The sequence below is a fragment of the Bos javanicus genome, chromosome 20, assembly GCF_032452875.1.
Source record: "Bos javanicus breed banteng chromosome 20, ARS-OSU_banteng_1.0, whole genome shotgun sequence".
NCBI classification, from domain to species: domain Eukaryota; kingdom Metazoa; phylum Chordata; class Mammalia; order Artiodactyla; family Bovidae; genus Bos; species Bos javanicus.
In genome coordinates, this window is record NC_083887.1 from 56,409,129 (window position 1) to 56,948,638 (window position 539,510).

General features: G+C 41.4%; 2 protein-coding genes, 1 long non-coding RNA gene and 1 other non-coding gene across 6 annotated transcripts; 2 read left to right on the top strand and 2 right to left on the bottom strand.

The window, feature by feature from the left end:
• Window positions 1-5,778: 5,778 nt before the first annotated feature.
• On the top strand, window positions 5,779-20,577 carry ZNF622 (zinc finger protein 622). Its single transcript, XM_061393845.1, has 6 exons — window positions 5,779-7,582; window positions 8,460-8,720; window positions 8,938-9,100; window positions 11,668-11,780; window positions 19,017-19,160; window positions 20,360-20,577. Exons 1-6 carry the CDS (start codon window positions 6,871-6,873, stop codon window positions 20,485-20,487), a joined length of 1,521 nt encoding a protein of 506 aa, XP_061249829.1. The 5' UTR covers window positions 5,779-6,870; the 3' UTR covers window positions 20,488-20,577.
• A 59,907-nt stretch (window positions 20,578-80,484) lies between these two features.
• Window positions 80,485-80,556, bottom strand: TRNAG-ACC (transfer RNA glycine (anticodon ACC)). Its single transcript has one exon. It is a non-coding gene; the product is annotated as a tRNA-Gly (tRNA).
• A 25,580-nt stretch (window positions 80,557-106,136) lies between these two features.
• Window positions 106,137-270,180, bottom strand: LOC133233738 (uncharacterized). Of its 3 annotated transcripts, none has more exons than XR_009731819.1 (5): window positions 269,817-270,180; window positions 261,057-261,144; window positions 257,645-257,669; window positions 216,727-216,756; window positions 106,137-106,711 (listed from the first exon to the last, which is right to left on the bottom strand). It is a non-coding gene; the product is annotated as an uncharacterized LOC133233738 (long non-coding RNA). The 3 variants fall into 3 exon arrangements; XR_009731820.1 differs by lacking the exon at window positions 106,137-106,711 and adding an exon at window positions 197,790-199,551; XR_009731821.1 differs by lacking the exon at window positions 106,137-106,711 and adding an exon at window positions 207,195-207,523.
• Window positions 270,181-270,510: 330 nt separating this feature from the next.
• Window positions 270,511-387,061, top strand: MARCHF11 (membrane associated ring-CH-type finger 11). The gene is made up of 4 exons (XM_061393848.1): window positions 270,511-271,335; window positions 272,523-272,678; window positions 361,435-361,627; window positions 386,408-387,061. Exons 1-4 carry the CDS (start codon window positions 270,805-270,807, stop codon window positions 386,728-386,730), a joined length of 1,203 nt encoding a protein of 400 aa, XP_061249832.1. The 5' UTR covers window positions 270,511-270,804; the 3' UTR covers window positions 386,731-387,061.
• The last annotated feature ends 152,449 nt before the right edge of the window (window positions 387,062-539,510 follow it).

Here is a 539,510-nt window from a genome sequence, read left to right on the forward strand (position 1 = left end):
AATCAAATGTTATAAACTATCAATTAAAAGGGGTTGGGGATAGGGAGGGAGGTAGGTAGGGTAGAAAAATGTGTTACCACCCTATGGTGGAGACATACCAACTCTCTGTGGACACTTGCATTCTAACTACATATGCACTTTAATAGCATTTATTGAAGAATGGTGGTAGTTTAGTTGCTAAGCCATATCAGACTCTTGCGACCCCATGGAGTGTAGCCCGCCAGGCTCCTCTGTCCTTGGGATTTCCTAGGCAAGAATACTGGAGTGGGTTGCCATTTCCTTCTCCAGGAGATCTTCCTGATGAAGGGCTTGAATCCAGGTCTCCTGCAATACAGGCAGATTCTTTACGAATTTACGGATTCTTTACTGAGTCACCAGGGAAGCCCTATGTGACTATAAATATACACAATGTAATAATGGTACTCTTAAGTCTATCAAACATCGGGATGTTGAGGGTTTTCATCTTGTGTGTGTGTGTGTTTCTGGCAGGTTGGGGTGGAGGGGACATTACATATAGTCCTGTTTCTGGTTTTAAGATGTGCTAATGATAAACCTAGTGATTGATTCAGTTCAGTGGGAAACTACAGATCCTTTATTATGATAATTTATACAATCATTAAAATGGGAAGCATGGATTTTTCTTTTAATTGTAGAGGAGCTATAGAAAGATGTCTTGTTCACTTCTCATAGGAAGTGCTGAGCAAAACCATACAATGGGAAAAGCATACCCTGATCATGCATTTTGATCTGAAACAATAAAGCAGGGCTCAAGTTCCTTTTGGAAGGTCAATCTAGGTTTAAAGCAGTATTTATATTCTCATTCTGCAACATTTTTACTGTTTTCACCCTAAAAGTCTTCAGAAGTGATTTTTGAAAACACTTTAACATAGTACCTCGATATGCCGAGGAGAGATTTAACTCAAAGTTCTCTTGGCCAGTGGGCTCGCATTTATCAGAGACCTGTTGGCCATAGACCTCCTCTTTTCTACTGTTTCTCCAGTCAATTGCAGATACTGCTGCTGGATCTCCTCAAGGTCCAGTTATATTCCTCATGCCCATAAAAACAGAAACACTCTGAGTCTCTACTGTTTACCAACTGCAAAGTGAACGGAAAATTCTAGAATTCAACTCTTTACCCAAAGGTGATACCTTAATACTTCCTTGTCTCATTTCCCTTTCTTTACCATATCTTTTGTATCACACAAGCTAGGTATGTAATCTTCCTAAATATGCCGCTTATTTTCCTCTGTCCACAGGATCTCTTCTCTAGCCCCTTTTTTCCACCTACAGATGAAGTCTTCATTATCCCCACCTCCTTCAGTGCCCATCTGAAATGTCAACTCCTTAATGAAAACTTATCTCCCTAGTTGATGCCATTTTTCTATTCTAAATACCCATTGCCACTTCCTTTGTATCTCATTGTATTTGACTCATCTTTATGCTATTAGTTACTTGTGAATTTCTTATCCTTAACAAGACAGAAAAATCTCAAACAAAGGTGTATTAATTTATAACCAGTAGGATATTATGTATGTGATTTTGTGATAATAAAATACAGATATTTAGTCTTTGTCCCATTCCTTGCATGGAGCTCCTAAAACCCTTGGAAGGTCTTAAATGATGAGAATGATAAATGTGTCTTTGTTATCTTGATGAGGTGACTTTTGGACAGCCCTGGGTAGGCTAGCTGAGAGGATGTCATAACCAAAACTCCAGGGAGAGAGAATCTCTTGTTTGGGACCTTTCCAACCTCACTCTAAGTATTTCTTCATTGGGCCATTCATTTACATCCTTTAGTTTCCTTGGTAGGGCTTCTCCGGTGGCTCAGTGATAAAGAATCTGCCTGCAGTGCAGGAGACACAGGAGATGTGAGTTCGATCTCTGGGTCAGGAAGATCCCCTGAAGTAGGAAACGGCAACCCACCCCAGTATTCTTGCTTGGAGAATCCCATGGACAGAGGAGCCTGGCAGGCTACAGTCCAGGGGGTCGCAAAGAGTCAGACACGACTGAAGCTACCTAGAAGTCACCCCTGTTTCCTTTGTAGTAAACTGGTAATCTAGTGAGTAAACTAGTCTCCAGATTTCTGTGAGCTGCTCTAGTAAATTACTCAAGACTGAAGAGGACGTCTTGGAAACCTCTGATTTACAGCCAGTTGGTCAGAAGCACCACAGCCTGGACCTGGAATTGGCTTCTGAAGTGGGGTCAGTCGTGCAGGACTGAGCACTTTGACCTGTGGGATCTGACTTCATCTCCAGATAGATAGTGTTAGAATCAAGTTGAACTGGAGGACACTAGCTGGTGCTGGAGAACTGTTTTGTAGTCTGGGAAAAAACACACATGTTCCTGGAGATAGATAGGGAGGAGAGGTGATAGGAGATACTGAAAACCAGGCAAAGGAATGTAACCTTCATCTATGGGCAACAGATAACCATTCTTGAGCAGAAGGAGCCACACAAGAGAAAAGATGGCTGAGGAGAATTATTGTAACGATCTCTGTGTGCTGGAGGGTAGATTAAGGGGAACGAGAAGGCTCTCCAGGAGACCAAGTATTAATAGAATTGCAGCCCTTGGAGAAATTCACATGATGGAGAAAGTAGAGTCCCTTTGAAGGAAAAGTAAAAACACTCAGTGAGTTTAAAGATGCTGAAATGAGTCATGAAATAGATGGAAGGAGGTAGGGAGGAAATAATGACCTGAAGAAGGAACAGATGCTTGAAGAACCACAGATAATGGGAAAGAGAAAACAGAAATTCTTTACTTAACATAACCATTCTCTGCTTTAATTTTAGAGAAAGCTTGGAAATATATATTGTATTGTGTATCCCTGCTGGATTCATACTAATTACATTTCTTAAGATGGGTATCCAGAGGACTCAGCTATTTTAAAAGATTTTGATAATCTCAGAATTTTCTGGAATAAAAATCATCACAAAAGAATCGTTCAACACATACTAAATAATCCATGTGCCAGCACTGTTCTAGTTTTGGGGTACATAGCAAGGAAAGGAGTCCCTGTTCCCAGGGAGCTTGTAATCTGGAAATGGAGGACTAACCCATAATGGGACTGACTATTCTGGTCTGCCAAGGATGGAGGCAGTTCATGGGATACTGGACTTACTGTGCTAAAATTGGGAAATTAGAAACAAACAACAAATCCTAATGGTGGCCAATTTCCCTAAATGGTCCCCAAAGACACCCCATTCATGTACTCATATACCCCCTCCCACACTGATTAGGGCTGACCTTTGTAAGTAACAGCATATTGCAGAAATGACCGTGTGTGACCTAAAGACATTATGACTTCCACTTTGCTTACTTTGAGGGAAGCCAGTTGCCATGTTACAAGGACACTCAAGCAGCTCCATGGAGGAACCCAACCCTCTTGCTATCAGTGTGCAAACAAGCCTCTTCTGAGGGGATCCACCAGCCACAGTCAGATCTTCAGCTGCCTTAGATTCTTGATGTGACTTAAGCTCTGTCCCCTGCAACTTTATGAGACAGAGAGCCACTCCAACTCCTGACTTACAGAAATGGAAATAAGCAAGGTCTGTTGTTTTCTTGCTAGATGTTGGGCGTAATGTGATATGGAGTAATACATGTCTAGTACGGTGATGTGAAAAGAATGGTAAAAAAATTCTCCTGCAATTCAGGAGACCCAGGTTCAATCCTTGGGTCAGGAAGATCCTCTGGAGAAGGAAATACCTACTCATTCCAGTAGTATTGCCTAGAGAATTCTATGGCCAGAGGAGCCTGTTGAGTCCATGGGGTCACAAAGAGCTGGACACCACTGAGCAACTAACACACACATTGCTGTGGAGAAAAGGTATGCTCGGGAAAGATTTATGAGCTGGGAGTAGGCACTACTATGACAAGAGGGTGTGGATAGGCCTCTCCTATAAAAACATTTGGGTAAAAACCTTAAAAGTAAGGGAGCAAGACAGCAATAGTTGATTCAAGCAGAATAGTAAATGATTTCTGAGACATAACACCAACAAAAAGATGCTTGCTTAGCTTTGTTAGAGGAACAACAAAAGTGTCAGTGTGTCTAACGTGGGTAAGCAGGGTAGGGCAGGAGGTCAGGGGTAGGTGTAGTGGGCACGCTAGAATAGAAAGGGGATCCTCTTCGTCACTTTGGACTTCCCTAGTGGCTCTGACAGTAAAGAATCTGCCTGTAATGCAGGATTCAACCCCTGGGTTGGGAGGATCCCTTGGAGGAGGGGGTGGCAACCCACTCTAGTATTCTTTCCTGGAGAATCTCATGGACAGAGGAGCATGGTGAGCTATGGGCCATAGGGTTGCAAAGAATTGGGACAGGACTGAAGCAACTTATCACACATGGACAATAAAATATCACAGACTGGGTGGCTTATAAACAACTTTTTTTCCCCCCCACAGTTCTGGAAGCTGGAAGTCAGGGTGCCAGCACAGTCTGGTGAGGGCCCTCTTTGTAGTCTCAGACTTATTGTATCCTTTCCTGGGTTTCTTTTAGAAGACCACTAACCCCATTGGGAGAAATCTGACCTCACACCCTAACACCTCCCAAAAGGTCCACCTTAAATAATACCATCATCTTGGGCACTGTTTTCAATCTATGAATTGTGGGGGAACACAAACATTCAGACCAGAGCAGGAAGGTGTTTGAATCTTATTGTGAGTCAGGGGAATCCACTGGATGGCTTTCAGCAAGAAGAATACAAGACTAGACTTGATTTTTTTTTTTAAGTCTTTTCTTTGGTGCTCTAGCTCCCTTGTATTTAAAACATGTAGCCATTCAATTTTGAAACAGGCTGATTGCTTGTTAGGCTGTGCACAGAAGTATAAGAACTCCCCTTTCCGTCAACATAAGTGCCTCCTATAGAACTGGGCTGGGACAAATGAAAGGACAGAGCTAACTGAGCACACGAAATGAAGCTAGTCTGAAGTGCTGCTGCTGCTGCTAATTCGCTTCAGTTGTGTCCCACTCTGTGGGACCCCAGAGACGGTAGCCCTCCAGGCTCCTCCATCCCTGGGATTCTCCAGGCAAGAACACTGGAGTGGGCTACCATTTCCTTCTCCAGTGCATGAAAGTGAAAAGTGAAAGTGAAGTCGCCCAGTCATGTCTGACTCTGTTAGCGAACCCATGGACTGTAGCCTGCCAGGCTCCTCCACCCATGGGATTTTCTAGGCAAGAGTACTGGAGTGGGTTGCCAGTGCCTTCTCCGAGTCCGAAGTGAGGTGGGCGTTAGTTGTAAATTCACTCTGGAATCCCAAGATTTAGTACTAACAAACCACGTAAATGTCTCATTAAATCCTTTGTCTTGACTACCTGTTGAAATAATATTCAGGTCACTTAAGTGGTGTCCAGCTCTTTGCGACCTATGGCTTGTGGCCCACCAGGCCCCTCTGTCCATGGGATTCTCCAGGCAAGAATACTGGAAAGGGTTGCCACGTCCTTCTCCAGGGGATCTTCCTGACCCAGGGATCGAACTCATGTCTCCTGCATTGGCAGGAGGTTTCTGTACCACTATCACCACCTGGGAAGCCTGCTATACTGGGCTTATTACAGGATCCAGTTCAGTCACTCAGTCGTGTCCGACTCTTTGCGACCCCATGAACCACAGCACGCCAGGCCTCCCTATCCATCACCAACTCCTGGAGTCAACCCAAACTCATGTCCATTGAGTCTGTGATGCCATCCAACCATCTCATCCTCTGTTGTCCCCTTCTCCTCCTGCCCTCAATCTTTCCTAGCATCAGAGTGTTTTCCAATGAGTCAGCTCTTCGCATCAGGTGGCCAAAGTATTGGAGTTTCAGCTTCAACATCAGTCCTTCAATGAACACCCAGGACTGATCTCCTTTAGAATGGACTGGTTGGATCTCCTTGCAGTCCAAGGGACTCTCAAGAGTCTTCTCCAACACCACAGTTCAAAAGCATCAATTCTTCGGCGTTCAGCCTTCTTCACAGTCCAACTCTCACATCCATACATGACCACTGGAAAAACCATAGCCTTGACTAGACGGACCTTTGCTGGCAAAGTAATGTCTCTGCTTTTTAATATGCTGTCTATGTTGGTCATAACTTTCCTTCCAAGGAGTAAGCGTCTTTTAATTTCATGGCTGCAATCACAATCTGAGGGGATTTTGGAGCCCCTCAAAATAAAGTCAGCCACTGTTTCCAGTGTTTCCCCCATCTATTTGCCATGATACGGAGTTTAAAAAAATGGCCATCTTATCTTTCTTTCTGCTTTCTTAAAACATGGCTACTATTAGGTTTAAGATGACCTGCATGTCCGGGATTCTATTCCTAATGGGCAGCAGCTGGACGGAGGCTCTGTGCTCCCAGGTGCGAACTATTGATTCAGGAGGTTCCCCTGCGCCCTTCATTGGAAGGGCCGCCCTAGTAAGGCCGAGGCTCTGGCCTGGACTCTCTGGTTTTCCTGTGAATTCCCTCAGCCTCCAACCTGAATTCCCTCAGCCCTCGGGAAGAGGTCTCTGATGGTCCGACCAACGGTCTAACCAGCAGTCCTGGCTTTCGTGACACCCACTCCCGGGGCTGCAGGGGCACGAACTTCAGAGAGTCCTCGACCGTCGAGTGGTCAACCACATCAGTCCTCGGGATTCCCCAAGCCGCGTTTCCGCGAGGCGGCCCCCCTTCCTGGCCTCAAGTTTCAACGTACAGGAAAAAAAACAAACCCAGACATTAATTCGGCCGGGGCTAGGCCTGTCAATCAATAACCACCTCAGGCCACGCCCACTTTTGTTGACTCAACACTCAGCTCAGGTCGACTGGGCGGGGCCGGATGCGTCACTGGCTTCCCCCACTTTCCCGGGACTCTCCGCGGCGGAGGCGTGGCTACAGTCTGAGAGGCGGGACTTCCTGTCCGGCTGGGGATGACACGATTCAGTCCGGAAGTCAGCTCGCAGTTCGGTTCTTTTGGTGTGGTCAGGCCTCTGGTTGCTAGATTTCTGCCTCGGTCGCGCTTTATTTCCCGCCTGGGGATGGCGACCTACACCTGCAACACCTGCCGGGCGGTGTTGGAAGATGCGGAGGCGCAGCGGGTCCACTACAAGACGGACTGGCACCGCTACAACCTGAGGCGCAAAGTGGCTGGCATGGCCCCCGTCAGCCTCGAGGGCTTCCAGGAGCGGGTGCGGGCACAGCGGGCCCTGGCGGAGCCAGAGAGCAAAGGCGCGGCCACCTACTGCACCGTCTGCAGTAAGAAGTTTGCTTCCTTCAAGGCCTACGAAAACCACCTCAGGTCCCGGCGGCACGTGGAGCTCGAGAAGCAGGCGGTGAGTCGGAAAGTGGCACTCATGAACGAGAAGAACTTGGAGAAAGGGCTGGGCGTAGACAGTGTGGACAAGGATGCGGTGAACGCGGCCATCCAGCAGGTCATCAAGGCTCAGCCGTCCACGTCTCCCAAGAAGGCGGCGCCAGCGCCCGAGGCGGAGCCCGGGTGTCCCGTGGCCGCCGGCGGACGTGGGACTCAGCCGCGAGACCCGGGCGAGAAACCTCCCCGGCTGCGGTGGTTTGAACGGCAGGCGAAGAAGTTGGCGAAACAGCAGGGGGAGGAAGAGAGTGAAGAAGACCTGGATGCGGACGGTGAGGACCGGCCTGGGGGGCGGGGCTAGGGAGGGGTTGGTCCTCAGGTTTTCAGTTTATCCATGAGGTTGGAGCGGGGAGGTGTCAGTTTTTAAGTGAAGATGATGAGTGAAGGTGGTTTCCATGCTTTCTGAACTGACCGGTGTGGCCAGCATCCTTACAGGGCATTTTATCAGTTAAGTCAGTTGTCAGTTCAGTCGCTCAGTCGTGTCCGACGCTTTGCGACCCCATGGACTGCAGCACGCCAGGCCTCCCTGTCCATCACCAACTCCTGAGTCTGCTCAAACTCATGTCCATCGCATCCGTGATACCATCCAGCCATCTCATCCTATGTCTTCCCCTCACTGTTGATTTAAATTGAGATACTGAAACCTTAAGATAGGCGAAGGGTGAGAATTAGCTTAGTAAATATTTGTAGAATGAATAGATCCTTTCTCTGTTTATTGAATGGAGAGATTTTTAACATATGCAGAAGGGTACACATTACCCCCTACACCTTTTGCTGTAGAATGTGTTATTTCTATTGGGTATCTAGTTATGATGGCTTTACACTTAACCTAGTTTGGTAAAACCGTGCACTGAGAAGTTCAGAATCAGCTAACCTGAAACGGGAGGTTTGAGCCTTCGACCTAGCTTCCTTGACTTGGTGAGTTTTTTTTTTTCCCCTTTCTTCCCCTATGGCATCTCACATCCCACTAACACTGATTGAAAGTGTTCATATATACCTAGAAAAGGAGCCAAAGCCCCCTTCAACGGGTTTACTGTGCCCTGAACAAGGAAGACTAAGGCATTCCTTAGCCATGCAGACTGGTGAGTGGTAAATGAATAGCTAACACTGACATCTACTAATTTTGTTTTCGAAATCTCTGGCTTGAAGACTGGGAGGATATTGATTCTGATGAGGACTTGGAATGTGAGGATGCTGAAGCCATGGAGGAGGAGGAGGAGCAGGATGCAGAAGAGGAAGAGGCAGGAGGAAGCACCCCCCTTGGTGCCATCCCCATAACGGACTGCTTGTTTTGTCCACATCACTCAAGCTCCCTCACAAAAAATGTGGCTCATATGACTAAAGTCCACAGCTTCTTTATTCCTGATGTAGAATATCTTTCGGATCTTAAGGGACTGATTAAATATTTGGGTGAGTATAATGTTCTTTTCTTTTTTAATGATGAAACCCTGCATTATTGAGGGGCATTAACTTTGTGTTTCTCACCAGTCTTGGATTTAATGACCTACTGATTTTGTGAAAATCAAAAACTTGACCACCAAGTTTTTGATTGTGATGAGATAGATGATGAGATATAATCTGGCTGCAAAAAGCTGCTTTCATGTCTTTTTCTCAACTTTTTTTCCAGGAGAGAAAGTTGGTGTTGGGAAGATTTGCTTGTGGTGCAACGAGAGAGGGAAGTCCTTCTACTCCACGGAGGCGGTACAGGCACACATGAATGACCGGAGTCACTGTAAGCTCTTCACAGATGGGGACGCTCTTTTGGAATTTGCGGACTTCTATGATTTTAGGTCAGTCTGGTTTGTAACATGGAGCGAGGCAAACTCATCACATTTGCATTGGATTCACCTGTGCCCCTCCCTGGTAACTGTGTCTGGCTCTGTCGGATACCCTATTCTTAATACCTCTTAGAACACTTTTGTAAGAGGTGCTTATTTCCTGTCATTTTGTAAATGAGAAACTGAGTATCACAGAGGAAACACACATATCTGACAAAGAGACGATCTCAGGCCCAAACTGTAAGTTCGTCTGGTTTGAAAGCTTGTTTTTGTTTGCTGTGGTGTCAGTGGTCCGAAGTTCAGTTTTGCCTGAGTGGTTGGTGCTTAGTGTCGGTGTGTCTATGACCCATCACAGCTCTGCTTTGCAAGCAGGTGTGTGTCATGACCATGCCAGAGTGCAGAGTCCCCCTGATACAGGTGTTCAAAAAAGTCCTGGTCTTTTAAGTTGTCCTTTTGCATTTTCCTCCTGATTTCTCATTTCTCACTTGTCCTGACAGTTTTTCATTATAGCCACTTTGGTGGCTGTGTAGGGGTATCCATTGTGGTTTTGATGTGCGTTTCCCTGATGAGAACTAATGCAGTTGAGAACCTTTTACTGTGTGTTAACTGGGTATCTTAACCACTTGAATATCTCTTGTGAAGTGTCCGATCTAGTCTTTTGTCCATTCCTGTTGACTTATCTGCCTTACTGTTAACATTTTAGTGTGATTTTCTCTTAATTATTTTCTGTGTGTATTTGTGAAAGACAGAGATTCTTCTAGAACTACAGTGTCTTAATTTGCTGATTTCTAGATGTACTTATGTCACTCTTTGGGATAATTAATTAAATTAAAAATTAAAAAATTCGGTTCTTCAGTTGCACCACCCACATTTCAAGACCTATGCTTAAAAGCAGATGTGCTTTCAAAGTAGCCACCATACTGGACACACAGACTGAAGATCTGTATCATCACAGAGTTCTCCTGGACTGCACTCTTCTAGAACTTGTTTCTGTAAGGATTTAAGTTGAGGAGAGCTGCATCTCCCACTGTACAGCCTCTTCCTCATCCCCTGTTTGCCAGCCCTCCTCGAGAGAAACAGATAACACAGATGAAGAATTGGTGTAGGTTATTTGCTCACTGTTTTTAGGAACAGTTTTAGGTTCTCAGCAAAATTGGGCCGAAGGTATAGCAGTTTCTTATGTACTCCTCACCCTACAAGTGCATAGCCTCCCTCATTATCAGCCTCCCCCAGTGGCACATACATTGCATTTGATGAACCAAGTTGACCCACCAGTTACCGCTCAAAGTCCATAGTTCAGTGTTCACTCTTGGTGTTGTCTGTTCTGTGAGTGTGGACAGATGTACATATAGTGACCTGTATCCACCCTCAGAGTAGTTTCATTGGCTTACAGATCCTCTGTGTTCTGCCTGTTCATCATTCTCCTTCACCCGATCCCTAGAAAACAGTGATACTTAATGTCTCCATATTTTTGCCTTTTCCAGAATATTGTCTGGTTAGAATCATACAGAATGAAGCCTTTTCAGGCTTCTTTCACAGTAACATGCTTTTACGGTTCTTCCGTGTCTTTTCATGGCCTGCTAGCTCATTTTTTTTTGGTGTAATCCAAAACTGTTCCCTTGCATGGATGTACCAGTTTGTTTATCTAGTCACCTATTGAAGTCTGTGTTGGTTTCTTCCAAGTTGTAGGAATTTGGATAAATCTTCTGTAATCCACTTGCAGGTTTTTGTATAGACAGAAGTTTTCGACTCCTTAGGGTAAATCCAAGCAGCAGGCTGGGTCTTATGGTAAGAGTATGTTTGATTTTGCAACAAGCGGCCAGCTCTTCCAAGGTGGCTCTGCCCTCCTGTATCCCTGCTGGCAACGAAGGATTCCTACTGCCCAGACCCTCCCCAGCATTAGATGTTCCGGGTCTGGGCCATTCTGATAGGTGTGTAGTGATATCTCTGTTTTAATTTCCATTTTTCTGATGACATATGCTGTAGGCATCTTTTTTATATGCTTATTTGCCATGTGTTTCTTCTTAGTGAGGAGTCTGTTGAGGTCTTTGGCCCATTTTTGGCCGAATCGGTTATTTTCTTACTGTTGAATTTTGAGAGTTCTTTTTACATTTGGATAACAGTCCTTTATCAGATGTGTCTTCTGTCAATACTTTTTCCAAGTCTTCATCTTGTATTTTAATTCTCTTGATACTGTTTTTCACAGAGCAGAAGTTTTTAATTTGAATGAAGTTTAGTTGATCAGTTCTTTCTTTCATGAACTGTGCCTTTTGTGTCATGCCTAAAAAGTCATCACCAAACCCTAAGTCATCCAGGTTTTCTTCTATATTATCTTCTAGGATTTTTAATAGTTTTGTGTTTTACATTTAGGCCTGGGATCCAATTTGAATTCACAGGCTATTTGCTTACTTTACTAAAGAGAAAATGCTAGCAAATTGTTTTCTCTCCAGAAGCTTTCAGTGTAGTCCCTGTAGACGTTAACCCCCACCCGCTACCCCTTCAGTGATCTAGTAGGTTGGCAGTATTTTAATGAGATTTGGGGTCTTGGTCTGTGTGTTAATGGCATGCCATGGTTCCAGGAGTAGCTACCCAGATCACAAAGAAGGCGAGGACCATGATGAGACTGAGGAGCTGCCCTCAGAAAAGACCCTGGATTATGACGATGAAACCATGGAGCTGATTCTCCCTTCTGGTAAGTGCATTTGTCCAGAATACGTAGCTTCACGCCATTGAGATTATCGGAGAAGTGTGTTCCCATCACTTGCCTTCCACGCTGTGGGGAGAGAACCTACAACTTCAAGTGTGTGTCTATGTTCCTTGGACTAGGTCACCTCTGAAGGGAGCCCCATAGCTCTGATTTAGCTGTTTTAAGTTGCATCAGTGTTTTCCTCACTTTGTTGTGATTTATAATGCTTTAATCGGCCGTTTCCTTTCTTTTCAATACATAAACCTTTTGTATACTGTTTATTATCTAGCTTTTTGGCTCCTGGATTTTTCTTGTTAAACTTGACTTTGCCCTTACTCCTTGAACTAATTCCTGTTTCCATAGTTGTTCAGACTGCGTGTGTTAGTCTGGCATGGTTGGATATAATTGACAGCACCTAGGCTTCCTGTTCATATTCTGGGTGCAGGGAGAGACTTGGAGTTTAAATTCTGCCTTCGTCTTTGGGGAACAGCATTCATAATGGTAGAATTTTGTCCCAGATATGAAAAGAAGAAGGAAAGCTATGAATATGAGAAGTGTGAAATATTGTTTATAGTGTTATGCTTAGCTGATAGGAATGGGAGCAGCTAGAGAATATACGTTTTAAAATGACAGGGAATGGAATGATAAGATAATAAGGTTCTAATAGTATATTTACTGAGAAGTTAGTATATTCAGGCAGATACATTATTTTATCTTTAGATCAAGTCTGTGAGTTAGATTCTGTGGTCTTTTTTTGACATATGAGCCACCTGAAGCTTAGACGGATGAGTAATTTGCCTAAGATCAGGGACCTCATCAGTGAAGAGCCCATTCCACCTTTCCTCCACTGCCTGGGAGATTTGCTGTGATGGGGGGTGCAGGAGCAGCCATGCTGCCAGTGGGTACATGTCTGCCATGATGGAACCACCTTGTGCTGTTTGCAATCCACATGCAATATTGCTGTTTAGGAACAGACAGCCCTGCTTAACCTGGAATAATAACCTTCTAAGGTGAAGGGCAGCTTTATGCAGTGACAGTTGGAGGAAAGTGCCGGTGGAACCTGTCTTGAGGATATAGCTCCTCTACAGTGATAAGAAAGCTATAATGCAGCAGAATATTGTGGCCCGTACAATACACAACAGCAAAACAGGCTTACGTGTATCACAAGGGACCTGATCTCTTCCCCTGGTGAAAATACTAATGCAGAACCTCAGACATAAGTTTGAAAACTTCTTTTTCAAAAACTAGTTGCTTGGGCCCTTATTTTATTAGGTTCCCCTTCCTTGCATGCTAAGTCGCTTTAGTCATATCCGACTCTGCGACCCTATGGAGCCCACCAGGGTTTTTACCACTAGTTCCACCTGGGAGACTAAGATCACAGTAGACTTTGAGAAAGTGAATGTGCTAGTCCCTGCCAGCAGTGTCTGGCTGTAGCAGGATCACTAGGAACGTGGGCTTCGTTTTGCAGCCACTTTAGCACTTTTCATGACAAAAGTCTGCTCAACAGTGAGGATATCCTATTTAAGAAATATAGCCTATTTTGAGAGAAATTTTCATCTGGACTTAAAATTTCAGAAACTTAAAGACTCCTTAGCTGTCTAGACAACAACACATTGCCCAGAGTGATCCAGTCTCCTCAGGTTCGCCAAAGCCAAAACTGAGTGTCTTCTCAGGATCCTTTATTCCTCTCCTAAATCCAAATGGTAACTAATTGCAGTTCCTAATTAGTTAGGAATTTGCATTTTGAATAATTTTTCTTTTTTTTGCCTCCTTGTCCATTTGTCTGTGTTACCATGAAAGCTTCCTCTCTGGCCTTCTCCAGTCTGATTTCCACTTGGCCACTGGAACATTCTTTCTAAAACAAACACCATTCTGCTATATTTTCTTTTCCCTCTGGAATTCCCAGGGGCAGCCCTGGCCTTCAGGGTCACTTTGTCACCAGTGTCTTTGTGTGCTTCCTTTTCCTGCCCACGTGAAGTTTCCCTCCTCTAGGCCTTTGTACACGCACTGCCTGTCTTCCTCTGAGACTCAAGTTGGGTTCCATGCTCCAAGCGGCTGAGGTGAGCTCCCGCCCTGGGTGAGGAGAGTCTCCTCTGCTCCTGTGACACTCGCACGGCCCTCATGATGGGTCTCTTCTTCTTGGTACTCGTTGACTCGCTTGCCTTCTGTCCCTGTTTCTGTGAGGACCAAACTGGCTTCTTTCATCTCAGCACAGTGCCTCAGATACATGGGAGCCACGTCTGTTGACTGAGTGACTGGAAAGTTGGAGGTGACTTCCCTGGGCCTGCCACAGGGCAGGTAAAGAGAGCCGAAGGAGCCACCCTGGGCTCCAACGTGGCCTCAGGGACCACGTGTCATATTTGCCTACAGCCCCAGGTGGCAGATTGCTTGTTCATCACACAATCAAAGAAGAAAGGGCCATGAGATTAACTTGTAGGTCCAGTTTCTTGGGTATTATTTAGTCTTTATTTTTAAGATATTTTTTATGTGGACTTTTTTTAAGAAATCTTTATTGAATTTGTTACAACATTGTTTCTGTTTTATGTTTTGGCTCTGGGGCAAGTGGTATCTTAGCTCCCTAACTGGGGATCGAACCCACACCCTCTGCATTGGAAGGCAAAGTCTTAACCACTGGACTTCCAGAGGAGTCCTATTCTCGCGTTTTTAAACATGAACTTCCTTACTGACAGCTGCCTGTCCACGTACAGAGTCATGCTGTTTTCAAGTGTCGGATGGTGACCTCAGGCAGCTCTTGAGGGAGACTTGGCAGTAGTGAGTGACCCTTGTGGTCCTAGAGTACCAGGCAGTACTGTACCATTATACAGCCTCTGGAGAGACCTAACCGACTGCCAAGTACTGCCCCAACCCGGGGTAACTAGGCTCTGCACATCTCTTCCTGTACGTACATTTTCCTGGGGAAAGGCCATAACGGCATCAAGTAACCTGTGTGGCTACACAGATTTTTTTGACCATGTGAATAAGTGTATCTCCCCACCCTGGGGAGAGTCTGCATGTAGTGTCTAAAAAGCATGTGTGACCTGGAGCCAGAAAAGGAACTATCTACATATACATCAGTCATTGCCTTCCTGGGTCTTCTTCACAGATGACTGACTTCTGAAACCTTATAATAGAATTCATTTAAATAGCAATAGTACATGGCTTTCTTAGTGAACCAGAAACTAGCAATATTCTGAAATTTTTTCCAGCTCTACAGTTACATACACTTTTACTATCTCATTTTAAAAACCAGTCATCCTCTGGTCAGTCTTGGTTGTAATGAGATATGACAGTTTATTGTCCATTGGTTTTCTCCCTCAATACTGGTGTGGGTTTTTTCTAATGAACCAAGGAAATAGGAACTCTCAAATAAACACCGTTTAGACGTGTAGTGGCATTATGGCAGTATATTCAATCACCTGGTTATTTCTTTGAACAAATTCACCATTCAGAAACTTCTGATTATGTTCAGTTATATGACTGGGTGGTGTGGACATTAGCATGAAGCTGATTTGAGAAGGATTCTAATGTGGAGAGCATAGTGGTATTTAATCAACTACCCTTAGTAGAGTCTGCATAAAACTGGTTTCAAAAGCAGCAAGTAGTTGGGATTCCTTGACTGTAGTTGCTTCAGGTCAGTTTCAGTTCAGTCGCTCAGTCATGTCTGACTCTACGACCCCATGGACTGCAGCACACCAGGCCTCCCTGTCCATCACCAAATCTTGGAGCTTGTGCAAACTCATATCCATTGATGTGGTGATGCCATACAACCATCTCATCCTCTGTCATCCCCTTCTCCTCCTGCCTTCAGTATTTCCCAGCATCAGGGTCTTTTCCAAGGAGTCAGTTCTTCACACCAGGTGTGTGAAGTTTCAGCTTCAGCATCAGTCTTTCCAATAAATATTCAGGACTGATCTCCTTTAGGATGGACTGGTTGGATCTCCTTGCAGTCCAAGGGACTCTCAAGTGTCTTCTCCAACACCGCAGTTCAAAAGCATTAATTCTTCGGTGCTCAGCTTTCTTCACGGTCCAACTCTCACATCCCCATATATGACTGGTGGAAAAACCATAGCTTTGACTAGATGGACTTTTGTTGGCAAAGTAATATCTCTGCTTTTTAGTATGCTGTATAGGTTTGTCATAGCTTTTTTCCAAAGGAGCAAGCATCTTTTAATTTTATGGCTGCAGTCACCAGCTGCAGTGATTTTGGAGCCCAAGAAAATAAAAGTCTGTCACTGTTTTCACTGTTTCCCCATCTATTTGCAATGAAGTGATGGGACCGGATGCCGTGATCTTGATGGTCCCAGAGGCAGTGACATAAAGCATCCAGTAGAGGGCGCCGTGAGTATTTGTATCCAAGACTGGTCCGCTCAGTTCCCCCTTCGCTCTTCAGTTCCTCTGGAGCAGGTTGGTGTGAGGACAGCTCCAGTTAGTTGCTGACTAGCCAGAAGAATCTCCCACTGGATCCACAAGAGATACATAATCAATCTTAGGGAAATTACTGTTAGAGATACTTCTTTTTCACTGTCTAATGTCAAATGTTAGGCTCTTTGTTAAGTAGGACCCCACTCCAGTACTCTTGCCTGGAAAATCCCATGGACGGAGGAGGCTGGTAGGCTGCAGTCCATGGGGTCGCTAAGAGTTGGACACGACTGAGCGACTTCCCTTTCACTTTTCACTTTCATGCATTGGAGAAGGAAATGGCAACCCACTCCAGTGTTCTTGCCTGGAGAATCCCAGGGACGGGGGAGCCTGGTGGGCTTCTGTCTATGGGGTCGCACAGAGTCGGACACGACTGAAGTGACTTAGCAGCAGCAGCAGCAGACAGTCTTTTTCATTTTAATTGAAGTATAGTTGATGTACGCTGTTGTGTGAGTTTCTGTTGTACAGCAAAATGATTCTACATGTTGGCGTAAATATGTATATGTGTGTGTGTGTTCTTTTTCATTAGAGTTTATTACAGGATATTGAATATCGTTTTCTGTGCTGTGTAGTAGGACATTGTTGTTTATCTATTTTATACATAGCAGTTTGTATCTGCTACTGCAGTTACAAAGCCCTAATTTCTCCTTCCCTGACCCTCTTTCCTCTTCAGGAACCAAAAGCTTGTTTTCTATGTCCGTGAGTCTGCTTTGTTTTATTAAGTTCACTTGTATCATATTTTAGATCAGGAGTGGACAGTCTTGTAAGCAGTTATTACTGTGGCAGAAGATAGATGGACAGGTGGAAGCTTCAGCCTGACTCAGACACTTCCCATCTGTTACTTATGGACAGGCACGCTGTGTTCTGGTACGAAGCGGAGCTGTTCTCAGCGCCTGTGCTAGGTGCTTACTGCCAGGCACGCCTGTCATTGCCACAGGAAGGGGTGGCTCTAAACAGCGCTTACAGTTCTCCTGCCAGGTGTCAGAAACCCTGGCACTGATTCATGAACCCTCTTCAAACATGTCTTAAAAGATAGCCTTCAAGAATAGGTATTTCTAAATGCTGCTTACAAATGTAAATAAATCAATTTAGTAAGTCCTAATGAGCAGCATTATCATTTAATGATTCTGAGGAAGTCTTTGTTGCAAACTCAGAGCATCCTGACCTACATTATAAATAGAAAGTTGTCATCAGCACTGCTGGGCTTTGCTGCTAGAGCCTCCATGTACATGCGAGCCTTCTCCATTGCTGTGTCTTACTTGTTTCTGGTGGTCTGGGAGCTTTGTTAATTCTTCCCCCACCAGAACAATCGGGTCCAGGGAGACATCGTTCATCCATGTTAGTATCCAGAGACCACAGCATCCTGGAATTGAAAATTTCTTTTTTTGTTGTTTCCTGAGTCTGGTCACAAATCAATCACCTGGAAGTAATCACTTATTCATATCTGTGTAGGGAGCAAAATGTTACACAGGTAGCTCGTCAAGTACTGGGACTTCACACAAAATAACCTGATAGAGATTTTTCTAGTAGGTTAAAAATCTAGATTCTAAAAGCAAATATAGCCATCTATAATAGTTATAGTATTCTGTTCATGGTCTTTCTACCCAAAAAACTTCCAACATTTAGAAAGCAGTAGGTCGGGTTTCTCCAATTCAGCACTGTGGACATTTTGGGCCAGATAATTCTTCGCTGAGGGGCTGTCCTGTGCATTGTATGGTGTTTAGCCAAATCCCTGGTCTCGACCCACTAGGTGTCAGGAGCTTCCCTCTACCTGTGACAACCAGCAGTGACTCCAGTCATTGCCACGTGTCCTCTGGGGATAAAGTCACCCCTGTTTGAGAAGCACCCCATTAGAGAATGTTAGCAAAGGGAAAGTGGATTGGCTTCTCTTCTAAACCCAGACTGTGGCTTGTAGAACTAAAATCGGGCCATTATTGGTTCAATCTTTTTTCTTTTAAAGAGAGTTAAAATTCCTTGTCTCCTAGGACCCTGTTACGTGTATTAGTAGGGATGGCCATGTGAATTTCTGTGGAGGCATATCGTAAGTGCGGGGGCTGCATTTTTCACCTGACAGTGACTTGTCACTGTCTCTACTGTTATCACTTGTCAGCGTCTCTACTGTTCTTTTCTCCTTTAGCCGTAGACTTAATTGGTTGAATATTTGCAACTATTATTCTATACACAAGTTTTAATTTCTTATAGAACTCTCTGTTCCATGTTGCTAGGTCATTTCACTCTGTTTTATGCCACATTTCCATCAAGAAGTATTTCCCCAGTTCACAGTCTGCCTGGTTGTGTGTTGTTGTTGTTTAGTTGCTAAGTTGTGTGCGACTCTTTGCAATGCCATGGACTGCTCTGTCCATGAGACTTCCCAGGCAAGAATACTGGAGTGAGTTGCCATTTCCTCCTCCAGGGTTTTTTTTTTTTTTTTTAATATTTATTTACTCACTGATTTGGCTACACCAGGTCTTAGTTGCAAACTCGGGATCTTTAGTTGTGGCGTGTGAACTCTTAGTTGCAGCACGTGGGATCTAGATCCCTGCCCAGGGATCAAACCTGGGCCCTCTGCTTTGGGAGCACGGAGTCTTAGCCACTGGACCACCAGGGATGTCCCTCAGTGTCTCTGCTCGGGTTTGCCTTCTTTCCCTCGTTGGTTAACATACAGCTTCATCTTTCTTCAGCTGATAGGAGTGTTTTTTTTCCTGGCACATGCGTTTGCCAGCTAGATGAACATGAAAAGTGATTTGGAAAGCTCTTGCTTTATAACTCTGCTTTGAAAAATGATCCACCTCCGTACTTCAGTACTGTTCTTTTGAAAACCAGGTGCCAGGGTGGGTCATCGCTCCTTGATGAGATACTACAAGCAGCGGTTTGGCTTGTCGAGAGCTGTGGCGGTTGCTAAGAATCGGAAGGCTGTGGGCCAGGTCCTGCAGCAGTACAGAGCCCTGGGATGGACTGGCAGCACAGGTACGTCCGTGGGGACCTCCCGGGCCAGCCCAGGAACTTGCGTTACACAAAGGGGCTTGGGTGACGTGGTTCTCTTCACTCTGTTCTTATGGGTCCTCTCTGGGGGAAACTTACCTTCTTGCCTATGACCACTTGAGACACATATGGTGATAAACCCAAAGCTTTATGACTTAAAAATTTCATATTCCCCAGCACAGTAGCTTTTTAAAACTGCCTGTAAACCATTAACTTTTTTAGGAGGTATAATTGCAAAAATAATTGTTTAGTAATCATCAAAGGTTGAAATTCTGGAGGTTATACAGTGGAATTAAATAATGTCCTTGAAGCAATATAGTTTGAGCTGTAGAGTCAAACATGACTTACCTGATATTCTTATAGGTTCTTATACAAAGAGTCTGAGTAATTTAGTTAATCGAAGCCTCTGCTTTCTCACTGATAAAATGGAGGTGGTATTAATAATATTTACGTATAGAGTCGTGCAGGTTGAACGTCATAAAGCATGTATGACATAGTACATGCACATAATAAACGCCGGCTATCATCCTTCGTTGTGAAATTTTTCTTTAGAAAGCTTAGTAAGACTCAGAAGGCTAGAGCATGCTACTGAAATTGTTCAGCTTTGAAACATCATCAGTATGAAACTATTTAAATCTATTCTGAGGTCTGCTGAGTGCAGCTCGTTATGCTTGGATCTTTGAGGAGAACGTCAGTCCCTGAAAACAGGAATGGGGAGAGGTGCTTTCCGATGGCCTGGAAAGCACCGAAACTGAAATCCATTGTCAAGGCCTCTGTGTTCATGTATGCACATGGGTTCCCTCGCTCGGGCTCCCTGGGAGCTGTGAGGCCACTTAAATGTAGTGGACAGACTTCCTGTTAGTCTTGTCAGGAATTCCTGTCTGACTTGGTTTCTAGTCTGCCTTTCTCTGTGCCTTTGGTCAGTGGGCTTCACCTTTTGGGCTTCTAGACCTTTTCAGGTGATGAAAACTGAAGAGGCATGTATATAGAGAGCAGTCCTGGTGCACAGTGGCGGGCGCACGGAACCCCCCAGGGCTCGTTGGATAGAGGCATCAGATAATAACTCCTGGTTAAATATTAGAGCCCGCTTACCTGAAACCAGCTTTGATTCTCTGCCAAGTTGGGTTTTCTCTGATCACGGCTCACAGCCCTTTGCCTCATTCTCACCCCCTTCCCAACCCCAGGAGCAGCTCTGGTGCGCCAGCGGGACATGCAGTATGTCCAGAGGATGAAGTCGAAGTGGATGCTGAAGATGGGGATGAAGAACAACGCTACCCGGCAGATGCACTTCCGGCCCCAGGTGCTGTTCTGATCGGCCAGGGGCTGGGACGATGGCCCTCCTGCTGCCACTCCCCTGTACTTCCTCTGTCCTGACCTGATAATAAAAGCCAGGATCAAATTGGCTCTCCCGTGTCATTTTTGGACAGGGTTGAGGGGTCATCTTCTCACCCAGTGAGTACTGTCTGCTGGACGCAGGCCCTGCCCTGCTCCTGAGAGGTGCTGTGTAGTGTCAGCTTGGAGCTGATTTAGGGCTGTCAGAGTAGCGTGGGGGACTAAGGACTGGCTTGTCTGCCCTGAGCCTGGCTTAATGTTCAGAGGAACACCTTGCTGTGTCCTGGATCCGCGACCCACATTAGGTGCTTTGAAGCTTCTGGGGGAGCAGAGTGGAGTGTCCCTCATTGGAATGTACTGTGGCTCCCGACATGGCGACGATCTCTGGGCACTTTCATTAAATCCAAGCAGAATAAAAAAGCATGTCAATGGCTGGCTGTAAAAGTTCTTTTGAATTTGTTTATCATTTATTTTTGGCGGTGTCGGGTCGTAGTTGGCAGCGTGCAGAATCCTCATTGTGTCGTGAGGGTTCTTGTGTTGCCGCGCACAGGCTCTGGAGCTCTCGAACTTACGTAGTTGTGGTGCACGGGCTGAGCTGCCCTACAACATGTGGGATCTTAGTTCCCCAAGCAGGGATCGAACCCGGGTCCCCTGCACTGCAAGGGGGGGTTCCCAACCACTGGACCACGAGGGAAGAAGTCCCTTTTTATTTCTAACTGTAAGCCAGTGCTCCCTTTAGAGTAGGAAGAAAATAAATGTAAAATGTTGAGTTTTCATTTTAGAAACAAAAGCGATCTCAGGGTTCAATCTGTGAAGAGATGCTCAGTATAGGTGGTTTGGGGAAAAGGCCATGGTCTGTTGGAAATGAAAGTAAACATGAAGTTCAAATCCACTGAGTGACCTTTCTGACTTTGGAAAGTGACTTGATCTTTAAAATCTGTGCAGTGAGGTGTTTATTACCTCACAGGTGGTGTGTGATGAATTAAATCAGTGGACCCATCAGTCACTCAGTCCCCAGCACAGACTAAGTGCTTCACGTTCTCCTGGGTGGAGCAGGGGCCCCGCTGAGTAATGATGGTCTGAGTAATGATGGTCTCCCTGAGGGGTGGGTTCCGAGATGCCCAGAGAGCGTACTTTACCATACATTCACCAGCCCTTGATTGCTATGGAGACACTTATTTTTCTTTAAATCTTGGATGCAGAATTGAATTAATTTTATTTCTTTAGTACAGGGCTCACTGTCCGACGGTGGAGGGCTCCCTGGTTTTTTATTTCATTCTGTTTCCTAACATTCTCGTCACACAACAGTCCTCCACTCTGTGTTTGACATCTTTAAATCTATGTCCTGGGAAATGATACACTGCTTGGCATGGGGTATGTTTTTAATTTATACTTAATTGAATGTGGCCTTCCCAGGTGGCACAGTGGTAAAGAATCCACCTTCAATGCAGGAGACACAAGGGTTGCAGGTTTGACCCTGGGTTGGGAATTTCCCCTGGAGTAGGAAATGCAACCCACACCAGTATTCTCACCTAGAGAATCCCATGGACAGAGGAGCCTCTCGGGGTTCAGTCCCAGGGGTTACAGAGAGTCGGTACGTGATACTGTGCTATATAGTTCTTGTCAGTTTTGTTTTTCTCTCAGTATTTTTTCACTCAGCCTCATAAACTTAAGTCATCATGTAATTGCTGGGAGACATCCATGCTGTGTCCCCCACGCAGAACTTCCCTTCCCTTGCAGCTGACGTGCCCTTTCCAGCCTCTGGTCTCACAGCAGCCCTGCACTGTTGGTGTGCCTCATTTGTATAGGTGCCCTTTAATTTTAAGACCTTTTTACCTCTTGAGTGTCGATGAGGACAGTTTGAAATATTTCATTGATTTATTATCTCCTTCCAGGCTTCAAAAGACCGGTTCTGATTTAAATTTGTGAAGGAGTCCACTACACTGCTACCTACATCATTTTAATAACTTTTAAAACTTCAGTTTATGTGCTTTTCTGGAGTAAAATTCTACTTGGGAATGAAGGCAAAGAAAAAAGATTTAAACAACTCGTAGTTAAATAACATGAGAAAGGAGCTTGTTTGGGAGGGGGACTTCTTTGTGGTTCGGGAAACTGAGGACGTGTCTGATAATGAAATCCCCCCGTAGTTCTCTCCTCTGATGTGTCTCTGTCTGTCTCCGGGTGCACTGTGCCCCAGTCTGTCTCATGTAGTTGGGCTTCCTGGGGCTTGCTGGCCCATTGCCACACAGCAGTTTGCCATCGGGCCTCCCCACTTCAGTCCTTTCAAGGCCACATGTTCTTTACCTGGTGTCTTAAGCACATTGGAGAAGAGGCAGAACCTGTCAGAATACCAGCTTAGAGTCTAAGGCAAAGCTGCCATCCTTCACCTCACACTCTGTCATTCTGAATTTCACTGCTTACAATGTATTGTTGACATACTGCTTTCCTTTCTCCAATTATTTATTCACATTTTTAAAATTAAATATTTATCCAAAGTAACTCCAAAGTATATTTTTACTAAATCCAAATTTTTTACTTCATTCTCATCAAGGCTTCCTAATAGCGACTGTAAGATAGTTGTCTAAACTGACAGCGGATACAAAAGTAATCTTATTAGCGGTTCTGCATCAGGACTGAGTGAGCACTGGCTGCTGCAGCTGACTGACCGTGACTCAGGTGGACTCTTTCATCCTGGGAGTAACCCCAGGATCGGCTGGTCCTTGAAAGTGGATCTGTCTGTCTTTGGTTGAGATAACAAGACTGGGATCAAAAGTGACAGAGTGTAATCTCATCCCCTCTCCATGCATTTTACCCAAGTCCCATGCAGCTCTGCTGACGGGTTGCACTGCTCGTCTGGTGATGGCACCGTGTGCTCTTCCTGCCTTGTGGACACTGCGTTTGTGTTTTATGGAGTGTAAAGTGCTTCACAGTGCCATTTTCTGTTTCTCCACAGTGAGGTGTAGGTAACATTTCTATTTCACATGTGAGAAAATAGATTTAGGGAAGTTTAATAGCTTTGGTAAGGAGACAACCAAAGGAAGCCAGAGATTTCTGGTCCAGTGTTCTTATTTAGATATTTACTTGACTGCTGCGGTCATGTGACTAAATTAGGGCCAATGGCTGTGAGTGGAGGTTGGATTCAATCCAAGTACAGATCATCTCTGACTTGGAGACAAACAGCATTTTCACACTGTGACTCTTTTTCTCCTCTGCCCACCTGGGGGTGAGCTGTTGCCACTCTCAGCTGTGCAGGTGAGGATGACACCTTAAGCAGAGTGATCGTGCGGAAGACACCAGGGTCTCTAAATGACATCATGGAGTGGAGCTGCCTTGCTGACCCGAGCTGGCTGGACTGTTATGCGAGATAAACTGAAGCCACTGTGTGGTAGAGTTTCTGTTACAGTTGCCTCGCTTAAAATCCAACAGAGTAAAACCCCAGGGTAATGCTCATGGGACCTGGCCCAAGGCAACAGTATGTGAGATGCAATTGCTGGGTTCCTCTCTTTCCTCTTACCTTTGTTCTCAAAAAGAGGTAGGCTAGATTGTTCCGTTATGCAGGATTGGGGAACAGTGAGGAGAAAAATGATATGATCTTATGGGACTTGCTCAGGTCAATGTGTCCAACATGTCTCTTTTTAAAATTATTTTAAGAGAGTGTGTGTGTGTTAGTCACTCATTCGTGTCCAACTCTTTGCAACCCCATGGGCTGTAGCCCACCAGGCTCCTCTGTCCATGGGATTCTCCAGGTAAGAATATTGGAGTGGGTTGCCATTCCCTTCTCCAGGAGATCTTCCCAACCCAGGGATTGAACCCAGATCTCTCATGGAGCCCACTAGAGACTGAAAATGAATATTTTTTTATTAACCTTGTTTGGCAACCTTACAACATGCTTGTGGATTCTTTGATCCTGCTCCTATGGAGAGGTAGGGTCTGCCTCCCCTTCCTTTGATACTGGGCTGGCCTTCGATGACTTGCTCATAACCAATAAAATGTGGCAGGCGTGATGCTGCCAATTCCACGGATAATCACATAATGCAGTTCGGCTCCCACGTTGCTTTCTTGGCCCCTGACCATGGAAGAAGTCTGACCCCCACCTTTCCTGGAGGTCAGGCTGTGCAAAAGCCCAGGTGATGTGGAGAGGTCACTGTAGAGTGCTCTGGTTGATGGTCCCAGCTGAGGTTCCACTCAGTAGCCAACACCAACTGCCAGCATCCAAGGTCAGCATCTTGCATATCACACCCAGTCAAACCTTCAAGGGACTGCAACGTTCCTTGACATCTGACCATAACCTTATGACAGATCCCACCCCAAAACTGCCCAAATGAGATTTCCCCAAATTCCTGACTCATAGAGGCTGTGAGAATTTAAAAGACAGAAAATTGTTTTACACCGTTGGGTTTATACAACAGCAGTGATCAGCACACTTGACTGTTGTACCATCACATGTTTCGTGCAGTTGGCATTTTGGTTTCCACTTGTCAACTTTCAGTTCAGTCAGTTTTCATTCCAGTCCCAAAGAAAGGCAATGCCAAACAATGCTCAAACTACCACACAATTGCACTCATCTCACATGCTAGTAAAGTAATGCTCAAAATTCTCCAAGCCAGGCTTCAGCAATACGTGAACTGTGAACTTCCTGATGTTCAAGCTGGTTTTAGAAAAGGCAGAGGAACCAGAGATCAAATTGCCAACATCCGCTGGATCATGGAAAAAGCAAGAGAGTTCCAGAAAAACATCTATTTCTGCTTTATTGACTATGCCAAAGCCTTTGTCAACTTTAGGTGCAGTTTTTCTGTCAATATGGCTTTAAGGGCAAGGCCTTTACATACATTATTTTTATTACTTAATTTTTGTAATGTTCTTATCAAGTAGATGCAATTATTATTCCCATTGTATAGCTCAGAAATCTCAGGCATGGCTGCCAGGGTCTTGTGTTCTTCATCACTGTGCTTTTTATCAGCTGTGCTGCTTGAGTCATGGAATTTCAGGCTTTGGTGACACTCTAAACAGATCAATTCCCACCACCCACCTCTTCCCTCCCATCTGGGTTACATACAAGAACCCGGGTGCTCCGGGTGGTGACACGTGACTCCTCTGTGGTATACATCAGTAACTGACAGCATGGGAAAACCAGTATCTCCATGCAGGGCTCGATACTCACTACACGGCTCAGCAAAATCGAACTTTTTTTCATCTCTTTCAAACAACCTTTTATTATAAACTATTTCCTGAGAAAACATTATGCATTTCTTTGGAGGAAAAGAATGCTCACTTAGCATAGACCTACAAATATATTAAAAGCACTAAACTACACTAAAACATCAAGCCTGTTTGTTAAGGAAATCTACAATTTTGATTTTATTGAATAAGACCTCCAAATCCAAGGAGTTCATTATTATGTTAACTCCATGATATTTCATTATTAATGACCATATTTGATATTCCATCAGCAAATACCATCTTCATCTGGAGTAATGTGTCTCATACATGTTGCCCTGACCAAGAGCATCCATTTTCTAAACCCAGCATCTGCAAATGTGGAGAATAAGACTCTACAGAAGCAAGGGATTTTAGTGTTTGTGAAGAGATTTGCTTTCTTCTTAGTACTGGTGATGGGAATATGAAACTGACAGCAAATGGGAACTACTCTGACATTCATGCTTGAAGCATGAGCCCCCTTCTAAGATGTCTTTCCTATTTCTGATTCAATGAAGGAAGTCTATGTGGATAATTTGGTAGTGTCTTCTTTTTATTCATCTTGAAGCATGGGGGAGTTTTTCACAATATAAACATAAGAATATATAATATGTAAACATTTATAACAATGAAATGGAGCTTATTATGTGCCAGATAGTGCTGTGTGTACTCTAGATGTGTTAGACCATCATCTTCTCAAGTACGGGAGGTAGGTAATATCCCTAACTATCCAAGTGGGGAAACTGAGGCACTGACATCCCTTTGTTGTTATTTAGTTGCTAAGTCGTGTCCAACTCTTTGCAACCTCATGAACTGTGGCACGCCAAGTTTCCTTGTCATGTAAAAATTTAGCATCATAGTATTAAAATGTCCCCTCCTGGACCATGTCAAAATGCAGTAAATGTTTGTTAAAAGGAAGGGAGCAGAAATACTAACTTTTTAAACTACCGATGTTGATTTCAGTAGATATCGCCTCTGCAGTGAGGTGGGAGGATTTGATATTTCCTTTTATTTTCCTTCCTCCCTCCCTCCCTCTTTATTTCCTCTAATTTTACCCCTCAAAAATGGACTTTAATGTTTCTGTTGGACAGTAAACCACTGATACTTCATTGCCTTCATTATCTAGAATTCTTTCAGGAACAGCAGTTATAGTCACAGCGTTTAGTTGAACCCAGGGCTTCTCCCAAGATCCGTAGTAACTAGTGTATGACAGTAAACCTAGGCTCATGGATGCCTATCTGGTTTCGTTACCATGGATAGACATATTCAACAATTCAATTATGTGTTGTAGTGGATACTGTGGTGTGCTGCCTAATCTCCCCTCCAGGACGGAGGCAGTCCCCCAGATGCCAGGAGAGCTGGCCTCTGATATCTCACTGATGAGCCTGTCTCTGGGAATAGCCCTTAGCAGAAGTAGGCTGCCCTTCCGAAGGCCACACCTGCTCTGCATCCAGCGGCTGGTCCCCTTGCCTAGATTAGGTCAACTCTGACAGCTTCCCCAGCTTCAGAGCTCTCCATGGGACGGTCTGAGGCCTTCGCTGCAACTGCATCATAGTTCAACTTCTCCCACTATGGATTCCTTTTTCTTCTACTTCTTTATAGGTAAAGACCCCCCAAGGCACTCCCCAGTTAAAAAAAAAAAGTCCTGAATGTAAATCTCCATCTCAGAGTTTGTTCAAGAAAGCATAATGAAAGCCAATGGTGGTAGGAAATGTCCCAGGAAGCTCTTACGTGAGATCTGGAGCTGGGTTACCAGCTTATTGTTGTTCAGTCACTAAGTCATGTCCAACTCTGTAACCCTATGGGCTGTAGCACCCCAGGCTTCTCTGTCCTTCACTATCTCCTGGAGTTTGCTCAAATTCATGTCCATGAAATCAGTGATCCTATCTAACCATCTCATCCTCTGCCACTCCCTTCTCCTTTGCCTTCAATCTTTCCCAGCGTCAGGGTCTTTTTAGCATCAGGTGATCAAAGTATTGGAGCTTCAGCTTCAGCAATAGTCCTTCCAATGAATATTCCTTTAGAATTGACTGGTTTGATCTCCTTGAAGTCCAAGGGACTCTCAAAAGTCTTCTCCAGCACCACATTTGAAAGTGTCAATTCTTTGGTGCTCACTCTTCTTTATGGTCCAACTCTCAACATGACTAGTGGAAAAACCATGGGGCTTCCCAGATGGCGCTAGTGGTAAAGAACCTGCCTGCCAATGCAGGAGATGTAAGAAATGCAGGTATGATCCCTGGATCAGGAAGATCCTGTGGAGGAGGGCATGGTAACCTACTCCAGCATTCTTGCCTGGAGAATCCCATGGACAGAGGAAACTGGCAGGCTACGTTCAGAGGATTTCAAAGAACTGGATTCAACCGAAGTGACTTAGTAGGCATGTGTGCACCTTTGTTGGCAAGCTGACCTCATTGAATGAGAACACCGTCTCTGGGGGTGGGTGGAGAACAGCGAGCCCCCAGTACTCTGTAGTCCTGCAATTGTTAAAACCTTCACTGTGGTGTGACAGCCAGGAGGGAATGCATAGAAGGGCGCAGGATCTGTACATCTGAGAGGTTCAAGGGAAGTGGTAATCGTAGGTACAGTGGAATTACATGGCTGTTGCTGAGTGTTGTGGAATGACTTAGAGGAAGCGGTGAAAGGCTGGAGTGATTAATCACCAATCTAAGGCTAAGTGCGAGAGCCAAAAGTCTTTGAAGGTTTATAGAGAGACTCCCATCTCCTGCAGCCAGAGGCAGAAAAAAATGCCAGCATTCAACCTTGGACTTAATTAGAAGGCCAACAGAGCTCCAGAGAAGTTTGAATTTTTCAACCCCAGCAAGTCTGCTATGCCAAGGTCAAGGCCCTAATTGGGAATAAATGAGATGCTGAGACTTGAGATGCAGACAGCTGTGTTCATGCACTATTAAAAGTCTGGAATCTCCAAATGCCCTTGAACCCCCTGGGCCTGCTCCTCCCCATGAAAAAAGTTAGCTCTGCCCCCTTTCTTGAAGATGAGGCAGCAGCCTGTCCACCATCAGCATGAAACCAGCTCCCAAGCCAAGATCCACCCCTACCTCCATCCCTGGACACTAGACCAGTAACCAGAATGGGGACCAGCAACTACACCCTATGGGTCAAGTCTAGCCTGTAGTCTGTTTTTTTGTACATAAAGTGTTATTGAAACACAGCTCTGCTCATTCCGTTACATCTTGTCTGTGGCTGCTCTTATGCCAGAGTGAGAGACTCAAATCATTGCAACAGAGTCTAAAACAAGACTGGCTCTTTACAAAGAAAGTTTGCTAACCCCTGAGCCTTTGACTGTGTGGATCACAATAAACTGTGGAAAATTCTGAAAGAGATGGGAATACCAGCACACCTGATCTGCCTCTTGAGAAATTTGTATGCAGGTCAGGAAGCAACAGTTAGAACTGGACATGGAACAACAGACTGGTTCCAAATAGGAAAAGGAGTTCATCAAGGCTGTATATTGTCACCCTGTTTATTTAACTTATATGCAGAGTACATCATGAGAAACGCTGGACTGGAAGAAACACAAGCTGGAATCAAGATTGCCGGGAGAAATATCAATAACCTCAGATATGCAGATGACACCACCCTTATGGCAGAAAGTGAAGAGGAACTCAAAAGCCTCTTAATGAAAGTGAAAGTGGAGAGTGAAAAAGTTGGCTTAAAGCTCAACATTCAGAAAACGAAGATCATGGCATCCGGTCCCACCACTTCATAGGAAATAGATGGGGAAACAGTGGAAACAGTGTCAGACTTTATTTTTCTGGGCTCCAAAATTACTACAGATGGTGACTGTAGCCATGAAATTAAAAGACGCTTACTCCTTGGAAGGAAAGTTATGACCAACCTAGATAGCATATCAAAAGCAGAGACATTACTTTGCCAACAAAGGTCCGTCTAGTCAAGGCTATGGTTTTTCCTGTGGTCGTGTATGGATGTGAGAGTTGGACTGTGAAGAAGGCTGAGTGTGGAAGAATTGATGCTTTTGAACTGTGGTGTTGGAGAAGACTCTTGAGAGTCCCTTGGACTGCAAGGAGATCCAAGCAGTCCATTCTGAAGGAGATCAGCCCTGGGATTTCTTTGGAAGGAATGATGCTAAAGCTGAAACTCCAGTACTTTGGCCACCTCATGCAAGGAGTTGACTCATTGGAAAAGACTCTGATGCTGGGAGGGATTGGGGGCAGGAGGAGAAGGGGACAACAGAGGATGAGATGGCTGGATGGCATCACTGACTCGATGGAGTTCTGAGTGAACTCCGGGAGTTGGTGCTGGACAGGGAGGCCTGGCGTGCTGCGATTCATGAGGTCGCAAAGAGTCGGACACGACTGAGCGACTGATCTGATCTGATCTGAGGAGAAGGAAATGGCAACCCACTCCAGTATTCTTGCCTAGAGAATCGCGTGGACAGAGGAACCTGGTGGGCTGCTGTCCATGGGGTCGCACTGAGTCGGACTCGACTGAAGCGACTTAGCAGCAGCAGCAGCAGCAGCAGAGCTCAAGTCAAGTCATAATAAAACCCAGCAGGAGAAGCGCTAGTTCTGATAAGGGAGTAAAGGGAAAATACACTGAAGAAGATGAAGGTCTTAGCCAATAAATACTAGCAGAAGTGGAAGAGTACACATGGGATTGAGTTCAGAAGGGCCTGGATTATTAGGATGGATAAAGGAGCGTTTCTCCACATGAAAGAACTCTCCTGACATATAGGGTTTATTAAACACTCTCTTGGTTGGCTCTTGGAAGCTTAGGAAAGCAATGACCATGCTAAGTGGAGGATATATGTGAGCAGTGCCTTGGCTGACACTGGAGAAAGGGATCAAAATTCTCCAAGAAGCAGGCACGCCAGAGTGGATATGCTCTGTATGACTGGAAAATCTACCGATCCACCGTGTTTTATAGGGGCACCCAGAGGATGCTCTGGTTACCAAGGCTGTAAGCAATGAACCGGTGAGAGCAACATCCTCTTCCCTGAGAGTCTCAGTGGGCTGACCTCTGCAGGCAGGGCTGATGCTATAAAAGATGCTGATACAGAATTGGGCTCCCTGGAAACAATGAAGATGAGATCTCAGTTTGTCAGAGGTCAGGTCATTATTGTTCAGTTGCTTAGTTGTGTTTGACTCTTTGCAACCCCAAGGACTGCAGCACGCCAGGTTTCCCTGTCCTTCACCCTCTCAGAGTTTGCTCAAACTCATGTCCGTTGAGTTGATGATGCCATCTAACCATCTTATCCTCTGTTGTCCCCTTCTTCTCCTGCCCTCAGTCTTTTTTCAGCATCAGGGTCTTTTCCAATGAGTCAGCTCTTCACATCAAGTAGCCAAAGTATTGGAGTTTCAGCTTTGGCATCAGTCCTTCCAATAAATATTCAGGGTTGATTTCCTTTAGGATTGATTGGTTTGATATCCTTGCAGTCCAAGGGACTCTCAAGAGTCCTCCAGAACCGCAGTTCAGAAACATCAGTTCTTTGGCTCTTGGCTTTTTTTTATGGTCAAACTCTCACATCCATACATGACTACTGGAAAAATCATAGCTTTTAGGGCTTTGAGGTTAGGTAGCAGGAGCCTGGTAGGCTGCAGTCCATGGGGTCACTACTAGTCGGACACGACTGAGTGACTTCACTTTCATGCATTGGAGAAGCAAATGGCAACCCACTCCAGTGTTCTTGCCTGGAGAATCCCAGGGATGGTGGAGCCTGGTGGGCTGCCGTCTCTGGGGCTACACAGAGTCAGACACGACTGAAGTGACTTAGCAGCAGCAGCAGCAAAACTTAAATATTGGAAACAAAGAGGATGCAATTTAAACAAGTTAAGGGGCCCCTCACTCACAGAGAGCCATGAAGATGACCAATAGAACTTGATTTGTTAAGGGCAGGAAGAAGAGTGGCTAATTAAGATAATGCTGACAATCCCCCCCAGTGAGAAGTCATGGCCAACTTCCAGACCTGAGCTGGTCCTTCAACTTCAAAGCTGGTGCCTGAATGAAAGGCTGGTTTGAAAAAGGATCCTGCTATACCAAGGCAAGGGCATACAGTAATAATTTTCCTAGTCTTTATCCAAAGGTTTGTGGGTAAACTTTTCCTTGGGTAACTATAGAGTGGCTTCCCAAAGATTTCAGAGACTCTCGGGCATGGCAGTTTTCATTGATATGCAGAGATTTTTGTGTTTCATCATGGCTCTTTACTCAAGTTGGGCCTAGTTGGCAGGGGTTAGGTAGTAAGATACCCAGTCTTGTCCACAGTGGGTTCTTTGGCTCCATGGGTCTACTTGGAGATCATTGGTTCAGTCTCTGAATGTGTCAGTAAATGGACATCCTTCAGTTGCCAGAATCTCTTCATTGTCTCTCTGGTTTGTCAAGTGAGCTGCTGTAGAGGAGAAGGCCACGTGGAGGAGGACCCTGAGATGTTCCCACTATGGTTGAGAGAGTAGTTTAACAAAACTGTATCACAGATGGGGAGAGTGGCAGCTATATCTGCTCCCTTAACAGACTCCACACTGCCAGGGTAGTGGGCCCCATCAGGCCCCCATTTAATTTGCCACTCTGCCCCATGTGAAGCCAGTATCCTGGACTGTCCTGGTGGTGCAGTGGATAACCTGCTAGTGTAAGGGACATGGGTTTGATCCCTGGTCCAGGAAGATTCCACATGGCATGCCACAACTTCTGAGCCCAAGTGATGCAACTGCTGAAGCCCATGCACCTGGATCCTGTTCTCTGAAACAAGAGACGGCACCGACGAGAAGCTTGCTCCCCGCAACTGGAGAAAGCCAGTGCAAAAGAAAAAATAAATAAATAGAAAAGCAACGAAGACCCAGTGCAGCCAGAAAAAATAATAAATATAATAAACAAATAAAACCAGGATCCTAATCATTAAGAAAAGACTTAGTGCATTACCATTGCTACATATCCAACCTGGCAGCACAGACTCCAACTCTGAGATCCCAGAGCTACGTCCTCCCCTGACCAACCAGTTACTTGTTAGCAACTTGCTGGCATGGGATCCCTTCAATCTGCCAGTGGCAATGACCAGAATTAATGCGTATTCCAGAAAACACCTTTGCCTTTCCTGCCTAAATGGACTCAGTCGGAACTGCCATCCATGAGTTTGTAGGTTATTTGATAAACTGGCATGGGATTATATACAATGTGACCTTGGACCAAGAATCCCATTTAGTAGCAACTGGAGCCTACCTACACAGAAACACACCACCCAGAAGCTGCCTGCCTAATAGAGCCTTTGGAAGACACAGCTAAGGTGACAGCCTGGAGATGATACCCCGGGAGGACTGGGTAGCATTATATCAATGTCTGTTATATAGTGCTGTGCTCCCAATAGGTGGAATTGATTGGTCCGTAAAACAAAGATTGGAAGGAGGCCAGGCCCATTGACCATTACTCTCAATGACCTGCTTGGGGAATTTGTGTTCCTTGTCATTGCACATTTAGTCTCTCGGGCCGTGGTGTTCAGGGAGAGGTTGCTCCTATCAGGGGACACGGTGAGAATTGCATTTGGCTTGAAGCTACAGCTGCTGCCTCGTTACAGCCACATCCACTCACGTGACTCACTAGGCTGTTCCTTGGGACTCCCTGGCCACATTTTTAAGCTAAAAGAACAAGTAAAGCAGCTATGGCTTGACTTTGGTCATTTACCACCACGGCCATGTCCTCAAGGTCACCCCTTGAGGGCTCGGAGCCCTTAGAGATGAGAACTGGTTCACCCCCACAGGTAAGCTACCCTGACTAGCGGGGATGCTCTAGAAAGGATAGCTGGGAGGGAGACAGTGGTACCAGCTGTAGTGGCAGGAGCTGGAGTTCATCCCAACAATCTCCCTTCTTCTTAACATTTTCCTCAGAAAAAGGGATCATCCAGAATCACATGGAGGTAAGAGCCCCTGGAGGAGGCCATGGAAACCCACTCCAGTATTCTTGCCTGGAGAATCCCGTGGACAGAGGAGCTTGGCGGGCTACAGTCCATGGGATCACAAAGAGTTGGACACCAATGAAGCAACTTAGCATGCATGCATTCCCACATGAGACAAAATCAGTGTATATAGGAATTGGATTTGGAGGGCTTGAGGAGTGAACTGTAATAGATCTAGGGGGTCTCCCCTTCAGGAATGAAGCATTCATTGCTTAGGTAGTTGGAAGGGTTGACTGACTTCTGCAAAGGTACTCACCATGAATCCCGCTGAGAATGGCCCTCGGCCAAAGGGCAATGCTTCAGTCAAGGTTACAGCCAATTTCCAATGGCATCTGGAGGTGGGCTTCTGTAAGGACACAAAAGGCCTGGCCCCCTCACCTCTATGAGGGCCTCCGAAGGGCCATGTCCACTTGCCATCTCCTTCTGGTATCACTAAGGCTCCTTCTGCAACTGCATCCCAGCTCAGCTTCTCCCTACACCCCATCCTGCCTCCCTCAGCCCTCAAATTAGGTATGTGAGAGCACTTCCCACCAAAAGCCCCTGTGTGTGACCTTCCATCTCAGAAGCTGGTCCCCAGGAACCTAAGACCACACTCTGGTTTAGGCATCTTACAAATGCATTTTCCCAGTCGTTGTAACTGGGGTTAAAATAGACCTGTGACTGCTGCTAAGTCACTTGAGTCGTGTCTGACTCTGTGCGACCCCATAGACGGCAGCCCACCAGGGTCCCCCGTCCCTGGGATTCTCCAGGCAAGAACACTGGAGTGGGTTGCCGTTTCCTTCTCCAATGCATGAAAGTGAAAAGTGAAAGTGAAGTCACTCAGTCGTGTCCGACTCTTTGTGACCCCATGGACTGCGGCCCACCAGGCTCCTCTGTCCATGGGATTTTCCAGGCAAGAGTACTGGAGTGGGTGGCCATTGCCTTCTCCAAGACCTGGGACTAAGAGGGAATAATTTTCCCTTACAAATTGAGAATTAAAATATTCAGTAGTTTCATGCAGCAGAAAACCTTGTGCTGAACACAAAGGGCTCTGTTTCAATGGGAAGGCGTCTCCACACAGCATCTCATCTCTCAGTGAGCTTTTGGTGTTTCAATTATTTATTTTTTAATCAAGTTCTAATCTGTTGTTTGGATAGATGTTTCTGAAGTATTTTTTTAATGTAGGAAGTTTTTAAAAAATTAGATCTCAGTCTGTCATTATATAGACTGTGTGGCAGATGGTAAATGGAATTAGTTTTAACCCCTGGATGCTGTTAGCTTGCTTCACTGTCTCCCTGGAAGAGAAGGGTTGTTAGAACTGTTCTTTTCTTCCCTCCACTCACAATTAATTTTGCTTCACTTTGGGATTTCCAGCATCAGATTTTGGGGAAAAAATCCAAACATCACCTTAACCTCTTTAAAGAGGATCACAGACAACGGATCTGCAAATTGATCTTCTCTTTCCACCTCTGAATTATTTCTTTGCAAAGAGAAAGACATGTTCACTAAGCATATTGTAGATTTTCAATTCACTGAATTTTTTTCTTCAACTGTTAGTTTTTTAAATATAAATTTATTTATTTATTTATTTTTGGCTGTGCTGGGCTTTCTCTCGTTGCAGCAAGCAGTGTCTACTCTGCAGCTGTGGTGTACAGGTTTCTCATTGCGGTGGCTCCTCCTGTTGCAGGGCAGGGCTAGGGTGCTTGGGTTTCGGTAGTTGTGGCTCCTAGGTTCTGGAGTGTGGGCTCAGTAGTTGTGTACATGGGCTTAGTTGCCCTGTGACAGGGATTTTCCTGGACCAGGGATCAAATTCATGTCCCCTGCATTGCCAGGTGGGTTCTTAACCCCTGGACAATCAGACGAGCCCTAAACTGTTAGTCTTGATGGTTTTTCTATTAAATTTGTGGTGGTATTAAGTCCCAAACAAACATACTGTAGGTGATCCATTTTTTTTTTCAAATTTTCAATCATTAAATTAGATAATATTTGGAATGTTTCCAAATTTCAAATATATGTAAGAAATCAACATATTGATTATGGAGAGATTTTATGAGAGTTTTGTTTTCCTCAGATTGTTTATTTCATTACTTTCTAGTCCTTGGCAAGTTTGGAATTTCATTTCTATAGGTCTTGATGTCCTCTTAAACATCATTTATTAGTGTTAAAGTTTTTTATTAGGGAATTTCCCAAACATGCACAAAGGTAGAATAAATAGTGTAGTAGACCCCTGGGCACCCATTGTTCAGTTTCAACAAGGATCAACATTTTTCAAATTTTATTTATTTACCCATCTTTACCACCTCCTTTCTGCTCCCACCACACACACACACACACACACACACAATTTTTTCCTGGAATATTTGAAGAAATATCAGACACTGCATCCTTTTCCACATAAAATATTTTATCTGCATTTAATTAATATGACTTCAAAAATATAACACTGATATAAAAACATATGAGTGTTGAGTTGAGTGTTAGTTGCTCAGTTGTGTCCGACTCTTTGGGACCTCATGGACTGTAGCCCACTAGGCTTCTCTGTCCATGGAATTCTCCAGACAAGAATACTAGAGTGAGTAGCCATTCCCTCCTCCTGGGGATCTTCCCAACCCAGGGATCAAACCCTGGTCTCCTGCATTGCAGGCAGATTCTTTACAGTCTAAGCCACCAGGGAAGCTCTAAAATATCAGATCAGATCAGTTGCTCAGTCGTGTCCGACTCTTTGCGACCCCATGAATCGCAGCACGCCAGGCCTCCCTGTCCATCACCAACTCCCGGAGTTCACTCAGACTCACGTCCATTGAGTCAGTGATGCCATCCAGCCATCTCATTCTCTGTCATCCCCTTCTCCTCTTGCCCCCAATCCCTCCCAGCATCAGAGTCTTTTCTAATGAGTCAACTCTTCGCATGAGGTGGCCAAAGTACTGGAGTTTCAGCTTTAGCATCATTCCTTCCAAAGAAATCCCAAGGCTGATCTCCTTCAGAATGGACTGGTTGGATCTCCTTGCAGTCCAAGGGACTCTCAATAGTCTTCTCCAACACCAGAGTTCAAAAGCATCAATTCTTCGGCATTCAGCCTTCTTCACAGTCCAACTCTCACATCCATACATGACCACTGGAAAAACCATAGCCTTGACTAGACGGACCTTTGTTGGCAAAGTAATGTCTCTGCTTTTGATATGCTATCTAGGTTGGTCATAACTTTCCTTCCAAGGAGTAAGCATCTTTTAATTTCATGGCTGCAGTCACCATCTGCAGTGATTTTGGAGCCCAGAAAAATAAAGTCTGACACTGTTTCCACTGTTTCCCCATCTATTTCCCATGAAGTGATGGGACCAGATGCCGTGATCTTCGTTTTCTGAAGCTTTAAGCCAACTTTTTTACTCTCCACTTTCACTTTCATCAAGAGGCTTTTTAGTTCCTCTTCACTTTCTGCCATAATGGTGGTGTCATCTGCATGTCTGAGGTTATTGATATTTTCTCCCGGCAATCTTGATTCCAGCTTGTGCTTCCTCCAGCCCAGCGTTTCTCATGATGTACTCTGCATAGAAGTTAAATAAGCAGGGTGACAATATACAGCCTTGACGTACTCCTTTTCCTATTTGGAACCAGTCTGTTGTTCCATGTCCAGTTCTAACTGTTGCTTCCTGACCTGCATACAAATTTCCCAAGAGGCAGCCACCTGAATATTATTATACCCCAAATAATAATAAGATATTACATATTCTAATACCCAAGCTATATTCAGATGTCTCCAGTCATCTCAAATTTTTCTTTACGGTTGGTCTACTTAAGTAATAAGAATTAATGATGTTCATAAACGGCATGGTTGCCGTATCTCTTAACTATTTTAATCTACGTGGTTCCCCCTCCCCTCTCATACCATTGAATTTGTTGGAGAAATCAGATTACTCATCCTTTATAGAATTGTACCCAGTTCTAGAAATGTATAGTTACTTTTATATGATGTTTCTAACTTGCTCTTCTGTTCTTTGTGTTTGCTGTAAACTGGTAGTTAGACCTGAGACATGATTTGATTAAAGTTCAGATGTTTTTTGGGGTCATATTATTTCTTAGGCTGTATACTTTCCATGGAATCATATCAAGAGCTTAGGAAATCTGAATATCCCACTTTCAGAAATGTCACCAATTCGTCCAGGTGGTGTCAGAATGTCCTGTGAGTTTAAGAACATTTCACCTATAATTTTAGGATTCACTGATGACCATTGCTTAGATGCAGAGTTTCATTAAGGATTGAATTCAATTCTCTTGCCAGTTAGTTAGCCATAATTAGTCAGCAAATTAGCCATGATTCTCTGCATTAGTTAGCCATAATTCTTCTATAAAGAATAATTCATCCTCATCAGTTTCTTGGCTTCCTCGAAACAGAGTTTGTATAGGAAACGCAGGCCAATTCTTTATTCTTTCCATATATTTATCAATTTCCAGAGCAATGAGTTAGTGCCCTTATGACATCCAGTGGAAACTAGTAAGTTTAAGAAAAGTATCATGAATTACATATATAAATAATATTTTAACTGAGTGTGGTTACTATTCTTTTAGTAGTCATGATGTTCCATTTTGCCCAATGGGCTCTCTTTCAAGTTGGCTTCCTTTTGACACTGTCTATTTAGTCTTTAATAGCTTCTTGCTTTTTTGCACTTTGAGATGCCCCAAGTTCATCTTGTACATTTCACATTCCATATAGATTTTCAAAAGGTGATTTATGGGGTCAAAAGGAATAGCTATCTTTAAGGCTGTTTGAAATTGTAGAAGGTGGCTTTATAGGTGGTTAGAACATGATAAGAATCCTAGCTCTGGGGACCTAGAAGAGGTTTCATCTCACAACATAAGGATAATACGAACTCATAAGGAAGAGGAAGCTAAAATAACATACAGAATTATTTTATTATAGCATTAAGTGGAAAAAGCAGGCTTCACAATTTTATTAAAAAAACACATGAAGACAATATTGTGATCAAATATACTAACATGTCAATAGTGATGTCTCTTGATGGTGAGACTACAGGTCATGCATTCTCTTGCTTATGCTTCTAACTCTACTGTTTCACATAACCTAGAATGGAAAGAAAGAAGGTAACTTCATTCAAAGAAAAATAAACCTAGACAATAAATCCTATAGTGCTGATGCAGATTCATTTGGGATATGATTCGTTGCATACACTTTTTGTATCTCTCATGGTCAATTTAATCCCCTTGTCCTTTAATAGGATTTAATGCAAATTCTTTAATAAAGAAAAATACTGATGTACCTACCCTCTGCCATCTGCCTCATTTCTCTGCACCCTGTTCTATTGATTTCAATAGACCAGGTCAAAGCTGATCATGCCCTGCTTTCAAGGATAACCTCTGAGGGCCTCATGCTCTCTGCCTCCTTCTCCCAGGGGATAGCCTGTAGGTTCTGGGGTGACAGCTGATGGCAGAGCAGTAAAAACAGGAAGTAAAATAAAATCTCCATTTGACACACTTATAAATCAGCTTTCCTATGGGACACAGTTGTTGGTGTTGGTGCACAGTGAAAATGGTCTTATTGATCAGAAAGCTAAACCAACTGTTCTTTATACACCTGAGAATTCAGATTGACTCAGAGTGACTTGTCAAGGATGAATTCATCTGTAATCCTTTAAAACTATGGCAAATGATGAAAACTTGTGGGGAAGATATCTGCAGAGTATTCTGATCTAGGATTCAATCTGCTTTTCAGGAATGATGTTTTGCTCTTGGAGTCAAGGATCCTAATTTTTTCTTTTCAAATGGTTGATAAAGTTCTACAGATTTGAGGTTTAAGGGAGGATGATAATATTAACATCTTTCTTTGTTATTTTTTCTATTTATATATCTTATTTCCAAGGAGAATTCTTGATTTTTTGAGTCAGTGTAGGCTAAGTCTGACATTGGGGAAACCTGACTACCATGATCAACTCATTAAATTCTGAACAGTGACTTGCCTTGGACAGGTCCTCAGATGGCTGTAAAAGAAGAAACACATAAAATGAAGTGTCCTGGAAATTGACAATAAATGGGGAAGTTTGTTTTTTCTCTATTCTTTTTCTTTGTGTTCCCCTCATCAATGAGCTGATTTAGATGCTGATCTGTAGATGAGCCAAACCCAAGTATTTGGTATCTGAACTCGTCACTAAAAGCGTTGCTTCCTTGGGACGTTCCTGGCATCCCAGTGGTTAAGCTCCTGTGCTTCCACTGCACCAGGCGCAGTTCCATCCCAGGTGGGGGAGCTAATATAAGATCTTGCGTGTCGATCCCACACACCACACAGTAAGGCCGAACGAAGAAGTTAAAAGTGTTGCTTCCTTCAACAACACATCTTTAGTGAGCCCTCATTCCTGATGCAGGGTCTCTGCTGAGTGTTAGAAAAACGCTGCTGATGGAGATAGAGTGCCTGTTTACAGAGCCCTCCCAGCCTGGCTGGGTGGGCCTGGAAATAAGAGATTAGTGTTGGCTGCACCAGGTGTGATGTGTGATAGTACTCGGGAGAGTGTATTAGCCAAAGAAACAGAACCCACATACCTCTTCCCCACCCCTCATTATTTTAAGGAATTAAGGCATGCAACTGTGGCAGGCTGGTGAGTCTGGCATCTTCAGGGCAGGCAAGCAGGCTTGAGACCCAGAGGAGTTGGGGGTGCGGTCTCAAGTTTGAAGGCAGTCCTGAGACAGAACTCCCTCTTCCTTTTTAGGAGGAAGATCAATCTTTTTTTTTTTTTCTAAACTTGAGGCCTTCAGCTGATTGAATGAGGCCCGCCTTCTCATTCTTTTTTTTTTTTTTAACTATTTATTTGGCTGTGTCAGATCTTAGTTGTGACACTCAGGTTTCTCTCTAGTTATGGCAGAAATAGTCCCACAGCACATGGGATCTTCGTTCATTGACCAAGGCTAGAACCTGCGTCCCCTGAATTGGAAGGCAGATTCGTAACCACTGGACCACTGGGGAAGTCCCCACCTGCTCATCTTATGTCACAAATTCAAGATGCAAAATGATACACAACAAAAATGAGCATCCCTCTCACTCCTGACCTTGTGCCACCCCAGGCCCTTCCGCAGACAAAGCAATGATTATCAATTGTTGATTTCCTTGTAGAGATATTCTTTTCACTGATGAGCAAATGAGTACAGATTATTTTAAAACGATATGCCAATGATAACATCTTGCTTTTTTTCTAGCTTGAAAAATATCTTGGAGATTGTTCCACTTGAATTTAGTTAAAGCTGCCTTTGTTTTTTATAGCTACATACTATTCCATTGAACAAATATACCATAATTTTTTAGTAGGTCCCTCAACTAGGTTGTTTCCAGTCCCACACTAGGACACACAATATGGTCATAAATATCCTGGTACATACACCCTCTACCCCCATTCTTTAGGATAGATTCCTAGAAGTATAATTACTAGGTCCAAGGGGACATGTATTTGAAATTCTGACATACTAGCAAATTGTCCTCCAGAGAGGCCCTGCCAGTTAACACATCCACAGCTGGTTCTTTTCAGACCCAACTTGCAGATGCCCAGACATAAATCACAGGCATTATTTTCAAGGGTGGTGATGGATTTTGATCCATTCTCTCCTTTCCCTCATGTCCCTGGTCCATTCACTACCATTTGGGAATCCGCTGCCTAGGGTGTAGCCTGAGGAAAGGAAACACAGCAAAGGGAATTGGTCTGTGGAGACAGCAACACTGGAGCTGTACACGGTGACTATTTGGCTTTGATCAGTTACAGCAATGTAGGTCTCCACCTGGTGACTTGCCAAGACCACTCAGCTCACAGGTGTCAGTAGTAGAATTTGAACTCTTAATCAAGTTCCTCTTCAATTAAACTTATGATTACCAAGGGGAAAAGGGGGAAGGAATGAATTGGGAGATTGGGATTGATCTATACACTACTATGTATAAAATAGGTTAACTAATGAGAGCCTAGTGTGTAGCACAGGAAACTTGACTCAATGCTCTGTGATGACCTAAATGGAAGGAAATTAAAAGACACTTACTCCTTGGACTTCCCTGGTGGCTCAGACGGTAAAGCGTCTGCCTACAATGTGGGAGACCCAGGTTTGATCCCTGGGTTGGGAAGATCCCTTGGAGAAGGAAATGGCAACCCACTCCAGTAGTCTTGCCTGGAAAATCCCATGGATGGAGAAGCGTGGTAGGCTACAGTCCATGGGATTGCAAAGAGTCGGACACGACTGAGCCACTTCACTTCACTACTCCTTGGAAGGAAAGTTATGACCAACCTAGATAGCATATTCTGGAGAAGGCAATGGCACCCCACTCCAGTACTCTTGCCTGGAAAATCCCATGGATGGAGGAGCCTGGTGGGCTGCCGTCCGTGGGGTCGCTAAGAGTTGGACATGACTGAGCGACTTCACTTTCACTTTTCACTCTCATGCATTGGAGAAGGAAATGGCAACCCACTCCAGTGTTCTTGCCTGGAGAATCCCAGGGACGGGGGAGCTTGGTGGACTTCCATCTATGGGGTGGCATAGAGTTGGACATGACTGAAGCGACTTAGCAGCAGCAGCAGATGGCATATTCAAAAGCAGAGACATTACTTTGCCAAAAAAAGGTCTGTCTAGTCAAGGCTATGGTTTTTCCAGGGGTCATGTATGGATGTGAGAGTTGGACTGTGAAGAAAGCTGAGCGCCAAAGAATTGATGCTTTTGAACTGTGGTGTTGGAGAAGACTCTTGAGAGTCCCTTGGACTGCAACCAGTCCATCCTAAAGGAGATCAGTCCTGGGTGTTCATTGGAAGGACTGATGCTGAAGCTGAAACTCCAATACTTTGGCCACCTCATGCAAAGAATTGACTCATTGGGAAAGACCCTGATGCTGGAAGGGATTGGGGGCAGGAGGAGAAGGGGATGACAGAGGATGAGATGGTTGGATAGTATCACCGACCGACTCGATGGACATGAGTTTGGGTAAACTCCGGGAGTTGGTGATGGACAGGGAGGCCTGGTGTGCCGTGATTCATGGATCACTTCTCTCTTCGAAAAGAGTCAGATACGACTGAGTGACTGAACTGAACTGAACTGAAATGGAAGGAAATGTAAAAAAGACTGGATATATATATTTGGGGGCTTCCCTGGTGGCTCTGCAGTAAAGAACCCACTTCTAATGCAACAGACACGGGCAGGAGACTTGGGTTCAATCCCTGCATCGGGAATATGCCCTGGAGAAGGAAATGGCAACTGACTCCCTGGGAAATCCCATGGACAGAGGAGCCTGGCGGGCTACCATCCATGGGGTTGCAAAAGAGTTGGACACAACTGGGTGACCAAAGAGCAGCAACATAACTGATCCACTTTGCTGCACAGCAGAAACTAACATGACAATGAAAAGCAACTATACTCCAGTAAAGATTAATTTGAAAATACACAGATTTTGACAAAAATAAAAGAAATGAGGAAGAAAGAAAAATTCAAAGAAGTCCTGCCTATTTAAACTAAAATCAAATTTCTTTAAAGACTGTTTAGTCTTTGTTTATATCAGCTCAAGTTGTAGAGAGAGTGAAAACATATTATTATGTTACAAGGAGAGATTCTCACACTGGAGACCACCAACATATGCTAGAGGATTTGTAAGTTTTCTCTGAGAATGTAAATATTTTATGTGTTTATTTCAAACACAATCTTTAAGGAAGAATATAAACATATAGTCTTAAATCCCCAAAATAGTTCTTGTTCAACTCATGACCTCTGGGCATCATAAATACATGACCGTGTCTCAATGAACTGATTCATCTGCATCATTTATGATGAGCTAATTCATATTCATCCTGTAAAAGCTGATTCATGTGTATTTGTGATGGTCCATATGTCTCATTTATGAACTGGTTCATGCGTGTTGTTTAGGATGGTACCTGGGACTTAGTAAGCACTCAGTGAACACTAGCTATTACTGTCCTTCTGGTTCCTTAGGAAGTGGGTGTGGAATGTGTATGGTGGGGGGACACTGGAGGAGACTAGAGGAGGCTGGATGCTGCTGGGGATGGGTCTGGAGCCCCAGAGAGGGCTAGGATGCCCTCCTGGTCCTCCCAGCTGTGTAATTCAAGCAACTCCAGCTTTGTAGCAGCGTTTGAATCGTGGGGGCCGAGGACCATTTTTCTTAATTGAGCGAGAGCTAATGAGAGCTGTATTTCTTTGAATCTGCCCATTGGATGAGAACAAACATTAATTACTGCAGGGCTGGAAAGGCCAGATACAATTTACGGAAGAGAGGACATCTTCTCCCATCAGTTATAAAGTGATGTGCAGGGGACCCGAGCACTTTCCAACAGCGAAAGTCCATCACTGGCTGTGGTGTTAAATACAGAGCAAAGGCCCCATAAATGGTACCCACGTGTGAAGCAATTTAACGTGGGCGGCCCTAGCAGCCATGCTCCAGCAGCCGCCTCCGTGGGAGCTTTCAAGCCTCAGCAACTTGCAGGATGACTGAGGAATGATAATGCTCTGGCTTCCTTTGTGGACACAAGGAAGCCTGCAGAGGAGGAGCTGGCGTCTCCTAGCTGAAGCAAGATCCTGAAGGCATGGTCACCTGGGTCCCCAGGGAGGGCAGGGCTGGCTCTCCACCCCCAGCTCCCTCTGCCCCAGGACCCTGTGGTCTGCTGGTGGCCGCAATTAGATACCTTCCATGCACCTGACAGGCAACCCTGGGCTCCCAGGCAAATAGTGATCCGGCTGCTGCTTCTCTTTCTTTTTAATCGTAAACGCAACCTACCATTTCATGTGTCCCAGCTCCCATCTCACCAAAAGCCAGTCTCCCTGCTCCAGTTTGGGAGCCCAGAGGGTGTTGCTAAGTCTTGGGGACTCAGGGAGGTTGGTGGTTATCCTGAGCACATCTCTGAACTGATGCAGTTGGCTCGGTTTATGGTAATGGCTGGGTTCCTCCATGCTATGCTAGTGGGAAGCAGAGGACAGGGTACAGGGAAGGCGTGGAGGAGGGGTAAAGGAAGTGCTGCTGGGTTTCTCATTCTCCTCTGTGACCATTCCCTTTAAGAGCTGGAAACCTGGGTCCCCTGGACCCCAGCACCCATCTCTCCAGACCAGATCCAGAGCCTGCTGGACCCTGGGTGTGTCTGGTGTGTCCAAGTGAGCAGCACCTTCTGGCTCACTCCATCAGCTCCACTGTCCTGGCCAAGGGGCCACTGAAGTGCCTGTTCCCAGGCCTCCCCCGGGTCCTGCTCCACTTCACGTCTCTGGGTTCCTGGGAGGACCAGGGCATGTTGTCTCATGTCGCAGCACCGCTGCCTGTGGAGTTGAGGCCATGTGGTTAAGAGGCCATGTGGCTCAGTGCTTAGGAGTTTGACGCTGTCTGTTGGAATCTGGGCTCTCCCTCTTACTGTGTGTCTTTGAGGCAACTGCTTACCCTCTCTGTGACTTAGTTTCCATATCTGTAAAGTCTGGATCATAGCAGTACCTCCCTCAAGGATGGTCAGAATTAAATGACATCTTGTATGTAGAGTAAATGGAACAGTACCTTCTATATAAGCAGCCCCCTGGTCCCTGATCCCAGCTACTTCATGCTTTGACCTAAGATCTCTTTCTTGGGGCTCAGATCTAGTCTGGCTGGACTGGGGGGTGGGGTGGGCAGGGAAGGAGGGCTCTGCCTTGTGGTCCACATCTCATCCTGACCTCTTGGCTTTGCAGTAGCAACTTTCCCCTCTTCGTTCTGGTACAAAAGAAGTTCAGAAGCTCCCAGGTGTGTCAGCCTTGGGGGCTGCCTGTGTGAACCAGGCTGGCTTTGCTAGGCCCTGTGGAAAACCTTAGATCATTTGGGGTGTCCTCTGTAGGCCAGTGCACACCCTATGGGACCTTCTTGCCCATCTTACCAGCCAAAGCCCATGGGTCGCATTTGAGTTGCATTTCTAAGTGTGTTGCCATGATCACCAAGATGACTCCTGAGCTGGGGGAGAAGAAGAGCCTTTACAAATGCCCTCACCCCCTAGTTAGTTTCTGCTGGAGGCTGGCAGGCTGAGCCGATAGTTATTGGCTCCAGAGGCAGATCCCTTCCTGCAGGTCTCCACACACACCCCGATGGTAAGAATTTCTTCTCAGTATTAGGTGGTGTTAGGAACTCCTGATCAGGAGGAGCATTCTCCTCTGTTAGGAGAGAATTGGGGGAAGTTTTGGTCTTTCTGGGATCCTGGCTGGGCCCAAGATCCTGGATTTTGACTCCAGGAATTTTCCAGTCCTGCTGAAGTTAGCAAGGATGGTGAACATGAATTATTTGCCACTTTTTGTGCATGTATGAGGATGTCAATTATGATTTACATTTTTATTAAACAATCCTTCTTTAAAAAAATTAGTTTACTCCTTTTAAAATTTTATTTTGATGATTTCATTAATTTATTTGTTTATTTCTTGGCCACACCGACTGGCATGCAGAATCTTAGTTCCTCGATCAGGGATCGAACCTGCACCCCTTGCATTGCCACCGCAGAGTCTTAACCCCTGGACTGCTAGGGAAGTCCAACTATTAAGCAATCTTGACTATTATTCCCTTTGTTTATATCTTCCAATGATTATTTTAACCTCTCTTTCATCTTTGCCTTTTGACTTATTATTACTTTCCCCTATCCTTTTAAAAAATAGTCTTATTGAGGTCAATTGATAAAGAATGCATGTATTTAATGTGGACAATCTGATGAGTTTGAACATCTCGGAACACCTGTGATTCCATCACCATGATCGAGACAATAGACTCAGCCAATACCTCCCAGAGTTTCCCTGTGTCTCTCCAACCCCACCAGCCAGTTGGTTTTATATGGTAAGAAAAAGGTCTTTATGATGTGGTTCCCTCTCTTTTCGCATTAAAATATCGTATTTACCGGCAGTCATTTGATTTGGACTTTTCCTCTGTCCATGGAATTTTTTAGGCAAGCATACTGGAGTAGGTTGAAATTTCCTCCTCCATAGGATCTTCCCAACCCAGGGATTGAACCCATGTCCCCTGCATCTCCTGCATTGGCAGATGGATTCTTTATCATTAGCACCAGCTGGGAAGTCCTTGGACTTTTACTATTGTTAAAAAAAGACTGAGGCATATTACAGATTTTAGGAGATTTTTGGAACAAAAATCTATTTGAATTGGGCAACCTCAAACTGGAACTGGTTAGAAATGCTGTGCTGACAGGATCAGGGGAGAGAATTATACAGAAACAACAGGAACAAAGTGAGAAAATGATTGGTTGGCTGTAGCCTAAAGCCTAGTTGGCTATTTGTGTTTGGTTGTCCTTAGATTTTGATTTCAAAACTTGAGGCCTTTACAGGTTTGGAATGCTGTTGGCTCACACAGGCTGCCATGGTCTTGGTGCCACCTCCGTCTAATGGCCTACTTGTCTAACTGACTTAAAGATATCAATGGAATCCAATAAAAATGGACAATGATTAACCATCTATATTTATTTTAAAAATGAAAATACCTTTTATTTAAAAAATAGATTTCCATTGAAGACTAAACAGAGCATAATCTCTGCTTTAAGGAGGTGAGTCCAACAGTTTAGAAACCAATAATCTGGGGATAAACTCCTCTCCCACCCCACACACACTCTCTGCCTCTCTTTCGGGTTTTTTTTTTTTTTTTCTCTTTTTCTTTGTTTTAAACTTCTCTCTCACGAACACACACAATAACTGATAGACTGATGTTAATGGATGACTGTTTTTTCCAGCTCAACTGGGGTTCTAGGGTAGAGATAGAAATTTGGTCTATGGGGATCTCAATATATGGACTGGCTGCTCTCACTAGCAACATGCCCCTGGGAGCTCCACTTAGTTGCTCTGGGCCTGAGTTTCCACGTCTTTAAAAAATACAAATGTGACTTCTTATTCTATAAGATCACTTCTATTCTTTCACCATAAGACCTCCAACTTGCAGTGGCCATTTATCCACAAGCCACAAAGGCAAGGCTTATTTGCATACAAATAGAAGGCTAACCAGGAGATGCAGATAAAGGCCCTCACAGTCTGGATGGTCTGTGGGGACACCATCCTTCGGGAGGTGCCCAGATAGGACCAGCTCAGGCTGGAGACATGAACCGAGCTGGAGCAGCAGGGCGATACCAGTTATCGCGGGCTCCAGGTACACTAAGCAGTCTCAGAATCTTCAGTGCTTAGCTTGGGGGAGGCCTTATCACTCCAGCCCTGGAATTTGGAGCCATTATCTACCAGAGCAGAGGGAGTAAAAATAATGTCTGGGCCTGATGGACAGCGGCTAGCAGCCCTTCACACAATGACCTTGATTGCTCACAGAAGGGTGTCTTGGAAGAAATAAGCCAGGAGGCCAAGAGAGAATGTTCAGGACCTTTGGGAGATCCCTGGGGGCACCTCGGGAAAGTTCCTTCGACTCCCTGCAACTGAGTTTTAGTCTTCATTTTGTAACCAGTTATTATTTGACTTCTTTTCTCACTGTGCTGTTACAAGAATAAAATAGAATCATGTGGCAATGGTGCTTTGGAAAATTAGAAATCGGGTCCATATAAACCATCAGTTTTCAGGCAACCCGTATCAGTGTGTATTGTACGCACTATCCTGTGAATGGTAGTAACCGCCAACATTTGTAAAGAGCTCACTATGCGGCAGCATTGTTGTGGGTGTTTTAAATAAATCAATGTTCTTAATTCTTAAAACCTGTGAGATAGGTGCCACCACTGTACCCATTTAAGAGATTAGAACATGGAGGTAAAGGGATTTATCTAAGGTTACAGCTAGTATGTGTTTCAGCTGAGGTTCCAACTCCCTCTAGAACCTGCCCTTTTAACCACCAGGTCATACTCCCCTCAATAAAAATGGTGATAAGGCAATTTAGAAACATCCTTTTATGCAATGTACCTTGTATTTATTTGAGATAATATTATAATCTTGAAATATATTTTAGTTAATATTATGTAAGTATATTCCCATGTCTTTAAAAACTATTCTTAAACATAATTGAAGGGCACATATTGTTATATTGAAAGGAATTACTATAATCTACTTAACCCATGATTCAATATTTGTTTTTTTTCCATTACAAGTAATCTTAATAAACATCTTTTCTATAATTTGTATCACTCCTCAAAAGTGAAATTTTTGTGTTTAGAAAGTGTTTATGTAATTTTATTTAAAAATTATTTTATGCAAATTTTCAAGTGAAAAAAGTGAAAGTTGCTCAGCCACGTCCAACTCCTTGTGACCCTATGGACTACACAGTCCATGGAATTCTCCAGGCCTTGCAACCCCGGGGAATTCTCCAGGCCAGAATACTGCAGTGGGTAGCCATTCCCTTCTCCAGGGGATCTTCCCAACCCAGGGATCGAACCTAGGTCTCCCGAATTGCAGGAGGATTCTTTATCAGCTGAGCCACCAGGAAAGCCCAGGGAAGCAAAATTTCAAGTATATCAAAAAGTAGGAAGAATTATCTAATGAACCCTGGCTTCCCATCACCAGCTCCAACAGTCATCCACACCCAGAAAATCTTGTTTCATCTATTCCCTCCCCATTCCAAGCTATTGTGAAGCAAGTCCCAGATGTTATTTCACATGAAGATATTTCAGGATGCATTTCTAGAGGACAAGGCTTCCTTAAAAAATACCTGCAATATTGTTGTCACACCTAAAATTTTTCATAATAATTCTTTAGTATTGTCAGATATCCTGTCAATTCACATTTTCCTTGTTATTTTATATATTTCAATCAGTACCCAAATTAGTTCCACTTATCAATTCAGTTCAGTTCAGTAGCTCAGTCGTGTCTGACTCTTTGCGACCCCACGGATTACAGCACACCAGGCTTCCCTGTCTATAACTAACTTCCAGAGCCTGCTCAAACTCATGTCCATCGAGTCGGTGATGCCATCCAACCATCTCATCCTCGTCCCCTTCTCCTCCTGCCTTTAGTCTTTCCCAGCATCAGGGTCTTTTCCAGTGAGCCAGTTCTTTGCATCAGGTGGCCAAAGTATTGGAACTTCACCTTCAGCATCAGTCCTTCAGGACTGATTTCCTTTAGGATGGACTGGTTTGATCACCTTGCAGTCCAAGGGACTCTCAAGAGTCTTCGACAACACCACAGTTTAAAAGCATCAATTCTTTGGTATTCAGCTTTCTTTGTGGTCCAACTCTTACATCCATACATGACTACTGGAAAAACCATAGCTTTGACTAGATGGACCTTTGTCAGCAAAGTAATGTCTCTGCTTTTTAATATGCTGTTTAGGTTGGTCATAGCTTCTCTTTGATTAGGTAATACTTTTTAAAATTTATTATTGAAATACAGTTGATTTATAATGTTGTATTAGTTTTAGGTAGACAGCAAAGTGAATCTGTTTTACATATTTACCTAGAGGGACCATCCAAGATTCAGGCAGGAAATTCTTCCATCCTTCTCTTCATCTAGTCCTGAGCCCCTGGAACAACTGGTGTTGGCTGTTTACCCAACAGCAAACCTATCCCTGTCTCTGTCCCTTGGCTTCTTATTTCTTGCCAGATCCATCTTCCCACCATGATATACACAAGCCAGATATGTTCCTAAATCACCTTGATGATTCTCTTGAAGCCAGTCCTGGCTGCAGGGAACTAAAAGGAAAAAATGCTGTATGTATATGTGAGGGATGTTAAGAAAAGTTGATTTCCTAATAAAAAGAGAGAATCCTTTGGATGGCAAGGAGATCAAACCAGTCAATCCTAAAGAAGATCAACCCTGAATATTCATTGGAAGGCTGAAGGTGAAACTCCTATACTTTGGCTACCTGATGCGAAGAGCTGACTCATAGAAAAGACCCAGATGCTAGGAAAGATTGAAGGGACAAGAAGAAGGAGGCGGCAGAGGATGAAATGGTTAGATGGCGTCATTGGCTCAATGGGCATGAATTTGGGCAAACTCTGGGAGATAGTGAATGACAGGGGAGCCTGGTGTGCTGCAATCCATGGGGTGGCAAGGAGTCAGACAGGGCTTAGTGATTGGACAACAATAAAAGAGATTCGTAAGAGGAAGTACCAATATTTTTCACTGGATGTGGTTATAACTGTGGGTGATGCCTGGCTCTGCAGCAGTCCTCTTGCAGTCCCAAGAAGGGACATTCCAATACTGGGAAGTACAGATCAGAAGGATAGAAAGAGCCTGAGAGGCTATCCCTGAACTGTCACAGCAGTCTGGGGGATTACCCTTCCTCTGAGCTTCTTGGTTTATGAGATAGATGTCATTATTGTTCAAACTACTTTCGAGTTATTAGGTAGGAACCTGCATCTGAAAATATCCTGGTATATTCTCTTTGTTCCAACTTCCACTGCACACTCGGGCTCCTTGCTTCAATGCCCAAGGCAGCTCCCTCATCAGAAACACAGACATAGTTCATAGTCCAGGAACAGTCTTTGGCCACCGGGCTTAGGGTTGCACAGACATGCACAAGTGCGCATGTGCGTGCACGCGCACGCACACACACACACACACACACACACAAACACACACACGGTGTCTTCATTCTCTTCCTTTCAGTTCAGTGTGTGTGTGTGTGTGATGTATTTAAGTGCCCAGGGAGTATCGATGAAGCCCAGAATCCACAGATATGAAGTGACAGAGGCGATGAGTGGCTCTGAGGCAGGCGGGTCTGGGTAATGAGTGAGATGTCTCACAGACGTGTGGGAGGCGTGTCCTCTTTAATCATGCCTTTTCTGAAGCTCTTGCCAAGGAGACATTTGTATTCTGTTGACTCAGCACTAGCCAGAAAATCCAAGACAGGCTGGATTTGCTTTGAAAGGGCTAAAGATGCCTGAGGAGTGGGCTCCTAATAAGGGATGCAAGGCATTTCTATTGAGGTCAGGAAAGGGAAACTGCCCCTCTGGGTTCACATGACTAACTGGAATGATTCTTGATGCCCCACAGAGGCCAAGAGCCTTGGAAGGAAATAGCCGTGCAGTCTTAAAGTAAGAGCTAAAGTATGTGACCACTACACATAGTCAGATTTGTACTCTAAATGTTGGGCAATCAGATGTCTACATTCCAGGGGAAAGAATAAATAAGAGGTTATGGTCAACTTGGCTTATGGAAAAGCTGGGCTTGGATGCAGAGGACTGGATAGTCTGGGAAAAGCAGGACAGGGCACAAACGTGAGGTAGTGAAATGGGAGGAAAAGAACTCAGTCAACTCCAAGGGGAAGAAAACCACTATGGAAGCTTCTAGAGCATTCAGTTCAGTTCAATTCAGTTGCTCAGTCAACTGACTCTTTGCGACCCCATGAATCGCAGCACGCAGGCCTCCCTGTCCATCATCAACTCCCGGAGTTCACTCAAACTCACGTCCATCGAGTCGGTGATACCATCCAGCCATCTCATCCTCTGTCGTCCCCTTCTCCTCCTCCCCCAATCCCTCCCAGCATCAGAGTCTTTTCCAATGAATCAACTCTTCACATGAGGTGGCCAAAGTACTGGAGTTTCAGCTTTAGCATCAGTCCTTCCAAAGAACACCCAGGACTGATCTCCTTTAGGATGGACTGGTTGGATCTCCTTGCAGTCCAAGGGACTCTCAATAGTCTTCTCCAACACCACAGTTCAAAAGCATCAATTCTTCAGCGCTCAGCTTTCTTCACAGTCCAACTCTCACATCCATACATGACTACTGGAAAAACCATAGCCTTGACTAGACGAACCTTTGTTGGCAAAGTAATGTCTCTGCTTTTGATATGCTATCTAGGTTGGTCATAACTTTCCTTCCAAGGAGCAAGCATCTTTTAATTTCATGGCTGCAATCACCATCTGCAGTGATTTTGGAGTCCCCCAAAATAAAGTCTGACACTGTTTCCACTGTTTCCGCATCTATTTGCAATGAAGTGATGGGACCAGATGCCATGATCTTTGTTTTCTGAATGTTGAGCTTTAAGCCAACTTTTTCACTCTCCTCTTTCACCTTCATCAAGAGGCTTTTTAGTTCCTCTTCACTTTCTGCCATAAAGGTGGTGTCATCGTCATATCTGAGGTTATTGATATTTCTCCTGGCAATCTTGATTCCAGCTTGTGTTTCTTCCAGCCCAGTGTTTCTCATGGTGTACTCTGCATAGAAGTTAAATAAGCAGGGTGACAATATACAGCCTTGACGTACTCCTTTTCCTATTTGGAACCAGTTTGTTGTTCCATGTCCAGTTCTAACTGTTGCTTCCTGACCTGCATATAGGTTTCTCAAGAGACCAGTCAGGTGGTCTGGTATTTCCATCTCTTTCAGAATTTTCCACAGTTTATTGTGATCCACATAGTCTAAGGCTTTGGCATAGTCAATAAAGCAGAAATAGATGTTTTTCTGGAACTCTCTTGCTTTTTCCATGATCCAGCGGATGTTGGCAATTTGATCTCTGGCTCCTCTGCCTTTTCTAAAACCAGCTTGAACATCTGGAAGTTCACAGTTCATGTATTGCCGAAGCCTGCCTTAGAGAATTTTGAGCATTACTTTACTAGCGTGTGAGATGAATGCAATTGTGCAGTAGTTTGAGCATTCTTTGGCATTGCCTTTCTTTGGGATTGGAATGAAAACTGACCTTTTCCAGTCCTGTGGCTACTGCTGAGTTTTCCAAATTTGCTGGCATATTCAGTGCAGCACTTTCACAGCATCATCTTTCAGGATTTGAAATAGCTCAACTGGAATTCCATCACCTCCACTAGCTTTGTTTGTAGTGATGCTTTCTAAGGCCCACTTGACTTCACATTCCAAGATGTCTGGCTCTAGGTGAGTGATCACACCATCGTGATTATCTGGGTCGTGAAGATCTTTTCTGTACAGTTCTTCTGTGTATTCTTGCCATCTCTTCTTAATATCTTCTGCTTCTGTTAGGTCCATACCATTTCTGTCCTTTATCGAGCCCATCTTTGCATGAAATGTTCTCTTGGTGTCTCTACTTTTCTTGAAGAGATCTCTAGTCTTTCCCATTCTGTTGTTTTCCTCTATTTCTTTGTATTGATTGCTGAGGAAGGCTTTCTTATCTCTTCTTGCTATTCTTTGGAACTCTGCATTCAGATGCTTATATCTTTCCTTTTCTCCTTTGCTTTTCATTTCTCTTCTTTTCACAGCTAGTTGTAAGGCCTACTCAGACAGCCATTTTGCTTTTTTGCATTTCTTTTCCATGGGGATGGTCTTGATCCCTGTCTCCTGTACAATGTCACGAACCTCAGTCCATAGTTCATCAGGCACTCTATCTATCAGATCTAGTCCCTTAAATCTATTTCTCACTTCCACTGTAATAATCATAAGATTATAGATCTAGAACATTACAGGTCACCAAAAGCTATGGGCACAGAAAGCAGGTATTTAACACAATGCTCCTCACTAGGAAATAGACCTTGAATGCAGCCCAAGCCTGATGATGCATCGGAGTTATTAGATGGGGAGCTTCTGTAAGAAATGCATGTCCTACCTATTGCAGGAGGTCACCGAAGGATGAGACCACTGGTCGACCCTCCAGCTGGACTTGGGTCATCGGAGGCTCCTTATCACCCCTTCCTGTCCTTGGAACATACATTCTGCCTATCGTTCCCACGGTGGGAGCTGTCTTCCAGAACACAGCCATGAGACGGCAGTGAGTGGCTGAATCCAGTTAAGGCCTCCTATAAAGTTTGATGTGAGCATGTATGGAGGTTTACGGGGGTCTTGCAGGAATCACAGCAAGCCTCGTATGTCGTATGTGAGTTCCCTTTCTTCTGAGACCCTCCACCTGCCAGTCTGGACCGGCTCCCTCTGTTCTGTGTCTCCTTGTCTTCTGTGTGGGGATCAGTCAGATCACAAACCAACACCATTCTCCTTCTGCCTCTGGGATTCTGATTCAGTAATTTCGCTGGTTCTAATATCATTGGTTCCTGGAATTTCTCTTTTGAGGAAGATTCACAGGTGATTCTGATGACCTGTCTGATTTACAGGTGACCTGAGTTAGGCAGGTTGGGAACTCAAGGAATTTGCCATCACAGTGTGGACTCGAGGGTTTGGAGCAGGTAGGGGATACACTGAGGGGAAGCGGGCAGTCAGCACTGGGGATCGGGGGTCAAAGATATGAATTCCTCCTCCCAAGAAATTGGGCAATCACCCAGCTCTGGGCTGGACCTCAACAATCTCAGAGAAAGCATTATATATTCTTGTCCTGTGAGCTGTGTCCTGGTGTTCTGAGTTTACACCAGATGAAACTGAGGTCAAAGAGGGGAAGAGATTTGCCTAAGATCACACATCCAGCAGATGGAGGAAACAGGAAGTGGACCCAAGGTTTTCCTTTGACCACTGTCCGTGGGGGGGAACTGGTCACCTGGACCCTAAAGAAACAGAAACTTGAGTGGAGAAAAGAAAGGAAAGAGGAAAACACTGGACTTGATTCTCCCTGGGAGTGGGAAGAGAGGAAGGTATTCCAAAACAAGAGAAAAATCTCTTATTTTCTGAAGTTGGCTCTGTTTATTCATCATTTCTTCATCATAATCTTCAGAATAACTGTTCACCTCCCTTACTCACGACCTTCTCCTGAGTCCTCACTTCCCGACAGCGGGAAACTCTCCTTCTCCTTCTCCTAAACTTGATTGGTTCCTTTTTCTCATTCACTTTCCCGCTGGCCTCTTGCCACTTGGCAGGATGTTGTGTAATATGGTGTCTCTTCCGCTTTCTTTTTACAGAAGTGCCTTTCCTACTCAGTCCCTTGGGACACAGAGGAAGTAGCGTGGACTGTTGCCTTCTAGAAGTTCTGAGTCATTTGTTGGGTACCAGCTTCTTCTAGTGTTTAAATCAGGGGTCTCCAACCTCCAGGATCTATTGCCTGATGATCTGAGGTGGAGCTGATCTAACAATAATAGAAATAAAGTGCACAATAAATGTAACGCACTTGAATCATCCTGAAACCATACCCCTGCCCATCGTTCACAGAAAAATTGTCTTCCATGAAACCTGTCTCTGGTGCCAAAGAGGCTGGGTACTGCTGGTGTAAATAATACTTCTTCAGCAACCAAAGATAGAAATCATCCACTTGTCTGAAACAAGCAAATCCATCGCTAATTAGTTTTTATGATACTTTTTGCATCTCCTGAAATGCTGTACAAAGAACCATGGAAACACTTACAGCTCTAAAAGAGTCAAATACAGCATATTAATACACACTTACAAGAGCCATTGTGCCTTTTGAAGCATCTGCCTTTCTAACCATGGGTAACTGGGGATCTAGGACAACTGGGCTCAGGGACCTTTCAAAGCAAGAAGGGAAATGCCATTTGTTATGGATAGTTCACAGGGCACCTAAGAATCCTCTGTCATCCAGTTAGAGCAAAGGAAAAATAAATGCTGGTCTTTTTTCTAGAGTTTACCAACAACAATAAGGTCTACGTTCTTCAGGTTTCTGCAGTAGACATTTTGAGCAGCAATGCATTAGGCCTTATATTAAAACAGGAATTAAAATATTATGCAAAACATCCCCTTATTTATAACATACTAAATTCATTGTAAAGCAGTTTTTTTTCCTCCATGGCTGAGTGTAATGAGTTTCTTTCAAAAGAACCATAAAAAGCCTGCTCAGAGAAAGGGGACAGTGTTGTTTTTAAATAAGCAATGTAGCTGTCAGCAGATGGTATGAAGATTGATGACTAATGCATTTTTAATGCAGATAATTTATTAGATAATAGAGGTTTTCCCCTTCTAAATTTCCAGTAGGAGGAAATCATTGAGTTTTTCCATTTTAAATTAAAGGCTTTCTGCAGCTGGTTTTTCACGAAGCCTTACAATGGATGATCCAGTTCAATTATGCAACAGGCACACTCAGGATGAAGCCCACTGCTGTAGCTTCCCCATCATCCGTTTACCTTTGATCTCAGCTTGACTCCCCACACCTGCCCCGACAGCACAAACCAAATACAAGCCATACCCTAACCAACACCCCTAGTAGAGGGCTGTTAGTATATAGTATGGAGAAGGCAATGGCACCCCACTCCAGTACTCTTGCCTGGAAAATCCCATGGACGGAGGAGCCTGGTGGGCTGCCGTCCATGGGGTCGCTAAGAGTTGGACACGACTGAGCGGCTTCACTTTCACTTTTCACTTTCATGCGTTGGAGAAGGAAATGGCAACCCACTCCAGTGTTCTTGCCTGGAGAATCCCAGGGACGGGGGAGCCTGATGGGCTGCTGTCTAAGGAGTCGCACAGAGTCGGACATGACTGAAGCGACTTAGCAGCAGCAGCAGCAGCAACAGTATATAGTAAGTGCTCCAGGCATGTTTGTTGGATGAAGGAAGGCATATGCTCTTGTTTTTATTGGAAACACTAATTCATAGATTCTTTCTGCTGAAGACACATGTCCTGGCTCATTTCTCAGTGATGACTGGCCATAATTCCCACTGCTTCCTATCCCTCCGTATTGCCTCCAGAGGTCAGGAAGCAGACAGAGGCTGAGCCAACTGTGGACTCAGGTCTCTGTGTTCACAGACATGGTTAACTCCTTTGCCTACTTGGGTTAAGAATAGTGAACCCAGTCATGTCCCTATTTCCTTTGCTGAATGAAGTTGAAACTGTTCTATACCACCAATGCCAAGTGGTCAGGCTTCACTGAGACAGCTGATGGAAAATTTCCTAATCAAGGTGGCCAAAAACTTGAGATGAATAAGGTGACGCTCCACAGCAATTTTTCGTAACAATGTTGAAGAAACCGCCTACCAGAACCCTCTTACACTGTTGGTGGGAAAGCAAACTAGTACAGCCGCTATGGAGAACAGTGTGGAGATTCCTTAAAAAACTGGAAATAGAACTGCCATATGACCCAGCAATCCCACTGCTGGGCATACACACCAAGGAAAACAGACTTGAAAGAGACATGTGTACCCCAATGTTTATCACAGCACTGTTTACAATAGCTAGGGCGTGGAAACAACCTAGATGTCCACCAGCAGATGAATGGATAAAAAAACTGTGGTACATATACACAATGGAATATTACTCAGCCATTAAAAAGAATACATTTGAATCAGTTCTAATGAGGTGGATGAAACTGGAGCCTATTATAGAGGAAGTAAGTAATAGAGAAAAACACCAATAGAGTATACTAACACATATATATGGAATTTAGAAAGATTGGAATTTAGAAAGATGGTAACGATGACCCTGTATACAAGACAGCAAAAGACATACAGATATAAAGAACAGATTTTTGGACTCTGTGGGAGAAGGTGAGGGTGGGATGATTTGAGAAAATAACATTGAAACATGTATATTACCATATGTGAAATAGATCACCAGTCCAAGTTCAATGCATGAAATGGTGCACTGGGACAACCCTGAGGGATAGGATGGGGAGGGAGGTGGGAGGGGGCTTCAGGATGGGGGACACATGTACACCCATGGCTGATTCATGTCAATGTATGGCAAAAACCATTACAATATTGTAAAGTAATTAGTCTCCAATTAAAATAAATAAGTTAATTTTAAAAAAAGAAGCCACCTACCAATGTGGGAGACTCAGGTTCGATATCTGGATCAGGAAGATCCCCTTGAGTAGGAAATGGCAACCCACTCCAGTATTCTTGCCTGGTAAATACCATGGACAGGGGAGTCTGGTGGGCTGCAGGCCAGGGGGTTGCAAAAGACTTGGACATGACTGAGCAACTAAACAACAAAACAACAAAGAAAAATAAGTTTAAGTAGAAATGTCTCTGGGGAAGATGGGGCACCGAGACCAAAAGAGCTTATGGAAAAAAAATTTTTTTCCTTGAAATCTCATTTTATGAGACTCTTTTTAAAAGTGCGTGCAAGTCCTCATTGTAAACTATATGTACCTGTTTGTTATAATAAAATCAAACAGGGTAAACAAAGCAGAAATTTCCTACCCATCTCTGGTTATTACTGAACTGAGTATTATTTCCTGAAAGATAACCTGAGTTTCAAGTGACATGAGGCCACATATTCAACTACAGTTTGGAAACCCTGGGTTAGTGTCTCTTACTGAGAGGTTAAGCCGCTTGGGTCACATGCTGGTCAAGTTTACTCACTTAGTAACTATGCTCTCAAAAGCTTAGTCTGAAACAATGAGTCTTCAAGTCAATAATATTTGTCCCTTTTTGGTCACCTCATTGAACATGGTTGAATGTTGAAGATGGTTGGATGGTATCACTGAATCAATGGACTTGAGTTTAAGCAAACTTTTGGAGATAGTGAAGGACAGGGAAGCCTGGCATGCTGCAATCCATGGGGTCGCAAGCAGTCAGACACAACTGAGCAACTGAACAACAATTGAACATGGTAAGAAACTGACGAGGCAGGCAGTCAATTAGTTTGATGAAAGATGCAGTTGCTGCTGGCTCTCAGGATGAACCATGGTCGCCAAAATTTTGACTACTCTGATTAGACTCTCATATCCCCTCATTTTTTTTAGGTGACACAGCATGAATAGTGACTTATTTGTTTCTGTTTCTGTATAAGAAATGAAAAGGACTAATTTTTTATCAAGTGACACAAGCATGCACTCTGACATATTCTGAGAAATCAGACTTGCCAGATCCTGCTTCTGGGTGGAACAGCACCAGCTGTGGGTTCCAGGCTCATTTGTATAATTCATTCCCCCTCCAGGATGATTCCCCAAACAATAGTAATTTCATTCAGTTAAGTTCAGTCGCTCAGTTGTGTCCACCTCTTAGCGACCCCATGGACTGCAGCACGCCAGGCTTCTCTGTCCATCACCAAGGGTGAGAAATAAAGGAAGAAGTAGGAATAAAGGAGAATTGAGGAATACAGAAGTAGGGGTCTTACATGACACCAAGGTTTTACATAATGATATTAATTATAGGATATGGGAGAGGATTCAGAGGCAATTCAGGATATACATAGAGAGGGTGTCAAATACTAGGAAATGTTCTGTTTATTCAGCTGAATCTTAATCTCGTTCAGTTACCTGCTAATTAGAAGGAATCAAATTACAAAACCACTCTCAGCCCATTATAACTTTTTCCACCAGCTTCACAAAAAACATAGTGTACTATTTTTTTAAAAATATATATTATTTATTTGGCTCTGTCGGGTCTTAGTTTGGTCAGGTAAGATCTTACGTTGCAGGGCACGGAGTCTCTAGCTGTGATGGTTGGGCTCAGTATTTGTGGTATTCAGACTTACTTGCTCTAGGCACGTGGGATCTTAATTCCCTGACAAAGGATGGAACCCTTGCCCGCTGTGTTGCAAGGCAGAGTCTTAATCCCTGGATCATCAGGGAAGTCCCCCCAGTTGTACTTTTCAACATGGAAAAATGGAATTCTTTACAACTTCATGTGCATATGGGATGATCATAACTTTTAAGGGTAAGTGTTTCAAAGGCTTCCCTTAAATAATTGGTGAAATAAGTGTCCCTGGAGAGGTGCGATAGACTTAAGGAGGTCAGTCTTCAAGGCCAGTGGCCTTTCCTATCTGTTCTGTTATCCTCAGGTTTAGGGCTGGGAGAAAGCAAAATACTCTTTGAACTAGGGTTCAAAAATGGCATTATTTATGGCTTTATCAATTAAAGGGCCAAAGGCTAGAGAGACAATAGAGGATTAACAATTCTGTCTGTTAGTCCCCATAAACGTAACAAAGATTTCAAATAGTCACCATTGTAACAGGGGGAATTGTTTGTGTGGACCGATGCCCCTCAGCTCATTGCCCGGTGCCTGTATAAGGAGAGCATCAATAATAGTGGTTGACATACTGCCAGCAGCTTTCATTTGTATAAACTACAGAAAAGAAATGTGATCTGTTGTCACAGTTCCCTTGTGTGTGCTGTACGTACCAAGAGATAGAGGCCTCTATGGTTTCAACAGCCTGGAAATGCACTGAAACAGCCACAAAAGTTACCTTACTGCTCAGATTTTGTTCTACAAAAATAAAACCATAGTGAAGGTTCATTTAATTAGGAAAATGTGAAGAAGGAAGATTTCGTTGGTGGAGACAGTGAATACAATAATCTAGATGAGATAATGGAGGAGAAAAATAGAGCCATGGAAGGTCCTTGAGAGGCAGAAGTATATTTCTACCGACAAGACTAGATAGGGAAGCCAGTAGAATTGAGGAATAAAGAAGTAGGAGTCTTAAATGACACCAAGGTTTTACACAATGATATTAATTATAAGATATGAGAGAGAATTCAGAGGCAATTCAGGATATACATAGAGAGGCCTTCAAATACTAGGAAATGTTTTGTTTGTTCAACTGAATCTTAATTAAATTTTTTTTCTTATTGGGGGTAGAGTTGCTTTACAATGTGGTGCTGGTTTCTGCTGCACAATGAAGTGAGTCAGCTCTACAGATGCACATTCCCTTTCCTCTTGGAATGCCCTTCCAACATCCCGTCCAGGGCCTCACAGAGCGCCAGGCTCCCTGTGTTGTGCAGCAGGTTCCCACTAGCTAGCTGTTTTACAGGTGGCAGCATGTATCAGTCCTCTTGCACTCTTGGTGGGAATGTAAACCAGTACAGCCACTGTGGAGAGCAGTGTGGAGCTTCCTTAAAAAACTAAAAAGGGAACTACCATACGATCCTGCAATCCCACTCCTGGGCATATACCCTGAAAAAACCATAATTAATTTTTATTACAGTGTGTGCATGCCTGCCTGCTTGAGAAATTCCCTTTTTGGTTTTTAAGGAACCTCCACACTGTTCTCCACAGTGGCTGTACCAGTTTACATTCCCACCAAGAGCACAAGAGGATTGATATACCATGTGTAAAATAGCTCCAATCCTTTGGCCATCTGATGCGAAGAACTGACTCGTTGGAAAAGACCCTGATGCTGGGAAAGATTGAAGGCAGGAGCAGAAGGGGATGGCAGAGAATGAGATGGTTGGATGGCATCACTGACTCGATGGACATGAGTTTGAGCAAGCTCTTGGAGTTGGTGATGGACAGGGAAGTCCATGGGGTCTCAAAAAGTCGGATGTGACTGAGCCACTGAACTGACTGATGCACGCCTGCTAAGTTGCTTCAGTGGTCTCCGAGTCTTTTCGACTGACTCTATGGACTATAGCCCAACAGAATCCTGTCCAAGGGAGTCTCCAGGCAAGAATACTGGAGTGGGTTTCCAGGCCTTCCTCCAGGGGATCTTCCTGACCCAGGGGTGGAACTCGAGTTTCCTGCATTGGCAGGCAGATTCTTTACAGCTGAGCCACTGGGGAAGCCCTTTATTATAGTATTATTCTTTTAATAATAGACATAATATTAGTACAAATTATAGTATTTATTGACTTTCCCTGGGGTTCCAATGGTAAAGAATCTGTCTGCAATGTGGAAGACCTGGGTTCGATCCCTGGGTCAGAAAGATCCCCTGGAGAAGGGCTTGGCAACCCACTCCAGTATTCTTGCCTGGAGAATCCCCATGGACAAAGGAGCCTGGTGGGCTACAGTCCTTGGGGTCGAAAAGAGCTGGACATGACTAAGCACATAGCACATAGTGTTTATTGGACTTCACAGGTGGCATAGTGGTAAAGAATCTACCTTGCCAGTGCAGGAGACACAGGAGATGTGGGTTTGATCCCTGGGTCAGAAAGATCCCCTGGAGGAGGGCTTGGTAACCCACTCCAGTATTCTTGCCTGGGAAATCCTATGGACAGAGGACCCTGGTGGGCTACAGTCCATGGGGTTGCAAAGAGCTGGATATGACGAAACAACAATAGTATTTATTTGATGTGATGTTTTGTAATTATAAAATATTTTAAGATTATTCATTGAAATGTCCACTCAAAAAGTAATTAATTAATTAATTCACAATACACTCTGAATATGTTATGTGAGGGGCACTGGGCTTAGTATATGAAATGTGGTCATTGTCTTCAAGGAGCTCAAACCCAGAAACAGAATTTTGCCACTGGAATTCTTGGGTCTACTTGGTAAGATGGGACTTCTTTCGGATGTGATGGGATCCACATGTGTGAATGTTGTGTAGCTCCTGGAGTTGGACTTTGACTTTTTTGTTGATGTCGTTATCTGGCTGTGCCAGGTCTTAGCTGTGGCAAGCAAGATCTTCCATCTTCGCTACGGTGTGCAGGGTCTTTAGTTTCAGCATGTGAACACTTAGTTGAGCCATGTGGGGTCTAGTTCCCTGACCAGGTATGGAATCTGGGCCCCCTCCTCTGGGGCCACAGAGTCTTAGCCGCCCAACCACAAGAGACGTCCTCCAGAGTTGAACTGTGACACAGATCAGACCTTTTCTTTATTCACCATGATCACATAGTACCTAGCACTCCCTGGCACACAGTAGGTGCTTAATGATATTTGTTGAAGTGGAAAAGGCAGGTGGGAGGGTGGCACAGCCACTGGAAATTACAGAAATACCTGGGCAGCCGTGAGTCGTCCCCGTTGCCAGAGTCCCCTGCAGTGGCCAGCTTTCCTCTGTCCTTGAGGATTTTTCTTTGCCTTTTTCTGCCTCCCTAGTGATACCAATGAAAGCCTTTTTGTTCCCACATTGGTCTCCGGGGAAACCAGGCCAAGGGCTTGAAGGTGGCCTCCTGCAAGAAAACTGTGCCTCTTCTCTTCTCGGCCCTCAAGCAATATTTTCTTTCCAAAATCCTTTGCTACCCTCCGTATTCCAATGCACTTAAATTTGTTTTCTTAGAGTATTGTAACCAATGTCTAAATTCATTAGAAATTTGAATTTAGAATTTAGAAATTTAGAAATCAGCCAGATTTAGAAATTTAGAAATCAGCCAGGATGTGCAGACATCTGACAAGTAACAGGTATGGTCTTCATTTGGACAGTTCCCTGAACCCAAATATGAACTTGAACTTCCAGGTTCATATCTGATGTCCTTGAATTCAAATACTCAGCGTGAGGTTATGTGGCTGAATTAGGCAAGGAATGCCTGCTTCTTACATCGTGGCCTTTAGTCATTCGCCAACATGACTCTGTGACTAGACTGGTATCAGATTACAGATTAGATCCTGTGTCCTTTTGGATCAGCAGTCTGGAGGAGATGTAATTCTGATGGGAAAACAAGGGTATGTAAGCAACTCCTTTGCCTCTTTTCTGTTCGATCGTCCCTGTTTTCTTTGGACCTTAACCATAGAGATGAGATCATTCAACAACATTTAACTTAGTTCTTGACTTCTGCTTTATTAAATATATACAACATACAACAAATATTACTAAATATATACAACACTTTACCTAACCTGGTGGTTCCTTTCTTGGATTAGGAAAAGTAAGAAGAAAGAATTAAGTAGTTAGAGAAAGACCCTCTACCCTCAGTTTATCCTTAGTAAATTTGCAGGTGGACCATTTGGGCAACAGAACATCCAGTTTCAGGTGGACCACATGGGCAGGGGGCTTCCCAGGTCGCTCAGTGGTAAAGGATCCACCTGCCAATGCAGGAGATGCAGGAGACATGGGTTCTATCCTTGGGTTGGGAAGATGCCTCAGAGGAAGAAATGGCAACCCACTCCAGTATTCTTGCCTGGAAAATTCCATGGACAGAGGAGCCTGGTGGGTTATAGTCCATGAGGTAACAAAAGAGTCGGACATGACTAAGTGACTGAACATGCACACACGCATGTGGGTAGGACAGCATTCCAAGGAAGATGGGGAGAAGTCAGCAAATCTGCACGCAATGGAAAGATGAGCAAAAATCTGACCTCCTGCCTCAATGATTCATTAAGATCGTTTCCCCTTTATCCCTTTAAAAATCATCTTGGCTGAGCAGGATCTTTGGAGTTGGTCTCTGGACCTAAGTCCACCATCTCCCCAGACTGCCGGCTTTTCTGAAAAAGTAAATTTCTTCTCTACCAAAGCTTGCCCCTCAATTTATTGGCTATTGAGTGACCAGTTGCTGAAACCGCATTTGATTATAATTAGAAATATTGTGGATTTTCCAGCCATTTTGAAAATATGTTGATCCAGTAGGCTCTTGGATTCAAGTTCTCATTAGCTTGTTTGTCCTTTCATCTATAGCCAAGAAAGGAGTGACCTAAGCAAGAAATATAGACAGCATTATTTCATCCCTACAGATCTGAAACCCAGCCTCAGAAGGGGCAGTTGTAAAGAGCCTGCATTTACTTGAGCCACTGGGAATCCTGGTGGCTCAGACGGTAAAGAATCTGCCTACAGTACAGGAGACCAGGGTTCAGTCCCTGGGTGTGGAAGATCCTCTGGAGGAGGAGATGGCAACCCACTCCAGTATTCTTGCCTGGAGAATTCCGTGGACAGAGGAGTCTGGAGGTCTACAGTCCATGGGGTAGAGTCAAACGTGACCTACGAGTGACAGCAAGTACATTCGCTTGACCTTCTCTAAACGGTTAATTTGAGAACACATTCCAACACTGAAATACTGTTTTCTTTCCCCGTTTCTTGAATGGGTGGCCTTTTCCCTCTCTTTTCTGCTCTGTTCAAATAGTGAAACTGACATAACACATTTGCAGGGAGTTGCTTTGCTCTGCTGCAAGGATGCCTTCAAGAAAAGACACTTTTATGACATGTGCACTGAAAACATTGCTGTTGTTTCTTTTAAATCATTTTATTACCAGTGTATGTGTTTCCTTAAATTAATTATAAACATATTTTGAGTACATACTATGTGCCAGATACTGCATTAGAGATTTTATATACTTTAATTTCAATATTTGATTTGCATATTCTAATTCATATCCTCAAAAATGTCCTGTTGTGTATTATTTACTATATTTTACAGAAGATGAACAGAAACTCAGAGCATTGGGGTGAGAAAGTCACGTTACATGCTCAAACTGGTATTCAAGTTCAATCTGAACACATAGACTCTTCATTTTTTACCACATGTGTATGTGTGTGTTAGTTGCTCAGTCTTGTCTGACTGTTTGCGACCCCATGGACTGTAGCCTGCCAGGCTCCTCTGTCCATGAAAATTTTCAGGCAAGAATACTGGAGTGCATTGCCATTTCCTCCTCTAGGGGGTCTTCCTGACCCAGGGACTGCACCCACCTCTCTTGCGTCTCCTGCATTGACAGGCAGAGTCTTTAACACTGTACCACCTGGGAAGCCCATTCTTCACCATGTTGGCAGCAATCAGCTGCTTCCTCATCCTCTTGGCGTGGTTCTGTACTGATCTCAAAACCAATCAGTCCTCAGTCCTGCGATTTAGCCATGTTAGAAAGACACATTTAAGGAGAACAGCTAGCAATATCTGAGCATCTATATTTACTGGGCACTGTGCCATGCAATTACATGTATCATCACAGCTGTGCAGTGTATATGTGGGAGGGCTGGGAAAAAGGGGAAAAAAGAAGTTTCCTGAATTGTGGAGACAAAGGTTTAACTGTTAGTAGATCAGCAATAAACATTTTAAAATTGTCAAACTATTTCCTCCACGTTTCTGAATGTAGGCCTTTTTGGGGAGGAGCATCATTCTAATAATGGGCTTCCCAGGTGACCCTAGTGGTAAATAATCTGCCTGCCAATGCAGAAGACTTGAGACACAGGTTTGATTCCTTAGGTCAGGAAGATCCCCTGGAGGAAGGCATGGCAACCCGCTCCAGTATTTTTGCCTGGAGGATCCCATGGACAGAGGAGCCTGACGGGCTACAGTCTATAGAGTCAGAAAGAGTCGGACACAACTGAAGCGACTGAGCATGAATGCGCACATCATTCTAATAATAAAGCATTCAGTCCTGTTTGTTTGGAATTGCATCATCACCCTGAAAAATAACATGACTCCAGTAGTCTATGTCAGAGATCAGTAGAGATCTTCAATCAAGAACCCGATGCTGCTCTGGAATAATCCTTTTCTTCCTGACCACTTTAGGTTAATAGAGCGAAAGTCAAAAGCATCGAAGTCATGCAAAAGCTTTTAGGAAAATGTATGTATCAAATAAATGGGTCTTTAGAAAAAACAATCCAAGAGTTGATGCATGCTAATAATATTAGCTTCAATTATATTTAGCCTTTTTCAAATAAAGCCCACACAAAGAGATAAGAGAGGATGGCTTCCATTTCTGCTCCCCCAACCCCTCCCTCTCTACCAGGGATGACTCACAGCTGAATCTGGGACCCAAACAGCAGGCAAAGGGATCAACAGAAGAACCAAAGGAAGATGGTGCCACCCCTCTTTCCTCTCTAATTGCTGACACACAAGCTTCCCAAGAGAAGCTGGAATTGTGCAGGATGTGAGTTCTCTCTATCTGGTAGATTTCATTCTTTGATACTTATTGTCTTCCTCTCCCAATTGTCATTCTCTGCGATTAAGTAAAAATAAATGTTAGCACCATTAGGAGGCTGAGATAATTCTGTGGCGTATACTAATTCACCCTGGTCTGCCTGCTGTGTGTTTTCAAATGCCAAGCCCAGCTCTCTTCGTTTCTGGATCTTTAGGAAACACTATAACATGAGTTGTCACCCTGTCGGAGACACTTTCTCTAAGTGATAATGAAGCTTGCTGTGTTTACACAAGAGACTGTGTCTCAGTAAATCACAGCCTTCCCTTTGCGTACCGTCAATGCTATCCAGCCAGCCTGCAATACCAGCACATGGGGTCAGAGAAGGAAAAAAACCAGTTTGCAGATGTCTGATAACTAACCACAGAGGCTTCCTTGTTCATGTTTTTTTCCCTAGAATGAATCACTTGTCAGAGGAAATTATGTTGATAGCTTTCATGTAGTTACACTGATAACAAATTAGCAGTTTCCATCGTTGTGTGCATTCATTTGTAGTGATGCCAGTCCACTTCCCTGCAATTCCTTAATATCCATCTGGGTAGTAACAATTTTCATCAGAGAGTTGGAACAATAGGGAGGCCTCGCTCTCCCTTCTGGAAACCGACACCTTTATTTCCCTGTTTTCCATTTTTATTCTCATCTTGGCTGGCTGGCTACAGTGTCTCATAGCAGTTCGTGACATAACTACTAAGAATATAAATGATTCTTCATTGATTGAATGTGGTTTACCTGAGCTGTGAGAAGTGTCTCAGGAGGAAAGAAAATAGAAATTGTAATGACAGTTGCAGTTTGGGATTAGCAGATGCAAACTATTATGTATAGAATGGATAAACAACAAGGTCCTAGTAGCGTATTGTACAGGGAGCTGTATTTGATATCCTGTGATAAGCCATAATGGGAAAGAATATGCAAAACAATATACATAAGCGTAACTGAATCACTTTGTTGTACAGCAGAAGTTAATGTTTTGTCAGAACTCTCCATTATGACCCGTCCGTCTTGGGCCCTTCACAGCAAGGCTCACACCTTCATTGAGTTATACAAGCCCCTTCGCCACGACAAGGCTGTGGTCCATGAAGGGACAGAAATTAACACAACATTGTAAATCAACAATATTTCAATAAAATAAAAAAAAGAAAAAGAAAATGCGATCTCTGATGAGTGGTAGCTGCCTCAGCTACCTTTCTTAGAAGGCAAAATCAGGATGCAAAATGGCAATTTAAGTCCTACGTACAGGGTTAACTTATTCATTTTCTAAAATGAATTAGCAGTCAATTCAGTCAAAGAACGGGTTTGATGAGTTGGAAAATTTGGAGTCAGCTAGTCTAATCAACTGAGTCTGCAAATCATCAAGCTTATTCTTTATGTAGTCATAAGCCCCCCCCCCCCACTATTTTTTTCAGTGATGTCTTATCATTTTGGTTTTATGTACAAATCAAAATGACAGTTACTTTGACAATTGTAAACTTAATTAATAGCTTAGCAAAGAAAACCTGTCTTTTCCAAAGTTTTCCTCATAAATCTGCAAAAACGACTCAGCTAGTAATTTTGTTTACAAAACCAAATTGTAGTATCCAGAATATTCCTAATTAACAATTTAACTCCAGCCTTCACCCCCTCCCACCATAATTACATAATGCAGGATGAAGGCAAGTCCATTTAGCGTTTTGTTTTAGACTGTCAACATATTTGAAATACCTTGTACCAAGAAGAGCTTCCCAGTTGACTTAGTGGTAAAGAATTCCCCTGCCAGTGCAGGAAATGCAGGAGACACAGATTTGATCTCTGGGTTGTGAGGATCCCCTGGAGGAGGAAATGGCAACTCACCCAGTATTCTTGCCTGGAAAATCCCATGGACAGAGGAGCCTGGTGGGCTACAGTCCTTAGGGCTGAAAAGAGTCAAACTGGACTTAACAACTGAACACGTATCAGGAAATGTCATTTGAGGCAATTTCTTATTAGGTCAACTAACTCAGAGGGGAGAAAATATTTTTGTGTTTATTTTTTGTCTTTTAATTTTGTGGCACTTAGGGGGAAAAATTAAAGGTTGACATATACCTAATAAATTAACATACTGAGTTAACCTAACTGTACCTTAAGAACAGGGCTTCCCTGGTGGCTAAGTTGGTAAACAATCTGCCTGCAAAGCAGGAGACCCGGGTTCGATCCTTGGGTCAGGAAGATCCCCTGGAGAAGGGAATGGCAACCCACTCCAGTATTCTTGCCCGGTGAAATCCAAAGACAGAGGAGCCTTTTGGGGTCGCAAAGAGTCGGACGTGACTGAACAACTAACAACTAGACCTTAAGAAGATGCAGAAAATAATCCACAGGCTAAGGAGTTGGTCCAATTCCTGGCAGATGATCTATTGTAATTGTGTGAGTGGTCTTCTTGGGTGGGTGGGTGGGGGGTGGTTATAGGAAGCATGGAGGAGGACTATGAACAGGGACAATGAGACAGAGAATGTCTGATGATCATCCAGAAAAACATCTACTTCTGCTTCATTGACTACACTAAAGGCTTTGACTGTGTGGATCACAACAAACTGTGGAAAATTCTTAAAGAGACAGGAATACCAGACCACCTTACCTGCCTCATGAGAAACCTGTATGCAGGTCAAGAAGCAACAATTAGAACTGGACACGGAACAATGGACTGGTTCCAAATTGGGAAAGGAGTATGCCAATGCTGTATGTTGTCACCCTGCTTATTTAACTTATATGTAGAGTACATCATGTGAAATGCCAGGCTGTATGAAGCACAAGCTGGAATAAAGATTTCGGGGGGATATCAATAACCTCAGATATGCAAATGACACCATCCTTATGGCAGAAATCGAAGAGGAACTAAAGAGCCCCTTGAAAGTGAAAGAGGAGAGTGAATAAGCTGGATTAAAACTCAACATTCAAAAAACTGAGATCATGGCATCTCGTCCCATCACTTCACAGCAAATAGATGGGGAAACAATGGAAACAGTGAGAGACTATTTTCTTGGGCTCCAAAATCACTGCAGACGGTGACTGCAGCCATGAAATTCAAAGACGCTTGCTCCTTGGAAGAAAAGCTATCAATGTATTAAAAAGCAGAGACATTATTTTGCTAACAAAGGCCAATCTACTCAAAGCTAAGGTTTTTCCAGTAGTCATGTATGGATGTGAGAGTTGGACCATAAAGAAAGCTAAGCACTGAAGAATTGGTGCTTTTGAACTGTGGTATTGGAGAAGACTCTTGAGAGTCCCTTGGACTACAAGGAGATCAAACCAGTCAATCCTAAAGCAAATCAATCCTGAATATTCATTGGAAGGACTGATGCTGAAGCTCCAATACTTTGGCCACCTGATGCATAGAATGGACTAAATGAAAAAGACCCTGATGCTGGGAAAGATTGAAGGTAGGAGGAGAAAGGGATAACAGAGGATGAGATAGTTGACAGCATCACTGACTTGATGGACATGAGTTTGAGCAAGCTCTGGGAGTTGATGATGGACTGGGAAGCCTGGTGTGCTGCAGTCCATGGGGTCACAAAGAGCTGGACACGACTTAGTGACTGAACTGAATTGAGTCAAGGGATAGTACTTCAGTATCTTAGTCACAAAATATTGACTAAGACACTGAAGTACATAAAACTATTCAAGTTATTAAAATAAAAAAAAAAACATTTGAAACCACTCATTCTACATAAATACTTGCTGTGTCCTAATTATACGTGATTCCTAAATAGCCATTCTTAAGCCATTCTTAAATAGCAAAGTCACTGGGTCTTCCATTAGCCTATACGTGTCGGTCTCTTTCAAGTGAGTGAGTGTCCCCAGAAACATAGAAATTGGGCTTCTGAAGTCTGAAATCCAAACTTGCCTTTCCCTCCATTCATGAGTACTATTACATTTTACCTTAATAATTCTTCTTTGGCCCAGGATTGGGGTGGAGCAGAGCTCGGCACATCTTTTCTTTTTTTCCTTGATATGGACTATTTTAAAAGTCTTTACTGAATTTGTTACAATATTGCTTCAGTTTTATGTTTTGGTTTTTTGGCCTCAAGGCGTGTGGCATCTTAGCTCCCTGAGCAGCCCAAACAGGGATTGAAGCCACATCCCCTGCACGAGAAGGTGTCAACTAGGGAAGTCCCTCAGCACATTGGTTTTTAGTCGACTTCCGTGGAATTCTGGGTTCCTCTTCTCCTGGGTCAGAAGGAGGGCTTCAGAGAATTTCCTTCAAAGGCCGCTTTGCCACGTGACCTCTTCCCTGTCACTGTGGGAAACTTCCAGGTTTTCTAGGAGCATCTTAAAGACTATTTGCTACTCAGTTCTTTGATGCTAAAATCCCATTAGCAAACATGCTCACTTATCACCACACCTGCATTAAACTTCCCACATCACAGCCCAGTTCTCAAGGTACCCATCTTCTCCTCTTCCCTCCTGCTTCCTCCATGTAAATTTACTGGCTGCTGTCCCCGCATCTTTTCTGCCTCTTCCTAAACCATGCTTTTATTCCAGCTGTCTCTTCCTCCCATCAAAATAGTAAGTCTTTGCTGACAGCGCTTAAAAATTTATATCCAATTCCCCACCACTGCAAGTAAAGAGGTTAGGGCATTTAAGGTGGGGAGTGTGGGTCAAAACTGATCATCTCATTTAAGTCAGTGAATTATTGCCTGACATGCCATATAACATCAGTTCTGGATGAGGCTAAATGAATTATTTTCATTCCTCAAACGACAGTTTATCTACACGCTGACCAAAAATTACACATGGCTGCCACTCACAAAAGAGAATGACTTTTTTTCTTTTCCAAGTTTGGAAGCAAGGTGAGCCATCCATACTTACTATTTAAAAATCACATCCAAAGTGATTGTCAGAATAACATTCTGTGCTCACTAAGAGAGCTTTAAAAAAAAATAGAAAAAATATACAATAAGTACATTGACAGAGCAATTTCCAGCTTTTGGGCTTAATGCTCGGGTGTAGGGTAAGAGATCAGGAAATAACAGTCACTATTATTACTTTACATTTATTATTTTAATAATAAATGGTTAATTTCTCCACTTGTAACCCCTCATGCCTTTAGCCACAGGAACTATGGCTACTTCCAAAAGACTTAAGGTATGTAAAGCAGAGAAGCTCATGTTCCCTGTTCTGGAGGAAGGGAAGGGAGAGGGACAGATAAGAGGAAAGTGTGTCCAGGTTCTCCCTCCACACTAAACCATCACATCAGGATGCTCCGTATCTCCTGGGGAGGAAGAGGTAAGGGAGCAGAGAGAGGCCTGGAGGGTTCCACTCCTGGGATTCCCTTTTACTGAAAGAAAACACTAGGAGAGGGGCTGGAGTCTTATTGTGTAAGCACTATCTTATCTCAGGTTATGATTCAGTGTTTATTGCTTTTAATGTCTGTAAGCCACAGTTTTCTGGTCTTTAAAATAGATACAGTATCGATTATATCTATGTAGAATGACTGTTGTATGGGTTAGAGGCAATGCATGTGAAGCTAGCACAAGTGCCCGCAGTCGGTCCTGAGGGGAGAAACGTATGCACAGCTGTATATACTACAGATGGAGTATGCGATGTTGTAACAGTAAAGGAGCAAGTCAAGTGCTCTAAAACCCCAGTGAAGGAAAATTTAATCCTAACATGGACTTAGGTAGATGGATGATTTCCCAATAAGGGTGACTCTGGAGTTGAGTTTTAAGATCTCAAGAGAGGCCCTCCACCATTTAGTTTATCTGATGGGCACACATCTTGATCATCTACTGTCTTAGAGACCCTAGGAAAGCAGAGATATGAAAGATAAATAATACAGTTCCTGAATCTGTAGACCCAGTTGGAGAAACATCACACTCACAAGCACACACATGCGTGTGTACACAAGACACAAGAGAAATGCAAAGTATATATGTATACCTGCAAGTGAAGTGATGCGAAATATCATGGGGAGAGGATGGGGAAGGGAAGAGGATGCTGAAGCGACAAGTCCGGATGCATTCATCCAGGATGCTTCCCTAGAAGGTGGAGGCTTTCAAGACAAAAGTAAGTAAAGGGAGGGGAGGATGGGAGAGATGTTCGGAAGCAAGGCTATTGAAAACCTCTGTGCAAAGAGAGGAAAGCAGTGAGTGCTATCAGAATAGCAGAGGCTTGCTGGAGGAGCTTCCTTTGGAGAGGTTTGTTCCTAGGTGATATCAAGTCAGGCTGAAGAATTCTCATGGGGATCACAGGGCATAGGGAGTGTGTGGTTTAGGAAGAAGCCATTTCCCAGCTGTGGGGAGCCATGTCCTTCCCATCAGGATACTCCTTTTTCTATCCTAGATCTTTAAGATCTTTTTATCACAATTGTCAAGTCCATTTAGAAAGTCTGCCAATGATGCAGGACTGCTTCCACTTAAGGATAGAAAAAGACTGTGACATAATATTCTGACAATACATCATTTATGTTTGAATATGAACATATTTTAAGTACATAAGCTGTAGTTGGAAAATAAGTATTATTTCTTAATCTACACTTGTTCCTTATTCTGTATTTTGATTCATGTAGAGAATCCCAGTGAAAGGAATAAGTAATTTCCTGACCTACTTAATGGATGGAAATCTGTGTAATGGTGTCCAACATCTTGGAGATGTTGGAGTCAGAATTCTTGTATAAAAAAAAGTAAATTGCATGGTCTCAACTCAGCAAACCATGGATCATGGTCTGTGCCATTGCAATAAAGCTGGTGATCAGGGATACATGTGTGGAGGGAGAAAAGAAATCCAGCAAGATGAGAGAGAGTATGGCTTTCATGGCTTGGCAATGTCCCCAGCAGAGAGAGCTTGCATCATTTAAATAGTGATGTCACTTTATTGACCATCATAAACTGAAGCCTCAACACATCATGAATAAATAAATGAATATCTTGAAAGAATGTAGCAGGAGAAGGAAGGAGAAGAGAGCTGCAGGATCGGAGCGCCCTGGTGTGCAGTGGTTTGGGTGATCCAAGTGGTGAGTCCGGTCTTCCCCTGCCTGGGTGCACCCCAAACAGAAAGCCTGCCCTGCACACAGACACGGATTCCACGAACCGACTGGTATTTGAGACATGGCTGGTGGGGAGTTCTTTCTGTCACTCTTTTTCACAATTCCCGTATGCCATGAAAGCGGAACTGTAGCAGGGACGAACAGAATTGGACTCCACGTTGGATCTCTTCCTTTAACCTTTGCTTTTCGTTCCTTTTGTTACTCTAATCACTGGAAGGCTGCTGTCTATAGCTGTAAGCACACCTCATGGCCTGCCTCCGGGAACCTGCCCCTCTGCCCGAATGTTAAATTCAAGTGCCTTTATTCAGCTCACAGGGAGACTTTCTGCCCCTGCCCACCTTGATCTCTGATGCTGGCCAAGCCAGGAGATACTTTGCAAGACGAATGGCCTCTTTACCTCCTCGCCTCCTCCCCCTCTCTATTCTATATAGTAACTGGCATCCAGACTCCGATGAGACGGTATTCTAGGTCACTAGTCCACCATCCTCTTGGACTTCTAACTTTCCAAATAAAGCTGCTATTCCTTGCCTCAAAGCCTCTTCTCCCAATTATTGGCCTGTCCTGTGGTGATAACAGAAATTTACAGAGAATCAACTAGGATGTGGGTTACCTCCTGTGGCTTCAGAATAGAGCAAGGCCGAGGCATCCTTTCCCACTGACCCCTCTACCACACATACACACATTCCCCACTGCCCTGGAAAGGCTACTCCTGTAGACTCTCAGATGGGATCGTAAATCAGCTAAACCAGATTCACAGTAGTTTGCCCCCCGCCCCCGCCCCAGGGTAGTACATGCCTGGGGGTGCTTCCGTTACTTGGCTACATGTGTTGCACCTCCAAATTGGCACCAAGTGTTTCTATAAGAATGACACTGAAGCTATGACATTGCTTCCTTTCACAGGAGGGAGAGAGTAAGTTTCTGTTCAACGTTCTAAATGCTACCTGATTAGCTTCATAGGACTGCAGTGACCTCCCCGAGTCCTCCACTGAAGGCGCAAGTATCCTGAAGATGCGCATTTTTCTCTTTTCTGTTAAATGGTGCAGAGCAACAAGTTCATCATGACCCCGATTTGATTGCAAAGTCATCTGTTTAATTAAATGTCCTCTCTTTATCCCAACTGCCCCACTCTACCTCCTGCACCCCTCCCTCCATCAAATGGCATTCTGCCCTAAGACAGAAACCAAGGAATGTGGCTAATTGAGTACTGGGGGCAGTGTGATTTCTATACATAGGTTTTTCTCTCACTTGAAAAATCATACCAGGAAGTGAATTGGCAGTTAAAGTAAACACTCAGTCCTGTTGATGACACAGTGTCCGAATTATTTCTGTTCTGCACACAGGCAACCAGTGCTCACAAGCAGATGGCCAAGGCAGCTGGTCCATTTCTTCCCCTGTTGGGGAACTTTTCCCAGGTGGTTTTGGATAATGTAATAGCTGGGATGGGCTAACAGCTGGAGCTGAGCTTTCAGAGACCTTCCCCTCGCAAAGCATCTAGCGGGAAGCTGCTGTATAGCACAAGGAGCTCAGCTTGGTGCTCTGTGATGGCCTAGAGGGGTGGGAGGGAGGGAGGCTCAAGAGAGAGGGGACATGTATACTTAAAGCTTATTTACTTTGTTGTACAGCAGAAACTAACACAACATTGTAAAGCAGTTGTTCTCCAATTTTTTTTTTTTTTTTAAATATAGGAGCTGTTGTCAGGAGGAAATACTGTACCAACCCTACTCAGTGGCAGCTCTCCCTTATGTCACGGGCTGCTGTCTCTGCTCCTAAGGCGATTGTCAACAGGTGCAATCAGGAAGGGCTTCCAGCCAGAAGGGTGGAGTGTGTGAAGGCAATGTGACTGATTGAGTAAATTCCATCTTCCTGGGTACCTCTGCTGCTGAGCCACAAGAGAAGCCCAAGAATACTGTAGTGGGTAGCCTATCCCTTCTCCAGCGGATTTTTCTGACTTAGGAATCAAACTGGGGTATCCTGCATTGCAGGTGGATTCTTTATCAACTCAGCTACCAGGGAAACCTGGATGCCGTAAACCATGGGCACATTCCTTGCCCATGAGCAGCGGGCCAGGATGACAGATGGTGAAGTGGCCAGGCAACTGCCCAGACATGGCATCTGGAGGATTGCACTGGGGAAGGGCAGCCTTCAGTGGACTCAACCGTGATTCAGTCCGAGCTTTTCCACAGAAGTTGGAGGAAGCACAGCTCAAGCAGCCTGTCACAAACCAAACATGTTAATAAAGGGGCAGGAGGCATGCCAGTTCAGGGTTTTGACCTTGTTTAGGTCCCAGAGGTGGCAGGCATGCAGTAAAATGAGTCTCATCTTCATCAGGATTCTTGTTTTTTTCAGAGGTGGGGGGATCCGGCCTGGGAGGTTGGGCATAAATGAAAAGGGTGAGTGTGAATGAAAGTATTTCTAATCAGCTGCACACCTAGTGGATGAACTAGGATGGAGGATGAGCACCACTTTATGTCAGGTGTTGCCCTGGGGGAGAGGTCTGGGGAGCAAGGCTGGGTCAGTGCACATCTTTGAGGCTCAGGGCTTGCAGGGGCTCTTGTGCGTATGTGAGGTCAGACACAGGGACTGAGATGAAAGCTGACATGTGTCTCTCATAACCGGCCACTGCTGTCAGGTTTGGTTTCTGGAGCTGAGAGCAGGTGCCTCAGACTTCAGAGTAGAACCCAGCATCTCTCTGTGACCTTTCCTTGTGGATCTGGTTTGGAGAAGATGTAGTCTTTCTCCTTGACTGCATCACTGTTTTGGAATGTGGGCACCCTTGACACTTACAGCTGTGATCTTGACCTTGGGGCCTTGGTCATGAGTCAAAGAGAAAGCATTTGGTTCTAACATCAACTTAAATGTTTCCTGCCCAAGCAGGGCAATGGTGGAACTTTGCTAGAGAAATGTGCTTCAAGGCTTTAACATCATGTTAAAAAGTATTTGCAAGGCGCTTACTACATACATGCTGATATATACCAGCAGCTGAAGTTCCAATCCTTTGGCCACCTCATGCAAAGGATTGACTCATTGGAAAAGACCCCAGTGCTGGGAAAGACTAAAGGTAGGAGGAGAAGGGGATGACAGAGGATGGGATGGTTGGATAGCATCACCGACTTCCATAGTATCTTCCCGACCCAGGAATTGAACAGGGGTCTCCTGCATTGCAGGCGGATTCTTTACCAACTGAGCTATCAGGGAAGCCTAGCATAGGTATTAGACATGGATATTAATTAACAAACAATTAATTCATTAGATGGGGATTACCTGGTTGCTCAGCGGTGAAGAATCTGCCTGACAGCACGGGAGACGCAGGTTCAATCTCTGGGTCAGGAAGATCCCCAGAGAAAGAAATGGCAACCCATTCCAGTATTCTTGCCTGGGACATCACATGGACAGAGGAGCCTGGTGGGCTACAGTCCATGGACTTGCAAAAGAATTGGACTTCACTTAGCGACTAAACAGCAATTAACTGGACAAATATCTATCAGATACCTACTCTGAGCCAGGCACTGCAACAAGCACTAAGAATACAGCAGTAAAAATATGTCAAAATTCTCACTTTCATGGCGCTTACAATATACTGGTTCAGTTCAGTCGCTCATTTGGTCCAATTCTTTGCAACCCCATGGACTGCAGGACACCAGACTTCCCTGTCTATCACCAACTCCTGGAGCTTACTCAAGCTCATGTCCGTCAAGTCGGTGATGCTATCCAACCATCCCATCCTCTGTCATCCCCTTCTCCTCCTGCCTTTAGTCTTTCCCAGCACTGGGGTCTTTTCCAATGAGTCAGTCCTTTGCATGAGGTGGCCAAAGGATTGGAACTTCAGCATCAGTCCTTCCAATGAATATTCACGGTTGATTTCCTTTAGGAGGGACTGGTTGGATCTCCTTGCAGTCCAAGGGACTCTCAAGAGTCTCCTCCAACACCACAGTTCAAAAGCATCAATTCTTCAGCACTCAGCTTTCTCCATGGTCCAACTCTCACTTCCATACGTGAATACTGGAAAAACCATAGCCTTGACTAGATGGACCTTTGTTGGCAAAGTAATGTCTCTACTTTTTAATATGCTGTCTAGGTTGGTCATAGCTTTTCTTCCAAGGAGCAAGCATCTTTTAATTTCATGGCTTTGGTCACCATCTGCAGTGATTTTGGAGCCCAAGAAAATATAGTCTCTCACTCTTTCCATTGTTTCTCCATCTATTTGCCATGAAGTGATGGCACCAGATGCCATGATCTCAGTTTTTTGAATGCTGAGTTTTAATCCAGCCTTTTCACTCTCCTCTTGCACTTTCATCAAGAGGCTTTTTAGTTCCTCTTTGCTTTCTGCCATAAATGTGGTATCATCTGCATGTCTGAGGTTTGATGTTTCTCCCCGCAATCTGGATTCTAGCTTATGCTTCATCCAGCCTGGCATTTCACATGATGTACCCTGCATATAAGTTAAATAAGCAGGGTGACAATATACAGCCTTGACTTACTCCTTCCCAATTTGGAACCAGCCTGTTGTTCCGTGTTCGGTTCTAACTGTTGCTTCTTGACCTGCATACAGATTTTTCGGGAAGCAAGTAAGGTGGTCTGGTATTCCCATCTCTTGAAGAATTTTCCATAGTTTGTTGTGATCCACACAGTGAAAGGCTTTAGCGTAGTCAATGAAGCAGAAATAGATATTTCTGGAATTCTTGAGGAGGCTCAAAATAAATAAAATAAATAGGTTAAGTAATGAATGTAGACAATGGTGGGAAAACCACATCCCTTATCCTGTGGATCTTCCTGATCCAGGGATCAAACCTGGGTCTCCTGGATTGCAGGCAGATTCTTTAGCATTTGAACCACCAGGGAAGCCCAGGTCAATAGTAGGGCAGTGCAAATAGTAGGGCAGTACAAATTTCTAGCCTGCCCAGAAATAGTGATAACATAATAGGGATGAGAGTAACTCTGTAGTTATCTGCACCTTGCTCTGAGTCCCAGAAGGCAATCTGAGTGGACTGCATCCATGCGATTTTTGTCCTCTGGCTTCTGAGGATGTTCAGCCAAAGGGTTTTGGGGGCATTACTAGAAGATCAGAGGGTGAGGGGAGAGGGAGATTCAGATGTTTATTCCTTCAATTGTCTCCCTGCCAAGTCTCCACGGGCTTCTGTGTCCCTCTACTGAAGGCCACCATGCCGAGCTGGTGGTCCTCGTCACTTCCTTTCAGGGACCTTGTCACTGTCTCTCCCCACTTGCCTATTTAGGTCTTAGAATGACATATACCAGCCCTTGCTGGTTTTCATGAACTCTGCCCACATCTTTGCAAACAGAACTGTTGCTAGGCTCTTCTATTACCCCAGCTTGAGTATACCATTCATTTCCTGTGGGACCCCTCAAAGATCTATCTTAACAATTCCTTCAAACCATAAACATTTTGGAGTCTTGGTCACATCATGGAATAAGTGAAAACTCACCGGAGCACTCCAGTGCCAGCTGACAAAGCAGCTTCTTTCCTGGAGCACTCCAGTGCCAGCTGACAAAGTAGCTTCTTTCCTGGAGCACTCCAGTGACAGCTGACAAAGTAGCTTCTTTCCTTTTTGTTTTTTTTTGCTACATACAGGATGGAGGGGACAACGTACAGACCTCCCACCTGTAGGTTGTGAGAATGCTGACTCTGAATATACTGCTCTGGAATCCTTCCAGAAGGGCTTAGGTTCTGACCATACTTCTGGGCATGGGAATCTATTTTGTGCCTCCAGAAAGTATCTGTTCATCATGTCCATTTTCAAGCAACACAGATGGTGAAATCTCTGGATGGAGGTAGTGTCAAAGGAAGATGAGCATTGAGGGTGGTCGTGCCTTCCTAAAAGCCTGGGGAGTGTGCACCTGCCATGCTGAAGTCAGCAGGGAAGACTGCTTGCAAGTGGCCCCCATGCCAGCCAGCGGGTGAGCAAAGCCACCCTCTTCTCAGTTTCCTTGTCTTCAGAGATTGGAGAGGGTGATGCTCAAGCAACAGCCCACAGAGAATTCATTTGAAACAACGTCTCAGAGACTTTCTACTGAAGTCTTGTAGTTGATGTTGAACAACCACCAACGCCAGCATATGGGTCTTGCTGTCAGAGCGTCAGCTACACTTCACAAGCACCCCTAATGTGTTGAGCAGTGCCACCTGTCAGCAACTGTAGAAGTCAGCTGCCTCTATAGGCTGAGGATAAAGCCAGCAAATAAATGGTGAGATTCTAGTTTTCCTTTTCTCCTTTTTCAAATGCCGGGCAGGAGAAGCTGATGACATGGATGATCAGCCTATCCTGATCTCTTCAGGACTTCTTTAGTTAAGTCCTGCTTCTCAGAAACCCCCTCAGTCCCTGGGAAACCTGAATGGTTGTTTGATCACTCAGGAGACGTGATGTCAGCTGAAAGCCTGCGTATTGATTGCTCTTAAATATGCAAAGATTTGAACACTGATTCATTTTCTTTATAGTGATGAGTGACTAGATGACTTGCACTCTTAGTAAATTTTCACAATGAGTAGGATATGGAGATCCACATTTTCTAGGGGAAAGTTTGAAATTAAACCTTCTAATCCTGGGTTCAGAGAGCTCTGTGACAAGTTATCTTTCTATGTAAGATTTAATAAAACACTCTTTAAGAAGACTGGTGGTGGTGGTGTTGGTTTAGCTGCTAAATCGTGTCTGACTCTTGTGACCCCATGGACAGAGGAGCCTGGCAGGTTACTACCCATGGGATTCTCCAGGCAAAAATACTGGAGTGGGTTGCCATTTCCTTCTCCAGGGGATCTTCCCAACCCAGGAATTGAACCTGGGTCTCCTGCATGGTAGGCAGATTCTTTACCAACTGAGCTACAAGGGAAGCCCAAGAAGACTGGTAACACTGGCCGATACAATTTTTAAATCACTATTAAATATAGAATTCTTTTTACCTATTGATTCAGCTCACAGTTTATTTATTGAGGCTTCATCTATGTCAATTAAAAATACTCTTAATATGCTCTCTTTGTTCCTAAGAATCCATTATGATTCCCAAAAAGGAAATATTTAAAAGCAATAATTTAAAGTGCAGGATTAAGAGATCTGGCTTAAAGTTTTTTATATGCCTACAGTTGTCCATACTTCAGTCTGAATTTGGTAATGATATGAATGTTATGGTCCCTGAGGGGCACATCTGATTGGTCTGGGGTGGGGCACAGACTGGTAATCTTTAAAGTTCCCCAATCTTTCTGATGTTCTGCCAAGGTTGAAAAACCTGTTCTAGAGTTTTGTTGTTGTTAATAAATGACCTTTTTCTCAGCTTATTCAACCTGAAAAAAAAATAAAATAAAAATAAAAGCAATAATTTTTCCCTTGTTTTTGCTCACTTCTATAGTTGTACTTCCAGGGGACTTTTGGCTTGACTTTCCCTATGGGGAAAAAATCCAAAGAAAAATTGTATCTTGGAGCAGGATGGTGGTGGTGATGAGTTAGAAGAATCAAGTGAGAAGTAAGGCAGAAAAGAAGCCCTTTTGGTCTCAACTTGGTACATCTCAAGGGCTTCCCTGGTGACTCAGTGTTCAAGAATTAGCCTGCAGTGCAGGAGAGGCAGGTTTGATCCCTGGGTCAGGAAGATCCCTTGGAGAAGGAAATGGCAACTCAGTCCAGTATTCTTGTCTGGATAACCCCACAGACAGAAGAGCCTGGCGGGCTACAGTCTGTGGCGTCTCAAGAGTCAGACACGACTGAGCGACTTAACCACCACCACCACTGTGCATCTCAATGGTGGCTGCACATCGGAAGCACTCAGTGCCTGAGCCACATCCCCAAACTCTGGTGTAGCTGGTCTGGGGGGTTCCCCTGAGCAGCCTCCCAGAAATAGTCCCTGAGAAGCATCTAATGAGAAACTACAACTGAAAACCTCTGCTCTAGCAATGCTGAACATTCGCCAATTGCCGTCTTGTTCCACATCTTTCTGTCTTTGCCTGTGTTACTTCCGCCTGTACATTTCAACTCAACTTCCCTTTGTGAACCTTCCCTGACCCCCTTGACAAAGCCCTCTCCTTTGCCATTACAGCACCATCCGCTTTGTATTGAATGCCTCCATATCCACAGAGTACTTATTGATCCTTTACAAATATTTTGCCTGGCAGCATCTGTTTCCCCTTTCTGTTCAGGGAGAGTCTGGCACTGTGTACATCTGGTGAAGCCTCAGGGACAGATATGCCCTGGTTTGGACCCGGGGCTTTGAATCTTGAGATACTGACCATACTCACAGTGGGAGTTCAGAGTTCACTCTCTGCCCACTGGTGGTGGCAGTGATGGTGACCACAGCAGCGTCCAATGGCCCAAACTGACCGCCTCTCAGCATGACTTTGGCAGTGGTGCCCTCTCTTAGTTTCAGTGCAAACGTTCAGCTGGATGGTGGTTCTCTGAGCTACTCTCTAACCTCCTTTAAAAATTCCTTTTGTGTGTGTGTGTATTGTTGAAAATAGCCAGAGAGGTTTCTGTTACAGAGAAGACTAACCAATATCCTACCCCACTAGAACCATCAATGTCTCAAGGGTATGGGCCCTGTCTTTCCTCTTTGTCGTTCCAGTGCCTTGTGTATGATACGTTCACAATAAATGTTAAACCCGAATGAACAAAGTTCAGTCTCATCTGCATGGCCCCTTAAGAAACCATTTGCGAGAACTCACACATATTAGATGTGCTGTTTTCTAATGATGCATAATATATCTTCCATTTTATAATATGCCATTTGGTCATGCAGGATAAATTGGACTGTCAGCATAATTTTTGTGGATGAAGTTATCTTTTTAAAGGAACTGAAGAAAAAGATCTTTGAATCATCTCCTCCCAGGCCAAGCCAAGAGCGGCCAAGCCAAGATCAGCCAAGCCACTCTTCCTGGGTTAGACATACTAAGATGGATACTATCAGAACTGAAAGTACTTCCTTTCTCTCTTCCCTGTATTTCTCTCTCCATCACGTGTCTCCCTTTCCCTGTCCCTCTTCCTCCATATGCTATGACGGATCCATTGTGGAGTCCCAGACTTCCGACTCCTGGCAAGCCCCACATCGTGCTGGCCTGCACATTCATTACAGGAAGTGCAAAAGCTAGACATCCACCATCAACATCGACTCTTGTTTTATGCCCATCAGACCCACAGTGCACATCATCTCAATGAAAACCTCTTGGACCAGGAACAAGTAGAAACAGGGAAAATAAGTACATGACAGTCACTCCCTGCTCTTAATTATATTTCTGTTTCCACCAGACAATGCCCACACATCTTTCTCCCCCTCTTCCACTCTCTCCACAGTCTTTCAGTTCCATTTCAGATTGGGAGAATGGCAACTAGCTTGGTAGCCGAAAAGAACAAGGAGAAAGGGTGGATGGGATCGAGAGCAGAGTGATGAAGATGGGAAGTGGATGGAGGAAATAAAGGTAAAGCTTTTCCACCAGGTTCAACTTTTTGGCATCAAAGGAGAGGCCCCAGATGCAGTCAAAGAGTAAGGGAGCAAAGGAGGAATCTTCTCTGAGAATTCACTGATGAGCAGCAAACCACTTGATTTTCTCCTTGTCTTCCTCCAGTTCCAAGCAAATGCTACCAACGACGTGGAGACATTATTATGTGAGTAACCAGTGGCAACTTATCTTTCTATGCTAAGGATTGATATTCACCTGACCCTGGGTGGAGATTTCTCAAATTCTCATTCAGAGAGGCAGCTGGATTACATTGGGGGAAAAAAGAATCACGCCTGTTCCTAAATCTTGATATGAAAATGATGAACTCTCAAGAGCTGACAGGCCATAAACTCATTTAATTCAACCCTTCCCTTCACAGACAGGGAAGAGAGACACAAACCTTTTGAGCACTCAACTGTTTAATGGAAGAGCCCAGAATAGAGACTTTTCTCCTGAGTCATGATAAGAGCAGTGAGGGGGATGAAGTCAAAGAGGAAGAGAAGAAGATTAGGTTGGGGAAGTGTGTGTTAATAATTTATTCTGTATTTGTATTGTTCAGAATTTGAGAATGCTTTTTGATAAATTATTCATGGTGGAAGAAGTTACAGAAAACATCCAATGCCATAGTGCATCTGATCTGACCTTTTTGAGAAGCATCATTTCCTGGGTCCAGCATAGTATAATGAAATTAGTCCATCAAGGATCTTTCAATAAATTTAGTGAGCATCTCCCATAGGCATCCTGAAATACCCTACAAGATAAAGACAGCATCCTTTTCAGGGACTATTATGGATCCACTTGCATATAAGCCTGAAGAAATGTGTGCTTTTTGAAGTTAGGAGATGACCTCTCTCTGGCAGGTCTGCTAGGTGAATGCGGAACACTGGGTTTCTGAAAACCACAGGGCAAGAGGCTGTGCCTATCAGGGTGAGAGGGACATTAGTGCAAACAAGACAGGAGATCACGAAATGATGATCTGAATCATCAGATCCTGAAAAGATGTTCCAGCACCTGCTATACTTCTGTATCATTAGTAGGTGTTTCCTAAAGGCTTGTTGAATAGAGTGAATGACTGAACAAATTAATGAATGTAAACTAGTGACATCCTTTAGGATCCAGAAAGCAAGATTATCTGAAATGCTAGACACATATTTCATCTTCTTTTTGCTCTGAGTCCCTTAATCTTGAGAGACTGTGGACTGTATTTGAGACTGAAAAAGGTCAACCTCAAGTTCTATGAGATTAAAACTGTGTCTGTAGCCCCCTCTGCTTTGTGGGTTAGGTTAAGAGTTTATCACAGGTCTGTGTATTAGGAACATGGATTAAAATCTTGAAAATAAGTTATAAGGCTTTGAAAAACTAGAAAATTTTGTAAAAGAATAAAAATGATTTAACTTGGGTAGCTGGATGGGGCATCATGTCTAAGATGGTTGTGAATACTTTTTCTTTCTGACTTTCATGAAATTTCCCTTTTAGGTTGCCCTGAGGAGTTCCAAAAGAACATTTGCAGATTTCTGCTTAAGAAGATTCGTGTTGATATATAGCAAAACCAATACAATATTGTAAAGTTAAAAAATATAATAAAATAAAAAAAAAAAAAGTAAAAGAAAAAAAGTCTTCAGCTTGTAAAAAAAAAAAAAAAAAAGAAGAAGATGCCCAAGGTTCTGGAATGAAAAAATGAAACCAAACCTTGGGGCTGAGTAAATGACAGATAATGTATATTTAGAAATAGACAAATGTCCAGCTTCCCTGGTGGCTCAGACGGTAAAGAATCTGCCCGCAATGCCGGAGACGAGAGTTTGATCCATGGGTCGGAAAGATCCCCTGGAGAAGGGAATGGCAACCCACTCCAGTAATCTTGCCTGGATGGAGAATTCCATGGACAAAGGAGCCTGGTGGGCTACAGTCCATGAGGTTGCAAAAAGTCAGATATGACTGAGCAACTAATACACACACACACACACACACACACACAGACACACACACACACACACACACACACGCACACACACATAATGACATCACTCAGCTAGCAGAGATTCTTTCTTTAAAATGGAAAAGGAGCAGCAGAGTGGGAGTGCCGCTCTGGAAACCGAGCTCAAGTGTGTTTTATTGGTAAATCTGGACAGCAAATGAAAGTAGTAATTCAGTTAGTTTGCTCTGGCCTGGGTGTCTGCCCATCCCTACTTCAACCCCACCCTCCTCACTCATTTCCCCAACCCAATCAATGGATTTGTGAATGTGGGGTTGGAATTCGCCCAGTAATATCTGAAAATGCCCTCTCACGTTGTCTGAATCTCTAAGGAGGAAATTATTCAGACGACTGACGCTCTTTGGGGCACAATATTAAATTGATCGTTTGGCAAGGAAGACCTTATATAACTTAATACCACAATTCCCATAAATACCAATCAGAGTATCAACCAGAAGGCTTACCTCTTTCTCAAAATGAGACAAGTTCTATATACCTTTTTGTGTAGTTGTTATGTTTAATATGTGTGTATCTTAACATGTGTAAGCCAAGTGTGACATAAATGACACCAGTGAAAATACACTGCCAAGCACCCAATATGCTTGATGAAACGCTGCCATTGTAGGACTGTTTTTGAGCACTTACCTTTCAAGTAAAATATCCTCTAGACTGACATTATTTTTGCTTTTTCTAACCTCAGTGGGAATTCTCTTTTCAACAGAAAGTTTTATTGTATTCCCTTCTGAGACATGACTGTATTTTAATGATTTAAACTTGCAGAAGTATTAGTTAAACTTGCAATAGGTATATTTGATAGCTTTCTTACTGTGAACCTAAAACGTTTGTAAAAGTTTTCTTTCCCCAGGAAGGCATTTCTTGCATCCATTTGTTCATTCATTCAGTAAATATTCATTCAGTGCCTGTTTGTGTCAGATCCAGGGTTCTAGGCGCTGGGTGTTCACTGGTAACCAAAACAGACATGGTCCCAAATAAAGATGAAGAAAAATCAAAGAGAGGTGTTCAGTAGGTGAGTGAGGCATGGCGTAAGGGTGCTGTCAGGGCGGACCCTCCAGGCACATAACACCTGAACAGAGACCAGAATCAGGTAAGAAGTGAGAGAGCAGCTGTGCCAGGGGAGGAAGCTTGGAGCAGACAGAAAGTGTGCAAAGACCTTGAAGAGAAACATCATGGGTATTTCTTTATTTCTTTGTGTGTGTGTGGCTTATAGGATCTTTTATACATAAATAAATAATATATATAATGAATTATATATAATAATATATAGTTTATATGATATATAATATATATAATTTATTTATTTTTAGCTGTGCTGGGTCTTCGTTGCTGTGTGGGCTTTTCTCTAGTTGTGGTTAGTGGGGGCTACTCTCTAGTTTCACTGCACAGGCTTCTCATTGCAGTGGCTTCTCTTGTTGCAGGGCACAGGCTCTAGGGCATGTAGGCTCAGTAGTTGTGGCTCCTGGGCTCTAGAGCACAGCCTCAATAAGTGTGATGCATGGGCTTAGTTGCTCCGTGGCATATGGAATCTTCCCACACCAGGGATCGAACCTGTGTTTCTCGCACTGGCAGGTGGATCCTTTACCACTGAACCACCTGGGAAGTCCCAATTTTTAAATATAGCCCAAGGAAGCAGAGTTTTATTATTATTATTTTTCTTTTGGCCATTTAGAGCCTGCCTTGTTTGCATACCCCGTGAAACTGCCCAATGCCTTCTAGAGATACAGAAGATAAGCTCTGGGGCTGTTAGGACCCCAGGTTGGTGCTGTGGCCCTTTGGGGACTGTCTGACCCAGAGATGCCCTGTTGGGTTGCTGGGTGATGTCAGACATGTCAGACCCCTCTCTGGTCCCCCCTCTCCTGGGAGTTCCCTTGCCCTCCTCTTCTGGATGGTGGTCCCCATGGTAGGCTCTGCATAGTGTCATTTTGTGAGGGATTCCCCTAGGTTCCCCAACCAGGGATCAAACTCATGCCCCCTGGCATTGATCTTCCCTCGTAGCTCAGTAGGTAAAGAATCTGCCTGCCAGGTGATACCTGGGTTGATTCTTGGGTTGGGAAGATCCCCTGGAGAAGTAAATGACCACACACTCCAGGATTCTTGCCTGGAGAATCCCATGGACAGAGGAGCCTGGCAAGCTAAAATCCATTGGGTCTCAAGAGTTGGATACAACTTAGCGACTAAACCACCACCTAGGATTGCAAGCACCATGTCTTAACCACTAGACCACCAGAGAAATCCTTAAAACTTGTCAAGAGTAGTAGAGCAGTGTTGGTCACTCAGTCGTGTCCGACTCTTTGCAACTCCATGGACTGCAGCCCACTAGGCTCCTCTCTCCATGAGATTTTCCAGGCAAGGATACTGGAGTGGGTTGCCATTTCCTTCTCCAGGGCATCTTCCCAACCCAGGGATTGAACCCAGGTCTCCTGCATTGCAGGCAGATGCTTTACCGTCTGAGCTACAAGGGCAAGCTTGTGTGTGCTACCGCCACCGTGTGGTCATATTTTCCTCCCTGGTGAGCTTGTATATCTTTCCATCATCCCCTGTGGATGGGAAAGCCAGTCACAGCAGATCTGGTCTAGAAGTAGCAGGAAGAGTCCCACTGGGAGCCACAACATCAAGGAAGACAGAGGGACCTTGAACCAGAGAAATAAAGGGGTTTGTTCACACTCACACAGACTATTTGTAGAAGGGCTGGAGAATCTTTACTTCTGAAATCTTTCTTCACTTCTAATTCTTTGGATAAACTTTGTAGTTTTGTGAAAACTACACTTCAGGTCTCCTCAGATAGCGCTAGTAGTAAAGAACCTGCCTGCCAATGCAGGAGACATAAGAGATGTGGGTTTGATCCCTGGGTCGGGAAGATCCCTTGGAGGAGGAAACAGCAACCCATTCCAGCATTCTTGCCTGGGAAATCCGATGGACAGAGGAGCCTGGCAGACTACAGTCCATGGGGTCGCAAAGAGTTGGATGTGACTGAAGTGATTTACCACACTTCAAGTATATTTCAAAAATGGGTTTCTGTCTTTCTCATCTTGGGAAATAAATCTTTCCTATATCATTGAGTGCTTTAATTTTTGCCATAGTTGGAAAAGATAGTCGCGCTTCCTGTCACCAGTCTCAGACAAGCAAATATGAAATGTATGAATACGGCTGCATTAAACTGTTATTTGGGCTTCCGAGGTCTGCCTGCCGATACAAGAGATGCAAGAGACTCAGGTTCTATCCCTGGGTTGGGAAGACCCCCTGGAGGAGGGCATGGCAACCCACTCCAGTATCCTTGCTTGGAGAATTCTATGGACAGAAGAGACTGGTGGGCTACAGTCCATGGGCTCACAAAGGGTTGGACATGACTGAGGATACATATAAACGGTTATGTACTGTTAACTTTGGGTTATTCTTGTGTTTTATATGATATAAGCATTCAGACTTCTAACCTAATGACCTGAGACTAGTTAGCTCTTCTGGAAGCAAGAGATAACTGTCTATATAGAGCATTCCAAATGCAAAGCAACTTCAACAAAATTGGATTTTCTGGCTAATGTCTTTGAGAAAGAGACTCGGCTATTAAGCCTAAATGCAGACCACATAGCTTTGTTCCAGTTATAAATGGGACCCCTCCATTTAGAGCCTCATAAATACACCTTAGCCATTTTGAGAGTTTCACTCTTGTGGAATAATACAAAGATAGATGGAGGGCAGAGGCATTAGTGAAATATTCTGTAGAATGAAGGAGAAATATGAGAGTCAAACAATTAACTCTTCAGCCAGTTGCCTGTGTATTTACCCTTCATCTCATTGAGCAAAAGACTGGGTACTGAAATGTCTGAGTTCAACCTTTGGTTAAACTCCATAATCTGAAGAATGGCACCACATCTTGACACACGCTGAGGTTCTTCTATCCAAAGAGTGATGGGAGACTAGAGCTAGACAAGGAGGAGTTTATAGGAATCTTTCCTACAAATAGAAATAGAAGAAGTTGCTTCATTTTCCTAGGCTGTGGATGGCTGCACAGGTGTGCAATGATTCTTTCTGTAAGACTCCGTTTTCTTAAGGTGCCAACTAGTATCTCATTATGCCAGGTGCCACCTGGTAGCAGAATTTAGTAAGAGCTTTCAGTTCAAGTCACGGATGCGTCTTAGCACAATTCAGGACAGAGTTCCCCCTTTGTCCAAAAAGTGCCATTCAGGATTGATGTAATCTGTGCCCAAATATGTTTTCTGTGGCCCTCACATTTATAACTCATACTTATTACTTGACCTTTGCACATCTTACAAGGGATGTGGGGCCTCTTCAAATGCAGAAAGACTTGGGTTAAAATCCTGGCTCTATTTGCTTACCCAGCTGGGTGACCTGGAGAAATGTATTAACCTTTCTGAGTCTCAGTTTCCTCACTTGTAAGGTGTGGGTGACAATGTCTCTTTGATGGACATCTTGTAAAGATTTCTTCTATTAAGAATTGCCTCATCTTCCCTGTCTTGCTGGGGTTGCACAGTTGCTTGAGCAGCAGTCTTACTAGACACTGCGTCTTTCCTTTCCTTTGAAATCAGGTTTCATGAAAAAGTATTCCATACTCAGTCCACTTTCTACACTCCCATTTGTTCTTCATCTTGTTCCAGAGCATCTGCTAACCTCATTCTTCCAAAACTGTTTTTACCAAGGTTATTGCTATGGACTAAATGTTTGCATATCCTCAAATTCATATATTGAAGTCCCAACCTCCAGTTGGATGGTATCAGGAGGTTTGGTCTCTGGGAAGTAATTAGGTTTAGATGAGGTCCCAAGGAGAGCACACCTATGATGGGGTTAGTACCCTTATAAGAAGAGACCAGAGACCAGAGGGAGACCTCTCTCTCTCATTCTCTCTCTCTTTCCCCATCTCTGCCACTATGTAAGGATACAGCATGTGTTAACCTGGAGGAAGGTGTTCACCAAAATCATTTTGATTTTGGGCTTCCAGCTTTCAGTCCAGAACTATGAGAAATAAATGTTTGCTATTTAAGCCACTCAGCCTATGGTATTGTTGTCAAAGCATGCTGGATGACCTGAGTCAGTTGTAGTCAACCTCATTTTCCAATTCGATGATCTGTTTTGGCCTAGACAGCATATTAAAAAGCAGAGACATTACTTTGCCAACAAAGGTCCGTCTAGTCAAAGCTATGGTTTTTCCAGTGGTCATGTATGGATGTGAGAGATAGACTATAAAGAAAACTGAGCACTGAGAAATTGATGCTTTTGAACTGTGGTGTTGGAGAAGACTCTTGAGAGTCCCTTGGACTGCAAGGAGATCCAACCAGTCCATCCTAAAGGAAATAAGCCCTGACTATTCACTGGAAGGACTGATGCTGAAGCTGAAGCTCCAATACTTTGGCCACCTGATGGAAAGAACTGAATTATTTAAAAAGACCCTGATGCTGGGAAAGATTGAAGGTGGGAAAAGAAGGGGATGACAGAGGATGAGATGGTTGGATGGCATCACCGACTCAATGGACATGAGTTTGAGTGAACTCCGGGAGTTGGTGATGGACAGGGAAGCCTGGCGTGCTGCAGTCCGTGGGGTTGCAAAGAGTCAGACATGACTGAGCAACTGAACTGAATTGAACTATAAGTCACTAGACCTTACTGATCAATTCCTTAAACTCTCCCCTACACACCATCCAGGACAATCGCTGCTCTCCAGGTCTTACCTCACTCTCCAATCATCCTTCTCAGTCTCTCGCCAACTCCTTTTCCTTTACCTGCTCCTTAACTGATTCCACCACCATCTACTCCTATGTTGTTCCCTTCTGCTCACCAGCTGATGTCGTTTTCTGCTATAATTTCAGCTGTTACCCATATGCTCATGATTCCAAAATCTGTATTTACCACCATAACTTCTACCCTACACATATTTCCAACTGAAGGTATTTTTCATTTCTCCCTGGATACCCTTCAAGCATCTTATATCTACCAATAAGAATTGAACTCATTATGCCCTGGATCCACCAAAAACTTTTTAATTAAATAAATGGGAAAAAAAGACATCTAAATAGATCTACCTCCTGGTGGTTTTCTCTTGATGCACCTGGCATAGTATCCCAGGCTAGGAATTTATGAGATATCTTTGACTTCTGTCTTTTCCCATCTCCAAATACAACTACCAGCCACTCATCTAAGCCTGACTATTTGTGCTCAGGCCTCTGCCCTTCTTGCCCATGCTCATGCTGCCTTGGTTTATCACCTGCCCACCTTATCTGTTGAGCCTTCCTGCTTGCCCCAGCCTCCCTGTTCCAGTGCACTGCATGTACGTCCTGTGATATCTTCCTAGACTTCAAGTCACATCACATCACATCATTTTCTTGCTTACAGGACAAGCCCTAATGCCTTGGCAGGACATGGCCCTCTTCATACTCAGGTGTCAGTACTTCATATCTAGTCTATGTCCCAGGATTCTCTTCCCTTTGTGTATAGATTCCAGGCACCCTGAATCTAGTAACTCCTTAGACTTCCATTTCTTCTTATAAACTGAATTGTGTCTCCTCAAAATTCATATTTGAATCCTCAATGCCCAGTTTGAGAAAACTCTGGAAGATGGTGAGGGACAGGGAAGTCTGGCGTGCTCTAGTCCATGGGGTCACAAAGAGTTGGACATGACTTAGCAACTGAACAACAACAACCCCTAGTATCTTTGGATGTGACTGTATTTGGAGAAAGAATCTTTAAAGAGGTAATAAAGTGAACAAGAGGCTGTTAGGGTTGGGCTCTAGTCCAGCAGGACTGATGTTCTTATACAAAGAGGAAGACATCCCTGGGATGCAGGAAGCAAGGAAAGGCCACGGGAGGATGCAGAGGAAGACGGCCATCTGCAAGCCAAGGAGAGAGGCCTTAGGAGAAACCAACACTGTGGGCACTTTGACCTCAGATTTCTAGTCTCCAGAAATACAACACAGTTCTGTTGTTTAAGACGCCGAGCCTGTGGTATTTCATTACAGCAGGAGGGGACATGAATTCCATTCCTCGTTCAGGAAGATCCTCTGGAGAAGAAAATGGCAACTCACTCCAGTATCCTTGCCTGGGAAATCCTATGAACAGAGGAGCCTGGTGTGCTACAGATCGCAAGAGTTGGACACAACTTCAACCAACCAACAAAGCAAACTAATACAGTCTTTTACCCGAGAAATCATTCACCTTAGCTTTACTTGTAGTGCCTTTCCCTCATTCCTCTACTTGAGAAAGTCATGTAATAACTGAAAAAATAAGAGAAAGTCTTATTTATTTTCCAAGATTCAGTTCAAATGGTACCTTGATGATTATTTTCCTGATTCCCTCAGGAATAAATGGTCCATCTTCTTGCTCCTGCAGAACTTTGCTGAAATTCTACTGCATCTACGCTGAAATTTATCTTTTCCCCTTCTTCTGAGTCCAGCTTCTTGAAGGCAATGTCTTCACTTCTTTCCAACCCTAGTCTAGAGGTCACAGTGCACCTCATGTAGGTGCGAGGCGTGTTTAGTGCACCCTCATCGGCATTATCTTCTTATAAATTGAGGTAACATCCTAAAGCCAGGAAATTTCACACAAGAATTCTCTGGAAGACTAGGAGGGTGTGGCAGCCTCCCCACCTAGATGTTACGTTACATACCTGGACCCGCAGACACAAGCTCCTGACTTCCTTACAGCTGCACCATAACACCCTCCTTGTCACTGCTGGTGCTCATCTGCTCACCCTTCTCCAAACATCAGGAAATCTTCAGAATAATAATGGTGGACTTAAAACCCATGTGTTTTTGTTGTTGTTGTTGTTTTAAATGGACAAGAGGTTGCATCAGATCATGAAACTGAAGCAGCTCTGCCATTCTGGAAAGTTGTTGAGAGTCTCAGGTCAGTCAGCCTTGTTTAGGATTTGATGCAGACTGGAGATCAGACAGGACTCTCTCCTTACTTTCCTAAATGTAACAGCACGTCTCCAAGGTGGCGGCTTCCTTTCAGTTTTACATCTACCTTCTACCTTTATCTGGGCTTCCCTGGTAGCTCAGCTGGTAAAGAATCCACTGGCAATGTGGGAGACCTGGGTTTGATCTCTGGGTCGGGAAGGTCCACTGGAGGAGGGCATGGCAACCCACTCCAGTATTCTTGCCTGGGAATCCCCGTGGACAGAGGAGCCTGGTAGGCTAGTCCATGGGGTAGCAAAGAGTCGGACACAACTGAGCAACTAAGCCCAGCACATATAATAGACAGACTTGGTATTGGTATGTTTATGATCAAGCTATATCAGTTGGTTGTTTCAAACTGACAAGACACTGGCTGATTCCTTTTTTTTTTAAAGAACTTAAAAATATATATATATATTTATATATATAAATATTAAAATATATATATATATAAAATAAAAAAATATATATATTTTTTAGACATGGACCATTTTTAAAGAAGCCTTTCCTGAACTTGCTACAGTATTGTCCCAGGGTCTTCCTGACCCAGGGATCAAATCCAGATCTCCCGCATTGAAGGCAGATTCTGTACCATCTGAGCCACCAGGAGAGCCCCAAAACTGCTTCTTATTTCCTGCTAATGTCACCACAGACCCCTCAGTTTGGTCCTTTATTTGACTTCTTACAGACTTTCTCTTCATCTCCTCCTGACTCAGTTCACATTCACTATCTTCAGATTGCTTTGGTGGGAGGAGACCGGGTATTCAATGCCTCCTTTCGTTTGCACACCCTTGTCTTTTTCCCTCCTGATTTTAATTTGCTAGTTCCTGGCATCCTTCTCTACCGGGTAGAGAATTGATTCTGGTGCCAACCCATGACTTTCTTCCTTGCTGTTGGAGATCCTTTAATGAAATAATCACAGTGGAGCTTTGTAAACTTCAGGGATTGTTTGGAAAGGAGAGTCAGTTTTTACTGGTTCCAGCTCATGAATCGCAAGTGAAGTTTTGTAAGAGATCCTGACGTTCATACTTTACCATAACTGGGAAGCAAGCTATATACCTAGCTTAGCTATGCACAGGACAGATGGTAATGACTACAGAATCCAGTAATGATTTGTGGGGCCACCACTTTCCTTCAACTTGCTGAAGCTGCCAAATGTCAAAACAAAAGTTAATTTCACAATTTAAACAATTAATTATGTGGAGAATAAAACCAATTCCACTCGTAGTCTGATTTGACATATCACACTTTTGTTAAAATGGCACAACTTTAAATATAGGCGACGATTGTTAAAAGGATGGTGAAATCAAGCTAACAAAATTTCAAGCATTCCAAACTATGCAGCTAACAACGCACCAAATGATACAGAGCATAAAGTGACCCCGAGGAAATGTTAATGAATGGATACCGCACCAGTGCAAGGCAAAACACCAACTCTGCCATAGAAGAGATAAGCAAGGTCAATGGAATAAGAAGAGATGATACTGTGCTTTAAATACTGTGACAGCCAGTTCAGTTGGGTGAACCCAATCGAAACAGTCCTAACAATAGAAACAGAAAATATTGTTTAGAGGCATTTGCTGTGACCGAGGGTAAGTGGGAGTATTCGTTTTTTTATGCTGGCGTAGCAAACTACTGCAAAATTAGTGGCTTTAAAACAACACTCACTTATTAATTCACAATGTGTTAATTCACAGAAGTCTGGGGGCTCTGAAGGCTCTGGGAGAAGGCTCCAAGCTCATTCAAGTGTTTGTTGAGGCAGTCCCAGCAAAGGCTGGAAAAGAATTTTCCAGACACAGAGCATTTCAGAAGGGAGTGAGGTTATTAAGAGCAAAGAGCAGCGATAACCAGGGCACAGCAAATGCAGGGGGCCGACCCTCTGACAGGCCAGAGAAGGCGTTGCCTTTCCTGGGTTAGTAGCCAGTTTTTATCGCCTCAAGACAAAATTTCTGGTGATTGGTTAGGGTCGTATAGGCTGATTACTGGGGTGAGCATTTTTACCTAATTTTTAGTCAGAAAGCCTGCTGGGGATGATCAGGGGTGGCAGGGGGTGAGGGAGGGCTGTCTTTGGTAATGGTTACAAAGGGGCTCAGTCAGCTTTGGAGACAACCTTGGTCTGGGCTCTGCTTCTGGGCCTTGGTACCAAACCTCAGCCCTGTGGCCTTGGGGCAGAACTCAACAGTGTTGGTAGAATCAAGTTCTTTACAGGTGTGACACTGAGGTCCCCATTTCCTTGCTGAATTCCCAACCCCTTTTGTGTGGCCTCCTCCAACTTCAGCCATCAGTGGCACGTAGAATGCTTCTCAAACCTCAGCTCTGCCTGACTTCTTTGTCTTCTTCTCTGGCCTCTCTTCAATGTCAGCAGCAGGGGAAATTGCTCTACTTCAAAGGGCTAGTGTGATTAGATCAGGCCCATCCAGATAATCTACCTGCTTAAGATCAGTTGTGCCTTATAACATCACACATCGCTGGAGTGACATCTCATCACAGTCATAGGTTCCAGGAATTTCCCATAAATTCTGCCTCCTGCGGTGGGTACTGAAGTCACACAGAAATCTCTAGCATTATGTTCGTGGGAATTAGAAAGCACTACAAAAACACATTTATGGAGATATTTTCCTGTTGAGCTTTCTTCTGAAAGGATGTTCTGATTATAAGATAATGTCAGTTCAAACTTTTGCATTATTTTAGGATTTTTAAGGTTTTTTTCCCCTCCTCGAGTAACTAGTCACTGGACTTTTTGAACAATATTTTGTTAATATCAAGATGAACATAAACTTGGAAAAGTGGCTAGACTCTTCATGAATACAAATTTTGTATGTAATAAAAACTTGGAGCTAATATGCATACATTCAGTAATTATTTTAATAGTCTATGCCTTTTTACTGTTTCTGTTTGGGGATAACATCTCCTTATGAAGTAGCATAATTGGGCTTCCCTTGTGGCTCAGTTGGTAAAGAACCCACGTGCAATGTGGGAGATTTGGGTTCGATCCCTGGGTTGGGAAGATCCCCTGGAGAAGGGAAAGGCTATTCACTCCAGTATTCTGGCCTGGAGAATTCTATGGACTGTAGAGTCCACGGGATGGAAAAGAGTCGGACAAGACCAAGCAACTTTCACTTTCATGAAGTAGCGTGGTCTACTAGAATTCCTTCTGTGTAGGGTTTTGTGGAGGTCATACATTGATCTGAGGAATATCTGAATTCATATAATGTGGCTAAGGCTACTTACATAATTATGATGATTTAGTTGCTAAGTCATATCCGACTCTTGAGAGTTTATGGGCTGTAACCTGCTAGGCTCCTCTGTCCATAGCATTTTCCAGGCAAGAATACTGAAGTGGGTTGTCATTTCCTTCTCCAGGGGATCTTCCCGACCCAGGGATCAAACCCTGGTCTCCTGCACTGCAGGAAGATTCTTTACTGACTGAACTATTTCGAGTCCATGGGGTTTTATTACCTACCTTTTCTAAGGTAACTGAAAATGTCAAGCAATGCAAGCTTGCTTGCACCTACCTTTATCTCTTAATAATAAATACTCTTTTCTTTATTTTTTTCATATCTTCTCTGGACATATTATGTGTTTATTTCTTTACTATGTATCTTTCTCCTGCCCTTCAACTAGAATGTGAGTCCATCAGGGCAGAGCTTCTGTGTTTTTACTTTTATAATTCTTGTACCTGAACAGTTCCTGACATATAGTAAGTGCCCAGCAATATTTGTTGGATGAATGAATGAATATATGAAAATGGAACATCAATTGTTTTAGAGACAGTTCTAGCACATGGAGCTATTTATTTTTATTTTCCTAGAAGCTATTCTATAGAAGCTATTCTATGGGCTTTCCCCATAGCTCAGTTGGTAAAGAATCTGCCTGCAATGCAGGAGACCTTGGTTCGATTCCTGGGTTGGGAAGATGCCCTGGAGAAGGAAATGGCAACCCACTCCAGTATTCTTGCCTGGAGAATCCCATGGACAGAAGAGCCTGGAAGGCTACTGTCCATGGGGTCGCAAGAGTCAGACATGACTGAGCAACTTTCGCTTCACTTCACTTCATTCTGTGGAAAAGTGAGATGTTTCAGATGATTTAAATGTCAAATGTAGATGTGTGTGAATTTGACCCTTGGTAAGAAAAATAAGAATCACCTCTCTGGAATACTTCAGGGAAAGAGGCAGATGGGTTTTCAAGGAATTGTGACTTAAGTTTACCTATGATTCAGATAGAGGTGGGTGTTAGCTGGCTAACAGGACTCATTACCAGTGCAATTTTTGGTGACCCAGTAACACAGTTGAACATCAAGAGTAAAACAACTCTAGAAACAGTCTAGATTAAAATCCCAGTACCACTTCTTTGGACATGAATTTGAGCAAACTCCGGGAGATAGTGGAGGACAGAGGAGCCTGGTGTGCTACAGTCAACTGGGTTGCAGAGAGTTGGAAATGACTGAGTGACTGAACAACATCACCTCTTAGAGAGGTGTATACTCACGGAAGCTTCTTAACCGTTTTGTGCCTTGGCTTCCTCATCTATCAAATGGGAATGGTGAAAATCTATCCCACAAGGGGTCATTATGAGAATTAAATGAGTATGTAGATGTGTTAGACCAATGCCTTGCCCCAAGCAAGAAATAGTGTTAACATATTTAGATGTTATTAACTTCTGTTTTACTGGCTCTTGACCCTCTTGTTACAATGGAGAACTTGAGCTCCCATAGAGTTGACCCAAAGTATTTCTTAGTGTTCTGAGAAATACTTAATTGTGTCCAGAAGCAAATCTTGCCAATATCTGATCATGTGTTAATATGATGTGCTGTTCTCTTCTTTTGCTTTGATCCTCTCTCTCCTACACAAAGCACTTTATCTGAGCCCAGGCAGTTACAAGAAAATACCCTAGGCTTAAACAATACACATTGATTTATCACAGTTTTGTAGGCTGGGAACTTCAAGATCCAGGTGCGGGGGGTGGGGGTGATTTGGTTCTTGGTGAGGCCTCTCTTTCTGGCTTGCAGTCCTTTGTCTTCTCATGGCAGAAAGAGAGCATGTTCTCTCTCCTCCTCTTATAAAGCTAGTGAAGACTCTGCTTCCCAGTGCAGGAGAGACAGGAGCTGTGGGTTCCATCCCTGGGTCAGGAAGAGCCCCTGGAGCAGGAAATGGCAACCCACCCCATTATTCTTATCTGGAGAATCCAATGGACAGGGGAGCCTGGTGAGCTACAGTCCATGGGCTCACAAAGAGTCGGACATGACTGAGCATACATACAGAGATACATAGATGATGTCACCATGAGAGTATTGCTGCCATGACCTCATCTAAACCTAAGTAACTTTCAAAGGTTTGATCTCCAAATATGTTCACACTGAGGGTTAGGTCTTCAACATACACATTTAAAGGAAGACACAGTTCAGTCCATAGCACACCCCCATGCCAGTGGGATGTTCTGCTGCTTCCGATGGTACATAGGCTCCTCTTGGTAAAGTTGGTACTTGAGTTCTTATGTCTGCTGGGAATGGTCAAATCTGTCTGGTCCTATTGTCCAGTCAAGAACCAGAATGTAAAGTCTGTGTCTAGGTTCATTTTTTTGCATGTGAATGTCTGGCTGTTCCAACACCACTTTTTGACTATCTTTGCTCTACGTATTGCCTTTGCTACTTTGTCAAAGATCAGTTACATTTGTCTGTTTGACTATATTTATGTGAATCATTTTCTGGACTCTAATTTTTTTCATTGATCTATTTGTTTGTTTGTTAACAAGTATCACACCCTCTTGACTACTATAACTTTATAAATGAGTTTTGAAGTTAGATAGTGTCAGTTTTGGAGAAAACAACAGCACTCCACTCCAGTACTCTTGCCTGGAAAATCCCATGGACAGAGGAGCCTGGTGGGCTGCAGTCCATGGGGTCGCTAAGAGTCGGACACGACAGAGCGACTTCACTTTCACTTCTCACTTTCATGCATTGGAGAAGGAAATGACACCCCACTCCAGTGTTCTTGCCTGGAGAATCTCAGGGATGGGGGAGCCTGGTGGGCTGCCGTCTATGGGGTCGCACAGAGTCGGACACGACTGAAGTGACTTAGCAGCAGCAGCAGCAGTGTCAGTTTTCCAACTTTCTTCTTCAATATTGGCTGTTCATCTTTTCCTTCTCTGTATAAATTTTAGAATCAATTATTCAATATTTACATAACAGCTAGATAGGATTTTGATTAGAATTGGAATGAGTCTATAAATGAAGTTAGAAAGAAATGGTATCATCACAATATTGAGTCATCCTATCCATTAACATGGAATATTTCTCCCTTTATTTAGTTCTTTTTTCTTTTTTTAAAAAAATTGTTTATTTATTTATTTATTGTTAATTGGAGGATAATTGCTTCACATATTATGTTGGTTTCTGCCATATATCAGCATGAATTGGCCATAGCATTTAGTTCTTTCTTTGATTTTTCATTAGAGTTTGATAGTTTTCCTTACATGGATCTTGTACATATTTGTTAGATTTATATCTAAGTATTTTATTTTAGGGGGAGGATGCTAATGTAAATGGTAACTTAAAGTTTCAAACCTACATATTCATTTCTGATATATACAAAAGCAATTTACTTATGTTTTAATCTTGCAAAACAACAACTTTGCTGTTATTGCCTATTAGTGCCAGAATATCTTTTTGAGTCAATTTCTTTCAGATTTTCTACATAGATGATCTTGTCCTCTGCAAGCAAAGACAGTTTTATTCCTTTCTTCCCAGCCTTCTGTGTACATTTTTCTTCTTTTTCTTTTCTTATTGCATAGCTGGTATTTCCAGTATGATGTTGAAAAGCAGTTTTAAGAAAGGACATCATTGTCTTGTTCTAATCCAAGTAGAAAGCTTTGTGTTCTCACCACTAACCATACAGTTAGCTGTAGGTGTTTAAAAATGTTCTTTATCAAACTGAGGAAATTACCTTCTAGTACAAGCTTGCCGAGAGTTTTTATCATGAATGGGTATTGGGTTTTGTCAAATGCTTCAGTTGTGTGATAAATGATGTGGCTCTAGTTTTATGATTAGGTTTGAGTCTTTAGGTGGGCCTGTGACTCTGGACTGTGAACTTCACCAGTTCTTCCAGTTTTTTTCTCCCCTTTTGGTGGAAATGGATGGCTAAAGGTAGCTGTAATTGGGTATTTCTCTTCCTCTATGTGGAAGGCTAGAGCTGCCTCCAGTTGGGAATTCCCCTTTCTGCAGGTAGTTCTGGCTAGCTACGTTTCTCCTGAGGGCAGGCCTTGTTAAAAAGAGAATACTCTGGAGTATTTTAAATGGATTTCTTTTCCAGAAGCACAAGGGGATGTTTCTCCAGCTTTCATGATGAGGACCTCATTCCTAGAGGTAAAAGTCACAAAAGTGACTGTCTCCGACTCCCCACCACCACACCTCTAGACCGTTAATTCTTGCATGCATGCTCAGTCGCTAAGTGTGTCCAACTCTTTGTGACCCCACAGACTGTAGCCCTCCAGGCTCCTCTGTCTATGGTATTTCCCAGGCAGGAATACTGGGGTGGTTAGCCATTTCCTTCTCCAAGGAATCTTCCCTGGCCCAGGGATGGAGCCCATGTCCCCTGCATTGGCATGTGGGTTCTTTACTATTGAGCTACCAGGAAAACCCAAGTTTTTCACTCTTATGCTTGTCTAAACTGAGCCTCCATCAATTAAACTACAGTTCGGGTTTTCCTACCTCAGCACAGGTCCCAGCAATGGTTTCTGCTTATGGATTTCTGTTCAATAAATTGCCATTCTCCCACTGTGCCCATCTGTCTCTCCAATAGTGGGGCCAGCACTTTGCCCTGTGACCTCACTTCTCTGACAGATCTAAGAAGAGTTGTTGATTTTTCAGTTATTCAGCTTTTTACTTGTTGTTAAAAGTACAGACTGAGAGGCAACTTCTAAGCTCCTTACACTTTGGAGCAGACACCCAGAGTTCTCAAATTTATATTTAGATATGTTGATGATGATATTTCAACACTATTGGTTTATGATTTTGAAGAGTTATTACTCTGAGCATACAAATTTTACAAAAATGCCAAAGGGATTCATGTCACAAAAAATGTTTAAAAATCTCAAATCTAAATGAATAGGGGATGAAAAAATGTACATTTGAATCTATTTTGCTCTGCAGTCGGGTCTTCAAGTTTTCTGGAGATTTTATTAAGTATCAGGGCCATGGGTGATAATGATTTAAAGCAGTTTCTCAGAATAAATTAGTCTTGTGACAACAGACACATGCTAAGGCCTTTTGTGCAGAGAACTCATGCTCTGCTTGTGCTGGGGTCCAGCTAGGAGCTGCTGTAGCCCGGCCCTGACTCCTCTTGGATAGTAATTGAAACATTAGTGAGAGGGGAAGGGAAATCAGTGGATGAATTAAAATATGATAAAGTCTGTTAAAGGAAATGGTCCGCTCTCAAGGCCTGGTTTGTAAGCCATTCAACCCTAACTTGTAAATAGAGAGAATGAAACAGAATGTGATCTTCCTGCAGAAGCCACTGTGATTCTAATAGATGGCTCCCTTGATAGACAAACCCAGCATGCTGTTTCAAACAGTTTAAAGAAATCTTTGCCAGAGAGGCTTTTGGTTATGTTTCTGGCCAGCCTTTCTTTCCCAACAGAGCTCTCAGCTAAGGAAGAAATGAGTGTCTCAGGGCTGACTAGGATCTGGAGGGAGGAACGGGGTAGAGAACTCGACAGGCGCGCTCGCCATCTGACAGCCAAGGATTCTCTCTGTTTTCCACGGTGCTTCCTGATCCTCTTGGCAGGGACATTACTCCATTTAGGCTGCGGAGTAATCCCTGGTAGATCCCAAGGATGATGTTGCTTTTCAGAAAGGCCAGAACAAATTAAGCGTCCAGTGGAGAAGAATGTGGCCTGAGCCCATTTTTCAAAGTGAATGTTGATGCCGTACTTTTGGAGGATATAGACATGGATCGCTGGAAGAAGATTTATTTTAGAGGGAAGAAAAGTAATAAAAAGGTACAGCTCATTTCTTACTTCAGCTCCTGTATTTCTAAAATAACTAATGCAAGAATATAATCTACGGAAATGGCTTAGTGCTTACCCATGTCCAACTACATAACATATAACAGTGAGGCTTGTATCCTTTGTCAAAAAGAAGCCACTAAAGAATTGATTTCTTTATTTGAATTAATTTCTCAATGAGATACTTGGGGAAAGAAGAATTCAAGAGGTTTTTTTTAATGGACAATGTAAATAATCTTCAATGATCTTTCAGCTCTTCCTTCCAATTTACCAAAGAGAAATTATTCATCTAGGAGTTCATGGCAAAGACAGTAAAAAAATTTCAAATTGTCCTCAGATTTTCTAGTGAAAGTCTAACACCTTCAATAATAAAAAGAATGTACTCTAAAGAAACTTGCATATACTAACAAGGGAGAAGAGGAAACCTGAGGCATGGATGTGTGCATGACTAAAACACTGTTCTTGTAATTCACGTTCATGTTTTAGGTGTGTGGCTTGAGCAGCTGTGTTCAGGAGGGAAAGTCCAGGTCGTTGCTATAAACACAGAGTAACACTTTGGTTCATCACTCACCTCCCTGAGTCAAAGAATGTGGCTGGTAAAAGACAAGAAATAATGGCATTTGCGGCAACGTGGATGGACCTACAAATTGTCATACTAAGTGACGTTAGGCAGAAAGAGAAAGACAAATACCGTATAATATCACTTCTCAGTTCAGTTCAGGTGCTCAGTCGTGTCGGACTCTTTGCGACCCCGTGGACTGCAGCACACCAGGCTTCCCTGTCCATCACTGACGCCCGGAGCTTGCTCAAACTCATGTCCATCGAGTCGGTGGAACGCTTCTATGTGGGATCTAAACTAGGCACAAATGAACTTCTCCGTGAAACAGAAGCAGACTCATAGGCCTAGAGAGCAAACTTGCGGTCTCCAAAGGGGAGGGAGGTGGTGGGGGCATTGGGAGTTTGGGACTAGCAGCTGCAAACTATTATATGCATAGAATAGGCAACCAAAAGGTCCTACTCTACTGTTGTTGTTTAGGTGGTGAGTCGTGTCAGACTTTTTGTGACCCCATGGCTGTAGCCTGCCAGGATCCTCTGTCCATAGGGGTTTCCCAGGCAAGGATACTGGAGTAGGTTGCCCTTTCCTTCTCCATACTGTATAGTAAATGAACTGTCTTCAACATTCTGTGATTAACCAAATGGAAAAGAATATGAAAAAGAATGTGTGTTTTACATTCTTTTACATCAGATTAGATCAGATCAGTCGCTCAGTCATGTCCGACTCCTTGCGACCCCATAAATCACAGCATGCCAGGCCTCCCTGTCTATCACCAACTCCCGGAGTTCACTCAGATGCCATCCAGCCATCTCATCCTCTGTCTTCCCCTTCTCCTCCTGCCCCCAATCCCTCCCAGCATCAGAGTCTTTTCCAATGAGTCAACTCTTCGCATGAGGTGGCCAAAGTACTGGAGTTTCAGCTTTAGCATCATTCCTTCCAAAGAAATCCCAGGGCTGATCTCCTTCAGAGTGGACTGGTTGGATCTCCTTGCAGTCCAAGGGACTCTCAAGAGTCTTCTCCAACACCACAGTTCAAAAGCATCAATTCTTCAGTGCTCAGCTTTCTTCACAGTCCAACTCTCACATCCATACATGACCACAGGAAAAACCATAGCCTTGACTAGACGGACCTTTGTTGGCAAAGTAATGTCTCTGCTTTTGAATATGCTATCTAGGCTGGTCATAACTTTCCAGTTCTGTGTAAATCAAATATATTTCAATAAAATAAATTTTTAAAAAGTGTGGCTGATTAGGAAACACTGACAAGAAAGACAGGGAAGTCGGGGGTCACTAAATTTGCTTTCATCTCACTTGCACAGGGGTATTTTGGCTAGTGACATCAGTTTTAGGGAAAGACCTTTTAAAATTATTTAAAATTAATTGCTTATCAGTTCAGTTCAGTCACTTAGTCACGTCCAACTCTTTGCGACCCCATGAACTGCAGCATGCCAAGCCTCCCCGTCCATGACCAACTCCTGGAGTTCACTCAAACTCATGTCCATCAAGTCGGTGATGCCATCCAGCCATCTCATCCTCTGTTGTCCCCTTCTCCTCCTGCCCCCAATCCCTCCCAGCATCAGAGTCTTTTCCAATGAGTCAACTCTTTGCATCATGTGGCCAAAGTATCGGAGTTTCAGCTTTAGCATCAGTCCTTCCAAAGAACACCCAGGGCTGATCTCCTTCAGAATGGACTGGTTGGATCTCCTTGCAGTCCAAGGGACTCTCAAGAGTCTTCTCCAACACCACAGTTCAAAAGCATCAATTCTTCAGTGCTCAGCTTTCTTCACAGTCCAATTCTCACATCCATACATGACCACAGGAAAAACCATAGCCTTGACTAGACGGACCTTTGTTGGCAAAGTAATGTCTCTGCTTTTCAATATGCTATCTAGGTTGGTCATAACTTTCCTTCCAAGGAGTAAGCGTCTTTTAATTTCATGGCTGCAATCACCATCTGCAGTGATTTTGGAGCCCCAAAAAATAAAGTCTGACACTGTTTCCACTGTTTCCCCATCTATTTCCCATGAAGTGATGGGACCGGATGCCATGATCTTCGTTTTCTGAATGTTGAGCTTTAAGCCCACTTTTTCACTCTCCACTTTCACTTTCATCAAGAGGCTTTTTAGTTCCTCTTCACTTTCTGCCATAAGGGTGGTGTCATCTGCATATCTGAGGTTATTGATATTTCTCCCTGCAATCTTGATTCCAGCTTGTGCTTCTTCCAGCCCAGGGTTTCTCATGATGTACTCTGCATAGAAGTTAAATAAGCAGGGTGACAATATACAACCTTGACGTACTCCTTTTCCTATTTGGAACCAGTCTGTTGTTCCATGTCCAGTTCTAACTGTTGCTTCCTGACCTGCATATAGGTTTCTCAAGAGGCAGGTCAGGTGGTCTAGTATTCCCATCTCTTTCAGAATTTTCCACAGTTTATTGTGATCCACACTGTCAAAGGCTTTGGCATAGAGGTCATTTATTTTCAAAATGTTTGGAACAGTAGGAGGTTATATACAATACAGAATATATACAATAAATCTGGCAGATTGTTTTTAAAAAAGGAGCCCAGCGTAAGGAGACAGTATTACCTACCTTGTAGACATAATACGTATTTCAAATTGATTTCATCAGGACTTTTTTTAACCTGGTGTTCATGTGCCATGTAGCATTCAAGGAGGCTGCAGACATGAATGGGAAAAATTACCTTTCTGATTTTTCAGAACTCTGACTGAAATTGAGTTTTACTGTAATTATGAATATAGATGTCATTAGGCTGTCAAAAGGATTCATGGCACAAAAAAAGGTTAAAACTTCTGGAATAGCAGTATCTTTACCAATAATAAGAAAATGAGTATTTGTTATGTTTGAACCAAAATATTAGTGTATTCAGCTGGTGAATATATATATATAGTAAAAAATATTTTAGATCTAAGGAGACTGATAACATTACTTACTACTGCCTAAATATTTTTCATCTTAGTCTCTACAACTGATACTTTCAATTTAATTCTATTTGTTGATTGAGTATCTGCTATGAAGTAGATGCTATGTAAAGCTCTGGGGGCTACAGTGATTGCAAAATCTTCCAGGATTTTGGAGGAATCTGGCAGGTAATGATGACTATAATATAAAAAATGGTGTGGTAATTTTTTAAAATAGAAAGATAAGAAGCAATGGATCAATAACTTACTTGGATTCTGTATGTGTTGGCAGGGATGTTAAGTCCTCCGGGTATTCACATATGCTTTCTTCTATTCCTTTGTGGAACCAGTTTTTGAGCATCCACATTGGATGAAGGAGGTAGTGTTTTAATAGGCAGTTGGTGACACCCAAATCCCTCACCCACACAGAGCTAACGTCCTATTCCTTGTGATCTCATGAAACTCTAACCAGGTAAGATAGTTCTCTCTCTTTAACTTCTTCATCCAATTCTCCAGTTCACTTGAACCTATGAATAAAGAAACTGTAGAAGACTGTAACATATTCACTCTTTTTGAACCACAAATAAAAGCTTGTTCCTCAACAATGGTGGTCCAAAAGTATCATCTGTGTCAATATAGGCTGCTTTAGAATAATCTAGACTTTATCAGATTTGGTCGACTCATTTGATTTGTGCTCCTTATTTGAGAAGAGACAATTAATGGGAAGATATTGAACATTTCAGTTGAAATGCTGAGTCTCCTGGTTTGTTGCTGAGACAGCTACTTTAATTTTCAAAAGAGATTGCAAAAATTGACTCTTTTAAATGTTCGTTTAACTACACAGTATTTTAAGAATATCAGCTTAGACAATAGAACACTAAGAACACATACCACTCAAGGCTTAGGTAAACCCAGAATATTTCACACCATGCTTGCTAGCAAGTGGAATATATTAAAAAATACTTAAAGTACTTGTCATTTGGCATCCCTTGCCCGGGTGAGGATGCACATCTCTCCCCAGCAATCTGAGGAAGTTCTCCAAGTCCTGGTCCTCATATTCTCTCCGCCACTAAGAGATGGAGCCACTGCAACTCAGGCTCTCGATGCAGTAGAATTTCAGTGCTGTGCCAATTGTTAGGCTAAAAGCTCTATAGCTCATGTGATCTTGGGCAAGATAATCTTGCCCAAACTCCAGTTTTCTCATCTGCAAAACAAGCACAATAATAATAGTATCTATAATACTTCATAGGGTTATTAAAGGTATCAAGTAAGGTGATTCATGTAAAATGCTTAGCAAAATGTCTTGCACACCAAATACTTTTTATCACTTTTATTATTATCATCTTGTTATTTATGCTCTCCAAAAATCATTGACATTCACTTTACTATCTTCGCAGTCTCTTGCCCACTATACATTTTCTCCAGCCCATCCTTATATTAGTCACTCAATCCCAGAATTATGGATACTTCCTCCTAACAAGGTTATGTTTTCCAACTGAATATTTGACCTTATTCCCTCAGATTTCTTCTTCTTCGATCTTCAATCTCTTATTTCCTTTGCCCTTTTTTCTTTAGTTTCTCAACATGGGCAAGTCCGTTTGTTGTGTGCTGGTTTCAGCACATTGGTAACCAGTGTTGTGGCAGGACTACTATGGTTGCAAGATGCCCTTAACGATGAACTATCAGGGCACTTTGCAAAAGAAAAGTTTATTAATTCCAGGTCCTAGAAGTTACACAGGACACTTAAGGCCACACTATACTGGGGGGCCAACCTTCTTGATATCTTTTCTAGGTTGTTAGATCAAGTAAACAATGAAGTAAATGAATAGGTAAAATTTTTCTCTCTCTTTCCTCCCCCAGAGAAAGTAACCATCAGTTAAATAGGAAAATCTTGAGCTTAAACATATTAACATACATACATGTTATTAGTTTTCACATCATAAATGAGCAATATTATTACATATATTATTACATATGTCAATAGATGAGTTGATAAATTCATGGATGTAGCAAACAAATGGGAAGCAAGAAGCTTGAGTTCCAGTTGACTAAGTGAATCAGCTCTGTGCGGTTAGAGAATGCACTCTTAATTTGTTAATTAATTAATTTCTTAATTTCACCTTACTAATACCTTTCTTTGGAGAAGGAAATGTCAACCCACTCCAGTATTCTTGCCTAGAGAATTCCGTGGACAGAGGAGCCTGGTGGGCTGCTGTCCATGGGGTCACTGGGAGTCGGACACAACTGAAGCGACTTAGCATGCATTGGAGAAGGAAATGGCAGCCCACTCCAGTATTCTCACCTGGAGAATCCCAGGGATGGAAGAGCCCCGTGGGGTGCCGTCTATGGGGTCGTATAGAGTAGGACATGACTAAAGCGACTTAGCAGCAGCAGCAGCAGCAGTACCTTTCTTAATTTCACTATCTATAAATATGGAGATGAAAGCATTTGCTTTGTCTACATGATGGAACTGTTAAGAGGTTCAAATGAGACAATATAGTCACACTGGTTTAATGTCAAAGTGTCCACAATTGCACAGTGTTGTGTTAATACAGACATAATTGTTATTCTCAAATAATTTCTAATCTAATAATTTACAGTTAATTGGGTAGTTATTTCCATTACAATGATGAAATCATACCAAGACTTGCCACTATCTTTGTGATTATATTTGCCTGTTTGTAAAAATATTTCTAAAATAATTTAAACCCATTCTTTGTATGTTAGAGATAACTAGGGATATAGATTTATTTCTAGGCTGGAGTCTTTGTTATTTTTATTAGCTATAAATAAATACCTTGAACACCCTATTTTGTTTTCCAATTAAAATTAAATCAAAACTTAATTTACTGTTTTAAGTGACTTTTTTAAATCTTGCCTTTTCCTCTAATTCAGTCAAAGTTCACTTGGGGAGTGTGGTGGATGTGGCTGGTTCTTAGCCAAAGGCCAAATTCCCTTCTTTATTCTTCCTTGCTAACAGAATACCAATTTTGTTCAGCGAAATGTCAGTGATGGGTTATTAGACTGTTCTTAGCCAATCTTAGCAAACCCATTCCTCTTTGCCAGTAATTGGTTTAGGGGTTGACATCCAATTGTCCACCCAAATCTGGTTCATAAAACCTGAGAAGTCTGCTGTTGAAGGAATGAAGGATGTTCTGGGAAGGGTTTTCTTCCCAGATAAAAAGAAATAGACATGTTCTTCTTTCCTTCTTGCTTTTGCAAAAACACTGTTATGGGAGGACATATTGGTTGGCATTGTGGCAGCTCTCTTGAAACCATGGAGGAAAAGTCACGAGCCCTGTGCAGAAGCTGATATTGGTAAACTACCGAATTAACCAACTCTGGAACTACTTACCACTGGGGCAGGCCATATAATGGGGACAGTGTTTACAACAAAATGTAGAGAATTCTTAAAAATCAATAAGAAGAAAAGCTATGAAAAATAGGTAGAAGACTTGAATAGGTATTTTGCAAATAATATATACAAATCACCCATATTTATATGAAATAGTGGTTAAACATTACTGTTCTTCAGAAAAATGCAAATTAAGACCACAAGACACCACTGTATAACCACAAGAATGGATAAAATAAGAAAGACTGACAAACCAAAGATATGGAGACACTAGAATTTTCTTGAACTACTAATGGAAGGGTAAGTTGGTACAACCACTCTGGAAAACTCTTTAACAATATTTACCAAAACTGAACTTATGCATGCCTTTTGAACCAGCTGTCCCACTCCTGGGTACCACCCAACAGAGGTAAGGACATGTATCTACCAAGAATATTTATAGCAGCACTCTTTTCAATAACCCCAAATCAGAAACAGCCTCAATACTCAAGAGTAGAACGGATACCTAAATTGTGGTATATTCATGTTAATATTTATATAATAGGATACTAGAGAACAATGTGAATATAACTACTGCTACATACAGCAACATGGATACATTTCATAAACTCAATTTTGAACAAACGAAGCCAAGACATGTCATATAATTCCATTTGTATAAACTAAAAAACCAGCAAAACTAACCTCTGTTATTAGAAGTCAGGGCAGTGATTGGGAAGGTTTTTCATGCTGTTGGCAAGGCTCTGTTTCTTGATGTTGGTTTTGATTGCACATTGTATTTCACTTTACATATAAAAATTGAGGTGTATGAGCCTTCAGCAAGGCTGTGTGAAGACTAGCATACATGGAAGAAAAACCAAAACCTTCCAATAACCCAAGGCAGACATCATATAACTCATTGGTCAACAGTGAGGACTAGGGGCTAAGTTGGAGAAATCCAAAAGAGAAGCAAGTCATCAGTAAAAGTCTTGCAACAGTAAAAAACAAGCAAACATAACTTGTTAGTTAATGAAGTCTTTGCCTAAACTACAAATTGATTAAGTACACTATATCTAAAGTACTATTCTTCCATAATAGGAGAATAAGTTGACTTTGTTAGCAAATCAGTATGCTGTACTGTGCTTAGTCACTCAGACGTGTCTGACTATTTGTGGCTCCATGGACTGTCCATGGGGATTCTCCAGGCAAGAATACTGGAGTGGGTTGCCATGCCCTCCATGTGAAGGCTCTGTAGATTAGAGGCTTCCAGAGTCCTCAATTTGCCCTTTGACTGTCTCCTGTTATTGTTGAAGGTAAAGAACAACTTTATTTGCTCTAAAAGTTTAGAATTCACTGTTTGGAGCTAGTCCTCTGCAAGAAGTAGTCAGATCTTTCTTTTCTGGTCCTTGGATGATTTTGTAATTACGAGTCCATTTCTATCCCTCAATTAGTACCTGGTTTTAGATGTATACACTTAATTGGTAATGCTTGGACTAGCTGGTAAAGAATCTGCCTGCAATTTAGGAGACCTCAGTTCGATTCCTGGGTCAGAAAGTTCCCTTGGAGATGGGATAGTCTACCCACTCCGGTATTCTTGGGATTCTCTGGTAGTTCAGCTGGTAAAGAATCCACTTGTGATGCGGGGACCTGGGTTGGATCCCTGCTTTGAGAAGATCCCCTGGAGGAGGGCATGGCAACCTATTCCAATATTCTTGCCTGGAAAATCCCCATGGACAGAAGAGCCTGGTGGGCTACAGTCCATGGAGCCACAAACAGACACGTCTGAGTGACTAAGCACAGTACCGCAGACTACTTTGCTAATAAAGTCAACATATTCTCCTATTATGGAAGAATAGTACTTTAGATACAGTGTCCTTAATCAATTTGTAATGTAGGCAAAGACTTCATTAACTAACAAGTTATGTTTGCTTGTTTTTTTACTGTTGCAAGACCTTTACTGATGACTTGCTTCTCTTTTGGATTTCTCCAACTTAGCCCCTAGTCCTCACTGTTGAGTAATGAGTTATATGCTGTCTGCCTTGGGTTATTGGCAGGTTTTGGTTTTTCTTCCATTTATGCCAGTCATTTGAAAGTAGGATCTATATCTTATAATCTTTTAAAAGTTTCTCTAACTTTGGACTTTCTTCATAGAAAGTGCTCCATTTTCATTGAATAATTACTGGTCACTCTCATGCTTAGGTCATTTCAGATAAGCAAGGAGCAGGCTCATGGGCGATTGGCAGGGGACTTTTCTTGGCAACACTGAAGGATGGAAGAGGCATTCTTCTGCTTATAGTCTTATAGAAACTCAAGGAAATGAACTATGAAACCCATGACAGTCTCTATCAGTTCTGTGACCTGTGGATGTAACAAAAATAACAGGCAAATTTTTGTCTGGCCTATCCAATACCAAACAACCCATTTGACTTTTTTTTTTTTTTTTAAACAGACTTAACTAAATTACCCAATTGTTTTGTCTTTGTGTAGACAGAACCTGGGATTCTATTGATGAAACCATATTTCATGCTCATGAGCTGTAACAGCTGTAGTTCACCGATTTGAAATAACTTAATGAGGTATTGATTTGCTGCTCAACAGGCTCCAAACAACTACCAAAATTGTGAAGTCAACATCATAGGGATGGGGGGAGAAAGAAAGGTGAATTTCTAATGAATGTGCTAGATGAGTTCCTGCCTATTTATTATTTGAATTGGATGCTTTAGAATAGAGACATGAATTATTTAATTGGAGAGGAAAACCATGAGTTCGTTTTGCCCATTTGGAATTTGGGACTGAATCACACGCCCTTTAGGAAGCATAAAAGTTTAAAAGAAAAACTAGTTCGGAGATGAATTATCGCAGTAAGTTATTTTTCAAGCCCATTTTTAGTTGTTCATACTAGCAGAACTGGAGAAAATCTTAGAGTGGAAATGAGACTCCAGGGAGAGGAAATAAGGAAATGTTCCTTTTGCATGTTTCCTAAATACTCCCTGGCGACTTTTAATGAGCTGCCTTATTGTCTCTTGGCTTTGGGTTTGGATGGAGCTCTGCCATAAATTAGTGAGATGGAGGGAATTTGAATGCAAATACTGCAAGGGCAGGTATACTGGAAACCTCTTTCCCAGATTCCATTTGGCTGGATCCTGATTCCAGGCATAAACGATTGGCATCCGGAGGGCTATCTCAGAAATACCCAACTTTGCAAAGCACTTTCTAGAATCACTGGGTCAAACACTGTGCTCACCAGGCACATTTCCCTAAGCCACTTCCCCACTGTCTTCCCAGTCGCCCCATCTCCTTTCATTAAGAAAACCCAGCATTGATTATTTGTCTGAATGAAATAAATCTGGCGTTCCCCACAAACACAGAGTGCTTCTATTACAGGACAGTTTAGAGCCAGCAAGGATGACACGGTAGACCACAAGAGGAAATGGTCCTGAAACACAGCAGAGGAGGCTCCAGGGTCATAAGGAAGAAGTTCCAGTGAATTGCATATGGAGAGTCCTCCCAGGCTAAGAAAATCATTGGGAAGGAAATAAGCAGCCTCCTCTCAGGGGGGATGAGTCCCCTGAGGCCCTTCAAGTCTCGACTCTTTTCCAAGTTTAAATTTGCCTTGTTTTCTTGATTTCAAGCAGGTTACCTGAAAGTAATGGTTCTCAGCTTGGGGCAAGGGTGATTTGCCCCTTGGGGGACATCAGGGGATAGCTAGAGATGTTTTGGTTGTCACAGCTGGGAAGAGAGAAGGGGCTACTAGTGTCCCGGGAGTAGAGACCAGAAATGCTGCGAAATATGCTAGAATGGCTGGAGTGCCAGTCCCACTGCCCTGACAAAGATGGTTTTGGCCCCAAATATCAAGTGACAGGGCTCCCCTTGTGGCTCAGCTGGTAAAGAATCCACCTGCAATGAGGGAGACTTGGGTTCGATCCCCGGGTTGGGAAGATCCCCCGGAGAAGGGAATGGCTACCCACTCCAGTATTCTGGTCTGGAGAATTCCGTGGACTGTATAATCCATGGGGTTGCAAAGAGACACAACTGAATGACTTGCACTTCATCAAGTGACAACGTTGAGAAACTCTGGAAGGGAAGACTTATTTCTACAGTCACGGAAGAAAAAAGAACTATTAAAAAATTAGAAAGAACTTAAGCTGTGCTGGCTAAATTAGGGAAAGGCATGATAAGGTGATGTGCTGCTCTGGCAGGTGTGTGAAGTTCTGTGACACGGGTGTCTGGATTGTGTGGCTTAGAATCACTTTGGCTACTTGCCCAGAGCTTCAGTGCTGCCACAAAAGTTCATGTAATGATATGTTTATATAAAATATATAGTGAGTGTTACATAAAACAACAGTGGATGGGTTTTTTTTTAATGTATCTCTTCCATTGCCAGATAAGGATCATCTATTGAGCTTCTGTTGGGCTTTGGAACTGTGTTTGATATATTTTTTCAAGCTATTCATATTTGGTCTCTTTTTATTTCAAAACAACAGTTTGCATCAGATATCCTCATGAGGGTAATTTAATTGTTCCAGAAACATGAAGGAACTTCTTTGGGGTCCCTGGGTTTCCATCTGTAGAATAAGTTGTTGTTGTTGTTGTTATTGTTTAGTTGTTAAATTGTATCTGATTCTTGCAACCCCATGGACTGTAGCCCCCAGGTTCCTCTGTCCATGGGATTTCCCAGGCAAGAATACTGGAGAGGGTTGCCATTTACTTCTCCAGGGGATCTTCCCAACCCAAGGATGAGTCCTGTGTCTCCTGCATTGGCAGGCGGATTCTTTACTGCTGAGCCACTGGGGAAGCCTGTAAAGTTAGTACAGAGGAAATACAACTTTGAGATGGAAAGACTTTCAGGGTTTCTACACAAGGGGAAATAGGCCTCATGCACTTGAAATATTAATGACAAAAGGAGCTTAAAGGGATTTGCATGTCACAGCCTAAACCAAAATTATTCTAGGTCTGCTTCCTACAGCCTAAAATGAGAAGTCGGTTCTGATGAGCTTTGTCCCTGAGGATCTAGGATCCTGTCCTTCTCGGCCAGCCAGTTAGAAGAGAGGCAGGTGGGTCACGCTGTCATCTGAGTAGGCTGCAGGATTTGTAACCATTATTTCAGGGGCTTCAGGAAGATGGTAAAATTAGATGCCAAACTTTGTGAATATGTGCATATTCCTATGGAGACATTTCTTATCTACTCGATCATTGAATAGCCTATGCTTTTACAAAAGTGAAGATCTATTGCAGGAGGAGGTGATGCTCATACTTTTAGGATGACAAGCTTCTACTGTCTATGGCTATGAACAGAAAGGACATTCTATCCTATAACCCTCCACCCCACAACTGACCCAGGGGAATTACATGGAAATGTGTGTTAGTCACAGAGTTGCAAGGGAAGATGGTATATATGGGTTAACAGCCCCACGGCCTCTACTGAATATGGTGCTCGCAGATGAAGAAGAACTGTTATGAAACCTCATCAGTCAGAGCTCCATGTGGTACATTGGATGACCAATAAATGATACTTATCTTTCTCTTCAGATTCTAGAGCCAAGAGAGAGACACGCCAGAGAATACAGACAGATGGAGAGTAAAAAGAAAGTTGGCTTTATTACTGATTAAGTTGGTGGGGAAACATGGATTTAAATGTGGGCTTAAGAGGCTTAGAGATACTCCTGCTAAGTTCAGAATGATTCCTCCAGTTGACCCTGGCTCAGCCCACACAGCAGGGAGCTCCTTTCCTTTAGCTGAACAGAATGTCTGGTCTGAAGGCCACGTCTCCCTAAAGTGATTGAGCCTAGCGCTGCTCAGCTCTGTCTCCTGACCTCACCTGTCGGATGTGTCTCTCCTGCCAACAGGAGCAAAGAATGAAAGGTGATGAGCAATTTTCCCCAATAACTTTCACCTCTGGGGTATTGAATGCACATCATCTGCTCTCTTTAGAACACCTCAAGTTGAGCAATAATGTCTTCCTTCCAATTTAAGTGCATCTCTGCCTCAATTGCAGAAGGAAATACAATATTGGCGGGGAGATATCTGGGAGTGACTTACTTTCAAAAATGAAAATAAGAGTCCTTCAAGGCCATGTAAAGCAGAAAAAGAATTGATCAGAGGTTTCTAAGAGCCTGCTCATAGTAAGGTGGATCTCTTTTGCAAATACCACTTAAGGCAAACTGATGAGAGTTAAACATTGTTGTTTTTTAAAAAATATATTTATGTCTCTTATTTACTGATTTAGCTGCACTGGGTCTTAGTTGCAGCAGGTGGGATCTCCCTGCCTCCTGTGTGATCTTTTGATGCAGTGCATGGACTCTCTAGTTGTGGCATGTGAGCTCAGTAGCTATGGCATGCAGGTTCTCCAGGCTCTAGAGCATGTGGGCTCAGTAGATTCAGTTCATGGACTTAATTGCTCCAGCATGTGGGATCTTAGTTCCTCGAAAAGGGATCAAGCCTATGTCTCCTGCACTTCAAGGCAGATTCTTTACCACTAGGCCAGGTGGCTTCCCAGGCTGTGCTAATGGTAAAGAATCCACCTGCCAATGCAGGAGACTCAAGAGACCTGAGTTTGACCCCTTGGGTCAGGAAGATCCCCTGGAGAAGGGAGTGGTGCCCCACTTCAGCCATCTTGCCTGGAAAAGGACAAGAAGAGTCTGGTGGGCTAGTCTATGGGGTTACAAAGAGTCAGACACGACTGAACACAGGCATCTCTTCATTTCAACAAGGGATCAGACCTGTGTTCGCGGCATTGCAAGGCAGATTCTTTACCATTCATTGGGCACCAGGAAAGTCCCAATGTTAAGCATGGTTAAAAGGAGCTAAAATGTGCTGGTAGGAAGTGTTTGAAAGTGAGAAGTACAGGAGTTGGCATGGAACTGGTCCCCCAGGTAAAACTCTAAGTTGTGTTTTATAAGCATATGCTGTGTACTGGGAGGGCATTTCAGTTCCATTTTCTTTATTTGCTTTACCTTCCTTGGCTCTACAAAAATTTCTCTGACTTTCTAGCAAACATTTTATAAATTTTAAATACTTTCAAGTTGTCACTCATCTCAAATTATAGAGTAGTTCCCGTTGGGGAAGGTGGAAGACCCACCCTTTACTGGGTAAGGCCCAAAAGGATCTTCTCATGGCGTTTTCATTAGCGTTCTTATTTGTCCCAATGTTCCTACCCATGTCCCAATTTGTGTGATGGGTCTTAGGTTATACTTAACGTCCTGGTATAACAATCAAAGGTCTTTCCAGTCAGCCTCAAGAGTGTCTTGGTTGGGATAATACATTCTATGGCCACTCAACTTTTTCTTTTTTTCTTAACAATTTTGTGCATTTATTCATTTGGGGCTGTGCTGAGTCTCTGTTGCTTTTAGGGCTTTGCTCTAGTCACAGAGAGCAGCGGCTACCCTCTAGTTGCGGTGTGCAGGCTTCTCATCGTGGTGGCATCTCTTGAGCATGGATTCTAGGCGCGGGAGCTTCAGTGGTTGCGGCAAATCGGCTCAGTAGTTGCAGCTCTTGGACTCTAGGGCACAGGATTAATACTCGTGATGTATGGGCTTAATTGCTCTATGGCATGTGGGATTTTCCCAGACCAGGGATTGAACCCATGTCTCCTGCACTGGCAGGCAGAATTTTTTTTACCACTGAGTCACCAGGAAAGCCCTCAACTTTTTCTTTAATGTTTGGCTTTTTTAAAAGAAGAATGGATTTATTGTTGCTTGAATAATTAAAATTAGTTTTATAGAAGGCTATGACATGATTTCTGCTTCAAGGGGAACCAACTGCTTATTATGAGATTAAAGTAAGCATTGATATGGTGCTTTTCAACTTTTAGAACACTTTAACAAGTCTATTCAGAGGGTTGAATGGGAAGGTTTCAATATATTTTGAGTAGATGAATGAGTAGGTGAAGCTGGAGGGATGGGTATGGCAGGCATCAATATATTAATTACATATAAATTGTCAACATCATTGCCAACAAATGCTTGTGTACATTTGTTCCTACCTAAACTAGTGACTCTCTTGTGTGAAGCTTCTTTCTTTCTTGCCTTTTTCTGAGTGGCCAATGAGACTTGAAATTATGCTGGTCTTTCAAAAAGTTGGCATTTCTCCACAACTCCTAATTTATACTTTCCTTAACATCTAATTAGATCTTTTTATTTTTTTCCAGCTGCCAAAAAGGTGCTAACTATTGTAGGCATTGTTGTATAAAGTGAAATAAAATTGGTAAGTGGGTGAATAGCACTGATCTCAAAATAAATGCGTATGGAGTATTGTTTCCTAGCTTCTCCTATCTGATACGGAGTCATTGAAATCCTCTCTGTATTTTGGCCCTCCAGCGAGATCTTCCTTGTATGTCGTGAAATCCAACTAACCTTTTCCCCATTTATTAATGGCTGTTTCACACAAAAGAGAAGGAAGAGCCGAGATAAACTAAGATGGATTGCCTCTCTTTTCATTCCTTTCGATCTTTCTGTCAAGGAGGAGAGTGGGTGTCATGGGGTTGACAGTATCTGGATTCACACTGGTGGTTGTTCCAAGATTGATCTTTAGGCACCTACTGTGTCGGTACTGCTTGTTAAAATAGGAAAATATTTCTAAACCAGTGGATAAATAGCCACTGTTTCAAAGTTTCCCTTGAAGTTCTCCTGCCCCCAGTTTTCCTGACTCTAACCTCAGCTACCCCTGGATGTCTCCAGACCCAGTAAATAAGGGTCAACCCTTGGCATACATGGGACTACTGGGATTTTGTTCCAACCCATTCTGATTAGCTAGTGTCTATGCTACATAAGTTGTTGAATATCACCCTTGGTTGTGAGAGAGTCAATTTCTAGGCAGGTTGATAAGAAGTCCGGGGTCCCCAAGGAGGAGAGAGGAGTCTGGAATTCTCAAAGAGGAGGAAAGGACAAATGTCTTTTTTTCCTCTACATTCCTTAGTCTTAAAACATAAACATATGTTAAGTATGTTTTTAGTACATATTTTAAACATTTCAGTATTTTAAATATCACATAAAACATTTTTTAAAATTATTCTTTAAGCCTTGAACTGATGATTACACAACAAAACAACTCAGTCTAAACTCTGTACTAAGGATTATATAACAACAACGTATCCTGCTTGAGGACAGTTTCTCCTTCCTGAAAACCTTCTGACTAATCCTGTTACCTTAAAATGTAAATTGTGGGAGTGGGTCTCATAAGATCTTGACAACCTTGAAACATCCTTTTGATTTATTGTAATAGCCAATTAAAAAAGTATATAGCTCCCTTGCTAAGACTAGCGAGGGGGGCAGTCTCCATCCCCCTTCTGACATCTATGTCAGAAGCTTTCTCTGTCTCTTTTCACTGTCATAAAACTTCTGCCACCCAAGAGCCCTGAGTGCTCAAGCCTGATCTCTGGTCCCGAAGCTAAAGCTTCTCTGGAGATCATGACTCCAACATCCTTCACCATAAGCTATCGGTTGTTCTCTTGCATCTCCTCTTTAGGGTGCTGAAGCCTGAATCTGGCATAACGTCGCACACTTTAAAAAACAGAAATCAAGCTAGTACTGCAGAATTAAGCTTAATTCTTTCCCGAGAGAGAGAGTGTGGTATGTGTGTGTGCGCATGCATATCAATGGCTCTAACCCATTTTCTATCTCTCAGGGTGTCTACAGTTAACACTGCTCATCAACAATTTGGTCAATGGTTTTCATAGCAGGCATCCTTTAGGGGTCTTCTCTTCAAACGATATTTGGGACTTTCTTCTAGTACCTGACAGATGGTCATCAGTTTTTGGATAACTTTGGTAATGGAGAGATCACTATCCATTTTCCCTTCGGAAGTAACTTACACAGGACCACCTACCCTCATTTCTCAGAAATGTCCCAATCACAAAGAGCCATAGCTGAGAGCTAACAATGGGCTCAGTCTCTCTCTGTGTAAACAGGCTTCTCCAGCTCATTTTTTCTTAGCCATGGTCTCCGTGTACATATTCATGCACGTGTCACAACATTTGAGAAATACAAACTTAAAGAGACGGCGTGCTCCGGAGTCCTGACTTTTGGGTGAGAAACATGCTTTGCACATATTTAGAGAATCAGCAGAAGGGTAATTGATCATTTCTAACAAAGAAATGAACGAACGAATGAAGGGCTTCAGGTGGAAAATTTGTTTTTAGCCTCTATAGAAAATCTCTCAAAGGTATAAATTTCAAGACTTCTGGTTGGCCTACTTCAGTATTTTATCATAGCAAGGATCAAGACTCTCTCTTATACTCAATGGAAGTCACCATCTTTCATTTAGGTTAATTTCTTCTTCTTAAGTGGATGTCCTTCATCTGACTCCAGTCTCAGATCCTTGTTTGTGTGGACAGGGTGGAAGCAGAAGGAAGAACGTTCAGACCTGTGTTATAGGAGCCTGGTGTTGTAGAGAACTCTTTTTATTACCAAACTTATCTCTCCAAGAGAGCATTTTCCTTATAATCTTAGGTCTCTGATTATATTAAAATGTTTAAAAAATGCTATTCATTTTGTGATAGCAAGTGAGGCCAGTTTTTTTAATAAATGAGGTCATATTTCAGCCTTGGATATTCAGAGATGAAAAAAGTCTAACACTGTAAAAAAGTAGGGGAAAGTGGGTTTTCTTCTTCAAATTTTCTAGAAAAATTATCTGTTACACTGTATGCTAAATTTAAAGATTAGAATTATGTGTTTTGTCTTTCAAAATTGATCTTCCAACTCTTAATTAGTTCAATTATACACTCTCACTGATCTTCTGAGAATATAATAAAGAAAGCACAGAAAGAAGTTTTATCACGAGATTCCTAGTTCTGGTCACCTATCAATGGATTCTTTAATGACAAAACCCATGATTTTATTCGACTTTTAGTTTCTATGATTTTGAAGGGATATTAAGTCTGAAAGAGACTGTAGATATTCGCTAGCTTAACCCTCTGTTTTGCAGAAGAATTTGTTGCTTGTGCTTTGACCATACACAAAGGGTTGAGCATTGAGGCACAGTATTGGTCAGTATTGAACAGCAGCATTGACTTTGTTGGATATATCTGGATCAGATCCATCTCTTGCCACCCCATTGCCATGGCCTCCATTAGTTAGAGATAACCCTCCTACAGTGTTGGTGGGAATGTAAGTTGGTGTATCCACTGTGGAAAGCTGTACGGAGGTTTCTCAGAAAACTAAAAATAGAGTTACTGTATGATCCAGCAATTCTTCTTCTGGGCATATACCCAGACAAAACTATAATTCAAAAAGATACATGCAACCTACGTTCAGAGCAGCACTATTCACAATAGCCAAGACATGGAGAAAACCTAAGTGTCCATTGACAGGGAAATGGATAAAGAAGATGTGATACACATACACAACGAAATACTACTCAGCCATAAAAAAAGAATGAAATAATGCCATTTTCAGCAACATGGAGGCAACTAGAGATTATCATACTAAGTGAAGTAAGTCAAAAGAGAAAAACAAATACCATATGATATCACTTATACGTGGAATCTAAAATATGACGCCAATGAACTTATCTATGAAACAGAATCAGGGACACAGGTGGTGGTTACCAAGGGGGAGGTGGGATGGGGGAAGTGATGGATTGGGAATTCGAAGTTAACAGATGCAAACTATTATATATAGGACGGATAAATAACAAGGTGCTACTGTATAGCACAGGGAATTATATTCGATATCTTGTGATAAGCCATAATAGAAAAGAATATAAAAAAGAATGCATATATGTATAACTGAGTTTCTTTGCTGTACAACAGTAATTAACGCAGCATTGTAATTCAACTATTTTTTCAATAAAAATTGTTTAAAAAGAAACATATGCAAAGAAGGAATACAATGTGTCTGGTGTCCCCAGCTGTTGGAGGTGTCCCCTAGGACCACTAACCCTTCTAAAATTAATTTTCTGATCATGAATAGTCTATGGCCATACCACTCTGAGCATACCCAGTCTCGTCTGATCGTGGAATAACTTCCTGATCTCTGAGAACATTTGCTTACTAAGAGAGAGTGCTCTGAGCAGAAAACAGATGTAGATCATTCTCCCAAAATAAAAAAATCTTCACCGTTCTGATTTTTAAATGTTTCCTATGAGTTTGATTGTTTTGAGGTCATTTCTTAAAAAAGCTCTGTGTGAACCTGAGTTTCCATCAGGGATTATTTTTCTGTTTTAAAAAATCTTATAAACAACAGAAATGTATTGCTCACAGCCTAGAAGGCAGGGAGTCCAAGATCAAGGCACCAGCATGACTCTATTCCTAGTTCATACCCACTGCTTTCTTGCTGGGCCTTCACATAGTGGAAGAACCATGGGTTCTTTGTAACTGTCATTATTCAGCATCTCCTGTCAGTTTATTTATTCAACAAGAATTATTTCATGTCCACGATTAGCAGAACTGCTCTAGGTGATAGATATAGTTGAAATGAGAGAAATTCCTGCACTCATGGAGCTTTCGTTTCACGACAGACCCAGGTTGGCAAGACACATCCTATCCCTGCCCCCCTGAGCTTGGAGCCTAGCAGGAAAGAAAACATTTAAATTGATTGCTACAATTAGTATGATGAATATTCATTGCAAGTGTCAGGAGGTATACGGTATTAAGTAAGCAGAGAACAAGGAGTTGGCATCAAGTCCTGGGGTCATGGGGAGCTCCTCAATAAAGCAGAGAGAGCCATTCGAGCTGATGTCTAAAGGGTGAGTAGGAGTCGAGTGAACTGGGGAGTTGGGAGAGAGATGCTTCATCAGAAGGAAATACATCCATGAGTTTTGAAATTGAAAGAATGGCACATTTGGGAAACTGGAAGCAGCTTGGTTTGACTGCAGCAGAGGATGTATGGTAGGAAGAATTTTTTTTGTTTGTTTAAGAATTGTGTGCCTTAGTTGCTCAATCTTGTCTGACTCTTTGTGACCCCCAAGGACTGTAGCTTGCCAGGTTCCTGTGTCCATGGAATTCTCCAAGCAAGAATGAATACTGGAGTGGGTTGCCATTCCCTTCTCAAGGGAATCTTCCTGACCCAGGTATTGAACACGGGTCTCCTGCCTTGCAGGCAAATCCTTTAGCCTCTGAGCCAAATTGCGGTATAATTGCTTCACAGCATTGTACAACAAAGTGAATTAGCTATATGTATACACATATCCCCTCCCTTGTAGGCCTCCCTCCCACTCCCCCACCCCCATCCCATCCATCTAGGTCACCGCTGAGCACTGGGCTGAGTTCCCTGTACTATATAGCAGCTTCCCACTAGCTCTATATTTTACACGTGGTAGTTTGCATACATCAACCCTAATCTCCCAATTCATCCCTTCATCACCCCACCTTCCCCACTCCACCCCGTGTCCACAGGTCTACATCTACATCTCTTACTCTATGTCTGTATCTCTATTCTTGGCCTGCTGCTAGGTTCATCTGCACCATTTTTCTAGATTCCACGTACATGCCTTAATTTATGATATTTGTTTTTCTCAAACTTACTTCACTCAGCATGACAGACTGTAGTTCCATCCATGTCTCTGCAAATGACCCAGTTTTGTTCCTTTTTGTGTACATGCATCACATCGTATTTATCCAGGACATGGAAGCAACCTAAATGTTCACTCATAGTTGAATGGGAAGAGTTTTGAAATGAGGTTCCATTGCTTCAAAACAGAGGTAATCAAACAGAACTGTTACTTCAATGGTAATGTTAACCAGTACTGAACCAGTGAAGTTGCTCAGTCATGTCTGACTCTGCGATCCCATGGACGGTAGCCTACTAGGCTCCTCCATCCATGGACTTCTCCAGGCAAGAGTACTGGAGTGGGTTGCCATTTCCTTCTCCAGGGATTTTCTCGACCTAGGGATCGAATTTAGGTCTCCTGCATTGCAGGCAGATGCTTTACCATCTGAGCCACCAGGGAAGCATTGTTGAGGGCTTTGCAAACCATTTTACAGAGACTGTCCTATATTTGAAGGACAATAGGGAGGCACTGAGTGTTTTAGGCCTCGTTTGGTTTTATTCTAAAGATCATTCTTGCAGCAATATGGCTAAGAGGATGGAAAGGGGCAGTGGAAGGGAGCACTTCCATTACAAGACAATTGGCATAATCCAGGAAGGGAAAGGAGGTGTTTGGAACCAGAGTGGTGACAGAGGGGATGGAGTGAAAGGGATGGATGTGAGTGACATTTAGGAAGTAGAGTGATTAGTCATAAGTGAGAAGAAGAACTTAAATGAATGATCACATGTGCATGGGAAAGACAGTTCAAGGGAATTGTGGATTCTGAATTCACTTGGGTACAAATCGAAAGGCCAGACCCTGGACCTTCCCATCTCTCTGGTTTCCTTCCTTTAAGGACCTACTGTATATTCAGCCACTCATCCAAATATCTCTTGCAGGTCTTCATGCAAAGGAGGTCCCCCACATCTCAGGTGGGACTGTGTTCCAGTGACAAAGCCTGGAGACCTTGTTAACGAAGACTGCATAGTTTAAAAGAAATTATTGGAGTGTAGTTGATGTACAATGCTGGGTTAGTTTCAGGTGCACAGCAAAGCGATCAGTTATACATGGTTTCTAAGGTGAGCTGACCATCCTCTGAATTCCATTCAACAGTGAATACTGCTGAACTGAAAGAACATCTGAGAATGATGACATCAGAAGTATCCATCACTCTGCCCACATCATGGACCAATTGACTACTAACTCACTCAACTGTTCTATGCAAATAGCAGGGTTGGAATTCTGTTTTCCTTTTCTGGATACACTGTTGTTGGAGGTTGAATTGCACATCACCTGCTGCTTCCATACTGTAAAAACTCAATGTATCTGCTTCCCTGCTGAGTCAGAAGGGGACAATTGAGATTAATATTTTATTATTTTAAAATGCCTCCAAGATACCATCTGATTCACTCTCATAACAATTCTGGGAGACAGGAAGGAAGCAGGTAAATGTGTGCTTCACATAGTTTTTACTTAATGGCAAATTTAGTGCTGTTTGGTCAAAGATGAAAAATGAAGAAATTATTCATGTGGAGTCTAATTTAAGGTCATCATTCTTGGTGACAGTTATGATTTGCTTCTGGCAGGAATTTTGTTTGTTGTCTTAATATGAGAAATGTGCTACTTATGGTAGTTGAAGGTGACATGTCTCTCCCTCCATGAATTGCACAAGTGCTTTGAGATGTTTTTCTAATGGAAAGGACAGATTGCCATTAAGTCATTGGCACTGTCTCTCGACGCTGAGATGATTGACACACATTTCTGATGCCTGGACTTGGTACAGGTATTACAGCCCTCACCACCAGCAGAGAAAAGCAAATTGCCTGCCTGGGGATTTCGACTGTTGCCATTGGCCTCATTAGTACAGTGTGCTAGCCAACTAGGGTAGACTCGGGCAGGCAATTATAAAACAGCGTGAATCCAGCCTGGTCTATGGTCCTGCAACTGAACCTTTGAAGATATCCATTAGCCTTGACACATGGCCATGGTAGAACATGGCCTTTCTCGAGAGGCATATACTGCAGAATATTTTGCAGTTTTCTTTCACTGAAGTTTATTTTTCAAATTTAATAAAGATAGAAACATTAGTGAATCTTGAAATAAAGTTTAATGTTTCTATAACACTAGGTACTTATTTTTGAATGGTATTTATAAATATATCTTTCATCTGTGACAATTGCTTTCAATAACTTCTTTTTAATAGTAAGGGCAAGCCTGAACCACAACTGAATTTATGTTTATTCACATGTAGGAGGAAATAACATTTCACAATTAGATCACAAATGTCAGAATGCTACTCAAAGTGGGAGCTTCATAGAAATGTTAGAGGGTGGAAAGAGATATATGAGGGCATTATTTTTTTTAAATTCTTTACAGTCAACATACCCTCGCAAACTGTTTTGAAAATGAAACACTCAATTACATTGTGATACTAATGATTTAAAACCAGTGGAGGTTATATAGATTAAAAAAACCATTCAAGGAAGTGAAGATGTTATAGAAACAGATGATATATTATAAATTGTTGGTTTGCTTGGGCTGATACAACAAAATACTATGGATTGGGTGGCTTAAACAACAGACATATATTTTTGACAACTTCGGAGTGTGAAGAGTCCAAGATCAAGGTTGTACGTGCAGATTCAATTTCAAGAGGGGATTTCTTCCTAGCTTGCAGATGGCTGTCCTCTTGCTGTAGCTTCACATAGTGGAGAGAGAAAGTGCTCTAGTCTCTTTCTTCTCTTAGAAGAACACTAATCCCAGCATTACTTTGTCAACAAAGGTCTGTCTAGTCAATGCTATGGTTTTTCCAGTGGTCATGTATGGAAGGAAGAGTTGGACTATAAGGAAACCTGAGCGCCAAAGAATTGATGCTTTTGAACTGTGGTGTTGGAGATGACTCTTGAGAGACCTTTGGACTGCAAGGAGATCCAACCAGTCCATCCTAAGGAGATCAGTCCTGGGTGTTCATTGGGAGGACTGATGTTGAAGCTGAAACTCCAATACTTTAGCCACCTGATGCAAAGAGCTGACTCATTGGAAAAGACCCAGTTGCTGGGAAAGATTGAGGGCAGGAGGAGAAGGGGATGACAGAGGATGAGATGGTTGGATGGCATCACTGATTGAACGGACATGAGTTTGAGTAAACTCTGGGTGTTAGTGATTGACAGGGAGGCCTGGTGTGCTGCAGTTCATGGGGTCGCAAAGAGTCGGACATGACTGAGCGACTGAACTGAACTGAATCCCAGCATGGAAGCCCCATCCTAAAAACCTTGTTCGTGGGTGTTAAGTCACTTCAATTGTGTACAACTCTTTGGGACCCTATGGACTGTAGCCTGCCAGGCTCCTCTGTCAATGGGATTCTCCAGGCAAGAATACTGGAGTGGGTTGCATTTCCCTCATCCAGGGGATCTTCCCAACCTAGTGATCAAAACCACTTCTCTCATGTCTCCTGTATTGACAGGCAGCTCTTTACCACTAGTGCTACCTGGGAAGCCCCCTTATAACCTTATCTACAGTGGAAACAGTGTCAGACTTTATTTTTGGGGCTCCAAAATCACTGCAGATGGTGATTGCAGCCATGAAATTAAAAGACACTCCTTGGAAGGAAAGTTATGACCAACCTAGATAGCATATGCAAAAGCAGAGACATTACTTTGCCAACAAAGGTCTGTTTAGTCAAGGCTATGGTTTTTCCAGTGGTCATGTATGGATGTGAGAGTTGGACTATGAAGAAAGCTGAGTGCCAAAGAATTGATGCTTTTGAACTGTGGTGTTGGAGAAGACTCTTGAGAGTCCCTTGGACTGCAAGGAAATCCAACAAGTCCATTCTGAAGGAGATCAGTCCTGGGTGTTCTTTGGAAGGAATGATGCTAAAGCTGAAACTCCAGTACTTTGGCCACCTCATGCAAAGAGTTGACTCATTGGAAAAGACTCTGATGCTGGGAGGGATTGGGGGCAGGAGGAAAAGGGGACGACAGAGGATGAGATGGCTGGATGATGTCACTGACTCAATGGACGTGAGTTTGAGTGAACTCCGGGAGTTGGTGATGGACAGGGAGGCCTGGCGTGCTGCAATTCATGAGGTCGCAAAGAGTCAGACAGGACTGAGCGACTGAACTGAACTGAAACCCAATTACTACCCTAAAGCCCTATCTCCATATATCATTACTTGGGGTGTTAGAGCTTCAACCTATGGGTTTTCAGTTCAGTTCAGTTCAGTGTTTGTGTGCACAAGTGTTTTGGGGGAGGTAGCCTCACACTAATAGATATAGCTTCACACAAATTTATATTTTTTGCTTTATCTCCAAGTGAGGTTACTCACATAGTGACTGATGTTTATATATTTGTGTTGAGGCATTAAGTACAAACATTTAAAAATATCTAATTTTTATAATCCCTTTTGACATTTCTTTATTTTCTTGGCACACTGATAAAATGAAAGTGAAAGTTGCTTAGTGGTGTCCAACTCTTTGAGACCCCATGGACTGAACAGTTGATGGAATTCTCCAGGCCAGAATACTGGAGTGGTAGCCTTTCCCATCTCCAGGGGATCTTCCCAACCCAAACCCAGGTCTCCCGCATTGCAGGCAGATTCCCGTGAGGGAAACCCAAAATACTGGTATGGATAGCCTATCCCTTCTCCTGTGGAACTTCCCAACCCAAGGATAAAATCAGGGTCTCCTGCATTGCAGGCAGATTCTTTACCAACTGAGCTATCAGGGAAGCCCTACACTGATAAACGAAGCAGAAACAAATTTAAGTGGCCTTGATTTCTTACGTTACCTTGATTCCTTACCTCTCTGTGAGGCTCTGCCCACAGAGAACTGTCTGCTCAAATTATATTCCTCCAGGCTTATTTCTGTCTGCTCTCTACCTACCATTGCTCACCCTAAGCTCTACCTTCATCATGGGTTGTAACAATTGTTCCACTCTGGTGGGGGATGTTGATAAGGGGCAGGATATGCTTTCCTTTGAATTTTACTGAACCTAAAACTGCTGTTTTTAAAAGCCTTAAGAAAAAACCATTTTATATATACACAGCACTTACCACAAGCAAGACATTGTCACAGGGGCTTGGACATATTAAAATAAGCTAAACAAAAGGATCCAAGTCCCTACTCCCGTGGTGCTTCTATGGAATAAGACACAGTATTAGTTAGTGTCTTTAGGATGCTTCCTTTTCTGCCAGACTATGTAGGAGAGAGAGCATGTAGCAGCTAAGAAAGCCAAAAGGCAGTTGAGAAGAGCTCCAGGGGCTTTTCTTCCAAGGAACAGGAAGAATTGCCTCCATAGTTTCGCCTTTTCCAGAACTTCGTGTGGTTGGAATCCCACAGTACGTAGCCTTTCCAGACTGGCTCTTTCACACAGTAATATGTGTTTAAGGTTCATCCGTATGTGTGTGTGTGTGTGTGTGTGTGTTTTAATGGCTTGATCACTGATTTCCTTTTAGCACTGACTAATACTCCACCGATTGGATGTATCACAGTGTATTTATCCATTCACCTGTTGAAAGAGACATCTCGGTGGCTTCCAAGCTTTGTCAATTATAAATAAAGCTACAACAAATATCCCGGTGCAGGTTTTTGTGTAGGTAAACGTTTTCAAAGCCTTTGGAAAAATAACAATGAACACAATTACTGGGTATTATGGTAAGAGTATGTTTTGCAAGAAGCCACGCAGCGTCTTCCAAAGTGGCCGTACCGTTTTGCCTTTCCACCAGCCAGGACTGAGAGTTCTTGTTGCTCCACATTTTTTGCCAGCATTGGGTGTCGTCAGTGTTCTGCATTTTGGAATTCTAATGGACCAATTTATCTAGTAGATCTAATCACGCCTATCACTAAAGGAGCTGAAAGCTTTGCTCGTGCTCAGCAGCTCAGTCTTGTCCAATTCTTTGAGACTCCATGAACTGTAGCCCACCAGACTCCCTTGTCCCCGGAATTTTTCAGGCAAGAATACTGGAGCAGTTTGCCATTTCCTCCTCCAGGGGATCTTCCCTACTGAGGGATTGAAGTCACATCTCCTACTTCTCCTGCTTTGGCAGATGGATTCCTTACAACTGGGCCTCCTGGGAAGCCCTGTTTAAGTGCTATAAATGTCCAGTATTTATACCAGGAATCAGAGCACAGACGCCATCCTGTTGTCACCCTGTTGCAAACATGCACACATCAAGGAACAGCCCATCCTTTCCCTGTTCAATTCCTATGGCTCATCAGTGGTTTATCTTTAGAGAGCAGGAAGCCATGCTTGTCTGTCACCATTTTTTTAACAATTTTTTTTCCTTTGTAATGAATTCACAGTAACACGCTTCAGTGGGAAGGAAATAATGGAAGCCAATTATTTTAAAAAATGGATTGTCTTTAACTTTGCCTAATGAAAACTTAGCTGTATTTTTGCCTAGATAACAAAAGCCTCAAATTATCAAAAAGACTGCTGACTCTAATTAGCTAAGAATACCAGTACAGCTTCATGTTGAAAATTTTCTACCATAGCTCTGAGTTCATTAATATGAAAGGAGGAAAGGCTAACCACATGGCATTTAATGGATCAAAAATTGAAGTAATAGTTAAATGTTTAAAATGTTTTCTGAGGTTCAATTTCCTAAGGTCTATGTCTGTGATCTATAAAATTAGGAAATAAATCTAAATGGCTTGATTTAAAAGAGTATAAAATAGGCTTTAAATGAAGGTTGACCAAATTCTTTGATGTTAAGATTCTTTTATTACTAGATAAATGCTTAATGGAAATAATAATTTATAATAGCTACTAATAATTGCATCTCTGTTTTCAATGTACTGTTACTTTTATATACATAAACATAATTTAACTCTCATGGTGGTGATTTAGATGTTCAGTCATGTCTGACTCTTTGCAACCTCATGGACTGTAGCCTGCCAGGTTCCTCTGTCCATGGGAGTCTCCAGACAAGAATACTGGAGTGGGTTGTCATTTCCTTCTCCAGGGGATCTTCCCAATCCAGGAATCAAACCCAGGTCTCCTGAATTGCATGTGGATTCTTTACTGACTGAGCTACAAGGGAATTAATCTTCATACTATTTCTATAAAACAAGTATAACTTATTCCAGTCTTGTAGAAAAGGATCAGAATGATTAGGTGGTTTTCCAGAGAGCACACAGCATGAGGTAGTTGTGGAGTACAATGTCCTTTGCCCAGTTTAGCCCCTTCTTCTGAGTGTGTCTTGGGCTCCAGTTAATGATTCTCCAAAGAGCTGTCTAAATTACTATTGTTTAAATATTGTTTTGCTGCATCTGATATTCCTGGAAACAAGTGGGCTGCCAGAGAGGTGGTCTTAACGAGTGGTTTATATTCTACTTTTGCGATTTTCTCTAATTTTCACTATGCAGCTTCCACTTCCAATATTCTCACTAGTCTTATGATTGACCTGCACATCAGCAAATTTAATGATGTCTCTGTCTTTTTCTGGCTTCCCTGATGGCTCAGATGGTAAAGCATTTGTCTACAAAGCTGGAGACCCAGGTTTGATCCCTGGGTGGGGAAGATCTCCTGGAGAAGGAAATGGCAACCCACTCTAGTATTCTTGCCTGGAAAATCCCATGGACGGAGTAGCCTGGTAGGCTACAGTTCATGGGGTCACAAAGAGTTGGACACGACTGAGTGACTTCACTTTCACTTTCACTTTCTGTCTTTCTCTGGAGGAGAGTTCTGACAAAATGTGGTCCACTGGAGAAGGGAATGGCAAACCACTTCAGTATTCTTGCCTTGAGAACCCCATGAACAGTATGCAAAGGCAAAAAGGACACTGAAAGATGAGCTCCCCAGGTCAGTTGGTGCCCAATATGCTACTGGAGGTCAGTGGAGAAATAACTCTAGAAAGAATGAAGAGATGGAGCCAAAGCAAAAACAATACCCAGTTGTGGATGTGACTGGTGATAGAAGTAAAGTCCAATGCTGCAAAGAGCAATATTGCACAGGAACCTGGAATGTCAGGTCCATGAATCAAGGCAAATTGGAAGCGGTCAAACAGGAGATGGCAAGAGTGAACGTCGACAATTTTAGGAATCAGAGAACTAAAATGGACTGGAATGGATGAATTTAACTGAGATGACATTTATATCTACTACTATGGGCAAGGATCCCTTAGAACAAATGGAGTAGCCTTCATAGTCAACCAAAGAGTCTGAAATGCAGTACTTGGATGCAGTCTCAAAAATGACAGAATGATCTCTGTTGGTTTCCAAGGCAAACCGTTCCATATCACAGTAATCCAAGTCTATACCCTGACCAGTAATGTGAAAGAAGCTGAAGTTGAACAGTTCTATGAAGACCTACAAGACCTTCTAGAACTAAAACCCAAAAAAGATGTCCTTTTCATTATAGGCTTCCCTGATAGCTCAGTTGGTAAAGAATCTGCCTGCAATGCAGGAGACCCCGGTTCAATTCCTGGGTCAGGAAGATCTGCTGGAGAAAGAATAGGCTACCCACTCCAGTATTTTTGGGCTTCCCTTGGGGCTCAGCTGGTAAAGAATACGCCTGCAATATGGGAGACCTGGATTTGATCCTTGGGTTGGGAAGATCCCTTGGAGAAGGGAAAGGCTATCCACTCCAGTATTCTGGCCTGGAGAATTCCATGGAGTGTATAGTTCATGGGGTTGCAAAGAGTTGGACACAACTGAGTGACTTTCACTTTCACTTTTAACTTTCATTATAAGGGACTGGAATGCAAAACTAGAAAGTCAAGAAATACCTGGAGTAACCCAAGGCAAATTTGGCCTTGGAGTACGGAACAGGGCAAAGGCTAATAGAGTTTTGGCAAGGGAACACACTGGTCATAGTAAACACCCTCTTCCAACAACACAAGAGAAGACTCTACACAAGGACATCACTAGATGGTCAATACCGAAATCATATTGATTATATTCTTTGCAGCCATACATGGAGAAGCTCCATACAGTCAACAAAAACAAGACTGAGAGCTGACTATGGCTCAGATCATGAACTCCTATTGACAAATTCAGACTTAAATGGAAGAAAGTAGGGAAAACCACTAGACCTTTCAGGTATGACCTAAATCAAATCCCTTATGACTATACAGTGGAAGTGACAAATAGATTCAAGGGATTAGATCTGATAGAGTGCCTGAAGAACTATGGACAGAGGTTCATGACATTGTACAGGAGGCAGTATCAAGACCATCCCCAAGGAAAAGAATTGCAAAAAGCAAAATGGTTTTCCGAGGATGCCTTACAAACAGCTATGAAAAGAATAATGTATACCTGTGGTGGATTCCTTTTGATATTTGGCAAAACTAATACAATTATGTAAAGTTTAAAAGTAAAATAAAATTTAAAAAAATGATAAGGTAAAACGTAAAAAAAAAAAAAAAGAATTAAAGTGAAAGGCAAAGGAGAAAAGGAAAGATATACCCATTTGAATGCTGAGTTCCAAAGAATAGCAAGGAGAGATAAGAAAGTCTTCATCAGTGATCAATGCAAAGAAAGAGAGGAAAATATGGGAAAGTCTAGAGATCTCTTCAAGAAAATTAGAGATACGAAGGGAAGTTTTCATGCAAAGATGGGCACAATAAAGGACAGAAACGGTATGGACCTAACAGAAGCATAAGATATTAAGAAGAGGTGGCAAGAATACACAGAAGAACTATACAAAAAAGATCTTCACGGCCCAGATAATCATGAGGGTGTGATCATTCACCTAGAGCCACACATCCTGAAATGTGAAGTCAAGTGGACTTTAGGAAGCATCACTACAAACAAAGCTAGTGGAGGTGATGGAATTGCAGTTGAGCTATTTCAAATCCTAAAAGATGATGCTGTGAAAGTGCTACACTCAATATGCCAGCAAATTTGGAAAACTCAGCAGTGGCCACAGGACTGGAAAAGGTCAGTTTTCATTCCAATCCCAAAGAAAGGCAATGCCAAAGAATGCTCAAAATACCACGCAATTGCACTCATCTCACACATTAGCCAAGTAATGTTCAAAATTCTCCAGGCCAGGCTTCAACAGTAAGTGAGTCATGAAATTCCAGATATTCAAGCTGGATTTAGAAAAGGCAGAGGAACCAGAGATCAAATTGCCAACATCCACTGGATCATCAAAAAAGCAAGAGAATTCCAGAAAAACATCTATTTCTGCTTTATTGATTATGTCATAGCCTTTGACTTTGTGGATCACAACAAACTGTGGAAAATTCTTCAAGAGGTGGAAATACCAAACCACCTGACCTGCCTCCTGAAAATTTGTATGCAGGTCAAGAAGCAACAGTTACAACTGGACGTGGAACAACAGACTAGTTCCAAATAGGGAAAAGAGTACATCAAGGCCGTATATTGTCACCCTGCTTATTTAACTTACACGCAGAGTACATCATGAGAAATCCTGGGCTGGATGAAGCACAAGTTGAAATCAAGGTTGCTGAGAGAAATATCATTAACCTCATATATGCAGATGACACCACCCTTATATCAGAAAGCAAAGAAGAACTAAAAAGCCTCTTGATGAAAGTGAAAGAGGAGAGTGAGAAAGTTGGCTTAAAACTCAACATTCAGAAAACGAAGATCATGGCATCTGGTCCCATCATTTCATGGCAAATAGATGGGGAAACAGTGGAAACAGTGAGACTATTTTGGGGGGCTCCAAAATCACTGCAGATGGTGATTGCAGCCATGAAATTCAAAGTTGCTTGCTCCTTGGATGAAAAGATTCATTTTGATATTTGTCAAAACTAATACAATTATGTAAAGTTTAAAAATAAAATAAAATTTAAAAAATAAAAAAAAAAAAAAAAAAGAAAAGTTATGACCAACTAGACAGCATATTAAAGAGCAGACATTACTTTGCCAACAAAGGTCTCTCTAGTCGAAGCTATGGTTTTTTCAGTGGTCATGTATGGATGTGAGAGTTGGACTATCAGGAAAGCTGAGCACCAAAGAACTGTTGCTTCTGAACTGTGGTATTGGAGAATACTCTTGAGAGTCCCTTGGACTGCAAGGAGATCCAACCAATCCTTCCTAAAGGGAATCAGTCCTGAATATTCATTGGAAGGACTGATGCTAAAGCTGAAACTCCAATACTTTGGCCACCTGATGCAAAGAACTGACTCAGTGGAAAAGACCCAGATGCTGGGAAAGATTGAAGACAGGAGGAGAAGGGGATGACAGAGGATGAGATTGTTGGATGACATCACCGACTCAATGGACATGAGTTTGAGTAAACTCTGGGAGTTGGTGATGGACAGGGAGGCCTGGCGTGCTGCAGTCCATGGAGTCACAAGGAGTCAGACATGACTGAGCTCCTGAACTGAACTGAACTGTCTTTCTCCCTAGTACTTGAAATTGCCAACTCATCTTCCCTTGAAACTTTCCCTTCTTACCGGCACAATCCAGCCACCCTTCCTTGGTTAGTTTCAGAAGTTGTTCAGTGGTTCTGCAGTATTTCTAACTCTACAAGTCTGAAACCCAACTCATTTCTCTGCTCTAACAGCTTCCTTCCTGTGTTAGTACACTTAATGATGAGTGCTACCATCTTACTAGTTGTTTGTGATGGTTGATTTTATACATCATATTGACTGTACTAGTGTGTCCAGCTGTTTGGTCAAGCACTAGATATGATGTTGCCAGAAGGTGTTTTGTAGATGTCACTTGACTTTAAGTGAAGCAGATTGTTCTTTATAATGTAGGTGGGCCTCATCCAATCAACTGAAGATCTTAAAGAGTGAAAACTGATGTTTCCCAGAAAAGAAGGAATTCTGACAAAGACCAACAGAAGGTAAGGTGTCTTACCACATCCACCTTCCAGGTCTCTACCTGTGAGTTCTGGTGACAGCAAAAGTGGGAAGAGTCCTTTTCTTTCTTTCTCAATTTACATTAGCAGGAGAAAATATTTGTGAAGCTAGTTTCTTGCAATATAGCAACTCTGGTGTTTGTAAATGGGTACTCTCCATTTTTACTGATTCTTTTCTCCCAGAAATGTTTGTTTATTGTTTCATTTGTCCTAAGGAGGAAGAACCATAGGGCAGAATGCCAGGCACAGACTCTATCAGCCTGGTCTTCAAGCCAGCTGGTTATCTGATGGCTCTCCCCAGACCAGCGTCTATTTAGCAAACTTGGCCATGGGTCCTGTATTAAGAAAACCAGATGAGTTTTTCATTCCATCCTGTTCTATGTCCTGAGAGCTTGGCTTTGTGTCTACTGAGAATATTTTCACTGGTCTCCACCATCTAGCAGGCGCATTTGCCAGGATGCATCTGGTGGCCAAATAGACTGGAGTTCCATTGACACGAAGTGACACAGAGTCACAAGCAACACTCTCTGTCTGGCCATGCTGGCTCTCAGGAGAACACGTTGTCACACCACGCTGAAGTCCACGAGGGACCTCTGTTGTCTTAATCTCTGTTGCTTTGCTAGTCCCGGAAAAGTCCCATTCCTGTAGTGCCCACCTGGTGTCACAGGTTAGTGGGTCTGTGACCTGAGGCATCCATGCTTTCGCAGGAAACTGGAGACATCATTTTCACTGCACCATTCTCACCACCTGTAGCAATGAAGGGCTTGTACTTTCTTAGACTAACTCTGGAAGTAAACTTTCTAGATCTCGAGAGATTGACATATTCTCTTGTGAGTTGCCTCCTATGTCTTTGGCTAAGTCATTAAAAAAAAAAAAGGTTTATTGGTTCGAGTCAGTATTTGAAATTAATATGAGATCCTACTTGTCAATGACCAGATGATGATTGGCTATATTTGAAAGAAAATTCTTGAAAGATCTCATGATTAGCAAATTGCTTTCATATTGGTACTTATGAGAGAACCAAATTAAAAGGGGAGAAAAGTTATAGTGGCTGGCTTTAGGGAGTCCCTTATTCACAATAACAAAATTGAAACTAAAACAAAGATCCAACATAAATTCCCCTTCTGAAAAAAAAAATAAAACTGCTTCATCTCCTCAGCAATTCCCCAGTCCCTCCTACAATAATCTGGAAATTGATCAGCTGGAAGCCAATAGTAAGGTCTAATAGAAGCAATAGTCTTTGTCTTGCTAACTGTTGTTGTTGACATCTTGGTTCCTTTGCCACATCCAGGTTGGGAAGTCTGTTGTGGGGCCTAGAATTTTCATTGTCTTGCTAATCTGTACAAAATCAGAACTACAATGCTAGTAACAAATCAACACCCACCTACCTTTACCAATCCCCAAATGGCAGCTGTTTCTCTCAAGTGCTTGTAGATATTGTAAAAAAATCAGGATATTGGAATAAAAGTGTTCTGTACTAAAGAAGAACAAAATTTAAATGCTAATCACCTAAGATTTACGATAGTTGACATATGTGTGCATGCTAAGTTGCTTCAGTCACTTCAGTGTCCAACTTTTGTGACACTATGGACTGTAGCCTGCAAGGCTCCTCTGTCCATGGGATTCTCTAGGCAAGAATACTGGAGTGGGTTGCCATACCCTCCTCCAGGGGATCTTTAAGACCCAGGAATCGAATCTTTGTCTCTTAGATCTCCCACACTGGCAAGCAGGTTCTCTACCACTAGAGACACCAAATGTACTCCAAAACTCTTAGAAGAAAACTTTTCTTTTTCTGCCCCTTAAAGTTGTAAATTTGTCATGTCTTTGAAATATAAACACAGTCCACAATCAACTGAGCCTGAGCATGGATTAACTCAATCACTAGAATCTGAAACTAAAAAAAGAGGGAAAGAGGACTTTTAGTATAAAAACTGCTAAAGGAACTCTCTTGCCCCCAAATTCAGCCTCCTTAAAAATTGCTTATCGAGGACAAATGTAGCTTAAATCTTCTGCACAAATAACAAAAGATTTTTGCCATCTGAGCGAGTAAACTTGATTTATTTCAGCTGTTTTTTATAAACTGGTAAGATTTGCATTGTACCTGATTCAGGACTAAAGTTTAAAAATAAAAACTATGAAATCTCTGGTTGTGTCTATCTATATGTCAATGTATACTTTATAGATATGGTATATTTTTTTACCTTCAAATGATATTGCCAAAATTAATCTATAAAAGAGCTCTATTTAATTGGCTTAAATAAATGTCTATATAAAAATTCTCAAAAATATAACCCAAAAATTAACCCAAATATCTTTCAAGGGCACATGATATAGGATAATCTATAGTATATAGAAATTAATGAGAAGGTTTAACTAATACAGGTGTGTCTTCAGATTTATCAGCATTAAATATAACGTAGATAAACAACTTTTCTCCACCTAGGTTTACTAGTCCGGAGAAGGCAACGGCACTCCACTCCAGTACTCTTGCCTGGAAAATCCCATGGACGGAGGAGCCTGGTGGGCTGTAGTCCATGGGGTCGCTAAGAGTCAGACACGACTGAACGACTTCACTTTCACTTTTCACTTTCATGCATTGGAGAAGGAAATGGCAACCCACTCCAGTGTTCTTGCCTGGAGAATCCCAGGGACAGGGGAGCCTGATGGGCTGCCGTCTATGGGGTCGCACAGGGTCGGACACGATTGAAGCGACTTAGCAGCAGCAGGTTTACTAGTCAGATGGGCTCCTGTTGTCTCTGCTGCAACGTTTGTCAGCAAAAGACAAATGAACACAAAGGCACAAAACTTAAGATAATGACTAACTGCTTAAACTTCTCATGACGTTTTCATGAATAATCTAGGTGCTATTATTAAGAAGAAATGAATTAAATAGACGTAACTAATAGTAAGAGTTTTTAGGTGAGCTTTCACACCATAATTGTTTTATGATATGTCTACTTAGTTTCCTAAATCTCTTTGGTAATATACTCACTTAGAATTTTTCTAAATTAAATTAAATAATAGGAATTCACTGAATGTCTAGATCATTTACAAATGGGATAAAATACTGAATCATTAATTGTTAAACAACTCTAAGTTTATGTACTTTTGACTTTTTGTTACAGAGAGAATAAATATTTTTGGGTCTAATTAGTAAATATCTTGCGCATTATTGAAAGAATGTACTATCAAGTAGCATATGTTTCTAGAAATTAGGATATGTATTTATAAGCTTGCCAACCCACAGAATGCCAACACAATTCACAATTTCATTTTTCCAAAAAAATTTTAAGGTTTCTAAGAATTAAAAAATCTAATATGTATGACTAAAGCTACTAGAAATAATAAGAAAAGTAAGATATGTTTTGGGGTGGTAAGGCATGGAGATGTTTTTGTTAAAGAGAAAGAGAGTGATTTTGTCCTAAAGCTCTTTGGTTCTAAATGGAAAAGAGAATAAGGAATAAACTAAAATAGACATAGAAAGTTGTATTGTTGCTGCTGCTAAGTCACTTCAGTCGTGTCGTACTCTGTGTGACCCCATAGACGGCAGCCACCAGGCTCCCCCATCCCTGGGATTCTCCAGGCAAGAACACTGGAGTGGGTTGCCATTTCCTTCTCCAATGCAGGAAAGTGAAAAGTGAAAGTGAAGTCGCTCAGTCGTGTCCGACTCTTATCGACCCCATGGACTGCAGTCTACCAGGCTCCTCCATCCATGGGATTTTCCAGGCAAGAGTACTGGAGTGGAGTGCCATTGCCTTCTCCGAGAAAGTTGTATTAAGTTTGTTTAAAAAAAAAAAAAAATGAAGTCTTTGGAAAGGAATTACATTGGAAAATACTTATTAAATAAATGAGTTTTAATATCAAAAGGAAGCATAGCACAGTAACCCCAAAACATGTCTTACTTTTCTTATTATTTCTAGGAGACACTGTAAAGCAATTATACTCCAATTAAAAAGTAAATTTAAAAAAAGCATCTGCCTTGCACATGAATAATCTACAGATAATATATACTACTGTGTCTAATAAACACTGAGGACTATTTTTTTTAAAAAAGGAAGCTGGCACAAAATTAAAACGTTTTTCTTTCCATTAAAGTGATAGAGTTTTTAATTTAAAAATTATTTCATTGAAGTATTGTTGATTTATATTATGTTAGTTTCAGGTATAATGATTCAAAATGAATCATTACACCTGAAAACATAATGATTCAAAAAATTTGTAAATTGTACTCCATTTAAAGTGATTGTAAACTATTGGCTGTATTCCCTGCATTATATGTCCTTGTAGTCTAATTATCTTACACATACTGGTTTGTTTCTCTTAATCCCCTCCATCTATCTTGCCCTTTTGCTCTTCCCTCTCCCCACTGGTCACTGCTAGTTTGCTCTCCATATGTGGATCTGTTTCTGTTTTGCTATATTCACTTGTTTTATTTTTTAGATTCCACATACAAATGATAACAGACAGTATTTGTCTTTTTGTCTGACATTTCGCAAAGTATAATATCCTCCAGGCCCATCCTGTTGTTGCACACAGCACGATTTCATTCTTTTTTATGACCGAGCATTATTCCAAATGCCAAGCTTCATTTCTACTGCTGTTTGAACCACTCAGAAAGTTTACCTGAGCATCTGAGGACATCATCAGAAACATTTCAAACTGCAAAAGATGCTGCAACCCTGACATCCCAGATCTCCTTGACTGACTGCCCCTGGGCTCAGAAACTGGTTTATAACTGCTCCAGTCATTAACCTTTGTTTTTTCTTATGTTTCCATAGACATGTCTCTTATTAAATACCCAGTTGCTTGTATAATGTAGGCCTGACTTTGGGAGCTGACCCACATCACTGCCTCCTGAAATTAGTTTCAATGAAGTGACCTATTGTCAAGATGAAGAGACTGGTTCAGTGAAATGAAATGATCTACCAGTTCAGTTTTTAATATGAAAAAACTTGCAGGGAAGTTTCAGAGGAGGTATTGCTGGGGCTCAGGGCAGGCTGTCCATAAACATGCCTCAATGGCATATTGATTATTTTGAATTAAAGTTATTTAAGAAAAGGTCGACGAAAGAGGGACACTCTGGTCCTCCTCTTTATCTCTCTGAAAGCAGGAAATCAATCTCCCACGTGAAAGGTGTACTCCCTGCATTTGGAGGTAGCAGGACCCCCTTATAGCCAGAAATAGGGAATTGGGGGCCAGGGTGGCTAAATGAAAAACTCTTGTCATTTCTCTAACATACTATGCCAAATCCAGACTATTTGGATTCTTCACTAATTGAACACCCAAAACTCAAGTGTCTTTGTCTTGTCAAATCCTCATACATTTATTGTTTCTTTATGTAAAAAGTATGAAAGTTGCCTGCTTTGGCCACTTTGTAGGTCCCATTTCTATGAGACTTCTGTGCCCACAAATTGAAATTTGTTTTCTCTTCTTCTTTTAATGTGTCTTGGGTCAATTTTATTGTTAGTCCTGCCACAAGAACTCAAGAGACATAGGGGGAAAATTCTCCCTCCTTGGTGATGCTTACAGGAGGAAGTCTCCGTAAAAATTCCAACAGTACTCGGATTAGAAAGCTTCCAGGTTGGTGAGCACATCCCTGAACTGGGAAGGTGATGCACCTACTTCCACTGGGACAGAAACTCTTTTGCTAGGGGCCCTCTTAGAACTTGCCTTGTGCATCTCTTCATCTGGCTGCTTATTTGTGCCTTTAATCATACCCTTTAATAAATTGCTATGCTATGCTAAGTCACTTCAGTCGTGTCCGACTCTGTGCGACCCCATAGATGGCAGCCCACCAGGCTCCCCTGTCCCTGGGATTCTCCAGGCAAGAACACTAGAGTGGGTTGCCATTTCCTTCTCCATGCGTGAAAGTGAACAGTGAAAGTGAAGTTGCTCAGTCGTGTCCGACTCTTAGCGACCCCATGGATTGCAGCCTACCAGGCTTCTCTGTCCATGGGATTTTCTAGGCAAGAGTACTGGAGTGGGGTGCCATTGCCTTCTCCTTTAATAAATTAGTATATGTAAATAAGTGATCCCCTGACATCTGGGCGCTGTTCCAGCAAATAACCTAAGCCAAGGAGGAGGAAGTTATGGTTACCTGTGGTTTTTAGCCAAGTCAAAAAAAAGCTGTAGGTAACCTGGGGACCTACTGCTGTGACTGGCATCTGAAGTGGGGGACCGTCACGTGTGACTAAACCCTTAATTAGTCTATGGGATTCGATGCTACCTCTAGATAAATCCGGTAAATCCAGGGGCTTCTCTGATGGCTCAGCAGGTAAAGAATCCGCTTGCAGTGCAGGAGACACAGGAGACACGGGTTTGATCCCTGGGTCAGGAAGATCCCCTGGAGAAGGGCATGACAATCCATTCCAGTATTCTTGCCTGGGAAATCTCATGGACAGAAGAGCCTGGTGGGCTACAGTCCAAAGCGTCACAAAGAGTCAGGCATGACTGAGTGACTAAGCGTGCATGCCAGGTAAGTAGTGTCAGAATTGAGTTAAATTGTAGGACACTCAGCTGATGTCACAAAATTGTTTGATTAGGGAAAAATCCCCACACATTTGGTGCCCAGAACTATCAGGAATGAAGTATTCTGAATAGGAAATAAAAGATACAAAGTAGGGAGACTAGGATTTTTGTGGAAGACCACCAAGTTTTTCCAAAAACCATTGGATTTTTCCCCAGTACAGGACCTAACCATGTGTTAATATTAAGATATAAAAAAAAATTAAAATCTATAGTACTGTTCTATACTTTTCAAGTTATACAAGTAGCTATGCAACCAAATGTTGAAATGTATTTGAAACTCATCCTTAAAGATAGACATAGAACTATGTGATTTTTTTTTTACCATTTCCCAAATTCTTCAGTTTAATGTGGGCCAGGGAATATTTCCAGGTGGCTGAAATATAATTCCGTAAGATCATATCTATCTTGTTCACCACTGTATCCCTAGTCGAAAGCCTTTCTGTCACAGGTGCTCAGTTAATGTCTGAAGGAAGGACTGAAGACAATGCCAGGATTAAAGAAATCTTCCAGACCAGCTCAAGGGCACTTTCCCATACCTGATTCTTTCAGTATCAAGAGCCCTTTCTGATCCCCAGAGCTGTGGCAATAGCTCCTGGGTCAGAAAATTCTAATGCATGAAATCTCATCATTCTGGAAGTTTTCCTAAAAATTTGGTTTTAAATTTAGATTGAGAGCGGAACTGGTAATCAAGATTAATATTAGCTGTTGGATACACACTCTTCCTTACTGTCATAAAAGAGCAATTATTAGTATTTGAGAACAGCAAGTCTCCATATATTGCTGCTATTAAAACTTCAGCATAAAGCTCTTTCAGGATGTTTTAATGATCAGCGAATGACTTAATGAATGTTGAGCTGCAAGCTATTAACCCTGACTCTGACCTCGATTAGCTATGAATTAAGGCAGAGATGCAGACTATAGGGAAGGGATGAGAGTAAATATGGAGAGCAATTAAGCTTCAGTGGGTCTCAACACTTTTGCATCTTCCATTGTAGTAGCCTGTGTAATTGCCAAAGATAGTTGATCACTCTGAACCTTAAAAACAAAAAGATATTTTATTCTTTGATTCCGGATATTCATGCAGATTAAATGGTGTGCATTCTTCTTTCTCACTTTGAAGACAGTAGGTAGAAAAAGAAAGAGGCTTCAGTAGAAGTAAAATTGATGGTAGGGGAAAGTCACCACCAAGCTTTGGACCATATAACATAATTGTCTGGGGGAAATGGCATAGTATTCATGCTTTCACCCAAATAAATGTGTGTAATTGGCCAAGTGCAAACACACAGCCTTCAAAGCACAGTTCTTCCAATCAACAGGATATCAGATTAGGTAGTGTATTGTCATCTCTAATACGTCAAATACAATGATTTTTTGAATATTTAGGAATCATCAGGCATTCTATTGGTCAATATATTTTCTTTACAAGATATTACATTTGCTTTTAATTATTTATCTTTGAACTGAAGAAAAATCTCTTCTAAAGGTTATGATTTAAAGGCAAATTTTCCTCTTTTATGAACCAAACTGGGTCAAAATATATTTACTATTTTAGAATCAGGTTTTCTAGGATAAGGCTTTAAGATTCTGGAGACTTTTAATTTTTTTTTAAACCATACACCAAAATATACTTTATCTTTTTGGAGAAGGAAATGGCAACACACTCCAGTATTCTTGCCTAGAAAATCCTATGGACAGAGGAGCCTGGTGGGCTACGGTCCAAGAGTCAGACAGAATTGAGTAACTAAACCATCAACCATACTTGATCAATCTTGTATCAATACTGGACTCTATTTTCTTTTTTAATATAATCAATTTATAGTGTGTTGATTTCTGATATAGTCTAATGATTCAGTTTTTCGTATATGTACATTCTTTTTCATATTTTTCCATTATAGTTTATCACAGGATATTGACCATAGTTCCCTGTATAAGACCTTGTTATTTATCCATTCTATGTATAATAGTTTGCATCTGCTAATCCCAAACTCTCAGCTCACCCTTCCCTAAGCCCCCAACATGCTCGGCAATCACAAGTCTGTTCTCTATGTCTGTGGGTCAGTTTCAGTTTCATCAAAGTTCGTTTGTGTCTTAGGTTCCACATATGCTGCTGCTGCTGCTGCTGCTGCTGCTAAGTCGCTTCAGTCGTGTCTGACTCTGTGCGACCCCATGGACGGCAGCCCACTAGGCTCCGCCGTCCCTGGGATTCTCCAGGCAAGAGTACTGGAGTGGGGTGCCATTGCCTTCTCCGAGGTTCCACATATAAGGGATAGCATATGGTATTTGTCTTTCTTTTTCTGACTCACCTCATTTAGTATGATAATCTCTCATTTCATCCATGTTGATGCAAATGACATTATTTCATTCTTTTTTATGGCTGAGTAGTATTCTACTGTGTGTATGTGCCACATCTTCTCTATCCATTCATGTGTTGATGGAGATTTAGGTTGTTTCCATGTCTTGGCTATTGTGAACAGTGCTGCTATGAACACAAGGATGCATGTATCTTTTTAAATTATATTTTTGTCCATTATATGCCAGAAGTGGAATTTCTGGATCATATGGCAGCTCTATTTTTAGTTTTTTTGAGGAACCTCCATACTGTTTTATATAGTGGTTGCATCAACTCGCAGTCCCACCAAGACCCTTGCTCCTAGGATGAAAAGCTATGACAAATCTAGACAGCGTATTAAAAAGCAGAGGCATCACTTTGCCAACAAAGGTCTGTATAGTCAAAGCTATGGTATTTCCAGTAGTCCTGTACAGACGTGAAAGTCAGACCATAAAGAAGGCTGAGCACCAACGAATAGATGCTTTAATACTGTGGTGCTGTAGAAGACTCTTGAGAGTCCCTTGGATACCTAGGAGATTAAGCCAGTCAATCCTAAAGGAAATCAACCCTGAATATTGAATGGAAGGACTGACATTGAAGCTGAAGCTCCAATCCTTTGGCCACATGATGCAAAGAGCGAACTCATTGGAAAAGACTGATGCTGGAAAAGATTGAAGGCAGAAGGAGAAGGGGGCAACAGAAGATGAGATGGTTGGATAGCATCCCCAACTCAATGGACATGAGTCTTAGTAAACTCTGGGAGATAGTGAACAGGGAAGCGTGCTGTGCTCCAGTACATGGATTCACAAAGAATTAGATACCACTTAGTGGCTGAACAACAACAGTAACAATTTTGTCATTAGAAAGAAAGGAAGGAAGGGAGGGAAGACATAAGAAATAAATAAGACCTTTTATGAAGTTAAATTATTTTAAAGGGCATAGAGGCATAGAGTATACTCTAGGTCTCTCTGAACTACCGATGTGAAAACTCATGTGAGTTGATTGTTAGTGATTACAAGAGTCCTTAACTAGGAAAATAAGGATTTGCAACCTTCTGGACAGTGTACAGAACTTATGACAGTACTTAACTCTTGGACTTAAGTTCCAATGTGCATCCTTTATAAAACTGGAACATAAGGGACACAAGAGAGGCAGAGTTTTTTTTTTGTAGAAATATCTGGGAACTCCACCTCCTCTCTGCTCCTACCAGGAAGTTGAAGGATTTTCCCCCAACTTTGTATCATCTGAGAATGCCTCTTGAAGAAGCAAACGTGAAAAGGAGTTGAATATATATATATATATATATATATATATATATATATATATGTATATGAGAAGGCAATGGCACCCCACTCCAGTACTCTTGCTTGGAAAATCCCATGCACCGAGGAGCCTGTTAGGCTGCAATCCATGGGGTCGCTAAGAGTCGGACACGTCTGAGTGACTTCACTTTCACTTTTCACTTTCATGCATTGGAGAAGGAAATGGCAACCCACTCCAGTGTTCTTGCCTGGAGAATCCCAGGGACGAGGGAGCCTGGTGGGCTGCCGTCTATGGGGTCGCACAGAGTCGGACACGACTGAAGTGACTTAGCATATATATATATATATATATATATATATATATATAGTATGTTTATGTGTAAATGCACACATAGTTAAATATTTTAAAATCTGGGATGGAGGCTACATTAATAATGATAATCCCAACCTTTTCTAGATGGTGAAAATGTTTATTTTTCTTGGACCACTCCACTGTGTTCAGCCCCATTAAGTCAGACAGGATGGTGGTCCCCTGAAGATGTCCACATTGTAATCTATGGAGCCTGTGAATATGTCACTTTAGATGAAAGAAGGGGTTTTGCAGATGAAATTAAGGTAAGAATTGTATGGCAGGTTATCCTTGATTATCCAGGTTGGCTGTGTAATCACAGGGTTATTACAAGATGGAAGAACGAGGCAGAAGAGAAAGAGGAGATGTGACAACAGAATCAGGGACCAAAGACCAAAGACGGAAGAATTTATTCGAAGAATCTATTCTGGTGTCTTTGAAGATGGAGGAACATTCCATAAGCTAAGGAATGTAGGCAGAGTCTAGAAGCTAGGAAAGGTATGGATTCTTATTTAGAATCTCCAGGAGAAATATGATCCTGCCAACCCCTTGATTTTAGTCCAATAAGATCCTCCAGAACTGTAAGATAAGATAAATGTAACAATACATTTGTATTGTTAGAGTCCACTGAGTTTGTGGTAATTGGTTATAGCAGCAGGAGGAAACTAATACACAGAACATTTAATTTCCAGGTGAGCATCCCCTACGCTCCACTGCGCTGCAGCATTAACCATGGTGGTCATGTGTTGCAGAGGCTACAGCTGCAGGATGGGGAACTTCTGTAAGCCTGCGTCTCAGAGTCTCTCGGGGGAATGCACTTATCACTCAGACCAAGAGTTATCACTCAGACCAAGAGTTATCACTCAGACCAAGTGAGAATAAACCTCTGTTCTGATGGGACCTTGAGATTTTATGATTGTTTGGTTTTATAGGCTACTCTAGACTCTCCATTAGTACCCGAGCTCTGCCTGGTTCACTCAGGTCTTCATGAATAAGGTTGTTATCAGTGGTGTGCTGACAAATGGTAACAACCAGTTCTCAGAAAACAAGAGAGACACACCCTGATTTGTAGTGTTGATGATTTCCATGGTATAAATATTACCACCTGGGCTGATTCTAGGCTACTAACCCCATGTCACTGATGATGGAGCTGTAGAGTGATGGCATAGTCAGCTCTGAGAGCCTGTGAGAGTTAGAACCCCGGGTGACATCTTGACTGGATCTAAAAGATGGGACAAAGTTTGCTACTTTTATAATGTTGACAGCAGTATCTCTATGGAGGGAGCCTGAAGGTGGAAGAGTACACAGCCTGTCTGTGGCAACAATAAATTGAAAAGTTGTATTTGGTAAAAAAAAATAATAATAATAAAATTACTTATTTGTTTATTTTTGGCTGAGCTGGGACTTATTTATTACTTACTTGTTTATTTTTGGCTGAGCTGGGACTATGTTGCTGTGTGCGGGCTTTCTCTGATTGCCGCAGGCTAGGGCTACTCTTGGCTGCATTGTGTGCATTTCTCGCTGCGGTGGTCTCCCATGTTGCAGAGCATGGCTTTTGTAGTTGCAGCATGTGGGCTCAGTAGTTGCGGCTACCAGACTCTAGAGCTTGGGTTCAGTAGTTGTGGTGCCCAGGCTTTAGTCGCTCCAAGGTATTTGGGATCTTCCCAGACCAGGGGTTGAAACTGTGTCCCCTGCATTGGCAGGCAGATTCCCACCCACTATGCCACCAGGGAAGTCTTGTATCTGGTAATATTTTGATTAAGACTTTCAAACAGAATTGGAAGGGTGCAACTGTTCATGGTAAAATAAATGTCAGCAATTAAATTTTAATTTAAGATTCACTTAATATACTCACTCAAGGCAAATCATTTGACAAATTATGTTTGAATTTTAAGTGATGACTGTGTGTCTTATTTTTGTGACAAAGTAAGTTACTGCCATATTAAAATTAAAAAAAAAAAAAAAACCAGAACATTCAGGATATATTTTTTGTACAATGACTAAATTAAATGAACTTTGTTACCTTTGCTTTATTGGTCAAATACTTTAGTATTACCCGTTAAATATTTAAGAGTATATAAATGCCAACCTAGGGGTATTGTTGTTGTTATTTACTTGCTAAGTCCAACTCTTTTGCAACCCCATGGACTGTAGCCCTCCAGGCTTCTATGACCATGGGATTTCTCAGGCAAGAATACTGGAGTGAGTTGCCATTTCCTTCTCTAAGGGCTCTTCCTGACCCAGGGATCGAACCTGAGTCTCCTGCATTGGCAGGCTTTGGCAGGCCTATTCTTTGCTGCTGAGCCACCAGGTAGACAAAAGTAGAAATGATACTCATTGGTATAGTGATCATGAAATAGCTATTCTGGCTAAAAGTTTGGCCGAGACTGTGGTTAATCCTCCTTAAACTTCACCTTTGCTCTTGTCTCTATGAAGTGACTGACCTCCTCTGAAGGTCTTTCAGATGCTGCCCTTCTGCATAATCATTCCTTCATGCTTTGTATGTGTGTGCAAGCATGGGTACACATATGTGCATGCAGGCATATGTATGCACACATGCACGCTCAGACACACCCATACATACTTACATACACACATATACAGACACACACACACACGTTTTAGAGACTTGCATGAAGCGCTTTGAATCATTGAATTATCTGGGGACTTCTTGGCAGCCTTTTCCCCTTACTCTTATACCCATGGCCTGGCGCATGCAAATAAGGGATAGGTAGGTGGTGGAAACAACACCGTGAGTGGAACACTCTAGCTTTCAGTGTAGCTCAATCCTACCCCCACAGCTATCCTCTGCATCAGTGTACATTTGAGCAAAGCTGTGACAACAAAGAGTGAAGCTAATCCTTCCCACGGGGGGCCTGAATATTCAGGTTGATTTTATTATATGGAAGAAAGGCAGTCCATAGGCATATCCTGTAGTGATAGTGTATGTGTTCTTAGGATGGCAGAAATGCTCACGTGAACAAAGGCGGCATGATTCCTTGATTTCCAAAATAAGATCAGGGTTTCAGAACAGAGTGATCTAGCAGCTACCTAATGATTCAGACAAGGAGCAAAGCCCAGTGGGCTTCTCACTTTAGCACAAATTTAAACACTTCTAGAATAGTTTATTTCCAAATTTGGATTATTCTATTGGAGCAGTGAAGACATTTATTCCACGTATCAGATGTAAAAGAAATGGTGAAGCCCCTACAGACTCAAAAATACTTTCAATGTTCATATTCTCTAGAATCAATAAGGGTGGTGAACATTGCAAAGAAACTTCAAACAGTAAAGTAGCCAAGATTTGACCAGAAAATGGGCTAAAGTGGCTGGTGCTCTACTCATTTCTTGCAAAATCTATAGCAAATGGAATTGTGATACTGGGCTCCCTGAAAGCACAGCCTGAGATGACAATTTCTAGTGTCCAGATAGTTTACTTGGGAATGTGATTCCAGGGAGCAGGAAGGAAGGATGTAGCGAATGAAACAGAGAAGAAAGCAAGCCTGTACAGAAATGCATTATCGAGTTGTCCAGTCCTCTGGGCAGCCATTATTCTATTTTGCTGGAACTTCTGAGGAGCCTCATGAAATATGCCTCAGAACTGACTACACGGGGAACAAAACGAGGAAGAATTTTCCATTGACTCCCCTCTACCATTCGTTAAGGGTACCTTTGTACCCCTCATGCCTTGTATTGTACCTGTGTTCTAATGGACATCCCACACTGCAGAGACAGAGAAGCCCACGGCAGAAGTCAAGAGATGCATGCACAAGTCCAGGTAAGGTGGCTATCAGACTGACATTGCATTAAGCTGGCAGAAACATGCACAGAACTGGCATTCCAAACAGAGGTTGGAATAAGAGAGTGCCAAGTGGATGAAAATATGTTTAAGTATCTGATATAGGCTGTATTAGTCAGTAATAAATAGCCCCCAAAACACTTAAAAGAACAATAGGTTTTCCCTTTTGCTTTCAGACCGAAGGAGCGGACTCTAATTAGGACATTTCATTCTCAAGGCAGAAGGAAAAGAGCAAAAGAGGTACCATATGATGATTTTTAAGACATTTACTCAGATGTGAAACATATCATTTCTGCTCATGTATTACTGGCCAAAGCATGCCATGGCCAAGGAGCACAGGGCAGAGAACTAAACTCTACAGGGAAGCACTATAAGTCACAAAGCAACAGGCAGGATTTTATCAGCCTCTTTCAGGGAAGGTAGAGAATAAGTCACGACAATAAGTAATCCAATCCTGGGCATCTCACCATATGAAATGTTTATTGGAAGGCCTGTGAGATGTCTTTTTACTTCTACTATTATTTACTTATTAGATAATTAATATAACTAATGCAATTATTATATAGCATTAATAGTCTGGGGAAGCCCAATAAAATGTAATAAAGTATTTCTTTCACATATACAAGCCCTACTCATTGAGCTTGACATATGTGATACAGCAGAGACTGAATTCACATCAAGATTCATCAAAGACATCACTTATCAATGGCCACCAATGTTGCTGTCAAATGCAAGTTCTCCCATTCTCATCCATGTCTGTCACTGTAAGAACACATTGGCCACAACTTTAAAAAATATATATTATGGTTAGTTTTGCCTTTTCTTTTAGACGCAGGACTGAAAATAGAAGTATTTGATTGAACTCCAGAAAGGTGGTGAATGTCCACAGGGGTTCTTGGGCAATTTGAGATGACTTGTCTTCGACTCTTAGACCCTGTTTTTACCTTATTTTATTTTATTTGGCTGTGTTGGGTCCTGGTTGCATGTGGGATCTTTTAGCTGTGACATGTGAACTCTTGGTTGCAGTCTGTGGGATCCAGTTCCCTGAACTGGAATTGAACCTGGGCCCTCTGCATTACGAGTGTGGGATTTTAGCCACTGGACCACCAGGGAAGTCCCATCGACTTTCCATTTTAACCACGGCTGGTGCATAAGGAAAATCCAACCCAAGTTTCAATTGGCCAACCACCTTTTCACATCTCCTCCCCAGTGGTTTCTGTCCTTTATACTGAAGATACTCAAAGAAATTTCAAAAGGAACTGCCTTCACGGAGAAGAGATTTTCATGTTTAATTTGCACATTGTCTTAGTCCAGTTGGGCTGCTATAACAAAATACCACAGACTAAGTAGCTTAGAATCAACAGAACTTTCTTCTCACAGTTTTGGAGGCTGGAAGTTCAAGATCAAGGGGCCTCTATAGACGCATTCTGGTGAGAGTCCTTCTTGGTTCAGAGTGGGCACCTTCTCACTGTGTCCTCATATGCTGGAAGGGACTAGGGATCTCTTTTATAAAAGCCACTAATCCCATTTGTGAGGGCTCCACCCTCACGACTGAATCACTTTTCACAGGGCTACCTCCTAATGCCATCCACTTTGGGGGTTAGGATTTCAACATGTGAATTTTGGGGAAATGTGCTGTGTGCCCAGTCTCTTTGCGACCCTATGGACTGTAGCCTGCTAGGTTTCTCAGTCCCTGAGATTATCCCAGCAAGAATACTGGAGTGTGCAATTAAAAAAAAAAAAAAAAGAATACTGGAGTGGGTTGCTATTTCCTACTCCAGGAGATCTTCCACACCCAGGAATCAAACCCAAGTCTCCTGTGGCTCCTGCATTGGCTGGTGGTTTCTTTACCACTGAGGCACCTTGGGGGAGATACCACCATGTTTATTTTCCATGAAGTTGAAAACTTCCAACCAACTCGTGGCTTTGGCTATCTCCCAATTGGATCAAGAGGGCATATGTTTTCAAGCTAGATACAGTATTAGTTTTTCAGCTTTACTGATGTATAATTAGTTGACAAAAGCATATACACAACTAATGTAGGCAATTTGGTAAGCTTGGCACATGTATACAGCAACAAAATCTGGGAAATAAATCTGTTCATTCTCTCTGAAGGGCAGATTCAATTTCAATCATCTCTTTTCTGCCCCAAAATGTTGTAATTGTTTTCTCAATAAAAAAGTAAGAGCTGAGAGCTTCAGGTCTTCCTGACTAGTTATCCTACTATCAAAAATATAAACAGACAGCTGAGGAGTAGATGCAGAAATTTTAAATGGCATAACCACTTAAAGGAAACTGTTTAAATAAAGTTGCAGACTAAAAATCATTTAGGAGAATAAAATGCTGATCTGTGTATAATAGCTGTAAAGAGTGCCCTTTCACAGTGTGTCTGTAACAGTGGAAACAAACCTTTAGGGATTATTATGCCCTATTGAATGTAGCCTTTAATTTCTAAAAAAAATCCCTTTTAATGCTAATTAATCATTGTTGGTAATAATATTTAAATTAGAGTCTCTAATTTTAGAAGACCCATGAACAAGTTTGTCTTTATGTTCCAGAAGAGCTTTGGAATTTATTTCCTCTGTCTCCATGAAAAAAGGTATAAGTATACAGATGATTCCTTGTTTTAAAACAATTTGAATAAATGGCTGATTTGGCAACCCACTCCAGTACTCTTGCCTGGAGAATCCCATGGACAGACGAGCCTGGCAGGCTACAGTCCATGGGGTCACAAGAGTCTGACACAACTTAGTGACTAAACCAACTAAACCATTGTCACATTACTGCGCAAATACTTCAATATTGTACTAATGAGGTCAGATGAAATGAGTAATGTAAGAGGAACCATAATTAAGGGTTAAAGTGATCTTAGAGGTAAGAAAGTTATGTAGTAGCAAGAGGTTGATACCAGTAAAGACTTATGGGGGACTGGGGAAAACTGGCTGTAATTTGGTCAGTGCTGGGGGGAGAGCTGAAAACATTTGTCCCCATCAAATGCCTCTCCCTTTATATGATCAGTGGGATCATGAAAGGACCCAACATCTCCATGGCATGTTATACTTTTGGTTGAATGTGACATGTCTAAAAAATAATGAAGCCAGATTTTTTCTTGTGATATAAGGAAGTAGGGCAGAGTGATTATCAAGGCCACCTCCACCTATGTTCAATGGAGCAGCACTTGGCTCCATGAATGCTCAGTCTGCTGAAATTAAAGGAATGTTTCTCATTGTCCATATTAAAGTTCTGGCTCAGAGAGCAAAGACTTAATACCAAATTTTACATGAATTTCAATAAACCAAGGATAAATTATCAGACATATTAATTAAAGTCTATTAAGAGATACAGTAGTGTTATGATCAGGAATTTATTTTTTGCTGTCATATTGGGTTTTTAAAAGGCAGAGGAGCACTCTAGTAAAAATAAGCACATGGAACACCCTGATTTGGAGTTTTATTTGGAGTATAATTGCTTTTCAATGTTGTATTACTGATCTTGGTTTTGAATAACAAACTCAAAAAACAGGAACCAGGACTTTGGAGAAATGACTTATTCTAGGACTGAGCCAGGAAATATACAAGATCAGAACATCTAGTAACAATAGAAAGTAAAGAAGTACTCCCCGCCCAAAATACTCATACACTGATAGAGGCAAACGGTCACGGGAGTCAATTGACAGGGATTCCAATGGACAAAAGTGGGAGAATTTGAGCAATAAAATAAACCAGCATTGGATTATAACCCAGAGTATAAAAAAAGTATACATGAGCTCATACTGTTATAAACAAATGGTTGAGTAACAAGTGCAGGAGACCAATTTCCTCTGCAGAAGAATTCCAAATAATTTATGCAGAATCTCCACCCTCAAGATGGGAGAGCACAGCTCCCCATTCTTTAGTTGTGGGCTGCAAATAATGACTGCATTCTAGTGTGGAAAAGAAGAGGGAAAAAAGTAAGTTTACAGTGGAAAAGATTGACAGACGCTACCTTAGTGACCAAACACCTAGTCGTAAATCACATGGATGGTAAATACTCATGATACAATGTGATGAAAATGGTAATTTACCTTTGCAGTCTTCCTCCTGATAACCTATAACCCCAGTCTTATCATGAGAAAAACATCAGGTACATTCCAGCATGGATCATTCTACAAAATACTCCTCAAAACTGTCAAGGTCATCAAAAACAAGGAAAATCTGAGAACCAGCCACGGTGAGGAGATGCCTAAGGAGACATGATGACTAAATGTCGTGTGGTACCTGGGATAGGATTCTGAACAGAAGAAGGACCAGAGGTTAAAACTAAGGAACGCTGAATCAAATTTAACAAGAATGTATTGAATTGGTTCATTAATTACAGTAAGTGTACCATGCTAATGTGAGATGTTCAGTTCAGTTCAGTTGCTCAGTCGTGTCCATCTCTTCGTGACTCCATGGACAGCAGCATGCCAGGCTTCCCTTTCCATCACCAACTCCCAGAAGTTGCTCAAACTCATGTCCATCGAGCTGGTGATGCCATCCATCACCATGTAATGTGAGATGTTAATAACAGGGAAATCTGGGCGTGGTATATATGAGAACCCTTTGTGCTGTCTTCTCAGTTTGCTTATGAATCTAAAACTGTTCTAAAAAATAAAGCCTGTTTTTTAAGAAGGTAGAGGGTGGCATTGCTTAAATTTCAAAATGATTTCAAGACTGAGACTAGAATGAGGCATATGAATCAATAGTCTCAAGGGTAAAATTTAAGGGATATCAACATAAATGATGTTTCACTGAAATATTTTTGAGAAGCACAATTAATGCAAAAAATCCATAATGAATCAAATATCAAAATTTTAAATAAAGACAGGATCAGCATCAGTGCCATGTTGACCTATAGTTGTTTCTGAGGCCAAAAAAAAATCAGTCAGTTGAATCAGATGCTGGTCGTGTCTTCAGTTCATTTTTGATATTTTGTCCATCATGGAATTTTGGCGTTCATTTGATTTTTAAAAGATGTTACCATAAAATATTATTATTTTGAGGGCTGTTTGGAGCTTCTTAATTTTGTGCTGGAAGATGACTTCCTCCCTTGCCTCATCCTGACCTCAGCCCTGAGCGCCTGTCACCTCTCACAGATCCTCTTTTTCCCGCCTCTCCTTGTGCCTCTGCTCGTATGACAATGGGCCTTGCAGTCCCTGGAACCTTCTAGAAATCTCCTCCATTAGGAATTTTGCACTGGAATCTTCTCTGCCTGAAATGCTTTTACCCCAGAAAAACACAGTTTGGCTCCTCAGCGCCCTCAGTTCTTCGCATAAACAGCATGCTCTCTGAAAAGTCTATCCTCCTGTAATTCCTAAATGAAGAGTCTGTTTTCTCTTTCCTGTGACTTCCAAGTTTCATTTTATGCTCTCACTCTTTTTTATTATAATTTTTTGGTGGGTGCACACTGCTTTATTTTCACTTATTATTTATTTTATGTTTGGCTGTCCTGGGTCTTCATTGCTGCACATGGGCTTTCTCTAGTTGCAGAGAGCAGGGGCACGTTCTAGCTGTGGTGCACAGGCTTCTCGCTGCAGAGCACAGGCGCTAGTCACAGGAGCACCAGTAGTTGCAGCACAGGGGCTCATTAGTGGCGGCTTGCAGGCACTAGAGCTTGCAGGCTTCTGGAGTTGTGGCCAAGAGGGTACTTGTGGGTAGTTGTGGCACACGGGCTCGGTGGCTCTGTGGCATGTGGAATCCTTCCAGACCAGGGATTGAAACCGTGTCCCCTGCATTGGAAGGCAGACTCTTATCTACTGTATCATCAGGGAAATCCTGGTCTCTCTCTTTTTAAAAATCTCCATGATTCTTCTGATTTCCTCTACTAGATTGTAATTTTCCTGAAGAGAGAAATTTTTGTTGTTGTTGTTACTGTCTGGGGCATGGTTGTTGCTCAGCAAATCTTTGTTGAATGAATGGCTTGATCACTCAAAGATTCACTGAAACTGTTGAGAGGGTCAGAGATTCCTTTGATTCAGATACACATTAGGGCTGCCCAGGTGGTGCAGTGGTAAAGAATCCACCTGCCAAGGCAAGAGGCACGAGAGACACGGTTCAGTCCCTGGGTCAGAAAGAGCCCCTGGAGAAGGAAATGGCAATACACTCCAGTGTTCTTGCCTAGGAAATCCCAAGGACTGAGGAGCCTGGCCATGGGGTCGTAAAGAGTTGGACATGACTAAGCGACTGAGCACACACAGATACACATAAACTGTCAAGTGTTTAAGAAGTAGAATGGACTCAGTCCCAAAGACTGAATTAAGGAAAATTTCTGCAAAATGATATTGGGCACAGTCATTAATTTAATATAAATGTATATTTTAATTAAATGTCTTTATATAATTTAAATAATTTAATCCATATCTAATGTAGTTATATATATTAAATTTAAATCTCTCTCTCTCTATATATACATGTATATTATTTACATTTGTCCTGAACTTCCACAGGAAAACAGCACATCTGAATAGGATGTTTTCAAAACAACTTGAGAAAATATGCCAAAGTCATCTATGTTATAAAAATCCCATCTGAAACCAGACAAATCATGGTCTTAATTAATAACAAGTGAGGAAAATATTGGCTTATTTTGTGGCTATTGGTGTCTTTGATTTTGCAGAATTTACCCAGTATAGGCAAAATATCACATATGTTAATGGGAAATTGAAAGTCTCTGAGTCTCTTGACTCAAAGGAAAAAAAAGAACAAAACTGAGATGTTTCATAATTGTCTTTGTTTTTCCTCCAAAATGAAATATTTCAAAGATTCAAAGATTTAGAAAAATGTAGGCTGTAATACAGAGAAGGCAATGGCACCCCACTCCAGTACTCTTGCCTGGAAAATCCCATGGACGGAGGAGCCTGGTAGGCTGCAGTCCATGGGGTCGCTAGAGTCGGACATGACTGAGCAACTTCACTTTCACTTTTCACTTTCATGCATTGGAGAAGGAAATGGCAACCCTCTCCAGTGTTCTTGCCTGGAGAATCCCAGGGGCGGTGGAGCCTGATGGGCTGCTGTCTCTGGGGTCGCACAGAGTTGGACACGACTGAAGCGACTTAGCAGCAGCAGCAGCAGCAGGCTGTAATACAATGAACATTCAGATTCTGACCAATCAATTTGTCAAATTATGCTATTTTTCTATATTTGCTCAGATTATTGCCTTTTTCCCTAAGAAGCAAAACCTGATAGAATTGGTCCATAATATACACATCCTCACTCCCATGATCCTCTTCCCTCTCCAGTTAAATATTCTCCTAAATTTCTTCATCATTCCCATGAATGCTTTTATACTTTCATTGATATGTATGTATTCTTAAATAATTTGTAGTTGCTTTCCATATTTTAAAAAACTTTATATAAATTTCATCCTACTCTATATATTCATTTGAAATATTTTTCTTTTGTTAAAAATTATGTTTTTAAGATTCATTCATGTTGATACATGTGATTTTGGCTACTGCAGTATTACATTGTTTAAATATGCCTTTTCATCATTATAAACCCTGCTGTACACATTATTCCTTGCCTATATCTCCTTTTGTGTACAGCTGAGAGTTCTCTGAGATTGCTGCCTGGAAGTAGGTCTGTGTTTTTTCAATCCAATTTCATTGGAACATGGCCTATTTTCTATGAACTTGTTTATTTTGCACAAAAATTATATCACCAAATCTAATCACTCACCTTCAACTCCATATTCTGACTTCTGACTCTATTCAGAAAGCTCATCCATACTGAAAGTTTAAAAGGCTATGACCACTGAGCAGTTTCTAAATGATCTGACTTATGTATGGTCTGAGAGCAGTTTCTTGAAAGGTGCTCCCCAAATATTTTAAGCCATAGTATCATCACTGAAATAAGTATGTATCTCCTACAGTTTACAAGTCTGGAGAGCTATTTCTTATGTTAATGTGTAAATGTATTATTTATTTAAAAATAAAGAACCATTAGTAGAAAAAGTGCAACAACAACAACAAAAAGCCTGAAACAGCAGTTAAGAGAGATGAAGGTATTGTAAAGCGAATTCAGTCAGCATCATCCGTGGATCCTTCTTTCTATCCCGTTAAGAGAGATGAAGGTATTGTAAAGCGAATTCAGTCAGCATCATCCGTGGATCCTTCTTTCTATCCCGTTAAGAGAGATGAAGGTATTGTAAAGTGAATTCAGTCAGCATCATCCGTGGATCCTTCTTTCTATCCCAGGGATCATACACCTGAAAGGGGGGAAGAAAGGTTTCCTGCTACTTTCATTAGAGCTGGATTTTTTGGGATCATTCTTGGAAGGGCTGTCAAACCAAGGGGTTCATCATCTAGTTGGGTTGTATAGCCTCTGCCAACTCTCTCACCAACTCCCTCTGGTTGCCCATCCATCAATCTTTGAGGTGGAGACATGGAAGGGAAAATAAGGAAAACCCTGCAATGCTTTCTTCTGGCAACTTTCATTATATTGCTTCACTTCAAGCAAAAGCCAATCATATCCCCTCCTCTTTCTAACCCTGCCATTTCCCACTCCTGCTGTTCTCTGAGTATATCACCATTCCCTTCTCTTCATTTTCCTGTCTGTCTTCAAAGTAAAAAAACACCAGACATATGCTGGCAGGTAGGGACATGCTAGAATGGCCAGAATATGTCCGTACTCATGCTGGGATGAGGCTGCGGGGAGGACACGGGCTTTTCCATCATCTCAAAAGTTGAAACACTCTCTGGCCCACTCCTTTTAAATCTTTCAGATTTATTTTTCCCAAAGCCTTTGGGGTTAAGCAATGACTGATGCTCTCCAGGTCTCCCATCCCACCTACAAGACTGCATGACCTTTCCTCCTGTGCCTTCCTGCAGTGGGGAGAGAACTTGGTTAGACAGCTGATTTAGGGGGGGAAAAAAAAAAACTCTTTAAATAATTTGTCCATAACACTAAAGTTCTATTAGTGAACATTGTCACTTTGAGGACAAGCATCGCTTTAACTCAAGAGAACACAGTCCAGCTGTTAACTTAAAACTGCTGCCATTTCCCAATCTAGAAAGTGAGATTCAGGAGGTCATTTGGGAGAAAATGGCTTTGTCAATACCCGGCGTAACACCACTGCTACAGCTGTGTTCTATTCTCCTAAAGCACAATGGACTTTTTAAAAATGCTCGGCTGGATAGAGGTTAACACTTTTCAGGACTTTAATGGAATTCCTGAACTTGCCTTTCTGTGGGAAATAAGGTGACCTCGGAAGAACAGCCAGAAAAAAAATACATGCAGTCCCCTTAGCTCTACAAACACTAATTGGGAGAAATGGAGTAAATTAAGGGATTCAACTTCACAGGTCCAGGAGGTTGAAACAGTGTTGCTCACCTTTTATGTTACTCATATAAGGTTCATTAAGAGTGGGCAAATGGCTTTAAGTGGTTCCTTGAATTTTATTCATATGGACGGTTTAAGGGTCTGAGAAATTTTACACTCATAGACTTAAGAAATGATTGGGTTAATTCAAAACACATTTGTTTGTTTGTTTATATTTATTTATCTTCTGGCTGTCCTGGGTCTTCGTTGCTGCCCAGGCTTTTCTCTGGTTGTGGCGAGTGGAGGCTACTCTTCCTTGAAGGGCAGGGGCTTCTCTTGTTGCAGATCGTGGGCTCTCAGATTATTCAGTAATTGTGGCACCTGGGCTCAGTATTTGCAGCTCCTGAACCCCAGAGCGCAATAGTTGTGGTGCATGAGCTTAGCTGCTCTTAGGGATATGAGATCTTCTCAGACCAGGGATTGAACCCGTGTCTCCTGAATTGGCAGGCAGATTCTTTACCACTGAGCCATCAGGGAAGTCTCTGTTTGTTTTTCAAAAAACATTTATTTCTAGTTTTTTTTTTTTTTAATTAAACTCAGGACATTGTTTATACAACTAACAATGGGGAGGTAATTTTTAAGGTTCTGGGGGAATGCTTTGTTCGTAGTGATGCTTTCTAAGCCCTACTTGACTTCACATTCCAGGATGTCTGGCTCTAGGTCAGTGATCACACCATCGTGATTATCTGGGTCGTGAAGATCTTTTTTGTACAGTTCTTCTGTGTATTCTTGCCATCTCTTCTTAATATCTTCTGCTTCTATTAGGTCCATACCATTTCTGTCCTTTATCAAGCTCATCTTTACATGAAATGTTCCTTTGGTATCTCTGATTTTCTTGAAGAGATCCCTAGTCTTTCCCATTCTGTTGTTTTCCTCTATTTCTTTGCATTGATTTCTGAAGAAGGCTTTCTTATCTCTTCTTGCTATTCTTTGGAACTCTGCATTCAGATGTTTATATCTTTCCTTTTCTCCTTTGCTTTTCACTTCTCTTCTTTTCACAGCTATTTGTAAGGCCTCCCCAGACAGCCATTTTGCTTTTTTGCATTTCTTTTCTATGGGAATGGTCTTGATCCCTGTCTCCTGTACAATGTCACGAACCTCATCCCATAGTTCATCAGGCACTCTATCTACCAGATCTAGGCCCTTAAATCTATTTCTCACTTCCACTGTATAATCATAAGGGATTTGATTTAGGTCATACATGAATGGTCTAGTGGTTTTCCCTACTTTCTTCAATTTAAGTCTGAATTTGGCAATAAGGAGTTCATGGTCTGAGCCACAGTCAGCTCCTGGTCTTGTTTTTGCTGACTATATAGAGCGCCTCCATCTTTGGCTGCAAAGAATATAATCAGTCTGACTTCGGTGTTGACCATCTGGTGATGTCCATGTATAGTCTTCTCTTGTGTTGTTGGAAGAGGGTGTTTGTTATGACCAGTGCATTTTCTTGGCAAAACTCACAAAGCTAGTGGAGGTGATGGAATTCCAGTTGAGCTATTCCAAATTCTGAAAGATGATGCTGTGAAAGTGCTGCACTCAATATGCCAGCAAATTTGGAAAACTCAGCAGTGGCCACAGGACTGGAAAAGGTCAGTTTTCATTCCAATCCCAAAGAAAGGCAATGCCAAAGAATGCTCAAACTACCGCACAATTGCACTCATCTCACACGCTAGTAAAGTAATGCTCAAAATTCTCCAAGCTAGGCTTCAGCAATATGTGAACCGTGAACTTCCTGATGTTCAGGCTGGTTTTAGAAAAGGCAGAGGAACCAGAGATCAAATTGCCAACATCTTCTGGATCATAGAAAAAGCAAGAGAGTTTCAGAAAAACATCTATTTCTGCTTTATTGACTATGCCAAAGCCTTTGACTGTGTGGATCACAGTAAACTGTGGAAAATTCTGAAAGACATGGGAATACCAGAACACCTGATCTGCCTCTTGAGAAATTTGTATGCAGATCAGGAAGCAACAGTTAGAACTGGACGTGGAACAACAGACTGGTTCCAAATAGGAAAAGGAGTTCGTCAAGGCTGTATATTGTCACCCTGTTTATTTAACTTATATGCAGAGTACATCATGAGAAATGCTGGACTGGAAGAAACACAAGCTGGAATCAAGATTGCTGGGAGAAATATCAATAACCTCAGATATGTAGATGACACCACCCTTATGGCAGAAAGTGAAGAGGAACTCAAAAGCCTCTTGAAGAAAGTGAAAGTGGAGAGTGAAAAAGTTGGCTTAAAGCTCAACATTCAGAAAATGAAGATCATGGCATCGGGTCCCATCACTTCATGGGAAATAGATGGGGAAACAGTGGAAACAGTGTCAAACTTTATATTTTTGGGCTCCAAAATCACTGCAGATGGTGATTGCAGCCATGAAATTAAAAGACACTTACTCCTTGGAAGGAAAGTTATGACCAACCTAGATAGCATATTCAAAAGCAGAGACATTACTTTGCCAACAAAGGTTCATCTAGTCAAGGCTATGGTTTTTCCTGTGGTCATGTATGGATGTGAGAGTTGGACTGTGAAGAAGGCTGACCACCGAAGAATTGATGCTTTTGAACTGTGGTGTTGGAGAAGACTCTTGAGAGTCCCTTGGACTGCAAAGAGATCCAACAAGTCCATTCTGAAGGAGATCAGCCCTGGGATTTCTTTGGAAGGAATGATGCTAAAGCTGAAACTCCAGTACTTTGGCCACCTTATGCAAAGAGTTGACTCATTGGAAAAGACTCTGATGCTGGGAGGGATTGGGGGCAGGAGGAGAAGGGGACGACAGAGGATGAGATGGCTGGATGGCATCACTGACTCGATGGATGTGAGTCTGAGTGAACTCCAGGAGTTGGTGCTGGACAGCGAGGCCTGGCGTGCTGCGATTCATGGGGTCACAAAGAGTGGGACACGACTGAGCGACTGATCTGATCTGATCTGGGGGAATGCTATCTTACTCTAGAGAGGACTTAGTTTTTTGTTTTGGCAGTGCCATGTTGCATGTGGGATCTTAGTTCCCTGCTCAGGGATGGAAATTGACACCCCTTTCAGTGGATGCATATAGTCTTAACCACTGAACCACCAGGGAACTCCCAAACATATATATTAACTGCTGATTACACATCTAGCATCATGGGTGACTCTCCAATAGCATACAGCTTTTACACTAGTTCATTTCCTAAGTAAGCTTATTATCAAGTGTATTAGCTGCCTAATAAGATGAGATGAGATGGTTGGATGGCATCACTGACTAGATGGACATGAGTTTGAAAAAAGTCCTGGAGTTGGTGATGGACAGGGAAGCCTGGTGTGCTGCAGTTCACGGGGTCACAAAGAGTTGGACACAAATGAGCGGCTGAACTGAACTGAACTGATTAGCTTCCTAGGTCTGCCGTAACAAATTAGCAGAAATCAGGTGGTTTAGAACAACAGAAGTTCATTCTTCCACAGCTCAGGAAGTCAGCATCCAAAATCAAGGCGTCAGCAGGATCGGGTCCTTCTGGAGGAAAAATCCATCCCATGCTTCTCTCCTGGCCTCTGGTGGCTGCTGGCAATCTTCGGTACATCTTAGATTGTAAATGCATTACTGCACACTGCCTTTTTCTTTTTGTGGCCCTGAGTCCTTTCTCCTTCTTATAAAAATACCAATCTTTGGATTTAGGACCCACCCCAAATCTACACGGAGAAGGCAATTGCACCCCACTCCAGTACTCTTGCCTGTAAAATCCCATGGACAGAGGAGCGTGGTAGGCTGCAGTCCATGGGGTCGAAAAGAGTCAGATATGACTAAGTGACTTCACTTTCACTTTTCACTTTCATGCATTGGAGAAGGAACTGGCAACCCACTCCAGTGTTCTTGCCTAGAGAATCCCAGGGATGGCAGAGCCTGGTGGGCTGCTGTCTATGGGGTTGCACAGAGTTGGACACGACTGAAGCGACTTAGCAGCAGCAGCAGCCAAATCTAGGATGATTTCATCTCAAGATCCCTAATTAATTACATCTGCAAATACCCTTTTCCAAAACGAGGTTACATTCTGAATATGGGCATGAAGTTTGGCGGTAGGCACCATTCAACCCACTATACCAAGCAAATATGTAAAAATAATCTGAATAGCACATCTTAAAATACAACCTGGAGGCCAGTTGTAGGTCATAAAAATTCTCTATGCATTTGGCCTCCACCACACCTTGAATTGCTTGTGTTCGTGGTAAGAACACACAAGGGTGCCCTCCACACCATGATACCACTCTGTCACTCCTATGAATGCCAAGAGACCCAGCCTAAGAGGGACCTGAGAAACAGACCAGATCATCTATATTTTTTGTGGGAGCATCAGGTCTAAATATCCTACTTCCCAAGTCACCAGAGATTCAACTTTCCCAGGTTATCCATCCTTGGTGGGGCACTAATTCTGTACATTCCTAAATCTAACCATTTACATACTTTTCTGAATCTTCGGCCTACTGGCATAAATTAATAATCTGCTGTCAGCAAAATCTTATATTTTTAACCTCTTCTCTGCACAACCTTTGAGCTTTTTGTACCAACTGAAACCCATTCCCAAAGGACTCTGATTCCCCTAAAAACTACTCAAATGGTGCTTAGAAAAATACACCACGTATGTACCACATGACCCGGAAGTGGGGTACAAGACCTTCTGCTCCTCACGGCTACTTCTAAACACTGTGTCCTCTTCTTCCTCAAGAAGCTCGAAGCCCCTCATCATAATACATCATCTGCCACTTTTCCTGGCTGCAGCTGTTGATTGACATCTTGGTCATATCCTCAGTCACTCAGATTTTTATTCCCTGGCTCATCATCTTTACCCTCAACACTGTTTCTGGTGATCTTGACATTCATTAACATGATCTACTCAACCCTTAGCCTTTCACTACCTTCACGTGGGCTTCCCAGGTGGCTCAGTGGGTAAAGAATCTGCCTGCAATGCAGGAGACATAGGCAGATGTGGGTTTAATCCCCAGGTTGGGAAGATTCCCTGAAGGAAGGCATGGCAACCCACCCAGTATTCTTCCCTAGAGAATCCCATGGACAGAGGAGCCTCATGGGCTATAGTCCATAGGGTTGCAGAGTCGGACACAACTGAAGCGACTGAGCACATCTCTTCACCTTACTTCCACAGATCTTTTCCCAAACCCTACCACAATCACTTCTCCAGAACAGTATACTCTGCTGGAAATAAAATGTGAGTCATGAATGTGAGTCATATGTGCAATTTTAAATGTCATAGTAGCCACATTAAAAAAGTGAAAAGGAACAGGTGACATTAATTTCAGTGGCATATTTTATTTGACCTAATGTATCCAAAATATTATCATTTAAACAACTGATAAATATCAAGTATTAATGATTTTTTTACATTTGTTCCACATCAAATTCTTGAAATCTAACATGTATTCTACACATGCAGCATATGTTAATTTGAACTAGCCATATTTCAGTCTTGAGTAGACACATGGCTCTGGGCTATCATACTATATATGTAGCTCAGCTCTAGAGAATGACTATACTCTAGATCTTGTCATAATTCATCTTTGAACAACCAACATCATCCTAATATTGAGGCTCTCATACCCTGATGTGTAATACATGTAGCCTTCTACATGTATTAGAAGGCTCACTTTCTAGCTCACTGACCCTAAAAATCCCAATCCAAGAATTCTTCCACTCTGTGCAGACCTCTAATCAACTGACCTACTTCTTCTTCTTCTTCTTTTTTTTACTGTCCTTCATCTTTCTAATGTCAATACTTTCCTCCTAACTTTCCTTAGATTCTCTGTTCTATCGACTATGATGACTCCCTCACAAATACCCACAAGCCCTTGCTCCCACTTTTGTACTTACTTGACTTTTGTACTTACCTGACTAGTGAAATCCCATCTCCAGTTAAGCTCAACTCTTGACCTCTGTTTCCCACTTGCACCAGAACAGTTGACTGGCCGGAGACAATGCATGACCACAAGACTCTCAAGTGGGACCTCAGAAATATGCTACATTTCCTTAATCAGTGAAATCTCCAATTCTCTGAGACAGCTGTTTGACCTTTTCTCTTCTCTTCCCAAACTGATTACCTCACTCCTTGTTTCACTTAGAAAACAGAAGCAATCAGAGGAAAATAACCTCATTTTTTTCCCAGGAAAATCTATCAACTAATGGCATCTAAATCCCTCTATTCTGCCTGATGCCCTGTTAACATTATGGAGGATGCCTTGGCCTATCTCAGGCAGACCTCTTTTTCTGAGTGTAGATCCTGTCCAATCTCACTGACTCAGGGACTTTGCTCCTGCAATTATTACCTGCATCATCAATTGCTACCTCCTCTCCACTGGATTCATCTCATCCTTATACAGAAAGGCTACATGTATTAAATATTTAAAAAAAAAAAAAAAAGAATCCTCCCTTGATCTTAGGATCTCCTCCAGGAATGCCCTGCTTCTCTGTTTACCTTCTAAGTAAAATTCCTTTAAGGAGTTGTCTAGATTTCCCATCTCTAATTCCTCGTTTGTAATTTTCTTTTCCGTTCCCTCTGTGTAGGCTTTTGTCCTTTCTCAGTCACCTCACCCACTCAGAGCTGTCTAGTCCAAGTCACTAACGTCTTTCATCTTGCCAGATCAATGTAAAATTCTCAAGACCGATTTAAGTTGAGCTTTAGCACATTTGACACAGTCACTCTGTCCTTCGTGAAACACTTTATCAGCCTTCTATGACTTTCTTCTTGGTTTCTGTTTACCTCATTGGCTTCTTCCCTTTCCCTCTCTTGATGAATCCATCATGATCTCATCCCTTCTCTTAAGTTGGAATATCCCACAGCTCAGTTCTCAAAGTTCTTCTCTCTGATCTCATCAGATCTCATGGTTTTAAATCTCCCTGTATCATGCTGTTCTCAATATCTATGCCTCTTTATCTTTTCCTTGCCTTGAACTCTAACTCATAACTAACTTATCAACATCAACATCTGAGGTTTGATAGATATCTGAGACTTAATATTTCCAATTAAAGTTTATTTCACCTTCCCTAAGTTACTTTTTCTCCAGTTACTTATGTCAGAAATCTAGGATTTTTGACTCTCACTTCCTTATTTTTCTCCATATGTATTTTTAGTCCATCAGCAAGGCCTGTTGAGTCTGCTTTTAAAATATATCTGAATCCAACCCCAATTCTTATCACTTTCTCTTCTCCTCTCCACTTTCACCATCATCTTTTTGCTCCCTCACCATAACTTCCACAGAATGAACCTTTAATATGTCAATATGTTTCCTGGTGGTTCAGATGGTAAAGAATTCGCTTGCAATGCACAAGACCTGAGTTCAATCCCTGGGTCAGGAAGATACCCTGGAGAAAGGAATGTCAACACACTTCAGTATTCTTGCCTGGATAAGTCCACAGAGAGAGGAGCCTGGTGGGCTACAGTCCATGCGGTTGCAAAGAGTTGGATATGACTGAGCGACTAACACTTCACTTTCAGTATATTTCCAACCTAATCTATGGCTAATCTATTCCTAATAAAATAGGAAAAGGAGTATGTCAAGGCTGTATATTGTCACCCTGCTTATTTAACTTATATGCAGAGTACATCATGAGAAATGCTGGGCTGGAGAAAGCACAAGCTGGAATCAAGATTGCCGGGAGAAATATCAATAACCTCAGACATGCAGATGACACCACCCTTATGGAAGAAAGTGAAGAAGAACCAAAGAGCCTCTTGATGAAAGTGAAAGAGGAGAGTGAAAAAATTGGCTTAAAGCTCAACATTCAGAAAACTAAGATCATGGCATCTGGTCCATCACTTCATGGCAAACAGGTAGGAAAACAGTAGAAACAGTGGCTGACTTTATTTTTCTGGGCTCCAAAATCACTGCAGATGTGATTGCAGCCATGAAGTTAAAAGACACTTACTCCTTGGAAGGAAAGTTATGACCAACCTACACAGCAACCTAGACAGCAGAAATACTACTTTGTCAACAAAGGTCCATCTAGTCAAGGCTATGGTTTTTCCAGTGGTCATGTATGGATGTGAGAGTTGGACTGTGAAGAAAACTGAGTACTGAAGAATTAATGCTTTTGAACTGTGGTAGTTTAGAAGACTCTTGAGAGTCCCTTGGACTGCAAGGAGATCCAACCAGTCCATCTTAAAGGAAATCAGTCCTGAATATTCATTGGAAGGACTGATGCTAAAGCTGAAACTCCAATATTTTGGCCACCTGATGCGAAGAGCTGACTCATTTGAAAAGACCCTGATGCTGGGAAAGATTGAGAGCAGGAGGAGAAGGGGACGACAGAGGATGAGGTAGTTGGATGGCATCACTGACTCAATGGACATGGGTTTGGGTGGATTCCGGGAGTTGGTGATGGACAGGGAGGCCTGACGTGCTGCGGTTCATGGGGTGGCAAAGAGTTGGACAGGACTGAGTGACTGAACTGAAACTGAAACTGAATCTATGGCTTTCCATCACACATAGAACAAAATCCAAACACATTAATATGCCCTATAAACCCCTACATGATCTAGCCCCTGCATTATCTCAGTGATCACTCACCATTTTCCTTCATTTTTTCCAGTCAATCTGCACTGGTTTTCTTGCTGATCCTGCATATACCAAGATCATTTCTGGTCTAGGGATTTGTACTTTTTACTCCCCTCCATGGAAACACTCTTCTCAAAGAGCTTTAAGGAGCTTATTCTGATAAGTTTTTCCATGTCTCTTCTCCAATGTCATCTTCTTTAACACTGTAGCTAAAATAGCCAACTCATACATTAATCTCTTTCTTAAATCTTGAATTATTTTGACTTATTTTCACCTGAGATTAGATTATGTAATTATTTGCTTAATTGCTCATGGTCACGGTCCTTCTCTAGAACTATAGTTATGTGAATATACAGATTTGGTCTATTTTGTTTGCTGATATATCCTTAGGGCCTAGAAGAAGACCTCAATGCTTGGTATATGATAGGTGCTCAGTAAGAATTTACTGCGTGAATGAATGAGTCAAAGACCTGTTTTCACATAACACACCACTGTAACATAAATTATCATTGCACGGTGTCTCTTATGTCAAATCATGTTTCACAAAACTACAATTCTGTAAGGCAAACACTTGCTATAATAAGGTTGTCAAGTAAAGTAGGCATTACTCTTTGCTTCAGTCTAATAAAAAAATATGAATTTCACTCATTAGTACTTTTAACTGGACAGTACCCATGTTTTGGTACCCAGAAGAATAACTGATCTGTGATATTCCTTATAAAATATAACTAAGATGATGTTCTTTGGTCTTGCTATTTGACCTTAACTAAAAGGGAAAACCTGCACCTAAGTGGGTATAACAACATCCCAACAGGAAGAACTGTACCCAACAGGAAAATTTTCATCACAATAGAAAAGTTACTCGATGGCAAAGGAAGGGCAAACTGTTGACTATTGACCTGATTGGAAAGAAGAGGCAGAGACATGAATGGAAAGAATAGAATCACAACTGATGGCGATTCTTTCATGAAAGCAGAAGTAATATGGAGCCAAGTGGGTCCTTGAAGGAGAGCAGTGACACAATGAGCATGGCATTTATAACCCATGCCCCTGAAGCCTGTGTGCCAGAAGGACTAATAGAGATTAAAGTTGGAGATTCACGTTGGGCTCTATAGGCATCATGTAAAGGAATCTGGATAACGGCAGTGTGCTGACCTACTATGGCTGAAGTGAAATTTTGAACCTCTAATTTAAACAGTGTGAGAATTTGTATTTTATTGAAGTATAGCTGTTTACAATGCCATGCTATCTTCTGCTGTACAGCAAAGTGATTCAGATATATATGTGCTGTGCTGTATTTAGTCATTTAGTCGTGTCCGACTCTTTGCAACTCCATGGACTGTGGCCCACCAGCCTCCTCTGTCCATGGGGATTCTCCAGGCGAGAATACTGGAGTGGGTTGCCATGCCCTTTTCTAGGGGATCTTCCCAATCCAGGGATCAAACCGAGATCTCCTGCATTGCAGGTGGATTCTTTACCATCTGAGCCACCAGGGAAGCCCAAGAATACAGGAGTGGGTAGCCTATCTCTCCCCCAGGGGAACTTCCTGACCCAGGAATTGAACTGGGGTCTCCTGCATTGCAAGCAGATTCTTTACAAACTGAGCCACCAGAGAAGCCCTATATATATATATATATATATATATATATATATACACATACACACACATACATACATATACATATATGTATATGTTCATTTTCATGTCCTTTCCCATTATGCTTTGTTATACAGAGTGCTGAATATAATTCCCTTTGCTATACAGTAGGACCGTGTAGCTTATCCTTCTATATGTAATAGTTAGTATCTGCTAATCCCAAACTCCCAGTCTATTCCTCCCCTACACTCTTTCCTCCTTGGCAACCTTTTTAAAAAAATAACCAGTGTTAAATAGAACTCCTTATATTTTCCAAAGGAATTGATATAGCACTGTTCCTTCCTAAGTACATTTGAGCAACTGGTAGAATTTCCAGGATCGACAGAAAAAAAAAAAAGTAATTTAGCATGCTTGAATTCATTCTGAGGCAGATAAAAGTGAACAAGGGAAAGAAGTACACTAATAATTTGTCTTTTGATGAGTAGGGTTGAAATCGTACTTTTTGCAAAGAACAGGAGAAATGGTCTCCTCATTATAAGCTAAAACTTGCATTCTAGCTTTTAAATTGAAAGTAAACAGTGAAAGTGTTACTCACTCATCTGCATTCAACTCTTGGAGACCCCATGGACTGTAGCCCACCAGATTCTTCTGTCCATGGAATTCTCCAGGCAAGAAAACTGGACTGGGTAGCCATTCCCTTCTCCAGGGGATCTTCTTAACCTGCGGATCAAACTCAGGTCTCCTGAACTGCAGGCAGATTCTTTATCATCTGAACCATCAGGAAAACCCTTTTGTATTAGATAGAAATATCTCTGCATGAAGTCATATGATTGCTGAAAATTTGTTTTAAAATAATCCATGGGTGGAATGGTGGTGATGGCTGATGAAACAAAATTGCTAGACCTAGGTGGCACAAGAAATAAAAAACTTGCCTGCCAGTGCAGGAAGCACAGGTTAGATTCCTGGGTTGGGAAAATACCATGGAGGATGGCATGGAAACCCACTCCAGCATTCTTGCCTGGAGAATCCCATGGACAGAGGAGACTGGTGGGCTACAGTCTATATGGTATGCAAATAGTCAGACACAACTGACTTAACATGAAATTTTATCATGCTTTCCCCCTCTGCTTTTGCTTATGTTTGAAAGTTTCCACACTAAAAATGAAAAACAACAATAATAAAAAAATATTTAAGACTTAGAATTCTGCTGATATCCCAAGTAAATTGTCATTGTTGTTTAGTCACTAAGTTGTGTCCAACTCATTTGTGACCCCATGGACTGTAGCCAGCCAGGCTCCTCTGTCCATGGAATTCTCCAGGCAAGAACACTGGTGTGGGTTGCCATTTCCTTCTCCAGGGGAATCTTCCAACCCAAGGGTTGAACCCACGTCTCCTGCATTGTCAAGCAGATTTTTAACCACTGAGCTAGAAGGGAAGCCCACCCCAAATAAATAAGCAAAAATAAATAAAAATTTTTTAAATTAAACAAACAAACCTCCCACAACTCCTCTTATCTCTGCAATACTGTTTTCTTTGGTCTTTCCTGCCAGAGGATGTCAATCAATGTCGGAGCACCCCAGGAGAAAGCAAGGAACCCCAACATTCATTGAGGAGAAGGCCTTGGAGAAGGGAGCCTCAGACCTTGCTTATCACATAAGCATCCCTCTTTCCCAGACCAAGTTTGATGCCATCACTGGGTGACCTATGATGGCCTCCAGTGGATCCTGAAAGCCCGATCTGGAGGTTTTGTTTTTGCTGACTTCATCTCTGCATACGGGTTTCTGATTTTCTCTCTCTTCTTCACTGAGTCTTTTTCTCTAGCATGAAACTCTACCTTTTTCTCAAAGCTTATCTCTGCCTTGGAAGGTTCTGTTAAGGCTTGGGTCTACCCATGGTTTGAAAGATGATTCCTCCGCAGACTTGGCCTCTGTCACCTCGTTTAGCTGGCTTCTCTCCCACGTTTGTTATCTAGATGAGTAGAGGGAAGTAGTTACCCAGGGCCCGTTGTCATTCATTCTGTTTTCAGCAGCCAGGACAGGAGTGAAGCCCTTTTGAACAGTAGTGGGTACGTGAAATACTCAAAGTACCTAGCAACTGGTGGGGTGAGGACATCAATCAATACTCATCCTGGGCCAGAGCTGATAGTCAATGCCTGGCCAGGTCTCACTACCACAGACCCCCTCAGTGTCAGCCCTGTTGCTGAGGCTCCCCAGATTCTCAAACACTAGATCCCTCCTGGAAGCTGGAATTCCACAGATGATTGGAAGACAATGGTTTGCTTACTTTCTAGTAGGTGTACTAGCCTATGGAAGCTTGATAAATTCTAATGCAACTTTTAAGAGATTTTATGGATTACGAAGGAAGTTCTGAGATTCCTGGTGTTTCCTTACCAATCCAGTGGATATGACTTGAATTCCTACCTAGCCATTTGGTGATGACAGGGATCTAAGACAAGTGTGATCAGACACGAATTATGCTGTTGGTCAACATTTGTTCAGGAATGTACTTATATAATGATATAATAATTTTTATATAGTTAAAAAGGAATTAATAGATACAAACTGCTGCACACAAAATAGGTAAGCAATAAAGATTTACTGTATAGCACAGGGAACTACATTCAATATCTTGTAATAACCTATAATATAATCTGAATAAAAATATAACAAAATCGCTTTGCTACACACCTGAAACTAATACGATGTTATAAATCAGCTATGTGTGTGTGTGCTCTGTGGCTCAGTCATGTCTGAGTTTTTGTGACTCTGCACTTTAGGCTGCCAGGCTCCTCTGTCCATGGGATTTTCCAAGCAAGGATACCAGAGTCAGTTGCCATTTCCTACTCCAGGGCATTTTCCTGACTCAGGGATTAAAACCGAGTCTCTTGCATCTCTTACATTGGCAGGTGGATTCTTTACCACTGCGCCACCTTGGAAACTCTATTCTTGAATAAAAAATGTGGTGCAACTGACTCTTTTTAAACCCTCACTAACATGTACCTTTCCACATGACCACTGCTCTTCTCACACAGATGACAGAGAACACAAGTCACTGATTGAGCCATATATATATATATATATATTTTTTTTTTTTTTTTTTGCAGCATCTCTTTGAGAATTGCTTCACAAAGATCCTTTGGAATACTTGTTTTCATCGTGGTAGATTGTTTTACTTTGAGGATAGAACCTTTTTTTTTTTCTTCCTCAAATAACTCTATTAGTCAGGAGTTTCATTTGTCCTTAAGTGACTCAAATCTGACATAGAAACATCTTAGACAAGACAGTTTATTTTTCTCTCACTAAGAATATGATCTAGTATCATGATTCTGCTCTGTAGTCTCCAGGGGCTTGGCACCTTCTGTCTTGTTGGTCTGTCATCACTACTGAGAAGTGGAATATTTCCTGCCACGTCAGTAAACAAAGGGTGTCACAGTCATCAGAAATGCAGCCACCAGCGATGGTGAGCTGCAGAGACCTGAGGGGACTCAAGAAGGAAAGAGTACCTGTATCTAGCCACCATCGGACTGCAGCCACTTCCCATGGTGAGCCCCGAGGAAACTCAGGATATGATAACACAGGATACTGGCCCAGACAGCTGAGACATACCTCAAAGGAATGATTTCAGTGGGTCCAGACTCTTGCACCTTCTCATACATAGACAAACACTGAATTCCTTAATTTGAGATATTAATATCTGGTTTTCCTTTAACTAACAATACTCTTTTGATGTTCAGGCTACCTGGGCTTTGTTGCAAAATTTCTGTATAACCTGGCTTCCTCCCTCACTTCCTTGGAGCACTTCTCTCAGGGTTACTTGAGATGCTGCCTCTCTGGCTTGAAGCCCTAAAAATTCTCGCTGAATAAAACAGCTTTGGTTGTGAATATGTTTAAGTCAACACTATAATACTATTCTTTGTTTGTTTCAAGGTGGTTCATCATCCAGGAAGGAAGGGAAATGGGAGGCTGAATTCAGCCCTTGCCTCTAAGGCTGTAATCCCAATGTTGTATATATTATCTACACTAATACACTGTTGGCCAGAACCTGGCAATCTGGCCATACCTACCTAGCTGTGTGGGAAGCAGGGAAATTTGTCCTTATTCTCTGTTCTCATGTATAACATACCAGCTGAATGTTAGGGAGTTATTATTTTAGAAAAAAGAGTGAACCGCTACCAGATGATGATGGGAAAATTTGGATAATGTACATTTGGTAAAAAAAATAGTCACCCCTCCCCTAATTCTAGAATCACCATATTCTAATCAGCTGGCTCTCGTGTTCACCCATACGTGTGTGTCTGTGTGTGCGTGCATGTGTAAGTGCATGTGAAAGAGAGAGATAAACTCTTGGAAGACTGGTAAACTCCCCCAAAAAGGAATTCAGAAGTTTTGGAAGGCGTCACTGGAATAAATCTATAACCTCCCAGGGCAATGCCTTTAGAGAGGACATCAATAATTTGAGTTTTCAGGCCTGATGTGTTCATACTTTAGACAAATGCATGAGGATGCACTTCACACTCTGTGTATTAGGAAGATGACATGACTGATTCCTAGGTAACCAGATATGTGGTCTAACAAAGAAGTTTTTAATTTTCTCATTAGAATAAATAATCATGACTGCAAACAGCTATCAGTATGATTACAGGGTTTAGTAATACCTATGGATGAGGCAAGCCTGATTTTAGGTGTAATGGTCTCTCCCTCCCTCTCCCTCTTCGCTTTGCCTCGACTGCTGTTAAATGTTATCCTTTTAATCAGTCTTGACTGCTCCGCCTTGCTCCGAGACTTGCTTAGAGACTCCTCAGAGGCACATTGTTTCGTGGGAGACAGCTGTTCTCTCCCAGCTCATACTGACGGGAGTTATATATAGGGACGATAATAATAAATTGTCTACACATCCGCACACAGCACATGGGGACCCGCTGATGAAAATTAGTGTTTTATGTGTGTGTAGTGCTTTGCTTTGATTGCATTTACAAACACTCAGCTTCCCTCTCTCCCTCCAGCTGCTGCAATGTACCTCTTCAGCTCACAGAGGGATCACAAGTTACCTCTTCCACCTTAGGTCTCTTTTGCAATTTCCTAATTAGCATGTGTATTGTCTAACTTTCCCTTCTGGTTCTATTGTGATGGAGAACCATTCAGATCTCCTAGCTCTTTAATTCTGCTTTTATTCTGTGAATATAAGCTGATTTCTAGATAAATTCAGTCATGTCAATTCTTTGGGACCTCATGGCCTGTAGCCCGCCAGGCTCCTCTGTCCCTGCGATTCTCCAGGCAAGTTTACTAGAGTGGATTGCCCTTCCCTTCTCCAGGGACTCTTTCTGACCCAAGGATCGAACCCTGTTTCCTGCATTGCAGGTGGACTGTTTACCATCTGAGCCACTAGGCAAGCCCAAATTCTACTTACAAAAATGTAATATGTGTGAAATTGATATGTTTGTAAAATTCAGCTGTATTTCCTCTTTCTATGAGGCACCAGTGACTAAAAAAATGAGACCGTTGGCTTAAAAATATTGATCACCATTGGGAAGAAAAGTGGAATCAGATTCTTATTAATGTGTTGGGCAATAGTTATTGTTTAAAATACCAATCTAAATTTTTTCATTGATCATGTAGAATTTGAAATAAACATACTAAAATTTGTTGTTGCTTAGTTGCTAGGTTATGTCCAACTCTCGTGACCCCATGGACTGTAGCCTGCCAGGTTTCTAGGTCCATGGGATTTTCCAGGCAAGAATACTGAAGTGTGTTGCCATTTCCTACTCTAGGGGATCTTCCTGACCCAGGGATTGAACCTGCAGCTCCTGCATTGGCAGGTGAATTCTTTACCACTGAGCCACAGCAAAAGCCCATACTAAAACTGGAGACCATTTATTTAAAATACCATGTCTTATAATATGGGTTTCCCAGCTGGCTCAGTGGGTAAAAAATCTGCCTGCAATGCAGGAGACGCAGGCAGTCATGGGTTCGGTCCCCAAGTTGGGAAGATCCCCTGAAGGAGGGTATGGCAACCCACTCCAGTATTCTTGCCTGGAGAATCCTTGGACAGAGGAGCCTGCTGGGCCATAGTCCACAGGGTTGCAAAGAGTCAGAAGAGACTGAAGCGACTGAGCATACATGCCATATAGTATCGTTTTAAAGCCACTCTCCTATGTCATGCATTTGCTTGTGGGGTCAGCCTAATCAGATCTCACACAATGACAAACATCCCCTCTCACTGCCAGATCGAACATCTCTAAAGCAGAAAATACAATTGTTCACCACTCTGGCCTTTTAATAACAATCTGTTTTGAAGTTGACAGAGGTATTAAAGGGCATAATATTTACATTATAGCATGCGTTCTTCAATGTATCTGGCTTTTATTTACTTTTAGATCTTCATATTAACATCATTTCCCTTCCTAGTTTTGCATTTCTTTGTCATCTTTTCATTACAAAGAGTCAGACATGACTAAGTGACCAACACTTTGATTAGCACATAAAATCCCTGTATTTTTCCTTTGCTTCTTTTTTGCATTTTGGAAGTCAATTTACCTTCCAGCTCACGACAGCAGCATACATGGGGTCACAATTTCTCCATCTCCTTTTTGATTTCTACCATGACCTTAGAGTGACCTAGAGACCTTCTCCAAAGAGGGAATTCTGGAGAAGGGCACACTGTATCTGAGGCCAAAGCTAAGGCCACTGGCCACGTTGCATATGGTCCCAAGGTCAGAAATGGAGGGGAAAGGTTCCCCTGCCATGTAGAGCCTTCTTGCTAGTCTCCTGGGTTGGCGTCCCCCTTCCTGCACATCTGGGTCATGTCTTTGCTGATGCCTGTGTTCTCTGGATGTGCTACACTGAACTGCACCAGGTACATGACTGTGGAGAACTGAAGGTGGGATCTTGGGTGAGGTTCCATCTTTGGCCTTCCATGTAGAATATATTTGTCATTCAAGGGGATGGACTTTGAGTGTGCTAATCTAAAGCTCATTTTAACAGTGAGAAGTGCAGCAAATGTTTAGATCTTATACCAAGACCACACTTGGCAGGAGGAGTAACTGATGATCACTGATAGTGAGAAAACAGGAAGTGATTTTTTTTTTTGGCCACATCACTTGCTTTTGGGATCTTTGTTTTCTGACCAGGGATTGAACCTGGGCAGTTGGCAGTGAAAGCACGGAGTCCTTACTACTGAACCACCAGGGAATGCCCTGATGATCACTGATACAGTTTGAAATTGATGCATGGTGATAATAAAGAGCAGACCAACTTTTAGTCCAGTGTTATTATTGTTTCCAATAATATGGAATAACGACAGGCGGATTCTTAACCAGTGAGCCACCAGGGAAGCCCATTCTAGATCAATGTTGGAATAAATCTTTTGCCCTTTTTAAAAAAATATGTATTTTGTAATTAAATAAACTACTTTGCTACAGTATGAGTTTCCTATCACAAGCTGGGTGGCTTAAAAAAGGAGAAATCTATTTTCTCACAGTTCTGGGGGCCAGAAATCTGAAATCTAGCTGACGGCAGGATTGATTGCTCTGGGGGACTCTGAAGAAAATCTCATGCCTCTCTCTTAGATTCTTGTGTCTTCTGGCGATCCTCTCACTGTCTGCCTCCAGCTTCTCACACCTTCTCCCCTGTGTCTGGGTTTTTCTTTCTTCTTGTAAGGACACTTAAACTTGGATTTAGGGGGATCACTCAATTAATCCAGGACTTCCCAGGTGTCACTAGTAGCAAAGAACTGGCCTGAAAATGCCAGAGATGTAAGAGATTCAGGTTTAATCCCTGGGTCATGAAGATCCCCTGGAGAAGGAAATGGCAACCCACTCTAATATTCTTGCCTGGATAATCCATGGACAGAGGAAGAGCCTGGTGGGCTATAGTCCACAGGATCACAAAAGAGTCAGACAAGACTGAAGTGACTTCAGTTCAGTTCAGTTGCTCAGTCATGATTGACTCTTTGCGACCCCATGGACTGTAGCACGCCAAGTTTCCCTGAAGTGACTTAGCACAAAATTAATCCAGAATGATTCATCTTGAGACCCTTCACTTGCTTACATCTTCAAAGACCCTGGTACCATATCTTTTGGGGAGACGCAATTCAATCGAATACAGTAATGTTTTTCTTAATGGGTACTGCAATGTTTATTTTTTATTATTTTAAGTTTGGAGCATGATTTTACATGCAAAACTTTATAAAGAAATTTACACTGTCTCTATTGCTATTCTAGCCATTATTAATACTTATTTCATCTTATGATTATTAGGAAAAAGTACTACAAATGATGATGAATGGAGAAGGTATTAAAAATATCTCCTTTGTGTGTCAAATAGCTAGATATGAATGGCTCATGGGCTAAGTTGTCACAGAAACAAAACAGAAAGTGGAATGAAGGCTGGAAGATGGAAATTAGGAGAAGAATGGAAAAATTCGTAAGATGGTGATCTCATTGTGTAGAGTTCAACAGCATGAGATTGAGAGTTTGACTATCAGGATTTATAACTCCAACCTGTGGGCTGCTCCTACAATGACATCTGATCTTAATATGAGTTCACCAAATACAGAGACTTTTCAGAAGAGGAGGCAGGAAGGAAAACTTGTAATTATTTTTCAGTTGGTATGCTTGTTGGGCTGCAAATTTAGGGTCCCAGGTAGGCCTTGGAGAGTTGGCAAGAGCCCAGCTGATCCTGGCTGCTCAAGGCAGAGGGATAGCAGGGTTGGAAAGGGTGACTTTGGACAAATAGAAGATGACACGAGGGCATTAGGACTAGGAGCGAAGGAACCAGCTACTCTGTGTTTATTGTAATGCTTATTCTTTCATGCCTGAGAAATAATGGAAAATAAAAGAATGAATGAGATACGCAATTAGTAAACCATAGAGTATCAGCTGTAAACGAATTTTTCCCCCACTGGGTCTTCCTTGCAGTGCGTGGTCTTTCTCCAGTGGTGGTTCGAGTGGGCTTCCCTTGCTGTGAAACATGGACTCTAGAGCACCAGGGCTCAGTGGTTGCCCCAGTGTGAACTCTAGTTGCAGCTCCTGGGCTTAGTTGCTCTGCAGCATATCGGATCTTAATTCCCCAACCAGGGATTGAACCTGCATCCCTTGCAATGAACGTTGGATGCTTAGCCACTGGACCACCAGGGAAGTCTCCTAAATGAGTCTTTAGAGAAGAAGTCATCTAAACTCCCTCATTTCAAAAAGGAGGTGGAAGTCCACATTGTCTAACATGTTAGCTGAGAAGAGTCATTGCATTGGTGTGGAAACCACCATTGTATGGTGTGGGAAAAGGACCCTTTCGTTTGTTCAGGAAGTTGTCATCATCGGCCCTGGGGACTTCTTTTAACTCTTTACTATGTATTTATATGAAAAGTATGATCCCAAGCAAATATGCCTCTGCAAGTAGTGCAACTACAGCCTCAAATTTATTATAGGAAGATCAAAATAAAAAAACACACAAAAAGCTGAATCAAATAATACACTTTACTCAGAAATACTCACCTTGTGTAAATTTAATCTCAGACATGTTAAATGACAACCACTTAGAAATGCATTACAGAATTCCTTTAATAAAATGTAAAATCTAGAGTTAATAGCTATATATATTTTAATGACACACATTTATTGCCACACATAATTCATTGCATATATTAAGTATGAAATTTCCAGTGGGCAATAATAAATGTGATTTATAAGTCACAAGTTTGTGTGAAGTCTATTTCTTATTCTTTTGGGGACAGTTCCAAAATTCATCAAAAGTAAGAAATAAAGTCTAAATTAATTGGAGACTTATTTCTTTGTGGAATTATCTTTGTTTTAGTTCATTCTACAAATGTATTTTAAATGAAATTAGTTTATATATATTCCTATCATAAAATTTTACAAAACTTTAAAGATGTAATTGTAAGGCTTTCTTAATTTTCATCACTCAAGGAATGTACTCATTTGTTTAAAATTTCAAGTAAATAACTTTCTCCTATATTTTTAAAATTAAAAACAAACTTACTACTAAAAAAGTCAGTGAATATAAATTTTAAGAAATTTAAAATAAGAAAATTAAGACACTATCCCCAACACAAAATCACTTTAATATAGCTGTATATTTTTATACATATGCATCTTTAAAAATGAGGAATAGTATGATATATAATGTGTAGGGAGTGATCTTCTTTTGTCAGTTAATGATTTTTTACTTTTCTATTTGTAAACAAAACTACCCCCTCTAGTATCCAAATCATAGTAAATCACCCCAATTGTGCCCAAGGTGTCTTTACAGCTAGTTTTCCCAAGAAGAATCTAAATCAGCATTATATATTGCATCTTGCTTTAAATCTTTAATCTATAAGGGCTGAGGCAAATCCATCAGGTGGCCTGCTTTTTTTTAAAAACAAAGTCTTATGGGAACACAGGAACTCTCATTTCACAGAGTTGTCCATGGCTACTTTCACTCTATATAGACAGAATTTAGTGGTTGTGAAAGAGGCCATATGGGCCGCAAAGTCTAGAATATTTACTATGTGGTCCTTTACAGAAAAGATTTGCTGATCCCTGATCAAGGAAAGTCTTCTTTTTCATGACACTAAGTTATTGATGTGTCCGGACCTGTTATCCTCCAGAATGTCATACCCTCTGGATTTATCTGGTTGCTTCTAACAGTGTCTTAGCTTATACTTCTTACTGGGTATTTTTCTCCATTCCACTGCAATAGTCTCAATTATCTCATTGTCCATATGTTTGGGCTTTCATGCAGGCTAAAAGGATACATTCGAACAAATGGTTGTAGGAAATTCCCTCATCCTACCAAACTTTTCATCATTCTTTCTTGAAATTTCTTTAACTTAACATAAGTCTTTTTATTTTCTCAATAGAAAAAAAATGATTTCAAATGAAAATATCTTGGGTGAAAGTAGAATGGAGGAGACGCACAGACACATGGCCTGATTTTCAGGCAGGGGATGAGGGGAAGTGAGGATAAACCATTGTTGGAAAACCCAATCATTTAAGGTGTGAATTGCAGATAAGGTCCAGGCCAGTGGGCAGGAGAAGCAAGAAACCTACAGGAAGGTTTTGGTTTTCTGAAAAAGTGGAGAGAAGAAACACGATAAAAAGGAAAACAGGAATTTCACTGACAATGTCTATCTCAAAATTTTGTCTGGAGCCAATTCTGAGCAGTAGATATCGAGTGAGTAAGATGGATTGGGGGTGAGGTGACAGAGGATGAGGTGGTTGGATGGCATCACTGACTCAATGGACATGAATTGAAGCAAACTCCAGGAGACAGTGAAGGACAGGCAAGGCTGGCATGCTGCAAATGATGGGGTCACAAAGAGCTGGACGTGACTTAACAACTGAACAACAGCAAGATGGATTGCAAGCATTTCAAACTTATTCCAGTGGTCGTGTATGGATGTGAGAGTTGGATTGTAAAGAAGGCTGAGTGCCAAAGAGTTTATGCTTTTGAATTGTGGTGTTGGAGAAGACTCTTGAGAGTCCCTTGGACTGCAAGGAGATCAAACCAGTCAATCCTAAAGAAAATCAGTCCTGAATATTCATTGGAAAGACTTCAGTGAATCTTTGAAAGCTGAAACTCCATACTTTGGCCACCTGATGCAAAGAACTGATTCATTGGAAAAGGCCCAGATGCTGGGAAAGATTGAAGGCAGGAGGAGAAGGGGACAACAGAGGATGAGATGGTTGGATGGCATCACTGACTCAATGGACATGAGTTTGAGCAAGTTCCAGGAGTTGGTGATGGACGGGGAAGCCTGGCATGCTGCAGTCCATGGGGTTGCAAAGAGTCAGACATGGCTTAAGTAACTTAGCAAGCACACATTATTGAATGCTCTAACTCTGTTCTTTACCATGCAGTATTCATTTTCAGCCAATGACTTACAACAGAATAATTGAACACTATCATGAAGTTTACTACTACTCTAGCTTTTTAAGATATTCTTTTGTGGTCTTTTGATTTTAGCATACTGATTGACTCTTGACCAAGAGCAGTTAACTAAGCAAAGCCTAGTTCACTAAACTTTCTGCAGTAAAGGAGAACATCACCTTATCTTAAAAGAAGGAAGTAAGGGAAGGAGTTTGTTTTTTTTTTTTTTAATTAATAAGATTTTGAGGTTTGGGCCAAGTGTTTAAGATGGATCTTTCAAGGCAGGGATGGAGTGGGACTGGTTAAGACACATGACGTGAAAATACAGGTTTGGTGAACATAGCAAAGCAGGATTCTGATGAGCAAGCTGTTTGCACAAGGTAAGCAAACCATTCTGATGGGAGAGCTGTTTGCCCAGAGGAGCAAATTGTTTGGCTTGATAAATTGCCTTGCAAGGGTTTCCTGAAGGAAATGGTGAAGTTAATTACTGGTTTACAGTCATTTTCAGGGGCATGAATCACCTGGAGCAATCAGGTCACACTGACATAGGTGGCCTCAGGTGTCAGTCCCAATGCTGAGCTATGTTGATTGACTCAGGTGATCTCAGGGTTCCAGAACTTCATGTAAAGTGAAATTTTAAAAAGTAAAGATACAAAACTGTTACTCTTAATTAGTAAGAGAGATTAGTCAGAGATGTTTGTTTTGTTATATCAAAATTATGTTGGAAAATTTCCAATTTGCTTTCCACACTTATCTTATTTATCATGATCATTTTATGAGTGACATGATTTGTTATTTATAAGAACAGATACTAAAGGTATGGTATTGAAGATAGTGGGCCTTTTCCCTTAGCGATAATTATAGATCCTTTAGACAACTTTTTGAAATTAAAAGACTATATCAAAACTAGCATGCTCATTGAGGTCTTCTGAAGTGATGTTTCTAGCAAAATATGTGTAAGGAATCAATTTTCTTGAATAGAAACGTAAAAACAATTTTGCCAATTAAAATTATTTCTTAAGACACCATATATAAAAAGAAATTTTTATTTATACTTTCCATTACATTTATCAGATGTTATTGAGCATGTACCACTTGTAAGACACTGTAAGGTCTGTAGAGAATTTCATTGTGAATTTTTCCAGGGCCCTGATCTGCAGAAACTCATAGTTTAATAAAGTTGGTAGCACAGAAAACCAGGCGTGAAGTAGATTTTGTGAAAATTAAAAAGATCACGTAAAGTACTTCCAAATGATAGCGTTAAAATATGATTTCTAAAAAAGATTAAAACATGATTTTCATGCAAATAACAGAATGACATGAGTCAGAGTTCTATGGACTCATTAATAAGTGAATCACTAAAATCATAAGGAATCACTAAAATCATCCTTCAAAAAGCATTTTGAGGAACTGAGCCTTATTGGCACTTTGAGAAAAAAAAAAAATTAGAACATCATGGATAGGTTAGATACAAAATTGGGTAAGGTCTATAGAGCAGTAAGATCTTAATCTTGAGGATTATGTTTTCTTCTAGAATAAAATGTACACGTAAACATAATTTCATAATTTATGACATGAAAACATAATTTTCAGGGCTGGTGTGCTGAGTCCATGGGGTTGCAAAGAGTCGGACATGGCTGAGTGACTGAACTGAACTGAACTGAACCATAATTTCCCAGAGTCTAAGCCTTTAATTAATAGTAAATGGCAAAGTCAAATGTAGTCATTCCTTGTGGTACCTTAGTAATCTTTAATGAGTCTATTATACATGACATTGAAAGTAGTATTTTTATGTGGGAATTCCTATATGACATTTCATGGGGCTGTCATTCTAAATCCTGAATCCCAAGAGAAATCAGTTGAGATAATGTATTCTAATCAGGAAAAAGTATTCTGCTGCTGCTAAGTCGCTTCAGTCGTGTCTGACTCTGTGCGACCCCATAGATGGCAGCCCATCAGGCTCCCCCATCCCTGGGATTCTTCTCCAGACAAGAACACTGGAGTGGGTTGCCATTTCCTTCTCCAATGAATGAAAGTGAAAAGCGAAAGTGAAGTTGCTCGGTCGTGTCTGACTCTCAGCGACCCCATGGACTACAGCCAGGCTCCTCCATCCAGGGGATTTTCCAAGCAATTTTCCAGGCAAGAATACTGGAGTGGGTTGCCATTGCCTTCTCCGAAAAGTATTCTAATTCTCCTATAAGAATGAAAGGTTAACATGAATGTAGAGACATTAATGGTTCAAAGGAACCCACTGACACCAAGTGGGAAGCAAGAGCAATAAATGATCCTGTACAGAGAAGGTTACAGCCAATGTTTCTGGGGACCAGGGAAGTTTTAGACAATTTTTCTTAACAGCTGTAAGAAGAAGGATCAGAAAACAATCTTAGAGGAAAGTGTGAACAAGGTGTAATTTAAACTTGCAGAGGCAGCTGGGGTGCAAGATAGTAGAAAAAAGGCTTTCTAAGCAAAGGGACCTCTGTGAACAGAAGGTGTGAGGGATACATAAACCTTTTTAAAAAGGAGAAAGTAAGGTGGGACCAAAGGGTAGAGGGTGTTGAAATGCCACGATAGGATTTGAATTTTAATCTGTGAGCAGAGTTATTATATGATAACTGGGTTTTGTGTAGTTGTTAAGGCTGCACATATTTGGGAACAAGATGAGGGAAGTTAGGCCAAAGAGGGATGAGGCTGGAGTCAGGCAGATGGGTTAGGATGACGTGGGCATAGTTTAGGTGAGATGTAACTCTGGCCTTAGCTAGGTTATGGCAGTAGGCACAGAGAATGAAGAGAAAGTAGGTATGCTATTTTGGTAATAGATCCCAAAAGGCAGAGCAAATGCTTGAATATTTGGGATAGTCAAGGGTTAGGAAGGGCTTAATGGGAAGGGAAGAAACATTAAAAAATGAGATTGAAATACTCATATGGGAAACTTAGAGTAGCAGATATTTTCTGCTTTGCATTATAATGACTTATTATGATAATTATCTTAATAAACGAGTATTCATCAAAAGAAGTGCTTTTTTTAAAACTTAAAAAAATTAATTTATTTATTTTTAATTAGAGGATAATTGCTTTACAATATTGCCCTCGTTTCTGCCATATATCAACAGGAATCAGCCATGGGCATACATATGTCTCCTCCCTCTTGAACCTCTCTCCCATCTTCCACCCAGTCCCACGCCTCTAGGTTGTCACAGAGCACTAGGTTTGAGCTCCCTGCATCATACAATAAATTCCCACTGGTTATCTATTTTACATGTTTATGTTTCAACGGTAATGTTTACATTTTAATGGTAATATATATGGGCTTCTCTGATAGCTCAGTTGGTAAAGAATCTGCCCGCAATGCAGAAGACCCCAGTTCTATTCCTGGGTTGGGAAGATCCCCTGGAGAAGGGAAAGACTACCCACTCCAGTATTCTGGCCTTTCAACGCTACTTTCCTGATTTAAGCCACCCTCTCCTCCCCCCACTGTGTCCAAAGTCTGTTCACCATGTCTGCGTCTCCATTGCTGCCCTGCACGTGGGTTCATCTGTACCATAAAGAAGAGTTTTCTATAAATTATTTCATTTGAAATACATTTTGATTCTGTTTCAAAGATATAGAAAAATGAAAAAAAAAATCCACAATATATTTTCTCTTTTGAGAAAGAGAAGGTCATTTAGATAAAAGCCAGCAGACAGTGAAGGCAGTGGTCTTAGGATGTAAGCCAGCCTGGAGAGCAAGGGTCTGGACAGAACCTCACCAGCTGAGTACCCCAGACTTGGGTTCTTTTCAAGCCAGTCTGTGTCTTGCTCAATATCTCTTGGACTTACACATTGTGAACTGGCAGGGAGGAAAGCAAGGGAAAGTGTTTTGGAGATAGAAGGGCTCGGGGGAGGGAATAATTTTTTCCCTGACCTTGGACAGCTTAAGAAGAAAGAGAAGAGACTCTATTATAAATCCATGAGAAAATGGAACATTAAAATCAATACTAACACTATTCACTCATCAGTTCATTCAGTCCTATATCCACAACTCTTATTCTGGGGATCTTGGATCAGCTCTCTGTTTTATGAAGTTTTCTGCCTCTGTACTGAAGAGAATCCTGACACAAGACACTTGTTCTCCTTATTTCTCTAAGCCATAGGATGCTCAGAATGCTGTACCTCTGCTATACATATGTATGTAATGAGATGTGTGTATTTGGGATGTGTGTGTGTGTGTGTGTGTCTGTGTATAATACTTAGTTACCTATGCTTCAATGTTCTATCGTATACAGACATTATCTTGATGTACCAAGACTCTCCATTAAAAAACTCAGTTTAATTATTGTCTAAGGTGTAATCTTATCTAAGAACCTTAGAAATTCTGTTCAAGTTGATATACAACAAAACATAATTACTGTTCTAAAAATGTTAGACTCTTATTTCAATCTATTGATAGTTGAACACCTACGTTTGTGTTTTTACATTTCTTCTTAACATTATGTGGGCTTCCTTGATGGCTCAGTGGTAAAGAATCTGCCTGCAATGCAGGAGCCACAGAAGACATGGGTTTTATCCCTGGGTCAGGAAGATCCCCTGGAGGAAGACATGGCAACCTACTCTAGTATTCTTGCCTGGAGAATCCCATGACTGAGGAGCTTGGCAGGCTATGGTCCATAGGGTCACAAAGAGTCTGACATGAGTGAAGTGACTTAGCATACAAACATTACTCAGAATGTTAGTTATCTGATCAATAAACCAATATAAGTCATTTAAGAAATCAGATGAACTAGTCTCTTCATGAGAAAACAAAGTCAAATTTTTAAAAAATGTGCTTGTATTACATGCTTCACTGATAACCTCAGGGAAAAGACATAAAGTTATTATTTAGAGTTTTGTAAATCAAAATTATTAAAACAAGTCTGACTTGTCCTAAGATTCACCTTAAATATGAGAACCCAAGTTCTTATTTAAAACAAGCTTCTGGAAATTGCCTGGTGGTCCAGCGGTTAGGACTTTGCACTTTCACTGCTGGGGCCCTGGGTTGGATCCCTGGTCAGGCAGCTAAGATCCCACAAGCTGCATGGCATGGACAAAAAAATAAAAAAGCTTCTGAGCCAGAAGTTCATTTTGTTTTTTGTTTTACTTAAATGGTTATCATAATAAAATATTAGGAATTTTGTTTCTTTATTTTCTTGAAGTTTTGGCAAATAATTGATTATATAAGCACATATTCCTATAAAACAATCAGAACAAAAAATATAAATAAAAACAAAAATTATCAGAAGTTTTTAAATTTAAGGTGTGCTATAATCTAATTTAATAATAATCTCTGGACACAGGAGAATATTTGAGTAGTAAAAGTCTTTCCTGGTTGGTTTTAGACACACAAGTATCCGAAGAGCTTGTAGTTTCAGTCTCAGGTCTCAGAGGTCAGAGAGAGAACAGAAACCCAAAGCCTCACCAGTCTGGCTCTCAAAAAGCTTATTCTTTTTTAATTGACTTGAGATCACATATAGACAAAGAAAGAGCCAGCACATACCAAAGGGCAGCTACCATCCTTCACCAACTCCATTGACACAATTTATCAAATGGTGAAACAATTAAACTGGATTTCAAACCAGTCAGTTCTAGGAAATCAACCCTAATATTCACTGGAAGGACTGATGCTGGAGCTAAAGCTCCAGTACTTTGGTCACCTGATGAGAAGACCTGACTCATTGGGAAAGACCCTGATGCTGGGAAAGATTGAAGGCAGCAGGAGAAGGGGGTGGCAGAGGATGGGATGGTTAAATAGCATCACAGACTCGATGGACATGAATTTGAGCAAACTCTGGGAGACAGCAAAGGACAGGGAAGCCTGGCACACTGCAGTCCATGGAGTCACAGAGTCGGACACAACTGAGAGACTGAACAATAGCAACTACCATCACTCTGAAAACAGTAATGATAACCATAACAACTTATCATCTTTGAGCAAGCACATAAGTACACAGACACAAAGAGAGAGTGAAGATTTCCACATAACCAGAAGCAGAAGCAAATTCAGCCAAGATTCGAAAGCAAAAGGAGGGACTCAGCATCAGGTTAAAGAAAAAAGAGAAGAAACGGCAAAAGTAAAGTTCTAGTGCTGCTGGATAATTACCCTAGAGGCCTAGAAGAGATAAGTCTATGAAGAACACTTCTTGGACAAAACAGTTTAATTGGTTCTGATTCAGGAGTCCACTTGGACATGTTCAACCATTTCCAAAACAAACTCTAATTTTTGAAAAGTTAAAAACATTGTCCTTGTTCAAATACAGAAAGAGCACATGTCAAAAATTGTGTTCCTGTTAGTTAACAAGGGAACTGGCAGGATCACAAGACTGATTCAAAGAAGAATTCATGAAGCAAGAGATTGATATAATCAGAAAGCTAAAGAAATGCAGAATAAATTTTCTAATAAATAAAAAATTGGTTAGTGTCTTATGGAACCATACAAGCATAATAATTACCATTTCTACCAGACTGACATCTACCAAGTAGAGTTCTAGCTTCATAATGTTTATGTTGTGAGTGCTATGCTTAGTGATTCAATTGTATGTGACTCTCTGTGACCCTATGGATTATAGCCTGCCAGGCTCCTTTGGCCATGGAATCTTCCAGGCAAAAATACTAGAGTGGGTTTTCATTTCCTCCTGCATGTAATCTTCCCAACCCAGGGACTGAACCCACATCTCCTGGGTCTTTTACATTGGTAGGTGAATTCTTTACCAATAGTGCCACCTGGGAAACCTTATAATGTCTATGCTTTAATCAAATAAACAGTGAAGTCTCACACAGGTACATTTGCCTAAATAATTAATTATGATGTATGGGGACTTTGAGGGCTTTGAATAGAGTTTGGCTTTTATCCAAAGTGTAATGCTTTCAGTAGAGTGATGATGCTGGCAAGGCTTAGGTATTGGCAAGGGAAACCGAGAATGCTCTGTGGATTCTAGATATATTTTAAGGAGGAAGATATCCAGGATGATGATCAGGTTACTGGCATGAGCAACTGGGGTATTTGGGTGTCATTTACTGAGATAGAACTGGAAGAGGAGCAGATGGAGAGGGGGATGGGAAGTTTAATTTGGGAAGCCATAGGTGAGAGATGTTTGTGAGATATCTAAGAAGTTATTTTAAGTAGACAGTTGGACATTTAGGTCTGGGGCCCAGAGGAGAGGTCAGGGTAAGAGAAAATGGACAGTCTGGGATGGAAAAAATGAAGGCATGGATGACCTCAAGAAGGGGAGATTCTGAGTGAGATAGGTGCTTAGACTGGAGGCCCTGGCCCTCCAACCTTGAGAGGGCAGGTAAGAGAGGAGGAGTCTGAAATGGAGACAAGATGAGGGCCACTGAAGTCAGAGAACCTGGAGAGTAAAGAGAAGAGAGTGGGTTTTGAAAGTTGATCAAAGAAAACTCTGAGACTTTGTCACTCCTATGGGTTGGACTGTGTATCCCCCAAAACATATATTGAAGTCCTAACCCCTGTTACCTTAGAATATGAAATTAATTGAAAATAAGTTCCTTGCATCTATAATTAGTTAAGGTGATGTCACGTAAGTGCTGAACATCCATAACTTGATCAAGAGTGGCCTTGTTGAAGGATGAGACAGAGCCAGGCTAGAGTGGACAGTGGAGTGAGCCATGGGCTCCTGGAGGCAGCTTGGGGAAAGCTGTGATCCCCAAGCTTTGTGTGTTCAAAGAAGTTCCAGGAAGTTTTGGAAAGCTGTGTACCACCATCATAGTGGCATACTGACAACCTTTCATTATAATTTTAAGTAATTTCAAAAATATATATACATACATGTTTCAGCATTCTTTTGGGTTCTGCATCCAATTTCAACATGTGTGTTTAGGGGGATACGCCTCCCACTGAAACTGGGGAGGACTGTGTGGCTTCTGGGTGCAGCCTTTCTGTTTCTTGTAGGAAACAGATTCCAGCCTCCAAGACCATCCCTGAGTTCCAAAAGAACAGATTTGAATAGTTATTAATACAGGAAGGGAAGGGATGCCATGGCAAGTGACAGGCAGCCAAGAAACAATAGTACAGCCTTGGGGCAGGTGGGTCTATTGGTAAAGAATTCATCTGCCAGTGCAATAGACTCAGGAGATGTGGGTTCAATCCCTCAGTCGGGAAGACTCCATGGAGGAGGAAATCAGTCCTGAATATTCATTGGAAGGACTCACGCTAAAGCTGAAACTCCAATACTTTGGCCACCTGATGCGAAGAACTGGCTCATTGGAAAAGACCTTGATGCTGGGAAAGAATGAAGGCAGGAGGAGAAGGGGACGACAGAGGATGAGACGGTTGGATGACATCACTGACTCGATGGACATGAGTTTGAGCAAGCTCCAGGAGTTGGTGATGGACAGGGAAGCCTGGTGTGCTGCAGTCCATGGGGTCGCAAAGAGCTGGACACGACTGAGGGACTGAACTGAACTGGGGCAGGGTCCTGGTTCCACGTCAAGGTATATGCATAGCAATGCTTTTAAGCTCTTTACAGAACTGTTCTCATTCAATCATTAAGTCATGTCTGATTCTTTGTGATCTCTTTGTGTCACTTTTTCTATTTTTTTCCCAGCTATTTGCCATGAAGTGGTGGGACCGGATGTCACGATCTTACTTTTTGGAATGTTGAGTTTTAAGGTAACTTTTTCACTCTCCTCTTTCACCTTCATCAAGAGGCTCTTTAGTTCCTCTTTGCTTTCTTGCATTAGAGTGGTATCAACTGCATATCTGAGATTGTCGATATTTCTCCCAGCAATCATGATTCCAGCTTGTGATTCATCCAGCCTGGTATTTCACACGATGTACTCTTCATATAATTTAAATAAGCAGGGTGACAATATATAGCTTTGTCTTACTCCTCTAATTTTGAACCAGTCTGTTCTTTCATGTCTGGTTCTAACTGTTGTTCCTTGACCTGCATACAGGTTTCACAGAAGACAGGTAAGGTGGTCTGGTATTCCCATCTCTTAAAGAATTTTTCAGTTTTTTGTGGTCTACACAGTCAAAGACTTTAACTAGTCCATGAAGCAGAAGTAGATGTTTTTCTGGAATCCCTTGCTTTCTGTATGATCCAACTGAATGTTGGCAATTTGATCTCTTTATAGAATTAAAACCCAACAAATGAAGGATGTCTTCACACTAGAGAAGCTCATCAAGAAGATTACCAGAAACAGATTAGAGCAGTACAGGCCCTGTACTTACCCTAATCTTATCAACAACCCCACCCTGAACCATTGCCATAAAACTCCTCACCAAACACCCCTGGGTTGGGACACAGTTTCTGAGGGCAGAAGCTCACTCTGTCCGCCTTTGCCTGGCAAAGCAATAAAGCTATTCCTTTCTACTTCACCTAAAACTCTGTCTCCAAGTTTTGGTACTGGTGCACAGAGGCTGAGCTTTCAGCATCACCACCAATAAGGAATTGATGGTAGGGCACCAGCAGTCAATTCAAATCTGGACCCTCTATCTGGAGATAGCATTAGATTCCGCCGATTGAGGGCTTAGTCCTACAAGACTGAACCCCGCCTCCCCTTCTGACACCAGTCTCAAGTCCAAGTTGTCATCTGTATTCTTATACTTCAGAGTGGGGCTTCCAATGACTAGAAGGGCTCACAGAACTCAGAGAAACATTTTACTTCCTAGATCACTGGTTTATTAGAAAAGATGGAAGAGACAGAGGTCAAGGTATGTGGGTGAGGGCTTGAAGTTTCCATGCCCTTTGAAAGCACACCATTCTCAAATCTCCATGTGTTTGCCAACCTGGAAGCTTTCTGCACCTCATCCTTTTCAGTTTTATGAAAGCTTCAGTACATGGACATGAGTGATGAAACCATTGACTATTGGTAATTGAACTCAATTTCCAGTTCTTCTCCCCTCTCTGGAGATCAAGTTGTGGGACTAAATTTCCAACCCTCAAATTACATGGTTCTTCTGACTATTAGAGCCCATTCTTAGGGAGTCTTCCCAAACCACCTCATTAACAAAATAAAATATACCTCCATCACTCTGTAAGAAATTCCAAGGGGTTTAGGAGCTCTGTGCCAGACATGGAGATGAAGACAAAGGTTCTCTATATATTTGTTATTTAAATTTATATATAAATTTATTTATACTTATATATTTGTTATGTAAATTTAAAGGCATGTTGAAATTTTAAAATACAACTATTGTGAGGTTTTTAAAAATTTACTTATGGAATCAACATACAGTTATAATTTGGCATTCAATGATTTCACTTAAAATATTCATGATGAGTTGGAAATTTTATGTCATTCTTTTTCCCTTGGAATCTTATTTCCATTTGATTTTATTTCTTCCACAGGATTTTATTATATCTTTACATTTGGAAATCATTTTTGAGCAATGTTTGCAACAAATTATAGACATTGAAATTAAATTTTTTAAAAGTCCTGTAACCATAATCTTCTATGCATTAAATATTTTTCTTCTGGATTGAATTAATATTTGCATACAATTAGTCAAGACAATAGAATGCATTATACAATTTGATAACTTATTGTTAAATATATAAAAGTTACTAGAAATGTGCCAGTTAAAGGGATAGATGGAGGGTTTTTTCCAAGGTAATTTAAGTATCCAAGTTCAATATTATTTTTTGTGAAAATGAGACAGAGTTCTGCATCAATACTTTTCCTGTTTTTGACTTTTATTAATACCATCCCTGAGAACCTTTTCACAGAATTAAGTAGACAAGAATGAAGGACTTTGTTTCTAGCAGTGTCATTCAATTCTTCAAATGCCTTCTCAGGTTTATGGCAAAAATCAGAGAGTATATATCAAAAATCACTTTAAATAACTTATTGTTTGGCAAAAGATTCAGTTCTCCTTCAGTTAGGGTGAAAGAATTCGAAAAATATCTTTTACCCAGTTTCTACAGTTATTCACTTTCTCAACATCTATACCAACATTTCTGTTAGTTTGTTGTTTGATTTTCGCTGTGCTGGGTCTTTGTTGCAGTGTGAAGACTTCTCTAGTTATGCACGGGCTTAGTTGCTCTGTGGCCTGTGGGATTCTAGTTCCCTGACCAAGGATCTAACCCATGTGCCCTGATTGGAAGGCAGATTCCTAGCCACTGAACCACCAGAGAAGTCTCATATACCGCCGTTTTGAATTGCCCTTTTGTTAGGCATTGGAAGGGTGAAGTGACTGACACCTGAAAGGATGGAATTTATGAGGTTTAAGCTTTCTGAGCCCTTAGTTGCACCTGCCCTGGCAAATGCTGAGAGTTAAAGCCTTGCTACCTGAAATATGGCTCATGGCTGGGAACACTAGTGTCACCTGGGCATGCCCTGCGCATTGTGAAATATGTAGACCCTCAAAACCCACCCAAACCTATCAAAACAAGATCTGCATTTTCACGTTTCCCAGAAGTTCAGTGTGTGTGTGTGAGAGTGTTTGCGTGCACACATGCACTCAGTTGCTCAATCATGTCAGACTCTTTGCGACCCCATGGACTGTAGCCCACCAGGTTCCTCTGTCCATGGAATTTTCCAGTCAAGAGTACTGGAGTGGGTTGCCTTTTCTTACTACAGGAAATCTTCCCAGAAGTTCAGAGGTACTTTGAAATATGCTGCTCTTGGGTATTCTGTGTTAGGAAGGTAGACCAGGTTGCTGTTAGTAAGCATTTCTCATAAATTGTTTAAAGAGATCACAGAAGAAAGGGACCTGGATTTACAAGTCTCTAGTATTTGGTGTGTTTTCTTTGCTTATTTAAAATAAATAAATTCTCCTTTAGACCGAATTTTGTATTCATAATATTTTTCTTAAAAGGGATTCCCAATACTTTATAACCTCCAGGACTTCCAAAACTTGTGTCTGTCCCTGGCCAAGGGTGTTCATGGAGAGTAGAAAGCGGAGGGGAAGAGGAAGAAAAGAGAATAAGCTTAATGAGGAAAAGCACCAAAGTTGAACCTCAGTGAGGTGGGCCTGCTTGGGACTGGCATACCAGTTTGACTGGCTGTGTGAGATTTTTTTTTTAGCATCTCCTGGTGAGTGCTAGATAGGGAACTGGTGGGTGTATGCGTTCTTCTTGCTTTGGAGGTTTACATGATGCAGGCAAGGAGGTAGAGAAGAGGGATGAGAAGATTAAAGTCACATGTCTCTCATTGTTATCCTCCTGATACTCCATGGCATGGGAGGGAGTGTATGTGATCAGCCTTTTAGAGCTGAAGAAACTCAGACTGGAGTCAGATAACTTTCTAAAATGCTACAAGGGATTTCTAAATCCCTGACCCTGTTTATCACCACTCCACGCCCCTCCCCTGCAAAACCAGATAGCTTGACCTGCTTCCTGGGACTTGATCTCCTGCTTGATGGAGGGGTCCTCTGACCCTCCATTCCTGGATAGGTGGGTGCATAGGGGATGTTGGCCTTTAGCATTACCTCTGTGATGCCTCTGAAAGAAGAGCTGTCCCTGTGTCAAAGGCCAGCCTGGCTTAGCCGTGGGTTCCACCTCCTCCCTCTGCCCCTGGGCTCAGATGAGGTGTTGTGCGGTAGGCAATGCAATATGGCTGCTCCAGCAGCAGATACGGCCAGGTAACACCACTCGGGTGTGTGCGAGGAGTCAGTGTCACAGGAGGTAAATTGAAGAATAAGACACAGGTATAAGGGGTAAGACACTGGAAAAATGAGTTCCTCTCCTCTGAGGGATGCATTTGGATGATGTCTTGTGCTTGGAACCCTTGGTCTTGGTAAAAAACGTTACTACCTTCAACTGGCTTCTTGTTTCTACCTCATTCCTCATGCCTTGGGTTGGTACCTCCCCAGAAAGCCGTAGCACACAGTTCTGCCTCAGCTCTGCTTCCCCAAGTGTCCTGGACCAGGCCTTACCAAGGAGGCAGCAGAGTTTGAAGTCCAACTCCTCATTTTCAGAGCTTCCTGTGTGCCATGCACCAAGCTAAACTCTAGAAATGCAAAGTCAACCAAGAAAGATAGTGACCCCTTCCTTTGGGGAGTACAAGTCCAGGTTTTCCCATCTCCTGGTCCTCTGTTCTTTCTAGACCGCATCCTAATGATTGCAATGGTTGGTTTGTTTCTCAAACATGGATGGATGTTGCACCGATGCATCCTATTGCAGAGCTAAATTCCTCCTGTCACACTTCTGTTTTCTGAGTGGATTTTGTTTGAAAGTATAGCTTGCTCTTTCTGTGTATATGAAACAGAAAGAGAGCAGAAAACTATATACCTCACAAAAATCATTTACTGAAAGTGGGCTTTTTTAGAAGATATACTGTTTGTTCACGCCATTGAATGTGACTCATTTTATAGTAATTGAGCTTATTAGCCATCTACAGTGAATGACCACACATATGCAGCCTTCTAATTCTCTTGTCTTCTATGTAGGTGTCATTATTCATATTTTATTCATTCATTTACAGAGAAAGGGTTGAGGACTAAACTTAACAAAATAAGACATTGACTTCTGGTGTAATCTTAGCCTCTGGTGAAGAACTTAGTAGCCTGCTTTGAATAATGAAGTTGGATATTTCAGAGGATTCAAAGCGGGCACAGAATGGACCATAGGGATCATGATATCACACAGGAAGAAACTGAGTCCCACAGAGGGTAGAGGGCTTTTCCTGAGTCAATGATAGACCTGGGACTCAAGCATCATCAGGCCCCCTTACCATCATGATGTTTGGGAACTCTTTCCTTTATCAGAAAAAAACACTGTCTATATATTGTGATATTGAAATATGCATCCACTTACTGCACTCCACTCTTAAGAGTGAACAACTGGGATGAAGTCTACTTTTCAAAGAAAAGGCCATAACCTTGGAGTTACACATTGATGAGGAAAGCATTCCTCTTTGCAACTGCCTCGTAAGAATTTGGGAACAGCTGTAGCATAGGCGACAGTGTATAATGCCTCCTTCCACTCCAGTGACAAAGCCAACACTATGTTTGCTAAATTTTCTAGATGATTTCCCCTGCTTTACATTTTGTCCAGATTAAAAATATCCAGAATACCCTACATGCAATTTTGCAGGATTGACAATGTTTAACGATGCTAACATCTTGGTAATCATTACTTTGAAAATGTGCAACAAAATGCTGGGCCTGAAGAAGGGGAAATGTTCACCTCATCAGGCTGTTTAGTGCATTTCAAAGTGCATTGATCCACTGGGAAAGAGTTTGTATGAGACTGTTCAGCTCTATTTTTTCCTTAAGCTAATTTTTTGAAATTTTCTACATAAGAATAATGAAATAAACTCCAATGAGATTAATTTAGTTTATTGCTTTCTATAATTAAACCCCAAGTTAAGACTAGTAACTGCAGATATGAGTAAGCAACTAAATTAAACATGTTTTAACTAGGCTTTAATAGTCTAAGTCTATGCTGGAACCAGGGACTCAGGTAGTATGTCAATGGAATATCTCTCCTATGATATCAAACTATAAAATGGAAATCTTTGTTAAGGTTTTGATAAAAATTGGAATATTTTACTTTCTGACTTTTTAAGCATGTTCTCTCCCCCACTCCTGCAATTTTTATATTTTCTATTTTAGTGTGAAAATGTGGGGATATATTTCTATGGTTAGTGTGGAGTAGTTAAAAGAATTCTACATTTTCATTTAAGTGTTCTAATTCCAATTCTACAACAAAACAGCTGCTAGACAGAACCACTTAATCTGTGTTTCAACATCTATCAGATGCGAGGCTTAGTCTACTCAACAATGTCTGTGTTTCCTGTCCCATTCAGTGACTCTTAGTGAATATCAATTTGAGCTGTAGCATTTATTTATTTATTTATTTTTGGCTGCACCATGTGGCTTGAGGGACAGGGCTCTTAGTTCCCTAACCAGGGATCAAATCCTCTGCAGAGGGAGCACAGAGTCCTAACCACTGGACCACCAGGGAATTCCCTGGGCTGCAGCATTTAAATGTACCTTTAGTCTTGCTTTGGTTTTTATCATCACATATTTAGAGATACTGGCTTAGGTTCCTTTGAGAAATAATGTTGTACAAGGAATTAATTTTACAGATACTCATATGTAATAATCAGTAATGGCCCAGGAATTACTCAAAGTTAATCAGATTTTAAATCCTTCAGAATCTTCATATTCTCAAATTATGGTAATATATATCTTCCTAAGAGACATTTTCTAAATGAAAGGGATTATTGAATATCCATAATAATTTCCAATTAGTGAAGAAAGACATCTAGCCTCTTGTGGTTTGTCACATTCAGGTGAAAAACTCATTTGGATAAATTGCTTATTTGAAACATACTTTATAATACAGCTTTCTAAGTTTGTATGCTGAAATACAAACTAAAGGAAATCAACCCTGAATATTCATTGGAAGGACTGATGCTGAAGCTGAAACTCCAATACTTTGACAACCTGATGCGAAGAGCCGACTCATTGGAAAAGACCCCGATGCAGGGAAAGACTGACGGCAAGAGGAGAAGGGGACGACAGAGGATGAGATGGTTGTATGGCATCACTGATCCAATGGACATGAGTTTGAGCAAACTCTCAGAGATGGTGAAAGACCGAGAAGCCTGGCTTGCTGAAGTCCATGCAAAGAGTCGGAAACGACTGAATGACTGAACAACAACAAAGTTTGTATGCATTTAGTCAAACATTCTGCAATCAAAGATCCCCCTTCCCAAGAACAAATATCTTCCTGTCAAATAATAGATGATAGAAATATTGCATTTGGTCACTAACCAACTCTGTAAGTTAGACAAAGTAAAAGTGAGAGTTGCTCAGTTGTGTCCCACTCTTTGTGACCCCATGGACTATACAGCCCATGGAATTCTCTAGGTGAGAATACTGGAGTGGGTAGCCTTTCCCTTCTCCAGGGGAATCTTCTTAACCCAGGGATTGAACCCAGGTCTCACATTGCAGGCAGATTCTTTACCAGCTGAGCCACAAGGGAAGCCCCAAAATACTGGAGTGGTTAGCCTATCCCTTCTCCAGCAGATCTTCCTGACCCAGGAATCGAACTTGGGTCTCCTGCATTGCAGGCAGATCCTTTACCAACTGAGCTATGAGGGAAGAGAAAGACACAGATGTGTAGAACAGTCTTTTGGACTCTGTGGGAGAGGGAGGGGGGGATAATTTGAGAAAATTGCATTAAAACATGTATAATATATAAGAAATCAATCGCCAGTCCAGGTTTGATGCAGGATACAGGAAGCTTGGGGCTGGTGCACTGGGATGACCCAGAGGGATGGTATGGGGAGGGAGGTGGGAGGGGGTTCAGGATGGGGAACACGTGTACACCCGTGGCAGATGCATGTTGATGTATGGCAAAACCAATACAATATTGTAAAGTAAAAAATAGTAATAATAATAATAAAAGAAAAGAAAAGAAAAAAGAAAAAAAGAGAAACTCATATTTATATTCTAATTTTACAGTTTTTTTTTTTTTTAACTGACTTTCAGAGTTTAATCACCTTTGCCAATTTTACGCAGCTTTTCAGATGGGTCAGAATCTAAGTCTTTCAATTACTCTGTTCCAGAGGTCCTCAACCTCCAGGATCTAATGCCTGATGACCTGAGGTGAAGCTGATATAATAATAATAGAAGTGAAGTACACAATAAATGTAATATACTTGAATTATCCTGAAACCATCCTTCCCCCTTCACTGTCTGTTGAAAATTTGTCTTCCACAAAATCAGTCCCTGCTGCCAAAAAGGTTGGGGACCACCACTCTATTAATTACATCACAGGTTCCTTTGAATTGCCTAACAGGAGGAAAAGAATTGTTATGGAAGGTTAAGAAGTGACATCATAAATGAATAAAAACAGCAAAACAAAAGCAGACCAATTGTCCAAAGAATCCAGGGGAACTATTTGGAACTATTCAAATAATTTCTCTCACATGTAATTGTTCCTGTTCCTCTAATCCTTATTAGAAATGCAAGTGAATTGTTGAAAAGATAGGTTGAAGAAGTAGCTTTCATAAGCAATGTTAAGGCTTGAACTAAGCTATGGAAGCTAACCAAAGCTCAACTGTTGAGGGAAATGCTTTTCTCCTTCAAACCTATAATGTAGGGCAAGAGACAACACATCAATGAGCTGAAGATGGGTGGTGATCCTTGATGGAAGGCTTAAAGAGCAACTGAATAAAACCTGAATAAATTAATTCAGTTCAAACTTATGTAGATTAGAACACAGGTTTGCTGGATACTTAATTATGCACTTGAAGTCAGAGAAAATATCAATAACTGATTGCTGAACAAATATAGTCTGTTTGCCATATTAGAATTTCTCCAGATAAGAAAGAACAACCTACCTTTTTATGATTAAATGTTCATAATACTTGGCACAGTTGAATTGTCAGTGAACCAATTACTTGAGAAATAAATGCAAAGACTTCATATCTTTGTTCCACTGTTCATCCTTTGGGGAAATTTCCTCAAGAATGTATTTTTTCAAATTGTTCATTTGTGTTTAAGAAGTGTTAACAGAAGTTAGTGGTAAGGCAGTGATCCTCAACCCTGGATGTCCACTGGGCAACTCACGTGTGCGAACTGGGTGGAGAACTCAAGCTGTAGTGGGAAAGATCCTAACATCAGAAGACTAAGGTGAAAACCAGTTCCCAGGTGAATTACTGGAATTAATTTTTAAAAATTAGATTAATTTTTACTAACCTATTTTCTATAACATTTGAATTATAGTCCTTATACCTGGGTGTTATAGTTGTGTTGTAGCTTATGTAATTGGGGGACTTCTTTGAGAAAAGAATATAAAAATACATTACCTTTGCAAATACTATAAAACTGTACAACAATACTATAAAAAAGAACACAAGGCCAAGGGTCAACAGCTTCACAGTAAATCTCACTCTGACTTTACTATCAGGTTATTGACAGGGTCTTGTTGAAGAGTGGCTATAAGACTGCATTATGCTGCTGCTGCTGCTAAGTCGCTTCAGTTGTGTCCAACTCTGTGCGACCCCATAGATGGCAGCCCACCAGGCTCCCTTGTCCTGGGATTCTCCAGGCAAGAATACTGGAGTGGGTTGCCATTTCCTTCCCCAGTGCACTAAAGTGAAAAGTGAAAGTGAAGTCGCTCAGTCCTGTCCGACTGTTAGCGACCTCATGGACTGCAGCCTACCAGGCTCCTCCATCCATGGGATTTTCCAGGCAAGAGTACTGGAGTGGGGTGCCATTGCCTTCTCCGAAGACTGCATTATAGCTTTACAGAACTCTGTGGGATATTATCGTCAACAAACAACATTGTAACAGTGGGAGACTGGAAGGATGCAGTGCTGCATGCAGCATTTGTAGAGGAGATGGAGTCTATTGTAAAATTCATAGGTTGGAGGAGAACCACCATCATTAGTTCATGTACATTGAAAGTTTTTCCCCTAATATTTTATAATCAAGAGATAATCACTATCAGATTTTCTATTGTTCAAATAGCTTCCTTTGGGGCTAAAAGATGTCATCCTTGAAATCACTAATTCTTGTCAGAGTTAGGAACTTGAATCTGGAACAAGGAAAGTAGCTTGCTTACACAGAAATGATATAACATGAAAATCTCCTCTGACATTTCTTATGTAATGTCCTTTTCTATATCTTGGAGATCTCATCTCCTCACATGGCTTCAGCAGTCACATAAGTCTTTTTCCTCACTTTATGCATGCCTTGATTGCACATTATTTCATGTGCTGAGGAAATCCAAATACCAGTCTCCAGTCTTCTCTCCCGAGTGCAGGATATATACAAGTGCCTATCAGATCTCACATTTCACCTTTGTTGTTGTTCAGTCGCTCAGTCGTGTCCGACTCTTTGCAACCCCATGAATCGCAGCATGCCAGGCCTCCCTGTCCATCACCAACTCCCGGAGTTCACTCAAACTCATGTCCATTGAGTAGGTGATGCCATCCAGCCATCTCATCCTCTGTCATGCCCTTCTCCTCCTGCCCCTAATCCCTCCCAGCATCAGAGTCTTTTCCAATGAGTCAACTCTTCACATGAGGTGGCCAGAGTATTGGAGTTTCAGCTTCAGCATCAGTCCTTCCAATGAACACCCAGGACTGATCTCCTTTAGGATGGACTGGTTGGATCTTCTTGCAGTCCAAGGGACTCTCAAGAGTCTTCTCCAACACCACAGTTCAAAAGCATCAATTCTTCAGCGCTCAGCTTTCTTCACAGTCCAACTCTCACATCCATACATGGACAGTGGAAAAACCATAGCCTTGACTAGACGGACCTTTGTTGGCAAAGTAATGTCTCTGCTTTTCAATATGCTATCTAGGTTGGTCATGACTTTCCTTCCAACGAGTGAGCCTCATTAATTCACAACAGCAAGCATAGTAACTTCCTAGTCCACTACTGGGACCTCATCTTAGTGAGGGACATACTATTCACACAGCCCCCTGAGCAGGAAGCCTTAGAATCATCTAGACTCCTTCCTCTTTCTCACTCCAGATGTTAAATCAGTCACTGTGTCCCTTGGATTCTGCCCCTGTATCCGTAAGTATTCCTTTTCCTGTACTCCATTGTTTCTAATTTGAACCAGGTCCTCATTGTCTTGCACTACACTATCGCAATGTTTGATGAACAGATCTACCCTCTCTCCAATGCATGACTGGAGTATATTTGCACAGTTAAAATTTGATCATGTTTGCAATCAATCAGATTTGATCATGTTTGCAATCATGTTTGCAATCCTTCCTGTTTTGGAAGATAAAATCCTAAGGAGCATGCCACATTCACTTTGTGATCTCTGACCTGCTGTCCCAGCCCCATTGCTTTTTGGTTCGATATGGAGGAACCTCTTACAGTTCTTTACATGCCAGCTTTCTCATTTCTCTGCCTTTGGCCATGCTGGCTTCCTGGCTTCCTTGGCTACTTCTGCATGCATCCAGACTGAGTTGGGGGCTTCTTGCCTGGGAATGAGAGAAGAGAAAGTAGATACAGCAAATTTATGTGAAAGAGAAAATAGGAAAATGAGGCGGACTACTAGGATCATTTCAGGTCAGCAGAGGGTAACTGTGGCAGAGCATGGTAAAACCTATCAGAACTCTCAGTCCCCTCAGCTTCATGCCTAGCTTAGGAAAGAATGACAAACATTGGTGTTTTGAATTAGATTTCTAATTTAGTTTTATCTATTTCCGCAACCCAATTTTTAAGATTTTAATGATTGTCATATCATTTAGTGATGGGGTCAATCTCTAAAACCAGTGAGTTACTCTTAAAATCAAAGAATAAAGACAAAAACCATATTCTGAACCCTAATCCATTTTGGAAAATTGATATTATGTTTCCTTAATTATTTGGTAGAATTCATGAATGAAGTTATCTAGAGATTTCTTTGGGAAGGTTTCTGAATAAAAATACATGTCTTTATTATGGGGCTACTTGGATTTTCTTTCCTCTTATGTCAGTTTTAGTAATTTGTGTCTTTCAAGGAATTTGCCTTTTACATTGTTGAATTCAGTGATATAAAGTGATTCATAAATGTCATTATTCCTTTAATGTCTATGGATCATCCCTGATGTTCTCTCTTTTTCTTGGTAATTTGTGCTTTCTCTGTTTGTGTCTTAGTTAAGGTAGGTGTTATTGATTTTGTTAACATTTCAATGAACCAAATTTTGATTTCAGGATTTTCTTTATTATTCATCATTTTTCTATTTCATTAGTATCCACTCTTACCAGTACTGTTTCCTTCCTTCTGCTTATCTTGGGTTTAGACTTCATTCCCTAGATTCCTAAGGTGAAAGCAATAATGATTGATTTTAATTCTTTTCTGTTTTTTATATATGCACACATGCTAAGTCGCTTCAGTTGTGTCCGATTCTTTGCAACCCTATAGACTGTAGCCCACCAGGCTCTTTTGTCCATGGGTTTCTCCAGGCAAGAATATTGGACTGAGTTGCCATGCCCTCCTCTGGGGGATCTTCCTGACCCAGGGGTCGAGCAATGTCTCCTGAGGCTCCAGCATTGCGCATGGATTCTTTACCACTGAGCCACCAGGGAAACCATACAGAGCTATATAATTTCTGCCAAACACTGGATCCCCCAAATTTGGATAGTGATAATTTTATTATCATTCATTTGATAATACATTCTAAAGTTTTCCTTGAACCATGGGTTAAGACATGGCTTTCTTAATTTCCAAATATTTGGGAGTCTTCTGATGTCTGTATTTTGATCATTTTGTGATTTAATTTCTTTGTTGTTAAGAATGTACCCTGTATGATTTCAATTTTATAAATTTTCTTATAGTTTGTTTTGTGACTTAGCATATGGTCTTTATGATGAATTCTGCATGATCACTCTGGAAAAGACATGTGTTGTGTTTGTTGTGTTATTGATTATGCTATTCAAGTCTTCTATATCCACACAGAGCATTTTGTATACTTATTCTATCACTGAGAAAGGAGTACTGATATCTAAAACTTCAGTTATAGCATTTCCTATTTCTCCTTTCTGTTACATTAGTTTATTTCTTTGTGCATTTTGAATTTCTCTGATTAGGTGTATACACATTTATTATTTTAATGTCTTCTTGATGACCATGTTTTTTATTATAGCATGTCCCTCTTTATCTCTAAAAACATTTTTGTCCTGAAGTATAATTTGTTTGAGATTAATATAGCTTACTCAACAGTCATTTGATGAAAATTTAAGAGATATACCTTCTTCTGTGCTTTTCTCTCTTATAAACCATATATTCATTAAAAAAAATTCAGTCTGATAATCCTTTACTTTTAATTAAAGTCCAGTGTCAATTCATGGACTTACCAAATAATCAGTTGTATTTAAATATGTCATCTTGTATTTGCTATGTTTTTATCCCATTAGATCTTTGTCTTTTTTTCCCTTCTTTCTTGCTTTCTTTTGGATTAAGAGTTTTTAAGGATTCCATTTTATGTCTTCTACTGTTTTGTCAGCTATGCCTCTTTCCTTCTCTTTTTTTTTGATATATAAAATTACAAGTATTTACATATAAATGCTCATAATAGTATACTTTCATTTTTCTCTGAAATTAAGCAAAAAGAGAAAATAATTTATATTTATTTACATATTTAGTTTTTTTGGCACTCTCCTTTCTTTGTGTAGACCAAATTTCCATCTGGAATCCTTTTTCATTTAGTCTGAAGAACTTCTCTTAATATATCTTGTAGTGTTTGCCTGCTGGTGACAGATTCTCTCAGTATTTGTTTGCCTAAAAATGTCTTTATTTTTCCTTCATGTTTGGGGGATATTTTTACAAGATTTTAGGTTTAGTTTTTCCTTTCAGTACTTTAAAGATGTCAATCTAATGTAGTCTGACATACATTGCTTCTAATGAGGTTAACAATGGCTCTTTTCTTTTTTTCTGATTTCTTTAAATTTTTTCTTTTTATGCCATTATCTATTTTGGACAAGGCTTTTTCAAACACTCAAAGATTCATGAGATTTATATCATTTTGCTAAAAATAAACAATTTACATTTCTGTTAACTGACTTTTCTTTTGGTTCTGCATCATATTTTGCTGTTTCTTCACAATGTCTAGTAATGTTTTGTTATATACTGAATACTGTGGGTGCTATGTTGCCAAACAGCTGGCTTTTACACTCTTCTTTAGTAAAATATTGAATTTTGTTCCAGCAGACAGATAATTAATTTTCTTAAGCTTTACTCATTCAAGGACAATTTTTATGCTTTGTTAAGGACCACTGAACCAGACGGAGAAGGCAATGGCATCCCACTCCAGTACTCTTGCCTGGAAAATCCAATGGATGGAGGAGCCTGGTAGGCTGCAGTCCATGGGGTCGCAAAGAATCGGACACGACTGAGCGACTTCACTTTCACTTTTCACTTTCATGCATTGGAGAAGGAAATGGCAACCCACTCCAGTGTTCTTGCCTGGAGAATCCCAGGGAGGGGGGAGCCTGGTGGGCTGCCTTCTCTGGGGTCGCGAAGAGTCGGACATGACTGAAGCGACTTAGCAGCAGCAGCAGCAGTGAACCAGTGAAGTTGCTCAGTCATGTCCGACTCTTCTCCAACCCACGGACTATAGCCCACCAGGCTCCTCCATCCATGGAATTTTTCAGGCAAGAGTACTGGAGTGGGTTGCCATTTCCTTCCCAGGGAATCTTCCTGACCTGGAGATCGAACCCAGGTCTCCCGCATGGCATACAGACTCTTTACTGTCTGAGCTACCAGGGAAGCCCTTGTTGAGGACAACTTACAATAGTTTCTACTGTGAAATGAGATTAGCATGACCTTCTCTGGGTATCCACTGAATGTAAGGGATATTTAATGAGATGTCTCTACTCTGATTGTCAGTACTCAAGTGTATCCCAGACTAGGTGAGGTCTAATAGTTTTTCAACTCAAATTTCCTCAGTAACTTCTCTATCTTCGATAGCTGTTTTTTACCCTGTCTTAAGAATTCTGCCCTATGCATACAGTTTTGTCTCGCATCCAAGAATAAAGGTAACCACACGCAGCATTCTGGAGCTTTATTTCTGTATGACTCTCTTTTCTTCTTTCTTGCCCCATAATTTCCAACCACCTCTTAAGCCCAGAGCTATGATATCTTCCTTTTCCGCCCAGTGAGACCCTTGCACTCTATTGCTACTCCCTGCCTCCAAATGCCTCCAAGGAGACAGCTGGTATTAACTATGATGCTTGGCTGAAGGCTCCCTGACTCCCCTGGGGGACCAATGGATCTGTGTTGCCTGTTGTCTAACATCTAAAAATAATCACTTCCTATATTTTGTTCCGTTTTATAGTTTTCTATGATGAGAAGATCAGTCTGGTACAAGTTATTTTGTTATGGCCACAAGCAGGAGACCTCTAACATGTTTTGAAATATCACTGGTGAGGTTATAGCTCAGCCAGTTTTGCGAGTTTTAAAAATTCATTTGTCTTATGAATATTCCATGAAGAACAGGTTTTTTCCCCCTACTTTAACAATATTGACTAGACTTCCCCAAGTCCTGAGGAGTAACATTTTTGCTGTATAAACCTTAGATAGCCTTCCAAGGTTTGCCATTTCAAAACTGAAATGGCAAAAAAAAAAAAAAAAAAGAAAGAAATGATCAAAAGTATACAAGCAATTTTATACATCCCAGTGCAATTTTTTGAAATTTATCTTTGACTGTGTTGGGTCTTCACTGCTGCTTGGCCTTTTCTCTAGCTGCAGTGAGGGGGCGGGGGGCTCAGGCACTAGGCTTCACAGGCTTCAGTAGTTGTGCTTCCCAGGCTCTAGAGCACAGGCTGAATAGTTGTGGTGCAAGGGCTTAATTGCTCCAAGGAATGTGGGATCTTCCTGACCCAGGACTTAAACCCATGGCTCCTGCATTATCAGGTGGATTCTTTACTACTGAGCCACGAGGAAACCCCCCAGTGCAATCTTAATGTTGTTTTATAAAAGGCAGAGGGAGGTTTATTTTTGAGCTTGAAATGGTTGCCAAGTTTCAAAGAGCAGTAGACTACACATCAGAAGATACTGAATCTTGTGCTGGTTTTATCACTTTCTAATCATGTGATCTTGGTAAAGGTGACAGTTTTCTCATCTGTGAAATTATTTCTGGTTTATCTGCCTCATGAGATTAACATGTGGCTTAGATGTAATTAAATAGATCAGAAAGGACATTGCAGATGGTAAAACACCATATAAATAAGGTGCATTCATCCTCATACCTTGAGAAAGGTGAGATAAATTTATGGTTAAAGAGAATAATTTCAAGTGCAAAACTCTCAAAGCAAGAAGGAGGTCAATAATGGAATGAAAATAAGAACTTAGAGGGGATAACTTATTCATTTTTTTATTTGCAGTAATTTCATTGAAAGTCACATGTTTTTAGAAGCAAAGCAAATTTCACTCAACTCAGTCAAAATGAGTTTAAATGTGATACTGTAAACAAAAGTGGTGTCCATCTGCTTGCTGCTCAAAAGCCAATAAAGAGGCAAGGATGGTGGAAAAGAAAGTTTGCTTTATCTCTAATGCCAGAAACTTGGGGCAGAAATTGGGGAAAAGACTTCTGTCCAAAGGCTGACTCCTCTTCCCACTGACAATCAGTGGGCAAGAGATTTTATGGACAGAGGAAGGGGGCTACATGAGGAAACATCACAGTCAGCTCTAGCAGTCATCTTGAAATGGGTCGTCTTGAAAGTGGATGTTGATTAGACTAAACCAGTCCCCCTTTGCCTTTGATGTGGTGGTCCATACGATGTGAGGCAGTTTTGGGTAGGAAGAAATGAAGGGAGTCCGAGGGTTGCTATTATTTTTCTTTATCCTAAGAAATGGACCTGGTGCATCTGTTGGCCTGGTTTCTGCCTCTCAAGGAAAACCTCTCAGGATGTAGCATCCATCTTGGGATTCTGAAACCACAGGTGTGAAAGTAAATGCCAGCAACTCAGTAGGGGCCACAGCGGGGAAAGAGTGAGGTGCCCAGGCTGCAAGCCAGCCTGGAACTGTGAGCCGCTGCCTACTTTTCATGCCACAGATTATGCCTGCCATGGACTGAATTATGTCTCCTCTCCAGATTCATTTGTTGAAGCTCCAACTTTCAGTGTGACTATTTTTGGAGATAAGATCTTCAGGAGAAAATTAAGGTTACATGAGTTCATAAGGGTGGGGCCCTAAGCTGATAGACTGGTGGTCTTATAAGAGGAGGAGGAGAGAGAGAGATCTCTTATTTACTCTATCACATGCACAGAGGAATTTCGTGTGAAGACATAGTGAGAAGATGGTCATAATCAAGCCAGAAAGAGAAACTCCACCAGGAACTAAGTTAGCTGGCACCTTGATCTGGGACTGCTAGCCTCCAGAAATTTTAGAAAATAAATTTCCAAGTGACTCGATCTAAAATATTTTCTTATGGCAGCCTAAGTTGACTAATACAAGACCCTATATATTGTTGAGCAAGAGAGAGAAGGATGGAGAAAAGGAAACATGAAGAAGGAAGGAAGGAGGGAATGAAGGCAGGGAAGACAAGTCAAAATTAGGAAAGAGTGATGTGGAAAACAGGGAAGCTATGTTATGTTCAAAGGATGAAATGGCTGAGAATCTCTAAATACTTACAAAGTACAAGTTCTATAAGGCTTGAAATAATTTCAGAAGATCATTGGCAACCCCAACAACTCAAATGATGTGGGTAATAATAAGATGGTGCTAGAACAAGGAATGAGTAGGAATTGGGCAAGGGAAATCAAATATTGACATTTTCTAAAAGGTTGATTGAAAAGGGAAGGTATCTAAAGAGATAAAAGGGCCAGGAAGAGTTAATCTTTAGAATGGGAAAGTCTTTTTAAAATTTTGTAGGCAGAGGATCAAGAGTCAGGAAAGAGGAAGAGACTGAAGATATAGAAAAGAGAGAATTATTTCTGGAGAATGTCTCTGAGAAGATGGGGAAAGTGTTAGGCTGAAGAAGAAAGATGTGAAGATTTTGATTTGAAGCAGAGAATACACAGTATTCTGAGATGGTGGAGAGGAGAGAAGAAGTGAGGAGTATGCTTATACAAATTAGAGGAAGGAATGGACGGCAGAAGTCAGAGAGGTGATACTATTCTTTGCCCTTAAGTAGGAGAGAATTTTGTTTGCAGAGAATGAAGGGGGCGGATGTTGGCATGGAATCAGGAGTGGCCACATTCTACATCCTCAGACATGCTCAAGCAGCTGCCTCATGGCTGACTGAAGAGTGGAATTAGCCCAGGAATGTGACCCTGTTAAGTCATGCATTTCTTCACATCCAAGTGAATGATAGGCTGCTGGAATCGCTGCTATAATTAGGTTAAAGTAAGTGCCACGGGGCCTTATCAAGATTTGCAGTGATCCCAGGAGATAAGTAACAGCATCAGTTACAAAAGTAAAAAATGAATTAATACATTAGGGATAAAAATGCAATTTTTGCAAAATTAAAAATGCATTGTATCTCTAGGGTTTGATGTCTTGTGATATCTTGTGGCTTGATTCTATCAGCCTAGTACCTGTGGAGTAATGAGCAATGTTTTGTTTGTTTGTTTTTAAATTAAATACATGGATGGTCATTTGAACATGATGTGTATGTTCCCAGGCTTCTGGCTCACGTAGACCATTTGCCTTGGCGAAAGCAGGATCTTGTCAATCCTGGTAGCACATTTAGGAAAAACAGGCAACATGGTGGTCATTAAAGAAATTTTGGACTAACTGATTGAAATATTAAAAAGTGAACATAAGAGCTAGGCATGATATTATTAGCTATTATTTTCTACTGATTTAAAGGGGGCTTCCCTGATGGCTCAATTGGTAAAGAATACGCCTGCAATGCAGGAGACCCTGGTTCAATTCCTGGGTTGGGAAGATCTGCTGGAGAAGGGATAGGCTATCCACTCCAGCATTCTAGCCTGGAGAATTCCATGGACTCTATAGTTTACGAGGTCGCAAAGAATTGGACACAACTGGGTGACTTTCACTCTCATTCTACTGATTTAAGGAGCAACAACAACCCAGTTGGACCTTTCTTTTTGTACACCTTGTACTTCATTGGTTGTCTGTTGCCAAGTGAGGAATCACATCCAGGCAATAAAAATGACTGTATTATTTTCTCTCATTGTTCTGGGTGTTGACTGGGCTCAGTTAGGCAGTGTTTGCCTGGGACTGGGGACTCCTCATGCTGTTGTAGCAGGTGATGTTTGGGGCTAGAGTTACTCTGTGAGTCAGCTACTCATATATCAGGAGGTTGATGCTGGCTACTGGCTGGGACCTCAACAGGAGCTTTAGCCAGACAGTTATACCTGGCTTCTGTGTGGTCTTGCCATTTCCTCATAGCAAGGTGGCTAAGTTCCAGAACAAGTGTCCCAGGAGAACCAAGTGAAATCCATATAGACTTTCATGTCCTAACCTTGGAAGTTCCACAGCATCAATTCTGGTGTTGTCAGGTTCTAGGGGAGAAAAATAAACACATATCTCTCTACTAGGAGTGACAGCATGCCATAGGAAGAAGAAGAGTGGGTTGAGAGCTCTTGTTGCAGTCATCTTGGAAAGAATAATCTGCATAGAGCTTGACTGACAGCATGGCACTCTGTCTAGACTACAGCTCAAGGCAAACACCTTATATCTCTTCCAACCCCACTGTGCCTTTTGGAGATGTTATCTTTGGGGGCTTACTAAGGGTGCCTTCTAGAGCCATAAATGGTACTTATATATGTCATCTGACAAGTTAAATCTGGTATTATTTCTTGTCAGAGACTTTTTAAAGTAGAATTAAAGTTGTAGGGCAGTTTCAGGTTCACAGTAAAATTGAGTAGAGATTTCTCATGTAACTTCTCCCCTGACACAAGTACAATCTCCCCTTATCATCAAATTCTGCCTTAGAGTAATACATGTGTTACAACAGGTGAATATACATGGATGCACAGTCACCCAAAATCCACAGTTTACATTGGGATCACTCCAGGTGTTGTGTATTCTATGGGTATGACATGTTTCCCACATTATAATACCACACAGAATAGTTTCACTGCTTATTCTTTCTTCCCTCCCTCCAACCCTTGCCAACCACTCAGACTTTTTATTAAAATGCACTGGTCTTCTTCATTGTACATTGTTAGCGGAATTACATTTTCTTTAAAAGATTCTGAACACATTGTTCTCCTGATCAACAACCTCCAGTGGATTTTCCCACTGTGTGTAGACTAATTTGAAATGATTCATTTTTTATTTTTTTGGATCCCATGTTAAATAGTTAAATTAAAGGAAAATTAGTGGTTTGACAAAGAGTGGACACTCAAAAGCAAGATTTGAGGATTACAAAATGTAGTAAAATGATATTTTTCTTCATTTTCCATCTTTCCTCTTCTGGCTGACCTCCTTCTTAGAATATATTGCACATCTAGTTTCATTCTCAGGTCCTGGCTCAAAGGAGCTAAATTAGCAGAAAGATGCCTTTGGTAAAACTAAAAAAGAGAGACACTTCAAACAATAACACCCTATGGTTGTGCTAAAAGATTTGTCTTCTAGATCCTTCATCTTGAAGCTCAGACAAGGGAAGACCATCCTTTCTATCATTGCCTCCAAAATATGGTCCTGCCCCAGATTTACCAAGACTGGAAATTTGATTATTTCAAATACCTAACAGTTTTGACTGAAGACAGAGAGTAGAAAAACTAAGATTCTTTAGAGGAGACAAAGAAATTGAGGGACCTAGAACAAGGGTCCATAAACTACAAGCAATGGTCCAAATCTAGCCTGCCATCTGCTTTTAAAATAAAGTTTTATTGGCCACACCATTCACTCACCTATTGCTTATGAGTGCTTTCAGCTATGATAAAGAACGTTTGACATGTGAAACTTAAAATATTTACCATCTGTCCTTTTTCAGAAAATGTTTGCTGGCCCCTGATCCAGAAAATCATAGTGAAGAGAAAAGGTACCAGTAGCTAAAGAGGAGAGACTGACTTGGGACCCTCTGAGATAGACTTATTGAAGGATGAAGCATTGTCAAGGGAAATACATGAATTGTTTGGCATCATTTTCTGGATTCTGGATAGTGTCATGGCAGTATGACACATTCTGGAAAGGGAATATATATTTATGTACTTCCAATAGTAATGCTCAAAATTCTCCAAGCCAGGCTTCAGCAATATGTGAACCGTGAACTTCCTGATGTTCAAGCTGGTTTTAGAAAAGGCAGAGGAACCAGAGATCAAATTGCCAACATCCGCTGGATCATAGAAAAAGCAAGAGAGTTCCAGAAAAACATCTATTTCTGCTTTATTGACTATGCCAAAGCCTTTGACTGTGTGGATCACAATCAACTGTGGAAAATTCTGAAAGAGATGGGAATACCAGACCACCTGATCTGCCTCTTGAGAAATTTGTATACAGATCAGGAAGCAACAGTTAGAACTGGACATGGAACAACAGACTGGTTCCAAATAGGAAAAGGAGTTCGTCAAGGCTGTATATTGTCACCCTGTTTATTTAACTTATATGCAGAGTACATCATGAGAAACGCTGGCCTGGAAGAAACACAAGCTGGAATCAAGATTGCCGGGAGAAATATCAATAACCTCAGATATGCAGATGACACCACCCTTATGGCAGAAAGTGAAGAGGAACTCAAAAGCCTCTGGATGAAAGTGGAAGTGGAGAGTGAAAAAGTTGGCTTAAAGCTCAACATTCAGAAAACGAAGATCATGGCATCCGGTCCCACCACTTCATGGGAAATAGATGGGGAAACAGTGGAAACAGTGTCAGACTTTATTTTTCTGGGCTCCAAAATCACTGCAGATGGTGACTGCAGCCATGAAATTAAAAGACTCTTGCTCCTTGGAAGGAAAGTTATGACCAACCTAGATAGCATATTCAAAAGCAGAGACATTACTTTGCCAACAAAGGTTCGTCTAGTCAAGGCTATGGTTTTTCCTGTGGTCATGTATGGATGTGCAAGTTGGACTGTGAAGAAGGCTGAGCACTGAAGAATTGATGCTTCTGAAGTGTGGTGTTGGAGAAGACTCTTGAGAGTCTCTTGGACTGCAAGGAGATCCAACCAGTCCATTCTGAAGGAGATCAGCCCTGAGATTTCTTTGGAAGGAATGATGCTAAAGCTGAAACTCCAGTACTTTGGCCACCTCATGCGAAGAGTTGACTCATTGGAAAAGACCCTGATGCTGGGAGGGATTGGGGGCAGGAGGAGAAGGGGATGACAGAGGATGAGATGGCTGGATGGCATCACTGACTCGATGGATGTGAGTCTGAGTGACCTCCGGGAGTTGGTGCTGGACAGGGAGGCCTGACGTGCTGCGATTCATGAGGTCTCAAAGAGTCGGACATGACTGAGCGACTCATCTGATCTGATCTGATCTGAATAATGACAAAAAAAATTACAAAAAGATAAGTCATCCCACCTTTTTATAGTTTTATCTCCCACTTCCTCTCGTCACATCCTTTGCACATCCCTCATGGTAGCCTTATTAGAGTGAAATCTGAGCCCTTATATTGCTGGGACTTGGTGCAAGTTCCTTCTTGGGTCTGTAACACTCTTTTACTTTGTTGAAGATCTTGGAACTTCAACTGAATGTCAAAAGGCTTTCCCAGGTACCCACATTCCTGCCACCCTCAAAGAGTTTGAGCTTCCTTTGCACCACTTCACATAAGTCAGTTTGTACCAGATTATTAGAACATGTCATTGTCTTTTCAACAAGATGTTGGCAACTGGAAGGCAGAAATAGGACTTTTAGTTCGCTTTCAGTGTTCAGTTTGATCTTAACAACTCTTCTAATCCCAGTCTTCTCATTAGTACAGTGCTTTATAGATTTTAAGTATTTATTGAGTTGAACATGAGGGCTTTGAAAACAGAAACTTTGTAGTTTCATTATTTTTCTTGTAAAAACCTAAAGATATTGTACTTTGGCTCAATAATATTTTGTGTAGCTGTTACAGAAATTAGAAAATATTTACTGTCTTGAACATGAGGGCTTTGAAAACAAAACTTTGTAAAAATCTAAAGAAATTCCCCTTCTTGTAGAAATCTAAAGAAAGAGTACTTTGGCTCAAGATTATTTTGTGTTTTCTTGAAAACAACAACTTCTCTTAAAAGTACTCCAGAGACCTAAAGTTTATCATTTAATGAAGAAAAGGAACCCATATTCTCAAAGCAATGGGCTAAACGGAAATTACACCTGGAGGAGGAAGCCACTGGAGAAGTAGAAACAACTGCCCTCCCATCTTCTAAGCCAAGAGGAGACCAGCTCTGTGATTCCTTCAGCCAAGACTAAACCAGATGGAAGGCTGAGTCCAGGAAACTTGAATGGGATTTTTCTATCCCAGCAAGTACATTTTGTGCTAAGAGGAGAGAGAGGACTAATTTTGTGCTGTAAAAAAAAAAAAAAAAAAAGGACGCCATTCAAATATAAACTAATTTCTCTCTTCAATGGTGGCTGCCGTCTTTCCCAGACTGATGTCATCATTATGGTCTCTCTGGGATTTTAACTGGCACAGGAGAAAGTGACTAATGCAACTGTATCAAAATGTTTTTTAAAAACATCATTTTAGACCTGGACAAATGATAGAAAATTTAAGTCCAAGAATATTTTTTCTTAGTAAGATTACAGAAAAATAAAATAAGGAAATTATATCACAAAATGTGTTTCTACTGACCTGTAGAGTCTTTGTTGTTCTACACATCACATATGTGTGCATGTATGTGCTCAGTCATGTCTAACTCTGTGTGACCCCATGGACTGCAGCGCTCCAGGCTCCTCTGTCCATGGGATTCTCCAGGCAAGAATACTGGAGTGGGCTGCCATTTCCTTCTCCAGGAGATCTTCCCAGCTCAGGGAGCAAATCCACATCTTTTTTGTCTCCTGCATTGGCAGACAAATTCTTTACCACTGTGCCATTTGGGAAACCCTATATGCCAGATTGCAGGGAGAAATATCAATAAACTCAGATATGCAGATGACACCACCCTTATGGCAGAAAGTGAAGAGGAACTCAAAAGCCTCTGGATGAAAGTGGAAGTGGAGAGTGAAAAAGTTGGCTTAAAGCTCAACATTCAGAAAACGAAGATCATGGCATCCGGTCCCACCACTTCATGGGAAATAGATGGGGAAACAGTGGAAACAGTGTCAGACTTTATTTTTCTGGGCTCCAAAATCACTACAGACGGTGACTGCAGCCATGAAATTAAAAGACACTTACTCCTTGGAAGGAAAGTTATGACCAACCTAGATAGCATATTCAAAAGCAGAGACATTACTTTGCCAACAAAGGTTCGTCTAGTCAAGGCTATGGTTTTTCCTGTGGTCATGTATGGATTTGAGAGTTGGACTGTGAAGAAGGCTGAGCACTGAAGAATTGATGCTTTTGAACCGTGGTGTTGGAGAAGACTCTTGAGAGTCTCTTGGACTGCAAGGAGATCCAACCAGTCCATTCTGAAGGAGATCAGCCCTGGGATTTCTTTGGAAGGAATGATGCTAAAGCTGAAACTCCAGTACTTTGGCCACCTCATGCGAAGAGTTGACTCATTGGAAAAGACCTTGATGCTGGGAGGGATTGGGGGCAGGAGGAGAAGGGGATGACAGAGGATGAGATGGCTGGATGGCATCACTGACTCGATGAACGTGAGTCTCAGTGAACTCTGGGAGTTGGTGCTGGACAGGGAGGCCTGGCGTGCTGCGATTCATGAGGTCGCAAAGAGTCGGACACGACTGAGCGACTGATCTGATCTGATCTGATATGCCATATAGTTTATTGTTATTTCTAGATTTTAAGCTAATACTGGATCAGTCAGTAAAGACTAAAATGAGAAGAGGACTCAGAAGGATGGATATGAGAAGGACATTCTTGACAAAAATAGTTGTAGTAGCAACAACAAGGGCACACTGCATTGTTCTTTATTTTTTTGGAAAAAGTGAGCAAATAGATTTTACTTTAGAAAGGTTTAATATTTAATGTAAATTTACTTATAATGCTTGGGAGAATGTTTCTTTAATAAAAAATATTTTTTCTTAAGAGTCTACTATTTTAATATTGTTTATTCCCATCACTGATTGAGTCTTAGAATATCCTCTATTATTACTCCAAAAATTATAATGCTTATTGGGTTATAAATAATTCAAAAATTATAATGCTTGTTTTGATGTATAGAAAAAAGAGAAAAGAGCATGGTGTATGCAAAAATAAGGCCCTGAATAGTACTCAATTGAAGAACATCATATTGGTGTATAAATCAGAGTTCCTGGCTTGGTTCAATGAAGGTAAAGCTCAGTATCTGGGTCACAGCCAAATACTCTTTGGGAGCCACGGAGCACAGGCACTAAATTTTCCTTTACTCAAATACAAACCTGCTGCCCAGTGTTAAGCAATCTTCACTGAATTGATGTTCTTCCTCTCAACTTATTTTACTTAATCATATTTATTAGGGAAGCTTAGCACATCAAAAGCACATTTGAAAATAAGCCCATGATTAACCTTAGGGCAAAAAGTTAATGCAATGTATATTGCCAAGTTCATTAACTATCCTCTTGATGGGCTAACAGCTGTGTAATGAAGACAGTAGCCATCAATTAAATGAACAGTAATCTTGAGACAGGAGTTTTCAGCAGGGACGTCAGCTAGGTTATGGGCATTGAGAGGCAACCACGGAATGGGCATATTTCCAAATGTTTTATGCCTTATGAGTTAGTGTTTGTGAAAAGCCTATGCAAATTGGTCCACTGGGAAAGTCAAAAGACATTTACATGGTTTGGGTGGATTTTAATAAAAGCTGATTTTTAGAATAGCATGAAGCATATCATATAATTACAGACTCACATTCAAAAGTTGTTATTTATTTAAGGTATAAGCAGATGTATATAATAAAACATAAAACATTAGTTTGCAATTATCCCTACCCCTTTATACAATAGAAAGATGCCATTAAACAAATGCAATTTTAATAGAGACAGATAAAACTCATATAAAATTAGTATGTCTTGATGAAGTAGTTAGACACTATTTTGGGGACAAGAGTTGACTAACACTTCAAAGTAAGAAATAAATGCTCTTGAGTCTTATCTTTAACTAAGATGTATTATAACATTGCTTCTCTAGCATAGGGGTTGCTGTTGCTCAGTCATTAAGTTGTGTCCGACTCTTTGCAACCCTATGGACTGCAGCACACCAGGCCTTCTTATCCCTCACCATCTCCCGGAGTTTGCCCAAGTTCATGTCCACTGAATTGGTGATGCTATCTAACCATCTCATCCTTTGCCACCCTCTTCTTTTGCCCTCAGTCTTTCCCAGCATCAGGGTCTTTTCCAGTGAGTCAGCAGTTCACATCAGTTGGCCCAAGTATTAGAGCTTCAGCTTCAGCATCAGTCCTTCCAATGGGTATTGAGGTTGATTTCACTTAGAATTGACCGGTTTTATCTTCTTGCTGTGCTAGGGACTCTCATGAGTCTTCTCCAGCACCACAGTTCGAAAGCATCAGTTCTTTGGTGCTCAGCCTTCTTTATGGTCCAGCTCTCACATCTGTACAGGGCTACTGGAAAAACCATAGCTTTGATTATAGGGACTTTTGTCAGCAAAGTGATGTCTCTGCTTTTTAATATGTTGTCTAGGTTTGTCATAGCCTTCCTTCCAAGAAGCGAGTGTCTTCTAATTTAATGGCTGCAGTCACAATCCACAGTGATTTTGGAGCCCAAGAAGAGAAAATCTGTCACTGCTTCTACTTTTTCCCCATCTATTTGCCATGAAGTGATGGGACTGAATGCCATCACCTTTGTTTTTTTGAATGTTGAATTTTAAAACAGCTTTTTCACTCTCCTCCTTCACCTTCATCAAGAGGCTTTTTAGTTCCTCCTTTCTTTCTGCCATTAGAATGGTATCTATCATCTGCATATCTGATGCTATTGATATTTCTCCTGCCAATCTTTATTCCATCTTGAGATTCATCCAGCCCAGCATTTTGCATGAGGCACTCTGTGTAGAAGTTAAATAAGCAGGGTGATGACATACAGCCTTGGCGTACACCTTTCCCAATTTGGAACCAGTCCGTTGTTCCATGTTCGTTTCTAACTGTTGCTGCTTGACCTGCATATATGTTTCTTGGGAGACAAGTAAGATGGTCTGGTGTTTCCCTCTCTTTAAGAATTTTCCACAGTTTTTTGTGATCCACACAGTCAAAGGCTTTGGTATAGTCAATGAAGCAGAAGTAGATGTTTTTCTGGAACTCCCTTTCTTTCTCTATGATCCACCAAATGTTAGCAAGTTGATTTCTGGTTCCTCTGCCTTTTCTAAACCCAGCTTGTACATCTGAAAGTTCTCGGTTCACATACTGTTAAGGCCTAGCTTAGAGAATTTTGAGCATTGCTTTGTTAGCGTGAGAAATGAGTGTAATTGTGCAGCAGTAGTTTGAACATTCTTTGGCATTACCTTTCTTTGGGATTGGAATGAAAACTGACCTTTTCCAGTCCTGTGGCCACTGCTGAGTTTTCAAAATGTGCTGGCATATTGAGTGCAGCACTTCCACAGCATCACTTTTTAGGATTTGAAATAGCTCAGCTGGAATTCCATCTCTCCACTAGCTTTATTGGTAGTCATACTTCCTAAGGCCCACTTGACTTCACACTCCAGATGTCTGGCTCTAGATGAATGATCACACCATCGTTATCTGGGTTATCTAGTCCTTTTTTTGTACTGTTCTTCTGTGTATTCTTGCCACCTCTTCTTAATCTCTTCCACCTCTGTTAAGTCTTTACCATTTCTGTTCTTTACCATGCTGATCCTTGCATGAAATGTTCCTGTGATATCTCCAATTTTCTTGAAGAGAATCTCTAGTCTTTCCCATTCTATTGTTTTCCTCTATGTCTTTGCATTGTTCATTGAAGAAGGCCTTATCTCTCCTTGCTATTCTCTGGGACTCTGCATTTAGTTGGGTATATCTTCAGTTGGGTAGGTGTTGCTGCTGCTGCTGCTGCTGTTGCTGCTAAGTCAACTCAGTCATGTCTGACTCTGTATGACCCCATAGACAGCAGCCCACCAGGCTCCCCTGTCCCTGGGATTCTCCAGGCAAGGACACTGGAATGAGTTGCCATTTCCTTCTCCAATGCATCAAAGTGAAAAGTGAAAGTGAAGTCACTCAGTCGTAGGTGTAACCACTCTTAAAACGTATAAAACCAAAAATAAACAAGGGAGACCTCATAACTTAAAACTTTTGCACAGCAAAGGAAATCATTGACAAAATGAAAAGACAACCACTGAATAGGAAAAAATATTTGCAAATGATATGATTAATAAAGAATTAATATCCAGCCTATATAAACTACTCATACAACTTAACGTCAAAAGAGACAAACAATGCAATTAAAAATGGGCAGAATAACTAAACAAAAATTTTTCCAAAGAGGAAATGCAGATGGCCAGGAGGCACATGAAAAGGAGCTCAACATCACTAATCATCAGGGAAATGCATATCAAAACCACAATATGATACCGTCTCACACCCATCAGAATGACTATCATCAAAAAGAACACAAATATTGGCAAGAATATGCAGAAATAGGAACTATTATACACAGTTGGTAAGGTATAAATTGGTGAAACCTCTGTGGAAAACAATATGGAAGTTTCTCAAAAACCTAAAAGCAGAACTACTTACCTCCCAGCAATTCCACTCCTGGGTATATATCTGAAAAAAGCAAAAACATGAATTCAAAAAGATACCTGCACTCCAATGTTATAGAAACATTATTTATAAATGCCAAGATACAGAAGCAACCTAAGTGTTTATCAGCAGATAAATAGACATGGGAAATACAGCCAATATTTTATAATAACTATAAATGGCATTATAGCCAATATTTTATAACTATACAGTTATTTTAAGTTATCTTAAAATAACTTTAAAAACTGTGAATCACTATATTTTACACCTGTAACACATAATATTGTACAGCAACCATGCTGTAATAAAAAAAGCAATATATCAAAGTACCTCTGTCTTATAGAGTTTGCAGAGAAGTTGTTCAAATGGTGATAGTATTTGTTAACAGCATGTTCCTGAAGCTTATAGACACCTGCCACAAAGACCACAGAAGACCCTTTCAGTCAGTACGTTTAGAAAACCCAAGAGTTGGTTTGTGTGATGCACTCAGCACAGTTCCTGGAAAAAAGCAAGTGCTCAGGACATTTAGCTATTATCCTAATAAAAATAATGGCATAAACACTGTAGGTTTCCACCCTAAGGAATGGCCCCATAATGATGTTGATTTACTACAACATGAAAATATTATGAGAAGGAAAATAAAAGCGGTAACATTAATATTTTCCTTTGACTTTTCCCAGGGAAAATAAAATTCTATTTAGCCATTTATTGAAATTAAGAAGTTGTATTAAACCTGAGGTCATTTTATCCAGAAGAAATCCAAAGTGTTATTGGAGTCAGAATACTGATTTTATATCAAACTTTGAGAAATTGTCTCTACTGTTCCAGAAATTAAAAAAAAATGTTCTAAAATGCTACACCCCCGGGAAATCTTGGATAGATATAAAGACATTTGCATCCATCAACCACTGTTATTGAGAGCTGGCTTTGAACATGGTAGAGCTGAGCTAGGTGTTAATTTATTCACAATGAGTTAGTGAGTCCTTTCTCTTTTTTAGATGATGAAAAAACTGCGAGAATAAGGAAGCCAAGCTCCTCTCTTTCTGGGAGCTTTTGTTATGATGGGGAGTGGGAGGTTAAGAAGAGACAATATATTAATACAAATAAATAAACAATATCTCATAAACAACGGCAATATACAATAAACAAAAACAAAGAAATGAAATGAAGAAGGTAAATGCAGAGTGACCGTAGGTTTATGTGAAATGAGTAGAGTCGGTGATGATCTTGATGATGAAAGTCAGTGATGACATTTGCACACGTGCATGCTCAGTTGTGGGCTTCCCTGGTAGTGCTAGTGGTAAAGAAGCCCCTGTCAATGCAGGAGACACTTAAGAGATGTAAGAGACTTGGGTTTGATTCCTAGGTTGGGAAGATCCCCTGGAGGAGGGCATGGAAATTCACTCCAGGATTCTTGCTTGGAGGATCCTATGGACAGAGGAGCCTGGTGGGCTATAGTCCATGAGGTCACAAAGAGTCCAACAAGACTGAAACAACTTAGCATGTACACATATGCTCAGTTGTGTCTGACTCTTTGAGACCCCATGGACTTTAGCCAGCCAGGCTCCCCTGTCCATGGAATTTTCCAGGCAAGAATACTGAGGTGAGATGCCATTTCTTACTCCAGGGGATCTGTCCGACCCAGGGATGAAACCTATGTCCCTGTGTCTCTTGCACTGGCAAGTGGATTCTTTTACCACTGAGCCACCTGGGATGCCTGATGACATTTGAGCTGAGACCTGAATGCTGAGAAGGAAGCCAGTGACCATGTTAAGATCTTTGGAAATAATATTCCAGAGAGAGGTCAGTATGAGGAACAGTCTCCAGAGATGGCTTCTGTCAATTCCTTCCCTTCCTATGGGCAAGCCCCTCCTACTATCCAGAGGCAATCTTCCTTTCCTTCACTGGTGGATGCAAAGATGTGCCCATTCCAGGTGGCACTAGTAGTAAAGAGTCCACCTGCCAATGCAAGAGATGCGAGTTCGATCCCTGGGTCAGGAAGATCCTCTGGAGAAGGAAATGGCAACCCACTCCAGTATTCTTGCCTGGAGAATCCCATGGACAGAGGAGCCTGGTGGGCTACCTCCCATAGGGTCACCCATTCCAAGCCTATTTTTCAAGAAGCTTCGTAGCTTTTGCTTTCCCTCTTTGAAGCCAGCTGCTTTTTACAAAGTTCAACTACTCTGAACCTGCCATGGTGTTTGGAAGCCCAGACTACAAAGAGGGGCTACCCTGAGCACCATCTGGATGAAGACTTCATCAGCTTTCCAGCCCAACCCAGTTGAATGCGACCAAGTGAATATGGACACAATTGATACAGAAGAGAAGAACTACCTAGCTGAGGTCAGTCAGTCCACAGAATTGCAAAAATGAATAAGATGTTGCTATAAGTTACCGCTTGGATAACAAAAGCAATCAAAACAGAATAGCCTCGGGTTTTCTTTATAGGGTGACTAAATTCTCAAAGCTCAGAGTAGTGGGTGATAACATCTCCCTGGGTTCTAAAGTCAGATACTAGAAAATCCCCCACCAGACTTGCTAGGAGGTGCACGAGTCACTCATACAAGCAGCTTGTTTGAAAAATTGCTCAAGTCATTGAGTGCAGCAGGCTCTCAAGTGTGGGAAGAAAATGTAGTGGTACTTCCTTTCTCTTTCTCTGTGGGTAGAAGGGAATCATCTGGTCCTTCCTCTAAGTCACATGCAAGAGGCAGCAATTGAACATTTTTTGTGAGGGTAGAGGGGGGACAGGGGTGTTTGCAAGCAAGGAAAACTGAAATTATATTCCCTCTTTCAGAACTTGCTTATGGAAGTGCAGAGACCAACTTACCATCAAAGAAAAGTAACGGAAGTTTCTGGAGAATCTGAGATTCGGGTGACAAAGAATGGATTGCCCAAGTTTTGGCTGGAAAAGTTTGAAGATAGGAAGCTGGCTAGGGAAGAAACTGACCTTGGCAGAGTCAAAGGAGAGGGAGGAGGGCAAACCAGGGCAGCTCAGTGTGGTACCAGGGTGGGACAGGTCTGGGAGGACCTTCACCCACAGGCTGCCTGTGTGCCTGCCTGTGACAGGAAGATCCCAAGGGTGTGCATGGGATCAGGGAGCAGGGGACACAGGTCTGAATAGCTGCTTCAAGAATGCATGGCTTGTGAACACAGCGAGGGAAGGAGAGGGTAGGAAAGTTGGGAAAGTAGCATTGACATACATACACTGTCATGAGTAAAATAGATAACTGGTGGGAGCTGCATATCACAGGGAGCCCAACCTGGTGCTCTATGATGACCTAGAGGGGTGGGGTGGGGGAGGGGGTAGACTCAAGAGGGAAGGGCTATATCACACACATATATATATATATGTGTAATTATGACTGCTCTGCTTTGCGATACTGCAGAGACCGCACAGCATTGTAAAGCAATTATCCTCCAATTTAAAAAAGAGAGAGAGAATAAAAAAAGACAACAACCAAAAAGGAATGCATGGCTCACATCAGGGAGCAGCGCTGTAAGGAGGTAGCTGTGGTGGGCAGTGATGGGGGTGTCTCTGAAGAACATATGTTGAGCCTGCAAGGAAGAGTGAACACTTGAGTGTCAGCCTTGACAGAGGGTATTTGAAAGCCAGAGATATATCAAGCTAGGGCTACACAGGTCTGTAAACCAGTCATAGCATCCTTCCCGCAAATTCCTCCCCACTGTCCCCAACCAGAGAGGCCAGATGCCACTGCAGGGGAGGAGGTGAAATGAAGTTGGGATGGGGGAGTGGCAAATGAAGGGGAAGGGCTGATTTCTGCAGAGGAACAGATGACTAGGCAGTGTGAACATTGGCAGTGAGAACACATTCTTTATTTGGAAAATGGCTTTCCTGGTGGCTCAGTGGTAAAGCATCCGCCCACAAGTGCAGGAGACACGTTCCCATGGGTTTGATCCCTGGGCTGGGAAGAACCTTTGGAGGAGGAAATGGCAACCCACTCCAGCATCTTGCCTGGGAAATCCTGTGGACAGAGGAGCCTGGCGTGCTGCAGTCCATGGGATCACAAAGAGTCGGATGCAACTCAGTGACTGAACAACAGAAAGCTAAGAGCACTGTCTGGCATTGTTTTAACTTGAAGGGAGGAGCAGATCTCAGCGCAGTGTCTGGAGAAGAGTACAGCTCTTTTTTGACTTTACTCTCCCTCTCAAGTTTAGAGCACTCAATGACAAGCTCAAAAGTCCTTGGGGAGAAATAGGTTTCCTGGGGTTCTGAAAGAAGGCATCTGTGGCGGGAAAATGATGAGCAAAAATTAAGGGGAGAATGGTGTGAAATGAGGCTGGAGCAGGGAGGTGGGCAGAGGTTTGGTCCTGTGTTCTTTGGCAGACGTATCTGGATCTTGTTCTCAGTATTTCAGGAAGCTACCAGAGGGGTCTAGGCAGGGAAGTAAGAGGATCTCATTTTTATTTTTCAAAAAAACTTCTGGATGTTCTTTGGGGAATTGGGAGGGAAGAGGCTGTCCGAGGCATGGAGGGGAGGCATGAAAGATACTGAATTCTCTCTGTCATGTTTTATGACAGAATTTTGCCCTTCACAGCAGTGGGAGAGGTAAGGGAGAGATATATTAGGTTTCGTTATTTGTGGAACTAAAGGCCATCCAGACAGGTGGGGGTCGGCCTAGTGTTACTTTTCAGAGCTCTAGACTGAATATATAAGCAGCTCTCAGGCCCCATCGTGTATATGAATCACGTGGGAAGTGATGGATATGCAAATTTCTGAGTCTCCTCTGAGCTCTTCTGAGTCAGCAGGCCAGCTGGGGCCCTGGACCCTGTAGGTTCTCAGGCAGGTAGTTTAGGGATCCCGAAAAACCCCGAATCTTTGCCCTGAAAGGATCTCCACTTCTCTGCAATTTTGTTTTCCTCAAATGTCCATTTCACTCTGCAAGTCAACATGCATTAAACATTTCACTAAATTCTATTTTGTCACCTCTTTTTTTTTTTTTCCTCACCCCTGGAGCTTTAAACACTTCTCAGACTAGTTTTTTTCCTTTCCTCTTTCTTTGTCTCTCTTTTTAATTTTCCTCCTCAAAGAACAGAATTCCAGGTGCCTAAGTCCTTTTCAACTGTTTGTGAAGGAATGAGGTACTTAACATGCAAAACATGAAAAGGACAATGTATCTATTACAAGCAGAACAATTTAGAGATGGAAGTGGGTTAGTGATATAAATAAAGGATCCGTTTTCTCTAGGAAACAACAGAGACAGAGTAGCCAACGTTTCCCTCCCATAACCAAAGACATTTTAGGAGAAGAGAGTTCTGAGTCATCGGCAATAAATGGTAAATGAAAATATACAAGTGTCTTTATCAGGCATTTTCATTTAAAAAGTGAGAAACACCCCTAAGGCAACAGATACTTAATGCTGTGCTGTAGAACCTGATTGTAGGATAGCTTGGTTTTTTACTTACAACGAAGTGGAATTTTCTCCAGGTGTCTGGATAACCTTGATGTAGCATGAAATGTACGATTCAGTCATATCGGTAATAATAGCTCAGATGGTAAAGAATTCGCCTGCAGTGTGGGAGAGCTGGCTTCAATCCCTGGGTCAGGAAGATCCCCTGGAGAAGGGAATGGCTAGCCACTCCAGTATTCTTGCCTGGAGAATCCCATGGACAGAGGAGCCTGGGGGGCTACAGTCCATGGGGTCACAAAGAATCGGACACGACTAAAGTGACTTAGCATGAATGCAAACAGCTTTTTGTTTTTGTTTTTCCACAAAAGCAAGTCCAAATGACACGTGAAGAACAAAATATTTTTCTAACCAAATGTATGTAAAAAAATAAAAAAATAAAAAAAATTAGTTCTATCTATTCAAAGCACTTGATAAAAAAAATAAACATGAACCTCAGAAAAGCATCATGTATGAGTGAAAAACAAAATTTTCTTCTCTGGATGATTGCTTTCCTAGACCCAAAGACACCGCTAAGTCAGTGCAGACAAGTTCTCAAAGGAAATGTGTTCATCCATACTGAGACTAGATTGACATTAAACCGCTTACCAAAAACATGGCGCTTGCCACACTTGGAGAGCTGGTAAGGTACGTTGTAAAACCATCTGAGGTACCCAATCGTTTGTCCCACACAGCTGTGCCTCAGACAGGGAGACGTGTGAACTGCATGTCTTAAGCTGAAAAGAATTCAATATGCCTTGTGTAACTGCTTCTTTGATTGCTACACATAGCATACAAGTGGAAAGCAAGTGGGCATTCTGTCATTTCTGTTTCAGTAAGCTGGAACAATACCCATCTCAAACAGAACTAAAGCAAGTCACCTCTCAGTTGTGGGCCAAAAGCTGGAGCATTCGAGGATACACATCTGGAATACATCAGCAAGTTTAGGGCACGGACTGCGTAGTTGTGGTGCTCAGGCTTAGTCGCTCCGTGGCATGTGGATCTTAGTTCCCCCATCAGGGATGGAACCCACACCTCCTGCATTGCAGGGTAGATTCTTAATCACTGGACCACCAGGAAAGTCCTTTATTAGCAAATTTTATATGGGGAAAAATATTTCCCTAAGTAAGAAATCCTTGTTAATGTGACTGAATTCCAAAGTAGAAAATGGAATGTTTTGATGTTTATATCTTCAGAAAAGGAGATTACTACTGCCCTTTCTTGAAGAAGGCATTTCTTTAAGGCAAAAAATGGATGTCTGATAAAAAGTTTTATTAATGTGAAAACATTGTTGTCTCAGATGTTATGTGGAGATACAGTGTTAAGGGAAGAAGGAAGACATTTGATGAGCTAATCAAGTGAGAAAAAATTCCCAATTTCTAAATTTGTTGTTATTTAGTCACTAAGTCGTGTCTCTTTTGTGACCCCATGAACCATAGTCTGCCAGGATCCTCTGACCATGGGATTTCCCCAGCAAGAATACTGGGATGGGTTAATATTTCCCCCTCCAGGGAATCTTCCCGACCCGGGGATTGAACCCCAGTCTCCGGCATTGACAGGAGGATTCTTTACCACTACTGCTGCTGCTGCTGCTAAGTCACTTCAGTCATGTCCGACTCTGTGCGACCCCAGAGATGGCAGCCCACTAGGCTCCCCCGTCCCTGGGATTCTCCAGGCAAGAACACTGGAGTGGGTTGCCATTTCCTTCTCCAATGCATGAAAGTGAAAAGTGAAAGTGAAGTCTCTCAGTCGTGTCCGACCCTCAGCGACGCCATGGATTGCAGCCTACCAGGCTCCTCCATCCATGGAATTTTCCAGGCAGGAGTACTGGAGTGGGGTGCCATTACCACTAAGCCACCAGGAAATCCCAAACTTCTTAATAATTATTTATAAAAGATAGTTTGGCGACTGAGTGAAAATAGCCTAAAGACCTACATTATTTCAATGGCATTAAAATCCAAGGTGAGTCAAAAAAGACTATGATGATTGATCTATTATCTCAAAGTAATGTCTCTGCTACAATTTGCTTGATAGTTTTTACAAACTCCTAAAAAAGTATGCAATTTGGAAAAAAAGAAATTGACATGTCTGGATGATGTGTAGAAGGATTATGTCATTCATTTCTTTCTTAGAAGAAAATCTTCGGGACCATAATGGTTTTTAGTTTAGTGGTATCAGATTGATCGAGTCATTGGAGGACAAATTTTCAATTGAAAAAGGAATTTGTTGGGTCTGGTTAATTAATACACTAGGCTCTAGATTACGAAGGGGCAAAACAGGCTCTAACATCAGAAAAGGGCCTCTCTGGGAACACACTTCATTACCTTCATGTCTATGGAATGCTTGCAAAACGGCACACAACCTTCAGCAAGGAGGAAATTCTTTGACTTGGTCGTTTACATCATTGTCTTTGGGGGAGGGAGGTAATCGCACTTTGTCCATCTCTGTTTCCCTTAGTGCACATGAAATTCCCTTCAAATATTCACCTTTTAAAAAATATTTGTTTGCCCTTCAGCTTAAAAATCACATAAAAGACAGGCAATAGAAAGCAACAATACAAAGACTGAGACTTTTAAATCACACACCCAAAATACACTCTTTCTTTCATATCCCATGGTTTAAAATGATATGTGGTATCTGATGAGTGGATAGAAATTTTGTGTCATCTAAAAAAGTTCAAGGACTTATCTTGCCAGGGAAGCCAGTGGATAAAAGAGAGAAACGACTGTTTAATTTTGTTTGTTTTTGTAGCTAAATAAAGTGATTGTCCTAGATATGTTCAAATTTACCATCTGGCTCTCACTCCATATTCTCTTGGTTTAGAAAATCGCTGGATCCAGGACTGCCTATTAGGCTATTCTGATTAAGAAGATACGGGAGGACAGATGGTAGCATTATGTAGTGGAGGAAGTGATGGGGGACAGTGAACTACTTAAAATGAATCCTCTGCAGGCGTAGAGGCTGTCACATTGTTGGTAGAGACTCTAAGTTGAATGTCATGTCTAGAAAAATGGCCGTGCAAAAATCATCACTAACAGAAGGTAAAAATGTTTGACAATGATGTAAGTAATTAAAAAATTAAAGAACCTAATTATGTGTGGATCATTATTATTATTATCATTTGTTATGGTTAGTACTTTATGAGAATGTATGCATTGAAAGTGAAGTCGCTCAGTTGTGCCTGACTCTTTGTGACCCCATGAACTGTTGCCTGCCAGGCTCCTCCGTTCATGGGATTTTCCAGACAAGAATACTGGAGTAGGTAGCCATTTCCTTCTCCAGGAGATCTTCCTGACCCAGATATCGAACCTGGGTCTACTGCACTGTAGGCAGACTTTACTGTCTGAGCCACAAAGGAAGTCCAAAGTGAAAGTCAGTCAGTTGTGTTCGACTCTTTGTGACCCCATGGACTATACAGTCCATGAAATTCTTCAGGCCAGAATACTGAAGTGGGTAGCCATTCCTTTCTCCAGGGGATCTTCCCAACTCAGGGACTGAACGTAGGTCTCTCGCATTATAGGCGGATTCATTACCAGCTGAGCCACCAGGGAAACCCAATGTATGCATTGGGATTGCACTAATTCCTTTAAAAATTTTTTAATCTATTTTTATTGGGGTATGGTTGCTTTATAATGTTGTGTTAGTCACTCAGTATACATATATCCCCTCCCTCTTGACCCTCCCACTGCCACTCCCAGCATCCCACCCAACTAGGTCTTCACAGAGTACAGGATTGCACTAATTTCTGACATGCACTACTTCATTCATCCTTCAAAAAACCCTAAGAATTGAGACTCTAGAGTTCTGCATCTTGTCCAAGGTCCGACAACTAATAAGAGGCTGAATGGAAGACATGGAACCACTCTGATTTTGAAGCTGTTATGGTCTAAGCACACTGCTTTCTGTAACTTTGAATAATTGGGAATGCAGCCAGTTTATATTTATCTGTTTTGCTCCTCCATTCAATTTGCTTTCCCAATGTCAGTCCTCTCCTTCCATTGATCCATGCCTTCAGCTTATCTGTGATAGAGGGAGTTCCAAGTGATAATACATCCAGTACTATATCTGATGTTAACTACAAACTGGCACTTGCCATCTACTCTATAAAGATTAAATCACGTGCTGCTTCGGCTGCTGATTTTCAATACCACCTTAAAGGGGTTCAGGTTGGAGAGCAGAATCAAGGCACTCTGTGCTGGGTAGGGGGACAGCTGGCAGAACAGGTTTTCAGAAATTAGTAATTAGATATTTTCGGGAAACAATTTTAGGAGCCCAATTCCTTTATCTCCTTCTATCTAGTTCAGTTCAGTCACTCAGTTGTGTCCAACTCTTTGCAACCCCATGGACAGCAGCACACCAGACTTCCCTGTCCTTCACCAACTTCCAGAGCTTGCTCAAACCCATGTTCATTGAGTCAGTGATGCCATCCAAGCATCTCATCCTTTGTCATCCCCTTCTCCTCCCGCCTTCAATCTTTCCCAGCACCAGGGTCTTTTCCAGTGAGTTGGCTCTTCACATCAGGTGGCCAAAGTATTGGAGCTTCAGTTTCATCATCAGCCCTTCCGATGAATATTCAGGATTGATTTCTTTTGGGGTTGATTGGTAGAAAAGCACTAAAATCATTCATGGTGACTACTGCCCCATGTGAGTAGCAGAAACCTTCTGCAAAAGATATGTGCCTGACTGCATGTCCTCCTCCTGCACCAAAAGCACCTGTATACTCATCTCCCCCCTGCCTCTTTGGAGCACTTTCTCAGAGCTATCTGAAATGCTGTTTCCTGATCAACAGTCCTCATTTTGCCCCTAATAAAACTTAACTTACAACTCCCATGTTGGGCATTTCTTTTAAGTTGACAAAATTCCAGTTGCTGTCTCACCAGTCCTCTACACGTCCCTTCCCTATGCCACCTCCTTACTTGCTGTAAACAGCATTGATCATTTTCTAGCCCATCTCAGTTCTAACACGCATGATTAACTTTGCCATTACCCTCAGGTCTTTTAGGACGTTAGTATTTGACTGACTTCACTCATCCTTCGACAGTTCATGTTTTGAATTATTTTTCAGTTCTCAGCTATATTAGATGGTAGCTTGCTAAGTTGAATTTCATGTACTCCGTGGTTTTTCTCCTCAATTTACTCCTCTGTCATTGTTTCAACTCCCAATTTAAAATCACATTTCATTACTGTGGTATTTTCGCATTCGTCTAGGTTGTCAACAAAGATGTTAGAGCAGCAGACCTTCAAAGTGACCGCTTGGTTCCTGTTTGTATATTCATTCAGGAAACCCACCCAGGAGGAGCTTAGAGTGAATACAAACTGTGAAATCTTATTGCAAGAAGCTTCTTAACTTGCTATCAAGGGTCAAAATAATTCCATATGTAGTAATCAAATGGAAAATGGCTTGGACTAGAACAAGGAGTAAGAAGTAGAAAACTTAAAGAAGAGGATGAAATAATTTTAGTTCTAGTTGCTAGAGATGACATAGGAGAAATCTATAGTATCTAGAATAATACAGTCACACCGGAGGTTAAATCCTCAACATATGAGTTTGGAGGACATAATTCAAGCTATAACACCTCCAAACCTGAGATCTAGTCTGCTATAAACGTGCTCCTATTTACCTCTCTCTAATGCAGGGGATCGCAAGAGTTGGACACGACTTAGTGACTAAACCATCACCATCACCATCACCAATGCTATAGTCACAACCCCATTTAAAGGGCTAAGAGGTAGAGACTCCATGTGCTGAACACTGTCTATCACCTCTTTGCAAAAACACCGGATTTCAGAAGACAATGAGGTATTTCTTAGCCTCAGGAGCCTAGGGAGACACCCCTACCTGAGCCTGTGCTGCCCGACGGTTTACTCAAGAAAGCACAGTCTGAAGTAGAGCCAAGCAGATCCCTTAGCCACAGGGCCGAGTTGCGTAGTGTTCCCTAAAATTCTTGTCCACCCAGAGGAAACTGTTCTTGCAGGTACAGCCAAGTTAAGATGAGGGCGTTCTGGATTAGGGTGGGCCCTAAGTCCCATAACTGATGCCATCACAAAGAGAGGGAGACACAGACACACAGAGAGTGAAGACAAGCTTGTGAAGGTGGAGGGAGAAAGTAAAGTGATGCTGCTGCAAGCCAAGGAATGCCAAGGATTACTTGCAGCCCTCTGCAGAAAAGTTGATGATTTCTTTTTGCCCTCCTCATGTTCCTATCCAATTTGCAAGGAACTCTCATCAAGTGTCCTTCTAAGATATGACCTAGACCCAGGCATTTCTTGCTGTTTCTATTCCTGTTGACCTCATCTAAGCCATTATCAGCTTTCATTTAAGCTGTTGTGATGGTTTCTTAATTTATATCTCTGCTTTCACTCGATAACTTATGATTCATCCTCTGCACAGTGGCCTGTGGGATTTTTAAAAATTTAAAGCTGATCTCATCATTTCCCTTCTTAAGACCCTACATAGGGTTCCTATTGTAATAGGACAAAATCCAATCTCTTTTCCTGCTCAGGAAGCCCACTTTCTATGAGCTGCTCTCAGCTCACACTTCCACTGTCACTTCATGTGCTATCTGCTCATCCCTGACATTCCAGTCACATCTGCCTCCTTCCACACTAAAATACCTATTTCCTCTGCTGGAAATGTTCTTTCTCCCAAGTCTTCACTTGCCTGCTTTCTACTGCCATGCATACTTGCTTAATTTAAATATCACATTTTTGGAGAAATCTCCTCTGGTCACACAATTTTATGGCAGAAAGTGAGGAGGAACTCAAAAGCCTCTTGATGAAAGTGAAAGTGGAGAGTGAAAAAGTTGGCTTAAAGCTCAACATTCAGAAAACTAAGATCATGGCATCCGGTCCCACCACTTCATGGGAAATAGACGGGGAAACAGTGGAAACAGCGTCAGACTTTATTTTTCTGGGCTCCAAAATCACTACAGATGGTGACTGCAGCCATGAAATTAAAAGACTCTTGCTCCTTGGAAGGAAAGTTATGACCAACCTAGATAGCATGTTCAAAAGCAGAGACATTACTTTTGCCAACAAAGGTTCGTCTAGTCAAGGCTATGGTTTTTCCTGTGGTCATGTATGGATGTGAGAGTTGGACTGTGAAGAAGGCTGAGCGCCAAAGAATTGGTGCTTTTGAACTGTGGTGGTGGAGAAGACTCTTGAGAGTCCCTTGGACTGCAAGGAGATCCAACCAGCCCATTCTGAAGGAGATCAGCCCTGGGATTTCTTTGGAAGGAATGATGCTAAAGCTGAAACTCCAGTACTTTGGCCACCTCATGTGAAGAGTTGACTCATTGGAAAAGACTCTGATGCTGGGAGGGATTAGGGGCAGGAGGAGAAGGGGGCGACAGAGGATGAGATGGCTGGATGGCATCACTGACTCGATGGACGTGAGTCTGAGTGAACTCTGGGAGTTGGTGATGGACAGGGAGGCCTGGCGTGCTGCGATACATGGGGTCGCGAGGAGTCAGACACGACTGAGCAACTGATCTGATCTGATCTGATATATATACACACATATATACACATATATCACAGTTGAATATTATTCAACCATAAAAAATAATAAAATGCTGCCATTTGCAGCAACATAGTTAGACTTTGAGATTATCATACTAAGTGAAATAAATCAGACAGAGACAAATATCATATGATATCACTTATATGTGGAATCTCAAAAAAAATATGAATAAACATTTTCAAAATAGAAATAGACTCATAGACAGAGAAAACAAACTTATGGTTACCAAAGGGAAAGAGGGGCAGGGGTAAATTAGGCATATGGGTTTAAAGGACACTGCAGTATATATAAAGTATGTAAATAATAAGTTACTTCTCTGATAGCTCAGTTGGTAAAGAATCCACCTGCAATGCAAGAGACCCTGATTTGATTCCTGGGTCAGGAATATCTGCTAGAGAAGGGATATGCTACCCACTCCAGTATTCTGAGAATTCCACGGACTGTATAATCCATGGGATGGCAAAGAGTCGGACATGACTCAGCGACTTTCACTTTCACTTTCAAACAATAAGGATTTACTGCATAGCACAGGGAACCATATTCAATATCTTGTACTAAACCATAATGGAAAAGAATCTGAAAAAGATTATATATCAGATCAGATCAGATCATTTGCTCAGTCATGTCCGACTCTTTGCGATCCCATGAATTCCAGCACGCCAGGCCTCCCTGTCCATAACCAACTCCCGGAGTTCACTGAGACTCATGTCCATCGAGTCAGTGATGCCATCCAGCCATCTCATCCTCTGTCGTCCCCTTCTCCTCCTGCCCCCAATCCCTCCCAATATATATAAAACTGAATCACCTTGATGTACATCTGAAACTATTACAATACTGTAAATCAATTATAATTCAATTGAAAAAAAGTAGCCACCATCTTGACCCATCACATAAGGTCTCTAAAGAGCACTTTGTCACTGTCTGACATCTTTTTTATGTATTTGTTTTCTTGTTTTCCTGCTTTACCTGTAATGTAAGATCCACGTGAACAGGTAAGATTTCTGTTCATACAAACAATATGAACACGGAGTGACACAGAGTAGCTTTTAAGTAAATATTTCTTGCATGAGTGAATGAATGTAGGGTGAAGAAATTGTCATGACTGTATTCATGGAGGTTGCCAAGATCATTCAAACTTCCATTCACATCTGCGTGATTACAGAAAGCATGGGCATGTAGGCTAGTAACACATAAGAAAACTGCAGTAAGATGGTAATGACTAACTTCTTTCTTTCATTGAGACGATCTCCTATAGCCAGCCCTCAGCTTTGCCAGCGACCATTAAATTATCCAGTTTTGCAGCTTATTCTTTCATCACCCTGAATGTTTCATGTATTCAACCCTAATAAGTTATCAGCCTTGCCAAGTTATACAGTTTTGCCTGCCTCAAGGGCTAAAAGATAATTAAAAATATGTAAAATACACAAGTGATATTATGTGATAGATTCCACAGGACTGGGAAACACTTTCCTTGACTGCTCAATGATGCCTGAATTTCCTTTACCCGTAAAAGCTTTGCATTTGAAATCAGAGATAAACTTTCCAGATAAAAGACCCAGGAGGAGGCTCTGTGGGCAAGCACTTCTGCGGTATCTGAAGAGGGGGATGGGGGAAACCACTTTTCAGGGCAAAAGTTGAAGGAGATCAGTTTCTGCCTCTGGCTTTCTTTGCAGTTCTGGTAAAAAGGTGTAAATGTGGGTCACCAGAGCTCTATAATTCTGAATTGTTGGCAAATAAACATAAAATACTCTGTTAAGCATCCTAACTCGCTGTGAGTCCCTTCCTTTCCTTGTTTTGGTCAAATTTCCTTCTTCCTTTGCCTAGATAGAATCTGTTTATCATTTTCTCCAAATCTTGATATTCCCTGTAGCTATATAAATTTTATTTGGCTGTTTCTTATGTATGAAAAATATATTCTCTTAGGCTTTTTCTCAGCAAAATCTTTTTGCAAATTTGTTTTCAGGATAATGTTTCACCAAATCTTTTGAATCTGATCCCCTAGTAAAATTCTCCCGCTTGGAGAAGAAGATATGGGAGACAGCTCAGGAAAGAAGAGAAATGAGACCCAATGTCAGTAATAGCTCATCCGCGAAGCTTGCCTTCCTCCCTAGACATGTTTCTGACTTGCTTATTTGGTTGATTTTCTGTTTTGTCCTTCAACCAAAATCCCAGTGGACAAAGGTTGTCCCTTCTTTTGTGTTCTCAAAAGCACCCTATAAATAACAACTATACCTGTTTTGTAGCCATTTTCTAATGTTATCTCAATTGCTTACCTTACACAAATATTTTTGTAATGATAAATATCCACAATGTCCTGTTCGACATCTATTTTCAATGAGGGACACGGACATGATGTTAATTCAAGTGTTCAGAACACAGAGCACAAAACCCAAGATATGGATCTAAATGTAGGAGTTGTGTGTCCTTATTCTGCCTCAAAATTGAAATTCAGACCATATTTTATCTGAGAAGCTCTATTTTATAGTAAGCAAAGGAAAAAGGCAAGGTGAGAGTTGTGTTGGGACTCAAAAATAAATACAGATGTTCATAGAATTGAATAAGATAAGGGATATGGATTCACTTTGTAAACTATATTCATATACAAATATACAGTAATAATTTATTATTGACAGCTGACTTTTTTCACTTTCAGTCTAAATGATTGTTATAATCTTTTAGAGAAAAATTATTAATTTCCCACCAAGTAAAAGATGCAGGAAGGAAGTAAAAGTAAAAATAAGCAAACTTAGGATTCTCCTTCTATGATTGCTATCGGGGGTTGTTGTAATTTGCTAAAGAAAACAGGTGGAGAATTTACTCACTTATTTTCATAATATGTTTGAGTATTATTTTATTATCTTTATTTCCTCAAGTTATAAATAAATTAGTCAAGATTGAATATATCCAGCCTATGTCCTATTCTCAGAAAGTATTTATTCCTTAATATGTCATTAATAAGCAAAGTTATTAAATAAAATGTATTATTCAATTTGAATTATTTATTATTAAAATTTACTGAATATTGGAACAGTTTAAAATTTCTGTTTTGTTTACCTTGTTAAATCTTAATGACATCTCTGAGAAGAAAGAAAAGTACAAGTGTTATTTGTATCTACTTCGTTATTGTTGTTCAGTCACTAAGTCACATCCGACTCTTGGCAACCCCATGGACTGTAGCATGCCAGGCTTCCCTATCCTTCACTATCTCCCGGAACTTGCTCAAACTCATGTCCATTAAGTCAGTGATGCCATCCAACCATCCCATCCTCTGTTGCCCCTTTCTCCACTAACCCTCAATCTTTTCCAGCATCAAGGTCTTTTCCAATGAGTCAGCTCTTTGCTTCAGGTGGCCCAAGTATTGGAGCTTCAGCTTCAGCATCAGTCCTTTCAATGAATATTCAAGGTTGATTTCCTTTAGGATTGATGGGTTTGATCTCTTGGCAGCCCTATATCTACTTTAGAGATGGGCAAAACTGAGGGCCAGGGAAATTTACAACTAGGATTATCATCAGTGGTGTACTGTTAGATGTTTAAACAGCAGCTTTCCTGGGGCGAGGGGAGGGAACCCCAAGTCCCTGAACTGTAGCATTTGTCAATTCTTGTGGTGTAAATACTCCCACCATGGCTGACCCAAGCTACCCAAAGGAAGTCACTGACATGAAGTTGGGAAGAAATGGACATGGCTGTTTGTTGCAACAGCAGCTCTGTACCCTACTGCTTCATGGCACCTGACTACAGCATCTTTAATAAGAGTGCTTTTCACTCTTTTAGGTTATTTTGAGTGAAATTAAAATAACCGAGAGCCAGTCAAAGCCAAAAGACCAAGAAACAACAAAAATGGGGAGAACTCACAGGATGCAGGTGGTGTATGGGGATGTCTCATGGAACACAAACAAGAGCTGACCGCTGGACCTCTCGATGTGTGAGGATGATAGTGGCTCTGAGTGCCTCTGCAGCGGACTCTGAGGGTCTTCAGTGCTGCCATTTTTTTTGCTTTGGTTACTGATAACTCCCAATTCTCTCATCTGAGATCAAAGTCCAAACTTCAAGGGGAGATGATCTGATTGGTCCAGCTTGAGTCCATTGTCCAGAGCCAGGGGACTCCATGGCTAGGATGTGGCTGCTGGGGCCTCATTGTCATGACAGATGCAGTTTCTAGAGAAGCAGGAATAAGTGTGTCCTTGAAGCTCCTCTTCAGTGGGGAATCAGGTATCTAATGTGTTATTGCCGGATCCTCCAGCAGCCACGCAATTGTCTCTTTTCAGACAACACTGTGTCAATGTGTCCTCCGTATTTGAAGTCACGCTTCTTGGGAAACTGCCTTGTTAGCCTAAACTGTGAATATAATACCGCTAGCAACCCCTGTGTACAATCATCGGGGAAGAGGAGAAAAGAGAAAGAGAACTTCTATTTAAAAAGAGGGAAGGAAAAAAAAAAGACAGACATTCAGTTAAACATGCAGATTTGATTACCTATTGTGCAAACAGTTCTGCCCTTGCAAAACCTCACTAAGAGGATGATGAGAGAGGCAAAAGCTCATAGGAGGAAAAGAATAGAAGTAAAGAGCATAGCAACATAATTTTGGAAGCTAGAAAGGAAAACAAGCAAGTGGTAACTGAATTAGCAATGTAGAGGAAATTGAAATACAAATTGGAGAGGGAAAGCCAGGTCAAGTTTTACCTCAGAAGTCCAGAAATGGACATTTTTGGAAATAGAAAATACTTCTGAAAATGGGCTTTTCAGGATGGGGCTGAAGACAGATTGTCTACAAATGTTTATAAGCAGTTACCCCCTCCCCCCACCTCCAGATCCCCTTCTTTCTTCCATTTCAATTCTGATTCCAGCTCTTTTTACCTGGCAGAAGACTTGAGAATTATTCTATGAAAAATCTGAAACAGGAAATCCAAATTCCTGGCTGAGGATGCAGACACTGAAAACAAGGGCATTAAATGAAATCCTAGACTCTTTCCATGAACGATTAGACCTCCTGACTCCCTTTCAATACTGGGCTCTAGAATTCTTGCAGCTAGATGGGTCAGTCTGAGGAAGAAAGAAACAGCCCTTTGCAACTGAGAATCAGCTAGCTGAAGGGATGGTGAGAAGCCGGGGCAGGTTGCACAGTGTGTGGTCAGAGCGGTCACACGGGACCCAACACACAGATAGACCCCTTGCTTGGGGGGTTTCCTGCTCTGCCATTGCTGTATTGAAATTCTTAATTAATTTGAACTCATGCTCTGTAAGTGAAGCCTATGGTACAAGGACATATGCGCCATGGGCTTGGAAGCTGGTATGGACTTGATCTCAGATGGCCTCGGCCTGCAGCAACTTGGAGCGGAGCCTGGGTTCCCAACCAGAGGCTGGGCTGGGTCACAGCGGTGAAAGCACCAGATCCTTGCCACTAAACCAGTGATCAGTGACAAGGGCCCTGGCCCTTCAGCTTTGCAGAAGAGAATGCCCCAAAACACCACCCAGTATTTATTAGGAGGAAAAAGAATACTTTATGTGTGGACAGTATGTGTGAGCTGCTCCCACATGGCAGTTTAAATCACTTAGATGGGGCATTTCTTCTGGGTTTCCTCTGGCCAATCATTATGATTTGCCTGGTTCACAGTCCCTATTTGGCGTATCTCAGGATCCTCCTATGTGTGCGCACGCATCTCTTAGCCAAGATGAGTCCTACCAAAAAGGTGTCTGGGTAGGACATCCCTTGACCTGACTCCCCTTTGGCCTTCAAGGAACCTTTTCTGCATATGTAGGGTCAGGGAGGTCTCCTGACTTTGGGAACAAGAAATATGTGGTCTGTGCAGGGTCCAGCCTCCTCCTCTAATTGCCCTGCTTTCTTGTCTTGGAATTTTGGTCAATAGAGAATGAATCTCCAATTGCTTTACCCTGGGGATACTCATCTGCCTCCTGCCTCAGATCCACCTTCTGACAGGTTTCCCACCTGCCTCCCCAGAACAAGTTGCTCTGAGCTTCCGTGTCTGGCTCAGCCTGCCTTTCCATGTCTCTACCCTGTGTGTACTGCTGACCTCTGCCTGGGACTGAACTCCATGGATGAGCTGGGGGAGGCTGCCCTCCAGGCCAGCAGAGGCCTGGGCACAGGGAGGTGAGGGTCAATTTCAGGCAAGTTCCCCTGGCAGGCAGTGCCAAGGAGACTTTGATGGGTGGCTTTGAAGAATCCCTTATTCCCGATTCAGGTGCAACCAGCATAGATGTGCAGTCATTTGGAGGGACTGGAAGGGCAGAGAGTGAGGGCACGACTCGTAGGCCATGCCTTATTTTCTTATTTAGCGATTTAAGAAAATTCAGTGTCCTAAGGATAGAACTATAGATAATGTCATCAGGACTTTCCTCTACGTGCATTAAAATATGGAAGAAATAGACAAAGCCAATTTGTTTTTATGTCGGTGACCACAGTAAAAGTTCAGAACTGCAGAACAGAAATCAGACTTGCAGGATCAGATATGGAAAACTATGGGGAGAGATGGTATGGGGACAGACACGATCTTAGATTCAGTTGAGTTTGTAATAAGCTATTGAGAACAGTTAAGAAAGCATTTAAGATAGACACTGAATATGTGCAGTGAACTTCTATAAGTTAACTTGGAGAGAGAGAGAGAGAGAGAGAGACAAGATGGCAGAAGGTTTGCCCTCTAGTTCACCAAAGAGCATGGACTCTTTAGTGAAAATGAAATGGGAGGTGACTCTGATCTTGATTCCCAGAGCTTCTGGTAGTGTGATCATGTCACGCTACTGAAGATAGTTCTTGTTTAGATATATGCTAGGCACACTGAATGACCCTTAAATGCAAGCCAGCGATTTCATTGGGTGAGGAAGTGATGAAGCAGCTCTCCATTGGTGATATGAGATTGGGCAGCATTGGACTGGGAGAGAAAGAAGGTCTGCCTTTGTGTGGCAGGTGGGTCATTTTTTACACATGATTTTTGACAAACAGGATGATTTTAGAACCTAATTCGATGCAACTCTACTGTGATTAAAATGTATAGTCTCAGAATAATCGATGTTAGCACTTATATTCATAAAAGCAAACATGTTTTCACGTACATTGGAAAGTAAAAGATTAAACATATTTGGATAAAATTAACCAATATCTGAAGCAATCTATCTTCAAAATCATATGAACACCCTCTTTTCTTCCCAAATCTTGATCTAGCTGCAAGGGTATTTATCAAATACTAGGGAAATTAAGTTACAGCTACTATAAAATAAATGTGGATACATCTCATTGCAGCAGGTCAGGAGAAATGTTTTAAAAAGTCTCACAAGAAGAGATTTAGAATCAGAATTTTTCGGGGCTCCGTAAACACTGTCCAGGAGGTAGACCAGGAAATTTGCTACTTCTTATCACCCAACAGATAAATAATGCTTGGGCTTGGTGAGCTCCCAATGGTAACAAAGGGGGTTGAACTGCTCTGCAGGCTATATCATCTAGGCTGTGGTAGATTGGACACTCTGGCTATAGAAATTATCCACCTAGGAGGTCCTGATTGAAGATAGCGGGAAACTTAGTACAAAATCCTAACAGAAAGCATGCAAACTATTAAGCAGAGACTAGATGCCAAAGGTTCCACAGCAATTTGTTGTTCGAAGGGATGTATCCCATACAATTATGAGTCGCAACTAACCATCTGTTTCCATATCCTGGCACCATGTTGGTCAGCATTGGAAAAATGAGCATCTTGTTGATTTTGATGAGCTCCGTTTAGGTTTCTCTGAACATATGAAACACTGATGGTAATTTAATTCAGCATTTATTGTATGTCTAGGATGTGAACAGCATGGTAAAAGACAGTGGGAGAATTTCTAGAAAAAAAGCTCCAATTCTCCAAAGTGTTTGTGGGCTAGAAAGATTGAAGGCAGAAGGAGAAGGAGACAACAGAGGATGAGATGGTTGGATGGCATTACCAACTCAGTGGACATGAGTTTGAGCAAGCTCTGGATGATGGTGAAGGACAGTGAAGCCTGGCGTGCTGTATGTAGTCCATAGGGTTGCTAAGAGTTGCACACAACTGAGCACTGAACGATAACAACAACAACAGCAAAGGAGACAAAGAATGGATGCAGACTGCAGTCATAGAAAGTGCAGTGCGTTATTTACTTAAGACATTTATTGAATGTGTACTGAATGCCGGTACTGTGCTTAAAGCTGCAGATACAGTATCTGCCTGCCAAGTAGGAGACGTGCATTCGATCCCTGTGTTGGGGAGATTCCCCTAGAGGAGGAAATGGTAAACCACGGGAGTATTCTTGCCTGGAAAATCCCATGGACAGAGGAGCCTGGTGGGCTACAGTCCATAGGGCTGCAAAGCGTTGGACACGACTGAAGTGAGTAAACAGCAACACAGACACAAGAGACAGAGTCCCTGCTGTGGGACTGTGGGAAGAGACGGCATACTGACAGTTACATATGCTGTTCTAAGTGCATCATGGGGAATCCATGGCGCCACCCGAAAGATGATCTGTCCTCCCTTGTGAGGATCAGGAAAGTCTACCCAAAGAGTTGACAACTGATTGGAGCCTTTGAAGACTGAGCATTTACTCACTTTTTCATTGGACACCTATGGCTTGAGGTCTACTCTCTTCTGGGCATATGGGATCTAGTGCAACAAGACAGCTGAGGGCCCTGGCTTCACCGAGTGTATTTTCCAGGGCAGGGTGGGAGAGGTGTAGAGAGAATAAGTGAGTAGATAAACAAGATAATGTCAGCTGCTAAAACTACTTTAAAATGTTAAGTTCTATGGGGACAAAACTGAGAAAGTATTTTAATACTGAATCATCTTAATAGCTGAAAAACTGCTGCTGCTGCTAAGTCGCATCAGTCGTGTCCGACTCTGTGCAACCCTATAAATCCTGAGAGTTTCATTGCTATGCTGACTTATAAACACATCTTCTCCATACAGTAAAGATCTATTAATTGTTGGCTTGTCTAATTCATTGAATTAGATTAACCAATGAAGAAAGGGGTGAGATGGTGGAAGGATATACCAGAAATATGAAGAAAAAAATAATAGAGCAAAAAGTCACATTAGCAAGTCTTAGACGTGCCAGAGTATGATGCATTCTGGGGAAATGCAGACACCCTTAGTGTGACCAGCATATGTGACCAGCATACAGGGTATGATGCAGCAAGTGGTGGAGTTGGAAAGGTGAAGAGGGACCAGATCATGAAGGCCCACCTGCCAGACTGAGGACTTGGACTGCTTTCTCCAGAAAGATTTTCTAATCATGTCACCAAGATCACCAAATGTTTATTTTAGAAAGATAAATGTTGCAGTGGAGTGGAGAACATTTGGAGGTAGGACAAAGGTGGAGATGGGGGTTCATTAAAAAGGCTGCTGCAATAATCCAGGGGAGAGATGATGAGGGTCTGAGCTAAGGCTGAGTCAGTGTAGATGGACCTGAACTAAATGAAGGGAGGCAGAATCCTTAGGATCTGGTAATTGATAGGATATGGAGGTTCTGTCAGATACTTTCATGAGAATAGTGCTAGTCCCCAGGGTGGAGATCTTTTGTTGTTGTTATTGTTGTTTAGTCACTCAGTCCTGTCCAGCTGTTTGTGACCCCATGGACTGTAGCCTGCTAGGCAACTCTGTCCAGGCAAGATTACTGGAGTGGGTTGCCATTTCCTTCTCCAGGGGATCTTCCAAACCCAGGAATAGAATCCAAGACTCCTGCATTGCAGGTGGATTCTTTACCACTAGGGCTTCCCTTGTGGCTCAGCTGGTAAAGAATATGCCTGTAATGTGGGAGACCTGGGTTCAATCTCTGGGTTGGGAAGATCCCCTGGAGAAAGGAAAGGCTACCCACTCCAGTTTTCTGACCTGGAGAATTCCATGGACTATATAAAGTCCATGGGGTTGCAAAGAGTTGGACATGACTGAATGCCTTTCACTTCTTTATCACTGAGCCTCCTGGGAAGCCTGGAGATCTTAGGAGGGACATTTGAACAGGCAGATCATGAGTTTGATCTTGAACTTGGAGCCTTTGAGATATCTCAGGGACAAGTAAGTATGTTTCTGTAACAGACTACTGAACCTAGGAGTTTAGAGTGCAGAAGCATGATTGGGACTGGGAAGCATTGAATTGGGAGCTGTTTGGGTTATTGAAGCTATGAGAGTGAGAACACTGAGATGACCCCATGAGGAGTGAAGCAAGAATATTCTCTTCTCTTGTGAGAAAAGGTTTACACATGTGCAGAGAGAGAAAAGAGACCACCTTCTCCCCACTGAGAAGTAAAACACCCAAAGACTGAGAGGGATTTGCAAAGGTGAAGAGAGAATGGTGTCCTCCTGTGAGCAGGAGGAGGTGGGCAACTGTCAATGATCACAAGAGACTGTGATATGGAGACTGAAGACTGTCTGCTGTTTGGTGACAATGAAGTGAGTGACCATCTTCCTCTAAAGAAGTTTTAATAGAATGAGTGTGGGATGGGAGATGGGGCTAAGGGCTGTGTATTGGAATGTGTGTGTATGCTAAGTGGCTTCAGTTGTGTCCAAATGTTTGCAACCCTAGGGACTGTAGCCCATCAGGCTCCTCTGTCCGTGGGATTCTCCAGGCAAGAATACTGGAGTGGGTTGCCATGCCCTGCTCCAGTGGATCATTCCCCACCCAGGGATCCAACCCAGGTCTCTTACGTCTCCTGCATTGGCAGGTGGGTACTTTACCACTAGCACCACCTGGGAGGAAGTAGGAAATTTATATATAAGATTAAAGGGTAAATGAGGGATTCAAAGTGGAGAGAGTAATTGGAAAGAACTCTTGTGATAGGATTGAAGCCAGTCCCCCTGCATTGGGAGTGCAGAGTCTTAGCCACTGGATCATCAGGGAAGTCCCAGGTTATTTTAAGCCAAAGTTGATGAGAGGGAAAGAGTGGGAGTGGAAATTTTGGAGGAAAAGGGACTCTGGCTTCCAAAGATCAGGGGTTGTGGATCCATAGCAGAGATGGCGTGACTTTCAGTTGAAGACAGCAAGTTGTTCTACAAAAATGGAATTAAAGAGATGTGATGGTTAATTTTATGTGTCAACCTGATGGGGCTCAGGGATGCCCAGAGAGCTAGTAGAGTGGGTGTGGCTATGAGAGTGTCTCAGGAAGAGCTGGGTGTTTATCAGACTGAGGACTGAAAGATGGTCCTCAGCAAGGCAGGTTGGCATCGCCTAATTGTTGAAGCTCCTACTAGAACAAAAAGACCGAAAAAAGAATCCCCTCTCTTTGAACTGAAACATCCATCTTCTTCTGCCCTCAGACATTGATTCTGCTTCTTCTCAGGCCTTCTGAGTAGGACAAGGGCTTAAACCTGCCCTGTTCTCGGAGGTTCAGATGGGGATTGAATTATATCATTGGTTTTCCTGATTCTCCAGGGCAGGTCAGGGGCTATCTCACCCTCCATTACTGTGTGAATCAATTCCAGCAATGAATCCCTATCTATCTATCCATCACCTCTCTCCAACTGGTTCTGTTTCTCTGGGGAACCCTTAGTCAAGGTTGCTTGTATCACAGATGAGAATGTGTGGATTGGGAAGCTGCAAGCCAACAGAACTCAATGCTCATGGGTTCCATTTCTCTATGAAGTAGATGGAAAGGCCAGATGCTGAGTAAGGATGATAGTATGCAACGTTAAGCTTAAGAGAGGAGGAGAAAAAAGTGAAAGTCAAAAGAAGGGGTGAAAGTAATTGTCTAATGGACAGGATAAAGTTTTGTGAAGAAGGTAGTATTGGATTTGGCCCTAATGTGGACAAGATTTAGGAAGATGGAGAAGGAGAAGTAAGTTCCAGGGAGAAGACTGCCATGAATGAAAGCCAAACAAACAAACAAACAAAAAACCCTAGAAGATTGAAGGTCATGTCAAGGTCACCAACTCACAAAAGTGAGAATGTTGGTGAGATAAGAGGTTACACAAAAGGAATTACACACACACAATGACTGAATGCTATCATATTTGTCTAGTGTCTCTGAGATCCAGCATGACTCCTGGTACCAACATGGGCCCTCAATGGATTTGTGTTACATGAGCAAGACCAACTTCATTTGCTCCACAGAAAATTATGAAAATGAAAATAAACATCCAAAGACAAGCCTAAATACTAATTTCCTTAAAAAAAAAACAGCAAAACATCATTACTTCTCATTTTTATCTACCTAGGTGCTTCATATCATACTCTTAAGTGCTCAGTCATGTTGACTGTTTGCAACCCCAAGGACTGTAGCCCACCAGGTTCCTCTTGCCTGGGATTTTCCAGGCAAGAATACTGGAGAGGGTTGCCATTTTCTTCTCCAGAGGGTCTTCCCTCACCCAGGGATCAAATTCTGATCTCCTGCACTGCAGGCAGATTATTTACTGTCTGAGCTACCAGGGAAGCCCGTGGGTGCTCCATAACATATTAGCACTACATAACAAACTATCCTGCAACTTAGTGGATTAAAAAAAGGAGTCTTTTTTAAAATTTAATGTCACAGACTCTGTAGGCAAGGAATTCAGGCAGCGCTCGGCTGGGTCCTTCTTCTGCTCCTAGTGATGTTGACTGAGATGCTCGGTGGTACTCAGCCGGCAGCTGGAGCACTCTGAGGGTCTAGAATGGCTCCACTCACAAACCTAGCACCTTGGTGATGGTGGCTGGCACAGCTGAGCTCCCGCTGGGACTGTGTACTGGAGCACCTACACGTGATGTGTCCAGCACGGTGGTCTGGAGTAGTCGAGCTTCTTCAGTGTCGGCTAGCTTCCCGTAGAACAGAGTTTCTCAGCAGGAGGTGAGCTTGCCTTCCAAGGGGAGAGTTGACAGTATGTTCTGGAGCTGATAGTGGTTGTCACAAGTGGGGAGACGGTACTGCTGTCATCTAATGGGTGAGACCGGGAAGGTGCTGAGCATCCTCAGTGCACAGGACAGCTCTCACCCACTCCTCCCAACAAATAACTATTCAGCCCAGGATGCCAACAGTGCTGATGTTGAGAAATTTTCCAGTAGACCCAGGGAAGCAAGAGATATAGACAGCAGCTTCAAGGCCTTTCTTAAGTCCAGCACAGTCACTTCTCTCCATCGCATTTGCGACAAGAGACTGAAAAAGCCCAGTCTAGATGCAAAAGGGAAGGGAACAGACTCTGCTCAATGATAGGGGGCTGGCAAAGTCACATAGTGTTAGAGCATGTGGATGGCACAGCTTTGAAAAATATAATTTATTGCAACAGAAATGGAAGCATAAACAGATATCTGGGGTTGGGTGTACAGCAGAGGGGGGTGTTTAGCAGTTCATGCTTTTAAAGGTCAGAGTCCTGAATACACATCAGATCAGATGGGGGAAAGGAATGGACTCAGTGAACATACTTCAGGGGAAAAGCTTCCTCCCAACAGGAAGCCTGAGAAGGTCACTTCTTCCATCTCTGTTCCAACTGACAAGCAACCAATCAGTGAAATGTGGACCCGTCAGAAACAGTTAGATTTTGCTCCTGCTGATTCCTTGGAACACCAAGGCCAAGAGTCTTTACTGATGCTAAGAGCACTGAGCTGGGGCCACCAATGTCCTCATTAGAGATACTCACTCCCTGAGCTCTTGGTGCCCATGGAGGTTATGGAGAACAGTTTGTTTGCTTGTATTGAATCTTGTATTGTCCTTCCCTTAGGAGGACTCCTGTGAGGCTTTTTGTGCTGGGCTGAGACCAATTGAGAGAAAGACTCAGTGCTGTGCTCAGAACCAGCCCTTCTACCTGGGCCTTTTGTCCTTTCACCAAATCTCTGAGCCTTCAGTCTGCCCTCCATCAGTATAAGTTCTTTTCCAAGAGTTTCCATGATCCCTTAAGGTCACCAACTAGCCATGCTGGATTTGTAGTTGTATTTCACTTTATTTTTTTAAATGTATTTATAGTGTATTTTAAAAAATATTTGAACAAGTTGTCAACATCCAAAAACTAGGAAATTTCACATTAAAAAAAAAAAAACCCTTCTGTTTGTTTTGAATCCCTAGAAGATCTGGAAATATTGAAGCCACAATCTTGATGCAACAACTCTCTAGATGTGGGTAGCATCTACTTTGTGGTAAAAAAAAAAGCCTGTGAAATATTTCAAGGTAATTTCCCCATTTTGGGGATTCCCAGTGCCTGGTAGCGTGTCTAACTCCCTGAGAATCCCTTAATAATGCTGATATTAAGAATAATGATAATAATAACTTCTTAAAGTTATTTAAGGCAGGATTTTCCAATGGGCAAGAAAATTTATATACATATACACATATATACATATACATATATATATATATATGTATATACATACTTAGAAGCAAAATGTAAGGAGGACCTCATGGTAGCCAGTGTTCCAGACCTGCATACAAATGCCTGAATCTGAGATCCTTGGTACATGACATACAAGCAATATAAATATATATATATATATATTTTTTTTGGGGGGGGGGAGGCAAAAATGGTTGCAATAATTTCCCTCTCTTAGTCTATGCCCTTGTTTAGTCACTCTCCATAATAACCATGGCCTTGATCTAGTTATCTCTTTGGCTAATAGAGCAAGAACAAATATGACACACAAAAATTCCTTGTGTATTAGGTCTTGCCTTCCCTTGCTGGGCTTAGAATTCTGAAAGCATCACAGAAATAAGCCAGAGTTAGTCTTCTGGAGGGACCACGTGGTGGAGAAGTGACATGTCCTGGCAACCCAAGCCAACTGTGAGCATACAGGCAATTTCCATCTAACTACAAATATATACCTGAACCAGCTGATAATTCCTGGTGCACATAAGTCTTCCCAGCTGAGCTCTGCCCTAACAGCTGACGCACAGAATCATGAACCAATAAGTGGGTGTCATTTTAAGTTACTAAATTTGGGGATTGTTCACTAATGGAAGACAGATACCCATCACTATCTAAAATCAGTACCCTTGTGTATTTGTTGCTCTTCCTTCTAGGATCTAAGCCTTGTAATACAAGCCAACAAATTAGTTTTGTTTACACTGTGGTCATTGAGCCTAGAGTCTGAAAGCCACCCACAGAAGTGTGAAAGTCACTCAGTCATGTCCGACACTTTGTGACCCCATGGACTATACAGTCCATGGAATTCTCCAGGCCAGAATACTGGAGTGTGAGAGAGTCATTTCCTAGGCAGGTCGATAAGGAATCTAGGGGTCCCCAAGGAGAGAGGGGTCTGGAATTCTCAAGGAGGAAGAAAGGACAAACTTTTTCCTTCTCTACATTCCTTAGGATTATATAACAATAATGTATCCTGCCTGAGGATAGTCTGTGGATTAAGGACAGTCTCTGGATTAAACCTTCTGGCTAATTCTGTTACCTTAAAATGTAAATGATGGGAGTAGGTCTGGTGAGGTTTTTACAACCTCCAGACATTCTTTGGATTGGAGAGTATATAACTTCATTGCTAACGCTAGCAAGGGGGTTCTCTTTCTGCCCCCTTCTGATGCCTATGTCAGGAGCATTCTCTATCTCCTTTATACTTTAATAAAACTTTATTACACAAAAGCTCTGAGCGATCAAGCCTCGTCTCTGGCCCTGGATTGAATTCTCCTCCAGGGGCCAAGAATCCCGGTGTCTTCGTGTGATGCAACAACAACCTTTCAAGTGGATAGTCTTTCTCTTCTCCAGAGGATTTTCCCAACCCAGGGATCAAACTGGGATCTCCTGCATTGCAGGTGGATTATTTACCAGCTGAGTCACATGGGAAGCCCAAGAATACTGGAGCGGGTAGCCTATCCCTTTCTCCAGGGCATCTTCCTAACCTAGGAATCGAACTGGGATCTCCTGCACTGCAGGTGGATTATTTACCAACTGAGCTATCAGGGAAGCCCACTCACAGAAACATGCAAGAAATACTTGTTGAATGAATGAACCATCTCTTATGGAGATGCTCCTCCTTTTGAGGGAAGATCAGGGAGGACAGAGAAGAGGAGGCGAAGTTAAGAGAAGTGAGGGGATTATAAACTTAGGTGACTGGAGTCAACAATGCTAGAAATTTTAAGATTGGAACAAAACCTATACAAAAATTAGAGAAACTGATTTAATAAACTCCTTTTCAATTCCCACTTCAGTGGGAATTATTGTTCATTATTGTTCAATTATTGTTCATTTATTTGAGCAAAAATATTTCTGACCTATGTGAACAAGCCAGCACCATTAAATACAAAGTGTTGTGTCTTTTTAACTCAATTGATTCTTAGCCTCTTAGAAAAATTACCTGAAGGCCTTTTAATACAACATTGCAAATGAAGCAGCCAATCTTACTCATAAAACTCCAATCTTTTTAAAATCTTGGCATAGTATTTTAAAGACTGCTATAGATTAACTGCACATTATGAACTCAGTCCAGCAGTCTTAATAAAGAGACATTTCCACTTGATGAAAAAATGCAATAAATTCAACTGGTTAAAAAGGAAGAAATGAAAAAAATGCGAGATTAAGACCAAGTTTTTTTTTAATATATGAAATCAACACAAGTGAAATTATTTCAGAGCAAAGATCAAAGACTTGATAGTTTGCAAAGAAGCTAAAGAATCTACCATGTACACACTGGATTGGACAGGTTTTTAAAATATCATTTTCTCAAGTTCTAAATTAATGCTAGTGTCAAAAGACCAACATTTGAGTATTGGCTCTTATTCTTAAAAGCTATTTTCCTTTCTAATGAATTTACTGCCAAGATACCTCTGAAAATAATTTTGGCTTTGTTATTTTTTTTTTAAGTTGACCTCTATATGGTTTATAAAATTACTTGAGAATCATAGGATCAAATGTAAAGGTCATGATTATTCCTGCCTTAATTTTTTTAATAAAAAAAAATTGAATTAGTTGCTTTACAATGTTGTCTTAGTCTCCACTGTACAACAAAGTAAGTTAGCTGCAAGTGTACCTGTATCTCTGTCCTCTTGAGCCTCGCACCCACCCCCTATCCCACCTCTGTAGAGCATCACAGAGCACCAAGCTGAACTCCCTGTGCTACATGACAGCTTCCCCCTGTCTGTTTTACACATGGTAGTGTGCATATGTCCAGAGAAGGCAGGGGCACCCACTCCAGTACTCCTGCCTTAAAAAATCCCACGGACAGAGGAGCCTGGTGGGCTGCAGTCCATGGGGTCACTGAGGGTCGGACACGACTGAGTGACTTCACTTTCACTTTTCACTTTCATGCATTGAAGAAGGCAATGGCAACCCACTCCAGTGTTCTTGCCTGGAGAATCCCAGGGACGGAGGAGCCTGGTGGGCTGCAGTCCACGGGGCCGCACAGAGTTGGACACGACTGAAGCGACTTAGCAGCAGCAGCAGTGTGTATATGTCAGTGCTACCCTCTGCCTCTTATTTTTACCATTAAAATACACAAGCAAAACAGTTGAAATACTTGTATATAAAAAACAACCTGGACAACTGTATTATGCACTTTCATTAAGACTTTGATTGCTGTATTTTTGAAATCATGTTTATGGTCAAATATCAAATGTTATAGAGGGCGCAGAGTAAAAAGAACTCTTATCTACCACCCTTGCCCACCTGCCTCACAGTGCTTTTGCTAAGGGTCAACAATATGACTTGTTTCTTGTATCCTAATTAATCAATACACCAGCATCCAGGTGGGCATTTCCTTTTTATTTCTCGGAGGTGATAACAGATATAAAAACTCTCCAGGACACCGTTTTCTTTTCTACTATCTCCAATACATCTTAACAATTATTCTATGTTTGAATGACCAGAGTTATGTCAGTGTTTTCAGTGTTGATATTCCATCATATAATGTATGATTTATTTTATTTTATCATGCTCCTATTGGTGCAAATTTAAGTTGTTTTAATCTTTTGATGTGCACACTGGGTATCAAAGAGGCAGAAGAACCAGAGATCAAATTGCCAACATTCCTTGGATCATGGAGAAAACAGAGGAGTTCCAGAAAAATATCTATTTCTGCCTGACTACATGAAAGCCCTTGACCATGTGAATCACAACAAACTGTGGAAAGTCCTTAAGGAGATGGGAGTAACAGACCACCTTACCTGCCTTCTGAGAAACTTGTATGCAAGTCAAGAAGCAACAGTTAGAACTGAAACCACAGACTGTTTCAAAATTGGGAAAGGAGTACAACAAGGCTGTATATGGTCACCTTGCTGATTTAACGTCTATGCAGAGTAAGCCAGGCTGGGTGAATCACAAGCTGGAATCAAGACTGTGTGGAGAAATATCAACAATCTCATATATGCAGATGATATCACTCTAGTGGCAGAAAGCGAAGAGGAACTAAACAGTCTCTTGATGAGGGTGAAGGAGGAGAGTGAAAAAGCTGGCTTAAAACTCAACATTCAAATAATGAAGATCATTGCATCTGGTCCCATCACTCCATAGCAAATAAAATGGAAAAAAGTGGAAATGGTGACAGGTTTTATTTTCTTGGACTCCAAAATCACTGTGAACAGTGACTATAGCCAAGATATTAAAAGATGATTGCTCCTTGGAAGGAAGCTATGACAAAGCTAGACAGCATATTAAAAAGCAGAAACATCATTTTGCCGACAAAGGTTCATATAGTCAAAGCTACATTTTTTGCAGTAACCATGAGCAGATGTGAGAGTGGACCATAAAGAAGGCTTATCATCAAATAATTGATACTTTTGAATTGTGGTACTGGAGAAGACTCTTAAGAGCCCTTTGGACTGCAAGGAGATCAAGCTAGTCAATCTTAAAGGAAATCAGTGCTGAATATTTATTGAAAGGACTGTTGCTGAAGCTGAAGCTCCACCTGATGTGAAGAGCGAACTCATTGGAAAAGACTTTGATGCTGGTAAAGACTGAAGGCAAAAAGGAAAGGAGGGAACAAAGAATGAGGTGGTTAGGTAGCATCACTGACTCAGTGGACATGAATTTGAGGAAACTCTGGGAGATATTAGAGGAATGAGGAGTCTGGTGTTTTGCAGTCCATGGGCTTGTAGAGTTGGAACAAGCAGCAGTGATTGAATAACAATAATAGCAACAATAGATAAGAAATCCATATTGTATTTCATTTGAAATTCTCTTATTTTGAGGTAAATATATTTTTTCTAAGTGTAATATATTTACATTTCCTTTTCTGTGAATTATCGATTTATGACATTTGCCATGTCTATAAGATTATTGATTTCTTTCTTATCAGTGTAATAAATCCATAATATCTATAGTAGTCATTGTGTATATGTTTCTGGCATTAAAAACAATCTCTACATGAATATTGCTGTATGTCTTGCAGTTTGCTATTTGTCAGCTTACATTGATCATTTTGTGGTATAATTTTTAAAAATATGTTAACCTATTTTATAAGCAACATATCCTATGTTTGAAGTTTCCTGTCTGGGAGTCAACACTATAAAGAATATACTGTATTTGTTCTGTGCCCTTAGATTTAATCTAATTTTTTTTTTTAAAGAAGAGTTTGCTAGGGCCATACAGATCATCATGCTTTCTAGGAGAAATCTGAGAAGATTCTAGCAGCAACCAGGTGGACAGTTAGTTCCCTGAAGTAGAATTTATTCTTACAAGAATAGATCTATGAAAAAATTCTGCACTTTAGATGTCAGGAACACAGCACTTAGGATATACAGGAAAAGAGTCTGCATTTTAAAATTTACTATGAAAAACAAGGGCTTCCCTGGTGGCTCAGATGGCAAAGAATCTGCCTGCAGTGCATGAGACCTGGGTTCAATCCCTGAATCAGAAAGATCCCTTGAAGAAGGAAATGGCTACCCACTCCACTATTTTTGCCTGCAGAATTTCATGGACAGAGGAGACTGGCAGACTATAGACCATAGGGTTGCAAAGAGCCAGACATGGCTGAGCAACTAACACTTTCAATTTCATGGAAAACAAAGATTAATTTGGGGAAACATTTGCTTCATGCTCCATAAAATTTAAGTGTAGATAAATTCTGGAAATAGGATATTGCTGGGATGGAAATCCTAGTCTAACATGAATAGGATTACACCTGAGAGGCAGTTGGAAACAAGAAGTAACTGATTGTGAAGGGGAGGACTGAAAACAACACAAAGATAAAATTATAGAAGTTGTCCTTTAAAGACCAATGGATACTGCTAAAAAACAAATCAACAGATGAAAGACACACACACACATATATCTTAGAATAAACTGGGGAAAGGACAAAAATACAGGATGAGCCCCAGAAACAAAGAAAAAAAGGAATGAAAATGGAAGATGAAGAGCAGAGATGGAGAGCTGCTGATTTTGACAAAGATGCTAGATGGAATGGAATACCATGATAATGAAGGCATTTGAGCACTCAGCTTTCTTTGCTGGAAGCTAAAGAAAATTATTCTGGCTAATTTAACAAAAAAGAAATTTACTTAAAAATATTGCTTAGCTTACAGTATCTCCAAGATGGTTCCAGAATCAGGCTTGGAGTCTAGGTAACCAGGCAGTAGGCAGGTAATCAGGCAAAGATAGTACAGCTTGGACAGCAGAAGTATTGAATGTTGGATCTGAAACCTTTCCACCTCACTGCTGTGTTGGGCACTTGAATGCAGCTGCCCCTCCTATGCCACCCTGTTTCTTCCTGTAAGATGCCTTAATTTCAGCATCTGCAGGGTTACCTTGCAGTAAATAAGCGTAGATCATGTACCTGTAGGAGATTCCCAGGTGGCGCAGTAGTAAAGAATCTACCTGCCAATGCACAAGATGCAAGAGACTCAGGTTTGATCCCTGATCTGGGCAGATCACCTGAAAGAGGGAATGGCATCCACTCCAGTATTCTTGTCTGGGAAATCCCATGGACAGAGGAGCCTGGTGGGCTACAGTCCACGGGGTCACACAGAGTTGGACACGACTGAGCAAGCACTCACTCACGTACCTGTATGCCATTCACCAGGAAGGTAGTGAATACGTGCCATCTGACATTTTCACTTTCTGTAGAGGTTTTTGTGTGTGTGCGAGTGCTCAGTCGCTTCAGTCAGTTTGCAGTGTTTTCCAAATACAATGACAGATTCTTCAAACATAGAAAAAGCCTTTATTAAGAGGTACAAACTTCTATGTGTAAAGTAAATAAGTTACAAGGATCTACTGTAAGGCACAGGGAACAGAGTCAATATTTTATAACTTTAAATGGCATATAATCCATAAAAATATCAAATCACTGTTGTACACCCAAAACTAATATAGTAGAGTAAATCAATCATACTTCAATAAAAAGAAAGAAAGAAAAAAACCCAGAGTGTGGGCTGGACCCAGGGATTTGCTTATAACAAACAGAAGACAATAAAATGGATTGGATATTACTTTCCAGAGTATGCTACAAAAGACTGACTTCCCTCTTGCTGAATTCTCTCTCTCTGGCTCTTCTCACTGGCTTGGTTGATGCAGCAAGGTGCCCTGTTGAGCTGCCACCCAGCAAGGAACTGAAGACCCCTCAGAGCAGCAGCAGGAAGAACTGAAGCCCTCATTTCAATATCCTTTGGGAAAATGGAATTCTACCAACACTCCCATGAGTGAGCTTGCAGGCAAGTCCTTTTCCCATGGAATCTAGAGGTAAATTGGTCCTGGAAGACACCTCGCTTGCAGTGTGGGACAGTCCTTAGCCAGAGGCACTCAGCTGAGTCCTACCCAGGATCCTGAACCACAGAAATGCTGAGATAATTTATGTTGTAGGTTTAACCCCCTAAGTGTCAGAGCACCAGCAATGAAAACTAACAAAAACAAAACCCAACATACTTTCTAAAGATTCTTAGCTCAAGAGTTAATCAAAACTAAAACTCTTCATTATTTATGGGAAATAGCAATGAAAAACCTTCACAAATCAAAACGAACAGGTAAATTTTCACATCTGACCCCAATGGTATGGTTTGCGTAGACCCATGCCTCTATGCGGGCTTCTCTGGTGGCTCAGATGGTAAAGAATCTACCTGCAGTGCTGGAGACCCAGCTTCTGTTCCTGGTCAGGAAAATCCCCTGGAGAAGGGAATGGCCACCTACTCCAGTATTCTTGCCTGGAGAATCCCAAGGACAGAGGAGCCTGGAGGGCTAGAGTCCATGGGGTTGCAAAGAGTCAGACACAACTGAGGGACTAACATAAAACATCATCTGTGCCACACGCTTCTTTGAGAACCAGAAAAGATGAATAAATTGAAAAAGAGATTCTGTTTGAAGGCCTCCGAGACAGCTGAAGCAGCTTGGACTTGAGGGACCAAGTTCCCGCACAGAAAGGAGCTTATTGGGTTAGATTTGTGCCAAGGCTGGGAACCGAGGAACTAATATCACAGAGAGAAAAAGAAGTTATATCTGGAATCTCAAAAGAAATGATACAAATGAACTTACTTACAAAAACAGAAAGAGACTCACTCACAGACTTAGAAAAGGAACTCATGGTTGCTGGAGGTCAGGGAGGGAAGGGATAGTTCAGGACTTTGGGAAGATCATGTACACACTGCTATATTTAAAGTGGATAATCAACAAAAATCTATTGTATAGCGTATGGAACTCTGCTCAGTGTTACATGGCAGCCTGGATGGGAGCCGGGTTTGGGGGAGAATGGATCCATGTATATGTATGGCTGAGTCCCTTCACTGTTCACTGAAATTATCACAACATAGTTTATCAGCTGTACCCCAATACAAAATGTTTTAAATGTTAAAAAAAATTAAATAAATAAAAAAGAAGATGGAAACTGGTATCTTCCCTTCTTCACCAAAGAATGTGCTATTCTCCTCTCCTCCCACCGCTCCCCCTGCCAAAGAGTGTCCACAGGAGCTGCAGTTCACACAGCTTCTTAGGGTGGACCCTGGGCTTGGAGTGAACACACCTACAGGCATCCATCTATAAAGCACATGCTCACAAGGACTCTCCCATCTCTCCAGCTTCACTCCCCCTGAGCCTCATTCCTGCTCCTGGGAATGGTAATTCCTAATAAAGTAGTAGCTCATAAACCCTCTGCCTGAGGCTTATTCAGCGTATTGAAACTACATTCAAAAGAAATGAACAGAAACTAAAACACTTTTAAGACACCAGCGATGGCTAATGAGGAGACATAATGGTATAAGCTCCCCATAAGTTGTATTAGGTTCTGTTTTCATTATCAGTTTAAAATATTTTCTAATTTCCAGTGTGGCTTCTTTTTCTGAAACATAGATTAATATATGTGAAGCACCTAAAAGGTACATAGTAAGCATATATAAGTGCTAATTTTTATTATGGAAACGCATAAAGATATGTACATGCTCCTATATCTATGTACACACAAACATACAGTATTACAAGTAAAAGACAACTTTTACAACATATATGACAGACATAATAATAACAACAGTAGCTTTTATGGAGTGTCCTGAATAAGGTCTCTATGTGGCAACACCATGCCCTACTATCCACATTTTGAAAATGAGGAAACAGGCACGGTGATTTGTCTAGGTCATACAGCAGGTAAGCGATGGAGCCTCATTTTGAACACAGGAGAAGGAAATGGCAACCCACTCCAGAATTCTTGCCTGGAGAGTTCCATAGACAGAGGAGCCTGGTGGGCTACAGTCCATGGGGTCTCAAAGAGTCGGATACGACTGAGTGACTAACTTTCACTTTCTTTCAATCTTAGTCCATAAAGAACTTCTGAATTCTGGTCCAGTTTACATAATGAGAGGCAGAGTTATTACTTGCCTTTCTCAAATTCTATTAAAATAAGAAATATCTAAGTAAATCCATGAGATATTGAAAAGCCAGTGGGGGTGTCAGTGGCTTCATAAAACCAAAAATTCTGTAACATACAAAGCAGTTGGTGATCAATTAATAGTAAATGCTAACAGCACTGAGAAATTACAACCCGACCACATTGTAACTTGAGTTTACAGAGCCACAAAAAAAAAAAAAAAAGAGCAGAACTGGGAGAAAATATGGGTACTGCTGTTATGCCAGATATTGAAAAGGCAACAGTTGAGAAAGAATTGTTGTTCTCTCCCCGCAACCCACACCCCCCCCTCCAATTCCATCCCTAGAGAGAGGCTGCTTCTGAAATCAATTCTCAGGTCACTGCCTCTGGAACTGTGAAGGAAGGGCTCTGACATGGGAGGTCTTGGGAATGAGCCCTGGACTGGAGATGATTCCAAGATGCAAGGTTCCTAATATGCCAGGTCCCTGAGGGCATGACAAGGGATGTGGGATCTCACACCCACAAACATGGAATATAGACCATATTTTTATAATAACTTTAAATGGAGTATAATCTGAAAAATATTGAATCACTATGTTGTGTACCTGAAATTAATATTGTAAATCAATTCTACTTCAACAAAAAGAAAGAAAAAGCCTAAAGGGTAGGCTGGATTCACACTTGCTTTTAACAAACAGAATACAACCAAAGTGATGGGATATCATTTCAAAGAGTAGGTTTAAAAAGATTGACTTCCTCCTTGGCTAGATTCTCTCTCTCTGGTTCTTTTAATTTTCACTGTTGATGAACCAAGCTGCCATATTGAGCTGTTCCACATGGATCCAACTTTCGATACCTACAAAGCTTGGGAGGAAGCCAAGGTCAAGGACCTATCTCAACAAGCACAGCCAGCAACTGTTGAGAATCTCAAAGTTCACAGCAGAACCATCTGGGACATTCAAGAAAAATACGGTCTCTTCTTGCACACGAGGAGAGAGAAGAGGAGGAAGTTAATGAAACAGATGTGAACATAAAGGACATAATGGACCTGGTCATGTCACAAGCAAATGCTTTAAGAGCCAAGGCAGTCTGCTATCCTCCAGGATAGCAATAATGACATCATAAATGCTACTATGGAATTAACAAGGTAACCATCTGAAAATGAGGACTCAGTTATTTTGGCATTTCTAAAGAGTAATTGTAGCTTGGTTTTACATTTGAACTATTTCCATTGGTAATACCATTATGGCCTCAATTTTATACTGCTTGGTTCATGGATTCTACTTTAGTGATTTTTCTTCAGGATATAATCAGAAAATACAAAAAAATTTTTCTTCATTGATGCCAATACAAACATTATTGATAATAAGCCTTGCCTCCCCTTCTCCCATAAAAAACAAAAGACAAAACCCCAAAACAAACAAACAAACAAACACAGAAAAAAGAGAAAAGAATACCCTAGGAGAAAACAAGTAAATGAGACATCCATGAAATATATGATATCACCTCTCCAATAAAAAGTATATTTTAGAAGGATATGATATAAAGGATCAAAATACTCTCTGTAGAGTAGACCCTTAGCTGAGCCATAATATTTGGAAGGACTAGAGGGCTTCCCATGTCATTCTAGTGGTCAAGAATCTGCCTGCCAATGCAAGAGACTTAAGACAGTCAGATTTGATCCCTGAGTTGGGAAGATCCCCTGGAGGAGTAAATGACAACCCATTCCAGTACTCTTGCCTGGAAAATCCCATGGACAGAGGAGCCTGGCGGGCTACAGTCCATAGGGTCACAAAGAGTTGGACACGACAGAGCGACTAACAAATAACAACAAAATACCTCTCGTGTACATTTAAGATATCCAAGAAAACTGAGTAACTTCTTGAAATGGCCCAATCCACCACCTTAAGTACCATCTTCAACTAAAGACAAAAGAGAGATGTGTGTGGGTAGGGGAGAGTACAGTTATGGGGAAAGCATAGTGAACAGGGTAAATTTGTTTTACAGATTCCGATCATCACCTTCTTCATTGACAAGAGTTTCTAGAGATTTAGAATCCTTCTTCTCTTCCTACTACAGAGAAGGAAAAGTGAAAGTGTTAGTTGCTCAGTCGTGGCTGATTCTTCACAACCCCATGAATTGTAGCCCGTCAGGCTCCTCTGTCCATGGAATTCTCCAGGCAAGAATACTGGAGAGGGTTGCCATTCCCTTCTTCAGGGCATCTTCCCAACCTAGGGATCAAACCTGGGTCTCCTGCATTGTAGGCAGATTCTTACCAGGGAAGCCACCAGGGAAGAGGAGCCACCAGGGAAGCCCACAGAGAGGGAAACATGTTTAAATATGATTTCCCTTATAAATGTAAATGTACCTTACAAAGAACAACTTGGTTTTCAGAGTTTTTCCTGCGTCTGCTGTTTCTTAAAAATAACCAGCTCAAGATCATCCGTATGCCAAAGAAACATATTTTGGGGTGGCATATTTTGATCCTCTTCACACACAAATGATAGGATTTGAAAAAAGCAACTTATATCATATTAAATATTTTCTTTTTGTCTAAGAATTACTAATATGACCTTTTTAATGACTGAGGTTTTTTTTTTTTTTTCCTTTGTGTTTCTGGTTTTAAACTAATTGTATTAGGATAACACTTTCCTATACTAGTCAGATTTTTTTTTTTTAATCATCACAAACACCTCTCCTAAAAATATGGGAATAGGTATCATTCCCATGAAGTGAAGTAAAAGTTGCTCTGCCATGTCCAACTCTTTGTGACCCCCTGCATGGTGAGAGTGGAGTCTTACCCACGAGGCCACCAGGGAAGTCTCCCTATCAATAACTTTTAACAAATGAAAGGTTGTTTTTTTGAGCTAAAGTTTCTATTAATCTTTACTTATTTGTTGTTGTTGTAGTTTAGTTGTTAAGCTGTGTCCGACTCTTTTGCAACACCATGGACTGCAGCCTGCCTAGGCTCCTCTGACCGTGGGATTTCCGAGGCAAGAATACTGGAGTGGGTAGCCATTTCCTTGACCAGGGATGGAACTTGGGTCTCCTGCATTGCAGGCAGATTCTTTACCATTTGAGTACCCACAGAAGCCCCATCATTCCCATAACTATCACTGTTGTCTACCAGGCGGCTCAGCGGTAAAGAATCCACCTGCCAGTGTAGGAGATGGGGGTTTGATCACTGGGTCGGGAAGATCCCCTGGAGGAGAAAATGGCAGCCCGCTCCAGTTTTCTTGCCTGGAAAACCCTGTGGGCTGAGGAGTCTGGCAGGCTAAAATCCATGGGGGTCACAAAGAGTCAGACATGACTTAGTGAATGAGCACTGCACTGCACGTGCTGTTTAGTAGCATGTTCTTTTATTTAAAGAATTTCAAAATCTACAGGACCAGGAGTTAATGGTTTTTAAAGACCAATTTTTAGCTTCCATAAAGCTAATCTCAAAACCAAAATATTCTTTGAAATCAGTGGGAAGTCTGTTCACTGAGCATTGGAAAAGATGAAAATAAGTTGAAAGGAAGTAACTCTCACCAGTTTCTTCTGAGTTACCTCATGCACACGCATTTCTTTAATCTATTTTAAATTAGCATTTTATTTTAAGCATATGCTCTTGTATTATGCATGGCCTGTTCAATTAGTCTTTGGACATTGTCCTTTTCCCCTAATTGTCTCTACGTCTTTCAATATTTAAAAAACTCTAATTTTAATCTTTTTTTAATTCTAAAATTTTTTTAGAATATCCTCTTTTGTATAATTTATCATTTCCTTTTTAGAGTTACTTTAACAATTATAACTGTTTTTTACTCAGATCTTGGGGTATTTTTAGGGTGGGGATTCTCTGTCTTGGTACTATTAAAATTCGGGGCCAGATAATTCTTTGTTGCAGGGGCTGTTCTGCGTTCATTTCAGTTCAGTCACTCGGTCATGTCTGACTCTCTGCGACCCCATGGACTGCAGCACACCAGGCTTCCCTGTCCATCACCAACTCCCAGGGCTTATTCAAACTCATGTCCATCGAGTCGGTGATGTCATCTAACCATCTTATCCTCTGTCTTCCCCTTCTTCCCCTGCCTTCCATCTTTCCCAGCATCAGGGTCTTTTCTAAGGAGTCAGTTCTTCGCATCAGGTGGCCAAAGTATTGGAGTTTCAGCCTCAGCATCAGTCCTTCCAATGAACACCCAGGACTGATCTCCTTTAGGATGGACTGGTTGGATCTCCTTGCAGTCCAAGGGACTCTCAAGAGTCTTCTCCAACACTACAGTGTACTGTAGTATATTCAGCTGCATCTCTGGCCCCTGCCAACAGCAGTACCCCACGAGTTGTGACAAGCAAAAATACCTTCAGTCATGAACAAGTATCTCACCTGGAGGTGGGGGCAAAGTTTCTCCCTGTTGAGGAAACAGAGATGGGGTTAAGTTTTAGGCTTCTGTCTCTGTAAATCATGATTTACAGATTTCATAAATTCTCTGAAACATTATAATGAATAGATCTTTTACAGCAGAATTTTTATTTTTTCCAGAAAGTACACAGAGAAAGTTTGTGAAAATCAATAAAGGGAAATCTCCTTAAAATGAAGTCAGGAGACCCAGAAGGGAGAACTGCCCTGCAGGTAGGTGCTAGTGCGGTAAGTCACTTCAGTCGTGTCTGACTGTTTTGAGGCCTTAAGGACTGTAACCTGACAAGCTCCTCTGTCCACGGGATTCTCCAGGCAAGAATACTGGAGTCGGTTGCCACTTACTACTCCAGAGGATCTTCCCAACCCAGCATCTCTTACGTCTCCTGCATTGACAGGCGGGTTTTTCTTTTCATTTTTTTTTTACCACTGGCGCCACCTGTGAAGCCCATCATGCAGGTACCACTAGACATCAGTATAGATGCCAATAGGAAGAGACATACATCTCTTGCATCTCTGGCAATAAGTGACACTACTTTACTACTGCCATCAAGAGGAATAAAGATTTTCTCCTTGCCTGGCAACAGCTTAGCCAATCAGAGGCTATCTCAGCTCAGCCAATGAAAACCCACCATGTTTCAAAATCCCAGTTTCCTCCAATGCACTTTTCCTTTAAACAGCCCCGCCCAAATTCCCTTTTTCCTGTATAAAAAGCTTCCTCTCCTTTGCTCTACCAGTCTTGTAAGTGGTTGGCCATTGTTGCACCTTCTGAATGACGTTTCTTTGCTGCCCCTGGAGTAAAGGCTGGTGAGATAATTATCTGTTTGGTGAGATAACTGTTTTTTATTGCTTAAGGTCAGCGTTACAGCAGGAAATGCCGTACTTACTCAACTCAGTGCCCCTCCACTGCTGTTATTTTCTCTCTGCCAGTAGTATCAAGAAACAATTTTAAGAGTATAGTTATGATACTTCATGCTATCAATCTCAAAAGGTCTGGCATATAACTTTCCTTGCTGCTGCTGCTGCTGCTAAGTCGCTTCAGTCATGTCCGACTCTGTGCTACCCCAGAGACGGCAGCCCACGAGGCTCCCCCGTCCCTGGGATTCTCCAGGCAAGAACACTGGAGTGGGTTGCCATTGCCTTCTCCAATGCATGAAAGTGAAAAGTGAAAGTGAAGTCGCTCAGTCGTGTCCAACTCTTAGCGACCTCATGGACTGCAGCCTACCAGGCTCCTCCGTCCATGGGTTTTTCAAGGCAATAGTACTGGAGTGGGGTGCCATTGCCTTTTCCACTTTCCTTGCTACTCAGGAGCAAAAATGTGAAAATGTAGATGACAGTCAAGTGTACCTCTGTTCAAAAAACAAGACAGCAGGAACAAGATGAAGTTACTTATGCTAAAGTCCAGCATCACCAAATGGAGGCTTAACTCAGTGTCACCAAGTTGAGACTTCATTACAGCTTCAGCTCTTCCAAAAATGAAAATTTAAACCAGGCAATCAGAAGTGATCTGATCAGTAATAGTTGGGTAATCTGCCTGATAGCCTCCTGCCATTCCCTATAGAAAAGTAATCTTGCAATAACCCTCCTCCCCCCTTTTAACCTGATATAACTTCCTTGTTCCTATTTCCTTCTGCTTATAAAAGTCTTTAATTTTGTACAGATCCTTCCTTTCTATATGCCAGATTGGATGTTAAATCAATTTTCACTCCAACTCTTAAAAATTTTAATATGCCTCAGTTTATCTTATAACTCTGTAGTCTCATGTCCATTGCAACATTATTCACAATAGCCCAAATATGGAAACCATTGAAGTGCCCATCAGTGGAAAAATGGATAAAGAAAATGTCATCTAAATATACAGTGGAATATTATTTAGCCTTAAGAAAAAGAAATCCTGCCATTTGCAAAAACATGGATGTACCTTGAGAGCATTTGTTAAATGAAAAAAGAAAGAGAAAGATGAATTATGTATGATCTTACTTATATATAGAATCTAAAAAAGGTGAACTTACAAAAACAGAGGTAGAAGAGTAACTTAAAAACAGAGTTGTATTTTTTTTTTTTTCAAACTGATGAATCTACATCAATGATCTTATCCACCTCTAGCAGCCGCAAGTTTCTTTTTGGGTCTGCAATAAATCAGGAGGCAAGTACCTGAGCTTTGAAGGGCATAGGCGTAGGAACCAGACTGCCAGGGTGTGAAGGCAACTTCTGTTTCTGTTTCTCACTAACTGCCTAAATGGTTACAGGTAGATTTCCTTGGCCTCCCTTTCCTCATCAATGTAACTCAGGTAATAGTACCTGCTTCACAGACTGTGCTGAGGATTAAACAAATGAACACGTGTGAAGTGCTTGGACCAATGCCTGACCTGGTAAATGATCAATCAGTTTTACTTATCACTGGTAAGTGCAAAAGAATTGTTCATGTAATTGGAAGCTCATTCATTTTTAACATAAATCTTCTTTAAACATGTTACAGAAGCCTCATTTTTCTCTTATTCCTCATATAAAACTTTTTTGAATAACCATTATGTATGAATACGTTTGTACGAAGCCCTGGGAACTATCTATAAACTTTATATGTATATGTATATAAATGATCTGGCCTCAAGCAACTTGTGATCTTCCAGTAGGGAGAGTAAGTGGGCATGGGTGGTACTGGCTCACGAGGGCACAGTGCGATTGGGGTGACACAGCACAGCCTGGCTGTGAGGGTGGAGGGAGGCACAGGGGGCTGCGCAGAAGAGGATAAGGAAACTTTTTAATCTGGTTATTTCAAGTGGTGAACGTTTGTAATTCACTCTATTGAAAGGGAGTCTTAAGAACACGTCTCATCATGCCTTGCAGATTAATCAACATACATGGCCCAGGCTGTAAACTGTTCTTGGATAGTCACAACCTTCATTAATATTACCAGTGATTGCATGAGTCAATCCCCATGGACAAAGGAGCATGGCAGGCTATATCGAAAAGAGCTGGGCGTGACTGAGCAACTGAGCACACAAAGAGTAGAAAGACCTCTAGGGGGTTACTACATTGCCTATACAGCTGTGTGCTTTTATTTATTTTAAATTATTTTTTGATTACACTGGGTCTTTGCGGCTGCACACTGGCTTTCTCTAGTTGCAGAGAATGGGCTTCACATTGCACTGGCTTCTCTTGTTGGGGAGCACAGACTCTAGAGCACAGGCTCAAAAGTTGTGGCACAGGGCTTAGTTGCTCTGCAGCAGGTGGGACCTTCCCTGGCCAGGGATCGAACCTGTGTCCCCTGCATTGGCAGGCAGATTCTAATCCACTGTACCACCAGGGAAGTCCCAAGCTGTTTGCTTTGAAATAAACTCTTACTCCAGAGATTTAAAAATTAAATTAATTTAAAAATTACTGGGTCTGCTTCTTCATGAAGATGATTAGCTGTTGTTTCCTGAAAGTGCTCTTCTGCTGACACTTCCAAGATTGTTATCTGTGATTTGCTGTGGACAGAGAAAGTAGGTAAGCATGTTTTTTAGGACTATATTCAAAACTTGATATAACAGATCTAGTAGTCTCACCTGACAGGAAAGTGGAAGCATTTATAAATGGGTTTTCATGTGGTTGTGTGTGGGGTGGATTGCACTGGTTTTTGGAGGCTGATTTGCTAATTTCCCCGTTCTTGTGATTCTGATTGCATTTGATGGAATAGTGACTTCCTGGTAATTAAATGATTTAAGGGACTTCCCTAGTGGCTCTGTTGGTAAAGAATCCACCTACAGTGAAGGAGACCTGGGTTTGATCCTTGGGTCAGGAAGATCCCCTGCAGAAGGAAATGGCAACCCACTCCAGTATTCTTGTCTGGGAAATCCCATGGACAAGGAGCCTGGTGGGCTACAGTCCATGGGGTCTCAAGAGTCAGACACGACTTAGTGACTAAACTACCAAATGATCTAAATTCTAGATATAGTGACATTTTTCCTAAAAGAAGATGTATTTCAGTATGTAGTAGGTCTACTTTTATCCTTCTCATCACCATCTTAATTTTTATGAACTTGAATCATATCCTCCCTTATCTTTCCTTGTTTCTATAGTCCTCACACTTGAGTCTAAGATTCACATCAGTTTCTCTAACCTCTTGAGTTAGCTGCTGATATGGAGCACATCTGGCACACTCCTATCTAGCCTTCAAAGCCCAGCTCAAATGACCCACTCTGAGAAACTTTTTCTTAGGATGAATAATCTTTTGCATGCAGACTTGTTTATATCTGTACTTCCATAACACTTTTAATCCTCCTATATGACTTTTAATCTATGTAACATCTTTATACATACATGCCTATCTTCTTAGTTGGATTAGGGCTTTTTTGAGGTTGGGTCCATCTACCTCTCAAAATGCATTACCAAAAATTGTCACTTGCTGGTTATTGATTGCACAAAAAGATAGTGTTTTATGGTTTGCACACACTCTCTTTCTGATGATACCCATCACTTGTGAGATCCCCTACCCAGTCATCCACTTATCCCCTCACCACACAGACATGTGGGCACACACACACACACACACCGCCCAGCATGCTGAACTCATGCTCATGATATCAAAAGTTATTTTTCTTTAACTGTATTGAGTTTCCACTTATTTAAAACTGCCTGCATTTAAGAACCCGTGCTTATAGCTGCAGTTTATCACTCTCAGTTGTGCGCTTCTGTATCATTTGGCTTGTAGTCTGGTGGTGTTGGCTTAGCTGTGGAGGGTCTAAGTTCCAGAGCTCAGCTGGACAGGAGGAAGGATCTCACAAGTACTGTAACTGTATGGGCTAGACGTCAAATTCCAATGTGGGGGGAGTTGGCATCTGGTAGTGTCTGCCAAGCAGCCATTCCCCTGAGAGCAACATTGTTCTTCTTTTGAGGAGTTGCTGTTTACCCATAACCACCTAATTCTGTTGAAGGTGCTTCAGTGACTAGTCAAAAGCTCCTCGTCAAGACAGTCAGTCATGGTCCTTTCCTGAAAACCTTAGTGTCTGGAAAAGGGGTGGATTGAAGTTGAATTGGGGATGAAATTGGTGACCTGGTATAAACATGGAGCTGCCTGCCCTTTTTGTCAGAACATGTACTTTTCTAAGATACAGGGAAACAGACCAGTGATCCCATTCTAGGGAGAGGCCCTGTGGGAAAAGTAGAGACCCTAGGATTCCATGAGCAGAGAAACCAGGATTCAAGTCAGGAATGCTTCAGCAGGAAAGACTGAAGCCAAGCTGCGGCACAGCATCCTTGCATGTTTCCTGTTGTTGCATGTGGGATGCAGTTCCCAGACCACGTGTTGAACCTGGTCCCCTGCATGGGGAGAGTGGAGTCTTACCCACTAGGCCACCAGGGAAGTCTCCCTATCAATAACTTTTAACAAGTAAATGGTCATTTTTTTGACCCAAAGTTTCTGTTAATATTTACTAATTTGTTGTTGTTTAGTCGCTAAGTTGTATCTGACTCTTTTGCAACCCCATGGACTATAGCCTGCCAGGCTCCTCTGCCCATGGGATTTCCCAGGCAAGAATACTGGAGTGGGTTGCCATTTCCTTCTCCAGGGGATCTTCCTGACCCAGGGATCAAATATGTGTCTTCTGCATTGAAGGTGGATTCTTTACAGCTGAGCCACCAGGGAAGCCCATTTACTTATTTAGTACACATTTATTGAACTCCTACTGTGGCTCAGCTGGTAAAGAATCCGCCTGCAATGCAAGAGACCTGGGTTCGATCCCCGGATTGGGAAGATTCCCCTAGAGAAGGGAAAGGCTACCCACTCCAGTATTCTGGTCTGGAGAATTCCAGACTGAGCAACTTTCATTTTCACTTTTAAGTGTCAGCGGTCATAGTATATGCAGATAAAAGATTCATTTAAATAGGCTCAAACTACAAGTAGGTTACAATCTAGCATAAGAAAAAATAGATGCAGATAAGTTGCATGCCTAGTCTCAAGGCAAGGTATAATATAATAGAGGTCATAAAAATCATATTTAATATGTGAGTTTGGTTGAAAAACAGATGATTTTCAGCAGAGGGGAATCAGAGCTGATTTTTATTCAAGATCCTTGTAAAGCTTGGGTAGCTCTGTCAGGTCATGCTGATTCAGTTGCGTTCCAGATGTCAGTCAGGTTTAGAATTTCCAGTGTACACAGTGATGGAACATATTTATATGTCTTCAACCTGTCAGGTAAAAAGCCCTTCTGTATTTCCAAGTTAAAGGTAAGGACACCAAGGAAGAAAATAATGCTTGGTTATTTTTGAAATTGTAAAAAATTCAATATGATCCTTTACAAATCAAAAATGCCTTTAAGGTGTTATTTTATTGTTTTGAAGTTCTCTAAGCTATGCTTTTTCAAAGCTAAGTTCTCTAGTCAAAGCTATGGTTTTTCTAGTAGTCATGTATGGATGTGAGAGTTGGACCATAAAGAAAGCTGAGTGCCGAAGAATTGGTGCTTTTGTACTGTGGTGTTGGAGAAGACTCTTGAGAGTCCCTTAGACTGCAAGGAGATCCACCAGTCCAAGGACTGATGCTGAAACTCCAATCCTTTGGCCACCTGATGCGAAGAACTGACTGCTTAGAAAAGACCCTGATGCTGAGAAAGATTGAAGGCAGGAGGAGAAGGGGATGACAGAGAATGAGATGTTTGGATGGCATCGTTGACTTGATGGACATGAATTTGAGCAAGCTCTGGGAGTTGGTGATGGACAGGTAAACCTGGTGTGCTGCAGTCCATGGGGTCGCAAAGAGTAGGACACGACTGAGTGACCAACCAAAGCACAGGAAGCTAATATAGCTTTGAGAGCTCTTTATACAGAGTTTAAATATCAGTGAGCTTTCAGAGAAGATGCCAACTTCTTGGAGAAATGCCAGGTCAAAGGAAGCTGGTGAAGATTAAGGCATCTAGTAAGGGTAGAGAGGGGACTGGCTGGTCGGCTTGGATATGGAAGCCTTTATGAGTGGAAGAGCCAGCAGGGACAGAGAACAGGGGAGAGATGCAAGAGACAAAGACAGAAGGATTGAAAGAAAGTATGGTAGGAAACCTACAGGTTGAATCAACACACATTGGAATGCAGTGTAGTATAAAATCAAAAGAGGAGCATGATGGATGGTCAATGAAATTGCTCAGACATGGATACCATCCATCCATATGCTTTCACTTTCCCTTAAGACCAATTGTGTGTGTTTTTAAATTTCTTATATCTTCATATTGGGTCAATCAAGAGTTTGACGTAATATGCCTAGTAGCAAATGACAAATTAGGCAGCAAATAAAAAATTTCTAAGGAAAATAATAATTTTAGGTAATTTGGCTAAGAAATGGGAAAAAATGGCATCACATTGAATGCACCAAAATTCTGTGACTGTGTCCTTCCTTGTCCTACAGATTTCATTCCCACCTGGAAACTGTGGTTTAGCCAGCTGCACAGTACCTTAAACAAGAAAGCTGATTAATAGTCACCTGCTCAACTGCCTGTGAGTGAAACTGCGAGTAAGTGAAAGTCGCTGTCTTGTCTCACTCTTTGTGACCCCATGGACTGTAGCCTACCAGGTTCCTCTGTCTGTGGAATTTTCCCAACAAGAATACTGGAGTGGGTTGCCATGACCTCCTCCAGGGGATATTCCCGACCAAACCTGAATCTCCTGCATTGCAGGCAGATTCTCTACTGTCTGAGCCACCACAGAAGCCCCAAATTATTCATATATTTGTTCTATAAGATTGACCGAACACTCCTCTGTCCAGGCACTGTTCTAGGCACTGAGGATAGAGCAGCAAACAAGGACAGTCTTCAACAGAGCAAGTGTTCCAGTGGGGCAGTGACACAGAAGTCTGGAATTCAATAGTGGGAAACTATTCCAGTGATTGGAGAAGGCAATGGCAACCCACTCCAGTGTTCTTGCCTGGAGAATCCCAGGGACGGGGGAGCCTGGTGGGCTGCCATCTATGGGGTCGCACAGGGTCGGACACGACTGAAGTGACTTAGCAGCAGCAGCAGCAGCAGCATTCCAGTGATCCACATATTAGATAAGAAAAAAAAAGCAAGCGAAATAAGTGCACATTATGTAAATATATACATAGCAGTAAGTCAACTTAGGAAAGTATAAAACTGGGCAAAGGTTAGAGTTAAAATGGGGGTGAAGGGTTCTATTTCAGTTCAGAAGGTTGAGGAAAGTCTTTCTGTTGAAGTGTCTCAGAGCACAGATCTGAGTGAGGGAGTGAGCCATTATAACTGGATGAAGAGTGAGAAGGGAGTCTACTTGGGGTGTAGCAAGGAGGCCAGCATGGCAGGAATGAATAATAAGGACCAGGAGAGGATGGTGGAGAGGATATAGAGATAGATGTCTTTAGAGATGTAGCCAGGAGCTACACTGAGGATTTGTAGGGCATGCTAAGATTTTTGACATTTGCACCAAGAGTGATGGGAAGCCACTGGTGGGTACCAAGCAGGGCGATAACGTGATTGGACTTTCACTTGAACTGGATCATCCAGGCTGCTGTAGGCCACAGACTCAAGAATGAGAAGCAGGTGACAGGAGACTATTTTGATAAACCTGGCTTATCATGGTGGTTTGAACTGGGATGGTGGGAACAGAGGTGAAAAGCAGTGAACTTTGAAGTATAAAAAATGCACATATGAGAGAATTTTTTGCCACACTGACTGTATGAGCTGAACAATTAAAGGATGACTCCAAGGATTTTGGCTTAAGTACCTGGATGAGTGAAGAATTGGTTTACTGGTTATGATGAAGATCGGGAGATGGGCAGGTTTGGGGTTGTTTGCTTTTGGACTGGGTTAGTTTGGAATACTCTTAGGTATCTATGTAGAGCAGTCATAGTGGCAATTTGACACAGAAGTTTGGAATTCAGTAAAGAGATTAGAATATGGGATATAAGTTGTCGACTTTTCTGTACATGGCATTGTGTGGTATGGTGCTGACTCTGCTTCATTTCTAGCATACAATGAAGCTGTTCTCTGCCCCAAGGACTTGCAACCTACTGCTGCTGCTGCTGCTAAGTCGCTTCAGTCGTGTCCGACTCTATGCGACCCCATGGACGACAGCCCACCAGGCTCCCCTGTCCTTGGGGTTCTCCAGGCAAGAACACAGGAGTGGGTTGCCATTTCCTTCTCCAACTTGCAACCTACAGATTGCACTTGACTCTCCTCTTTAAAATTACCCTCCCACTCACACAACATAACCTCGTTGCTCTATAATATACTGAGTTCTTAACTACTTTTCTCTCAGATATTTGAAGACAATTGAGAATTCTCTGTACTGTACTCAATGACCACAGAGATTAATAAATACACCCCAAAGATGCCAAGTCAACAATTTTGGAACATCTCTAAAAGTTAAACTTAATTGAAAGGCAACTTTTAAATATTTTTCATTGAAGTATACTTGATTTACAATGTTTCAGGTGTACAGCAAAGTGATTCAGATATATTATGTATTTATATACATATATAGAGGCATGTTCGTATATGTATATATGCATATACATACATATATATTCTTTTTCAGATTCTTTTCTACTATTACAAGATACTGAATATATTAATAGTTCCCTGTGATATAAAGTAAGTCTTTGTTGTTTACGCATTTATATACAGTCCTTTGCATCTGTTAACCCTGGATTCTTAATTTGTTCCTTCCCCGCCCCCTATCAACTTCCCCTGTGGTAACCATAAGTTTGTTTTCTATGTCTGTGAGCCTATATTCTGTTTTGTAAATAAGTTCATTTGTATCTTTTTTAGATTCCACATGTAAGTGATGTCATGTATTTATCTCTGTCTGACTTCACTTAGCATGATAATCTCTAGGTCCATCTGAAAGGCAGTTTTAAAGAGCTCTTCAGGCTAACTCTATTGGAGGACAGATCAAGGTCATCACACCTAGTGTAGCTTCAAAGTCATTCCTGAAAAACAACTCTGACCTAGTGTAGCTTGAATTGTTTTCTACCTAATATCCCGAGGTGACTTCAGGGAACAGCTTCAAGATGTGGTCACAGGGAAGTTCAAGGAGAAAATCGTACAGATATCCATTAATATCACCAAAGAAATTTTTGGGACATACTTGCCTGGGGCTCTTCCATCTCTCTTCCATCCTTGGATTCAGCTCAAGAGACTCCTGGTGGCTAAAGAGTTTGCATGTTCATAATGAAAGACCTCTTTTGGTAAAGGTAAGTGTAACTCTGCACATATGGGTGGGTGGGGTGGGGAAAAACATAAGGATGGAGACTTTTCAAGCATTACCTGTATTACTTAGATCTTTCTCTTCCTTTGTATAGGTTGGATGTGCCTTTCTCTGTTTGCTCAGATTGGTAGAATTGCCTCTCTCTTCATCCATTTCTTAGTTGGTGGATGCACATCAGCCATTGGATGGCTGTTGGTGGCTGTGGGTGCCCTGTGGTTCTTTATGTGATGTCTGTGTCTCTCCGTCAGCTCTCCTACTTGGGTGCCAGCAGCTGAGAGTGGTTTATCCTTTCAGTACACTCCATTGTTTTTATATATTCATGGCAGAGGATGCAGCCAAGGTTACAAAGGTATTTTTTTCCTTGATCCATTGAAGACTCACCGAGTTAACTGAATATTACAAACAAGTTTCCCTTTGTTAAGGTCAGCTTTGGAGGTCACTGCTGCTGCTACTGCTAAGTCACTTCAGTCATGTCTGACTCTGTGCGACCCCATAGACGGCAGCCCACCAGGCAGATGCTAGCAAATAATATTTTTACATGGCTACTCATCATCATAATGAAAGTTATTTTTCTCTTACCAGAGTTATTTTTCAACAATCAAATGAAAGAACACATCTAGCATTGTGGCCAGTTTACTCTTTTATCCATGTTACTTTGCTGCCTGAGTCATTGCACATTGTTTATCCAGAACTCACAGCTTTTATATGCTGTTCTGCAAATAATGATGGACTGTGTCATATTTGGGAGAAATGTATTAGTTGTAAACTGAATTATTTAGGGGGTTAAAAAACAATTTAGACAACTTTTAATTGAAGAATTTAGGATTAAGGCTTATGATCATATTATGACTTGTGGCAGTGTACAGTTTTGTGCAATGTCATTTTGACAGGTGAAGACAGAAAATGAAAGCATTATCTACAATCATATTTCTTCAGTGTGATAAGTTCCTAGGGCATTCAAGGATTATTACTATTTTTTAAATGTGCTTGCTGCTTGCCATTCTGCTACCGAAAACAAGCTAGTCAGAGGAGGCTAAATGTTAGAGGACATCTCTGGGAACTCTCATTTGGAATCACTTGTGACAAAGCATTCTTGACTTCTTTTTTACTACTTCCTTCTCTGCTTTCCAACCAAACCAATTTCTGTTGAAAGAGCTGGACTATTTTTTTCAAACCAGATATACTTCTTACTGCCAAATGTATAGTGGAAAAATTAAATTAGGCTGGTAATTTATCTTAATCATTCAAGAACATCTAGCTATTAATGGAAGTCAGTGCCACCAAACATGCCATGTATTATTAATACAATATTGTTTTAGAAGGCAGGAAACAGAATTGGGGGAAAAATCATTCAGTGTTTGAGTCAGAAAATCTGTGGAGTCAGGGAGCTCAAAAGTTCTTTGTTAATAGTTCTGTGACCTTGAACAAGTAACTTTGCCTGTCTGATCCTGGCTCTACAGCTATGAAATGCAGCCAAAAACGACCGACTGGAGAGCAAGTCAGTTGTGTCAAAGACATCAAAGTGTTACACTAGTGAAAAGAACCGATGCTCTGAATAGACACATTGCAGTATATAAATCCATGGCTTTGTGATTTTACACTGTACAAATTTGGAAGCTTCGGCATGTGCACCGGTTCCCCCCCCCCCCCCCCCAGTCTAGTTCCCTGCAGGTGAGGTAGTTTATTTTCAGAAAAGAACTGAGTTTGTTGCCCTGCAGGAAGAGGAGGTTTTTCGGAGGGGAGTTCCAGAGAAACTGGCTGGCTTCGGGGTGCATAAAATCGAAATCCACTGCTGCAGCAACTTCTGCAAGAGAGGTGTCATTTGAGTCCTTTCTGTGGCAAGGATGAAAGAGACCACCCACCACAGAAACGTGGTATCAGGGTTCACTAGGAGGAACCACTGTAGGACATGATATTTACAATGTCACCAGAATATTTTCAAATAAACCAGGATACTCACTGCAGGAGGGAGAGGGCGAGGGGGGCAGAGAAGGAAGATGCAGGTTTCAGTGACCTGTTTTGGAGGCTCCGGAGGGTCAGTGAGTGTGCCCTTCCCTTGAGGGAGAGGGCTCAGGGGGCTGGAAGCGATCTAGGGGGAGCATCCGTTAGTCCCCAGGGCCCCGCGCGCCCTTTCCTTCGTCCCCTGCTTAGGGGGCAGCTGGGGCGCGCTAAGGGCAGCAGTGTCGCGAGCCCCCCGCCCCCCCTCCATTCCCACGCCGGTCTTGGGTTCGATCGCCCCTGCCCCGTCCCGCGGGCATCCCCCTGGCCGTCCGGTAACGGTTTCTGGACCCGGTGGCCCCCGACCCTCCCCCCCAACCCCGCCTCCCGCCACCCACCGGAGCCGCAGTGCTGCGCGGTTCCGAGAGGGGTAATCCGCCCCGGAACAGACGTGAGCGGCCCCGGGGCGGGGTCGCGGGAGGCGGCCCAGGGATTCCCCCACCCGCCTCCCCCCAATTCCAGCCGGCCCGCCGTCTCCGCACCTCACCCGGGGTTTGCGCTCGCCCCCCACCCCGGCCCCTTCCCCTTCCCCATCCCCCGGAACGACCTCCGGCTCCTCCCCACCTACCGCCCGGCGCCGGCTCCCGCCGAATACCTCCTCCTGGGCCCATCCCCTCCGCGGCGCGGCTCCTCCCCCTCCCCTGGTTCCCGGGTCCCCCGCCCTCGCTCCCCCCCGACACCCCCCCGGGCCGCGCCGCTCTCTCGCGCTGCCGAATCGGGCACCGCCTCCATCAGAGCCGAGCCCGCGGCTCCGCGGAGCAGCAGCCTCCGCCGCCGCCGGACCCTCCGCGTTCCCTCCCCGTCCCGCCCCTCAGTCCCAGGCGCCCGGGCCCCCGTCACCACCCTCCGCCAGCCCCCTCTTCCTTCCCTTCCTCCTCCGTTCTCCCTTAGCCCGCAGCCCGAGCCGGGCCCGCTCGCCGGGCTGGCAGGAGGGCGGCGGCGGCACCACCATGAGCTTTGAGGGCGGCCACAGCGGCGGCCGGCGCCGTGAGGCGGAGAGCGGGGACTCCGAGCCACCCCCGTCGCCTCCCCCGCCGCCTCCCCCGCCGCCGCCGCCAGGAGAGCCGGCTTCGGGCCCCGCGCCCCCTCGCTACCTGCCAGCGCCGCCCGCGTCCCCTGAGCGCCGCGCGGGGCCCGACGAGCCGCCCGCGGAGGTGGTTCCGCGGCACCGGGGCGCCGAGGAGCTGCCGCCGCCGCCGGCAGGGCAGGAGGTGTCGGCGGCCGGCGACTCTGGCGAAGGTCCGAGGCACCTTCCGGAGGCAACGGTCCCCGAGGCGGCGGCAGGGAAGGGCGGCCCCGGGGAGCCCGAGGCCGGCGCGGGTGGGGAGGGCGAGCGGCGGGGCGCAGGCGACCAGCCCGAGACGCGCTCGGTGTGTAGCAGCCGCAGCAGCAGCAGCGGCGGCGGCGGCGACCATCGCGCCGGGCACCAGCATCAGCACCACCAGCCCATCTGCAAGATCTGCTTCCAGGGCGCCGAGCAGGTGAGACCCGGGGGGGACGCTGGGGCAGAGGGAGGTGGGCTCGGGAAGGGCTGGGCTGGCTCCCGGTCCGGATGGCCGGCTTTCAGCACCACGGACAGCGTCCGCTTCTGGGTTCCGGGGCTGAGCGGTTGCGTGGCGGCTACCTAATGTCCCTTTCCTGCAAAGGCAAATAACCTTGTCCCGGTGGCGAATAGTGCTTGATTTGGTCTACACTTTTTTTTTTTTCTACTTGGTTTTGCAGTTACACACTCCTCAGGTGTTTTAGTGGTAATGCTATAAGTATCTCTTTTGTGAATTACTAAATGGATTTGGTTTATACATAGAAACCAACCTATATTCCTTTATCTACAAGTGTATCGTGAGGCAGATAGCCTTAGAGCACAAACAGGGAGTGAGTCATTTCAAAACCAAAAAGGGCAGAGTCTTTCCTTATTGCAAATTTTGGTGACTCAGTCTCACTGATGTGAAAGGCATGTTAGAGTTTTTAATAGGACAAATAAAAATGGACTTTGATCTTGTAAAAGAAAGCCTATTTAGCTAACAATGTACTTGATTAGAAACACAATTCTGAAATTATTAACTCCGTCAGAAGTGCATGCAAACTTATAAGCAAGTAATCGCTGGGGAAACAGGATATACGTCTCTCTTATGAAATGTGTGGTCTCAGAAAACATTAGGTTTAGTATTTTTATAAGTAAGGAAATTGCATAAGAACATGTAGGCTTTCAGGAATATAGTGCCCTAAGTCAATATTTATGATGCTACATTTAGAAAAAAAAAAAAAGCATAATGCTATTGCAAGCTACTTTCTGGGATGGCATGCATTTCTTCTTTAGCAATGATTAAGAATAACTGCAGAGGAAATGCATCTGACCATCCACTTAAAAGTTATTAAAGAGATTTAATAGTACAGCTTTCCCCCAAGGGTATTGAGAGCTATATCTTGCAGACATTTTGTATGTTGGTAGAACATTTATGTCATGACTCTAAGTAATATCTTTGAAATAGTTTTAAGACTTTAGTTTCATTCCCACCAGAGATATAAAATTTTAATTTCATTTTCTAAGATAGTGTTTGATGCTTGTATCCTTCTGAGTAAATGGCTTTGCAAGAAAAGAAAGCAAGTGTTGGGTTTTTAAAACAGAAACACAAACATAAAGATTCATGCTGAGTTGTTTTCTTTTCAGGGGGAGCTGTTGAACCCCTGCCGATGTGATGGGTCCGTTCGGTATACACATCAGCTGTGCTTGCTAAAATGGATCAGTGAGAGGGGTTCCTGGACCTGCGAACTCTGCTGTTACAGATACCATGTCACAGCCATTAAAATGAAGCAACCCTGCCAGGTAAACTGTTGTGACATTTCCTTCCCTCGAAGTCATTTTGCTACTAAGCATGAGGATATCTGCATATGCTACTTAACATATTCTATGCAAATCACACTAAAACCAAGATTTAGAATTTGTAGAGATGTTCTTTGAGAAGTCTGTGACATTTTTATCTGAGAAACTCCAAAGCCATTTTTATTCAAATGGCTTACTTTATTAATTGGTTGTTTATGGATGAAATTATACTCATCCTAGTTTATAAACGGGCAAGTTGGTAAAAAAAATACTCCAGTTAATTCAATTTTATTAATTAGAAATGTTACACAAATTATTTTAGTAGTATTTTGTTAATTTAAGCATTGAAACTCTAAATGGGCTCCATTTACAGGAGATAGATGCAAGTAAAGCAAAACTTTACTAATCTGGAAACTTTGGTGGAACCCATTATTTCTAATCTGAGCCATTTTTTCACTTAACCAGCCTTGTTTTTTTCATGAGTATTTTTCCACAGTTTTATTTTGGCTACTTTCATTCATTGCTCTGTTCAACTACACAGTGGATGCAGAAGTATTCCCAACATTTGCTCTCAATAATATTACTGAAATCTTATATATTCTTAGAACTTTTAGTGCATAATCACATGATCACATAATGCTCATAACCAGACAAAAATTCCTGGAGAGATAAGCTTTTTTTTTTTTTTAATGGTAGAACAGATTCAGGTTCTTGGAATAGACTTGTGAGATGTAAAATAATACTAAGAAAGACATCTTAGACTGAAGCAGAATAGTGTGTAATTGATAAGATCTTATAGTGACATAGGATTGAAGTTTAGCCAATATAAAAGAGTAGGTTCAAAACATAGAAATGAAGGAGATAATGGAAGGAAAAGGAAGAGGAACTGAAAGTTAAGAGGGTGAGAAAGTAATAAAGTCCCATGTTCCCTGTTTCACTTTAAATTACCAAATTTAGTTTGCATTTAGCAATATAAAATAGATGGAATTGTTAGTGATGGCAGTAGGAATATGGAAGCTGAATTCAGTTCAGTTCAATTCAGTCGCTCAGTCGTGTCCGACTCTTTGCGACCCCATGAATTGCAGCATGCCAGGCCTCCCTGTCCATCACCAACTCCCAGAGTTTACCCAAACTCACGTGCATCGAGTCGGTGATGCCATCCAGCCATCTCATCCTCTGTCGTCCCCTTCCCCTCCTGCCCCCAATCCCTCCCAGCATCAGGGTCTTTTCCAATGAGTCAACTCTTTGCATGAGGTGGCCAAAGTACTGGAGTTTCAGCTTCAGCATCAGTCCTTCCAATGAACACCCAGGACTGATCTCCTTTAGAATGGACTGGTTGGATCTCCTTTCAGTCCAAGGGACTCTCAAGAGTCTTCTCCAACACCACACTTCAGAAGCATCAATTCTTTGGCACTCAGCTTTCTTCACAGTCCAACTCTCACATCCATATATGACCACTGGAAAAACCATCGCCTTGACTAGATGGACCTTTGTTGGCAAAGTAATGTCTCTGCTTAATATGCTATCTAGGTTGGTCATAACTTTCTTTCCAAGGAGTAAGTGTCTTTTAATTTGCATTTCTGTTACTCACCATTTAAGGCATGATTAGCTGGCATGAAATAAAACTATGAATTTTCTCAAGCTGACCTAAGGCTGGTAAATAATTTGGAAAGAAGATGAATAACTAATGTGAATGAATGATGACGATGGTAAAGATAGGCACAAACCTGACATATTTTCTCAGAACCACTAACTGATTGACCTACTTGGGTATCGATTTATAGATCTGTCATAATTGTCTTGAAAAGCAGAGGGAACCATGCCCAAATAACAGGATATGAGTAGTATAATTGAATCTATAATAATTTTATGAATAGAATGTGTGGAGATGAGAAATGGAGAGCTTTGAGGCTCCAGTGAAAAGTCCCATGAGAAGTGCAATGGTCAGATGTTCCAGAGCTGATATAGATTGCTAAGTATTTAAAAAACTTCAACTTATGCCACTATATATTAATTCGCTTGGTGTGGTTAATTCTAAAGTAAATATAAATAGGTACTTGATATAATTTTAAAATAGAGAAGAGACAGAGAGTTGGGGCGAAATGATATTTACTAATTCTAAACCTGTAGCAGTATAGATTATTACTGTATTTTGCTTCATTTAAAAAATAAGTAGTTTTGCTTCATTTTAAAAATCGATGGTTATTTTAACAAAAACAAGTCCCCAAAGTGTGTATGTAATATGACTGAAAAATCAAGGGGAACAAAAAACAGCCAAAAACCAAAAGCTAACCTGGTATTACTAATTAATACATTTAGGATTAATTTTATTATGATATGTGCAAATATTGTCATAATCTGATAAAAGTGAAAGTGGAGAGTGAAAAAGTTGGCTGAAAGCTCAACATTCAGAAAACGAAGATCATGGCATCCGGTCCCACCACTTCATGGGAAATAGATGGGGAAACAGTGGAAACAGTGTCAGACTTTATTTTTCTGGATTCCAAAATCACTACAGATGGTGACTGCAGCCATGAAATTAAAAGACGCTTACTCCTTGGAAGGAAAGTTATGACCAACCTAGATAGCATATTCAGAAGCAGAGACATTACTTTGCCAACAAAGGTCTGGCTAGTCAAGGCTATGGTTTTTCCTGTGGTCATGTATGGATGTGAGAGTTGGACTGTGAAGAAGGCTGAGCACTGAAGAATTGATGCTTCTGAAGTGTGGTGTTGGAGAAGACTCTTGAGAGTCCCTTGGACTGCAAGGAGATCCAACCAGTCCATTCTGAAGGAGATCAGCCCTGGGATTTCTTTGGAAAGAATGATGCTAAAGCTGGAACTCCAGTACTTTGGCCACCTCATGTGAAGAGTTGACTCACTAGAAAAGACTCTGATGCTGGGAGGGATTGGGGGCAGGAGGAGAAGGGGATGACAGAGGATGAGATGGCTGGATGGCATCACTGACTTGATGGATGTGAGTCTGAGTGACCTCTGGGAGTTGGTGCTGGACAGGGAGGCATGGCGTGCTGCGATTCATGGGGTCACAAAGAGTCAGACATGACTGAGCGACTGATCTGATCTGAACTGATCTGGTGGCCTGACCTGTTTGTTCCAGTGAACCACAAAATAATATTTAGAAACAAAATTGGTACGAGTACGATGATGATAGTTCAGATCATGCCTGAAAACACAACTTTCCAGGACTGGAGTATATGCTTATAAAGCTCAGTACTCTTAATGAACAGAACTCAGTTATAAGGTTCCCATAGCATAGATTGCAATACCTAGGAACAGATTATCCTCAGATAAAATTTGAATGATTGACTGACATATCTGTTATTGATGACCCACACACTGAGAATTTACTCTGAGTTTTGGTTTCCTCTGGTGTGAAGCTAATCAAATTTAGCATTTGTCGCACTCATATTTTTATGACATGGCAGAGATCCATTTCCTCACGGTATAGGATCAAACAGGAACCGTATCATGTCCTTCCCTTGCACTTTCTGAACCCCTTCATTTTAAATAGTGAGCCCTCCCATAGCTGTGAGTGCATAGTTACTTGGATGTAGAAGGGAAAAACATTAAGTAATACTAGTAAGAGAAAGCATTTACTGAACACTTACTTTGTGCCAGGCACTGTTCTAAGTGCTTTACATATACTATTACTGATGTTTAATCTTCAAAATAAACTTATGAGGTAGATAATATTATCTCTATTTTATACAAAAGGAAACTGAGGTACAGCATAGTTGAGTACCTTTTACTACACTCATATATAGTAAAAGACAAAGCTGAGATTCAAACAGTCTGAGGCTCTGAGGTCCATGGCCTTAGCCACTGTGCCCTGGTTGGAAAGTGTTCTTCTCAACTTCATCATAGCCATCCTGATGTTTCTGGGTTCATCGCGACTTATCCTGTGTTTTGCTGAGTCAAGCAGGCACTGGTTTCAGCCTGAGTCTTGATGATGGTCTAGAAAGGCTTCATCTATTGCTGTTTAACAAACTACCTCACACACTTAGTGGTTTAAACAACATCCATCATTTATTATCTCTTAAGAGTCTGTGGGTTGACTGAGATCAGTTGGGAGGTTCCTCTCGATATATGGCATCATTCTGGAGCCGTGAGGTTTGACTGGATGGGAACATCCGAGAAGGGTATCTTTATTTGACTTGATTGACTCAATGGACATGAGTTTGAGTAAACTCCGGGAGTTGGTGATGGACAAGGAGGCCGGGCATGCTGCAGTCCGTGGGGTCACAAAGAGTCGGACAGGACTGCGTGACTGAACCGAACTGAATTGACTTGTGCTGGTTGTTGGTTGTAAGCTCAGTTGGGGGGTGTCAGCTGGTGCTTCACTCCTTTCTGTGTGTCATTTGGGTGTGATGATTGGATTCCAGGAGCATAAAAGTTACAGGTCTGTTATGACCCAGCCTTGGAAGTGACATGGTTTTATGTCTGCTGCATTCCCTTGATTGAAGCAAATCAGAGGACCAACCAGATTCAAGAGAAGGAAAAATAGACTTCACCTCTGGAGCCTGCCCTTCTTTAAAAAGAGTGGACATCTTTAATTCCCTGTGTGAGATAGCTTCTAAAATGGTGCCATCTACCTACACTGGTGTTTGCATTTGGTCCTCATCAGGTCCAGATCGGTCAACGTGTACCACCATAACTCCCCTTTCAGGGATGAGAAATAAAGAAAGTTAAAAAATGGATGGGAGTTGGACTCTATCGGCAGTGCTCGATGTATCCACTAAAGCACTTTCAGAAGTGACTGTTGCCATGATGCTCCTCTTGGTGCCCAGAGAGATGTGGGGACAGAGAAGGAAAGGAGCAGCTAACCAGGAAGCACATGTGTATGCAGGAAACATGTTGCAGTGAGTCTAAAACCTTAGTTCTACTTGTTTTTCTCATTGAGATTAGAATTCTTTGAGAATTTGGGTGTAAACCTCCCCATTTTGTGAGCTTTTAGTGATGCTCATCAACATGACCCAACAGAAATCTGATGTAGCCTGTAGAATATATTTAAATCTTAATTACTGTATCATTAGCAGTAGGAGCTAATTAAGACATTAGAAGTAATTAACATGCATTTACGTTCCTACTACCTCCTTGCAGAATCTCTTTTATTGATTACCATATTCAAGATGATGCATTAATGATAATTTTAAGAGTAAAAGCTAATTCTGTTTTGAATCTCATACTGTGGTATAAAATTAGTGCAATCTAAGAACATATAAGATCAAATTTATTTTGAGATGTTGGTGATATTTTAAATTAATTAAGCAAGTATATTTAGCTTTATGAATGCTTTCAGTACTTTTTCAAGAACTAGAGATGTTTGAAGAGAGAACATTTACTAGATGCAGAATTGTATGGCAAACTTTAGACATGCTATAAAACATGGACCATAATGCCTAAAGATAGAAAAATAAAATGTTAATGGAAGGCAGTAGCTATGTTACCTTGGCTGAGTTAGTTAACTATTTGTGCCTCAGTTAGCTCATCTTTAAAAGATAATAATGGCACCTATTTTATACATTTTTTGAGGATTAAATATGTATATACCTGTAAAATGCTTAGAATAGTGCCAGCAGGTAATAGGTGCCATTTTAATGTCGACTCTGATGACATTTATTTGTTCAGTCGGCTAAGAGATGGGGACCTTCGCTTGCTCCCACCAACAGTTCCTGTTGTTTCCTTCAGTCTCTTGTCACCAAAATAAAGTTACTGACTCTTCTTTCCATATCATTCTTTATGCCTGCATGTTTACTCTCTGCTTTTTCTAGCAGAGCCCACCTAGGTTTCTGACCAGATTGGTTATTATAAATAAAGAAGGAATCAGGAATAAAAAAAATCAGATGTAGTGAGATATAAAATGATCTCAGCCCGTGGGTGCATATTTACTCTCCAGCTGTCCCTCCCCACGAGTCTTTATTGGAGTCTGCTTGTAATTGGAGAGATGCTTTTCGTGGTCAAGCACAGGGCAGTACCCTCCAGTGTCACTGAGTGGCATTGCGTGTTTATGCTCTGGAAAGGGCCTTGAGTTTGGGGTGTGTGTGATAAGCAGGAGGTCGAAGATACTCCTGAGATCCTGGGGTGGGGGCAGTCACAGAGGGCACAGGCAGGTGGTCCGGCATCAGTCACCGTGAATCTGGTATCCATCAGCTTTCCTTCCTCCTCTGTTACTCGGGGCACCAACGTCTGGCAGAGAGCTTGCGCGGTAGGTCGGAGACTGCCGCGTGGGCCGCCTGCCTTTATAGATAACAGGGCCCCAGCCATCTTTACCAGCCAATAACATTTTTGTTATTCTGCCCCTGCTGCTTCTCCTTGAAGCTCTTATAATGGGCTGTCAGCGACAAGTCTTCTTCCAGCAGTGAGACTGATTGGAGCGACTCCTTGGAATGAGAGTATTTTTCATTTTTATCCATGTTCTTTTCCTGATGGGATTCATTGTGATAGTTTTGAATTAGAGATGAAGTTGACACGAGGCAGCTTCACGTTGGCTACTGTTCTAAGGTACAGCTTCTGGACTACGTGCAAAGCGTTTATAGACCTTTCATGAACTTCTTGAGGGCCCCGTGATCATTATTTTGCTAAATAGGGCTCTGTCGTGAAAGGGGTATTTCCCCCTTCAGAGGTGATTTAAGTTGTTCTCATGGTGTAGCTGATGCAGTAGGAGAAGCTGACAAACTATCATTGAAAATTGACTGTGATTTTGGAAATGTATTAGGAAAACATCGGAGCATGAACTTCGGCGTTGCTGTCTGTTGAAATACTCAAGGCATTTGCATTTAATGGATGAAGAATGTCTGCATACATTCAACATGGCTGAAGTCATGAAGACACCACTTTTACTGTTTCTCTGTTGCTCTTGTTAGCATCTCTGTAGGTTTCACAGCAAATGACACGTCGAGGGGAAGCTTTTCATTACCATGCCTGAATATCTGAGAAACAGTGCTGAAATGTTAAAATTTAAATACATGAACTGATGTATGTAATAGGTAATTAAAAATATCAAAATACACAAAGAACATATCATGAGGCATCTCCCTGGCCTTTGAAGTGATTTTTGTTTCATTTGCTTACTAATTCTCAAAGCACTTAGATCTGCATTTTACTGCAGTTAAACACTGAACAGTTAAATCTGCACTAGAACAGATTAATAATCCTCTAGTGAATAAAACATGTAAATTATACTGCATCTACTACTATAGCCATCTTAGTTACTGTATGGGCTGTGTGTACAATAATTTTACAATCTGTTTCAAAGCCAGATGGTTCCAAGACGGTAGTAAAAAAAAAGATGGAGACCCTTCAGGGTATCGTGGACTGGTGCTTGCTTTTATCGTTTATGGAGAGAGGACCAGGGATGATGTGGTCCTGATGGATGACACTCTCCAGAACTTTCTTTCCCACACGTGTCTGCTTTTCTACATTCATTCTAGCTTTGTTCAAGTATATCTTCCTTTTGACACCTTTCTCTTCTTTGCTCTCTTGCCCTCTCCACTCAGCTGCTTGTAGAAGAAGAATCTGTCCCTAAAAATCTGTGGGACAGATTTTATTAAAAAATGAGGTAACACAGATGAGTGTAGCTTGGCAGTCACTTTCATGGTCACTTCGTGGGCATTCGGTGAATATTTGTAGTAGGCATGAGTGAATGAACACATGAGCAAGTGTTTTAGAAAAATAGAGAAGATCATGGGGGTCATGTTCATATTTCTGTTGTGAGAATGTGATTTAAGGAAATTAAGTTGCATTTACTGCTTACCCATTAGCCACCTACAGTCAATTTTCAAGTCCTTCTTAAATTGACCTCATACTCCTATTCTGAATCTGCGTGGGAAAATATGTTTGGTTCTTCAGACCACAGGAAATAAAAAATCTTAAAAGTAGGGTCTATTTTTAAAAACCTAGAATAAAAAAAAAAAGGTTTCCAGTGAGACAGATCTGCTCTTTTCAAAAACTAAAATGTCATGAAAAAGACTCTGTGAATGTGAAATTACCCATGTGTGACATACTTGGTTTCTTGAGGTTGTCACTGGTTGAAGGATTTCATCTAGCATTTTGTTCAGAGAAATTGAATAATTTGTTGGAAATTTTACTGTATGATCGCGGGTATAAATGAACTGCTAAGAATGTCTGCTGGGTAGTTTTCTTGGTGTGAAATCTGCCACCTGGCTGAAAACTAGGTGATGGATTTTTTTTTTTTTTTTTAATGAGCAGTTGTACAGTTGTAACATAACTTCAAAAATGATTTTCCACTGGTGAGTACAATACCCCAACACAGGGCGATGCGGCAAGGGAACAGATCATGTCTCCCTTACTCATTTCCTGCTTTGTCTTGGCGTGTGGCTTTGCCGTGATGTGACTGATGTTTGCTGAAGGGACTGGAACAAAGGAAACTCAGCTTCCTTCTATTTTTGGACCTTCTAAGAGTAGGATGGGATGACTCTGAGGGTGAAGCTACAGTGCTTCCGACCCTTCAGAGCAGCGGGGAATGGACAAGATAATCACCTACAATTACAAGTAAATGGATAGCGGACACTGAGGACACGGCCTGGAAAAACTGCACCCTGGCTTGTACTTTCTGTATCCTTGGATATTTAACAGCATCTTCCCTGTGCCCATAACTTATAATTCAACAACTGTTCTTATGATTTAGCCAAATGAAGTCCCACATAAGTAGAGGTGGTCTGGAAGCAGTCCCGTGGGAAGACGTGACAAAAACGTTGCTGTGTAAAGTCAATGAGAACTTATTGGGGAGATATTTCCTATTTAGTCCCTCCTTTTAGGCATATATGCTCTGAAAGCGACTGTATAAAACCCTGTTTCCCGCCCCCCGTTTTCATCTCTTCAACAAAGTTGATTTTGAATAATGACACCTGGGCAATGCATGTGTCCTTTACATGGTAACAGGGTTCCGTTGCCCTGATATGTTTTTCAGCTTTCTTTCTCATTTTGGTATGCTAATTATGTGCAAGTGGCCAAGGCTTAATCTAGGCACAGGGGCCCTCCCGGTATGAATGGAGCATCCAGCTCTTATTTCAGGAACCCTCTGGGCACTCCTTTGTTATATATGGACCTGCAGTTGTGCCCTGACACTTACATGTCATAACTCCAGGGTACAAAATAGTTCAGATAAACAAGGAACTATTTCAAGAAATGTATACAGGCTTGCCTTGGTTTGTTCAGCCTGTTTAAAAAAAAAGTCTTTAAGAAGGGTAATATCTCTCACAAATATTAGTGGATTTTATTTATATTCCTGTGACAGAATATTCCAGAAGCCACAGGAAATACTTCTCTTTTCTTCCCACACCAGTGTTAACTTCTTTTCTGTGTTACATTTGCAGATTTTAATGTAAGTATGTATGTAAGTGTCCTCACTATCAGTTTTTAAAAGAAAATAAAATCAAGGGCTTCCCAGGCAGTACTAATGGTAAAGAATCCACCTGCCAATGCAAGAGATGCAAGAGACTCAAGTTCAGTCCATGGGTTGGGAAGATACCCTGGAGTAGGAAGTGGCAACCCACTCCAGTTTTCTTGCTGGAGAATTCCATGAACAGAAGAGCCTGGAGGGCTACAGTCCATGGGGCTGCAAAGAGTCAGACATGACTGAGCAACTGAGCACAAAGAAATTAAAAACTTTACCAAATTTTGGTAAAATTATTTGTAATCTTAAGAGTAGAGTAATAATAAACAGCACAGGATTGTCCAGGCATATACTGAGCATTCTGTAAATGTTTCTCTTATCCTCCTTCCATCTTTTTCTTCCTTTTCATGACAACATCTTATCCTTCTCTTTGTACTGAAGATAACTAGACGGGAGGTTTCCAGGGCAGCCTCCAGTTCTTCAGAGAGAAAAGACCCAGTGAACAGGGTGACAGCCCTTGTCCACGATGTGTTTTCTAGAGTCAACAGGCATGCCTTAGGGCAAACCTGGAAGTGGAAAGAAAATCTTGAATGTAGAATCCCTTTCAGTCCCCTCTCAAACTGTCTTCCTTTTACCTTTCATACTACAAAAGCTTCTATGAAAGACATTTTCAGAGCTAGACAAGGCTTTTCAATAGTTTGAGAAATAGTAGAAAGAAGAAAAATGCTAAGTCAACAAAATTAGAACTAATTGTACCAAAATTTGTCAGGTAGCTTTGAGTGACACGTGGTCCCTAGATTTGGGGGAAAAGACCTCCTTGAGCAGTTTGGTGAAGCATAAGGATGGGTGAGGAATGTCCTTACCTCCTGTCTGCCTCTTCTGTCTGACCTACACCCTACTAAGACTGAAGTAGTATACATTGCATAGAAGGAAATCTGAGATAGAAATGTGTTACTTTCATTTTGGGCATAATTAAGCTCCACTGTAGTAAACTTTAGGGGGAAATTCTCAAGCATTCCTTGAAATGCTTTTGCGGAAACTTTCAACTCCTAGTGATGGTGAATGCACAGTGATTATTGATATAACAGGGCATAGAGTTGGATAAATATCTGTTTATTTTTCATTTAGAAGATGATCTTACTCATGTCAAGGGTTAGCCTCACAATATTTCATCTTTTTTTCTGCTATGAATTAATTGATGATTTTTATTGACTACTTCTTCACTCATCAGTACATTAACCACTCCCACGTTGCAGGCACTGTTCTTGGTTCTAGAGCTATGGAATTTGTTGAAACAGGCCTCTGCTTCTAAATTTAAATTCTTGATGATGAAGGACAAACAATAAACAATAAGTAAGCAAACTAGGTAATTTTAGATTAAGTTAATAATTTCAGTAGGAAAAATCTGGATGATTAAAAAAATGATTAAAAAATGATTTAAAAAATGCAGTGAACCATGTGATACTGGGTTAGAGTTGGAAACAGTGTAAACTCATGTTTTGCTTAATATAGGTACAAATGGTTACATATGGAAATATTTATAGATATGTGCTTGTGCATGGGTTAGTATACACAAACCCATTTCTTCTCTCTGTCTCCTGAGAAGGCCTAATAGTAAAACCCCAGTTACAGTTTATCTAACACCAGATCTTGGTGTCCAATATCATCCTCCAATAAAAGGAACCAATCTTATGCAAGATGTTATTCTATGAGGCTGGAATATGTTGTTCCAGAAAAGAAAATGCTCAAAAAAACACAATGATGGGACTCAGCAAAAGGACACAAGAGCCAGCCTGAAGAGTCCCCAGTGGCTAAATTTGGAACAATTTGAGCAATAAAGTAAATAATGTAGTATTGGATTATAATGTAAACTGTAATATGAACTTCCATGTATGCATATTATTATAAATAAATGACTGCATGAATAAGCAAATGGAGGAAAAGAGACAAATCTCCCACAGATGAATTCTAAATTATATATTTATATACTGTCCTCTCCAGGAGGTGGAGCCTGGCTCCCCTTGGCCCTTTGTACTTAGTGGCTTTTTTCGAAGAGTAGACTGGTTTCAGCACAGAATGTGGGGAGAGGGATTAACTTAACAGTAGAGAAGTCTGGCAAATGCTGCCTAAGCCTTGTGGCCAAGTTTAACATTATCAGTGATAAGCCATGTTGCTAATATGTGCCCTTGATATGATGTGATGAGACTACCTGCCTTACCTTTGTAGTCTTCCTTCTAAAATCCATAACCCTCATTGAACCATGAGAAAAACAGCAGACCAAACCAAACTGGGGCACAGCCTACAAAATACCTGGCCAGTACTCTTCAACACTGTGAAGAAAAAACAAGAAAAGTCCAAGAAGCTGTCACAAGCCGAGAAAGCTAAGGCTATGTGGCGTGCATGCCCCTCTGTCCATGGGGTTCTCCAGGCAAGAATACTGGAGTGGATTGCCATGCCCTCCTCTAGGGGACCTTCCCAACCCAGGGATCAAACCCAGGTCTCTCGTATTGCAGGCGGATTCTTTACCATCTGAGCTACCAGGGAAGCCGCCAGGAGATGCAGTAACAAAATGTAATGTGTCCAGGATGGAATTCTGGAAATAGAAAAAGGACATTAGAGAAGAACTAGTGAAATCCTAGTGAAGTGTGCTGGTGGTGTAGTTTCTAAGTCATGTCTGACTCTTGCAACCCATGGACTATAGCCTGCCAGGCTCCTCTTTCCATGGAATTCTCCAGGCAAAAATACTGGAGTGGGTTGCCATTTCCTTTTTCAAGGATCTTCCCAACCCAGGGATCAAACCCAGGTCTCCTGCACTGCAGGCAGATTCTTTACCAACTAAGCTACTAGAGAAGCTTAGTAAAGCTTAGTAAAATGTGGACCTTAGTCAATAGTAACGTACCAGGGTTGATCTACTAAATTGTGACAAACGTACCTTAGTGATGTTAGATGCTGACCGTAGGAGAAACTGTGTGTGGCGTATACGGGAACTCTTTGTGCTATCTTTGCAACTTTTATGTACATCTAAAGCCACTCTAAAAGTCATTTTTTTTTAAAGCTATGGGAAACACTAAGTGTATCCAGATAGAAGGGGTAAGTAAGGAAAGTCTTTCTGAGGTGATGATAGTCGAGCTTAGACCTAAAGATTGATGCTAATCACCCTGAAAGGAGGAGCAGCTAGCTTAAAGACTCGAAATAATGAAGAGCTTGTTGTATTGGATGGAACAAAAGGAGATCCATGAGTGAGGAAGAGTAGGAGATGTTGGGGAGGTAGGGATGCACCTTACCGCGCAGCCCACTGTGATAGATTTGTGTTTCATTCTAAGAGCCATGGGACATCATTGTAGAGTTTCAGGCAGAGGAGTAAAATAATAAAAGTAACAAATACCTTCGGTTGCTTTGTAACGCCTGGATTGGAAGGAACCTGGGCTGAGAGGAGGGATGCTGCTAGAATGCTCCCTGATGGATAGGAAGGAGGTAACAGGGGTTCCTATTCAGATGATGGCAGCAGAGATGAAGAGAAGTGTATCCAAAATGCTTTGAAAGTAGAAGCAAGAGTTAACAATTTTTTTTTGTAATTTATTTCATGACAAAACACCTGAACTGAGTTGAAGCTGTTTATAGTCTTTTTCTAAGGCAGTGTCAGTTTTCATATATTTTGCTGTAGAAATATTGTGATCGATTACAGGATATTGACCTAGACCCTGCTGAGCATGAAGGATCTTATATAATACAATAAAAACGCAACATACTTTAAAAATATGGACAATTTGAAATTCTGAAACACATATGGTCTGAAGTGTTTTGGGTAAGGGATTTTGCTCTAACATATGGTCTATTCTGGAGAGTATTCCCTGTGCTCTTAAGAAGAGTATATATTCTGCTCTTGTTGAGTGATGTATTCTATAAAGGTCTGTTTGGTGTCGTTAGTTTATTTCCTTGTTGGCCTTCTGTCTAGTTAAAAGTGAGGTATTGAAGTCTCCAAATGTTATTATTAAATTGTCTATTTCTCTCCTCAATTCTCCCAGTTTTTTCTTTATGTATTTTGGGGCTCTGTTATTAAGTGCAGATACATTCATAAGTGTTACGTCTTGATGGACTGACTTTTTTTTTTTTAATGACAAAATGTTCTTGGTCCCTAGTAACAATTTTATCTGTAAGATACTAGTATAGTTATCCCAGCTGTCTTTTGGATATGTCTGTATGATTTATCTTCATTCTTTTTATTTTCAACCTATTTGTTTCTTGAATCTAAATTGTGTCTCTTGCAGACAACACATCATTGGATTATTGGGTAAAAGTGTTTGGACCTGTATGTAGTTATTCCTGTAATAGTGTCTAACGAAAATCAACAAATTTTTTTTTTAATTTTATTTTATTTTTAAACTTTACAATATTGTATTAGTTTTGCCAAATATCGAAATGAATCTGCCACAGGTATACCTGTGTTCCCCATCCTGAACCCTCCTCCCTCCTCCCTCCCCATTCCCTCCCTCTGGGTCGTCCCAGTGCACCAGCCCCAAGCATCCAGTATCGTGCATTGAACCTGGACTGGCGACTTGTTTCATACATGATATTATACATGTTTCAATGCCATTCTCCCAAATCTCCCCACCCTCTCCCTCTCCCACAGAGTCCATAAGACTGATTGATACATCAGTGTCTCTTTTGCTGTCTCGTACACAGGGTTATTGTTACCATCTTTCTAAATTCCATATATATGCATTAGTATACTGTATTGGTGGTTTTTTTTTTTTCTGGCTTATTTCACTCTGTATAATAGGTTCCAGTTTCATCCATCTCATTAGAACTGATTCAAATATATTCTTTTTAATGGCTGAGTAATACTCCATTGTGTGTTGTTAGCATTGCTTGAAAGGAACTATATCACCTGAGGCTTGATGTGAGTAATTGAGAATTTGTGGAAGCCTAGGCTTTTCTAATTAATAGGATATTCTTCTAGCCATTCATAAATACTCAACTATTTCTTCTAAGTCTCCAAAGCCCCCTGAGTATGAGCATTTTGACACAATTAACCTTTGTAATTTTAGATCTTTTTATACACTTGTTATACATCTTCTAGAGGAGCTGAGATTATATGTAGGTCAGTGTGATATAATGGACAAAACATAGACTTTAGCAACATGCAGACCAGGGTCTAAATTTTAGCTCAGCTACACACTAAGTTGTGTGACCCACAGTGATACCATATGTATTCATTCCTTAGTGTTGTTGGAAAGTTAAATCAGGTAACATTTTCAAAGTTCTTGGGGTGTAACTGTTTTAATAGTTCTGTTGGAACAAGAGTTTGAACACATAAAATTCTGCTAGGTTTTGGATTTGTTGTTTATTCATTTACATTCATCCATTTAATCCAACAAATATTTATTAATTACTTACTAGGCCAGGCACTGTTCTAAGGGTTGGAGATAAACAGAAGAGTAAGCAAAAGAAATAAAATTCCTGCCCTCAGAGGGCATATACTCCAGAGAGGGAGACGGATAGTAAACAAATAAAAATTCCAAGTAGAAAAATTAGTAAATTAATTCATTGTAAGTGCTAAGGGAAAAACTTTGGCCAAAAAGAGGGGTATGAAAAGCTGAGAGAGGTGGTTAAAATTTTAGATGAAATGGTTAGAAAAGTCTACGCATGCATGAGATTTGACATTGATTGACAGAAATTTTCCATATGTGGCTTTCTAGAGATACGAAGTAGGATATATTCATGAATGTTTAGGGGCTTCCCCAATAGCTCAGTGGGTAAAAAATCCCCGTGCAATGAAGGAGACACAGGAGCCATGGGTTCAATCCCTGGGCTAGGAAGATCCCTGGTTTGAGAAGATCCCCTGGAGTAGGAAGTGGCAATCCACTCTGGTATTCTTGCCAGGAGAATCCCAGGGACAGAGGAACCTGGCAGGCTACAGTCCAAAGGGTTGCAAAGAGTCAGACATGAAAGCATGGCAGTGATGTTTACCATGGTTAGTTTTCCTAGTAAAGTACATTCCATTCTGGGCTTTAGTTTTCCATGAGTAGACCGACGAGGTCAATATTTTACAGCCTATAGTTTTCAAGTTTACATACATATATTAAAAACCTTGGTGAAAGTTGAAAGTGAAAGTTAAGTCGCTCAGTCGTGTCCGACTCTTTGCGACCCCATGGCCTGTAGCCCGCCAGGCTCCTCCATCCATGGGATTCTCCAGGCAAGAGTACTGGAGTGGGTTGCCATTTCCCTCTCCAGGAGATGTTCCCTACCCAGGGATCGAACCCGGGTCTCCCGCATTGTAGGCAGAGGCTTTACCATCTGAGCCACCAGGGAAATACTTGGTAGTGGCCCTATTTCCTTGACCTGTTGTATATCTTGGATATTATGGTGAATGTTCAGACATTGGTTTTAAAAGCAAGGAAAAAGGCTACACAGTCATATATATATTAAGAGAAAAAGAATAGTGAAAAGTGTATTTTGGATTTTAAGAATCACAGATGCTCAATTTGTACTTCTTGAATTATTTAAATCATTTATGTTGCCACATTCACTGTTCAATCTATAGAATTATCAAGGGATTAGGATCTTAAATACAAACTATCATATATGAGAAACATGAGAAATTCAGCCTGTTTGGATTATAATTCTTTTTAACACTGATTTTTATAAGTACAATGTATTTTATAAATATAGTGATAATAAAACACTCTTCTAGGAGAAACACATTTTTTTTTTTCTGTTGAGAAACACACATTTTCTGAGATGGATTATTTTGAAGGGAAGCTCCATCATCTCATGGAATGCCATCCAAGAAACTTGATTAACTGGAGAATGAATGTGTGAGGCTGTAATTTTCAATGTACTGTAATTAGGAGCTTTTGACATGGCATGTACATGACTTGTAATGTACATGTACATGGCCACTCTGAAAGTCTTGCAGGGGCTGAAAGTGGAGAATTGGCTTTTTATGTTGCTCCTGGAACTGCAGAAATTGATATTTGGGTTTCCAAAATCCACTTGACATAAATGGCTTCCATTTGTCAGTGCAGTGGAATGCAGGGTACCCATCTTTTTTGAATCTCAGCCATTGACAGAGAATGAGCACAAAGGAGCTCTGAAGGTTGAACACTTCTTCTTCCTCCTCAGAAAACTTTTAATCATATGGAGACATTTTGTCTCAGCTTATGGTACTTAGCTCACCAAAATGGGATAATCAGTTCCTCAGATTTGACGGGAAATGTCATCTGTAACTTAAAATCCCTGGGTTTCAAAGGCAGGAGCATAAGTGGGTTATTGACAATCTTTTATTCAGGAGAAAACTGATGGTTACTTCACAGGGAGTGACATGTTATAAACATGTGCAGGAAGGAAGATAGATGTCCTTACAGCAAATACTCTCCATGGAACTCCAGTCTGGGTGTCCTGTGTTTGACTGTAGTGAACTAGTTTAGATCTTCTGTTAAAAATCTAAAGCCTTTCAAGATAACTCAGTATCCTGAGAGTTTGTATAAAGGGCAAGCATCTGATGACTGGTATCCCCTTCATCAGTGAGATGCCAGAAAAACTTCACCATGCAACTCCGCCCTCTAGTGTTTCCTGATAACTACAGTCATGGTCTCAAAATTTGACCCATGGTACCCAGAATTTCACTAGGTTAGAGATATTTCTTTTTTTTTTTTTTTCATTTTTTTTTTTACTATCTTTTTTTCAAAATTTTATTTTATTTTTAAACTTTACATAATTGTATTAGTTTTGCCAAATATCAAAATGAATCCACCACAGGTATACATGTGTTCCCCATCCTGAACCCTCCTCCCTCCTCCCTCCCCATACCATCCCTCTGGGTCATCCCAGTGCACTATATTTCACATCTTGTTTGAAAATAAATTTGGCCCAGGTTCCATTTGTGTAAAAGCCTTTGACATCTGTTTTTGTTTACCTAATTTGTTTCAGAAAAGCTGAATTGATTAGATTTTGATTAGATTTTGATTAAATCAAACTTGTTTTCTTTATTCCACTTTGCAAATATGGAGGATTAAATTTTAGTCCATTGAGAGACTTTGGAATAACTATGTCTTAAATAGTTTAAGAATATAAATCATGTGAGCTCAAGAAGAATGTTAAATCCATTTAAAGTTATTTTAGGAAACGCATTCACATGTGATTCCCCACTGAATATCTAGGTGCAACAAGTTTACATAGAAGACGATTATGACATCTTGCATCCCTGTCAAAGCTGTGGTTTTCCTAGTAGTCATGTATGGATGTGAGAGCTGGACCATAAAGAAAGCTAAGTGCTGAAGAATTGATGCTTTTGAACTGTGGTGTTGGAGAAGACTCTTGAGTCCCTTGGACAGCAAGGAGGTCAAACCAGTCTATCCTAAAGGTAATCAATCCTGAATATTCATTGTAAGGGCTGATGCTGAAGCTGAAGCTCCAATATTTTGGCCACCTGATATGAAGAACTGACTCATTGGAAAAGACCCTGATGCTGGGAAAGATTGAAGGCAGGAGAAGGGGATGGCAGAGAATGAGATGGTTGGATGGCATCACCGACTTGATGGACATGAGTTTGAGCAAGCTGTGGGAGTTGGTGATGGACAGGGAAACCTGGTGTGCTGCAGTCCATGGGTTAAGCATGACTGAGCAATTGAACTGAAATGAGAATCTTTGTCAAAATATTTGCAATATATTGATGATCAAGTATTTTATATATTTTGGAAAAAAGATAAAAATATCCTTAGTATTTGGATTAATGTATTTAAGAGAAACTGCCCCTGTTGTTATTCAGTCGTGTCCAACTCTTCGCAACCTCATGAACTGCAGCAAGTCAATTTTCCTGGTCCTTGACCATCTCCCAGAGTTTATTCAAACTCGTGTCCATTGAGTCAGTGATGCTGCCTCATCTCATCCTCTGCCTCACGCTTCTCCTCTTGTCCTCAATTTTCCCCAGCATCAGGGTCTTTTCCATAAGTCAGTTCTTTGCATCAGGTGGCCAAACAACTGGAGCTTCAGCTTCAGCATCAGTCCTTCCAATGAATATTCAGGGTTGATTTCCTTTAGGATTGACTGGTTTGATTTCCTTGCTGTCCAAGGGACTCTCAAGAGTCTTTTCCAGCACCACAATTCTAAAGCATCAATTCTTAAGAGAAACTATTGATCAAATATTGGGGCGGTTTTATTACTTGAAAGAGAAACTGATCACATTTCAGCTTCTTTTGTTCAGCTTCAGATTTTTCAAAGAGGCCCTTTTATTTTGCTGCAGGCAACATTTTTAAACAGAGAATTAGATGAGAAGCAATTTTCATGATGTAAAACTTATGAACTATATGTGAAAATGAGGTTTTTAACTACTGATGACTGTTTTACTAATGGTGAGCCATCTTGCTTGAGGGAGAAAATTTTTCCAGGAGGCTTAAGTTCTTAGTTAATAACCAGAGGAACCTTAATTAAGCAGTTACTATTGAGGCCCCAGCCACCTCCTGAGGTTTATCACTGTGGGGAGGGATGGTGGAGAGACAGTGTTTCTGTCTGGTTTGAGTACCCTCAAAATAACTAGAGTAAATAAAAAGAAATAGCAGAAGTAAAAGGAATGATAAGTAGAGTTTCCTTTTTACAAGTGGGGAACATAATTTTATTTTAGAGATAGAAAGGTTTCCAAGAATATTAATAGGGGTATTAGACAAACTTACTTGTCTTGAAGGGTGTTAATATCCTTTCCAAGTCAATGAGGCCATAGGTAGTCTTGGTTCCATGCTCAGAAACTAAGACCTATTAGTTATTTTGTGTGTGTGCGTGTGTGTTAAACTTGTGGTTTATTTTCTAAGTAGTCTTGGTAATGTGATTATACAAAATTGCCTGTGGTTAGAAAACTCAGATGTTTTTAAACTTTATATTTTACATTGGAGTATAGCCGTTAACAATGTTGTGATAGTTTCAGGTTTTCGGTAGAGTGACTCTATAGCCACACATACACAAATATTCATTCTATCCCATACTCCCCTCCCAACCAGGCTGCCACATTAGCATTGAGCAGAGTTCCCTGTGCTGTATAGTAGGACCTGTTAGTTATTGAAAATGAATAATACGTAACTATCAATAGGTCAAAGAGCTCAGTTTGTGATACTGTCCCTGCCTTCTTGGCTGAGTAACTCAATTATCAAGAAGTACCAGAAAGCATGGTAAAGGTGGAAGGAATGTTACGCTCTGTTGGGGAAAATGATTTCAGCACTGTGGTGTCCAGCCTCATAGCTGGGGCAGGGGGCTTGTAGAAAGCTTCTGAGAGACAATTATGTAGGCATAACATTCATTAAATATATATATATTTTTTTTGGGGGGGGGAAGAAATTTTTATTTTTATTATTTTTTAAAATTATTTTTATTATCTTAAATTTTTAAGAACCCATCCTGAACCCTCCTCCCTCCTCCCTCCCCATACCATCCCTCTGGGTCATTAAATATATTTTAAATAGGGATAATGTGAGGGGGATTTTAAGTGAACAGATAAACATTTAAAAGAAATACACTGTCTCTTCCATAAAGATGCACATTTAGTTCTTTTGCCTTATCAAAAATTGAAAAGTATTTTGAGACCAGACAAGATTTTAAAAAGCTGAACATGATAATAATTGCATAAATTAGCATGATAAATTTACAGTTGAGTATCTTGGTCGTGTATAAGTTTTAGTTTCGACAGCTGGAAAAATGTTCCTCATCAGATTTTCATATGGTGAGAAAAATGGCTTATATTACTTGGTAAATGCCTTTTTCTCTCTGAGTAGCAAACCATAGGTGCTAAATGAAATAAACACAGAATAAATTAAAACTATTTTGCAGGGGTGATAACATGCTTTCAGTGGTTAAATCTTATAGCAAAATGAAAGCATATTCATTTTTAAGGTGTTATTGCAATGGAGAGTTAATAGCAAATTGGGACGATTTTCAATGAAAAGCATAACGTTTCATTAAGAGTAAGGAGAGGAATTCTTATATTAATCGTGTATATGCATTACTCGTTCTGTGTGAAAACATATTCGTTTAACCATTTCCCAGCAGCTTCACATAGATATAAGACTAATATTTCCATAAAGAACTACGAGAATAATGGCCATGGTTGAAGGCAGTTTTAGTTTATAGTTTGAAGACAAGGCCCTAACTTCAAATAAGGTGCTAATTATATATAGATGACAGTTCTGCGATATGTAAAGAAAACACAGAACTCCTTATCAACTGTGAGTCAGAATTTGGCCAGCACATTAGAAGTAAAGAGAAGCTCATTTCTCATATGGTATCAGAATCCAGTGATGGAATTTCTTTTAGATATCTGGTCAGAACTAGACAGTGCCAGCAAAGTGACCTTACAATGATTAAATTATACAATTACTATCTTTTAAGTATCTAATAAATCCACTCAGAACTCAGTACAAAATTATATTGCTTTATCTACTTAGAGATATTTATGGATTAAAATGAACTTGATTGCACAGTGAGCAGCAGTGCAAAGTGATGTAGATTAGACAAGCGTTTACTTTAAGCAAATCCCAATATGTCATTTCCAGGACTGAAAATATTTCTGAAGTATGGTTGAGAGCTATCTGCTATAGGAGGATTAGAGTCCGTTTGAGCATCTCCCCTTGGACACGCTTTCTCTGCGGCAGAGCCTTTGAAGAGCTCGGAAAATAAGCGTGTTTATTGTAAAGTTTGTGTCGTACTACAAGACACCTATGGAGATTCTTACTGATAATAATAATAGCTGTTGTTTATTGAGATCTTAGGTGCTTAAGAGGCATTGCCTCATTTAATTCTCAAAAATACTGTAAGAATGAACATCTGGAAAACTGTATCTTACGTGGAGGTGCTTCAGTTTAAGTGTGTCCACATTCACAGGAACAGCCAAACTCTCTGGAGTTCAGTGAATTTAAATCAGTTGGGGAAAATGGGAAAACCCTTTCCAATCAGTTAAGGAGACTGAATGCTAGTTTATGAGTCACCGCATATAGTGGCTCAATGGTGAAGAACCTGCTGGTAATGTGGGAGACACAGGGTTGGTCCCTGGTCCAGGAAGACCCCCTGGAGAAGGAAATGGCAACCCACTCCAGTATTCTTGCCTGGAGAACCCCATGGACAGAGGAGCCTGGCGGGCGACAGTCTATGGGGTCACAGAGTTTCAGACACAATTTAGTGACTGAACAACTACAACAACATGTCACTCTGAGATTTGGGATAAATTTAATAATTTACTGAACTGTTTTTACACAGATAACTCAGGAAAACATAATATTGTCAAAAAGCATGTTAAAATTGTAATAATTGAGGTAATATAGAGACCAGTAAAAAATGAATAATCTCTCTCTTTATTGACCCTCAAGGCCCCACCCTAATCCAAGTAATCACTGTTAAAATTAAAACATTGGTCTGTATACTTCAAGTCCTTTTTGAAGAATGCATTTACATGTATATACATATATGTTTGTGCAATTATAGTATTTTTTCCTCACTTCATGCTTTATTCTTTAGTTTTTTTTACTTGATAGTATGTATTACATATGACTATTATTTTTTTAATTAATACATTAATTATATTCTTCAGACTGAATCTAACAGTTAATTAACAGTTTTTCTGTTGAAAGACACTTAGGTTATAATTTTTCACTGTTATAAAAGTGCTGCAGATAACTCTACATACATGTTGGGAACATAACAGTAGGGTGGAGGCAGACATGGAAATGTTGGGGTTTAGGGTATGTACCATACACTTTGGAAAGACAAAGTCACTTCCCAATTGACCACCATCTCCACTGTCTTAATATGACGCTCCATCAGCAGTGTAGGTGAGCATTTTCCGTATCTTCACCAACACTGGCAATCATCAATTATTGATAGTTAGTAAACTAAATTTTTAATGTTTTATAAAAATGATACTTTGTTATTTGAAATTGCATTTCCTTAATAATCAGTGAGCTGGAGCACTGCTTTTTGTGTTTAGTGACCATTGGCATTTCTCTGTGTGTGCAGATTACGTGCTCATACCCTTAGTTTGTTTTTGATTGAGACCAAGTTTATTAGTTTTAAAAATTTATGTTCATGTCTTTACAGATTTTCCCCTTTTCTTGACCAGCTTGGTCCGTCAGTTTCTCTTCTATAACTTAGAATCTATTGGGTTATAGACATTAACAAGTCATCATGCAGTTAGTTTTTAAATGTATAAGGATTATCTTTGTGTTACTGATTTTTAATTGAATAGCCTTGTGATTAGAAAACATACTTGATAAGAATTCAGTGTTTCAACATTTGCTGAGACTTCAATTTTGGCCAATGGTATGGGTAATTTCTGCAGCTATGTAATGTGTGCTTGAAAAGAATGTGTTTTCTTCAGTTATTGGATGCAGTTTCTCAGGTCTGATTGGATTGTCCAGTATGGCTTGCCTCACCGCTTACAGAATTCTTGAGTTCCTAAGGTGAAGTTAACAGATTTGCTGGATGTGTGACTACAAAAAGCCTCTTGCATCACTTTCTCAACCGTGTCAGATAGGATTTGGTTTAGATGCCAGTGGTCAATATCCAAAATACCCAGAGCTCAGAAAAGATAAGAATTTCTTTCTCTCTTTCATAAAAATGTCAGGTAAGGTGCTCTGGTCCTGTGCAAGTGCTCCTCCATGTGTCAGAGCCCAAGTTCTTCCTCTTATTGTCCTGATATATGAGACCCTCATCTCACGGTCTCCTTGCCAATGTTGGCTGCTTCAGCTCCAGACATTACACCTACTTTCCATGATGAAGGGAAAAAGAAGGGAAAGAATCTTCCTCAAGAGATGTGTGGAAATGTCTTGAGGCCGCTTCCCAGAAGTGGTGCACAGCGCTTCAGACTATGTCCCATGGTCCGTAATTTAGTCTTATGACTTTATCCAGCTAGAGGGCAAGTTAAGTAAAGTCTTTATTCTGTGACCTGACTAATCTGGGGAGTTCTTTAACAAAAGGGATGAATAGGTATTGAGTAGCAATTAACTGTCTCTGCCATAACCAGTTTCCATCAATATGTACATATATCAATTGATACTGTATTGAATGCAAATATCTTGAAATGTAAAGAATACCACTTTAATTTTGTGTGCCATCTTTGTTAAAATACTTAGAACTCCACCTTTTCTACATCCTAAACATAACTCTGAGCATCTGTATCGCTTCTTAAGAGCTTTTTCAGCAACTACAGGTTGCCTACTGAGTCATATTCTTGCTCTCTAGCACGGTGGTCAAGGTCTTAATTAACCTTGTCATAGCTTAAGTTACCAAGGTACGCCTGCTTCCTGGGCTTCTTCTTGCAATCCTGGTAAAGAGTTATTCTTATTTTCCCAACATGAACCCTGCCGTAGTTCCTATGCCGGTGATGCTCCTTTGTCATCCAGGAAGTGTGCTTTCTCTATTTTCTACATGGAGAAATCTCCTGCTTTCCAAGTCTAATTCGAAAGCCACTTGTCCATTGAGCTGTCTCTGATCACTCCAGAATGTGCATTATCTTCCCGTTGGAACCACTATGACACTTTATCTTTTCTGTAATTGTGTACACATTTTGTCTCTCTGCTACACCAGGAGACTTGTGAGGGCAGATCTGGTGCCTGAGTTACTTTCCATCCTCTCTGCCTGCTGCTGCTACTAAGTCGCTTCAGTCGTGTGTATAATATTGGGCAATAATATATCAATAAAGGGGTAAATAAAGTGAATGATTGATTGCTTATAAAATGTGTGTATTTAGTGCCATAATATTTATTATATACAAATCTATAGTATTAAATTACATTCATGTAATTCTTTTTCTGTGTGGTCCAAATGATATGATTGGTTCTTGATCACAGTAATAAGCAGAGATGCTTTCAGTTCAAAGATAACATGACCAGCTGCAGGTGGTGAGAGAAACATGATCCTACTTACTGGCATATCTTAATATTTTAACAGATTTATTCTTAGCCAAACAGAGGAAGCAGAATTTAGAAACAATGCCAGTTCCTGAAATTGGATTCATCAGGGGGCACATTATTTCATAAACTTTGGGAAAGAGTGATGAAACATCTCGGGTTCCATTTGTGTCTCTGATGGAGAGTAAGAAATGGATGTCTGGTTTTGCTGTGAAAGCTGTTTGTAGGTAATCTTATCCTATGGTTTTATATCTATCTTGTCTCAAACAGGATTTCTTTACATCAGACTGGATCTTGCCAAAATTCGGTTTAGTGTCTCTAAGATGAATGAATAAAAAAGGCTTGCTATGGTTTGTGACACGGATCTTGATCATACTGTTATTACTCTTACATTGTACATATACTCAGAACATGTGCTTTAACTCTATTTTTGCAAGTTGGTGCAGAAACTTGGGACAAATCTCATGTTTGGACAGAAACTGAAAAAAGGTCTTTGTTAGACAGATGGGTAGGCAGGTAGAAACTGTCTGGTTCATATCACACTCACCATGAGTATCTCAATCAGTGTGTATTCATCTTGATAGATACACAAAAGCTTCATTTGGAAAAAGTCATTTAATCATAATGGAACTGTGAGAGAAATAAAAATATAAAACTCAACTAAAAAGTGTCTTGTGCTTGATAACTGAGATGCTGGAAATATAACTACTGATGTCAGGTCAGAACACAAGTATGGCTGTCATCACAGTTGTTTGAAAAATTTCTGAAAGTGCAAGTTAATGCAATACGGAAAGAGATCCAAAAAAATGGACATATGTTTCTTTCCCTGACACTTGCCTCAAGAGAGAATATTACTGTTTGCCTTCGCCTCCAAATGACAGCAACAAAAAAACAAAACCCAAATAGTCATTATTATTTTATTTGCATTCTTTTGGTTAGTGGGAGTTTGGATATCTTTTCATATGTTTATTGGCGAAGTTAAGAGTGAGTGTTGAAATGTTTACTTATGGCAATAACTAGAGACATGGAAGGGAGAATTCTGATTGACATCACTTTTCGATAGCTCCCATCTCCCTCTCTCTCTCTCTCTCTCTCTCTCTCACACACACACACACACAAGCACGTGTGCTCATAAGGCGAAGTAAATAACTAAGCTGCCAGGTTTGTCTTGCTAGGAGAAGGCAATGGCACCCCACTCCAGTTTTCTTGCCTGGAAAATCCCATGGACGGAAGGCCTGGTGGGCTGTAGTCCATGGGGTCGCTAAAAGTCAGACACAACTGAGCGACTTCACTTTCACTTTTCACTTTCATGCATTGGAGAAGGCAATGGCAACCCACTCCAGTGTTCTTGCCTGGAGGATCCCAGGGATGGGGGAGCCTGGTGGGCTGCCGTCTGTGGGGTTGCACAGAGTTGGACACGACTGAAACGACTTAGCAGCAGCAGCAGACAAAGTAATTAATCAATCTCCAAGAGTGAGATGTGTGGGGGAGTGGTTCTGGGAAACAGATTTGGGTCCTATAAACTGATACTCTGTTTTAGGAAAGTAATCTAGGAATGTTTATACAAATATAAAATCTTCAACTCTTTGACTTGGCAATCACACCTTGAGATTTACTCTAAAGATATAATTATACAAGTCTGAAATGGTGTATATACTACGATATTGACTTCTGTCTTGTTTGTGATAGAAAAATATTGGAAAAGATTTAAATGCTCATCCATCAGGGTATTGTACACCATATAGTAGTATGAAACCAATGAAATGTATGGACTTGGGAGAATTTCTGCATTGTTACCTTGAAAACAAAATGAAGGTTCCAGAGCACATGTATGTTCTAATTCTACTTTGTGGTTGAATAGATAGGTAGATTCATATCTATATATCTAAACATATCTATGAATGTAAAGAGATAGTTAGAAAAAACATTTGCTATTGACATTGATAATTAAAAATCTAACTGGGAAGATTAGCTGGTAAAGATTCCACCTGCAGTGCAGGAGACCTGGATTCAATCCCTGGGTTGGGAAGATCCCCTGGAGAAGGGAATGGCTACCATCTCCAGTTTACTGGCCTGGAGAATTCCTTGGACTGTATATAATCCATGGGGTTGCAAATAGAAACAACTGAGCAACTTTCACTTTCAATTGGGCTGCTGCTGCTGCTAAGTTGCTTCAGTCGTGTCCGACTCAGCCCACCAGGCTCCGCCATCCCTGGGATTCTCCAGGCAAGAACACTGGAGTGAGTTGCCATTTCCTTCTCCAATGCATGAAAGTGAAAAGTGGAAGTGAAGTCGCTCAGTAAGTGTCCGACTTTTTGTGACCCCATGGACTGCAGCCTACCAGGCTCCTCCATCCATGGGATTTTCCAGGCAAGAGTACTGGAGTGGGTTGCCATTGCCTTCTCCGTTCAACTGGGCAGATACATGCAAATTCAAAGCTTATGGGGAGCAATGAGAGATACAGTGAATTCTTAAGGTCTCGGGGTTTCAGAGAAGGGGAAGCTTTGTGTAGCAAGAAAGGTCAGAGGGGCTCACATAGTAGGAAGCACTTGGATTGATTCATTTACCCAAGGTAGGGTTTGAGTGGGTAAAGAGGTGGGAACAGCATCTTAGGTGGGAGTAAAGCATTCATCTGCCTCATTGATATGAAGCAGTGAGGTCACACACCAAGAATCACGTATAAGTTATGGCCTGCAGACTGAAGGAGCTTATAGTCTAGTGGAGAATAAAAGCACCTAAGTTACAATCCAGTGTGGAACATGCATCTATAAAACTGTGCCCAGGGCACTGTGAGAATACTGAAGATGGGTACTTACCTAAGTCTAGAGGGTGGTGAATGAGGGGGAGGGGGGACGGGGAGGGGCTCCATGGGGGAAGTTTCCAGGAGTGGTGAGTGTGAGCTGAAACTCAGAGGGTGAGTTAGCTATGTGGGGAGTGAATAATGCTAGAAATAAATGTGAATGTTTACCTCAGTTTTGATGGTTACATGTATAGAAGAGGCTGCCTCCAACCTACCAACAGGAAATGAATTCATTGATGAAAATGAAAGAGGAGAGAGAAAAAGTTGGCTTAAAAACTCAACATTCAGAAAACTAAGATCATGGCATCTGGTCCCATCACTTCATGGCAAATAGATGGGGAAACAATGGAAACAGTGACAGACTTTATTTTGGGGGCTCCAAAATCACTGCAGATGGTGACTGCAGCCATGAAATTCAAAGACACTTGCTCCTTGGAAGAAAAGTTATGATCAACCTAGACAGCATATTAAAAAGCAGAGACATTACTTCGCCAACAAAAGTTCATCTGGTCAAAGCTATGGTTTTTCCAGTAGTCATGTATGGATGTGAGAGTTGGGCTATAAAGAAAGCTGAGCACCTAAGAATTGATGATTTTGAACTGTGGTGTTGGAGAAGACTCTTGAGAGTCCCTTGGACTGCAAGGAGATCCAACAAGTCCATCCTAAAGGAAATCAGTCCTGAATATTCATTGGAAGGACTGATGCTGAAGCTGAAACTCCAATCCTTTGGCTACCTGATGGGAAGAACTGACTCATTTGAAAAGATCCTGAGGCTGGAAAAATTGAAGGTAGGAAGAGAAGCGGACAACAGAGTATGAGATGGTTGGATGGCATCGCCGACTCAATGGACATGAGTTTGAGTAAATTCTGGGAGTTGGTGATGGACAGGGAGGCCTGGCGTGCTGCAGTCCATGGGGTCACAAGGAGTTGGACATGACTGAGCAACTGAACTGAACTGGTCTTGTGTGGGTATGATACCTCCTCTTCTCTGTCCCCTGCTAGGAGTACAGGTCCTTACAGGATTGTGTCTCCTCCTTTCATACCAGACTCTTTGTGGATCGTTTTTTATTGCTTTGCTTGTAGAAAAGTCCTTTCGCCAGCCTCCTGGTCATCTTCAGTAAGAGGTGCTCCTCATGTGGTTGTATTTTTGACATGTTCATGGTGGGAGGTGAGCTCAGCATCTGCTTACTTGACCATCTCCAGCTCTATCACCTAGTAGAGAGCATACTGGTATACCCACATCCAGTCTTCCTCATGATTAACATCTTATATTAGTTACTATGGTGGACCTAGAGCCAGACATCCTGGAATGTGAAGTCAAGTGGGCCTTAGAAAGCATCACTACGAACAAAGCTAGTGGAGGTGATGGAATTCCAGTTGAGCTATTCCAAATCCTGAAAGATGATGCTGTGAAAGTGCTGCACTCAATATGCCAGCAAATTTGGAAAACTCAGCAGTGGCCACAGGACTGGAAAAGGTCAGTTTTCATTCCAATCCCAAAGAAAGGCAATGCCAAAGAATGCTCAAACTACCACACAATTGCACTCATCTCACATGCTAGTAAGGTAATGCTCAAAATTCTCCAAGTCAGGCTTCAGCAATATGTGAACCGTGAACTGCCTGATGTTTAAGCTGGTTTTAGAAAAGGCAGAGGAACCAGAGATCAAATTGCCAACATCCGCTGGATCATAGAAAAAGCAAGAGAGTTCCAGAAAAACATCTATTTCTGCTTTATTGACTATGCCAAAGCCTTTGACTGTGTGGATCACAGTAAACTGTGGAAAATTCTGAAAGAGATGGGAATACCAGACCACCTGATCTGCCTCTTGAGAAATTTGTATGCAGGTCAGGAAGCAACAGTTAGAACTGGACATGGAACAACAGACTGGTTCCAAATAGGAAAGGGAGTACATCAAGGCTATATATTGTCACCCTGCTTATTTAACTTATATGCAGAGTACATCATGAGAAACCCTGGGCTGGAAGAAACACAAGCTGGAATCAAGATTGCCGGGAGAAATATCAATAACCTCAGATATGCAGATGACACCACCATTATGGCAGAAAGTGAAGAGGAACTCAAAAGCCTCTTGATGAAGGTGAAAGTGAAGAGTGAAAAAGTTGGCTTAAAGCTCAACATTCAGAAAACGAAGATATGGCATCTGGTCCCACCACTTTGTGGGAAATAGATGGGGAAACAGTGTCAGACTTTATTTTGGGGGCCTCCAAAATCACTGCAGATGGTGACTGCAGCCATGAAATTAAAAGACGCTTACTCCTTGGAAGGAAAGTTATGACCAACCTAGATAGCATATCCAAAAGCAGAGACATTACTTTGCCAACAAAGGTCCATCTAGTCAAGGCGATGGTTTTTCCTGTGGTCATGTATGGATGTGAGAGTTGGACTGTGAAGAAGGCTGACCACCGAAGAATTGATGCTTTTGAACTGTGGTGTTGGAGAAGACTCTTGAGAGTCCCTTGGACAGCAAGGAGATCCAACCAGTCCATTCTGAAGGAGATCAGCCCTGAGATTTCTTTGGAAGGAATGATGCTAAAGCTGAAACTCCAGTACTTTGGCCACCTCATGTGAAGAGTTGACTCACTAGAAAAGACTCTGATACTGGGAGGGATTGGGGGCAGGAGGAGAAGGGGATGACAGAGGATGAGATGGCTGGATGGCATCACTGACTCGATGGACGTGAGTCTGAGTGAACTCCGGGAGTTGGTGATGGACAGGGAGGCCTTGGGTGCTGCAATTCATGGGGTCGCAAAGAGTCAGACACGACTGAGCGACTGATCTGATCGGATTTGATGGTGCACTTGTCACAGTTAAGGAAGAAATACTGGCACATTATGATTGACCAAGCTTCATTAAAATTTTGCTATTCTCCCCACCCCCAATAAATTTTGTCTGGCTCAGAATCCTCTCCAGGGCAGCACGTGATGTTCAGTCGTTGTGTCTCCTTAGGCTCCTCTGGGCTGTGACATTTCCGAAACTTTCTTTGTTTTTGATGACCTTGACAAATTTGAGGAGAATTGCTCAGGTGTCTTCTAGAATGTTCCTCAGTGTGGGTTTTCTGATGTTTTTCTCTCTTAGGTAGACTGGGATTAGGATTATGGTTTTCAGGGAGAGGTGAAGTGTCATTCTTAACACATTGTATTAAGGATGCCTGCTACCACTAGGAATTGTAACCACTGATGTTAACCTAGATCACACAGTTTGAGATAACATTCATCAGGTTTCTCTACTGTAATGTTCCTCTTCCCACTTCCTCCCGTAATTTCATAATTTACTCTTTTGAAAACAAGTTAGTAAGCACAGGCTTCCTTGGTGTTTCAGATGGTAAAGAATCTGCTTGCAATGCAGGAGACTCATGTTTGATCCCTGGGTTAGGAAGATCCCCTGGAGAAGGGAATGGCCACCCACTCCAATATTCTTGTCTGAAGAATTCCATGGACAGAGGAACCTGGCGGGCTACAGTCCATGAGATCACAAAAGAGTCAGAAAAGACTGAGAGACTAACATGTCCAGTATTCAAAGGGTAGAAGATCTTTGACTTTATTAAACAAATGTGTTGAACTCTTTTCTATTACCCTAAACTGTTGAAGTGAGTCCCAATTCTTATCCTTATCTAATGGGAAGTTTTTAAAAAAAAACATTACTGAAATACAGTTGATTTACAATGTTAGTTTCAGGTGTATAGCAAAGAGACTTAGTTATACATATATATACCTGGAAAAAGAAATGGCAACCCACTCCAATATTCTTGCCTGGAGAATCCCATGGACAGAGGAGCATGGGGTCACAAAGAGTTGGACACAACTGAGGGCTTAACGTATTTTTGTTTAGATTCTTTTCCATTATAGGTTATTAAAAGACACTGAGTTTAGCTGCCTGTGGTACACAGCAAGTCCCCATTGATTGTCTACTTTATATATAATAATGTATATATTTTAATTCCAAACACCTAATTCATCCCTCTCCTCTTTCTCTCTCTGGTAACCATATGCTTATTTTCTATGTCTGTGAGTCTCTTTCTGTTTTTTAAATAAGTTCATTCATATAATTTTTAAAAAAGATTCCACGTATAAGCAATATCATGTAATATCTGTCTTTCTCTGTCTGACTTCATTTAGTATAATAATCTCTAGGTCCATCCATGTTGCTGCAAATGACATTGTTTCATTCTTCTTTATGGCCAATTTTCCATTGTGTTTGTATGTACCACATCGTCTTTATTCATTCCTCTGTTGATGGACACCTAGGTTGCTTCCATGTCCTGGCTATTGTAAATAGTGCTGCTGTGAACGCTGGGGTGGAATTTTGTCTTGTGATTTGCCTGTAAGCTCCATGTATTCTCTTTTGTCATTTCTGTCAGCTGTCATTCTTAACTTTGCCCTTTTTTTTTCTGTTGTGTGTACATGGCATTTAAAATCCAGATTAAGATTGAAAATTTTAGTCAGCTATCCTCCTGTTTCCACTTAATTTAAATGTTTGCCTAATAGCCTAAAAATTCAGATAACAAACCAAATTGTTTTTTAATTACAGATTTTGGCACCGTATAGTGATATACTCACTTTGGCACTGTGAATTTCTCACTTTGTTATTAAATTATATATAATTTCAAGGGATGTGGAGCCACATGACTCATATTTGAGCATTCCTCTGTGGGCTTGATAAACAGATTGCAATATGTTGCTTTGATTAAGAATCAGTGGGCTGCATGCTTTAACTAAAAGTGAGAACCCCTGAATCAATCATATGGGCTGGTGGAAAAACAAGTAAGGTTAGGGGATAGAGAGGAGAAGGTCAGTGAGCACACGTTTAATAGTTAGTGCTGGCGAACAAAGAGAGGGAATAGGACTGTAAGTGATGCTGTTAGGAAGTGTTCCATTATGGAGAGGGCCGAGAGGACCTGCTGATGATGGCAGGTGATGGAGATGATAACGCACTGGGAGAGCATGTATGGTCTAGGCAACTCGGAGCAATTTGATAAGTTTTATTTTAAAGGGCACAAGTCATCTCAGTGAATATTTAAAGAGTATTCAAGAATGCAGCTATGGGCTTCCCTTGTAGTCGGTAAGGCATCTGCCTGCAATGCGGGTGAGATCTGGGTTCCATTCCTGGGTCAGAAAGTTCCTCTAGAGAAAGAAATGACAACCTATTCCAGTATTCTTGCCTGGAGAATCCCATGGACAGAAGAGCCTGGCAGGCTACAGTTCACCGGATCCCAAGAGTCAGACATGACTTAGTGCTATCTTTCTTTCAAGAACGCATTCTTGACTTTTTTCTTTACTAAACTCATTTTACAGCGTTAATTCTGAGTTTCTCTGAAAAACAGTAAATTAACATTTTCTTCTTGTTTTTCCATGCATAAAGTGCTTTACATTCATTCACTGAATAATCCCATATGAAAATATATGATGTTAATTTTTTTCTCAGTCCCATTTTACAGATGGGTCTTTTGAGGCTTGAGGAGATTAACCAACTTATTCTGGCTCACCTGCTCAGAGATAAGCAGGAATTTCTATTAATTTCAGTTGATTGGCTTCAGTGAACATAAGTGAGCAACCTTGACTGAATGAGAGTGAGTTGTACACCTGGGTCTCCATACAGCTGCTCTCTACACTGGAGTCCGCTGCAGTCTATTTAAATCAGAAAATTCTGAAGTCCTGCCAGTGCTGGAGGAGATTTTACTATCAGGATGTCTAGGGAAAGTTTCTGTTTTGGGAGGTGTCACCCAGAGGAACCTGGCAGGCTACAGTCCATGGGGTCGCAAAGAGTCATACATGACTGAGCGACTAACACACACACACACGCACGCACATGCACACTCACACACGCAGACACCCAGACTCAGGCTTGATTATGACTACACCTCCTACTCCGTGCCCACACTGCACTAGACTCAGGCAAGATTCTCTGCAATGCCTGCCTCCCTCTCTCTGACCTTGCTCTAGTCACCCTGGTTTAGGTAAAAAGGGTGAATTAGGGTTAGAGGAAAAATCCCCTTTTTCTTGCAACATTTCCTGAGGCTTGGCTCTTACTTAGGACAGTTCTTTTTCTTGAACACATTCTTGTTGAGTGATGTTCAGGTTAGCTCCAAGACAGGCTCACCTCAGAAAGGGAGAAGGTCCATATTCAGTGGCACAGTGACCCACTCTGGGGAGTCAGCGAGGAGGAGCAGACTGGCCAGGGGGGCCCAGGAGACCTGGCATCAGGGTGTTAGGGGGACAGGGAATGACCACAAGAGGAGCAGTGTGTCCCATCAACTGTCCTCGCCAGCCCCTTGTCTACCTCCCCAGCTCCAGCACGTTCACAGCGCTCTCTTACTCCCCACCTCCCTGTGCTGCCTTAGAAATAGGATGCTGCTGCTGTTGAGTCGCTACATCGTGTCCCTTTCTTTTGTGACTCAGGCTCCTCTGTCCATGGAATTTCCCAGGCAAGAATACCTGAGTGGGTCACCATTTCTTTCTCCAGTGGCTCTTTCCAACCCAGGAATCGAACTCGGGTCTCCTACTTGGCAGGCAGATTCTTCCCCAGTCTGAGCCACCCACCTGGGAAGCCCCAGAAATCAGAATGGAACAAAGCTATCAGCTAGAAGAGCTTCAAATAGAGTGGTGAGCCAAGGACAGGTGAAACTGAGAAACAGAGAAAGCAGAGGGAGGAGATATGGGCTTAGCGGGGTTTGTCTCTTTTAAGGTCTGATACGATTTGCATTTATACATTAGAATGATACGCCTGCGTCCCTATGCCTGCCCTGCAAATAGATTCATCTGTACCATTTTTCTAGATTCCATCATATGTGTGTTAATATATATGATATTTGGTGTTCTGTTAGGATGGACATGGTAGGGGAATGGGAGGGGAATGGGAGAGGGGGACGAATTGGAAAGGTAGCACTGATATGTATACTACCATGTGTAAAATAGCTGGTTAGTGGCAAGCTGCTGTATAGCACAGGGAGCGGTGGAATGGTGGAGCAGGAGGGAGGCGATTCATGTTGTTGAACAGCAGAAACTAACACAACATTGTGAAGTAATGATGCCACAATTTAAAATTTTAAAAAAAATTAAAAATGAACATTTTTAAGTATTTTTGAAAGAAGGTAAAATGCACAGAGTACAAACAGGGCTTTCCCTCTGAGCGGACTAACAGAGGAGAGGAAGGCAGGGGTAATGGAAGCTGTGGTGTGATGACCGCCGCCTGGTCCACCAGAGGGCACAGCATCCTGTGCGCCACCAACATGGCGGCTTCCGGAACTTGTCGGCAGTTTGAATCCTCAGGGCAAAGCTAGGCTGCGTTTTACGGTACTTCCTCTAGGGTATATATATTTTTAATCTGGTTGCCTTAAGAGCCATCCACTTGGCAGAAGACACTGTTGGACTCAGAAGAGGAATATTTGAAGTCTGTCCCAGTGGTCCTGGAGCGGAATTACTCTTCCTGTTGTTATTTTAACGAGGAAAGTGTGTGTGAGCAGAAGAGATGATGAAGGTACCAGATCCGCCCGGAAGACTGTGTTCTGGTTGTCAGGTTCTTGGATGCTGTTGCCTCTTAAACATCTCACCTCAGAACTGACTTGCCTTTGTCAAACAGAACACCATTTAATAGCTTCCCCTTCATTTTAACTACTTGTCGGGAACTGTTTTGGTTTTGGAAACCGCAATGCCAACTCTTCAGTGAGGGTTTTAGTCATGTTGGCCTGAGTTGATACTCTGTGAATAAGATAGAATCTGCTGTTTTTTCCTTTGAAAAATGGTCACAAGACTGGGCTCCTAAATTTCTGGCAGTGACTCATGTGGAAACCACGGGGAGGCTCTGACTTGCCTTTTAAAAATCTCTGTGTTAAAAGTGATTTGCCAGGAAAAAGGGAAAGAAGTTTCTTAAAAATCCAGCAACATCCTGATAGCGGAGGGCCTTCAGGGGCTTCCTGTACTGCGAGGTAATGACCATGAAGCGCCCAGATCCTGGAAAGTACCCTTGACAAGGCAGAGGGTTTGTAGGCAACACCACTCTTACTTGCTCAGGATCACAGTATATTGTTCTCATGTGCTTCTTGGCTCTTGAGCTTCAATCCACATTTTCAAGATGAATGGAAGGAAAATTTTATTGGTTTTTAAAAAATGTCCTTTTCCTTCAAAATATTAAAGTGATCCTGATATGCAGATGACGGTGTCCTAGGCTACCGTTTAACTTCTGATGGGTGTGTTTCTTTCCTATTTCTGTTTCTGAATTTCCAAAGACACCCCTTTCTTTTATTTTGCCAATAGGATATGACAGGGTAGTCATGGTTCCTGGTGACACTTGGCCTGCACATCTCATGGGCGCCTTGAGAAGGACCACAGTTTTGTATTCATTTAATCCAGTGCCTGAGGTTTGGGGAGTGTTTGCTAATAATAAAGAGGCTTCTCACTATTAAGTGCTTCCTGTATTTAGATTTAGGACCAGAATACGAGACAGATTAAGACAGTTTATTCTCCTGGTAAATCTCCAGCACCTAGAACCGTATCTGGCAGCCTGCAGGCACTCAGTAAATATTTGCATGTTCCATCTGATGAGATATGCATCGGCTGTTGGGTAAAGCAGAGCACTTGCTGCACAGTCCCTGTCTAGAGGGTCCAACGGACTCTCGGAGGTAGGCTTTAGATGTGTCTTCTTCTGGTTTGGCAACCAGATGATTCCTACAACTTTCAGACTAAATCAAGGGTCTTACCAGGTGGGCCCTGCCTCCCTGCTTCCTCTGTTCCCACTGCCCTTGCCTTACTTTCAGAAAAGAAAAAAGGAAGAGTTTGAATAAGTACACATCCACCTAAAACACCACGTAGTAAACACTTTATAAATATTAGTTGTTATTATGATGTTACTGAAGTCACCATGTTCTTCTATTTTATTGAGTTTTTAAAAAACCAAGTGAATAAATTTTAAATTTTATCAAATTTTGTCCAATTAATTTTTAATGAAAAACATAACATTTCTCTTTTTACTTATTATTACAGCAAAAAGTTATGTCAACATTATTCTCTAATGTTAAACAGTCCAAAATTTTATTAGATTATAGTTGATTTATGGGCTTCCCAGATGGCTCGCTGCTGCCGCCGCTGCGTCGCTTCAGTCGTGTCCAACTCTGTGCGACCCCATAGATGGCAGCCCACCAGGCTTCCCGTCCCTGGGATTCTCCAGGCAAGAACACTGGAGTGGGTTGCCATTTCCTTCTCCAATGCATTAAAGTGAAAAGTGAAAGTGAAGTCGCTCAGTCGTGTCTGACTCTAGCGACCCCATGGACTGCAGCCCACCAGGCTCCTCTGTCCATGGGATTTTCTAGGCAAAAGTACTGGAGTGGGGTGCCATTGCTGCTATGGCTTAGTGATAAAGAATCTGCCTGCCAAGGCAGTAGATATGGATTCAATGCCTGGGTTTGGATGAGCCCCTGGAATAGGAAACGGCAACCCACTCCAGTATGTCTTGCCTGGAAAATCCCAGGTACAGAGGAGCCTGGCGGGCTACAGGGGTTGCAAAGAGTTGGCCACAACTGAGCGACTGCACATGCGTGTATGGTTGATTTACAACATTATATTAGTTTCAGGTATACATCAAAATGAGTCAGTTATACATATAAACACTCTTTATTTTTAGATTCTTTTCCCTTATAGGTCCTTGTAGAGTATGGAGTAGAGTTACCTGTGCTATACTGCAGGTCCTAGTTTTTATTTATTTACTATTTTTTGGCCATACCACGTGACCTGCAGTATCTTAGTTCCCTAGCCAGGGATCAAACCCATTCCCCCTGCAGTGGAAGTGCAGGTCCTAACCCTGGACTGCCAGGGAAGCCCCTAATATTGAACAGTTATTGAACGCCTCTTGTGGGCCCCAGTGAGCTGCATAATTTGGCTTACATTAATTTAGGACTTTTGCATTGAGAACATAAGTGAAATTTGTCTGTAGTTTTGTTTCCCATGGATGTGCCATCTGCAGATGTTGGTGTTGATTTTATGCTGGTTTTGTCAAAAGAGTCGAAAACTTCTCTTCCTTTTCCATGTGCATTGTAAGTAGCGGTGAAATCTGATACTTCAAGGATATGTAGAATTCACAAGTGTGAAACTGATTAAGTCTGCTGCATTTTGGGAGGGTTTATTCTTTTAAAAATGTACTACAGTTTCATTTGTGGTAATTGGTAATGTACAAAAATCATCTATTCATTTAGGATGTTACATTTATTATAATATTTTTCAGCCAAGTAGTTTTTATGATGCACATATTCTATGAACAATTTGTGGTTATTTCTATAGTCTCACTTCTGTTTCTTTTTCTTTATTTTGGTTAGTCAAAGGTTTACCTTATTTATTGGCCTTAGAGTTCTTAACTTAAAAAGAAGACTTTATATATATATATATATCAATTCAGTTCAGTTCAGCCGCTCAGTCGTGTCCGACTCTTTGCGACCCCATGAATCGCAGTACGCCATGCCTCCCTGTCCATCACCAACTCCCAGAGTTCACTTAGACTCACGTCCATCGAGTCAGTGATGCCATGCAGCCATCTCATCCTCTGTTGTCCCCTTCTCCTCCTGCCCCCAATCCCTCCCAGCATCAGAGTCTATATGTATATATATATATATATATATATATATATATATATGTAGTTTAGACTGTGAATTTTCCTTTGAGCACATCCCAGAGATTTCAGTAAAGAGCATTCTGTTTTATTATATTCTGCATATTCTGTATTCTTGGCCATTTTATTATATTCTGCATATTCTATATTCTTGGTTTTGATTTCATTTTTGACACAAAGTTTATCTTGGAGAATTAAAAATTTTTCAGATGGTAGGATCTGAAAATTTTTTTTAATTTTAAAAATTTAAAAAGTTTTTCAGATGGTTGATCTTCTGGTTTTGTTATAGATTATTATTTTACTGTGAACATAAATTATTTTTATCTCATGTTAACTTTTGTAATTGATTGAGGCTTTATTTTTGACCTAATATATACTCAAAATGGAGTATTTGTAAAGAAGCTGTATTCTCTGTTCTAAGATATGGAATTCCATTTATATATCAATTAGAACAGTTTTGTGTCTTATTATTTCTTGTTCATGTGATCATTCTTCAGCAGGAATAAATTGTCATCTGTATTTCTTCTGTGCTTCAGATAATTTTTGTTATGTAAATGATGCTGGCATATCTATAAATGCTTATTGTGGATTATACTCTCTGCAGGTTTAAAGTAGCCTCTTCCCTTGTAGCTAAGTTGGTAAAGAAACTGCCTCCAATGCAGGAGACCTGGGTTTGATCCCTAGGTCAGGAAGATCCTCTGGAGAAGCAAATGGCAACCCACTCCAGTATTCCTGCGTGGAGAATCCCATGGACAGAAGAGCCTGAAAGGCTACAGTCCATGGGGTCGCAAAGTCGGACATGACTTAGCATCTAAACCAAAACTTCTTATTGGATACTCTCTGCTTTGAATTCAATGTGCTTGATACTAAGATTAAGATTTCTGGTTTTTTGTTGGTACTTGCCTGGCATGCCTTTACCCAAACTTTTATTTTCAAATTTTCTGACTCATTTTATTTTAGGTGTTTCTGACATAGAGCATACAATTTTTTTTTTCCTTTGAGAACCAGTTTAGGGTCTTTTTATTTTGATTTTGGAATATAATGCACAAATGTTTCTTTATGATAGATATGTTCAGCCTTAATTCTATAATTATACTTTATGATATTCTTTGCTTTATTACTTCACTTTTTATTATATGGTCTCAGTTTAATTGTATGTTTTTCTCCTGTTATTTGGAAAGTTCTTGCCCATCATGCCATAACTGTTTTAGTGATAACCTTTACAACAATAGCTTCATAGTTAATTATAATCTGTTAACCAGTTTCTATCTATGCCTCCTAAGACTCATGAAGAAATGAGTATAATTCTATTTATTTCTACATTCCATTCCTTCCTTCTACCATCTAGTTTTAGTTGATTATACCATATATTTTTAGTTATTCTATTTCCTTTTATATTTTTACTTCACTTACATTTCCTTTCCTTTACCAGATTTGAATTTTATGTTTTTACCCTGGCAATAAAAGATGAGTCAAGCAGTGCATTCCATGCTTCTTGACTTCTCTTTCTGCATGCCCCGAGTTTTGTGGGCTACCTCATTTCAACACCATTGTTGTTCTATTCTATAACCACAGTTCCCATGGTGGCTTTAATCCTCATTCCTTCATTAAATATAGTCGGTGCTCAGTACTAGGCATTTTGCTGAAGGTTTTTTTCCTGTTTTCTCATCGTCTCTTGGTTTACCTTGCCTGAGGTCTTCTACCATGTCTTAATATTGAATGTTTCTGGGGGAGAAACCAAGGTTAGCTCATGTCTTTTCTTTCAAGATAAAGTCATCTCTTTATCTTATCTGGATGCCCAAGGAATTTTCTTTATTATTTGAAGTCCACCAGTACTCTTGTCTGGAAAATCCCATGGATGGAGGAGCCTGATGGGCTGCAGTCCATGGGGTCTCGAAGAGTCGGACACGACTGAGTGACTTCACTTTCACTTTTCATTTTCATGCATTGGAGGAGGAAATGGCAACCCACTCCAGTGTTCTTGCCTGGAGAATCCCAGGGACGGGGGAGCCTGGTGGGCTGCCGTCTATGGGGTCACACAGAGGGGGACACGACTGAAGTGACTTAGCAGCAGCAGCAGCTTCATGTTGGTTGTTACTTAGCGGTTTTTCCCCTTGGCATCCAATGTGCACTTTCAGTCTGCTTTGAATCTTTTCTTTCTAATATTTTCTTGTATTGCTTACCTGTTGTATGTACATATGTATGTATATAAATATTTATCTATCTTACTTGTTTTTCCTTTTTTCTACAGCATTTTTACAAATACAGCATCTCTTTGTTTAATTGCTATCACTTTCTCCCTGAATTTTTAAATATCAGATTACATTTACTCCTTAATTTATAGATGAGAAACTGAGGCATAGTAAGAGACAGGACTGGCAAGGATTCAAACACAGGTCTACTTTTTCTGTGTCTTTGTAGAGGGGCACCTGTCTTCCTACTGAAGATCTTTCTAAGTTTGTTCCTCCTCTTTCTCTCCTTTTTTCCTTACCTTCCCCCACCGCATACCTCTCTCTCTGCCCTTCCCTCCTCACTTTCATTCCTTCTTATTGTCTTTGACATCTTTCCCCACATCTTTTCACTGAGGAACATGTTCTAAATAAAAATGTGGCTGTAACAGTGTGTGTCATTGGAAGCAGTGGTGGAAGAGAGGGAGCTGGCATGAAGGTCACATTACTGACTCATACTGTTTTGGAGGCATTTCCTTCGGTAGACATGGAGACCTCAGTTACTTTTCATGTACCCTAAGACTTCTAAACTTTTCAATTGTGTCCTCTTTGGGCTATGTGATCTTGTTTCTGAAAAGGTACTGTGACATATGATGTTTTCCTTTAAGCCTTTCTTTTTAAACTTTGGATCAAAAACTATAGGTGATATTCTTTACAGACGGAACATGGCCAATGGAATGGGAAGGAATTCATCTCATGTTTTTATTAGTCAATGTAGGTTTCCATAATGTGCTTGATTTTATACACAGCTTTTTAATTCATGTTCATTCAGTTCCTGGTCTGCTAACTCCTAGATCCATTTTAGACACACCTGCACTCCCTCTCTGTATTGCCTAGTGTAATTAATGCCTGTATTTACAGAGGATGAGATACAATATGCATGTTCTGTAAATGACCCAGCAGACATCTCTTTTGGATCTCATCCTATTTATTTCTGATCACTTCAGCATGTAACAATGTCATTCTGAATTCATAAAGTCTTCTGGTTTGGTAAAAGATCCAAAGCTCTTATGTTTATACACTGCACCACTGTGTAGTGACCAGTGGAAAGATTATAAAATGTACTGAGCCAGGAATTGACTTCAAAAATTCATCCAAAGCTATACTAATTGTTTTTTCTTCCAGTTTTACTGAAATATATTTGACATACAGCATTGTAGGAGTTTAAGGTGTAGAGCATCATGATTTGACTTACATACATCGTGAACTGATGACTGCAGTGAGGCTAGTGAGCATCTGTCATCTCACATCGATACAAAATTTGAAAAATAGAAAAGATATTTTCACCTTGTGATAGGAACTCTTAGGCTTAACACCTTTCCTACATAACATGCAGCCATGTTAGTTATATTTATCATGTTGTATTATACATCATATCTCTAGTGCTTATCTTATGATTGGAAGTTTGTATCTTTTGACTGTCTTCTTCTAATTCTCCCTCCTGTCACCCTGTCTCTTCATCCATTCATTTATTGACTGACACTAAGGTTGCTATATAACTTATTCCTTAAAAAGTGAATTTACTGATTGTATTTATAACATTAATGTATGCTTATGGTAGGGCATTTGAAAACTGTGTGTGTGTGTAATGTTACACAAGTGTACTCCTGCAGGCACAATGATTACTTAGTATGCTTTGTGTTTCCTTCTGGTCTTTATATACACACAAACTACTCCAGTACTCTTGCCTGGAAAATCTCATGGGCGGAGGAGCCTGGTAGGCTGCAGTCCATGGGGTCGCTAGAGTCAGACACGACTGAGCGACTTCACTTTCACTTTTCACTTTAATGCATTGGAGAAGGAAATGGCAACCCACTCCAGTGTTCTTGTCTGGAGAATCCCAGGGACGGGGGAGCCTGGTGGGCTGCCGTCTATGGGGTCGTGCAGAGTCGGGCACGACTGAAGTGACTTAGCAGCAGTAGCAGCAGCAGCATACTTTTATTAAATTTTAGTCATGCTTAAATATCTAAAATTTAGCATTGTTTTTCTCTTTGTACTGCTATGTTATTTCATTTTGGTAAATATTCTTTATTTGTGGTTTCTGTAATGGCTACATAATTTTAAATAAGGCTATACCAAATTTTAGTCACTCCCTTATTATTAAACCTCTTGTATTATCAGATTTTGTCCATATTTATATCTGTTTTATTAAGATAATGTCCAAGTGTAGAATTAATAAGTGAAAGATCATGATATTTTTTTCAGTGCCAATTTATTTGTTTGCTGTTTCATTGTGAAATATTACATGTATAGAAATGTAACATAAGCATGAGCCTTTTTCAAACTCAAAATATGAGACTAGTCATAGGAATGGCATGTCACTTTTACCTTCTCACCAAGAATGTGTTTGAGTGGTTGCCTTCCCATGCCACACTCAACATTTAGCCTGTGGGCTTTAAATTTTATTGTCAATTTAGCATGGAAAAATGGCATTTTGGGGGGTTTAATTTTTGTTTCTTTTATCTATGGAGTTGTGTGGACTATGATATTTACTATCCATTTGTATTTTTTTCTGTAAATTGTCTAAAGAAGTTCTTTGCACAATTGTCTGTTGGTGTGTAGAGTTTTGCTTATTTCCTTCAAAGGCATTTCAAATATTTCAATATTTTTCATATACTTATACGGATGCATATTTGGGTACATGTGTATGCATGTTATAATATTTTTGTTCTTTAGGTAAATTAGTTAGCTAATTAGTAAATTAGTAACTAACTAGTTAGTAACAAAAAATTACGAAACTCAGTGTCTTACAGTTATCCTTTATCTTTGTTCGTTAGTCTTTGGGCAGTCTTTCTATGGGTTTTTGATCGTGACTGCAGTGTCTAATGTCTCTGCTGTCAGCTACGGGGTAGGGAGATGTTTCTGCTGACCTTAGTCAAGATTTCTTGCATTTTAGGCAATGACAGGCTGGCTGAATCCTGATGACCTAAGCTGGGGCAACTGAGTTCTCTCTTCTTCAGGAGGCTAGATGGCTTGTTCAAATGGTAGGATTTCAAAAAAGCTTGGAACTGGTACACAGCTATTTTTGGTACATTTATTGGCAAAAACCAGAACCAAAGTCACAGAACCAACCCAGATTCAAGAAATGGAGAAACAGACTCCACCTCTCAGTGGGAGGAACTGCAAAATGCATTGCAAAGACACAGATAAAGGGAGGAGGGGATAGTTGTGAACACTCTTTAAATTTCCCACAGTAGCTAACTAGTTTGGTTTTTGTTTTTCACTGAATCATTTTAGGATATTTCCTCACTCTTTTGTTTCAAAGATTTTTCTAGGAGATATCTAAAAGACATTTTAAAAATTAATTTTACTTTTCTTTAAGTGCAAGATTTTCTCAAGTATGTCTTTGATTATTGCATCTATTCCTGCTTATGTGCATGCTAAGTCGCTTCAGTTGTGTCTGACTCTTTGCGACGCTATGGATCGTAGCCTGCCAGGCTCCTCTGTCCATGGAATTCTCCAGGCAAGACTACTGGGTGGGTTGCCATGCTCTCTCCCAGGGGATCTTCCTGACTCAGGGTTCAAACCTACGTCTCTCTTACATCTTCTACATTGGCAGGCAGGTTCTTTACCACTAACACCACCGGGGAAGCCTCCATGTATTCCTATTGCCTGTGTTAATGTCAGTTGCTTACTCCAGTGTGAATTTTGTCTTACCTGTTATGTTTTATTATTTCCTTGGAATTCTTTGTCTCTGTTGTGGCAAGTTGTGTTTCTATCTGTTCCTGTTAACTTTTCATCTGAGGGTTTTCTGTCCTTGTTATTTTCTGCTTCTAGCTCTTATAAGGCATTGCTTCTTTTATTCTTGAGACTTCCAAGAAGTCTTTAAGATGTTCTTTGGGTTTTTTAATAAAACATCAGCTCTCTTATTTTTGGTCTCCAGACTAACACTCCACCCTGTCTTGTTCTCTGACACTTTAAATATAAATCATCCATATCCAAATGCAACCTTTGATTTGCCTGTTTCTGAACCTTTTTCCATATTTTAGTACCTTGCTTATAAAGAGCTGTCCTTATACAGCTAAATTTTCATGTCCTGTTGACCCTTGAACAACATGGAATTGAACTGCATACATCCACTTACACATGGATTTTTTCATAAACGTTATAGTACTACACATCTGTTGGTTGAGTGAACAGATACAGAACCTCAGGTACAAAGGGCTGCCTGTGGGACTCGACGGTTCACAGATTTTGGTCCTTGAACCCATCCCTTGCAGGTACCAGGGACAGCTGTACACACTTTTCACCATTAAGCATCCTTGGTTCTTGCAGTCCAGACACTCTAGGGGGTTTATGAAGGTCATGTTAGGGAAGAAGAAGCCAAAGATGGATGAAAAGTGTAAGCTCCTAGACCAGCAAGGAATAGAGCCCTGAGATGGGTACTAAGTTGGACTGGTAGGATACACAGGACTGGCCTGAGGCTGATAAGATCAGACCAAAAGGAACGTATTCAAAACGGGGCCCATTATTCTCTTTATCATCACCTTTCCAGACATATTAGTTCCTTTTTGCTTTTAAGCCATTCAGACAGCTTGAGAATAAGCCACATTATGCTTGGTTCTGACCATGGCAACAGCTCCTGCCTCATTCTGCATCACTTGGGCAGCCTCTCCAGCTGGGGATGCTTTGAGCTTTGAGCTCTGAGCTCTTGTCCTGAGGGCATGGATCAGGAATGAAAGGAATCCTCTGTAGCCAGCTCTGGGCTACACTCTGGGGCCTAAGTCCTTGACCTTGTCTCTGCTTTTCCTTTCTGTTCTTTCTTTGTGGGTGAATCCTACCCCACCTCAGAGCATCTGTGACTTTATTATTGCGTCTCCTTTTTAAATGCTATCACATCACTACTATTAAATATTTTGCTTCAGAAGTTGTCAGAAGGTAGAACTGAATAGAATTTAGATACAAAAGGATGTATATTCCAGTTCCAAGCACAAAGTAAAATGATCTTTCTATTTAAGCTGTTCTTTGTGAAATGGCAATGTTCCCAGGTTATTTGACCTGAAAAGGATCTAAGAGATCATCAGGTGTACCTGGAAGAAGCTGAGCCCCGGAGGGGTAAGGATGATTCATTCATGATTCCAAAATGGGAATTCAGATCCAGGTCCCATCAATCCATTGCTTTTTTTATTCTTAACTTTCCCTCTGGTTCTTCACACTACTTTGCTGGTAACATATTTTATTTTAGATTGTGTTTTTTTTTTTTTTTTTTCTTTTCTCTCTACTGTACTTAGTCTCCCAGTTGTGTCTGACTCTTTGCAACCCCCATGGACTGCAGCCCACCAGGTTCCTCTGTCCGTGGGAATTCTCCAAGCAAGTATACTGGAGTGGGTTGCCATCCCTTCCTCCAGGGGATCTTCCCAACCCAGGGATCGAGCCCAGGTCTCCTGCATTATAGGAGGATTCTTTACTGCTTGAGCCATCAGGGAAGCCCAAGAATATGGAGTGGGTAGCCTGTCCCATCTCCAGGGGATATTCCTGACCCAGGAATTAAACCGGGAAGTCCTGCATTATAGGTGGATTCTTTACCAGCTGAGCTACCAGGGTTCAAATCTTTTTCACCTTTGTTCTATTTTGTATACTTTCTATATTTCAAAACTGAAAATATATCCAGAATCTAATAGAAAATCATAAGTAAGAAATTGTAACTTACTATTTTCTGCTTTCCTTTCTCCATAGTAGGTAATTCTGATGGCATTATGTTACTGCTTATGAACTAGAGTACATTACTGCCTGCTATTTCTTTCATAATGATTGTTTGGTTTCTTCCTTACAAATTAATGAGGAGTTACTGCAATTAGGATTAGAATGTTGAACTTTTTAAAAAAAGAATTATGTTGAACTGTTTTATTAACAAGCGTTGCCTTAAGTTGCGTGTGCGTCCTGGTTAGCTGAGCCTGTCCTTCTGTCCGAATTCCCCAGGCTGTCCCCTATTAAATGGAACAGTCAAGCCACTGCTGGCTTTAAAGTGTGTGTCTAAAGGCATTTGTAAGTATTCACCATTATTTCATCTATTTAAAATGAAATATAAATCCCATCAGATCTCATTTGCCTGGTAACTTAACATGAGCCTTCAGACATGTTGTTTAGTCACTAAGTCATGTCCGACTCTTTGAGACCCCATGTACTGAAGCACATCAGGCTTCCCTGTCCTTCACTGTCTCCTGGAGTTTGCTGAAACTCATGTCTATTGAGTCAGTGATGCCATCCAACCATCTCATCCCCTGCTGCTCCCTTCTCCTCCTGCCTTCAATTCTTTCCCAGCATCAGGGTCTTTTCTGATAAGTTGGCTCTTCCCATCAGGAGACTAAAGGATTGGAGCTTCAGCTTCAGCATCAGTCCTTCCAATGAATATTCAGGGTCTATTTCCTTTAGGATTGACTGGTTTAATCTCTTTATAGTCAAAGGGACTCTCAAGAGTCTTCTCCAGCTCCACAGTTCAAAAACATCAGTTCTTCAGTGCTCAGCCTTCTTTATGGTCCAACTCTCACATCTGTACATGACCACTGGAAAAACCATAGGTTTGACTATTCAGACCTTTGTTGACAAAGTAATGTCTCTCCTTTTTAATATGCTGTCTAGGTTTGTCATAGCTTTCCTTCCAGGGAGCAAGTGTCTTTTAATTTTGTGGCTGCAGTCACCGTCTGCAATGATTTTTGAGCCCAAGAAAATAAAATCTGTTACTGTTTCCACATCTATTTACCATGAAGTGATGGTACTGGAAGCCATGATCTATAGGCCACAATAAATTTTGTCAGGTGGAAAAAGATGTAAGAAGTGAACTAATTTCAGTAAGAATGGAAAGTGTTGTCTACTATAGAAACATATGTGGAGTAAGACTGTCAGCTTACAGTTGGATCTCTGGCAGTGTTACTGGGTTGATTTGTTGGTGACACGATTGTCTTCTGCCTCAATAATGACAAATTAGAGTATATTTTGAGCACTCTGACTTTGTTTAATAATGCTGTCTCAGTTGTATTCACCTATAAAATTGTTACTGCCTTTTGCCATTTTGTGTCTATCCCTTTCTGTATATCACCATCAGACTTTTTTTTTTTTTTTTTTTTACCAGAACCAAGGATGTTTTATTTTCCTTTATTGAGTAGCACCCTGCACAGATTTTGTTCTGTAATATCCTACAACTCTACAGAAGTCTGAAAGACAGTAAAACTATCTTTATAATGCCTAAATATCATGGGCACATTTTGTGTCACAATATCCTAATTTTGAGTGTGTTTTGCATAACAGAAGTCTTCAAGTTCAAGGTTTGTAAACACTCGATCTTTTCAAATAGCTCATGATCTTCATTGATTGGAAACACTGACCAATGTTTAACAAATGGTTAGTAAAAATATGAATGCACCTATTATGTATGTGTGTTTATCACCTAGAATTGATGGTACTTCCATCAGCATAGCAATTAATATGAACTGTTAGCTGAGAGGTGGACCAAATTTCCAAAATTAAATCTGGATTTAATTATTGAATTTATTAAAGTGAGATTTTACTTGTATTTACATAATTCAGTTAGACAGAATCTTAAGGGCAACAAATAACTATCTCATTTTCTCTGTAACTGATGTAATATTTTGTCTTTATTAATTTACTAGGAAATTTTCACATCTTGAAATGCTAAGAAAGGGAAGACATGGAAATTTCATCCTCTTTGCATTTTTTTGCACACATTTTTAATTTCATAGCACAAATGCATAGCATTGCATTCTCTTTTTAAAATTTTGATCTATTTTTGTTTTGGTCCTTTATCACTGATAGGATTTCACTCTGATAACAGCCCCAGTGCCATGTAAGGACAAAAATAAGTTGGGATAAGTGGCATAAAATGACCTCAAATGAAAGAACTGTGTAATTTATTGGGATGAATGTCGACTGGAAATTACTCTTTCTCTATTGTTTCTCTCTGAAAACAAACTCAGAAATGATATTAGTGATATCTTACTCAATTCTACAGCTAATTTTTATAAAGTCTTTTTTGCAGCACTGAAAGTCAGTATAGAAATAAAGTATTGCTCAGCCAGCAAATTGCTGGAAAAGTAATTTACTTAAGGTATAATGGGAATGTAAAATAATCCAAAAATAAGTATTATAAATATCTCTATTTGGACATCTTTATAAAGGGCTTTCCAGGTGGCTAGTGGTAAAGAATCCATCTGCCAATACAGGAGTCACAGGAAATGCAGGTTCAATCCCTGGGTTGAGGAGATACCCTGGAGGAGGCGATGACAACCCACTCCAGTATTCTTGCTGGAAAATCCCATGGACAGAGGAGCCTGGTGGACTACAGTCCATAGGATTGCCAAGAGTTGGACACAACTGACATGACTGGAGCACGCATTAAATACAATTAAATTTGACATAGCTATTTCATATAAAATAGTTGCCTTAAAAATAAGGAAATATTTCCATTTTAAATTGTGATTTTAAAAAATTGTTATAGTCTATTGCTTCATAGAAAAACATGAAGGGCACCAACTGTATGCTAGAAAAATGTTTATTGAACAATGCCAAGAAAATATACTCAATATACACTGATAAATAGTATGAAGATGATAGATAACATTTCCAGGCATTCCACAACTTTAAATACCTACAAATGTCTTTGGATGGTTTGACATAATACTGTTTTATTTGTACAACATCTGGGTTTTCCGAAATGAAAAAGTATTGTGCCAGGGTAAACAGCAGCATAGCAGCTCATGTCAATTGTATGTCAGTTGCATCAATTGCATGAACTATGATTAACAGTTGAGAGATTCAGGGTTGCCACATGAAGGACTGAATGATGATTCCATAGGATTTTCCAGGCAAGAGTACTGGAGTGGGGTGCCATCACCTTCTCCGATATTAGAAATAGAGACATTCTTCTGTAAGATCACCTTTTAGTCAACCCTCACTAATCAAGGGTTCATGGGACTTGTCTGCATAAGCATAAAGTTGGAAGGGAGTGTCCTTGTATACAAAATTAAAAAGGCATTTTGGAAAATGAAAGCAGCTAGGCACAGAAGGGCAGAGTAAGTGAAAGTCTAAGGTTTAAATATCCATCTGGAATTAGTGTTTTATAAGTTACTTGATGAACAGATGGCCAAGCTTGCTTACATTTTTTCCCCTGAATTTTGGAATATTGGATCAGTTTTCCTATGAACTTTGAAAGACTCATTTGAAGTGGTGTTTTCACACACACACTAAAGTTTAGTATATGACTGGTAAATTCATTCCAAGGAAGTCATTTCTTTTGCTAGGGCACATGCTATTACTCAGAGACTTTTCTGACACCTCAGTCTGGAATTACACAGGGGCTGACAGCAAGAGCATTAAATTCTGGTTCTCTGGTTCTTGCCTCTCCTTTCTAGGGAGGAACCCTGAACAGCTTCAGACCATTTCCAAATACACCTGGGCTTACCCAGGGGCCATTGCAGTGGGCTTGAATACACCTTGGCAGTTAGTAGTTGTTCCGCAGTGTTCAAAGCTGCGTGGAAAGGGCCAGCCATGACCTCTAGAGCCCGTACTCGAGCTGTCTGCAGACTGTCACAGTCCTTGCAGGTCCCTCCACCCAACAGGTGTGAGGATTCGACTCACTCACTAGGGCCCTGAGGTGCCCGTGGGTCTCTGGGAGTCTGCATATAGCCCAGCTGCACCAGGCCTCGAGTCAGGACAGGGAGAACACCTCACTTTCTCTGTTCAGCTGTATTTCACCCGATGAGGCCACTTTGTGTCTTAGTGTCTTACCATCATTTCAGGAAACATAGTTTTAGCCTTTTAAATTACATGCAGCCTGAATCCAGCCCTGATAGGAAACACAAAGATCTCTAGATGTGTCTTGTGGATGCTGTGAGCAGGGTGTGTGCATGCTCAGTCACTTCAGTCATGTCTAACTCTTTGCGACCCCTTGGACTGTAGCCCGCCATGCTCCTCTGTCCAGGGGGATTCTCCGGGCAAGAATACTGGAGTGGGTTGCCATGCCCTGCTCCAGGGGCTGAACCTGTGTCTCTTACATCTCCTGCATTGGCAGGCAGGTTCTTTACCACTTTTACTGCTAGGACCACTTGTGAGCAGGGTAAAGAGAACCGACAAGAGACAGTGGACAGCTAGGATGTGAAGGGATTGGGGGAGGGTTCTTGGAGATTGTTCAGAACTGTGCTGTGGAAGAGGAGATGAGCTGAGGTTAGAAGAATGTAGCCACTGCCATGTTCATGTCAGGTTAGGAGGGAGCAGGGGAAGCAGACACCCCACCTTCACTCTGCTCCTTCCCCTTGACCTCCTGCAGGCTCTTCCCATCCAACCAGAATCCCGAGGGTTGGGGAGCTGATGTGAGGGTTTCATAAAGAAGAGAGCAGACAGAACGGAGATGCTTCGCACTAACAGTGCCAAACTAACAGTGCTTGGCACACCGACTTCCCCTCCCCCCACCCTTGCCTCTCCTGTGCTGCAGTAGACTGGGTCCGGGGAGCTGGGTCCGAGTAGGAATCTGCAAAGCAGGTGGCTTGTCACACTCAGAAGAGTCCCTCTTCACAGAGCAGTGACAGATCGTAACTGTGGTGCTTGAGTTCACATGCAGAAGGCTGGCTACTCAGGCAGATGCACTGCTGTGTTGACCCAGGCAATTCTCCAGACCTGCCCAGACATGCCTCGTATTAGTCAGGGGAGGTCAGGCTGCACTGTGGATCAGACTGCAAAATCCCGGAGAGTTTACCCCCTTAACCCAAAGAGAGCTGATCGCTCATGTTCTAATCCAGGATGGGTCAAGTGCTTTCTGTCTTGGAGATAAACCATCTACAACACAGAGTCTCCAGAATTCAGAGAAGGAAGAGAAAGGGAGGCTTACAAAAGATAATTTTATGGCCAGGCCTGATGGGGCTGACATCCGGCCACTCACAATCTCTTGACCTCTTAGTTACATGGTTCCACATTGCATGCAAAGAAAGGCAGGACTTTGAAGAGTTTTGCCAGCCTCTATTGTGTGCCTGAAGCCCAGCAATGAATGTAACTTAGACAGAGTGGAGTTCCTTAGGACATGTTCATTGAATACTCAGCCCCCGCTGTATGGGTTCTCAGTCACTCAGTCGTATCCAGTTCTTCACGACCCCCGGGACTGAAGCCCACCAGGCTCTGGGAGAAAACCCATGGAATTTTTTTTCAGGCAACAAGAGTACTGGTATTGTCCTCTTGCAGGGGATCTTCCTGAACCCAGGGATCGAACTCGACTTCTCCCGAGTCTCCTGCATCACAGGGGATCCTTTACCACTGAGTCATAGGGGAAGCCTCCACAATTGTACAGATCCATTAATTCTTGTTATCCTGGGGATTTCCACTGTAGCCTGTGAAACCTGAATGTTTTACTAGTTACTCTAGATCTTTAATTATCCAATTAATTAATTTTATGTAACTTTAATTATCTCCACCATTTATGTTTGGAAGAACCATTAGGGGGGTGCTTTTTACTTATTGATTTTTTGATTGAGTTGAGATGATGTAAGTAAGTAGATTTATGTTGTTATTAGAGATTTACAGCCCTTCAAATATATTTCCTCAATTTTTAGTACCTTAATCAAGTTATTAATTTGTCTCCTTATAAAGCATCCATGCCCATTAAAAGTAGATGCTTATCAAAGCAAGACTTTTAGAGATGTCATATCTTAAGGTTAGAAAAAACAGTATTATGGTGGGCAGTTACTATGGTGAATTGATTTAATGTCAGTACTTATTAGAATTTTAAATCTACAACTGGAATCTTAATTCAATATGTCCCATTACATAAGCACCTTGAAATATTTGAAACCAAATATTTAGGACTAAAGAGAGGTCCAAAGGGAGAATATGTCGTTGAGCTTTTCTTGCCTTAAGAAATACAGGACCATCATATAACACTAATATTTTTCATTCTTATAAGCACTTCTTATAAAATGTCTCTGCAGGGCATTAAAAAAGTAGCTGTTGTAACAATAAGAACAATATAGAAAGCCCTTGCAATTAAAGACTTAAGTTGAATTCCAGCTGCAAAGTGTTATGATTTGAAATAGAGTACGAAATAATTCATGTGTTAAAAATTGGTCTATCTGCCAACGTTTTTTTGGAAAAGATTTAGTTGTTAATTAGAGGCGTTTATATGGCACATTCTTGGCATGGGACTTCATGGAATTGGTGAGCACCGTGCAGATGAGAAACGGATTCATCTTAATTCCTGATTCTCCTTTGTTTAGATGTCAAGTGATCCGTATGAGCCCCTTACACCCACCACCACAACTTTAAACCATCCATGGTTTATGTTAAAATGATGGCTGCTTTTTTCCTTCGTTAACAATTTCTCCTTGACTGCACCAGGTTGCAATGCTTAATTTGCACAATAACTGTTAGCTGGAGTGATGTTATTTAAGAAACCCAAACTCAACTGAAGCAGTTAAGGGATTCATCTGAATTCTTTACGGTGAACACTTTCTAAAGACTTGCCAGCAAGAAGTTATGTTCACAAATCAGAATGAGGAAATTCTCATCACACTGACTTGGTATTAATATATAAGGGGTTTTAGGACCCACATGTCTTTGTTCTCACACATTCTGGATTTCTTGCAAGGATCCCTTTGATAGTATAATGAAGCAGAAATCAACAAGAACTTACAGACTGCCAGGGTTCCCCTGCTGAGAGAAGTCCATGGATGAAGCAGTCCTAAGGTCCTGACTACTTTCACAAGCTCCAAATCCATCCTGAGATGCCCACCTTGGGGCTAGATTCTTCATGGCAGGCCAGGTATTGCTGGGAAGTTATTCCACACTTTAAAAGCCACATGGCAAGTGGCCATTTTGGAGACCAAACAGCACTGAGAGCTCGAAGATAATAGGATTTATTGAACTTGAACCACATGCCATCCCAGTCATAGGATAGTTACATGTATTTTACTCAATCTGGGTTTCCAGGTGACTCAGTAGTAAAGAGGAAGGCAATGGCACCCCACTCCAGTACTCTTGCCTGGAAAATCCCATGGACGGAGGAGCCTGGTGGGCTGCAGTCCATGGGGTCGCTGAATCAGACATGACAGCGACTTCACTTTCACTTTTCACTTTCATGCATTGGAGAAAGAAATGGCAACCCACTCCAGTGTTCTTGCCTGGAGAATCCCAGGGTTGGCGAAGCCTTGTGGGCTGCTGTCTATGGGGTCGCACAGAGTCAGACACGACTGACACGACTTAGCAGCAGCAGCAGTAGTAAAGAATCCACTTGCCAATGCAAGAGACACAGTTTGGACCCCTGGGTTGGAAGGAGCCCCTGGAGGAGGAAATGGCAACCCACTCCAGTATTCTTGCCTGAGAAATCCCATGGACAGAGGAGCCTGGTAGGCTGTAGTCCCTGGGGCTGCAGAGTTGGACACAACTTAGCAACTAAACAGCAACAGCAGCATCCTTAGTCGACACAGGAGCGGCCTTCAGTTCAGTTCAGTTCAGTCGCTCCGTCGTGTCCGACTCTTTGCGACCCCATGGATTGCAGCACGCCAGGCCTCCCTGTCCATCACCAACTCCCAGAGTTCACTCAAACTCATGTCCATCGAGTTGGTGATGCCATCCAGCCATCTCATCCTCTGTTGTCCCCTTCTTCTTCTGCCCCCAATCCCTCCCAGCATCAGAGTCTTTTCCAATGAGTTAGCTTTTCATGTGAGGTGGGCAAAGTACTGGAGTTTCAGCTTTACCATCACTCCTTCCAAAGAACACCCAGGACAGCCTTACTGATATTTAATATACGGGTTGGCTTTTGTGCCAGTATTCAGTTCAAACGTCAGATGGTCATGAATATGCTATCAGCAATGTTCCAAAGAAGGAACCTTGGCAGTGTCATCCTCACTGGGGTTGCATTTCAGCTTAATGTGACATATCCCGTTATCAGGACCCCATGGGATAGATATTGCAGATTACAGTACTTGGTTTAAACTCCACTTTACCATCACACAACTGACAAGAGGCTAAAAAACTTTCTGGTAAAGAAAGCTTGGCTGAAAGGCAATTATAACAATGCACACCTAATCAAACAATAAGAATATGGTTCAGCTGGTGTTCCTTGTACCAGTGCAAATCTAGCACATCTGACAAAACAGTTAGCCCACAACTTAGAAATGATTAACAGATTAGTAGAAATCGAAAGATGTAGATTTGCATCTTCTATTCTTAATTATGAGTCTTGCCCATAAGTGTAATGTTGTGTTTGAGATATAAACTAATGATTTTATAAGTCTCTGGCTTGGAAATTCATGCCTGGAAACTTCCAGGGGCACCACTGGATACTGTCAATTTTCAAGGAAAATACGGCACCATCTGTCTGGAAATGGGTGAATTGCTAGCTCAGGGTAGTTCATGGTTTCAGGTTCCAGCTTCCTTTTGATAGCCTAAGTTTGTAAAGTCAGATTTTCAGGATTGCTGGGATACGATGAAAGTGCTCCGTGAAGATAGAGCTGAAGCAGGGAATGGAAGAGGCAGTGTCTTCTCTCAGTTGAAAACTTGAGAAGCCGATCAGGGTGCAGCAGGGACCCATGTTATGTTACAAGTAATTGTGGTCATTGAATAATGAAAATTTATTATTATTTCTTCAAGTGGCTACTAAGTTGTTTAGAAAGGTACTTATTTAATTGTCTGGATCTGACTACTTCATAAAGAGGACTTTAAGCTATTTTGTTTGGCTTAGGGGCAATGTGAGAAAATTTATTGTGATGGTAGGGGCCCTGTGAATCATTTAGGATTCTTGCCTGTAAATCCATCATTACCAAGACCTTTTCAAAAATTAATAGGCAAAAAGGAACAAATCTATTACATAATTTCTCTAAAGATAGTTTCAAATCACATTTTAACAAAGCAGACCATTTTTACTCATGTGCCTAGAACCTTTATGAATGTCTTATGAAACCTGCTAGTTCTCACCATGTCTGCAAATTTTTATTAGGCTGATCTCAGCTCTTATCTTGAGGCATTGTTCACCCTGAATTGGTGACTGAATTTCCAAGAACCATGGCTTACCTTGGGTTTTCATTTCATTATGCAGCTGTGATGATGCAGGCTGAGGATGCAGCCCAAACACCAAATTCCCTATAGCTGTCACTGACATGAACGGATATGAGGTTCCTTAGCAGGGGAGCGTGTTTCAGCCTTCCCTATGGGAAGTAGTGATCAGTATTAATAGAACATATAGGGAAGGAGGCCATGCCCTTGTTTTGTCTTCGCTTCTAGGGAGCATGCTTTTGTACTCCCTGCACATCTCTTTTCCGTCCATTTTGTTGACCTCCAGCCCTAGCTATCCATCTTGTGTAGAAGTACGGTGTCTGACTCATGTTTCTGTCCTCTCCTGGATTAATAAGAGAGGTTATAATTTCTGAATTACTGAGTCTCACTTTTGAATACCAGGTTGAATTAGAGTCCTTGTTATCCCCGCCACATCCTAACAATACCAGGCAACCAACTCAGCCTCAAAATAAAACCCTCAGTGTTCAGTGATAAGGCAGCACAGGACATATCCTAAGGCCTTTTACTGTGTATGAGTTGCTACAGCTGCAGTAACAGAGTGCTGCTGCACACTGGCCGTCATGAACCACAGAGATTTCTAGTCTTACAGTTCTCAGGCTGAAAGTCCGGATCAAGGTGTCAGCAGAGTGGTTCCTTCTGAGAGCTGTGAGGGAAAGGTCTGTTCCTGGCCTCTGTCCATGTCTTGGAGATGGCTGTTTTCTCCTGTGTGTTCATGTGGTCTTCCCTGTATATGTGTCTTTGTGTTTAAGTTCCTGCTTCTTACAAACACACCTATTATACTGGATCAGGGACCACCCTAATGACCTTATTTTATCTCAGGTACCTGGTGTTATGAATCAAATGTAAGTATATCTCTCAAATTCATATATTGAAATCCAGTCTCCAGTGTGATTATATTAGGAGGTGGGACTTTTGGGAAGCGATTAGGTCATGAGGGTGGAGCCCAGTGATGGGATTAGTGCCCTTATAAGAAGAAGGCCAGAGAGATGCCTAGCTGTCTTTCTTCCATGTAAAGATATAAGAAGGCAGTCTTATGGTATCCCTGGGCAGACTCAAGGAGGCATCTTCACTGAACCAATTATGCTGGCAGATCTGTGGGCTTCCCCAGTGGCTCAGCGGTAAAGATTGTGCATGAACTGCAGGAGACATAAGGGACATGGGTTCAATCCCTGGATCAGAAAGATCCCTGGAGAAGGGAAAGGCAACCCATGCTAGTATTTTTGGGTTGCAAAGAGTCAGACACGACTGACTGACTAGCACACACACATATCATTTGATAGATTCCGCATATAAGTGCTATCATATGGTATTTCTCTTTCTCTGACTTCACTTAGTATGAAATCTCTAGGTCCGTCCTTGTTGCTGCAGTATAGCAGCAAAAATATTTTATGTTACATTGGAACATAGTTGATTAACAATATTGTGTTAGTTTCGGGTGTACAGCCAAGTGATTCAGTTATATCCCTGTCTCTATTCTTTACAAATTCTTTTTGCAGAATATTGAGCAGAGTTCCTGTGCTACACAGTAGGGTCTTGTTTGTTATCTATTTTAAACATATCCATGTGTACATGTTCATCCAAAACTCCCAATCTTTCCCCTACACTAACCAATTATGTTGGTACCCTTATCTCTTGATCACCATAAATTTGTTTTCTAAGTCTGTGAGTTAGTTTCTGTTTGTAAATAAGTTCCTTTGCATCATTTTTTTTTTTAGATTCTACATATAAGTGATATTATATAATACTTATCTTTGTCTAACTTACTACACTCAGAATGATCATCACCAGGTACATCCATTTTGCTGCAAAAGGCATTGTTTTCTTATTTTTGTGGCTGAGTAATATTCCTTTTTATATATGTACCACATCTTTATCCATTCATCTGCTGATGGACATTTAGGTTGCTTCCGTGTCCTGGCTATTTTAAACAGTACTGCAATGAACACTGGAGTACATGTATCCTTCCAAACCATGCTTTTCTCTGGATATATGCCCGGGAGTAGGATTGCCCCAATTGCTTGTGTTTAAATCCAGCACTACTGATTCAGTTCAGTTCAGTCGCTCAGTTGTGTCTGACTCTTTGCAACCCCGTGGACTGCAGCAGCACACCAGGCTTTGTTGTCCATCACCAGCTCCCAAAGCTTACTCAAACTCTTGTCCATCGAGTCGGTGATGCCATCCAGCTACTGCTTAGCACATACCTAAATTCTCTGTCCCCTAGTTTCTGTCTGTACAATGAAGATAATAATTTTACCAATGAGTTAAAATGCATAGTGTACCATAGACAGTACCTGGAGCAGTACAGTCACTTGAAAAGATTCATATTGTGATTATTGTTACCTGTGATAGGGTAGCTATAATGATATTGATGGCATACTTGATAGGAGAGGTCATGAAAGACTACCTACATCAGGACGGGTACAAAGCTCTAGCCTTCCTTTTTGGATCTGTAGGTGGACACTGACCCTCAGCGGTTATAGTGGGTTCAGCCATGATCGGAAACAATGGCATTATTGGTGTGACACTTACATGCAAACTGAAGAATTTATTCAGGTGTTCACACAAATGTCACTACCTTAGTAATTCCTTCTGTCACCACCAAATCTAAAGAAGACACCAGTACACTTACTATCTCATCATCCTATTTTAAATTTTTTTATACTGGTTATTAGTATCTTATGTTTCCTGGTTTGTTTCACTCACTCATTGGCTTACTCCTTTCCTACCATGTGCTAGGCATTGTGTCAGTTACAGGAAACATAAGGAGGATGAAACAAGAAAAAGTCCTGGTCCTCATGGGACTTATATTCTAATGGACAAGGTAGATTCAAAATAAATAAATATATAAATGTATGGTAAATATCATATATTAGATGAAGAGAAACCTCATGAAGAAACACAAAAACAGTGCTGGGCTGCAGTAGGTAGGTAAGTTTGCAGTACTATATACTGTGTGCATTTCAGACTCCTGTTGACTATGAGGACTACTCCCTTTCTTCTAAGGGATTCTTGCCCATAGAAGTAAATATAATGGTCATCTGAATTAAATTCGCTCATTCCGGTCCATTTAGTTCACTGATTCCTAAAATGTCGATGTTCACTCTTGCCATCTCCTGTTTGACCACTTCCAATTCACCTTGATTCATGGACCTAACATTCCAGATTCCTATGCAATATTGTTCTTTACAGCATCAGACTTTACTTTCACCACCAGACTCATTCACAACTGGGTGCTGTTTACTACGTTGGCTCAGCCTCTTCATTCCTTCCAGAGCTATTTCTCTGCTCTTCTCTAGTAGTACATTGGGTACCTACAGACCTGGGGAGTTCACCTTTCAGTGTCAGATCTTTTTGCCTTTTCATACTGTTCATGGGGTTCTCAAGGCAAGAATGCTGAAAGAAGAACCAATCCCAAAGAAGAACAATGCCAAGAATGTTCAAACTACTGCACAATTTCACTCATCACCAACTCAGTGGACATGAGTTTGAGCAAGCTCTGGGAGATGGTGAAGGACAGGGAAGCCTGGCATTCTGCAGTCCATGGGGTCATGAAGTGTCAGACACATGACTGAACAACAATACTGTGTGCAAGGAATGTCTCACTAAAGGCTCACAGCTGGGCTGAGATCTGAAGAGTGTGATATATGTGGATATCTGGTTGAGGAGTGCTCTAAAGGGAATAGCAACTGCAAAGGGTGGGGGGTACACAGCTTAGTTGTATTCATGTCACAGTAAGGAAGTGGGTGTGGTGGGGATGAAATGAGTGAGGGGAGATGCATCAGTTGGCTTTTGTTGTGTAATAAGCCACCTCAAAGCCTAGGGGTTTACAACAGTGACCATTCATTTAGCTTAGTAACTTATTTGTGGCTAGTTTAGCTGGACAGTCTTCTGTTGGTCTTGATGAAGCTGTCACATATCTCTGGCAGCTATCAGAAGTTGAGCGCTGATTGGCCTTGGGGACCACAGACGGGATGGTTTATCTCTGGTCCGCATCCTCTAACAAGTTATTGGAGGCTTGTTCATATGGCAGGTCACTTCTCCCACATTCTATTGGTCAAAGCAAGTCTCATGGCCAATCCCAGGTTCAAGGCCTGGAGAATTTGACTGTTGACGGGACAAACGGCCAAACACTGTGTCCATTTTTTTGCAGTGTGCCCTAAGGAGAATGGCAGGGCATGAGGTCAGAGAGGATTTCAGCCTTGCAAGTTGTAAATGTGAGTTGATATTTTATTCATAATGTAAGTCGCAAATGTAAGCTGGAAAGCCATCCAAAGGTTTGGAGCAGAGCTTTGACATGGTCTGAATTAATAATTGAAAAGCGTTTCTTTGGCTGCTCCGTGGAGAAGAGACCATAAAGGGACAAAGTGGAAGTTGAATATCCAGTTAGGAGGCTGTTTCAGTAATCTTAAGTGAGGCTTGGTGGCAACTTAAACTGGGGTGGAAGCAGTGAAAGAGGTGAGAATTGACCACATTCTCCATATACGTTGAAAGTCATCCCTGGCTTATTCTCACTTTGTCATTTTGAATGAAAACTCCTTGTGGGCAAGGAATATTTTATTCCCACAATTTTTCCAGCTCCTAGGACCATGGCTGCCACGTGGTAGATGTTCAAAGCATATATGTTGAATGAGTGAATGAGTAAATGAATCTGCTGGACTTTAGATTTCCAAGGTGAACTTGTGGAAAGAGATAGAGCCCCCATTCTCAGAAACTCCTCCCGGGATTCCAGTGGCTCTGGGCTGCTCATGGATGCTGCAGAACAGCAGGTGCAGGCCCTGCTTGCTGTCCTTGGACCATCTGCTGGGAGGGGAGTGTCCTTGAGTTAAGCACTTAGCAGTGTAAGTAAGTACGGGCATAAAGCCTAGGGGAAATCCATTTGTGAAGGGTTATTTAGTACACAGTGCATTTTAAGCTAGTTCATTTTACTTCATTTCATTCTGCATGTTTATTTGAATCTGTGGGTTGAGTTTTTATTACCATAAATAGAAGTAATAAAACACTGAGCCTTGAGTTTTTTTTTTGCCTTAGAGGAATAATTGGTGGAATAAACTCAAAATTGGAGGATTCTTAAAAGGTATTGTCAGCAAGTCAGTAAACATAATTGTTCTGTTGGCTGATTGGACTTCAGCATCACCAAACAGAGAGTCTTCATGGGCAGGCATCTTTTAACGTTTTAAAATCCCAGAGCTTCCAATCTTCATGGTTCTGGGAATTTGGATTAAAATCAAATTTTCCTCAAGCTGTGTGTATAATGTCAGTGATGCTTCTGGCGTGATCTCTCCCCAGCTTGGGCCAGAGAGGGAAGAGCAGCCTCTTCAGAGCTCATAACTCTTCTCTTGCTCCAGACCTCAGCCCTCCCTCCCCACTACCAACAGCTCAAGTCTTTTGTTCCTTGGTTGTTTCTTCTCTTTCTTGACTCTTCAATGTCTCCTCTTTAATTGGATTATTTCCAAGAGTGGTGGTACAGAGGTCTAAAGTCTCCTCCCCCAATTCTAAGAACAGGACTGAAAAAGCAAAAAGCTAACAAATAAACCTACCTTTGACCTACTCAGCTACTATTTCCTTTTTCTTTCCCAGCCACACTCCTTAAAAGTATTGCCCATGATTAACTGTTTCTACCTCTTTGCTTCCCAGCCATTCTTCAACTCACTCTAAGAAGGATTCTTCTGTTATGTTCCTGAAACTGTTCTGGTAAAACCATTCATGGCCTGGAAGAGGGGTCTTCAGACATTCCAGAATATGATATAGTGGGTGATGCCCTCCTCCTTTCTTCTATTGCTCTTGATTTCCCTGACCTGGGTTCTTATGTTCTCTCTGACTGCTCTGGCTTTTTTGTTTGTTTGTTTGAATTTTTATCCTGGTTCTTCCTTCTCTATGTAGTGTGGTAATTCTTTCATGCTCATAAATCCAACTACCATGCTAATATCTCCACCTGAATGTTTAGTGGGAATTTCAAACTAAATGTCTATAGCAGAACTGTTGGTCTTTTCCCTTAAACCTCGTCCTCCTCCAGTCTCCCCATCTCTGAGTGCTGTACTCCCATTCACTTGCCTTCTCTAACCACCATCTATCTGTCTCGAGTCATGGCCACCTCTTATTTGGACCATTTGAATGTCCATTTAAATGAATTTTCTACTTCTCTTCTACTCAGATCCATTCTCTATCTATACAGCAGTGAAGGAAACATCACTTCTTGTGTTAAAATCCTTCAGTGGTTTGTTTCCCTGTGAGCTTGGAAAAAAATTTCAGTCCCTAAAATGACTCACAGGTTCTGCCTGACCAGGGCCATGCCTACATCTTCAAGTTCCTTTCATGTTGCTTGCATGTTCACCTGCCACTTTCCATCTCTGGTTCTATGTGTTCCTCAAAGTCCCCCTAGGTGTTCAATGCTCTTCCCCTTGCTGTGCACACCTGTCCCCAAGCTCTTCTCCTGACGAACTCTTGCCCATCCCTCAGGTCTCAGGATAAAAGAGTCTTTTGGTTGAGGGGGCTTTCCTGAACCCCTAAACCCATATCCTCCTTTCCTCCTTCAGAGCAGCCTGTGCTGTCTCATAGCAGTTGTCACAATTTATAGTTACTTGCCAGCTTCCTTTGTGCCATTTTGGGTCTAATTTCTGTGTCTTCTGCTGGCTGGTAAGCATCATGTGAGCAGGAACTTGCCTGTCTTTTCACCAACACATGTCCTACATCAGGCACGTGGTAAGCACTGTTATAGGATGAATGAGTGAGTTTTATGTCTGAGTTTATTGGGGAAGAAAGCAGTCATCAGTTTCCTTGGCCCTGTGGCCTTCCTGAGGGACCAGGTGCACCAGTGGGTGTGGCTGGGCTCTGTTGCTTTGTGTAGAGTTCTTCCTACGTACACGTTATTTTTTCCCGGATGTATAAACGGGTGTGAGTTCAGGACGGCGAAGAAAGAAGCTGGCCCTGAAACGTGTTTATGCAAATGAATCAATTTAAGCAAAGAAAATCTGATAAAGTCAATTTTTATCAGATGGTTTTAAAAGGTTAGTGAGTCAACATGCTGAATGGGTCCACAGTCAGGAATAAATAATTCACAGCATCCCAAATGAGCCCTATTACAGCACAGCTGATTCAGTCATATTTTATTTATCTCTGGACTGAAGAAAATCAATTTGAGGAGATTTGCAGGGCGATCCCGGTATCCTGGTACTTACCTGCTGTGGATGAGTGGGTAAGCACCAGGATACCAGATGTGTTAAGTTAGATGCTTCTTTTCAAGTGAAACAGCTGCAAAACTTTCTCCTGCTCTTTCTACCTCTCTGGTAAGATCTCCACTGCAGGTATTCAACACCACCGCAGTTTTCGTGCATTTGTTCTTCTCAGTGCACGTCTGACTTGTAATTTAAATGATGGCTCTGGGGTTCTAATAGTCAGAATGACATTTTCGTTAGAGTTTAGTTCTTCTCCTTTATCCATGTCTTCCCTAAATGTCCTAGCTGGACAATGTCAGATCTTCTCCTTGAGCTTTTATTCCTGTGCCCGAGAAAGTCTTAGCACTTCCTAGTGCCTGACCCTTCATGAGGTGATAGGACTCTGAGAAAGCAACTTCTGTTATAAGGGTGCTTTGGGGGAATTTTACCCAAATTTGATTGCTTAAACATTTGTCCCCCGATTTAGATAGCTCTTTATTTAGATGCATGAGTGTGTCTGTGTGCTCAGTCGTGTCCGACTCTTTTCGACCCCTGGATTGCAGCCCGCCGGGCTCCTCTGTCCATGGGGCTCTTCAGGCAAGAATACTGGAGTGGATTGCCATTCCCTTCTCCATCATGAGCATGGAAAGTAGGCAATCCCAGCTCCCTGCTAGGCAGGGCACACATCATGAAGGTAGCGTAGTGGGTGAAGTATATTTTCTGGTGAGAGGGATTCAGTTCCTGGCTCCCGGCATTGAAGTGTGGTCAGTTTGATTTCTTAGTGTGAGATTCAATTTTTTGGTTGTTGACAGACAGACAGAAGAGACCGAGGACAGTAACGTCAAGAATGCTGCTCATTGATTTTGAAATACTCAAGCATAAAGAGAATGGTTTTCTTTGTCGTCTGCAGGGTCTCTTTTGATGGTCATTAAGAAGTACACGCATATTTCAAAGGCAAGAATCATGTCACTAAACTTTGCCATCTCTCTCTCAGTGATGCTCAGCCTCACAAAATGCAAGGCAACATGGGCTTCCAAGAGTATCTAGTCCCCACAGAGAAATCCACAAAGCCAATCTCAACACAAGTGTTCATACTGAAATGTTCCTGGAAAAAAGATGAGTTTTAGAAAAGTAAGCAAGCTCCAAGTTTTCAGTTTAACAGATAAAATTTTCATATCAGTCTTTTTATTCTATCCTGCTTACCCAATTTTTAAAAAATTGTAGATGACTCCTAACTTACATGCTTCCTGTAAATGCTGTTTAAAAATTTTTTAAAGCATTTAAAGCATTTTGTAAATGCTTTTTTTAAGAAAAAAATATTCTCTTTGCATGTCATTGCTTCTATCTTCTCTTCTACCTTCCAAGGGTCTTGATTCAAATTTAGTGATATGATCCTGTAATCCTACTCCTGGGCATATATTTGGAGAAAAACATGGTCCAAAAGGATACATGCACCCCAATGTTGATTGCAGCACTGTTTGCAATAACCAAGGCATGGAAGCAGCCTAAATGCCCATTGATGAATGAATAAAGAAATGTGGGAAATATTACTCAGCCATTGAAAAGAATGAAATAATGCCATTTGCAGGAATATGGATGGACCTGGAGATTGTCATACTGAGTGAAGTAAGTCAGGCAGAAAAAGTCAAGTATCATATATCACTTACATGCAGAATCTTAAAAAAAAAAAATGCGATACAAATGAACTTATTTACAAAATAGAAACAGACTCACAGACTTAGAGAACAAACTTATCCTTACCAAAGGGGCAGGGTGGTGGAGGGAGGGAGAGTTAAGGAGTTTGGGACTGACATGTACACACTGCTATATTTAAAATGGATAATCAACAAGGACCTACTGTATAGCACAGGGAACCCTGCTCAATATTATATAACAACCTAAATGGCAAAAGATTTGAAAAAGGTTACATGTATATATATAATTGAATCACTTTACTGTACATCTGAAACCAACATAACATTGTTAATCAACTATACTCCAGTATAAAAATTAAAAAAAAAAATGGATTTAGTGATGAGTTCATTCTTCTCTCCTAAACTCATGAGGCTGTGGCATCAAGCTGCACTTGACAATTTTCCTCAGCCGAGGAGAAAGCCAGAAACTCAAAACACACACTTCAGGGAAGCACAGGAAGAGGACCTGAGTGCATATCGAATGTAAGTGTTATGAAGGAAATGGATGAATTAAGGAATGAGAGGGCACTCATTACAAAATAATGGCTTAAATTGGATTCACAGATTTTATCTTAAGAAGCCGACTGACGAAATATTTCAAGTTATGCTCACTGCAAGATGCCCTTTACAAAGTCCCACCTTAGCCTCCATTAAAAATGTTACTGCAGAGTCAAGACTCATAATCTTATTCATGACCTTCACCAACGACAGGAATTTATTCACTGCAGAAGGATAAAGTAATCGCAAGAGGGTGAGCCATAGTGTGCAGCTAAATACTGTAAATACCGTCAACTAGAAGAGCTTAGACTAATGGCTTTTGATTCCACAACACAGTTTTGTTTTTATTTTTTTTTTATCTTTTTTTAATTCTTAAAAGAACAAGCCCAGTAATCAAAGTAGATTTAATTAAGGGAAAATATGAGATCCCACTGCGTTTCTTTTTCATATCATTAATTAAGGCAGCCCTGTCTTCCTGATAACAAAAGAGTTCCAGTAATGTCTGCCCTGTATATGTACCACAAGCTCCTCCTTACCTACTGGTTCCACAATTGACACTTCTGGACCAAAAGGGAGATTGCCACTCAAGAATAATGATGCTTCCTGGGAAACAGACAAGTTGGAGATAAGAAAAAAGGGCATGCTGGCAACTGACCTGCAAGCCTAATCAGTTCACAAATGAAACACCAGAAATCTTTTTCAGATTTTGGCTTCCTTCTGTTTCTTTTCTTGAGTTGCATAAATCTCAGTTTGTATATTATAACCAAAGTTTATATTAATTTTGTTAATTCTTATGCTATAAACCAGCTCTGTGAAAAACTAAGATAATAGCTTCCTTTGAAAAAAAAATATGCTCTTGATATAAAGTATTGGTATTAGGAGGGAGGATTGTATTGTTAAAATTTTTTCAAAGACATTGTGCTGTTGAGATTTGTTTAAATTGTATAGTTGATGTACAATATTGTATACGTTTCAGGTGTACGATATAGTGTTTTAAAGGTTATGCTCCATTTATAGTTACTATAAAATATTGGATATATTCCTTGTGCTATACATTACATCTGTATCTTATTTATTTTATACATGATAGTTTTTGCATTTTATTTCCCTACCCCTTCACTGCCCCTAATCACCTTCTCGCTCCCCATTGGCCACTACTTGTTTGTTATCTATATCCGTGAGTCTGGTTCTATTTTGTTATATTCACTATTTTATTGTGTGTTTTATAGTTCACATATAACTGTTATCATACGGTATTTATCTTTCTCTGTCTGACTCATTGCACTTAGCATAATACTCTTTAAGTCCATCCATGTTGTTTCAAATGGCACAATTTCATTCTCTTTTTATGGCTGAGTTAAGATAGGCACAACAAAGGACAGAAGTGGTATGGACCTAACAGAAGCAGAAGATATTAAGAAGAGGTGTCAAGAATACATAGAACTGTACAAAAAAGATCTTCACGACCAGACAATCACCGTGGTGTAAAAATTCACCTAGAGCCAGACATCCTGGAATACAAAGTCAAGTGGGCCTTAGGAAGCATCTCTATGAACAAAGCTAGTGGAGGTGATGGAATTCCAGTTGAGCTATTCCAAGTCCTAAAAGATGATGCTGTGAAAGTGCGGCACTCAATATGCCAGCAAATTTGGAAAACTCAGCAGAGGCCACAGGACTGGAAGAGGTCAGTTTTCATTCCAATCCCAAAGAAAAGAAATGCCAAAAAATGTTCAAACTTCTGCACAGTTGCATTCATCTCGCGTGCTAGTAAAGTAATGCTCAAAATTCTCCAAGCCAGGCTTCAACAGTACGTGAACCGTGAATGTCCAGATGTTCGAGCTGGATTTAGAAAAAGCAGAGGAACCAGAGATCAAATTGCCAACATCCATTGGCTCATCGAAAAAGCAAGAGAGTTCCAGAAAAACATCTGCTTATTCTGTATTGACTATGCCAAAGCCTTGTTGGGTGGATCACAACAACTGTGGAAAATTCTGAAAGACATGGGAATACCAGATCACCTGACCTGCCTCCTGAGAAATCTGTATGCAGATCAAGAAGCAACAGTTAGAACTGGACATGGAACAACAGACTGGTTCCAAATAGGAAAAGGAGTACATCAAGGGTGTATATTGTCATCCTGCTTATTTAACTTATATGCAGAGTACATCATGCAAATGGTGGGCTGGATGAAGCACAAGCTGGAATCAAGATTGCCAGGAGAAATATCAATAACCTCAGATATGCAGATGACATTACCCTTATGGCGGAAAGTAAAGAAGAAACTAAAGAGCCTCTTGATGAAAGTGAAAGAGGGCAGTGAAAAAGTTGGCTTAAAACTCAACATTCAGAAAACTAAGATCATGGCATCCGGTCCTATCACTGCGTGGCAAATAGATGAGGAAACAATGGAAACAGTGAGAAACTATTTTTGGGGCTCCAAAATCGCTGCAGATGGTGAATGCAGCCAGCCATGAAATTAAAAAATGCTTGCTCCTTGGAAGAAAGCTGTGACCCACCTAGACAGCATATTAAAAAGCAGGGACATTATTTTGCCAACAAAGGTCTGAATAGTCAAACCTGTGATTTTTCCTATGGTCATGTATGGATGTGAGAGTTGGATTATAAAGAAAGCTGAGTGCCAAAGAATTGATGCTTTTGAAGTGTGGTGTTGGAGAAGGCTCTTGAGAGTCCCTTGGACAACAAGGAGATCCAACCAGCCCATCCTAAAGGATATCAGTCCTGAATATTCACTGGGAGGACTGAAGTTTAAGTTGAAACTCCAATACTTTGGCCACCTGATGCAAAGAACTGACTCATTGGAAAAGACCCTGATGCTGGGAAAGATTGAGAATGGGAGGAAAAGGGGATGACAGAGGAGGAGGTGGTTGCATGTCATCACTGTCTCAATGGACATGAGTTTGAGTGAGTTGGTGATGGACAGGAAAGCCTGGGGTGCTGCAGTCCATGGGGTCACAAAGAATTGGACATCACTGTGCAAGTGAACTGTACTAATATTCCATTTTATGTGTATATGTATATGGTGGCTTAGATAGTAAAAAATCTGCTTTGTATGTATATATATTCACATCTTCTTTATTCGTGCATCTGTGAATAGACACTTAAGGTGGCAGTCATATATTGGCAATTGTAAATAATGCTTCTATAGACATTGCGGAGCATGTATCTTTTTGAAATAGTGTTTTCATTTTTTTAAAGGTATATACCCAGGAGTGGAATTGCTGGGTCATATGGTAGCTCTGTTGTTAGTTTTTGAGGAAGCTTCCTATGTTTTCTACAGTGGCTGCACAAATTTTTATCACCACCAACTGTGTACCAGGATTCTCTTTTCTCCACATCCTCACCAATGTTTGTCATCTGTGTTCTTTTTGATCATAGCCATTCTGATAGGTATGAGATGCTATCTCACTGTGGTTTTAATTTGTATCTCCCTGATGATTAGTGATGTTGAGCATTTTTTCATGTGCCTATTGGCCATTTGTCTGTCCTCTCTGGGAAAATGTCTATTCAGGTCTTCTGCTCATTTTTTAATCAATTTTTTTTTTCGATGTTTCTTTGTATGAACTGTTTATACCTATTAGATATGAACTCTTTATTGGTCATATCACTTGCAAATATTTTCTTCCATTCAATAGGTTGTGTGTGTTTTTTATTTTTATTTTTTTTTTGTATTTTCAGTGATTTCCTTTGCCATGCAAAACTTTTAAATTTAATAAACAAAGTACCCCTTATTTATTTTTGCTTTTATTTCTTTTGCTTTAGGAGTGGGATCCAAAAAAATATTGCTGAGATTTGTGTCAAAGAGGGTTCTGCCTATATTTTCCTCTAAGAGTTTTATGGTCTCTGGTCTTACATTTAGGTCTTTAATCCATTTTGATTTTATCTTTTTATGTGGTGTGAGAAAATGTTTTAATTCCATTCTTTGTGTGGTAGCTGTCCAGTTTTCCCAGCACCACTTATTAAAGAAACTCTGTTTTCTCCATTGCATAGTCTTGGTTCATTTGTTGTAGATTAACTGACCATAAATACATGAGTGTATTTTTCAAGCTCTCTATTTGCTTCATTGACCTGGGCCAATCCATGCTGTTTTGATTACTGTAGCTTTGTAGTATAGTGTGAAGTCAGGGAGCATGATACCTACAGCTTTGTTCTTTTTTCTCAAGATTGCTTTGGGAATTCAGGGTTTTTTTGTGTGGTTCAATATAAATTTTAAGATTATTTGTTCTGGACTGGCACGATACTGGATGCGTGGGGCTAGTGCACTGGGACGACCCAGAGGGATGGTATGGGGAGGGAGGAGGGAGGAGGGTTCAGGATGGGGAGCACATGTATACCTGTGATGGATTCATTTTGATATTTGGCAAAACTAATACAATTATGTAAAGTTTAAAAATAAAATAAAATAAAAAAAAGATTATTTGTTCTGTTTCTGTGAAAAATGTCATGGGTATTTTGATAAGGATTGTGTTAAATCTGTAGATTTCTTTGGGTAGTATCAACATTTTAACAATATTAATCCTCCAATCCAAAACACATTATATCTTTCCATTTCTTTGTTTCATATTCAGATTCCTTCATCAGTGTTTTATAGTTTTCCTAGTATAGGTCTTTTACTTCTGTGGTTAAGTTTATCCTGGATACGTTATTCTTTTTGGTGAGATTTTAAACATAATTATTTTCTTGCTTTCTCTTTCTGATAGTTCATTATTAGTGTATAGAAAAAGAGTCAATTTCTATATATCAATCTTGTATCCTATACGTTTACTAAATCCATTTATTAGTTTTAATGGATAGAGACTTTAGGGCTTTATATATTAAATATTATGTCATCTGAAAATAGTGGTAGGTTTCATCTTCTCTTCCAGTTTGGATGCCATTTATTCTTTATCTAGTCTGATTGTTGAGGCTAGGACTCCAATACTCTATTATGTAGAAATGAAGAGAGTTGAAATTCTTGTCTTATTCTTTTTTTTTAAATTTTATTTTATTTTAAAACTTTACAAATTGTATTAGTTTTGCCAAATATCAAAATGAATCCGCCACAGGTATACATGTGTTCCCCATCCTGAACCCTCCTCCCTCCTCCCTCCCCATACCATCCCTCTGGGTCGTCCCAGTGCACTAGCCCCAAGCATCCAGTATCGTGCATCGAACCTGGACTGGCAACTCATTTCATACGTGATATTATACATGTTTCAATGCCACTCTCCCAAATCTTCCCACCCTCTCCCTCTGCAACAGAGTCCATAAGACTGTTCTATACATCAGTGTCTCTTTTGCTGTCTTGTACACAGGGTTATTGTTAGCATCTTTCTAAATTCTTATTCTGGATTTTAGAGGAAAGGCTTTCAGTTTTTCACTGTTGAGTATGTTAACTATGAGGTTGTCTTATGACAACATGGTCCCTCTGTACTAACTTTGATGAAAATTTTTATCATGAATGAATGAATGATGAAGTCTACCAAATGTTTTTCTGTGTCTACTGAGATCATGTGCTTTTTTTCCTTCTTTGCATTAGTGTGATATACGACATTAATTGATTTGTAAATATCAAAGTGTCCTTGTATCCCTGTAATAAATCAGTTGATCATGGTGTGTGATCCTTTTTATATGTTGTTTGATTTGGTTTGCTATTGTTATTTCTCCATTTTCATTTCTTTTTTTGTTTATATCTGTCTTCTCTCCTTTCTTCTTGATGAGCCTGACTCATAGATTATCACTTTCAAAAAACCAGCTCTTGGTTTTATTGATCTTCTCTATTTTACTGCAGGGGATCTCTATTTTATTTATTTCCTCTCTGATCTTTATTATTTTTTCCTTCAACTGACTTTGGGCTTTGTTCTTCTTTTTCTAATTCTTTTATACACCAAGTTAGGTTGTATATTTGAGATTTTTCTTGTTTCTTGAGGTAGGCCTTCTAAATGCTTTTTTTAAACCTCTAATGTTTAGTTCAAATAAATGCCTGCATGCTAAGTCGCTTCAGCTGTGTCCAAATCTGTGCAACCCCATAGACTATAGCCTGGCAGGCTCCTCTGTCCATGGGACTCTCCAGGTAAGAATATTGGCTTGGGTTACCATGCCTTCGGGGATCTCCCCAATCCAGGGATCAAAGCCATATCTCCTGCATTGATAGGCAGGTTCTTTACCACTAGCGCCACCTGGGAAGCCCGTAAAAGTGAACACTAACCCCAATGTGATTTGAACACACAATCTTTTGATCTGGAGTCAGATGTGCTACAGTTGTACCACAAGGTTGGCCTCAAATAAATACGTATTTAATATTATATAATTGTATTGTGTTCTAATTGTGCATTCAGATATGAAAATGCTGCTCTTCACCCACAACTGCTGCTGCTGCTGCTAAGTCGCTTCAGTCGTGTCCAACTCTGTGTGACCCCATAGATGGCAGCCCACTAGGCTCCTCCGTCCCTGGGATTCTCCAGACAAGAACACTGGAGTGGGTTGCCATTTCCTTCTCCAATGCATGAAAGTGAAAAGTGAAAGTGAATTCGCTCAGTTGTGTCTGACCCTCAGCGACCCCATGGACTGCAGCCTTCTAGGCTCCTCCGTCCATGGGATTTTCCAGGCAAGAGTACTGGAGTGGGGTGCCATTGCCTTCTCCGGATCACCCACAACTAGTAACCCACATATAAGCAGTGAAAATGCAATGATTTTTTTCTTGGAGTTGTGTGATTTTCTTCTTTATATCTGGTTTCCTTTGAGTCCAGTGACACAATTTAATGATTCATTTGTGCAAAACAGTCTTACAGGTACAGAAACTGAATTATGTGATCTTGATCTCAGTTAGTGTCCTAAACAATAGTCTTTGTCTTGTTCTTGTTTCCTAAAGGAGGCCTTTAAAATTACATGTATTAGAAATTTTCGAAATTAATAAAAACTTACAAATATAATTTGTCTAGACATCTAGGAAGAAAATATCTAGAGATCTAGGAAGAAAACATATTTTCTATGTTATCAATATGTTGCATCAATGGTCCTGGTGGAAAAAAAGTGACAGTTGCTGTTTTTGCCTTTTGGATTAAACATGCCTGGGCGTGCCTTCTCTCAGGGCTCAGCTGGTGAATTTCTGGGAACTCTGACCTCTTTACAGCTAATAGCTAGATGCAGTCCTTTGAACCCTTCTGTTCCAAAGAATGCCACTAAGTGCTTAATAAAATCATCTCCTGTGATGCTCACGGCAATCCTATAAGGTAGGTGTGATTATCCTGTTCTGAAAATGAGGAAACTGAGGCTCTGAAAGGTCAAGCAGATTTCCAAGCTTATGTAGGAAATAGCAGAATTAGGACTCTCATTGAGACTGGACCACATTGGGGCTTGTTCAGTTCAGTTCAATTCAGTCACTCAGTCGTGTCCGACTCTTTGTGAACCCATGGACTGCAGCACGCCAGGCCTCCCTGTCCATCACCAACTGCCATAGCTTACTCAAACTCATGTCCATTGAGTTGGTGATGCCATCCAACCATTTCATCCTCTGTCGTCCCATTCTCCTCCTGCCTTCAATCTTTCGCAGCATCAGGGTCTTTTAAAGAGTGAGTTCTTTGCATCAGGTGGCCAAAGTATTGGAGTTTCAGCGTCAGTCCTTCCAATGAATATTCAGGACTGATTTCCTTTAGGATGGACTGGTTGGATCTCCTTGCTGTTCAAGAGACTCTTAAGAGCCTTCTCCAACACCACAGTTCAAAAGCATCAATTCTTTGGTGCTCAGCTTTCTTTATAGTCCAACTGTCAGATCCATATATGACCACTGGAAAAACCATAGCCTTGACTAGCTGGACCTTTGTTGGCAAAGTAATATCTCTGCTTTTTAATAAGCTGTCTAGGTTGGTCATAACTTTTCTTCCAAGGAGCAAACATCTTTTAATTTCATGGATGCAGGCAGCATCTATAGTGATAAAGTTGTCACTATTTTCATCATTTCCCCACCTATTTGCCATGAAGTGATGGGACTGGATGCCATGATATTAGTTTTCTGAATGTTGAGCTTTAAGCCAACTTTTTCACTCTCCTCTTTCACTTTCATCAAGAGGCTCTTTAGTTCTTCTTCACTTTCTGCCATAAGGGTGGTATCATCTGCATATCTGAGGTTATTGATATTTCTCCCAGCAATCTTGATTCCAGCTTGTGCTTCTTCCAGCCCAGCATTTCTCATGATGTACTCTGCATAGAAGTTAAATAAGCAGGGTGACAATATACAGCCTTGACATACTCCTTTCCCAATTTGGAACCAGTCTGTTGTTCCATGTCCAGTTCTAACTGTTGCTTCTTGATCTGCATACAGATTTCTCAGGAGGCAGGTCAGATGGTCTGGTATTCCCAGGTCTTTCAGAATTTTCCACAGTTTGTTGTGATCCACACAGTCAAAGGCTTTGACATAGTCAATAATGCAGAAATAGATGTTTTTCTAGAACTCTTCTTGCTTTTTCTGTGATCCAACAAATGTTGGCAATTTGATCTCTGGTTCCTCTGCCTTTTCTAAATCCACCTTGAACATCTGGAAGTTCACACTTCACACTGAGGCTTGTGATATTAACTATCATCAATGCCAGGCAGGAGACACAGGTATGTGGTCATAAACACACATACTCATGTATACATGTGTGTGTTGACTGAAGAAAAAAAATACAACATACAAGTTGTAAATTTTTATTTGGAAACCTTCAGTTCAGTTCAGTCACTCAGTTGTGTCTGACTCTACAACCCTACATACTACAGCACGCCAGGCTTCCTTACTGAGGATTATAGCCTGGGAGCCAGCCACTCAACTCTGAGGAACAGTTCCAAAAAGGTAAGGGAGAAGCCAGGATATATAGGAATTTTTGCTGAAAAAAGAAACCTGTAGTCAAACACCAAAAGATTACTGCTAATCACACAAAAAATGATTATCGTGCTTTTCCATGTATAGGAAAGTGCAAGAGTCTGGACTCATTGAAATGATTTCACAGATATGCATCTCAACTATCCAGGGCCAGTGTCCAGAGTACAGAACATTTCCTGTTTTTCTTCGTTCTGAATGCCCCTCAGGGCACACCGCTGGGTACCGCTGCCAGGGCTGGTGGCTTGCTGGTGGGCAGCATTCGTAGTTTACTGGAATGGCTGGCAATGTTCCTTTTCCATAGGCATGCACGCGCACAGAAACACACACACAGACGCCGCACACACTACACAAGTGCTGTCTGCACAGAGCTCTGCTCCCGCAGCTGCAGGAGCAACTCAGACCAGAGCATACCCTTCTCGTGCCCCTCAGCTACCTGGAGAGACACTGGCAGTGTTTTCCGTTGCCTGCTCTCTCCGGCCACTGCAGCTCGAATCTCTCAGTTTGCAGACCTCCTCCTCTGCCCCAGGTCGCTAAGCCTTCTGGAAATGAATGGAACTGATCCTCTCTGCTCCCCCTTTTCTCCAGAGCTCGTCCTTCCTGGGGATGGTTCTGCCACCAGCAGGGCCCCTTTCTCTTCCCTGACAGATGTTAAGACAGGACCTTCCAAGTTCCATGCCCATCACTGGAGCCCTGTACCTTCCCTCCTCTCCATCTCTTAGCCAGAGATTTAGGCTTTATTTCTTTAGCAGGAGCACATTTAATATTGTAGCTATTTAATAATTTATTAATTACTTGGGAGCACAGGAGGCCTTATTTCACTGTCTGCAAAGCACGCTTAGTTTCAGTCATTCATTCTTCCTGCTTCCAACTATAAAACTTTTGTCAGAGAAGTTTTTTGAAGAATAGAATTTTATTTAATAGGGATATAACCTCCTAAAAGGACTTCCCTGGTGGCTCAGCTGGTAAAGAACCCTCCTGCCAATGCAGGAGATGCAAGAGATGCAGGTTCAAGCCCTGAGTTGGGAAGATCCCCTAGAGAAGGAAATGACAACCCGCTCAAGTATCCTTACCTAGAAAATCCCATGGACAGAGGAGCCTGGTGGTCTATAGTCCATGGGTTGCAAAGAGTCAGACATGATGCACGCACACATACAGCCTTCTAAAAAGCAATAATATGGTAATCTAATTTCTAAAAAAAAAAAAAACAATAGTGCTTCCTTCAAGCCCTTCTCTTTTCTCTAAACTGCTTACTTTTTTCACTCTAAGCATTTCTTGGGGAAGGGAAAGCTCTGGAAAAGTTGCCTTCACATCTCCTCTTAGATAAATCCTGTTCATAAATGAAGTGGCTTAAAAGCTAGGTCAGCTGTCATGTGAATAATTTAATATTCATCCCTTCTGTAATGTGCATTATTTTGGAACATTTCTCAGGATAGACAGAGATTTCCTAAGAAGTAGAGGAGCAGCTTAGTGAACACCTGACCTGTAAGCAGGTCCCTGGCCAGTGTTGAGGATCCTCCCTGAGTTGCCTCTGACATTGTGGGTCGTGGGGCAGGGGGTTTCTACAACTATCATGAGTTATGGGCTGGATCCGTGGGCTAGACGAGGAAGAGTTAAGAGTGACTAGTACATTAGCCCATAGGAGTGAGAAGATGGCCAAAGTTGAGACAGGAGAGGTTTCAGGGTAAGTTCAGAGGCGTCACAGCAGAGTGGCTGGACCAACATCAATGGTCACGTTCATGTCCCAGCAGCCAGCTTGGTGGCCTTGACTAGCAGTTTACTTCTCTGCTGGGACCTCTCTTTTCTCTTCCTTAAAACGAAGGGCCTCTGAGCAGCTTTCTGCCTCCTTCCACATGTGTTTCTACGAGGACGGGTTCTTGGTTGTGCATGTTCAGATCTGAAACAGGTTGATCTCTGTGCTCAGTAGACATGGTTTTCATCTGCACCCATCATTTCTCTATAAACCAGATTATCTTTGTTTTTCTCTTATCTGAAGAGCTCCCCTCTCTCCAGGACCACAGGATTATTTAGTTTCTAGGGTAGGTTCCCTCTCTGATGTGCCTAATCCAGAAGCTGTTTGGTATCAGAATGTTAGAATTACCCTAAAGTTGTTGAGTAACTTTCTTCTAGTTCCTAATCAAAAACCATAAAAGGCTAATTTGGGTTTCTTCAGTTTATGGAGACTCTGTGCAGGATGATAATACAGCATTATGGATGCTTTAGTGACCTTGGCTGTGGCCTTGGATGGGGGTAAGTCAGTCTGTCTTTCAATCTATCCATTCATTCATCATCCATTTGTCTACCTATCACACATCCATCCACCCATCTATCCTTCCCCTCTCTCTCCCTCCCTCTGTCCCTCCCTCCCTTCCTTCCTCTGTCCTTTCCTGCCTCCCTCTTCCTTGTTTCCATAACTCCCACCCTTCCTTCCTTCTTTCCATCCCTCCCTCTGTATCTGGAGTTATAAAGAAATCTTTCCTTTAGCAACATACTTTTCCTTCCTTTATCAATGCTTCACTGAATCATCTGTCATTCATTTCAAAAATTAGCATGCTGGGTTAATAGATGCCTGTAGCTTATTTCATGCAGAATCACAAGGAATTGGAATTTTTTTTTTTTAATTAGCACATTAGTCACCGTCTGATATTGTCCTCCCCGCACTGTTTCTCATGCATTTTCCAGCTGAGTCACCATGTAATGCAGTTGGCTGGCTGATGAGATGACCCCTGACACATTTGGACATCACCGCTCTTAGGTTTCTCAGGAAACTACATTGAATTATCTTGAAAAGAATCAGGCTTTTCCCCTCTCATTTTCTTTCTTTCTTTTTTTTTTTTTTTAAGATAAGCATACTTTAAGTTCAGAAGAGAGTACAGCTAAAATACCCACGATCTACACACAGTGTCTATTTTGGTCTTAAGTGTGATAGACTAGTTTCTCGACCTTGGCACTATTGACATTTTGGGACTGATAATTTTGTGGGGCTGACTTGTACACTGTACGATGTAAGCAGCTTCCCTGGCTTTTACTTCGTAAATGCCAGGGGCACCATTTCCAGTGATGATAACCAAAAATGTCTCCAAATTCTGTCAAATGTCCCCAGGGGAGAAGGTGGGCAAAAATCATCCTTGGTTGAGAACTAGACCAGAAAGTTACAGTGACTTTGGGGTCCTTTCATGCTGTCAAAACAAATCACTCACATAAAGAGATAAAGCAGAACTAAGTCTCCTTCACTGACTCAGTGTGGGTTCTGATGATGTGCCAGGCACAGTGCCAAGTGACAAGGATTCAGTCAGACATTGATAAGGTTTTGTCCCTGCCTGCACAGAGCTCCCAGCGAAGTCAGGGAAGCAGACGTGTAAACCGATCATCATGTATTGATGGGACTTAATAGGGAGAAAGTTAGTCATATTGCTGGATGTTCTGTGTCTATCAGATTGTGTACCAACATCACTTCTCAAACGATTCTTCTGGGGTCCTGCGAATACAGCCTGCCTTTAAATCAGGCACCCCAGAAGCATCCCTTGTTCTTTCCTTCACCTTGGAGCCTTGCTCAGGTTGTTCCTCCTGAAAGATCTTATGTCAGACTTTTACATCTCCAGATTTCCCCTGTCACTCACAGGCAGGCCAGGGAGCCATTCTGGATCGCTTTAATTTGCATTGATGTCTGCCCACCTAATTCCCATTATGAAACTCACAGTCTCTTCTGCACAGTTGATGGCTAAATTGCATGCTGTATTGCTTGATTCCCCTGTTTCTCATGCATTGGTCTCATCCCTCAAGTAGATTATGGGCTATTTGAGGTGAAGCTCAGTATTATACTCAAATGTTTGCATTAACGGCCTAAGAAGTCACTATTTGACTGCTGTTGGCTTGCAACTAAGTGTGAGAATTGAACTCAAATCTATTATAAAAGACAAGTAAAAGAGGGAGGAGGGTTCAGGATGGGGAGCACATGTATACCTGTGATGGATTCATTCTGATATTTGGCAAAACTAATACAATTATGTAAAGTTTAAAAATAAAATTTAAAAAATAAAAAAAAATTAAAATTAAAAAAAAAAAAGAAATGAAAGCAAAACCTGTAGCCAAAGAGAGAGAGGTGCTTGGTCTTCTGCCTGGTACGTTCTTTTCTGCCTAATGAACCTCTGCTGATGCGTCAAAACCCCTGAGCACATTACCTTCCTCGTTATGCTTTTGTGGCTCCAGATGTGAAGCGCGTCTCTGCTCTGCACTTTGAGAGTGCTGTGTGCACAGATGTGGTTGCTGAGGAATCCCCTGGGGTGAGCCGCTGCCTGGGTCTCTAGAACCCAACTAAGGAAGAAGTGCTAGGTGTGAAGATGTCCGTACACGTTATTCTGAGACAACTATGTCAGATGTCATTTTACAGTGAAGAACACTGAGGTCCTTAGGAGAAGAGTAACTCACATGGTAGAACAGCCAATTCCAGTTCTCTTTTTGAACCAGTCCCCCTATAGCCAAGGAAAGCCACTGTGTAAAGACTGCATCAGTTACACAGAAGAGGTGGTTTTGATTCATGATCTGGTCCTTAATGATCAGGGGTATTGTTCTGACCCCCAGGAGAGTATACGGTGTTCAGTCTTCTCAATGAAAATAACCAATAAACCATCTATGGTAAGAATAGAAAAGAGCTTTATCTGAGATAAGTTGAGGACTGTATCTCAGGAGAGACCCTCTCATCTAACTCCAAGGAACTGCTCCAGAGAAGCACGGTTTTCCTGCTTGTCAGAACAAAGAGCATGAAACAAGTCAGGGATACATTCCTGGAAGGTTTCAAGAAAAACAGCTCAGGATGTCCACAGCCAGTCAGTATGGCTCTGGCACCTGGGAAGACAGTCTTATCATCAAGGGAGGGCCACCACTGGCACCTCAGGAAGGGACGCACTTAATCCTTATTTTTAGCATGGACATTCTCTGCTCCTCGGTGCACCATTTTCTTTAATAATTAAAGCAGGTGTGCAACGTGTGTGTGATGGGCCACAAACAGGATGTTTTAGTTAGCGTAAAATTCATGTCAACTCAAGTATAAGCCGAACGACTTCCCTGTACCTCAGGATGTGAACGTTACTTTCATCAGTCTGCATGAACTGAGTGTTTCAAATGAGAAGGTAGTTGCTTTCCATGCAAATCCTGTTCCAAAAGCAATGCTGAAAAAAGTAACAGCCCATTGAGAGTTTTAGTAAGTTCCATTAACAAAGGTAGCTTTCAATTCGTGGAGAGAACAAGTAAATACGATTGTGACCACCTACTAATTACTTAGAGATGCCCTGGGGAGTGTGCGTTCAAACATTGTGCTAATACATGCATGCTCAGTCGCTCAGTCATGACCTTCATGGACTGCAACCTGCAACCAAGCTGGTTCCTCTGTCCATGGGATTTTCCAGGCAAGGATACTGGAGTGGGTTGCCATTGCCTATTCCAGGGGATCTTCCCAATCCAGGTATCAAATTTAAATCTCTTGGGTCTCCTGCATTGGCAGGTGGGTTCTTACTGCTGCGCCACCTGGGAAGCCCATTCAAACATCATTAGTACCAAATATTGAGAAGAGTATTGAAACAAAAGTGCTTTATATGCAGGCATACACTTTTAATTCCTATGGGATAAAATCTAGTTATTGAGATTAACTATATTAGACAGTTGACACTTGAGGCAAATTTCCCTGATTTGAAATAATGGATAGCACTTGCTTTTGTTGCAAGAAAGAATTAACACAGAGAGGGAAAGGGCAGTATAAGGTCTTGAACACTGAAGAGCTGAAGTGTATTTTTATTTGAACACTTGGAACGTTAAATCTGGATCAACATGCCTTTGACAAGTATGGACATCTACAACAATCAAAACAGTTGAACAAGAGATTACCTTGAGGGATGAGATATGGATGGTTCAGAAAGAATTAGACAAATAAAATGCAGGAGTAAATATGCATTTTCTTAAGTGAGATACAGAATCTTTGGTATCTTCATGTAGACTCCATACCCTACATTTGCTAAAAAAAAAAATACTAGCTTGTGGCCCTAGTGGTAAAGAACCTGCCTGCCAGTGCAGGAAATATAAAGTGATGTGGGTTCAATCCCTGGGTCAGGAAGATCCCCTGGAGGAGGGCATGGCAGCCCACTCCAGTATTCTTGCCTGGAGAATCCCATGGACAGAGGAGCCTGGAGGGCTACTACAGTCCATAGGGTCGCAAAGAGTCAGACACGACTGAAGTGACCTAGCACGAATTACTTCAAAAAGCTGTTGCTCCTGTTAATACCAAGTCACTTGAGAGATTTTTCTCAGTGAGGTGAAACCTTACATCTAACGATACTCATCTTTTATGAAAAATCTTCACACTTTCTGCTCCTTTGATCTGCCATCTTCCTGTGACTCTGGAGACAGCTGGATAGGTTCAGCCTCCATTTACAAGTCAGATCTCAGACTTGGGATCTGAATAGAGGACAGCTTTGGTTAGAAGGGTTTTTCTGGGCAGATATTTTGGAAAGGCTCATCTGACATATGGAGTTAGTGTCCATGTCTCTGGCCATTCACAGACACTCCTGTTCAGCTTCCCTCCCTACTCCATGTCCGTGGGCTCTGCTAGTCCTGCTTCTTACTTAGTGATGAAGCTTTCTCTTTGTTCCTCTCAACCTGGAGTTGAATTTTCAAACTTGCTAGGCTTATCTGATCACTCTGGCCCAGCCCTGAATTTTTGATCCCTTTGCTGTTCCACATGGCCTCAGGCCAGTTTAACATTTTTTTTCCTGATTCATCCAAGACTATTCTCCTGGAGTTAAAGTCAAAGGGCAGCCTTGCCTCAGTTCAGTTCAGTTCAGTTGCTCAGTCGTGTCCGACTCTTTGCGAACCTATGGACTGCAGCATGCCAGGCCTCCCTGTCCATCACCAACTCCTGGAGTTCACCCAAACTCATGTCCATTGCGACAGTGATGCCATCCAACCATCTCATCCTCTGTCGTCCCCTTCTCCTACTGCCTTCAATCTTTCCCAGCATCAGGGTCTTTTCAAATGAGAGTTCTTCACATCTGGTGGCCAAAGTATTGGAGTTTCAGCTTCAGCATCAGTCCTTCCAATGAATATTCAGGACTGATTTCCTTTAGGATTGACTGGTTGGATCTCCTTGTAGTCCAAGGGACTCTCAAGAGTCTTCTCCAATACCACAGTTCAAAAGCATCAATTCTTTGGCGCTCAGCTTTCTTTATAGTCCAACTCTCACATCCATACATGACTACTGGAAAAACCATAACTTGGCCTATTCATGTGTAAATTCCATGTGACCCCAGTTGTCATGAGGAAACCTGGGATGACTCTCAACACTGGAGGGAAATCTTCTTAGGGTCCACCTTCTCTCAGAGGTTTCCTTCCTGGGAGAAGAATATTTCTCTCCTACTTCATAATCCAAGAACCCAGGCACATAGTTCTGGACACTCATCCCAGGAAGTGTGCACGTTTTGAGGTACAGGGAATGCTAAAACATCTTGTTTGTGGTCCATTAAACACATTTTGTGCTGGCTTCCCTGGTGGCTCAGTGGTAAAGAATCGACCTCCAGTGCAGTGGAGTTGGGTTCAGTCCCTGATCCCGGAAGACCCCCTGGAGAAGGAAAGAGCAACCACTCTAATATTTCTTGCCTGGAAAAATGCCATGGACAGAGGAGCATGGCGGGCTAGTCTTAATGTGTCTGATAGAACTTAGCAACTGAACAACAACAAAACATACATTTTACAACTGCTTTAATTATTAAAGAAAAGGGTACAAAGACCAGAAGTAGTGAATGTCACTCATGCTGCATTATTATATTTATATATTGATGGATTTGATTTGCTAATATCTTATAGAGGATTTTTTTTTTTCCATCTATGCTCATAAGGAGTATGGTCTGAAAGGTTTTTTTTTTTTTTCTTGTAATGTTTTTGTCAGGTTTTGGTACCTGGTTGATGCTGACCTCATAAAATGAGTTGGGAAATATTCTGTCCTCCTTTATTTTCTGAAAGAATATGTGTAAAATTGACATTTTATTTTCTAAATGTTTGATAAACTTCTCCAGTCAAACTATCTGGTCCTGGAGATGTTTGTTCATTTGTTTGTGGAAGGCTTTGGATTAAAACTTCAATGTATTTTATATAGCATTATTCTATTTCTATACATTCTATTTCATCTTGAGTCAGTTTTGGTAAGTTTATTTTTTTCAGAGAATTTGTCTATTTCATATTTGTAATTGAATCCATTGGCATAAAGTCGTCTACAGTGTTGTTCTAGTGTTCTTTTCCTCTGTAACATCAGTCATCACATCTCCTCTTTCATTTCTTGGTTTTATCGATTTTATTAACATTTAAGAGAAGCAGTTTTGTGTTCCCCTAATTATTTTTCCTAGGTCATTTGGATTTCACCTTTCTCACACAAAGCAAATTTCTCTTGCATGACTTTTATCTCAGGTCTGACACATTTATGAAAATGCTTTTCTCACAGAGAAGACTCATATTAAGCCATGAAATCATTTTTAATATGCAACCTATAAATGAGAGTCTTCAAAGAATAGGCATATAATTAACTGAATGTTTTATCCACCCGTCAAATTGATTACACATTGAGATGTTTTCTGCCAGCGTTTCAAATTCCAACTTTAGTGGTTCAATTTAAACACCATCTAAAGATGATTGAAAATGGGTTTTCGCTGAATTCATTTTTCTGTAGAGGACCCTTCTTGAGAACAGGTGTTTTCTCCTGTGACACTGGTAAGTAATACCACCTGTCACACTGCATGCTATAAACCACTGTTCTGCAAATCTATTAGCTGTGATTCATATCTGACCTGCCTTGTAAAAACAAAGATGAAGCCGTGCTTCAGACTGAATGACTTAATGCACACTGAAACAATCTACTTTCTCTGAGTTTAGCCTCAGTCCCTCTGAGCACGTGTTATTTTCAGGGAGGAAATTGGTTCTAAATTGAGAGGCTGCATTAACTCTTTCAGACAACAGAATGACAGGAACACATCTTTCTAAACAGCTTCCTGGAGGCCTGATGGAGTGCACACCTTTCTCTGGTTCTCATCTTACTGGATGAGATTTTTACAAGGAGGGGACTCGATCTCATCATGGCTTGGGCACCCATCATTTCTTTAAAGAAAATTCCTGGCTTTTTATTCCATCCTTTTTTGTCTGAAGACAGTAATACACCTGTGATTGTATTGTTGTTCAGTCGCTCAGTCGTGTCCGACTCTTTGTGACCCCATGGACTGCAGCATGCCAGGCTCCCCTGACTTTCACCATATCCCAGAGCTTGTTCAAACTCATGTCCATTGAGTCAGTGATGCCATCCAACCATCTCATCCTCTGTCAACCCCTTCTCTTTCTGCCTTCAGTCTTTCCCAGCATCAGGGTCTTTTCCAATGAGTCAGCTCTTCTCATCAGGTAGCCAAAGTATTAGAGCTTCAGCATCAGTCCTTCCAATGAATATTCAGAATTGATTTCCTTTAAGATTAACTAGTTTGATATCCTTGTAGTCCAAGGGACTCTCAAGAGTTTTCTCCAACACCACAGTTCAAAAGCATCAATTCTTTGGCACTGAACTTTCTTTATGGTCCAACTCTCACATCTGTACATGACTACTGGAAAAACCATAGCTTTGACTAATAAGGACCTTTGTCAGCAAAATAATGTCCCTTCTCTTTAATATGCTTTCTAGGTTGGTCATAGCTTTTCTTCCAAGGAGCAAGCGTCTTTTAATTTCATGGCTGCAGTATGATTTCATTGGTAATGGCAACAGTTAGTGCCATGGTTTCAGAGCAGTCTATAAAAATTATTGGGGTACTTGTCGAGTTTCCCATGAAGGGGATGCCAAACCAATACGGACCCTCACACAACATTGTACCCCGTTTGGGGCCACACACACTTGTCTGTGTCTTTCCGGCACTGATGGGCCTTACTTGGTACATCTCCGAACAGTCATACATAAAGAGAATATTAAAAAGTTTCCAGTATGAGTTTATTTAATTCTTTCCAAACTTTGTTAAAAATTAAAGAAATATAATTCCACTAGCATGTCATCATTATGTTAATATTCATTTATGTGTATGTATATGTGCTTAGTCCCTCAGTCGTGTGGCCCACCAGGCAAGAATCCTGGTGTGGGTTGCCATTTCCTTCTCCAGGGGAATCTTCCTGACCCAGGAGTTGAACTTGGGTTTCGTACTGCAGGTGGATTCTTTGCCATCTGAGCTACAAGGAAAGCGCAATATTCATTGAACAAACTGCAGCTTTCATACTGAAGAAGTATGTGAGGATCCCGTTTGAAAAGCTATTGGTCAGGTTTAGCTGGTATTCTGCTGAGCTGCTTTTTGCATTTGTTGACCTTTTTCATCCCTAGAGTTACCTTTAGATAGATATAGCTATGTCCTCTTTGGTTTTGCTTTTAGATGAAGGATGTGTCAGTTTAAACAGACAGAAGATGTGAAAAGCAGACACTATGCAGAGGAAGACACTTAAGAAAGAAGTCAGGCTTTGGAAACAAATCTGAGTTTAAATTCTCACTTCTTTACTCACTGGTGGCTTCTCCAGAACTGAACTTTATCCTGTCGGCAGTGATGGAATAGATGTGGAGAGAATGTTAATCTGGCAATCAGATAGGTGATGAAAACTAAAGTCAGGTATGGTGTATTTAAAGCATTGACTAAGTGTTTTCTGCTCTTTGGTGAACACAACGGGAGATGAGACGCAGCTTCTGCTATCATGTCATGCAATGTGTGGATGATAGGATTCCAAGACAACATGGGAGTCCAGTGAAAGAAATCCATGCTAATCAGAGCTATACAGAGTGGCTTGTGGGGTCCATAAGGAGGAATTCTGCTTAGAAGAGAAGGGGCAGGAGGGGGCTGCCTTTTAAGAGGAGTTGGCATTACAGCAAGTTATGGATAGATGAGAGATTTCATCAAGTGAGAATGTGCTCAAAAGCAGAGACGGGACCGAAGTAAAAGGTACACAGCCTTTGAGAGAATACAGAGAATCAGATGAAGCTGAATTGAGGAGTATGCCTCTCTCGCCTCTCTCCCTCCCTTCCTCCTTTCATCCCTCCTTCCCTACCTTCCTTCTTTCCTTCTTCCTCTTTCTTTCCTTCTTCCCTGTCTTCCTTGTAATATTCTTCCATCCCTTTCTTCCATCCTTCCTGCAACAGTTATGTGCCAGGCACTGGGAATATGTGCTGAAAAAAATATTTAGCCCCCTTAATGGAGCTTAGAGTCCAGCCCAGTGGGGGCAGGTTTTCTTTCATTAGGAATATAGATTTGAGTGTTTAAATAGAGGATCAGCAAGTGACTCACAGCTGGCTATGCAGCTAGAAAGCTGTCATAGTAGACCAGAAAAGACAGTCTTGAAGCTTTTATCAAAAAACTGCCATGGCACTGAAATGATGGGGTATAGGAGAAAGACATGGCAACCCACTCCAGCATTCTTGCCTAGAGAATCCCGTGGACAGAGGAGCCTGGTGGGCTGCTGTCCATGAGGTCGCACAGAGTCGGACACGACTGAAGCAACTTAGCATGAATACATGCAATTAACTGTTATCAGAGCTCAATGAAATTATTACACATAATAGTAACAGGGTTAAGAGCATGACCTAGAGGCCAGACTATCTGGGTTTATATCTCAACTCCAGTCCTTACAAGGTGTTTTAATTTGGAGCAATTGTTAAGCCTCTCTCTACCTGTTTCCTTATCTGTAAAATGGGGATTGTAATAGTACCTCCCTCCTAAGGTAGCCAGGGAAATTAGATGAGTTAATATGTACAACTTCTTAGAAAAATGCCTGGCACATATTAGTCCTGGATAAATACAGGCCATGAATATTACATTACTTCTTCTTGTACACTAAATTAGAATGAACTTCCCAATGAGGAACCAATTGGTCCCAATTTTTGTAGAAACAATAGGTTCAATAGTTGTGTAGAGGTGAACAGCTTTTCAGAAATATAAGAGTCATACATATTCACATATTATAGACTGAAAGAAAATAACAGCAATTATTGGCTTTAAACCAATCTGATTATTGTTACTTTCCTTTCCAAACTTGGGAAGACATTTAAGTGAAAAAAAAAATATATATATATATATGTACATACTTATGTATGAAGTTTTAGAGGAGAAAAAAGTGTGCTCAGCAGTTGACAAATTTTGTTCAAGATTCAGAAGTGCCTTACAAACTGCAGTCCAGGCCTTCAGTATTATTGTGGTAGAGAGAGAAGCCCCAAGACACTCATCTACTGTTTTTATTGTCCAAGCTAATGGTCCATTAACACAGTTCCTTTAGGCTGAGCCTGGTAGAAAATGAGTGTCTTCCAGGCGTGTTTCCTTGTGGTGGGAAGTAGTATTTTTCCTAGGGGAAGAATGTGAAAAATCCCACTTTTTGTACATAGTGGTAAAAATAAGAGAGCGGTATACAGTGGGTGAAGAAATTATCAAGATGGTGTCAGTGCTCAAAGGGCAATCTCTAAGTTCATAATTGGTTTCATAAATTTTATTCAGTAACGGTTTGTCCTCATTAGCTTCAGTGAAATAGTACTAATTTTAAGGTTCATCAGCATGTGAAGAATATACATGCACTTTCAGACACACTTGCACGCACATTTGCACTATTAGCGAAGTAACAGAAAACCAAAATTGCAGGGAGTTCATTACAGATTTTGAACAGTTTGTCCTTCTTTAAAAGTAAATTTCAAAAATCTCAAAGTACTTCTTATATCCACCACAAAAAAATCATTTCTATGATAGTAAATAATTGAGCCTCCAGGTGTATTGTAATCAAGAGTTGTTCTTTTTTATCCTAGCTTCCTGATATAATTTTAAATGCATTGATTGCAAACAGCCAGGCATTTGAATTTAAACCATTTTAAATTTGGTAACACCAAACAAGTGTGAGGCATCAATATTTCCTTTTTTTCTTGTTGGGTTGACTTACAATGTTGTGTTAGTTTCATTTGTACAGTAAAGTGATTCAGTTATACATATGCATATATCTGTCTTTTCAGACTCTCTTTGCTTATAGTTCATTGCAAAATATTGAGTACACTTCTCTGTGTTATACAGTAGGCCCTTGCTGGTTATCTATTTTAAGTATAATAGTGTGTATATTTTAATCCCAACCTCTTAATTTATCCCTTCCCTCCCCCACCCTTCCCCTTTGGTAACCATAAATTTGTTTTCTATGATTGTGGGCCTATTTCTATTTTGTATAAATTCATTTGTATCAGGGTTTTTTTTTCTTAAGATTCCAAATATAAGTGATACCATATGCTTCTTATTTCTAGTAAGTCTGTCTTGTTGTTCATTTGCCTTTCTCGTCAAGGAATGGCTGAGCCTCATGTTTGGGAAGCCTGCCGCCTGAGCATGGCCTCCCTGTCCTGGCAGTCAGCTGACTCTGAAACCCAGAGTCACCAGCTTCCTTGTCCCAGGACACACCACAGCACCATAAGACCATCCCCACCAGTTCTCCCAAATCCAAGTGCCTACGAGGGTGTCTGTGGCCACCATGCAGTTACTCAATTGTCATGCAGGCAGCCTGGATCAACTAATTAATTAATAAGCTTAACTGGAGTGAAATATAATTAATTATACAATATTGAGCTGTTCAAATTTAATGCCAGTGAAATTACATAATGAATCTGGCAAAAGGAAAATAGATATCAGTATATAAAGTGCATTCCTGGTGAACCTTCTTCACACACTTTTGACTTTCTGACTCCTGTGATGCAGGCGTATATATTTTGAAACTTGTAGCCCATCCTGTGAAAATCAAACACACATACATACACACACAAATTGGACATCTTTGCCTCATGGGTTTAAAATGATGCTTTGTTTTCATCTGTGTGATGTGATTAATAAATTGATAAAGACTAACATAGTGTATACAGACCTGTTAGCATCCATCTAAGTTGGAGATTAGTTGGAAGCAGTTTTCTATGTTGCTTACCATGTTGTTGTATTTAATGCAGACTTTAATGGGCATCAAAACTAAACAAGACCACAGACACTGACACTTCACACTTGGCTGGCAACACCAAATTTTAAATGGTTTAAAATTCAAATGCCTAGTCATTTGAAATTAATGTGCTTAATGTTATGTCAGGAAGATAGTGAAAAAAAATAAAGCTTCAGATACATGCTCAAAATATAATACTGATTTATTTGTAATGATATAATAATGTGATGATATTGACTAGTTCAGTTATTATTCATGCAAATTTATAAAAATAAGGACCACTTTTCAGTAAATTAATCTTCATATTAAAATGATTAAAAATGTCTTCACTATAGAATCCACAAACTTTGTCATTTGGTTCTGGTTTTTTTTGTTTTTTTGTTTTTTCTTTTTTTAAAGAGAAGCCAGTAAGTGACTTGAGAGAATGAAGTATTTTGAATTCATTTTGATATTTAATCTTTAACAAATGTAGCCTTATGTGTCTTAAGAATATGCAAGGTTCAAATCATGCTTAAAATCATTATATGTAACTTATTTGTGGTGAGAGACCGAGGCATTGAGGAAGAGAGGGAAGTTATGAGTAGTGATAGACTTCTTTCTGGGGATTCACATATTCACACTCCAGGTAAGTAAAGAGTTTAAGGAGGTTGTCAGATTCACCCAATGGATTCTGACTGTTGAAGCTCATTTGTTTTTTAAAGGTTATTTAAACTGTTTAGCAATTCTTCTGACAAGCCATATGTTGTAACAGCTACAACTCTCACACACAAGGAGACTGTGAGGGTTGTTTTGAGTTTCATTGCTTGACTTACTGGCAGACCATAATAGCGATTCTAGTTGTGTTTCTGTCTCAGTGATGAAAAGTGAGAACATGATTAATTAATTCTCTCAAGTTGGTAACACCCTTGAAAGATTTTTCATCATTTGTACAATAAATCCTCTCAAATGTTGATACTTTGGACACCAAATTATTGTCTCCATTGAATGGTGGTCCCTTATACAGTTTGTGAGTTTCAAAGATACTCCTTCAAGTACAAATTCTAAATCTTGACAAGAATGGCTTCATGGATTGCTCATTAGTTAATAAATAGCCAGTAATATCTGAGCATATGAAATGTAGCAATAACAGATAACACACAGTTTTATAGTTTCCTTATAATTATTTCAGTGTGTTAAATTACTTTTTCACAGATGTTCTTATATAGCTTCTTTATTTACTTTTTACATTTTTTCACAAAAGGAGATACTTCCCTTTTTTGCAGTAGCCAGATGTATTAATAGCAAAATAAGTTTCCAGGCAGAGGAGTCCTCATCATGTGTCTTCAGAGTGCATTTAATTTCATGCATGTGTGAAAGATGACAATGTGATTCCTCAGTACTAAATATTCCTCAGCCATTTGCACTCAGTATGGTTATCCGGAATAAAACTAGATTAAATTTGCAGAGTGGTGAATTATGGAAAATAATGAAGTTGAGGCAATTCATTAATCTTTATCTACTGGTCTATTTTTTATACACTGAATGAAATGGGAAAAAAAAAATTCATTTGGGGACCGATCAAATTGAAAAGGGTCTAATGTGAAGAGAAACATGGGGCTAAAAATGTTTTTTTTTTTTCTTTTTAAATTATCCACAGCACTTTTTCTTACATGCCTCTGTTTTTCTTTTAGTGGCAAAGCATTTCTATAACACTGGTTGAGAAAGTTCAGATGATCGCTGTAATTCTAGGATCCCTGTTCTTAATAGCGAGTGTGACCTGGCTCCTCTGGTCAGCCTTCAGCCCCTATGCAGTGTGGCAGAGGAAGGACATCCTTTTTCAGATCTGCTATGGAATGTATGGTTTTATGGATCTAGTGTGCATAGGTAAGACCATGACGTTCAACGCTAACAAACTGTCAGTAATCCGTTTCTTCCAGCTCTTTCGTTTCCATCAGTCGGGTCTAACCTAGAATGTGGCGGTTCACATGATCTTGGTTCTCTAGCTCATTAACTGCCTGGGGCACCACAATCCACCACTTTTCTCAAAAAGCGTAGCATCTCTGTTCTCAAGTAATCTGAAAAAAAAAAATGAACAGGATAATGCCCCTTTAAAGTGGTTTATTTTGCATCATAAATAAGGAGGAGTTGAAGAAATTATTTGGGGATGGGCGATGGAAGGATAGTCATTTAATTTCTAAGAATGAACAGCAACTAAATCCCCCTCACGAAGCTGGGAAGGTATTGACTAATGTCAACGGCCATAGTGTGCGTCCGGGGAGAACACGGATACCTGGAGGTCTTACGTCGTGGCCTGGCAACCTCAGACTCCCTGCCCAGGACATAAAGGGCTCCTTGTAAGGGTAAGGACTCGGGGACAGTTTTCCTTGCCATTCTGTGCCGCTTAGTTTCACTTATTACATTTAGTGGTTCAGAAGAGGAAAAGGATGGGATGCTTTAGCCAAAATAGATGCTACAGAAAGGGTTCTTTACATGTTTCACTGGCCCAATCTCATTTCCCTTGTACCATGGAAAACAGAAGCCGATTCAGGCAGCATCTACTTGTGTATGAGATGCCACAGGCATTGCGATGGTGACCAGTTGGCACCGGGGGACAGGCATGGAGAGCAACCGTACCTTACCCAGGAGAGCCCCTGCTCAGATGTGGCTGGCAACTTACAGGATGTAAAACGAGCCCAGGGAGGAAAGTATGGTCCGAGGACCACCCTTGGCCGCAGCAGCCTCTGCAGCGTCTTATAAAGAAATGCACGTTCTCAAGACCCGCCCCAGACCTGCCAAATCCAACACTTCAGGGTACACCCTCTCCAGCCACCATCTGTGTTCACAAGCTCACTGACGGGCAGATAATGTGAGAGCCACTGACTTCAGGGAATGGACTCGACCTCCCATCGAGTGCCTTGGTTTCTAACCCTGGCCTCTGCTCGGACAGGTCAACCTTGTCTCTCTCTATTTCTTTTTTTTTTTCCTCACCTATAAAAATGGGAATAAGCCTCCATAGCACACAGACTTAAATAAAGGAAAAGACTATTATAAAATAATTATGTTTGTAACTGGGAGTTGTAGATTAAGTGTGTTTGAAAAAGACACAAACACTGAAAGACTTGAAATCACTTAGAGTAATGCCTCTACTCACAAAAGCCTTTCAATTAGCAGCAATTTCAATATTCTCAGTCAGTTTTTCTAAGAGAACTTCGTACATTTAAAAACTATGATCAGCTGGAATTTCACCTCTTTTTCTTTTTTTTGCCATTGTTACTAACACAAGACTAGTAAGAAAGAAAAGTATAAAATTTCAAGTCAAGAAGGAAATAATGGAGGGAGATGTCATGAAAAATATGTAAACTGAGCAGATGTGGCCTGAATAATTGGGCTAATCATGTATATGAACAATTTGCATTAAATGTGATAATACATATGTAGGCATTTGGAAATTCCAACTCTATTCAAATAAATCTCTGGGGTATGGCTCTAAATTGAGATGGATTACAGAATTGTTCTACAAATCCCTCAACAAATTCAGAAATAGTGTTTTCTATCTTTCAATATAAAAGTTATAAAATGTGGTATTCCATTGATATTTAGAGGAGAGATGAAAAATGAAAGAACCATTGGGCTCCCAATCTGACCTGAAGGGAAACAGTTGACTTTATTACAGCACTGAAAGGGCCAGGCCTTTCTTGCTTAGGAAATCATCTTCTTGAATTTCATAGCTTGCATTTAGTACTGAGTTATTATATCTTAAATTTTGATTGCTGATGCCAGTCTTTTAATCCAGATTATTAGGATTCTGGTTTTAAGAGCACATACATAGGAACTAATGATCTTTTTGACAACATAAGACGCATTTGGGCCTCCCTTTTGAAATGTGGGTGTTTGCCCATTTTATAAAGTTAAGTTTCTTAGGGAAAAAAAACCAGTGGACATTTTCTGGAGAAGCTTTGGAGAGTGAGTTTTTATCTAGGTTTTAAATATTGACAGTGCTTTTCATTGTCTTTTGGCTCATCGAATCAAAATCCCATCACTCAATGACTTATTTGTATATTTTAAAAAATATTAAAGAATTCAGATTGAACAACAGTATTTATTTCACTTTGCAATGTCATTAGTTAGCCTTTTTCGACCCAGAAGTGAACTGAGAGTCGCTCAGTGGTGTCTGACTCTTTGCCACCCTATGGACTGTAGCCCGTCAGGCCCCTCTGTCCATGGAATTTTCCAGGCCAAAATACTGGAATGGGTTGCCATTTCCTTCTCCATTTTGGACCCAGAGAAAAGCTTATTTTTCCCCCAAGAAATTGGAAACCTATTAGATTTAGAAAGCAAATACATGTAGGCTACCAACAGCCAGCTGGATCGTGGCAGGTAATTATTCCTGCTAACATTTCAAATTAATTAAAATGTCAGCTAACTAAATGTAGACAGTAACAAAGTAGCTTACATTGATTATACCTCAAATACCCATGACTGCAAGACCAGAGTGGAGTGAAAAGCGTTCATCTTTGTGTCCAGCTTGTTCAGTCCAATCAGCTTTCTAGGTGTCAGACACAGTGCCAAGTGCTGGGAATGCAAATGAGAGCCGGTCACTTTCCTGCCCTCTAGGAGCTCCCAGCCACACAGGGAGGACAGATGTAAGTAACTAGAATTCAGCAGGATGTGCAGGGATGGACTTAAGCACAGGAGATGGTAGTTGAACAAAGCGGGGGGAGATTGACACTGGTTGTTCTATGTGGGAAGGGAACTGTTTCAGGCAGATTTCATGGGGAAGTAATAGCTGAGCAGGCTGATGGATGAAGAGATGCTTGGCACATGGGGAGATGGCCCCCTTGTCACCACCGGAGGCTGTAAGATTGGCTCCCCATTTGGAAGGCTTTAAGGCGGCTGGAAACATTCCCGTATTCCTGTTCATCTAAGCTTTTCAAACTTATTTATACCTAAATGGAAAAGGAGCAGATTGACAGCTTCATAAATGTTCTTCTTAAAAAATATTTCTGTGAATTCATAGAAGATTATTCCAGAATCCAAACAGTGTTCTAGTCCGGTCAGGGTAAGTAATGCGTTGTGCTCAGTCAGTCACTCAGTCACGTCCGACTCTTTGGGACCTTTGTGAGCCCATGAACTATAGCCCTCCAGGCCCCTCTGTCCACGGCATTCTCCAGGCAAGAATACTGGAATGGGTCGGCATTTCCTCCTCCAGAGGATCTTCCAGACCAAGGGATGGAACCCACATCTCTGGCATCTCCTGCATTGGTGCCATCCAGGAAGCCCACATAATGTTTAGGAAGATAACGTGGGGAAATTTACTTATTCCCAAAGTTAATTTGTTACTTTCATTTATTATCATGTAATACATCTGCTTTCCCGAGATTCAATTTCTTCTTGTTGTTAAAGTTTTGAATTCTCCCAAGGGTCTGGGTACCATGATAGTTTAAATACTTAGATCAGGGCTGTCCAAAGTTCTCCAGAACTTTCTGCAATGAGTAAAATGTTGTGTATCTGTGTTGCCCAGTACCGTAGACACTAGCTCCATTTGTCTGTTGAGCACTTGAAATGTACTTAGTGTGAATGAGAAACTCAATCTTAAATTTAATTTTGCTGAACCTTCACATAAATCACCACCTGTGGCTCATGGCTACCATATTGGACAGATTTCTAGATGATGGGATGGTAAATGTGTAAGGGTTTGATTGACAAGTTTCACCTTTATAACAGGTTATAGTTCCTAAATGATGAAGTAATTCTGTTTCATGAGACGAATAAAGTGAAAAATGAGTGCAAGAGGATTGGGAGAAGGGTATTAACAGTGAGAGGGTGGTGGTCCAGAGCTAGACAGAGAGCTGTCAGAGGGAGCTGTCTTAAGGAAATGGGAGTACAGAGAGATGTAACTTTAGATTATATTTGGGGAGCTCTTTCAAATATTTAAGTAGATGGCATTCAGACTATGACTGTGTACTAGGAAAACTAATATAAAGGATCTAAATCACTGAGATGCTGTAGCCCAGGGGCAGCAGTTTAGGGAGAAGTAATAGTCACAGCAGGCTCACAGTGGCTCCCTCCTAAGAAGTTTTGCACAGTGGACACAGAAAGATGAGCCAATTCAGAAATTAAAAGCAAGTGCCTGGCACAAGGCTCTGGGCACAGGACCTGGTTCTCAGCTCCATACATGGCACATGGAAAAAACAAGACTCCTGCTTATATCGGCCGTGTCCCTCTAAGGATGCTTGGACCACAAAAGGAATATGTTTCTGAGTGACTTGAAGAAATGAGGGATTGAGACGCGACCATAGGATGGGGAATCATCTGATGAACTTGCATCTGGAAAGTGAGGGCCCTTACCAGGTCCCCTCAGTGTCTGGTGACCCTGAGGAGGTGAGTTCAGCCTCTCATAGAAGCTGTAAACTAGAACAAAAGCCTCATCATGGTCCCTGTTCTGTGGGATTCCCGAAACAGGCAGCAGTGCTTATACCTACATAGTCTCATGCACGCGCAAGGTTAGTGCCAAAACCACATCTGGAAGATCTGTATCTTCCTTGGAATGATAAGGGAAGGGTGATGAGGGTTGTGGCTCCAAAATTTAGAAATTTGGATCACTGTTGTTCTTTTAAAAGGTTTTGTTAGTCATCCACATAATATAAACACATACATATTCCGACTAAAACACCTTTCATGTTTACAATTGAGAAATTATATAAAGTTTATAAAAAAGACCTTTCCCTCCCAGTGCCCTTTTTCATTTCACTTCCTGTGCAGAAACGTCCCCTCTCCAATGCTGATGTATATCTTCGAGATCTTTTTCACCGTTTCCTTTTTTTGACATGGTGATCAGTAGTTTGGATTGTATTTAACGCCATTAGAGTGGTTTTCTTAAAATCCATTCTATGACCATCTCCCTGGAGAAGGAAATGGCAGCCCACTCCAGTTCTTGCCTGGAGAATCCCATGGACCGTAGCCCACCGGGCTCTTCTCTCCATGGGGTCGCAAAGAGTCAGACACGACTGAGTAACTGAGCGCATGACTATCTAGGTTTGTGGGACAAGTTTGTCTAAGAAAGTGGGAGTGGCCACTCTGGACCTTGCTCCTATGCGGCTTGTCCTGTCTGGCGTCTCTCAGGGACATCAGGATTGCCATGTGCAGCTTTCAAGAGCAGGACAGTGTAAATTCCATCCTATAATTTATCTCATTATTTCAAAAGCATCCTGCAAGGTAGTTCTGGTTCCTGCTCATTACATCTGTGTGTGTGTGTGTGTGTGTGTGTGTGTGTGTGAGTACGTCCTCTGTTCTGTATGCTTGTACTTGAGTTTGAGAAATAGAATAATCAGGAGAGTCAGCAATAACAGAATCGGGACGTTAGCCACAGAGCCATGCGACAAAGGGAAGCAATTTTTCTTAAAGCAATTTCTGGGAGTGTTTACTAGGTGAGAAAAAGAGATTGAGAAGTGAAAGCCTTTCAGTATTAACAGTGTAATAGGTGTAGAAGAAAGTGACCCCAGAGCTCCTGGATGTGCTGGAGAAGGTGGGGGTCTTGGGAGGCAGTGATCTGGATCACCCCTGCTGGATTTTGCTTTCCAAGATCTTCAGAGCAGATCCAGTATTTCAGTATTGTATTCAAAAATAACCCCAGACACACTAGAATAAGGATCAGATCAAGGTGCCTTCTTCTTTCTGTATCAATTATAGTCAATACTGAACAGTGCTTCTTCTGCAGAAATTTCATGCTGTCCATATAAGGTTTTCCTAAGTTTCAAGTCCATTTTTTTTGATCTATATAAATTTTTGTATCTATAATGGCCCTTTTGAAAATCTGTTTTTCATAGTTGACAATATATCTAGCTAAAGCTACTCAGGAAAATGCAAGAAAACTATTTAGAGTTACCAGTTGATAACTTTTATTCACATTTCATTCTAGAACTTTGGAAGAACAAATAAATACAACAGATTCCTGTGGTCTTGGATTGACCTGTATTTACTGTTTAAAAGGCACAGTAATTCTCTTTAAAAGGCACAAATTCTCTTGCTTTTGACATTGCTTCACTTCTCTATTTTTTTTTCCTTCAGGCGGAACAGCTAAAAGTAACACAGGATTTAACATTTGATTGATGGGAAGTGTAAAATGCAAATTTTCAATTTTTTTATATTATATGAGGAAAGATGTAGAAGTTTGACAGAAACTTTCAGGATATTCAGAGTCTTGGTTACAAGGAATGAATCCTTGCCCTGGAGGATGACCAGTGTATATTTCATGGCAGGGTTGTTTTCCCGTAAAATGGTGCTTCTAGGTCATCTTCCTTCCTGTAGCTGGATTTCAACACATACAACCTAATTACATAAGTGAAGCATAATTGAGAAAGTGAATCAACTAAGGGAAGAAAATCCTAATGCATATTTATATCTCTGAACAAAATATAAGTGACGTTGAAACCATCCCATTTAAAATTTTCCATGCTTTCTGGCACTTCCCAGCATGATTCAGAAGTTGACAATATTTCTTAGAGTATTTTAGGTGAAAAACACATTTACTGGAGGAAATTGGTATTGGAATTGAAACATGCCACAATAATTTACAGCAGAAAAAAAATGGGTTTACTGAAGAGCACCCCCTTCCCCGTTCTTACCTTGTCACATGTGATCATCACGAAACAGAGGTGCAACTGCTGGTGAGGTTTGTAAAATGTGCAGCCCCTGGGTTGTGATAGAGAGACAGAATTTTCTTCTTTAAAAAAAAAATGTATTTGAGTTGATTTGAGTTGATTAAGTACAGTTGATTTACAATGTTGTGTTAGTTTCAGGTATACACCAAAGTGAATCAGTTATACAGATACATATGTCCCCCTTTCTTTAGCTTTTTTTCCCATTTGGTCATTACAGAGTATTGATTTGAGTTCCCCGTGCTATACAGTAGGTCCTTGTTACTGATCTATTTTATATATAGCAGTGTGTACATGCTGAGAGACAGCATTTTCTTAAGCTGTAGAATATGTATGGGTAAATATAGAATTTGTCAAACACTCAGTTTCACCACACTCCTAGGGCCAGTGAGGTCCTGCACAGAGCAGGTGTGGATGTCCGCCAGGATCACCTCTTGCCCGGTCCTCCCAGCCGAGAGCCTGGACCACAGAGCCCAGTTTGACCTGAAGTGGGGCATCTCCACCCGAAGAGGCTTTCTCTGTGGGACATGGGGACCACTTCTCTTCTTCTCTTCTGCCCAAACGACAGCCCCGACTCATTCAAACTTGCCAGTGACTTTGATCATGAGATTTCAGATGCACGTGAAGTAGATTTTTTCGGGGGGAGACAGTCCACCCTGTCCCACCCCAGTCACCACCACCACCAAATCTGGGATCTGAATCACTGGAATCACCTGGGAAAACAGAGCTTAGACTGCCAGTAGGTCCACACGGAGCCTTGGGGAGAGGACGGGGATGTGAAAGCTACTTGTGTGCCCTGCTTGGCGCTCTGGGTTGCAGTGGATGGTGGGGGTTGTGGTTGCCTTTGTGTCATGCCTATTTTCATAGGAAGCACGGATGTGGGTGCATCTGCGTGAATCATAAGATGTGAAAAGGAAAGAAGCTCAGCTTAAAAAGTGTTTGGCAAAATAACTATAAAAGTCAATTAGCCCAGTGCTTCCTTTTTGAGTCTTCCTATTACAGTTTTCCCTCTAGACAGGAGAAGACCAGTCAGCCACCTCGGCTCCGTTTCCTTCTTCTGTTTCCTGGTCTATAATTGGACTGGGGACCAACATCCCTCCAGCATCTCAGTTTGGCTACCTGGGAGACCTCGGCCCAGCTGCTGACTTAGGACAGACAGAAGCCTTCTTCTCCAGCCCGGAGCTCCTCTGGATTTCTCTTCAAACATCTCCCCAGGGGAAGACTGGGCTGGGAGGTTGGCCACGCTGGCTGGTCCGTTACCCTTGCAGCCAGGGCTGTTAACCAGATTTGAATGCTCTCCTGGTTCGTTTAGAATTATTTCTTAGAGCAGAATTCCTTTACAAGCCCAGAAGAACTGCCCCAGAGACAATTTTTCCTGATTTCAGAATATCTTGGTGTGCTTCATGCCCCCAGGAAATGCCCCAACTTCACTTAGAATCTAGCCAGAGCCCTTGGAAGGAGAGGCAGAGTGGCCTCTTGTAATTCAACATCATTAGGGAAAGAACAGCTCTTTACCCTTTATATGCTGTGAGAAGAAAGCTGTTATTATCTCTTTACTCTGGAGGTACAAATTATAGGCTTGTCTATGCCTTAATCATACTGATGTTTACCAGTTTTTCCAAAGATTACTATCATAGTTGGTTATTAGTGGTACTGCTGCCTTTAAAACCCCAGGGAAGAAAGCAGAAGGGATCTTGCTTTTGCTCCTTTTACCCTCAGGGCTGTGCTGAAACGGTCTCTCAAAGTAAATTCACTCTTCAGCCCTCCTCCTGGCAGAGAAAACCCAACCCCAAACCTTCCCCTCCTGTGACTGGGTACAGTTCAAGTTTTTTTTTGGCGAAACATGGACATGATTAGCTGAGCAGCAGACCAAATATATTGTTGTTGGTGACTTTGTTTCCTCCTTAGGAAAAAGTGTGAATCTTTCAACTTCTTTCAATTGGTGGCTCAGATGGTAAAGAATCTGCCCACAGTGCAGGAGATGCTATTTTGATCCCTGGGTCAGGAGGATCCCCTGGAGAAGGGAATGGCAACCCACTCCAGTATTCTTGCCTGGAGAAGCCCATGGACAGAGGAGCCTGGAGGGCTGCAATCAGACACAAAGTCGCAAAGAGTCAGACACAACTGTGCCACTAAGCACGCATGAAATTGGGGATGGTTTAGCCAAACAAGTATTAGTCATCTATTGGGCCAACATTAATTGGGTATTTATCGTGTCCCAAGCCTGGAGCACAGGCTAGAGATACAATTAGTTCAGAGTCTGCTGCCTGTTTTTACCATCCAAGATCTAAGAATGATTTTTACATTTTGAAATGGTTGAATAAACATTAAAAGAATATTATTTCATCACATATGGAAGTTATGTCAAATATAAATTTCCGTGGCCATAAAAAATGTTTTGTTGGAACCCGGTCCTATCCATTCATTGATGTGTTAGCAATGAGTGGTTGCAGCCTCAACGAAGAGGGACTGTGATATCTATGTAACCTATAGTACTTACAGTCTGGCCCTTTGCAGAAGAGCTTTTGGACTATAGCATCCTCTCTGCTCTCCAGCTACTGGTGAGAGACAGTCAGAGAAATGAGCAATTAAGATACAACATGGAAAGTGCCAGGAGAGAAATATATGTGAGAGCAGATGGGGGAAAGGTAATCATCCTTAGGGTTGGAAATTTGAGCTGGGGGTTTATATCTGGTAGTTGAAACCAGCGTCTGCAAGGGAAGTGATTCAGGAGAGATGAGCAGCATTTTGAAGAAGACAGACACAGAGCAAGCAGAGAGATGAGCATGGCCAGAGAAGGAGAGAGTGGGGTCGGCTGAGGTGAGGAAGGGACTTGGGGGCGGAGGAGCAAGCGGCTGACAGTGCCAGATGCTTTATCAAGAGTAGGTGAAATCAAGCCAAAATGCATCACTGGATTTGGCAGTGTGGGGGTTGGCTGGATAGAAACGGATTGCAGAGAATGGCTGGGATAGGCAGAAGGGGCTCAGGATGTAAGTTTATAAATCATGTTTGAAAAAGAGCACAGTCAAATGAGGGTAGAATCTAGAGATGGGGGTGTAGAATTGAGAAAAGTTACGCTTGTTTTCATGGCGGAGTGAGGTTTGAGCAAATGTTGAGAAGACAGACTTAGAAGGAATCAGAAGGCAGATTGAAGATCCAGGGGGGTGGGACAGCTGGATGCCCTTGAGGTGCAGAGATGGAACTCAGCACTCAGGAGAGGGGTCTGTCTTGCACAGGAAGGGTCCTCCCAACCCTGAGATGGGCAGGCGGGGGAGGAGAGGGTGGACATGGCTGTAGATGCCTCATGCGCTGCTCTGGGAGAGTAAACAGAGGGACCTCCTGGCAAAAGATCTGTTGCTCAGGCAGTAGGTGGATATGTGTTCAGTCTCTCAGTCATGTCCAACTCTTTGCGACCCCATGGACTGTAGCCCTCCAGGCTCCCCTGTCCATGGAATTCTCCAGGCAAGAATACTGGAGTGGGTTGCCGTTTCCTCCTCCAGGGGATCTTCCCAACCCAGGGATTGAATCTGCCTCTTCTGCATCTCTGCTTGGTAGTAGGTCATGTGGTCCTCTGCTGAGGTGGAGAAGGCACTGTGTGGGGAGAGGAGTCTGTCGAGAGCATTATAAGTGATGGTCAGCTGCAGAGAGCTCTGGGGAGAGGAGGCTGAGCCAGGAGACAAGAGGAACCACAGGACATGGCTGACTGCCCTCCTGAGGCTGGGCCAGGGGTGCCCCAGTCTACAGGGCCAGGAGGCTGCATGTTTTTACCCATTAGGGCTGAGGAGTGAGTGCAGAGGGGTGAAATAGTGAGGCTAGGCTAGGATGAGGCTTTATATCCAGAGTTGCTGGAATACCAGCAAGGACAAAGATCAACCTTGTCCTTCACCTTGAGAGGTGGAGAGTAATTACAGGATGGGATTGCTTTCTCAGAGACTGGGGAAGGAACCAAAGCCAGAAAGAAGCTGACCAATTGGAGGAAGATTGCCCAATAGAGGGGCTTGAAGTCATAAGGAAGCAGAATAGGGTGCATTCATTGAAATGAAGTAGCTCAGTTGATAAAGAATCTTCCTGCAATGCAGAAGACTCAGGTTCGATTTCTGGGTCAGGAAGATCCCCTGGAGAAGGAAATGGCAACCCACTCCAGTATTCTTGCCTGGAGGATCCCATGCACAGAGAAACTTGGCAGGCTGCAGTCCATGAGATCGCAAGAGTCGGACATGACTTAGTGACTAAACCACCACCACCTTTAAAATGAAGAAAGTGGATGAGTGAGAAGCCCTGGAGGTGGTAGTTGCCAGCAAAGCTGGGAGAGTGTCAGGGCTTGTGGTTGGACCAGTTTCTGGAAGGGAGAGGCCTGAGCTGAAGTGAAGGAGGGACAGCAGAGGGTAAGAGTTACACAAGTCAGGTCACGGTCAAGTCATCCACATGGACAAGAAGGGGGTGGCTGTGTGGGGCTGCAGAGATCCAGGAGCCAGGGAACGAGTCATCCGAGATTATTGGGAGCAGCTGAGGGGTCAGGAGGGGACATCCCTTGTGGTTTCATTCTGTATGTGAGCATGCACACGTGTGTGTGTGTGTGTTTGTTGTGCAACGTCACTCTCTCTCCAACTTGACTGTTGTCCACAAGAGCGGTTGTGTGATTTCTAAACACATGAGGCTTGGAACAATTACAGCAACTTTGGAGAGAGCTGAATATATCCCTAGGCTATTCTAAAATGAGGTTATTAAAGAGGCCAACTGAACTTGGACACTGGAAGTTTTCCTTGGAAGAGAAAGCAAAGGCGCCTGTGGTAATGGGAACGATGACGAGAAGCAGCTCCCTTAATTTCAGAACCTAGAGATGGTTCATCAGAACTGGCACCCAGTCTTTGGGGACCTCCTGACTTCAGACTATTTTGCAACAAAGAACTTTCTCATCAAGGAGAGTGTGAATGTGATTCTTCTAAACGATGTTCCTACTTGGAACACAAGTAGGTGTCCTGACAGGGTTCCTCTGGGGTCAGGAAGAACCACAGAGATGAGCGCATTTCCAAACATGTTGAAAGGAGGTTTTCAAAACAAATCTCCAGTGATGGCTAAGATTATGTTTACTCTGATCCAAGCAGCATTCTAAGCACTTACCCTCGTTTTTCACACTCAAACTTCATAACAGTCCTATGGGGTGCAGGTACTCTTTTCATCTCAGAGGTGAGAAAACTAAGGCACCATTAACTAGTTTCCAGAGGCCATACAGATTAGAAGAGGGACCCAAGATTGTGGCTCCAGAGCCTGTTACAGGCTGAGCTTGACTTGGTAATTTATAAAATGTTCCTGTCTATTCAATAAACTGAAACTACTTCTTTAGTTACTGTCTCAAACACCTAAGGTATGATACCAGAAATAAATATTTCTTTTAACACTAGTTTTAGATTGGAAATGGAGAAAAAAACTTCCCTAAAAATTCCAAAGTAATTAGCTATTTTGTGACTCTTTTATTTATTGTTAATTAATAGAACAAAAAATATACAGAAACATATTAAAGATAAAATTTAATATTACCATACCAAAATCCATTTCTCTCTCCATTGTTTTAAGTGAAGCAATTTCTTGATAAGAATTATTTATGTAAAGAATCACATCTCAACCTTGAATTTTCTTGCTAGATCACAGGATAGTATATTAAGGAAGCCTAAGGTCTGAGCCGGAGAAGGCAATGGCACCCCACTCCAGTACTCTTGCCTGGAAAATCCCATGGATGGAGGAGCCTGGTGGGCTGCAGTCCATGGGGTTGCTATGAGTTGGACACGACTGAGTGACTTCACTTTCACTTTTCACTTTCATGCATTGGAGAAGGAAATGGCAACCCACTCCAGAATTCTTGCCTGGAGAATCCCAGGGACGGGGGAGCCTGGTGGGCTGCTGTCTATGGGGTTGCACAGAGTTGGACACGACTGAAGCGACTTAGCAGCAGCAACAGCAAGATCTAAGCATTTTTATATTCAGGTTAAAAATTCTAATTAACATCAATTCAAATATATCAAATTTAATTGATATTCTCAACTACAAAATACTACTGATGTTATGAGGATGAAGTCAAAGAGTTATACATTTTACTTATGCTGAGACGACAGCTTCTGTTTGGAATATTTACCCACAGTCTGTGTGATTTAAGAGGAATGAAAAGCAAAGTCAACAAAACTGAACTAGCCTATGTCAGGTCCAAAGATAAACAGGTTTTAATTAGATATTTCAATTAAAACTTCTAAAATATTGTTCTTACCCCATGAAATGAAACAATCAATACATGTGTTGCTTACCCTTAAGGTAAATAAAATCATAATCTGCAAGTTTGCAGTAGACAGTTTATCCATTGGAGATGGAAGGGAAATTTGCATATACATATTTCAGCTTGCCACTAAGAAAAGTCCACTAAGCCTCCTTCTCAGTACTGGCTTTGGTCCAGAGTATGGGAAACAAATGGAAATCTACCAAGGTAGATCCTGAATCCTTAAAGAATTAATTCACAGAAGATAGACATCTATCTTTAAACCAGATGCTGTAACATTGAGGTTTGCAGAGTTATTTATTAATATTTTATATATTGTGAAGGTCACTACAGTCCTCCCATCCCCTACCCAGATGCGGCCATGCACACTTTAGGATAAAGGTCAGAGGAGAGCTGACCATCGCAGCCTCTTGTGTTACTGAAGAAAGATTTTGACTGCCTAGTCATAGTCAGGTAATATTCCTCGGGTCAAAGACACACTTGTGAGGACAAGCTTTGGCCAGGGATGGCTCCTGAAATCTGAGTTCTTGCAGAGGAGTATACTGAATCAGCCTTCAAGGGTCTAGCTCTGATTCTGGCTTTGAATGTAACTGTGGCCCATTGGTCAAGCTATGTCACTTCTCTGGGCTTCAGAGACTTCATCTCTGCATATGAACAGGTTGGGTTAAATCATACCCAGTATTTCCTAATTTTTAAATTGAGTTACCATGTTTGTCCACTTCATATGTCTGTGAAGCCAGGTGTTCCATCTGTCCATGATTTGAAGGACAGAATTGGAGTTGCACTCAACTGAAATTAAACCAATTCTAACCCATGCTTCCAGTTACTCTATGTGTCTGTGTGCTCAGGCACTCAGTTGTGTTCGACTGTTTGTGACCCCGTGGACTGTAGCCTCTCTGTCCATGGGATTATCCCAGCAAGAATACTGGAATGGGTTGCCGTTTCCTTCTCCAGGAGATCTTCCTGACCCAGGAATTGAATCCTGAGTCTCCTGGGTCTCCTGCATTGTTAGGTGGATTCTTTACCATCTGGGAAGCCCAGGGGAACTCTAGGATACCTGTATTATATATTTAAAAAAGTATTGGACTCATTCCTTTATGTCTTTTATTGAAATAATAATATCCACAGATCTTTTTTTCCTCGAGCCCTGTTGGGTGGAAACTTAGATAATATAATCCTTTTTTAAAAAAAAATTTGCATACTGTGTATTTTATAATGTATAACAAGTTTGCAGCTTTTGAGGAATATTCTGTGAATATGCCTATGGTAGATTTGTGCTCCAGGGCTGGTGATTGAAAGAGCAGAAGAATCTCCTTTCTACAAAGGAAGAAAAAAATCATTAAAATAATTAATTGATGGATGGATTTCTGAACAGAGCAAGAGGTCAGAAAAATGGCCAGCATTTTTTGAATTCTCCTGTTTTATCTGGAAATAGAAGAGAATATCCACTTCTGAATCTTAGGCTTTTTGGTCTGGTGCAGGCATTTGTAACTATATCATTCATGATTGTTTAACTCAAGTAAACATTTGATGACCAGGCCAACAAGATAGAGGGGGAGGCTGCTACAATTTACTGAGGCTAAAACAAGCCCTTGTAAAGAATTTTCCCTCTTCTACTTCTGGCAGGCTGTGTGTGTGTGTGTGTGTGTGTGTGTGTGTGTGTTTATTTTGAAAGGGGTGGGGCAAAACCCACTGTTATGAAATAAAGGCCCACATTTTTAAACCTTTTCATTTCTAGTCTTGGAATACACGTTTCAGTTTGTCTTTGGTATCTCCAGGTATTACTCTAACTTTTGAAAGAACTGTACTGGAGACATTTTGTGTTTTAACAACACTGTTGCACCCAGATGAAGTCAGTCTTATCATCTTTTAGATTCCAGAGACAGTTACTCTTCTCTTTCTCACTCCCTCTCATTTAGCAAAGATTTATTGAGTTCCTACTATGTATCAGCAATTGAAGTAGGATTAGGATTCCTGTCCTCAGAGAGTACATGGCTGATTGGGGTCACAGACAGAAGGTTCTCTGTTCTGTGGTTTTATCTGAGATTTGTTAAGAAGACAGAATTAGCAGAATTCAGGGCAAGAGGATAGACTACCTAGGTGATCATTGGGTTTTAGCTGAACTGATTTGAGGGGATGGTCATTAGCTGAAATGAGGATGGTAGGTTGAGAAGCAAATCCACATTATGTCAGGACCTTCTAGAAAAGGGAGGGCTTCCCTCACCACCAAGTAGTGAGAAGTGACACTTCATGTTAAAGTTTGCCTTTGTGTCTTGTTCTGTTCCCAGGGAGTGTAGTCATCAGCATTGAAGGGGCAGCATGAATGTGCGCTTGGCATCCAGGCTGGTGACACAGATTTCATTGAGTGGAGAGGAAGGTGTAGAGGGTGACAATGTGGTAAAACAAATGCTGCAAACTTCCTTTTGTGTGCTCTCAGAGGTGCAGTCACTTAGGGTCTTCACTATGATCATTTCTTCGTGGGTGCCATTCTCTACTTTGAGGATGCAGAGAATTAGATCATCCAAATTTAGATATTAGCCAGTCTCTAGTATCAAGGGTTTCCATATCGTGAGAAGTTTCTGAATAATTTGTTGTCTTTATCTCATTTCTTGCGCAGATTTTTTTGCCAGTGCTCATGATGAATCTGTTTTTGAACCGCTGAGCTTTAAACTCTCATGACCAGCCTACCATTCTCAACTTGGTTCTGGGGGTGAAGTGAAGTGAAGTGAAGTGAAGTCGCTCCTTCATATCTGACTCTTTGCGACCCATGGACTATAGCTTACCAGGCTTCTCCATACCTGGGATTCTCCAGGCAAGAGTACTGGAGTGGGTTGCCATTTCCTTCTCCAGGGGATCTTCCTGACCTGACCCATCGAACTCAGGTCTCCCGCTTTGCAGGCAGACACTTTATCCTCTGAGCCACCAGGGTTCTTGGGGTAGGGGTATATCAAGATATAATAATCAACAATAGAAAAATCAACTCATCTCTAATAGATAAAAGTGCATTTATGTAAGATATCTCTTTTTATTATTTGTTCTGATGGGCAACATTGCAAATTTGTATTCTTAAAAATCCCCATATGTAATCAGGACACTGTATTGATAGCTCCCAGAGGCCTAGATTTAGGGTATTAGAATGATCACTTTCTTCTGCGAACTTAGTGATTTCTGCAATTGAATATGTATTGTCTTTCAGTCTCTATGGGCTTCCCTCATAGCTCAATTGGTAAAGAATACACCTGCAATACAGGAGATCCCAGTTCGATTCCTGGGTTGGGAAGATCCCTGGAGAAGGGAAAGGCTACCCACTCCAGTATAGTGGCCTGGAGAATTCCATGGACTATACAGTCCATGGGGTTGCAAAGAGTCAGACATGACTGAATGACTTTCACTTCAATCTTTATATCTCTATTTAAGTTTTGTATTTTTGCACTTCTTTTGTTTTCCTGATTTTTGTTTTACTTTAAGCTTCATATATATTTGAGTCCAACAAAACCCATTCAGCATACATAGAAATAACTTGTGGTTATTTCTTCAAGATTCATATTAACAAGATTCAACAATGGAAGAGTGACTTTTAAAGTGACTACCTCTACTCTTACATCTAAATTTCCATAACTGTTGGGCGTTTAACTGTAGAGTATCTTAGGAAAATGTGAAAGAAGAATTAATGCATTTTATTACATTCTAGCAAAGATGACCTTAACAGAAAATATCTTGGGCCACTGTCTTATTTGGTTAACCCTCGTTGTTATAACCACACTCTGGTCTTCCCCAAGTTCCTCCAGGGGAATTAAGTAGTAAAACTGGGGGTACTTTATGCTGTTACTGTTGCTAAGTCACGTCAGTCATGTCCAACTCTGTGCGACCCCATAGATGGCAGCCCACCAGGCTCCCCCATCCCTGGGATTCTCCAGGCAAGAACACTGGAGTGGGTTGCCATTTCCTTCTCCAATGCATAAAAGTGAAGAGTGAAAGTGAAGTCTCTCAGTCGTGTCCAACCCTCAGCGACCCCATGGACTGCAGCCTACCAGGCTCCTCTGTCCATGGGATTTTCCAGGCAAGAGTACTGGAATGGGGTGCCATTGCCTTCTCTGGCTACTTTATGAGACTGACTCTAATTTACTCTAATCTGTTCTTCTTAAATGGAGTTAAAAGGGGCCAAATGTCACCATTCTGCTGATGGTACACACTGACTATTCAGAATGACACAGATTATATTTACAGAGTTCAGTTATGTGGAAACTCACTGAGAAAGAGGGAGAGAAAAAGAATCTTGGCCAGGGAGAATAGTTAAATTTAATTGAGAAATCTTGGACATTTTCACAATCAAGAGAACCTTTTATGGCCAATTATCTACTGAGAGTTCTTTAGCTTTCCCAAGGGTCTCTGTGACTGACCCACACACAGGCCTTTAGGTTGTGTCATAATTAGGATTTTGCATATCTTGGGACAGCTCAGGATGGGACAGCTTACCAGACAGCACGCGCACCACTCACAGTGTTGCCTCACACTTCTCTCTCCTGGGATGGGGGCAAATGCAAAGGCTGTTTTATTGGTACTCCTAGAGATGAAATAGTGTTGGTGACACCCAAGGATATTAAAAATGGCAACTAATTATATCACTTTGCCCAAATCACAGTTTCTGGGTCTTAATTTACTCGTATTTTAAATGAGGGTATTGTAGTTTATATACCAGGTCTGTCTTGGTTTGTTTGAACTGCTATAACAAAATACCACAGCCTGAGTGGCTTAAACAATAAACGTTTATTTCTTATAGTTTTGAAGGTTGTGGGAAGTCCAAAGTCAAGTTGCTGGCTTACTCAGTCTGGTGAGGGGCTCTCTTCTCCCTGTTATTATCCCACAAGGCCTTTCTTTGGTGTACACACACACACATTTGCACACAGAAAACTCACATCTCTTTCCCTTTGTATAAGGGCATTAGTCATTCTCAGGAATTATAACTCTAATTAACTCCCAAAGATCCCACCTCCAAATACCATCATGTTAAAGATTAGTGCTTCAATGTATGAATTTTGGGAGATACATTCAGTCAATAGAGTGATCTCTTTCAGTTGGTCATTATGTGACTAGAAGATACAAACATCCATTGGAAATTTACCCTGAATAGGCTTGTAGCACTCAAGGTTTGCAATTAGACAGATTTGGGCTTCAGTCTCAGAGCTTATATCATCATAACATTGGACAACTGGCTAAATCTCTCTAGGTCTCAGTTTTCTTAACAGGGAATCTAACTATTGAATAATATATCTATTTGTAGAGTTGCAGTCAAGATTACACAAGAAATGAAATAATTAGACTGGTGGTTTGGTAGTTAATATCAACATTTGTTTATAGTTGACCACAAAATTTGCAAGTCTCTGTTAATTGTAACTTACCATTTGTCTATGGCCTTCCCTGGTAGCTCATCTGGTAAAGAATCCACCTGCAATGCAGGAGACCCTGGTTCAATTCTTGTGGCAGGAAGATCCCCTGGAGAAGGGATAGGCTACCCACTCCAGTATTCTTGGGCTTCCCTGGTGGCTTGGACAGTAAAGAATCCGCCTGCAATGCGGGAGAGCTGGGTTTGATCCCTGGGTTGGGAAGATCCCTGGAGGAAGGCATGGCAACCCACTTCAGTATTCTTGCCTGGAGAATCCCCATGGACAGAGGAGCCTGACGGGCTACAGTCCATGGGATCGTAGAGAGTCAGACATGACCGAGCGAGTAAGCACAGCACAGCATATTTGTCTATAATGAAATAAACATAGATAAATAGTGTATACATCTATGTGTGCACATAGATGCACACATTAGTCTGTGTACCTTGAAAGTCTTCCCATTATTTCTTGGTTAGTTAGCTCATTTTCTACTACCATATAAGAATTTCAACCAGCACATCACTTCCAAATTTGGGATATATTTTACTTTCATAAGCACCGTCCCCTTATTTCAATGAACCCAGAAACTATTTAAACCTTTTCTGTTGATAAAGATTATTTCATAACAAAAATGTTCCTTTGTACATCAATAAAGGGATGCTCTAATTAAATGCTGCTGCTGCTGCTAAGTCACTTCAGTTGTGTCCGACTCTATGCAACCCCATGGACTGCAGCCTACCAGGCTCCTCCGTCCATGGGATTTTCTAGGCAAAAGTACTGGAGTGGGGTGCCATTGCCTTCTCAGTAAGTAAATGCTACTGGCACGAAAATGATAAAATAAAAAATAAACCAACCACACACACAGGGACACCTATACACATATTCTCCTCAAGTCTCAAAACTCCCAAGTTCCCATGAATCACACCTTGTTGACATCTTTGCCATTAATAATGTACCAAGGACCATAAAATATTTAATATTTACATTTTCTAGAAATGTTCATTGCTTTTCACTTCAGAGTTAGTGACTCAGATGAAGTAAATCTAAGCTTGTTTTCCTATGACCCAAAATGTCAAGATGACAAATTCATTTTAAGGCTTATCTTGAGATGTGAGTCAGAGAGTGGCTATGGATGATGTGAAGTGATCAGTTATGAAACAAGAGGGGACCAAGCATCAGGAGGATTCTCAACACATGAACTTGAATGAAATAATCCTTACCTCTGGATTTCAATGGTCATAGTAGTCAAATTTTCTCATGAACATTCATAAACACAAATGGTATTTGCCACAGCTTCAAATAATCTAAAGGAGAAAGAGGGAAAGTGTACATTACAAAGGACAGTCTTGCGGTGAGATGGGGTACCTCATATTTTGGTAAAATGAGAGCCTCTAGAGGGCGAGGAGCAATTCCAGACATTTATGGAGAATATGGGCTTCCCTGATAGCTCAGTTGGTAAAGAATCAGCCTGCAAAGCAGGAGACCCTGGTTTGATTTCTGGGTCAGGAAGATCTGCTGGAGAAGGGATATATACCCACTCCAGTATTCTTGGGCTTCCTTTGTGGATCAGCTGGTAAAGAATCTACTACCTGCAATGCAGGAGACCTGAGTTTGATCCCTGAATTGGGAAGATCCCCTGGAGAAGGGAAAGGCTACCCACTTCAGTATTCTGGCCTGGAGAATTCCATGGACTGTATAGACCATGGGGTCACAAAGAGTTGGACACGACTGAGTGACTTTTACTTTTCACTATGGAGAATAAAGCCAAGTCGAAACATCTCTCATAACTTAAATTAAATTTAATTAAATTAATTAAATTAAATTAATTAATTAAATTAAATTAAGAAGCAGCACATGCAGGGGAAAACTTAAGAGGACTTGTCTTCATGAGAACTTCAAGTAGTTCTCCTTCTTTAAATTTAGTTCAGAACGTACTATAAAGACTGTGGGATTTCTTTCTGCTTGTTGGGTAGATTTATATATTTAGGAAAAGGCTACAGGAATATATTCCCAGAAAATGATTTACACTCAAGTAACTGATTTGATTTCTGGTCTTTCAAAGGAAATCAACAAAAAAGACTAGGATCCTATGAAATGAGTGGATTTCCCTGGTGAAACCAGCCCCCCTCCCCATTGCTGCCCTTATCCAGAATGAACCTGTTGCAGACTGTAATGGTCTTGTGATTATTGTGAATGAATGCCCCTCACCACCCTTGTGACTTAGCTGGTAAAGAATCCACCTGCAACGTGGGAGACCTAGGTTCCATCCCCAGGTTGGGAAGATTCCCTGGAGAAGGAAAAGGCTATCCATTCCAGTATTCTGGCCTAGAGAATTCCATGGATTATAGAGTCCATAGAATTCCATGGACTATAGAGTCCATGCGACTATAGAGTCACAAAGAGTCAGATGCCACTGAACGACTTTCACTGCACCACAAAGATTCACTATTGATTTGTAATTAATAATAATGTCTTATATTTAGATAGTTACCACCCCCAAGGAAATCTGAGTGCTTTATAGTTGATTAATTTCAATCTGTCTTCATAGCATCTGGTGGAATATACAGATTAGGTATTCCAATCACATTTTTAAGGAGGAAAAACAGAATCAGAAAAGTTAAATTATTACCCGTGGAGATTTCAGAAATCTAATATTAAAGTTATCAGTTAAAATCTGGTAGTCTTGACTTATAATTCTGACTGTTTCCCCAAAACATCTGGTCATTTGGGTCAACTCTGATTGTTCCTTAGGGAAAAAAGAATCAAACAATTGAATTGCTATGATTGACAAAAGTGTACATTTCTTCTTATTATTTTAGTGGTATATAATAATTGGGTTCAAGATATTTTTGTTTATTAGACCATATGCATTTTTTAGTGGCCTATGTTGGTGTCTTTGGAATACTTTAAGTCACGTGTGTTAGACGTTTATCTCCTGGTAAGGGATAGATGTTGCAAAGAGTCCTTCATAACATAGCAACTAAACAACAACAGAATGGGATAGATATAAAATTTAAATTCTGATATTAGATAGGTATGATTTTTCAAAGATGAGGTATTTGCATCACCTACCAGCAGCGTCTTCAGTTCAGTTCAGTTGCTTAGTCGTGTCCAACTCTTTGCGACCCCATGAATTGCAGCACACCTGGCCTCCCTGTCCATCACCAACTCCCAGAGTTCACTCAAACTCACGTCCATCGAGTCAGTGATGCCATCCAGCCATCTCATCCTCTGTCACCCCTTCTCCTCCTGCCCCCAGTCCCTCCCAGCATCAGAGTCTTTTCCAATGAGTCAACTCTTCTCATGAGGTGGCCAAAGTACTGGAGTTTCAGCTTTAGCATCATTCCTTCCAAAGAAATCCCAGGACTGATCTCCCTCAGAATGGACTGGTTGGATCACCTTGCAGTCCAAGGGACTCTCAAGAGTCTTCTCCAACACCACAGTTCAAAAGCATCAATTCTTCAGTGCTCAGCTTTCTTCACAGTCCAACTCTCACATCCATACATGACCACTGGAAAAACCATAGCCTTGACTAGATGGACCTTTGTTGGCAAAGTAATGTCTCTGCTTTTGAATATCTACCTGCTATCTAGGTTAGGCATAACTTTCCTTCCAAGGAGTAAGCATCTTTTAATTTCATGGCTGCAGTCGCCATCTGCAGTGATTTTGGAGCCCCCCAAAATAAAGTCTGACACTTGTTTCCACTGTTTCCCCATCTATTTCCCATGAAGTGATGGGACTGGATGCCGTGATCTTAGTTTTCTGAATGTTGAGCTTTAAGCCGACTTTTTCACTCTCCTCTTTCACTTTCATCAAGAGGCTTTTTAGCTCCTCTTCACTTTCTGCCACAAGGGTGGTGTCATCTGCATATCTGAGGTTATTGATATTTCTCCCAGCAATCTTGATTCCAGCTTGTGCTTCTTCCAGCCCAGCGTTTCTCATGATGTACTCTGCATGTAAGTTAAATAAGCAGGGTGACAATATACAACCTTGATGTACTCCTTTTCCTATTTGGAACCAGTCTGTTGTTCCATGTCCAGTTCTAACTGTTGCTTCCTGACCTGCATATAGGTTTCTCAAGAGGCAGGTCAGGTGGTCTGGTATTCCCATCTCTTTCAGAATTTTCCACAGTTTATTGTGATCCACACATTCAAAGGCTTTGGCATAGTCAGTAAAGCAGAAATAGATGTCTTATTTGACCAAAAAAATCTCCCCCCAAAAAACTTGTTCCAAACACTAAACTCATTGTCTGTATGGGAAGTTATCATTCTTTCAGTCACCCATTCTTCTAGCCTTAAAAATGGGAGACTGATTTTTCCCCTTCTTGCATTTACAATTTCTGTCAGTTTTTCCTCTGACAAGTTTCTTTCTTTGTTTCTCTGTGTTCTCCTACTGCTGACACTCTGCTCCTTACATAAATGTGGTAAACTCCTTATTTATCCCCCTTCTTCTGTTGTCTGTTCCTCAACCCATCTTAGATCAAATTTCCCAATAAATTTCCCGTTATTTTTGAAGTTATCAATTATTTGGGTACACAAAAGCATATAGAATAATACATTGAACATTCACATCCCCACCACCAAGCTTAAAAAAAGATACGAAAGGTTCAATAGAAAGCCCTCTTTGAAGCCTCTCTCCAATGTAATCCCCCTCAATGTAATGGACATTGAGATTGTTTGTGATTTTTTTTGTAAATACACACACATGTATAAAACATTTTTTACATGCTTCCTTTTTCTTATTTATGACATGAGTTTTCTAGGACATGCACCCAAGATTCTAAATGCTGGGAGGTGGTAGGATCTTCTCATTTTCAAATTTTGGTTAGATGTGATTGTGTCAACTGATGTATCCTCCTTACGTGCCATATTCCTTTTTCAGAAAGACTCCATTGGCCTCACCTCCAACTTTCAATGGAATTTCACATTCCTCTAAGAGATACTCCTTCTCGCTTTTCTATCTGAAGGGACCTCTCCACCAGGGACTTGTTGTGATGGGTCACAGATTCAAAAGCTTTTAGATTATGTGGTGAAATGTAAATGTGTGAAAAATGCAGGGTGTGCTGGGATCTCGGGTGGATGGTGGAGATGGAGCCGTGTATCGGGGCACCGCCTTTACAGATGGCCAGTTTGCTGTCCCCGAGGTTCCTGTGCTATCTTGTTTACTTTCCTGAGAGTCTGTCTCAGAAGTGTGTGGTCACCCGTTCATGGTATAGCATCAGAGAGCCTTCTGGAGCTCGCCGGCCTGGGTCTGAATCCCTGCTTCACTGTTGCCATCACTGTGCTCTTGAGCAATTGATTTGTAAAATGGAGAACATGCTGGTACTTGCTTCATAAGGGTGTGGTGAAAACTGAATGAAATGATATAAGTAAAGCTCTCAAAAGAAAGAAAGTGAAAATAAAAGTCACTGCATTGTGTCCAACTCTTTGTGACCCTGTGGACTATGCAGTCCGTGGAATTCTCCAGGCCAGAATACTGGAGTGGGTAACCTCTCCCTTCTCCAGGGGATCTTCCCAATCCAGGGATCGAACCCAGGTCTCCTGCTTTGCAGGCGGATTCTTTACCAGCTGAGCCACAAAGGAAGCCCAAAAGCTCTCAAGTAGACGCTTAATAAATGTTTGTTGAATTGTTGAGGGGAGGAAAAGTAGTAGAAGGTTTGCTCATACCTCCTTCGTGTCATCATTTTACCAGCTGCGGAGATGGCAGTGAGCTTGACCTCTGTTTCACAAATCAAGTTGACAACACAGACCAAGCCCTAATACATTGCTTGGCTCACAGTGGGCACTCGTGAAACATATGCCGGTTGTATAAATGAACCTGATGGTTTCCTAGTGTTAGTCTTAGTCTCTCAGTGGTGTCCGACTCTTCGCAACCCAATGGACTCCATGTAGCCCACCAGGCTCCTCTGTCCATGAAATTCTCCAGGCAAGAATACTGGAGTTGGGTTGCCATTCCCTTGTCCAGAGGATCTTCCTGACCCAGGGATCAAACCCAGGTCTCCTGCATTGCAGGCAGATTCTTTATTGTCTGAGCCACCAGGGAGGCCCTGATGGTTCTCCTAAGGCAGCATAATAAATACCTAAGCATGCCCTGTGCCAAAATGAAGCAAGTAATTTGTACCCAAGATGACCTTACTGTCTGCATGGCAGTAGATTCTTATTTTTGAATATTGACTACACCTGTGTAATACAGATAGTAGCTTGCCATTAGACATAATATTTGAGTAGTCAGAATACCAGTTTGTTAGATGATGATGAATAACAGATAACTGACTATTTCCTTAATGTCTTACTTGGATGCAAAATAACATTCTCACCTTTTTGATGATGACCAGTCTTTTCCCCAACCCCTCAAATTTCAGGTCTCATTGTCCATGAAGGAGCTGCAGTTTACAGAGTGTTTAAGCGCTGGCGAGCTGTCAACTTACACTGGGATGTATTAAATTATGACAAAGCCACAGACATCGAAGAAAGTAGCCGGGGAGAGTCTTCCACAAGCAGGACTTTATGGTTGCCGTTGACGGCTCTGCGGAACAGGAACTTGGTCCACCCAACCCAGTTGACCTCCCCAAGGTTTCAGTGTGGCTACGTGTTATTACATCTGTTCAATCGAATGAGGGCCCATGAAGATTTGTCAGAAGATAACAGCTCGGGGGAGGTTGTGATGAGAGTGACTTCAGTGTGACAAAGCTGAGAAGGTGCGGTGTGGACCACCCTGCACATTTTGGAATGTAATTGCAATGAATGGCAAAACCATAGCACTTCTAAAAACACACATCTATGAACTTTTTAAAATTTATGCTTTTTATATGAACATTTGAATTGCAAATACATTTTTCTGAAAAAAGAGTCCTCCTGTTCTTTGCTTTCTAATTTATCACATCTTTTATAAGTTGGTACTTGAAATCATTATATGTATTATTTAACTCTACTTGGTTAAAAGAATGATAAAAGTTATACTTAAGGTCAAAACTATTTTTTCTTGCTTGTTTTAAATATATTTTTATCAAACGTTTTGCTCCATGTGTAATTTTTCAGGCATGCTACGAATGGGGAAGCATTTAGAATGCTGTGGGAAATTTCCAAAGTGCCCATCAAGGACAAAGCAAAACATCCTCTGTGATGCTCACACTGGTCCTCCTCATGCGTCCGGCTGGTAGTCAATCTAAGCGTGACTTTTTTGTGTGGGATCAATTAAGCTGTCACCAGGAATGCAAGTCTTAGGAATTATGGCTTGTTTTCTAACTTCTGAAATAGTTCAGAGAGCTTATAAAAAGATACAGATGATTGGAATAAAAATAGTCTTACAGACATACTTCAAAGATACTACAGGTTCCCCTCCAGAACTGCAATAAAGCTGATATCACAACAAAGCAAATCACTCGAATTTTTTGGTTTCCCGAGCATATAAAAGATGTTTAAACTGTACTGCAGTATGTTAAGTGTGCAATAACATTAGTTCTTAAAAAAAAAAAAAAACAATGTACTTACTTTAAAAATCTAAATAGTGTTAGCCATCATCTGAGCCTTCAAGCTATAATAATAATATCAAAGATCACTGGTCCCAGATCACCATAACAAGTATAATAATGGGAAATCTGAAATATTTCAAGAATCACCAAAATATGACACAGATACATGAAGTAAGAAAATATTAATGGAAAAATGGTGCCAATGGACTTGCTTCACACAGAGTGGCCCTAAACTTTTGATTTGTAAAACATGCAATGTCCATAAGGCACAATTAAAAAAATGAAGTGCAATAAAACGAGATATGCCTGTCCTATAGTGCAGGTTACATAGACAGGGCACCCCGCCTACTTATAACTATAAAAGCTCACCGAAATGTTGCATCTTGAACATGTAATAATAACACTGCTTCATATTTCCTAACCCTCTCATAGACCAGCTGCAATTATTTTTGTTAATTATTAGTATCTTGATTTCTGTTGAGTACCATCTTAATTAGATTTTGTTTTTGTGAGAGCTTATATACCTACTTAATCGTTTAAACACTGATTCTGTTACTTGGTTTAATGAAGTCCTGGGGAATACATTCTCCAGCAGTGAGAAGTGGTTCTCTTTTACTAGATAAGTATTTTTTGAGAGAAAAGAGGAAAAGAAAAATTAATCTCTTGACTCCCCAGGAACAGGTTGCTAAGTAGAGATACCTGGAGACTTTCCACCTTTTCCTCCTCCTCATGGAAGTAAATGGCACATTTTAACGGGTAATGGCAGAATAGACGAGGAGGCAGGCGGCCCTGCTTTCCTTGGAAACAAGATGAACAGGTAGGTCGTTTGAAGTAACTGATGGTGAGATTTTTAAAGCACATGAAATCAAATGCTTTACATTCTATCTTCTAAAAATAACCTTCGAATGATTCATAATAGAACAGTTAACATTTACAGGTAGCCTTGTGATTCATACAGAGCCACTTCTACTAAAAGTTGAAATAATTTCCCAGTTAATAAAAAGCTGCATCACAAATGAGTTAAAGGTGTGACCATTTGCAGAAACGTGAAGAAAGAATCAGGAAATCATGAAAGAAGGAAAATTAAACTACTCTTTTGGGATGGATCTAGAAAGTGAGAGGATCTAGAAGTGTTGATTTTTGAACCCGATGTTACAGGAGCACAGTCCCGGGTGAGGCACCAGAAGGCATCGATCAGTCCTGTCCACCTGCTCTCTGCCCTCAGTCTTGCCACCTGGGACAGAAAAGAAGACTGTTTGTTTAATAAACAGCAAAACCAGGGACGCAAATGTCCTGGCAAAGCAGCAATCCATGACTTGTGCCTGCGAGCGTGGACACTTGCCCTGGACACTTTAATCACCAAGGGAGTCTTCAATGACCACACTTCATGCAGTGTGCTCTTGTTTAATTAAGCACACCTTTAATTTTGGGTGCTGTTGTTTACAGCATGGTGGTAAAAATGCTGGATCAAGAGACTGCAAACACAAGTGAGACTATCACTGCTCCACCCTTTGTATTCATACCCACTTTTGTGTTCGTATCAACTTCCCCCAAAAAACGAGGAGGAGGAGAGGGTGGGAGACTCTTTCTGTAACCCTGCATGAGTGCCCAAGGCTGAGGCATCTGGAGATGACAAGGCACAACGGGTCAATCAACCTGAAAGGAAGAGTCACCCCAGTCTCCCCTCCTTCCCATGGCCTTGCCCTAAGGACACCCATTTTGTCCATACCGTTATCTTCCCTCACCACCTTGACAGGCCCCAATTCCTGACACACTCCCACACCCATACGTGACCCAAATCAATGCTGGAAAGAATCTGGCAGGATTTCCGTTCAACAAAATGTGTGGTCCCTGAAATGATTACATAGAAACTCAAATTCTCTGGGTGGAAGGTGGGGTGGGTGCATTGAGAGAACTGAGTTTTCTGTTTCAAAATGAATATTCTACAGATTTCCCTGGTGGTCCAAGCTTCCACTGCAAGGGAACTAAGAGCCTGCATGCCATGTGGGGTGGCCAATATATAAATAAATAAAAATTTTAATATGCTGTATCAGTTGTGAGCTTCCATGATGACTCAGATGGTAAAGAATCCGCCTGCATTGCAGGAGACCTGGGTTCAATCCCTGAGTCAGGAAGATCCCCTGGAGAAGTGAATGGCAACCCACTGCAGATATAAACAATTTTCAATTCTGAATGCTGTAGTTGTAGCTAAGGCTGTCTTAAATTTCTAAACCATTCATGGTAGAAAAAAAAAGTTGGAAATATTTAAAGAGTATATTTCAATATATATAAATCTAGACCTGTATCCATTCTGTCTCTTTTCAACCAGTAATCTGCAATACAAACAATGATGGGGCACCTTCTATGTGCCAGACACTGAGAGCCGTGGCTGTGAAACGACCCAGGTTCGCAGGGAGACACACTGCATGATATGGGTCAGGTTCCAGGTGAGTGAAAGGCAGTGGCAGTCCACAGGAGCAGTCAGGTTTCCCTGGGGCAACTGAAGAAAGCATCACTGAGGAACTGGCAGGACCTGGGCATTGAGGCATGAGTAGAAGTTCGTGAATCAGGTAAGTGGAGAACATTCTGGGAACATCTTGGGGGTAAAACAGAGGCATGTCCCAATAATGGTGAGAGAGCTTACATGGAGGAGCGTAGGGTACATCTGAAAAAGTGATACAATCTGTTGACTTAAAAAAAAAAGCACAACCTGAGACTTTCAAGTTAAGCTTTTTGGGGGCAAAATGACTGCAGCCCAGGAGATAGCACCCAGATAGCTCTGAGAGGCTCCTCTAAAGAGGGGCAAGGACAGTATATATGTTGATTTTGCTGAAGGGGGAATACATGAAATCAGGACTTCCCAAGTGGGACTTCCCAAGAATCCATCTGAAATGTGGGATATTCACAGAAGATGTGGGTTCAGTCCCCAAGGTGAGAGGATCCTCTGGAGGAGGAAATGCCAACCCACACCAGTATTCTTGCCTGGAAAGTCCAATGGACCGAGGAGCCTGGTGGGCTACAGTCCATGGGGTTGCAAAGTCAGACATGACTGAGTATGCACTATGTACATGCAGTCAAGCACTTTTTTTTTGGTGGAAATTTCTGCTGGTCTTGTGAGGCTTCTGCTAGTCATGAGAAAACAGTCACCACTGTGAAGGGTGTCAGTGCTTTTCTCTATATAAGGAGATACAAGAACTGGGCTCATAGAACTCATAAAATCAGCTCTTGAGATTATCTATCTGAAGACCTGTCCTGCTGGTTTTCCTGGAGCACAGAGTGCCTCATTTCTGCTCTCCACCCTGAACTTCTGGGGGTGTTGGAGGTCAGCAGCTGTAGCGGCACATAATTCAATCCTTGTGGAGGCAGATGACAAGAACCCAGGGCAAGCGCCAATTTGTGGTTGGCAAACCCTATTGGGTTTGACTAGGTAGCTGGGACTGAATCCCATGGGGGGCAGTGAGAACATGGTACTCAAGCATCAGGTGCTAAAAGCCGGCAAGGTCAACTTTGGGGGGAATAACTATCCTCTCTTGACTCTGTAACTATGGGTCACACTCCCAGTTCCCAAGATCAGGGGCAAAATGTAATGAATTATAACCCTATCCTCAAGAGAGTTTGGAGACATCCTACAGCAGGCAGCAGGCAGCCACTATTGCTATACGCTAACCACCAAAGAAACACTGGAGCACCAGATGGATTTTCCTCCTCTCTCCCGGAAGACAGTACAACCCTTAATTCTGAAGTGCAGAGCATGCTGAAGCTCTTGTGAAATAGAATATAGTTTCTTTATTATTGACAATTTAGTTCCGTTCCATCACTCATTTGTGTTTGACTCTTTGCAACCCCGTGGACTGCAGCACACCAGGCTTCCCTGTACATCACCAACTCCCAGAGCTTGTTCAAACTCATGTCCATAGAGTTGGTCATGCCATCCAACCATCTCCTTCTCTGTCATCCCCTTCTTCTGCTGCCTTCAATCTTTCCCAGCATCAGGGTGTTTTCTAAGGAGTCAGTTCCTTGCATCAGGTGGCCAAAGCATTGGAGCTTCAGCTGCAGCGTCAGCATCAGTCCTTCCAATGAATATTCAGGACTGATTTCCTTTAGGATGGACTGGTTGGATCTCCTTGCAGTCCAAGACTCTCAAGAGTCTTCTCAAACATCACAGTTCAAAAGCATCAATTCTTCGGCACTCAGCTTTCTTCACAGTCCAACTCTCACATCCATACATGACCACTGAAAAAACCATAGCCTTGTCTAGATGGACCTTTGTCAGCAAAGTAATGTCTCTGCTTTTTAATATGCTGTCTAGGTTGGTCATAGCTTTTTTTCCAAGGAGCAAGCGTCTTTTAATTTCATGGCTGAAGTTACCATCTGCAGTGATTTTGGAGCCCAAGAAAATAAAGTCTGTCACTGTTTCCCCATCTATTTACCATAAAGTGATGGGACTGGATTTTCATTTTTTGAATGTTGAGTTTTAATCCAGCTTTTTCACTCTCCTCTTTCACTTTCATCAAGAGGCTCTTTAGTTCCTCTTCTCTTTCTGCCATATGAGTGATGTCATCTGCATATCTGAGGTTATTGATGTTTCTCCCGGCAATCTTGATTCCAGCGTGGAATTTCACGTGATATTCTCTGCATATAAGTTAAATAAGCAGGGTGACAATATACAGCCTTGATGTACTCCTTTCCCAATCTGGATCCAGTCCGTTGTTCCATGCCCAGTTCTAACTGTTGCTTCTTGACCTGCATACATATTTATCAGGAGGCAGGTCAGGTGGTCTGGTATTCCCACCTCTTGAAGAAACTTCCACAGTTTGTTGTGATCCACACAGTCAAAGGCTTTCGCATAGTCATTGAAGAGGAAGTAGATGTTTTTCTGGAATTCTCTTGCTTTGTCTATGATCCAGGATAATGTTGGCCATTTGATCTCTGGTTCCTCTGCCTTTTCTAAATCCAGCTTGAACATCTGGAAGTTCTTGGTTTACATACTGTTGAGGCCTAGCTTGGAGAATTTTGAGCAGTACTTATCGACAGTACTTCTAAACATTTCCCAGAGTGAATAAATTTTATCATCTGACTTTTCTTAAATGTCATTAAAAATGTTTTAATTCTATATGTTAAAAATATACCAAAATAAAGCAAGCTCTCACTGTTGGCTTCTGTTTTAGTCTAGGACTGCTATTCTTCTTCTCTTTTTGATTTTTCCCTCATAGATAAGCAACATTTACATAGTGTATTATTATTTTTGATTCTCAATCCTTCTTTATCTATGGAGTAAAATTACAAAATTAATTTTTCTTTGCTTACCCAGAGTTTGATTCCTTATCATCTAGAAGTTTATCTTCAGTTTAAACACCGGACATGTCTTATCCATATTTTCCTTTAAAGCTTACTTTTTTAGTTAAAAATTTTAATGATAGTAGATTGCAAATACCAGATATTTTAAAATTTTCTTTCCAAGATCATCCTTTATCAGACCTTGGTGGTGAAAATTTGGTTTTTATTTTTAATATATATGTTCATATAAATGATGTAACACATACAGTATAAATTTATGCTCAGCATATTTAGAAATAATTGGTTAAAGATCATAGGAAGATAATTTAGGAAGTTAGTTTAGTTACAGTTTATCAGTTCAGAAAAAAATGTTCCCATCATGTTTGTGTGATACAGAATTGCAACTGGTGCCATATTTTATAACAAAGCTCAAAGCTCAGGCCTCCATAGAATCTACACAATAATTCACTGTCTTCTTAAAGATGCTATTTTATACACAGTGCATTTGTTTAGCCAATTAGTCAAAGACTAACATACAAAGTTATTTTAAGAAAAATTCCTTTAGGATCCAGTGGGGGAATGAAAACAATGCATGATTTTCTGTAAAAATTTTTAAATTTTATGTTTTGGTCACATCATGCAACATACAGGATCCCAGTTTCATGACCAGGTATCAAATCCATGCCCCCTGTAGCAGGAAGGCAGAGCTTTGACCTCTGGACTGCCAGGGGTGTCCCACATCTGTAAAATTTTGATGGTGTATTAAAATAAAAAACCTTACCCCAAAGCATTTCACATTGATTTTCCAAAACAGGTTAGCAGTCTCTTAGTTTTCATGAAGATTTATTGTATTTTTGAGAAGTTTTTCAGGGCTTTAAGGGGAAATCATCATGGTGCCCCAAGAAGAAAAAAGAGATTTGCTCTCAGATGCACAGACAATGGAGTCTAATGTATATAAGCGAATAATGGTAACCTGGGCATTTTAAATCCTGCTTCAGGGAGTCAGAAAGCAGGAACATTCATCCCGGCTGCTGGACCACAGAAGGACATCACCCATGGGTAAGAGGAGCCAGGAGAGAAACATCTTCTGACAATGCCATCTTTAGCTCCTTGTCACAGTTCTAAGGGGAATACTTATTGCCTAGAGGCTGCTATGGCAACAGGGACAATGTGGAAGGATGCTGGAGATTCTCTGTGGGACATTCTTCCCATAACAATCCTGGTAATGTCCGGAATTAAGAAGGAACCAAGGCATTGATTCAGAGACCAGGAGAAGAAAGAGTGCCACCCAACTTATGCTGCTCACAGTGTGATTGGCTGGGTTAGCTGCAGCTCTCAGGATGCTACTTTAGTAAATTCCCTTCCTTATTCATCAATCCTGCCTTCGGCAGTTGAGGTGGATCCATCCTTTGATGTGATGTGCATGAGCTCAGTCATGTCAAACTCTTTGTGACCCCATGGAGTGGCCCAGCGGGCTCCTCTGTCCATGGGATTTTCCAGGCAAGAACCCTGGAGTGAGCTGCCATTTCCTTCTCCAGGAGATCTTCCAGACCCAGGGATGGAACCCAAGTCTGCTGTGTCTCCTGATTGGCAAGCGGATTTTTTACCACTGAGCCACATGGGAAGCCCCTGTAGCCTGTTGGGCCATGGTTGAAAGCATTGTGACTAGGCACACAGCAGGCTGCTCCTGGTGATGACTATGAAGAACCAGCTTCCCAGATGAGCTGGACACACCCCCTTCCTTAGAGAAGTCCAGAAGAGGTCAGGTGAAGCAGCAAAAATGAAGGGACAGGAAGACGTAGGGCATGGTGGCAACAAGCCCAAGGGACTGCCCACGAGGTGACACTGAGGGAAGGTCACCTGGGGATGGACACGAGACAGCCTGATTGCAAGAAGTTTGTGGTCTTGGGGAGGATGAAGTCAAATATATTGGCAATTCAATTACAGTAAGTTACCTATACATGAATGAGTTCCATTCCGGAGCATGTTCATAAGTCCAATTTTGTTTGTAAGTCCAACAAAGTTAACCTAGTTACCCAGCTAACACAATCAGCTATATAGCACTGTGCTGTAGTATGTTTGTAATAATTTTCACACAAATAACACATAAACAGCAACAAACACAAAAATTAACATTTTTACTCTTATAGTATGGTACCTTGACAAATGCAATAGTACAGTACAACAGCTGGCACACAGGGGCTGGCATGAAGTGAACAAGCAAGAAGAGCTACTGGCTGAAGGAGGTGAAGGAAATGGGAGATGGTAGCGCTGAAGGATCGTCAACAATAGGAGATGACAGCAAACTGCAATTCCACCGATGCTTGACATTGACAGAATGTGTGTTCACATCTTTGAAAGTTTGCAACTTGAAGGTTCCTATGTAGGGGACTTACTGTAAGTGGCTTAAGTGTTGTGATGTCAGAAACAAGAATTTAAGAAAGGAATGCATAAGAAGGACTAAGGAGTCAGATGGAAGGCTCAGGGAAGGTTTCCTAAAGAAAACCTCAAAACTGAGAACCTGAAGAATCAGGAGGCAGAGAGAGAGTTGAGGAGAAGCCAGAATATCTGGAGAGGAGGAGGTGACAGAATGAGCCTAAGTTCTGTTGTGGATTAGCTGAGTTTCCATGGCTGTAAGACAGCAGTGTGAAGGCATCTAAGAGGCATTTGGATGTGTGAGTCCAGAGCTCAAGAGCAAGGTCTCTGCTGGAAGTACGTGTATGTGTGTGTGTGTGTGAGTGATCAGCACATAGTGGACCAGCACCTGGGGGACAAGAGAAAGGGGCAGCCCGAGTGGGGAGAAAAACCAAGGAAGATGAACGTTTTGAAGCAAAGGGAAAGCTTGCTTCAAAAGGGGAAAAGAGGTCAAGAGTGCGGACATGCCAAGTTGCTTCAATTGTGTCCAACTCTTTGCTGACCTGCCAAGCTCCTCTGTCCATGGGATTTCCCAGGGAAGAATACTGGAGTGGGTTGTCATGCCTTTCTCCAGGGTATCTTCCCAACCCAGGGATCAAATCTATGTCTCATGTCTCCTGCATTGGCAGGTATGTTCTTTACCACTACTGCTACTTGGGAAGCCCTCAAGAGTATTCAGTTCAGTTCAGTCACTCAGTCGTGTCCGACTCTTTGTGACCCCATGAATCGCAGCACACCAGGCCTCCCTGTCCATCCCCAACTCCCAGAGTTCACTCAAAGTCATGTCTATCGAGTCAGGGATGACATCCAGCCATCTCATCCTCTGTCGTCCCCTTCTCCTCCTGTCCCCAATCCCTCCCAGCATCAGGGTCTTTTCCAACGAGTCAACTCTTCGCATGAGGTGGCCAAAGTATTGGAGTTTCAGCTTCAGCATCAGTCCTTCCAATGAACACCCAGGACTGGTCTCCTTTAGGATGGACTGGTTGAATCTCCTTGCAGTCCAAGGGACTCTCAAGAGTCTTCTCCAACACTACAGTTCAAAAGCATCAATTCTTTGGTGCTCAGCTTTCTTCACAGTCCACCTCTCACATCCATACATGACCACTGGAAAAACCATAGCCTTGACTAGATGGACCTTTTTTGGCAAAGTAATATCTCTGCTTTTCAATATGCTATCAAGAGTATTAATTGTAACCAAAAAGTTGGGTGGAGACTACAAAGCATCAGTGATATTTAGCAAGGGGGTCTTGATAATCTCGACATAAGTGGTTTTTGTTAAAGCAAGTGGTGGGGAATAATTTGTGATCCAATTATAATGGCAGTGAAAAGTACACGACAGCTGTGTTCTCAGAGCAGAGTTTTCTTTCTCCCTTAAAAAAGGTTTTCTTTCTCTCCTTTATTCCAGGAAGCAAGCAAACATGGAAATAAGCTGACATGGGATAGGGTACAACTGAGAGGCTGAAATTGTAAATAAATGAGGGAAGGGGCCTCTCTGGTGGTCCTGTGTTTCGGACTCTGCTCTTGCAATGCAGAAGACTCCTCTTGGATCCTTGGTAGGGGAACTAAGATCCCACGTGCATCTCAGTGCACCCAAATAATGATAAATTAATTAAGTGACGGAAGGAGATGATCCTTACAAGCTCCCTGAGGAGGGCGTGGGGGCGGGCAAGGATCTGGAGCTCAGATGTGTGTGTGTGTGCATGCTAAGTCACTTCAGTTGTGTCAGACTCTGAAACACTATGAAATGTAGCCAAGCTTCTCTGAGCTCGTAAACAGTATTCAAAGTATTCAAACTTTAACCTCAACTTGAGGGGAAAGAGGAAAGAGAAACAAGAGGTGAGGATGAGTCTGTGGCTTTGGGGGAACAAAATTAAGGTGTGCCTAGAGGAGTCTGTCTTCTTGAAACAGGAGCTGAGACATCTCCAGATCAGATCAGATCAGATCAGTCACAGTCGTGTCCGACTCTTTGCGACCCCATGAATCGCAGCACGCCAGGCCTCCCTGTCCATCACCAACTCCCAGAGTTCACTCAGACTCACGTCCATCGAGTCAGTGATGCCATCCAGCCATCTCATCCTCTGTCATCCCCTTCTCCTCCTGCCCCCAATCCCTCCCAGCGTCAGAGTCTTTTCCAATGAGTCAACTCTTGGCATGAGGTGGCCAAAGTACTGGAGTTTCAGCTTTAGCATCATTCCTTCCAAAGAAATCCCAGGGCTGATCTCCTTCAGAATGGACTGGTTGGATCTCCTTGCAGTCCAAGGGACTCTCAAGAGTCTTCTCCAACACCACAGTTCAAAAGCATCAGTTCTTCGGTGGTCAGCCTTCTTCACAGTCCAACTCTCACATCCATACATGACCACTGGAAAAACCATAGCCTTGACTAGACGAGCCTTTGTTGGCAAAGTAATGTCTCTGCTTTTGAATATGCTATCTAGGTTGGTCATAACTTTCCTTCCAAGGAGTAAGCATCTTTTAATTTCATGGCTGCAGTCACCATCTCCAACTCTATCCAAACCAGAATGGGTGATCTCGCCTCGAACACCTGCTCCCCTGCCATCACCACAGATGATAATTGCACTCTTTCAGTTAACTGCTCAGGCCAAAAATCTTGGTGTCATCCCTAAATCCTCTTGTGTCCCACAGTAAGGCCACAGGTGATTTCTGTCATTTCACCTTGTAACATTTTCCCTGAGTCTGATCATTGGTCATTCCCTCCCTTTCTGGTGTAAATCACCATCATCACTCATGCGGATCATTGTCACAGCTCCCTTAACCAGAGACACGGTGGTGAATGCTTTTTCCCACCAAATTCATGTCCATATGGACCCTAAGAATGTGACCTTATTTGGAAATAGGTTTTTTACATTTATAACTAGTTAAGGTGATATCAGATCTCTAAATCCAACAGTTGCATCCTCATATGAAGGCCACGTGAACACACAGAGACACAGCCGAGGAGGATGCCATGTGATGATGATGGAGGCAGAGACTTGATGGTGCAACTGCAAAGCAGGGACTGTTGGCAGCCACTGGGACCTGGGAGGAAGTGGAGGAGAATGCACATCTAGAGCCTTCAGAGATCGGCCCTCCTAACACCTTGATTTTGGACTTCTGACCGCTAGAACTGTGAGAGAATAAATTTTTAGTTTTTGGCATCCAACCCCATCACTTCATGGCAGATAGATGGGGAAAAAAATGGAAACACAGATAGACTTTATTTTCTTGGGCTCCAAAATCAGCATATTAGAAAGCAGCCAACAAAGGTCTTTATAGTCAAAGCTATTGTTTTTCTAGTAGTCATGTACAGATGTGAGAGTTGAACCATAAACAAGGCTGAACACAGAAGAACTGATGCTTTTCAAACCGTGGTGCTGGACAAGACTCTTGAAAGTTCTTTGGACAGCAAGGAGATCAAACCAGTCAATCCTAAAGGAAATCAGTCCTGAATATTCATCAGAAGGGCTGATTTCATTGAATATTCAGTATACTGATGCTGAAGCTGAAGCTCCAATACTTTGGCCACCTGATGCAAAGAGCCAACTCATTAGAAAAGACCCTGATGCTGGGAAGGATTGAAGGCAGGAGAAGGGGACAACAGAGGATGAGATGGTTGGATGGCATCACCAACCCAATGGACATGAGTTTGAGTAAGCTATGGCAGTTGATGAAGGACAGACATGGAAGCCTGGTGTGCTATAGTCCATGGGGTTGCAAAGAGCTGGACATGCACAAGACTGAGTGACTGAACAATAGCAATTTTGGTTTCTTTGCCCCAAGAAACTAATCCTCTCTTTTTGTCCCCCCACTGTCCGAGCTCAATGGAGCAGCTGAGTCCTCGTTTCCAAATATAAATCACGTCATGTCTCCCTCTACTCAAGGGTCCTCTTAGGAGGTCCCTTCCCTCTGAACATGAAATCAGTGTCCTCATTCTCACAGGTCCCACGTGGTCTGCCTCTAGCCGCCCCTCTGATGTCAGCTCCTCTTATCCTTCTCACAGCTCAGTCAGGCTCGAGCTGGTTTCCAAGCACATAAGGCATATTCCTGCTTCTGAACTTTAGCACCTGCTTTTCCTTCTGCCCAGAATACTCTTGCCCTCCAGTCTTCACAGCACCACTTCAGTTTCTTCTTGTCAGGAGGTCCTTCTGGACCTCTTAAAAATGGTACCCTCCTCCTGGTTCCCTTACTTCACTTTGTTTCCCTGGCAAAACACTTCCTCACCCAACACAGTGTATGCCTACTTATTAAGTACTCTTTGCATCCACAGAATACAAGCTCCACGTAATCTGGGGCCATGTCTGCTCATTGCTTCTTTCCCGATGCCTAAGCGGGTCCTCAACAATTATATTTTGAGAAAAATCACTAAATGAATCTGCTAAGAATAAAAAGGGAGAGGCTGGAATCAGAGGAGATTGTTGAAAGTACTTAAAATGGGTGAAAAATGGGAAAGAAAGGGGCCTGAGAAAGAGACGGACTGCTGGAATATTGAGGGGACCGCTGACAGCAGACACTGTGAATTCAGTGAGAGCCACACCTGGGTTTAAGCACAAAGAGGATTCAATCGTGCCAAAGAGGCTCTGCTCACCACTAAGTCCCTTATTAACTGGCTAGCCTTTGCATTAAAAAATCATGTGACAATTTTTAAAGCAAAATAAAGCATGGTCATTGACCTGCTAGGAGATTGCACTGCATGGTCTAGTCAGATTAGATAACCTCTAAGACTTCATTAACCATAACACTTGCCAATTTTCTTCTTTTCTTCCTTCCTCTCCATCTCCTCCTTCTGTTCCTTCTCCACCTCTTCCTTCTTCATCATTCTTCAGCATCACCACCATTATCAAAATTCATAATTTATTTCCTTTTTTGAGAAAACAGAGCTCTTCCTGACTGTCACCATTTCAAAAAAGAAAAAAAAAAAAGGAGTATGCTTTATATTAAGCCTAGAAGAAGAAAAAAAAATGTTCTCTTTCCTGAATAGATCATCTTTCCAACAGTTACTCTGCCAGCTAGGATCTCTGGAAAAGTCCCACAAATATCTTAAGGGCCTTTGTGCTTGAAGCAAAATCTCCTGAAAGGAACAAGTCATTAGTGTTTTGGGAACATATAAGCTAGGTTGTTTACAAGTCCCTGACTGGATGGATTGGGCTAGGATTAATCTTATCACTGCATATAGAGTTGGCCTAATGGCTATTGAAATTAAAAAATCAATTTTTCATTATATCAGCTTCCTAGAGACTCTTCTGTGAGCTTCAAAAATTATCTATGCAATTAATGTTTAAATGCCCTCTGTGGAATATTGGTGATAAATTGTTGTTGTTTAGTCACTGAGTCATGTCCATCTCATCCTCTTTTGTCCCCTTCTCCTCCTGCCCTCAGTCTTCACCAGCATGAGGATCTCAGCCTGGGCACTTCTCAGAAGATGAGAAGGAGGTTGTTGAGATATGTGATCGTGAACAGACAAACCATAAGCTCTGGTGTTAGTTTCCTGTTGCTGCTGTAACAAATCACCACTTACCACTAATGACTTAAAGCAACACATCTTTATTATCATATATTTCTGGAGGTCACAAGTCCAAAGTGGATCTTCAGGAGCTGAAATCAACAGGGTTCCTTCTGGAGGCTCAAGATAAGAATTGCTTCCTTCTCTTTTCCAGCTTCCAGAGGCTGCCCACATTCCTTGACTTATGGTCCCTTCCTCCATCAGCAAAGTACATCACTGCCACATCTCTCTCTTACTTTAACTGTTCTCTGTTCCTTATAAGGGCTTCTTATAAGGGCTCTTGTGATTACACTTGGTCCCCCCAGATAATCTAGAATGAGTATTATTATAATTATATATTATTAATAATTATCCCCATCTCAAGATCCTTAATTTAATTAAGGATTAAATTAAATTATCTGCCAAGTCTTTTTAGGACAAATTTGCCTGGTGTGCCTATGGCAAGAGTGATCTTCAGTTTGTGCTCACCTGCAAGTTCATTATTCTCAGTGTCTAAACTTTTGCTAAGTTAGGCTGCCTCTTCTAAGTTTGGGTTCCAGTTGGGCACGGGTACTGCTAGAAGCAGATGTTTCCAGAGATGCCTTCACCATATTCACGTCATCAAATTATTTGCAATAAAATCTTTACAGCATGCAGAGTCTAGGTCACCAGGTAGCCCAACAAGAGAGGGGGTGAAAAGGGAGAGCACTGTTCCGCTCTTACCTCCAGGACCCAGAGCAGCTGCACTACCAAGAAGGCAAAGTCTTAAAAGTGCAGGTTTTAGCCGTCCTACTCAAGTTGCAAATTGCGTACATGCTCAGACTCCAGGAAGAGCCATCACAGAACAATCTGCTTCAGTTTCTCCATAATCCCTTTATGGCTCAGATCCCCCTTCACCCAGGGACTGCCTCTTGAATTAAGAAGCCCATTGGAATTCACGCACAATGCAATGCAATCAGATAGACCTGCAAGCAGAATCATGTCACTCTCCAAATTTCCCTTGCATTCGTTCTTATTTATTTGTTACCCTTATTTAATTTTAGAATTTTTAAAAACAATTTTATTCGGCAAATTACGGATGAGGATGTTTTTCAGAAGGCACAGTTTAGAATAAAAATCAATTGATTACTTCTTTGAATGTAATTTTCCACTATGATAATTGAATATTATAACCCGTTCGAAAAGAGTGTATGATTTAATAAAAGCAACTGACACTAATGAGTCTTCACTCTGTGCTAGGCAGTGTTTTGTTGTTGTTCAGTTGCTTAATTTTTCTGATTCTTTGTGACCCCATGGACTGCAGCACCCCAGGCTTCCCCGTCCTTCACTGTCTCCTGGAGTTTGCTCAAACTCGAGTAGATGGTCCCATCCAACAATGTCATCCTTGGACACCATGTCGTCCTCTTCTGCTCCTGTCCTCAGTCTTTCCCAGCATCAGGGTCTTTTCCAATGAGTCAGCTCTTTGATCAGATGGCCAAAGTATTGGAGCTTCAGCTTCAGCATCAGTGCAATGAATAGTCAATGAAATCAGCCCTTCCAAAAAATATTCATGGTTGATTTCCTTTCGGATTAACTGATCTGATCCTCTTGCTGTCCAGTGTTTGGAAAGTTTATAATTTCTATTTCATGGATGAAGGAAGTCTGGCCTAAGAGGTGAATGAAACGTGGACGACTGCCGGGTGGTGAGTGGCGAAACTGCATGCAGACTCAGGGAGCCTGACTCAAGTTTCTTTGTCTTCAATTCAATGATATTCCACCTACCATCTAGTTATTTTAGTATCCCATAAAGGTAAAGCTCTCAGGACTTCCTGGTGGTCTAGGGGTTAAGACTCCATCTTCTAGTGCAGAGGGTACAGGTTTGATCCTTGATCAGAGAACTAAGATCCCACATGCCACAGGATGCGGCCAAAAATTAAAAATGAATAAATAAAAGAAAACTCTCCAAATCAGATGTTTTAAAATTTCCCGAAATATCCAGATAAGGGATTTTAAAATTTCTATTAAGTGAAGGTATTACGATTCTGCTTAATACCCTTTATAGACTTCCCCAACTTTCCTTATCACTGACACTTGTCTATTGCTTTGGCCTCTGGAAATGCTGTTTCTTAGTCAACCCAACACCCACTCCCTACTCTCTTGCAACTGTCTCTTACAACTGTATGTGTATGTGTGTGTGCTAAGTCACTTCAGTTGTGTCTGATTCTTTGCAACCCAATGGATCATAGCCTGCTAGGCTCTTCTGTCCACGGGATTCTCCAGGCAAGAATACTGGAGTGGGTTGCCATGTCTCCCTCCAGGGGATCTTCCTGATGCAGGGATCTTCCTGACCCAAGCCTCTTATGTCTCCTACATCGGCAGGCCCGTTCTTTAGCACTAGCGCCACATGGGAAGCCCTTGGAAGTATATATGTATACACACATATAACTTCATCATTCGTTTCAGCTTTTTGGCCAAGGATGGCAATGTGCCACTATTTGGGAAAAGATACATAGACACAAGCCAGGTAGGCTAACTGGGAGGAAGTTCCTGGTTTCCTGATTAGAAGGGTCAGACTGGTGACCCTCCCCCTCCCTGCTTTGAATGTATATGGAGGCTAGAGCTGAAACAGCCATCTGGAAATTTTAGGATAACAGAACTTCAGACACATTGGTGCTAACATCATTGAACATTTGAACCAATGACAGCAACCACTTACCTCTTAGCTTTTTGCTATGTGAGATGAATGAAACTCTGTCATTCATTTTCTGATTTGGTTTTGTTTTTGCAAAAAGAAAGCAATCCTTTTGCAAACTGAACACCCAATCTTTCAATTTTTCCTACCACTCCATTGTAGAATTTTCAGCCAGGAGTTTACTTATTTCTTCTTAATCTCTTTATTTTCTTTAACATCAAGCCAAAATTCTTTGTTGAGTTTTAAGACCTAAAATGTAAGAGGACCCTGGAGGTATCCTCTTGAATCTTCCATGGACATTTCACAGTAACAGGTTAAAAGCTCATCATTTCTCCCTTCTGTTCCTCAAATCCACCCCCGCACCATATTCCTTTCTTATTAAATGGCATCACGACCCACCCAGTTGCCCAAGCCAAGATGTAGGCATCATTCTTATATTCTGCCTTCCGATGGATTTACTTCCTTGATCTCATCCAGTCCCATTTTATCCACACCCACTGCCACTCTCTTTAAAAAAATATACCCTCACGACTTCTTGCCTAGCTTTCTTCAATAGTCTCTTATCTGTTCTCCCAGTTTCTAATTTTGCTCACACTAAACCCCATACTTCTGTCAGAGTGATTTTTCCAAGTCACAAATCTAATTGTGTCACTCACTGACTTAAAACATTTCAAAGCCTCCTCCTTTTTGCCTTGAGGATAAGATCTAGACTCCTGAAATGGTACCAAATGGTACCCAAATGGTACCTGTCTATCCAGCCTCATTACTTGCCACGATCCCACCTGCTCCAGCCAGAACAGAATGAAGACTAAAAACCAGAATAAATCAGGATTGAAATGTATATGCGTGTTCAGTCACTCAGTCATGTCTGATTCTTTGCGACTTCATGAATAATAGCCTGCCAAGGCTCTTCCATCTATGGAATTTCCCAGGCAACTGTGGAGTGGACTGCCATTTCCTCCTCCAGGGCATCTTCCTGACCCAGGGACTGAGCCCACATCTCTTTCTTTTCTGGCAGTGGCAGATTCTTTACCACTGCCTCACCTGGGAAGCCTATTGAAATGTATATACTGTAGCCCAGAATGTCAAAAACAAAACAAAAGGGATTTTAGTCTTTATGAGTGTGACTCTGGAGTTTTGGGGTCCCTACTTGCATTGAAAGTGCAGTTGGGGTAGGGGTGAGATGTTTAAATTTGCTGGTTAAGCTAATTCAATCTCTTCTGGTTTAGAGTACAAGTTTCTACATAAAAGCTATATCTTGTGAGCAAATGTCTTTTTTAAAAAATAATTTTTAACTCTTCTCCATTTTCTTCTCTATTATTTAGGAGGCAGAAGGGAAAGTGGAAAGATTTGTATTATATACCAGTGGTGGGAGGAGGATGTCTGGTCTGCATGTGATCTTACTTTGCAGACTGACCTCAGTCTCGGGTGTAGCTGGTTGACCAAAGGGGCATTAGCCTTGGTGCACACTTCCTACTGGCTACTCCAGTAGCCCACATGCCTTCTCTCTCACTGTGGCTTCTATGGTGATCGCTCCAAGGGAATTTGGCAATCACTCCTGGCTGAGTGTCCCACCAACCTGGGATCTCATGAGGTTGCTGACTGTCTGAGCCTTACCCAGGTCCTTCAATCAATTCCTAGCAGTGGATTACCTGTCCTATGGTGTTTGATTGTCCGAGGGGTTGAAAACTCGCTGCTAATTAACATTATTAATTATAACAAGTTATAGTTAATTACTAATTATAATAAATAGACATGTTAGTTAATTTTTTCTTATAAATTAATTCTATTGTTTTAATGTGCTGTGTGCTCTAGTTAGTCACTCAGTCATGTCCCACTCTTTGCAACCTCATGAACTGTAGCCCACCAGCCTCCTCTGTCCATGGAGATTCTTCAGGCAAGAATACTGGAGCCGGTTGCCATCTCCTCCTCCAGGGGATCATCCCAACCCAAAGACAGAACCCAGGTCTCCTGCATTGTAGGCGGATTCTTTACTGACAGAGCCACCAGGAAAGCCCAGCAGCAAAATGAACACACATTAAGCATACAGTTGATCAGTTCAATTCAGTCGCTCAGTCATGTCCCACTGTTTGCAATCCCATGAACTGCAGCATGCCAGGCCTCCCTGTCCATCGCCAACTCCCAGAGTTTACTCAAACTCATGTCCATTGAATCGGTAATGCCATCCAACCATCTCATCCTCTGTTGTCCCCTTTTCCTCCTGCCCCCAATCCCTCCCAGCATCAGGGTCTTTTCCAATGAGTCAACTCTTCACATGAGGTGGCCAAAGTACTGGAGTTTCAGCTTCAGCAGCAGTCCTTCCAATGAATATTCAGGACTGATTTCCTTTAAGATGGACTGGTTGGATCTCCTTGCAGTCCAAGGGACTCTCAAGAGTCTTCTCCAACACCACAGTTCAAAAGCATCAGTTCTTCAACACTCAGCTTTCTTTATAGTCCAATTCTCACATCTACACATGATTACTGGGAAAAACCATAGCTTTGACTAGACGAACCTTTGTTGGCAAAGTAATGTCTCTGCTTTTTAATATGCTGTCTAGGTTGGTCATAACTTTTCTTCCAAGGGGCAAGTGTCTTTTAATTTCATGGCTGCAGTCACCATCTGCAGTGATTTTGGAGCCCCTCAAAATAAAATCAGTCACTGTTTCCACTGTTTCCCTCTGTTTCCCGTGAAGTGATGGGACCGGATACCATGACCTTAGTTTTCTGAATGTTGAGCTTTAAGCCATCTTTTCCACTCTCCTTTTTCACTTTCATCAAGAAGCTGTTTAGCTCTTCTTCACTTTCTGATATAAGGGTGGTGTCATCTGCATATCTGAGGTTATTGATATTTCTCCTGGAAATCTTGAGTCCAGCTTGTGCTTCAACCAGCCCAGCATTTTGCATAATGTACTCTGCATATAAGTTAAATAAGCAGGGTGACAATATATAGCCTTAACATACTCCTTTCCCTATTTGGAAACCAGTCTGTTGTTCCATGTCCAGTTCTAACTGTTCCATGTCCAGTTCTAATCTGTATGCTTCCTGACCTGCATACAGATTTCTCAAGAGGCAGGTCAGGTGGTCTGGTATTCCCATCTCTTGAAGAATTTTCCATGGTTTGTTGTGGTCCACACAGTCAAAGGCTTTGGCATAGTCAATAAAGCAGAAGTAGATGTTTTTCTGGAACTCTCTTGCTTTTTTGACGATCCAGCAGATGTTGGCAATTTAATATCTAGTTCCTCTGCCTTTTCTAAATCCAGCTTGAACATCTGGAAGTTCACAGTTCATATTCTGTTGCAGCCTGGCTTGGAGAATTTTGAGTATTACTTTACTAGCATGTGAGATGAGTGGAATTGTGTGGTAGTTTGAGCATTCTTTGGCATTGCTTTTCTTTGGGATTGGAATGAAAACCGACCTGTTCCAGTCCTGTGGCCACTGCTGAGTTTTCCAAATTTGCTGGCATATCAAGTTCAACACTTTCACAGCATCATCTTTTAGGAGTTGGAATAGCGCAACTGGAATTCCATCAGCTCCACTAGCTTTGTTCGTAGTGATGCTTTCTAAGGCCCATTTGACTTCACATTCCAGTATGTCTGGCTCCAGGATGGTGATCACACCATCGTGATTATCTGGATCATGAAGATCTTTTTTGTATAGTTCTTCTGTGTATTCTTGCCACCTCTTCTTAATATCTTCTGCTTCTGTTATGTCCATACCATTTCTGTCCTTTATTGTGCCCATCTTTGCATGAAATGTTCCCTTGGTATCTCTAATTTTCTTGAAGAGAGCTCTAGATTTTCCCATTCTGTTGTTTTCCTCTATTTCTTTGCATTGATCACTGAGGAAGGCTTTCTTATCTCTCCTTGCTATTTGTTGGAACTCTGCATTCAAATAGGTGTATCTTTCCTTTTCTCCTTTACCTTTCACTTCTCTCTATTTACAGCTATTTTTAAGGCCTCCTCAGACAACCATTTTTCCTTTTTGCATTTCTTTTCCTTGGGGATGTTCTTGATCACTGCCTCCTGTACAATATCATGAACCTCTGTCCATAGTTCATCAGGTACTCTGTCTATCAGATCTAATCCCCTGAATCTATTTGTCACTTCTACTGTATAATCATGAAGGATTTGATTTAGGTCATACCTGAATGGTCTAATGGTTTTCCCTTCTTTCTTAAATTTCAGTCTGAATTTGGCAATAAAGAGTTCATGATCTGTCCCACAGTCAGCTCCTGGTCTTGCTTTTGCTGACTGTATAGAGCTTCTCCATCTTTGGCTGCAAAGAATATAATCAATCTGATTTTGGTGTTGACCATCTGGTGATGTCCATGTGTAGAGTCTTCTCTTGTGTTGTTGGAAGAGGGTCTTTGCTATGACCAGTGTGTTCTCTTGGCAAAACTCTATTAGCCTTTGCCCTGCTTCATTCTGTACTCCAAGGCCAAATTTGCCTGTTACTCCAGGTGTTTCTTGACTTCCTACTTTTGCATTCCAATCCCCTATAATGAAAAGGACATCTTTTTTGGGTGTTAGTTCTAGAAGGTCTTGTAGGTCTTCATAAAACCATTCAACTTCAGCTTCTTCAGCATTACTGGTTGGGGCATAGACTTGGATTACTGTGATATTCAATGGTTTGCCTTGGAAACGAACAGAGATCATTCTGTTGTTTTTGAGATTGCATCCAAGTACTACATTTCAGACTCTTTTGTTGACTATGATGTCTACTCCATTTCTTCTAAGAGATTCTTTCCCACAGTAGTAGATATAACGGTCATCTGAGTTAAATTCACCCATTCCAGTCCATTTTAGTTCGCTGATTCTTAAAATGTCAATGTTCACTCTTGCCATCTCCTGTTTGACCACTTCCAATTTGCCTTGATTCATGGACCTAACACTCCAGATTCCTATGAAATATTGCTCTTTACAGCACCAGACTTTACTTTCATCACCAGTCATATCCACAACTGTGTGTTGTTTTTGCTTTGGCTCCGTCTCTTCATTCTTTCTGGAGTTATTTCTCCACTGATCTCCAGTAGCATATTGGGCACCTACTGATCTGGGGAGTTCATCTTTCAGTGTTCTATCTTTTTGCCTTTTCATACTGTTCATGGGGTTCTCAAGGCAAGAATATTGATAAGTATTGACAAATGTATATACCTGTGCAACAAATGTCCCAATGAAAATGAAGAACATATTCATCACTGCGGAAAGTTCCTATATATCCCTTTCCAGTTGGTTTCTGTGCCCACCAGAAGCAGCTGCTGTCATATTTTCTATTGAGATGGATGAGCATTGGCTGTTCTGAACTTCATGTAAATTAAATACATACATTCTCTATACTACGGTATATGCAATTCATGCCAGACAACTTTTGCTCTTCAAATGTTTTTAAGATTTATCCATGGTATGTGCATATCAGTTATTTGCCTTTTTTTTTTGTGCAGTTTTTAATAGTATTCCACTACATGAACAGACTCTTTATCTATTCTTCTTTGATGGATGTTTAGACTATTTCCACTTTGGGATTACTACAAAGAAAATGGCTGCAACCTTTCTCACATAAGTCTTCTGTGAACAAATATTTTAAGATATTTCTCTTGGATAAAAATACCTAGGAGTAGAATTTCTGCTTATAGTATAGTTATGAGAACTTTTAGTGTAAGTAAATCCTCCAGTTTTGTCAGTTTTTCATTACAGTTCCATGTACACTTTGAAATCATCTCATCAATTTTACAAAAGCAAACCAAGTCTGCTAGGACTTTGTTTTGCTTTACATTGAAGTCATAGACAACCTTGGGAGCAAATAGACATTGTAAGAATATTGAGTCTTTCAACACATAAACACTCATTTAAGGCTTCATTAATTTATCTCATTCACATTTTATAGTTTTAAATGTGGAGGTCCTTTGCATATTTTCTTAAAGTCATTTCTAAGTCATTTATATTTTTATGGTTTTGTAGATGGTATTATATTTTATCCTTTTTATTTTTTGCTGGCTTGTAGGAATATATTTATTTGAATAGATATTCTTTGAAAAGAATCGATGCCTTCAAACTCTGGTGCTAGAGAAGACTCTTGAGAGTCCCTTGGACAGCAAAGAGATCAAACCAGTCAATCTTAAAGGAAATCAATCCTGAACACTCATTGGAAGGACTGATTCTGAAGCTGAAGCTCCAGTATTTTGGTCACCTGATGTGAACAGCCACCTCATTGGAAAACATCCTGATTCTGGGAAAGATTGAGGGCAGAAGGAGAAGAGGGCAGCAGAGGCTGATTCACCAATACAATGGACATGAACTTGGGCAAACTTTGGGAGATGGTGAGGGCCAGGAAGGCAAGGTTTGCTGCAATCCATGGGACTGCAAAGAGTTAAACACAACTGGTGACTGAGCAAGCATGTAGAAAAAATTTGTTTTTCTATGTAGCCCTTGTGTCTTGAGATATAACTAAATTCCTTCATTATTCTCAAGTGTCTTGTTGTTGTTACTGACCTGATGTTCTCTACATGCACAATCAGGTCTGTATCTATAAATAATGACTATATTATTTCTTTCATTCTACTAAATTTGAGCTTAATTTTTCTCTTCTTTGTCTGCTTCTTATGGAAGAAACTCAGACCTTTAATTTGAATTAATTTAAACCTTTAATCCTTTCAAATATAAGGGCTTGACTCCTAAGTACTAGAACATCACTTCTGCCTTGTGCTATTGGTCAAAGCTGGTCTCAAGATCAGATCAAATTAAGGAGGTGAGAAAATAGATTCTACCACTTCACAGGAGGAGACACAATTAACCGGTGGCCAAGGTTAATGCACTACACTTCATGAAGTTTTCATGATTCTTGAAAAAAGTGTGCTCTTGTCATTGTTGGGTGTGGTGTTCCATAAATTCCAATTATGACGAATTGGTCAATATTTTTCAAATCTATATCCTTACAGATTTTTAAAATTTAAGTGTGGTTGTACTGGTTTCCACTATCATTGTAGATTTGTCTGTTTTTTTCACTTGTAGCTTTTTATTTCACGTATTGTAAAGCTTTACTCTAATAGATATCATTTGTTTTCCTGATAAATTGACCTTTTTCATTATGAAATGTTCTTCTTTATCTCTGATATAAAATTTTACCTGGTCAATATTAGCTGGGCTGTAACAGCTTTCTTATATTTGTAATGATATACATTTTCTCATCCTTTTAATTTTTGTATTTTTATACTTAAATTTCTGAATTTCCAGGTAGCTCAATGGTAAATAATCCACCTGCCAATACAGGAGACCCAGATTTGATCTCTAGGTTGGGAAGATCCTGTGGAAGAGGAAATGGCAACCCATTCCAGTATTTTTGCTTGGGAAATACCATGGACATTAAATTCTTTGATTTAGATACTTTGAACTCTCAAAATATCTAAAGATAAAAGTATTGTTTGGGCTTCCCAGGTGGCTCATTGATAAAGAATCTGCCTGCGAATGCAGGAGATGAAGGTTTGATCCTTGGATTGGGAAGATACCTGGGAGGAGGAAACGGCAACCTCCTCCTGGTGGGCTACAGTCCATGGGGTCACAAAGAGCTGGACGCCGCTGAGCAACTGAGCACACATGCATACTTAAGTCTGCTTCTTGTAAACAGGATATGATCAAGTCCCGCCTTTTTATTCACTCTGAGCATTTTTGCCTTTTAACTCCCCTCTGTCATGTAAGATACCATAGTGACGAGTTTCTGGGATTAGAATTTGGGTATACTTGGAAGGCCATTCTTTGATCAAGAATACATCATCCCTGCATCTCTACGTCCCATCCCTTCAGGACCCAGTGAAATTCTCCTCAGGAAAGTAATAATAACAGTAAACAAAAAAACTGTCGGTAACCAAAAAAAGAGACCAACACAGCCTGGGGGATGGGGGAAGAAGTATTATTCTCTTCTATTTTCATTTCCCAAGGACATAGAGGAGAAAAAACAATTAATGCTTAGCAATTAATAAGTCACCTTTCCACAATTTCCTTTCTTTTTTATTTATTTTTTAATTTTTATTTTATTTTTAAACTTTACATAATTGCATTAGTTTTGCCAAATATCAAAATGAATCCACCACAGGTATACATGTGTTGCCCATCCTGAACCTTAGAAAGATGGTAACAATAATCCTGTGTACGAGACACAATTTCCTTTCTTTTCCTTCCAAATTCATGAAACCCTCAAAATCTCTAAAGATAAAAGTATCATTTAAAACATTAATTTATACAATTCTTCGTCAACATCTATAGCTGAGGTATGTTGTAATGTCAGGAAAATGTTCAGAGAGAGGGTATAACACTCATCTCTCATGGTTTTAATCCTTATTGCTTGCTTCAGTTCTGATAGCTTTACAGGAAACAGAATTCCATGTGCATTTTTGAATTAGACCCTAAGAGAATTATTTCTCGACAATCTGTTCCATTAGAAATCTTCATGGAGCCATGTTTATGAAGAATTTACATTAACCTCCTACAAAATAAAAGCAAATTAAATTTAGGATGAAATTTTTCCTTTACTTTCCACTTTTACTTAAAATACACCAGGATATTACTTATGTTGATTTTTTTTTCTGAGGCTGGTAAGACTAGGCTTAATCAAAATAACAGGAAAACTTTTTATATAGAACTCTCTGGCTCAAGTCTTTTATGTTTGGACTAAAATTGCATTAAGATGTCTAGCTCTGATTAACTAAAATAAAAAACTACTTCCACAGGTAATGATTTTTCTGGACATAGGAGAGAATGTGCTTTGAAAATAAGTAAGTGGGTTTTCTTCCAGGATATACACAAGCTTGGAAGGTCTGTGACTTATAGGTTGGGTGAATAATAGCATGCTATGATCATTACTGGTGTTGGACTTGGGAGATTCTGTGGTTCTGCAGAACTTGCTTTGAAAATATGATCAGGATGAGTAGTTCTTTTTGAAATAAATCTCATAAATGTGCAGTTGCAACATCCTACAGAACAACCAAGTAACTATTAGCTCCAAGTCCTTTATTTGGTTGTCATTACCAGAAGAATGTATACTTGAGTAAGGAGGTGGGCATCTCAGCTGGGCACAGGTGTTGGGCAGAGATTATAGCAGTTTGTCAGTGTCAGTGGAAAACGTCATTATCAAGACAAAATGTTGGGACCATCAGTGCTCAAGGATTCAAACGTCTGGAGCTTGCTTGGTGCTCCTAGTCATTGAGCCAAATCTAATTCTCATTTATCATGTCACTTAGAATCAATTCTAGCTGTGCTCAGAGATGTGGGGAAGTCTGGCTCCTATTCTAGCCTTATGACCTCACCCAGGGCTGACAGTCTTTAATGCCAACAGCACCCAGGAGGAGACATGTAAAACTGGCCTTTGGAAATAAGGCTACTCTGTTTGATAAATATTCATCCATCCTCATCATGTGCCAGGCAGTATGAGTGAAGGTAGGGGAGAGAGGGCTTGGATATAGAGGGGAAAAACAATTAATGATTAACACATGACCTCTCCACAGTTTACTTTCTTTTCCCTGCAACTCATGAAACTCTCAAAATACCTAAAAATAGAAGTAGTGCTTGGGCTTCCCAGGTGGCTCAGCAGTAAAGAATCTGAGAATACAGGAGATGAGGGTTTGATCCCTGGGTCAGGATGATCCCTGGGAGGAGGAAATGGCAACCCACTCCAATATTCTTGCCTGGAGGATCCCATGGACAGAGAAGCCTGGTGGGCTACAGTCCATAGGGTAGCAGAGTTGGACACAATTGAATGACTGTACATGCCTGAAACACCAATTTATATAATTCTTTGTCAACATCTATGCCCACAGCACCAGTCATGAGTTCAAGTAAAGATGGACCCCACCAAGTGGGAAGTGGAATCAGTACTGTCCTAGGGCCTGAGAATAGGGGTCTCTGTCGTGTGTCCCTCATTGTACTCATGCTGCTTTAGTCTGCTCCACCTGCACTCCTCCACAAGGCACAAGGGATGATAGATCAAAGATACCAGCCCACCAGAGTCTATCCAGAGCTCACTTCTACTGGATGATTTGGACCGTGCTCCAGGTATTAGTATCCCAGAATTTTCCACCCAAATGATCAAGTCTACTTCCAAGTCTTCATGAGCCTCTTTCCTGGGTTATTCTGGAACTGACCATCATCATGACCATCCCTAGGACATAGAACTGACCAAGAGGTGGCTAATGGGGCAGAGAATACAGCAATGAAGCTTGAATGTATGGGCTGGAGGTTGCACACACGTGACCACAACCATTACAACAAGGAAGGAATCCAGTCAAGGCTGTATATTGTCACTCTGCTTATTTAACTTATATGCAGAGTACATCATGGAAAATGCCAGGCTGGATGAAGCTGGAATTAACAATTGTGGGAAGAAATATTAATAACCTGAGATATGCAGATGATACCACTCTAATGGCAGAAAGTGAAGAGGAACTAAAGAGCCCCTTGATGAAGGTGAAAGAGGGGAGTGAAAAAGCTGGTTTAAAATCCAACATTCAAGAAACTAAGATCATGGCATCCCATCCCATCACTTCATGGCAAGTAGAAGGGGAAAAAGTGGAAACAGTGAAAGATTTTGTTTCCTTGGCCCCCCAAAACACTGCATATAGTAATTGCAGCCATGAAATTAAAATACACTTACTCCTTGGAACGAAAGCTAAGACAAACCTAGGTAGCATATTAAAAAGCAGAGACATCACTTTGCTGACAAAGGTCCATCTAGTCAAAGCTATGGTTTTTCCAGTAGTCATGTCTGGATGGGAGAGTTGGACCATAAAGAAGGCTGACCACTAAAGAATTGATGCTTTCAAACTGGGGTGCTGGGGAAGACTCTTGAGGGTCCCTTGGACAGCAAGATCAAACCAGTCAATCCTAAAGGAAATCAACCCTGAATATTCATTGGAAGGAACTGATGCTGAAGCTCCAATCTTTTGGCCATGTGACGAGAAGAGCTGACCCATTGGAAAAGACCCTGATGCTGCGGAAAGACCGAGGGCAGGAGAAGGGGGTGACAGAGGATGATGAGGTGGTTGGACGGCATCATTGACTCAATGGACATGAGTTTGCCCAAACTTCAGGAGATAGTAAAGGACAGGGATGCCTCGTGTGCTATAGTCCATGGGGTCGCGAATAACGACTGAATAATTGTGAATCATCGACTGTTATGTTTGGTTTAGCAGGGACCTCTAAAAATATTTTCAGGGATATAGTAATATAGTTCTGAAGTCAGACTTCTGGGTTCAAAATGAAGCTTTACTTTTAAAAAATTTTATTTATTTATTTTTGGGAGGAGTGGATCTTTGTTGCTGCACATAGGCTGCTCTCTAGTTGTGGTGTGTGGGTTTCTCACTGTGGTGGAGTCTCTTGCTGCAGGGCACTGACTCTAGGAGCATGGACTCAGTAATTTTGGTGAACAGTCTTGGTTGCTCTATGGCATGTGGTATCTTCCCAAACCAGGGATCGAACCTGTGTCCCCTGCACTGGCAGGCAAGTTTTCAACCACTGGACCACCAGTGAAGTCCAAGGGTCTATCTTTTAATCTTCATGTTCTCTTGCTGAAGCTAAAATACTTTGGCCACCTGCTACAAATTCCAATCTTTTCATTGGAAAAGACCCTGATGGCTGGGAAGGATCAAAGGCAAAAGGAGAAGTGGGCTGCAGAGGATGAGATGCTAATATAGCATCACCGACTCAATGGATATAAATTTTAGCAAACACCTCACAAGTAAGGAGGACAGAGGAGCCTGGCATGCTGCAGTCCATGGGGCCACAAAGAGTCAGACAGGACTAAGCACACATGTAGTTACAACCACTCAGTATATAGAATTTTTCTAAGAGTCCCATTCATTTCTGCTCTTCCCAGGTAAATTGTCTAATATTAATAGATGTTAGATGTTTTCATATCAGTTGTTATAACATAATTTAATTAAATATGATAACTAATAATAGAATCAGAGTGAAAAAATGTGCCTTTTTACTCCCTTGTGAAAATTAGGTGAATGCCTTGGAAGGACTGGATAAGAAAAACCATGCAGGTTGGGCCTTGAAAAACTAACTGCAAAAAGTTAGAAAAAATGAAAAATGTTATCTAGAGGGATTCTACATCATATTGCCTCACATGTGTCTCCAGGTTGATTTTGCATCAAAGAAACTGAAACTAGAAAATGTTGAGCATATGTAATGTATGTGGTTTCTGCCAGGAAAACAGGGCTGCCTTCCAATGTATATTTTCTACCTAAAGAGACCGTCTTGTCCAATTGCTGTTTTAAAGAAAATAGAACATTGAAGGTTTGCGTGAATCCATTTTTAATATTTTCTTATTTCAGTTGGCATTTTGAATTTACTAATTACTGGTACTTATCACAATCAATATGAAGCCTTCCACATACTTGGTCCCTTTTGGCCTCCGTTCACTTATCTGTAATATGGCTATTATAATTATGATACATACTTTATAGTATGTATATAATAATTAACTACAGCAATCGACTTGAACCTTTAGCATATAGGAAGCATTTGATTGTTGCTGCTGCTGCTGCTAAGTCACTTCAGTCGTGTCCAACTCTGTGCAACCCCATAGACGGCAGCCCACCAGGCTCCCCCATCCCTGGGATTCTCCAGGCAAGAACACTGGAGTGGGTTGCCATTTCCTTCTCCAATGCATGAAAGTGAAAAGTGAAAGGAAAGTCGCTCAGTCGTGTCTGACTCTTCACGACCCCATGGACGGCAGCCCACCAGGCCCCTCTGTCCGTGGGACTTTCCAGGCAAGAGTACTGGAGTGGGTTGCCATTGCCTTCTCCAGTTTGATTGTTAGAGTTATTATTATTACAACTACTTGGGGGTCACAAGAAGGAGAGAGGCTTGAGATAACCTCAGGGGGTGGGGGTGTGGAAAGGGGCTCCTGGGGAAGCCTGGCGGGGGCGGGTGGGTGTCAGGAAGCCATGCCCACTCTCCCACAGGAAGTGTCACAGGAATTGAAGCATCATTTTGGATCCTCAGGAGTCTGGTCCTTGTCCTGTCTGCCAACAACATCTATTAGAGTGAGTTTGTCCTGCTCAATCCTTATCCACTTTTCTAGCTGATCCTCTCTTTACTCTTGATGTCTCTCTATGACTGCCCAGTCCATATTTCTTCTTTCTACTTCTTGTTTCTCTCTTTCAACTCCTCCAGAGAAAGGTTCTCCCTGTGGAAGCTGGTCTTCATCCAAAAAGAAGCCTGCTTATCCAGCACTTGGCCACCTTATAAGTTACTGGGCTAGGACATATGTCACGTGGCTTTCAGCTGAGGAGCCAATCTCTGGTTCAAGCCATCATGGCCAGGATATCTGTGTCTAGTGACCCAGAACAAGAGAACACATGTGCTTTCACTCTGGCCGTATGTGTAGCAAGGATGAGAGGTCCTTGGAATATCAATTCACCTCTGGACGTTGGTTGAATGCATAGTTACAGCCGTGCTAGAAGTTTACAACTGATGCTAATTCTGTTTGAGCAGAGTAGGAGCTGCGCCAGTATCTTGACTTTCATCTTTGTATGGTGATTATATGATGATAACCATTAGGAGATAGAGGCAATGTGCAGTAGATCACGGGTGAAAATCCACGCCTGGTTTTTTATTTTGGCATCTCCATTAGAATCAGTTTCTCTCTTTCTTTTTGTCTCTGTCTCTTTTTCCTCTCTTTATCTCTCTCTCTCAAACACACACACACACAAACAAATATATTTGTCATTACAATTATTCCTAAAACTGATTTTAAATAAAAGTCATTTATTATTGCAAAATATTATCAAAGTATGCACCTACTCAGAGCTGTGGACAATTCATCCTGCAAATTCATCCCGTGGTCCCTCCTTTGCCAGAATTTGCCTCAGATACATGGTAGGAACACTAAGAAATAAGAATTGAAGCCATTTACCCAATCACTAAAAACTACCCAATCACCCAAATACAGTAAGATTTGCCATTCCTAGTTGCTTAATATTTCAGCACCCTTCAATCTTTACTGATTATGTACAGTCTATCTTTAGAACTCATTTAGAGAAAACCGTTTGAAAAATGATACAAAAGAATTCCATCTGGTATCAATTGTTTAAAATGCTCAGCAAAACTCTGTTTCTCTTTGGAGCACTCCAATCCCTTAAATAGAATTAAGATTAAAATAGCTCTTCTATCTCTCTCCTGGCCAGAAAGTTGGGGGAAAGGGATGGTCCAACATTATAGAGCAAGAATTCCCACAAAAGATCCCTTTGTATTTTTAACCAGTACTATGTCTAGCTGGTTTCTTCTGGCCCTAAACCTCCCTACAATCACTCCTAGCATGCATGAGCCTAGCAGTTCATTACTTTTCTACATATAGTTAACGAAGAGTGAGCTCACTCTCAGAAAGAGAAGTTAGCACCAGGAGGTACAAAAAAATGATCAATAATCAAGAGGCCTATCTGGCCATCACGTCAACCTCAGCTGACAGAATCCAGAGCCTTGCTCAATGGTGTGCATTTTATCACTTGAGGCAGAAAGAAAAATATGCTTTCAAACAAGCCAGGAACAGAAGATCCCTTCTTTACAGGGAGTCAAACCCAATCACTCTTCCCAGCTTGAGCCCGTAAATCCCCTTCAAATTGGGTTTCCTGGAGTGTCGTTTTATCAGAATTATCCTCGATTCTTACTATGTGCAAATATCAGGACATAAATAATGGACCAGACACTATGTAAAGTGGTGTTCCAAGACACCAGGAGAAATTGGTTTCCTCCCACCGAGTGGCTTTCACTACCCATAATTCCAAGCGTCACATCTCCCAGTGTCTCTTCTTATTCATCCTAATTAGCAATAAGTGAATCCAGTCGTGGTTCCGTGGTCAGCCAACTTACAATTGGATTTTACATGCACTTCAGACTCAGCAACCTGCCATTATTTAGCTCCAGGCACTGCCTGATCTAGGGTCAAGGAGAGTGTCTGTGCTTAATTTATTTCTACCCCGCAATGAAAAGGTTGATTCTGTGTGCATACCCAATGCTCTGTTCTTTCATGCTCCTTTTATGTATTCCTCACTTTTGAGAGGTTTAAAATTTGACCATGCAATGGCTGCTTCGCTGGATTTATTGGGTGGTTATTGGGATTCATTTTGTAAAGAAAAGCCATCTAAGGTCACAAGTGGTGGTGCAAAGACAAGTGGAATGTCATGTAGCAGAGAAGGACAAGGATGTTATGGACTCAGAATGCGCTTTCTGAGCAAGGATTTCGGCACAGTCCTCTTTGATATAACCCCACCTTAGTGGGACGCTACTTGGGAATGTTCTCTGTCTCTTTCTCTGTCTGTTCCCTCCCCTAACCCATCTTGGTGATCAGCACTTTGCAGTTAGGACACCAAAGCTTTTATGAAGTGGAGATAATGATCTCTGCATGTATTGTCCAGTTCAGGACCAAAAAACCCTCTCAACATCAGTGATTTGCTTTCCAATTCTCATGGATCATTTTTTATGATATCGTATAGACCTTGTTCTCTCTGGGGAACTCTTATTTGTTCCATTCAGGGCTCAGGCTGGGTCCTCTAGGATTTCTTAGCTGCTTCTTGGAGCAGACCCAAAAGCTGTGAACAGAAAGCCCCACCAGTCTCTCAGAGCACCAAGGCCCCACCAGGCTCCCATTAGCCAGTATGATACCCATAATGCCAAACTTCAAATTTTTCAGGGTCTCTTTTTATTCATCCTAATTAACAATGAGTGGATCCAACCTCGGGACTTACCTTTGGAAAAAGCCTGGGGGCTGGGGGAGTTTTCGTGTTGGTTGTCTAGAACTTGAAGTTGCAAGCCTCTGCTACACAGCAGCGTTAGCAGCCCAGGTGGCCTGACCACAGCTCAAGTCTTTCTGTTTCATCCTCTGGCAGCCAGGGTGGTCCTTACTCTGTTCTAGGTTCCACATGGAAGTTATGACCTGCAACAGCCTCAGACCAGGCCTGGACAATCACCCTGCCATCTCCTCTGACTGTGTCAGCTAGCACTGACCCTTCATCCCCCACTGATCGTGAAGACTGTTAGTTAGTTCAGTTGCTCAGTCGTATCCGACTCTTTGCAACCCCATGAATTGCAGTACACCAGGCCTCCATGTCCATCACCAACTCCTGGAGTCCACTCAAACTCATGTCTATCGAGTCAGTGATGCCATCCAGCCATCTCATCCTTTGTTGTCCCCTTCTCCTCCTGCCCCCAGTCCTTCCCAGCATCAGAGTCTTTTCCAATGAGTCAACTCTTCGCATGAGGTGGCCGAAGTACTGGAGTTTCAGCTTTAGCATCAGTCCTTCCAAAGAACACCCAGGACTGATCTCTTTTAGAATGCACTGGTTGGATCTCCTTGCAGTCCAAGGGACTCTCAAGAGTCTTCTCCAACACCACAATGACTGTTACCATGCCCAGATAGCTGCTTTAATGAGAGGTCCTGGAACCAACCTTGTGCCATACTGGTCACTCTAGTGAAAGTGAAAGTATTAGTTGTTCAGTCATATCTGACTCTTTGCAACCCCGTGATGTAGCCCATCAGGCTTCTCCATCCATGAGGTTCTCCAGGCAAGAATACTGAAGTGGGTTGCCATTTCCTTCTTCAAGGGATCTTCCTGGCCCAGGGATTGAATCCAGGTGTCCTGCATTGCAGGTGGATTCTTTACCATCTGAACCACCAGGGATGCCCTGGTCCCTCTAGGTGGAGCACTTTTACAGTCCCCCTTCTCTGAAATTGGATTCCCAGGTGACTCAGGCAGTAAAGAATCTGACTGCAAATTCAGGATGTACAGGAGATGTGGATTTGATCTTTGAAATTTCCTCTCTCAAAGGACAAGGATTACCATCAATTACACAGATTAATCTAGTTTTTTCCAAATAATCTAAACTTGCTCTGCCCCTCAGGGAGAAGTTAGATGTAGAATTGTGTATTCATTCACTCCAAAAATGTTTATTGAGCATCTATCATGGCATTACTCAAAGGACATGAGTTTGAGCAAACTCTGGGAGACAGTGAAGGACAGGAAAGCCTGACGTGCTGCAGTCCATGGGATCAAAGAGAATCGGACAGGACTAAGCGACTGAACAACAACAAATCATGGGCATGACTGGATGGGTGCGTGAATCGTAATACGCATCCTCTGGACATTGGTGATGCCTTTGCCTGAGACTCTTCCCTATCAAGGTGTATAAGACGTGTGTGATCATTCAGAGCATCTCGTCTCCATAGATTCTGCCCTCTCTTGATCTGTCTTCCAAGAACCTATCCCTTACAGACCACCCCCACTCACTAGGTATGTACTACCCCTTAGCTCTCCTGGGTTCTCCATAAACAGTCATTTCAGTTACCGTCTAGCTACAGAGTAAAAGCAGATGTCATGGGTGTATCTGGCAGGGGAGAGGAGGTATGGGCGTGAGGGGAAGAGGCACTTATTGAAGTCATAATGGAGTTAGGAGGGTTGAAAATGTACAGTTAAGATGAAGAAAATATATGCTCTTTGCTCTCTGATTTTTATTTGAGCCTGTTTTTAGTATCTGAGTAGGTTTAAATTTATTCTTTCTTTGTCCATGACCTCCATTTTTCTGTGATGTCTCATTACTCAGTAACAAGAAAAAAGTATAAATAACCAGGACCTGCAGTGAAACCTCCGAAGTCCAAATGTCATTTGCAATCACTTAGCCTTTGAATTCAAAGCTAATTAAATAGTGACATTTCATGGGGATGTGGGTGAGTCAAGAACATTACTAAAATTCTCTATTTCTCTATCTTCCCAACCCTTTTCTCTGTCTCCCTCTCCATTAGTGTATCTATGTAAGTATGCATGTGTGTATATTTCTCTCTCCATATTTCTGTACTCATCTATCCACTTAGTTATTTCTCTATCTATCTATCATTTACAGACTGAAGAAATGATTACAAGAGTGTTTCCAAGAGATCTGGACTTTGGGGATCAAACAGTTTTTGGAAATGTGTATATTTGGTCTAAGTGATGGAAACACCTGAAAATCCACCCAGACAACAAACTTCGAAGCAACAGCTACTCTCAGGCATTGTCCTGGCTGCCTTACTTAGATCGTCTCATGGTATTCTCACAGTAATGCTCTGTGGCTGGCCCAAGACTATTTCACAAAAGTAGAAATATGAGGTTCAGAGAAATTAAGAACTTTTTCATGTGTCCCATAGCTAACAAGTAGTAAATTTGTTGGTTTAACTTCCTGGTCACACTGGAAAATGGTTTCAGAAGAAAATAATTTTAAAACAATGAAAAATAAACTAAAAAAAAAAAACAATGCCTAAATGCATGTTCTGGGGATCCAAGTGTTTCTTACAGATGCACATAGCATATTGGTACCCTAGTGAACCCAACCACTTGACATCCATTAGTCTAAATCTCTACTTCACCTGTCCTCTTTCTCCTAATAAATGTCCTTTTACCCCACCACTTCTTTCTGGATAAACTTCCTCAACTCGTAAAACAAATTGCCTTGGCCATCAGCCACTTCCCTGGTCTGGGGACCCCAGCCTGACTGTAAAATTGCTCTTAGCCTGTTTTCATCAATGGACCCTTCCTTGGGGCAGAAGATCCTTCAAAGCTCCTACAGTACTCACCTCTTATGCTATCTCCATCACTCCAAATCTTCACAAATGAATGAATGGGGAGTGTTCATTTTTGATGAGATCAGAGAGGTGGGATTTTTTAAAATATTCAATATTTCAGGTAATTTTGGTTTACAACAGAAATATGCTTCCACAAGTACTTTAAAGCCACTGAGCTAAACAACAACAACGACAAAAACTACCAGAGTGCACTTTTAGAAGCTACAGTCAAGCTATCAGCATCCATTGCATCTTTGGTGGTAAGTCTCTGTCCTGAGGGCAGAAAGAGGGTCAGCCAGCAATTGAAGAAAATATTGGTCATCCAGTAAAATGGGTATTGGGACAGGCATCTAAGCTACATGCCACTAAATAGCTTAACTAGCTATGAGACAGTTATTTTGTTAAGTACCTTTATTTTCCTATAAGACTCACGAGATGCATCTTGCTGGCTCTAGAAGGTGTCAATGGAATGAGATAAAGGCTGTGAGAGATTTTTCTTAAATGTATTTTTTTTATTTTTTTAAATGTATTTTAAAGATGATGTATTATGTATATACATATCTTCCATTTATACATACCTTGTATATATATACATATCATATATATACATACACACATATATATATAGTATATACACTGTAAACATCACTTACATTAAGTCAGGTGCTGAGTCACTCAGCCTGGCAATGAGCAGATAATGAAGGAACAAGTTCAGGAGAGAGGCAGACGTAATACTGAGCTGAGTAATCCTCCTTGGGCCCTCATCACGCCATGGCAGTTCAATCAGTGGAGGATAACACAGTGGAGGGCACATCAGGGGAGCAGTTGAAGAGGGAAGGGAAGTGGGTCAGGTGCTAGAAGGTGACTGAAAAGAGAGGAAAGTTTTGGCAGCTGAGGACACCCCATCAGGGAACTGTCATCTGCCCATTAATTCATTTAATCAGTTGGTCATTCTGCTTACAACAATTGAGCACCTTCCCCAGTGGCTCAGACAGTAAAGAATCTGCCTGCAATTCGGGAGACCTGGGTTTGATCCCTGGGTGTGGAAGATTCCCTGGAGAAGGAAATGGCAACCCACTCCTGTATTCTTGCCTGGAGAATCCCATGCACTGTGGATCCTGAAGGGCCCCAGTCCATGGGGTAGCAAAGAGTTGGATATGACTGAGTGACTAACACTGTGTACAAGGCAGGGGGGCTGGATACCCTGGGGCATTCAGGTTGCATGATACAGTTCTTGCCTCCAGTCATATAACTAACAAAGCCTAGTGAAGGGCTTTGTTAGAAGCTGCTGCTGCTGCTAAGTCGCGTCAGTCATGTCCAACTCTTAGTGACCACATGGACTGCAGCCTACCAGGCTCCTCCGTCCATGGGATTCTCCAGGCAAGAGTACTGGAGCGGGGTGCCATTGCCTCCTCTGCTAGTGAAGGGAAAATGAAGTAAATAGGGTAAATAAGGTCGAGTCATCCCTCCCCAGTTGTGTCCTAGTCTCTGTGAATTTTTTAGGAAATCCAAGAGCTTATGTAAGACTAGCCCTTCCTATGTGCAGTAGAGTTAGATACTCCCATTCAGGGGCTGTGCGTGTGATAGGAGAAGTCACCAGATGGCTTCTGTAGTAGAGGTTTGCCTACTTAGAAAGAAACCTTCAAAGGAATTAAGATGCTGAGGGATGTAGCTTGGTCACCAAATATGGCATGGGACAGCTTTCAGTTTGGCCAAGTGGGAAGGAGTCAAGGGGCCTAGGGGGGAAGAATCAAGTTCTATCAAGCTTCCAGGGCACCAAACTGCCTCAGTCCACTTAACCTACCCCTGTGGAGGGTTGTGACAATTAATCTGGTAATCAGGTGTAAATCACTTGGCACGGTGCAGAACAGAGAGGTGCTCATTAGAGCTCACGGCTCCTCATGCTGACTTTTCCTCAAGAGTGTACTGCCTCAGTTCTTGCCTTCTGGAGGTTAATGAGGATGAAATAAAAATTCACACTTTAAGGTGAGACAGGAAAATTTATTTATTTCTTTGTTTTATTTTTTAAAGAAATGTTTATTGGAGCATAGATGCTTTACGACGTTATGTTGGTTTCTACTGTAGAGCAAAATGAATCAGACACGCACATACACACGTGCCCCCCTTTTGGGCTTCCTTCCCATGCAGTTCACCACAGGGCATTAAGTAGAGTTCCGTGTGCTGTACAGTATGTGAGACAAGAAAAACTTCAACATAAACTATTTTTTGTTCTCATTTGAGCCTCCTCTGTCTCCTCTAGTGTGCATTGTGCGTCTGTATTATGCATTAACCAGGCCCCCAATGGCAGACATACCTGCTCAACCAGAAAGATCAATTTTTCTTCTTCTGCTGCCGGTCTGTAACTCCTTAGAAGATAACATCCCTTTCTCAATCCTCTAAGAAATCCTCATGACCCACCATTTGCCTTGTCCTTGCAGACATTTGTGATAAACATCACTTTGCTCATTTAGTCACCAAGTCATGTCCAACTCTTCGTGAAGCCACGGGCTACAGCATGCCAGGCTTCCCTGTCCCTCACCATTTCCCAGAGTTTGCCCAAGTTCATGTCCTTTGAATCGGTGATGCCATCCAACAGAGGATGCCATCTCATCCTCTGTCGCCCTCTTCTCCTTCTGCCTTCAATCCCAGCATCAAGGTCTTTTCCAATGAATCAGCCATTGATTCATGGCATCATTCATGGGGCACATCATCATGTGCCCATGCCAATGTATCATTTCCCTTAAAGATGACTTTTGGTATGGAACAGACTGGATCAGACAACCTGAAGATACACTGGGCTGCACTTAATTAGAGTTCTTAGCCTAAGTACTTTTGAGTTTATTAATATTACTGCTATATTACTTATATTCTGTTTATTTTACAATATTTTCTTTCTGGCATTACCAAATGTGTGACTAAGTCACAGATAAAATAAAATTAATGATGGTTAGGATACTTAAAATGATTTATGAAATGTATAGTTCTATAAAATCATTGACTGTAATAGTGTAACTCTAGATATGGGAAGAAGCAATAGAAGGAAAACATTTCCTGAGCTATCGTAGGCTAGTAGGACAGTTCGGCTACTGTGAATAGGGCCTAGTTCAATAAAAGCACATTGGGTGGCTTAGCAATGAAATCCTCCCCTGACCTGGGAATGAGCATTCCTAACGTGGTGAGACAAACTGGTCATGAAATGCCTCCCAAACTTTGGTCAAAATTAAGACCCAAAGGGAAGGCCTGTAAAGTAAAGGATGTTGCCCTCCATCCAGTTTACAAGAATCAAGTCATTAGCCATTGCAGTTGCTGACTGACCGTATACCCTGAAAAGAACTGAGGGCAAAAGTCTGGATGAGATACTCTGGGCTCTGAGAAAACTGGCAGAACAGGCCTTCATAGCTAGATATTTCCAGAAGTTTTTTATGAACCTCAATTCTCGTGTCTCTCCAGACTAACAAAAGCACTAAAACCTTAGCTGTCTGCGCTTCATGACTAGCAGGGCCCTTCTGCCAAGACGGTGCTTGAGTACGTGCTCCCTCTTCACCAAATCCTATATATACCGACCTAAGGAAATAGCAGCCCACTCCAGTACTCTTGCCTGGAGAATGCCATGGACAGAGAAGCCTGGTAGGTTACAGTCCATGGGGTCGCAAAGAGTCGGACACGACTGAGTGACTTCACTTTCACTTTCCATGCTCCTACCTCTTTGCAGCAGTTCTCAGAGCTCTCAGAGAAACTCTATCCTAGGTTATAAACCTAAGTTTGAATTGAATAAAAATTTTCATTTCTTTCTTAGATTGACCATTGATATTTTCATCCACAAAGTGACTGGATATAAGTCTGAATAGTACTTTTCTACTAACTATAGAACTTCACTTAAAATATCCTATAAGCATCAAACTCCACCTCCCCCAGTCTTTTTAAAAAAAATATTCTCCATATATGAAAGGCAAATAGAAAGGGGAAAAGTGGAAGTGGTGGCAGATTTTCTTTTATTAGGTTCCAAAATCACTGCAGATGATGACTGCAGCCATGAAATTAAAAGACACTTGCTCCTTGGATTTCCCAGGTGGCTCTGTGGTAGAAGAATCTGCCTGCCAGTGCAGGAGATGCAAGAGACATGGGTCCAATCCCTGGAGTAGGAAATGGCAGTGCACTCCAGTATTCTTGCCTGGAGAATTCTATGGACAGAGGAGCCTGGTGGGCTACATTCCATGGGGTTGCAAAGAGCTGGACATGACTAAACACCTGAGCACCATGCTGTGCTCCTTGGAAGGAAAGCTATGACAAGCCTAGACTGTATTAAAAAACAGAGACATCACTTTGCCAACAAAGGTTCTTCTAGTCAAAGCTAAGGTTTTTCCAGTAGTCATGTATGGATATGAGAGTTGGACTATTAGGAAGGCTGAGCACTGAAGAACTGATGCTTTCAGATTATGGTGCTGGATAAGACTCTTGAAAGCCCCTTGCAAACCAGTCAATCCTGAAGGAAATCAACCCTGAATATTCATCAGAGGATTGATGCTGAAGCTGAAGCTCCAATACCTTGGGCACCTGATGGGAAGAGTCGGCTCATGCTTCTGGGAAAGATTGAGGGCAAGAGGAGAAGGGGGCAGCACAGGATGAGATAGTTAGATAGCATCACCAACTCAGTGCACATGGATTTGAGCAAACTCCAGGAGGTAGTAAAGGACAAAGGAGCCTGGTGTGCTGCAGTCCTTGGGGTCACAAAGAGTTGTACATAACTTACAGACGGAATAACAACAACAATATATGAAAGGACTTCTTCCTACGTGATCAAGTGTCATTCTTTATCTGCAGGATGCGTAGTAGCTTGGGTTAATGAAAAGATGACTTGGGCCTTGCTGACTTTGAATTTGCCCAGTGGACACATTCTCTGGAAATATAATTTTCAAGGGTATTTTGTGACTCCTCCCTAAATCTGCTCTAGGCTGCAATGGATGGAAATAATTTCACCTGCAATATTTAGAGCTGGAACTAATGAATCTTCATATCTTTTCAAACTCATCTATTCTTATTTAAGAGCGATGAATAGTGGCAGTTTGGAAAGATGTACTTGTTCATTGGCGCAATAAAAAATAGATGGCATTGCAGCACAAAAGTTCTTAATGTCCTTCCCCAAGGGGAAAAAGATAATTGCTACAAGGAATTAGAATTTAACTCGTTGCTCTTATTCTTTTGAAAATGTTCTCTATCAGTTTTACCTTTCCTCAAAATATTTTCCCCCATAGTCTGCCCAGTTCAAGTACATAACATCTTACATATACTTTAAGATTTTCTTATCTTTAGTTAGTGTATTGATAACAAATGGAATTTTGATTATTGGATTGCTTTTATAAAGAACTTGAATTCCACATGCAGAATTCAGACTTTGGGTCTCACTGTCTGCAACTGACAGATGACTAAGTAGTACCGTGAAAAGAATCTCAGGAGAAAAGACTATGTAGAAGCAAACTAAACATGTCCTTGAGGGAAAAAATGGATATATATGTGTTAGGGAGCGAAAGTTTTTAGCACTGCTTTCTGGATTCGTTTCATTAGCAAATGAAGGCCAGCATTACCATCTAGTTATTAAGTTATAGTCATGCTACCAGGATTTTTTCCAAGGCGGTAGTAGAAAAGGAGCCAGGATGTATTGATTCTGACTTTGGCAAAAGTGGCGCTAGTGGTAAAGAATCTGCCTGCCAGGGCAGGAGACACAAGGGATGTGGTTTGTTCCCTGGTGACGGAAGATCCCCTGGAGGAGGAAATGGCAACCCACTCCAGTATTCTTGCCTGGAGAATCCCATGGACAGAGGAGTCTGTCAGTGGACGGGGTCACAAAAAGCTGGACACGACTGAGAAACTTAGCATGCAGGCATTGGCATTTTTGCTAACTAATTATGGCATCTTGAGACTATCATTTATTGTTTTTGGAACTCAGTTTTCTCATCTATAAGAAGAAAGGGTTAGATTTAGAGGCAGAAAATACCCAGCATGTCTCTCTACCTGTCTCCAATCTTGTGCCCACAAAAGACATCAATATCAATCTTGGTATTATTTCCTGTTGAGCCCACACTTGACCTGAGACATCTGCAATGTCATATTCTATTGCTGCTGCTGCTAAGTCGCTTCAGTTGTGTCCGACTCTGTGCGACCCCAGAGACGGCAGCCCACCAGGCTCCCCCGTCCCTGGGATTCTCCAGGCAAGAACACTAGAGTGGGTTGCTATCCTTCTCCAATGCGTGAAAGTGAATTTGCTCAGTCGTGTCCAACTCCTATCGACCCCATGGACTACAGCCTACCAGGCTCCTCTGTTCATGGGATTTTCCAGGCAAGAGTACTGGAGTGGGGTGCCATTGCCTTCTCCGAATGTCATACTTTAGGTCACCACAATTAATTGATAAGGGTTCAGTTCAGTTCAGTTGCTCAATCGTATGGTTAACCGAAGTAAAATCTATTTGCCACTCCTGAACCAGAAGATTTCAAGGGTATGCTCTAAAATCCCAGACTTCTCTTCCTTATACAGCCTGTCTAAATTTAATAACAATGATTTAAAACAACTGAACATTTGGAAAGCACCCATAATGCTTTGTTAGATGAAAACTCCAGGGAACATGGCCCCAGACTAATGAAGTACTTAAAACGTCACACACATAGCCCAGGGCAGTCAAGTGCTAACTGATGGGCTTTGGGAGTCTGACTCGGAATCTACAGATATAATCTGATTTCTTCTAAACATAAGCACTACATGTCTTTAAAACTATGCCGTAAGCAAAGAAGAAACAGAACATTTAGCAGTAAAAAGATCCAGATATTGGCAGCAATACACTCTTCGATCTCTGTGGAATTTTTGTTGTGTTTGAGATGACATTGCTAAGGCAGAAAGCTCTGAGCCTGCTTCCCTTGCCTTCTGGACATAACTGGAGAATGACGTATCTCAGCAGACTAGATCTGCAGTAAGGAATAACTATTTGCGTACATTACGCAATGTAAGTGACTTACCGAGTGAGAACATCCAGTTTAATGATTGCACTGATGGGGTCCTTATGAACTGATGTTGATACACATTGTCCAGGCTTGTTTTATTTCACTCTGGACTTTAAGTTTCTTTGGCTTGGAGAAATCAAGACATTTGTAAAAGAAGCAAGGCATGTTGAAATGCACTCTTGATTTATATACTTACAAATGGACAACAGCCTAGAGGAGAAGGAGGGCTCCTTTTGTTACCTTTGATTTTTTTTTTTTTTTTTTTTGGTACAATTTGAAGCTGTCTCCTTCCACAATGAGTCTATAAATTGATACAGATGAGGAGACTCTGCTTTCCTCTGTCTGCAAGTAGCTATGATTCTTCCCAGAATTTCCTCACTGACTTAAGAAGAAAATCTAATGATACAGCTCTGGTGCCAGAAAGATGGAGCTGCCTGAAGTGGTCCAGGGAGGTCAGCTCAAGGTGGAAGCGGTAACCACATCCATTCTTCTGTAGTGTCCTGGGTACCTATTCATCTTCCCTCCCTGCCAATCTCGTCTCTGTAAAATAAACATATATTGAGATCTTGCATTAGTTGGCTTGAGCAGCCATAACAATACAGAACAGACTGGGCAGCTTCAACACCAGACATTTATCTTCTCACAGTTCTTGGAGGCTAGAAGTTTAAGATCAAGGAGCCAGTAGGGTTGGTTTCTCCTCCTGGTCATAAGGAAAGGATCTGTTCCAGGTCTATCTCCATGGCTTATGATAGCCATCCCTTGTCCACATTCTCCCCTGGTGTCTCCTAATCTTTTCTCATAAGGACACAAGTCAGATTGGATTAAAGTCCATCCTGCTGCTGCTGCTGCTGCTGCTAAGTCGCTTCAGTCATGTCCAACTCTGTGTGACCCCATAGACGGCAGCCCACCAGGCTCCCCCGTCCCTGGGATTCTCCTGGCAAGAACACTGGAGTGGGTTGCCATTTCCTTCTCCAATGCATGAAAGTGAAAAGTGAAAGTGAAGTCGCTCAGTTGTGTCCGACTCTTCTCAACCCCATGGACTGCAGCCCACCAGGCCCTTCCATCCATGGGATTTTCCAGGCAAGAGTACTGGAGTGGGGTGCCATTGCCTTCTCCAAAGTCCATCCTAATGGCCCCATTTTAACTTGATTACCTCTCTAAAGGCCCTGTTTCCAAATACAATCACATTCTGGGGGTATTGGGGGCTCAATGTGGCGTTTATCACCGTAGACTAAGCTGCCAACTAGAGAGTCCAGTCCACTCACTGTGGTCCAAGATCCCACAGTACAGTCCCATTCATAGTTGCACTCATTATGGTTCGGGCTCTCCATCTAAATTGTTTATGTGTGTTATCTTACCCAATCCTCACAATGACCCTAGGAATTAGGTGTGATTATTGCCCCATCTTTCTAGTAGTCATGTATAGATGTGAGAACCAGACCATGAGGAAGACTGAGCACCAAAGAATTGATGCTTTTGAATTGCAGTGCTGCAGAAGGCTCTTGAGAGTCCCTTGGACTACAAAGAAATCAAACCAGTCAATCCTGAAGCTGAAGCTCTAATACTCTGGCCACCTGATGCAAAGGGCCTACTCATTGGAAGAGACCCAGATGCTAGGAAAGATTCAAGGCAGAAGGAGAAGAGGGCAGCAGAGGATGAGATGGTTGGAAACATCACTGACTCAATGGACATGAATCTGAGCAAACTCCAGGAGGCAATGAAGGCAGGGAAGCCCGGAGTTCTGCAGTCTATGGGGCTGCAAAGTCAGGCACAACTTAATGACTTAACAACAGCAACATTGTCCTATTTTACAGGCAAGAAAACTGAGGTCCAAGATCCCAAAAATACACATATTCAGTTATTTTTTTAATAGAAATTAATTTCTTCATTCTTTGAAAAGTGCTATGAATAAGCTTTATTACATTTGCTATTCTGATAACAATATCTCCTGCTCATGTGTATAATTTAAGTATTATCCTTTCTCGACATATGTCTGCATCAGGATTCCTTATTGCTTACAGTGCCTTACATTCACAAGAGCTCAATGTTTCATAATTTGATCCAGAAGTTTCTGAAGGCAGAAAAAGAATATAGAAACTCTAGAAAAGATTCGTGAGACCGGACTAAGTAGACAGCAGTTTAGTCTATGGTGATAAGTACCACATATATATCAGGACATGGAAACTGTGATGAACAGACATCTTTGAATGTCTATTGGTGAATATAAGGAGATGTTATATTTTCCTTATTATTATAGAAAGTATGGATTGGGAGTATCAGTGACTCTCAAAGAGCTTGAAGATATAGTCATAATTTTATAACTTTTCTAGCCATTACCGTTATGTAATTGGCAGAAAAACATAGATATACATACATAGGTAGATATACATTAAATATTTTTCATCCTGGGATGTTTAAGCTCCAATATCTCAGTTTCTCATGCAGTACCTTTCCTCCAATTAAAAGATCTATCTGAGCAGACAATGTTTCCTACCACTTGTCCATACATCATTTATGTGGAAAGGCATATGATAAATCCAGATACAGAATATTTATATAATCAATAAGTAATTATTAGTTAGTTTGAATCTGAAGCCTCCATCAACTGCACTATCCATTCCCATGTAATTCCACAGCATAATGTTTTTCTCTCTTCATTATCACAGCCAGACAAAAACCCCGAAGTCCACTTTAAAGATAGAATGTGCTTAATTATAACTGATCATTTCCCTTTGTTCCAAGCCCATAACTCCTGGACAAGAGCTCATAGTGTCACTCCCTGGATTTTCTTTGTTTTGATCTTGTTGTTGTTCAGTCACTAAGTCATGTCTGACTCTTTGTGGCCCCATGAATTGCCGCACACCAGGCTTCCCTGTCCCTCACCATCTCCTGGAGTTTGCCCAAGTTCATGCTCATTGAATCGTTGATGCTATCCAACCATCTCATCCTCTGTCAGCCTGTCCTCCCTCTTAACTCCCACCAAGGTGCCATGATGAAGACCACATTATTTTTCATTCAGATTTCTCACCCTCCAGGTCTCTCTCGTTAGCAGTGCAATTCCTTAAAAAATAAAGAGAGTATGGGGTCCACCCCTTGATTTGGAGCTTACTGCAAGGGATAAGAATACAAAACCAAAGTGGAGAAGGAAATGACAACCCACTCCAGTGTTCTTGCCTGGAGAATCCCATGGACGGAGAAGCCTGGTAGCCTGCAGTCCATGGGGTCGCACAAAGTTGGACATGACTGAAGTGACTTAGCAGCAGAAGCAGCAGCAGCAAGGGATAAGAATACAAAACCAAAGTGGAGTCTAAGTGACTGATGATCCAGTAACCCAGTATGAGCAACCAGAGGAGAGGAGGTCCTTGGCATCATGTGGAGTGTTCTGTGGCTGGGAGACTTGGCGTAACCTTGACATTCCCCAAACTTCGGTGGATATAAGCCAAGCTCTAACTCTATTTTCATGTGGTTTTTGAGCCTGAGACTCATACTTACATATTGTATACAGCTGTGGCTGCTTGCAAATCTCTGTGATAATGATTTTGTTTTGTTTTGGAAAGAAATACTACACTTGTATTCCTCAATAAACCTCTAGCCTTTCCTCTCTATGAAGCCAGCAGATTTATTTGGTCTTTGGTTTCAGTATCTCTAATTTGGCTTTGATATGAGATAGATGACTTTTTCAAATGTTATTTTCCTTGAAGTCATCATTTGTTTGATTCCACTGTAAAGAAATAGCTCTATCTGTGCCTATATTAGGCTCCAACATCTATTTGTGGGTCAGAAGCCTGAGTCTATCTGTTCTTAAGAACACAGGGAATTATGGGATAGCTATTACCAAAATACCCCCTATGGCTATGAATGCCCTGAGTTAAATGAGAATATTTCTCAAGGTAAGGGGTAGAAACCGTGGCTTGTCTATCCATCTATGTCACTTTAAGAAACCTAACTGAGAGGCAGGGCTGAGTCACAGTTTTCTCTCAAATACAAAACTTATCAGTCTTAGGTTGTAGCTCTGCTTCTGTTATGTTCCAAGAATCCAGGAGAAGCCAACAAACACATATAACTGTTATATTGAAAACTGTAAGTTCCAATGAATAATGTTTTATAATATCCTTCTTTTTTTCCCTTTGGATAATGCAGCTTTTTTCCCTTTAAGTCTATGCCAGCAAACTGAGTCTTACAGCTCAGGAGAAGAGAATGGCTATCCCTTAAAATATCATGATAGCAATAATAATAGGAGTTAATGTTTATAAAGTGCATATTATTTGCCTTGTATTGATTTATGTAGTTTGCAGTAGCTCTTTGAATCTATTCTTTTCCCTTACACTAAGGAGGAAAAATTTTTATTCTATATAATGTCCATCTTCTTCACAGAGTTAATAGCTGACTGTAAGTGTAGGAGGAAGGTCATATTTTCTGTTCACTTCAGGCCATAGGAAAAGCAACAGGTCTTTCATTCCAGAACTATATTCCTAATCTGTACCTTTGCAGCTTCCCAATGGGCAAATTATGTGACTGGTGTGACTCAGAGGGACTTCTCTGGTGGCTCAGTTGTAAAGAATCTGCCTGCCAGTGCAGGAGATGCAGAAGATGCAAATTTGATCCGTGGGTCAGGAAGATTCCCTGGAGAAAGAAATGGCAACCCACTCCAGTATTCTTGACTGGGAAATCCCATGGACAGAAGAGCCTGGCTGGCTAGAGTCAGTGGGGTCCCAAAGAGTTGACTATGACTGAGCATGCACACAGGCACGTGATTCAAAGGCTTGTTTTCCTCTCTACTTGCGTTTGGTCTATGTTCTAAGATCTTCTTTTGTTACAGGTAGAAAATATATAAGATACAAAAAGATAATTTTATGATATATGTATAGCTCAAATTTATATATAAATCTGCATAATTAATATTATTAAAATTATATTCTGTATGACCCCCCCTCAATAAAGCAGGAAAAGTAAAGATATACTTACTAAAATTTGGAAGAAGACTCCTGAGAGCTTCTAATGTGACGTGGGGACATATTGCTGCTGCTAAATCGCTTCAGTCGTGTCCGACTCTGTGAGACCCCATAGACGGCAGCCCACCGGGCTCCCCATCCCTGGGATTCTCCAGGCAAGAACGCTGGAGTGGGTTGCCATTTCCTTTTCCAATGCATGAAAGTGAAAAGTGAAAGTGAAGTTGCTCAGCCGTGTCCGACTCTTAGCGACCCCATGGACTGCAGTCTACCAGGCTCCTCCATCCATGGGATTTTCCAGGCAAGAGTACTGGAGTGGGGTGCCATTATAGAGATATATTTCTTTATTCAAAAAATAAATATTATCTCAGGGGATTGCACAGTGCCAAAACATCTCAGCAATTCAATGAAAATTTTCAACCTTCCTTCCTCCAAGGAAATTTTCCCCAAACCCCTGTGGCTAACACTCGGAGGAGAGGTGGAACCTGCCCCTGCATGAGGGTGACCTATGTGCCCTGAAGGTGGGGATGAGGGCACTGTGCACAGGTGTGGGATGGGCTGAGTACTGGCCACGTCTCGAAGGAGCTCTGTCTTCTCTTAACTGCCCCTGGGCTGGAAGTGAGCACTTAACCTCCTCTCCCATCCCCGAGGAAATGGGAGAAAATGGCCATACTGAGATGAGCGGTTGGGACCTAGAGACTGTGTCTCCTTGATATCCCTATTTCCAGACAGTTTTGATTGATGATCAAACTCTCATCATTGAGTTGATGAGATGTTTTGGCACTGTGCAATCCCCTGAGATAATATTTATTTTTTGAATAAAGAAATATATTTCTATAATATGTCCCAGCCTCATATTAGAAGCTCTCAGGAGTCTCCTTCCAATTTTTAGTAAGTATATCTTTACTTTTCCATTTTATTGGAGCAGCGGTCAAGCAGAATATAATGTTAATAATATTAATATACAGATTATATATGAATTTGAGCTATACATGTCATAAAGTTATCTTTTTGTACCTTACATATTTTCTACCTGTAACAAAAGAAGATCTTAGAACATAGACCAAATGCAAGTAGAGAAGAAAACAAGCCTTTGAATTTGTATATGTGTGTGTGTTCGGTCATATTGAGGACTAACTGCTACTAGAATCATTGGAATCCACATTTCCAGGTGTTTAAAGACTTTGCAACTCAGAAGCAATCTTGAGAAGGAACAAAGCTTGAGACATCACACTTACTGATTTCAAACTATATCACAAAGCTATAGTAAGCAAAACAATATGATACTGGCATAAAAATGGACACATGGACTAATGAGACAGAATCAAGTGCCCCAAAAGAAAACCTTGCGTATACAGTCAACACATATTCAACAAGGGAGCCAAGAATACTCATCAGATCAGATCAGATCAGATCAATCGCTCAGTCGTGTCCGACTCTTTGTGACCCCATGAATCGCAGCACACCAGGCCTCCCTGTCCATCACCAACTCCCAGAGTTCACTCAGACTCACATCCATCGAGTCAGTGATGCCATCTAGCCATCTCATCCTCTGTCGTCCCCTTCTCCTCCTGCCCCCAATCCCTTCCAGCATCAGGGTCTTTTCCAATGAGTCAACTCTTCGCATGAGGTGGCCAAAGTACTGGAGTTTCAGCTTTAGCATCATTCCTTCCAAAGAAATCCCAGGGCTGATCTCCTTCAGAATGGACTGGTTGGATCTCCTTGCAGTCCAAGGGACTCTCAAGAGTCTTCTCCAACACCACAGTTCAAAAGCATCAATTCTTCAGTGCTCAGCCTTCTTCACAGTCCAACTCTCACATCCATACATGACCACAGGAAAAACCATTCTAGACGAACCTTTGTTGGCAAAGAAATGTCTCTGCTTTTGAATATGCTATCTAGGTTGGTCATAACTTTCCTTCCAAGGAGTAAGTATCTTTTAATTTCATGGCTGCAGTCACCATCTGTAGTGATTTTGGAGCCCAGAAAAATAAAGTCTGACACTGTTTCCACTGTTTCCCCATCTATTTCCCATGAAGTGATGGGACCGGATGCCATGATCTTCGTTTTCTGAATGTTGAGCTTTAAGCCAACTTTTTCACTCTCCTCTTTCACTTTCATCAAGAGGCTTTTGAGTTCCTCTTCACTTTCTGCCATAAGGGTGGTGTCATCTGCATATCTGAGGTTATTGATATTTCTCCCGGCAATCTTGATTCCAGTTTGTGCTTCTTCCAGTCCAGTGTTTCTCATGATGTACTCTGCATATAAGTTAAATAAACAGGGTGACAATATATAGCCTTGATGAACTCCTTTTCCTATTTGGAACCAGTCTGTTGTTCCATCTCCACTTCTAACTGTTGCTTCCTGACCTGCATACAGATTTCTCAAGAGGCAGATCAGGTGGTCTGGTACTCCCATCTCTTTCAGAATTTTCCACAGTTTATTGTGATCCACACAGTCAAAGGCTTTCAGTATTCTCGCCTTGAGAACCCCATGAACAGTATGAAAAGAGTACTCATAGTCTCTTTAATAAATGGTACCAGGGAAACAGAAAATTCGCTTGCAAAAGGAGGAAATTGGAACTCTGTCTTACACCACTCATGAAAATTAACTCAAAATGGATTAAAGAATTAAATGTAAGGCTAGAAACCACAAAAATTCTACAAGTAAATATAAGGGAAAACTCTTTGTCATTGGTCTTGGCAATGACACCAAAAACACATACAGGAAAAGCAAAAAAAAAAAAAAAAGAATGGAGCTACATCAAACTAAAGAGTTCCTCATATCAAGAGAAACCATGTGCAAAATAGACAGCAATCTATATAATGAGAAAAAATATTTGCAAACCACATGTTTAATAAGGGGTTAAAACCCACAATAGGTATTGATGTTGATACAACTCAATAGGAAAAAAACCCAAATAATCCAATTGAAGAATGGACAAAGATTCTAATCTAGGGACAGAGAAGTTTTCTTTGTTTGTTGCTCTGTTTTAAGGAAAAGGATACAGAGTACGAAGTAGCTTAAAAAGCTACACTTCATGTACACTTAAATAAAATTCATAATAATATAAACTAACTCATATTAGCTTATTATTATTAGATCCTTATTACTGCCCAAACTCTGTTTTAAGCACTTTACAGATACTAGCTCACTTAGCTCTCATAACAGCACTATGAAGTGGTTTTCGTAGATGAGGAAAGTGAAGTACCAAGAGTTGAAGTCCAAGGTCACAGACTAGCAAATGATAGGACCAGGATTTGAAGCAAGGAGTTGTGGGACCACAGTCTATGCTTCTAATTTCTGTGCTGCCTGTCATAACTTAAAAGATATACATCATAATTTTGTATATATGTGTCATCATCAAATAAAGTTTGGAAAACACCTTAAATTTAACTAATATTAATAATAATGATTTTTCTAATGTATGAAATCCGTGTCTCATATAGGAGTTGGTTGTAAGAAATGTGCAGATAGTAGAACATATTCAAACATTACAAACAGAGTGCCATAAGCAAGGGAGAAAAACATTCTTCCAAATTAAAAAGCTATAATTTGGGGGATTCTATGAGAAAGTACAGACCCCCAACTTCCCTTATAGGAACCGCTCATCTTTGGATGTACCTGCAGGGTAGGGCCCCTTGGGCAGCCAGATCAAGTAAATTAGGTGTAGAGAAAAATGACCAACACATGGTAATTTTCACATCCCTCTAAATTGTGACTCTCTGCATTTGCTGTATTTGAAAAGATTCCTGGATGAAGAAGAGAGAAGGATAGTAAAGGTCAGAGGTGTAATATTCAGCTAAGAATTTTGCCTCAACTATAGAGAAACTTTTAATCCAAAGTAAGGTGAACTGGTCTAGCCTGACCCACTGACAAGTTCCAGCTTGGGGATTTTTCCAAGTTTTTTGGGTGGGGATTCAATATCTATATGTTTAAATTTCTGGGGCTTCCTTTGGGCTCAGACAGTAAAGAATCTGCCTGCAATGCAGGAGATCCAGGTTCGATCCCTGAGTCAGGAAGATTCCTCTGGAGAAGGAAATGGCAACCCACTCCAGCATTCTTGCCTAGAAAATCCCATGGACAGAGAAGCCTGGTGCGCTACAGTCCATGGGGTCACAAAGGGTCAGAAACAACTGAGAGACTAACACTTAAAAGACTTTCCATTGATTTTTCTGACAAAAATACCTAAATTCATGCAAAAAGCTTGGGTTTCCCATTTCTTGTATATATTCAGGCCCAGACTTATATACAGAACATATATACAGGAAGTTCAGTGCTTGTGTTCAGCACATTAAAAATTCTAACACAGGAACAAGGGCAGCACTTCCTTCCAGTGAACATTTTGCCAAATCTTAACACAGAGACACACTATAGGGAAGTGAAAGTTGCTTAGTCATGTCTGACTCTTTGCGACCCCATGGACTGTAGCCCTCCGGGGTCCTCTGACCATGACATTCTCCAGAATACTGGAGTGATTTGCCATTCCCTTCTCCAGAGGATCTTCCCGACCCAGGGATTGAATCCAGGTCTCCCGCATTGCAGGCAGATTCTTTACCCTCTGAGCCACCAGGGAAGCCCAGAGAGCTGATCATTTCCATAAACATACTTGAAAACCATGCAGTTACTCTTTTGCCACCTCTGGCCTTGAGCTCTGTTCACCGCCCCTGATTTCTGGCTTTGCTTGTTGAATGAAGGATCCTCTCAGGTCCCACCCAGGGTAAAGGACTCTGGAGACAAGACCAGAGAAGCAGAGGAGTGTTAACATTTCATTGGTCAATGGTGACATCATGCTCTAAATATCTGACTCTGGGATTAGACTAATTGAAAACAGCCTCCCTTCAGCAAATACCACTTAGCAAGATTGTCTCATATCTGTAAAATTTTTCTCCAAGTACAGTTGTGAGTGCATCAGTATTTTCCCCAGTATAAGTATTCTATCTTGTTCATGTGCCAGGGCAGTGCTCAGTAACTAACTGATGTATTCCTATTTTATGCTTCCCTAATGATCTTAATCTCTAGTTGCTAGAAATTTCAGAAACGTGTGCACAAGTATGAGCATGAATGTGTGTATTTGTTACATGTCTGTGTGTGCACATGTGTTGATGAGTCTATTAGCATACATGTTTCAACTTAGTTACAGAATCAAGAGTGAAATGTTGGTGGAACACTTTATTGCTGTTCAAAATGATGTGTTATATCACTGCATAACCATTTTGGATTTCACAGAGAATCTTAGACCTGGAAGAAGTATGAAAGATTTTCTAGTTTAAATCTTACACTGTTTCATGTTACAAAATGAAAAGCAATTTTAAAACCACCAAATCATAAGTTCATGATATCTTCTTTTGAAACAAGCCTGTATTTTTGCTAGTTCTTTGCTTTTGTTCTTTCAATTTTATTAAGCATTTTAAACTCTTATCTGCATATATTATATTTTGCATGTCCTTATTTCATCTGCTTTGACTGTTACTATATCTGATTACTATTCCTATTTTAAAGACATCATTCTTTTTGTAGGCTTTTATTTTCTTCTACATTGGCTATGTTCTCTTTCCCTTTAAAAAACACTGTACATTCCAATGGATCTAAATCAGAAGAAAAAAGAACTGTGGATTCTGATCCCTCTTATACCAACAGGGATGTTCTCCTTGGTAGAACATCAAGTACATCCATGACTATTGGAGTGTATCATGAGATAATTCAGGAATCATTTCTCTAGAGGATCCAATAATGGCCACATCATGTCCCCCAAAAGGCTTCACTGGCACAGGAGAGCATTTTACAAATGGAAGGTAAAATAATGCTGCAGCTGTTTAGAACTTTGTTCCCAAACCCCAAAGAGAAATGCTTTTAATCCACCTGAGCCATATGGAGAACTCCTAAGTGGCCTCATTAACTCCAAAGCCCAACCCCAAGTCTGTGGTTTCATCAGGTTGTAAGAAAAAGACTATCAAATGAGCATGAACTATGGCTGAGATGCATGGACCCTAAATGCAATCACAAGTGTCCTTATGAGCAAGAGGTTTGACAGAAAAGAAGAAAGCAATGTGAGTATTGAAGCAAGATGCTACTGCAGGCTTTGAAGATGGAGGAAAGCTAGGAGCCAAGCAATGCGGGGAATGCAGCTCTTGTATGCTGGTAAAGGTTTCCCCAGGGGAGACTTCAGAGGCGTGTGGCCCTCCTAACACCTTAACTTCAGCGAGGGAAACTGATTTCAGACTTCTGACCTCTACACTTTGAAGAGAATAAATGTATATTCTTTTAACTTTTCAAGTTTGTTACAGCAGCAATAGGAAACTGATACTCCATGTGACCAAGTTCTAGCCAAAGTAATAAAAGTAGATTGGATATAATATCTGCCCACGTGTTCTCCTCTAAGTTCACTATAAGTGGATGGAGAACAGCAAGGCAACCATAAGCTCCATGTTGATGGTCTCAGAGCTTCCTGCACCTTTGAAAAAACACGTGTAGAAGAACAAACCCTGCTGATCTGGGACTGCTCAGCAAGAAATAAGCTTCCATTGTGTGTAAGCTGTGACTCCTTTTGGGATTTGCTTTTGAGAAATCAGATATTTCCTGCCATATCAGTAAACGATAAGGATGTCACAGACACCAGCCATCACACCCACCGTGAATGATGGTGAGCCTGGGGAGAACTCAGGAAGGAAAGAATACCTACCATCTAGCAGCCATCAGACTGCAGCCACTCCCTATCGTGAGCCCTGGGGAAACTCAGGATGTGAAAACACAGGATACTGGCCCCAGACAGCTGAGGTGCATATCAAAAGAATGATTTCAGTGAGCCTAAACTTTTGCATCTTCCCATACACAGAAAGATGACTCAGAGGGTAAAGCATCTGCCCGCAATGCAGGCATTGACCCAGGTTTGATCCCTGGGTCGGGAAATTCCCCTGGAGAAGGAAATGGCATCCCACTTCAGTACTCTTGTCTAGAAAATTCCATGGATGGAGGAGCCTGGTGGGCTATAGTCCATGGGGTCACAAAGATCGGACATGACTGAACAGCTTCACTTGTTGTTGTTGTATACACAGAAAAGCAGTGAATGTCTTAATTTGAGGTATCTGGTTTCTTTAATTAACAGTAATCTTTTGTTCCCACCTGCCCTTTGTTGCAAAACTCCCGTATATTCTAGCTCCTCCACTCATCTTCTCATGGCAGTTTCCCAGAGCTATCAGAAATTCTGTCTCCTAGGCTGCAGTCTCATTTTGCCCCAAATAAAACTTAACTTTCAAGCTGTGCAAACTTTTTAAATATTTCATTACAGTGGCTGGTGTCATCCTAATTAAGACAGTTGGCACATGGTTGCTCTTACCCTCAACATTCATCAGTAGATTTATTCTCTTCTTTCCTGGGTAAAGCCAGTCATGGTCCTTGCAGGATGAGACTTGTAATGTCTGATCATATCAGGTGTGCATACAAAATTATGTTTTGTGTTCTTCTCATCTCTGCCGGCACCACTTCTGAGAAAATATACACAGAGGGGACTGATAGTCTGAAACAGCAGTAGGGCACCCTATAACTGTAAGCTGTGTGTTTACCATCTGGTATTTCATATTCCTCTCAGAGGGAAACAGCAAAAAGGGTAGACTGTTTTCATCTATCTATCTATTTATCTATCTATAGCTACTAAACAGATACTCATTCAATTCTTGCAGTGGATGAATGACAGATAGCTAGACAAATGGATAGATTAAAAGCTGCCATCTTTTTATAATTGTGTGTATATATATATGCATATATTTATTTATTTATGGGGGGGTGGGAGGATTCCCTGGTGGCTCAACTGGTAAAGAACCCACCTGCCAATGCACACAAGAGACCTGAGTTCAATCCCTGGGTCAAGAAGATCCCTTGGAGAAGGAAATGGCAACTCACTCCAGTATTCTTGCCTGGAAAATTCCACAAACAGAGGAGCATGGAGGGCTATAGTCCATGGGGTCGCAAAGAGTCAGACACCACTGAGTATGCACACACACACACACACACACACGTGTGTGTGTATGGGTATTCTGAGCACAGCACCTAGAGTCTTGTATAAGTAATTGCCATTATTATGATAAAGACAAAGGAAATGCAAGATGCTATGAAATTGCACAACTGGAGGATCTAATTTTATCTATGGGATGAAAAATGTCTCATAGCAAATTATGCTTCAAGCTGATATCTGAAAACTGGATTGACAGCAATCAAAATTGAAGGGAACCAGAACATGCAAAATCTCTGACACAGGAAGGCGAGCACAGTATTTTAGAACAAAAAGAAGTTCTTTGCAGCTACAGTAACCTGTAAAGAGAAGGAGAGGCAAGAGTTATAAATAACTTTTATTATAGATAATAAGAGTTGTAAAATAACAGTCATGGGTAAACCAGTATTTTCAGAATCGTTACATGGAACAATGAGTGTATTATTTTAGAGACAGTTTGATGGGTTCAGATGAACTCAATTTGCTTTTCTGGTTTGTTTCCAACATTTATAAATTAAACATAATAAATTACAAGTTACTGGGGAAAAAAAAGAGCAAAACTACCAGCCTTAGGATTTCACTTCCCCACCACTGCTTGGGGTGAGTGTGAGACACCAGCCCTCCTTGTTAAGCAGGTGAGCTCAGCTGCTAAGGGACAATCTTGGGTCAGGACACAGCTACACGTGATGTCAACCATGCAAAGAAGGAAGCGTCAGCTCATGCCAACTTACTGGTCCTCAGTCTCCCATCTCTTCAGGGAGTTGAGAAGTGTCAGGGGGTGACCTCTATTCTCATTGACATGAACTGATCCAAGCTTAGGAACCCAGTGCCACAATGGGCAGACATTATTTCATGACACTTCACAGGTTCTAAAACCAAGGTGCTCTGTGACATGATGCAGAGCAGCACCTGAGAGGAGGTCTTCTTGAGAATGCTGCGTGTTGCTATTGACACCATATCCTGGATCTCGATGGCTTCCACACTAGCTTCGTGTTTCACAGTCAGAGACCCTCAGCATCACATGTTCACTCAGTGTTGGGAAGCGTGCACTGCCTGAAAAAATGTATCGATGCTTTTGATTCTCATAACATCCCTGTTGTGTCTTGTTGTGTGTTCAGTCCCTCATTCTGGGTAGTCTGAGTTCTATAAAGCTTAACTAAAATTATTTTCTCCTTATTTTCTTTGAAAAGAGTTGCTGAAATTTTACTGTGACCAGTGTAGGGTATTTTTTTGCTGTAAAAGAAAAACAATGCAGTGAATATCATCTGCTTGCGGTTGGCATTTTGGGTTCACTAAGCAACACAAAGGTGAGTTGGAAGATTAGGTTATTCTTAATAATTGATGTAAAAACATTTGGTAATTGTCAAAGCAAAGAGTTATTATTTCTGTTGTTTTCATTATGGCTATTCATCACTCCATCCACAGACTGAGGACGATGTAATTCCGGACATAGGAAATGATTTTAGATGTTAGGAGCCAACCTTGACTGACCCATATTGAAGGAAAAGAAATATCCTTCATGTGTTTAAACAGAGAGGAGGGTTGGCCCTTAAAATGACAGATGCCAATGGAGATCCATAGCTTAAAGGAATTGTTTTCAGAATCTGAAGGAAGATGAGATAATTAATAGTTGAGCTACAACTTTCAGGTTATAGGATAACATCAGCAATAAGCCTATTCACAGAGGGCTTTTAGTAATAACCTTGTATGTACATCAGAGTGAGAGAGAGAAAACACATCCCATCACGAAATACTAGTTGTCACTAATCTGGCCGTCATTGATCACCTTTGCTGATTTGAATTGGTGATAAGCAGGCAAGTGACAGAAGAGTTGAAGATGATCGATGAAGCTACCAGCGGATGACATCCTGGCTTTGAGAAATGTTAAATAATCTCCTCCTTAGTACATGGGATCTTTTCTCTTGGGAGTTTTTGTGATATTGATTACAGAATAATTTTTGATGATTTTCAAGAGGAACCAAGGCCAAGAGTCAGAATTCATCATGTCCTTAAAATTTGCAATGCAATTATTTTGTGTAATCAGATATTAAATTCATCTGGAAAAGTTCAAGATAAAAGCCTCCGTTTCCTGGCACTGTAGCATCTGGACCCAGTGTTTGCCATCTAGACCCAGAGACATAGATTTTTTCTTCTCCTTATCTCTATTTATATTAAATAATAATAGTAGAGACAAAGACATAGCACTATAAACCACCAAAATTAAACCTTATACTTGAATTGAATTATGAAATTGTGACATTGAGGCAAAACACTTCAGATGTTTTGGACATCCAGACACCACTCAGAGAGAGGACTTTTGCTTTCGCCTTGGCTTCATAACTTGGCTGAGAGCTGACCCTGTATCTCCAAAGTCATTCACCCACTGTTGGTGATAGGCAGGTCAAAATTGCACAGTCTGTGCTACTTCAGCTCAGAGATCTCTGCTTTGCATCCCTGACCCCATGTTCCATGAGGTCTGTCTCCTATAAAATCCTCATCAAGAATGGTGTCTGCTCAAAGTTTTGGCAGTAAAGTGGTTCTATGAATTGAATGTTGCTCTTCTCTCCAAATTTGTATGTTGAAGTCCTAACTCCCAATGTGTTGGTTTTAGGAGGTGGGGCCTTTGGGAGGTCATGAGGGTGGAGTCCCCATAATGAGTTGCATGCATGCTCTGTTGTGTCTGACTCTTTGTGACCCCATGGGCTGTAGCCCGCCAGGCTCCTCTGTCCATGGGATTTCCCAGCAAGAATACTAGTTCAGTTCAGTCACTCAGTCGTGTCCGACTCTTTGTGACCCCATGAATCGCAGTATGCAAGGCCTCCCTGTCCATCACCAACTCCCGGCGTTCACTCAAACTCATGTCCATCAAGTAGGTGATGCCATCCTGCCATCTCATCCTCTGTCGTTCCCTTTTCCTCCTGCCCCCAATCCCTCCCAGCATCAGGGTCTTTTCCAATGAGTCAACTCTTCACATGAGGTAGCCAAAATATTGGAGTTTCAGCTTCAGCATCAGTCCTTCCAATGAACACCGAGGACTGGTCTCCTTTAGAATGGACTGGTTGGATCTCCTTGCAGTCCAAGGGACTCTCAAGAGTCTTCTCCAACACCATAGTTCAAAAGCATCAATTCTTTGGCGCTCAGCTTTCTTCACAGTCCAACTCTCACATCCATACACAACCACTGGAAAAACCATAGCCTTGACTAGATGGACCTTTGTTGGCAAAGTAATGTCTCTGCTTTTGAATATGCTTTCTAGGTTGGTCATAACTTTCCTTCCAAGAAGAAAGCGTCTTTTGATTTCAGGCTGCAGTCACCATCTGCACTGATTTTGGAGCCCCCCAAATAAAGTCTGACACTGTTTCCCCATCTATTTCCCATGAAGTGATGGGACCAGATGCCATGATCTTCGTTTTCTGAATGTTGAGCTTTAAGCCGACTTTTTCACTCTCCTCTTTCACTTTCATCAAGAGACTTTTGAGTTCCTCTTCACTTTCTGCCATAAGGGTGGTGTCATCTGCATATCTGAGGTTATTGATATTTTTCCTGGCAATCTTGATTCCAGCTTGTGCTTCTTCCAGCCCAGCGTTTCTCATGATGTACTCTGCATAGAAGTTAAATAAGCAGGGTGACTATAGTGGGCTCCCATTCCCTTCTCCAGTTGTTCTTTTGGACCCAGGGGTCAAACTCAAGTGTCCTGCATCTCCTGCATTGGCAGGCAGATTCTTTACCACTGCACCACCTGGGAAGGCCCCATAATGAGATGAATGTCCTCATAAAAAGAAGTAGAAACTATGTGTGATTAGAGGGGTCTCTCTCTCTCCCTCTCTTTCTCTGCCATGTGAGGACACAGAAGGAAGATCCCATTTGCAAACTGGGAACCAGGCTCGCATCAGATACCAGATTGGCCACTGCCTCATCTTAGACCTCCCAGCCTCCAGAACTATGAGAAAGAAGTTTGCTGTTTAAGTTTCTTAGGAAGGTATTAGTGATAACTGTCTGAACTGACTAAGATGAAGAAGAACTTTAGCAAACGTCTGCATGCATACCTCTTTGGGAAAAAAAAATGGGGGCTGGTTAGCAAGCATGTTGGTCTTTGTATACAAGATAATGACTACAAACCCGCCAGCAGGTGGATCTGTAGTGCTGGGGGTGGGGGGGAGAAGAAATGAGAGGGAGTGATCCTGGATCTCTAACTGCCTGGAGCTCCATATCTTCCCCTCTGTGCCAGCCTACTTTATGTGAGAAAGAAGTATGTGCTAAGAAATATACTTCTAGCTTATTTAAGCTGCCAATATTATGAGTTCTAGGTTGCTTGTTGCCTTATCTATTTCTCACTAATGCAGACACATAAACTGTTACACTATTTAGTAAAACTGATCCTATATGCTTTGTTGTTTAGTCACTCAGTCACGTCCAACTCTTTTGTGACCCCATGGACTGTAGCCCACCAGGCTCCTCTGTCCATGGGATTTTTTCAGACAAGAATACTGGAGTGGGTTGCCATTCCTCCTCCAGAGTATCTTCCCAATTCATGGATCGAACCCACGTGTCCTGCATTGTAGGCCGATTCTTTACTAGTGAACCACCAGGGTATCTTACTCTATTTTTTCTTTCACTCAGGATGGAGAAATGTAGAGTCTGAATGGTGCTGCTAGGAGAAGGTGGGGAATACAACTGGAAGTGACTTAGCACAATAAGAGCAAGATTGGTGCCCAGGTCAATCACAAAGGGCTGGAAGTGGCAGGCACCAATCAAAGTTCTGCCAAAAGACTGTGATGATTGTCTGTCCCCAGTGGTTTACAAATCAGATCAGTCAGGGCTCTCAGGTGCGAGAAACTAAAAAGCAAAACAAAGTCAACATAAGGAACAAAACCTTTTATTGAGAAGACAATGGGTAGCTCTCAGAACAACCAGGAAGGCCATAAAAACACACTTGGTTAGGATTATGGGATGCTGGATGAGCTAGGACCACACTCAAACCAGGCAACAAAACCAGCCAGGAGAGGACACTATTGCTGCCTCCAGAACTGAACAAGCATGCTGTTCTTGCAATATCCTGCCTGGAGTTTCTCAAAACCTTGAACGGAATCCTCCTATTTCTTTATATCTCAAGCTCCCAATTCAGAATTTGGGGCAAGGACATCTGATGGCTCTACCCTTGGTCACATGTTCGTGCTGTAGCTACAGAGAAGATGCAAAGTAAAACCTGGAGTTTTCAGCATCTGTACTGAGAGTCAAACTTTGCCTCCCCTTGAGACACTTGAACTGAGAAATCATCCATTTGTAAAGGGTTCCAGGTGCCCAGTAGCCAGAGACAGAGAGACTGGACCATCCAAGACAGCCCTCTAGCTGCTCTTCTGCAAATAGAGCAGGTTGAAATTAATAATTTCCAATGTTGTTTTAGCTTTTCTCAGGTGTTCTGATTCTATGGAAGTAATACCTAGATGCTTATGCCTATTATAAGTATGTTTATTGCCATTTAAAAAATATGGGAGGAAACAGCACATAAAACATCTGCTTCCTGAGCTGCTTGGACGTGGCTGAGAGTCTTGATGACAAAGAGGCTTCATTTTGTATGCTAATTTCTATTGTTTGTGGTTTCCCAAGCTGTTATGCAAAAAGAAATTCACAGAATGACCCTGCAGTCATCAGGAAAGCAAGTCAGAGACTCACACACAGGGACGCAAGAAGGGAGGGGTAGCACCTGTGTGGCCTGTTTATCAGCATGTGTGTGTGTCTGTGTGTGTGTGTCTGTATGTGTGTGTGCTAAGTCGCTTAAGTACTGTACAACTCTTTGTGACCCCATGGACTGTAGCTTGCCATGCTCCTCTGTCCATGGGACTCCTCAAGCAAGAATACTGGAGTGGGTCACCATGCCCTCCTCCAAGGGATCTTCCCAACCCAGGGACTGAACTTGAATCTCTTAGGTCTCCTGCACTGGCAGGTGGGTTCTTTACCACTAGTCCCACCTGGGAAGTCCCTCCTGTCTACCAGTGCTAACTTTAACTCAGAGCCTCTCCTTTGCTTGCACAATGCCCTTTCTCCTCCAACAGGGAGCTGCAAATGAGGGCCAGCCCCTTAGGAGAGCTTCAGGTCATTGCTGAAAACAGCCAGGATGTAATGATTAATTTTATGTGTTAACTTGACTAGGCTGCAATGGATCCAGACATTTTGCCAAACAGCATTCTGGGCTTGTCTGTGTTTTTGGATTTGGTAGTGTTTGAATTGGTAGACTTTGAGTGAAGCAAATTGCCCTCCTTAATGTGTATCGCCCTCATGAAATCAACTGAAGACCTGAATAGAATAAAATGCTTGGGTAAGAGGGAACTTAGGGCTTCCCTGGTGGCTCAGCTGATAAAGAACACGCCTGCCAATGTGAGAGACACAGGTCCAATCCCTGGATCAGGAAGATCCCCTATAGTAGGAAATGGCAACACATTCCAGTATTCTTGCCTGGAGAATTTCCATGGACAGAGGAGCCTGGCAGGCTACAGTCCACGGCGTCACCAAGAGTCAGACACGACTGAGTGCCTGAGAGCGCGCGTGCGAACGCACACACACACACACAAGAGGGAACTTGGCCTACCTGACTGTTGAGCTGGGACATTCATTTTCTCCTGCCTTTGAACTGAAGTTTACAAGCTTGGTTGTCCTGGATCTCAGGCATTTCCTCTCAGACAAGACCTACACCACCAGCTCTCCTGGGTATCCAGCTTGCCAATTGCAGAACTTGGGGCATCTCAGCATCCACAATCATGTGAGTCAACTTCTTATAATAAGTATTATTTATATACATGTATGTGCTAAGTCACTTCAGTCATGTTCGACACTGTGCAACCCCATGGACTGTAGCCCACTAGGCTTCTCTGTCCATGGAATTTTCCAGGCAAGAATACTGGAATGGGTTGCTATTCCCTCCTCCAGGGGATCTTTTCGACCCAGGGATCAAACCCATGTCTCTTATGTCTCCTGCACTGGCAGGCAGCTTCTTGACCACTAGCACACCTGGGATGCCTTTAGATAGGTGCTATCTCCTATTGATTTTCTTTGTGAGGAGAACCTTAAGACACAGGGCAAAGTGAGGACAGAAGGACATTGCTGCGACACTGATTACTCCAACCCCAGTTCTGCAGCCAGTCTGATGACCAAGGGTCTCGAGATCATTAGTCACTAGTGTACATACTTGCCCAGACCCTGGTTCAGTGGCCTCACCATAAACATTTTGAAAAAACTGGGTGTAACAGTTTAAACCAGCTCTTCCCGCATACGCGAACTTCCTTCCCTTGAGCACATGCCCCTGGGGCCTCTCCATGATGGGTTTAGAACATAAATGACTGTGCTAGGGTGAAGGGGTGCTAGAAAACAAGAAAAAGAACAGGGATGAAATTTTTGGCTCAGAAATTTTGGAGATTTTTCCTGCACATTCTTTTCTGTTGGTGGATTCTGTATTTTCTCCCGCTTCATCTGCCTTATTCGCTCCTGTGTTTGCCCTCTCTTGCCTATGCTAACTTGGTTCACCAGGAACGTAGGCACACTAGAGTTATAGAGGACAGTTTATTCACACTTATCAAAATACCCAGTAGGAATGTGAGTTTGTCCCTTAGAATTTGCTTGCAGTTGAAAAGTCAGACTCTAGCCATGGAAGAAATGGAAGCTTCAGTCATTTGCACTTCTCACTTTATGTTGTTGCTCAGTATCTAAGTCACATCTAACTCTTTGTGATCCCATGAACTGCAGCATGCCAGGCTTCTCTCTCCTTCACTATCTCCCAGAGTATGCTCAAACTCATGTCCATTGAGTTGTGATGCCATCCAACCATCTCATCACTTTATGGGGCTGCCTGCTAATGATGTGTGAGTCTTTAAAAAATGTTTTTATTTATTTGGCAGCACCAAATCTTCCTTGCAGCATGTGGGATCTTTAGTTGAGGCATGCAAACGAACTCTTAGCTGCAGCATGTGGGATCCAGTTCCTTGATCCAGGATGGAAACACAGTCCCTTGCATTGGGAGTGCAGTCTTAAACACTGGACCACCAGAAAGTCCTGAAGAGTGAGTCTTAAATAGACAGAATCCGCCTATAAGGTAGATTAGTAATATTACTATTTAGGAAGTGAAATGGACTCTGTTCCTCTCCATCTTTCTCCTTCTGGTATTTCTGTCATGCATACCTTGTACCTTTTATAGTGGTCTCATGGTCCCTGGCAATTCTGTCTTGTTTTTTCCAGTCTGTTCTCTTTGCTTTTAGTTTCTTAAGGATTCCACTGATACATCTTCTAGCTCAGAGTTTTTCCTCAGCCATGTCCAGTCTACTAATAAGCCTATCAAAGATATTCTTCTCTATTCTTGTATTTTTTACCTCTGGAATTTCTTTTCAGTTCTTTCCTAGGGCTTCCATCTTTCTGTTTACATTGTCCATCTTGTCTTGCATGTTGTCTACTTCACACACTAGAGTCCTTTAGCATCTTAATCATGGTTGATTCAAATTCTCAGTCTGATAATCCCAACATCCTTGCCATGTCTAGTTCTGATGCTTTCTCTGTGTCTTCAAAATGTGGTGGACTTTTTTGTTTGTTTTTTGGCTTTTTGATATTTCTTATAACTTTTTCCTTACAGAATTTTTTTTAAATTTTCTGATACTTGGATATGTTGTTTTGGATAAAAGGAATAGCTGCGGTGTATAATTGGGTTTCGGGCTTCCCAGGTGGCTCAGTGGTAAAGAATCTGCCTGCAATGCAGGAGATGAAGTTTCAATCCCTGGATCAGAAAGATCCCTTGGAAGAGGAAATGGAAACCCACTCCAATATTCTTGCCTGGGAAATCCCATGCCCAGCAGAGCCTGATGGGCTAAAGTCCATGAGGTTGTAGAAGAGTTAGATACGACTGAGTGACTGAACATGCACACACACACATAATTGGGTCTCCACCCTTTATTGACCCTATGTCTATGCCTGGACTCTGAACTTCACAAGTGTTTTTCAGTTTTTTTTCCTCCCCCTTTAGCTGGGACAGGATGACTAGAGCCAGCAGAAGTTAGGAATTCCCTTCCTCACACCACTTAAGTTCTGATAATAGTCCCGTAGGTAGGTTCTAGTTAACTGACTTCCTCTGAGGGCAGGCCTTGTGAAGAAGAATAGAGTGCTTGGGGCTGTTTCTAAATGGTTCTCCATCACCTTCCCCTGCCAGAAGTCCATGGGGATTTATTTGGTATGAGAATCTGATTGAGTTTCTGGAGTTAGATCTCACAATATTATGAGGATCTGCTTATGATTTGGTCCCCTTGGAGTTTTTAATCAGAGTTTTTTGCACTGAGCCTCCAGCTCTTCTTTAAATGTGGTCTAAGTTTTCCTTCCCTGCACTGGTTCCCATGGTGGTTTGCACTCCTGAGTCTCTGCTCTGGTAAGCCTCGGCTCTTTATATTCACCTGTCTGTCCCTCCAATCTCAGGGCGGGAGTTTGCCCCGTGTCCTCCTCCCTCTTATGGATCCAAGAAAAGTTGAAGAAGTCTGTTCGCCTTGTCACTCATTGTTAGGACACAAAGGCTGCTTCCAAGGTCCTTATGGTATCACACTCAGATCCAGTTGCTCTCTGCTTGAAAGCCAATACTCGAGAGGCAAGTATTGATTGAAAAGAAAGATTGTTTTTATCAGGAGGCTGGCAACTGGGAGAGAAAGTAGACTCACCTCCAAAAACCAACTCCCAACTGTTGATCAAGGGCAAGAGCTTTTAAAGGAGAATTTCAGAGGTGTAGGCAGATGGAGGGAACTACATGAAGAACAGTACAGTCAACTCTACCAATCATCTTGAAATTAGTCATGTGGTGGTCTGATCAGAGTTGTGTTGATTGTTTTAAGTAGTTAGTCTTCAGTTCCAGGATTGGTTGGTTCCCATTTTCTTGAGGCCAGTTCTTGGAATTGTGCAAGATATAGCAGCTTGTCATGGCTACAGTCTGGTCATCATGTAATTAACTTCTTCCACCTGGTAGAAGTTTCAGTCTCTATGAAGCAGCCCAAAGGATATGACTCAGAATATTATCTATAGCCCTTGAGGAGGAACTAAAGGTCCCTGACTTTACTTAATCACTAAATTCTTATTATTTTGTCCTATTTGACTGTTTTCTTTGCTTCTTCATTTTTTCCATTTCTCTAATTACATTTATTTTTTGATACATTTATTCTTTATATATTTAAAGTGTTTATACAGACAAGAGGAAGGTGGAGGACATGTGGGTGGGTCTGTCCTGGAAAGGCCCCACAGAGTCCTTCTCCATTTCATTTACATGGGGAACTAGAAACTAGAAGACTTAAAGGGATGTCTTTAGTCACTGCCTGTGACTAAATCATGAAATGATGAGGGAGTTAGAAAAATATATTCTGATGTTCCAAGAAGTATTGAGAAGCGGTGATTTTGGTGGAAGCTAGATTCCTCTATTTTTTTAATTCTGAAATTAGTCTTTTTATTTTTTTTAATTTTTACTTATTATTTATTTAAAAAATTTTTTGCTATTGTGGGTCTATGCTACTGCACATGGGCTTTCTCTAGTTGCAGCAAGTGGGGGATATTCTCTGTTGCAGTGCACAGGCTTCTCATCGTGGTGACTTCCCTTGTGAAATGTAGGCTCTAGAGCTAGGGCTCAGTAGTTGTGGTACACGGGCTTAGTTGCTCCACAGCATGTAGAGTCTTCCCAGACCAGAGATCAAACCCCTGTCCCTTGCATTGCAAGGTGGATTCTTAACCACTGGACAACCAGGGAAGCCCTGAAATTCGTCTTTTTAAAAATACTTTTTATTATGAATTATTTCAGATTCACCACAAAGGACAAAGACCATGGTAAACAATCGTGTTTCAGCCATCTGAGAATTAAAGGTAAGTTCCAGTGTGTTTGTAACTCAAACATCTGTAACAGTTCACCTGCAATCACATATTAGGCCACAAGAAGTTATCTTCATTTCCAATCTGTTCACATGATATAAAACCCACGTATGCAAATGTCAGCCTTTGAGCCCTGTAAGATTCTCTTTCACTGTACAGCCACCTCTCTTCACTGGCTCTGAATGACTTTTGGTTGTTTCTAAGCCACATCAGCCTCTGAAGATGACAACTGTCCCTGATAAAAGATGTCAAGGCAGTGCATTACGTTCTCTGAAGGCTGTTTTAGTGATGAGGTACCAAAGAGAGTTTTCCCAAAAGCAATATCATTGGGATCAGTGTATAAATTCCCAAGGTGGTAACTGTGAGCTGATGACAGTCACTTGACTATATAAATTCTTGAATGGCCAGAAACATCTGTCACATAATTTTATAGTCGGGATTATTTTCAAAGGTCTTCATGGAAGGAGTTTTCATAAATTTTCACTGTAAGATTTGTAACTCTTTCTTCTCAGAAGCTCCTTTTTATATCAACATTAAACCTCTTCTCCTGCGATTCAGGAAATTACATTCTGTTTGACTCTGAGTCATGGTAAGAACAGCTACAATTTGATCTCTGCCTGTGGGATGGGTACTATTATAACCCCTGTTCACAGATTAATAACATCAGGTTTAGCAAAATGAAGAAATTTATCCAAAGTCACAAAGTTAGGATGGAGGAAAGCTGGGATTCACATGAACCCAGAATCTGACACCCTTATCCATTGCTCTTCAGATCCCACCACAAGAGAATATGGCTTCTTAGATACAGGAGCTAAATTTTCTTAGAGGCAGAAATGGACACGGATTTATCCAACACATAAAGAGAACTCATCCTGAGATAGATGGCTTTATTTTGGATTCCCCCAGGTCTTGCAAACCCAATAAAAGTAAGTGGCCCAGCACAGAGTGCCATGTAGGTTGTCTGCCACATACCCAGTGCAGACTGTTGTCTCTGGATGAGGTTTCCCTAGAGAAGCATTACTAACTCCATCTCCTTGGAAGATGCCAGAACTGTATCCTTTGCATTGGTTGCTAGGTGACTCACTGTCCTGGCTAGTCAGGATTATAGATGCTAGGCAGAACATAGGAAAAAGCCAAAAATATCCCTCTCCTTAAAATCCCTGGGCTCTTGGGAGAGACTATCACAATAATTTATGCCACAACCATCCAAGAGAAAGAGAAGGTTCTCTTTTGCAAATCTCAGGACTATAACCATGTACTACATACAGTCCCTTGGTTTTCCGCATTAGTATTGAAAACTTACCCAGTGAAATACAAACACACACTAATAAATTGCTTGGAAAATCTCAAGAGACAATCTATACACAAAGATCAGAGAAGGCAATTGCAACCCACTCCAATACTCTTGCCTGGAAAATCCCATGGATGGAGGAGCCTGGTAGGCTGCAGTCCACAGGGTCTCTAAGAGTCGAACACTGAGCGACATCACTTTCACGTTTCACTATCATGCTTTGGAGAAGGAAATGGCAACCCACTCCAGTGTTCTTGCCTGGAGAATCCCAGAAACGGTGGAGCTTGGTGGGCTGCCGTCTATGGTGTCGCACAGAGTTGGACACGACTGAAGTGACTTAGCTGCAGCAGTAGCATACACAAAGATGAATAACTGATGGAGACTTAGTTGTTGTGAATTCCACCCAGCATATTAATCTCACAGTGTTAAATTCTATTCCCCACCACACTCTAAACAGTCCTTTGTTTCTTGAAAGTGAAAAGTGAAAGTTGCTCAGTCATGTCCAACTCTTTGCAACCCCATGTACTATACAGTTCATGGAATTTTCCAGGCCAGAATACTGGAGTAGGTAGCCTTTCCCTTCTCCAGGGGATCTTCCCAACTCAGGGATCGAACCCAGGTCTCCCTCATTGCGGGCAGATTCTTTACCAGTTAAGTCACAAGGGAAGCCCAAGAACACTGGAGTGGGTAGCCTATCCCTTCTCCAGTGGATCTTCCTGACTCAGGAATTGAACCAGGTCTCCTGCATTGCAGGTGGATTCTTTACTAACTGATCTATTAGGGAAGCCCTTTGTCTCTTGGAAAAATATAAAAGCCACCCCACCCCGGTTTCAGGTCAATGATTCAAAAATCACTCAACAACTTTTCTAGTTTAACAACTTAATTAAATACCTCTTTGTTCTGGACTGTTGTATCTTGAGAAATGTTTTTCTAATAGCCTCCCCACGTCCCAGTAATTTTAACTAAACTTCCTCTAGACAACTGATGCTCTGCTTCCTCCTCAGTTCCATCGGAGAAGTTTTAAATATGGATTCCAGTTTTTCGCTGTCCTGTAGTATTACATTTAAGATTGGCCACAGCCAAATGATAGACAGAGTGGCCTTCCTTGAACCTTGACTTTGGACTTGGCCACATGACTTTCATTAGCTGTAACATTGTAATCGCTGTCAGAACAAATTGCGACAAAGATATTGGCTTAAAAACATTTCCATTGTTACCATCTTTCTAAATTCCATATATATGCGTTAGTATACTGTATTGGTGTTTTTCTTTCTGGCTTACTTCACTCTGTATATGACCTAGAGGGATGGTATGGGGAGGGAGGAGGGAGGAGGGTTCAGGATGGGGAACACATATATACCTGTGGCGGATTCATTTCAATATTTGGCAAAACCAATACAATATTGTAAAGTTTAAAAATAAAATAAAATTTAAAAAAATAAAAAGATACAGTGGTATCAAAAAACAAAACAAAACAAAACAAAAACATTTCCATTTATTATCTCACAGTTTCTGAAAGTCAAAATCCAGTGAGTCCTCTACTTAGGGTCTCCAAAGGCTTAAATCAAGGTCATGGCAGGATTCGACTCGTCTATGTAAGTTCGAGGGATGGGTTTACTGCCAACCTCACTCAAATGTGTGCTAAGTCACTTCAGTTGTATCTGACTCTTTTGGCTCCATAGACTGTAGCCTGCCAGGCTCCTCTGCCCATGGAATTGTCCAGGCAAGACCACTGGAGTACAGTATCATTTCCTGTTCCAGGGGATCTTTCTGACCCAGGGATTGAACCCAAGTCTCTTGCGTTTCCTGCACTGTCAGATGAATTCTTTACCACCAGAACCACCTGGGAAACCCTCCAACCTCACCCAAATTGTTGGTCAAATTCAGTTCTTTGTGAATATAAGGATGAAATCTTCATGTCCCTGCTGGCTGTCAGCTGAGGGCCTCTTTTCTCCTATGAGCTGTTTGCATTGCTTCTCATGCACTGCATGTGATCATCTCCAGCAGTGGTGGGTTGAATTCCTCTTGTGCTTTAGATCTCTCCACCTTCTTTCTGTTGCATCTCCCTCACTCCAGCTGGAGGAAGCTCTCTGCTTTTAAGACCCCGGGTTAGCCTGCAGCCAGATAATCGTGGGCAATATCTTTGTTTTAAGGTTCATAATCTTAATTACAATGTAAAGTCCCCTTTGCTATGTAATATAACATATTTCACGGGTTTCCCTGGTAGCTCAGGTGGTAAAGAATTTGCCTGCAATGCAGAACACACAGATTGGATCCCTGGGTTGGGAAGATGCCCTGGAGGAGGAAATGGCAACCCACTCCAGTATTCTCACCTGGAGAATCCCATAGACAGAGGAGCCTGGCGGGGTACAGTACATGGGGTTTCAAAGAGTCAGACATGACTGAGCAACTAACACCAACTAACTTAACCTATCTATAATATATTTACAGGTTTCAGTTTAAAAAAAAAAATCTGGCCAAAGACAGAAAACTTCATCTAGAATTTTAGTTCTACTTCTGCCTCGTATCATTTTGGACAAGTCATTTGCTTTCTGTATGTCTTGATTTCTTCATATATAAATCCAGAATATAAGTCAAAGTTCAAAGAACTGTAGCAAAAATTAAATACAGTGGTGAATTATTTCATTCAACTATCTTTTAGTATATTCATAAATACTTACTGAATTCTTATGGTCTGCTAGACATTATGGTAAAAACTGAGAAATTAAAGATTAATTAAGACAAGTTTCTCATTTTTAAGAAGTCTACATCCCAGTGAGAAAAGTATCTCATAAATGCTAAAGCAGTCTATAAATCCAAGGTGTTATTTTTCTATTTCTTCTTCTAAATTTTTTTGGGGGGCATAAACTACCTTTTCATACTTCCTGTCTTATTTTCTTCTAAACTTCAGTCAGTCATGAGCTTCATTATAAAAATTAACATCTTTCAAATTTCACCTTCACATTCTTTCTTTATCCAAAAGAAAAGGTGGTTACACTTACTCATTGGAAAAAAAAAATATTCACTTCAGGGAGACCCAAATTTACTAAGTCTTGTAGGAAAGCATAAGAGCTTTCAATTGAAAAAGATTAACCTTTCTTGGATCTATTGAAAATCTTCCTATTTTCTTCACTAATAAAATGCACCTCAGGGGATGTATTATATGTCTCAGTACCAAAACCCAACAACAACACACATGGGTTACATGAAATTCCAAGTTAAAGATTATAATGGGAATTGACTGAATTTGTTGCTCTAATCCTCCAAAGTCCCATCTAACTATTCATCTATTCATCAGGATGGGAGTATTTCTATAAATGCTTATGGCCCTTAATTTTTCTCTTTTCCAGACATAGTCATTATTCAAAGTGTAACCCAGTAGAATATTTTTGGAATGCTGCATTATGGTCATTCACTGAGCTATTTTAGTTGTTGGTCTCCTTCCCTGTTTCTCTCCATCTTCTCTTTCCCTTGTACTATGTCCCTGGACTACAGCAAATGTTCCTTTTGTTGGGCTGCCCTGAACAGTCAAAAATGATACTAAGTGTGCATAGCTTGACCTGTTCTGGAACAATTCACCAACAGTCTAAATGACAGATTATTGGCATAGAAACTGGCCTCAGGGACACATCAGCACCCCACCAAGAACTGCCAGGAGGGCTGCTGCACTGTGATAACTTCCTCTATCCTCCAAGGCTGAAATGAACATGTCTCCACGGAGCCGTCTTAAGAAGGATCTCTGGTCCAGCCTCAAAGTTCACTCAAAAGACACTGGGATGGTCATGCATTAGGTTTTCTCACTGCTCTCAAAGACTGTCTTACCTTGAAGATATTTTCACATAGAATGAAGAGTAAATGTTAATAGGCACTCAGTACCATTGTGTTTTCAAAGGAGATGGCCAACAGAGTAGAGTTTGCAGCCACGCCCAGCTAATGGATCATCACTCACAGTTAATTGCAGTGTGTTTTTGTCATTATGGCCATCATTTGTAACAGAACATGATATCCAACATTTGAGCCTAAGATCCAGGGAAGATATGACACATTCTGGGAACGAGAGGGACTGTCTACTGGTGTTGTCCTTGGAGAAGTGGTGAGAAATGTTGGAGAGGCATTTGGAGGAAATTAGTGCCAAGGACCGACCGAGTCAAAAAAAAGAGACACAACCCTGTGCTGGGGTCCATAGCTGGTGTATTGAATTAAGCATATGCATATTATGATCTGCTGAATGAGGGGGCATAAGACACAGCATGAAGTTGGCAGGTAGCTCCCTCAGCATCTGTGCTCTCACTTTGAGGAGGTGAAAACCCTGGGGCCATTTTGACTGAAGGCAGAGTTTCAGTGCTTTTACACAAAAGAAGTCAAGTCATAAGATTTATTACTTATAGATTCTGGGAATGGGACAATGAGCTGGGGGAAGGGCAGTCCTCAGGTGACAGAGAGCAGGGTAGCAAGTACCTACTACTTATAAGGTGATCGGGGCAGAGTTCACTCACTTTTCATGAGATCAGATCTAAGTGGTTATTTTAAAAAGTATCCCAGGGATTCCCTGGTGATTCAGTGGTGAAAAATCTACCTGCCAATGCAGGAGACATAGGTTCAACCATCCCTGGTCTGGAAACATCCCACATGTCTCAGAGCAACTAAGCCCGTGCACTATAACTATTGAGCCTGTGCTCTAGACCTTGGGAACCACAATGGTTGAACCCAAGCGCCACAGCTACTGAAGCCTGTGCCTAGAGCCACTGCTCCACAACAAGAGAAGTCAGCACCGCAGTGAAAAGCATGCTCATTGCATCTAGAGAGCATCCCCCACTCCCCAGAACGAGATAAAAGCTCACACAGCAACAAAGACCCATCAGAGACAGAAATAAACATCAGAGACAGAAATAAAGGTAAAAAAGGCCCCAGGAAAAGCAAAGTGGGAACTAGGGGTGGAGACTAAACTCAGGTCCTTATCTAAATGTCAGTACTCTGGGTGTCAGAAGGGTTGTCATACTGTGAAACGCTCAGACAGCAACTCAAAAAAGCTGTTTTCTCATCACAGCCCTTTGTGCAAGGTGAGATGATGAAACAACACAGAAGGTCAGACTCTGGAGGGACAGGCAAACAGACAAAAGGCTAAAAGACCATGGAAGGCAAATCAGAGGCTAGGGGACAGACAGGAGAAGTAGAAATGGAATGAGATGTGAATATCAAATAAGGTGCTTTGGGAAGGCACTGTTCTCCTCCTGTTCCACCACCCTGAAGCTTAGTTCAGGGTCCTTATTCAGTCAGAAGTAGAAGTCTTGAATTGGCAGGCTGTCAACATAGCCCATGTCTTAGTTCTGTAACTTAAAGAAGTAGATTTAATAAAAATAAGTCTCCTTCAGCTTCTTCCTCTGCAGAATGCATGATAAAACTGCAGAAGATTAACTTGGCTGTCAATGCTTTAAAATATTATGGTTTAAAGAGACCTCAGAGGCCATTTGGATTCTTCTTTTGCCCATACGCAAATTTCTCTAAACCATCCAGGTTACTACTCTTCACGTTAATATAGAGCTACTGTTACACAAGTCAAACCAGAGGAGTTAAAGTCCCAACAGATATGTGGTCCAGGGCTTATGTCTTCTTGAGAAGGGCTTACAGCAAGTCCCTGAATCTTTTATATCCAATGTAATCACATTGACCATATGATAGCTTTTTCATGATGGACATTATCAGGTATTCTTACCTCTATCCTCCATTGAGTTTTCCAATGCTTGATACATAGTAGGTGTTTCAGAAATATTTGTGACATGAATGAAAGACTCAGATCAGATCCTTCACACTCTCATAGCTGATGAAATCTGTTGAGAACTGTATTAACACCATTCTAGATATGAAAATCTTCACCAGGCAGGTTCCACTGCTGGAAAATGGAATCTAGTCTGACTCACTAGAAGGGAATTACATTACAAAACTGCATTACAAATATATTGCTTGGATATAAGTTGTGATGAATAAGCAGGTGGGAAAGAAAAGTCTAAAGGCTTCGGGCCAAAGCAAACACATGATAAAGAATAACTGTTAGCAAACTGTGTCTATGATGACAAATTCATAAAAAGAATATTATATGACCATCTCAACACTGCTCTAGTGCAGAGTGGATACTGGATACAGGAAGTTGATTTTAGGGACTGAGCAACGCTTCAGATGCCAACTGGCCTAAAGTCTCAGATTGGAAGGGAGGAAACTATAAGCAAGCTGAACAGAGGCTTTTAAATTTTTTAATTTAAAAACCTTCCAGTTTCAGAATAGTGATGCAGACATAGACAATGGACATGCGGACATGAGGGGAAAGGGAGGGTGGGATGAACTGAGAGAGTAGGATTGACATGTACATGTTACCATGTGTAAAACAGATTGCAAGTTGAGAAGCTGCTGTATTACACAGGGAGCTCAGCTTGGTGCTCTGTGCTGACCTAGAGGGGTGGGAGGTGAGGGGGTTGCGGTGGGAGGGAGGTTTAAGAGGGAGAGGATACATGTGAACTTATATCTGATCATTCTTATTGTACAGCAGAAACTAACATATTGTAAAGCAATTGTACTCCAAAAAAATTTTCGCGTTTAACTGAGATATAGTTGAAATACAGCATTGTAAATGTTTAAGGTCTACTATGTAATAATTTGGTATCTGCATATATTGGGAACTTGTTTTTCCAGTAGTCATGTATGGATGACCATAAAGAAAGCCGAGTGCCTAAGAATTGATGCTTTTGAACTGTGGTGTTGAAGAAGACTCTTGAGAGTATCTTGGACTGCAAGGAGATCAAACCAGTCAATCCTAAAGGAAATCAGTCCTGAATATTCATTGGAAAGACTGATGTTGAAGCTGAAATTCCAATACTTTGGCCACCTGATCAGAAGAACTGACTCATCAGAAAAGATACTGATGCTAGGGAAGATTGAAGGCAGGAGGAGAAGGGGACGACTGAGGATGAGATGGTTGGATGGCATCACCAACTCAATGGGCATGAGTTTGAGCAAGCTCTGGGAGTTGGTGACGGACAGGAAGCCTGGTGTGCTGCAGTCCATGGGGTCACAAAGGGTTGGACACAACTGAGTGACTGAATTGAACTGATTACCACAACTTTATTTAACATCCATCACCTCATTAAACTTCTTCTTGTGATGAGAACATTTGAGATCTGCTCTCTTAGCAAATACCAATAGGCACCATGCTGTACATTACAGTTCCCAGAACTTACTTATTACTCGAACTTTGCATATTTTGACCACCTTCAAAACATACATCTTTGTGTATACATATCTTTCTGTGTATACATATATGTATATCTATATACATATACCTTTATGTATACATTTCTTTATATGCATATTTTCTTCATCAAGTTCATTCCCATGTCTTGGCTATTCTGAATAGTGCTGTAAGGAACATGGGGTGGGGAAATGTGGCTATTTATTCAAGATAAGGATTCTACTTCCTTCAGATATATACCCAGATGTAAAATTGCTGGTTTGTATGGTAGTTCAATTTTCCAGTAGAAGTGACAAATAGATTCAAAGGATTAGATCTGATAACCAGAGTGCCTGAAGAACTATGGATGGAGGTTCATAGCAGTGTGCAGGAGGCAGTGATCAAAACCATCCTCAAGAAGAAGAAATGCAAAAAGGCAAAATGGTTGTCTGAGGAGGCTTTACAAATAGCTTAGAAAAGAAGAGAAGTGAAAGGCAAAGGAGAAAAAGAAAGATATGCTGATCTGAATACAGAGTTCCAAAGAATAGCAAGCAGAGGTAAGAAAGCCTTCCTAAGTGAACAATGCAAAGAATTAGAGGGAAACAATAGAAAGGGAAAGACTAGAGATGTCTTCAAGAAACTTAAAGATATCAAGGGAACATTTCATGAAAAATTGGGCACAATAAAGGACAGAAATTGTATGGACCTAACAGAAGCAGAAGATATTAAGAAAAGGTGGCAAGAATACACAGAAGAACTATACAAAAAGATCTTCATGACCCATATAATCACGATGGTATGATCACTCACCTAGAGCCAGACATCCTGGAATGTGAAGTCAAGTGGGCCTTAGGAAGAATCACTATGAACAAAGCTAGTGGAGGTGATGGAATTCCAACTGAGCTATTTCAAATCCTAAAAGATGATGCTGTGAAAGTGCTGCACTCAATATGCCTGCAAATTTGGAAAACTCAGCAGTGGCCACAGGACTGAAAGGGATCAGTTTTCATTCCAACCCCAAAGAAGGGCATTGTCAAAGAACATTTGAGCTACTGAACAATTGCATTCATTTCAAATGTTAGCAAGGTAATGCTCAAAATCCTCCAAGCTAGGCTTCAACATTATGTGAACTGAGAAATTCTAGATGTACAAGCTGGATTTAGAAAAGACAGAGGAATCAGAGATCAAATTGCCAACATGGGTGGATCATAGAAAAAGAGAATTCTAGAAAAAATCTACTTCTGCTTCATTGACTACACTAAAGTTCACTACTGTGTGGATCACAACAAACTGGGTAAAATTTTTAAAGAGATGGGAATACCAGACCACCTTACATACCTCATGAGAAACCTGTATGCAGGTCAAGAAGCAATAGTTAGAACCAGCCATGGAACAATGAACTGATTCAAAATTGGGAAAGAAGTATGTCAAGGCTGTATATTGTCACCCTGCTTATTTAACTTGTATGCAAAGTACGTCATGCAAAATTCCAGGCTGGATGAATCACAAGCTGGAATCAAGATTGCAGGGAAAAATATAAGTAACTTCAAATAGGCATATGACACCATCCTTATGGCAGAAATTGAGGAGGAACTAAAGAGCCTCTTGATGAGGGTCAAAGAGGAGAGTGAAAAAGCTGACTTAAAACTCATCATTCAGAAAACAAAGATCATGGCATCTGGTCCCATCACTTCATGACAAGTAGATGGGGAAACAATGAAAACAGTGACATATTTTATTTTCTTGGACTCTAAAATCACTGAGGATAGTGACTGCATCCATGAAATTAAAAGACGCTCGCTCCTTGGAAGAAAAGCAATCACAAGTCTAGACAGTGTATTAAAAAACAGAGACATCACTTTGCCTACAAAGGAGCATATAATCAAAGCTATGATTTTTCCAGTAGTCATGTACAGATGTGTGAGCTGGACCATAAAGAAGGCTGAGTGCCGAAGAATTCATGCTTTTGAACTGTGGTGTTGGAGAAGACTCTTGAGAGTCCCTTGGACAGCAAGGAGCTCAAACCAGTCAATCCTAAAGGAAATCAGTCCTGAATATTCATTGAAAGGACTGATGCTGAAGTTGAAGCTCCAATACTTTCACTATCTAATGCGAAGAGTTGACTCATTGGAAAAGACCCTGAGGCTGGGAAAGATTTAAGGCAGGAGAAAGGGACGACAGATTACCTGATGGTTGGCTGTCATCACCGACTCCATGGACATGAGTTTGAGCAAGCTCCAGGAGATGATGAAGGACATGGAAGCCTGGCATGCTGAAGTCCATAGGGTCGTAAAGTGTTGGCCACCACTGAGTCGCTGATCAACAACAAATGGTAGTTCTATTTTTAAATTTGAGGGAACTCCATACTATTTTCCATAATGGCTGTACCACATTTCATTCCCACCAAAAGTATACAAGTGTTTTCTTTTCTTCATATCCTTACCAGGACTTCTCTCTCATCTTTTTTATGGTAGCTATTCTAATAGGTTGAGGTGATAACTCATTATGGCTTGCATTTCCCTCATGATTAATGATGTTGAGCAGTTTTTCATGCGACTGTTGGCTATTTGTGGGTTTTCTTTGGAAAATTACCTATTCAGGTTCATTACTCATTTTTAATTAGATTATTTGCTTGGTTTTACTATTGAGTTGTACATGTTCCTTATGTATTTGGGTATTAGCCCTTATTAAATACATGGTTTGCAAATTTTTTTTATCAGTCTATAGATTGCCTTTTCATTTTGCTGATTATTTCTTTTGCTGTGTAGAAGCTTTTTAGTTTGATGTAGTTCCACTTGTTTATTTTTGCTTTTGTTTGTATTTTAGGTGTTATACTGGTAAGTCACTTCAGTCATGTCCGACTCTGTGCGACCCCATAGATGGCAGCCCACCAGGCTCTGCCGTCCCTGGGATTCTCCAAGCAAGAACACTGGAGTGGGTTGCCATTTCCTTCTCTAGTGCATGAAAGTGAAAAGTAAAAGTGAAGTCGCTCAGTCATGTCTGACTCTTCGTGACCCCATGGACTGAAGCCTACCAGGCTCCTCCATCCATGGGATTTTCCAGGCAAGAGTACTGGAGTGGGTTGCCATTGCCTTCTCCTTTAGGTGTCTTAACTATAAACTTATTGCCAAGAGCAATGTCAAAGAGATTTTTCCTGTGTTTTCTTCCAGGATTTTTATGGTTTCAGGTTTTATATTTAGGTCTTTCATCCATTTTGAGTTAACTTTTGTGTGTTTAAAATGTTTTAATTGAAGAATAGTTGATTTACAATGCTGTGTTAGTTTCAGGTAGAGCAAAGTGATTCAGGAGCTTCCCAGGTGTCTCAGTGGGAAAAAAAAATCCACCTGCAATGCAGGAGACACAGGAGACGTGGATTCAGTTCCTGGATCAGGAAAATTCCCTGGAGGAGGGCGTAGCAACCGCTCCAGTATGCTTGCCTGGAGAATCCCATGGACAGAGAAGCCTGGTGGGCTACAGTCCATGGGGTCAAATAGAGTCAGAAATGACTGAAGCAACTGATCACACACACACTCAAAGTGATTCAGTTTTGTTTGTGAGGGGCTTTTTGACTTTACAACTGGGGGGGCTTTCTCCAGATTCAGGGCGTTTCTGGCTGCCTCAGGGTCCAGGGTGTAGATGGTCAGGTAGGACAGTGGCTGGCCCATATACAAACAACGTTGTGCAAACCAAGAAAGGTGCTTACTCTTGGTGGATGCCGTCCAGTGCTAGGGTTCATCGTCAGCAAGCAAGACAAAACTGACATTCAGTTTCCGTTTGCCTCCTTGGCCACCCGCACTTGCCCAGGGCCCAGCTGGTGTGCCTCGGCATGGTGGCCCCAAGGATGAGCTGGGGCTTCTTGAGTTTCATCCTGAAAAGCTCAGGAGGTGGAGAGAGAAGAGGATGCTTTCTGGGTCTCTCGTTTCTGGTATTTCCTTGGATACAGGAGAGAAATTTGGGCTTATTTTATCAAATTAGAAGTATTTAAAATGGGTCCCTTAGACTCTCAAGACTCCACAGACAGGCTTTTTTAGGGCTTCTATAAAACTTCAGAGATTTAGATAGCAGTTGTAAGCACGTGAATATAAGAGTTTTTATATAAAAATATTTCATATCTTTTATCCATCCCAAAGGAATCCATCACCCTAAAATATTAAAATTATTGGTTTAAGTATGTGTTGTAATTCAAAGATTAAACCAATAAACAAAAGAGAGTAGAAAAAAGAGTCTGACAGGAAATTTTTCTTTATTTCATTTTAATTGTCATAGTTCAATGAGCATAACACAAATATATAACATAAACTTTCTGAACAGCTACCCATTCAAGGAAACTTGCTCTTCTTGTCTTCTTCACACAGCCTGGAAAATAACTTTTGGCCACTTTAATGAACAAGTTATTAGATTAGTAGAATTGAAAATCTTCCAAACACAGAACAAAGCCCTTTAATGCAGTTCTTTACAAAGGTTGGTAAACGAGCATATGCCCTGGGCAGGCCAAAAGGAAGTTCAACTAACTCAGTGGCTAAGTGCTCCTGTACTGGGAGTCAAGTTCAATTCTTGTCCCTGCCATTAACTAACTAGGAGTTCAAAAGTGTTTAGAAAAGTTATTTGACTTCTCAGAAGCAAAATGGAGCTAAGTGAAGGATCTACCCACCTCACAGAATTGTTTCAAGGGGAAAATGCAAAAATACATGGGAGATACTACGATCCTCAACATACAATAAGAGCTTTATATATGTGAGTTGTTTAATAGTTTTATTATTATTGAAAAAATTAATCTATCAGAAGCAGATTGGGGGCTTTAAAGTTTTGGGTGGCATTTTCTTTTTCTTTTATTTTCCTCAGAACCAGTCTCATTCAATGCAATTTCAGAAGCAAATCCCCAGATTTCTAAGATAAGATACACATCTCCCCTTATTATACCTTTGAGATCAGCTAAAATAAATTTAACTTTTAAATAATGTAACAGCTATTAAAAATGTACAGTACGTGGGATTTAGAAGAGCAGACTTTGACAAATGGGTAGAAAGAATAAGGATGAGTTGGCAGAGTACATCCATTGGGTGAAATAATGCACAAAGATTAAAACTTTATTTCCCCTGCATTTAGGTTTAGGGCCAGTCTTGATCTCTTTGGGCTTTGGGGATCCTTTTGAATTTAGAAAGGAACAATTAGCATATCAGGAGCTTCCCAGGTGACTCAATGGTTAAGAATCCACTTGCCAATGCAGGAGATGTGTGTTCAATCCCTGGGTCGGGAAGATCCCCTAGAAAAGGAAATGGCAACTCACTCCACTATTCTTGCCTGAGAAATCACACAGACAGAGGAGCCTGGCGAGCTATAGTCCATGGGTCTCAAGAGTCAGACATGACTTAGTAACTAAACAACAACAACCGCAATCAGCATATCAAGGTCTAAATGTTCAGGGAATGTGATGCCTGGCTCAGTCCTGAAACTGCCTTCAGCCTTCAGCTGACTCCTTTGTGTGGACAGCACCCTTTCAGTATTCAGGATACTCTCAAGCCCACTTTCCTAGCCATGCCCCTGGTGATAGTCAAGGGATTGTGCCTAGGTCCTGGGCACATTTATTTGGAAATTTTTTGAGATATGACTCAGTTAAAGATTGGGCGGCTGGTCAGAATTCACAATAATAATTACACAGGTAGGACCAACAGGCAGTAAGATAGTCCTTCCTAATGCTGGCTACACATCATAACCAGTGGACATATATTTACAAATAAACATGGACCTGACCCAACATGAGTCTGTGTAGTAAGTCTGGGTTAGCACAAACTTTTGGAGAACATTGCCAAAAAGAAGATTAAAAATATATACATTGCTTTACTAGGGCAAAATGAGGTGGAATTTGCATACCTTCTGAAGAGTAACAAAATAAATATGTGTCAGTGGCAATATATGACTCAGTAACAAAGAGCATGAACTTAAGAATACAGGGACATGATCACCTATGCTCTGTTGGGACTCAAGATTGGAATAAGGTGATGGAAGAGACTATCTGTTCAATGGAAACAGAGGCATGCAAAGAGAGGCAGAAGAGTATCAGGCTCCCATGGGTCTTGCCAGTGCAATTTCTGTGCTACTCTCTTCATGTATTTTATGAAACCAGTTCCTCTACTCCAACTCTTGAGATCCAAAAGGCAGGTGCCTAATTTTATCTCACTGCCCAGAGACACTGGTTAAGGGTGGACACCTGCCTCAGGCTGGACCAATCACATCTCAGATGCCAGGCCACAGTGAATGGTCCAGAGCTGTGCTGTCCAGTATGGTAGCCTGGGGCAAAGAGGGCAGTCCAGGCCACACAACTGAACAACATTAAAGGTCAACAAGAGTCTTTTTCAAGATTTGTTACAACAGAGTTAGCAAATAGAAGTCCTTCTCCTCAAAGATGTCAAAGATGGAAAGCTATTGAAGGGTGGATACTGAGAGAGAGATTCTCTGGCTGTAGTTTTTTTAGGAAGTACTCTTGGGGTCAATAATGGGGGGAAAAGAAAAGAAGCAGAATTGAGCAGTGGGAATGTTGAGCTGAAATAAACCCTCAGTGAAGGACTTGACGGGCCACATGGTGAGCTCTGAAAGGAGGCTTGATCTTCAAAGTTATCCTGAAGTAGTATAAGAGATCAAGCCTTTATACTACTGCACAGATCAGTCATTGGATGTGGGCTTCCCTGGAAAGTGGGCATGAACTTGTGTTAGGTACAAGGCAATTCCTGAAGATGACTGACAGTTAAAGGCAACTGGCAAATAAAGATTTTAGTCCCAGAAGAAGCAAGTCAAAGAATTTACTACAGAATGCCAGCACTTCTGAAAGAGTAAGAGGTGAAACCCAGAGAGTTCTGTAGACATGTGGAACTCTTAATTCCATGCACTCTTGTACTTTCTATGGTTTGCTTACAAAAGCCCATTAGGCGCTTTTTCATATCTGTGCATGCTAAGTTGTTTTAGTCATATCTGACTCTTTGCCAGTCCATAGACTGTAGTTCTCCAGGCTCCTCCACCCATGGGATTCTCCAGGCAAGAATGCTGGAGTGGGTTGCCATGACCTCCTCCAGGGGATCTTCCCAGCCCAGGAATTGAACCCCTGTCTCTTATGTCTCCTGCAGTGGCAGATGGGTTCTTTACCATTAGCATTGCTGTTTTTGTTATTCAGTTGCCTAATTATGTGTGACGCTTTACACACCATGGACTGCAGCATGCCAGGCCTCCCTGTCCCTCACCATCTTCCGAAGTTTGCCCAAGTTCATGTCCATTGCATCAGTGATGCCATCCAGCCATTTCATCCTCTGATGTCCTCTTCTCCTTCGGCCCTCAATCTTTCCCAGCATCAGGGACTTTTCCAGTGAGCTGGCTGTTCACATCGGGTGACCAAAATACTGGAGTTTCAGCTTCAGCATCAGTCCTTCCAATGAGTATTCAGGGTTTATTTCCCTTAATATTGACTGGTTTGATCTCCTTGCTGTCTTAGGGACTTTTAGGAGTCTTCTCCAGTGCACAGTTCAAAAACATCAATTCTTTGGCACTCTGCCTTCTTTACAACCATACATGACCAGTGGGAAGACCATAGCCTTGACTATACAGACTTTTGTTGACAGAGTAATGTCTCTGCTTTTCAATAGACTGTCTAGGTCTGCCATTGCTTTCCTGCTAAGAAGCAATCATGTTCTGATTTCATGGCTGCAGTCACCATCCACAGCAAATTTAGAGCCCAAGAAGAAGAAATCTGTCACTACTTCCACTTTTCCTCTTCTATTTGCCATGAAGTAATGGGGCTGGAAAAAGCCCAAGCTGGAATCAAGATTGCCGGGAGAAATAACAATAACTCAGATATGCAGATGACACTACCTTATGGCAGAAAGTGAAGTGGAACTAAAGAGCCTCTTGATGAAAGTGGAAGAGGAGAGTGAAAAATTTGGCCTAAAGCTCAACATTCAGAAAACGAAGATCATGGCATCTGGTCCCATCACTTCATGGCAAATGGATGGAGAAACAGTGGAAACAGTGGCTGACTTTATTTTTTTGGGCTCCAAAATCACTGCAGATGGTGATTGTAGCCATAAAATTAAAAGACGCTTACTCCTTGGAAGGAAAGTTATGACCAACCTAGATAGCATATTCAAAAGCAGAGACATTACTTTGTCAACAAAGGTCTGTCTAGTCAAGGCTATGGTTTTTCCAGTGGTCATGTATGGATGTGAGAGTTCGACTATAAAGAAAGCTGAGCACTGAAGAATTGATGCTTTTGAACTGTAGTGTTAGAGAAGACTCTTGAGAGTCCCTTGGATTGCAAGGAGATCCAACCAGTCCATCCTAAAGGAGACCAGTCCTGGATGTTCATTGGAAGGACTGATGCTGAAGCTGAAACTCCAGTACTTTGGCCACCTCATGTGAAGAGTTGACTCATTGGAAAAGACCCTGATGGGAATTGGAGGTAGGAGGAAAAGGGGACAACAGAGGATGAGATGGCTCGATGATATCACTGACTTGATGGACATGAGTTTGAGTGAACTCCCGGAGTTGGTGATGGACAGGGAGGCCTGGCATGCTGTGATTCATGGGGTTGCAAAGAGTTGGACATGACTGAGCAACTGAACTGAACTGAATGGGGCTGTATGCCATGATCTTAGTTTTGTTTGTTTGTTTTTTTTAAACATTTAGTTTTAAACAGGCTCTTTCACCCTTATCAAGAGGCTCTTTAGTTCCTCTTAGCTTCCTGCCATTAGAGTGATATCATCCACACATCTGAGGTTGTTAATGTTTCTCCCACCTATCTTGATTCCCGCTTGTAACTCATCAGCCTGACATTTCTCATGATGTGCTCAGCGTATAGGTTAAGCAAACAGGGTGACAGCAGACAGCCCTATTGAACTCCTTTCTCAATCTTGAACCAATCAGTTGTTCCACACAGGGTTCTAATTGTTGTTTCTTGATCCACCTACAGGTTTCTCAGGAGACAGGTAAGATAGTCTGGTATTCTCACTTCTTTAAGAGCTTTCCACAGTTTGTTATGATCCACACAAAGGCTTCAGCGTAGTTGATGAAACAGAAGTAGATGTTTTTTTGGAATTCCCTATCTTTATGATCCAGCATGTAATTTGATCTCTAGTTCCTCTGCCCTTTCTAAACCCATCTTGGACATCTGGAAGTTCTTGGTTCATGTAATGCTAAAGCCTAGCATGCAAGATTTTAAGTATGATCTTACTAGCAAGGGAGATGAATGCAATTGTCCGATGGTTAGCACTTTCTTTGGTATTACTCTTCTTGGGAAGTGAGGTGAGGATTGACTTTTTCCAGTCCTGTGGCCATTGCTGGGTCTTCCAGATTTGCTGACATATTGAATGTAACACCTTGGTGCCATCATCCTTCAGGGTTTTTAATAACTCTACTGGAATTCCATTGCATCCACTAGCTTTATTAACAGCAGTGCTTCCTAAGGCCCACTTCACACTTCAGAATATCTGGCTCTGGGTGACTGACAACACCATCACAGTAATCTGGTTCATTTAGATCTTTTTTGTACAGTTCTTCTGTGTATTCTTTCTATCTCTTCTTGATCTCTTCAGTGTTTACTAGGTCTCTACTGTTTCTGTCCTTTATTTTACCCATCTTTAGGCAAAGATGGGCACAAAAACCTAGTTCAAATTCTACTAAAACAATCATGTCTAAGACAATTAAGAATATATAATTCTTCAGAGATCTATAAGACCAAAAATTGAAGCATGTCAAAAAATGCATGGGAGTGGGTAAAGGGAGAGAGTAATTCAATTATTATTATTGCAGCAAACTACATTAGCTTGACTAGATGGAAGGAAGATGTTTCTTCATAAACACAGGCCACTAAACTGGGGCCAAAGAAAGATTCTTTGTTGGGATTCAGTCCCATGATCATCTGCTGGAGTATCATTGGGCTGCAAGTAAAATATCTTGATACATTCTTGACCAGATTTTTTTACAAAATTTTTTTATTTTTCCAAAGAGGAGAAGTTGGAGAATTGCTGCTATCACCTCAATTCTGAAGAACCAGCAGGATTTAGTTGCAGGGGAGGAAGTCAGGTGAATCATTGAAGAACATGTCTATATTGCTTTGGAAGATTTTTAAAAGATTGAGGGGGAGAGGCTGGCATGTGTGGGATGTAGAATTAAGGAAATGGATACATTCATGTTACAAGAATTGGATGGGAAAGGGCTCAAGAGGGTTGAGTGAGTGAGTGAGTGAAAGTCACTCAGTCGTGTCTGACTCTTTTTGACCCCATGGACTGCAGCCTGCCAGGCTCCTCTGTCCGTGAAAATCTCCAGGCAAGAATACTGGAGTGGGTTGCCATTTCTTTCTCCAGAAGAGGATTGGGTAACTCCTAAAACTCAAATTTTGAGCATGTAGCCCCAAGATGGAAGGAAATACAGAGGAAGTAAGGTTATATTCCCAAGAATTAGAAATTGTGCCAATAGGACTAAAATTGTTGCTATAGACTGAACATGTCACTTACACTAAATTCTTAAAGTGTTAACATCTAATCCTAAACATGATGGTATTTGGAGGTTGGATCCTTTGGAAGATGATTAAGTCATGAAGGCAGAGCCCTCATGAACGAGATTAATGCCCTTATAAAAGGGTCTCCAGAGAGCTCCCTTGCCCCTTCTGCCGTGTGTGAACAGAGAGAAGGCGACTTCTATGAATCAGGACTTGGTCTACAGATCTGCTGGTGTCTTGATCTTGGACTTCCCCACTTCCAGAACTGTGAGAAATAGATTTCTGTTGTTTGTAATCCACTCTGTCTATGATACTTTTGTTATGGTGGCCTGAATGCACTAAGGAACAGTGGCTGTCTTAACTCTCTTTAGAAGAGAATAATCATAGAAGGGATGAATTTCTAGTTTGAGCATTCTTGGTATAATAACATTATATTACTGGGTGACATAATATGGACTTTCCCAGTGGCTCAGTGGTGAAAGAACCCACCTGCAATTCAGGAGATGTGGAAGACACAGGTTCAATCCCTTGGTCAGGAAGATCCCCTGGAGTAGGAAATGGCAACCCACTCTAGTATTCTCGTCTGGAGAATCCCATGGCAGAGGACCCTGGTGGGCTACAGTCCATGAGGTCACAAAGAGTCGGACATGACTGAGCACTCATGACAAATGTGTCACAATCCTCAGTGGCTATTTTCTTTCCAGTTTATTTGTACTTTAAACATGGAAAACCCTCGTCAGTAGGTTGGGAGTAAAACATAAGATGTATGAATAAATGAAAGTGAAACTTTGGCTGTTCTGCTTTCTTGGCTCAGACAGTTGCCTTCCAGGGACCAGAAGTAATAACAGCTATGATTTATTGGATTCTTACAAAGTTCCAGGCATTGTGCTAAGTGCATTATATGAATGATCTCATGTAATCTTTACAGACATTCTTTTGGAGTAAGTATTCATTAATATCCCCATTATACATACACTAGAAGTCAGATTTGAAATGATCAGATGACCTGTTCCAAGGAGCAAAAATTAAACTTAAGACAAAGCCAGTGTTCCAGACTGCTATACAGAAAGAGCTTACAAATGAAAATGGTAAATCATTTTCTGTGATCCTTGTGGTACAGGGAGGAAAATGAACCGTGCTCCTCAGGGTGAGAGCCAAGCACAAGGGCAGTAGAAGGAGAGTGTTTAGCAAGGGCTGAAATATAACCAACTCTATGCTGGTGGGCAGGCCGTCATTCCTGCAGTGGGACTGTGACAGCCCTCAGGAGGGGTTGCTCTTTTCTACCTGGTCCACCAGACCTTTGCAGCCCTTTTGTCTGGAAGTGGAAACATCCTAACTTAGAGAAAAGTTGCCTCGATCTAGAGTTCCAAGATCAAAAGTGAAATAAACCAATGAAGGAATGAGTGTGAGGAGATTAAGAGGAGAGAAATATTAATGTGATTTGCAAAAAGATGAGTAAGGGAGATTTTGACAACTAGCAGCCAGTGAGATTGACTTCCTTCCTGGGTGAGATTCCTGAAAAGGCTTATTAAGGGAATAATTTATCTTCTACTGCCCTGCTTCTCTGAAGAACTTTTTGAAAAGTCAAGAGCAGGAATTACATTAGCCTATATACCCATCCAGACAGAGGGAGTCCCATATGGGTTTAGCATGTATGTTTAAAATATGTATCTTTGTATCTTTGTATTTATTTATTGTAAGGTGATGGCACTCAATAAATACTTTTTGAAGAATAAGTAAATGGGTGACATTTACTTAGGTCACCCATAAGTGACGTATGAGTATATAAGGTCAAAATGAGTCCACATGTTGATATAGCTGCTTTCAAAATTAATTTGCCTGTATGATCTATTAACTGACATAATGGCAACAATGATCTTATTCATTTTTCTTGTCTCAGATTCAATGTCCTATCTTTAGAGAAAACTTTCCTGACTTCAAAAATTTAAATCAGATCCCTCCTTATTATTCTTATTTAAAGCACCTAATGTTTTTTTTGTTTTTGCTTCACTTACCACAAGTAGTAATTGACGTCTATTGGTGCATTTTCATCTAACGTTGTCTCACCACAGCAGAGGCTATATGTTGTGGCTCATTATTGTACCTTCAATACAGTGCACAGTGTCCAGAACATAGAAGTTGTCCAAGAAAATCTTGTTTAATTAAAAATATGAATTAAAGAGGAGGTCTCCACTTACTAAATCAGAAACCGCTGGGTTATTGCTGTTATCCTGAATGTCAAGCTTTGAATGCATTTGAGCAAAATGAAGTTATGTTGAGAACAGAGGAACCAACCTGTTATTAAAGTTAACTGTAAGCTAGAGAAGAGATTTGATTCTAAGTGATGTAAAAAAATGCAATCGTTTAACTCATAGAGAAAAGCTGCAAGGTAAAGAGTGGTGACATGTGCAAAGACAGTTCCCTACTGTCTACAGTTATTGCAAGGGTTGCCTCTGAAGAAGCGAGTATTGCCACACACATACCCACCCACATGCATATTTTAAAATTTGGCCTTACAGTGTAGTTTAGGATCAGTGTTGATATTTATAATGACTTGAGTAGAAACATTTGAGATCAATACGAAAAAAAAAAACTTTTTTGTTTTTAAACAGTTAAATCTGTCCCCAAAGAGAATGGACAGTTGTGGTGCTGGAGGATTCTTGAGAGTCCCTTGGACAGCAAGGAGATCAAACCAATCAATCCTAAAGGAAATCAACCCTGAATATTCATTGGAAAGACATGCTGAAGCTGAAGCTCTAGTACTTTGGCCACCTGATGTGAGGAGCCAACTCATTGGAAAAGACCCTGATGCTGGAAAAGATAGAGGGCAGGAGAAGGGGGTAACAGAGGATGAGATGGTTGGATGGCATCACCAACTCAATGGACATGAGTTTGAGTAAACTCCGGGAGATGCTGCAGTCCATGGGGTCCAAAAGAGTTGGACAAGGTTTAGTGACTGAAGAGCAACAGCAAGTCTTCAAATCTTCAGAAAACTTAGTGAGTGCATTAGAGTAAACATAATTAAGAAATGGCACAGTGCTTAGACCTGCAGGAAATGGACAGCTCTAGAGAGTCTGGCTCCTTGTGGCTGCCTTGATCTTGTGAGGGCTGGCCAGATGATCTTTGCCTTTCTCTAACCTCAAAATAATTGTAAAACCTGCAGAAATATCGCCCACAGTTTCTTAGATCCTTGACTATACACATGGCTCTTGAAAGAGCCTGAGTAGAAAATTTGGCCTTTTGTGTTTGAAGTACACACTGTATGTCACTGAAACTGTAGGACTTTATAAATTCATAACAAATGTGTGATGATTTAATAACTTTGCTTTCAAATGGAACATGAGAAATCTAAGCAATTGCCCCAAACTGCCTAACTATTAACCTTGATTTATTGGTAACAAAAGCAATTACATATTCTTAGTAATATAGGCCTTCTGCAGATATAGTATTAATAATGTTAGGACACATTTTTTCTGCACAGCAAAAAGAAGCAAACTATTTTTCAAGCACATCAAAATGTAGGAGCATTTTAAATAGCAAATAACATTGTTACACATAACTACTATTGAGCATATAGCTTAGACGTGGCATCTTTTTGAAACTCTATAATCCTAGGTTGAACTACTGCTGTTATTTAGTCGCTAAGTTGTGTCTGACTCATTTGAGATCCCGTGGACTGTAGCCCCAGTCTCCTAGGTCCATGGCATTTCCCAGGCAAGAATATTAGAGTGGGCTGCCATTTCCTTCTCCAGGAGATCTTGCCGACCCAGGGATCAAACTCGAGTCTCCTGCATTGGCAGGTGGATTCTTTACCACTAAGTCACCAGGGAAGCCCAGGTTGAACTACTGTAAATTGATCTTTTAGGAGTAGAGTCCTAGTCAGCTGTTTCCTTCACTATATTTATTTATTTTTGTCCCTGGAATATGGGATCTTAGTTTCCCCACCAGGGATCAAATCCATGCCCCCGGCATTGGAAGCGCTGAGTTGTAACCTCTGCACCATCAGCGGAGTCCCTGTTCTCTGTATTTAGATCCTATAATAAGTGTTCAATACCCTGGAAAGTCTTTGTTTTTGGAACTAAGCTGATGAAATGCTTCAGGATTTTACTTTATTTACGCATCACTTATATCCACTTCCCCGCATCACCCCGCACTCCTCCAACCATCTCACCAAGTCCTACTTGAGAAGAGAACAACCGGGCCCCTTTCTCAGTTTATGTTGTTTATAGGTGTTGCACCATGATTTTCTGTGTCTTATTTTCTTATAATTACTGAGAATATCATTTTAACATTCACTACCCATCGGATCCATTTGACTAAAGACAATGATCAGACATCAGATACTTGGGAGACACTAGTTTTATTAGGGCACAGAGTATATAAAGGTGCCCTAGATCCAGCATGGATGTTCTTTGCTCAGTTACGATTAATATTGCACAAGCCCTGTTGCCAATTTTTCTTAACTCATTTTTTCCCTTCAAAATTTTTTTTTAATCTTGTTTCTTTCCCACAAATTATGAGGCAAACTGGATGCGCCAAGGCAATCTTCAGTACCAATAAATCAAGGTTTCCCATAAAACTGTACAATTTCTTACTGATGGCACTTGAAGAAGAAAGTTATTAAATCATTACTCATTTAACAGATATTTTTAGGATGCACTACTATTTCTCACTGCATACTCTGGTGCGGTCATAGTATAGAAATCTAGATATTGAGTGGAAAAACCTAGGCAAGATCTTGGTGATTTTCCGGCATTAATACTTAGTCTGCTGTTGCTAATGAGGCTTCCCAGGGGGCTCAGTGGTAAAGAACTTGCCTGCCAATGAGTTCAATCCCTGGGTGGGGAAGATCCCCTGGAAAAGGAAATGGCCACCCATTCCAGCATTCTTGACCGAAAAATCCCATGGACACAGGAGCCTGGTGGGCTACTGTCCCTGGGGTCATAAAGAGTTGGATTCGACTTAACAGCTAAGCATGCACACACAGGTTGCTAATGACCAAACAGATGGGCAGGTAACTTTCAAAGAAGCCTGTTTTCCTTGAACTGCAACAACCAGGGTCACATGCCATAAAGGAAGAATGTTCTGGAGGCAGGCAATGCAGGAACAATGCACTTGCTCAGACATCTCTTTGAGTGGGACTCTCATATTCATCTCTGCATTCCCGTGCTGTCTGCTGCAGGTGCTCACTGGTTGGTGAATTTAATCCTGGGTTATTGGAGAAGGGAGAATAGAGACAAACCCACACGGATGAAGAGGGGCGCTCATCTTTTTAGGCTAATGGGCTTATCCTTTCTTTTAATGTGCTAATATAGCTAGAGTAGGGTATCCCTCGAGTGGGATAGCAGAAGGATCTGCAGGTGGTACAGCGTCCTCCCAATGATGCAGGGGTGTTTCAAAGTACTTGAGGTTATGACAATCCTGAAGCATGAAGCTGCAAAGTTTTATTCATAGTCCACAATGCAGAGTCCTCAAAGGGCAGGAAAGTCTGATCCAAGGCTATATTTTTATAAAAATTTGCTCTATCCTAAACTCTAGGGGAACATGTTCTTTTCTGAGGACAGAAGGAAAATCTCTATGAAGCTGACTCTAAGTCTTTAGTTCTGCAAAGCTCCACTTAGTAAACTGAACGGTGACCTACTGAATTGCATGGGTTGAGGGAAGAAGCCAAGAAAGCCGAAATATTTCTCAGCATTGTGTTCATACCATGAGGACGTTTACAGTGATAATGCCACTACAATAGTTTGAACACAAATTGATAAATTTTATATATACTTAATCAGCCACAAAGGTAAGTTGAACCCAAAGTATTAGTCCCTGTATTCTTGCCTGGAGAATTCCATGGACAGAGGAACCTGGAGGGCCGCAGTCCATGGGGTCCCAAAGAGTGGGCCCTAAAACTTTACTGTTAGAAATTCATTTCTTTGTCTGGAGTATTGTCCTCTCTCTCTAATTCCCTTTCTCAAATAGCCTAGATGTAGATTAATATATTAAGTCATTAACACCTTAGTGTGAAAGAGTTTGAAAAATCATGGCTCATAGCAAAGTGGGGAGATGTAAAACTTAAAGCAGTGGTGGGGAATATGAAAAGATTTAAATCAAAGACTAATCTTTTTTTTTTTTTTGGCCTGGGGAACCCATCTGTAAGCATAAATTTCACAGATTCTCTTATTCTCAAGCAGAATTCTCCACCTTGTCCTTAGGGGAAAAGGTGCAAAAATTTTTGTTATGGAGGTGGGTATCCTATGAATTGCAGAAAGTTTAGCAGTATCCCTGCTCTCTAATCATTACATGCCAGTTGCAACCTCAGTTATGACAACAAAAAATGTCTCCAGTCTTTGCCAAAAATGTTCCCAGGGGAGCAAAATTACCCCGACATGAAGATCACTATCTCGTGTAAATTATAATCTTGGCGATGTTAAGGGTAGAATCAGTACAACTCTTTTCTCCCATAGATGGCGCACTTGCTCAACAAAGTGTTTCATTAAAAGAGCTGTAGGGAATCTGAAAAGTGGAAAGTGTTGCTTGCTCAAGTTGGGTCCCACTCTTTGCGACCCCATGGGCTGTGGCCTGCCAGGCTCCACTGTCCATGGAATTCTCCAGGCAAGAATACAGGAATTGGTAGCCATTCCCTTCTCCAGGAAGGAGATCTTCCCAACTCAGGAATCAAACCCAGGTCTCCCACATTGCAGGCAGATTCCTTACTGAGTCACCAGGGAAGCCACAACAGGGAACCTAACCAGAAGGAAAAGTACAGATCACAGGCCACTGAATCAGCTGCAAATTGTCTTTGCTTTTGCCCCTCTTCTGAATCAGCAGGAAATGGACCACATTCCTAATGGTTGCCTTGACCCTCTATGGGCTGGCCAGGAAGGCTGATTTTGACAATGGAAGGTGCTAGCTGTCTGAGCCTCATCCAGAAGGGCTCCTAGGCTAGGCTGGGCAAACACCAAGGTTTATAGAGAGTCACCCAAAGCAGCAGTCACTCATATGCTTTTGATATTGCAAAATTGTTCCTAGTTACTCTGCACATTTTGTCTTTAAATTGCTTTCATTGTTTTATGTGGTCTGTGGTACGCACCTCATTTCTTTCAGCTTGCAGCCATAATATTTCCAGCAGTTAGCTCATTCAACAGAAGTTCCTTGTATTTTTATCCAAGGAGTCAACATTATGTTAGGGAGAGGAGGCAGAAGGTTGGAATACATTTCCCTAAGGTGAGAGGCAACTAGCCTCATAAAATGTTTTATTACCCAAAGTGAGAATATTGTTTAATCACCAAAGTGATGCAAAGTGGCACAGTGGTAAAGAATTTGCCAGCCCATTCAGGAAAGACAGAGGATGTGGGTTTGATCCCTGGATAGGGAAGATTCCCTGGAGTAAGAAAAAGCAATCCACTCCAGTATTCTTGCCTGAAAAATTCCATGGACAGAGGAGCCTGGAACACTAGAGTCCATAGGGTTGCAAAGAGTTGGACATGACTGATCATGCACCCACGAAGCTAACAAAGCCTCAAAACTCCCCTTGACATTTTGCTGAGATTACTCGCGTGTGCTAAATCACTTCTGTCATGTCCAACTCTTTGCAACCCTATGGATTGTAGCCCACCAGTCTCCTCTATCCATGGGATTGTCCAGGCAAGAATACTGGAGTGGGTTACTATGCCCTCCTCCAGGGGCTCTTTCCTACCTAGGGATTGAACCTGTGTCTCTTACATCACCTCTATTGGCAGGCAGATTATTTACCACTAGAGCCACCTTGGCAGCCCCCACAGGAACTAGTTATGCATTAGACAAATTGCAGTTCTCATTCACCAGCTCAGGGCAAGGTCAGGCTACTGAAAAGTAACAGTGATGCTTCTTCCAAGCAGATGTATGTTGCAGGTTCAATGCTTTTCTTTTCCACCTGTGACATGAGTGGGTTTACAGTTTCAGGATACAATATACACTGAGAGCTGACATCCTCTTCATTTGTCACTAGCAGCAGACGTTGTCCAAAGTCGGGATCAAGATTCATCGTAGCCAGGAGCTGTTGACTGGGTCTGTTTATTACCAGTAAACTCTTTTTTTTTTTTTTTATTGTTAACATATTTTATTTATTTATTTATTTTTATCTTTCTTTTTTTTTATTTTATTTTTAAACTTTAAAATATTGTATTAGTTTTGCCAAATATCGAAATGAATCTGCCACAGGTATACCCGCATTCCCCATCCTGAACCCTCCTCCCTCCTCCCTCCCCTACCCTCCCTCTGGGTCGTCCCAGTGCACCACCCCCAAGCATCCAGTACCGTGCATCGAACCTGGACTGGCGACTCGTTTCATACATGATATTATACATGTTTCACTGCTATTCTCCCAAATCTCCCCACCCTCTCCCTCTCCCACAGAGTCCATAAGACTGATCTATACATCGGTGTCTCTTTTGCTGTCTCGTACACAGGGTTATTGTTACCATCTTTCTAAATTCCATATATATGCGTTAGTATACTGTATTGGTGTTTTTCTTTCTGGCTTACTTCACTCTGTATAATAGGTTCCAGTTTCATCCATCCCATTAGAACTGATTCAAATGTATTCTTTTTAATGGCTGAGTAATACTCCATTGTGTATATGTACCACAGCTTTCTTATCCATTCATCTGCTGATGGGCATCTAGGTTGCTTCCATGTCCTGGCTATTATAGACAGTGCTGCGATGAACATTGGGGTACACGTGTCTCTTTCCCTTCTGGTTTCCTCAGTGTGTATGCCCAGCAGTGGGATTGCTGGATCATAAGGCAGTTCTATTTCCAGGTTTTTAAGGAATCTCCACACTGTTCTCCATAGTGGCTGTACTAGTTTGCATTCCCACCAAGAGTGTAAGAGGGTTCCCTTTTCTCCACACCCTCTCCAGCATTTATTGCTTGTAGACTTATGGATCGCAGCCATTCTGACTGGCGTGAAATGGTACCTCATAGTGGTTTTGATTTGCATTTCTCTGATAATGAGTGATGTTGAGCATCTTTTCATGTGTTTGTTAGCCATCTGTATGTCTTCTGTGGAGAAATGTCTATTTAGTTCTTTGGCGCATTTTTTGAATGGGTCATTTATTTTTCTGGAGTTGAGCTGTAGGAGTTGCTTGTATATTTTTGAGATTAGTTGTTTGTCCGTTGCTTCATTTGCTATTATTTTCTCCCATTCTGAAGGCTGCCTTTTCACCTTGCTAATAGTTTCCTTTGTTGTGCAGAAGCTTTTAAGGTTAATTAGGTCCCATTTGTTTATTTTTGCTTTTATTTCCAATATTCTGGGAGGTGGGTCATAGAGGATCCTGCTGTGATGTATGTTGGAGAGTGTTTTGCCTATGTTCTCCTCTAGGAGTTTTATAGTTTCTGGTCTTAAGTTGAGATCTTTAATCCATTTTGAGTTTATTTTTGTGTATGGTGTTAGAAAGTGTTCTAGTTTCATTCTTTTACAAGTGGTTGACCAGATTTCCCAGCACCACTTGTTAAAGAGATTGTCTTTAATCCATTGTATATTCTTGCCTCCTTTGTCAAAGATAAGGTGTCCATATGTGTATGGATTTATCTCTGGGCTTTCTATTTTGTTCCATTGATCAATATTTCTGTCTTTGTGCCAGTACCATACTGCCTTTATAAATGTGGCTTTGTAATAGAGCCTGAAGTCAGGTAGGTTGATTCCTCCAGTTCCATTCTTCTTTCTCAAGATAGCTTTGGCTATTCAAGGTTTTTTGTATTTCCATACAAATTGTGAAATTATTTGTTCTAGCTCTGTGAAGAATACCATTGGTAGCTTGATAGGGATTGCACTGAATCTATAAATTGCTTTGGGTAGTATACTCATTTTCACTATATTGATTCTTCCAATCCACGAACATGGTATGTTTCTCCATCTATTAGTGTCCTCTTTGATTTCTTTCACCAGTGTTTTATAGTTTTCTATATATAGGTCTTTAGTTTCTTTAGGTAGATATATTCCTAAGTATTTTATTCTTTCCATTGCAATGGTGAATAGAATTGTTTCCTTAATTTCTCTTTCAGTTTTCTCATTATTAGTGTATAGGAATGCAAGGGATTTCTGTGTGTTGATTTTATATCCTGCAACTTTACTATAATCATTGATTAGTTCTAGTAATTTTCTGGTGGAGTCTTTAGGGTTTTCTATGTAAAGGATCATGTCATCTGCAAACAGTGAGAGTTTTACTTCTTCTTTTCCAATTTGGATTGCTTTTATTTCTTTTTCTGCTCTGATTGCTGTGGCCAAAACTTCCAAAACTATGTTGAATAGTAATGGTGAAAGTGGGCACCCTTGTCTTGTTCCTGACTTTAGAGGAAATGCTTTCAATTTTTCCCCATTGAGGATAATGTTTGCTGTGGGTTTGTCATATATAGCTTTTATTATGTTGAGGTATGTTCCTTCTATTCCTGCTTTCTGGAGAGTTCTTATCATAAATGGATGTTGAATTTTGTCAAAGGCTTTCTCTGCATCTATTGAGATAATCATATGGTTTTTGTTTTTCAATTTGTTAATGTGGTGTATAACATTGATTGATTTGCGGATATTGAAGAATCCTTGCATCCCTGGGATAAAGCCCACTTGGTCATGGTGTATGATCTTTTTAATGTGTTGTTGGATTCTGATTGCTAGAATTTTGTTAAGGATTTTTGCATCTATGTTCATCAGTGATATTGGCCTGTAGTTTTCTTTTTTTGTGGGATCTTTGTCAGGTTTTGGTATTAGGGTGATGGTGGCCTCATAGAATGAGTTTGGAAGTTTACCTTCCTCTGCAATTTTCTGGAAGAGTTTGAGCAGGATAGGTGTTAGCTCTTCTCTAAATTTTTGGTAGAATTCAGCTGTGAAGCCGTCTGGACCTGGGCTTTTGTTTGCTGGAAGATTTTTGATCACCCTGCTGAATAACCAACAAATCACAGAAGAAATCAAAAAAGAAATCAAAATTTGCATAGAAACTAATGAAAATGAAAACACAACAACTCAAAACCTGTGGGACACTTTAAAAGCAGTCCTAAGAGGAAAGTTCATAGCAATACAGGCATACCTCAAGAAACAAGAAAAAAGTCAAATAAATAACCTAACCCTACACCTAAAGCAACTAGAAAAGGAAGAAATGAAGAACCCCAGGGTTAGTAGAAGGAAAGAAATCTTAAAAATTAGGGCAGAAATAAATGCAAAAGAAACAAAAGAGACCATAGCAAAAATCAACAAAGCCAAAAGCTGGTTCTTTGAAAGGATAAATAAAATTGGCAAACCATTAGCCAGACTCATCAAGAAACAAAGGGAGAAAAATCAAATCAATAAAATTAGAAATGAAAATGGAGAGATCACAACAGACAACACAGAAATACAAAGGATCATAAGAGACTACTATCAACAATTATATGCCAATAAAATGGACAACGTGGAAGAAATGGACAAATTCTTAGAAAAGTACAACTTTCCAAAACTGGACCAGGAAGAAATAGAAAATCTTAACAGACCCATCACAAGCACGGAAATTGAAACAGTAAACTCTTTTGAACAAATTCCATAAGGACGCTTGTTGCTAGATGAACATCCAAGAAGCAGAGATTCAGGCTCACAGGGAACTTTCGTTGGTTTTATTAATTCAACAAGTGCTTTTGAGGATTGACTATGTGCAGATATAAACTTGGGTCTGCTAAAGGCAGTGATGTCACTCCCAGACCCCAACACTAAGCATAGCCCCAACAGGAAGCACAGAAGCCCATCTAGTATGCAATCTTGGCCACGTCTGCTTGTCAACACTCCACAGTCTCCTTTTCAAGAGCCTCTCTGGAGACTTTTTCCCGTTGTCTACTGTAGTAGCAACTCTATGTGGTGGGATGTTCCACCTTTAATTGGGCGTGAGGAATTCAAGAAAGCAAGTCACACGTGGTCTGGTCCCATTCAATTGGTTCTCTGTCACGAGTGGTGACAGAAGTGATTAGCTCTGCAAACCAAAGAACCTGATTTAGGCTGAGGGTGCTATTTGGATCTGCATTCTTAAAAATTGCTCTGCATGTTTCTTCTATGTTTTACTGGCCTAGAACTACTGTTTTGATGCAGAGATTCTTAACCCTGGCCGCACGTTATGATCACGGGGGAAAGTTTAAAAAATGCTGCTGCCTGGGCCCCATCCCTGTGATTCTTTCATTAGTTTGAAGGTGTATTTCTTCTTGGAAAATTAATAAAATTTACGTCAGTGGTTCTCCATCTTGGCTGTACATTAAAATCATCTGGAGTAGGGGAAATTTTTTTGTTTCTTGATGTCTGAAACCCATTGCAGACCAATTAAAAATGACTCTGTAAGCTAGAGTGCTGGCATCTATAGTTTTTAGCTCCTCAATGTATTCTAGTGCGTAGATCAATATGGGACCACTGACTCAAATTCTGGGCTTCCCCAGGTGGTGCAGAGGTAAAGAACCCGCCTGCCAATGCAGGAGATGTAGGAGACTTGGGTTCAATCCCTGGGTTGGGAAGGCCCCCTGGAAGAGGAAACGGCAATCCACTACAGTATTCTTGCCTGGAGAATCTCATGGACAGATGGACCATGGTGGGCTACAGGGTTGCAGACAGTCAGACTGAGAGTCTTACAGACCGAGAGTAAGACTGAAGCAACTTAGCATGCACTCACACATACGATGCAAATTCTGTTACTTTCATGTAGAGATACTCTACACCAGCAATCAAAAAGGCAGAAAGGGTCACTAAAAAGAAGGTCAAATTGGGTTGGTTCTTTGTGCATAAGGAATCAAAAGTCAAACATTTCTTCTGGATTCTGGGAGAGAGAGAGTGTGTGTGAACATAGGCAGGACAGGTTTTGTAGAGTTGCATAAACAGGAGTAGAAAGTTTGTGATTAGGAAAAAACAAATTCTGCACCACAAACATCTATTAACACCTCCTACATGCCATGGGCTGTCAAGGACCATAAGGTAAGACTGAATCCTTTCTCATGATTTGGAAGCTTACAACCCCAGAAAGAAATATTGTTTCGGCAGACCTCATATAGTCAGAGGGAAGCAAGAGAGAGAGAGAAAGAACCTAATTTGAACTCACAGCCCAAAATTTGTCACAGTGGGACCTTGGAGGAATTCAGTACCTTTCTAAGCTTCTATGGCTCAGCTGTCAAAGGTCCCATTCAGATGCGAGATGCTGCTTCCTGTATCCTCCTCTCCAATTGCTTCTCTCCTAAAGAAGCCTGCTGTCTCTGCCCCCTACAATCCACATTCATGCATATCCTGGGGGTCTGATCTATTCCTGAGTCCACCTCTCTCCTCCTCCACAAGACTTGCTCTATTCTATGCCCTGTTGTGTAAGACTCTGGTTCCTTGAAGTCTGCAGTGACAGCTGAGGAGCCATGAAATGCTCTACAGGTGACATAGTAATGGCATATTTTCCCCGGTGGTGGCTCAGATGGTAAAGCATCTGCCTGCAATGTAAGAGACCAGGTTCAATCGCTGGGTCAGGAAGATCCCCTGGAGGAGGAAATGGCAACCCACTGCAATACACTTGCTTGGAAAATTCCATGGATGGAGGAGCCTGGTAGGCTATAGTCCATGGGGTCGCAAAGAGTTGGATACAACTGAGGGACTTCACTTTCACTTTTCAAGGAGGAGTGATTGGGAGCAAAATATCTAAAGTATATTTCCTGAGGGGAGATGGGTGAAAGGTTTTGGAAAAATGTGTTCTTCTCTTGGAAGCCCCTCAACTAACCTCCAAGAGTGAGTTATTGTTCTTCCTGGGATTGGCCTGTGTGAGTGGCCATTCCACCCACGTTCCCTCACCCCAGGAGGCTAGATCCTACCACCAGAAAACAGTGAGTCCTCTCTACATTGCAGGGACTGGTTAATCCAAGAAACTGAATAAGGTTAAACCCGCAGAGCATTTTTTTTTTTCTTTGAGAATAGTAACTAATTTCCAAAGAAGTCTTTTCTGGACTGAACTGATCCAAGGTGCTCTGCGAGGGAACTACAATTTTAGGAACAGAAAGTGATATCCTGGTTTTTCTACTTGGGTGGTACAAAAATGCTGCTTAGGTCACTTTGCCCATCAGACCAAGGATCATGTACCACCCTGTTGAGAAAGACTTCCTGTGGTTATTCCAGCAAGAAATAATGACTCCTTTCTCTGATATGTGTATCTACAATTGTTTCTGAAATTATAGAAATTTATTTCCATTTGCAGTGACACATCACCTTTTCCTCACATGGTAGTTATTTGGGTACAAATGCTAATTTTTCCGACCAGACTGTAAACTCCTTAAAGGCAAGATCCCACTGTCCAAACAGTGCTAAGCTCAATGTTGGGACTGTAATATTGACAGATCCATATGGAGTCATGGGTTTATGTTTATATTTTAAAATAACATAAGAAAATAGAAATCCATCATGTATATAATGAAAAAAAATTATACAAAAACTAGTTGAATTAGTTTTCATTCATGTGTCATAAAATTTTTAATTAAATTAAATTAAAATTTTTCATTGAGGTATAGTTGATTTGCAATGCTGTGTTAGTTTCAGGTGTACAGCAAAGTAATTCAGTTTTATATATGTGTGTGTATATACACATATGCATAGTTATATGTATGCATCTTCTTTTTCAGATTCTTTTCCCTTATAGGCTATCACAGATTATTGAGCATAGTTTCCTGTGCCATACAGTAGGTCCTTATTAGTTACTTATTTTATATATAGTAGAGTATAAATGTTAATCCTATAGTTCAAATGTCATAAAATTTTAAATGACTGGCTCTTGGGGAATCGATAGCAAGACCTTGTACAATATCAAGGAAGCTTCCATGCTCACTGGGGCAAAAATCAAGGTGTTTGCCAGGATGAATTGTTGTCTGGAGGCTGCAGTTTTCGTCTGGAGGTCACTGCCAACCTTATTCCTATTGATGGCAGAATTCAGTTCCCAGGATCACAGGACTGAAGCCACTGTTTCCTTGCTGGCTGTTGACTGAAGACCTGAATATTCATTGGAAGTACTGATGCTGAAGCTGAAACTCCAACACTTTGGCCACCGGATACAAAGAACTGACTCATTGGAAAAGACCCTGATGGTGGGAAAGATTGAGGGCAGGAGGAGAAGGGGACAACAGAGGATGAGATGGTTGGATGGCATCACTGACTGTAAGGACATGAGTTTTAAGAAAGCTCCAGGAGTTGGTGATGGACAGGGAAGCCTGGTGTGCTGCAGTCCATGGGGTTCCAAAGAATCAGACACAACTGAGCAACTGAACTGAACTGAACAGACTGAAGACCATGCTGAGCTCTTAAAGGCCACCACATTTCTTTCCAAGTGGCCTCTTCTATTTTTGAGCTAACAATAGTATATCAAATCCTTCTTATGCTTCAAATCACTGACTTCATTTTCTGTGGCCTCTAGACTCAGATTTGAAGAGCTCCTGTGATTAGGAAGGGTCCACCTGGATACTTCCTATTTGTAAATTCAATTGTGCTGTGTAAGATGACCTAACCCTGGAAATGAGATTCGTCACACTCACAAATCCTGGTGATCATACAGGGTGCGCACACCAGCAGTTGGGAAATTTAGGAGCCATCTTAGATTTCTGCCTACCACAATACTGTCAAGAAGCTTGGCTGAGAATAGAAAACTACTGGGAAGAATAATCTAGAAGGAAGTGGGATTAAATGATTCTTTCTAAAATCATGGTCAAGAGCAAGCCTTGAGCCTATTTGTATGCTGAGAAGACAGAAAGGATACAGAAAAGGGATTAAACATCCAAGAAGGTGAGAATAACTGCAAAGGGACTTGAGGAGATGGGTTCCTGAATGCAAGATTAAAGGGAGAATGCCCTTCTGCTCAGAGGATGGAAAGAGACTGTGAAGGTAGATGCTGATATATGTGCAAGGGCAGCCGTTTGATGGAATGCTTTCAGATCGCCTCAATACATTCCCTAAGAAGTAGGAAGACAAGGAAAGCAGAGGGAGTAACAGGGTAGATAGAACTGCGGGATGCTGAGAGAGTGGATATTAGAAGTGCAACTTGAGATGGTTGACCCAGGGCATCCACAACTGGTAGAGGGTTAATAATAAATCCATCCAATAAGCACAGAGCAGGCTTCCCTGGTGGCTCAGACAGTAAAGAATCTGTCTGCAATGCAGGAGACCCCAGTTCAACCCCTGGGTCAGGAAGATCCCCTGAAGAACTTGCCAACAAACATTCATATAGTCAAAGCTATGGTTTTCCAGTAGTCATATACGATATGAAAGTTGAACCATAAAGAAAGCTGAGCACCAAACAATTGATGCTTCTGAACTTCGGTGCTGGAGAAGACTCTTGAGAGTCCCTTGGACTGCAAGGAGATCCAACCAGTCAATCCTCAAGGAAATCAATGCTGAATATTCATTGGAAGGACTGGTGCTGAAGCTGAGCTTCAATACTTTGGCCACTCAATTCGAAGAGCTGACTTGTTGGAAAAGACCCTGATGCTGAGAAACATTAAGGGAAGGAGGAGAAGGAGGATATAGAAAATGAGATGGTTGGACAGCATCATCAATTCAATGGACATGAGTTTGAGCAAACTCCAGGAGATGATGGATGGAGGATCTGGGCATGCTGCAGTCCATAGGGTTGCAAAGAGTTGGACATGAGTCGGACATGATTGAATGACCGAACAACAGCAAAGCAGGAAGGATGCTGGAGCTGCCTCTTACCTGCTCATGAGTCCCACCATGTGCATTTTTCCCCAGCACTGAGTTCAATGACATTATATTAGCATCTTGAAGTGGCCATAGTGGGGACACTTATACCTTGGAAATGGGCAAACATCGAGATTAGCGCTTTTTAAACAGACAGCTAGCTGTTAAATATTTACCAGCTCACCAGTCCTACAGGAACCACCCTTTGAGTTTCAAAGACATCAGCCTACATCAAATTGCTTCTGTTCATAAGCTCCTAATTCCACAAAGAGGTCATAGGAGCATCTGGATAAATGACAAAATGAGCATAGTTTACAAAATGGTGCCTGAGGTGGCTATGATATTTAGCTTTCATACCAATTTAATGTACATCAATAATGAGGAGGAGGTACTGCTAAAGGAGGCTTAAAATAGCAACTTATAAATCTCTTCTCTCGACAGAATGGGTTTCCACTTTGCATATCAAAATATGAGAGTCAATTGAGATTTGTGATACTAGGAGTATTTTAGATATTGAAATGAATATGGGCAGATAATAGAAAAAATTCCTTCCTCTTTTCCTTCCTTCTTTTATCCTACCTTTCCTTTCCTTTCTTCTTCCTTTTTTTAAAACAACATTTGAGTTTTTAAGAGAACCATGTTATTGGAACTTGTCTAAGAAAGTCAGGAAAAGGCTAATGAAGAAGATTGAAATAGAGAAGGATGAACAGAAAGAGAAAAAAAGATAAGCAAAAAGGTACAAAGGAACTATCAGACATACAGTAGCCAAAGAAATACTTTCAGTGAGAAAGCTAATTAAACTCTATATTTTTAAAAATAATTTCTAAGTAATTAATGGTCTTCTTAAAATCGGTAAGGTGAATACAGTTTTGATTCTTTAGTTGAGACGTTACCTTCTCTCAGAGCCTTCAAATATGCATGAGGCAATCTGCAGTTTGAGCTACTTGTGTTTCAGGAAAAGCCATTGAAGTGTTCTCTCAACGAGCAGCAAGACACTATTGCTACCCTACCAGCTCTTCTGTAATTCACAATATTATCTACTTTTAAGCAGCCCTCTAAGGGGAGAATGTTGAGTCCAGGCGGAGCCAAAGCAGGCAAAGTGTTGCAGAATTTTGACTTATGTACCTTATTTTAGCCCAGGGTTATTTGTGATGAAATAAGGCACTGGAAAATGATGACAATAAGAAAAAATTGGAATTATCATTAACACTTAAATGATTCAAAAGACTCAGGGTCTTTCTTCTCCTTTTACCTAAGATCCTTTAGTGGTTCTCGGAGTCTTGCTGGAGAGGTCAACATGAAAAAACTTTTGTAATGCTAGAAGGATGGATTTTATGTTTTTATAAGTCTTCTTTATAGGACCACCCTAAATGTTTGTCTTAGGTCCATGTCACCCAGGAAAGCAAGATGAAAGGAAAAGGCTAAATGGCAGAGAGGAAGCTAAGTCTTGATCTTCCCGTATGTCAAGGTAATTGGCCTTGGCCTTTCTTGCTCATGGGACTTTGGGACAGTAACTCAGAAGCAACATGAAGAATAAATTTGGATTCTGGACAGTTGCTTAATACTATCTTGTTGATGAACTATCTTTCTTGAGCTGCTTCATCAAAGGCTGCACCAGTGTTCTCAAAGGTCGCCATGATTTATCACAGCTCAACAAACGTATCTACTGGTATATTCCAATCCTTTATAAATTAAAGTTCAGGATTCTAGATAAATTAAAATAAAAGAAGAGTGAGTCTTCTGTAAGGCCGTGGCTCTAACAACTGGATCTCCATGAGCAACTTATCATGCCAGCCTTATGACATATTGAAGAAATTCACACATCCTCAAGAAGGTATTCTGCAATTCACTGATTTCCTCAATTTGCTTTTCAAAAAAATCTAAGTGACTCTCTGGGCCAGAAAATTATTTAACTTCTGACATTTTAAGGTATGGAACATATTGAATTTAAAATTAAGTCTGAGTAAACATTGATTAATATATGATATCAAAAGTTCCAAATCAAAACGATTTTAAGACAAGTATGTATGTAAATACAAACATGTAACATAAATGTGAAACATTTGCTTTATCTAAATAAATGTTTAAAAATGGGAATAAAGTAAAGCACACTAGTTTTAAAGTCATTTAACAACTATAAAGAAGAGAATAAAGGCAGGCTGCCACGTAATATTGAGCAGAGTTCTCTGTGCTCTACAGTAGGACCTTGATTATTATCCATTTTAAACATAGTGGTAAGTACATGTAGATCCCTGAGTGGGAGGGAATTTGGGGGGAGAATTGCTGTTGTTGTTCAGTTGCTAAATTGTGTTTGACTCTTTGTGACCCCATATATTGCAGCACGCCAGGCTTCACTGTCCTTCACCATCTCCAGGAGTTTGCTCAAACTCAAGTCCATTGAGTAGGTGATGCCATCCCACCATCTCATCCTCTGTCTTCTCCTCTCACCTTCAATCTTTGCCCACATCATGGTCTTTTCCAATGACTCAGCTCTTTACATCAGGTGGCCAAAGTATTAGCATTGTCAGGCAAATTCTTTACCACTAGTGCTACCTGGGAAGCCCTTCGGGGAGAATAGATACATGTATTAATATATATATAAGACTGAGTCACTTTGCTGTCCACTGAAAATTGTTACAACATTGTTAATCAGGTATGTTCCAATATAGAATAAAAAGTCAAAAAAGAAGATAATAAAAATCATTTGTAATTCTGCTACCTAGAGGTGATTATCATTGAAGTATTTTTAAGGCATGTTGTACAAGTCAGTTGTTACAGTAATAATACTCCTTAACAAAACAGACTACAACAGACATTTATTTTCTCTTCATCATGAAGGTATAGATTAATAATTTGGCTGGAATTTCTCTTCCTAGGCTCAGCTGGTTTCACCTGCCTTGGCTCTAGAAAGGAGGTAAGTTCAGATCTCATTCTGGGTTGGGTGAATGCCCAGTGTCTCTTCCTCTCTCTGTAGTGGGCAGAAGCAGAGAGGTGAGTTCAACCATGCAAGCTTATTTAAATTGTCTGCTCACATCACACCTTGCAGGAGTTCACTAAACTAAAGCTACTTACGTGACCAGTCAGAGTCAGTGGGGCAGGGAACACACTCCCAGGTGGGGGAACTAGAGTAAGGCAATGGAGGAAGAAATGGTAAGCAAATCATATAATTACACACATACATCTGCTGCTGCTGCTGCCAAGTCGCTTCAGTCGTGTCCAACTCTGTGCGACCCCATAGACGGCAGCCCACCAGGCTCCCCCGTCCCTGGGATTCTCCAGGCAAGAACACTGGAGTGGGTTGCCATTTCCTTCTCCAATGCATGAAAGTGAAAAGTGAAAGTGAAGTCGCTCAGTCGTGTCCGACTCCCAGCAACCCCATGGACTGCAGCCCACCAGGCTCCTCTGTCCGTGGGATTTTCCAGGCAAGAGTACTGGAGTGGGGTGCCATTGCCTTCTCCACCACATATATATACACATAGTTATATATGTATATGCACATATGTTTATATGTATAACATATGTTTATATATGTAAACATGTATATATAGGTGAGGCTTCCCAGGTGGTGCTAATGGTAAAGAATCCACCTGCCAATGATTTCCCTTACACATTTTTCCTATTGTAATCTTTGTCACTTGCTTATTGGTTTGCAGAAACTCAATGCATTGTATCATCATATTGCCAATATTTTTCTTAGTTTGTGTTTTACCTATTCATTTTGTCTTTTTGACATTGATATTATAAATTTTCATATATAAAAATGAATCGAGAAAAAAAACAATTTTTTTTAGATGAATGAGCTTTGCTTTGCAATTTCTTCTTTTGCTTTAAGTTTAGAAAGTATTTACTTTTCTAAGACTGGTACTATTTACTAATTTTTGCTTTTTTTTAAAAAAATGGTTTAATCCTTTATATTGATATTTTGCTTTTTGACCATTATGAATTTATTTTATTCAGTCTGTGGTCTGAGATGAGGAGGTAAATTCTGTCCCTTCTAAAAAATTAGTTAGCACAATACAGAGAATAAAGTGAAGTCGCCTGGTTATGTCTTAGCCTTTGCGACCCCATGGACTGTAGCCTACCAGGCTCCTCTGTCCATGGAATTTAACAGGCTAGAGTACTGGAGTGGGTTGCCATTTCCTTTTCCAGGGGATCTTCCCTATCCAGGGATCGAACCCAGGTCTCATATATTGCAGGAAGACGCTTTACCTTCTGAGCCACCAGGGAAGACTATATAGAGAATAACCTTTTACTAATGAAAAAAATTAAACATATAAGTAACGTACTAAGAGTACCTAAGTATGTATACAGTATTAAGATACTACATAAAGTCTAAATTAAAAACATTATTACCAAAACAAAAATCCTCTAATAATTTAGGGGAAGAATGGCTGACAGACCTGTTAAAGGTAGAAAAAACATTAATTCAATGTCTCTGTTACTTCATTATCTTATTTATGACACAAAATAATATATGTATAATTGAGAAAACATTTTTAACTATCAGCTGGATAAAGTTGACAACTGTTTATATCCATTTATTTGAATTTTTAAAAAAAATCATACTCTTTCTTTGAAAAATAGCCTTGGTGCAGTAGAGGAAGAGATAAATAAACATGGAGCTCACAATTAGGAAACCCACATTCGAGTTCTCTTTGGACGCTGTGTGATTTTGATCAAGTTAACCTTTTTTATCATCAGTGTACTTATCTAAATTGAGAAGGCAACAATGCCACCAGGGTATAAGCTGAAGAAAAATAATAAGGACAGAATAAAGACATAATAATAAGGACATAAATATTTTTCAGTTCGGTTCAGTCGCTCAGTTGTGTCTGACTTTTTGTGAATCGCAGCACGCCAGGCCTCCCTGTCCATCACCAACTCCCGGAGTCTACCCAAACTCATGTCCCTTCTGTCGTCCCCTTTTCCTCCTGCCATCAATCTTTCCCAGCATCAGGGTCTTTTCCAATGAGTCAACTCTTCACATGAGGTGGCCAAAGTATTGGAGTTTCAGCTTCAACATCAGTCCTTCCAATGAACACCCAGGACTGATCTCCTTTAGGATGGATTGGTTGGATCTTCTTGCAGTCCAAGGGACTTTCAAGAGTCTTCTCCAACACCACAGTTCAAAAGCATCAATTCTTCAGCACTCTACTTTCTTCACTGTCCAACTCTCACATCCATACATGACCACTGGAGAAACCATAGCCTTGACAAGATGGGCCTTTGTTGGCCAAGTAATGTCTCTACTTTTAAATATATGCTGTCTAGGTTGGTCATAACTTTCCTTCCAAGGAGTAAGCATCTTTTAATTTCCTGGCTGCAATCACCATCTTCAGTGATTTTGGAGCCCCAAAAAGTAAAGTCTGACACTGTTTTCTTTTTTTTTAATTTTATTTTATTTTTAAACTTTACAATATTGTATTAGTTTTGCCCAACATAGAAATGAATCCGCCACAGGTATACCCGTGCTCCCCATCCTGAACCCTCCTCCCTCCTCCCTCCCCATACCCTCCCTCTGGGCTGTCCCAGAGCACCAGCCCCACTGTTTTCTGAATCTTGAGCTTTAAGCCAACTTTTTCACTCTTCTCCTTAACTTTAACATTTACCAACTGATCATTGCATTGCTAAATGTTTCACATGAATTTCTTAATTTTGTCCTCGTGTTATCCTTACAAAAATATTCAGTGGTACAAACAATATCCTATTTCACAGATTGGGTATCTGAGAAATTAAGTCCCTTGCCACATTCCCAGAACTTGGTAGTGGATAAGGATGCAAAAGATTGTTCTAGTAAACAAAGCAGAGCATTGTAAAAACATCAGAGGTTACTATGCAAGCATAAGTTTCCTTTGAGAGTTTCCACTTGGAAGTCCTCTTTCCCTTGATGTCTTCTTTACTTCATGATGGTTTTAGTCCATTTCATGCAGATGGCTCTGAGCCATAGAAAGCAGGAGAAGAGTCTGAGCTTCATTGTTCATTTTTGGGTTCCTCATCATTGGTAAACTTGTACAATCTCTTCCCGCATCTCTGTTTCTTTCCTTTATTCTTTTATACTGAAGACTCAGAACAGTTTCTCCCCTCTGTACCCTTAGTGGATTGTTTCCTGATTTCATTTATGATTTAAGAAACTATGCTTTCCCTAAGTAAACTCTGAAATTTCTAAGGAAAACCAACTTTTTCACAGTTATCACCAAAAAGATAATAGCCCCCAAGAGCACCCATCTCTTGCACACGCTTGTTCCTGGGAACAGGTATTTAGCAGGTCATTTCAAGTTCCAGCTACAGCTTTGTCATAGACTCTAAAACAAAGACCAGCAGCATAACAGATGATTTCTCCTAAACCAAACCATGAAAAGTGAAAGTGTTAGTCGCTCAGTGGTGTTTGACTCTTTGTGACCCCATGGACTGTAGCTCTCCAGGCTCCTCCATCCGTGGGATTCTCCAGGCAAGACTATTGGAGTGGGTAACCATTCCCTTCTCCATGAGATCTTCCTGACCCAGGGATCAAACCCAGATCTGCTGCATTGCAGGCAAGTTCTTTACCATTTGAGCCACAGGGAAGCCCCCAACCAAACCAGGACTGTCCACATTTTGAAAAAAAAAAAAATTCATAAAATTTTTCATTAGTGTAAATAACACATTTACTTGAGTTTAGCAAGTTTTTAATTTTTTACTTGAAGTTCTCATGAGGCTGAAATTCCACAAGGTAAGTGCGGGAGGTGGGAGGAAGATCAGCTTTAATCTAATTGGTAATCAACTTCTCAGTTTACAAGGAAGGTGTAACCTGTAGTCACAGATGACTCAGAGACTCAGCTTCTGCCAAAGCGGGTATCAGTCTGAGAGGTTTGGCTTGTATCCCAGGGACAAGATGAAATTTGTTCCTGAGCTATTTCCTTTTTTCTGTTCCAAACTATTTAATAATCTCTCTTTCTAGTTCCTTGTTGTAAGAGTTAGATGTATCATTCTTAAGACAGTCCCAGGCTGCAGCAGACATACTTACTGGGTGTCATATAAGAACTGGGTGTCATCTTTACTGAGGATCTGCCACATTCCTCATTTGATTCTCAAACATTTGTGAACATCAACATTCAGACAGGTTGCAGAGATGCCTGTCTTCAGTAAGATGAAGCTGGACCAGAACTCTGGCAATCTGACTCCAGGTTCTACGCCCTTCCCACACCACCAGCTTCCTTAGACAGTATCTCTCAGCTCTCTGCTTTATAAAGTGAGGGTATCAGCTATACTATTTTTTCATCCTTCTCTCTTCCCTCTTCTACATTCCCATTTCTCTCAGCTGCACTTACCATGCTCAAGATTGATAAGGCTTACATTCTGTTCTGTAACCATTGATAAGCATTCCATGATTAATTCAAAGGTTGCATCTGAAAATTAAAAGGGAGAGGGTGGGAAGATTTGGGAGAATGATATTGAAACATGTAAAATATCATGTAAGAAACGAGGTGCCAGTCCAGGTTCGATACACGATACTGGATGCTTGGGGCTAGTGCACTGGGACGACCCAGAGGGATGGTATGGGGAGGGAGGAGGGAGGAGGGTTCAGGATGGGGAACACATGTATACCTGTGGCAGATTCATTTTGATATTTGGCAAAACTAATACAATTATGTAAAGTTTAAAAATAAAATAAAATTAAAAAAAAATAGATATTTATATTATTTGATGACATTAATATTGCTTATGGTATCATTGTGTATTAGTATTGCAGTTGTAATACTACTATCTTCCGGTTAATGAAGGAAGCATGTCAAAACAGATTCTGTTTCTTATTCTTTACAATTGCTAATTATGCATTTGAGTCAACTTTATATATGATTCATTTCTTTCTTATACAAGGTTTTGGTTTTTAAATTTTCCCAGAGTTCTGGTTGCCTTTCTTTCTTTGCAGAGTGAAAAATATATACCCTCCTTACTATGGTCCTAATATGTCATAACTCTCCACTAAATACTCATTAATTTTTTTTTAAAACTTACTGGCTTTATATTCCAATTTGTATTTGTTCTACAATTATCTTCCTCCCTGGAGCTTTTCATTATCTTGCATTTATGTGCTTTAACCTGAACCGATAGCTCTGCAGCAGACAGGCTATTATTCACTACTTTTCTGGGTTAGATTAATATTTTCATCCATGCTGACTTCTTCCTTAGTTTAATACTCTTTTGCTTGAGTACATTCTGACCCAGCTTCTAAGAAAAACTGCATGGGAAAGAAACTCTGAATTCATTTTTTTCAGTAGTCGTGTATGGATGTGAGAGTTGGACCATAAAGAAGACTAAGAACTGAAGAACTGATGCTTTCAAATTGTGGTGCTGGAGAAGACTCTTGAGAGTCCCTTGGACAGCAAGGAGATCAAACCAGTCAATCCCAAAGGAAATCAACCTTGAGTATTCATGGGAAAGCCATTGCTGAAGCTGAAGCTCCAATTCTTTGGCCACCTGATGCGAAGAGCCGACTCATTGGAAAAGACCCTGATGCTGGAAAAGATTGAAGGCAGGAGGAGAAGACGACAGCACCCAAGGACAAGATAGGTAGCATCACTGACTCAGTGGACATGAGCCTGAGCAAACTTCAGGGAACAGTGAAGCACAGCGTAGACTGGCATGCTGCATGCAGTCCCTGAGGTTGGAAAGAGTTGGACATGACTTAGAGGTTGAACAACAATAATGGAAATTTTTTTAGATTTGTCCTTTAGTTACTTGAATCATCCATGGGTCAGAATTTTGTATCCTGACCCTTCTCTTTCTTGTTCCAGATTTCCCCCAAACGTCTGGTTATTTTGGTTGTCTCACAATAAGAATAAGGTTGGGAGCTGGGCACATAGCTGGGGAATTTCAATCAGCAGGCTATTCTAAATATAGAAAACTATCCTGGCCGTCCACTGCCTATTGCTCCAGCTCCTGGATCTAGCACACCATTCTTATACACACACACCTGGAGTTCATTCTCTTTTCCTGTATTTGGCATTTATTTCAGACCAGGGCCAGATGTAGGCAGGATTGGAGAGTGAAGAAAGAATAGATTTAGGAAACCTAATACTAATATATTTGAGAAATGCTATATTTGATTTCACTTTCAGAACATAGATTGATATCCTCCTGGATCTTGGGATCTCTTTTGATCAAACTCTTTCAGAGCTAAATTAGAAGTAATTTGACTTAGGATATCAGCAGCAAATTGGAAAAAAAAAAAAACGTAATAACATTTGCATCCCCCAGTGAAGGCATTTAGGATGACAGCCAGATTCTGAAAGTGCTTGAGCCCCACTTGAAATTAATTTTGGTATAAATTATAGGGTAGCTAATGTAGAGCACCTCTCATCTACTTAATTTCTACATATCAGCACTCAATATAATTTTTAGAAAAACACTTAAAAATGTAGTATCGATAGAAAAGCAAACGTAGCAGAATTAGATTAACTCTTTTTTGCAAGTAAAAATTAGGGCTTTTCTATTTAAAAAAGAAACATCACATTTTGAAATTACTTATGAAATTTAATCTGACCATTTATTTACTGTGTTCAGTTGCAGAATGATTATGAATAAGAGGGACTTCCCTGATGGCTCAGACGGTAAAGAATCTGCCTGCAATGAAGGAGATCTAGCTTCAATCCCTGGGTCAGGAAGATCCTTTGGAGAAGGAAATGTCAACCCACTCCAGGGTTCTTGCCTAGAGAATTCCATGGACAGAGGAGCCTGGTGGGCTATAGTCCATGGGGTCACAAAGAGTCGGACACAACTGAGTGACTAATACTTTAAGAATAAGAAGGTAAAAACTGGGTTGATTCATGATGGTAAAGAATAAAATCTTTGTGTGCTCTTTTTTGTCTACTTAAAGTGTCTTATGGGCTTCTCAGGTGGCTTAGTGGTAAAGAACCTGCCTGCCAATACAGAAGACACAGGAAACATGGGTTCGATTCCTCGGTTGAGAAGATCCCTTGGAGGAAGAAATGGCAACCCATTCCAGTATTCTTGCCTGGATAATCCCATGGACAGAGAAGCCTAGCAGGCCACAGTCCATGGGGTTTCAGTGAGTCAGATACAACTGAGTACGCATGCATGCAAAGTATCTCATAAAAAGATATTCTGACAACATCATTCTGAATGGACTTCTAAGCTTTTTGCCAGAGATAGGAAAACATTTTCTATCAAGAGCCAATAACCTCACACATGCTAAATCAATTTAAGGTTTACATGGAAGAACAATCACTTTAACACAGCTTTAGCTTTTTATTTTGAAAGAGAGAAACTTTTTAAAAGCTTAAGTAGAGAAGCTATAAAACTTGATAATATGAGTTACTTAAAAATATACTTCACTTTTGTACTATGCCTTAACATAATGCAGAAGGCTCAGGGAGAGGAAAGGGAAGAGGAAAAAACAGAGCAGATGGGAGGAGGAGACTGAGAACAACAGATTTAGAGACAGTGAGAGTAGAGAACAAGACAATAGGTGATGAAGTGTGGAAGTACTTTGGTTACTTGATGCTGCCTCTTTGGGCTGAGAGTGTATTAGCAACACTTTCTGAAGCTTTAATTTATTAGCATCTATTCACACATGCTTATTTATTCTTTATTCCTAAATGCAGTGAATATTCACAGTAGCCCACTAAGGGTGGGGGATGCTATTTTTTAGGTTTGCATTATGATAAATAGGGAAATTTTATTAAAGATCCCATGCTGGGCTTCCCAAGTGGGAGAGTGGTGAAGAATCCTCCTGCCAGTGTAGGAGACACAAGAGATGTGGATTTGATCCCTGGGCTGGGAAGTTCCCCTGGAGAAGGAAATGGCAACCCACTCCAGTATTCTTGTCTGGGAAATCCCATGGAAAAAGGAGTCTGGTGGGCTACAGCCTGCGTCCATGCATATTAAGTTGCTTCAGTTGTGTCCAACTCTTTGTGACCCCATGGACTGTAGCCCACCAGGCTCCTCTGTCCATGGGAGTTCTCCAGGCAGTCTATAGGGTTGCAAAGAATTGGACATGATTGAACACACACAGATACACACACATACACACACACATACTGGACTCTTACTTTTTTTTTTTTTTTAACTGAACTACAGACTTAACTGGATTTCATCAGTCTCCTCACTCATGTTCTTTGCTGGCTCATAACTTAATCCAGGATTCCACGCTGCATTTAGTAATCATGTGTCCACATTTTCATAGTCTGTGAGAGTTCCCCTCTCTGTGTCTTCCAGGATCTTGCACTTGTGAAGCATATGGGACATATATTTTGCAGAATATCCCACAATTTGGATTAATCTAGTGTCTTTTCATAAACGGATTAAGTTTGGGAATTTTTTTACAAGAGTAGAGCAAAGAAGATGCACTCTTCTTAGTGTATTGTACCAGGCAGTAAATGATGAAAATATGTCTTCTTATCGCTGCTGCTAAGCTTGGTCACTGGCTAAGGTGTTGTCTGCCAGGTTTCTGTATTTTATAATGACTGTTTTTCCTTCTGTAACTATTGAAGATTTTAGGGGAGATAATTTGAGACTAAGAAAATAATGGTTTTTCGACAAGCTTTTGCCCATTAATTTTAACAATTGTTCTCAGATCTTGCCTTCAACAGTGTTTACTCTGGTGTATTTCTTCTAGTCTCATTACCTCTTCTGTATTTGTTACTTGGAAGAGCTATACTCTCTCATTTATTGATTCAGCTATTTATCTCTGTTATTCTGGACTCATGGATGTTTAGTGTATTCTACTGATTATAATTCAATGCATCATTATTTACTTTGTTACTCAACTTCTTCCACTTTTAGATACTGGAAGCTCTTTTAGGTTGGCTCTTGTGACCTTTTGACAGGCTCCAATCATTTTTTGAGCACTTCCTTACTTCTGGACCAAAAGATGCTTCAAACTCATCTTATATTTTCCCTTCCTCACCCTCAAAATAAGCTACTTCTACAAAAAGTTCTGGCTTTCACTACTTAAAAACAGCATTTAGAGACAAAGATCTATGCTGCAGGTGACTTCGTTATTACTGGAATGTCACTGATTCTAGACTCCATCAGTGGTTCATGCCTTTACCAATACCATGCTGTATTGGTTAATGTGGCTTAATAATAAGCATTGACGTTGTGTAGTGTGAGGGTTATAACTTTGTTCATTTTCAAATTCATTTTGGTTATTAGTTCCTTCTTCACATGTAAATATTAGAATCAGAAGTATTGTTATCTACAAAACAACTTGATAAGATTTTTATTTGGTTTGCACAGATTAGATTAGAGTGGTTTGACAACAATATGGAGTCTTCCAGATCCTTATCTTTTAAACCTCTGATTTCTATACAAGATTCAGCCCAATGTATGGAAACCTATTTAAGGACACTCAGGAACTGAGTCTCCATACTAAAAACAGACCATAATGTTAGGCAATCAAAAAGTTGGGTAGGAAACAGTTCACAAAGTAATTTTTAATTTGATTTTGTCTCTCCCAAGTCAATAATGAATATAATAAAGGAAAGAAGAAAAAGATTTCCATATGGTAGCAGAGTAAGGGAACTGATAGCAGAATTTATCTATTTGCTTCTAAAGCTCTTGATAACATCCACACCAGATGTCCTGCCAAGTCTGAAATACTGTAAAAACATTCTTCATTTACGGAAACATAACGTTTCTTTTTTGCTTTGTAAACATTGCAAGTATGCCTCCTGTTTCTTTTCTTTTTCATATCCACCCCCACATATTTTTTTGGATGGAAAAAACCTAAGATAAGAAAACAAATGACTAAAATTATTTTTCCATCATAAATTCATTACTTGTGGAAGTACCTTGGATTTTATGTATCATAGGGACTTTGGAATAATCATTCCCAGTGCGTACACTGTGGTTTAGAGACCAAGGAAGACTAGCATATGACCTTTTAAAACCTGTTCTTGCTTTTGAGATTTTAAAAAATTAATGTGTTCACCAACATCTTTTAACTTCATCTCATACACAAGTTCAAATGATGCTTGGTGGGGAGAATATAAGTAGGTCCCTTTGGTGGTTTAGAAAATAGTCATATAAGGGCATAGGTGACTCAGAAAATTTTAACTCTTAAACATTACTAAGGGATAAACTAATATATTCACTTCTAGAAGTCCATATTCCCCATGATGGCTTTGTAGAAATGTTTCTGATGAAGTAAATTATATTGTGGTGTGGTAGATATGTCCTGATTTTAGCTGCTAGACAGTTTGGTCTAGAAAAAATATATATTATAATATCTATTCAATTTAATACATTTATATACTTATGTATGTTACATACACATGTTATATACATCTGTTATATAATATTTACATATGTATTGCTAATTGCTAATTGCTAAGTCACTTCAGTCGTGTCCGACTCTGTGTGACCCCATAGACTGCAGCCCACCAGGCTTCCCCGTCCCTGGGATTCTCCAGGCAAGAACACTGGAGTGGGTTGCCATTTCCTTCTCCAATGCATGAAAGTGAAAAGTTAAAGTGAAGTCGCTCAGTCGTGTCTGACCCTCAGCGACCCCATGGACTGCAGCCTTCTAGGCTCCTCCATCCATGGGATTTTCCAGGCAAGAATACTGGAGTGGGGTGCCATTGCCTTCTCTGTTACATATGTGTATATGTATTAAATTGAATATATATGTATATATATCTATTAAATTGAAGTATAGCTTATTTACAATATTGTGTTACTTTCTGGTATATAGCAAAGTGATCCATATATATTCTTTCTTAGATTCTTTCCTGTTATAGTTTATTACAAGATACTGAATATAGTTCCCTGTACAATACAGAAGGACCTTGTTAATACTCTATTTTATATATAGTAGTTTGTATCTGCTAATAATAAACACCTTAATTTATTCCCATCCCCTTTCCTTTTTGGTAACCAAAAGTTGATTTCTATGTCTGTGCCATTTTCTGTTTAATAAATAAGTTCCTTTGTGTCATTTTTTAAGATTCTACGGTAAGTGATATCATATGATATTTTTCTTTGTCTGACCTACTTCATTTAGTATAACATCTAGGTCCATTCATGTTGTTGCAAATGGCATTATTTCATCCTTTTTGATGGCCGAGTAGTATTCCACTGTGTACATACATATACCACATCTTTATCTATTCATCTGTCATGAAACTCTAGGTTGCTTCTATGTATTGGCTATTGTAAATAGTACAGCTATGAATATTGAAGTGTATGTATCTTTTCAAAGTAGAATTTTCTTTGGATATATGCTTAGGAGTGGAGTTGACAGTTTCTCTTGCTTTGTTAGTTCTCCTCCCCTAGAATTTGCTAGGTTTTGTTTCTCTCCTATTAAACAGTTGTTTTAGACTGCCACTGTCCTGAGGATAGTCATGAGGTAGAAACTTAAGGTCGTTCAGGTGTTCTCAGGATCTATGCCTTTTCCTGCATATGCCCAGTGACTTTCTAATTTCTCCTATATATTGCTTTTGAATGTTCTTGTCTTTAATGTCTGGTTCCCAAAGGTGGAACAGAGAAATATGAAGAGTAGGGTAAAGATTTTGGTCCCTTAACTCCCTCAGAAGACATTTTAATTGCAGGGGGAGGTCTTGCAGCAATGGCTGCCCTCCGTTTTTCTGCACATATATGATTAGAACTGGGAATCAGGAATCAGACACAGATCCCTGATATTTAGAGGACAGAGTCATCCTCACCCACCCTGCCTTCTGCAAGATGTGTATGAATTTGATTCAGAAATACATGGGAAGTGCAGGATGGGCTGGTTGTGCAAAGCTAAGAGTTGAAATTGATTGAAATTAATCACAGTGTATCATCTAAGACTTTCCCTTTAAATTGCAAAACTTCAATAGCTCCCCAGTTCCAAAGTATTTATATCAGGAGTCTCTGCCAGTGAAATTTATTTCTAGGTGGGGACTCAGATTGCTGGTACTTCCTACTCTATCTTCCTAGAATTCTTTGGCTTATAGTTTTTGATACAAGGATAGTATTTTTTTAACTGAGATATATATATCAGTTTATATCAATATATATAACTTTATATATTATTAACATTTAGCGCTTAAGGTGTATAGATCTACACATTTTCACAAATGCATACAGTCACGAACCACTGCCATTGGAACATAACAATACTATCATTTCCAAAAGGTTTATTTTGTAATCAATTCCTGCCTCAACTGCTGCTCATAGATGGGAAAAGGTATTTACAAAGCATAGATCTGATAAGGTCTTGTGTCTGAAATATAAGAACTTTCAAAATTCAAAAGTAAATTTAAAATATCAATAAAAATGGTAAAAAGGTTTAACAAATATTTCACCAAAGAATATATATGAATGGCAAACAAGTGTGCTGTCATTTGTCATTAGAGTAATACAGATTAAAATCATAATGAGAAAACACTACGGCTATACACATGTTGAATTAGCTAAAACAGATGGACCATGTCACGTGTCCACTAGAATGAGGAGGATCTGAAACCTCTGTGTACTGTTTGTGGGAACTGAAAATGTTACAGCCACTGTGAAAACATGTACTCATTCTGCCATTCTAATTTCTCAGCATTTACGCAAGAGTAATGAGACAGGGATCAAGACCATCCCCATGGAAAAGAAATGCAAAAAAGCAAAATGGCTGTCTGGGGAGGCCTTACAAAGAGCTGTGAAAAGAAGAGAAGTGAAAAGCAAAGGAGAAAAGGAAAGATATAAGCATCTGAATGCAGAGTTCCAAAGAACAGGAGGAAGAGATAAGAAAGCCTTCCTCAGTGATCAATGCAAAGAAATAGAGGAAAACAACAGAATGGGAAAGACTAGAGATTTCTTGAAGAAAATTAGAGATACCAAGGGAAATTTCATGCAAAGATGGGCTCGATAAAGGACAGAAATGGTATGGACCTAACAGAAGCAGAAGATATCAAGAATGGGTGGCAAGAATACACAGAAGAACTGTACAAAAAGATCTTCACAACCCAGATAATCACAATGGTGTGATCACTGACCTAGAGCCAGACATCCTGGAATGTGAAGTCAAGTGGGCCTTAGAAAGCATCACTGCAAACAAAGCTAGTGGAGGTGATGGAATTCCAGTTGAGCTATTTCAAATCCTGAAAGATGATGCTATGAAAGTGCTGCACTCAATATGCCAGCAAATTTGGAAAACTAGGCAGTGGCCACAGGACTGGAAAAGGTCAGTTTTCATTCCAATCCCAAAGAAAGGCAATGCCAAAGAATGCTCAAACTACCACACAATTGCACTCATCTCACATGCTAGTAAAGTAATGCTCAAAATTCTCCAAGCCAGGCTTCAGCAATATGTGAACCGTGAACTTCCTGATGTTCAAGCTGGTTTTAGAAAAGGCAGAGGAACCAGAGACCAAATTGCCAACACCTGCTGGATCATGGAAAAAGCAAGAGAGTTCCAGAAAAACATCTATTTCTGCTTTATTGACTATGCCAAAGCCTTTGACTGTGTGGATCAAATAAACTGTGGGAAATTCTGAAAGAGATGGGAATACCAGACCACCTGACCTGCCTCTTGAGAAATCTGTATGCAGGTCAGGAAGCAACAGTTAGAACTGGACATGGAACAACAGACTGGTTCCAAATAGGAAAAGGGGTACGTCAAGGATGTATACTGTCACCCTGCTTATTTAACTTATATGCAGAGTATATCATGAGAAATGCTGGACTGGAAGAAACACAAGCTGGAATCAAGATTGCTGGGAGAAATATCAATAACCTCAGACACACAGATGACACCACCCTTATGGCAGAAAGTGAAGAGGAACTCAAAAGCCTCTTGATGAAAGTGAAAGAGGAGAGTGCTCTTATTCACTCAATATTTGGAAAACTAAGATCATGGCATCTGGTCCCAACACTTCATGGGAAATAGATGGGGAAACAGTAGAAACAGTGTCAGACTTTATTTTTGGGGGCTCTAAAATCACTACAGACGGTGACTGCAGCCATGAAATTAAAGGACGCTTACTCCTTGGAAGGAAAGTTATGACCAACCTAGATAGCATATTCAAAAGCAGAGACATTACTTTGCCAACAAAGGTCCGTCTAGTCAAGGCTATGGTTTTTCCTGTCGTCATGTATGGATGTGAGTTGGACTGTGAAGAAGGCTGAGCGCTGAAGAATTGATAACTTTTAAACTGTGGTGTTGGAGAAGACTCTTGAGAGTCCCTTGGACTGCAAGGAGATCCAACCAGTCCATTCTGAAGGAGATCAGCCCTGGGATTTCTTTGGAAGGAATGATGCTAAAGCTGAAACTCCAGTACTTTGACTACCTCATGCGAAGAGTTGACTCATTGGAAAAGACTCTGATGCTGGGCGGGATTGAGGGTAGGAGGAGAAGGGGACAACAGAGGATGAGATGGCTGGATGGCATCACTGACTCAATGGACATGAGTCTGAGTGAACTCAGGGAGTTGGTGATGGACAGGGAGGCCTGGCATGCTGCTATTCATGAGGTCGCAAAGAGTCGGACAAAACTGAGTGACTGAACTGAACTTAACTTAATGAAATGATATGTGCATGTGAAGACTTGTACATGAGTGTTCATAGCAGCTTTATTTGTTGCCTTTTGAGTTTGGCTTCTGTATTTAGGATTCACACAAAGAGAGGTTTTTTGTTTTTTTTTTTTAATGAACTTTATATTCTATCTTTCAATCTGTTTTCTTGCCATTTCTTTAACATGATCAATAGATGTTTTTGAAGAGTATGTCTTCTATCCAGATTATCACCTAAGCAGACGATGTGGTAGATGAGACAATGGCTCTTGTCCTCAAAGAGCTTATGGTCTAGCAGGTATGATGGGCATGGATGCAAACGTTATGGGGGACACTAAGAAGTTCAGGTTTCAAGAGGAACCAAAATTAATAAATTAACTCTAGTGCAGGATATAATGCTTCTGTGAAAATTAAGCATTTAAAAGTAAGCATAAAGACATATAAGTAGGATTTTACAATCATGTGCTTGACCAGTACTGCTCCATAATACTTTTCCAAGGTAAAACAAGGAAAAGATAAGGATGATATTGTGAAGTTATTGGATGTAAGAGATTTTGCTTTATCCTGAGCTTGTGTTCCTTCTAATTTTTTGTGTTAACATTTTTTATCTGTAGTATTAAATAATAACTATTTGCATTTTGTGTGTCCATATAGTCAAAGCTATGGCTTTTCAAGTAATCATGTACAGATGTGAGTGTTAGACCATAAAGAAGGCTGAGCACCAAAGAATTGATGCTTTCAAATTGTGGTGCTGGAGAACATGCTTGAGAGTCCTGTGGACTAAAAGGAGATCGAACCAGTTAATCATAAAGGAAATTAACCCTGAATATTCACTGGACAGACTCCAATCCTTTGGCCGTCTGCTACGAAGAGCTGACTCTTTGGAAAAGACCCTGATGTGGGGAAAGAGTGAAGACAAAAGGAGAAGGGGACAGCAGAGGATGAGATGGTTAGATAACATCACTGACCCATTGGAAATGAATTTGAGCAAACTCTGGGAGATGTGAAGGATGGGAAGCCTGATGTGCTGTAGTCTATGGGGTCACAAGGAGTCACACACAATGACTGAAGAAGAAAATATAAGAAATTTATTAAATATTGATGAATTGGATGAAGTGTAAATGGGAGTTCCTTGATTCCTCTTGGAAGTTTTTGGTAAGCTTGATAGTTTTCAAAACAATACATTTAAAAGTCCTTTCACTAATGAAAATAAAGGTATAGTAGATGGTAATCATTTTGATTAAAAAATTAAAAATTAACAGAATTTCATTCAATTTTAGAATTTTTTTATTGTTTCTTGAAAACCCTTGTTCTTTCGTCATGGCTCCTTCCTCCATCTTCTAAGCCAGCACTATAACCTCTTCAATCTCTCTCAAACTCTGACCCTGATGCTTCCCTCATTCAACAATAAGAATACTTGTGATGATGCAGGATGATCACCCCACCTGACCTAAGGTCAGCTACCTTAACTCCACTTTCCCATGTGACATGGCATACTCTGAGGTCCTGGGGCTTAGAAGGTCACATCTTGGGGAGACTATTAGTTTGCCCACTATGTAGGGAATGTTAGCGGGACATTTCAGGCCACTGGGTGGTAGTGAACATGTAGTGTGGCATGTAGGGAGAGCAGAGTGGTGGGAAGGAGCCGGTAGCATAGAGACGCTTTAAAGACAAGTCAAGCATCTGGGACTTCACCCACTGGGAAACCACAGGAGGGTGTTAAATAGGGCTGACATTTTCATATTTGTATTCATGGAAGTTTACCCTGGTTTTGCTGGAGAAAATAGGTTGGATAAGAGTGATTGGCTGAGTAGCAGATCGTGAAGCTGTTCTAGTCATTCAGATAAAAGCTGACAATATTCTGGACTTGGTAGCAGCCATGGGAAAACAGAAACAAATGACCCTCCATTAGCACTGGAAGAAGTGAAAACTTGGAAGTGGCTTCCCCAGATGGCAGTGTCATCTTCAGTGACATTAAAGTAAAAGTTAGAATGAAGAACTGAATTGACAAGATTTGGTGAATGACCAGATGATGAGGGTTGAGAAGGAGTGTACTGGTCAGTGTTCAATCATGGAAGCAGAACCAGTAGGATGTATGGTTTTTCTATATGGATTTCATATTTGGGATTGCATTTGCAGCTGTGCAGCTAGGTTAAATGAGCCCAAGGACCACTGGAAAGGAAGTCAGGGAGGAAAGATCAGGAGCAGGAAGGAACCCCCAGAGCAGAGGTTAGAGCTTATTGCTCACAGGCAGACAGTTAAAAGAGAAGGTCCAGGTGGAAGGGGAATAATTAATTGCAGACTCTGCTGCTGTTTGCAGCCTCAGGTCTCATGAAAGACCTCAAACTGTTTAAGGCAGACCCTCCCAGGATCATCTCCCTTTTCATTATCATAAAGTCAGCTGATTGAGAACATAATTAACAGGAAAAAAAAATCCCTTCATAGAGCACTTAGAGCAGTGTTTGGTTGAACACTGCAAAGAACATGTGTGTATGCTACAAAATGGCCACTGCTTTTCATCCATGCTCCAATTCTTATGAGAAATCTCCCTTGAACTCCACAAACATTCTAGAAAGGGAATTCCAGAGGTAGCAGTTGAGCCCAGCCAAGTCGACATGTCACAAAGCTATAACATGGAGGAAGGGGTGAAGGGTAAAGTAAAGATTCATGCATGAGCCAATGGGAGGGGGCTTTGGGAAGACAGCCACCCCTGTGAGGCACAGTGAGCCATATGGTAGAGAGACTCTTTTTTATTTTATATCCTTAGGTGCCATCATGATCCCATACAGAAAAGATGGACATACGGACAGTAAGGCTTATTCATGAACAATAAGCCTCATTCTAGACCTCTCCTCTTTTCCACACTCTGCTATGACTCAGCCCTATATTTGCAGGAGCCCCAGAGAGCTGACAAAGGACATGTGACTAAGACCTTTAGTTTTCATCTGGAATTTTACTGCCTGTTATCTATACTCACACTCCTTGAATTCTTGGCCTCCTGGATACTCAACAAATGGCATCTATTCTACTCATCTCTCTGGTGGTGTGTTCGCAGGAAGCTGCAGCAAGCACTTGAAGAGGGTACGCCCTGGATGGAGGGATGGATGTAAAGCCACCATCTTGGCTCCCTGTTGCCTTAGAAAACTCAAGGGGCCACTCCAAGGTGGCCACTGCTGACTCTTGGCCACATGTGCCCTTTGCATGCTGTGAGAGGACACAGTTGTGCTTTCTTGATGTCATCATTAGAAAGTTAGAAATATACCTACCACAAGCATCCTTTGTTTTCTGGAACCCATCCAACTTAATGTCTTAGATCTTAGAGTGAAATGTGCTCCCATGATGCTTATTAACACATTTAGTCATTTACACACATTTACAACTTATGGAGCTCTGGGATTTTGAAAGTTACTCTCTTGACTCTGAAATTTAGAAAATTTTCTAAAGCCACCATACACTGAGAGTGAACTGTGTGTGATGAGTTTTTAACATATATCTTATTTTTCCTCCATGGTCAACCCAAAAGATGGGCATGATCATCTACACTTTGCAAGTGAGGACACAGCCCAGAGTCACACATTCAGGAAATGGGAGCTTTTTGAAGCCATGCCTGTCTGACTCAGTGGCAATACTTTATCCTCCTTGACTTACTGTGCACCTAAATCCTCACGGGCAACTCAGTGACTTTACCCACGTGATAAAGTAATACATCTGGACATCAACAGTATTCTCCTGCAATTGAACAGGAAAGACACTCGTCCTTAAGTACTCCATTACTGAAAATTGCCATTAAATATAAGAAAACCACAAACTAACAGGGCAAACATGACACAAGTGGCCAGAAACAGTAATGAAATTGAACTTTGTCAAGTCCCATCAAGGTCCTAAAACTTGTTGTTTATTTAGGCATACTTAAGAGATATGGGTTTGAGCCCTGGGTGGGGAAGATCCCCTGGAGGAGGGCATGGCAACCCACTCCAGAATTCTTGCCTGGAGAATCCCATGGACAGAGGAGCCTGGAGGGCTAGAGTCCATAGGGTTGTAAAGAGTTGGACGTGACTGAAGCGACCTAGCATTCATGCACAACGAGACACATATGATAGAAATTGAAAAAAAAAAAAAAAACCTGATACAAATTCTGAGCTAAAGGAATTTTATGTCCTAGTAGAGAGAGATGTGACATAGATTATTATAACATACAATAGCAAAGACTGGACACGATAAGGGAAGAGCAGATAAGGTTTCTGTAAGACAGAGGGCAGAGATGTGTAGCGGATTCACCAAGAGTCATGTTCTTGACACTGTCTCAGTCTACCTCCTACACTGAATCCCTACATTTGGAAATATAGTCACCCCGAATTTGGGTTAACCAAGGGTGAGTCTGTTAAGACAATCGAACTGGCTGGCATACAGTGGTCCACACAGACACAGTGTAGTAAACCAAAGTGTCATCAGTGGCCTTATAAAGGCAGAGCACTCTCAAATGGCTTTTACAGGTAGCCAGCATTTAGACCCTGATGCTGGGAAAGACTGAAGGCAGGAGGAGAAGGCCCAACAGAGGATGAGATGGTTGGATGGTATCACCAACTCAATGGACGTGAGTCTGAGCAAACTGCAGGAGATAGTGAAGGATAGTGAAGCCTGGCATGCTGCTGTCCTTTGGGTCGCAAAGGGTTGGACATGACTTAGTGACTAAGTGACTGAACAACAACATTGAGATTGGCTAATTCTTGGTACGGTCTGTGTTTTTTAAATATCTTACTCTGTTCTCAGACTTTGCAGAAGTATGCAAATGATTGTGTGTGTGTGTGTGCGCACATGTAAGAGAAAAAGAGAGAGACAAAAACAGAAAGACAGAGACAGAGAGGGATCATGATCACAATAATGAGTTCTAGGGATTCAGGACAGTATCAGTGCAAAAGAAATCCAGACCACTCTGCCTCGATTGTGACTCCTACACCTTTCTCATTTATACCCAGGTTTTTGATAGCTCCCTCTTTCTCTTTTAAAATTAAAAAAAAAAAATATTTCGGCTCTGCTAGGTCTTTGTTGCTGCATGTGGGCTTTGTGTAGTTGTGGTGAGTGGGGGTTACTCTCCAGCTGTGGTGTGCAGGCTTCTCATAACAGTGGTTTCTCCTGTTGCAGAGCATGGGCTCTAGATGTGCAGGTTTCGGTAGTTGCAGCACACAGGCTCAGTAGTTGTGCTGCTTGGGCTTAGTTGCTCCCCAGCATCCCCAGTTGCTTCCCAGACCAGGGCTCAAATCCATGTCCCCAACATTGGCAGGTGGATTCTTGTCCACTGTACCACCAGGGAAATTCTCCCTCTTCCTTAACTGATCTTTGAAGTCTTCTTGCCTCTATGATTCTGAGTATGAACCCATGGCTCAGTTCTGTTCAGTTCAGTCACTCAGTCGTGTCTGACTCTTTGCAACCTCATAGACTGCAGCAGGCCAGGTCTCTCTGTCCATCACCAACTCCCAGAGCTTACTCAAACTCATGTCCATTGAGTCGGTGGTACCATCCAACCATCTCATCCTCTGTTGTCCCCTTCTCCTCCTGCCCTCAATCTTTCCCAGCATCAGGGTCTTTTCAAATGAGTCAGTTCTTCCCATCAGGTGGCCAAAGTATTGGAGTTTCAGCTTCAGCATCAGTCCTTCCAACAAACATTCAGGACTGATTTACTTTAGGATGGACTGATTGGATCTCCTTGCTGTCCAAGGGACTCTCAAGAGTCTTCTCCAACACCACAGTTCAAAAGCATCAATTCTTCAGTGCTCAGTTTTCTTTATAGTCCAACTCTCACATCCATACATGACTACTGGAAAAATCACAGCTTTGACTAGATGGACATTTGCTGGCAAAGTAATGTCTCTGCTTTTTACTATGCTGTCTAGGTTAGTCAGAGCTTTTCTTCCAAGGAGGAAGCGTCTTTTAATTTCATGACTGCAGTCACCATCAACACACTCTTAATAATAAACTTGCCCATCAAATGGACCTCAGTGCTGTGCTATCTGGATCTCACTCAAGCCTGCCAAGTAAATGAGAGGTGCTAGGTCTCTCTCCCAGTTCTAGCTTGATATCTAGCAGCACAGCCATGTGTGGACATTCTTCATGATCTGATACTCTGAGGCATGGCAGCTTCAACCTGAACTGTGAAAGTGTGAACATGTTAGTCTCTCAATGGTGTCTTACTCTTTGCAACCCAATGGACTATAGCCCACCAGTTTCCTCTGTCCATAGAGTTCTCCAGGCAAGAATACTGGAGTGGGTAGCATTTCCCTTCTCCAGGGGACCTTCCCAACCCAGGGATCAAACCCAGGTCTCCTGCATTGCAGACATTCTTTATCGTCTGAGTCACCAGGGAAACCAGAACTGGATCATCCTTAAAAAGAAAATAGCTAAGCGCTTTGAGTTCACTTAGAAACTGATTTTAAAAGTCAGGGATTCTTTTTCATTCCTATTGATAAAGACAACAATATAGATGATTATGCTCCCCCCCACCCCAGGGAAGCTCACAGAAACACATAGAAATCTCAGTATAAGCATAATATTTAACCCCACCATCCAGATGGTCAGAAATAAGACTAATTATATTCTTTGGAGCCAAAGATGGAGAAGCTCTATACAGTCAGCAAAAACAAGACAGGGTGCTGACTATGGCTCAGATAATGAACTCCTTATTGCAAAATTCAGACTTAAATTGAAGAACGTATGGAAAACCACTAGGCCATTCTGGTGTGACCTAAATCAGATCACTTATGATTATAAAGTGAAAGTGACAAATAGATTTAAGGGATTAGATCTGAAATATCAATATCTTTAGGCAGAGTGCCTGAAGAATTATAGATGGAGGTTCATAACATTGTACAGGAGGTGGTGATAAAAATCATCCCAAGAAAAAGAAATGTGAAAAGCAAAATGGTTGTCTCAGTTCAGTCGCTCAGTTGTGTCTGACACTTTGTGACCCCATGGACAGCAGCATGCCAGGCCTCCCTGTTCATTACTAACTTCTGGAGTTTACCCAAACTCATGTCCATTGAGTTTCCACTGTTTCCCCATCTATTTGCCATGAAGTGATGGGACCAGATGCCATAATCTTAGTTTTCTGAATGTTGAGCTTTAAGCCAACTTTTTCACCCTCCCTTTTCACTTTCATCAAGAGGTTCTTTAGTTCTTCCACACTTTCTGCCATAAGGGTGGTGTTATCTGCATATCTGAGGTTATGTCTGAGGAGGCCTTATAAACAGCTGAGAAAAGAAAAGAAGTGAAAGGCAATGGAGAAAAGGAAAGATATGCCCATCTGAAAAGAGAGTTCCAAAGAATAGCAAGGAGAGATAAGAAAGCCTTCCTAAGTGAACAATGCAAAGAAACAGAAAAAAACAATAGAATGGGAGAGGCTAGAGATCTCTTCAAGAAAATTAGAAATACCAAGGGAACAGTTCATGCAAAGATGGGCACAATAAAGGACAGAAACAGTATGGACCTAACAAAAGCAGAAGATATTAAGAAGAGGTGGCAAGAATATACAGAAGAACTATACAAAAAAGATATTAATGACCCAGAAAACCATGATGTTGTGATTACTCACCTGGAGCCAGGCATCTTGGAGTGCAAAGTCAAGTGGGCCTTAAGAAGCATCACTATGAACAAAACTAGTTGAAGTAATGGAATTCTGGCTGAGCTATCTCAAATCCTAAAAGATGATGCTGTTAAAGTACTGCACTCAATTTGGAAAACTCAGCAGTGGCCACAGGACTGGAAAAGGTCAGTTTTCATTCCAATCCCAAGGAAAGGCAATGCCAAAGAATGTTCCAACTACCACACAATTGCTCTCATTTCACACACGAGCAAAGTAATGCTCAAAATTCTCCAAGTGAGGCTTCAATAGTATGTGAACTGAGAACTTCAAGATATATGTTCAAGCCACATTTAGAAAAGGCAGAGGAACAAGAGATCAAATTGCCAACATCCATTGGTGTTGGGAGGCACAGTGCAAAATAGCCTTGAAGGAGAAGGTCCTCAGGGAAATGGTGAAGGGCCAGAAGTACCTAGGCATTGTGTACTGATAGCTGAAAAACATCTCCTGCCTTTGGCTATGCTCGGCGCCAAGATTTAACAATTAAATATTAAAGATGTTGCTTGAGAAATGGGTCATGGGATAAACACATGGGTCATTAAGAACGCGCTGTTCCTTGAAATATCTTTTACTGATTATGTCTTAGCCTTGTACATGCCCTGCTAGCTGTATGCTCTAAGCTCTTTGTTCCTCACTCCTATAAAAAGGCTCGACTGCAGAAATAAAATTGTCAGTCCTTGCAGAGACTGTCCAAGTGTTGTTCTTTCAGATTCGCCATTTCCAAATCCCGGAGAGAAAACTCCAACAGTTGGATCATAGAAAGAGCAAGAAAATTCCAGAAAAACATCTACTTCTGCTTCATTGACTATGCTAAAGGCTTTGACTGTGTGGATCACAAAAAACTGTGGAAAATTCTGAAAGAGATGGGACTACTAGACCACTTTACCTGCCTCCTGAGAAACCTGCATGAGATCAAGAAGTAACAGAACCAGATATGGAAAAATGGACTGATTCATATTGGGAAAGGAGTACTTCAAGGCTGTATATTGTCACTGTGCTTATTTAACTTACATGCAGAGTACATCATGAGAAATGCTGGGTTGGATGAAGCACAAGCTGGAATCAAGATTGCTGGGAGAAATATCAATAACCTCAGATATGCAGATGACACCATCCTTATGGCAGAAAGTGAAGAAGAACTAAAGAGCCTCTTGATGAAAGTGAAAGAGGAGAGTGAAAAACTCAACATTTAGAAAACTAAGATCATGGCATCTGGTTCCATCACTTCATGGCAAATAGATGGAGAAACAATGGAAACAGTGACAGATTTTATTTTCTTGGGCTACAAAATCACTGCAGGTGGTAACTGCAGTCATGAAATTTAAAGACACTTGCTCCTTGGAAGAAAAGTTCTGACCAACCTAGACAGCATATTAAAAAGCAGAAACATTACTTTGCCAACAAAGGTCTGTCTAGTTAAGGCTATGGTTTTTCCAGTGGTCATGTATGGTTGTGAGAGTTGGACCATAAAGAAGGCTGAGCACCAAAAGATTGATGCTCTGATCTGTGGTGTTGGAGAAGACTCTTGAGAGTCCCTTGGACTGCAAGAGATCCAACCAATCCATCCTAAAGGAGATCAGTCCTGAATGTTCATTGGAAGGACTGATATTGAAGCTGAAATTCCAATACTTTGGCCACCTGATTGGATGAGCTGAATCATTAGAAAGACCCTGATGCTGGGAAAGATTGAAGACAGGAGAAGAAGGGGATGACAGAAGATGAGATGGTTGGATGGCATCACCAACTCAATGGACATGAGTTTGAGCAAGCTCTGGGAGATGGTGAATGATAGGGAAGCCTGGAGTGCTGCAGTCCGTGGGTCCAAAGAGTCGGACATGACTACATGTCTGAACAACAACAAAAATCATAAGTCAGTATTTTTTTTTCCAAGAAAAGTTTTGCTCTTCTAAGTTTCAGTCCATTCCTCAGTAAAGCCTTGTAATATAAAGCAATACCAGTAATCAGTACACAGAGGACTGGAAGAAATATTTCTTTAATTTTTAGAAAAAAGCCCTGAATTCCGGTAAGTTGGCTTAGGCATTTCCTCCCAGGAAGAAAATGCAGGATCACTGGAAAAGTCTGTAGTATACTATAGAGCCTGTGAATGCTTCAGGTAAAAAGAATAGTGCAAGTGTGTGATCAGAAGGGCCAGAGAAAAGCATGCTGGTTTGGGCTTTGTCAATTTGGTTAGTCAAAACCTGTATTTACCCAGATTTCCACTCCCTACATGATCATGAGTCGTACTCAGGCAAAAATGAAGGAAGTGATGGAGGGCAGCGGTGATAGTCAGCCATCATGCTCTGATGTTGTCATGATCCCAGAATTTCCTTCTACTCTGTTCAGTTCAGTTTAGTCACTCAGTTGTGCCCGACTCTTTGCAACCTCATGGACTGCAGCACTCCAGGCCTCCCTGTCTATCACCAACTCCCGGAGTTTACTCACACTCATCTCCATTGAGTTGGTGATGTCATCCAACCATCTTATCCTCTGTTGTCCCCTTCTCCTCCCACCTACAATCCTTCCCAGCATCAGGGTCTTTTCAAATGAGTCAGCTCTTTCCATCAGGTGGCCAAAGTATTTGAGTTTCAGCTTCAATATCAGTCCTTCCAATGAACATTCAGGACTGATCTCCTTTAGGATGGATTGGTTGGATCTCCTTGCTGTCCAAGGGACTCTTCAAGAGTCTTCTCCAACACCACAGTTTAAAAGCATCAATTCTTCGGCACTCAGTTTTCTTTATAGTCCAACTCTCACATCCATACATGACTACTGAAAAAACCATAGCCTTGATGAAATGGACCTTTGTTGGTAAAGTAATGTCTCTGTTTTTTAATATGCTGTCTAGGTTGGTCATAACTTTCCTTCCAAGGAGTAAGCATCTTAATTTCATGGCTGCAGTCACCATATGCAGTGATTTTGGAGCCCCCCCAAATAAAGTCAGCCACTGTTTCCACTGTTTACGCATCTATTTGCCATGAAGTGATGGGACCGGATGCCATGATCTTAGTTTTTTGAATGTTAAGCTTTAAGCCAACTTCTTCACTCTTTTCTTTCACTTTGAACAAGAGGCTCTTTAGTTTTTCTTCACTTTCTGACATGAGGGTGGTGTCATCTGCATATCTGTTATTGATATTTCTATCCCAGCATTCTTGATTTCAGCTTGTGCTTTATCCAGCCCAGCATTTCTCATGATCCACTCTGTAGATCCACATTAATGACTAAACACCCTTGGCCTCCAAGAATGACCATTGGTGACTCCCTTCCCTATGTATCTCCCCTCCCGGACTTGAACTTCCCTGCTCCTCCCACGACTGTGTAAGGTCAAATTCCTAGAGTCATGTAACTTGAGTGTTTCTAGCTCCCTGGATGGGCCGTGACTGACATGAGAAGTGACAAGGGCACCAGATGTATCTCTTCAACTTGCCATCATGAGTACTAACCCCACAGAGCCTCCCAAGGGAAAGCTCTTGCTTAGCTCCAGGAAAATAAGAAATTACAACTTGGGTTTCCAGAATGTAGTGGTATTTGTTCATTCATTCATTCAACACATATCTAGAAAGCTCTCAAAATGTGCTAGACATTCTTGCAGTGAGGATGCAGTTAAACTAAAATAGGCATATCACTCAATTCTTTGTCCAAACCAGCTCTGTTTGAGAGTGAACAGGGGACTATTAAATAGGCAGACTTCTCTGGTGGATCAGACGGTAAAGCATCTGCCTACAATGCAAATACACCAGGGACTTCCCTGGCTGACTAGTGGTTGGGATTCCATGCTCCCAATGTAGGGGCAGGGGTTCAATCCCCGGTCGGGGAACTAGGATCCTGCATGCCACACAGTGCAAGAATGCCAAAAATAATAATAAATAATAAAAGTGCCAATAATGATAATAGCAATACCAGCAATAATAAGTTAAAACATTTTAAATGCATAATATTAAAATATATATACCAGGAAAAAAAAAGCATAAACTGAGGCTGTGCTAAACAAATCAGGATATAGATGAAACACTGTGGTTGTCTTGGTTGTAAGTCAAGTCAGAAAGACATAATTTAAACATAATCTCGCAAATACATGTAAATTTACAAGGATGAGTACAGCTAAGAAGAAGGGGTCCACAGAGCAGATCACTCTTCATGGGATGACTGAGCTCCATTAAGAGGTCAAAGGAGGCTGCTGACTGCTCTGCTGTCATGGGTGCTCTCTCCTTCTCCTCCTCCTTCTCGCCTTCCCTCTCCTCTCTTCCAGGTGAACGTTACACTGGTAGGAAAGGGATCTGCCCGAGTGGCCGAGTGTGCAGGTCATTCATGTGAGGAGTCGGTGTGCAGGTAAAGCCCACATGAAAGTGCAATAATTTAGTGGTTAGTGATTTGGGGTATGCCTAGGCTGGAAGAGGGCCCTTCTAGAACTTAATCTGGTGTAAGTAAAGGATCCTGGGGACTTCCCTGGCAGGTGAGTACTTTGGACTCTGAGCTCCTACTGGAGGGGACCCGGGTTCTAACCCCAGTTGGGGAATTAAGATTCTGCATGATGCATAGAGCGTATCCTGACCTGGGTGGGAGGGATTCCATTTTCATCTTTATTTTTTCACTTTTGGACCAGAGATTTTAGTCTTAATGCTGACTTCATTCTTTGCTAGCTGTTGGACAAACTCCCTTTTACTTTTCTTAGCCTTAGTGTTCTCATCTGTAAAATGATTATCATAATGGCAATACTTCTCCTAAGATGGTTTTAGAGCTAAAGTAAGACAAAGAATGTAAATGCCTAGATAGAGATTGACATATAATAATCTTTATATAAATATTACTTCTTTGTGTTGAGGATGATTTTTAAAATTATTGCTGGGTGATAAAACTATTTGGTGAAACTCACACAGTTATTCCCCAGAGAAAGAGAAATCATTGTTCAAGTGCTTCTCTGTTTCATTACTTTAGTCCCTATGGATTTAAAACTTGGTTATTTCCAGAATGTCTAAAATATTACAAATATGAAGAAAATAATTTTCCTGTATTTCTACATCTTAAAGCTACATATTGTTAACATTTTATTTCCTTTCCATCTTTTTATGTAGTTATGCTAAAGTATATAACATGCTGTGCTGTGCTTAGTCTCTTAGTTGTGTCCAACTCTTTGGGACCCCATGGACTGTAGCCCTCCAGGATCCTTTGTCCACGGGATTTCCCTGGCAAGAATACTGGAGTGGGTTGCCATTTCCTTCTCCAAAAATATATAACATATTGTATTATATATGCTGAGGTTTTTGTTAACATTTTCTGACTTAAAAATTATAGATGTCCAAGGTAGAAAAATTATAAATGCTTACAGAATGCTTACCTGAAACTCTGAAAGTGTACATTTGTTAGTTAATATTGTGGGTGTATTTTCTTGTAACCTTAATCTATGCTTTTAAAGAAACATAGTGGACACCATACTGTGCACACTGATTTTAAGCATGAACAAAGAGACGTTTATAGATCCTATATGAGTCATTGGTAAAGAATTATTCAGTAACAGCTAATATCAATCCCTGAGTGGATTTATTAGGTTTTCTAATTAAAAATCTCCAATTGCTGCTATCTTCCACATAAATTTTAAAGAAGCCAAAAACCATTACTCAAGTAACTTGCAATGCAATTGGGCGTTATATTGTTTAGGCACCTTTAATCTTTTGAATAAAGGAAACAAATAAAACTTTAATCCTACTCATAGCTCTGTGTCCCAAATATTGGGTTGGCCAAAAAGTTCATTAGGGTTTTTGATGCAATGTTATGGAAAAACCCAAACAAACTTTTTGTCCTATCAAATACTTCAGTATTTAGCCACAGTTGGCAAGGGAAGACACAAAATAAAACAATTTTTACTTCTGGTGTCTTCAACCAGGGCTATGGCTGATTATAAAACATACTGTCTGTTACTAAGTGACTTAAATCCAAAGGAAGCACTCCAGGGTCAAGTTTTACCCCCAAATTGCAGATCATTCTGATAACATGTGAACCTTCTCAATTCTAGGCTTGGGATGAACACAGAGGAAGGGAAACCTTAATAAATCATTTATGCCATTCTTAGTTGTCTATAAGGGCTTCCCTGGTGGCTTAGGGGTAAGGAATCTGCCTGCCAATGCAGGAGACACGTGTTTGACCTCTGGGTCAGGAAGATCACCTGGAGAAGGAAATGGCAACCCACTCCAGTATTCTTGCCTGGGAAATCCCATGGACAGAGGAGACTGGAAGGCTACAGTCCACAAGGTTGTAAGAGTCGGACAACGGCTTAGCGACTAAACCATCACCACCAGTTGTCTATAAAGGATGAGATAAAAAGATGAGACAGACGTAATCTGAGTTACTTTAGAGAAAGCAATACAGTTTTGTTTTTAGGTATCTTATGTTAACATAAGTTATGCTAAGTAGACTATATATATGGGTGTGTTAGAATTACATTTTGATTCATCTCTCATCTAACTGAAATTATTCAAAATGCCAGGGTCATTTTCTGAGCAACTGAATGTTTAAATCTTTCTCTTGGACAACTTGACAAGGTAACATGCACAGGCTATATATCTTCCTTTGTGCACAGGACTCAATTGTCTTCTTAGAGTATAGATGATCTTCTCAACTGCAGTTAGAGTTGCAGAGATTAATTACCAAAGACAACGGCTATTCATTTATTCAGGTTAGCAGACAACTGCTGACCTACTCCATAGGCTTAACAAATTTTTCTTCACTTTTGAAATTCACAACTTCTGTCAGGATGTAGGTGTCTCTTGGTGTGGATTTTTCCTAGAACATAGTAAAACTTAAATTTGTAGCCTCACATTTTAAAGTTCAACCTCAACAAAGTGTATGAACATGAAAGCTGTTTTTCTCAAATATGCCGTTGATTATTGCTTCTGTAGCGCTTCCCCAAGGTCTCTTACATATAAATTTTTATCTTTAACATCGTCAATTCTGTATTTTGCTGCCTCCAGTAGAAAGTTTAACCTTGTGATTCTATTGCAAACTCCCTTGGAATAATTCCCTGTTACATTTACCTGCTCTTCATGTCTTCATACTCCTTTCTCATCAGTCTTCTCTCTCCTTCTGACCTTTTCTTCATTTTCATACTTCAATTAGTTGATGTCAGATTTTCAGAATTATCTTGCAGCACTTACAGTAAATATGTTTTTTTTTAATTAATTTTATTTTATTTTTAAACTTTACATAATTGTATTAGTTTTGCCAAATATCAAAATGAATCCACCACAGGTATACATGTGTTCCCGATCCTGAACCCTCCTCCCTCCCCATACCATCCCTCTGGGTCGTCCCAGTGCACCAGCCCCAAGCATCCAGTATCGTGCATCGAACCTGGACTGGCATCTAGTTTCATTCATGATATTTTACATGTTTCAATGCCATTCTCCCAAATCTTCCCACCCTCTCCCTCTCCCACAGAGTCCATAAGACTGTTCTATACATCAGTGTCTCTTTTGCTGTCTCGTACACAGGGTTATTGTTATCATCTTTCTAAATTCCATATATATGCGTTAGTATACTGTATTGGTGTTTTTCCTTCTGGCTTACTTCACTCTGTATAATAGGCTCCAGTATCATCCACCTCATTAGAATTGATTCAAATGTATTCTTTTTAATGGCTGAGTAATACTCCATTGTGTATATGTACCACAGCTTTCTTATCCATTCATCTGCTGATGGACATCTAGGTTGCTTCCAAGTCCTGGCTATTATAAACAGTGCTGCGATGAACATTGGGGTACACCTGTCTCTTTCCCTTCTGGTTTTCTCAGTGTGTATGCCCAGCAGTGGGATTGCTGGATCATAAGGCAGGTCTATTTCCAGTTTTTTAAGGAATCTCCACACTGTTCTCCATAGTGGCTGTACTAGTTTGCATTCCCACCAAGAGTGTAAGAGGGTTCCCTTTTCTCCACACCCTCTCCAGCGTTTATTATTTGTAGACTTTTGGATCGCAGCCATTCTGACTGGTGTGAAATGGTTTTAAAGAACTTTTTCTTCTGTCTAAGTCTTCAGGATGGGGTTCCCTTTACCTAAGTCTGTTGTATTTAATGTTCACACATGCTCCAGTGATGTGAGATATAATCAGACTCCTTGTTAATTTACGCAATGGGTATAGATTATTTTCTGGCTCTGTCACTGTGCTTTCTGAACAAGACCTTGCTGATATTTTCTGTTGCCCATGGGCTGCTTTGGACCATAAAGAAGGCTGAGTGCTGAAGAATTGATGTTTTCGAACTGTGCTGCTGGAGAAGACTCTTGAAGGTCCCTTAAACTACAAGGAGATCAAACCAGTCAGTCTTAACTGAAATCAACCCTGAATATTCTTTGGAAGACTGATGCTGAAGCTCCAATACTTTGGCCACCTGATTCAAAGAACTGACATTGGAAAAACCCTGATGCTGGGAAAGACTGAGGGCAGGAGGAGAAGGGAGTGACAGAGGATGGGATAGTTGGGTGGTATCACTGACTCTAGGGATATGAGTTTGAGCAAACTCTGGGAGATAGTGAAGGACAGGGAAGCCTGGCTTGTTGCAGTCCATGGGGTCACAAAGAGTCAGACATGACTTAGCAACTGAACAACAGCAAAAAAAAAAAAAAAAATGGGCTGCTTTGAAGCTCACAAGGCTCCCTTGGCCTGTGGTTTTCAGTTGTGTTCAGGCAATAGGAACCTACAGCAGGAGAATGGAGGGAGGGAGAGAGTGAGGTGGTATTTATTTCTCTGGCTCCTTCCTGAGGTCGCTGGTCACTTGATTTAAGGTTACAGGCCCAACTAAGGCATCCCTTCCTCAAAGTTCTCTATATCTAGATTCTGGCAACTGTTCCGCCTTCCCCTCCCCCTGTCATTTCATGCTTGAGGGTAATCACAGCCCTCTTGTTTTTAACTCCAGGGTACTCTCCTCTCAATGTTTATTTCCCTTACATTTATGAACAGTTCTTTCTGAAATGCATCAATGACACATTAATTTCATGTGTCAACTTGGTGAGGTTATGGTGCCCACTAGTATGGCATCAAACTGGTTTAGAACTTGCTGTGAAGGCATTTGGTAGATGTGATTAACAATTACAATCAATTAACTTTTACATTCAGATTCTCTTCCATGGTATCAGTGGGCCTTGTCTAACCAGCTGAAGGCCTTAGGAATAAACATGGACATTTCCCAGAGAAGGAGAAATTGTTTCAGAACGGTAACATAGATAATCTGCCTGAGTTATCAGCCTATGGGACTTCCCTACAGGTTTCAGACTTGCAAGTCCTCACAGTCTTGTTCAACCAGTTCTTTAAAATCATTTTCTCTTTTTCTCTCTCAAAAGATCTATCTCTTTATCTATCTGTCCATCTGTCTCTCCAACTTGTTTTGTTACTACAGAGAACTCTGACAGACATATACATACTCAAATTATTCTAATTTGAGAGATGTAAAAGAGAGATATGGGTTCGAACTCTGGGATGGGAAGATCCCCTGGAAGAGGGCATAGCAATACACTCCAGTATTCTTGCCTGGAGAATTCCATGCACAGAAGACCCTGGCGGGCTACAGTCCGTGGGGTCACAAAGAGTGGGATACAACTGAAGCGACTTAGCATGAGCACAAGCATCTGATTTCTGTGGCAACCTTGACCGCTGTGAAGGCCTTTGTAACTATGAGAGTGGTCTGAAGTTCACACCTAAGCTTCCATTCCTTCATTACTTCTCTCAGCAAATTCTTTTGTACTCCTCTGAATTAGCTATTACACCCGACATCAGAAAGAGAAACTGTGGCCCCTGCCTTCATGGAACTTTCAGATATCTGAGAAATCTAAAAACTGCAATAAAATATAGTGAATATGATGGTGGGCTCAGAGAGGGGCTGGGGTGCACTTTCCCTTATTTTGGGCTTTGGGAGGCTTCTGTGGGGAAACCAGCTCCAAGTTGAGAAGGAAGTTATGAACGGCCATTCAGGTGAATGGAAAGGATAATTGGAAGATTAATGGACACCAGAATTGCCTGTGTGAAGCTGGTATGACTGTGGGCAGTGGATCCATCTACTGTATGTTTATACTAACCTTCCACGTCTTTCTCCTTGGCTTTACAGTGTTTTAAAGAGACAGATCTTAGGAGAATAATCACTGCACGACTGGGACTGTTTCTGTGGTTGCATCCAGAGTATTTAACCTGGGTTACCTCCCCCTCCCAAGATATTCTCCTCCAAGCTTCATTCTTCTTGTTTGAAGTTTCCTGGGCATTTCATTCTCCAATGAATTTAAGCATAAAGGTACTACCACATTTTCAGAATCACATGCAGTGCTTCGATTGGCATTTCCATGGAGATGAGAGGCTGTGGTCCAATCCTCTGACTGGTACCATCCTTATCTTTCTGAGCCAGCAGCAGAAAGTATGCACATTTCCATCAGTTTTATAATCACTGGAAATGCCTCAAATCCTGGAAACATTTGCCTGTCGGTTCTTCTTTTCAGAGCTGTATGCATCATTGTTACTTAACTATTTGATTGGTGATGAATGGATTTTCAGCCAGAAAAATCAGAAAGTGAAGCAAAACGTTAGAGGAAGCTGGGAGAGCATTCTTCAGGAACTGTTAGCCAGATGTCATCTTAAAACACGAAGGCTGAACCCATCCTGTGTGAAAAGGGGATGAGATTCAATTCCATTTGTAGAAGTTATGTCTGCCTGCTAAGGCAGGCCCTTGATTGAATCAAAGAGTGCTTTTGTTGGACATCTGGGTAATGGCTTCAATTCTCCTAGTAACTGTATTTTGCCGAAATAGGGTCCCAGGGGTTGGGGGATGGTTGGCCTAATTGGCGAGTCTGGATTTATACGCAGGCTATTTTCATCATGCTCTCCTTTAGCCCTAATGAGGTTTGTAAAATGATTTTCACTATGTGTCTGAACATGTGACCCTCCTCACCTCACTCTCCCCCTGATTTCATAAGCAGTTGCTGTGGCGGTGGCCGTTTAACAGGATAAACTCGCTCTTTGGGAGACATCTGCATCCAATAGAGACTGTCTCTGGCATGTCTGTGTCCCTTCTCTGTGGGCAATGTGATGGAAGGCAGGCTCAGGGCTCTGTGTCCCTGCCCTACGTGCTTCTCCACGTCGTGAAGCCAACAGTCACTTCCTCTCCAAGTCGCATGAACACCAGGGGATTTTCACTTTGCCATCCAGAGAATGAGATATTCTTTCTCCCTGTGATCTCAGAAGATCTTACAGCTAACACTTCACAGAAAGTGAAGAAAAGTTCTTTAAGCCCTTGACTGTACCATCTGCTCCACGGCCTCACAAATTCCCAGCACATAGTGAGTCCCAGCTCCTCATTTTGGCTTTGGACATGAAAACAGTAGAAATAGAACAAGGCACAATTGATACTCAAAGTTGAACATGATTGGGTGATGCCTTAAGTATCAAATTCACATCTACGTCTTCATTTTCTTTCCTGAATTTCCCAAAGAAAATAACTTACAAAATAGCCTTAGAAAACATACTATGGCTTCTAAATTCTGATACGTTATTTGAAATGAATCATAAATAGACTTATGCACTTTAACCTGATATTGTCCCAATTAGAATGAAGGTGTTTGCTTACCAGAGAAAATGTCTAATGAAGTTAATGGTCTATAATAATGGTCGTCAATGTGTGGTCCTCAGATCAGAATATTAGCATTCCCTTGAAATATGTAAGGGATGCAAATTCTGTGTGTTGTTGTTCAGTTGCTAAGTTGTGTCCGACTTCTCGTGACTCCATGACTGCAGCACTCCAGGCTTCCCTGTCCTTCACCATCTCCTGGAGTTTGCTCAAACTCAAGTCCATTGAGCTGGTGATGCCATCCAACCATCTCATCTTCTGTTGTCCCCTTCTCCTCCTGCCTTCAGTCTTTCCCAGCATCAGGGTATTTCCAATGAGCTGGCTTTTCGTATCAGGTGGCCAAAGGATTGGAGTTTTAGCTTCAGCATCAGTCCTTCCAATGAATATTCAGGATTGATTTCCTTTAGGATTGACTGGTTGATCAACTTGCAATCCAAGGGACTCTCAGCAGTCTTCTCCAGCACCACAGTATGAAAGCATCATTTCTTCAGTGCTCAGCCTTCTTTATGGCCCAAGTCTCACATCCATACAAGACTGCGTTGACTATACTGACATTTGTCAGTAAAGTGATGTCTGCTTTTTAATACACTATCTAGGTTTGTCATAACTTTCCTTCCAAAGAGCGAACATCTTTTAACTTCATGGCTGTAGTCACCATCTGTAGCAAATTCTCATTTTCCATCAAAATCAGAAGATCCAGAGATGAGACCTGTCAGCCTGTTTTTTAACAAGCCCTCCAGGTGACTGAGATGCTTTCTTAAGTCCTCAAACTACTGATCCTTAAAGGGTAATTGGTGAAGTATTGATAGAGTTGAAAATAAAATTAATATATTTACCATGTGTTTGTTTAGTCATAAAGTAACTTTAGGGCCAGGTGACTTTTTCTGTGAGGAATCACTCAAGTGATCTTCTGATTTACTTGTATTAATTAATCCTCACAATGGTCCCATGTGGTAGGTTCTTCGATTCTGACTTCTAAGATGAGGAAATTAAAGGGAAAAACCTGGTTCATGTCACCCAGCTTCATCTTCAGTGGGTACTGGGAACTACAAAGGAAATTTGGAACTTAGAAATGGTCACCTCTCCCTGGGTGTGCAGGGATCTTGGAAGGGATTGGAGACTTCACAAAAAACCCAGGGACCCTCCGTGGGAAGGGCTGAGGCTGGACCTGCTCCCAGAGGTTCAGCGTTAAGGGAGCTTCTCAAGAAAAGTAGGATACAACTTAATACAGCAAAGCCCTTGTGCTCTCTGCTGTGTTAGCACTTTGTCCCTAGAATCACACTCAGATAGAACATTGAATTGAGTAGGTCAGTCCAGCTCACTCTAATAGAAGAACTTCTCATATTTTACTTCTAATGGATACTTTTCATAAATTTCAACTTCCAAGTTCAGTGTTCCTGATGCTAGAAAGTTCTTCATCTCCGTGAAATGAGAATAAAGTTCTGGGCTGAATGGCTCTACTGGGGCTGGTTTGAAATGTGCAGGCTAAACCCACATGTGAGTTTCTAGAGGTGTCTGCTTACATTCTTTGGAGTTAACTTTCCTTCTGCTCTGACTTTGATAGAAACCCACGTGAGATAGTACTTTCACTTAGCTGGAATGAGAGCAGATGGAATGTTCAAATCTTAAAATTTCTCCTGGATCGTTACCATGAGGCAACATTACATTGTTGGCAATATCATTTGTAAGAGCATTTTATGGCATTGTTTTGTGTTTGAGAAAAAATTAATCAGGAAAAGTTCAGTGTGGGAGACGTGTGGAATTATAATGAAGATTTGCTCTTTGCTTTCTTCTGTTGGTCTATATACATTATGCTCCCTCTTGGTGCCTAACTTGGAAAGCCTGGATCACAAATGCTCCTGTAGGCCTCTCAAGGACAGGTAAACAGAATCCATGAGCCCCGCTCCCCTCTCTACCTGACTGTCATCCATACAGAAACTGTTTGCCATGTCTCTCACAAACCCTAGTCTGTTTTTGGTCACCTCCTCCACATCTGGATGGCTTCCTTCATAGCTCAGTTGGTAAAGAATCCACCTGCAATGCAGGAGACCCTGGTTCGATTCCTGGGTAGGGAAGATCCGCTGGAGAAGGGATAGGCTACCCACTTCAGTATTCCTGGGCTTCCCTTGTGACTCAGCTGGTAAAGAATCCGTCTGTAATGTGGAAGACCTGGTTTCAATCCCTGGGTTGGGAAGATCCTCTGGAGAAGGGAAAGGCTACCCACTCCAGTATTCTGGCCTGGAGAATCCCATGGACAGAGGAGCCTGGCAGGCTACAGTCCACAGGGTTGCAGAATCAGAATGAGCGACTAAAATATTAAAATCTTTTGATGTTCTGACAATCTGGTGTTTGTTGCAAAAACTCCTCTATATCCTGGCTCCACCAGCACCTCTTTGGAGCCGTCTCTCAGAGTGATACAAGAGGCTGTGTCCTTAAATCCTCAGGTTTGTCTGCTGAGTAAAACAAATTCTCAACTTTTCCATGGTGCTGTTTCTTTTTGTTTTTCAGATGACAACACCACACTATGGCTGTCCTCTGGGTTTTTGTTTTTGTCATAGGTCAAAACAGAACAGGACAGATAGAACAGAAAAAAACTTGAGGTACCATTTTCCAGAGATGAAAATACCCAATCCAGGGCTTGGTGCCCAGTCTTTCCCTTCTCCCAGGAAACTTACTGTGCCTATTAAAGAGACAGCTTCTTTATGTGGGAAAGTGATGTGTTTCCAAATTCAAAACAAATTGGTAGTGTCCTAAGCTCAATCTCAAAAGGCTAAGTTAATGCTTAAGTTTTTCAAACTGCACCAGGTCTGGCTAATTGCTTACAATGTAGATGAGGACTTACCATTGACCAAACATACATTTTCAGGCTTCCCTGGTGGCTCAAATGGTAAAGAATCCACCTTCAATGCAGAAGACCTGGGTTTGATCCCTGGATCAGGAAGATCCCCTGGAAGAGGAAATGACAACCCACTCCAGTATTCTTCCCATGGTGTGGGAAGCTAGGCGGGCTGCAGTCCGTGAGGTCCCAGAGTCGGACACTATTGAGCAACTAACACAAAACATACATTTAAGTGACAAAGCTCCTTCTTGGGCCGTAAATATATTAAAATTAAACTTATAGTTTTTTTTTTTTTAAGAGCACCATCTTGATATTGACATGTAGAACCTAGATTGCTTTCAAACAGGAAAAGAAAATTGAAAAAAATTCACGCAAACTATTCTGGTGATTCTTTTCCTTGGTAGAAGGCTCTCTTGAAAGCCAAAAGTGTTATATTTTTAGGATATTTTCAGAAAATAGGCTACATTGAGGTCATTTTGTATCTTGCTGTTGCTGCTAAGTCACTTCAGTCATGTCCGACTCTGTGTGACCCCATGGATGGCAGCCCACCAGGCTCCCCCGTCCCTCGGATTCTCCAGGCAAGAACACTGGAGTGGATTGCCATTTCCTTCTCCAATGCATGAAAGTGAAAAGTCAAAGGAAATCGCTCAGTGGTGTCTGACTCTTCGCAACCCCATGGACTGCAGCCAACCAGACTCCTCCATCCATGGGATTTTCCAGGCAAGAGTACTGGAGTGGGGTGCCATTGCCTTCTCCATTTTGTATCTTATAAATGAGTATATTCATCAAGAACTTAATTGTACTAAGAAAGCAAATAAATCGATATTTGAATCAAACCTAACTGCTTTTGAATTATAGTTGATGTTTCTTAGTTCAGGCTTGGTATCTGAGTGTGGTTGCAGTGATGTTATATGAGTAAGAAGCCAGTGAAAATGAAAGTGTCAGTCATTCAGTTGTGTATGACTCTTTGCGAGCCTGTGGACTATATAGCCTGCCAGGTTCCTCTGTCCATGGGTTTCTCCAGGCAAGATACTGAAGTAGGTTGCCGTTCCCCTTTCCAAGGGATCTTCCCAACCCAGGGATTGAACCCTGGTCTCCCACATTGCAAGCAGATTCTTTACCATCTGAGCTATAAGGGAAGCCTGAAATGTCTATGCAAATAAACGAGAAAATGATCAGGGCCTTTCTACAGATAGCCACTAACAGCTTGGTGGAGCAAAGCATGAAAAGATTCGACACTTTTTTTTTTTTTTTTGCATTTGCACCCTGAAGACCTTGTTGGAAATGCAAACAAGTTACTTATTACTTATATTTCTATAGGGCTTCAAAGTTGACAAAGCACTTTTATCATCTCTTATCCTATAACCTAAGAACCTGGGCCAAATTCCCACGTGTGAAAGATGAGGCCATTGGGAGAAGAAAGATTAAGTGAGATGCCCATGGTCTTATTGCTAACATAGAGCTGGTACTTTTGATGCCAGGACTACTGGTATCTCCATGATTCCAAGCCATCTCAGGATGTAGCGGCAAACCCCACACTGTAGCCACTGCTTCTTCACTCTGATAAAATGATGAAGGAAGCAGTTACAGAAAGCAGCCAGTCATGGTACTGGGGTTGAGTGGTGGTGACAGTGATGGCATTTTCATGGCCACCATTCATAGTCCCTGGTCCTCCAGCCAAGATGTGGTAGCTGGTGAACTACACCTTATCAGTCCTGTTATCATTATAGTAGACATTGACAAGGTACACACCATCCATCAAAATAGCTCAGATGTGTATATGCCTGAGATCTATATACTTGAATCAATGGTTTAACATTCTACTTTCTTCCTTGAAAAGCATGCATCCTTCATAAAGAGGTTTAACATATATATGGAGGGAAAATATCATGATATATGTTTAGCAGAGATTAGAAGAAAATTAAGGTAGACCCTCCATTATCAAGGCTGGCTATTTGCAGAAAGGCTTGAAAATATTTGGAATAGCTCTGTCTGCACCAAATTCTGAAGGTGATAATAGAATGTCACCAGCATAAATATTTCTATCTCCTTTCCAGAAAGGAAATATGATAGATTTTTTTTAAAGGAAGCGGAAAAGAAAAGGAAATACCTGTGTGTCTTTTAGTTTATCTGCAGGGAACAACATTTCCTGGTTCTAAATTTCCACTCATTAACTCTACCTGACCACCCCCGCCCACAATCTCACTTTACTAGATCATAAGATCCAATTGGATGCTGGAAATGTTATCCAGCCATGACGTCAGCAGATTTGTGCCATGCAAACACCCTCTGGGCCAAGAAGTGCTCCTTTGTGTCTCCTTGGGAAGTAAGGATGTGTCAATGTGATCTTGATACAAATATTGATGTAGGATGCCCACATTTCAATGTCTGTCTCTTATAGACCCCTTACCATCTGTGGGTTTAGAAAAACATATGCAAGGATTTAAAGTAATTTCAAAAGATGAATGGAAGATGACAGCTGGTGAGTTGGAGCCATTAAGGATGTAGCCAACAGTGGTGCTTCAGAACTGATGGAGATGCATAGGCTTTGGGTTTTGCAGGTAACAATCTTCCCTTTGATACCCCTCTGCCATTATTAGCAGTACCTACCCCTGCAGAATTCAGAGGAGAGAGCTGTAGACCAGGCTGACCATGTTTTAGATACTTCCAGAAATTCACTAAGGAAGCAGCTGACACCTGTAAGCAAGATTTCTGCCATTCTGTTCCCTGTACTCCGTCTGTACCTGATTTCAAATCTTCAAATCAAATTGTACTCAATTATGGTTTGACCTGGATTATGAAAATGTTGAAGGCTTCGATTTTTATTCCTTTGTGGGAGGATAAAACAGTGTATTCATTTGCTCAGTCTGCCATAACAAGGCACTACAGACGGGGTGGCTTAAACAACAGAAATTTATTTTCTCACGTTGCTGGAGATTAGATATTCAAGATCAAGATGTCCCCAGGCTGTTTCTCCTAAGAAAGAACTTAATAAACTTATTGTAACTTAATTACCTCTGGAGAGACGCTGTCACCAAATACAGCCGCATTCTGACTTACTAGGGGTTAGCACATCAATGTATGAGTTTTGCAGAAGGGAGAGACACAATTCAGGACGTAACAAATAGTATCCAAGTTGACTCAGAGAAGAGACAAATCTGAATCATCTGTTGGCTCCGTGATTTTCAGGAAAAAAAAAAAACATAAAAAGACAGGATCTTCCTCAAGAAATTGGTGATATCACCTAAGAGTCATGCATTTTCAGTGGTACTGCTAGAACTGAGTGACAGTCATATGTTGTGGACTTCAGCTTTGAAGCCTGAGTCAAAAATCTTTTGCTCTTGGCTGGAACTGTCATAATCTACTATTTATATAGAATATAAATCCTGTCTACTACAAAAGGATTGGTGGTGATATATAACTTTAAACATAATGAAAAAAAAAGAAAAGGAATCATGACATTTAGAGAAGAAATAGATGTTACTAATTACCTGGAAAGAGTTATAGATTATAGTTTGAGCTTAATTATTTTCTAGACTTCCCAGAAATGAAGGAAAACATAAATTACAATGAGATATGTTATCTTTGTGGACTGTTAAAGAAAGCAGGCAAGCTTGCCTGGAGAGTACAGTTATTTTGTTTTTTGTGTTTTTTTTCCTCTAAAACTAAACCCAAGGAAAAACTTATTGCTTGAGACATTTTTCAGAGACCTGAATGAATTGAGAGTTAGATGTTGAATAAGGGATAGCAGATCATGAAAGAGACAGTGTCTTCTAATATGTTTAATGAAAGTAATTATTTATAATGAAAACTGTCTTATAGCTAACATTAGTGTTACAAGGGGAACATTTGGCATAATTCATATCTTTGGGGAAATAACATTCTTAGAAAACTCTTTTCTCCTTGGAGTGATTATTAGTGGAAGAAGGAAATCGAGAAACTGAGTAAGCTACCACATTATAGCAAAGCCCATTAATGAGACTCTGGACAGGCAGTGGCATGCCTAGAGATGATCCGGGCTTAGAAGCTGGCAAAACAAAGGCTTTTCAAAAGAAAATACAGAGCATTTTTTCTCTTCATTTTCTTTCTTCCTGCAGTTTTCCTCTTCTTTTTCTGCCTTTATCTCATCCTCACCTTCCTCTTTCTTTTCCTCTTATTTCTTCTCCTCTCCATCTTCTCTTCCTTCTTTTATTCTCTTGGCATCTGAGAGAAAGGAATTAGAAGAGGTAGTCATTGACAGGATGAAAGAACTAAGAGCTGATTGTTTTTCAAGAATGGGAGGCCGGGGGCTTCTGTGGTGAGTCCAGTAACTAAGATTCTGAGCTTCCAATCCAAGGGGCCCAGGTTTGATCGCTGGTCAGGAAATTAGATCCTGCAGACTGCAACAAAGATCCTAAGTGCTGCAACCACGACCCCATGCAGCTAAAAAATAAATAAATACATTAAAAAAAAAAAACAAAGAATGCATTTTATGTAGCCAGCCTCCAAGATAGCCCAGAGTGATCCCTGCCACCTGGAATATCAACCTCTGTCTGTGTGACCAATAGGATGGAGCAGAAAACTCATCAAGGTCATCTGGCTTCCTGCTTGCCATCTCTTATCCTCATTCTTGCTCACTCATTCTGGGGGACACCAGCTGCCCAGTGGCTTCCTGCCAGTAGCTGCTGAGTGAGGTTGGAAGTGGGTTTTCCATCCTGTCAAGCCTTTAGATAACTATAGCCAAGGATGATATCCTAACTGAAAGACCCTGAGGCTGAACTGCCCAGTAAACTGTTCTCAAATTCTGTAAGATACAGAACTTATGATACAGTTGTAATACTGTTCTGTGACCCACAGGAGCTGTGAGATAATAAACATCTATTTCTTTAAATTGCCAATTTTGGGGGTATTTTTGTAATCTATGTGTGTTTGTGTTAGTCGCTCAGTCATGTCCAACTGTTTGTGACCCTGTGGACTGTAACCCACCAGGCTCCTCTGTGCATGGGATTCTCCAGACAAGAATAGTGGAGTGGATAGTCATTCCCTTCTCTAAGGGCTCTTTTAGACCCTGGGATCAAACCCAGGTCTCCTGCATTGCAGGCAGATTCTGTACCATCTAAGGCACCAGGGAAGCCCTGTAATCTACTGTAGGAAACTAATAATAGCATTCCTTTGCAAATTGTTTGCAACGCAACAAATTTTAGTGCAAATGCATTTCTCTCTCCTGCTGCCATGTCATTTCCTCAAAGATTTCTCTCACCAAGTGAGCAGTGAATATCAGTCCTTCTGGTGTCACTGAGCTAATGCAAACTCTGATCTGAACAAATTACACATAACAGTCCTTTACTCCTTTCTGTGTATTACTCCACATGCCCAAATATGCTGCTTAAAAATAAAGCAATAATAACAATGTAAGACTTACATGACCAAGTATTTCTTTGGCATCTTTAGAATGCGTCATGTCTTCAGCCTGCCCTTGAGTTATGTCTTTTCATAGCCAGATCCAACTGCTCTGCCCAGAAGAAAATGCTAAGAGGCAGCACATCCAAAAACGTAGCTATGTTCTTTGGAAAGTATTTCCCCAGAATGCAGACTATGCAGACTACTTCTGATTATCAATGGCATTCATTCTGCTATAGTTTTTTTTCCATAAAAAATCTGGCTAGGGAATTTTAAAAATCAGTACAAAAGACACATTTCACTACCACATTGGAAAAAATATTGTGTTTGGCGAAGGGGAGGCTTTTGGGTGCCTTTGGCAAATACCCTCATCTTTAGTCCTAGTAACTGGAGCTGAGAAAAAAAAAAAAAATCTAAGCCATGAAGCCCTGTCTGCATCCTAATTCAGATGGGTTATTTATCCCCTTGGCTTTCCCCTTGTTTTGATTTTATTGGCTGAGTCAAAATCTTTCTTGTCCTTATTCCAGCATCAGTAGAATATCTCTATTCTTCTCTTTTTAGTTGGACAGACTGGCAAGATTCAGAATGATTTTGATAAAAATTGAGGGCAGATGCAGCACTCAATATTTTTGATAGATGTGGTTCCATTGCTGTTTTGTTCTGAGTCTCAAAGCTAAATAAAAAACTGAGCCAGTGATAATTTCAGGAACATCAGAAATTTTTATGAGATGCCATCAGTTCTGGGTACTCCTTGACCAAATATACACATATATGTACATGCACACATATATATCTATAGATAGATCTGTCTTTTATATGTAAACCAGTCTGCCATATAAAATATTAACAATGATCCAAAAAGCCTGACCCCTTAACCATTGTTGTTGCCATATCTTCTAGCATAGAAATTAAATGATGCTTCCAAACATTAACAGAAAATCAGTGGCAGAACCAATTATGAACTGTTAAATCCTAATCTGATGATTAATTAGCTTGATCAGATTTGACCATGTTATGAGAAATTAAGGACGACTTTCCCCCTTTGTATCTGTAATATGTATCAGGGGCAGAGTTGGTCAGTATCTCTGTGTTTGTCCTTCTGGGGACTGTAGGAGGGACTTTGGGCTTCTCTGATGAATCAGTGGTAAAGAATCTACCTGAGATGCAGGAGACGTGAGTTCGATCCCTGGGTTGAGAAGATCCCCTGGAGCAGGGCACGGCAACCCACTCTAGTATTCTTACCTAGAGAATCCCATGGACAGAGGGTCCTGGTGGGCTATGGTCCACAGTGTCGCAGAGTCGGGCACAACTGAAGCGACTGAGCATGCAAGCATGCAGCAGGTACCTTAGTCCAAGACCATATTGAAGTTCTGCTACCGTGGACATCTAATGTTCACAGGAGTGCTGGTGGAGATATTAAGAAATTACCACAGAAAGCTTAGAGACATCCCAAATGCTGGACCAAGGTAAATCCAGGACCATTTGGAAGAGGTTAACAAAGAACCTGAGAACAAATGACCTAAGTGTGTTTGGTCTGAGTATTTCGGCAGGACACTCTGCTTTCAGATTAGTGGTGGAGAAAGGTTTTAGGAAGCTTGGGGAAAGGGCCTGTAAGCCCTTCTACTCTTTATTCTGATTCTGCTAAATCAGAAGGACGGTGATTAAAAGAAGTTTTCTGAAGGATTAGGTGTTTAGATGTACATGAATCCTATTGAGGCTAACTGCTCGATACTAACTTGAAGCAGACTTAAATTTATCTCTATGCTAATAATATCTTGAAATACAATCAATGGTATTCAGAGCTTGTCTACCTCATGATTCATGTCTATTGCACCCATTACAACCCAAACAGAAAGCAAAGTTTTCCTTTTTTTTTTTTATAGTTACATAAAGCAGAGGGACCAGCAGGTATTCCCATGATGAAGGCAAACCGAGATGAAAAATTTCTGATTGTAATCCTTTTAACCAAAGTTGAAACACTTCTAAAAATGAAACTTAATCTTTTAAAGAATCACTTATTTCAAGTCCATTCCTGGACATACAGAAGGGAAATATTTGGGTATTCATTAAAAGCAAGACAAAAGACCTGCAAACCCTTTGGTCCCGTGATGTTCTACCAGAAACAAAGTGTCATAAAGAAACTTAAAATGTTTCTCTCAGTGGCTTTTTGAAATTTTTAAGTCTCATCTATTGAGCGCTTACCTATAATTTTGTAACCATTTTCAAGAGATTTGCTGGTAGTCACTAATCATTGAGATGAGGAGCCTTGGATTCAAACAGGAGCAAAATTTCCCACTGTAAATGCTGCACAAGCAGGACCATCCAGGGAAATTAGTAGGAAATTAAGAGTGGTGAGTGAACATCTACAAATTAATAATGAAGTTTTAGGTTTGGCAAAAAAACACAAAAAGCCTTCCAAATTTGTTACACTTACAGTTTATAGCTATGGGGTAATTAAGCCTCTGCATATAGACCCTGATGCTGGGAAAGACTGAGGGAAGGAGAAGGGGATGACAGAGGATGAGATGGTTGGATGGCATCACTGACTCAATGGACAGGAGTTTGAGCTCAAGAAGATAGTGAAGAACAGGGAAGCCTGGTGTGCTGCCGTTCATGGGGTTGCAAAGAGTCAGACACAACTTAGTGACTGAACAACAACAATACAATTCGAATTCACCTTTGAGAAATACAGTGTAACCCCTCTAGTCTTCCAGATCAAGGCTGGTTATATTTCGAGGATCATCTCCAAAAATATTCTGTGTCCCCGAAAAATTACTCCAGGGCCCTGACAGTGGTATTTTCTCCTGAATACCGAGCTACCCACACTTAGCAATGTAGCCTGAGAAGTTCTTTGAAGTCACCATAGGCCCCCCCAAAAGGGACACATCTTCTGAAAATGGTGTGCTAAACAAGAGTGGCCACATCCACCTAGCACAGTGAAAAACAAAACAAAAAACAGGATAAAAAAAAATAGGACTCCAACTTGAATTTGTGTTTCATCCTTTGCCACAGAGAACTCAGTGAGCAGAACTAAGCAAAAGGTTAATGTCATTTACTCGCTCAGTAGTGTCCAACTCTTTGTGACCCTATGGAATATAGCCCATCAGACTCCTCTGTCCATGGGATTTTCCAGGCAAGAGTACTGGAGTGGGTAGCCATGCTCCCCTCCAGGGGATCTTCCTTATCCAGGGATCAAACCCAAATCTCCTGCACTGGCAGGCGGATTCTTTACCAATGAACCTCCAGGGGTGCAAAAAGGTAATACATACAATTTACAAATTTTATATAAAAGATATGAGATACATAAAATTCATTTCACTAGAGTCAAAAAATGGACTTTCCTGGTAGCTCAGACAGTAAGAATCCTACAATGAGGGACACCTGGGTTTGATCCCTGGGTCGGTAAGATCCCCTGGAGGAGGGCGTGGAAACCCACTGCAATATTCTTGCCTGGAGAATCCCATGGACAGAGGAGCCCGGTGGGCCACAGTCCATGGGGTTGCAAACAGTTGGACATGACTGAGAGACTAAGCACAGAGTCAATAAATAATAACCTTTAAAAAAGCTTAAAAGATTGCACTTGCTAAAGATTTCTTAGTTTCAGCCAAAGCAGACATTCAGCTAAATTCTCCCAAGGTCTTTCTTGGATTCCAGTTGCTCCCAAGGTTTAACTCTGGGTTCCCAAACCTGGGAGAGGAACTCTATTGTGAAGTTACTGATATAATACTATGTGTTGACCAGAAAATCAGGAAAGAAAGGTCGCTTTTCTTCATGGACAAAATAAGCTATTGACTGTGAAGAATTAGGCATTGGAACCCTGAAACCAGCGAATTGAGGGTGAGGGAAGTCAAAGAAACAGAGACAGTACCTGAGAACGTGTGGCTTTTCTTCTTGTAAAAGCAAAAAGACTCCTTACATAACACGATCACCTTTAAGCTTTATTTTGCCTCATGCATGTGGGATTAAGCACACGTTTTAAAAGGAAAGGAGACTAATGCCCTCCCATGGCAGTGTATGTATTTCCCACTGCTTTCCCGAGGGCACTATTTTTAAAAGAAACATCACACCCAGGAGCCCCAAGGTGAGAGTACCAGCGAAACAAGGCCAGCTTGGAAATCCGGAGGAGACTCTGGTTTTCATTATGTGAGTTAGAGGTCGTTACTTGAATGTTATTTTTTTCCCTCTTTTTTTTTTTTTAATTTTAAATCCACAGCTTCTTGGTCTCCAAACTTCCAGCATGCTCATGGTCATTATTCTTTGGGTGTTTTAAAATTATGAACATAGAAGAGTCAACTGGAGTCTCACACTCTGACTAGCTGATGGAAAGCTTGTGCTTCATGAACATCATTCATATAGATCAACTATGTCATAAATCGCTTGCTGGCCTGTGTGGCTGTAACAAGAACAAGAGAAATGGTCTGAATTCTCCCTCTCTGGATCTTCTACTAAGACAAGGATCTGTTCAGCAAAATGATCTTTTCAGGGGATTTACTAAGTGGCCAGAGAACATGAAAAACCCCCATTTCTCACATTTCTCCAATACCGGGGGGTGGGACTGCAAAATGAGAGATGGCACATTTTGAAATTCAATGCATTTGTGTAGTTACACTGGAAGTCTGAAAAATGTAAAATTATACAAAGGTAATCATGTCTGTTTTGGTTTCCACCTCCCAAAGAAAGGTTTTGAGATAAAATGAAGAAGGATATATATCAGTTGTGACAGCTTTGTTCCTGTATCTACTTTCTCTTAAATGAAAAGGACCATGATAAGTTTGTTTAAATTCTTAATGTAAATACCCGTGTAGAATTCATTCATGATGTGAAACGTGGATTTCTTTTTTTTAAGATTTTATTTATAGAAGGTGGCTGTGTGTTCATTAGCGGTTGGTAAAAGATTAGAGGAAAAGGAAGTACCAATTACTGGTTAATCTTTGTAATGAGAAATCCTCTCCCTTCTATCTTTTGTGTGCCTATCTGGCAATGGGCTTAATAAGTCTACTACTACTCAGACTCGGGAGAGCTTTGGGGCTCTGAAAAACCAGGAGGATTTTGCTTCTGACTGCAGAGAAACGGGAATTAAACGCTTTCCTATCACTCTTCCAGTTTCTAATGCACTTCATTGTTTAGCTGATTATTACTGTGGGCAGATCATTTCACATTGACTACCCTGATAAAATGTGAAGCTTCAAAGAACCCATCCTCAGGGAATTTACAAGTGAAATCCATTCGTTGGCAATTTTAATGGCTACTTAATCAATCTTACTTGGGTCATCCAGTATGGTTGAGATAACTGACACAGACTGGTTCTTTATAAGGAGACACAGTGCACTGAGAAACCTCACTTACTCTGACCGTTCCCATCAAAAGTGCATGATGATTAGGATAAAACCAAAAAGCATCATGTTGGCTGAAGAATCCAAGGATTCTTGAGAGAGGGACCTGCAATCTTCTTCTCCTTGAGCTAGATTCTTGGGAAATCAGGATGGCAGTTCTCTGGGCTGTGTCTGTATGTTTGGACTGGATGTTGTTTGGGAGAGCATCAGGCTGTTTTGAGGTTCTTAGAGTTTTTCCAAGAATTTATATTTCAGTGTTGTTTTTTCAAAATGTTCCCATCTTTTAGAGATTATATGTGTGTGTGTGTGGGTGTGTGAGAGACAGTGTGTATGTGTATATAGGAATTAATCTATGGGATGACCTTAGGACAAAAGAGAACTTTCTATTTCCATATGACTAACTGAAGGCAAATCATTTCTTTTTTTCAACCATCAGGGCAAGACTCTTAGTGCCAGCATGGTGTCTGACACATACTAGGTTCTTAAAAAAAAATATTTATTTGTTGAATGAATGAAAGTATATCTCCTTTTTCTATCCCCTTTTCCACCTTCTAACTCATTGCATGACATTGTTTGATAGGAGTTCCTTTAGGGAAATGATATTGTTTCTTATTCACCCAGAACCTCTCATAGTACCTGATCAATAAACCTCCATTAAAGGAGTTAAAGGAGGCTGAGTACCATCTGCTCCTTCAGAAGAAATGACTAGCACTCCCTGGGGACTCACTGTTCATGAAGAAAGACTGTAACATCCAGTTTCCCTCATATGTTGATCATCACATGAGCCAGGATAGAATTCAGACATGCTTATTTCATCAGTATAAAATGCAATAGTTGAGTGGCCAGAAGGAGA

Excerpts from the sequence above, each read along its gene's own strand:
- MARCHF11 (XM_061393848.1), top strand. The coding sequence starts at position 270,805 with ATGAGCTTTGAGGGCGGCCACAGCGGCGGCCGGCGCCGTGAGGCGGAG. Across the intron at positions 272,679-361,434 it reads AAATGAAGCAACCCTGCCAG|TGGCAAAGCATTTCTATAAC; the intron begins GTAAACTGTTGT and ends TTTTTCTTTTAG. Across the intron at positions 361,628-386,407 it reads TATGGATCTAGTGTGCATAG|GTCTCATTGTCCATGAAGGA; the intron begins GTAAGACCATGA and ends CTCAAATTTCAG.
- ZNF622 (XM_061393845.1), top strand. The coding sequence starts at position 6,871 with ATGACACGATTCAGTCCGGAAGTCAGCTCGCAGTTCGGTTCTTTTGGT. Across the intron at positions 11,781-19,016 it reads GGAGCTGATTCTCCCTTCTG|GTGCCAGGGTGGGTCATCGC; the intron begins GTAAGTGCATTT and ends TTTGAAAACCAG. Across the intron at positions 19,161-20,359 it reads GGGATGGACTGGCAGCACAG|GAGCAGCTCTGGTGCGCCAG; the intron begins GTACGTCCGTGG and ends TCCCAACCCCAG.